This window comes from Macrosteles quadrilineatus, unplaced genomic scaffold (assembly GCF_028750875.1).
Source record: "Macrosteles quadrilineatus isolate MER2022 unplaced genomic scaffold, UCM_ALF_1.0 Scaffold_7__1_contigs__length_78375512, whole genome shotgun sequence".
Classification (NCBI taxonomy): domain Eukaryota; kingdom Metazoa; phylum Arthropoda; class Insecta; order Hemiptera; family Cicadellidae; genus Macrosteles; species Macrosteles quadrilineatus.
Genome location: NW_026542600.1, coordinates 30,415,569 through 30,926,488, shown reverse-complemented (window position 1 = coordinate 30,926,488; position 510,920 = coordinate 30,415,569). Strand labels below are relative to the sequence as shown.

At 34.2% G+C, this 510,920-nt stretch overlaps 10 protein-coding genes across 13 annotated transcripts; 5 read left to right on the top strand and 5 right to left on the bottom strand.

Annotated features, from left to right (window-relative positions):
- Nucleotides 1–22,949: 22,949 nt before the first annotated feature.
- Nucleotides 22,950–97,800, bottom strand: LOC128997737 (proline dehydrogenase 1, mitochondrial-like). Of its 2 annotated transcripts, XM_054423386.1 has the most exons (13): nucleotides 97,282–97,800; nucleotides 67,655–67,863; nucleotides 65,876–65,922; nucleotides 52,386–52,409; nucleotides 48,057–48,215; nucleotides 42,655–42,719; nucleotides 39,287–39,462; nucleotides 35,595–35,769; nucleotides 33,707–33,817; nucleotides 28,833–28,964; nucleotides 27,667–27,866; nucleotides 24,940–25,028; nucleotides 22,950–24,562 (listed from the first exon to the last, which is right to left on the bottom strand). In XM_054423386.1, the coding sequence occupies exons 1-13, from the start codon at nucleotides 97,621–97,623 to the stop codon at nucleotides 24,357–24,359; spliced, it is 1,935 nt and encodes a 644-aa protein (XP_054279361.1). In that variant the 5' UTR covers nucleotides 97,624–97,800; the 3' UTR covers nucleotides 22,950–24,356. The 2 variants fall into 2 exon arrangements, with proteins under 2 accessions (XP_054279361.1, XP_054279362.1); XM_054423387.1 differs by lacking the exon at nucleotides 52,386–52,409 and having other exon boundaries at nucleotides 97,282–97,799.
- Nucleotides 97,801–174,324: 76,524 nt separating this feature from the next.
- Nucleotides 174,325–198,608, top strand: LOC128998619 (sodium- and chloride-dependent GABA transporter 1). The gene is made up of 13 exons (XM_054424834.1): nucleotides 174,325–174,454; nucleotides 182,896–183,279; nucleotides 185,659–185,760; nucleotides 189,598–189,781; nucleotides 191,559–191,691; nucleotides 192,842–192,976; nucleotides 194,509–194,612; nucleotides 195,374–195,498; nucleotides 195,642–195,754; nucleotides 196,669–196,800; nucleotides 197,103–197,306; nucleotides 197,608–197,775; nucleotides 198,167–198,608. The coding sequence occupies exons 2-13, from the start codon at nucleotides 182,922–182,924 to the stop codon at nucleotides 198,251–198,253; spliced, it is 1,845 nt and encodes a 614-aa protein (XP_054280809.1). The 5' UTR covers nucleotides 174,325–174,454; nucleotides 182,896–182,921; the 3' UTR covers nucleotides 198,254–198,608.
- Nucleotides 198,609–208,586: 9,978 nt separating this feature from the next.
- On the top strand, nucleotides 208,587–211,294 carry LOC128998905 (uncharacterized). Its single transcript, XM_054425261.1, has 2 exons — nucleotides 208,587–208,737; nucleotides 210,903–211,294. The coding sequence occupies exons 1-2, from the start codon at nucleotides 208,587–208,589 to the stop codon at nucleotides 211,292–211,294; spliced, it is 543 nt and encodes a 180-aa protein (XP_054281236.1).
- Nucleotides 211,295–222,908: 11,614 nt separating this feature from the next.
- Nucleotides 222,909–239,614, bottom strand: LOC128998138 (UDP-N-acetylglucosamine transporter-like). Of its 3 annotated transcripts, none has more exons than XM_054424139.1 (5): nucleotides 239,387–239,614; nucleotides 236,658–236,753; nucleotides 231,022–231,141; nucleotides 226,332–226,546; nucleotides 222,909–225,105 (listed from the first exon to the last, which is right to left on the bottom strand). In XM_054424139.1, exons 2-5 carry the CDS (start codon nucleotides 236,686–236,688, stop codon nucleotides 224,446–224,448), a joined length of 1,026 nt encoding a protein of 341 aa, XP_054280114.1. In that variant the 5' UTR covers nucleotides 236,689–236,753; nucleotides 239,387–239,614; the 3' UTR covers nucleotides 222,909–224,445. The 3 variants fall into 3 exon arrangements, with proteins under 3 accessions (XP_054280114.1, XP_054280115.1, XP_054280116.1); XM_054424140.1 differs by having other exon boundaries at nucleotides 236,658–236,745; XM_054424141.1 differs by lacking the exon at nucleotides 236,658–236,753.
- Nucleotides 239,615–241,866: 2,252 nt separating this feature from the next.
- On the top strand, nucleotides 241,867–263,510 carry LOC128998140 (ubiquitin-conjugating enzyme E2 H). Its single transcript, XM_054424143.1, has 5 exons — nucleotides 241,867–242,069; nucleotides 247,166–247,242; nucleotides 252,508–252,675; nucleotides 253,465–253,593; nucleotides 254,986–263,510. The coding sequence occupies exons 1-5, from the start codon at nucleotides 242,017–242,019 to the stop codon at nucleotides 255,108–255,110; spliced, it is 552 nt and encodes a 183-aa protein (XP_054280118.1). The 5' UTR covers nucleotides 241,867–242,016; the 3' UTR covers nucleotides 255,111–263,510.
- Nucleotides 263,511–272,626: 9,116 nt separating this feature from the next.
- LOC128998134 (histone lysine demethylase PHF8-like) lies at nucleotides 272,627–317,919 on the bottom strand. Its single transcript, XM_054424134.1, has 17 exons — nucleotides 317,746–317,919; nucleotides 313,472–313,557; nucleotides 312,169–312,286; nucleotides 306,693–306,853; nucleotides 303,456–303,597; nucleotides 302,025–302,226; nucleotides 299,815–299,919; nucleotides 299,284–299,429; nucleotides 297,242–297,443; nucleotides 293,690–293,902; nucleotides 291,980–292,332; nucleotides 290,266–290,471; nucleotides 288,451–288,598; nucleotides 287,690–287,883; nucleotides 275,724–275,926; nucleotides 274,951–275,098; nucleotides 272,627–272,900 (listed from the first exon to the last, which is right to left on the bottom strand). The coding sequence occupies exons 1-17, from the start codon at nucleotides 317,877–317,879 to the stop codon at nucleotides 272,821–272,823; spliced, it is 2,841 nt and encodes a 946-aa protein (XP_054280109.1). The 5' UTR covers nucleotides 317,880–317,919; the 3' UTR covers nucleotides 272,627–272,820.
- Nucleotides 317,920–320,703: 2,784 nt separating this feature from the next.
- Nucleotides 320,704–344,239, top strand: LOC128998142 (protein wntless). Its single transcript, XM_054424145.1, has 12 exons — nucleotides 320,704–321,036; nucleotides 323,740–323,915; nucleotides 330,941–331,046; nucleotides 331,434–331,558; nucleotides 333,691–333,846; nucleotides 335,409–335,586; nucleotides 336,447–336,574; nucleotides 338,526–338,531; nucleotides 339,115–339,273; nucleotides 339,717–339,944; nucleotides 341,060–341,210; nucleotides 341,758–344,239. The coding sequence occupies exons 1-12, from the start codon at nucleotides 320,931–320,933 to the stop codon at nucleotides 341,859–341,861; spliced, it is 1,623 nt and encodes a 540-aa protein (XP_054280120.1). The 5' UTR covers nucleotides 320,704–320,930; the 3' UTR covers nucleotides 341,862–344,239.
- A 1,585-nt stretch (nucleotides 344,240–345,824) lies between these two features.
- Nucleotides 345,825–371,911, bottom strand: LOC128998137 (secreted frizzled-related protein 5-like). The gene is made up of 5 exons (XM_054424138.1): nucleotides 371,441–371,911; nucleotides 358,841–358,936; nucleotides 348,640–348,714; nucleotides 348,000–348,253; nucleotides 345,825–347,405 (listed from the first exon to the last, which is right to left on the bottom strand). The coding sequence occupies exons 1-5, from the start codon at nucleotides 371,883–371,885 to the stop codon at nucleotides 347,229–347,231; spliced, it is 1,047 nt and encodes a 348-aa protein (XP_054280113.1). The 5' UTR covers nucleotides 371,886–371,911; the 3' UTR covers nucleotides 345,825–347,228.
- A 4,447-nt stretch (nucleotides 371,912–376,358) lies between these two features.
- On the bottom strand, nucleotides 376,359–410,376 carry LOC128998139 (E3 ubiquitin-protein ligase SIAH1B-like). The gene is made up of 6 exons (XM_054424142.1): nucleotides 410,132–410,376; nucleotides 402,209–402,312; nucleotides 397,841–398,018; nucleotides 384,527–384,766; nucleotides 383,370–383,562; nucleotides 376,359–380,800 (listed from the first exon to the last, which is right to left on the bottom strand). Exons 2-6 carry the CDS (start codon nucleotides 402,302–402,304, stop codon nucleotides 380,623–380,625), a joined length of 885 nt encoding a protein of 294 aa, XP_054280117.1. The 5' UTR covers nucleotides 402,305–402,312; nucleotides 410,132–410,376; the 3' UTR covers nucleotides 376,359–380,622.
- Nucleotides 410,377–412,720: 2,344 nt separating this feature from the next.
- LOC128998141 (dedicator of cytokinesis protein 7) lies at nucleotides 412,721–488,260 on the top strand. The gene is made up of 40 exons (XM_054424144.1): nucleotides 412,721–413,055; nucleotides 419,166–419,256; nucleotides 420,971–421,143; nucleotides 421,606–421,822; nucleotides 422,686–422,856; nucleotides 426,586–426,707; nucleotides 432,509–432,734; nucleotides 433,676–433,729; nucleotides 434,199–434,367; nucleotides 434,919–435,112; nucleotides 435,746–435,926; nucleotides 439,541–439,666; nucleotides 442,615–442,753; nucleotides 443,553–443,694; nucleotides 446,049–446,237; nucleotides 448,378–448,481; nucleotides 448,895–449,063; nucleotides 449,361–449,485; nucleotides 453,392–453,492; nucleotides 455,083–455,203; nucleotides 457,908–458,076; nucleotides 460,478–460,636; nucleotides 461,710–461,942; nucleotides 462,833–463,014; nucleotides 463,742–463,875; nucleotides 465,075–465,251; nucleotides 468,280–468,406; nucleotides 469,203–469,384; nucleotides 470,560–470,694; nucleotides 473,474–473,626; nucleotides 474,045–474,203; nucleotides 476,272–476,448; nucleotides 477,745–478,005; nucleotides 478,629–478,723; nucleotides 479,127–479,298; nucleotides 479,946–480,126; nucleotides 480,893–481,038; nucleotides 482,465–482,591; nucleotides 483,428–483,554; nucleotides 486,257–488,260. The coding sequence occupies exons 1-40, from the start codon at nucleotides 413,015–413,017 to the stop codon at nucleotides 486,399–486,401; spliced, it is 6,096 nt and encodes a 2,031-aa protein (XP_054280119.1). The 5' UTR covers nucleotides 412,721–413,014; the 3' UTR covers nucleotides 486,402–488,260.
- Nucleotides 488,261–510,920: the final 22,660 nt, after the last annotated feature.

Sequence of the window (510,920 nt, the reverse complement as noted above, 5' to 3'; positions counted from 1 at the left end):
AGTACTGTAACTAGTTATATTAGAATAAAAGTTTTAAAGTTTGTAAAATAAAATGAAAAGTGTATTATATATCTAAATAAAAACACACTCTACCTAGAGCAGACATAAAAATACATCAAAACTGTGTTGATTTGAACATAAGGATGATAAATCCATTAAGTCTTGTATAATCTATGGTGCGAGTCAGTTTAAAAAGTAAGCAGGCAAACAGAACTAATAGTTTTGCAGTAATAAATAGTTCAATCACACTTAAATACAATGAATATATTTCTTTTTAGGTCTAGATTAAAAATTTTAAAAAATCATTTGTCCTTGGCAAGCCATCCAAAACAATTAATTATGACAGGTTTTTTCTTACGATCATTTTAATTACTTTTATATTTGTGTGTCTCAATACTTTTTCAAGATGGATGAATACATTGTTATTAATACCCACAGCAAAATTTCAATTATCGAACATGTAAACATGAGTTTTAAATTTTTGTAATGAGATTTATGAACTTGACCTTAAGTTGTTCCTTCAAAAGCATCTCATTCTGATCATACTGCTATTTCTGTCAATAATTGAATAAGTTGTATTAATAATTAAACGACAATTGATGTAGTACGTTAATGTAAGGTTAAGTTACTCTAGTTTATTAAAGTATGTAGTTTATTTGTAAATAATTGTCAATATGTGAAAGTATTTTAACCTCACCATGTCTGAACTATTTTGGAATCTACACTTGTGATAATATTAACTATGCTTTTCCTATGTTAGTATTTTTTTTATTTTTGTTCTTCGGCTGAAGAGCATTGTTACTTGCATCTACCAGTAGTTCTGAAGTGAAAAAAATGTTTAAATAAATCCATGTTTATACATCAACTTGGTAACATTTAAAAACTGCAAAAAACACCTCTTTTCCAGAAGTATGATAAATATTATTAATGCTGAGAAATATAATGGATGAATATAATTGACTTTGGATACATGAGTAGACATTACATCAATGTGGACTTGCCGTAGCAAGTTTTATACCCAAAGACAAAATAATTTGAATGAATTTCTCGTAGAGTTTGATGCTATTGAGGTTCTATTTTTTGTTTTAGTTTTCAATACTGTGATAGCTGTCAACAATGTAACATATGCTATTGTTTACCTTACAGTCTGGCATGATTGATGTTCATGAAAGGAAATGGTATTTTGTAGGAGCAAACTGCGTCGTTTGCTCATTTCAACTGGGTTACTTTTTATTCTTAAACCGGCTACATTTCTAACATGGGGGATGTAATGTCAACTTCACTAGTGTATCTATTGTCAAAGGTAGGATCTAAATGCTTTAATTGTCACAAAACACATTTAGAAAAAAAGGATTGATTTTGATTTGAATCATAACTTCATCACAATTATTAAACAGCACCAAATAACTCATGCAATTGAGGTTTCATATTACAATTATTTCAAATGTTAATTATTTTACTTAATTATTTTTTTCAAAATAATGTTTTGTTAGTTATATTTAAATCCGTTGAAGCTCACTAAGTTACCAATGTGTGTGTGGAATGTGTTTTTCTATCGCTGATGTACCATTGCAGTTTATCAGACAGACAATATACTGATATTGTGATGTTTAACTCAGTATTTCCTAAGAATAATAAGAGATCGGGGTACCTACTAAGATAATCACCTACTTAATCTTGTACTGCAGTTATAACATGAGCGAGTCTCAAATGAAATAAATAATTTGAAAACAGGAATCTGCCAGATTTTCACCGAAATAGTTAATAAGATTATTGTTATAAAATATTCTGTGTTATTCAATAAGTGAAATGTTTGAGTTATCTCAACTTACGACTACTCTCATTTAAAAGTATTCCTTCATTGTTCTATCACTCAATAAGTGTAGTATGTACTAACAATTTAAATTGTGTTACATGTACTTCTCTATGTTAACCTTAATTTGTGCGTATTCGATGTTCAATTTAAACCTTGGATGTATAATTTCTCACAGCTTGACCAATCTCTATTGAATTGGTTACATTTGTATATTTGTAATGTTTATGTTTATCACTTAACTCAATGCACCAGTACAATTCTAAATAAGAGGTTTCAGGACAGAGTAAAAGAATTGTAGATAGTTGTTCTACATGAGCCAAAGAGATATATTATGTAAATAAAAAATAGAGTCAAATATAACAAGTTTGTTTTTATTAAAACGTGTTTTATTTGAAATGATTTTGCAACACCATGTATCTAACATCTTTCAGCATTTTTTTAAATATTGAACCTACAAAGGCTATAATTATAATAAGCCACTATTGAACCTACAAATTCAATAATAAGCTATAGTTTTTGTTGATACGTTTGTAAAAAAAATTCTAACTAGGCCTACCTCTATCCACAAGGCAAATTTATGTAATTTAATATAAATTTTCAACAGATAAAAACTTCTGGAAAATTTACAAAGTACAATTTATAAATAAAAATTTCAATTTAAAACTGAAAATTAGTGTCCAAGTTGTGAATAGCAAATGAAATTAGGTAAATTTCCCAAGACTATGTCATATTTTGGGCATTTTGGCATTTCATATCAATTTCATAAAAAAAATTCTAGTGACACAGATCATTAGGAAAAATTATATATGTTTAAACATTTTTCAAACTGGAAACCTAATAGGCTTTGCCGGGTACAGTTCAGCTATGCTCTGTACGATTCGGAAGCATTTGGCAAGGCGAAGGTCTCGTATACTTGCTAGTTATAAAGTAGTCTGTTTAAATGCTTTGTGCTAACAAAAACAAATCAATGTAAAATGATGTCTATCTTTTGGGGGTTTCCCAAAATACTTCAAATTGTATCATCTATAATGAAATTTTGCTTTAATATTCTAATGCATTAGTAATGATTTTTTTACTATGAAAACAACTATCATTGCAAAATTTTATCAATGCAGCAAAGTTGTCTCCATCGAGTTAGATATTATTAGTCTTTGTAGTTATTTGCGCAGTTAGTGAGCAAAGTGGCACTTTTTAGAATGAGAGGGAAAAGTGGCTTGCCCAGTGTGTCAATTTATCAAGTTTGAAAAAGTCTACAGTTTTTAGGTGACAAAAATAAATCTCACTTCAGCAGTAACAAAAAACAATAAGTCATAAGTAATTTATTTAGCTAAATTAAACAAATACAATCAGTGTTAGCCATGTCAAAATAAATAAACTAAAATACAAAACTTCTTATGTAGGTAGTACATTTGTAAAACTATTTACAAGCTGTTATGACTACCAGCTAAAAAATCCCGGACGCTGTATTAAATCCCATTCTAGAGCAGTCCCTTCACTGCTCTTTTAAAAGTCTGGTGATCCTGCTCGGTCAACAACCCCAGAGGAAGGCTATTGTACAGCTTTGTAGCGCTGTACTGAAAATGATGTTGGAAGAATGAAATGGAGTGTTTGGGGATGGGAATGTTGTTACTGTGCCAAAGAGAATACTTGTGACAACAAAAACATCAAACATGTCATGATTCTTTTTTAACAACTGACAGCGTCTCCAAAATGTACAAAGAAGGAAATGTTAAAATTTTAAACTACCTAAAGATTTCCCTGCAAGATTGCTTTTTTGAGAGGGAGAAGATTACTCTTAGAGCCTTCTTTTGGAGACGAAACATTAGCAGAGTCCTTTGGTTTTCACTTCCCCAGACAGATACAACATATAATAGATATGGAAATACTATGCCATAGTACGCAGACAGAAGTACTTCACTACCAGCCTTTTGCTTCAGAGTTCGAAGAACAAAAACCCCATTGGAGACTTTACTGGTTGCACTTTCAATGTGATGGCGAAATTTCAGATTTTCGTCCAATATCAAACCAAGAAACTCAACATTTTGGGACGAGGTCAAAACTTTGTCTTCTAGAAGAACGTTAAGGCCACAGTTGTTTGCTGACGATGACCTATTAGACATGTGAAAGTTCAACATTTGAGTTTTCTCTGTTTAAAATCAGCTGATTTTCACAACACCATTGCACACAATGACTGTTCGAATCTAAAAATGCCTTTTGTTCCAAGTATTCCACACTGCAAAGAAGAGTGAGGGATGTATCATTGGCAAATAGGCAAATCTTATACTTAAGCTGACACTTTTAAGTAGGCTGTTAATGAAGATAAGGAACAACATGGGACCTAAGATTTGGGACACTCCTCTCTTGATCAAGCTGTAGGCAAAGCATTATGTCTCAGATAACCAGCCCCATCAACGTTGGGTATGGTCTTTCCGTCAAATAGGAAGCAAACTAATCTAGTACCACTCCTCTGATTCCCAAATTGCACATCCTTGTCAGAAGTAAATCATGGTTTACCACATCAAATGCCTTGCTTAGGTAAAAAAATATGCCTCTTAAATACTGCCTGTTGTCCAAGTCTTTCACTATTCTGTTTCTTAAGCTAAGGATAGCACTTGTAGTTGATTTTTTTTTATCCATGTTGGTTGGGACAAGTAGTTTAAGGTTTCAAGGAAGTCATACAGCCTACTCAAAACAGCTTTTTTAAAAATTTTTGTTATTGTAGAAAGCAGACTGATGGGCCGATAGTTATCACATAATGATTCATCTCCTTTCTTATAAACTGGTATAACCACTGCTACTTTCATGGCTGATGGAAATGTCCCCTCGACAAAGGAATGGTTTAGTAGGTGGCATAACGGTCTAACTACGTATTTACCAATCGTCTTTAGCATTTTAGGAGAAGTTTCATCAACTCCTGCCGATGTTTTACATTTCATTGACTTTATTATGCTTTTTATTTCACTTTCTGTGACAGGGGCAAGAAAAAATTAATGACCTTTGTGTCTGTCGTTTGATATTGAATTATTTTTTACTACCCTAGGCAAAGTATCCCCCCCCCTATACTAGTAAAATGCTTGTTGAGTTCCTCACATATTTTTTCTGGCTCACTCACTTCCTCCCCTTCTCTATTAACAAGATGAATAGCTTTACACTCTTTTCCATGTTTTCGTCTATTATCATTGATTATCTTCCAGATGGCCTTACTTTTGTTTTTGGAATTTTCTATGTGTTCTAGTTCTAAACTTATATTGTGTTTATACTTTTGAATCATGTCCCGGTATTTGTATTTTAATCTGAGGTAATACTGTTTTAGGAAATGGTCAGAGCTAAGATGTTTGGTTTTCTCGTATAGTGTGAAGCATTCATTTTTTAGTTTCTTCTGGAAATACAATCTTATCCTTATCTTTACTTTAGATTTTTTTACACTTCCTGTGCACAATGATGCAAGTTTTATAAATTAGTAGCTAAGCAGTAAGCTATGTCATTTCCAACTTCAAAACTAAAAAAAAAAAACAACTCTTTTTACTAAGTTCTTATTAAATATATTGTTGTTGTTGTTGTTCATATAGAAAATTTCACATGTAAAAGTTAATACAATGTACATATGGACCATCTACTGTGTATTATAATTCAATAAAAATAAATGTAACCAAAATTGTAGCTAAATTCCTACCTTTCTTAGTTTAACATGCTGTCAGTGACAGTGAAAATCTTTTAATACAGATCTTTTTTATACAGAAGCTGGTCAAAAATTTCCAAGATTCCAGAAAAATTTTTACGGGTTTGCTACACTAAAAACACGGGCTGCACTTTAATGAGAGGGGTAAACTTTGTCTTGCCAACTTGTTGTGTCAATCAATTCATAGCGATGGTACTCGTAAAACTAACCATACCACTGTAAACCCCTCTCATTCAGTGTCACGTGTATTTTCCAAATCCAGGTTTTTGAAGAAAAATACGTCACCTGTAGAAACTCATTCTTGTTTTAAAAAGAAAGGACAGGAAAAGACAGGTCTTTTACAATAAATCTTTTTTTAGGGACAGGACAAAAACAGCACCTAATTCCGTGGACGGCTCCAGAGCCTGCCTGCCTGCTCTCTCGAGTCGTCTAAAACTGATACACCTAAACATACCTGGGCTAGCTTCAAAAATCAAGGCATTTGAAATTTTCTTGGCAGACGAAAGTCCTGATATTGTCTGTGTGACCGAACATAATCTGAGGGATTATGAGTTGGAAAGCTGTAAATTGAAAGGTTATACGAATGTAAGTGCTATTTGTCGCCAACGTATGTATAATGGTGGTGTATACATACTTGCAAGGGACGACATTGAAATCAAAAAGCATCGATGCAATGGAATTTTGCAAAGAAGGGAAGTGTGAGAATACAGCTGCAAAAATAACAGCAGATAACGAAAAACATTCTTTTAATAACTGTATATCGATCGACCCCCTGGTAATAGTTAGGACCTCTTCCTTGATGTCCAGATGTCTTGAAAAAAATCTTAAGCCTCGAGATAAAGTAATTGTGGTGGGTGATTTAAATGTCGACATATCAGTAGAATCAACAACCTCTAACCAACTCAAATTTACAATGAGCTCATTTGGTCTAAAAAACGTTGTGAAATCATATACACGTAAATTTAAAAACTCCAAAACTCTATTGACCATCTTTATACCAACTTTACTGACGACTCAATTGATTTCAATGTTGTAGTGTCAGGCCTCTCTGACCACCATGAGATTGCTACAATCACAGAATATAGCTATATTCCGTGCTACAATCCATGGCCCCAGGGTTCAAAAATTCTCTACGAAATATAAATTTTAGAAAATTTGATCTATCAAGCAGAGAGATATTTAGACATTTGCTTGCCTCTGAAGACTGGGAGCAACTATAATTCAATTCAATTCAAATTCTCTTTATTCATTCACAGTACAAGTTTTATACAATGAATAGCGTCAAATAAATATAAAGATAAATTAGTTATGCCCTACTTATCGCTAAAACAATCATTATCTTTACAAAACAAGTATTAAGCTTAAGAAGACTAAACAAAACAAAATTAAATGAAATCAGCTTTTTAAACTATAATTTATGATTTCTCTTGAATTCCAAAATTCATCCAAAGAATACAAAGATAATGAAAGGAGATAATTTTTCAATCTTTTTTTTAAAACATCAAAACTTTTTTCCTCTAGCCTATTATAATTTTAGGTAAATTAAATAAGAATGTTATGCCAATGAAACTACATTTCTTCTCAAAAAAACTTTAATTTATGTTGTTCAACCTGCCTAGTATGCCTTAATTTATAGTGTCAAATATTTGTACTATTAGTTTGGAGGTTTAATTTTTTTACATGTAATATAGTTTCATAAATATACAAGTCATAGACTGTCATAACACCTAATTTAGAAAAGAATGGTTTCATTGATTGGTGTTTATTTTTAATTTTGAAAATAATTCGGAGCACTTTTTTTATGATGAAGAATTTTATCCAAATTTTTCTGGGTAGTTCCTCCATAAATTGCTATACCATAGGATATGTGAGAATTATTAATTATTAATGCAAAGTATATGGTTTTTTAAGTATCAATATCACACACCCTTGACATTTGTCGCAGGGCGTATCTACCTTTTGACATTTTATCAATTACATGCTTAACATGCTTATCCCAATTCAGGTTTTGATCCAATATCATACCAAGAAATTATGTGTACTCTACTTGACTCAAGTTTGAATTATCAAGGTAAATATTCGGGTTCAATTTAGATCTTGATTGTTTTGTCTAGAATGATATAAAATTTGATTTGATACTGTAAAATTCATAATAAATACACCTTAGGGTTAAATCATATTCATATTTACAAAAATAAAACTATCTTCTTGTGTAAAATAACATTTCCTTCAAAATAAAATAAAATCGTCTTTCGAATTAAAATAAAAATCCTTTTAAAAATAAAACCCTTACACTCTCCTCTTATAGTCCAGGCAAATTAGATCAAATATAGGGTGTGCTCCCCAAAAATCGTCTAAAGCTGGAAAGTGTTTTAATACCTTTTGGGGGTCCTAAATAAGACTCCTGTTAGTTTGCGACGGATTCTGACGTCTGCTTAAGTTTAGGGAGTCAAAAAACTAGAAAATTTTGCACTTTTTTCAGTTTTTCGCTTATAACGAATCCTAAGGAAAATGTTGTTCAAAGGTGTCTTTTAGTGCATTTAATTTCGCGTCGATTGGTGTTAAATACGTCAAAATCGGCCGAGCCGTTTAGCCGCTGCAGCTTTTCAAAGTTGGGATATTTTCATCAACATGGCCAAAAGGTTGATTATTTGACCAGTTTTCGGCTTACAACTCCTAAACGACGCATACTATACAAAAATGCACCTGTAGTTAGTTTGGAAAACACAAAATTCTGTGTATAATGGTTTTTTATCAATCAATAACGGTAATTGATTGTTACCTACTTTATATGGTCGCCATTTTATTGAAAAAAGTATTAAAGTTAAAGTTGGGAAATTTTACTAAAATTGGTTACAATGTAGATCCTGTCCTTAAATGGATTATGAATTATTAGATAGTGGTTTATTCCATGATGGTCATCCAGAGGTTTATCTAATAAGGTGTGAAGAGATTAAGACCCCCTATGTAATTTTAAGTCTAATATTGTTGTCTGAGGTTCCGAAAATTCTAGGATTCATCCCAACCTCCCATTATATATGATCTATCCCTGTATTCATCTTTCAGTTTTTGGCTTACATCTTCTAACGCATGCTATAGAAAAAATGTACCTGTAGTTAGTTTGAAGAGCATAAACGTCTGCGTAGAAAACGAAAACTCCCAATCGGTTTTTTTATAGGCTAAATACATAATAAGACTATGTAAATCTGTCCCATTATCATCTTTCGTTTATTAAGCTAAAAAATAACATTTTTGCTACATTTAATAAAATCTTTCTCGTTGTAATATCTTTTTATATATTAGAATCGCTTAACATCATTTTGGAGTTTCCAGAGATGGGATCGAATAAATGGGAGCTTAGGACGAATCCTAGAATTTTTGTAACCTCAGATAACAATATTAGATTTAAAATTACATAGGGGGTCTTGCTACCATTCCCTTCACACATTCATGGATAAACCTCTGGATTATGATAACCAAGAAATAAACTATCTAGTAATTCATAATAATAATTCTAAGCCGAATGTTGTGTTTTCCTAACTAACTACAGGTGCATTTTTGTATAGCATGCGTCATTTAGGAGTTGTAAGCCGAAAACTGGTCAAATAATCAACCTTTTGGCCATGTTGATGAAAATATCCCAACTTTGAAAAGCTACAGCATAGTTTTTCGACTCCCAAAACTTAAGCAGACGTCAGAATCCGTCGCAAACTCACAGGAGTCTTATTTAGGACCCCCAAAAGGTATTAAAACACTTTCCAGCTTTAGGCGATTTTTGGGGAGCATATGTCTAATTTGCCTGGGCTATTAGTTAAATATATATAAAAAAAGAAACGGGAAAAAAACTCTATTTTTAATTTATTTTCAGTGGCGTCAATCCCAATTTCCTGATGTTCACTCTCTTAAAAATCGACGTACCGGGGACCAAAACTTTCATGGTGCGCCTCCTGCCTCTTCGGGTTCTCTTTCTATTACGGGGCGCAAAATGGAAAATTAGTTAATGAAAAAGAATGTATTGCAGATTTTAGAAGCCTTACTATCCTAACCATTGAGAAGAGAGTATCAAGATTATTAATAGTGTTAAGAGTATCAAGAGTGTCAAGAGTATCAAGATCATCAAGAGTATCAAGGGTATCAAGTATCAAGAGTGTAACAAGTTATTTTTCCTAGGGGGTAAATATTTGCTATTTGGCCGCGCACCTATTGTTGGCATCAACAAGCGGCAGCGGCGAAGCGAGCTAGCGCTCTTTGACCCGGCTTATCAGTACCGATAAGCCTGGGATATCCTGGAACTTCAGGACGGACATTCGAGTGGTGGATCCCGGACAGCGAGGAAGTGAGTGTTCCTGTGGAGACGGCTGGAGTGTACGTTGGTGGTACAGTGAGACTGGTGGACAGTGAGTGTCGGTGTTAAGTTGGGTGTTGAGACCCACTATTGGTGAGTGGACGACGTTCTTTTAATTTTGGTTAAGGAGTTGATATTATTAGTTTGATAATATTAATCTCTGATTTTATTGCGAGAGTTAGGGTTGTAACCGTGCTGGTCAAAGCCTGACGGTAGTTAGGATTTATTTATTAGTCAGGAATAATATTAAAGTATATTCCTGACGGTTCTGGGCAGGTGCTAAATCGCAAATAATATATTTTATTGACTGTAGTAGATATTATTTTGCGTTTTATTATCAAGAGTTTTAAGAGTATGCAAATCTGTATTTGTTACTTTGGTTGAATAAATGAGTAATTTAATGTTCTGTAGGCCTATCGCGATAAGCTGTGTGCTTTGAGCCAATTTGGACTCTTTTCCATTTAGGTAAGCCTGTTATTCTAACAACAAATCCTATTCTCTGTATACACTAACTTGGCGTCTGAACCCTTGACTACCTGCGGAGGGGCCGGGACCGTCCCTCGCTCGCTCACTTCTTGAACAGCTGTTTCCATAATTAGTCACCTAGTAGCACCTCCACTGCAATTATCAACTTTTTTGTGCGGGACGGAATTTTAATTTTTTTTCCGCACAAGCAAAAAGTTCATGAAATTTTAAGAAAAATGATACCAAACTCGACCATATTCCGTTAATATTGTGAAGCTTAAATTATATAAATTTGGTTAATATAAATGTATTCTTATTTAATTTAACGCGATACCTAATCAAGCAAGGTAAGTCGTAAGGTGTTATTTATATTAAAAATATGTCAAGTGGGGGGGGGGGGGGGTTAATAATCCATATTATATATACCGTTGATTTTGTCTATGCTTAAACCAACCCTTATGTCTTGCTGTAGGCCTACATATGACTCACAGTGTTCACAGTCATATTCCGGGAATTGAGTGATTCACGTCCTAAAACCTGTCCTGCTAGTAAGGGGTGGTAACTTCAGTTCGTAGCGGGTGTTAGCCAAAGTATCGTCGTGCGTAAATTATCCACAGTGGTTGCAAGCTCTCAGTTATTTTATGTTTGTATTCACGGTACTATCGTATTTATGTTTTGCTTTGAAGTGTGTGCAACAGTTAGTGTTAAACGTATATTTTGTGTTTACTTGGCTCATGTGATGTGATCTGTTCGGAAAATGCCACCATCAACAGAAAAACGAACTACGCCGTACAACTCGCAGGCAAGAACTATTATAGCCTCAGTTTTGGATTATTTTGAGAAGGAACGTGACAACAAAGGACCTTTACTGGATGTGAAAAAGGTTTCCGAGAGAGTAGCTGCAGCATGCAACATTTCACCACGAACTCTGTGTAGGATTAAGGTTCAGTTGAAACACGCAATTGTAGATGACGGAAGTGCTAGCAATGACGACCTCAACATCGAGAATCTACACCCCAACCAGGGAGCCGCAACAGGGAACAACGAACCACCAGGAAGGGACATAAATCCAGTGCCACAACTTCACACACCGAGACGTAAGAAACCTTTTAAATCCGTTGTATCAGAACTTGACGATTTTGATAAGACTGCTATCCGTAATCATGTAGTAGGCTATTACAGGCGCAAAGAAGTACCGACTCTTCGGAGACTAAAAAATACATTATTTCAAGCTAATTTGTTTACCGGTTGCATTCGGACATTAGCAAAGGTTTTGAAAAGCATGGGATTTAAGTGGAAGAAGTTGGATAATAGAAAAATCCTAATGGAGAAGCCATCAGTGGCCCTTTTAAGGTGTCGTTTCCTACGAAAGATTCGTGACGTAGACATAAAGAAAGTGGTTTTCTTAGATGAAACATGGGTCAATGCGAACATTTGCAAAGACATTGGATGGACTGATAATAGCATAAAATGTACATTGAATTCGCCGTTAGGCAAAGGCAAACGTCTGATTATATGCCATGCAGGAGGGTACAATGGTTGGATTGATGCGCCACCTCTTATCTTCCAATCAAAAAAAACTGTTGAGTATCACGAAGAAATGAACGCTGAAATCTTTGAGGGTTGGTTTTTTGAAGTGCTTCTGAAGTCGATTCCAGCTGGATCCATTATTGTAATGGACAACGCCCCATACCACTCGCGGGTAGCCAATAAAGCGCCCACGTCAGGTTCAAGAAAGGCTGAAATGGTAGAATGGCTAAGATCCCGCAATATCATGTTTACTCCAGATATGAGAAAACCGGAGCTATACAACCTCATTAAGCTACACAAATCACAGGTGACAGTGTATGAAATTGACAAAAGAGCTGTTCAACTTGGATTTAAAATTATAAGACTACCGCCCTACCACTGTAACTATAATCCGATCGAATTGGTATGGGCAAATTTGAAGAAGTATGTTTCTTCAAGAAATTCTACCTTTAAGTTGTCTGATGTTCAAAATTTATTCATGGAAGCAGTGAACTCTTTCTCTCAAGACGATTGGCGGAGGTGTGTCAACCATGTTAAAGCGGACATCGACTCGGACTGGATAAACGAAGGGCTCGATGATACCAGTGTCCAGGAAATGATCGTACATTTGGCACCTGGTGACTCGGATGACAGCGAATGGGAGATCGACGACGACTCTGACGCGGTGTGGCCATTAGATTAATCAGGTATGTAAATGATATTGATAAAATATGTATAATCTATAAAAAAAACTACGGTAGACCCGTCGTAGGCCTACACTTTTTACATAAATTTAATTGAAAACATAAACTCAACACGTGCATATGATTCTGTATTTTTTAATCGACAAATGCCATATCCTTAGAAACTTGATGATTGTATGATTAATTTTAAGTTTCATTTGACCCGTAGAAAATAGTAATTTTGACACTCTAAACCAAATGCTTGTCTTGCTCGCTTTTACGATTAGTTTGTTTAAACAATTTGACATATACCATTACGAATACTTAATGAAACGGGGGGCCACCAGTTGACCGACAAGATACTTGGTCGTCTTGCCACTAGACCGTCTTTTTTAATTAAATAGATAAATACTGAAAACCAGTACGTCGACAAGTTATTTCATCGTCAGTCCAGTTGACCGGCCTGTAAATCTAAATTATTATATACGAGAAACCAACTTGTCGTCAATCCTCCCGACCGACTTACCACTTGCTCGTCTTTTAGGTGGGGATGTGTTGAGCGGCAGTTCCAGCGGCGCGCGCAGCTGTGGAGGGCACTGCAGGCGTACCAACTTCTGTATCTTGTAGCGGCGGTTTTCATTCCGACGATTTTCAGCTATCACAATGCAGCGGACTAGCGAGGTTCTTATTACGTGTAATTGTTTGTTTCTCAATCGATATTTTGTTATACACAGTACAGTGAATATAAATAGGCCTATATTAGTTTACTTCAATGAAATAAATGTTTTATTTAGCTAAATAAATAAAAATACGCCGATTGAACAAATAAAATTGTTACAGACAACAGGAAGTCCTTAATATGATCAAAAAAGTGTTTATCTTTATTAAAAAATTACTGAAATTTGTAAACTTACTGCTGGCGACAAGGGTGGTGCCATACATAGGTTTATCAATAAATAAGATAAACATGGACAACCTTATGCAGCTATAAGTCAGGAAACATTTGTAGAAACATTAAAAAGCAATACCAATTTATGAAATATGATAAAATATTTACAGGAAATGTTGATTACTGTATATACATCGTGAGTATCTCCAGCAGTTACACACTGGTGATCTTTGAGTTGACTCTTTTAAACTCATTGATTATTACTTTTTTTCGTTTTGAAATAAATTCTGTATTACTTTGAAATTGCTCGAATTCGAGCAACATGTACACGAGTTTGAATATTAAATTAACTAACATATTTATGTAATAGGAGGGTCAAATATTGTTAACAGTGGTGAGGTAACTACCGTTACATTTATTCAATTGAGAGATAAATACAAATTGATAATACCGGTTATTTAAAGCTTTGTTGTCTATTTTTCCCTCTCTTAAAAAATAAAATAAAGAATGAATTTAGACTTTTGGTGACATTAGTTTGTACTATTTCTCCTTAAATGACACTGCTGTCTTGGTAAGCAATAGTTATCTCGGTAAACTACTAATTTGCTGAAGTGCACAGTGTGCTACTTAGCCTGAGAAACATCTTTTGTTTTATGATTTTATTGTAGGCCTATTGAAAACCTTGTCTAGAAGGAATTCCCATTGCCTGTGTTACCGGGGAGAAGTTTTTCTTAGTAAAGTCTGTAGACGTCTTCGGTTTTACACAGAAACATGTAATTATAATTGAAGAAGTACATGTTTTATCCTCTCACGTTGTTGCGTGGACAATACTATGGTGATTCAATTCTGTGTACTTCAATTGTCTAACTGGCCCTAACTGACGCATCCTTGTTTTTTTTTTTACTAAATAATGTAGTCTTTACTTCCGTGGATCTTTGCGTTTTATTGTTTAACTGTCCTCAAGTAAGTCTGTGTTCTGAGTAAGTACTTCAAATGCACGGCACTACTGTATATTCAGATTTTCTAATGAACTAGCCTATCATAGATAAAAGGAGTATAGACATGTATGTATGATAGAGTATGTCTACTCCTTTTATCTATGGTACTATTTCCAAGTTCATCTGGACGACCCTGCAAATCGTTTCTATTAAAAAAAATTGTATTTGGTTTATGTTTATGAACTTGTATGAGTGCTGTTAACTAAAGCTAAATTCACATCAAATTAATTAATTTAATTTATTTTAATAGTATTTCTAATTAATTTCAGTTTTAAGAACATATAGTAAATAAATCCTTGTTGAAACGGCTGTACTATCCATGCAATTATTGTCAAACTATATGTTCAAAGATTCCTGGACGGCAATGTTATAATACTAGTTGGAGCAGAGGTACTGGATCTAGGGTTAATACAGTTTTGTGACGTGTAAGGTATATCACTGCAGAAGTAGTTAGCTCAAGAATTATGACGCGGATGACAAAGATTGGTAGCTTTTGCTATAATTATAAAAAAAACCATAAAATCATTCACAGATTTTTTTTTCACAGTCTATTGAATAGCCTGCAGTTAAGTTCACTCTAATGAAGAATATAGACGTGGCCAGAGTTCCAAACGATTTAAGCAACAACTGTTTACATGAACTATCCCATATGCAAGTTTTTTTTTTTTAGTGTGCAATGTACTTATTGAATTTTCATTAGTAATATATCATGGCTATATCGTTTATGTAAAAGTATCAAAAGATAGTAAAACAAAAACGAAACAATCAACCAAGACCAGTGACCGAAACAAGTGTCGAGCTGGCGGCGCCGCGCCTACCTCGGGATTCCCCGAGAGTCAAAGAGGGCAATAATTCATCTTTGAAGTAACACCGGTAACACTGACTCACTGGCCGACACGGATACCCGCCTACCACCCCCTTTGTGTCGTCACCCTATGACCACCGGTCGGTCGGCCACCCATCCAAGGAAACTCTAGACATCGGCGGCTCTTAGTCGTTCGTTGACCAGCGTATTTTCTAGAGTTGAATGTATACCCTCACTCACACCAGGGAATAAGTAAACTGTAGTAGTTTTCTTGTTTATGAAAATATTTGCATTAAATTAGAAAAAATCATTTATTTATTTATAAAATGTTATTATTTTACAAAAAAAAACACACTTTTACCCTCCCTGTTGCAGCAAACCTAAGTACTTGTTAAACTTATTCTATTTAAATATGGAATAACTGTGATATTTTCAAAAAGTCATTTTAGTGTAAATCCAATCAGGCAAATAGAAATTTGCTTAGTCTGCAGGTTTGTTGCGGTGGGGGTATATTTCGTCATAAACTCTTTTGCCACTTAAGAATCTTCAATAGTAAAGTGGCAACTAAAACGCGACTCCAGCGACCCAATTCTGGCGGCGCTCTAGAACTACCCGAAGGCCTTTTCCGGTATTACGCGTGCCGCATCACACAAGTAGTTTTCCCGCGCCCCTATTCAAACGCTTGTAGGCGAAGAAAAAGAAAGCGAGTTGACGACCGAGGCTAGGTCGACCCGATCGACTTCGACAGCTGTTTTACTGTCTCTCTCCCTCTCTCTCTCTGTCTTTGGATGTGTAGGGTTGGCGAGGGTTGTAAAATTGCTGAAAGTGAAAGGGACGTGGCTGGCGCTACGTTCCTAGTTTTTGGCCTCTTGATGCTAACACTGGGTCGGCTACTCGAGATCAAACAACAGCGTGTGTTTAGTACAAAATTGGGTCCACAGTCACATCTATACTTATTTAATACGCAAGCAGGATTTTTGTGACAATTATTCCTCCGAAACTACTGAACCGATTGACATGTTTTTGGTGTCATTGGAAAGAGCGTAACGTGAAGTTGTGCAGGAAACTTTCTTTTTAGGTAAATAATTAGAGAGTGAGGCCCTGGGACCCTTTAAAGTTTCGTATTTCTCCATAAGATTAACACGGGAAACAAACATTGTTTTGAAACTCCAGCTGTTGTCAGGAATTAAATATTAATAATTAGTTGCTCCCCATGGAAGCATGAGAGTTCTGTAGAGTTTGTAGCCTACACCTTATTGTCTACAAATTGGCTAAACAACTTAGGTACAGTACATTATAAAAGCTGACAGACTTTTTATTTTGACTTAAATTGTAAGCTTACCATTTCCCGTCCATGGGCAGTTTGATAGTTAAAAAATAACCCTTTAAACTGGAATAGGACTGTTATGTAAATTGTGAGTATTTCCATTAGTTAATAATCTTTTAGTTGACTCTTTTAAAATCATCGGAAATTATGACTGTTATTAGTTTTTTAACAAGTCATTTGTTTATATGTAACTCCTGTACTTCTTTGCAATTGCTCGATTTCGAGCAACATGTACACTAGTTAAGCTATAATTTTATACAATAGCTAAGATATTCCACATTCCAACCAAATATCTGGCCGAAAGTAGTTTTTGATTGCATTTTAATTGAATAATTTGTAACGAATCGAATTAAACCACGAATCGGACATACCATGATCCGTATGTCGAAATGTATGTTTTAATAGGTGAGGAATCCGATTATGGTATTTTTAAACTTTCGAAAATGTATGGTTTAGGCTGTAGAGATAAAATTACGGTGAAAATCAAATATATAATTTAAACAATTTTTTGTGTTGAAATTCTAAAATAAAATTCTTAACTCCTACCCCAAAATATACCGATTCATAATGTTTATTACAACTATGATCGATATTGTAGCCATAAGGTCAATACAAATTCTTATATTTCGCGCGACGATTATGAAAATATATAGGTTTTTATTAAGGAACGGATTGTACAAATATATTGATCCGTATGTCGAAATGTATGTTTTAGTAGGTGAGGAATACGATTTTGGTATTTTCAAAGTTTCGAAAATGTATGGTTTAAGCTGTAGAGAGAAAATTACGGAGAAAATCAAATATTGATTTTAAAAGATTTTTTGCGTTGAAATTCAAATATAAAATTCTTAACTCCTACCCCAAAATATGCCGATTCATAATGTTTATTACAACTAACTATGATCGAAATTTAAACTGTGTCTATTTAAACTGTGCGTGACACAATGATGATAATATCTTACTTTTGTCATTTTTGGCTAAGCCACTACGGATGATTATTGTCATGATTGTAATACTCTGTTTATTTCTTATGTACTGTACTGTAAAATATTTATGGCTGCTTCACCGCAGGTGAAGCCTTGGGTTGTATTTACTATGCCATTAGATAAGCTAATACGATAAAAATCAATGGCAGCGTTATTAAGAAATGTAAGCATTTCAAGTTGATCGAATAGTGGAACTAATTATGTGGAATGTTTGCTGAATAGCATTAGACACTGTGACGTTTGACTTATTTCCAAAGTCAACGAACACTGATAACCAGTGCAAATTTTAATCCAATATACCATGTGGTCCTATTGTGGTTTAATGTCAAATGCTCTTTCATTTTCAAGATGAGCTCGCTCGCATCAATCAAACACGTCCTGGTTGATGTTCGTTTACTACGCTCAATCCGGATATTGTGGCTACACAAATACCAATAAAAATAATCAATTATAATCAGCTATTCGCTTAGTTAATTTTGAAATATTTAAATTGTTCAGATCAGACAAATTGACAACAAAAATTGCGTTGTAAAAAGTCACTATGAGATATTGCTGATGAAGGTATGCGAAGGGGTGGCAAGGTCATCCAACGCGGCTTCTCTTTCATCTACGCAGTTCTAGGCTTCTCTGGACTTCCCCAATACTGTACTTTCGTTCTCACGCCGATGAAGGACAGGTCAGGTTGATTGGAAATGGAAAGAAGTTGTAAAAGGTGCTTGTCATATTTATGATAGTCTCTATTCATTTAGGGCTTATAAGGGTGTTGTTAAGTTAGGGAAAGCAGACGCGGTGGCGTTCTTTTGAATATATTGACCGCCCTAGTGGCGAGTCCTGCACCCGTGGACTTTCCCCAAGACTACGGTTCTCACAGTGATGTACGTCCAGAGAATTGTAAATTAAAACTGATTTATATAAGTTCCTCGTTATTTTTACGATAGTACCTTACCTATTCGGTGAAGGTTTTTAGGGGTGTTCTTAAGTAAGAGAATAGGGATGACAGACACGGTGGCGTTCTTTAGAAGTGGTAGGTCCCGCTCCCGTCAACTTAAATATTTGAAGGGTTTGGTATTTTTTTTGTTTGGAGCAAATATAAGCATTTGTCAATTATATAAGGACTATACAGATCTTAGCATACACAGCATATACAGCATATACAGACATTATTTTCTTCCGCGTTCTCTTCCCATTGCGATTACTTATATAGTTAAGTCTTTTTTGTTTTACTTGCGATATCAGTAATGCTCCATATTTATTATGTTGCCAATTTATTGTTAATTTGTATTTTTCAAGTTTCTATGTTAGTTTTACCTGATATTCTCACAGCAATGGCCTTTTCGAACAGAAACAAGTAATATTGGCACGGGCTTGGAAATATGTTTCAAATCAGGCGAAAGTACTTGGAATCACACGATTAGCCGACATTTATGTTATAGAAAGGATGTCATGTGTTCTAAATAACAATCTCTCTAGACATCGCCAGAAGTTATTTTACCATCCATGCGATTCGGGCAACTTTGTCTAGCGATCCTTTAAGCTCGTGATACCCAACATCTGTTGACCGTTATTAAGTCACTGGTATCGCGGTTGGTTAGTAAGTATTCCTTTGGTTAGTAATACATCATAAAACCCAAATACATTAAATAATCAATGCTCAATAGCATTCATAGGAATGCCCTTTTCCTTTGTATTGTATTTTGTAATTTGTTACTCTAGTATAGACTAGTTGTTTCCAGTTAATATTAACTATACAGTACCTATTTAAAAATCATTAAAAAAATTTAATTACCTTTTAACTTCTCAAAACAAAAAAAGGAAGAATTTTAAGCGCTTAACTTTTAACTAACCGTAAATAAAAATCTTAAGCTCAATACTGTTTTAATAAAGGTTTTAACAGAGTAGGCTTAGAATACTGACTGACAGACCAGTTAAAATGTTTATCTTACTTTTAAAATGTTAAATAAGAAACTCTTCACATACCATGTCTTTTTGTAAACACTCTAACGTCTTCAGCCAAATGACCTTGGTTTCGTTGTTCTTTAACCATTATTTTTAGATCATCAAAAGCGCGGCATCTTGAAATTGTTACGTACAATTCCCCATGCTGTAAGCAGGGGATGCAGCTCTAGCAGATAAAGACCAACTTTTCGAGGACGAATTTTAGAGGAACACTCGTTTTCCAGCTGAACTTCAAGTGATAATTTCAAGACTTCATCATTCATAACTTTCGCCATTAATCTGGTTCTATTAACCAGTCCTTTTTTTGGATTTAATTTTCTTAGTAAAATTACAATTAGACCTTTTTTGACATAACTTGCGAGGAGGTAAACCCTTATCGAGGAGGAAAATATGTCATTCTGAACAGTGTACAGACAAAACTCTAATTTTATTTGCAGATATTTTATATACAGCACCATTTGATTAACTGTATTTTTTCACTTCTATAACAGATTTCGTTTCTCATGACGCTTGATGAACGACTTCTACACCTAATAACAACTTACTTAAATAGGCAATCCTAACGAACTACTGTTGAAGTAAACTTAACTGTTACACATGTTTGAAATTTACAACATCTTGCATAATTACAATACTTTGTGCCTGTTGGCTACTATGAATCGTTTGGATTAATTTAAGATATTAAACTTTTTTGATATAGGCCTACACAAGGTAAATTGACCTCCATGTTACCCAAAATTATACACAGGTCCTATATATATACTAGTGTACATGTTGCTCAAATTCAAGCAATTGCAAAGTATTACAGGGGTTATTTCAAAACCAATAACAGTCATATTTAAAAAAGTTTAACTCAAAGTTTAAAAAGAGTTTAAAAAGAGTCAACTCAAATATTACCATTGTGTAACTCAGACCCTGATTACCTAAATCCCTGATCTTCGTTATTGATAAACCTTAAGCATTCCGGCTGGTTTTCTCATTCTCAAAATGCCTCGCTGTACAGGCAACACATGTCATTGATAGAGGGTCAAATTGAGAACGAAAAGTCTTTTAGGGGTAGTGTTAGCTCGCATTCGTAACCTAATAGTTGAGATTGTCCAGGGTCAGGTGCTGACGTGTACGCCTCCTTTCTATGTTTCGTTGTTGTCGCGTCGGAGGCATTTAAAAGAAAAAAACAACAAATAAACAAATTATAGCTACACAAAACAACGATAAATGCACAAATTTAAGTTACAATCATGCTAACACGATCTGTCATAGCGACACAAAGCAACGATAAATATATAAATTCAAGATACAACCATACTAACACGGTCCGTTTTCGTTTTTGGGGTTATGTTTACACAAACTCAAATAGTAAATAAATTTACTCAATGCGTTTCATTGAATCGAAAAATAAATAACAGTAATTAAATTATACAGCTGATCAAAATGTAAACAATTATGTTCTTCATAAGGATAACATGGGAACTTTCAAAGCCACTGGGGCAGAACCCAAGGGACTTTGTAAAAAATGTAAGGCCAGTTGGCAAATCTACGCGACACGCTCTTTCCAATGAGATGTCAATGGATAAAATCGGTTAAGAAATGGCGGAGGAGTTCAACCGACAAAGTTTCATGTAGCGTATTAATTATATATATATACACCATATTACCACACTATAAATGTAATTCTACAATATACGGTACGTAGTTTTATCCAAACAAACGATCAAAACCCCCTAATGATATTGTTATTTGATTCAATAGTCAATGCACATAAGCGAGTCTTATCTTTCAAAGCAGATTAAATAATACAAAGGCAGAGGAATGCGCGAGAACGAGGTCACGTCACGGTTGCTATAGAAACGACGAAACTATCCATTAGAATTGCGCGCCAACGTCAACTAAACTCCAGACTGTATAAACACGCCGAGTGTGTAGTGTTCGACGGAGCTAGGCTACTTTCAGTTGGCAAGACTGGCTTCTAGCCTCGAGCGACGTGGTTCAACCACGAGAAGCGCCTCAAACTCCTGGGTAATCCCCGGTTAGCTCCTCCCACTCTGCCCCCTATCCCCACCTAAAAGACGAGCAAGTGGTAAGTCGGTCGGGTCGATTGACGACAAGTAGGTTTCTTGTATATAATAATTTAGTTTTACAGGCCGGTCAACTGGAATGACGATGAAATAACTTGTCGACGTACTGGTTTTCAGTATTTATCTATTTAATTATAAAAGACGGTCTAGTGGCCAGACGACCAAGTATCTTGTCGGTCTACTGGTAGGCTCCCTAATGAAACGTACGGTTTAAAAGTTTTAAAAGTCACGTTCACGTTCACAATACGATTAAATGTGATTGGTTGGATCTCAATGAAACATATTAATTAGGTTGTGACAAACTTAATCACCTCAACACGTTCTACAGGTTTTTACTTCTTAAACTTTATTCCCTTACCAATATTATGACATTGAAATATACATTTCACTATTCATTTTTTGTGTTTGCAGATCCGCAGTGCACGACTGACGCCAACATTGAACTCTTCTCGAATATTGTACATAATTCTACTCTATTTAAAAAATGTAATTTATCTATATATATTTCATTAAAATAATTCATACATAACGATATTACAGTTTTTCTTATGTCCCTAATTAAGTTGAGTTATAAAACATTATTAAATATAATGTAGCTACTGAACATATAGATGCCTGCAGATTCAACAAACTTAATAAGAATATGGTCAAATTTGGTATCATTTTACTTATTTCTTTATGGACTTTTTGCTGGTACTAATAAAAAAATTAAAATTCCGTCCCGCAAAAAAATTTAAAAATGCAGTGGGGTTGCTACTAGGTGACTAATTATAAAACAGCTGCTCAAGGAAGTGGGCGAGCAAGGGACGGCCCCGACCCGGTCGCAGGTAGTCTAGGGTCCAGACGCCAAGTTAGTGTATACAGAGAATAAAAGTTATGAATGGCCTTGTGCTAGTGTTACAACCTTAGCCTAAATTTTGTTTTGATCAGTTGTCCTGAGTAACAAAGTAGTGTGCAAAGTAAAATGTTAAATAATCTGTTGATTTACTAACTAATTCAAGAGAACAAAATGTCTCCTTGTGTGAGATTGACAACTGCAGACAAAATAATTTGTTCAAAATCAGGCACAATGAGAATGAGGACAGGGTAATGATGCACCTGGCCTGTACAACTTAAAACCGTGATTTTTCTGCTATTTATTATTCAATCCTCCTTAGCTTGGTGTTGTTTGATAGGACATTTTAAATGCTAAATGTAGGGTTCCTAGCATCTCTTTATAAAATCAGCCATATTTTTGTAACTCTCACTTGATGTTAGTATCCATTTTACTTTTTGATTTACCAGGTGTCTGACTAAGAAAACCATACAATGATAACAACTCAAGATCATTGTTAACATACTAGTTGCTACTGCCTAGAGCATACGTTACAACTTATTGTAATTGACAGCAGGGTTGTATAATGATTTCACGTCAGAAATAGTAACGACACTTTATTTTAGTTACAATCATTCATTTGATAAAGCACACAAGTTATCACCATAAAATATAATCTCTGTCTGGTATATTTGCCCCACACCTTACAGGTCCTTAATCCTTAAAATAATATTTAGAGATTCCGAATATAAATTACAATTTTAAAGGTAACAGACTAGATAAAGCAATAAACATACAATGTATCAACTACTGCCTCCAGACACTTAGAATATGATTTAGATAAATATGATTGAAGAGTCAATAAATAAAATAAATGGTAAAATAGCATACTTAATCTTTTTTCCTATACTCAATTACGAATTTGTGGCTAAGTGAGATTATGATACATATTACCTTAACATTACGTAATCTAAGTATTGTCTGAAACGAGAGCTCCATCTTATATGTACAATTTCATCGAGGGAGCACAATAATGTACATCGTCATGTCCCTCAAACTCTCTTGCTTTATAACGACATCCCAGTAACATGAAGTAAAAATTACTACACAGACATTTTATTCGGGTGTATTGCTATTGCTATTGAATTCAGTTACATTATTTTGGGGGGGGGGGGGGATCTACGCTAGGTGGAATGTCATCCTACAATACGGCCCTGGGCAGTTATAAAACAAGAACTCATATCAAGCTACAGTTCCGATTTACGTACTAAAATAAATTATAAAAGTATGTGACAGGCTCCCTTCCTATCTATTACTAAATAGTTACATTGACCTTTGTAACATTTATAAACTAAAACTAATGCGGACGTAATAGTAGTCCACAGTTAAAATGTGGTACTTTACCACAGGCCAGAGCTTAGATTACATCACACAGACCTGCCTAGGGTGTGAGGACTAACACTAAAAGTACTTACATCCCTTTTTACAACACCAGATATCTGATCTTTAGGTGGCATTTGCAAAATTATCTTTGGTGGAAAAAGCCTACGTATAAATATATGTAGTATAAATTAAACTACTAAACCCTGACGATCACAGCGTGTGATTATCGGCTGACCGAACTAGAGTTTGTGCTAGCGATAACTAAAATGCTTTCACTACGATAAAACAACCGAACAAACTTAAAGTGTCGTTATTAGTGTCGTTCTGTTCTACCGGCAGAAACAAAACGGTATTGAAATGTAAAGTAATAAAAAGGAACTTACTTAAGTAGCATTTTCCTGAAGGCTGACAAAAGTCAAATTTGTACTAAATCGGCATTTTTGAAAAAATTGATAAAAGAAGAATTATAGAATCGGGACTATTTTTTGGAATCTACCGCCTCGGAAATGCACGACTCGAATGCATTTTACTTTATAAATTAAATAATTTACAAAGCTAATTTAACAATAACAACAACAAATAGATTCCATTTATCGATTCTAAGCCAACAAAGGGAGGGTAGGGATTCAGACGGGCTGATATTCTCCTCTCGGGTCGTAGAATATTTTTCCCTTCAATACACGCCTAACCAGTTCCTTCAACAGCAATCTCTTCTCCTTCTGAATCTTCTTGAGCACGCCCTTGTTTTCTTGAGCACGTCGGGACAGGTAGGGCAAGACTTCATTGACAGGGCCATAAGGGATGTATTTGTAAGCGGAATAGCCAGCCTGACCTGCATACAAAACACATCCCGTTAAACCAGCAACATACTATCCTTAAGCATTCCGAGAAAATATTTGTATTAAAGTGCATTATAATTTACAATAAAGATGGATATAAAGAAAAGGCATACTATCGAAGTTCAATAGTTTATAAACTTCTCTTTTTTATTATTATTATTATCAGTTCTCACCTCACTGGTAGGCCTACATTATTAGCCTACACTTATTGGTCATAGGATTTTTTCTCCGACTGTTCACCGGCACCGAGAGTACCAAATTATTAATGAGTATTTACAATTGACAAATACCAGTACCTCAATAAAACCCAATGCAATTGGTTTATTGGTTTAGTTCTGGGTATGTATTTTGAAATGCTTTTTCAACCTACCCAATGGGAAAGTGATGTAGTCGCACATTCCAAGAAGCTGGCCAAAGCAAATCACTTTATCTTCTGGGGAGATTCCAATCTCCTTCATTCTGAAACATCAAAATTATTGTACAAGAAATCAAAATGACATACTGTAAAACCAGGTTTATTAAGCTATATCACCAATAGCTTGTACTTGCACCATTTTCCTTATTTATCGCCTATCGGTAATCCATAAGCTATTAACAGGGCCCCACAAAACTTGAAATTGAAATTCATGGTTTATTTGTAGGTTTTTACCTTCATATTATTATATTTTCTCAGTTGTTGCTTTTTAACTATACTTGCATAGATAGTTTATAAGTGGAAGTTTCGTTATATTACTCTTGTGTCCGATATATAGGTTTTTAGAGAGAATAAGGACAACAAAACACAAATAAATAGCTCAAGTTTGTAGTAGTTACAAAGCTAAAATTTGTGATTTTCAATCCTGTCTAAGATTGTTGTCAAAAGACTTGTTACCGAGTCGACATAAAAAAAAAAACTTTTCAGTGCCCATTACTGACTTGCACTTTATGAAGACAGGTAGGCTAAGTATTTTTGAATAAACTAATAAAGCCAAATGGCTGATTACTACGTTTTGGAAATGGTTAGAGTTTAGCTAGCTTACCTGAGAAAATTTAAAGTAAAGACATTTAATATAATAAGGAATAAAAGGTGACAATCCTTAACTCTGATATTTCTTCTTCATATAAGGATTGAAAATAAATTTTAGTTTGATTAAAAAGTGGAGTAATCTGACTCCCAGTTTTACCAACTGTGGCTAACAAATGAAAAAGGTCTAAACACTAATATGATAACACACACAGATAAAAGGATGTTTTCTAACAAAGTTTATTTGCACTAATACTTTTAGGAGGATCTTTTTAAAAGCTAGCGAGGATTAGTATCTTCAATTGAGGTTAGGGGGATTTATGGAGTCAGTAGTGTGCTGGTAGGCTGATTCCCGCCTTCTCAATAGAAAACTAGATCATTGGTTTGTGGGTTGGACTTTATTGCTTTGGTGGTGAAGCTTCGCATGGATGGCTATGAGTTTCTCTTGAACGCGAGGTGCTAGGTGCAGTTGAGTATGCATGAAAATAGTCAGAGATTTTGATTTTTGATTTTAGTAATGGGGGCCCAGGTGAGTGTAAAAACCCATGTCGTCGCCTCCAGGGGTGGTCGACAACTTTGGGGTGGGGGCGCAAAGTTGCGAAAAACGTTAATCGGCAAACCGCTTTTAACTCCCTTTTTATTGAACGTAAGTAAAAGATTCATTTAAATTGACTTTTGATTTTAGTAATGGGGGCCCAGGTGAGTGTAAAAACCCATGTCGTCGCCTCCAGGGGTAGTTGACAACTCAGGGGTGGGGGCGCAAATTTGCAAAAAACGTTAATTGGCAAACCACTTTAAACTCCCTTGTTATTGAATGTAAGCTTCAGTATCCAATAGTCAATGATGTAAGTAAAATATTCTTTAAATTGACTTTTCATTTTAGTAAAGGGGGCCTAGGTGGCCTAGGACAGTTTAAAAAACCATTTTGTAGTTTTCAGTGGTTAAAGTTTCAAGTCTCTATCACGTTTCTAAATGGTTAAGAAACTAACACCGAGTAAGTCACTTTCAAGCTTATTCCCCATAAGAATAACATGGGAAACTGTTATAGCCTCGTAACAGTGTTAGAATCTTTAAAATTTTTACATTAATCTTACATTTTAGGGGTGAAGGAAATAAGCTATGAAAAAACATGTAATGAGTAAAATTTACTGTAAAATAAGGAGAGTACAAAGCATTAATAATATAAAAAAAATATTAGTAAGGAAAAGTAGCGAAAACCATAAAAAAGTTAAACAAAATTTACCAATTTTTGAAAGTCGGGCGTTTTTTTGGGGGTGAAGGGGTGTGATTTTTGGAAAATGCCAAGTAGGATTTTGTAGAAAATTTAATTCCTGCCCATGATAATTCTTTAAAATCTGTTCTAGCTCTTACAGTTTTTTAGTTATAGCCGTTTAAAAAAACATGTTTTTTCGTTTTTAGATGGCCGCCATTTTGGATTTTTGGGTGTGTTACAATTTTAACTTTTGGGAATTTCACCGTTACTTAAGGATTCCATACTACAATACTACCAAATTTCAAGTCTCTAGCACTTTTCTAAACTAATCAAATGAGCATACTAAAGTCTTTAAATTTCATAGTTATTCTCTTTAAGAAAAACATGGGGCACGTAAAAGTGGTAAAAACCTCTCAAATTTAAAATATTAAAATGTCACTTCAGAATTTCACTGGGGTTTTGGGCTCAAGATCAAGAAGCGGGCCACATTTCAACTACATAGCACCTCTAGAAGTGCTCAAACATTTGTATACCTGAGTCAGTTACATATGCACATGCATTTTGAGCCCCCACCTTAAATTTGTCGACCACCCCTGGAGGCGACGACATGGGTTTTTACACTCACCTAGGCCCCCATTGCCAAAATCAAAAGTCAAAATCTCTGACTCTTTTCATGCATACTCAACTGCACCTAGCGCCTGTACTATTGGCGAGTATTGACATCTTGCCAGTGTTCATTCATCCTATTTCTGAATAATTGTATTATCAGCCTATATTAGCCTATATATTGGACTTGGCTGCTGGAGTTAGTTAGACAAATTATATCCCTTGAAGATTTTTAGATAGTAATTAAGCTAACCATTAGAGATGATACAACATACTTTTCTATAGCGAAGCGTACAGTGTCCTCGTTGTGGGACGCCACCATGATGCCGATCTTGTTGGGAGGAAGTCCCTTCTCCTTGAGCTGCTTGATGCGCCTCAGACACTCAGTGAGAGTGCGATGGTACATATCCGTGGTCGCTTCATATGTTGGATTGGTCGGGTCCGGGTAACCCAGAGCAGCAGCCCGCGCTCTTTCCTGCAAATATCTCAGTTTGTTATTTGTAGGACAAACGCTATTTGTTTGGATTTACAAACTAGTGACTCCAGTATGATTCCAAATTAGTAAATTAGTGTAAGTGTAAAGTAATCTCTATAACTTACTCCATTCTGAGTTCACTGTAAATTACAACTCCTATGGGATAGTCATGCTACTAACATTACAAACACGATTGTGCTTATCGCCACATACGGGTTGTGTCGACTGTCCTCGTCACTTTCGCTAAATGTGCCTTATTTTTGCAACTTTACATGTTTTATAGATTGGTATTTTGGTTTTACGATTTTGATTTCGGTATGGTCAAAACCAAAATAGTAGTAGGAGTAGCATAAAAAAATAAACATGGGTTATTAGAGGGGCGTTGCACTACTCAGTTAACATGGAATGGGGTATAGATAGCTGGAATTATCTTAATAACAATAAACCTTAATATAGCAAATGAAAACAAAAAGATTTATTGTATGAATTGATAAAATACAAATAACTGACTTAAAAAGGCTGTTCCTTAAAATGAGAATCAAATGTTGACAAGTGTATAACACAGTGTGTATCTATGTTTCAACTCTGATTACTGTAAGAAGTAAATATCCTGTTCCTACGTAGATGTTGTGTACAGTGTATTAACAATGGAAATAAATGTGTCAGAATTGAGCCCCCGACAGTGGGTGTTTAAGTCAATTACTGTTTTCTGTGAATACACCGACATTTTAACTAACCAAAACTGAAAAAACATCGTACTCAGTACTATAAACTATAGCATCTTTGATGTCCCATAAACTATCAAAGTATCAAAAAATAAAAGAGGAAATATAATGTTGATGGTGACGGTAGTACACTGACACTCAATGAGTGGCTCATTCAATCAGTTCAGTATATTTTTAATTACTAGCTCTTCTTATTAATACTCGGTGCAGTTTTCAATTGATTATAATAAGTTTTGATTACCTGATCAATGTAAGCCCCTCGCACAAGTTTTGCACCAAAGTAAAAGTTCTGCCTCTTAGCCTGTTCCAAATCCGTAGTGACTTCATTGAGGGCCTCCCTCAAGTAGCACTGATATGTGTTGAAAACTATTGCCTGGAAAAAACATTTGATTCAACATGATGACAGGAATAGTTGTTTTACTAAAACTACTTAATTACAGAAACGACTCGGTAAGTTTCTGGAAATAACTACGATAAAAATACTAGATTACTTAGAATAACTATCGGCTGTGATCATTCCGAGATAATTCATTATTACAGGGTGGTTATAATGTCCCTTTTCCCTAAGTTTCCCTAAATATTGAAATAAAGTCAATACTTTTAAAAGAGTTTTGAAATATGACATGAAATAGTTTGTCGGCTACTACTTTTTTTATTTTTTGGTCAGGTAAAAAACGGTGGATTTTGTAGCTAAAGAGTTATATTTTCTGGATCATATTTTTTTTATTTTTAGCTGCTATAGTTTGGTTGTAGTTTTGGTTATACCATAGTCGATACCCGCCGCGGCAAGTCTAGTCGGGTCCGGCAGGCCTACTAGAATCACAATTTTTGATAATACTGTGGTTGTAACATTTAGCATTGTGCATACAATGATAAAACATTAATAGGTGTTAGTGGAAATTATATCGTAACTGTTTGCACTGAACACACTTGTGTAAAAGTATTCATACTTATGAATTATATTTCATAGAAAACAGATTACTTCAAACCAAAACACTAGCATTATGCCCTGGAATTCAAAATTTGCCTTATACGCTAGATTTGATTTTATATGATATACAAATTCATTTAAGTAGCTACTTCTATTTCAAAGAGTATTCTTTGACATTAACGATCCAAATACTTTTTATTAGTACCTAACAATTTTGTTACCATTGAATTACTAAACGAACTTGCAAAGGTGTGCACTCAGTAAGGTGATTATTGTCAAACTAAAAAGGACAAATTTATTTTGAAGAAAAACACAGAGTACATTTAAATGTTCATCGTTTTATTCCTTGTATTTGTCTAAAAATGAATATTTTTTAGCTCTTTTATCAAAATTAATCATTTGCCTATTGGGTCTGATGATGATTGGAGTGTCCAATCGAAATCGATCACCACTTACCATCTTTTTTGTATATTTACCGTCTTTTGAGTAACAGTATAAGTGTAAATATATGTTTTAAGTGTTATAAGAAGTTTCCTTTGATTTACTTTCCAAAATTAATATGACACTTAGAATATAAAAGAGCGCTGTTTTAAGAGTTTCAAAAAATATCCTGTGACTTTGAAAATGTGTACATTGTAAACCAAACATCAAAACTTTATCAAACAATATATATAAATATATTATAAATTAATTTGTAGGTTTTCAGAATTTTTGTTATGCCAAAAAGTTTTTGTTGTTAATTATGTAAACTAACTTTTTCTAAGAAACGGTTAACGCTAGAAAAAAAAATTAAAAGCGTATTTTGAAGGTTAGTAATAGAAATATTTATAATACAAAGGCGTATTGTCACGGATATAATTGATATCAACTAACATTTAATTAGTTGCGCTCGCTACTAGGGCTCATCACAGCCGACAGCCGCCATCTTGTTGTAGATTAGTGAAAAATCCTGGCTTCACGTCGCGGCCAACGTGCTCCATCTATTAGTCTTATGTCATCGTTGGTCGAGACCAGGTGGCCATTTACTTACAAGGGTTACTTTGGCAACCAGATATTTAACCTCTTGTAAATTAAAATTTGGGAGGTTGCCTGGTGTCTAAGATGTAGGATTAAACTTCCAAATTCCTTATGAGAAAGATAGTCATATAACATCCCTAATAACACCACCTTACCCTGTTATTTGACAAAATGAACTCGCTCTCCCCTAGTAAACTAAACACCGATCAGTAAATGTGTATTTGTTTGTGTTTGTGTCTGGTGAACTGTATATAGTTTTTACTAAACGACGTCCAATGGACTGAACATTTATGACTGGAAGCCTTATGATAGGACAACGTCATGCTGAAACCTAGGTTGCAATAATCGACTTATTTTGAACTGGAGACTGAAGGTAATTAAAACATTATAATAGTTATATCAGTTCAGGGGAAATTCCACATCTTATGATGTCAAAACTATTATATTTTAACTAAGACTAGTACAAAATGAAGTTTTTCTAGATTTTTGGCAATAATTGCAGACGATGCGCGACCGGAAGATATTAACATACGATACTATTATTTAAATATCAATTTCTTAGTGTTTTGTAGATGACATTTTCAATTATTGCATTTTAAAAATCAAAAATTTAAAAATTGTGAAAATTTCCGATAAAATATGAGTTTTTCGTTTTTTCTTCAAACTTTAGAGCCCATATGTGACCAGAAGATAAAAACCAATATTTTTAATATTTTTATCCTGTTTTAGTCTTACAATTTAGCAACGTTTTCAAGGTATTACAACTCGAAAAAAAATTATTGATTTTTTCGACCCACCCTTTAAACATGTTTACAACAGATTTGTTTGTACAGGGCATAGCAGATGACATGCAGATATATAAGTAAGAGTAGTTTCAATAGGTTATTAAAGGAATAAAAAACATATACTAAATACTGTTTTAACTCAGTCCACGCAGGCTCTGCCCATGTAGACTTTTTCCTTGATATTTTCAAATTATTGTTTTTTCTTATTTTATCGTTTCACATTTAATTATATTAGTTATATCTAAAAGTTAAGTTTGAGTTTTTAAAGTTTATTTTTGATGTAGCGAAGATATATTCTATACATGCTGTACATATTTATGGAAAATAAAAACTTATTTAATTTTTCAAATACATTCATATTCTATTATTATGTACGTTGTTTCATCATTATTCCCTCTTTTTGGTATTTTATTTTGTATGTGAATTAAAGCATCATCAAACGTAAAAATAAGAGACAGGGACACAATAAATTTGCATGTTAGTAAACACAGTAGCCTTGCAGCCGACAAAGGCAACTACGAGCTTACGACTACACTGTGCTTCACTTTACATTAGTCAGGAAGGGTTCGGTCCTCATTCGTCATAATGACATTCGTTATAATTTTCATTACGCAGAATATCGAAGAATTAATTGCAGATGTAACTTTTATTTTGTTACAATACTTTTTATAACATGCTATATGTTTACTTGTACAAAATTTGAAATTATTATTGTTGAAGACGAAATAAGTTTTGAGGTTTTTCCTCATTGTCTTTACTTTGCTATTGCCTCCAGTCCTTCATTTTGTTTAAGTCATTGGTCATCTGTTGAATGTGATCAGCTGATAACTACGACTGTCTTCTTACTAAAAAAATACATTGCATCATTGTTACGCTTTCAAAAGTTTAATCAAAACATCCAGTAATTGTGTTAGTTTGGAATAAAGTTACCAGTTGTGTTAAATTATTTTGTCAAATAGTTGCTTCTTATGTACAAAATGTTTGGTCCCTAAAAATTCTTAACTTAATTTTAGAACAGTTTTATGATAGCTATGACTTATATTAAAATGAAATAGGTAAAGCCTTTATCTTATCTTAACCTTTTTTCTTCTTGACACAATCCTGTTATGAGTAAAAGGTTTAATAATGTGTGGTGATGGTGATGGAAAACCATGAATGTTGGCTACTTATCCATCTTCATAGTAATGTCATTGTATCAATAAAGATAATGGTTGAAATAAAATCTTGAGAAGAATTGGTAAAACTATGTACTGTACCGAGAACCGAGGTACGAAACAATGTACCGTACCAAACTGTACCGACCTTAAATTTTCTTTACACCGCAGAACCCTACTTTTAAGAGTAAAAGGTCTTTCAAGTGACAATTTATCTTTTTACATTAAAGTTGATTGGTACAGATAGATATGTAAATATACAACCTCTTTGCATACTTTCATTGTTACATGAGTACAGTAGGTTTCATACTATCAATAACCCACATACAGGGTGTTTTTAAGAGAGTGCCGGGATTTTAAATGATAATTGCTTGGGTCATATTCAAGTTAACTAAACTTTTTATACGTCAAATTGAAGCTAAAATAACTAAGCTTTGTTATTTTAGCTTCAATTTGACGTATAAAACGTTGTTTCCCGTGTAGTAAGGAAGGAAATTTAGACCTTGGCATGCGCAAAACAGGTGCACGGTGGTAGCACTATTGTGACTAACACGCCTGACGCCAGTTGCCAGTACGACGTTTATGCGCAACAGAAGGCACAGATTGTAATCTGTGGTTCGCAGAGTTTATATCCATTGCTAAATTAAACTATATTTAAATCTACTTGATGATAAAGAAACTTGAAGCTCAAAACAGGTAAACTCAAAATTCACCTGGCCGGCTAAAACAAGCAATGACATAGTCGAAGAAATCCGACAATTCTGCATCAGAAGTCCGAAAAAATCGATTGCCCGACGAAGTCTTTAGTTAAACAAACCTAAATTGGTCATTTCATAATGTTTTCTGTAAAAGATAGAGTGTTTGTGCCTAATATATTCAGCTAAGATATCAGATAAACCCGCCGATCGCCCTAAGCGAGCAGACTTTGCCAGCTTAAAGCTCATATAAGATTGATGAAACTCTGAATTTTATTAAATCATTCCGAATTGTATCAAAGAATGAGAAAAAAAAACTTCATTCTTTTCCCTTCAATTTGACGTTCAAATCGTTTAATTATCTTGAATAGTCCACGAGCAACGACCATTTAAATTCCCGGCATTCTTTTAAAAACACCCTGTATTTCTAGCTTATTTGCATATTTATATAATCGTCTGTTCTAAACAACATTTTAGGTAATCTAACCTAGGCCCGGCCCCATAGGGGTTGGTCAAGAGAGGGTTTACTGTACCTTTTCTTTGTTGTACTTGTTCATCATCTCTAGAGTGATGCGAGAGATGGCTGGCTGGAAGTAGGTCTGTTCTGCGTCAATCATTATACGCACATCCAGGTCCTGAGCAGTCTGAAATGGTAATGAGATATGTTAAATATCATATAAGAACGACTTACAAACAAATTCATATGAGCAACAATAATTTTTTTTTTTGGGTATTCAAGATATTTGAGTGAATATTTGAGGTTCACTGTATTGGACTATTTTTTTTTTTTTTTTTTTTTGATGTCCAAGAGTTGCATTATGTGTTGCATTGCTGTATAATGTTCTACAACAGCAATGTTTAGGCTATTGAAACAACACACAGTTGATCCTCGCCAACTCAAATGTTTTAAATCATAAAATATTTTGAATCCCTTTCAAACTCTATCATAAAAATTATTTTGCATTTTTATTATACAGTAGAACCTCTTTAATCTGAACTAATTGGGACCGGGGGTAATTCCGACTATTGAATAGTTCGGATTACAGAACATATTGTTGTTTTTACATAACAATAGCTAGGGAAAAGTGGAAAATGCTTTATAAAGTAAAATACAGTGTTTATTTAATACAGTACATTGGGAATAAACAGTACTGTACATTACAGTTGAAATAATTACAGTGCGTATATCAATAAATACAGTATACAATAAAGAACTACTGTACTGTGTATAGAGTACAGCAATGAGGCGTTCGGATTAGTGGACGTTCGGATTACAGGGGTTCGGATTAAAGAGGTTCTACTGTACCTCTATTGATCAAAAAGATTCAACAACTATAGCTATAACCTGTAGGCCAGTCAAATTCAATCCGCACTAAACCTCAAAACTCAAAGATAACCTCTATACCACAGAAGTTTTGAACGGTCCACTAAATTGAAAGGCTTACAGGTCGCAATGTAGTGAAATATTAGTAAATCAAATCATATTCGGTCTGTATCCATTAGATTTCATCCTGTACACATTGTATGGTGCTTGTGCGTATTTGATACAATAATATTGATAATAATACAATAATCACATGTTTATTGTATTGTATTATTAGTCAGTATTTGAGTGACAATGAGCGTTACTTAAAAAAGGGTAGGGTTGTATTCAAGTGCACTATACTAAACTTCCAGCAGTTGGTTTGGTCTAGCCACTCATGTTAGAAGGGTTTGCTTGCATTTTGAGGGTGCTTTGTTTGTGGCATCGTGTTATTTTCTATTGGTGTATTTTCTATTGGTGTCTTTTGCCCTAGCTTTTTCCCTGCTTTTGGCAGTACTGAAGGAATGTTCCTGTTAGCAATTGTAAATTGCTGCTGTATGTAGGTTTTTTTGTATAACTACAACCACAAACACTGGATCACAGTGCATCCTGTTCTGTGGCTTTCTATAGGATGAAATAAAATTTAAACATATTTTTTGCACTCATACACTTACTGCTTTACCTATTGCCTGTTCTCGCTCCGACCAATGCCGACCATTAAGCAACAGTAGTGTACCGTTTTTTTTTAATGGATAGCAGTTTTTTTCTTATTTTTTTCCGGTAGTGTGACATTTTTCTAGTAGGCCTATTCTGCATTGGTTTTATACAATTTGGTATGGTTTTATGGTCAACCTATCAATATGCACTGAAATTACAAAAATGTTATTGTTGTACTTGTGTTTTTGTTATTGTTATGTACACACAATCAGTTCAGTTGTCTACTTTTGAGGTTGAGTTCAGTTTGAAATAACTCAGAGGTTTACATTAGATTCTGTTAAATTGATATTAAGTTAATCAAAAAAGTTTGTAAATTTAGAAAAAGTAGGTTAATGGATTCGTCTACAGAATTTTAGAAAAAATCAATAATTAATTTCAAATATATAAGCCTACTAAAATACCTTGACTAAAGTGTTGACTCGGCGAACCATATTACGGAACATTTCTTCTTCCTTCTTGGAGAGCTGGGAAATAAGACGAACCATTCGGCCTTCCTTTATGCTTGGCACTCGGAAGGTATCACTCAGCTCAAAGTTCTCATTGATGATTCCACTCCATGGAAATAAGTGGAGGACTCTGAAACAATAAATTTAATGTTAATTTAAAAGTACATCATAAATTATTGTTTGATGAGTTTGATAAAATCTTTAATATTCTGTTCATACAGTAATAGCTTAGTGCTATTATAAATATCATCGACAAAACAACCTCAACTAAGGAAATGGAAATTAGGAAGGTAGACTTCAGCCTAACCTAATGAGGGGGCCGATAAATATTTTCAACACTGGAGTCATAAGTCTTGCGAGGATGATAGGGCCTAGAGAAGAAGATTCAAGAGTGTGGGAAGAAACACAGCAAGGGGTGGACGTGTGTGGGCAGAGAAGTGACAATGCCTAATCATTAGAATGGGCCAACAATATTTGACATTCTGAGAAGTATTTCTACACACTTGGTTAATTTTTGAGAAGTTAGGTTAGCACGGTCACCACTCAAACTTGCATGGGAAGTCTACAGTTTATTCACAAACACCTTTTTGTTTAAGATTGATAAGGGTCAGATGGCTATGTATGGGTACACAAGAGCGACAGATGCAGTGGCAGAATCACAGTGTATCTTGGTAGACTTCAGAGACAATTGGAGGTAGTATACATCGTCAACACAAATGTGTCTTACAGAATATAGGCTTTGCTTACCCTGCACACCAAGAGCCTACTCAACAGTGTAGAATTCAATGAGGCTGTATTTTTAGTCTCTTCCATAGAGAGCTGAGGAGAGCAATAGGAATGTGTTTGTACGTTGAAGTAGTTCTAAGGGACTGTTTGGACATTTGACTGTTATGGTTTTATTAAATTGTTTGTAAGAAAATGTTGAACAGTTAAATGTATTATTTATTCTCGATTATCTTTTTACTTGTTAAGGAGAAAGGAAGGATACACAACTAACTCACCTGAAGAAAGAAAAAGAGTCCCAGGAAGTGAAAAGAACACAAAATACCCCCGCCACAGCAAACCTGACGCCTAAGCGAATTTCCATTTGGCTGAATTGATTTTCAATTGATCTATTTAAATAACATTAGGTTTAACGAGTACCTAGGTTTGCTGCTACAAGGAAACTAATAAAGTGTGTGTTTTAAGTAAAATAATTATTGCTTAGTATAAAATGAATATATTTGCCAAGTTTGATCAAAAGATATCCATAAACAAGCAAACTACAACATTTTACAATATTCTCCATAAGAATAACATGGGAATTTTAAATTTACCATTTTTTTAGTTTTCTCCGTAACCAATAACCGTACAAAAACACTTTGATATACTGAATTGTTTGTTTTTTTAAGCTCTTTAAGAAGGTTTAGAGAAAAATTGGGAAATTTTGTGTTTTCAGGGTCAAAAGTGAGAAAAACCAATTTTTACCCCATAAAACCCTGTTCCCATGGTCCGATCATGCTGGATCGCGAACTCATTCAAGTTTATCCCGCCTTACACCTTCGAACCAAATTTAATCAAAATCGGATAAAAATTACTCAAGTTATCGTGTTCACGGACACACACATATATATATATGTATATATATATATACATATATAAAAATTTGAACGAGTGGTGTTTTTAGCCTCTGTGGACATCAAAATGAAAAAGTAAATCGGTCCCGGGCCTAAGTCTTACCATGAGACCTACGGTAATAGCTACTTCCCTATAGGGAAATTCGCTAAAAGTACTTAACACATCTAAACTGATGTTTCGCCCGGGCGCTGATATTTTGGGCTTCTTCTGAGGCTGAAAGGGGCAAAGTATCAGTTTAAATAAATGTGTTACTTTTTTGTATTCTTTTCACTCTATGAGGATCTTTCAACCCCATCTTTTTGGTGAGTTAGTTGTCTATCCTTCCTTTACCTTTAACAAGTTCTTAAAGCCAAGTTGCTTTTTTCTCTTGATTGACTATTTAGTCAAAGTACTCAAAGTTGAACAGAATTTTTAAAATTATAGATCGTAAAAACACAAAAGTTAGGCAAAGTAGTCTAGAGACTACTTGTCAAGTTGCAATACATTCATGAGACTATTAACATATTATTAGTAGGAAAAAGACTAGCAAACAATTTCAACACTTAATTTCTCAAAATGAATAGTGATGAAGTAGTTTTAAAGAAGTGTTAACGTTAACAATGCTTCAACTAAATTCTGAATTTTACAAAACCTTATGAACTGGGTTAGTGTTAGTGATATCATACATTGGAGTAGTGTGGTATTTAAGCATCATGTAAAAAGTTGTATAATAAAAGTAGCAAGGATTTGAGTGACATTCAGTAACTGAGCCATTTTAAGAGCAAACCACCTAGATGGTTCATAGTTATCATCCATTAGACTGATAACTTGTCAACCTTAATTTTTTAACCTAGAAAAAATCAAGAGTATCCAAGAACTTGGCTTGGGCTCAAAATAATATCTAATGAATGGAGACCAAGTGTATTTTCCCCAATCATATAGACTGAAATCGTTTATCACAAAAACTCTTATAAAAAATGGTAATAACCTTTTGCCCTGGTGTCAATTGTTGATAAACAGATTACAAACCAATTAAGTAACCATTAAACTGATTTGTAATTAGCTAACCTTTGACTTTTGACAAAAAGACAGTTTGGCTATTTTACATATACTTACTTTGATTTGAGTTTTAAAAGAAGACATTAGAACAATTGGTAAAATACTCATTCTTCTAATTAATAGTTGGAACATCAATTAAAATAAAACAATAAATCGTTTAAATTTAGAAAAATATGTTCTATTGGTTGGAGTTGTACTATAAAGAACATTAAACGTTGAACTAAAATTCTATACATTTGTCTCCGAAACTTTCCAGATACCTTTTATTCCAATCATGTATTGAAGAGAATTTGAAATTTTTTAGTACCGTATAACATATTTTCGACCATAAATTAAGTTTAAACAATAGAATAGGTCTAGTCATTTGAATAGATTAAGTGCCTTTTGTAACCTAGAAACCCCATAATAGTGTGCCTAAGCAACCTAGCCCTAACGTGTATTGGTTGATACTTCAATATGAGCACAACACAATTTAGAAGTATTCAAAAGCAACCAATTTAGAAATTGAGTACAATTAGAATATTTACTTAAACAGACAACATATAACATGAACACAAGATATATAATGAAAAAACAAATATGCTTGCTACTTATTTCACTACTTATCTGGAGAACAAAAATGTAGCGGACGTTTAACCCGAAGAATCCATAGTCCTTCAGCTGAAAATTAAGTTCTACTTTTTTTGTATTGGTATTTAGCATCGGTCAACTAACTGTACAAGCTCTAGTCTTGTAACTATCTAATGTTGGTTGGATAGCATAAATTATTGATAGCCTAATCATTGAATCTGGGTCCAAAATTGATCTTGGTTAGAACCAGCTAACTTCAGATTTGAAGGTGAGCACTATAAAAACTCTGCTTGCAAGACTATTCTAGTATAGTTGCTCACAATTGTTTGTAACTACTCCCATACCGAAGTAGTTTATTCACACATCTAATCAGGTTTCATTGCCTTACTGCATTGTAAGAACTAACTTAACTAAGAACTCACCCTTCACTATCAGTGACGACTTTCTCTAGGAACTTGGATGTATCTTTGATGCCAGCATCGTACAGCTTCTTCTCCAAGATCTCGGCGGTCATGTGATGTCCAAGAACGTTGCCTTGACTTCCCATTAGCTCAGAAACAAAGTTTCGAGCTCTCAAGATCACCTCTGATAGTTGGAGCTGGAAAAAAAAAAATTTAATAATCGTAAGAACTTTTTCAAATAGAACAGCCTTTACACTCTTAATATTCAACTATAGATGAAAATCGACTTACCTAGGTATGTCAGAAGGCATCAAACATAGTTATCTTTCATGCTGTATATGTTTGGAGCCTATTACAGCTCATCTTCAGCAGCATTCATACAGTATTTACAATGTCAACTGGTTTGATAGCTCCACGCATGCGTAAGAAAAAATGTGTAAATAACGTCAAAATGATAGGCGTAATGTTTATTTCTGTGTGTAATATTCCACAAATATCGCTCGATGGGATTTATTGTAAATACTGCATAGGCTAAATGCTGCTGAAGATGAGCTGTAATAGGCTCAGTGCCGGATTTACCACTAGGCCGCAAGCAAAAGGGGGCCGCAGAGGATTGGGAAACACATTTTTTAGATACAATTTTTAAAAAATAATTTATTTTAAACCACCAGTTTGCCGCGATCACAGCTGACCATAATGATGTCTCCGCGGACCGAGGGAGATGTTCACGATTTTGCCGCGGCCTCGGGTGCCTGTGATGATGTCCCGTGATTGCGGCCCGCGGGAGACGTTCATGATTTAGCCGCGGCCGCGGGTGACGGGGATGTGCTCGCAGGAGACGTTTACGAAGTAGAGTTTGTATCGAGTTGTCAATGATGATGTCCCCGTGATTGCGGCCTGTGTGCGGGAGATGTTCACGATTTCGCCGCGGTCACAAGTGTCAATGATGATGTCCCCGTGATTGCGGTCCGCGGGAGATGTTAACGATTTCGCCGCGGCTGGGGGTGTCAATGTGGATGTCCCCATGGTGGCTTACCGAGGAGGATGTTTACGATTTCGGCACGGCCGCGGGTGACAATGATGAAGTCCTCATGATCGCAGTCCACGGGAGATGTTTTAACACGAATTTGCCGCGATCGCAAGTGTCGATGATGATGTTCACGTGATTGCGGCCCGCGGCAGATGTTCATGATTTCACCGCGGCTGTGAGTGTTGATGATGATGTCCCCGTGATCGTGGTTCACGGGAGTTGTTAACGATTTTGCCGCGGCTGGGGGTGTCAATGAGGACGTTCCCGTGATGGCTTCCCGAGTGGAATGTTTACGATTTCGGCACGGCCGCGGGTGACAATGATGAAGTCGTCATGATCGCAGTCCACGGGAGAGGTTTTTAACACGACTTTGCCGCGATCGCAAGTTTCGATGATGATGTCCCCGTGATTGCGGCCCGCGGCTGTGAGTGTTGATGATGATGTCCCCGTGATCGAGGTTCAAGGGAGATGTTAACGATTTTGCCACGGCTGGGGGTGTTAATGAGGACGTTCCCGTGATGGCTTCCCGAGTGGAATGTTTACGATTTCGGCACGGCCGCGGGTGACAATGATGAAGTCGTCATGATCGCAGTCCACGGGAGAGGTTTTTAACACGACTTTGCCGCGATCGCAAGTTTCGATGATGATGTCCCCGTGATTGCGGCCCGCGGGAGATGTTCACGATTTTACTGCGGTCCCGGATAACTATGATGGCTTTGACTTGGTTTAGGAGAGATGTCCACGATTTCATCCAGGATCACAGGTGTCGATGATGATGTCCCCTTGATGTATAGGAGATAGTCACTATTACTTCCGCCTTCCGCGATCGCAAGGAATTTTCACCACAGGGGGAGGGCCGCTCAAGTAATTTGGCCTAGGGCCGCAAGTACCCTAAATCCGGCACTGAATAGGCTTGAAACATGTACAGGCTGTAATGATTCACAGTCTACAAACAAAGAAAACCTCAAAGACAACAAAACAAAACACAGTGTAAACAGTAATCTATGTGATTTGGCATAAGGCAATTTCTCTTAACAACACTATACTACTTAATAAGACACAAATGTTGCTGCCATACACTATTTTTTAGATGAGTGACTGTAACAAACAGCCTTAGAACTAATAAGTTAATGTATACAAATTTGTGCTTACTTGTCCGCATATCACTTGGACCTCGATAAAAGGTTTTGTCAACTTGGCGAGACCAAGCTACTGTTATACTACGAATAAAATTATAAATATATATTTGAATTAAAATACACTTGGTACCATTATGTAAGGCAAAAGAGGTTATAGAACTACAGAGGGTTCCAGGATGATTAATTATTTTAAATTTATAGATAGACCAACACAATTTAGAACACATTTTAAAGTAGTAAATATATACAATTTTAGACGTAACTGTCGTACTGGCAAAAAAACTTTTTTCTTCTTTGTAGTCCGAATTGGATTTAGTATAAATTCAGTGGTATGAATTACAGGGAAATTAACAGAGTGCTTTATCAATGCAAAAGATCAAAACAAGGTTAAGGGTGTAATAAAGTGCACCAGGGCCAAGGTTTTAAAGGTTTTTGTTAGGATATCAGTCTTTCTTGATAGACACTCACACTTACACCCACACTTATAAAACCACTTGGTGAAAAGGAGAGAAAAATCTATGTTTTCTACATCTACCAGTGTGGAATTAATAACTATTAATATTTTTCCAAGCAGAAAATTTTCAGTCAAGAAATAAAATACTTAATCCATGAACAAGAAAACTTCAAATTACTCAATAACTAATACATGGTTTATAATTATGGTATATGCTTATAGGTTTCATTGTGATAACATTAATCAAAGTGACAAAAATTTCATATTAAAAAATAAAACTTTCAAAGGTAACTATTTAACAAAGGACATAAATGTTTTCTGGCTGTTTCAGAAAGTCAATTTTTTTTTAATAAGCCCATTGAAATTATTTCGGTATACATTTCATGAATTATATTCTAAGGTTAAAACATCCAAACGTTAAATTATGAAACAGAATGTTATCTGAATTATTAATAGTTACATCATGTTGAAATATGATTTCATCACTTAGCAATTATTAGAGCTAAAAGACCACAATTGTTGATGATTATGAATATTGCTCTTATATTCATTCCCAAACAAACTAGAGATAAGACAATTAGGGGTTTGAACCTCTTGTCTTGAAGAGATTAAAAAGTAATTTTAGAAAATACATTGGTTGTATATATACCAAGAAAAAAAATTCATAATAAAAAAGTGTCTTCTATGTACTGTTATTATTAAATACTATTGTTATTTAGGATATTTAACATATTCTACCATTAAAAATAAGACCCTTAGTACTTACAAGAAGCTGTGGCCTGCCCAATGCCGTCAGTTTAACAGCCGTAATACCCGTTCCATAGGTGGCACCTGTAACACACGCAGAGTTGTTAAATTCTCAACCAACATTCAGGTTTTAAAGAGTAAATTATTAAATCAAATATTTCCTCATTGTGTGTTTTGGCATTACATCTGTTGGGAAGTTTGTTTCATTGGACACCATGGTAATAGTCTGAGTTTTGATATAAATCTTTAGGTTAAATTTTAAATTGACTATTGACGATTAAACTGGTAAATCACTTTATGATCTCACAATTTGTTGCATTATCCTTCATCCTCTGTTGATGTTGTTTCACACCGGTGTAGCATTGCTTGAGAAACGTCTTCGGGTGACGTAGCACGTGTCCTGAGTATTACTACAAAAGCTAGTAACAGTTCACACTGAAAGCTATGTTTTAATTTGCTCACAGTTTGAGCTGTGGTCGAGTGCATAGCTGGTTGTTTGTTTCAAGTTTATTGTTTAATAAATTTAAGAAGTTGGATGCTAGACTGGGCTGACATTGTGTTTGCTGTTTTGTCAGTTCCATTGTGTGAGCCAGGTTTCAGTTCCAGTTTGCCAAATTTTATTGCACGTACTACTGCAAATTGCAGCAAGCAAACTGTTAGCAAATGCTTTCCAAGCTTTGTCAAGAAGCTTAGGTTCCCTGTATTGGAGGGTGACCAAGCTTCCCGTAAAAAGGGAATGTCCCGTTATTTTACGATCGAACACGGTGTCCCGAAAAAGTTTCCTGGGACGCCTGATTATCCGTATTTGACGGAGGAAAGGAACAAGATGGGAGAGGATACTCTTTCTGCTATCTTGCAGGTACTCTACAGTTTTTATTTATCTATTAATATTTATTTGTAAATTGAAAAAGATTTATAGGTCTCAAATGAGCAAAAAGAGCCTGTTTCAATGATCTATGGATGTTTTGAGTGTTTGAATCTCCATGGAGGCTCTTCAGACCCCCCTTAAGCTGGAGGATATCCATATAAATTAAACACCCTTTTCATTGCTTTCAAATATTGAGACATTTAGATTTTATAGTTTAGGAGGGAGTAGCAGGTGTAATATTTAAAATGTGAATTGTTTAAAACTTGTATTGATAACTGATTGAAGATGTATTGAAATAATCAACCAACAAATTTCTTACGAAGCATAAAAATAAATTTGAAAAAGGTAAATTAGAAAAGCATAAATTTTGTTAAATGGTGGTTGAAAATAATTTTAAAAAAGGTTAAATTACCTGGTGTCTGCCAATTGATCAAAGCAATTATCCTTTACAGGATATGCATTTCGGTGACTAGATCACCATCGTCAGTCTTCCCCATTACAGGTCTTGCAGTTTGAATTACGTATGTACGAATCACAAATAAAAATGAATTGAACGAAAGGCCTACTTTTACTTTTCTGCGGTACATGTATACGCACTGTACGACACACCTGTAATGGGCAAGATTAAGATCTTATGTTAGATATAGTGTTCAAACATTTGATTTCAATAATCTATGGTTTATATTTTTTTGTCTTTTTCCAGCTGGTATAAAAATATGAACTTTAATAATTTTGACACATATGATTTTGGGATGAATTGTTATGTTATGATTACAGAAATAATTGTTTGGTAGCATTTTACTATGATTGAGTAACTTTTCTTTTGTGAATAATTAAACTATTTTCTGCCCAGTATCGAGTCTATTTTCCCTTTCCATTTTTGACTTTTAACATCTTATGTAAGGACTGATGATGGTAATTTAGTCACCGAAATGCATCTCCTGTAAAGGTTAATTGCTTTGATCAATTGGTGGACACCAGGTAATTTAACCTTTATTAATTGTCTATATTGATCAGGAACAACAACAAACAAAAATGAAAATAATTTTAACACAATTTAGAAGGCAAGACAATAATCTATGATTTTAGCAACTTTTTTGCCAGGACATGTTTGCATTTATGTGTCCAGGGAATTACAAAAATACAAGGAAGTCGTATTATAACAAATTTGCCTTAAGGATAGATATTATGTCTAAAATAAGAAAGTTTAGATTTACGTTTTTGGACTAGAGTCATTATAGAGATGTAGTAACAACAATTTAAAATTAAATTATGCTGGTAGATTTACATCCTGGAACAGTTCCATTTGAAGCATAACAACTCGAAAACATCAACTACACTACAGTGATCTGTCAGAGAAAGATCGATCGACAGATCTAAAGAGGATCATCAAGTGTTCAAGTGCACTTCACAAGGTACTTGGTTTTAATCTTAGGTTTCACAGTAATTACTAGAGATAATTTTACGAAGTTTCAAATATTTATGTCAACAGACAATGTATAATTCAACAAGCTTGTTAATGCTAATGATAACTGTACAATAATAATTATTAAATGTGGGTTCAAACAAACATTGCAGGATTTTACTTATAAAAAAGCTTTACTGATTGGCTTCAAGAATAATTTTTTTAATAAACCGGTGATCAAAATTTAGCTACAGTTTACTCTTGATTTGTGTTGTGACATGAAGTTCACACCTTTCCAATCTTGTTACAGTCCAATTCAGCGATTCTTACAGCGGAATAGCAGTGATTTTTGGATAGGACAAGTACCTTACTGTGCTTTGTTTGATAATTTGTGTCAATCAAACTCAAGTACAAACCTGACTTTTTCAGCATTTAAACTTATATGACACAGGTAGACCAAATTTAATTCAGAGTATATTGTATATTTAACACTTAACAATATTCAGGTCTACATGATACAACAGTATGGCAGAGTTAATAAGCGAAACTTAAAAGTTTTTTGTGGTATATTTAGATAAATTGTTTTTTTTTTTAATAATGCTTAAACTGATTAATTTGAATGCACAATGGTAGAGTATTTTAAAAGCGTTCATCAAATTTTAGTTGCTTATAGGTTAAGTTTAGTATTATTTTCCATAATTCAACATCATTTTGCTCCCGGGAAACCAGGAGGTATGATAATCTTTCACCTGACTGCATACTCGTACAATGTTTTAATGGTGTTATGATTGGTGGACTACAAAGTTGAAACTTTTCTCTGCGCAGTTACACAACTTAGTGTGAACGTCCGCAGTCACACTGGCCTTTGTGGAGCCTCTCGGTAACACATTGGTGATAATTACCGAACATAGCCAAGGTTGTATTGCCTCATTAGCTTCTAGCCTAATACACTTGACTCTTTCATTGCAATGCTTAACAACTCTTTTCTCCATAGGTCCTGAGACAGTTATTGCTGTTGAAAATGTTACAAAGTCGTTTTTGTTTCTTATGAAAAGAAAGAAATTTGGTCAAAATTTATTTTGATGATTTAAGATTGTGATTGTTGAACTAGTATGATGACAATGTTGGAAAAACATTGCTGATGTTGATTATAAAAACGGATTTTTGATTAGTAAAATGACTTATTGATTAGTGAAATGACAATATCAATAATGAGTCAGTTAAATATTCATAGTTTTAAATGTAGTGTTTAAATGCATGGGATGGTTGATAATGTTTGGGCTGTAACAGTATTTTTATTATCAATGACTCAGTTGATATTATTCATAAATATTGGTCACTACTAGGATTACTTTTTTAGACCATCGTTTATTAGTAATACATATGTCATAACAGGACGCTGATATTAAACAGCTTTATGTTGTTAGTCACAAGATATGAGCAAAACATTTAAATTTAAAATAGTGATATTTACTTGATTATGGAAACATACGCAGAATTTAATTCGGTTACATTTATTAAAATAAAAGCCATAAAAGCCATTCTCATTACAGAACAACTAATTTAAATAGTATTTTTACCAACAAATATGTTGAAATTAGTTACATATAGCTGTGAAGCTTTAAGTCTTCATTTTATTCCTGTGAACTCCTTAAACTTGAAACCCCGATTAAAAAACCAACTCCTTGAATGTTCAATCAAGCAATCAATTTCTTTAAGAAATTCAATAGTGTCATATATAGATTTTGAAAATCAATGTTTAATTTTATCAAGTTCTATGACACTTCGATGTAATGTATGTATACAATATATTTCTAAAGGCCAGACTGATTTCTTTGCACATCATTTCCTTTCAATCATTGAAAAGAAAAACCAAAGCTATAAATTTCCAATTATTAAGTGATATCTGGTTTTTAAAACTAATGAATATTATTGAAAAAGGCAAATGTGCAAAGTCAAGACTATTGTTGTCAGATAAATGGTCAGTTTGCATGGAACATACAAAATGCATTATTTTAAACTGTAAACAACAGGTTTTTGTAAAAACAAAAATATTTTTTTGTTCAAATAGTTATAACCTACGTAAGCTAATACCATCTAATAATTCTCAAATATCGCTCAACCATTAAATGGTGTGATACATCAACATATAGGCCTAGGCCAGTCTTACATATGGCATTACAACAACCATGGCCTAACATGGATAAGGGTGCCAAAATACACTGCCAGTTGGCTTTAGTTAAGGATGTCTAAATGGGTATAGTCCATTGACTCATCTTAAAATGTAGGAGGGCATATGGTTATTTATGGGGTAATTTAATGTCAATGAATAAAAAAAAATTAAAATTAAAAATTAAAAATATTTTTTGGTCCTATTTTTATTGCAATATTTCGTTTTCAGCATTGACCATAAATATATTTTTCAATTTATTATCTAAGTCAGCATTATGATATTTGTGAAAAATACTAGTAAGTTTAAATAAAAAATAATGATATCATTTATACATAGGTAATGAATCCAATTTTGATGTTTGTTGGAACAAATTATATCCTCTTAGATTTTTTAATTTTCCTACAAAAAAAGCAACTTATCATGACAAAGAAATCACAGCTTGAGTATTTTATAATTACCAGCTTTTTTAAGATTTAAGAGTATGACATATAATACAACTGCTGTAAAAATATCCCTGCTCTATATATAGGGATGTTATCACACAAATACCCTCTTATAAAAATTAAGTGTGTCACTTCCACTGACAAAATATACCATCATTTACTGAGGCCGTACATAATGATTTCTTCATCTGAAAAAGAAGCTTATTTTGCCACAGCAAATCTGCATTTGAAACGAATATTTAGCTATTTCTATGATAAGCCCCCCCCCCCCATGAAAAATCTATGTCCAATGGTTACATCATACTGGTTTACGTTGGCAACCAAATAGGCCCTAAATGTTGATTTGCATGTTAAAACCATTCAAGGTATTTAAACTGTTTTTCCAACAGCCCCCTCAAAGGAAGAAGTACAACAGTGCTGGGCCTAGGGTTTAACATGAACTCCCCAAAATGGAAACTAAATAAAAAAGATTTGAATGAATAAAGTTCTAGTTTACAGATTCATTCAACATATGTTTATAAATAAGACTTACCAGCCACAGCATGTAAACAATCTTGAAAGATTTCAACGTTTCGTTCGCAATTAGCTTCGTTTAGGTAGAAGTATGTTCTTGCGCTGGATACTTTGTATCGTCTATCAGCAAATGTCTTATTGACATTGAACTGGGGCATTTCACCACCGATTTGTGCCGCTAGAAACACACAAATAATTGAAATAAGGTACCATGTTGAAATACATTAGTAACATTTCACACTTTATAACAAATCATATGAAAATTACAGTATTCTAGAATGTTGTGACAGCCAATAAACAGTTTTTAAGTGTTCTTAAAATTATTTATTTCTACCGATCATCCACCAGTCAGTTTGGCAAAGAGCTATCAGTATATGATATAGGTGTAACATAACTTAAATAATCATCCTTTGAATATAACACACTATTGCTATACTTTTAGTATATTTACGATAAATTTGTTCATTGACCGATACATTTACAAAACATAAATATAGGTCACATTTTAAACAACATTAGCTAAGGTCATAGCCATCTCTATACTATAGACGGCTATACTAAGGTTGAATGTATACTATGGTTTCAAATTGTTATAGTCTTAAGTAATAAACAAATGACAAAATTACCAAAATCAGTTCCATAATGTTATATTGGTTTTCAAAGTGGTTCTATTTATAAAAACCATGACACAATCAAACCAAGACAAGAGCCACTTTAAGGCTTGAGATCTCTTCAGCCTTTTCAACCAAGCCGCTTACACTCGCCAATCATAAACGTGATTGACTGAGGTTCATATCTGGTAGTTTTTTGGAGTAAATTTGATTAAAGATCACAATAATTTGGTTTGTAATATTAATTTTGACAGTTTTTTATTTAAAAAAAAATTAAAAAATATAAAAAGAAACAATAAAGTTTGGAATTAAACCGGATATCTAGAAATTCTTCCATATAAAGGTTCTGTAAAACACTTTTGATTGTTGTTCTTAATCTAACTCAAAAATAAACTCTTTCAATTCGTGCTCTAACCATGATATATTTGACCATGAGCATTATATTTGGGTCATGTATACGAACAACATTTTTCTATCAGCATTGATGTTTTTGACAACATTATCTTTTAAAAACTCTTTAGATGGTATATTATTAGGAATATTTGTTTGTACTATACAAATTTTGAAATCTAAAAGGTAGTTATTTGAAAAGTTTACTCACTGTTGGCATAATTATTCACAGGTTTACAAACAAAACAAGAAATCTTTGTAAATGGTTACTAGAAACCAACGTAATAGAGGAAACTAAATGGACCTTTAGTATTGTATGGAAGGAATTAAATCAAACTGTAAATCTATATACAACTAATAACAAATGTATTCAAATATTTTATTCTCCCACAATAAGTTGGAGACGCAATAACATATTTTAACTTAGTATGACTACATGAACAACATATATAAATATACCTCTAGTTCAAAGGCATAATTTATACTTAAATGATTTCAATCTTTGCAAAATATATTTGCACTAACTAAATAATAAATAATCTCAAACAAAAAAAAAATAACTCAAAAATGTATTACTCCTCTCCTTTGTCAGCATCCTGATTGATTTCCTCCAACCATAACAAAAGGTATGGATAATGTACTTAAAAATTTCTAAGGATAAAATGCTATGAACCACACACACAATGAATGAAAAAATGCAATTGATTATTTTCTAAAAATAATGTTAGCAATAAATAAAAATGATAAAATAGGGTATAATACGCCATGCACTGATCAGTAAATAAATTAAACAAACACATTTCAATAGATGAACACTTTACAACCAGGGTTTAACTAATATACTAAAACCTTTAAACGTGGGACTTCAAAGGCACTCAAAAGATACCATCTATAGAAACCGCTACGACTTGACTATTGACTGCTAGATTTCTTTGAGTTCAGTAACATAAAACTGGAAGCAATTTTGTTTTGCTCCCTCATGAATTTTTTGAGTAGTCTATTTTAAAGATAAATGAACATTGCTTGTTTACCTGATATTTTTTTTATTAAAAATGTCAATATATAATTTATAACTGTATAAAAGAGGGAAAAAGAAAAGGGAAAATTACACATGCATAATTAAGTACCAACAACGTAAACAAACTTTTGTGAACTCATGAAAATTTAAATCACGAAAATAACCATGACACTAGGCTGATTTCATGCAGTTGGAATAGTACAAGGAAAGCTGATTTTGTAGTGCAGTTTTAATTATTTTGCCTTTATATTTATGTAAAGCTTCACTGGATTTTTTAAAGAGCAAACATTACAAAGAAACAGTATAATATGTTTTGATTTGTCTGTAATCATGAAGACTCTACAATGAAACGTGACTACAAATTAAGAGGAGTTAAGATTCAACCCTTTTTAGAAACTTGCTATAATAGGCTGTAAATAAACTGTTTTAGGGTATTACTGTGCAAAAGTATTATACAATTATTAATCAACTAAACTGAAATGTGAAGAGAAATTTAAGTATACAGGGTGTTAAAAAAGGTGGGGACATAACTTACGTAGTGATTCCTAGGGTCAAAATTAAGTGAAAATCAAGAAAATTTTCCAAAATCGCTTTGTTAAGCAGATATCCGCCATTTTGGATTTTTTACATAAACATTTTTTATTTTTGAAATTTTTCAACCGATATTTATGAAACTTGGTATGTATGTTAAGGTAGAGGAGACCCATGTTGGAAAAAAAAATTTATCTTGATTCAATTTTAAATTTCAAAATGGCCGCCATTTTGAAACTTTAAGTTGAATCAAGATGAGCTTTTTTCTAAAATGGCTCTCCTCTGCCTTAATATACAGGGCTGTTACAAATGATGTTCATGATTTCATACATACATAAAATATAGTTTTATTTGTTATACAAAAAAATAAAATGGTTACAACGTTTGAAAAACTCAAAAAGTTTCGACACAGATACACAGAACTGTAAATGCTCGATACAGGAACCCCTTGTGGTACGACAGATGTCAATAATGTAGTCAAGCTCTTGGATGTGTGTCTAGGTCTATTGTTTCGATAGCATTGGTAATCCGTTGCTGGATCTCAAGTATGCTATCTGATAATGGTGGTGTGTACGCCTTATCTTTGATGTATCCCCACAAAAAAACACAGGGGGTGATGTCCGGAGATATTGTAGGCCAGTTCAGGGGTGTGTCATTATTCGGACCACCGAGCTCGTTTCATATCTCAGGCAGCACATAGTTAAGTTCAGCCCTACTACAAGTAACATTCAAATGCAGCCATTTCTCTTAAATTTCAAGTGTCACTTGCCAATATAGGGGTTAGTAGGAGGATAATCGTTAAGCCCGGTTCTAAAGTGTCGTTGCACACTAATAACATATTGGTTAATGTAATATTCCAACTGGCAAAAAGCTTTCCTGCCTTCAAATTCAGCCATTACACAACACTTGCAACAGTTGACTTGACAAACAGCTGATATGCACCCAAAGCAATGTAAATGAAACTTTATGAGTTTTTCTTTCCAATGGTACCAACTAAAATAGTCTTGAAACAATTTAACCCAGTGATATTTATAATCAAAATCAGGAACATCATTTGTAATAACCCTGTATATACCAAGTTCCATAAAGATTGGTTGGAAAAATGCAAAGATAAAAATATTCATCTAGTTAAAAAAGTGATTTTGGAAAAAATTTATTCTTCATTTTCTCTTTATTTTGACCAAAGGAATCACTACGTAAATTATGTTCCCACCTTTTTTGAACACCATGTATAAGTAAACCTTTACTAAGAGTAAAATAATTTTGGTTATGCTCATGATACTCTGAGTGAAAGAAAAGTGTTACGCACTAATGTTACGGTTTAGAATGCTATGTCAAGTAATTAGCAAATTTTTATTTCCAAATTAAGCTGTACTGAAAATTCAGACTAGTTAAGCTGTCATACATAAATTATGTGGCCTGTGCCACAAAGTCAAATCAAACAAAATTGAGACACAATAAAATTTAGTATTTTATTTAGTATCTAGTTATTTATTGTAAACTGGCTACTGTATTTTCTTTCACTTTTCACTGCACAATTTATACTTACATTTTTCCTAACCTTATATAAATGAAAATTAACAATTGTTGTCAAGGAAGAATTTACAATTTAGAAATGTATTATACACGAAACCAATAAATAACAGAGAAATGTTTAAACTTTTGAATTTGAATGATTCTTGTGTTTTACTATCTACATAATTTAATGTTTAGAGAAGGAACTGGGGTAAGCCAGGACTCTACTTCATGCACATTTTCACAACGGATTGTGCTCCAGTCTAGACGAAATTATAATTACCTTCGTCATTTGTCCCTTTATTTGCTGCTCAGTAACAAAAATACAACAATAATTATAGACTCAAACAACTCAACCTGAAAATTATTACAGATTTAAATTGTCCTCACAGATCACAGAAACGTAGGTTTTACACATGCAAGACGTCATCATAAGCACACTCAAATGAAATGCATTGTGTTTTGTGACCTTTTTTTGTATTTGATTGGATATTACTTATAACAAGAAAATATTTAAATCAGTTTTCGGTTTATTTGTTACATTAGTATTTGTATACAAATTATGATTCTAAAAATAGTATTTTCCTCAAAACATTCGATATTTTTTCTTCGAATTTAGTTGCATAAACTTGTGGTGCCACTACACTGCCACAATTATTTTAATCACCGCATATGTTTTGTGTATATGATTCGTTTTAGTGCGTCCATCCGCTAGAAACTGAGTCTTTCTTAACAACAAAAAGGTTCATATTTCATTCACCAAATCCCTGTAGGGCCTAAATAAAGTTGAGCATAATTATGATTATTCTTCAAATTATTTATTTGAATGCACTACATATTTTGTCTTGACTTTTGGTGACAAGCTGCAAGAATTAATTTTAAGATTTAAATGTTAAATATTAACAGATCAAACTACACCCAACATGATATAAACAAAGCAATTGAAACTAATAGCTACTTCAAAAACAGAAAATTTAACTACTTTATCAAAAACTTTAATTTTTAATTGTTGAACAAGTCAATATTAGTTTCCATATAATATTAATTTAAGTCAATAACATGAAAAGGTTCAAGCTAGTCACACTCTAAAAAATATTATACACCCATATTAAAACTTTTTAGAAATTTCTTAGACTGTTCATGGCAAGCACTTTTTCTAGTGATTATAGTGTACTTTGGTCACAAAACACAAGGCAATTACAAGACTATGTGAGTTAGAGAATGATCTCTGATTTTAGGAAGTGAGATGGTGGTTTTAAGCTAGTTAGCAATGGTGTAATATACAGCATGATGAAATGGATTTAGTTTGGGCTTCTAGTTTTAACACTGGGCCAAATGTTGACCCAAACAATTACTGTATGAGTTCACCTTGAGAAGTGTACAGCTTTTAGAATCAGAATTCTTTAAATTTATACCTCTTTTGCACTTTGCTAATGTCAAATTACTTAATTGAATTTGCATGAGCTAATAATTATTATACGCTTTTCTGTATACAAAACTTATTGAAAATTATTGAAATAAATATTGTATTACTATTTAACGGGAAGTGAAAGTAAGTGATTGGTATAGAACTAGACAACTTTAGGATAAACTGAAAACGGTAGAGTCAAATACTAAATTAAATAATTAACAACACAATATTATTTTATCACCAGTTTCTTAAATTTATCATTTATTATGCAGCAAAAAATATAGAAAAGGCATTTAGAAAATATCTTTATAAAAATATATAAATAAATATAGCTAAGAAACTATTTAGTAATGACTATCGTAGTTTATATGTATACAACTTATTTTTAAGTTCTAATGACACATCAAAAGTTGATTCAAGTACAGAATCAACTTTATAGATAATAAGAAAGAAAATTAGAAATGTAAATAGGCTAGTATTATTCCGCTAAACAGTCACTTTTACTTAATTCACGATCAGTACACAGCTATGATTACAATAAAACAGTTTACCCTATTTTAAGTTTTAAAACTAGTTCTTGGGTTCAAAGTGTGCATAATTCATGCTTTGATTCACTTTGATTTTTGTTTATTTGGGCTGAGAATTTTTACTCATAAGTTAATATTGTGATAAAATACATAAACAATCAGAAAAGTAACTATTTCAAGAATTAATGTTATTTGTTCACCTGATCACACTAATAAATAATACTACAAGTGTCACACATTTTAAAACTAATGAAAGCCAAATTGTGCAACTTGGCATTTCAAAAGTTACTAGAGTAATAACATTAAACTAGTTAATGAATTTAAAAATAAAGAGAAACTAAACTAAAACTATAATAATTGTTAACAGATGTCTTATATAATATACAGTCTCCTTAGTCTGAATAGTAGCTTATCATCATCACCATCATCATCATCATATTTCATAAAATGTAAATTTTGTTTTTAGTACATGAAATAGTGTCTAGTTTTCTTATCTAAATTGGTTAACTTGTGATTAATACATTACAGAAGTCCAAAACAAAAAATAGGCTATATGAAAATGAATTACCATCAAATTGATTTTCTCTAAACAATAAGGCACAGGTAATTAATTAAACATGTCAATACAAATTAAAGTACAGTACAAGAAAACAGAGAACAATCAATGGAGGTAATGTTTTCGTCAAAGTGATTTTCACATACAACAAATTCTTGAATGGAGTGAAATGCTGATTCAATTCCCCCTCTTCCCCCCCCCCACCCACCACCATTAAACCCTTCCCTATTTATTGACCTTTTCATAATTTTAAAAACTAATTGGATTTTTTTGTATTTTAAAATTTCTGGAAGGTGGTGTAAACATTTATTTCCTAAAGAACTAGTTTTTGTTTTATAAAATTCAAAATATTGCTGTTGTACGAATCGGTGTGATCTTGTGTTATATTTATGAACATTTAGTTGAAATATAACAATCATTGATCTAATTTAAAGAAAGCCAAACCTTTTTTTACTATGCTGCTTCACACTAGTGACAGGACCTCTAAAAGAGTTCTAAAGTCTCTTGAATCAGTAAAGCCGGGTTTTCCTTGGCGCGGAAGCAGAATGCGGAGAGCAGACTGCGGGGAAGGGATTTTGGCGACGGTCCACTCTACTTCTAGGAAGACAGTACAGTAGACTCCCTCTTATCCGGACTCCTTGGGACCGAGGCCAGTCCGGATAACGGGTTTTACGGTTAAACCGAGGTCCTAAAAAACTTGTTATGTAACCAAAATATTTGACTTAAATTTAGGAGAGCATTGTATTTAGACACGTGATCACTGGTCTAAAATCTTTCCCATGAGAACAGTCGTTTCAGTACCGCCCACTTCCTGCCGATCTAGTCCGGTTAAACCTATATGCTGATAAAAATTGACCGGTTAAACAGATGTCATTTCGACCGAGTGTAGTCTGGTTAAACCGATGTCCAGTTAAAAGGTGTCCGGATAAGAGGGAGTCTACTGTACCATTAAATTACCTTAGACAAGAGGAGAACAGATTCTGCACTCTGTGTTCCGTGCTCAGCTTCCGCCCCTAGGAAAACCCGGCTTAATAGCCTTCAAGTTCGGTAAATTAAATATTAGCTATAACCTATGGTAATAATTAATGCTAATTAATGGTATTATGGTTGAACTTGAATACAGTTATGCCAATTTGTTGTTTTTTACAGATCTCTAAGCTCAACTATTTGGAGTTAGTGAAAATTCCAATCGAAGATACATAAAAATACTGTCAATACTATTACTCTAAATCATATCATACATGGCTTATCATTGATAATTATTTCAAAATCATCCTTACTTTGTGTCTTTACTATTACAACTAACATTGGGTTCATTGTGGGTATTATGTCAAATAGAAAAGTAAAGTATTTAAACTAAACTACTACAGTACTAACATCCTAGGTTCCCTCTAAAAATGTCTTTCCCAAGTTAAATCTTTTTTGACAAGAACCGTTTCAAAAATTTATTTGTACTAATAAAATAAATAATTTACTCAAGGTGCATTTTGTTAATATTATGTGCCCCTTTAACACATTCGCTACTGCAATAGTACAAAATTTTTCATTCACATGGACCAGCGACGCACATATGCGACGGCCGGTTTCCACCCATAGACTGCCGTCGCATATACACATTAAAGGTTCTAATGTTATTAAAATGCTTATATCTTTGTAACGGTCTATTTGAAGGCACTGAATTCCCTGCAGTGGTCTACAGAGATGTCTGACGCACAACTGCGTCGCTTGGTCTGTGGATATGATGATTGGTGACGTCATATAGTTGGAAAAACTGGTCTTTAATTTTCTGCATCAATGTATGTATGTATGCAGTATTTATGCTGCATTATCCTATATAGCTTTTATATTTGTTCAGTTATAAACTGTTCTTGAATAATCTGTTTTTTTTTTACTTACTTTTACCTCAAACACAAACGAAAATGAACTGTCGCATATATGCAACGTTTGGTCTATTTCAAGAAAACTATGATAATTTTCACTATTGTCTGCTGTAGACCGGGCGTCGCAAATATGCGACATTACAAAAGGTTATAAAAAATACAAAAAAAAATAAGAATATATTATTTACAAACACGATTGTAGCACATTACAATGTAAATGATCACTGTTTTACAGGTTTTCACCCGGTCTATGTGTAAGATTCAAATGTATACCTCGGTCTGTGGCAGTAGCGAACGTGTTAAGAAAGGTTAAAATTTTATCCAAATTTATAAGGACAAACAATCGTAAGCAATTCATAAAAAAAAAGTGGTGGTAAAGCAAGTAATTTTACAAGTCAGATATCATTTATTTATTCATAATTCATATTTTTTTTACTATGAATTGTAATCAAGTATAGTAAAATACTAAATAATTTTTCCTTCTTTGTAATAATTGTGTTTTTTCATAAGTATTAGTTTAAGCAGCAAAAACCATTTAATTTAACCAAAAGAGCATATAAGACTAGGTCCTTTTTAAGAGAGTAACAAATTTAACTCTAACACTACTTTACGATCATGTAAAAATTATATACAAATTCTTCTGTTGATACAAAATGATCAGCAAGAGCATGATATATAAGCTACTTATAAATTTAGAGATATAAGATTGTAAAATGTGTGCTATCTTTAGATATGCTATAAACAAGATAAAGTACAATTCTAGAACAAGATAAGAACTGCCTGCAGTTACATGTATATAATGCAGTTATTAATATGTTATATTATTTTACACTGATGTTTGTTTTATTTCAATTAAGGCATTTGATATTATTTCATATAACAATAATAAATATAATAAAAATTATAATAATGATATAATAAACTGATTTAGATATACAGAGTATACTGACTGTGGTAAATGTTTCTATAGGTAAAAATAAAGAATAAGTCAAGAATTAATTTTGTTCCAAATTTGTTTCGTTAATCAGATATCCGCCATCTTGTATTTTTGCATTAACATTTTTATCTTTGAATTGAAACCTGATACTTATGTATTTTAATATTCTAATGTTTCCTGTCAAACAACACCAAGTTCAAAAAGATTGAATAACAATTGGCTGAAATATCAGGAATTTTAGTTATGAAATGAGGTAGAATAAGGCTTAGATAGTCATGTTGTACCTCACATTTCCTCATTTTACAACTACAAACATTGTGACATTTCAACAAATTTCTATTGCATATTTTTGAACTATGTGACATTTAATAGGAAATGTAAAATGCTAAATAAAAGTGTTCTTTAAATTTTTTTCATAAAAAATATCAGGATTGGACAGAATTAATTCTTTTCTAACAAGGATCTCTTCTACCTTAACATAGGCTACATATCAAGTTTCATAAAGATCAGTTGGACAATTTTAAGATAAAAACTGTACGTAAAAATAGAAAATGGTGATAACTGGTTAACAAAGCCATTTCAGAAATTTAAAATTTAATCCTGTTTTTCTCTTTATTTTTTTTACCTATAGACCCATTTTCTGGAGTTAAGATGTTTACATTAAGCTGTACATATCTATCACTTATTTTTTAAATGTTAACTTTCTTCCTGCAAAGAAAAATAATACCCCCGCCGCAGCAAACCTGCAGACTAAGCGAATTTCCATTTGACTGATTGGATTTACACTGAAATGTCTACTAAAAAATATAACATTAATTACCTATTTAAATAGAATTAGTTTAACAAGTACTTAGGTTTGCTGCATCAGGGAGGGTAAAACTGTTTTTTTTTTTGTAAAATGTTAATAGTTAGTAAGAAATAAAAACATTTTCCAAATTTGATCAAAATAGGTTCATAAACAAGCAAACTACAACAGTTTACTTATCCTCCATAAGAATAACATAGGAATTTTAAATTTACAATTTTTTCGAATTTGCTCCGTAACCATTAGGCGCATAATAACGCTTCAATATACTAAATTATTTGTTTTTTTAAGCTCTACAAAATGGTTAGGAAAGAAATTGCTAAATTTTATGTTTTTTGGGTCAAAAATGGGAAAAACCTATTTTTACCCCATAAAACGCCCCGTAAACCCCCGTTCCCATGGTCCGATCAAGCTGGATCGCGAACTCGTTCGAATAAACATAGGTTTACACGTTTGTACCAAATTTCATCAAAATCGGATCATTTTTGCTCGAGTTATCGTGCTAACGGACACATATATATATATATATATATATATATATAAATATATAAATATATAAACATATAAATATATAAACATATATATATATATGAATTTTAACGGATGGTGTTTTTGGCCTCTAGGGACCTCAAAACGAAAAAAAAAATCGGTCCCGCGTCCAGGTCTTACCATGAGTACTACGGTAATAGCTTATTCCCTATATGGGAAATTCGCTAAAATACCCCCGCCGCAGCAAACCTGCAGACTAAGCGAATTTCCATTTGACTGATTGGATTTACACTGAAATGTCTACTAAAAAATATAACATTAATTACCTATTTAAATAGAATTAGTTTAACAAGTACTTAGGTTTGCTGCATCAGGGAGGGTAAAACTGTTTTTTTTTGTAAAATGTTAATAGTTAGTAAGAAATAAAAACATTTTCCAAATTTGATCAAAATAGGTTCATAAACAAGCAAACTACAACAGTTTACTTATCCTCCATAAGAATAACATAGGAATTTTAAATTTACAATTTTTTGGAATTTTCTCCGTAACCATTAGGCGCATAATAACGCTTCAATATACTAAATTATTTGTTTTTTTAAGCTCTACAAAATGGTTAGGAAAGAAATTGCTAAATTTTATGTTTTTTGGGTCAAAAATGGGAAAAACCTATTTTTACCCCATAAAACGCCCCGTAAACCCCCGTTCCCATGGTCCGATCAAGCTGGATCGCGAACTCGTTCGAATAAACGTAGGTTTACACGTTTGTACCAAATTTCATCAAAATCGGATCATTTTTGCTCGAGTTATCGTGCTAACGGACACATATATATATATATATATATAAATATATAAATATATAAACATATAAATATATAAATATATATATATATATATGAATTTTAACGGATGGTGTTTTTGGCCTCTAGGGACCTCAAAACGAAAAAAAAAATCGGTCCCGTGTCCAGGTCTTACGGTACTAGCTTATTCCCTATATGGGAAATTCGCTAAAATGACAGAAATCTACTCCATAACATTGCAGAATAATTTAAGGTACTGGTAGTCCTAATTTGTATTTGAAAATGGTATTATAGTATTGCTAATTGAAAATCACATTTTCTGACTTTACTCTTTGCAAATTTTAAAATAGTCAATTGTCACTTTAAAAATACACTGAAAACCATAAGTTTGCCTCAGAAAAGGCTCATTGATATTATTAAAATGTTCTAGTACAAAATTGGTTCTTCAACCACAAAGATGTGGATAAGAAGTCGATCTTGGTAAAAATTACAAATATATTACCATCTTCAGAGTCACCCATCAAAGTTTGAATGGAAAGATGTTATGTCTTATTATTATAAAAGAAAAATATTTGTTTGAGTATCGAAATTTAAGTTTTTGAGGAAAACAAAATTACATTCAACACAATTAGAAATTTTTTTTTTAAATGAGTATTTAACTTGCATCAAACAAATTTAACAATAATAAAGTCAAAGCCTATTCTCATTTGTTAGACATTTCAGTCTTAAATATTTATAAACTTAATATCAAGTCAATATTGTAACTGGATAACAACCTGGCTGTACAATTTTCACACAGTTTTCTAGGAATTTACAGAAACAAATCTTTGAGTTTTTATGACCAAATATCATACATTTTATTAATTGATGTTTACAATATTAATTTGTTGTTGTACAACTATGTTTCTAATTTTCAAACAGTAACAAATATAGAACTGTAATTACTTATTGCAGATTTTCTTTTTGTGCTTATTACATTATTCCAAATTTAATACCCGAGTTTTTTTTTATTAACAATATCATTTTATCTTAAGTTCTATACAACTTATTAAGAAAATTCATTACAATATATTTTGTCCAAAAGTTTTTTTAAATTCAAATTTCACTCTGCAATATTGAACTTGTAAAATTTTTGTTTTTCTTTGATTTTGTAGCAAGCACAAACTATTAGAATGTTTTTTTATTGTTGAGATTTGTAGATGTAATCATTTAGATAAACTAGTATAATTAATTTTAATAATTTTATTACAGTACAAGATATCATGATAAGAATTTAAAAATTACTTTTCAAAATAATAATGCAAATTATTATTATTTTTAAAACTATTTCTTTAATTTGATATGGCTCATCCTACAATAAATTATTATATTTACTTCATCGACAAAATTATTTTAATATCCTCCCGGTGCAGCATAATTTATTATTTTATTTAACTAATCACATGGGGATTTAATATGATTCGGAATTTTAAGTGTTATGAGTATTTACATTCAGACAAATGGTGATTTTTAAATAGTCTTGCATAGCTGTAATTCTTGAAACCAAGGATTGTGTATAAATAGATACTATTTACATACTAAACTAATGAGCAGAAATTACAATAATGTATCAGATGTTTTCATTTGTACTTTCCATCAGTACTTGCAAAGCAAATATATCAAGAAAACATAAATATTGCTTTTTAAGATCTTGTCATTTCATCACTGACTTTATAATTTTGTACTTGTATTTTTGATTTAACATTTTATTCAACCCAAATATTTAATATTTAATGTTTCGTTAAAACGTAATACAATAATTTTATATGCATTTTTATTTTAGACCTGCATATTACTGTACGAGTAAAACTCTCGATAGCAAAAATATTATAAAAAGTAATATTTGAAACATTTACCTTTGACAAGGTACAGTTTTACCTCATATATCTAAAATAAGTCAGACTTAGTAACAAGTCTAATATTAATTAATAGTATTTTCTTTCACGATCTTACTGTTGTATTATGTATTGTTTTTTTTTTATAATCAAAACAATCACAAGTTGATTTGATTTTAAAATTACTAGCATCTAGATTATGGTTTAATATTGGCTTTCAGATATGGTTCATACACAATTAATATCCAAAAGACCATTAAATAAAACAATGTAATATAAGATATTTTTGTGAAATACATACACATAATGACTGAAAACAATTTTTACTTAGTAATAATTTGATTATTACTTACTTTTTAGATCACTTAAAAATTCCTTCTTAGTTCTTAGCACGAATACTAGAAAAATACCGGTATGGATCATAAACATAAACAAATGACGTTTTTGGCCCGAAAATAAACATTATTTAACATTGATTAAATGGAACTGCCAAAACATATGTTCAATGCTATTACTATAGGATTCGGGCCAACAAAGTCATTTGTTTATGATTATGATCCATACCGGTATTTTTCTAGTAATCGTGGTTCTTAGTAGCCTACCATGGATAGTTTCAGTATATCGATTTTCAAGGTAATGTAGTTATGTACTACTACATTATGTTTAAACATTATGTATAATTTATACATTATGTACATACTACATTATGTTTAAAAAGTTTAGGCCTAATTAGATATCATTAAAATTATTTATATTAATTTAATTTTTAAAACTGTTTTTTCCAATTACAGATTTTAATGAGAGTTTTTATTTCAGTTAAATTTTGATTATTTAACATTACATTATCAGTTAGCATACATAAGAGATTAAATTATTTTGTTTCATTCCAAATTTTAGTTTAAATTTTGTTTAATAGTCGATTGCAATTTATCATGGGTCAGTTCCTCAGATACTGGTAATATATTACTGTACTCAGATTGAAATCCCTAAAGAGCTGAAAAAATTGCAGCAAATAACTACGCAAATTACAATTGTCCATGTCAACTGATGTTTTAAACTACCCTACCCTTCTTATTGTATCCATAAAAAGGCAATCTTAGTCAAAATTCATCTAGTATACTTTTGACTTAAAATTTGAAATAACATTTTTAAATGTCTGATTATTTATTTGTCTATTGATTTATTTATAAATCATATATTAATAAACTAGATATTTTTATGAACTACATTATTCCAATTACAACAGATGGATATGACCATGCTAATATTACAAACACTAAACACATATTCCATAGGACATGGGTGTTATCTATCTGAAGAGTTATCTAGCTATTACAACTCAACAAGCTTTTAAACCAACATTCTGATAAAAAGGCGATTAAGTCACAATCCAGGTGTGAGGATTAGTGGATTGACTTGTGATTTAACTAATCTCTAGTGAATATGGTGGGACTGACATCAACCAAGGTAATCGTAGATAAACCCTAGTACAAATATCATAAGATTTATTATTAAGACTGTTATTGCAGTAGATTCTCAAAAATCCAGACCCTAGAAAGTTCAAACTGATTAAATGGAATACTAAAATTGTTAACTGACTGATGAAACAAAACATATATTAGGAAATACTGTTGTTTATTTCAATTTTTTTGTGATTTTCCTCATTGCAAATTTGCATGCCAATTGTATTTTGTAGATGTGAGTTGCAATCAAAACTTTTAAAGCCGATTTAATGATTTCAATTTTTCTTCCGATTTGAAAATTAGTGGATGTCTAGACAGATGTGAATAAGCAATGTTTACATTTTGGTAAGACAGTATATCATAAGTTGATGAATCAGAGTTTTTAATGTTTTTTTTTTTTTGTTATTTTCAGCCAATTTATGACAGATTCAGGCAAATTCAGATTTTTGAAAATCAATATTTTCTAGTGTGTACTGTTTTTAAGTAATTTAATGCAAATATAGGAAGAATATTTTCTAACAACTAAACATTTTCCATTGTTATAATGGCAGTAAAAGAACAAAGTATCATTTAGGTTTGAAAGACAATACATATTGTAGCTATTAAATTTAAATACCCCACAGATACAAAAATTTTACCAAAATTCAATTCAGTTCATAAGAAATATTTTTTGACCTGGCCAAAATTTTAATTAGACAATTTAAAACTGACTATAAAGCATTATTAAACTACTGTATGCAGCATATCAACTAACAGAGGATTTTATTTAATATGCTTCACAACCATGGGCAATTAGGTAGAGTTTATAATAACAAAACTGATGTTTTGAGAATAGATTTGGAAATGTTTGACTAATAATTATACACTAGTTTGGTAAATATTACCTTTAGTACACAACCACATCTGTACAGATTGCATTTTAAAGGATATTTTGACATTCCTGATGAGATATAGTTTGATGTCTCTCATCACTATAAATTCCTCATCAATAAAATATACTAACCTTACCAAAGTCTCGCACAATATCTATTCAGTATGATGAAATAATAGTAAAGGCTAACGTTTAAACAATCAATATTTACAAAAAGCCCATCCAACTAATATTGAATAACTACAAGTTTTGATTCTTTGTTTAAAAATAGACATTCCAATAATAAATAGTAAATTAATTTCATAGTCATTTCACATGTTATTTTATTCCCCGTAACATGAGTTAACATTTGGTTGTAAGGTGTATAAAAGTAAGTTAATTATGAAATTTAAATAAAATATATATATCATAAATACCTCTGCTGCATCAAATTATAAATACTTCTGCTGCATCAAGCCTTAAGACTAAGTGAATTTCAATTTGTCTGAACTAACCTATTTCTATAAACACGTCATATTTATTATCCATTTAAATAGCATTAAATTTAACAAGCACTTAAGTTTGCTGCTACAAAAAAGAGAAATATTTTTTGATAAAATGATAATAGTACGGGATGAGATAAATAAATTTCCAAAGTTTAATCAAATATTATATCCATCGTCAAGCAAACTACTCTTCCAAGAAGAAAATGGAAATTTTTAATGTACATTTTTTATTATCTTTGTAACCTTTAATTGTACAAAATTGCTTTCACATTCAAAATAGTTTTTTTTTAACTCTACATGATGGATATAATAAAGGCATTTACATTTTTAAGCGTAAAAATTTGAAAAAAAGTTGAAAAAACTTCAAAAGCCCATAATACTTCATTTCCATGGCCTGATTCAGCTAGTTTGTCAACTCATTTTAGTTTAACCAACTCTACAAATTCATGCCAAAATTCATTAAATTGGACCAAAATTAATCACAAGATATCGTGTTTACTGATGGACACATAATATGTCACATATATAAACATATATAACAATTTGAACGAATAGTGTTTTTGACCTCTGGGGACATCCAAATGAAAAAGTAGACAAGTCCTGGATCTAGGTCTTTCAGTGACGACTACAGTAATAACTTTGCCCCTCTAGGAAAATTTGCTAAAACTGAACATCAAAGCATTCTAGTGTTCAAAAATTTTGGAAAATGAACATTAATTTACGTCTAAATAAAACTTATTACTGTAATAATTTATAATTTTTAATTTCAAATTGCTGAATTACTTATACCTTTGGTAAATTATAAAATCCAAAAATAAAGGCATACCTAACAAAGAAATTAGTAAAATTGTGAGATAGGTAGGGACTTTTATTTTTTAAGATTATCTGTAAAGTAGTGTAAGTAAACTTTATACACAAGCTTTGAATGTGACCAATATAAGGGGGAAAGTTTTAAAATATGAACTTCAGTTATCTCAAAGATAAACATTCAATGTTAACTTGGTAAAAAACTATTTAACATTCACACACAGCAGTTATTTCACATTTAACTTTAAAACATTGTTAATGATTAGAAGTAGGAATTTGAATGAATTACTTAATATAAGTTAACACATATAATGATTAAAAATGCAAACCACATTTAGAAAGAGTAAAAACAATTAAACGCTATAAACCTTAAAACTATTTCAATAACCATCCAAACAAGATTAAGAATGAAAAACTTAAATTGATTAACAAAGATAATGTGTAAAAAGAAAAAAATGCATATCACATTTAAAAACACTCAAAAATATGTGTAATATAAGCACTTGAACTATTTCTATGAACCATCCAAACCATGATAAATATTTTTATAAAACTAAAAGGTTAGCACACCGTAAGACTTAAGGCAAGAGTTAAAATGCCTACAACGTTTTAATCCAAAAATACTACAGAAATTGCCCAGCATATTAAGTAGTTTGACTACATAATTTAATCTTGTGTTGCTTTATTATAGTTTGGTTGATAACTAAAACATATTTAGACACTAAAAAGACTGATGTACATAACTAAAACAAGTCTAGAGTTAGTTAACCAGTCAACTAGAGAGTTACATCGAGTTGTTTGATTACTACAGTATATACATCAGTCAGCTATCTCTACTAATATTATGCAGAACAAAAATAGAATCTCATACCTTCGGAAGGCTGGTCTTCAGAGGTTTTAATTTCAGACTGACTTGCACTGAAACACAATAGCGTGTTTTAAATTAATTTTGGAGCCAAGAGAAGTTTAAAAGTCGCTTGAGGGTCGTTCAACACCTGCTAATAAAGTTTCAAGGTAAATGTGTTAGTGAATAAAAACAAAATCATCCAAAAAAACGGAAATAAACATAAAATAATATACATCTTATATAAACCTATATAAAAATAACACATTGATTCTAAAGTTTATCCAGACAAGTTTGTTTCTTACATATGACGTGACTAAATTGACAAACAATTTGTCCTCAACTATTTTATATACCTTTTTTAACAAGAATGAACGTTGAACATTTTTCTACACTAAAGTTTCACTTTATACTCTGATAGTAAATTTTAAGCGTGCACATTCAGGACTAAGTCTGTTAGTAACAAAATACCATTTCATAAAATGCCATGCATATTCATATAACACCTAATCAAAGAAACAAAGATTATGCCCCTATTCATTAATTAAATGGTGTGATTTTGAGAATTGATTATTATACCTTTGTTACCACAACTAAATTATTTATATGGGTATACAATATATATCAACCTGAAATCTGCAACTACAAAGACTTTTTAAAGTCTATAAACAAAACCAATAACAATAAAAACTCATCTTCATCACCATATTTTAAAATTCCTTTTCAATAGCTTATCTCATGAAAACTTAGTTTAGTATTGGTAAAAGATAAATGTTTTCCCAACAATGTATATACTATGGACACTATAGTTTCAAATTTGTATTGATTAGAATTACAGTGTATAATGTGTCATATGGGGAATCAGAATAAGGGATTTTTAAACAATAATTAAAACTAAAAATTCATTATCTAGATAGAAAATTGAAGATTTTTATTCCAAAATTGTATCTAAATCTCACGTGAAAAAGTTTGATTACATTTTAACTAAAACACCATAAAATAATCAGGAGGACATGTTTACCATCTAGCTAACTATTTAAGACCCAACAAATAAAACACAATTTAATAAATATTTTTATGACATAACTTGAGCTATTTGTAATTCATACTTATTTTGATCCAGTGAAAATAAACGCCAAATAACCAGGTAACTTAAAATTAAATGTTGCATCCTCAAATTGATAGTAACTCATCACAATCATCAAGAAGAGGATGTTCTATGAAGTTAATTAAAAAAAAGTTATGAGCACAAATTTTGTTCAAAATTCACGCCAATTGGTCAGCTTTTATTTTATTATTTTATTTGTTTCAAACTTCATCATTTCACTTGGTTTTCCCTAGTTCTAAAAAATGTTCTGTCATCTCAAATACTCATGTTCATAACACTCTATGATAAAGAATGTATACAATTTGAATCAGAAATTCAAAACTATATATACTGGACATACAATTTCTCATAATAAACCAATGAATGGTTACAATCATAATGTAAGAAAAACAAACCCATTGAATACAAGCTTGTAAGTCTTGCACGTTTAAATTTTTCACAACACACCATTTTCAATGTTTACCAAGCAACAAGGCAGCCTATATTAATAGACAACACAGTAGTATTTTTGATTAAGCCCATAAATAAGTCTATTGAAAATTTAGCACAGTTTCATATTGATTTGTTCACTATTCGTTATTCATTACTGTCATGTCCTAGGGCAGCATTCAAGTTAATGATCGCATGACTTGTCAAATACGTCTTTCTACACTTGATATTCTATGATATAAATTTTGTAAATATCAGTATTTACTTACGCCAATTCACGTTTTTCAGCCTCCTCTTGACTGATATCCTCTTCTACTGAGTAGTCGAGGATGGGTTTCACACCGAACGAATGTAGTCTTTTGAGAGTTGGAACTATTTTGTACTGGTCTTCTCCTGCGACAAAGTGTCCATAGAAGGTAGCTTTCATCATCATCGTGAACAGCTTTTCACCCAGGATCGCTTTTGTGAACTTCATAAGCTGAAAAGAAACAACCAAAATTATTACAATGGAAATTTCTACGATTCTTTTAAAAGTAAGTAATTGAACAGATTGTAGAAACACAAAATAAACTACACTAGATATCAAGCCACACAAAATCAACATTCATTTCTCCTCCATGTTTTATATTGTCAGTACAAAAATAAGAAAAGTTGGAATATTAAGGTTTTTTGGGGTTAAAAAGTTTTGTTGGTAGATTAAAAAAATAATCATTTATTTTATTTCATCACAGTCAAATTACCCTTTATTTTTGTACAACATATGTGACTGCATCTTCTCAACTTATATAGACAAAAATCACATTATTAGGAAGATATATGCATAGGCCTAGATTATATTTACATAACTGAATATTACTACAACTACAAAAATTCAAACTCTTAATCAAACCTCAGACAAAAAGAGGAAAACATTTTACAATAATTAATTAAATTCCTAACAGGATCTGCAAAAGCAAACTAATACAAAAAATGTAATGTATTTTGTAGCTGTTTATAGTAAAACATTGAAATGTGATCTTAATGATGATTTATGTATTTTCAATGACACAGCAAATAAGGAAATTTTGGGTGGGGATGAACATTTTGGGTCGATGAACTCCTCCCACTATCATCCCATGTTGACATTGATTCCTTTACAAGGAATTGTAAACCCAATAGTTTTTTTTATTTATTTATGTTTGTATAGTAAGAATAAGAAGTGCATAACCACTTTGAGAGTTCAAAAAAATCCTTTTAAATAATCTTAATGAATATACCTATGGTGATTGGTACTCAGTGTGTTAAACATCTATTGGTGTAAGTACAAAGTAAATTAAGTGTGATGATGCATATAAGAGGTTCCAAGTCTAAAAATTGGCTTCCCAAAGAATTATTTTAAGTTTTCCAAAAATTATCATGTTTTTAAACTTAATACCGCAATTTCTCATTTACCTGTAAAAGTATTTGAGTAGATATTGTCATTTTTGTGTTCAACATTAAATTTTGTATAAGAATAATAGAAAACCATAGAGGATCAATAGTAAAAACTCCATTGTAAATAGATCCAAACACAAAAATTAATGTGTTTGATAAAAATAAAAATAAAACATTGTTCTATTGCATTTTTCTACACCCTGTATACAAGAAGGTGGCTAAATATGTTCAAAACTGTGCCATTATATAAGCTTTCCAACCACATGCTACACTATCAGAGAGTAAAATAGTACCAAGAGTGGGTTCTGGGGTGTTGTCAGATAGTAACAAGAGTACCAAGAGTGGGGTCCTGGGGTGTTGTCAGAGAGTGGAGTTCTTGGGTATTATTAGAGAGTAACATAGTACCAAGAGTGGTGTTCTGGGGGTGTTGTAAGAGTGTAAAATAGTACCAAGAGTGGGTCCTGGGGTGTTGTCAGAAAGTAACAGAATACCAAGAGTGGGTTCTGGGGTGTTGTCAGAAAGTGGAGTTCTTGGGTATTATTAGAGAGTAACATAGTACCAAGAGTGGTGTTCTGGGGGTGTTGTAAGAGTGTAAAATAGTACCAAAGGTGGGGTCCTGGGGTGTTGTCAGAGAATAACAGAGTACTGTACCAAGAGTAGGATCCTGGGGGTGTTGTCAGAGAATAACAGAGTACCAAGAGTAGGATCCTGGGGTTGTTGTCAGAGAATAACAGAGTACCAAGAGTAGGATCCTGGGGGTGTTGTCAGAGAATAACAGAGTACCAAGAGTAGGATCCTGGGGGTGTTGTCAGAGAATAACAGAGTACCAAGAGTAGGATCCTGGGGGTGTTGTCAGAGAATAACAGAGTACCAAGAGTAGGATCCTGGGGGTGTTGTCGGAGAATAACAGAGTACCAAGAGTGGTGTTCTGGGGGTGTTGTCAGAGAATAACAGAGTACCAAGAGTAGGATCCTGGGGGTGTTGTCAGAGAATAACAGAGTACCAAGAGTAGGATCCTGGGGTTGTTGTCGGAGAATAACAGAGTACCAAGAGTGGTGTTCTGGGGTTGTTGTCAGAGAATAACAGAGTACCAAGAGTAGGATCCTGGGGTTGTTGTCAGAGAATAACAGAGTACCAAGAGTAGGATCCTGGGGGTGTTGTCGGAGAATAACAGAGTACCAAGAGTAGGATCCTGGGGGTGTTGTCAGAGAATAACAGAGTACCAAGAGTAGGATCTTGGGGGTGTTGTCGGAGAATAACAGAATACCAAAGGTGGGGTCCTGAGGTATTGTCAGAGAATAACAAGAGTACCAAGAGTAGGATCCTGGGGGTGTTGTCAGAGAGTAACGGATTACCAAAGGTGGGGTCCTGGGGTGTTGTCAGAGAATAACAAGAGTACCAAGAGTAGGATCCTGGGGGTGTTGTCGGAGAATAACAGAATACCAAAGGTGGGGTCCTGAGGTATTGTCAGGCGTAGCTTGCATGTCACAAGGTCAGTCTGCCCCTATATGCCCCTACCTGTCACGCTATATCCACTTATCGTTCTATCACTGAACATATTATATATGATTCTTTGACCAAGTTACATTACAAATGACAAATCTGTTACGTTTGGTGTTATCACAGACAAAAAATAAAATATATATTTTATATGGTGTTGGTTGTTAGAATACCATCATATATGATAAATGTTAATATTGTCTTGGGTAATTATATTTTAACATTTTATAACTGTTTATTATTCACGAATTTTAATTTATGGTAAATTTATTATTTGTCATTTATTGTTTGTAATGGTGATCACGTTCGATTTTAAAGTAGAATCTTATTTATCTGACACTGAATCGCACGGGTTACACGTTTAATTAATGAATGGACTATGAAGTAAGTTGTAAACACACGAGAGATATTAAGATCGTATGTCTGCACTTTTTAAAATTTTGTTACCAACTGTACATTTAATTAATTGTTCGGTTAGGTGTTAAAGATAAAAGGTAATTTGGACGGTTTAAAATGATTTACAGACATATCTTGCAAGATAAAACTGGTTTAATTAAATACTAGGACCAATTACTAATAGCCTTCGCGAAGTCAACGTTGATAAGGTCTGCAAAAACTTGGTGATTTTTCTACAGATAACGAATCAGTTCTTTACCGGGTGGGGAGCTCGGACACCCCGAAACAATTATGTACAAGTAGTTTGGCGTAACATTGCGAATCGCTTAGTGAGGCGTTTGCCAATTGTAGACAGGCCATGACCTAGTAGGCCTACTAGCGGCCTTCTCACGTCTAAAGCATAAAAACGTAGGCCTACCACATCTCACTCCATCATTGACTTGTTAATGACTCAGTCAACCCGGCAAAGAGGTGTCTCGTATTAAATATCGAATGTATTGTGTCTCAACTGTAGAAGATAAAGCACGTGAAAATTGTAATAAATGCTACAAAGACTCAATTGCTATTTTATGGTGGGTAAGTGTCCCGAAGATAACTTAAGTTATGTGGACCATAGGAAGGAACGAATGCACGATAGAAAGACAACGCTATGATAGGCTAACCAGAAAAACATGTTCGAACTGAACATCTGTGTTAAACGCATGAGGAATGTTTCTATAATGACTACTGCTAAGCGCTATTGACGTAAAGCTCTAGTTTAGATTTTAACTGTAACAAAAAATTGGTTGTGTTGCTAGCCTAGTGGTTAGCGATTGGAACGGTTGTGATTATCAAGATATTCCAAACATCAGGATTTAGACCATGATCACTTACAAGATTGTTTTGTTCCATCTAACAAATCTCATACTAAAACAGATTTCCGGAAGCTCAATCATCGTAGCTTGATTGATGGACTTAACTATCAACGAGAATTCCATTAGTCACTAGGCTTGAGGTTTCAGTTTTAGCAAGCACACTCATGCATGTATTTTAATACCTAAGCTAATTTTATGTTCGAATGAGTAAAGATTTCAAAGAAATTTTTTTTATCCCCTCAAATTCGTGCAGATATCCCGTTCCAGGAATCGAAAATACATTCCTGCATAAGAACGAGTCAATAACCTCGTTCAGAAGAACATCCATCTGGATTTCGCAAGATACATTTTAATATTAAGCTCCGAACTCACAAGCTCACAGTATTTCAAGTAGGAAATTTCCATTGGTGATTGGCGGGATTTGAGCAAGCTAATCAAGGACACAAGTTCTGCGCTATATCATTAAATCATACGTTCAAATTTTTATATCATAAATACAAAAAAACTTTTTTTACAGCTATTGATAAAAATACGGTGTAAGACAAACGTCCAACACCCAATAAAAATCGCCAAGCCGTGACGTCCAATGAACACTGACGTACTGCAAGTTGTGAGAGCGTCTGCAATTATCTCAATTGCAGCAATTTTCCCGCAGCTGAAGAATATTCCGTCCGCTTCGGGACCGATTGTGCAAGACAATTGGTATGTGTCATCTAGCATCAGGTGATACTAACCAATCTATTACAATAAGTCGCGCACACGTACTGAGGGATGGGCAAACATCGTGGGTGTCACATGATTGTTTATTTTTAGTGCAAAGGGGGGCGCGAGTTAAAATTACCAGCCGCCTTACATAATAATTGAGATGTAACTCAATTCAATATTTACGTAATCAACGTCAAATTAACAATGAGCTCAAAACTGAGCGAATATTATTTGATTGAATTGAGTATGTTTGCAGACATTTGAAATCACGCTTAGTAAAAATGTGTTCGTGGTGTTTCAGAATCTACATTCTATTTTTTCACATGAGGATGGGATAAGATCCCAGATCCAGAATCGTCATGAAAAATATATTTCATTGTATTAGAATATAACAACAGTCCCTTAAATAACAGTTTTTAAATTATTTTAAAACAAAACCTCGAGCAAACACGTACCGTAACTTTGGAAACCAATTAAGCGGTTTGTTAAATATTTCGGTTCTTTTCCGTTAATTCACTACCACTACTTGTTTTTATTGTAATTACGATATTTTTAACAGTTAGCCTAGTCTATGAATATATCGATTATGAAATGAAACTATTCTAAACCAAATAACCAACCTTGCTGATTATGAAAAATTCTGGTAGTGATTAAACAGAATTGAAATAAAAAGTAGAGGTAGTGAATTAAAGGAAAAGGATCCCGATATACCTTCAATGTATATAACCTTTGAAAAATATACATTATGTACAAACAGACCGGATTATGAATTGAAAGTGATTCAATTACACAGGCTGACACCGCAGTAAGACGAAATCAATACTTATACAACCTATTCATTACATTAAATATGCTGAATAATTTATTAGCACTACATCCAACTACATCGGAAGTTGAGTTATGAAACAACCTACTCCGATAACGAACTAGTAATACTATCGTGCACTATGATAATTATTATTATTACACATCCATAATGGTGAAAGAAATTAATGTAAGCCTAAGTTCAAAAGCTACTCGTTTAGTCAAACTGGTCTTTAAGTCAACAGGTTCATCAAGCCAATCTCTTCTCTAATAAAAGTGTACTAAAGTTTATTTTGTAACAGTTCAAAACATTTACGAAACAATTCGACTCTGATTGGCTGAAAGAACAACAATTGTGTATAAGCGACAATAAATGTAACTATCAGTATAATTTCGTTATGAATTCATTTATAAATTATAATCATTTAAATACAGGGTGATTCTAAATTATTGTTACGATTTTGAAACTCTATAAATGAAAAACTATACAACCTATCATCACGGGGTGAGAATCAATTGAAATAGAAGATTCTAAAGTTTTATTTGACACCACTTTGGTAAACGTAGTTGTAAAATTAGCCTCTACAGACATTTTTAGATTTTATCTAGAATTTTAAATTAATTACACACTTTTACCTCTATAACTCACATAACTTTAGACTTTACGTTGAATTGTCAAAAGTTTCAAGTAATACCGTTAGGGGTCCATTAGTTCCATAATTTACTGTTCAGTTATTGCTGTCCGCCATTATTGTAAACTGTAAGGAACCTTAAAAAAAAAGAAATTCTGTGTTTTAGAGTTTTGGACGACTTAAATAATCGAATGGATGTGTGCTGTGCAGCCAGAGTACATAGAGCATTAATAGTTTTCACCCATAATCTTGTTATTTTTTATTCTTCACTAAATCATCTACTAAAATGTGTACATACTTTTTATACGCCGCGAATTTCTTAGATTTTAACTTGTGTAATTAACTTAAAACCGTAGTTAAAATATAAAAAAAAAGCCTGTAGAGAATAAATTTGCAACTATGTTAACCAATGTGGTGTCAAACAAAACTTTAGAATCTCCTCTTTCCAATATATTCTCCCCGTGATGATAGGTTGTATAGTTTTTCATTAATATAGTTTCAATCAAAAGTTTAACAATAATTTAGAATTCCCCTGTTTTATGAAGAGAAATGTACTTATTTTTACCTGAGGACGGGATCAGATTCCAGGATCAGATTCCAGATTCCGAATCGTCGTGAAAACTTTGTTTTTCACTAATTACGATAGAAAATGTGCAATAATCTCTTAGCTAACATTTATTCGTGTATTACTATTTCATGTTTAAAAGGTGCAAAACTGTATTCGAGGGTTAGCAAGTATGAGACCTTTTAACATCAAAGTTCCGTTTCTAGCAGCCTTGGTAGGACGTTGAGAGTGAGAGTTACAGTTTCTAATTAGTCTAATAGAACCTCGCTCTCAACAATGCCGTGCTAATGTACTCAGACTTGGTTGTACAAATTGTTTGACATCAGACTGAAACAAACAACTCGTTTGTCATTTACAATCTCGTCAATAAATACCTTAATGAAACTAACAAATAATTTACAAAATAAGTAACACGATTGGTATGCATTAACAAAAGGCTGTATACTAATTTATTTATTTATTTATTTATTTATTTATTGCCAACGGATTTCACCAATTTACAATAAGAATTACAATAATAGTGAGATACTCATCATGACTAAATGCTAAAACTAAGTAACAATGCGAAACTGATGAACAATACAATAGGGGAACATGCAAAATCTAAGACAGAAAAAAACTACTTATACCTAGGAGTAACAAGACATAAATAATACAAGACATACGGTAATTGAATAAATAGTAAAAAAGTTTAAGTCTAAGAAACATGTACTTAACAGAGACAAGTGAGACTAACCTAGGAAATATAACAATAAATATAAATGATATATTTAACTATTAGTATTGAAGGCTATGTTATTTATAAATAATTATAAATGAAGAATTTTATTTATTAAAATCATTTGTTAATGTATTTTGCATAATACAAGAATGTTAGCAAAATAAGCGGATTCTATATTTTATATTCTAAAAATGCATGTCCATCGCATGCTTGTATTTAGACCTATTACTGAGATGAATTTGTTATTAGAAAGCATTATTTCTTTTTAAATTTTGGCAATTTTTACTTATTTAATACATTATGTATATGAGGTTCAAACAAAATCTTATAGCTTTTATCACGAAATTCCTTGAAATTCAAAAATGAAAATACCCCCCCCCCCCCCCCAGTATAAACCTGTAGACTAAGCGAATTTCCATTTACCTGATTTTATTTTCAATTAAATATAATTCAATAACATTAGGTTAACGAGTACCTAGGTTTGCTGCAACAGGGAGGGTAAGGAAGTGTGTTTTTTGAAAAACATTAATAGCTTAGTAAAAAATGAATTCATTTACTAAGATTGATCAAAATATGTCCATAAACAAGCAAATTACAAATGTATGCTAATTCTCCAAAAGAATAATATGGGAATTTAAATTTTTAATTTTTAACTTCCTCCGTAACCAACAACTGTACCAAAACATTTAAATGTACTGAATTATTTTTTTTTAGCTCTTTAAAATGGTTGACAGAGAAGTTGGGAAATTTTATGTTTTGAGGGTCAAAAATTAGATAAACCAATTTTTACCCCATAAATCCCCCCCCCCATAAAACCCCGTTCCTATGGTCCAAACTCGCTGGTTCGCGAACTCGTTCGAATATATGTAGGTTTACTCGTTTGTACAAAATTTCATCAACTTCGGATCATTTTTGCTTGAGTTATCGAGCTAACGGGAATTTTTTGCCTCTGGGGGCATGAAAACGAAAAAGTAAATCGGTCCTGGTTCCAGGTCTTACCATGTGACCTACGATAATAGGTTTTTCCCTATATGGGAAATTTGATAATATGTACATTATAACTTAATACATTAACTCTAATCTTTCCGAACGATTTTATGAAAAAAATATACTTAAGCAAAGCTCAATTTTCTTTTTTGTTAGTCGTAAATGTAGCATCGGGTGACATGCGATAACCCAATCCAATTAGTGTTCAACTGATTTATAACAGTGATAATTAACTAACTTATACAGTTACTTACATAGCGACAATCAAGATTTATTATTTCAGCTGTATTACCATCCATATAAACGGAATTATCCTTTATAAAAATGTTTTGTCAAATTTAGAAGCATAAAAATTTAGATTTAACAATTTAAATAAGAAGTTTTAATTTAAGAACGTGGAATGTAAAATTGTAATCAAAGATAAAAATAATAAAAATCACGTAAAAAGTTTGAAAGGCAATCTACTCACAAATGGTAAGGATGTCAATTAAAATATTCACATAGAATGTTTCCATCTACAATTACTATACCCAACAGATCCTTTTTATCAAATAAAATCAACATTTTTTTCCATATATAATTTACAAAACAGTGTATGCATCATCTCGTGCTGATATGCCTATAAAGCTGGAACTGACCCACCGAGAGTGTTTTAATTGTAATTAATTGGTTATCGTGAGGATTTGCATCAATTAATTTAAGTACAATGAACCATTATTCTGCGCCTAATTATGTCGTGTGGATGCTAGACCATGCAGTGATTAATTTAGATGGCTTAAGGTTTTCCTTCCAGCAGCACTATACCTTGCAGCTCGCCCCTTTTTTCTTAATGAGTGTCCTCACTTTTTCACTATTTTGAAGACAATATTTGGCGATACTGTAGTATGTTAACATTATAGGGGTTATTGTGAACACTTGTCATCATGATTGGTACAAACAAGTTTACTGAAAACTTCGTGATGAAACATGTAACACCTCAACATAGTTTAGTAACGTTAAATGGAAACAGATTATCTATTACTATAACTAAAATCAAGTTTTACATAAGTTCCGGAATCTCGCATCTTATCCTCAGCTATTTATCGCCTGAGGACGGTATAAGATTACATCCCATGAAACTTCGTGGAAAACCTGTTCGTCGTGATGTAAAATGCCCGCAACAATTCCTCAAATGACACGTTTCAGTAACCTAAACAGGTGGCAAGGGCAAGGCAACAGAAAGACGATGAGTTTTGCAATGCACTGTCTGGTCACCTGATTGGCAGATGTACTCAACTGTAACTGGCAGCGTTCGAAATGTTCTTGACTGCGAGCTACATTTGAAGTTGTGGCTTGAGGAACCTCTTGCCCATCGATACTTATAATAGATAGGTGGTCAAACAGTCAATGGGGTAGAGATTTGGATCTAAATCGTCGGTGAATTATTGGCACTAAGATTTGCACTCCCGCCCGTTCTGTTAATACAAATTATTCGACAGTAACCTTTAACGCTTTATTCCTTCCGAGACTATAATAATTTCACCTAAAATCTCCAAAATAGACCTTAAAAAATGTGCTAGGAGTAAAACTCTCGTATACGAGGATTTTAACTAATTGAACTGACATTAAACATACGATGGTACAGTGGTCAGGAATTGCACAGTTTTCTCCGAATAACCGATCGCGGGTGTAATTTTCCTGCGACCACGTTCGGGTTGCACGGGTTTGCTGCCAAGTGGGGAGGTACTTGCCAAACGAGCGACCTCAAGCCTCGATTTAACCATCTGCAGCGATCATTGGTGACGGATGACGGTTGGTGGGGTGACGACCTCTTATACAACGAGATGCGTTCCCCAAGCCACACCACACCAGGTGTAAGTCTTGTGATGTGGTGTGGTCTCCGCCCCCGAGTCTATTTCTGAAACAATAGTCAAGACATTGCTCATACCGCCTGGTCGGTCAAGACGTTAGCGGACGGATACAAGATACGGTAGCAATTCGGTTCTTAAATTTCACCGAGAAAAAAATCACTTTGATTTATAAACCTTATTTCACTCTAGGATTCCCAACCATTTACACATTTTATAATGAGGTGACGGTAAAACAAAGCAAGAGGTTGAAATTTTGATAACATACTTAACTACACTTAGTCGGTGCAAGATATAAAAGTATAGGTCCATTTATATAAAGTAATGTGACCAGGTCTTATATAATCTCAACTATGGCAGACTTAAGCTAATAAATATTTAACTAACGTGATCACCTAAGCTGCTTTCCTGGGGTTTGAAGTGATTTTCATGTTAATTTTTTATCATTACCACGCAGAAAAGGGTTGGCCGTGGTAAATATGGATAGTTAAATATACAGTAACAAATTGTTTCGAGTTGGCCAATATCAGCTGATCCTTCGGGGCTAATGAGCGAATAAATGGACAATGACTATAATCAACCACTCTGTCAATAGAATTTGAGAGGATTTAATAGAACATTGTAGAAGATTGTGCTTTACACTAAAATACAGCACAAATGTTCCAATTTATTTCTGGCGAAACTTTCAGTTTTGTATTGAAAACTTTAAACCTACGTTTACTAAATTAATTGAGACAAAATGCCGATTTAGTTTCACCCGTTTGTGTAAAAGATTCCTAATTTTCTTTTGTCGTTGGTGAAATAAAAATACTTATGGAATAAACAAGTACAGTACGAAATTGCAGTTGTTGAAAATGGACTGTTGAAATTCTGTGGCAATTTTAAAATGTTTACCAATATTACTTAAAAACTACTGTAGTATGTCAACTATAAGTAATTTCCAATGTTGACACATAAATGATTTTATAGTACCTCATATGTAAATAATCGTAAAGTCGTAATGAACAAGTATATTCGCACAAAAATTTAAATGCCGAATCGGAGCTTATGTTTAAATAATCAACTTTTTGAGAATCTAAATTTAGAGGGCAATTTATTCTGGTCATAAATGCATATACATATTCTTGAAAACCTAGGCCTAGATCGAATTAAAAAATAAACTAGTGTACACTCAATGGATGAATATCATGCGGTGTTGGTAGGTTACAATTAACATTCACCTACTTTTACACCCGATTGCGCCTTATTACAGTTTTTATCCTACGATTATTCGTCTAGGCACGAAGAACATATAATCAGATAGGTTACCACATATAATTTTACCTTCAAAATCAAATGGAAAAATTCCACTTTAACGACAAGCCATTGGAAATCCCACTTGAACTAAGCTTAGAGCAGCTCTCAACAATCACTGGTACTTGATATAAGAGAATTATCTGGTGGGATTACACTATGAAGGAGCGGCAAACTTCACTCAGTTTGAACTACAACTACTTGTGATAACATTGAGCCTGGCTTAGAGGGGATATGTGGCGCATTACTTTTTGTAACATCAAACGAAATTCAAACCATGTTTGGCAGTGTAAAAGGATGATTCACGGAAACGATTTGATCTTTCCGCGAAACCAGGAAAGAACATAATAACTTGGAGATTTCATAGCTCAAAATATTCTCCATGCACAAACTATATTAAACGTACTTACTTTAATGTGCTACAGCTGCTAAAACATTACTTATAATAGTTTACCAACTTTAAATTAACTGTAGCAAGGTTTTGAAATAAATATATTATGTTAACGGTGAAGTGTTCAGTTAAAACTCTTTTCAGGTTCAGCTTCAACTATGAAGTCATGTTTGAATATATTTTTACATAAAACCAACCCGATCTGGGTTTCATTAAATGAATAAAAATACATTTTAATAATTTCCTACTTATATTTTATTGTATGTCGTTGCACCATACTCGTCATGGTTTAAGCTGGGTATACACGCTACGATAAATTGTAACGATCTGATTGACCAATTTATCGTTCCGATGAATCGATAGATTGCGATTTTGTTTCCACTTAAAATCTTTGATGACTCGTATAGTGCATACAATAGTTCGTGCAATCTTCGGTGGAAACTTTTAAACGCAAGTAATATCTCAGATCACGATAATTAATATTATAACTAATGTGTACAGTATTAATATTGGATACTACTATACTATAATGGAAGATTTTCGATTTTATGATCGGTCTTTGAGAGCATGTGACAGATTTTATGATAGTTTGACGTTGTCTTATAAGCAAGTCTTCGGGTTTTTATGTTATTTTAGTGTATGTAGTTTTACTGTCCTGGAGTTATAATAACTGTCCATAAAAACGTAGAATGAAAATATTTAAAAAATTACAAATCGTGAAGCACTCACATGTATTTTTTAGAATAATGAACAATGTTTTTCATCTTAACCAAACTTATCTTTACAAATTTCAAAAGACCTAAAAATGTTAACACCTTATTGACTTTCTCATAAATATTTAGAAGCCATTCAAAATGTGTAAAATTAAACAGATTTAAAAGGTCAAAAATACAAATAATTATAATTATGCTTCTTGAAAATGGCACTAAACTAAATATTAAAAAGGTTCAATATTTTATGGACAAAACGTTTCTATTTCCCTTGGAATCGTCCTAGGGGAGAACTACTCGTATTTACTCGAGCAAACTAAGCTGAACTCAAAAAATGATTTGTTTTAGTTAACTGATTATAAACTATCTAAATTATAATCAAAATAATAATTATAAGCTATAGCAACCTTATAACCTTATTATTCTACAGTAACCTTTAATGTTTTATTCCTTCGGAGACAATCACCTCTTATATCCTATAAACAAGCAAAGTGAAAAAAATACATTACAAAAACATTACGGTTTTTGACCGTAAATAAAAAAAAAGTTACTATAAAGTTATAAAGTAGTATGTAGTTATAAAGTTACTGTTTCACTTTAGTGTGAAGTAGCAAACAGTAACGTACAAAAATGTTACTGAAGTAGAACATGTTGCATATAATGATAACATGCCGTATGGCATGTTAAGAACTTTTGTGTACCGGTACCTAAAATGTTAGGATTGACATTGGGTGTCCATAAATTTCACATGTAAGGTGATGTGATTAAATATTTGGATGAAAATCACCATAAATATACAATATGAGTCAGCATGAATTAGTTCAGATAGCCCATTTTCTCATTAAAACTTGGATTACCAAAGTTGACCAAGTTTATTTACAAACGACCTTCAAGTTTTAAGGAGGTTAAATTGAACGTCACTGTTACAAACATAGGGATACGGGGTGGAATTGAATGGCATAGAGCTTCCGATAACAAGATTATCCGGGTTGAAAAATGAGGTGATTCGTATTACGGGAAATCCTGTGCAACGGGAAACTGCATATCGAGTATCAACGCTAGAAGTCGGAGAAGGGTAATCAATTTACGGTTTGACAAGTCTATTATTCTCATCAATATTCTGAAACTAAAACTGTGACGTAGGTAGGCCCTAACACAATTTAAAGAGTCCAAACTTTTTTATTGTGATAATTGTACTATCAGAAATAAAGAGGGCCTGTTTCCAAAGTCGATTAACGCGATGTATTTAGGCTGAGATTTGAAGGCCTCGAAGCCTCGGGGTTGCAAAAACCTTGCCAATCTGTAGGAGGAGGGGAGGAGGCCCAATAAAGGTAGGCTTTGTAATCTAACCAAGACAGCGAGGCGAGGTGGCGAGGCCAATGTCAGTGCACCGTCTCTACTCTACTCTTATATAACTGACCACGCCATTACTGCATACAATGCCGCCTGTAATTAGGGTCTCTCTCCCCATGTCCTTGCAGCCTCTAGCTCTCGGCTCATCTGTCCAACATGTGCTCTGTTCACTGCTCACAGCTTATCTCTGTCCAACATGTTCTCTGCTCACAGCTTATCTCTGTCAAACAGGTTGTCTGCTCACAGCTTATCTCTGTCCAACATGTGCTCTGCTCACTGCTCATCTATGTCCAACATGTTCTCTGCTCACAGCTTATCTCTGTCAAACAGGTTGTCTGCTCACTGCTTATCTCTGTCCAACATGTTCTCTGATCACAGCTTATCTCTGTCCAACATGTGCTCTGCTCACAGCTTATCTCTGTCCAAAAGGTTGTCTGCTCACTGCTTATCTCTGTCCAACATGTTCTCTGCTCACAGCTTATCTCTGTCCAACATGTTCTCTGTTCACTGCTAATCTCTTTCCAGCATGTTCTCTGTTCAGTGCTCATTCATACAACATGTTACTAAACCTTTAGGGAGAAACCATTGAAACAATTATCTAAAACCAAAGGATATACCCGACTTGAAAACAACTTTGGGCGCTCATCTGCTCGGCAGTGGGATGTGTTGGCGAATGAGTGGAGATAAAACGTTTGCGAGAAATGTGGTAGTCACTAAGGTCAAAAGTGCGTTGTTTCACATAACCTGCAAAACTCATAAAGGAAACTGCAAAATCATATCTAGCCATCCAATTTTTAAGGGAAGCTGCTAAACCCTATTGCTGCCAAGTATCCTAGTTTCAAGGTGGTGTTACTCGATACCGGTAGTTAGATCAATTTCCACTACGTAATTATAACGATATCTTTACTCTCCTCCCACATAGGACCAGTGAAACTTGAGTGCCATTCGAAAGATGGTGATGTTTCTGTTAATTACAGAAAAATACTGCGATTTCGAATATGTGCCTTAAACGGAACATCGTACCATTCAGCAAATATTACCTTCACCATTGCTAGGTTCGGTCCTGTCTCATGGTTACATTCGGCATCAATTTGTCAACACTAGTTTAAGGATTTTCCAAATATTTAATTCCTCAGTAGGATGGCAGTCCCGCAGCAGGTGTAGGTTTTACCACATGTGAAAGTAGGATTGTTCTTATACAGACAACTAGGTGAAACCTATGCGAAAAACTTGCTGACGAGACCTCAGCACAGCTGCAACCTTAGACATCAGTAGGCGGGTATGTAGACCACTGTCACTGCCTGTGACCCACAAGCACAAGTGACGAGTGTGCACACAATGTGTACAATGTGAAATGCACTTTTCTTTGTCCCAAAAAGAGGCAGAGGGCAAAAATACCCCAGCAAAATTCAATCTAGATCAGGAATCTAGTAGACAATTGTACACTAAACTACTTCATCGTCTTGAACTCAAGCAGAGGCTAAATGGATATTGCAGACCGATAACAAAATGAGCATGAGAAGCATTAGAATTTAGCATGGGATACGTTGCAGTTTATAGTCGACGAATCAACGAGCCAAGAACATTGCAATAATTGTTACCTAATATTTATTAGGTATGTATATCACTTAATCCTAGTTTCAAGGTGGTGTTACTCGATACCGGTAGTTAGATCAATTTCCACTACGTAATTATAACGATATCTTTACTCTCCTCCCACATAGGACCAGTGAAACTTGAGTGCCATTCGAAGTGTGTTCGAGTGTTACACCGAAGCATTTTTACATGATAATTGATGTTAGATAAATCATGTGTGATTGTAAAAATAGGGGTTTCCGTAAAAATAAATAAATAAAATAAATGAGTGTTGTAATAATTAATACTGTATTATAGAATACACATCTGCGGCACGCTTAAGTGAAGAGAGTCTATTTATCGTGTATTAACACAAACATCTTCACAGCACAAACTAAAATAAACTGTATCAGCAATCTGACACATACTTTCTCCCGTTAGCTTGTCAACAACCTTTTATCATGGGTAAGCGCATGTTTCATAGGTAAAATCACAATAGTTGCAATAATTTTTGAACCGTAATTTTTACAGGAATGGGGGTTGAACAATTTTGATTAGAATTATAAGGACCTTAAACAGACTGTTTCAATCAGAATCGGGGTTTTTTTAGTCCATAACCGTGAAGCCTATTTTTCTGTTTTTATAGGTTTTGGTTTTTTTAATAACATGAGTTACAAACACTTTTGAACCGTATTTTTCACAGCAAATTATTCAATGGTTACAATTTCTTAATAAGAATTATAAGGACCATCACATACTAATTTCAATCACCGACCTTTTTTCGAAAATCGGGTTTTCTCTTATTTATGGGGTTTCATGGGAAAATAACATAAGTTAAAATAACCTTTGAAACGTAATTTTTACAGGAATGGGAGTTCTACCATTTTGTTCAGAATATAAAGAGCTACAACATGCTAAATATTTATCAAAATCGTTCTGGCTGTTTTCAAGAAAATTCGATTTTTCTATTAATTTATGGGTTTTATGGGAAAATCACCACTGAAAATGAAAATTAGAAAAAAATAAAAAACTCGATACTATAGATTAGTACCTACATACCAAATTTCATTAAAATCAGACAACAGGTGTGGTCTGTAGTTCTGTAGTCGAACTTCAAAAAACACTTTTTTCGGGTTCAAGGTGACCCAAAACAGATATATCCAATCAAAACTCTAACTCGAAAATGTTTACGAAAACAATACTTTTTCCATCTACAATGTACTATGTGTATTAACTCTAAAACCTGCTCATAGCTGCGAAAGTAAAAAGAAACAACAACATCAGTAAACAAGACATAAATCATTCCCTCTAGTGGCTTGACAAGTTTATCTCTATCAATTTGTCGACCCCATTGAGGTCGGGTAGGTCAGGACTAAGTGAAAGTTGAATATCAATGAATAGGTCACCAGGCTAGTGATAAAGTCTACTAGGCTACCGTATACAGACAGACAGACAGACGCAGACCTAGTCTAGCCGTGTTGTAGGTCGTTGCCGCCGCAGCGCTGTAGCTGTTATCACACTCCGATATCACTACAGATCAGTTTTCTGCCATAGTAATCCATAGTAGCAAGCTTTAGTTATACAACTCCATATTGCCAATGTAACAATCTCGCAATGGAGCTCAAAATATAGATAAACGAAAGTTGAATGGAAAAGCTAATTGTTTCAACAAGTAAAAATGAGAGTAACGTGGGTTTGTAATCGGGTTTTTAAATATATTTTTTTTAAATAATTTGTTAAAATTTGGAAAAATAGTTATTAGTAAAAAGCGATTTTCCAAGAAAGCTTGGCTGCGATGGAAGGCAGTTTAATAGACAATTGTTGTTTTTACTAAATCAAATTGAAGAGGTATATAGTAATCCATTTTAAGTCAACTAATTACGAGAAAAATTATGCTTTGCTTTTTTATGATATGTTGACTATAAAATGCATGTTAATGCATCAAGTTAAGTTAAGTAATGAGGCACGAACTCTTTTGAGAACCCATCCAAGTTTTTTTTTTCATGTTAGAGGTTCATTCGTGGTTATGTTTTTTATTTATATTTCGAGCTCACAAAAATGTTCTATTCTAATTAAATATACTTGTACTGTACTTAAATTCAGAAGTCATTTGCAAATTGAACTGAATATAGTATATTTTAACGAAATACATAATTTTGTTTGGGTTTATAAAATCCTCACTTAAAAAATATATTAAAAAAATACATATATTGAACTAATTTTGATGGAAATATATTTTGACGATTTTTAATCTACTATTGCACTTGATATTGTTTTTAGGACGTTTCATGTGACATAAAACACTAGAGTTGGCTACATTAGTAAATTCGCTTGAAACTATAAACGAAAAACAAAGCGATATGTAACGTTCTTTTATGGGAATTGTTTGACACCATAGGACTAAAGCGAGATTTATATAGAATACAAGGTATTTTTATTATCAAACGTTAACTTTTACGGTAGCATTTACTCGACAATCAACGACCGTTTGATCGATTTATGCTCGCTAAACTCGTACAACGCAGGTTGTCTAACGAGTGTTTAGTGTTTAGTGTTTGTTGTTTACCGCCGTTAGTTTAGCTACAACCACACACTTCCATCGACGTATCTTGAGATCAATTTCTTTTCCAGGGTTAAGTTGTGATTTGGATTATAATTCGGTGTGCTGCACATTTAAATGTAGTTCATGCAATTTATTACAAGCTTGTAAAACAACACCAGAACTCACTGCCTCAAATAAGACTGACACTAGACAATTTTAATGATTTGTTATAACCACATCAATAGGACAAACGATTTTTCTAGTTGCCAAATTCATCCCCAATTTTCCAATAATTCTCTGGTAAAAATTAATTAATGACAAAAAATAGTACCCTACAAACCGTATATGCTTGAATGATCACTGAACCGCCTTATCGTTGATTACGGTCGAACACCCTTATTCACCTATATACTAATTATGTGCATTGTGTGTATACTGGTACGTCATAAAAATAATTTATAATAGTTTATTTATTAATCCTATTTTTATTAGTTTTCATCAAAACTCATCAGTAAGTATATAATACATTTATAATAAAATCTATTGGCTAAGATTGTTATAAAATAAACGGGTTGGCTCAATACGAATTACGACTAAGAGCAGCTTCAAAGGGCTCCCCATCCACAAAATTGTAAAATTACGTAACGTTAATTTTTATAGCCAATTATTCGCCAAAGTACCAAATTACACATCAAGGACACAATCCGCGGAAATATTATGACGAAAACAAAAAAAATATAAGCACTACTTAAATGAATTAAGTAGGGGGTCAGTTAACCTAAAATTAGTACAAAGTAGAAGAGTATATCAGTGTAACGATTTGAGAGATAAGGTTAGCAATGTGGTTCGCACACAAACATGGCACTAGTATTGTATAACAACTGAGTCAACTGTATCACACACACACACACACACACATACATACACATACGACCTTAGCAAGGCTGTCAATAATTGATGTGTTAGCCCTGAGTGACTGGCAGTTTGGATGTGGCAGTAAAATTGCATTGAGTTACAACGATAATTTTATTAACAAAGCGATTTAAAAAAAAATGTACTGTATTCACAAATCTTTGATTTTTTTAAAGAGCTTATTTGTAAATCTTTACGGCTTGTAAAGGATCGTAACTTATTCCTGAATACATATTTGCGGGGTTTTTAACGTATTCGTAAACCGTTGTGATAGAACGAACATTAAATGTGATATAAGAGGAAAAGAGGTGGCAATAACTACGCACGTGTCTGGTCCGATTCTCGAAATTACAATGACGCACTAGTACTCAATTTGCATTTGTTAACTAAAACACACGATATGGTTTCAAACACAGTTCAATGTAAGTTAGATTTTTCACCGATTATGAAAATATACTTTATATATTCATACGTAATTTTATATGTTAGAAGACATTTCTTCCATACCATTGTATAAATGTAGATAAAAAGGTATAAGGTGACAACTATAAACCACGGTTTTCACGTTTTTATTTTAATTTGATTGTTAATTTTTGGTAGTTAGAATATACATCAACTACAATACTACATAATATGTGTTAGGATTTATATTAGTTTTTAGAACCTCCAATGATTTGAGTTTGATGGTAAAATTACACCAATTGAGCTGCCATTCAAAGGGGCTGAGGCTCTCAAAAGTCGTGTAGTTTTGATGAACGTATACTTAAGTTTTTTTATTTAATTTCCTTAAGAGATCGCTACTCAGACATTTTCTAAGGCTACGATTACCTCTTGTATTTAACACTCCCATTTTTTACTTCGGTGACTATAAAAAAAATATATCTGTGTAAGGATACTCGATAAAGTTTGGCTGGTCAATGATGGTTGGTTAATAATCAACTGTAAAAACAAAGCCCGCAAATTACCTTATTCCAAAAACGTATAACACAAAATTCCTAAAAATATCACTTAACATTATCATTCATGTTTGACATTGATGTATAAACAGTTTTGGCATAATGCTGCGCTGGTTTATAGCTGAGCGAATATTCCGAGCACATTCCAGTACATATTAATGTGCGACAATGTTATTAATTTTCTTATCCGATGATTATTACGACGAAACTAAGAAGGGTATTGGTGTATCGTTTGAGTCTAAATAATCGTGTTTATCTACATATTTTAACCCCGATAGATCCAAAAGGTACATTTGTACCGTGTACGTCATGTGAGTGTTCAGAGTTCAGAATTATTATTGAAATGAATTGACGATATGGCAAGCTCTGGAAAAGCTGAACAAAACTACATAATAATTTTGCTACCGTGTAACAATAGTATTAATACAAGTACAAAAGACAGTTGCGTTCAAAATGACTTGTACTGTTTAACAAGTTTTATTTTCCAACGGAAAAATACAGCATGCTTTTAATAACAAGTGTGATAGAAATCGACAAAAAGTGGGTGTGGGAGTGTAGCCAGGAGTCAGGAACTTTAGAATCGATCGTACCAAATCCTTCCAGTAATGACGTCACAGACCAGCCCCTGCCACCTACCACCCTTCTAAACCTCCCACTCCCATCAGAACACCGACACAACCATCCTGGTCGTGTCGGGTCGATAGAACCATTTAGTCTAGCAACCCACCGAAAATAGATTCAAGGCTGGAATATAAAATAGGTCTTCCTTATGGGAAATCACTCAAACCTATGTCAACGAACTTGACAACAATGTATTATTGTAAGACAGATTGTCTATTGGTGACCTATACAGGAAACTTTTACTGAATTGCTAGAATTTGTCTCTTGACTTCCTTGAGTATTAAACATTACAAAATTCGTTGTTCAAAATTCATTATTGTTGATGGTAAGTTAGTGTTAGGCCTATTTAAGGTATTATAGCGGGCATTTTCCATCAAGTTTTTTTTTCACACGATTGGGTTTGTGAACTAATTCTGTTATGTTTTAGGTTGCTCACCTAGGGAAACCGTTTTTAACTGATCGAGATGGAAATATTTCGCAATAATACCATGAATAACACACATTAAAAACTTGTAAACTCGTATAAGAAATTTAGAAAGGCATTACAAGTGCTTTGGAGACAGAGACTTTAAGGTGCGTATTTTAAAAATAACATATTCAACATGAGTGAAGAATTGAGATGAGATGTGTAGCTTCGTTAATGACTAAATCATTTGTTTCTTTAGCCAGGACCATTCATCCAGAAACCCAATGATCAAGGATAACTGCGCCAGATTGCCAATCATTAAAAACTACTGGCTTTTCTTAAAATCTAGCCAGCGATTTCCTCAACTTTCGTGTTAGCAAAATGAATCTAGGATGGTTCCTTAACCTACACGAGTTTACTTTGATGAACTAAATTTTGTGTAGGTACTCGCTATTTATAAACAAAGTGTCCATGCAATCAATCAAGCTAAAGTGAAGACTTGTATACATTGTAGCACGAAAGGGTAGTTAGACATTACGCCGTCATTATAAAGAGTGGATCTCGGTGGTAAATAAGGAAGCGATTATAGAGGCAGTGGTACAGTAGTTAGAGAAGCCCAGTGTAGGCCCGCTAACCCGTGGTCATGTATCATAGCCTGGTCCACTGACCATTGCTTGGCCCTGGTAATGCAGAGCAAGGAATGTGTGATATATGAACTATTTCTCGTGATTTGAAGTGCTTTTTGTGACTATCGAAAAATATTCAACAAAAATTACGTTTTTCCTAATACAAGTCTAATCACTCGGTTACGCTTAACTACAATAACGTGGCCTTCAATGGTAAACGTGTCATATTAAGGGTAAAATATACAACTTGTAATCGACACGGGTTTACCCCCAGAGACCACGACATAGCAAATTCTAATCGTATTGTCAATGAAGATTCCCTAATTTTATATAGGCTATCTCACGTATTCCAACAATAAAAAATGTCATCAATGAATTGGTAAACACCTACGTTCATCTTCCAATGAGGCAATAAACAAAGTTCGTCCAAAAATAAGTTTAACTAAAGAAATATTCAACAATCTTACGCCAAGTTTTCATGAATCCTATCTGAGAATAAGTGGACCAAACAATTCTTAAACTGAAATCTTGGCATAAGACGAAAACTTTGTCGTCTGACGACGATGCCATTTATAACCACGAAAATCCGTTATTGAATCATATTTTCCACATTAAGTGCATACCTAACAAAACGTATAAATACACGACTGCCGGCAAAAAGAGAAAATACTGATATTACACAGCCTATTAAATCCAATGGAAGTATGTCACTTATTTTATATAAATAGATTCAGATGCATGCGAACATCGTCCAAATGATACAAAGAAGAATACAACTGTCAATATTTCCTAAACATGTGATGGTTCCAGACTTGGTTTGCACAGACGGGTCGTTGTAGGGCCGCCAATTTACGTCATGTAGGGACATCCGGGCATCGCCAGAGCAGATTCCGAAATTATTTCTATTACATAACTCTTCAAGTTCGCAAGGAACTGATGTAAATATCAGACAGTCAATGTGATAATTATATACGACTAATTTACATTTTATTTCATGGTTGAAATATAATCGTTGAAATATAACATAGGCTTCTTTCTATTTTATTTGGATTGGTGTAGCCATTTTCCATGATGATTAGAAAAAATCAAAGAACCCAGGATAAGTAAAAGCCTGAAGACGGGATCAGATTCTTGATCCCGAAACACCGTGACACTTTTGTTCGAGAAAGAAAATGTCCGCAATAATCCATTAAATAACAAAAAATTGTTGCAAAAATAATTGCGATAATCTAGGGGAACGTAAAATAAATCAGTGTATGTTGAAGACCAACTGTAAGTTATTAGGTACGGAGGCCTAACAAGTATTTTAGACGTTTTGTAATGGTTTAAATATCCATGATAAGAGATTTAAATATACATTAATCACTATATAAAACCGTAATAAAATGTAGTTGTGAAGTAAGTGATTGGGAAGAAGGTCTGCCAATTTAATTTAAAAAATGTACTCTACGTCCAACTGATTCGGTACTTTTAAATTATAAACCCTTTCAAAATATTTAAGGATAATTTTGGTCAGGTTAAGTAAGTTTAAAATATTTTCAAAAACAAATTACAGTATTCGAATCTTTTCGATTATCTTAACCCGATTATTTAGTACAATATGGAACTATCTTAACATTAAACCTGACCAAACTATAATATCCAATTAGTTGAGCTGTGAAAATAAGTACCACTGTTTCTTCCTAAATTGTACTGACGGACAAAATATTACTTGAATTTTATGATGCAAATAGAATTAAATTGTATTGTTTTCAAATATAGGCTAACTAAATTAATATGGAGTTCGTACATCGTGGACTAGATACATTACAGTTTTAAATTTAGATACATAACATTATACATTAACCATTAACTAGATAAAATATCGCCAAGGTGATCAATTAACGCGCACATAATCACCTTGGGGCGGTAAAAACTGTCAGATAACGCGTCACCACCGTCACCACACTCGTGGTTACCAAACGAAGGCAACGGCAAGCCTACATATTGTCTTGAGGTGTGTATTTGAGCTACACAAAACCGACTGTAAACCAATGTTTAACATAATGTTCTGACAGTTAACGTTAACAATTTAATTGGATCGCTTTCCCTACCTTGCTTATGTGTCCATGCATTTTTACCGTCTTGGTTGCGAGTAAGGATAGTACAAATAAAAAAAAATGTATTTCGAAGATTCATAGGGACTGTACCGTCTCAGTTAAAACAACACATGAAAGACGTGAGTGTATTGGAAACGGTTGAAATTAAAAATCGAAGAAAGAAGGTATTGCTTTTATGTAGGTACAGTATAGCCTTTTCGGAATTATTGGAAGCCATGAAAATAAATGTACAACGGCCAAACCATTAATCTGATTTCAATCAAATTTTTATTCCAAACACTAACATAGGTGTTATAATGCTACATTAGGAAAAATCTAAAAGTTTCGTTTATGCAAATTTTTATATTTGACTTAAAAAATCGATTTTGTTAACGAAATTAACAATATTCACACAACACTGAATCGTTGAAAAGAAATCGTTAGGCCCAATACTAAAGATGTTTACGCAATAAATAAAACTTCTTCCTATATGAAGGTTAAAGTGATCACCACTGAAAAGAACGATCAGCTTCTGACCTTGAAAGTCAAAACAATCGTAGATTATGCAACAGATTGACAATGCAGAGCCTCAGACTCAACAAGATCAACCCAACACGGTGACAACATCAGCCGAAACAATCTGCACCGACTGCACCTTCTTAATACATCAATCATCTCTTCATTATTATGAGCTAAGGCTCGTGAGAAAATCGAAAATAAACGTTCACCTCCCAAAATTAAAGTTAACTTGTAATTTTGTTGTTAGGCCCTAATTAAAAATTAGCATGAAATCTTGAAAAGTTTTTCTTTCCCATTGAAGCAATTATCTTATGAAGAGGGTGTTTAATTCACAGCATGTATTTGTGCTTGTGTACATGGCAATTAGTATTATCAGTGGCTTATTCTGTTGTATATTTTTGTATCATAAATATTTTCATGATTAGTAATAAAACAGAGGTAATTTTTGCACAATTACAAATCCTCTGCTATTATATTGGGCGAATTTTACTTAAAGGAGTACTTCTTTTTGTAAAAAATATTCAAAACCCGCCAATACGAGTACAGTTGGTATGAGTAAAATTATGATTAAATCTCGGTTTTAAAAACGTTGATGATAAAAAATTGAGGGGGGGGGGTAAATTGGAATGACTGTGATTTAGTGGAAAATATTTATACTGTTTAACACATAACATGTTATGGAAAATAAAATGAGGGTGGAATAGTAAGTTTAAATTAAAGCAATACCGGGAGTATTCTGCTAATTAGTATGAATGGTTAGTGTACACTGGTATTTTTAGCAATGTAAATCATTGTAAATTACTCATGGGTGCCCAAAGTGTGTGAATGTAGTTATACAGTACTGTAACACGTTCACTATAAAGTGCTCCACTAAGGTACATTTAAAATTATGTCCCTGTGTTCTGGCAATATTTTTTCACATTTTTCCAAATGTTATCAAAGTATGACTTATTGCAATTTTTTTAAGCTAATTGCTGAAAACGGTGGTGTTGTTGTGGATTATTAGTGTGTTATTGATTTGTATAGGTATTGATTTAGAAACAATGGTTTGACACATTATTGACAGGGATATTCTCAATATCTTTGAGCAATAATGAGGTTTTGATGCTTGCTGAGTGAGCAGTAAGCAGTGAGCAGTATTTTGAGAGTGGTTGGTAGCTGGTCACTGGCAGTGGTCCACTGTGTTAATATTAATAGATCTCTGGCCAGAGAGCCGCATTGTTCAAGTGGTACCACCACAAAACACCATAGTAATATGAGTGAAAGTATGCAATAGGGCAATAGCTCTTGTGATCACAAACAACGCAAAACGCAATATGAATGAAAGTATGCATTTGGACGTTACTATGATCAAAAATACACCCACCGCAGCAAACCTGCAGACTAAGCGAATTTCAATCCGTTTGATTGGATTTTTACTCAAATATTTCAGTACAAAAATGTTATTCCCCATTTAAATAACATAATTGATTTAACGAGTAAGTTACCTAGATTTGCTGTTACGCGGAAGGTCAAAAGTGGTTTTATGACCAAATGTTAATAGGCCCTAGCATAGGATGAAATAAATAAATTTGTCAAATTATACTGTAAAACCTAACTAACTTGACTATATGTGGGCTCGGAGGTTGTTGAGTTATCCAGAATATTGACATTTTTAATGGATTTTAATAAATAAATTAAGATCCTAACAGACTAATTTTTACACTTAAATTTATTACTCCCATGAGTATTTTCACATATTGAGTAAACAATCTTCAAAGAAATGTCGATTGTTAATAGTTGAATTTAAATTAAAACTAAATTTTCTAAGAAAATTGCTTATTTTTGCGTGTGCCCTGTCAGCTGGCGACAGTTGAGGTACACACACTGTCGAGTTACACAGACTGTCGAGTTACTGAGGTTCTACTGTATCAACATACATGGTCAATAAGCAAGCAAACAGTTTTCTTTCTCTCCATAAGAATAATATAGGAATCTTAAATGTAGGCCTACTGTTTTTTTTCTCCCTAACTTTCAATTTAACAAAAATGCTTTAATATGCAAAATATTTTTTTAAAGCTCTACACGATCGATGGTTGTATTTAAAATTGGGCTTTTCCATTTAAGGGTAAAAATTTGAAAAAAAAACAGTTTATGAACATTTCATAACCCCATATTGCCCCTTTCCCATGACCCGATCTTGCTGGTTCGTAAACTCATTCAAGTTTGCCCTACACCTCCAGGCCAAATTTCATAAAAAATCTTATAAAAATTACTCAAGTTATCGCGTTCACGGACGTATATATACTATATATATATATATATATATATATAAAAATTTGAGTGAATAGTGTTATAGCTTCTGGGAACATCAAAAAGAAAAAGTAAATCTGTCCTGGGCCCAGCTTTTACTCTGCCACAAAAACTTTTTTTCTAAAATGGGACCATTAGTGTTAATCCCAAATAACATGTATTTGCTATAGGAAAATTAGGTTTTTTGTTATTTACACAAAAAACTAAAAGAGATACGAAGTAAGTGTAAATTACAAAGTTGTTCAGAATTTAAAAACTTATAAAATGATGTGCCTTTTGACATAAGTTTCTATTTGAAAATTTTGAACAATAAGCAATTGCAAATATAAAAAAAAATTGTTTGGACATTTTTGTCATTTCCAAAAACCTTTACTTGTAGTATATCAGAGTAAAGCTAATTTCATAACAAGTAAGAAAATTCAACCGGAGAAGGGCTAAGTGCATAGGAAACATAGATTATTAAAAAAATATTTATTTAAAAAAAAAATTGCCGCCATTTTGAAACAGAAAAATTTAAGATTTCGCCAAAATTATTGTCTAATAAATACCTTTAAAATTATACAAAACATGACATACATTTGAATTCTGAGATTCAAACTAGTGACCCTCAGTTTTTGGCACACCCTGTATTGGAAAAAAGTTGAAAATATTTTTACGTTACTCCTTGGGGTCGATTTAGCGGGAAATTATTTCATTTCATCTTTGTACGTTAAACCGTTCTTCCGTAATCAATTTGAGACACCTTCCGTGGGACACCCTGTATGTATGTTTTATAGGTAGCCTAGGCCTATGTGTAGGCCTAAAACATACGTAGGCCTATTTCATGTCAAAAAAAAAAAAATGAAGTTTAAAAAAATACTTTTTTATGAATGGTTTTACATTTTTTTGTATATTTAAAATCCATTGATTTTATTACACAACATGAATTTATTTACTTTGCTTAACGGGAATAGAATAGAGAAGAAAAGAGTGTTTCACTATGTATTAAACACTAGTAGGACTGATAAAAGAAATATGTGTTGAGAAAGCTAGGTGTTGCATGCAGAAAATAGATTTGCTTATTAGTGAATCTAGTTAACCTAGCCTAGTTAAAGTATTAGTTTTGGGAGTTTTCCAAGGAGGATTTTAGGATGCTTTTAGAAGTACGATACACAACACAATAACAGATTAGAAAACTTCAATAGGCTATCCTTAAGCCTAACTTAATTTGTATTTTCATCCATTTTCAATTAATATGGGTTGAAATACTACTTTAATGGGATTGATGCCATTAGCTGTTGTTCCACAAACAAATTCCGTAATCAACTTATAGACTTAAAGTTATATATAAGTTTATTGTATAATACCATTAAACCTTTATATAAAACATATTATACTTATTCGATTTACTAGAAAAAGTTTGTTTTGGCAACCCTACTCTAGGCCAATTTGAAAGACCTCAAATTTAAGTTGGTTAATTATTTATTTATTTTTGTTAAGCGGTTGGAGGTCTCTTTTATAATGTCTAGGCAATGCGTGGTGAATGAAAAATATTGAGCTAAAACCAACCGTATTTTAATTTTTAACCGACCTTGTTTTGGGAACAGTTCGGTTTAACCGCCGTTCCCAAGTTCAGTGATCGGAACAATGGGCTAAGCTCTACAGGATGTTACTTCCACTGAAAGTATTTTACTTTTAACCATGTTTTGGGTTCATTTGTGACTCTTCATCAATAGGTAGGCCATAAGAAAAAAAGAAGACAAGTGTAGTTTACTTTGTATATAATGCATGCACGACTTCAGAATAATGATTATAGAGTATAATTCCAAACGTATAGAACTTCATTTTTTTAGTTTTTAGGGACTACCCGTTTAACCGATTTTTGAACTATCCGACCTAGGTCCAGTCCTGTTATGGTCGGTTAAAAGAGTGGGTCCAAACTTAAGTTACTATACTAAATAATGAATAATTTTTTATGTAAAATAAACTTTGATGTCAGGCAAACTTGTGTGCTTGGTATCCTATAACCAGAGTTTAATCCAGATAAAATCCAATCACGGGTACTTAAAAAATTATGGGAATTCATTAATCAACCCTATATGTCTCAAAGGCTCATATAGGTATCATAAGTTAGTCAAGTTTATAAGCTTGGGCTTTTGGTTTGAGCTGATGGTGCTGTAGGCCGATTAGGTCTTACTAATGGACGTTTAAGGGTTGTCCCTCCGGCCAGAAGAAAGAACCATAAACTATGGGTTTGAATTCTGTCTGGGTCAGGTCAGACATGCAACTCATGAGGAGTTCATCTGTCTGTGGAAGAACTTGGTGAGACAGGCCCATCTCAAATAAACGGTGGACTGCTCAGGGGAAGTTCAGGAGATAGGTGGAATCTAATGACTACCGTAACTAAATAAACATTGCATGGTGATTGTTAAATTACCATAATGGTTCTTTTGTTACCTATGATCTAGGCTATTGTAGGTAAACTACAAATTCAAGGCCTAGTATTAAAAAAAGATTTTGTGAGAACTGATGAAAATATTGCACAGCATTTTTTTGGTATTCTAGGTACCGGGCATTATTATAAGCTACGGTAAATTAAGTTATAGGCCTACCAATTGACAGTAAGGAAAAATTTCATTCTCGCTGATAAAGTGATTACAATTTTCAGTACCGTAGTTATAAGAACATAAAGTTTTACGCCTTAAGATCAATTAAAATATGTAGTTAAAAATATTTATTTGTTGATAGGAAGACTTTTTTTAAACAGTTGCCACCGGCAGACAGAGGTTGCAGAGGTCACCAACATTTTCAAGGGTGGAAAAACTAACACCAACTTAACTTAGTTCTGAGAAAAAAATGTACAACCAAAGAACAAGGAGTAATTTCAGCTCTTATAATCATCATTCGACAGATCCTACATTTAAAGATTCTGAAAGGTGGTTGGTAAAATTGTACCATGGAGATGTCAGACCAAGGGCATGTTCCAATAGCAATAGTCTTTTACGTACATGTCCTTTAGGCTTATTTGAAAAAACTATGGAGCTACATTGTGTAAAGCAAATTATTGAGAAAAAGAATAATACCATATAGGTGTTTTATTCGTAGTGTCCTTCATCCCTACCGGTCTTGTAAACCATAAGGTTATGTTATGTTCGATGAGTTACCAATTCAATTTTACAGATAATATAGGCTATAATTAAATTATAGTTTGAATCTTACCTGCGCATTGTGTTCTACGAGGTAATTGACCGAACATAACTGATAAACTATGTAAGCCCGCAAGACTTCCCAAGTAGTTTTGCTCTTGAACGCGGCCTTTGGGTCGGAAAATCCAGTGTCCAAAGGATCACGTCTCGAGCCAAAAGATGTATTTTTCTCGGCGACATTGTTTATTGCTCCAGCTGCTGATGATCTTAATGCAATCTGATTGCAATTTTGAAGAGGCAAAAACAATCGGATTTTGGACGTTTTCCCACCATGAAGCGTTAAATTATAAATACTGACACCGGTGCCGTACTTCTTTGACACACTACACCTAATAACAGCCCTCAAAAACGCCATCACTGTAACGCTTGTTGCTTAAAATTTTTTAAAGTAGCTTGAAGTCACTAAAATTCTATTTACAAGTATTGATCGTCGGTGTGCATTTTACAAACTCGTCCTGTGGTGAAACGACACTTGACCAGACAACTCGACTACGACTACAAGAGTGAATGAGTGAGAACGAGCGAGCCGCGAGCCACAGCCACAGAGTTTTTTTTCAGTAAAGTACCTAGTATTGGCAGACGAAATTTGTGCAGGTCTAAAAACGTTGCAACGCTGAAATACTCTCCAACAAAATGCACATGAAATTGACCTTAACATTTGAACAAGTAATGTATTTAAGTATGTAACTTATGTAGCTTAGAGTATTTCTTGTTGGCGATAGTAACTCTTCAATCACAAATTGGATGCATAGAAAAATTGTATGCGTATAAGAGCTTGTAAGGGAGAAAAAGTTGTTGATTGTGATGCACTATTTTTATGTACAAATTTAGCTGTTGCGGCCACTGAGCTATAATAATAACTGAAGTCGCTACTATTTGTTTTAAAAGTACCACAGTTTGCTGTTTTTTTTTCTTCAGAGTTTCGTGTTGTTAGGTTGGCCGTGTGATCGGTTGGTGGGACTTGGACTTGTCAAATTAGAGGTTTGGCTTCATCCTGTTGTTTTGTTGATGGTAAACAAAAATATGTCAACATTATGATTGCAATATAAGTTTATTTATTTACTTTACGAGCATCCCATTTTAACAAGATCATAAATACAACAGCGATGGTTCAATTTAAGTTAAGTAGTTATGCCTGTAGGGCATTGACAAAAATAATTACGCTAGGCGTAATAAACAAAAACCAGGAAAATTGACCATTTTTACCATTAATCATAGCTTGAAAATAAGTTAGTATTTAGTATAAAAAAAAATTGATAATGTTTCCAAATAACTTTAAATACACAGGCTTTAACGTTCAATAACGTAAATAAGTTGAAGTCCATCAAATAACGAGTAACCCCAAATAAATAGCATGGTTTAGCGTTAGAATCAATCATTTAATTTTAAAGCGTCCCACCAACCGATCACACGGCCAACCCAACAACACGGAAACACCGAAAACAAACCAGCAAAAACAGTGGCGCGTTTTTCTCTAATGTTCAACCAGAGAGAAGTGATATAGATTGAACATACGGAGTATGTAGTGACTGGTAGTAACTCATAACTCATTTATTGAACCAAAATAACAAATACAAAATTTGCATTGGTCATGTCAGTTAATAGCTTAGAACTAAAATTAAAAATAAACAATAAACAATGGTGCTTCATTCATAAAACTACAGTATACCAATTATATAATTCTTAAAAAAAAACTAACTAACTAAACCCATTAGCAACACAATCTCGAACACTGTAGTAACCCTTGGCCAAGAGTATTTTTTTTATTTGCTTTTTAAAGCTGTTCAAGTCCGTCTCCAGCTGAAGGGAGGTATAGGGAGGAGATTAAAAAGTTTAATGTCATTGTAATGGAAGTGTCTCTTGAAAAATGTAGTTGAATGGGATGGCAATTTAAAACAATTCTACAATTTAATACAATAAGAACCGGAGTAGTGACTCCAGTTCTTATAATCTATTTACAGTATCTCAATGGTTGCAGCCTAATGCACGACAGGGAAACGGGAATAAAATCACCCTTTTGCATATTTTTTAGAACCGTTCCCGAGTGATACTTTCATTAAAGTAACGGCAGTAACGTTTTCGTTAAAATACTAGGAAATCGTATATATTAAATTTCATCGTCACGTTATACTGAAGAAAGTATAATAATAATGTAATATTCATATTATGAAACCCCTTACAAGAACTACTCAATGCTATGGCTCTAAGTATATTCCCTGTGGTGTAGGAATGAAATTACGACTTGGCTAAAGCAAAGTTTGCTCGCAGCCCAGGAGCTGGTAGCTGAAGAGGCACATCCACCTTTAACTCCAGGCCCCGGCCTCCGAAGTGGCAACATCGCAAGTAGTATAACAGCTGTTTTGTTTGGAGGCAGCTATAATGGTATTTGTGTATTTTTAATAACACGAAAGCTTGGATACTGGGCTATGAAATTATTGACTCCACTTTAAATGTACAAAAATAGATTTTCAATTTAAATATTGTTTTACTTTTAAATTCTATGTTTCATTTTCAATCTTTTATTAAATTTATGTTCATAAATTTAAATTTCAACGAATAATACGAGAATTAATGAGCTGGTGTGGCCTGTCTGCCATGTTATCTCATTGGACGTCTGGCACTAAGAAACACTACTTGCAACGTCGCCAATTCTACCAGGTAGCGGCCTGGAGTTGATTGTGGCCTTGGAAGAGTACAGCAGTAGTCCTAAAACAAAACGGCCACAGAAGGTTTTCAGTCCACTGGAATGGAATTCACGACAACGTCAACATCACTGGCAGCCCCCCCCCCCCAAATTACATAGGTTGTCAGACGAGATCTGAAGGAATGTTTAGTGTAAAAGTATCATTTTGATTTTACTTTCAAGATAATTTTAGCTTAGATGTAGTAGTTAAGCAGTTATTATATTTTAGAGAATGTATGGGGGCTGAAAAGTATTTTGGGTGTAGGAAACCCACGTCTCTCAAGCAAGGCCACCAGAACACATATCCAGGCCTCGGCCTTGTAGAATTGGCCACGCCACAAGTAGTGCTGTTTGCTGTTTAGCGCCAGACAACCCATATAAGCTAACAGGGTAGGTAATTTATTCTTATTTAGTTTTTAACATCATATCATATTTTTTTAAATACAATTTAAGGCTATAATAGTTGCACATACATAGTTAATTGACGGAATAATTTCAGCTGTGTAGTTGGCAATAATTTTCCCTTTCTTAGCGCGCGGACGCCGCTGAATTCTGTGTACTCAAAAGTGCGGTATTCAGTAAAATGTCAAAATAGTGATTATGATTAAAAGGTTTGAACAAAAAACTCGTTTAAGATGATATCTTAAGAAATCTATACTCAAAGCAACATAATCCGAGCTCCAGCAGTTGGCCGTCTAAGAGGTAATTAGAGTTATAAAGATAGAACATGGATAGGCCTAGTTGGCTTGGTAATGTTGCAAACATTAATTTCCTTTTAACATTTAACTTTATGCTGTACCCTTGAAACTATTTGAAACGGATTTGATGAAACCCCAAGCTTGGTTAAAATATCTTATAGCAGCCGCTTGAAGTACTTTGGTTACTTATTTTTACAGATCTGCACTTTATTTCCATCTGACCCTAACAGCCTAATTTCTACAAGGCCTACCTAACATAAAAACAAAAGGACAAGGGAATTGCAAAAAATACATTATCTGTATTGGAACAGATTTACTCCTCTCACTAATATAGGCCTTACTTAGGCCTACTAGTCTAATTTATTAGTTAGTTAAGAGTTGATTGTTTGTATTAATTTTATCAGGTAGGCTAGACTATTATTTTATATGTGGGCCTAATTCAATTTTAGTTAATATAGCTCATTGTTAGTCATGGTATATTAGCCTATGAATAAGATAATAGGTGTTATATGGTAGGTAAGACCTAGACCTGGGTCTGATTTACTTTTTACTCTTTTTATGTCCCTAATGAAAAACACCATAGTTCTATGGTTTATGTATATGTTGTATAAGTATCCATTAGCTCGAAAAAGGGAGTGAAAATCATCTGATTCGGATAAAATTTGGCACAACGTGTAAAACTACATTCATATGTTTTATATATGTTTTCCCCATTCTTAACCTCCAGAACCTAAACTTTTGCAATTAATTTCTGAACCATTTTGTAGACCTTAAAAAACAAATAATTTTGTATATTGAAGCGTTGATTTACGCTAAATGGTTACTTAGAAAAGGTAAAAAAAACTTTAATTTCAATGTTATTCTTTCTTATTACTTGTTTGGTTAGACCGCAACAACAGAGACTATATGTGTAAATATTTTGTTACTATTATCAGACGTTAGTGGTAGTGATGATACAAGGAGACCCCTTAATGATGCCGCACATGCTGGTGAAATGTACATAGAGTGAAAGACTACTACATCAGGATCACAAGGAAAATGGCAGACTTAAAGTTGACAAGTAGGCCTACTAAGATAGATTATTCACGAAGATTATTGTGGGCTTCACTCACCTTTATTTTTGTCTGTGATGTCCAGGACTCGTCAAAACACACATAAACACACACATATACATATATATATACAACACAAAATCGTCCACAGCATCAAAAGATGTTTTGCAGAACTAAAAAAAAATGCTTCCTCAGGGTGGAAAAATACTATTTTTATCCCGCACGCGGGTCGAACGCCTAACCATGACTTAAGATAGATTAAAAATACTATCTTAGAGAATTGTTTATTCTTATGTATCAGCTAACGACAATTTTAAGCCCAGTTTCTGAATGGTATATTCAAATTGTGTTTTGATGTTTACTATTTTATTTCCCTTTATTCCATAGGAACTAAAACTATTTAACCAAATATAAAACAATTAACAAATTGTTACTTGACTTCTTTTATTATAGTCAAATAGTAAAGTGTGCAATGCAAGATTTACCTTGAAATAGGAGAAAAAACATTCTGTTGATATTAACACATTCAAAGGTAATTGGACATGACACTCTAAACAAAACAAGCTTCAGATTTTAAAGTAACGTGGGAAGTTTATTCGCTGTATCTAGTCATTTTTTTGTATCGCCTTAGATGGAAGTATCCAAGTATCCTAGATAGAAAGCCAGTTGAGTTGATGCACATCCACTGTCCAATGAGCTTGCTGTCCCCAGTAGTGTGTTGGGCTGGCACTATACTGGCTACACAGGCTGTAACGATACTTCACTGCCTCTAGATCAAGTAAACAGACCGATAGCCTGTGCTATGTTTTGTGAAGGGCAGTTGAGGCTTAAAAAATGAAAGTTCAAATGTCTAGCAAAGTTAAAGGGGCTAGTGGCATTAAAATTTATGTAAAAGAAAAGAGTTCTTTAACCGTTCTTCCTTAAGCAGACATTTTCTACTTTTTAGAAATCTCTCTGTTTTTACCAAAATCAACAGCTTCTGTCAATTGATGGACGGGAACAGAACATTAAACCGAAACTGTCAGCTTATGTGTTGGATGAAAAAAAAATATTTCATGCTTTTTCAATCCAAGATCCATAATAATAGTTTTAAATTGAACAGAAAGATTTAAAGAAACCCCTTTAGTATGAATCGTATCAATTAAGATATTCGTGATTTTTCCGTAGTTGTGGAAAAAATATGACATTGTTTCTGTGAATGTGGTCGACGATGACGATGTCTTCAAGACTGCAACTGATGTAGAAGATTTTGCCACAATCACAGAAAACGGTGACAAAGTTTCCATGACCGAGGGAGACGATGAAAAAACGTCCGCGAGAGTTTTTGGATTTTTCCGTGATCAAGGTTTTTCCTGAGATAAACGATATAAAACATGTATGTTTTGCGCCAATATATTCTTGGTTATCACCCTTTTTGTAGGTTACAATGTCCAGTCTGAGTCCAAGTTGAATTTTTTATTTAAATCCCATCACATACTTCAAATTGGTACAGCTGTTAACTGTAAACATAGCTTAGTTCAGGGAATGAATAATAGTTACAGCTGAAAGCGGGATGATTAACAGTTACTTTAGAAAGTGCTCCAAGAGCTTTCTGCGCATGCGCAAGCTGAGATGCCCGTGGGTACAGAACGTCGAGTTAGCGTTTATATTTTTAATGGCATACATAGTCTACTGATTTTATTTTTTTGAAAATGTTTATGTAGCCTATTGTGTTAGTATATTTGTTTTCACCCAAAATAATGTCTGGGAAACAGAGTGGTGTGTTGATATTTTAAGCACATTACTGATCAAGTCAAATACTTTTTTTGATGACTAATATTATAGATGTGAAAGTTTGTCACATGGCCAATCACATTCAAACTACCGGTACTTATAAATTGCAAAATTGATATAAACGAGGTGTCTGAAAGAAAATGATTTTGTTGGTTCATTATCAAATTTATGGACATTTTGAGTCAACATATTGTTTTTAAAGCATGGCTAGTTAATTGTAAAGGTAGTCTACTACAATAGTTTCTATAGTTTTTTGTAGACCTTGAGGTGAACAATAGTATGAGTTTTTGGACAAGATAGCACTAGTTGCCAGTAGGGGATTACCTCCCCACACTACGTTCGGAGAATATGGACGAGATAGCACTTGGACGAGATAGCACTAAGACGAGACGGTACGACTTGCTCTCAACAACACTGGATGAGAGTAAGATACTAGTGGTATTAATATTAAATCAATCTAACGACAATGAATTGTTGAGAAGGCTGTACAAAATAGCAAGAACAAAAGTGGTGGGGAATGGTTCTTGTGCAGATGTGCATCCCGCTCTCCAATGTAATTGACACTTTCCTACTCAGGACCTGTTAATGGTTAGAAAATTTTAAACAGAATAATCAAGCAAATGTTTTCAAGCAACTGTCTATTGTACTGTCCCAAAATATTTTAACTTTTTCCATTTCCAAGTATTGAGGAATTCCCCTGAGTAGGAGGATGCAAAGGCTATATACGTAAACTTGTGCTGTTTTGGTTTCTAGCAAGACAGGAAAAATCTTAAATTGAAGTTTCTGAGATTAGCAACAGTAATTGAAAACTCCCTGATATTTCCTTTAAAATGGCATGATCTCATGCTTTCGTAGCCTTAAAACTGTCTAGAACCCTTCATTCCATTTCATGTCGTGTATGTGTGTGTTACCCAAAGAGCTGTTTTAAAAAATGAAGCTGTTATATAAAAATCCTTCCCAATGAGCCTCATATCGCTAGCGCTTACCCCTGTTATGCACAGCACAGACAGCAATTCTTACATTTCAGCATGCTTCCTGTGTTTTTTAACTCCCGATACCAACCATCGCAAATTGCTCTTGTGAGTTGGAGCAGATCTTCGAACTGTATGAAAATCTCATGCTGGACAGTTATTAAAGGTTTTTCTTTAACTGTAGGCCTGTTTAAAACTGCTTAAACTTGTCTGGATGAGGTTGGTAATGAGATGAGGTACATGGAACTAAGGAGAAAAAAAGAGGGAAGATTGCGACCAGGAAGAAGGTGTGTGTGAAGGAAGGAGGAAGGAGTGTGTGTGTCTGTGTAAGTGTGCGAGTACTTCAAAGGACTATTGTGTAAAAAATAAATAACTACATTTTATAGATTAGTTATACAATTTATAACAACACGATAAAATATTACACAACAAGATGTAAATAATAAAGTCTATATTTTTGTTAATTTAACTCAATTTTTTGTTTTCTATTTATTGTTACTCCTTTAAATTGTTGTGGATATTGTTGTTCACTTTCAAAGTTATTATTTTGTGCTGTCATCCTTTGTATTAACTTTTTCTTTTTCTCAATTTATCTTTTAATAGTATTACGAGTTTAGTATCATCTTAGCAGTCTTAGGCCCCGGGCATGATACAAGCGGTGAGCGTCCAGTGTCGGAGCAGTGCCACTCCTTCTCCGCTCTGCAATCGAGCCCCTATGATTTTCTGTGCCAGTTAGAAGAGGGGTGTCACAATAGACTTGAGCGATGAGCGATAATCAGCGGTTCTGCTAAGCGTCGAAAGCACCGCCAAGTCCAGTCCGATTCCTTTTTGTACGACGCTTGATGCTCAGATGAGTCATGCTTCTTCCCACGGTTTTAGTCTAGATTAAGATGTCAGAGGAGCAAGATAAGATAAGATAAGATAAGATAAGATCTTTATTTCCATTAGATATTCTTTTGAATACATTGGATATGTCAGGTTACAATATATAATCTATACAATAATAAATTGAAGAAAGGGCTCACCCATCTTACACAAAATCATTGCAAGTCAATTTTTTTGTCAAATATTCATCAATTGAATAAAATGCATTTGCAAGTAAGAACCTGATTACAACAGTTTTAAATTTAATAATGTTCATGTCCCTAATAGCAAGGGGTAGCTTATTAAATAACCTTATGGCTAGTACAGATGGCTTTTTCATTGATTTACTTAATCTAACATAAGGCAATTGTAAGTCATTTCTTATTCTAGTGTTGTAAGAGTGCACGTCATTATTATGCACCAAATCTGGTTGATCTTTAATGAATAGCAAGTTTTGAAGAATAAAGGCAGAATAAAGAGTTAAAATTTTTAAATGAACAAACCATGGTTTACAGTGAGTTTTATAATGAACTCCTGCAATGATTCGAACGGCACGTTTTTGTAGGATAAAAACATCTTTTGATGCTGAGGCACTGCCCCAGACAATCAAACCATAAGTAATCTTAGCATGAAATAAACCAAAGTAAGCTGTTCTAACTACATTTTGCGAGACGACACCACAGAGTCTTCTTAGAGCAAAAATGTCACAAGCCAATCTCATGCATAATTCCGATGAGTGATCCAACCAAGAAAGAGTAGGATCCAGCCGGACACCAAGGAACTTGACTGAAATGCCCCCCTCCTCCTTGGTAAGATCCCTCAGGCCAAAAAACATAGTGGTGGTTTTTTCTCTATTCAAAATTAAATTGTTGGCATCCAGCCAGCCACTAACCTTGTTTAAATTTTCCTGGATGTTAACTTCAGCCAATTCTTTGATTTTGTTTCTAGCGATCAATGTAGTGTCGTCTGCGTACATGAAAATTTCAGATGACACATTAACTTCTAAATCATTAATTAATACTAAAAAGAGCAGGGGCCCCAATACGGAGCCCTGCGGCACGCCCTGTGTAACATTTAACATCTTTGAACATTTACCATTGGCAAAAACATATTGACTTCTATTCTCTAAATAACTTTAAAAAAATGACAACTCCCTACCTCTAACATTATAAAAACTTAGCTTATCCAACAAGTAATTGTGGTTGACTCTGTCGAAAGCCTTGCTGAGGTCGCAAAATGCGGCCCCAGCAAGCTCTCTCGACTCAAAAGAGTCCAAAATTTCCTCAACCAGATCTGTCAAGGCTGTAATTGTCGAAACACCCTTCCTGTAGCCATACTGCCTTGTGCTTAGAATGTTGTGCATGTTAAAATGATCAATAAGCTGTTTACTTACAACAAGTTCAATTATTTTTGAAAATACAGGTACTATAGCAATGGGACGGTAGCTATTTACTTCTTGCTTGGCACCTTTGTTTTTATAAATAGGATGTACCTTACTGATTTTCAACACACTTGGGAAAGTCCCTTCATACAAGCACTGATTAACCATGGTGACAAGAATATCCATAAAATAGGTTGCAGTTTCTTTGACAAGGTTATTAGAGAAACCAAAATGATCTTTACTAGTTTTACAAGACAAGGAAGACACAATTTTAGACAAATCAGCAACATTAATACATTTAAACTTAAAACTATTAGAAACATCTGCCACAAAACTATGATTCTTTAATAATGACATTGAGTTAGGTACTGAAGCTTCAGCAGTAAAAGATTCAACATGAGCATCCGAGCCTGTCTCATGTTTATGGCCCTTTTCACTTAAATTACTCAAAAAAAATTCATTAAAATGATCAGGTGATATAACTACTTCATCTTTACTTACACTAGGCTTAGTCGTTTCCTTTACGACTTGCCAGATACACTTGACAGTATTTTTTGAATTAATTATTAAATTATCATTTGATTTTTTCTTTGCCGATTTAATCTTGGATCTATATTCCTTTTTCAACTCTCTATAGGCATTTTTAATTCTATCATTTGAGCCTACAGTGTTACACAGTGAATACAGAAAATCTAACCTATTTTTAATTAAAGCTAACTCGTTTGTGTACCAACCTTTTGTTTCATTAACATTCAAATCAAGTCTAGGCTTAAATTTCTTAAGAGGGAAACATATCTTAAAGTAATGGACTAGAGTATCTAGAAAGGTCTTGAAGTTCTCATCAATATCACTGTGAGGAAGTTCAAGCTCCCAACCCTCCCTTGCAGTTTTAACGTAATTTAACGTGCTTTCAACTACAGTTTTAACTCAAGAATCACGTGGGCCTCAAGTAAAATTTAAGAAAAAGGACGTTGTTGCTTTGAAAAAGCTTATAATGACACTCAAATTGAAAGTTTGATATGATGTGAAGTTCAGTTTTGTTCAATTTAATGGAATGATAAAGACAACAACTTTAAGAACACTACGTTGACAAGGAAGCTATGGGATGATGTAGGAGCAGTATTTGACACGTCAGCTTAATTAATAAAATTATTTCTATCAAAATATGGTATTTTTAGTGACAGTTTTCAAGCAATAAGTACATGCTGCTCAAAAAGGCGCTCTAATGCCTCTTGTATTGTGACTACCCTCGACGCTCTGGTGACGCTTGACACTTAACGCTCAACACTCACGGCTTGTAATGTGCCCAGGGCCTTTCACCCTTTACCTCTTTAAAAAAGCCAAGCGAGCATAGCTTTATTTAACAACTAAGCCACCTGAGCTACTTTTGCACATGTTTTACATCCAAACACTTTTCTGCATACACATAATTCAACTAGCAACAGCTACTTTAATAGGGTTGACCATCTTCCCAGTGACCCCTAATCACAGAACACAATTCATACTTGCAAGGGAGGGTTGATCATTTCCTTCACATTGTTCTTGGCTACAATGAGGTGATCAATCGTCACATAGTTGTGGGAACTGCTAGAATAGTAGTGGATGAACTAAAGAACTAGGTTAACCTCATATTTGAACTACCAGGATCAGCCAAAATAGAGACCTTCAATACTTTACATTCAGCTCTCGTACACACAACAAATTTGAAAATAACTGAGATTTTTGGTTTCTGACGACCTGAAGTCAAGAAATTGCTCCATGATCTAGTTCTTATTATACAGTGTGTAAATTAGGTCTTAAAACAAATCTGTATTTTTTAAACCAAAATAAATAGAAATATTCTGTTTGTGGCTTTGATTGTTAACAGGTTAACAGGTTCCGTAATTGTTTACATCAAAAATATTATTTAACCCCCCTAACAGGGTAGTGGGTAGGGGGTGACTTATTTTTTTCAAATAACAACCCCTATTGAGTAACCCCTCATTTTGATGGGTTTGTCAAAAGAAAAGCAATGACGCAAACCCGAGTTAGATATTTTACCCCTAACCTTAATGGCGAGTTTTCCAACATTTGATTTATGTGAAAAAGCACCCATTTTGGAATACCCGCCATTTTGGCTAGGGGTGAGATATTCACCACTCAATAGGGGTTGTTATTTTTAAAAAAAGTCACCCCCCACCATCTACCCTGTTAGGTGGGTTAAAAAATATTTTGGAAGTAAAAAATTGCAGAACCTTTGTTAACAATTATTGCCACAAACAGAATTTGTCTATCTATTTGGGTTTTAAAAATACAGTACACAGATTCGTTTCAAGACTTAATTTACACACTGTAGAGCTGGAGTGGTAAGTACAAAACAAATGTTGAAATTGTCAAAAATATCAGTAGGATCAGAATTTGTTTAGAAAATTTAAAGAAGTTCAAAAAATAGTTGAGAGATTTAAGAAGAAAGTGAAATGGCTTCCCTTCAAATTGAGTCCTGCTGAGAAGAAATAAAATCTCATCTCTTAAAAAATTTCGGCAGTCTGAAAACTAAGTAAAATTATATACCTTTGTGAATAATACCAATTAAGTTTTGTTTTGATACTTTTAGACAAATTAAACATATTTCACAAGTAAAGAAAAATTACGCCAGTGACATCTTACACTTTCCTTCTAAAACCTAGGGTTCGCTCAAATATTTCAAATGTATTGTTTATTACTGTGTGTTATACATAAAATGTCTTTAAGAATAAGAAGATGAGAGCATGGAGGTATGTCTTCCTAAAAAAATATATCAATCACAATGACATCATATCACATATCAATGACTGAGCGTAATCTATAATCTCAATTAGAACAAACAATAGTTGAAAATGTATCTAAACAACTTTATTAACTATAAACATACATAAAAATAGATAGAAAAGCTAGAATTGTATAAGTAAATAATACATAATATGTTGTAAAAACATTTCAAATACATTAATCATTTCTTATCAACATACATTGGAACATTAAAATACTAAATTAAAAAAAATAGGTTACCACTATCAATTTTTACAATTACTGATTATTAATATACACTATGAAGTACAGTACAATATTATATGACATTTTCTGATTACAAAATTGTGAAAAGTCTGTAAAAACATTCCAAATACATCAATCACTTCTTATAAACATACATTGGAACATTAAAATACAAAATTAAAAAAATTAGGTTACCACTATCAATTTTCACAATTACTGATTACAGTATTCATATACACTATGAAATACAACAATATTATATGATATTTTCTGATTACAAGATTGTGAGAAGGTTGTAAAAACATTCCAAATACATTAATCACTTCTAGAATGTATTGTTAATTAAAAAACAAAATATAAAAATGATGTTACCACCATCTGAGCAATCATTCATTATTTTTTAATATAGGTACACTATAAAAACAAATGTGTCATACTTCATAATCACAGGATTGTAAGATTTAAGGACTTCAACAGCAAGGCGATCCAATAACATTATATACAACATTACAAAAAATAAATGGGGGTAAGTGTTCATTGGATAGAATTAACAAAAACAAATATTATTATATAATATAATAATACAATATTATTTTGTAATATATATTTTATAAAAATTTTCTGATCCCTAGATTGGGGAAAATATAATGGAAATATGCCATATTGGAAATATGGCGGCTAAAATAATTTTTTCGACTTGACTACAATTTTTAAAATAAAAAATCCAAGGCACTTACCATTTAACTTTTTTTGATATCTCTTATAGTTTTCGAATAAAACGGCTGGTACACTTATATCAATCACCCTGTATACCTTTATTCTAGAAAATAACCATGAGTCAGTTTCAAAGTCGGTCGTCGGTTTAACTAGTATTTAATATATTTTTTTTTACCGAGAACTATTGATAAAAAAGTTGGACTTAGTTTTTGTGGTTGATAAGCAACAGATTGAATTAAGATTATGATTAAATTTGGTGCACAATACACCTGCATTAATCCCTGCATCATCATAAAAACTACTATCACCAAGAATTGACCTTAACAAAGAAAAGGATAATTAGTATGGCTTAGGCTGAAATATAAGTGGTAGGTATTTTTATCCACATAAAAAATACGAGGGTTGTCCGTTACAGCTAAGCATCATGCTAGCTAAAATCTGAGATCAGCGCCTAGTTTTGTTGTATTATACAAACAGTTTGTCAAAGTAGGACATTGACGCTCACAGCAAGTAAGAACCACGGTCTGTGATTAGTCTCTGTGATGCCTCTAAAGGAAGTCAATCCCTGTCGATTGCTGTTAGGCCACAGAAATCTAATCACTGAATGTAATTCTAACTTTGCAGGAGCGTAACATTTCATGTTTTAGAAAGCTACGAAGAGACTTATTGTCAGACGTGGGGAAAATGGTAGTGCAGGAAAAAGGAACATGACGATGGTCTCAGATTTGACCTAGCTTGCTTGACTGCCAAAGGAGATTAATTAGAAAACCAATAGATACCTTAAATTACAGAAAACCAAAAACTGACAACCTAGACATCACAACTAAAAGAAACAGTACTTGTAGCCTACATTAAAATTGAAAATTTCTTACACAGAACTTTCACATGTGTCCATTATAGTTGTAGTACTATAATTGTATGGTAACAGTATTGTCACTGGTGTACAGTATTATGGATGGGCTCAATGCTGCTTCTTGAACATGCATTTGAGGGCTCGGATCGGTTTGGTGATGTGCTCACGGCAAGTGCGGAAGATGTGAGATGTTCCAACTTCTTCAGCATTACAGATCTGCAATATAAATCAGTTGGTTTTGACACAATATCTAAGTACAATATAAAATTAAAATATTGAATTTATACGTTCAAAAATATTACACCCAATTTATCAATAACATCCTGGCACCCAATTAATAGTAAGGCCCGTATCTAAATTTTCTACTTGTGTCGTTAACACTATTTACGTGAGTTGCCAACACTACTTTACCCACAACTAGTGTTTTAATTATTAAAAATCACTACTCGTAACTTTTAAGAGAGGTTATGATTTCCTTTATAACCTCTCATTACCACTTACAGTGATGCAACAAAACATTGTACCAGAAACTAATTGCACCACTCAACAATTAAATTTTCTTGAACAGCTGATTAGTTGAAGATCGAATCATTACAATTTTACTTCTTCTCTTTCAATCCTTGAACCTCATTGGTCCGTTACCAGTGTTGTTATGAGTAAAACTATGCTGTTGTGAAGTGTGAAACTTTTCAATTCTAAGAACTGAACTGAACGGCTGGTTTACAAAATGGTCGTAGGTAAAAACAATTAACAGTCAGATGCTCTCCTGAGGTGTATGATAAAAAGCGACCTCAGGATTATGAATGTAAAAAAACTGATATTTTTTAATGGAAAATGAACATTTCTGTATATAAAGTAATAACAACACATAAGATTGGTCAAAAATTTAAAATCTGTTATTACATATTGTAAACTGGGATTTTGTCAACCAATTAGTTGACCAACAATATTTCTTTTTTCAAAATTTTTAAATTTGTTCAAGCTTCCATTTTTATCATAGGAAATATTAAAAATTAAATGGTGTGAGAAATGTGGCACATACTCTCTCCCATCATCTTTTCAACCCCTATCATAGGCAAGCATTGGGTGTAGCTATGGGTAAAATCACTAAGTTGCAATAACTTTTGAACCCTAATTTTGACAGCAATAGGGATTGTACTATTTTTTTTTTGAGTTAAAAGTTCTACAACATACTAAATGTTAATTTAAATAGTTCAATTGTGTTTTAGCAAATTTCTCATATAGAGAATAAGTTATTACCGTAGTTCTCATGGTAAGACCTAGACCCAGGAGCGATTTACTTTTTTTCATATTGTAAAGTTTTTTTAAATTGAAGCGTTGTTGGATGCCTATCGGTTACAGAGATAATTAAATAAAAAATTCCCATGTTATTCTTATGGAGAATAAAATAACTGTTGTAGTTTGCTTGTATGTGGATATAGTTTATCAAACTTGGCAATTTTGTTTGTTTAATTCTAAGCTATCAACCTTTCAAATTTCAATATAAAAAACACCTGAATACCTTCCCTGTAGCAGCAAACCTAAGTACTAATTAATGTGATTTAAATAGGAAATAAATCTGTCAATTTTAAAAGAATATACGTAAGTAGAAATCCTGCCAGGTAAATGGAAATTCGTTTAGTCTGCAGGTTTGCTGCGGCGGGGGTATTTAGAAAATCCTATATGTTTGTTAGTTTATGGGTTTTTATGGGAAAATCACCATTAAAAATATAAATAACAATAAAAATAATAAAAATCCCTAGAGATACTATGGATTATTAAATTTTGTCAAAATTTGGCGGCGGATGTAGTCTGAAGCTCGCTGGACACATACACGCACATTACTTTGAAAAACACTTTTTTTAGCTCAGGGGGGCCCAAAACAAAAATGTTTACACAAACAATACGTTCTACAGTTATCAAAACTTTCCATGTAATATCTAAATGTAGTCACCTTCTCTGAAAGCCGAGAATTTCTCTTTTCATGATGTCCTTTGGATGTGGTCAGATCTTGAAGTCGATCATCTTCAAACCCTGTATGGAAGCAACAATTTTAATTATAATTGAATGAATGTGCTAACCATTTTTTACAGTATAGGAAGGAATTTCAAAGCATGAGAACGATGGCCACAGTACCTAATAAAAAGAAAAGTAAAAAAGTGGTTGATTTTTAAATATGGTTTTAAATTGTTAACGTAAAATGAAACAATTTTACCTGATGTTTATAGACTCTTTCTTCGATGTACTATTTAATAGTTGTACCTTTTTACTGATATCCACACCACTTGCAAAAGTGGTTATACAGGGTGAAACAGGTGTTTAAAAAATAATTCCTACAAATTCTATGGGGTAAATACAAAGTGGGTTTAAGTTGTTATGAAAGACCTATTTCATTTAGTTTGGCCGCTATACATTTTGTACGGGAGGTCTACCTCACCTTGTACAATGGATTCGAAAAATCTGTTCATTGTAAAAAAAAAAAAAACATTGAAAACAACAATCGATGGGGTTATCGGGGAAATGTCAGTTGCATGAGTCTACATGGTTATATACTGAATCCAACCATTGACTATATAAACACTAGTGTGTCAATGGTAAATATTCATCCCTTGTCCATGATTCCAAAGATAAAAGCACTGCATACGGTGAAATGGTAAGGAGAGTATTCTTCTGACTTTGCTCTATCGGTTGGTCACACACTTCCGTTGTGTGAGATTATTTCCATGCTCATGATTGGATTTTTAATGTGCTACAGTAGGTATTTACATCAATTTTCAAATTTTATGGTGCAAAAGTGGTATTACATGTATCTGAGCCTTCTTATGTTCTAGATGTTCCTAAATGATCTGCCAAATATTTGGGAGGAAGGAAGGCAGTGCAGTTTTTGTAGGTTCAGAATAAAGCTAAGCGCGCACTACGGCGGCACGGCACGGACAGGCGTTACAGCATTTTTAAGAGGGGGTGCGCGCACTAGGGCGGCACGGCGTGGAAGGACGGGACGGGACATCTGCACATCCACAATTTAGGACAGTTGACTGTCTGCGAGCTAAAACTTGTGACTAAAGATGGAATTAGATCAAGTGGTGATAGTAGGTTTAATTTTAGCAGAGGAAGAGGAGACAAGAAGGCGGAAGCAAAGATTTTGGATATACCACGTAAACAGGAAAAGACTAAGTTTTGGAGAGCTCCACACCTTGTTTCCTGATATTGTAGAGGATGATGTGTAAAACTTACCTGATTGTTTCATAATAAATCCTATTTCTGTCCATATATTTTCACGCCGGACGTTATTAAAATATTCCGGATGTCGCATGTTGTACAGTTTTGGATATTTCATAACAAGAACAATCAACTTACTAACATCTATGTTTACAACACACGAAAACACTGCAACTTTGACAGAGCCCAGTTCAGAATGGCGGAAGTCCCGTGCCGCCCGCCCGGTCGGTACGGCAGCTTGGAAATGTCCTAGAGTTCTGTCTCCCAGACTTTTTAAGAAATGGCAGAAGCTGCCGAACGTCCGTTGCCGGCTGTCCTGCCATAGTGGGCGCACTCATATTACATTCAATGTTATTAACTTTTAAAAATTGCCGTGCCGGTCTCCCGTCCATGCCGTGCCGCTGTAATGTGTGCATAGCTTAAGTATGCTTTGTTTGCAGATAACATTTTATTAGGGTGCACATTTTAAGGCAATTATGAGTGAACAATGAGTGTTGAGATGACAGCTTTGTTACTATGACCTGGATCAGTAACATTCATGGCAAACCTATGATATCAGCGTATTATGCTGGAATATACAGCTAGAGTGGATAATAGAAAACCCTGGATGACGGGAAACGTCTTTGTAAGTCCACTTTGCAATTTAAATAAAATATAATCAGTTTTCCATTTCATGTATGTATGTCCGACTACAGATTATGTAAGACAAATATGCTTTGATGCCTCCAGTTTGAATAAAGTTCAGTTTAATAAATATTTGGACGGTAGAGGTTTGGCAGGTTCATTAAGGGGAGCCTGTCTTGTAAACTATGATGCTAACCCGGCAGACAGCCCATCCGGCCAACACTGTGAAGTGTCCGTATTCACAGGTACTCTGTGTGGTACCTGAGTGTGTATGTTATCTTTCCAGAATCAAACATTTCTTCTTCTCCTCTACCTCTCAATGCTGGGTCATATTTCTTCTTCCTGAGACCTGCTGTAAAGAGGCATTAGTAAACAAATACAGGACAACCTTTTCTGTCTTTGACTTATGAAAAATACCTGAAAATGGAAATTACAATGAAAATCACCATTCAGCAGCACTTCAAAGTTTCAAATGTAAAAAGATGAATGTTAAATGGATGTTAATCTTCTGAGGCATGCGTGTCACAAAATTGTAACTGGCTTGCGTGCTGGTTCACATTCGCGATGGCGGTGAAAATCCATATTTTTGCACTTGGTGGGGTCAGCTTACATAAAACATGATTAAAAACCGTCATTTTATATTTCCTTTTATTAGATGACAAAAGTACACTGGATTCATGTTTTTCTCCAAAATCATTTAACAAATTATTTTTAATTGAATTTATTGAGTGTACCCAATAGGGTACACAACACACATACTAAAGAGTGATCAAGCCTGGGCAGGGTGCGCCCGTTTGTGTACACCCTCCTCCAGCCATTACAGCGAAAGTGGGATTTTTGGGATATAACAAAAATATAACAAATCAAAAAATAAGTGGACATTTTAGACCAGATGCCTGCTTATTACAACCTCTCCAAAAAACCATTAAATGGTACAAATTGGGTGCGTTGGAAAATCTTATTGGGACATGACGTGTCATAAAATAATTTATTATTTCCAATGCTGGCCGTGAATGTAGAAGTAAGCAGAAGAAGTTTCATTTCAGAGAAGAACTTATCAAGAAGCTTATTTCAGCTAATGATGATACAGTAAATAATAATGAAACACTTCTACAACCAGTGCCTGAAGTCCTAAGGTGACGGAGCTCGGTGAAGCACACCCTAGAGAAGAAGGAGGGACCTGTTGTTATGAAGCTCTTGTGGATAAGATGAGAAAAAAGGACACCAGGAAAAGAGTGAATACCTTTTGTGGAACCTGCTCGGATCATCCTGCAATAAGCTTCTATTGCTTCAACAACAATCATCAGCAATCAGTGCTGGACTGTTTCAAAGTTAAAATTACATTATTTTAAATTTAATAAAACGGGTTTTAAAATGCAATAGCAATGGCCTTGCAATTAAAAAAAATATTTTCTTTGTTTCATTTTATTACATACCTGTATGATGTCCAAATTTTCTTTTCTTTTCTACCTGGAATGGATGCAATTGTCTACCCCATCGTGAACACATTTACCGTAGGCCTTCTGCTTAGCACGGAAACACATTTTAACTGTATTAAATGCAACCGTGTTGGTCAACAAAGCTTTACTAATGTACTGCATGTACCCTGTCGAGTACACACCTGCCATTTAAAACAGTACTCGTGTACCCAATCAGGCACACAACATTGCGAACGTGTTAATAAAAGAAATTCTAATTAGGTTAATAGTCAGCATTCAGCTGGGAAAAAAGGTTAATGCAGTTTCTAGACAGGAAACAAGAATCCAATATCACACTGCTATCAAATAATTGTAAAAGGTAGTTTAGATGGTTAATAGGTATGTTAATAAGAAAATAAATTCAGAACATGTAGAACACACACAAGGTACTTAGTTAAGTTAAGTTTAAGCTGAGTTTTGATTAAATTAATAAATCTAATTCAATAAACAATACCTGCAATGGGAATTTCCGAAACTTTATCAGCAATCATCAGCTTGTCATTTTCAAATGCCGTAATCCATTGGAAAACTTTGCTTTGAGCATCTTCTTTCTCAAGAGAAGAGATTTTGACAACTTCTTCATGTAAATTGTGCATTTTCTTAACTGATTTATTTATATTCTCCCTACCATGGCCATCATCAAATTGGTGAGTGGAAAGTAAGCAATTATTTTCAAGGTCAGTCAAATCTTTTTCATTCAGTTCCCCTTTATAAGAAGATGATATACTCTGATATTCGTGGCTTGAAGGTGTTTCTGGTCTATCATTCCATAGGGAATCTGTTAGTAAGCGAGGACGATCATAAACTGCATCTTCATTTTGGAGGTTTGCTTTCGAATTCATGCATTCATATCCATATTCATTGGTTTCAATGTGCAAAAGGTTATTGTACAATTTCTCCTTGCGGCCCACCAAGGGTTTACAGGACATATCACAATAAAATGGTTCTTGATTAACTCTAGTAGGTTTTGGAGAAAATCTAGAGTAGATTTCATCTCCATTTTTCTGTCTCTCAAAGAAGTGTAAGTTAAACGATTTTAGGATGTTGATGGAAAGCTCAACGTTGTGTTCAATCTCCATATCGGATAGAGTTGGATTACCTGTACCAATCATTATTTTACAATTTTTCTTTATTTCTTGAAGCATGCAAATACATTTTTCCAGCTGAACTAATTCTATAAAATAGTTTCCGAAGACGAATGCATCCTGATTAGTAATTTGATTAGCCTTGTTCTCAGCCATTTGAACGCTTATGTTTTTATAATAGCCTGTGTCAATTTCTGTACACATGGCGCCAGATGTCTCCATTTGAATCATTGGTGCCTTCATGCCATTGTCATGTATGTTTTCACAAGGGTTAGCGCAAATCTTTGCAGCATCTGCTGCTGTTTTAATCTGATCTTCCATTAACTCATTGGAGACATCTGTACCAGCTGCCTCCATCTGACTCATTGGTGCTGTTAGGTTCATGTCATGAATGTCTACACAAGAGTTTGTGTACATAATATTTGTGTAGTGTGGTTCCGCTTTAATATCTTTTTTTAACAACTCATTTGAGACGTGTGTGCCAGATTGACTCACTGGTATTGCAACATTATCTACGTCATCTACGTCTTCATAATGGGGTGTGTCGATTGTATCATCGTAACCTGCATTCTGAGTCTGCTCCTTGAGTGTTTCCAACTGACTCATTGAAGCAATCATCTTATCATCATTTATGTCTTCATAAGCGTTGGAGTAAATTGTTTCTTTATTTTTATTATGATCGTCTATTGAACCAAGAGAGAAACCTATGCCTGATGCCTGCGTCTGACTCATTGCTACAATCGTGTTATCGTAATTTATGTCTTCATAATAATGCATTGGGTCCATTTTTTCATTAGTCTGAATGTGATCTTTGTGCAGTCCTTTGTTTGATGGCTCTGCCTGACTCATTGTTGCACTTCCCTCATTAAAAATGCAATTTATTGTCTTATGCTATGTCCTACACTAATGTGTAAATTATTTTCTCCCTTGATAAGATGAATTGTGATTCGTCATTTTCCATTGCACCTAGAACAAAACAGAAATAGTCAAAATTAAAAATACAGTAAATATCACGAGAAAATTACTTGCTTATACAAACATTTATGATTACTTGATAAAAGCAATGTTTTTCGTGTTATCATTCAAGTTTGTATTAAAATTGGTAAATTATAATGAAAGGGAATTTTTGTTATCCATTTATTTCTATGGATCTAAATTTGTTTCCATGAAGCAAGGATATTCACAGATTACAATTTTTTTATCTAATTACTTTAAAAAATGTGTTAGGGAGTTAAGGTATCCACAATTCACATAATGTTATTGATAACACCTTGGCTTACAACCATTGTATTTTTTATTTTATATCCCTAGAAACAAAAAAACACTGTTTGAATGTAGCCATATGTATCTTTAAGATCAATAGCCAAGAATCTTGATAAAATTCTCCACTTTAAATGAAATTCAAATCAACCATGTTTAAATTTACCTCGAATGGAATGAGTTAGCAAACCTGCTTGATCAAAGTACATGAAGTTTAATGTAATTAGGTTTAAGTTCCTGTTAATTGCTATTAATTGAGCACTTCGGCCGTTTCATAGATCAAGCCATCGGGTGCGTAATCATCACACTGAACTATTTACATATTTACATTCTTTACGTAGTTTCTTCATTTTCATTGCGTCAAAATTTAATAAATAAAACATGCAACACAAGACACGGACACGACACGAAAACATTAAGGCACGTGCACGGCTAAAAACTAACGACCATCTATAATAACTGTTTGGTCGTCAGTTTTTAGCCGTGCACGTGCCTTTAATGTTTTTGTGTCGTGTCCGTTTTTTTGTGTTGCATGTATTATTTATTAAATTTTGATGGAATGAAAATGAAGAAACCATGTAAAAATTTAAATAGTTCAGTTTAGTGTATGATGACTGCACCTGATGATGGAGTTATCCCCGAAACGGCAGGTGAAAATTTACATACACCAAAAACTTCCTTTTTTGATCACATAAAGATTCCCTGAATATTATAACTTTATCTCTTTTAATAAAAAAATAACAGGGGGTGGGACTTTTGAGACACACGGTATATATATACATATTATAAAATATTTGAACGGATAGTGTTTTGGGCCTCTGGGAACATCAAAATTTAAAAAAGTACATTGTCCCGGTCTTACTATGAGACCTACAGTAATAAAATTTTCCCTATATGGGAAATTTGCTAAAATGAATTAGGAAACTTAACAAGCAGATGAAAATATGCTTAGTATTAATTTAGGTGGATGGTACAGGCAATTTGTGCTATCCATAAAAAAGCTATTGTATGAATAATGTGCAAAAGTAAAAAAAAAAACTTATAAATTCAACATGGACCTGTGTGTAGACCTGTGCTACAGATACATTTATTTAAATGGAAACTTGTTAAAATCATTGGTGAATGGTGGGATTTGAACTCGAGGCTCCAGAACAAAAGTCCTGATCTCATTCGTCTTGACAATCCGTATCCCAATGTTTTCTGATTGTACTTTTTTACACAGTGCCTTCAAAAGTTGCACGACTGCAGAAACATAGTTAAGTTCTGTTAAGGTGTTTTGAAAATTGCAGGCGCCACATTAAAAGGACTGTACTGTAACCATTGACTATGTCTATGTAATTATTTATAGTCAATGTCTCAATGAGGATTTATAATCTATGCTGTAACGTAACAATTTATAAAGGAATATCAAAATAAATTTTTATGTTTATATACTCATTGAAATGTTATAATTGAAATCAAAATTCCAATTTTAAAACCATTTAAAAATGTACTGTACCAAATGTAACAATTATTCTTTATCTTGATTAGAAGTTATTTAAAAATTAATAAACAGGTACCTACCCCGTCCCCTAACTAAGAAAAAATATTATTTTATTTATGATAGTTTTTATTATACTATATTTAATCCTTAAATCCTTAAGCTGTGATTGTCTTGTGTTATGTTGGCTTATAAACAAAGGCGTAGGGTACAAAAACGACCCGAGTCAAAAAAATGAGTTTTGAGTAAAATTTAAACGAAATATTAAGTTAATTACCCTTAAAAAAACAATTCTTACGATAGCAAAGTTAAAACGCAGTCATGGAGCAAATATCTTTAAGATTTTAATTTGATTTATTAAATAATTATACATTTTTTTGTAAATGTATTAATAGAAATGTGTTATTGACATCTGAGGTCGTTTTTGCATAAAACCTTCTGAAAATAAAATAAACTGGATTATTTGGTATAGTTTAAAACAAAAACACTTTTTTAAATTGACTTTTTACTACACTATGCTAGAAAATACCAAAATTATTATGATAAATAGAAGACTGATCAGGATTGTTGTGTCCTTTTAGGCCCTTAATTATACTATGTGACTCCCGTAAGACTAAGTAACGAAATTTGAAAATACATTTCTAAAACAATTTACGATTTCTTTACAGTAAAATTTCACATATTCAGCCCGCAATCCAAAATAAAAAATATCTCACAACAAATGTTGCGATAGAAAAGGTAGGCTACATGTTTGAAATATTTTTATGAAAGCCTGTGTAAGGAACTAGATAAAAATGTGTTTTAAAGGAAAAATAAACAAAGCTAAGGTATTGGACCTATTGTGGTCTATTGTGGTTTTCTATATCCTGCGCCGATATTCTGCAACATTGTGTAAGATAGTTAGTAAAGGCCCCATTCCATACACAAGGATAATCTCCGTATTGTTTTGCAATCAAAGGCATTTTATAGTTATTTAATTTGTTCTACAATAGTTATTTGTGTAACTAGTGAGCAAAGTGGCATTTTGCTGCACACGAGAGCAATGTTTACGCAAGAGTCTTAGGTGAGTGCGGAATAATCTCGCGAGTCCCGCAAAGACATTTTGCACTCGTGTTACAAATTTATTTTTCTACAGTCACTATAAAACATATGAATAATTAGTCTTTCAACATAAACATAAACATATAAACACGAAATGACAGGTTAAATAGTAGATTTAAAATAGTCAATCAGCTGATCATAGTATTATTATTTTTAAGTGTTGCCAACCTATTTCCAAGCGTACACGGATTACGTTCATAATAAAACCACTCTGTTTTGTGTTATTTGGTTGAAATCCTGATGTGCGCCAAAGTATAAACCATGCGACAAAATATAAACCGTACGACAAAGTATAAAAATATGCAACAATTAACAGCTTTTTGTACTATAAATAGTAAAATGAAACTAACTTTGTCGGTTGACTGTAGGACAAATCATTTTAGCCTTTGTATGTAAATGCTAAGTTTTATTTTTCCAAACCTGTCCAAATGTGAAATACAAAACATAGTACAGTAATACACTTTTCCTACAGTTACCTAACAATGTACATGTTCTCTCACTGATTTGAGAAAGCAAAGTGGCCATTTCGCTCATCAATTACTTTGTCTCACTCCAGATTTGCAACGTGAAGGCACGAAATAGTGAGCGCGTAACATGCAGACAAGGTCGTATGCGCACGAAATACGTTGGCAGCACTGGCTGTATATCAGCTGGTCAGCTGTTGTACTGTTGTATTTGTTACTTCACATTAAATGTCATATTAAAAGTTCACTTCTGTGTAAAAGTATGCTACGTTTCTTTACCAATTTATTTGTTTTATGGTAACTGTAGAAAAAATATAATGTGCAACTCGAGTGCAAAGTGCAATTGCCTCACTCGAGTGAGTCAATTGCTCCCTTTGCTCACTAGTTGCACAAATAACTATTTCATTGTCTTTAACTTGTAGTGGAGGGAGATACACAAAAATACGTCAAATATAGAGATATGCATGCAAGGAACGTTCTCCCTGGATGGGAGGAATATAATGTTAATGTTGTTCTAGTTTGTACAAGTTTTTTAGAAACACTTGTATATAAATGCAATGTAAAAATATGTTACATATTATTGAACTGACCTTTTGTAAATCAATTGTACGCGTCAGAAGTCTGAAGCTAATTAAACTTGATTAAACATAAGTATTTTATTGTTTATCTCAGTATTTTAAAATACTAATTTATTTTAATAATCACTAACTTGCTTTAGAAAATGAAATTATATTACCACCACAGATGTCCCAGAAGAATGTCTAGCTAATATTTGATCATTTAGTTTTATTTATTACAGGTCATATTTTCACTTATTACGTATCGTATCTTTATGATCATTGTTCTTTTAATTTGTATCATTCTGGTAGTATTCATTACATTTTATAAACTCTGCACAAACTGTAGCCTTTATTCAAATAATATGGAAGATAGTTAAACGGCTAGCGTTTTCGCCATAAGTCGGTAACTTACACCTGTGCACTCTGTCGGTGGCATAATTCTACTACAGTAAGTACATTTCGATCCTATAACTAGTGAAAACTTGGGGACGGAATGTCTAGTAGTATGTTCAGATGTTTTACATGTATGTAGGTAGACATTTTTAGTAGGCTACAGTAAAAATATTTAACTTTCCATGATACACTTTCAAAACTTATTTTTTAGACCTAAATAGCTTGTATTAGATCTACCGTATAAAAGAGGATAAATTGAATAATAGGTCTAATAAGAGGTGTTTACAAAATAAATAAAGATCAATTGTCTCATTCCCCATCCATACAAGATCTGTATTATTTATATGTTAATTTAAAGTTGTAAACGTCATCAGCACAGTCAAACGTTTCCAATAATACACAAGTAAAATAAGACTTCATATTTTATTATAGGACGAAAGATATACAAACAATATTTGATGGTAATAGCACACGTTTCTACTAGTGTATTTTGATAATCATTGATTTGACTTTTGGTTTGATTTTGATCCTTTTTAAAATCGCAAAAATAAATATCACAAATAAAATCTGTAAACACTAACAATTCCTTAAGGGAAGTAATATGATCTTCCATTGCGTGGGAGTGCAGAGGCTAGTACTGTAATAGAATATATTGCATTCCCTGTCAACTATCGTCAAACTCAATAATAATCCTGGCAGCAGGGGCGGCCAACCTGTCCCACCCCGACCCCTCATGAGTGCTGGGAAAAGTTGAACATCCCTGCAGAACAGGCCAGAAATTCTCAGGTAAATTTTAACCCTGGAAAAGGTTTTCCGTTTCCCATAAAGGATCACAGTTACTCCCACCGCTTGCCCATGATAAGGGTTGTTGACTAGCTAAAGGGAGAAAATATGTATCAGATTTGCTGATACAGTTTATTTATATGTGCATCTGGATAAATATTGATAAATAAATATTGCTCCGTCTGTAACCTTCCGTCATTCCAATTCTTAAAAAGCAGTATACCTTTAGAAAGTAATTTTCTGTCGGAATTAAAAAATCCTTGCGAAATAGTATCTGGTTTAAATTTATATGGTAGCATATAAAATTTAATTTAATTAATTAATATTTTGTGCATGTCTAATTAAAGTAAGTTTGGTTTTATCTATTGTCATCCCATTTTTTACAACAAAACAGTGGTACTTATGTTAATTTATAAATTACTCAGTAGCCCTTACAGGCAGACCAAATAAATTAGCCAAATAAATACTTAAACAATATTGAATATAACATATTAATCACTAGTTTTTAAATTGCAGAAAAATATAAGCTATTTAAAAATGAACATTTATATTACCATGATAACATTTTATTCCTTGAACCTTTAATTGAAAAATAAAGTTTTAATATAAGCATAAAATAAAACAGATACTAGACAAATTTGGTCTAAAGCCCAAAGGCACTTATTAAACACAATGCGCAAGTTCTTTCTTAAAGTAGTAAAACATCTCCATTTTAAATATTGCCACATATACATTTAATCTGTTTCTTAATTCAGGTAATTTAGCTATAACGTAGCTCACACACGATTCGTCATTGGGTAGAAATCTCACAGACGTCAGAATCAAAACAGGTGATTGTGACGGTAGTGGCGATAACGGCTGTTTCACAGTATCCGTTGAAATTGTATCCAAACAATTTTGTATTTTAAACTGTAAATGCGATTGCAATATTAATGGATGAGTCAAGTGTTTAGCATTTAGGTGAGATTGGCTCTTGCAGTTATAATAGATCTTAGTTTGTTTTAGCGAATTTCCCATGTATGAAATAAGCTATTACCGTAGGTCTCATGGTAATACCTAGACCCGGGACCGATTTACTTTTTCATTTTGATGTCCCCAGAGACCAAAAACACCATCCGCTGAAATTCATATGAAAATATTGATTTTGATGAAATTTGGTTCATCAAACGTGCAACGTTTATTAGAACAAGTTTGCAAACCAGCATAAATATCACTTATTGGACATGGGACGTTGGTGGGGCACGTTGGACATGGGAACGGGGGTTTATGGGGGTAAAAATTGTTTTTCCCATCATCGATCGTAAAAGCATAACATTTTTAAATTTCTTTCTAAACCATTTTGTAGAGCTTAAAAAAATAATTTAGAATATACCGTATACATGTTTTCGCACAGTTTTTGGTTACGGAGAAAATTCAAAAAAAATTTAAATTTAAAATCCCTATGTTATATTCTCATGGAGAATAAGTAAACTCTAATAGTTTGCTTGTTTATGGATATATTTTGATTAAACATGACAAATTTATTTATTTTACACCAAAGTTTTAATATTTTACTAGAAAACCCAACTAACCTCCCTTTAGCAGCTTTAGTAATTAGCAACCCTTTAGCAACCCTTTAGTAACTAGGTACTTGTTAAACCTAATGTTATATAAATAGATTTAAGTAAAAATCAATTCGGGCAATTGGAAAGTCACTTAGTCTGCAGGTTTGCTGCGGTGGGGTATTATTTTAATTTAGGTATGTGGTGAAAAACGACTACATTTTACTAATGTTAGGCTATCTTGTAGGATATACAAGTGACGTTGATGCACGTAAAATCACTGTAACTATGGGATCTACCTTAGAATATAAGTTTTACTAAGAGGGTAGCGAAGCAATAATAGGATTTTAAATAAGATTATTAGGCCTACCGCACACGAGAGACTTTTTGTCGGCCGACTATTTAGTCGTAGTCGGGAGTCAAAGTCGGCCCCATAGTGGTAAATCTGAGCGCGCACACGGGCCGACCGCAGCAAGACAGTCGGCAGACTGTCTGCATACAGTCGGGGCAGTTTGGTGCTGACCGATTTTCCCGCCGACTGCTCCCCGACTCAACTGTCGTGTCTTATTGATAAAGGCACGGGGATAAGTTTGAACGCGCACACTGACGACTAAAAAGTCTGTCTGTCTGACAGTCGAGTGCGTTGTTATCATGTGTATTATTATTATTTGTGTGTTATTGTTACTAATATGGCTTCGACAACCACCAGTGCATGTGTTTTGAGGGACGAGAAAGTTGATAAACTTATCGATTAAGTTGAGGCACGGTCCCCTCTTTATAAAAAGACTTTGAAAGAGTATTTGGTCATAATAAAAAATACCCCCGCTGCAGCAAACCTGCAGACTAAGTGAATTCCCATTTGCCTGATTTAATTTTGTATTTAATCTATTTAAATAAAATTAGGATAAACGAGTACCTAGGTTTGCTGCTACAGGGAGGGTATTCAGGGTGTGTTTTAGTAAAACATTAATAGCTGAGAATAAAATAAATAGATTTGCCAAGTTTTATCAAAATACATCCATAAACAAGCAAACTACAACAGTTTACTTGTTCTACATATAAATTACATGACCATTTTAACTTTAAATATTTTGGAATTTCCCTGTAACCATTATGATAACAATTAGCATGCTAAATTATTTGTTTTTCAAGCTCTGCAAAATGTTTTCTAAAGAAATTGCGGAATCTTTTGTTTTGATCGTAAAAAAATGGGAAACCCCCATTTTTACCCGATAAAACCCCCCATAAACCCCCCTTTATACAGTCATGCTGGTTTGGGAACTCATTCGAATAAAATACATGTAGATTTACACGTTTGTACCAAATTTCATCAAGATTGGATAATTTTGTTCGATTTATTTTGCTAACGGACAAATATATATATATATATATATATATATATATATATATATATACACGGCCGCGCCCGGGAAGCCAGTCACATAAAATATACACTGGAAGTCAGTCAGTTGCACCCCCCAATATATTTCAAGACTATGATATATATATAATATATGTTGGTAAATATCTTAAGCCTAGACATATCTGAACGTATATATCTCTTTTTTTCTTAAAAATACTAAAATATAATTACGTAAAAAATGCTATGCTAATGCAGTCACCACCGCATTTGCATGGGAAAGCCAGTCACGTAAAATTTGTGCTGCTAAGCCAGTCACTATATATTTTACCGCATACCACTGGAATCCAGTCACTGAAAATCCACCCGGGTATCCCGTCACTTCAGTCACTTTCACCCCTGCCCTTCTACTTTGTGATATTTATTTGTTCTACAAGCTTGAAAATCCGCACCTCAAACAAATGGATTATGCTTCAGGCATTGAGCACTCTCATAACCCATCTTTCGCACTTCATTTTAATTAGTTGTCTTCCAGATTACTTAACAATTACTATTCTACAGATTAAATACCTAAATGTCAATGTAATCTTTGGTCGTCTTAATAGTCGTCCTGGCAACTGTGGATACAAATATGTACCGTACTAATTCGCAAGCGTAAGGTGGGAAGTTATTGCTTTATAGTCGCACAATTAGGCCTATTGTTGAGTCCTTGGAGGCAAGCGGCCATCTTGGATGATTTCAAAAAGCTGCAAAATTTATCGTCCAAAAATATTTTTCAAACACCAAAGTGTTTATAATTTAAATAGCTAGTATACTGTGGGATTAGAAATGTTCTTTGTAGTTTTGAATTATTCTCCAAGGGAGTCCATAAAATAAGTTAACGGTCACGGTCATCTTGGAAAAAGGCCAACTAATACGAAAACAATATCCTGTGTTGTGCGGGCCGTAGCACACAAATAGTTTTCCCGCCTCAAACAATCAAAGGCGTGTGGAACAAGGCAAAATTCTTGTCTCTTTTGTGGCGAGAGGTAGGGGCGAGCCTAACAGGTTCCATTGATGGGCTACCCGGCTACCGACCGACCTGGGGTAGCGACTAGCGAGCCAGTGGATGGTTAAAGGTTCTGCCGGTTATTTCCATCTTATTGCTGGTTCTCGAGCTTTTTGAGCTCGTTGTACAGTGAAATATTACTTCCCTATTTTATATAGCCACAATCAAAGCGATTTTTACAAGAAAGAATGAAGATATAGACTCAGTGATGTGTGGTTACTTAATTAAATCATGTTCCTTGATTGTTTACCCTTTTGTAAGAGCCAATAATCAATCAACTTATATTTCTTTATTTTTCGATTTATTATCTATATCAATTCAAGAGGTAGCCCTGTACCTGGTTAACAAATATACCGATTACATTTAACGTGTTTTCTTTGAGTTACGCCCCATGGGATTCCAAAGTTTCACAATGTTTACATTTTTGAAGAATGTAGATAACAGAATGTTTAACGAAGTCAGCTTTAAATGCTGTCAATAAAGTTCTTTGATTTTGCGGTCCAAAAGGTAGAAACGATTCGATTTGTGAAACTTTTAACTTTTGCTACGGGCCTGTTAATTGGAGATTGTGACATTCTTAATTTAAGGAAGTAAACGTATTAACATGACGTGTTTGGAGTGGGATTTGAAATATGTGACGTGTATCAAACTTTTTCTCTTCAAAATCCTCTCCGATGTAAAACACAGGTACGGCAGCTAGGTTTATTAGAATTCAAAAGTTTTTTAATTGTCCTCCAATGTTTAGAAATTATTTTTCGATCAAGTTGTTTAATGAATAAATAATTGTTTTGCCAAATTATGTTTCGAAAACAGGAACTAAAAATAGACCAGGAAATATATATTTTAGTTCAGAAAACAAAGCCAATCAAATAGGCCTACGTACTTTTTAAATAAAAACACTGGTCAGATGGTTTTTAACTTTGCTGTTTATTTACTTCAATAAATTTCTAATAAACATCACCACAGGTACTAATCTATATAAATAAAATTAGAGTTTTGTCTGTACATTGCTCAGAATCATCAACTTTTAGATTATTTTTACGTTTTAAACATTCAAGAATCCGAAAAACGTTTCATCTCAATTCCGTTATTATCTGAATCATCAATTATTATCTCAATTCCGTTGTTGTCTATCTTCCGTCTGTCACGGTCCAAAGGCCATTTTACGCGGCCTTCTCCTGAAAACGAGAGTACCTATCAAGATCCTCGAATCATTTTAATGTATTCACTGGATTGGCGAAAGTGTCTTTAGCTATTAAAATATGGCCTCGCTACTTTGTAAAAAAAACTTACGGACGTTTAAAACCCAATTTTGTGCGATTTTTGTCAAGTTTTCTCACAATGTTTATCACATAATCATCATATGAAATAGCGAACAGCTGTTCGGATCAAGATTATTTTTCTCTAGCTGTCACTGATATGTTTAAATTGAATATTGTTTACAAATACCGCAATCATTTCAGATCAAGTTTCAAAAGCAAATCCAAACCAAGTTGGATTAAAACCGTTTTTCCTTACATAACGGATTTAATTAATCGCAAGTGCAATAATGTGTAGGAACCGTAAATGAAAATAGAGCTTCTTTGTGTATAGAATTTCTATCGAGTTTTGGGTTTATAACCGGGGAAAAGACTTTGACTCAGTGTTCTATATGCCTGGGAAACTTACATTTTTTACATAAGCGTTACCAATAGCTTACATATAAGGTTTCAACTCGTTGACGGCACTTCAATGGTGGTTGTGTAAAGTGTTTAGAGACAACTGCAGTGGGTGATTGTAACAGAGGTTTACGGATTATGCTCAAATCGTATTTCTAATGTGTCTTCTCAACGCTATGTGCTGCTCGCTGGACCATACGTCCAACAGACCAATTATCCATCTCTTGGGTTCGTAGGCTTAAACAATTATTCATAAGTTGGTAGCGCATATAACTCAGTGTTCCGTACGGACAGGCCAAGAGCACCTTTGATAGTGAAATTTCCAACCTGAATGTTAAATGGCGAGGTTGAGGTATAGTATTTTAACTATATATCGTTTGGTTAGTTAGGTAAGGTTAACCTAACCTAACTAACCAAACGATATATGGAATTAGACAATCGAATAATCAATATTACTAATTTAGTTGTTTGTGCCAACAGATATGGAAGTGTACCCCTCATAGATCTATTACGCATTTTTTTTTTTTTACTTGAAACTGTCAGATACTGTATTTGTTTGTATATAATACACTCGTCGTGTCGTTCCTTTAACTTACGGTATAATATAGTATAAAACATAGTATATATAGTAATATAGTTTGGCTAGCATATCTGAAAATATGCAAACCAATAGTTTTTCTTTATTTAGGAAGGTTTCAACTGACCACTAGAGGATCCCCGTGCGTAGAACGGGCAAACAGCTAGTAATTAATCTTTAATTAATACATCTTATCTTACTAATATTATAAATGTGAAAGTTTGTGTGTTTGTTTGTTTGTTTGAAGTTCAATCACGCATTAACTACTGGCACAGAAGATATACTGTTTTTAATTTATAAATAATTTGTCATATTGTGCGAATCTTGGTGATTTGAATTTGGTGATTTGCTTTTTTCTGCTGTTTAGGTGCAGTGGTAGAACATTGTTATGGATATGGTAGATGTTTTATACTATATTATACCGTAAATTAAAGGAACGACACGACGAGTGTCGTTGTCAATAATGTCGTCTGATTCTGACTGATGTCAGATGTTACACTGAATCGGTCACAGGGATAATAATTAGTTGTAACCTACCACTAGCTTACCTAACTAAGTTTGAGTGTTGCTATTTGCAGTGTGGGATGATTGCACTGGACAGTTCTATTTCAGAAAAATAAAGTTTAAAATAAATCAAATTCTAGGATCTGTTCTTAAGTAGTGGCCGTTTTGAGATGGATGCTTTCAGAGTTCAGTTTAGCCTAGCCTGAACAACTGGATTAGTAGCTTGACTTAGTGGTTCATCCATGTTTAGTTTATAAACACTACTCAATGCCTAATCTAGATTATAGGTGCCTTATTCTACTCTGTTTTAAAACTAATATACATAGGCATAAGCTTTAATTTTTGTATTAAATACTGGGTGCATCATTAAGGTAACTCCGTTAGGTTGCTTTTTATAAATAAATAATTTCATAAATCACTGATACCCTATATCATCTAAGTGTGCTCAGTACATAATGACACTCTCTCAAAAAAGTACTAATCCTAACCCAAAAAAATATAGATAGGTAGCTTTAGGCCTACAGAGGATGAGTGTTTATATTTATATCACTTATATTTATATGTCTGTGGTTAGGTTTTGGTTATGTTTGCCTTAAGATGGCTATAAGCTTAGGACTAGATATAAAATAAACTCCCAATTAACTTATAGTGCAGCCTAGCCCTAATTTGTCAGTGTCAATGAAATAGTGCAATATCAAGGACAACCAAACTTGGATATACAACCATGTTTATACCTAAGGTTCCTTTTTGGTACTCACCAACAAGGATCAACCGTAATTATTTTCAGTCAGAAAGTGTCCTGAGTTTCCGTAAAATTGTAACTTATTACATTTTAAAAATTGAGGGTAAATTAAACGTTTCGGTTCTGGTTTTGGAGCGAGTCCAAGTTCTTGCAGTGACTAATACTTCAAAGGAAGGAAGGTGGGAAGATTTTCATACTACTAATAGCCTTCTTTGAATTCAGCGTGAAAAATACTGGGTAATTTCTATAGTTTCGGCCATTTAGGGGAACCAAACAAATTTTTAAAAACTCTTCTATCTCATCATTTCAATAAACTATGATATTATTATTTGAATAGAAGTTAAATGTCAAGAAAAAAAATACCGCAAATTATTATTTTTGGGATAGCATTACATTGACCAAGGAATACTCTCAAAGTGTAAAGTTTCCCGAACAAAGCTCGGTCCCCAGCTACTTGTCAAACAACGCAATAATGTACGTTATTTCATAAAATTTGTACCTGAGAAATGTAAAAATGGAAAATGCATTTCTCGTAAGTGTAAGCAAATCTTAAAATGATAGGATTTGTAATGATACGATCTTAAAACGAGCAATTCAGTATTCTTATTCAAAACACCAAACACCCGCCACTGGATCAAAATATGCCCGCACGGCGCAATCCGGCACGGTGGGAAGCCCCTCTCGTACAATTTAAATTACGTACATAAGCCAAAAATAAAAAAATATGATTTAGAACATTTCACTTTTTGTATACAGAATCCACTGTTTTTAAACTAACCTGACCAAAAAATAAAATAAAGTAGTAGCCGACAAAAAAAGTTCCGTGGAAATTTGCTATGTCACGTTTCATAAAACATTAAAAATAATCGACTTTATTTGAATATTTAAAATGAAAAGTACCGGGGGACCGAGCCGTGGCTCAGTATGTATATTTCGATTGTAAAAACAATATAAAGGAAACTCGTGTTTTCTTTATAACTAATTTCGGCTTTTATTGTTTAAGTTTCAGTGGAATTTCAATTTACTATGATGTAACTTTAATTGGACAATGCAACACATTACTTTATTTTAATCTTACACATTTCTGTTATTGTAAATAAATCATAGAAATTAAAAAAAAATAAAAGTAGTATTTTTTTAAATACGTTCTTAATGAATGAATTAATATGCGATCACAGGTTAATACAGTAGCAATCAACTACACAGCATTAAAACAGCACAGTGTATGTAAGGGGTGTGATTTATTTCTTGGTACTAAATTAAGTCATTCTTCAAGTATAAGTAAAACTTCAGCATGGGCATACTCTCTAACGTATTATCATATGATGGATTAGCTGAAGGCAGATAAGTCCGATTCAAGCTTATATTGCTTACTATAAAGATTGTTGTAATACAATTAACTTTAACTAGTGGTCGTCCAGTGGTCGAAAACTCGACCAAAAATATGTAGTGTACAGGTTTCAAATGATTTAGGCCTAAAACTTTTTTCCCCGTGTGAGTAACTAAGGACTTCTGGATAATTTAAATATGATATTTATATGTTTCTTACTCAGGAACAATGCCGTTCCGGGACACTATATAAATGGACGTTAACGTGATTATAAATTTGCATTTTACATAGTCAAAATACAATAGGTATTGCGCAACCGTGATATGTGAAGTCATTAACCTTGGTTTACTAATAAAAACTACACCGTATGCTTACTCAAACAAAACAAAACTTGCTTACTGTACAGCAATAAATCACGTAAAGAACAACACAAAATGAAAATTTAGACTAGAAGACTACTGATACCGTAGTCATCCTAGGCTACTACTACATGATGTTTCAGAACAGAAGTATGGGGATAAAAATATTAAATAACTCATAAAACACCATAAAATCATAGTACTGTACTCAAGTCTTTCTGGTAATAATAACAACGATAAAAATAAGATATAGATAAAAATGACACCTCTTATTATTTCTCTTTGTTCTATTCTTTCTTTGGTTTCTCTACATTCACAAGTTGTCATGGTTACTAATCACCCAACGACCCAACCACAAAATATTGTAGTGTTGTGACAGCAGACAGAAGCAGACGATTGTCAGTATGTCAGTGTCAGTGCAAGATTGTCAGTGTGTAGGTGCGAGCGTATAGGTTGACCTTGACGATACTGATCGATATTTCTCCGTTTTGCTTCCATCTTATTTTTGTTAAATGATCTGTAATATTTCAATAATTGGGAACCTACTGCACATAAAAATTACCGTAAATAGTTAAATATATCGTTCATATCGAAATATTAGACTGAAAAACACAGTTAATAAAACATTTTCTTGGGATTTGTGAGGTTATATAATATATAGGCATCATGATGATGCGACTCCAGTTAAGCGAGGTTCTACTGTATTTGCAAGTTAAAGTTACAAATAGAAAACCCATTATGGTTTGTATTCAATGACCGATGTATTATACAAAATAAATTATAACTTATTTTGATATTAATCAGCAGCATTTATTACAGCTTGCAGCACTTATTGGCATATATAAATATCCCAGTTACTATTAGTAAAAAAAAAATAAAACACAAAATTGTGTGGCCATTCAATTTTTATAAACACAGTGTTAAACATTTGACTCTGCAGAATACGGGATGGTAAAGAGTGTTTGGTTTCAAGAAAATAAAATAAAAAATAGTTTAACCTGCTTTACTATCTACTAGAGAACCCGTGCGGCTCAATGAGCCGCATAGTATGAAACATAACGCCGAGGAGAGCGTTATGCTTAAATTCGAGTATTTTTAGTTACATCTTAGAGTTATTGTTTGAAAACTTGTTAGAAAATTATTTTGAATAACTCTATTTGCGTCGTCAAGGTTCACCTACATTATTTCTGCTCTCAGTTTTAACTGATAACTTTTAATGGAAGCTAAACGTTCTGCTTCAATTCGAGTTAACATGTTACAACAAAGTTTTCCAGCATTAAAAATTGAAGGAAACTGTTGCCTTACTGATAACCCGTGTTAAGTAATTTAGTTGGGTTTTTTTTTAGTTTGGTAATTTCATTTCTTTTATTTGAGACATCCTCCTAAACCAACGATTTTTTTTCGTATAGAATCCCGAAAAGTCTCCGGATTACCAACTGGACAGCCATAATCTGCTTTGAAAGCAGCAACACCATTGAAAGTTGGTTAACTTAACGTGTCTCTCAGTCTCAGTATAAATGCCTCGCATCAGAACGTTCTTACGTTGTTCAGTGGAGTTTCTGGGGTTCTCTTAATACCTGTCCCAAAGTTTTGAAAGTATGGATTCGTTTGTCGAAATAGGTTAATTAGTTAACTCTTGTAGCTATAAGATTTGGATAGCAATTGCAGCTTTCTCTTTTTGAACAACGTATATTATTTGCCTTAGAATCGTAAAAATAAACTTGATTGTCCCTACTCGATCGTTGAATACATAAACACTAATTCCTTCACTTATGTTTGGTCTAATATTGCCACTAAAGCTTTCAATAGCAACTTCTTATTTTTGACTTGAAATGTCTGGATTGGGTTGGTGAATTTACTACCTCTCTTTTTCTACTCTCCTTATACGCATAAGATATCTTATTATTAATTGTCTCATCCTCCCGTTTTCAATATTTCTTATTTGAACTTGAGGCATTTTCCGTTCTTCCAACAAAACTGATTAACTGTTTAACTTGGTCTTAACCTACTGAATTGAAAACATTAATATTTACTCCCAAAAAGCTAATGAGTTTCTTTTTATAAACAGCTGTTTTTTTTTTAATTTGTTCTATGTATTTCTTATGGGGAAAACCCGACCTTTGAGAGGGTCTCACGCCCTTAAGAGTTGGCATTTTAAAATTCTAAAACCTTATTGCAAAACTACATATTGAGACGAATCTTTTGACACCTTAAACGTTGAAATTGGTCCGCAAATAAGGGAGGAGTTGCGTTAACAAAAAACGGCTTCACGTATTATATATATAGATTTTGAAAAATAATAGATAGGAAACCATAAGGATAGGTATGGGATTGAACTGAAATAATTGCAGGAAAACTTAAATCGTAAAGTCCACAATCTGTACATTGTTAGAGAGCGAGAAAGAGAGAGAGAGAGAGAGAGAGAGAGAGAGAGAGAGAGAGAGAGATTTGATAAGGAATCTGAAAAGTAAACAAATAATCGTTTCTGGCGTTTGTTATATTGTACCCCCCTCCCCCCCCGTATTTGCACTCGTGACCACTTTTTGTTGCTTCCTTATCATTCATCCGTCCCAAAATATAATTCCTGTAATAGTTTGTTTGTAAAATTGAAATTATTATAAAAATATTTTATCTTTCGAGTGTAGTTTCATGGTTATTCTTATCAGATAGAATAATATCGTTGTCATATGTAATAGTTCCTCCTTCGCGTTACGCAATTGCGTAAAAAACAGTTCCAGTATCTCGGACAAGATTCACGTATATTTCTCGAGATAAAGAAAATCCGTATAGTTCCCGGTCCGTGGAAACACTGTAAATACTAGGATAAAAAATATTGTATAAAGGAGAAGTTGACTAAAATTTCAACTGAAGGTAAAAAAAATCAAAATAACTTAAAATATGAGATGATGAACGGGTAGGATCAAGATTCAACCAATTATAATTAATTAATATTCGACGATCCTTATTAGAAGTGCATCATATTTATTTGGAGTATGAACATGTTTAAACATTAACACGTAGTTAATCACTATCCCAACACAAATAGTAACAAGGAGTAAACGAAGGTTACAGACCGCTGGGTTTTACCGCTACAAAGTAGGGTAGGGTGCCGTACTGGCTACACTACTCCACGATAGAACACACGATGAGACAGTCTCCGCATTGGTATTGCAGTTACGCTTATCGACACAGGCAGCAGCACCGGTTTGCTGTTTTCATACGTATAAAGTGCACGGGAAGCCATACCTGACTGGCTTATGGGAGAGCTGACTGGCTTTCGGGCGGGTGACTGCCACACCGAGTAAATTACCAGCGCACTGACTGCCAAACCGGGTGGGCACAAAAGTATATATATATATATATATATATGTGTGAATTTGAACGGATAGTGTTTTCGAAACACTATGTGTGTATTTGAAGCCGGGGTATTAACAATTGGTAAAAAAAATCAACACTCATTCATGACCACATGAAAAATTTGTCCGGATATTTCCTCAAATCCGAGTATAGAGGTAAATCTGGCCATTCAAGGTACTCGGACTATAAATTAGATGCACCCAGTATTTTCTCTTAAGTTTTCTTGCACGAAATCTTGTCAGTAACGCACATATGACAGCGGTTTCTGTCATATACATCCTTTTGACAGTCGAAAGACGACTAAACAGTCGTGTCGTGTGCGCACCCATAGTCAACGACCAAACAGTCTTGACGACTTTTCGATTGTCCCCCCGACTCCAGCCAGACAGATGGCCAACAGTCGGCCGACAAAAAGTCTCTCGTGTGCGGTAGGCCTTAGAGATAATAGATGAGATAAGATAGATAGAAGAAGATGGATGAGAATAGATAAGATGATTGGATAATTTTTTATCTATTAATTATTGATTATAATCTATTAATTGATATTGATGTCACATAAAATATGTTTATTTTATCCAAATTCATCGATTTTATTCCGCCTCAAAATCTAAATGAATAGATACTTAATTCATCTTATCGGTTCAAAAGCGTTGTTTAAAACGACATTTTCTTCTTATATTATTATAAACCATATATAGCGTAAAAAAAGTTGCAAAAAATAACTTTTATATAAAAATTAAAAATCGTTTATTGAGCCTGTTATTATCTGTTTCAACACTTTAAATCACACTTTCTCAAAATTGTCAAATTGTAATGGGGTTTTCAAATATTAATGATATGGTTCATTCCTAAACTATTTTAAGCTCGAATGTAATAACTGAAAGTTGAAAAACTCGAGTCGCACGTTTATAATCATCTCAGTTAGTAAAATTTTGTAAGCAATATTAGAAATAAATAGTTGAAACTAGCCAATTTTCATCTAATTACGTACACTTTAAACACTAATTCCTCAGGACAGGGACGTCCTTTCGAAGTCGGGTTTATGGTAATCAATTGAAATAAAATATACCTTTAATTTGATACCAAACTCGATGTACGTCTACGTTGAAGACCATTGGCTGACTCCTCGGTAGGACGTCACCTGAGCCTTACGTTTTATTATTTTTTATATACGTTTTAACGACCTGAAACTATAATAAATGATAACTTTAAACTGAATATACAGTTTTGTTTCTCTAGATTTTATAGTTTAGGAGTAACAACAATTTCAATCCAGGACTTCTTAAAAAAACTTAAACATTAGCTTGAATATTATATGACAATAGTCCTAACCACGAATACTAGAATAGGCCCGGTATGGATCATAAACATAAACAAATGGCGTTTTTGGCCTGAAAGTAAACAAAACCACATGTTAATTATTGCTAATAGTATAGGGGTTTTGTTTACTTTCGGGCCAAAAACTTCATTTGTTTGTGTTTATGATCCATAACGGTATTCTTTTAGTATTCGTGGTTAGGACTATCACGTAGGATTACCGCTGCGGTAGACTCAACATTAAAGAAATAAAATACCCCCGCCGCAGCAAACCTGCCTACTAAGCGAATTTCCATTTGTCTGAATTGATTTTCAGTTAAATATATTTTAATAACATTAGGTTTAACGAGTACCTAGGTTTGCTGCTACAAGGAAACTAATAAAGTGTGTTTTTGAGTAAAATATTGATAGCTTAGTACAAAATAAATAAATTTGCCAAGTTTGATCAAAATATATCCATAAACAAGCAAACTACAACATTTGACAATATTCTCCATAAGAATAACATGGGAATTTTAAATTTACAATTTTTTAAATTTTCTCCGTTACTAATAATTGAACAAAAATACTTTTATATACTAAATTATTTGTTTTTTTAAGCTCTTTAAAAAGGTCTAAAGAGAAATCGGGAAATTTTGTGTTTTGAGCGTCAAAAGTGAGAAAAACCAATTTTTACCCCATAAAACCCCCCGTAAAGCCCCGTTCCCATGGTCCGATCGTGCTGGTTCGCGAACTCATTCAAGTTTATCCCGCTTTACACCTTTAAACCAAATTTCATCAAAATCGGACAAAAATTACTCAAGTTATCGCGTTCACGGACGTATATATATATATGTCTATATATATATATATATACATATACAAAAATTTGAACGAATGGTGTTTTTGGCCTCTGGGGACATCAAAATGAAAAAGTAAATCGGTCCCGGGTCTAGGTCTTACCGTGCCACCTACGGTAATAGCTACTTCCCTATAGGGAAATTCGCTAAAACAAAAATGGAGAACTAATAGTCGCCACCGAGGTATAGGGGTCACAGACTGTTTGTATACGAGTATATAGGTGTATATTGTATATTGTGCTTTAGAAGCTTGATACCTGGTGGCATCGGTCCTCCTTGTAGGTAGATCCAGCCGAGGTGTATATATTCTAAGAGCGGTCCACAACTTTCATGCGAGAACTAAAAACTAGCTTTGCTTATAACAAGACAACGGTTTGAGTTTAAGTCTTGAAGTAAGGTTATTTTCACAAAACCATATAAGAGAAATCCATTAAAACCCGTTTCGTCGTAATGAAAATATAAGATTTTCAAAATCCCCCGTCGCAGCAAGCCTACAGACTAAGTGAATTTCCATCTGCCTAATTGGATTTTCAATTAAAGCTATATAAATATCATTGGGTTTAACAAGTACCTTGGTTTGCAGCTACATGTAGAGTAATATTAAATGTGTTTAGTTAAATATTAAGGGCTTAGTATACAAAAATAAATTTGCCAATTTTGATCAAATTATACCAATAAACAAGCAAACTACAACAGCTTACTTATTTTCGATAAGATTAACATGGAAATTATAAATTTCCAATGATTTCAATTTGCCCCGTAACCAAACACCGTACAGAAACACTTTCATATACTAAATAATTTGTTTTTTCAACCTCTCCAAAATGGTTTATAGAGAAATCGAAAATTTTATGTTTTGAGGAACAACACGAGAAACCCCCAATTTTACCCTATACAGGGTGTTCATTTGAAAACTTTCCATATCTGTTGTGTGCAAAGATAAGGCTTTTAACACTTTTTTGTTCTCATTTCCCCCTAATTTGGACATGCCAAATCCAATAAAATTATTTTCAATTTTAAAAAATGCCCCAAAAGGGCCCAATTTGGGGGGTAGGGGTGCTTTTTGAGAAATCTTCAAATGTAAACATGGGTTGTGTGATACATCAGTTTAAAGGTCTAATCACCCCGATCATTATGGTGCAAAAAAAGTGTAATTATCTTTAACCGTATTTACAGGGTGGGTCAAAACGTTTTAAAAAAGGACTTTGAAGTTAAGTACCGTATTACCCTAACTTCTGAACGGAACAGCGCCAAATTTCTTTCTAAGCTCATTCTTGAGCTACTCTTTAAGATAACTTGTAGTAAGGGCATTTTCCATGTTATTTTCTAATTTAAAAAAAATCTCAAATTTTAAGAATAAAAGAAAGCTGAAAACTAAAAATTCTTGAATAGCAAGGTATAACAAATTTCATACACGTGAAAGGTCCTTTTTCAACAAATATTTTACGTATTTAAGTTTTCTTTCTATCTCTTACCGTTTAAAAATTGCAGTAGAAAAACATAATTTTCCATTGTAAAATTGTAACTATTTTTCTAATAAAACAGCCAAAATTCGTCTCTAGACACATTTAATGGTGCAATAACTGAAGGAAACAATTCATAATTATTTATAGGCAGATAGGCAAACAAGTTATTACGTTAAAAAAAAAAATAGACTTTATTTTTACTTATTGGTCAGAACAAAAGTGTTCCAGGATAACTGCAAAGTGTTTAACAATAGATATCCAGGTAAGACCTTGAGTCATATGGCTGTAAATGATTTAGTTAGGAAGTTTTCTGAAACTGGCTCAGTCACCAATGAGAAAAGAACAGGATGAAGAGTCCAAGATGAATTCTGACACAAGTAAAAGTAGTTGATCAATTTGTAATGAATCCTACTACATTGTTGAGCAAAGTGCAATGTGTTTTATTAGAAAACTAGTTATAATTTTACCATGGAAAATTATGTTTTTCTACTGCAATTTTTAAACGGTGAGAGATAGAAAGAAAACTTAAATACGTAAAATTTTAAAATTTGTTAAAATTTTAAAATTTTTTAAAAAAGGACCTTTCACGTGGTATGAAATTTGTTTTACCTTGCTATTTAAGAATTTTGAGTTTTCAGCTTTCTTTTATTCTTAAAATTTGAGATTTTTTTTAAATTAGAAAATAACATGGAAAATGCCCTTACTACAAGTTATCTTAAAGAGTAGCTCAAGAATAAGCTTAGAAAGAAATTTGGCGCTGTTCCGTTCAGTAGTTGGGGTAATACGGTACTTAACTTCAAAGTCCTTTTTTAAAACGTTTTGACCCACCCTGTAAATACGGTTAAATATAATTAAACCTTTTTGCACCAAAATGATCGGGGTGATTAGACCTTTAAATTGATGTATCACACAACCCATGTTTGCATTTGAAAATTTCTCAAAAAGCACCCCTACCCCCTAAATTGGGCCCTTTTGGGGCATTTTTCAAAATTGAAAATAATTGTATTGGATTTGACATGTACAAATTAAGGGGAAATGAGAACAAACAAGTGTTAAAAGCCTTACCTTTGCACACAACAGAAATGGAAAGTTTTCAAATGAACACCCTGTACAACGCCGTTCCCATGATCCGATCACGCTGGTTTGTGAACTAGTTCGAATAAACATAGGTTTACACGGTTGTACCAAATTTCATCGAAGTCGGATCATTTTTGCTCGAGGTATCCAGCTAACGGACACATATATTATATGAATTTGAACAGATGGCTTTTTTGCCTCTGGGGACATCAAAACGAAAAAGTAAATCGGTACCGGGTCCAGGTCTTACCATGAGACCTATGGTAAGACTAACTAAGACTAACTAACTATGGTAAGACTTTACTAAAATCTGTGCAAGGAAGCCCACTTTGTCGGGCGACTGTGGGAAAAAGAAAATGTTACGTAATTTCAGCCGTGGTAAATCTTGTACTATGTAATAAAAATTATTCTAAGGAGTTATCGAATCCAAATTAAGTTCTCAACTCAAAGACCTGTCCTTTTTCCTAAGGTGGGATTTCAGCTTAAGATGGATTCCTTACCACTAGGCCACGAATAAAGTTTCAAAATATTTAGATTCCTTGTATTTTGACTGAGTTGATCCTGAGAAAATTTAAACTAAATTAAACAGCTGAGTAGTTATGTTACTAATAAATAGCCCCTACTGCAGCAATACTGCAGAAGTGCAAGTGCATTGCAGCACGTATGCAGCTGAACCGTGCAACGATTGCTGAGCCAGTTGAACGTTCATCGTCTGCTGCTGACCACTGAGCGGTCGTTCTTGGAACAAAACACGTAACAGCGGCGTCTATTTTGGACTCGACGCATCTTTTAAAAGGAATCAGTTTTTCAACTTGGTACATACTTGTAAAGTAAAAATATTTAAATGTGTGAAACCCTTTACTCATATTATTGGAATTTCAGATTATTTGTCATATTTTCTAACTACACGAAATGCTAAAAATACCCTCACCACAGCAAACCTGTTGGTTAAGCGCATGTCCAGTTGTCTGATCAGGTTTCCACTGAAATATTCCCTTAAACATGTTAAATTTATTCCCCATTAAATAACTTTAGGTTTAGTGAGTACATAGATTCGCTGTTACAAAGGAATGGCATAAAGTGCGTTTATTATTTAAATGTTAATAAATTGGTATGTAATAAATACATTTACTAAATTTGATTTAAAATATATCCACAAACAAGTCAACTATGACAGTATATACTTAGTCTCAATGAGCATGGGAATTTTAAATTTATGGTTTTTTTATATTTTTTCCTAACTATTAAACGTACAATAGCGCTTCAACAAATTTAGTGTATTAATTATTTGTGTTTTGATCTTTACAAAATGGGTTGAAAAGAACCTAAGACTCTTTATGTTGATGGTTTAAACAATGGGAAGGCCAATATAAAAGTCCGTTTCCCATAGTCCGATCATGCTGGTTCTTAAACTCGTTTGAATGATCGTAGGTTTACACGTTTGTCCTGAATTTAATCACATTATAATTTTTAATCCAGTTATATTATAATAAATGTTTTAATTTACCTTTCAGTTCATTATAGTGGAAAAGAAGTGAAGGGAATATGACTATTCTAAGAAAACCCTTTCTTTTCATATCCGGCCGAACGTGGCCGGTTAAAAAAAGTCTTAACCAACACTACTAGTATATACCAACATGTATATACCAACAACTGTGTCCCTGTTTAAGAGTATCCAGATAAATTGAGCCTGGTGTGTACATATTTATTATTGCTGTGTAAAGAATAACGAACATAAACCTACAACGCATTGATTTTTACTTTTTTATAGTATATTCTAGACATGTTCTCTCAGTTCATTGGAATGACTCATGATCCATCCTGGGGGCGCAGGTTTAAGTCCCACCAATCACCAATTCCTTTTTGATATGCAAAAATGTCATAAACCCGGTGGCTCGGAGCCCATCTATCTTAACCCCAAATAAAGATCTCCCAAGCTAGGAGAACTACTTCCGTAAGACAATTTTATAAAGAGTTAGTCGTAAAACGTCGATAGTCAAACCAATTTGGGGTAAGACAGATTGTACAGGAGTTTATCATAACCGTTTATCATACTTTCATTACTAGTACAAATATTTAGTGCATATATTGAACTTAATTTCACCACCGAATTATTATTCACTATTATTCACCGCCGAACATACATAACAGTTAACTTCACAAAAAACCGGACAAGAGGAGTGTAAACTCAAGATTAGGGTTGCACGTTAAAAGATCGAGGGCTTTACAAGTTTACAACTCGTGCATTCGAGGTGCGGACACTGTGTAATCACAAAATAAAATAAAAGTCTATTTAAAACACGACAAATGAAAAGTGCAATGTCCTTAATGCCGAAATAAAAATGGCCCGGCATCAACATACCTATACACAAAACATTGAAATACAGTGTGTTAGTTTTTGAGGTACGTTAAGCAAAGTCAACAACGCAATTAGGTAAATTGATATCCCTTTTATTTGGTTAGGAACTTGTTATTAGGTTATTCAGAACAACGTGGTAGACCAAATAAATATAAAAACCTTATTAATTTACAAAATCTTACTTTTTTGCCCATAAAATTTAAGTTTTGAAAAAATCGGATAACGCCCTAAACAAGTGAAACGTTATTTGTCAACTTTCGAATTAACACTCTCTCCAAATAAGTGGCAATCACTCATTTCCCTGTAAAGGTTTTTGCCAGAATATTAACGTAAAATGTCTAAACATTTGATTAAATAAATGACTGAACTAAACATTTATTTTAACAACAGTGTATTTAGAAAAGTAATAGTGACATTACCTAATCTGTAAATCTTGAGACAGGTGGCATTAACAGCACGAGACACAAGAAACAATACTACTGTAGCAATGATAACACCTGAGTGCAGGTAACGCGACGTGTGGACAACTGACGATAACTTCAACGTCCGCGAAAAGTGCAAAACCTTCCAGGGTTCCTGGAATAGGTCCGCAGACAAGTACTGATAACGTCTGTCTGACACTTCGTAGACAGTGTGTCGTCAATATTGAAATTATGTGAAACTATGCAACTGGTCTTATATAATTTCGAGGAGACAAGTTTGAGAAAATATAGCATGAAATAGGAAAAGATATGTTTTTGTTGAACGGGTTTGGTTGTTAACATTATTGACAGAAATGGTTGGTATATTGAAAAACTCATAATCGAACCTTGTTATTAGCTATCATGTCTTCAAATTAACAATCATTTATGTATAATAATACTTAAGTATATAAATCAAATACTTTTTTCGAAAATTATTTTGTTTGTGATGGTAGGTTTAAGTTATTTAAGGGATGAAATTTTTCATGACAAGTAAACAAAATGAGGAAAGGAAGGTAATCTCTTGACAGTTATACATTTCTGTGGGGAGCGAGCTGGTCTAGTGGTAGAGCGCGGGTCTTCGGTGCCCATTGTCTCGGGTTCAAATCCTGCCAATCACAAATGGATTATATCCATGTGATAATGCCGCAACCCTTTAGGACTAGCCTGAAGTGCTGTGTAAAACAGTTCCTGGCTAGAACTAGCGTCCTAGGATGTGAATGTGAACGATACAATAAGCAATATTCTTGGTGTGGTTGTGACCCCATTTGGGTGGGTTTGTTAAAAATATCTCGAAATCATTACCTAGTCAAACGCTAACCCCCATCTTCAATGTGATAATACCCATAAACTTCATGCAACCTGTAAACCTCGCTATGATTGGGATGTTTTTATTTTTGGCTTGTCTACAATCTCGTAATGTTTTAGGCACATTCCCACCCTAGGATGGAATCAGATTCCAGATTCCAAAACGTCTTTTACTCTTTGTGTTTTACTAATCGTGATGGAGAACGTCCGCAACAATACCTCGGATAACAATGAAACGTGACATTAAATCTAACATATAAACTTAACGAAGCGCTCATGCAGTAACACAGGTAACTTACACTTCGGACAATCTAGATATCAATACGCCATGTTACTTAAGGATCCAAGTCCAGAGTAACATCGCTAATAAGGTTAAGTCAAACGTATAAACTACATACCATATTATAAGTTATTATTTTAAGTTAATTATTATTTTTCTATTTCTATGTTTTCCTTAAAAAATTTTAGAAATTTGTGAATACTTACCAAAACTTGGGTAGAAAACTAACGGAATAAGCACAATTAAATATAAGTCTAAACAAGTCTGTCACTACACAAAAACTTCACACAAGTACAGTATTACGAATCAAAACGTTAAGATAATAAAATAAACACTTGGAATTATCGATTTAAAAATGCTAAGTAAACGCACAGTTGCTTGAATTAAACTACCTCAATAGTACGTAAAACAAAGGAAACCAAGAAATAGGGGAAATTAGGGGGAAAGAATGACACATAATGTGATAAACTCCTTCCATACATTCTTGGCTTTTGATTGGATTAGCTTATCAGACCTCAACCAATAGCAAAATTAGAGAGAGTCTTACGCAAATGACTTGCTCGTGACAGTTTGTACCAGGCGATTGTGCCAATATTTATAAACATAATACCTTTGTTTTGTTACACCGGAAATATTTGTAAATGTTTGTAAGAGTTCGAGCTGTAAATGCAAATTTGATTTGAACTCTTATAATGTAGTTTGTGGGGCTAAGATTAGGTATTAAGGGGAGATTTTATAGTATACGTACTTTGCAAAGCTCAATCATAAAAATTAGTCTTATTGTAATTGCAAAAACTACATATCACCGTAATAGTAATAGTTGTCATTCAAGGTACTTTAAGTTACATAATTGTTCTTCATGAATACAGCCCCTTAACATTTATAAATCATCAAACAACCTCCTATGTTAAAAACTTTGGATTTTAGGTGCTTCATGTTCTTTTATGATCTGGAACTTACACGAGACATGGTTAAACACGTACAGTTCTGCGAAAATACTCACGAATCGCTTACAATCAAATATTCTATGTTTCAAATAAAAATCCATGTCCCATAATAAAGATTGACTAATTAGTGTGCATTAAGGTAAACACACACTAAATTACAAGTTTTTCTATTAAATCAAAGATTTAGTCCACTTCTATTTGTATTTCCAGATAAGGTCGTGAATATAATTAAGGTACCTGTTGGCTGAATTAAACAAATTTTGGACACCAAACAGTAGTAGGCCTAGATATAGAAAACGATTCAATGAATAATACTAACAAGAAACTCTTTTATGCATGCGTTCAAAAGGAAAACTCATATTTCAAGTTATTTTGTAAAAGGGAAAGTTCGTTATACGTTTAGTATTACTATCAATAACAATTTATATTTTTATCCTGTTGGTACGGTTGAGTAGTAACGTTATCATTAAGGATTTGAATTAGAGTTCCCTAAAAATTAATGCACGGTCAAACTTGTTTATTAGTATATTTCTTAGTTAGTAGTCTTAAATTATATAGCCTATGACAAATCGTTGAAGCATAAAATATATATTTTTTTTAGAATACAGTACAATTTTATTTTTAAAATACTGAATATTGTATTTACTCCTTTAACTACTATCCATTGCGAAACTCATTTGATAATATAATATACACAGCATACAGTACAATTAATTTGATGGCATTTAATTTAAAGCTACTATAGTTTTCCACTAGTTTTTGAATATGTACCAATGTTGTGTTATTTTGAAAATATCATAATACACAGGCAGTACTTCTTATAAATTAAAACAATCTCCTCTTAACACTCCTAACTACATTATGGTGTGGGTAGCCTCCGGATTCCGAATAATAACTATGATAGTGGTTTAAATACCTTATTCATGCAATCCAATTGTTGACTCCTAACTAGATTTTTAATTTCTTTTTTTTTAAGAGAGTATAAAAAGTATAAAAATAATCTCTTACTTTCTTTGATCTTCTACATCATAAAATATTCTACATCTAACAATCGACAAATACCCTAAATTATAAAACTACAATAGAATGAGTAGTCTAACTGAATGCATGACTTCGAATCCTCAAAAATATACACTCTCTTACAATCTAGATGTATAGCAAGCAAGGAATCCTATATTTACTAGTTACTAGTAAACATATTACAAGTCTCAAACTACGTGTTTATACCATAAGGAAGTAAGTAGTAACAGTTTTGTCTCTCCACTTTTGAAAATCGGTTCTTTGGGGTAACCGATGCGAGCACACCGGAACTGGTGAATACTTCCTGAAAACTTCCTTCCTCAGTTGAAGCTCGGGTACGCTACAAAGTTGGGGGTGGCCACCTGAAAACAGACTAAACATGTTTAAATATTATAATCACGACGAAAATCTAGCTTAGGTTATATATCTTACGCAGACACTTATGTAGTTTATGGAAACAGTTTTGTGCTTGGGTTTATTTAAGCTATTTTAATACAACTGTCCTGAATGGAGTATACATACTCAGACCATCTTGATGGTAAAAACTATCCATTAAACATAAAAAATGTAATTTGCTTGAAAATTAAATAAATGCTATCTTACTAACGTAGTTATGTAAGTTTATTTTTTTAATTAATATCAAATCCCACTATTATAAGTCATACTTTATCAGAAATATACATTTTTAACCTAATCTAGCCTACCTAACCTACATTTTTATGCCCACTATAATATTGCATTAACATCACCAGTAAGGAGGGTGATACAAAGTTTACAAGTTTAATACATACATGTGTCTTCTATCTGATACAGGTTGGATCTATCATTAGCTTGGAAACGCATTTATGTAAAATCAGATTGCAGAAACATCCAAGTCCCACAAAACTACAATATTTCATTATTTAATGTTTTTTTCCTACTGTAAAAGTTAGTTTATCGTTCACATTGTCATGAAATCATACTGTTATACGTAGTCTTTTTGAAGTAATTTTACTCTTTGTCAAATGCAATCACTATTTTATTATACTTATCATACTATTATCAAATATTTATCGCAATATTTTTATGTTTATTTAATCATCTTATGATTTTATTCAGTGTTTAGCAAGTTGTGTTAATCCATTCGATTTTAAAATTTATATTTTTCAGCCTACATATAACTCTGATCTTCTTATTTTTATATTTATTTTGTATTATGCCTGTCTTTGTAATTTGTAGTTATGTTGTAACTCTTTGCTTTGTTAGTTATATACATTGGCTTCGGTCGTTAGAAAAAAGTTATATTTTTTTTTATATAAAAACCAAGTTTGTAGTTTTCTATTTACACTCTGGACACTTTGCGAGGACACTGAATTAGACATTACCAGCTGGTATAAGGACAGCTGTAGCAGTTATTTAATTCAAATAGAATATAATTGAAAAAGCCACACATGAAGTCCGCTACTGACAGAAACTATTCTCTCAGTTAGTTTTTGGTACTATGATAATTGATGCTACTTAAAGATGCTATAATTAAGTTGCATTTTCGGTTCGGCTTTGTTAAAGTTTGCGTTTCGACAGACACGAATAATTTACTGTTCACTTTGACGATTATTCAAATATACCGGGTGTCCCAAAAAGAATGGATCAAAAGTAAACTGACATGAACACTTTATTCTTAAAGATAAACAGTTAACTTTATATACATTTTATTTCTTAACATTCTAAGTTTTTCCTAACATGATTTCACCGCCTAACCTCTACATGTTCTCCGTTGTTCGCTCGGAGAAAGTCAAGGCAGTGTTCAAGCTCAGACCAAACATTGTGTCGCATTTCATTGGATATCTTTACAAAGGCTTCCCTTATCTTTGCTTTAAGTTCATCTAAGTTTGAGATCGGTAAGTTATATGATACACTTGATTCACAAATCCCCATACAAAAAATTACGAGGCGTAATGTCTGGAGATCAAGGAGGCCTCCGTATGGGACCGCCGCGACCAATCCAACTGGGAAGGTTTCATCCGTCTGGCCGATGTTTCCAGAATCCTTAAACTGCCTGTACCATCGCTGTATACTGTTTCTGGATGGTGGATTTACATTGTATACAGTCCGAAATCTTCTTTTTACTTTAACCACTGATTTAGTCTCAATGAAGCACTCAAGGCGCTGTGCTTTTAAGTGCACATTCATAATGCAACTGTGTGGTTTGTTTATGTTTTGAAAATTCAAGCGTGCTCGCAACAAACAGCTGATTTTTGTTGAATCATACTAAAAAAACTTAAAGATGTCAGCTTTAAAATAAGCCATACTTGACTTTCCTACGACCCTCAATAACACGTATATTAAGCTGTAGATTTGATCCATTCTTTTTGGGACACGGTGTATAATAAATACATATTTTTTGTTTTGTTTATTTAACGTTTTATATTGAAGTTAATTACATATTTTCGCATATCCTTACACAATTGACAACTTTGGTGAAACAAATGCAAGGTCTTCTTCACAGTTTAAAGAATCCACATGTAATGCCAGAAAGTACCTGTGAGTATCACTCCAGCTATAGTACTTGTTCGCCAGTTCGCCTCTTGTAATGTTTTAAGTGCCTCAAGGATCGCCACATCCCGTGCAGCCCAACGCACGCCATTTTATTAGCTCCGCTAGTGATACTATGACCCAGCAAGGGGTCAACTTGATTGAGCTTTTATCCAATGGAGCTGCCAGTACATATTCCATTTCTAAACAGATTTCATGTTTGATTTCCACAATATATCTTTGGATTTGATTTTAATCTTTCATAGGTTACTCTAACGTTGTTTAATTGGTTCTAGCATGTGAGTTGTGCTAAGTTAGGTTAACATCTACGGATATACAGGGTGCTGAAAAGTAACTTACACCCTCTCTTAACTTTTCAATTATTTGAGATATTTGAAATTGGTTTGCGGCAACTTGTTTCGATATGAAAGGCTACAATAATGATGGTTAATTTTGAAATTTTTTATCTAGGGGTAGTGGTGGTGAGAGGTAGCTAAAAATTTTCAAATAGGAAGTATGGTAGATTTTGGTATCATTTTACAGGCCTTGACAAAACTAAACAATTAAATTCTTTCATTTTTGATGTTAGCCTCCGGATTACGTTGAATATATAAGTTGGTTTAAATACCTCCTTCTTTGTAATCCAATAGTCACAATTAATGTCACGCAACTAGTTTCGACTTGGCGTCCAGTGGGTGTCAAAATAATCACTTCATCAGAAGGTCGTCGATACACACATGTTATTCACACACAAACACGCACACGAACACGGACATAGTTTTTCCCCCTTTTTTCACCACGAGAGTTACATAAAAAGGTACATTTACAACGAGAATAAGACGAACAGGACTCAAGGAAGGAGGAAGGAGGGTAACTCAGGATGATGCGTCACGAACGTGCGAATGTGGCGTCTAGTCTATATAGACAGTCTATACGCCACATTTACCCGGTAAATTTCAAATATCTCAAAAGGTTCAAAATTTAAGTTTGGGGGGGGGGTGCAAGTTACTTTTCAGCCACTCTGTATAAAGCAATACAAAGATACAAAAGAGGTGATATAAAACAGTATATTCGTAGGTCAATGTGTTCCCTCTGAGTAGAGTTATTTATAAATTATTGATGATTGTTGATTGTTTATTATTTATATATTATTTAATGATATTTATAAATTTATCCCTCGATGTATAATAATACCTTTGATGTGTAATAATAACTTTGATTTTACGTGGAACAGGAACCAACTTCAAGTCATAATTATTTTTTAAAGTTTATTTTTCTCGTCATGGAAATGTTTACAAGTCATTCTAATTATTAGAAACACTATCACCACAAAGAACGTTGTTTTTTTATCAATATCAATCAATCATTTTCTACAGTTTTTCAAATATTTCCTATCTAGCTGATATCACAAACTTAATCGAGTGAAAAACCCGAAAAAACCAATGAAGTAGAACAATAAATTGTAAACACTAAAGCAGCTAAGCGGCGTTTCTTTTGTTAGTTTGAATGTAATTAAGTACAATTTATAGGAGTAAGTTTGTATTCTACTTAAGAGTGCTTTTAATCTTATGGTGTGTAGGTGTATGTCCACCCATAAAACAGGTCTCTAATAATGAAGAGAACTTTTTTTATAACTCTTCAACTAAAAAACTAATTGTATTTATAGTATACTTTATTGTATTTATAAATAGTTTATGAGTAGTTAAATAGATGTGTCAGCCCAAAATGTAACTTTAACTTGTAACATAACTTGTAAGGGTGTTGGTTACGATAAAGAATTGAACCATTAGATTCCTTCCAAAGCCATTTATACTTTCTGTTATTGCACCAGACATAAGAAACTATACGAGACATTATATTTCAAGTTTTATCTGTTAAACGAAATGCATTGATCTCTACACTAATTTTAAGAGAGGCTTAAATTCAAAATGTTCTCTTAGAAACCTCTAATGACAAGCTGAGTAGAACTGTTTGTTTTGAATACAATTTAAGCTGTGTCATGTACAAAATATTATTCGTTTAAATGTTTATGGAGGTTTATTTACCTAATCTGAATGTCAATAAGAGCAAACACTCTTTTCAAGATGAAATTGTTGAGACCAAATGCAAACAAAATTTAACAAACCATATTCCAAGGAATCTTTGTTTACAAAAAAACGTTAGAAAACGTGTATTACTGAATGACAGTTGTAAAGATACAATAAAAGGTTCGATCAACTTAAATCTTGGTAGAGAAATCGTCGAAGTGAATGTCAACGCGTTGAATCGTTCAGCTTATCGATAATGTTTGGAATTTGTTGAGCGATATAGTCTAGCTTTAGACTAAACACCTAGATGATTCAAAGATTGTTTACAAACGATAGCAAAGCTATGTGAGGATGACGAAATCTTTCTTTCTTTAATTAATTTGACACAGGCAAAAATTCAACAATTATTAATTGGAGTGAAATCAATTCAGATATTTAACATTTAATTTGTGTGTTCCCAAACGCAAAATAACATTTGACGGTTTTCGTATTTCCGATAAAAAGAAATTAGAATTCTTTAAATTCAACCTAATACCTACCTAAATTGAGTGAAAACGAATTTAAAAATACCACTTCATTATCTGATACTAGGATCTACTCAAAATGGTTCAATTACGTATTTTTCTATATCGTTAACACAGTAAAAACTGTTCTTCCTAAGTTATGGAAGCCCTGCAATCAACGCATTTTTGTAGAACACTTACGACACATACTAACGGATTTATTTACCATTCATGGTGTGTAGGGTAAACTCCCTGGGCACATTCTGTTTATTTTGTTCCTTATATAAAACACCTTATACACATGAATGTAAATGGAATATTTTTCTTAGTTTATGATCCCCGTAATTATTGTTCTCTTCCCTAGGTTCAACTTGACATGACAACATTACGTTTATCTATTGTGTATGTTACGCCAACCAGTCTATAAAATCTGATTGAAGGAACTTCGCTTCTCTAAAAGGTCTATTTGTATCTTACAAAAACAAAATATAAGTTGACAGTTTGGGTCCCATTAATAAAAAAACGAGATTCAAACAATAAAAAGTATCCATAAAATAAATACATACAGTACGTTATAAATACATAAAATAAAGATAATACGTTCAGCAGATAGAACCAAGCTTGAAATGTAGTAAATATTCTCATACATTAGAGAAAATAACATAATTGTAACAAAAGGCTCAGTTTATGAGAGTTAACGTAGTAGTACGTAGCTTTAACGAAAATGTCCATTTAAAATGTTTCATAGACTAATTCATTATGACAATTATAGTTTATTAAAATGTGTGCCCGATGGTGAACGAGTAGTCTTTATGGGCAATTTTAAACCTTGATTTTTAAGATCCGTAACATTACTAAACGATAATGTTTATAAATATAAAAACTATTAATTTTAGAGATTATTCATTTTCCTATTTATTTTGATATGAAAGCATGCTACATGAATGCAGAATTACAACCGGAATTTTGTTGTTAGAACTATAGTCCTAATACACAAAATGTTTTTGAAGTTGACTTATACAAAATTACTGCTCAACTAATTTTGATTCAAGAATCGTGGTTTTCTAAGTTCGATCGATTCTAGAATAAGAATTCGACCGTGAAAGCCTATCCAGGAAGATGACTATTTATCCATTCTAAACAGGAATCATTTCGCTCGTAATACAATTTTCGTCGAATTTAACACCCAACTCTCTAATGGCCGGAACTTTGGAAGAGCTGAAGTTATATAGATTTAACTGTATACGCTGAACAATTAATTTGATGGAAACGACCTATGTCAGTCATATGGACAGTTATAGATTCAATACTGCATGCAAAAGACGGAGGAACTGGAATGTACCTACAAATTGTCAGTAATCGAAGCAGAGGCATTTACTAGGATGTAATCCATGAGAAGCTGAGCTAGATGAACTGCGTATGTAAATAAATGTAGACAACAACGTGAACGTAATATTTAACAACGAATAAAATGAATTGTGGACGAAATTTTAAAGCTTTAGAGTCTGTTGCAATATAAAATTTGAGTATGTTTTATGGTAACCAAAATCTGCGCAAGGACCTAGTAAATACTCTGTAGTTTACCTTAACAGTAACATATTTTTTATTAATTGTTTAGTTAATTGTATTGGGTGTTGTTGCTGTTTTATCTTGAGCAGACAAAATTGGTCGAGAGTCTTTTAACATTAAAATGAGACTAGGAAATGTTTTATGGGGAGCTTTATTTTGCGTGTCAGCAGGGTTGCATATTAGATATGCGCAAAAAATAAATATTGCACGGGATACATACCACAACTCTAATATACTGAGAAAAGAAGTTTGGACAAGAATATCTGAACAACATTCCTCAATAACTTATATTGGAGATATTGTCATTAATAATGAAATTAATAATTAAATTTACAAGGTCAACAAGGCCAATATATAATAATTTTATTTTATTCACTCGCGCTTTCAGAAACTAGGTTTCCATCTTCAGGCATAGTACACTCGTACAAAAACAATCAAGAACAACACTTTTTTCTAATATTATTTTTTATATATTTTTTTCAATATCCTTTAGGGTACAACATCTGTTTTAACTTAGTTTAAAATTGATATATTATTAAGTAAATATTTACTTTTTGTACAAGTTTGCCTGAAGATGGAAACCTAGTTTCTGAAAGCGCTAGTGAATAAAATAAAATAATTATACAGGATTACTAAAAAGTGTGGAGACCCCCTGTTATTTTTTTAACGGCCCATACTAGAAAAACTAAACTAGGCACACCATTATGGCATGTTATGAAGTACCTTTTGGGCATAACCGCCACTTGGTGTTCATCCCCAAAATGGGGGATTTTGGGGGAAACTCAAAAATTTCAAATACAAAGACCCATCGAGTGACCTCTCATTTTAAAGGTCCTGGTAAAAGAAAACCAACAACGCAAATTAGAGGTATCTATCTCAGTTGATTAAAAAATGGCAGCCAATTGAAATTCTCATAAGTTCCCAAACCCAAAATGGGGAATTTTGGGGAAAACTCAAAAATTTTAAATGATAAGCCCCATTGAGTGACCCCTCATTTTGAAGGTCATAATAAAAGAAAACTAACAACGCAAACTATAGGTCTCTATCTTAACACAGTAAAATATGGTGGCCAATTAAATATAAAATTGCAAGTTATTACCGATTTCTTAAGATTTCAATCAGCTTCCATTTTTTACTGGATTGAGATAGAAATCTCTAGTTTGCGTTGTTAGTTTTCTTTTACCGGGACCTTCAAAATGATGGGGCTTATCATTTAAAACTTTTGAGTTTCCCCCCAAATCCCCCATTTTGGGTTTGGTAAGCAAGTGGCTATTAGGCTTAAAAAGTACTTCATAACATGCCAAAAAGGTGTGTAGAGTTTAGTTTTCCTAGTGTGAGCCGCTACAAAATTTACAGGGGGTCTCCAGACTTGGAAAGCTGTAAGTTAAATATAACTTCTGAGAATTTCAATTGGCTGCCATTTTTTACTGAATTGAGATAAAGACCTCTAGTTTGCGTTGTTGGTCTTCTTTTACCAGGACCTTCAAAATGAGGGTCTTTGTATTTGCAATTTTTAAGTTTCCCCCAAAATCCCCCATTTTAGGGATGTACACCAAGTGACGGTTATGCCCAAAAAGTACTTCATAAAATGTCATAAAGGTGTGCCAAGTTTAGTTTTTCTAGTATGGGCCGTTAAAAAAATAACAGAGGGTCTCCACACTTTTTACTAACCCTGTATATTGGCCTTGTTGAACTTGTAAATTTAATTATACATTTCATTATCCTTCCTCAATATTCTTAGGGCAGCACCTAGAGAATCGTTGTCAAGCTCTGGATATACCACAAGCAAGACAAGGCAAAACGTAGCTCAGTGGTGTACAGGTAATGCCAGCTTAACTAAATAGGAGGATAGGTTCTTGTTTCTTCTTATTTATGGGTGTCCTTCTGATTGAAATATTTTAAAAATGGGGACACTGAAGAAACAAGTTTCTTGTCAAGACAAGATGGTTCTGGAAAGAGTTAAAGCCTCGTCCACCGACAGATTTATTTTCAGACTGTATGTAGACTGTTTGCAAACTCTATATAGTATAAATGTTTCCCGATTGTTTTCAAAAAGTCTGCAAAAGATCTCACAAACAAATGAGAAACATTTGACAAACAGTCTGCAAACAATGTTTCTAGAAACAAATCTGCCGTTGCGGACGAGGCTTTAACATACCAGCATGGATAGGGATGGCTTAGTGGGTAGGACTTTGACCGCTTGGCATGTTCCACATGTTGTCCGATATGAATGTGTTTTTATTTTGAATAGTTAATTAACATTTGATTACGTACATAAGGTTTGTCATTTTTGTAAATTTAACATACGCATAAACCGTTAATGCCCAGAAAAACAACGAATACTACTCAAATAGTAATCAAATTGAGTGAATGAGATATTTAAATTCATATCCAAAAGTTACACATAAAATAAGAATGTATACATAAGAATATAACCCCCAAAGAGCTATAAGCTAATAAATTGTTAATGCCTCAACATTAATGGTGTAGTACAACGAAGCTTTGCACATAAGTCCATGCCTTATGATAAAAGGCGTGGATTACGACCACCAAATCAATGTCATCGTCGGTGTTATTATGGATTTGAGTCATTAATCAAATGTAATTTTTTCCATCGTACTGGGGACAGTCTACCAGGAGTTGAATAAAACCTTAACATTTGAGTTGTACATTCAATATTCTCTATTAGGATTACATATAGCCGCACAATAAATCTCAAAATATTAATCCTAGCAAAATTGCGGCAGTTTAATATTGCAAGGGATAGCAACTTAGCTTTGTGCTACAAGTTCAAGTTCGTATTTTTAAACCACCATCAGTGTATCCTTGCAAATATTTATCCTAGCAAGGATAAATCTTTCGAGGTAGGGTCTGCGGTATGAGTTCCTAATAGACATTTAATTTACTGTAGACCCACTTCTCGAACGCTCTCATGTAAGATTTCCTTGTGTCTCCTTGTGAAATGTCTTAAGCCAGTGTAGTAAAAAGTAATTATTTGCCTTAAAAAGTAAATTTTTAAAATAATACTTATTTGCAAAGCCTTGGTGCGTTATCTGCAATGGTAAAACAAATAACGTATAAATAAAAAACTTTTTTAAAACAAAACGTTTTTAAACGCACTAAAAAGTAGAAAATGATTTATAAATATGTGGAGAGTATAAATACTTGTAAGATTTAAAACAAAAAAACGTGGGGTGCATGCAACTATAAATTGTTTTCTACTTTTTAGTGCGTTTAAAAACGTTTTTTTTAAAGTTTTTTATTTATAAATTATTTTATACTTTTTAGTTTTTAATCTTTAATGTGTGGGGATCTTAAATCTATTTCAAGCACCTATATCAGATTAAGACAGGGACATGTGAGAAATCTAAGGTTTATTTGAGTTTCTTTTCATATAATTATGTATTAGATTGAATGTATGGCCTACCTACAAACTATAAATATATTAATCTATTTAATTTATTGTTTACTTTATAGAATACTAAATAAATAACAATTGATATTATTAACAAACACCTTTATATATGCAATCAGATTGTTTATCTTTATTTTGAAATGTTTGTATAAAGAATCTCTCTCCTGTACCTCTTAACCTCTGCTCTTTGAACTGTCAAATTTAAGTATTTACAGCTGACTTAAATTAATTGATGTATTTACATTCTTTCAAAATGTAAACATGTGAAATTTGGAATCCCATGGGGCGTAGCCCAAGGGAAATATGAAAATTGAATGATATAATATTGCATTGTCATCCATTTGTGAGCTATGTTTCAAATTTCAAGTCTCTAGCTCATCGGGAACTTCGTTTAAAATTGATATCAAAATTTGTAGGAAAGCTAGCTAATAAAAACAAGCCCGTGGGGCGTAGCCCAAGGGAAATATGAAAATTAAATGATATAATATTGCATTGTCATCCATTTTTCACTATGTTTCAAGTTTCAAGTCTCTAGCTCATCGGGAAGTATCAAAATTTGCAAGAAAGCGAGTTAACAAAAACAAGCCCATGGGGCGTAGCCCAAGGGAAATATGAAAATTAAATTTTATAATATTGCATTGTCTTCCATTTGTGAGCTATGTTTCAAGTTTCAAGTCTCTAGCTCATCGGGAACTTCGTTTAAAATTGATATCAAAATTTGTAGGAAAGCTAGCTAATAAAAACAAGCCCGTGGGGCGTAGCCCAAGGGAAATATGAAAATTAAATGATATAATATTGCATTGTCATCCATTTTTCACTATGTTTCAAGTTTCAAGTCTCTAGCTCATCGGGAAGTATCAAAATTTGCAAGAAAGCGAGTTAACAAAAACAAGCCCATGGGGCGTAGCCCAAGGGAAATATGAAAATTAAATTTTATAATATTGCATTGTCTTCCATTTGTGAGCTATGTTTCAAGTTTCAAGTCTCTAGCTCATCGGGAAGTTAGTATAAAATGGATTGCAAAATTTGTGCCGGACAAGAAAGTGAGCTAATAAAAACGTTTTAAAAAAGCCATTCCCGGACTAGTTGAAAAAATATATGCATAACTAAAACTAAGTTAACTAAGTCGACCTTACAAACGTAAAAGGGCCCTAGAATCGTTTACTATGCAATTCAATCATCCCGAAGGGCGGGAAACTGTAAGGCAAATCGCGTCGGATTTAGAACCATAAAAGTGTAAACACGCGAAAGAAAGAAATAGCGTGTATCCTGTATGTTGCTGTTGTAGGGCAATTGATAGCAATTGGCAGGGGTTCCCGCGCCACTTCATGCCTACTTCCTCCCCTCCTCCCAATCTGCTTTATTATGATACATCGGTACAGGATGTGACAATAGAACGGATACATACACCTTACACATAACGAATATCGCGAATCATCATCGCAACACACACGACGGGCCACACATACAAGGCTGGCGTTTTGAGTAATAGCGAGAAACACACATTAGCATTTGAATACTTAAGCAGACATATAGCCCAGTTGTAACACGTATAAAAAAACTTTGTTAATTAGCCAATCACAAAGAGTGCTACAGTCTAAAATTTTATTTTATCCTAAAAAAAAAACACTTTTAAAAAATGTTGCCGTGGTAGTAGTCTTGACATAAGGATACCATAGTTGTCCTTCTAGATTGGTTGTGTTAAATGTTTGTAAATTGGAATATTATTAAACCATTTACATTAGCGCACTCTGTCGGTGAATCAATGTAACTTACCTACTTTGAATTTTGTTCAAACCTGGTTACAACCAGAACATGGGAATGATATTGTGTGGTTCCATCATTATTCAATTGGTTTGGGCTATAGGAAAGCGTGTAATGTTTCCAGATTCTTGAATGATTTAGCTGTAATTGAGAAGAGCGAAGCGAAGCTCTTTGTGATCGAATTCATTGCAAACTTTCTTACATAATCACGCAATAACGGGTGAACATATTTCAGCCAAACTTACCAATGTTGTTCCAAAAAACAGTGAAACAGTTTTGTGAAGAAACAGATTGAAATTTTCTAATACAGTTTAAAACTGCCTAAAAGTTTTGAATATTTAACATTATGGATTTGAATATTTCAAATCCAGCACATAAAAATGAAATAACAATAAAGTAATGAAGGGACTTAGGGGTGGGGTTCCCATGATGGTTACGAAACAACAACGTAAATGTAAACAAAGAATCATATTGGCCTGTTTATAAACAAGCCAGCATTCAACCTAAATACAGTAGGTACAAAGGGAAAAACACATTTGGGCAAAGGCCATTGATCAAAAAGACATTTTGAAACTACCACTGATCGAATAGGTGCTGCATTTTACTTTCAGTTGGTTCACGTAATATGAGCCAGTTGGTCTTTTCGTAATAAAAATTAGAGCTAAAACAAATAACCTAAATTAGCTGTTTTTAACTTACTAGCAAACTATCAAGTCAATGTTCATCCGAAGCTATGAATAGGCTTTTAGAAACACGCTTTTTTACCATTGACTGAAATAGCTACTGGTTTTAAAGTATGGTTTATGTTGGAATAGTTTGAGTGCGCCTATGTCGACTAAATTAAATTACCATACTATTAGGTCAAATTCCGTTACGTGCCCACAACTCCAAAACTTGTTAATATGAACATTAAAGTGTACAAAAAGCTAGTTTTTCAATGACAGATAATCGAATTTTAAGGTGCTCGAGAAGTTTGGTTGGTTAGGTTATGTTACTACTATTTTGTATGTTTTTCTCCGAATTTATATAGCGTTTGATCAAAAACCTTTTCTTAATATTGTATTTTTCATTATTTATTACATATAAAAGGTTGGTTAAAGAAGTGTACCTAATTGTAAAAAGTAGAGTTGTGGGCACGTAACGGATTTTGACCTGCCATGTAAATGGGAATTAACACAAACTGTTTTAATCAGCTGCTTTAACTAAATAGCAATTGTTGAATTATGTTTATCTTGTATTAAAACACGTGGTTTTAACAATGACTTTAAACGGTGTTAGTAAGATTCTCATTATATTGGACAATTAGAAAGCTATTTTTGATTAGTGTAGGACCTGTTTTCAACATTTGAGTGTGCTGATGTCAAGTAAATGTTTTTACTTGATATTTTTGTATATTTTAAGATTTGTGTTCTGCTTTTTGAGCATATTACCAGAAGACATACAATAGTTCAGCTTGTCCATAATTATTACGTCCATAATTATCTACTCTCTACAGTATAAGTAAGGCGTATGTTTCAGGTGTATGTTTAATTTAGTTGGTAAACGATTTATTTAACCAGGAAAGAGTAGGTCTTGTTTGTAGTAGGTATTGTTTTGAGCAATCAAACAGACTATAAACAACCGAGCTTGGTCCTCTGTTACTGTTTACTATTAAAAGTAAGTAAATGTCACTTACCTCAATCAGCTTAGTATAATCTGTTTTAATTTGTTTGATTTATTTACGTTTATGATTTAAACAAATTTTTGCTCCAATATCAGTTAAAAATTCCGTAGCATTTTAGCAGTTTTTAAGTTTTTGTTTCACAGTAAAATACCAAACTCACATTAAGATGCAAGGTAAATGTTATAGTGATAGATATTATAACATAATCGATTTCCTGATACTGGTAGAAGATACAGAGACGAGCAATAAACACCCGAACAACTTCTGACGATGTTTTGAGGAAATTTTATAGTACACACGAAAAGTTTTTCATACATTTATTTATTTATTTATTCATAACAACGGTCAAACCAATACATAAATATGACAAAAACTTTATAAGACTTAAGTTAAAAATAGACAATTTTTGAAGTAATTTAAGCCAACTTGAAGTAATATTCAATAAATAGATTACAATATGACAACAAAAAGATATAGACATAACAAGATATAAGACATAAAAAGATATAAGATATGACAAGATATAGACACAACAAGATATAAGATATAAAATATAACGAGATATAGAAGAGCGCTATGTACTTATAACGATATAACAAGCAACAACAGTATAAATAGGAAGTAATATAACAAAATATAATAAATAACAATATAAATATAAAATTCAACAATAAAGCATACATGTAAGATATACAAAATTGAAGGCAACAGAACTTATTCAATATGGATAAAACTTTTTCCCCATTCTCGCAAAGCTGGTAAGTCTAAAATGCTCATCTGCAAATCATATTTATCGGAGATCCAGGCGTTCTTCTGGGTAAGTTTCTAAATCTTTCCAAGATTGAGAAAATGCTACTTGCTCGGGTTCAACCAATGCTGAGAGTTTACCAGCCAAATTTAGCAGGAAAACTTCAAAATTACCCAATTGCTCTGAAAGCAATCCTAGTTTTTAATCCAGGACTCGTAAAATGGAACACAAAGACGATTTTAAGCTCAGGTTTTATTTTGTATGTTTTTTTCACCTTTTCGGCTTAGCCTGAATTGTGTTCTCTAGTAATTATAGAAACCTCAGATTGGACATTATCTAAATTCAGATTCAGATTATCTTGATGTTTTCAGTCTGTTTCTGGTTTTGCCTTTATACTTGACTGCAAACACTTGTTTTTTATCTATTGTGTTCCCCAGCTAGTCTTGTTCTGATCAATGTTCATTTTCCTGATAGACGAGAATAGACAGAGGGTCCCTAATTGACAATTGGCATGAAATGCTACGCAAATCAGATACGGGGAATTCCAAAAATATATGTGTTTTTAAACTGAGGACAAACTTATTATCTGGTGCCTTACTACAACACTTAAATAAAGTATAATTCAAATCCAACTTATTTAGATATATAGGACTCTAAAGCCAAAGGCACATCGTTCTCTATACTATATAATTTTCTTCAATTTTAAATGAAATAACTTCATATTAGAATGAAAGAAATATTACGTAGCTTACTATTTAACATTGAAAATTAATATGCAGTTTTATATCCTATGATATAATATGAGCTAAGGCTGTCTGTAATATATATCTTGAAATCCAGCTGAAGGACTTTTACTTAATCTTGGAATTAGGGACTTACAGCCCTGAAAACGTAATTGGTAATTGGCCACTACCTCAGGAAAATTCGTATTTAGCTACACAGGTCATTTGAAAATAATAAGATTTAACATTGGCCTTATGGGTTGCTAAGTAACTATGTTGGTTGAACAAAATAACAAGGAAAAATTAAACAAAATACTTGTAACATGTGTTTGCAACAAGCCATCTATACAGTATACTAACAAATTAAAAAATACAGTACAGAGGGAAAAACATCAGTTGTAACTATTTAACAAAGATTACACTGAAGATTACTCGACATAGGGGAAAATAGAGTGAGTTTTTCGTATTGTTGACGTTTGAGTGCACTGGCGTAACTCAATGTTTCACTCTTATTTAAGGGTAGATTTTACAATTTTATTCACTCTTTTATTGTTTACATAATTTGGACAGCTGTATTCAGTTGAATTATTATTACAGTTAATTGTATTACAATAATCTTTATAGTAATCAATATACGCTTGAATAGGACTTGTATGTCTTCAGCTAATACATCATATGATAGTACTCTATAGAGAGTGTGCTCATGCTGAAGTTTTACTTATTCTTAAAGAAAGCTTTAATTTAGTACCAAGAAATAAATCACACACCTTACATACGCTGTACTATGTGTACTATGTGTATTGGTGCTATTTTAGCTGATTGCCACTGTATTAACCTGTGATTGTGTATAAAATCCTACTATAGGAACTTATACCAGAAATACTTTTTTTTATTTTTTAGCATTTGTTTTATTTATTTACAAAGTAATTAATGTGTAAGATTAAAATAAATTAATGTATTGGATTGCCAAGTAAAAACTCATATAATTATAAATTGAAATTCCAGTGAAACTTAAATAATAAAAGCCGCGAGTTTCCATACCATGGCTCGGTCCTCCGCCACTATTTTTTTATTAGCCATTTTTGTATTTCCTTATTCCTGCAGAAATACATACATTGTTCCTAAATAAGTACAGATAAAAGTGTATTATGGAACTAAACAGTGGGAAATGACTAATTTACGAAAGTTGTAATAAGTCCTGAACAATGAATATTGGTAAACCAGTAAAGTAAGTTTCGACAGTTTCAAAAGTATGAAATTCCTTTTGTTTGATAACATTTCTTTGCTCCATCACAAGGTTACATGTGCCATATCAAATCGTGAGTCAGCTTCATTGCTACCACAAAGTCAAGTGTTGTGAAAGAAAACATTTCCCAATTCATTATCTCCCTGACTATTTTGTACATATAAGTAGTAGAATAAACAAGTAGTGTATGGTGGATATTACTTGTAGATCTCATCTGAACTATTCTTTAATTCCTCTTCTATTCTCCAATATCTCCTAAGTGCTGATATTTAATTTTTTTACATAGATTAAGTATTGATCTATACAACTATAGAATAAGCATAGTTGTATTGAGGTCATGATCAAATTATCATGGAAAAGCTATAAGTAAAAAGAATATAAAAGGTTTAATTTACCTGTTGCGTCAATTGATCCTTAAGTTATGAAATAACTACGGCCGTTTCGTACTGCTAAACGAGTACATCTTCAGGTCATGAACGTTAAAATACGGCCTTCTCATCCATGGGTGGAGTCGTCAGCACATTTAGGACACATAACACGAACACATACGAAACAATAAAATATTTACAATTAAAAAACTTGGCCAAGTAGTCCGAACACGAGAGTTGTGTAACCGGTAGCGTCAGTCATGACTCATCATCTAACGCTACCGGTTACACAACTCTCGTGTTCGGACTACTTGGCCAAGTTTTTTAATTGTAAATATTTTATTGTTTCGTATGTGTTCGTGTTATGTGTGCTGACGACTCCACCCATGGATGAGAAGGCCGTATTTTAACGTTCATGACCTGAAGATGTACTCGTTTAGCAGTACGAAACGGCCGTAGTTATTTCATAACTTAAGGATCAATTGACGCAACAGGTAAATTAAACCTTTTATATTTGCATTACCTTGATCCAGAGGCTAACCCATCATGAAAAAAGTAAAAAGAGTTATTTAATATGTAGAAAGTGTCCCTCGTTTGAGAGATTCACAACTTGGACAGTGATAATTTGTACATACGTTTACAGTTTTGTAAGTGTGCACAGTTATGAAATTGAAATTGAAAAGAAAAATGTATTGCTCAACATACATGTCGTTGATGTAACAGTAACCAAATATCACTAGTTGTAATATTTGAGTAAACATGTATGTGATATTTATAATAATTTAATTTAATCTTAATTGGACCGAAAATTATAGATAGGCCTACAGTATTTGTTAAAATTAGTGCCTACATATCTAAACAGAATAATTTTTTTCACTATACTGTACAGGGTGAACAACTTAACTGTGCCACCATTGGTATCTCAGAAACTATTAGATTTGAGAGAACATTAAATGGAGTACTTCAACTAGTTTTTAAAGGAATAAAAAAATATTAATTCCAATGTTTCAAAAATGGCCGTCATTTTCCAATATAGTGGCTAAATTTAAAATGTCTTATGTAACATTCTGTATTTTATGATTGTTTTAGATTCTAGATGCAATTTTAATACTTTTTTACTCTTGGCATTTTCTCTAGTTTAAGAGCTAACGCGTGTTAAACTTTGAAAAAATAGCTTGCCTTTGTCTAGTTGTCATAAATGTTTGTGAAAAGTTTCAACTTCGTATGTTAAACCATTCTTTAGAAGAAAAAAAAATAATTGAAAAAACAAAATGGTGGCTGTGTGAGTAACTAAGGACTTCCGGACAAAACAAATATGATATTTAGATATGTTTCTTACTCAGGAACAATGCCCTAAAGTTTTAGTAGAGAGTTCCGGGACACCCTGTATAGTAATCCAGGGACCATGAACATTGAATTTAATTTTACACACCCAGTGATCACGTTTGGACAAAATGTTATGTTACTTAAATCAATTATTTTACTGTTGCTTTTTGGTTAGCCATTTTTAAGTGTTTACTATTGAAAAAACTGGTTTTTCATTAAATTGGGCTTACAGCTAGTACTGTAACTGTATATTGATGTAAATAATGTGGTTTATGTAACTGTATTTATATTTATAAATATTTAAATTTATTATATATATTTATTATTTATAGATATATATTTTATAATTTATTTATTTTATTCATATTATTAGGGCAGTATGAATACGGCGATAGAACTCTTGTGGATATTATAATGTACCCACCAGTCTTCTTGTTCCTCTGTTCATGACTATACACAATTTTGTTTTTATTTTTCAAGTTCAGTTTTCAGTGACCCATTCTTAATATTGTATTACAGGTAATGTGTTTGAAAAAAAAACCAAAGTAATTCATATACAGAGAAACCGCTTACACAAAACCATTCATATTGAATAAGGATCTGACTATGCACCCCCCCCCCCTCCATTGACCAATCTATTATTGTTCGATTAAGATCGATTGAACGATAGATTAATGCACTTGCTATGCTTCCAGGTGGTATTTTCGGCTTACATCGGTAAAACAAAGTTGTATGAATGATGGCTGAAAGTGGATCGAATGAGGTAATAGAGATTTTTACTAACAAAGTTCTAACGTTTTCTACTTAAGAAATCAGAAATGTAGAGTGTTTTTAACGCAACCCGAATTAAAATTACTTCTAGACACTGTTCAACGAGAGAACAAGCGTAATTGTTTGTATCCCTGTTTTCTTTACCTTATTGCCAAGTACATTGTTGCATAGCATCTATAGGGTGTTCATTTGAAAACTTTCCATATCTGTTGTGTGCAAAGGTAAGGCTTTTAACACTTGTTTGTTCTCATTTCCCCCTAATTTCGACATGCCAAATCGAATAAAATTATTTTCAATTTTGAAAAATGCCCCAAAAGGGCCCAATTCGGGGGGTAGGGGTGCTTTTTGAGAAATTTTCAAATGTAAACATGGGTTATGTGATACATCATTTTAAAGCTCTAATCACCCCGATCATTTTGGTGCAAAAAAAGTTTAATTATCTTTAACCGTATTTACAGGGTGGGTCAAAACGTTTTAAAAAAGGACTTTGAAGTCAAGTACCGTATTACCCTAACTACCGAACGGAACAGCGCCAAATTTCTTTCCTAGCTTATTCTTGAGCTACTCTTTAAGATAACTTGTTGTAATGGCATTTTCCATGTTATTTTCTAATTTTAAAAAAATCTCAAATTTTAAGAATAAAAGAAAGCTGAAAACTCAAAATTCTTAAATAGCAAGGTATGACAAATTTCATACCACGTGAAAGGTCCTTTTTTAACAAACATTTTACGTATTTAATATTTCTTTCTATCTCTTACCGTTTAAAAATTGCAGTAGAAAAACATAATTTTCTATGGTAAAATTGTAACTAGTTTTCTAATAAAACAGCCAAAATTCGTCTCTAGACACATTAAATGGTGCAATAACTGAAGGAAACAATTCATAATTATTTTTAGGCAGATAGGCAAACAAGTCATTACGTTTTACTTTGTGAAAAACAAGTTTTATAGCTGATGAGAAAAACCCAAGCGTGGGCCGCTTTCTGTAGTACCATTGACTAGTCAATGGTAGTACTAATTTCAAAAGTACCATTTCCTGTAGTACCTAATCAAATATGGTGTAAACTTAAAAAAATAGACTTTATTTTTACTTATTGGTCATAACAAAAGTGTTCCAGGATAACTGCAAAGTGTTTAACAATAGATATCCAGGTATAACATTGAGTCATATGGCTGTAAATGATTTAGTTAGGAAGTTTTCTGAAACTGGCTCAGTTACCAATGAGAAAAGAACAGGATGAAGGGTCCAAGATGAATTCTGACACACGTAAAAGTAGTCGATCAATTTGTTATGAATCCTACTACATCGTTGAGCAAAGTGCAATGTGTTTTATTAGAAAACTAGTTATAATTTTACCATGGAAAATTATGTTTTTCTACTGCAATTTTTAAACGGTGAGAGATAGAAAGAAAACTTAAATACGTAAAATTTTAAAATTTGTTAAAATTTTAAAATTTGTTAAAAAAGGACCTTTCACGTGGTATGAAATTTGTCATACCTTGCTATTTAAGAATTTTGAGTTTTCAGCTTTCTTTTATTCTTAAAATTTGAGATTTTTTTAAAATTAGAAAATAACATGGAAAATGCCATTACAACAAGTTATCTTAAAGAGTAGCTCAAGAATAAGCTAGGAAAGAAATTTGGCGCTGTTCCGTTCAGTAGTTAGGGTAATACGGTACTTGACTTCAAAGTCCTTTTTTAAAACGTTTTGACCCACCCTGTAAATACGGTTAAAGATAATTAAACTTTTTTTGCACCAAAATGATCGGGGTGATTAGAGCTTTAAGTTGATGTATCACACAACCCATGTTTACATTTGAAAATTTCTCAAAAAGCACCCCTACCCCCCAAATTGGGCCCTTTTGGGGCATTTTTCAAAATTGAAAATAATTTTATTGGATTTGGCATGTCCAAATTAGGGGGAAATGAGAACAAACAAGTGTTAAAAGCCTTACCTTTGCACACAACAGATATGGAAAGTTTTCAAATGAACACCCTGTATATAAGGTTTAGTGTTATTGGGAATTTATTGTTACTAAGTCTCAACATGGGATTTTCGCATATAAAGTATAACTGTGTATTGTAGGTCTACGTTTTTTCTTCAGATTCGGTTTCCTTAAATTGTTGACAAATCGGTTAATAATCCTAATAAGGTACCTAAATCACACCTGGAAACTTAATTTGAAAACCTTCTTGGCCTAAAACCAATTATTTACTTTTCATGTCTTCTTCTACAATATCCCACATAATGCTTAAGCTTGGGAAAACATCACGTTGAGTCTTATTTACAATAAATTTCCAATAACACCAACTCATAGATAACTATGCAACAATGCATATCAGCTGATTGGCAACGAAGTAAAGAAAACAGGGATTACAACACATCAGTTTGTTTTGTCGTTAAAAAGTACTTGTAACTTAGGTTGTGTTAAAAACACAGTGTGTAGTATCATCACCCATAGCATTGACAAACATCCAGACAGTGTGTCCTGTGTTAATGACTGAAAGATTTTTTTTTAATTAGCAGTCGTGATATTTCCTGACTTAAACTTCCGATTACCCGGAAGCTGAAATCTGACGATAATCGAATTTTCGTACGAAATTGTGTACGTTTGCGATCATCGTCCAAAGCCTAACACTCAATGTGGTGTAAATGTGTTGAAAATACTCTGTATCGTTGATATACCGGAAAGTAAACCATTTTCATGAAGGAGGACGTATAAAAACAGAAGTGGCCAAATGTAGTAACTTACCCGACATTTCTTCAGTTACCTTTCACAATTTCAGACAGGTTTCTGGGGGAAGTGCGAGTCTAGTGTATTTTTCAGATGGTATTTTTATGTTTAACAAATATTTTTGTTTTTGACCTCACGTTGAAAATATAACGATCGTTTAGTATTATTTTTACAGACCGTCAATAGAGCTTATTTACCTCAATAGTTGGATTAAAGTCAAAACAATACTGGTGATTTCAATATAAATAACGAAGCCCGAATTTGTTATTGATATATATTACAATTTAAAAAATGCAGTTTCCCTTATATTTGTTTGCATAGAATCATTAAATGTTTGGTTATTTCCACGTTTTGTATCCTAAGATCATCTATAAAATACCAATTAGCTGTATAATGAAAGATTTTTACTGAAAACTATCACTGAAATGTCTATGCTACAAGTTGTTTGCAACATACTCATCGTTAAGATAATATTTTTCAACCACGCTAAATTAAATGTAAGCCTATGTAGTCAAATGCATGTTGTGTAATCTAATGTGTGTATGTAAATCAAATGTATGCATATACTTCATGCAGTACAGTACCTTCATAATCTATTTGATTGTCCTTGGAACTTTGAGAAATATTTTTTAGAAAGGTTTTTATTTTCCCTATTGATATTATACCTGTATGACTCTGCGAGATTTTTGTAAACAACTGTTAAAATAAGACATGAAAAAATATTAAATCCTTTATCAAATCATATCATTTTATAATTTTATACAATATACAAGGAGAAATTTAACTATTTTATTTATGGTTATACCATCAGAAAACACATTTGGAGTATGTTTTAATACGAATATAGCCATTCTTAGTCATATGGATTTATTGTTTGAGTAACAGACAAGTTTACACTATTTTCTTATTTAATTATACATTGAATGATAGTTGAATCAACTTTGTGTACTATTTATAGTTATACTATCAGAAACCCAATTTAGAGTCATATTGAACTCTTTGCGATGTTAAGACAATAAGTAGGAATTCTATGTATGGTATATAGAAAAACAAAAAAGAAAATCTATGTCCTAACAGTAGATCAATTATTTACAGATCCATCCGCCAATTGACAAGACAGTCAGTAGGTTATAGCATTGACTATAATATATAGTCATTGGTTCTAGTTTGTGTAAATCATCAATAACAAGACAACGGAATAAATCCAACTCATACTAAAATGCACATCTACAGCTAGCCAATGTACAAGTACAGGCCTAGTTCTGTTAGTGGTCAATTTAAATGTACTTAATGCATATATTACGACTGTACAGTTGAACTAACGTTTTATTGTACAGCATATACATAACCAGACATAATCATATACAAACTCAAAAAACTAAAACTAAAAACTGTTGAACATTATAGTTATCATTTTTATGACAAGTGCAGTGTTGATAAATCTTTACTTATTTATATATTTTGTATTGCAAAATTGTATTTTGTACTTAATTGGATTAAAAAATATAAATATAATATAAAGCCAGCCAATAGCATGATTACACAATTAGTTGGTTTAATTGTGTTTCTTGCAACCACTATTAGGTCTTTTGAAGGATCTTAAGGTATTATAAATAGCAGAGAATGGGGAGTCTATTGATTATAGTCATGAATCTAAATTTATCGTGATTATATTAATACACAAATCAGCATGGGATTAGTATAATCTAAACTTGTTTTAGTAATTAGCTGTTATAGGTAATTTATTCCAATTTCTAACTAGGAAAATACGTAAATAAAAAACTTAAAATTAAAACATTTAAATTTTGTTCAGTCTGTTATGAAAGTGCTTTGCCAATTCAGGTTTCTTTAAGAAATAAACTCCCAAGTGACCTGAAATCTTAATTTTACACCTCGCTGTTACAGGTAGAGTGGAGAATGTCAAGCCTAAGATAGCTCTTTCATTATTATTAACTCCACGTCTTATGTCTACCACATCACTGTGCCACGCTTGATGCACCATGGAAACAGGTCACAGTTGGAGCATAGATAAAATTAGTATAGAGTATGTATACTCCTTTAATCTATGGTTGGAGTTTTTCAGGTGTCTCCACAAGCCTTCCGCAAGCGAGTCATGTCCTGGGTTGCAGACCTTGAGTCAATCACTCCCCTTCCACCTGAGTCAACTAACTGTCCTATTTGTTAAGTATTATTAGGTAAATATCAGCCTTCTTCTTGTATTTATCATTTTTGTATTTTATGAAATTTTTTCTTATACCAAAAAAAGGAAAAAAATCTTTATTTACTGTTAGTGTTCAAGTCAGTCTGTTTTTCGCGCTTACCTATATTTGTTAAAAAACTTTGTTTTTGCTTACTAACTATTTCTGTATACCTATATGTAAAATAAATAAATCACTTAGTTAATTAGATCAAGGAACTTGATCAACCTATATCTGCTTTTAGTATATCAAATCTACAAATCTATCTAGGGTGGCACAACTCATAAAATGGATTTTTAAGATTCTTTGGGTGTCGAAATTATTATCACTGTGTACAATCCATAGGTTTATAGTAATTTGAAAGATTTTACATAATACATTGATAGACTACGTTAGACAATTAATTTTATAACATTTTACAAACACTAGGTATGGAATTACTTATACAATGTGTGTGTATAATTTTAGTTTGTTTGTAAATCTATCGGAATAATCGTAAATAGTAATATTTCCGTCCCTAAATTTGTATAAATGACCTGACTAATGTTTGTTATAATAATAACAATTTCCTTTATATATTAATGTTGGGATTTGATATTGGTAAACCAATACAACTCCTATTTATTATTATTATTTTTTTCATTATTAATTTAGGTTTGTAAGTTAGTAATGGTATATTGATATAATGGTATATTGTAATATTGGTAATTTAATAACTTGCCAGCTCATTTTGAGTTTTAACAAGAATGTGTTAACATGTTTTGTGTATATAAAATATATATATTACGTTAAATAAGTGATCAAGGCACAAATAGGCGGCCGCACAGGAGACGCAGCACCTAAAGTGATATTGCAGACATTTTTTTTTAATACAGTATTATTAAATTATGTTTAGCAGTTTTTTTAAATGCATAACTGATTAGTAATAATAGATAGGAAAACATGTTGCCCAGGTTTACAGTTATGCCAATCTCTCTGCCAATGTTGTAGGCCTACTAGTATTGACAAATGTAATTCTACCTTGTATGTACCTGAAATCTCATGTGAACCCGTTCTGACTATAGGATCTTTTTTTGCGTAATAATCGAGCTGTTCACGAGTTAATGAACTACATTAAAAGACTCCGGGAACTGATTCTACATAAATGAATCAATATGAAAAAAGTTTTTTATCTTCAAGAAACAGGTTTTTTGTAAATATGGGCATGTACACGTAAACTTTTCAATTCTGGACTTTTTCTTTATTTATTACAAGAGACTATTCCATGTAATTAGAATACTCCCAGGATTTAGGTAGGTATTTTAAATGTTGCACAAATGTCGGTAGGGTTTGGGACATCTATTCCTGTCAAAGTTTCGATTTTGCAAATACTATCCATGTATTGTGAAATTGTAATAACTAGTCATAAACTGATGGTCTTATAGAATATGAAATATTTAGCATTTTCAATTAGGCCTACTATATTATAAACCCTAATTTTGAGATGTATTCCACATTTTAATTTTTTGTGTAGGGGCTTACAAAATGTATGCCAAAACCGTAGCATTCTCATTCTTCCTTATTCTGCCATAGTTTTGTAGTCATGCCGTTAAACTTTAAACTCGGAGAAAAGATTATATCCCACCAAACATGGCTCTAATACCCTTCTCCCTATTATTCCTCCATCCTTTCCATCCTTGACTAAAAGACAAGCTCTGCATGCTGATGCACAATTTTATAATATAGTTAAGCGTCATGAAAAATAATGTGATAACGTTAAACATATTGACACCAAATTTAAGTTTTTTTCATGTAATCACAGATTGTAATTCTATATTCGGCTCAAGACTATCCATATGGGTAAATTCAATTGCTCACTTCCCCTTAGTATACCTAAGGGGAATACTAAAACACAATACGTCAGAGAAATATGATGAATTTTCAGTGATAAGGTTGTTTTTTAACTGGACAAATAAAACCTTTGAAATGGAAATATCTTGCACTAACAGGTTTATCCTTGAAACAGACATCGAATTATCGATTGAATCAATCAGTGACTGTCTCATTTTAATCTGTAAATGTTTAAGTACATTGCCACAACAAGTACTCCGTTCCGTTGCTTTGGGTCTATTATTGTAATAACTTAACTGTAGCACTAGATGTAAAATAAAAACATTCATCCAAATAAACTTATTGCTTAATACCAAGATTCACATAAATTTATGTTTTAATTTTGACAGTCAGTAACTCAGTACATGTTACATAAGTAAATAGCCCCTTTATCAAGCCAGCGTAAATCAGATACAATAGTTCTGTTTTACATGAAAACTGATGCAATACAAACAAATGAAAAATACCTTTTAATAAAAGAAAGAGATATTTATATAAAAATATCTTTCCCTACAGTCACCCAACAAAGTGGGCTTTCTTACACAGATTATAGTACAGAAAGCCTTACTTTGGCGCACACCAGTATTCCAACCAAACAACACAAAACAGTGTGCTTTTATTATGCACGTAATCCGTGTACGTTTGAAAATAAGTTGGCAACACTTAAAGATATTACGACTAAGATCAGCTGGTGCAGCGTTTCCCATTTCGTCCAATGTTTGGATTTAACCTAACCTAAAAACGTGTTGTACAGTATTTGAGAGATCAATTATTTATATAATTTATAGTAACTGTTGGAAAAATATAGTGTGTAACAAGAGTGCAAACTGCCCCCCACTAGTTACACAAATAAATAACTATAAAAATTCGTCTTGAACGCCCAACGACTGTTTAAAACTCTGTGGAAAAATATTTGTTACCCAGGTGTCCAAAGTAGGAGGCCTTTTCCCCATCTCAGTTCTGACGCACGGTAACTGCCACAGGTCTTTTTGGCGATCTCAGATACTAGAATCAGATTAGGTGGCCTGGTTTGTTGTTATATATATTTATGGTGAGTAAATATATTTACGGTCGGTAGCGTCGCGGACTTCGGGCCTAAGGCAACGATGTCGTGGGTTCGGATCCTGGTCACTGCCACAAACTTTTATCAGTACAGTTCACCTTTGTAGTGTACCGGCTCACCCCTTGCTTTGCTTGATACGTTCCACGCACAGATCTATAGTCTATGTGGACGGGCTAATGCAAGGTTAAAAGAGGCCGCCAACCTAAAAAAAAATATATAGTAATAATAGCACGCACAGAGGAATAAACTAAATATTCTGCTTTCAAGTGAATGTTTATAACATATTGTAATTTTACTCGTGGCACCAATTGCTTTGTATTTTTAAGAACAGTATTATATATGATAAACTATTACTATGATATGGATATAGGATCGATTCAATTGGTATTGAATCGTCTCTAGAGTCTTATAATATGATTCATGTAATACAAAGCCGTTGGTTGACACGATTATTTTATTTCTGAAGTCAGTATTATAGTTCTGATTTGTGAATTTTAACTGTGGTTATATCAGTTAATCTTCTTTGTAAAACCAAACAAGTGCTTTCAATTAGGGTATTTTTTAACTATACGTCATATCCTACCTATTTAAAATTAAAATATTACTGTAGGAAGAAATGCATATTTTAAATTGATGTTATGTTTATTTATTTTCTGAGTTAATGTTTATTTTTTTAATAATAATTTTTACATCTGATTGGTGTTCTTGATGTGTTCCTATTATCTTATTAGATTGTCCTTTGTCGTGTAGATCAACGTGTAGATTTTATTTTATGTTAATTTGTTTGTCTTTGTTAACAATTTCAAGTATGGGAACGTTTTCATAACACATTTTTTATTCAATATGTGTAATATTGTACGATGGAAAAATAAATTTAAACTTACACAGGTTATACTAAATTGCATACTCCTATTATTATTTTTTAGCCAATAATACTTTTCCCCCTGTTATATAAGAGTGGGATATTTATGGAAATAGTTCATAAGCCTATAGCCATATATCATATTGTGAAGGGTGGTGGGGATGAGGAGAGGGAGTAGATGATGAGGCCGAGATAGGCCGGAGTAGAAGACTCGCGCTGTCAGTGTTCGTGTGTCCTCTGGCTAGAGTGTAGGATACCACCATAGACCACCATAGCATCCTCTACCATGGACCACCACACCACTTGACATGGATATCTAGTTAACTGTGAGTACCTGCAGCGATAGTCAAACTCATAAACAATGTGTGAAGCTGATTTAAAAAAAGTGAAAACATATTTTCTATTTTGACTAAATAAACTTTAGACGTGTTCTGAGACTAAGGTTTAGAATACAGTTTCGACTACATTACTGGTAAAAAAAAGACTCAATATCAAAATACTTTGGTATACATTTGAATACATCTATCAAAGTTTTCCGTATTCAGACATCCTATTCTACTGTCATTAAAACTCTAAAGTACCTGAGTGATCTAAGTTACAAGAAAATTACCATTCTAAAAAGTAATATGGGAGCTGATGGGAAACATAGGAGTGGTAACATGGGATAGTAAATAAATAAATAAATAAATCTTTATTAAGCGTTTCTTTGGTACGCCAGCTTTTCAGAACAACTTTCGCCACTATGCTAAATATCTTATTCAACAATCAATTATACATAGCAATTTGAAATTTTTTTACATAACAATTCAACATATCAATTTAGCCGTTATACACTTAGACAATAGTACTATGGGAACAATTTATAGTGTTCTAATCCAAAAACAAAAAATTCTTTACGGTGAAATAAACCAACCATTCTCTCAATGTAATAGTCAATTAATGTCCAAAACAAGACTTCCGTCATGATTAAATCTCCCCAATTGCCACTGGTGATTGTTGACATGTAAAAATACTGTAACTGTTGGATCGAACTGACTTCCAAGAAAAATATTATGTGATTTTCAATCAATAAAACTGTCTCTATTAAAGAGCTCGTTTCTTTAAAACCATCCAATGAATAATACAATAAGTAATTTATAATAATTTTTAAAAGTTTTATTTTACGAATTATAGCTATATCAAATTATAATAGCTATTTATAACAAAAATAACTATACGTATAACTACGTAGTACCCTCACTTTATTGAAAAACCATTAAAACCTCAAAATAAAAAAGTTTTACCTCATTGAAATAGTTCAGGAAAAGGAAGAACGCTTATGTTCATTGAACTAATAACGTATTCTAGTTGCAAATATAAATGTATATATTATGCTTCGTTCTTCTTAAAAATATTAATTTTGAAAGTTACATTCAACCATCAATGCAGTCTAACTCAATATTTAAAACTAAAGTATAATACAATATGAAAAGCAAGTAAATGTGTCACTTTTATGTTTGGTGTTCTCTATCTGTACTCCTTGAGCCGGTTAGACAGGTTGGTTTGAATTTTTAGGTCTGAAAGTATTAAAAATTATATTTATATTTATAATATTTAAGGCACTAAAATATTGTAAAGATAATTAATTATCATATTACTAGGGAGTTTTGGGGGGACTCGGCTTAATCAGAGGTATAGAAAACTTACAAATTTTACCCGTGGCAAACATTGTTAAGGTGTCATTGTTTTCATTGGGTCTTTATATATAAGTTATAATAACAACTTACTATTATAAATTTATATATTAAATATATACTCAATAAATATATAATATATAGTAAAATTATAAACTAATCAATGTTTGTCATTGACTTCCTAATTGATTGTACAAATTGTAAAATATATGTAAAAAAAAAAACAAATTCATTATTTCATATATTATATCAAAATATATTTGACTGGTAGCTTCGTTGTAAATAAGAAATAAGTCAACTGACAGAAAGTAGTTAGTAGGAAAATATATTGCCAAGGGAGCTTTTAAGTTAAAAGAAGACAACATTTTAATTTAAGAAAAATTCATGTATACAATTCCACATTCTTAAATAGCGTCGACCTTAAATCGTATTTTTTTCACAACCCTAAACTAATAAATAAGAAAATAACTGAAGATTAAATTACAGTTTAAGATATCTGTCAGTCAGAGATTAATTAGTGAAATAAAGCGTGAGTGAGGCCAATTTAAAATCAATATAAGGAGATCATTTTTCTTAGAATTCATTTAACTTTTAAACTAACTTTAAAACATTCGTTATGATTCTCAGAAACAAAACTTCTTCACAGGATATTCCATCAATTTAGTTATCACATTCTGCGATTCAATTATCTGCATGGATCTACCACAGTAATCTTAAACATATATTATATTTTTAGCATACGACTTTTAAATATATTTACCAATTAATTGGTTAGAATAATGTTAAATATAATTGTTACCATAGCAAAGATAGCTTAAAAAGGATAAAACAGATGGATAGCTAACATGCAAGTTGTGCATAGTTTAATAATTCAATTTCATCATCGTTTAATTTTACCATCAGTTAGCGTAATACGAGTGATGTGCTTTAATTGAAAAAATATATATATTTGAAGTATCGTCAACTTCTTATGGGGAGTTTTTGTACATTTTTCCTTTGTGACTTGAATAGTCCAAGATAAATAATGCGATTAAAATACAAAAATTAAATCCTCTGTTGTACTATTGGACTTTGACATGTTGAGCTAACTTTAATTCATAGTATTTTTTTCAAAATCATCTATGAACTTTTACTAAATGATTTAACTTTAAACTTTAACTTTACTTCGAAAGGCTTAACGTTAGGCAAGGAGTGTTAGAAATATGCTAAATTGAATGGATAAAAGGTTCCAAGTTGTATCCATAGCATAACGGATTTTAAAGATAACAAATTAAAGAAGAATATTAAATATATTGTGGTATTACATCACACAAATATTAATTAAAACCAAATAATGTTGATTCTTCATTGCTTTTAAGTGTTGGTTTGGTAGGGTTACAAAATCATTTCAGTGGTTAATATTAATAAAAATCTTCGCTTTTAAAGTTTTGTTGTGTGCTTAGTTTCCACATAAAGGGCTTAGTGAATGACCTGTTATAGTACAAGATTAGTTACACAGCCTTAATTCGTTAGTCCGAATATCGTATTAAATTGCTTCAATTCTATTTGCGTTACCTATTCTTTTGTATTATTTTAGTAACACACGTTTACACTTCTTACACCTTCCTTTATGAAACAAGTTTAGAATTTAGATGTGTTATTCTAATAAAACAAATTTTAAGTTGTGATGAATGAAATGTATGATCATATATTAAATAACAATCGTGTATAGTAGAACAACATTTTTACAAACCGCTTAACTGCTTACAGTTGTTGCATCTTTGTCAAGTCAAAGATCAGGCAATCTACGTGAATAAAGTACATAAAATACTTAATTCAGTGCTGTATTACTTAAAGAAATATGTTTAAGAATGCTCGAGTAAGTCTTATATCAACACTATGTAAATATTTACATTACGGTTTGTGATATTTAAATTCACTTTCATCAATAGAATAACTGGCTTAATTGACAGAATTTAACACATGGAGTAGCATTATTGAAACGTCCGTGAAAAGAATGTTGATTGCGTAACATCCCGTAGGCAATGTCAGCTAGACGTAATTTACGCACCACTTATTAGCCTAAATTCATGTAATTCAATTAAATAAAAATATAGAGCAGGAAGTCAAAATGCACGAATGTCGTTAAGTATTGAAGTCACATAATATTAGGCTGTAGTTTTACGTATATATGGCATTTTTAATTGATTCATAAAATAAGAAATACTACATAAATGAATCAATTTGTGAATGATCACTACAACTGGCAACGGTCCTGCATAAAACCAGTGACTGCGTAAGGCAATAATGACGATTAGTGTGTGTTACGTTTATTGTTATCATTTTTTGTGTGTACATAATCATATATTACAAGGACTTCGATCTTATTCATAATATTTTATTGATAATAACCTTAAAGAGTTTGTAACATCTACGATATTATAGAAAAATAAGTAACTACTAATTGAAATCACACACAATTTATCCAACTTAAGTAAAAGATATCAAAAAGCTACACTTTCTACTTAACTTATCAAAAATAGGCCTAAACTTAGAGGCCAATCAGTAGTTAACTCTTAAACAAATCACGATGGAAATATTTTAATCAATCAGAAATTGTAAACTTCTACTTCAACCAAGCAAAAATTTAATTCTTTAAACATTCCCCAAAACATTCAAGGCTAAAGTATAAAACAAACTGGCATTTAAATCTAAAACAAAATATGTTCACATACATTTGAGTAGGCATTATGTTAAACAATAAATTAACTTTACTTTCTGAGCGAAACCAAAAGAATTTTCCCAAAACCAAACTCTTTCCAACACTCGAATGTATACCTTTTAAACTATACACAGAAAATTAACATTATACAGCAGAATAGTATACTGTATTAGTTGAAGCTAAAAACCAGAGTTTAATGGGTAAGACTCATCAAATGGTACAATCACACATTTTAAATGAAAAAAGAAAAATAGACAAGATGTTATTTAATTCTCTAATGCCACCCTTTATTTAATGCGATCACTTATGTTTTACACAATTGAAATCGGTTTACTTATATAATTAAGCTTCATCAAAGTAATCCCGTTGCGTAATCCTAATTTTTAATAATTCCTGTTACGGCTAGAATCTGGATAATATTTCCAAGAGTTATTATTAGATTTTTACTGTCTATATATCAGTATACAAGAGGTTTCTCAGGTTTTTCAAAGAATATTTAACACTAATAAAAATGCTAATTTGAAAAAAAAATTTGTATGGAAAATATTGGTGATTTTACTAGTAGTAAGTAAATAAACTTAGGTTTATTCGAGGAACAATATTTATAAACATGATTTAAACATTTCCCTCTGCAGGTATGTTGATGATTTGAGAGCATCAATAAACAAATATTACACATTGTTAGAAAAATTAATTTGTACTGGTTATCATAATTTAGTTAATTGTTAGACATTTATCCAGCCTGTACTTTGAGATTATCTAAATAGTTCCTTTAATGGATTGTCTCAGTCTAAACATAACATATCTATAACCTGGTTAGTGTCATGCATTTCATTTATAACTCAAACTACCGAGTAGATGCCATCGGCAAATATGTTGATATGTTTTGTTTAACGTTAAACTGGTTATAGACTGATATTTTCCCATAGTCTTGATAAAAAAATGTGTGCTTTTATGTGTGTGTGGTAGAAAATGTAATTTTAAGACGATTTTATTCTTGTAACTTTTTTCATAAACCTAACAGTTTCAAAGATAATAATGGTTTAAGTTGTGAAATTTCATATAGTTTTCGAATAAAACAGCTGGCACACTTATATCAATCACCCTGTATATACATATCACATGACCTAGCTTTAATAAAATTATAACGCCAAATACAATCCCTGTATGTGAATTCCCACTATTATTTCATACACAAATAACCTAATGCTGATAGTAGATTTTGCTAATCTTTAATTAAACTTTATAAATTGACGATAAAAACTGTAGGGATAATTTACTTTCTTCAGTCTAGTCTTATGCAGGGATGAAGTCTGCAAACTAATTTCTAACTGGTAGTTGTCAACGTACCACATTAAAATTGTAACCATAAAACACGGATCCACATTGTTACTGAAAAGAAATTAAAGCTGGCATATACCCTAAAATATCATACCAATAGACATATATCGCCTTTTAACCAAAATGATAACCCCAAGTTTAATCCCAGCATGTGAATTCCCACTATCTAGTCTTAAACATCTATTTTATATTCTATTCCTGTTGTCCCAGAACTAACTAAGCTTTTAAATGTTCAGCACTACTGGCCTATCAATTGTATCAATCGATTGTGATAGATTGTCATTGTATGTATACATGATGTTCCATTGCAAAATATACACATTTTAACAGTAGCTTTTCCTGGCTATACATTCTGACGCTGTTCTGTAGGCCCTGTTGAAAATTCCGACTGTAATATAGTTACTCTTTTTTCACACCTGCAAATTCCAACCACGTGGTTCGCTAGGTTTAACCACAGGTTCCCTGGTCCCCTCGGCGAGTTAGTCACTGTAGTTGTCCGAGTTAGCGCGTCACGCCCACGCTTGTAGCCGGAGATCTCTATCATAGCAATTGGCCTACAAAAGCTCCCGTCATCCCCACTTGCTCAAAGGAAGCATTTAATGTTTGCAACATGAACTGTTCTACAGTTTAACATTATTCAGTGAAAGGATTAGTAAGTGGATAAAATAACTCGGTAACATATTTATTTTGCAAAGGTATCAATCAAAGAGAGGGGCGGAGGTTTAAAGGCGTAAAGAATTGTTACCTGGGTATTTGATACCTGAATACCTCGGTAGCCTATTTGGCATACAAGACATTGGAATGGTACATTCGGATAAGATTTTGGGGTGTTTCAAAATTAATCTAAGACATAGTGACGAACATAAACTCAACTTATGAGTGACAAATAAAACATATAAACACGTTTGAAATACGAAGTTATTATAGCGTGAAAACACCATACATTTTAGTTTGGTTTAGCATTTTTTCCATTATTTGATATTAAATGACATAATTAAGATAGGTAAGTGAAAGTGACGAGTGTTAAGGATGCACATAGTAATAAAGTGTTGCAATGTTAAAAAAAGAATATTTAACTGTGGTATTCCACAGTTTTCTTTTATTTAAACCTCCAATAATGTTCCCTAATAATATTAGGCTGTAGTTTTACGTATAGGTATATGGCACAACATGGGTTTGTGATCAAAATATTAAAACCATGAATTCAAACGTTAAAACGTTGTTTTAAAGCCTAATAAATACATGTTAGGTCCTGAAAGTGATGCTAAAATAGTACAGTAACGTGCAATACTCATAAATTGTAACATGTCTATAACAGTGGGGGTTGTTATGGTGAGAAGTCAAACATATTTACCAGATTAAAGTTAAAATATTAATTTTAAATTCGTTAAAACTGAATTTCACTTGTACAGTATTTTATTTACGTTTGCAAAAATATGCTAGCAAATTATCCAAGTAGAATGGATTAGGAAATTTCAATTTTTTTTAGCGTCTTCACTTTTAACAGAAAGGAATACAAACTTGTGGTGATTAACATATGTAATAATACATATGTGACGATTACTGCATCAGAAACATGAACCTTTTAAAACCGTGGAATTACAACAATCAATGTGATAGTGCACACCATTTGGATGCTGGTTTAACCGTTAAAATCAATGTTAATCATGTTTTGCGTGGTTGGTTTATGTGCAAATCTGTGCACAATACCATTACCCTACTACTATTTGAAACTGTTCTAAAATTAAAAAATCCTCGTATGCACTGCATTAGTTTATATTTATTTATACAGTATTTGTTTACTACAAAAATTGATATTTTATTATAAATAAATAATGAATAGCACTTTCCATGATCCATTCAAATAGGTTGCCTTCAATTTTATTCTACATTTTAATTACCTACTAATGTAGTCAGATAAATAAAATGTTATACTTATTTTGAATATTATACTTCTTAACATATAATACATTGAAACTGAAGTTAACAATTTAAAAAGGAGCTGAGTCATAACTAATATACACACAAAGAAGTAAGCACATTAAGTCAGGTAATATGTTGAAGCCGTATCCTTACTAGGCCGGCCAGCTTGCCATATTAAGCATCATGTCACTGAGGCTATAGTCGTGAGTATCAGGGTTGGATGTTGAGTTTATAAATAGTTTTAAAATACCTCAACTTAATTTGAAAGACAAAATTTAGATAAACTATACCACTCCATGAAACACTTTACCATTCCTTACAAATTTACACGTTTAATATAAAGATTAACAGCCTCGTACGTGTAATTAAATTACCATAAATTACAAAAATAAGTAAAATATCGCTTGTAATAATATATTCACACCCACACTGTTTACTCACAAGACAGTAAACGCATGTATAAAACGTGATCGTGATACAAGTGGTGATTGGACACTCCAATCATCATTAGACCCAATAGGCGAATGATGGAGCTATATGCATTTACCGTCTTGTGAGCAAACAGTATAGATTTAAATATATTTACACAAGTCTTATTTGAGGTATTTTTGTAATTTCACGTTTAAGATATCTAAACAGATCATAAGAAGAACCGTAATAAGCTATAAGTATGATATGAAGTAGAAGCGAAGTGTGTGGTAGTGTCGGAGACTTGAGCCCACTACAACGTGCCGCACTAACCTTTGATCCGGACCGACTATTCGTCGGTTAGGAATCGGCAGCGGTATTGCTGATAGGCAAAAAGAGTTAAACACACGTCCGCTATGTGTCGACGTTTGCTGCTCAGCAACGCCGATATGAGTGGGGGTGTGGCTTAAGAAGGCATATCAATGTACTTCACATACACCATCTAAGTGTCTGCATTGTCCATTTTAATTGAACCTGATTTTCATTAGTTACAAAAGTTAAATAAGATTACTATGGTTTACAGGGAACTGATAATAATATTACCATTTTAAGTTTTGTAAAGCCCTACACAAATTGCAATTACAAAAATTGATACGACCATGAATTAGCTGCATGTTTAATTTATCTGATGAAAGGTTTCTTATTTATATGTTTGTTTCAGGCTCTGTTGACGACTTCAGTGTGGAAATGGAAACTAGGGAGAACCCGTTAGCAAACGACCACCTTCTGGGGTTGGAGTTGAACCAGTGTGGGATGGGGAAGCCATCCAACACGGCGGCGAAGAAGGAAGACAGCCTTCCTGAGCGAGGAAGCTGGACGAACAAGCTGGACTTTATCCTGTCTGTGGTCGGGTTGGCCATTGGGTTGGGAAATGTGTGGCGATTCCCTTACCTCTGTTACAAAAATGGCGGTGGAGCCTTTCTCATACCTTACTTCCTCACCCTGCTACTGGCGGGCATCCCCATGTTCTTCCTAGAACTCGCCCTTGGACAGATGCTGACGATAGGAGGGTTGGGAGTGTTCCGCATCGCACCCATATTCAAAGGTAAGAAAACTGATACAAACCTTTTGTAATTTCTGGTTCCTAGAATAACGAAAATTGGGAGAACTAGAGTGACCATGTAAAATTTCGAATCTTTATGTAAAAAAACATTTTATTTGTTAACAATTTTCCTCATCTATCAAGATACAATTATTTAACGCTGATGATCATAATCCTCACATAAATTAAATAATCCTTAAAATTTATCAGTGTGGGGATTGCTTGTTATCGAGTGGCATAGAGTTTACCACGAGGTTTACCAATTTGTATGTTGGCATACTTGTTATTTTTTATGAAAAGATTTTGTGCATAGTATTTTTAAGAGAGATTTGCACTCTTTACGTCGATTGAACTACGAACAACCAACGATAGTGACTATTCACACCACATACACACAAAAACCTTTTTAAACGAGTAACCTCTAAAACCGACTGGTATTTGAAAATTGAGACTTCCATACCCGATTTGAAATCAAATAAAACTTGAATGAATCCATACCAATTCTAAGTCCTCGCAATAAATTGTCCCTGTAAATATTTAGCCAATTTAAATGTTGAGACCATGCTTAAGCTTTTAACATTTATTTAACAGGTCAACAGCGTAAACCAAACTTTAGTACGCTGTTTTCCAAGTTTATTTCAATGGTCTAACACAATTTCAACATAGGTAGTCCGAAATCCATTCATTTTTCATATTGATATTTTCAATATTTTTTACCAAGTGATTGACAAACGATTAAATTTATTATACCCTCTTTAAAATATCTATAACTGCAGTATTATGTATATTAATACAACAAATAAGTGACATTTTTTGTAAATAAAACTTACTACATTTCTTGGCACAGTAATAATTTACTGTATAAAACTATACTTAACGCAAAAGAAATGTAAATCGACCTGTAGTCAGCAATCCCTCAAAACATTATGTGCTTCGAATACCAGTTAACCCGTATTGAATGATATGAAAACAAAATTTATCACCTCACATGAAATGTAAAACAAATCAAACATTTTATTCGTATGAAGAAATTTCTGTAAATGTACTTCCTTTTTTATTGTGAGAAATTTCTAACAGCCGATAATTGAATATAAATCATTATAACTATATTATCAAACTAAAATGTTTCGTTTTTAAGTTTAAGGAAAATTACATAATTGATGATCAAATCCTAAAAATACTGCTATCTCACCATGGTAAAACAATCAAACACACCCGCATCTTCAATCCGACAATACTTACAAAATGATAAAGGAGGTTTATTATTATATTAGATACCCAATTTACTGTGGGTGATTAATTAAATAAGTTGGAAACTAAAATTAAAGCCCAATACATGAAACAACTCTATTAAAATTCATAAGCCTTGGAATTATAAAATTAAAGGATTCAAGATAGGTCAAATTAGATTAACGTATAACAGTCATACATTGCACGGTAACTGCACGTTTAATTATACTGTATAAAACACTTCAATTGCAATTGCATTTTCATTTGCAATCAATAAATAAAACATTCCAAGATTCATACAAATCTTCTGTTTGCACAAACCCTGTTCGTACAAGTGGAAAATTAGTAGACCAGGCAACAGTATATAAGAAAAACTATGGCCTAGGCAGAACATGTAGCTTATTAAAATCCCTCTGTACTAATATGGTGATGCAGTATAATGTTTATGTATTGTGCATTAGTATGTTTTTACATATTGTGCAATATGTAAATATGCAATATGTATTGTCCAACCAAAACAATCCGTTCCGTATTTTATTTAGTTGCGTTCATTGAACAAAATACTAAAATGTATTGATAAAGTTCTAGGGGCAGAGTGCCAATTAACTTAAATATCATAAATTAAAACCTTTCCACCACTCATTTAGTAGAGAGTATTGGTAACACCATTACTATTATTTGTTACCATCGTCACCAAAGCAAACTAAATGTCTAATAAGCTAAACATTTAACAAGCAGAAGCCATGGTTAGATGAAGAAATAGAGTTCGTGTTTGGAGATAGAAACCAATGTTGTTCCAAAAGCTTAGTGATACATCGAAATTAAAGGCCATATAAAAATAAATACAATAAGGAGGCATATTTTTAATCCATGGTAGTATAGTTAGTTTACTTTTGTAGTATGAGAATATACATCAGTTTATTTACGTTCGTGCACAAAATAATTAATTAATCCAACTTATCTCCAACATAATCTTATTTGATCAAAACTCGGGATTACCAAAATACTCTGCTTCTATAGAGGGAGTGGTTTCTAAACTGTTGAGTACCCCTAATGTAAGAATGGTTGTTATTCCTTGTTTCAAAAGTATTTTATGTTATATTCTCTGTTGTTTCGAATTACCTTTACCCTAATATTGAGTTTCTTTTCCAGGAATTGGTTATGCTGCTGCCGTCATGTCTTGCTGGATGAACATTTATTACATTGTTATCCTAGCGTGGGCTATTTTCTATTTCTTCATGTCCCTCAGATACGGTAACTATTGTTAGTTGTAGTAATTTTAGAAATAAATATTTAAAGGTCGTAAATGTTGAGTATTATCATACGGTTGCATTTTCAAAGTATAATCTGTATCTAGTAAAATAAATGCTCTAACGAACGAGTGCCTCTAATGCTCTAATACGAGTCTTTTGCAATATACTCGTAATACAGTACTGAGTTTACCTTTTATAATCTTGAACCAAGACTCAACGAAACCTTCCTGCGCACATACAATGAATTTATTCATACTTATTGAAGATTTATGGACTCCTTGTCATGATAACAATTCAACAAAAATTAAGTTGTTAACAAATAAGAAATAACTTAAGTAAAAAATGTAGGGAAATCGGTATGAAGTTAAAATGTGAGTAGGAATTTCAAGTAGCTTGTAGTATTACAATACTCCGCCACAGCAAACCTGCAGACTAAGCGAATTCCCGTTTGCCTGATTCGATTTTCAATTTAATCTATTTCAATAACATTAGGCTTAACGAGTACCTAGGTTTGCTGCTACAGGGAGGGCACTAAGGGTGTTTTAGTGAAACATTAATCGCTGAGTGTAAAATAAATAGATTTGCCAAGTTTGATTAAAATATATCCATAAACAAGAAAACTACAACAGTTAACTTTTTCACCATAAGAATAACATGGAAAATTTAATTTAAAATTGTTTTGAATTTTCTCTGTAACCAATAACCATTCAAAAAAAACTTCAATATACTAAATGATTTGTTTTATTAAGCTCTTTAAAATGGTCTAGAGAGAAATTGGGAAATTTATGTTTTGAGGGTCAAAATGATAAAAACCTATTTTTACACCATAAACCGTAAAACCTTTTTCCCATGGGTCTTTCATGCTGGTTTCGAATAAACGTAGGTTTACACGTTTGTACCAAATTGCATCGAAATTGGATCATTTTTGCTCCAGTTATCGTGCTAACGGACACACACATATTATATAGATATATATGAATTTGAACTGAAAGTGTTTTTGGCCTCTGGGGACATCAAAACGAAAAAGTAAATCGGTCCAGGTCTTACCATGAGACCTACGGTAATAGCTTATTCCCTGTATGGGAAAAATAATAATAACATACATTAGAGGCATATATTGTAATTAACAAAATCAACAAAAAACTGAATTAAAATTGAACAAAACTTTTTACTGCATACACAACTTTAAAGCTAATGATAGAACCAACTAAAATTAACCGTGACATGAGTTAAAGCAAAAATCCAACAAAAGGTTAGGTAAGCTATTAGGAGAGTAAAACAAATTATACAAGTAGTAATTTGAAATTGCGCAAGCCATCTTATTGGTTGTTGAATGAGGCGTTTCCTTAGCTTACAAAATATGGTACATCAAATAAATGTATTTTCAATGTGTCAATTCCCTTAATTAAATCATTAATTATTAATCTACGTACTTTACGAGAAAATGTTAATTTCAATCAATTTATCAAATCTTTTAGTTGGCTCTGAAGTGCTATTCTAACCATTTGAACACTACGTAGTTTCTTTAGCTCTCTTTTGTGCTATACAAAATAAACTTATGTTTTATTTTAATCAACTTTACTTTTATCACTTTTGTAAATGTAGGAATGTACCGTTTTCTCTTTGCCTTTATAAAGCTTAACTAACAGGTGCTTAGATATGTTTTTAAAATATTTAAACAAGTTGTTTCAAGGTAATAAAAGTTATAAATAATGTTTATTTTTTCACAAATTTATTGACCTATATGAATTTAGTAGAAACCAAATTATATGAACCTAGTATGCGCTAGGATAAACTAGCAACTGTGTGAGTATCAATTGCATTAGTTACGTTGAATGCTTATATAATATAGACATGAAAAAGTTAAGCTAATTGTATCAACGGAGGAAACGTTAATCATGTAAACGAGTAGTCAGGAAATTATGTAATAGTTAATTGATCCAATGTACATGTATCAAAGTGGAAAGCTTCATAGATTATTTGAAAGTACCATGAATATAATTTTATCTTTCACTTTTTACTGCAGATTTTGACTGCACGGATACAAGAAATACAAAATTATCAATATTTATTAGATGATAGCCATAGAGAGACCATAGCACTTCATACATTTCAGCTTAACAAAACTGCATATATATGCAAAATACCTCATAGCCTTAGTAAATACAATAAAAGACTATTGAGTAGACAAACATTCTCAACGTATATGTAGCCTGGTTTCCAATAGCTTTGACATATTTTATCGGAAATAAAGAGTTTCTGGTTTTACAAAAAACACAAAAAGAGGCCTTTTAGCTTTAAAAAATACGGAAAACAGTAATTGCTTCACTAATTGTTTACACCCCTTTTACCCAACAGACAACCTGATTTCAAATATAAGCTTTTCTTTGCTGGAACTGAAAATGCAAAATATTTTCACAGTTGCCACTAATCTAACACAATATCGATGAAAATTCTGTAAAAATTAGAGTGAGGCAAATAGTCTTCTTTATTGAGATAACTTATTATGTAAGTATACATCACATATACTTATCGTTTTGGATTCGATGAAAAACTGAAACAGATATAGAAACATGGCCGAAACAGTTCTTTTTGGTTCCAATTAAAAAGCTGGCTATGATTATATCGGGGACTGGCTAAATCGGAGGAAGGACAAACTCAACAAAACAGTGAATAATGTTTATTGCCGCGATGACTAATCATTTCAATTATGAAAGATCGCTCCAACCCATTTGTCTTTCTCTGAATGTTTTGGACACATGATGTATTAAGTTATATTTGCGAGTGTGTTTTATTGATTTCTTTGATTTATACTACTAAAATGTCCTATTCAAAGAAACATTTATGTTTTAAGATTTCTGCTAGCCTAGAAACTAGCGCTTTTTGTGCGAGGGAGATCCACCCCATCTCCACCAAAACTTGAAGAGTATGAACCATAAATGTTTTACCAATAAATTCCTCATATCGCTTGGTGTGAATGTGAATAAAAATGTAAAAACCGTCTCAAAATATATTTGTATATAATATTTATATATAAATATATGTGGAAATAGGTCCCTCGGTGTGATAATATTATGTTTGGAGTGACAAATCGAAGCAGATCACCTTTTATCGTCTTTTATTTATATTTACAGCCATATATGATAACGGTGTGAGTACATTCTTTTACATTGTTAACACATTTTTGTATAACCTCATATTTCAATAACACAAATGATTACGCTTACAGAGCAATTAATTACTCTTTTACCAGCTACAAATTCTAATGCATATAGTCATAATTGTTTCTTATTATCATTATTAGTAAATGAATTCAATACTCTCCGAGAAAAAAATTTGGCAACATCTTAGAAAAAACATATGTTAAAGATTCTATATTTTCTACAATATTGTTAAGTAGGTAACTATGGTATTCTGCTTGTGTGATTTCTAAATTAGAATAAAAGATCTATAATTTTGTTTCTTAACAATCGATTTACTTGTGATTATAATTAAATGTACTAATTTCTAGCATGCATTTCGCTCGCGTACTTTCATGTAGTATATATAAGATAAAAAAGCACACTACATTACAGTGTTATTAGGCAAGAGATTATGCATTATAGCATTTATATGTAGCATTTTGAGGATAGATCCTACAGTGCATTAGATAACTTGATATTCTTATAAATTATGTATAAACACCTTAAGTTGTTTTTCTTTAAGACTGTTTCATAATAACACAAAATTTGTTTTATTTTTGTAGCTGAAAACTCCCAATTTTACTGTATAAATATAATTTTCCTATGTGTTCTATGTTTACGGTAGCAAAGTGTAGATGTGAAATAACTTTGTTTAGACGTACCCTGGAGAACTTGCAACAACTATTGGAACACGAAATACTGCGTGAACGCATACGAGAGGGACGCTTTGACGTGTTGGAAAGTGAACTACAACAACACTGCTTACCAAACCCTCTGCGCTATCGGCAACCAGAACGTCACTACCAAGGAGCTTACAGACCCCGTCAAGGAGTTCTGGGAGTGAGTAGGCATATAACAGATACAATAACCATCCATAGGGATACTGGGTTTTGGAATACACCAATCTATGGCTAATCCAAAACTCTACTCAATTAGTTAAAACTGTTTTCAGTGTTCCCTAGGGAAAAAAGTGTATATAGCTTATAGGGCGAGTACACCAGGGAATGACCGTTTCGTATTTAAAAAAATCATATTAAGCATTTTGTTTTGACTAGTCTACAACAGTCTACAGCCAGCAAACGCTGTTAAAAGTAACTTGCGAGCCTGATTGGAATCTACCTTTGTAAATAGAAAGTATCCATCATGTTTTTGTAAAGCAAACAAAATTTAGTGTTCCAAGCGGGTTATGTTCCAGCTTTCTACTATAACGTTAGGTTTTGCAAACTATGTTTTCTGATGGATTAACTGCTTTGCTAGGAAGCACAAAAATTAATCAGAAATTATGTGGATACACTATAACCAGAATTAACAGATCACGGTTTAAAGTTTGCGGTAATTTACTTGATGAAAAATCTTTATTAACTATAATTTCTATCATCTATAATTTAACGATCCTGAAATTGCAATTTTTACTATATACACAGTGTCCAACTTCGATGTGAGTATCTTGAACGGGTTATGATGTAGAAAGTAGGGGTTTAATACAATTAAAAATGTTATAAAATGAAATTCACTGGCACTTTGATTTGTGTATCATAAATTGTATTTTTCAATTGTTTGAACATACTCGTAATTCATTAAGTTTTTAGGAAATGCGAGCGATACGTTTAAACTATTTCCTCACTGGTGCTCTCACCCTATTATTACTTTCTACACTGATGTCGACATCACATCTGTTTGGAATAGTTTTTGTATGTATTTCATTTAATTATAACATATTTGAATCAGCCACTCATGGTGCGTGTTAATCTTAAAATTAATTTTTCACCCTTAGTTTGAATTAGTTTACAGTAAGTTGGTCTACAAGCTCAGATTGATTAAAAGTCGCTGCATACGATAGAAATCAGTAATTGGCAACAACACATTCTGTCAGAGGCTCGGTTCAGCTACGTTAATTTTCATTCAAAATTTTGCTCCAACTTGGAACGATGTCAATACTTAACCTACAATAGCTTACATTACTTACTGAACATTTATATAGTACAAAATTTAAATGGATTATTTACTTATCTCCTCAGTCAAAACTTACAATTAGTTGGACCACAAAATTTCACCTGTTGAACTCTGTTCTATAACGTGGCAATATTATTTGGCAAAAATGAGGAAGCACTAAAATAAAATGTAGATTTTAAAATTAAACCAAATAAACAGTTAGGGTTGTGCAGAAAAAATTAAAAACACACAACACATTTCTACTATTCAATATCGTGATGTGGCAGATACGATACTAAATCTTCCTCGACGTTTTTTTGTCTAATGCAAGTGGAATACAGAAAAGTATACTGCAAAAAATATGAACTGACCTCAGTTTGATAAAACGGACTACAGTTTAATGTACTCGATTTTGGAATTACAGCTACAACTATGTTATTCTTACAAAAAGGGAATGGGACACAACATGACTAATATAAACATACCAGCGTTTTATTTTAACATTATCAATTTATTGCAAATATGTTTGCTTTGCACGTTCGTGAGTGTGTGCAAACACCTGTCTTTTAACAGTTTGAGAGTTTTAAAAAGGGTATTATTGTTACTTTGTTTCCCAATACATTTTAATGCCACAACCTAAGAGTAATGCAATGCAATATAGTATAGCGATGATTGTTTGTTGCAGACGTCGAGTGTTGCAAATATCCGAGGGTGTGCAACATGTTGGCAACATCAGGTGGGAGTTGGCGGGAACATTGTTGCTGGTCTGGGTAATGTGCTATTTCTGTATCTGGAAGGGAGTCAAATGGACCGGCAAGGTATGATCATATTGTTGACTTACTAACTAATCATATTTGTCAGTTGTAGTTATTTCCAAAAAGGTTAGCGGCATCTTTTAAATTTGAATTTACCCCTCCCCATGAGCTTAAATAGCCTACCAAACGAAGCGTGGGGTGATTTGGTGTACCAAGCACAGATGTACCAAGTAACTGGTGATTCAAGTACTGTAGTACAAGCATGAATCGTACTTGTAAATTGAAAGTGGTGGCACCGGGATTGAAACCCTCGACATCGCTGCCTTGGTTTTTTTTCGCGCTACCTATTGAACCATCCCAACTCACCTACTCCTGGAGTTAGTATCCTACAATTATTATTGTAGGATCATGGAAAAATTGTATAAATTTCTGGCCTACTTCTTTATTCTTATAGATCATCCAAATGGTACAAAAATAATTATATCAAAGCAGTAAGATGAAAACATTTACTTTTAAAAGTAGCGTGCGTGCTATCTAAATAGAGGAAGCACTGATAAACAATTATAAAACGAGTTACAAAATGTAACACAAAATGAAAAAAATATAAAAAAAGTTTAAAAAAAACATTCGAATAAAACATAAATATATAGAAGACTTTGTGTTAGCAGTTCAAAGACGTAATCACGTATGTGGATTTTAACTACCAGATCTCAATAAATTAGTAGGTCTTTCTCAAAAGAGTATTATTTTAGTGCATGGCTGATATAGCCTGCGGATGATAAAATAAACTGTAAATTTTAATCCATTTTCATTCTTCGATGATGGTAAAATCCATACGCCGATTTGTTTAAAATTATAAAACTGTAATTTTTAGGGGGACATAAACTTTTTTCTCTCTGTATGGATCTGCATGAAGATATTTTCTTTACAACCGAAGAGGTATTATTTTAAGCCACAGCTAAGTGTTTCATATTGCTGTTTGTGTACGTTGTTTCTTGTATTGCTTAGTTAAATTGTCCTGCATACAAACAAAATAAACCCTTTTCAAAAGAATGTTATAAGAATACTTTTGCATAAACTAACTTTTATCAACTTTCCTTCAAAAGCATCAGCACAACAAGCGAACACCATAAATCGCGTATAAATGATTTAACTTCACATGAAGTATGGTGTATGTTTATTTTTTAAAGACCATATGAATTGTCGTTTTCAGGTTGTATACTTCACCGCTCTCTTCCCATACTTTCTGTTGACGGTTCTGCTGGTTAGAGGAATCACTTTGCCAGGAGCTTGGGACGGGATCTACTTCTACATAAACCCCAATCTGTCCAAGCTTGGCGAGTCTGAGGTGAATTAATTAATTATTATTAAATAGGTTAGATAATGGAATGACGTATTAAATTGTATACCTAATAGAGAGTTTTAGCACCTTACGTTAACTAAATAAGCTAAACGTTAAATGTAAATGTTTAGTGATTAGCGTTTACCAGGCTCAACAGCGTATAGCGGGCCAGATATTTCACGGTATTTATCGTAGTGTTTTATCGTAGCCTACCGTTAAAGCCAGCTGTTAAGTGTAAACAATTAAACATAACCTATGTTGGAAGTGCATATTTAGTTTTTTAAAAGCGTGATTAGATTTTTACTTGAACTTTTCTTCAACATGGATAAAAACGTTTGAGATTCACCCTAATTTATGAAATACTGTGGTGTTATTAAAAGAAGTTCTATGAGAAAACCCTTTTGAATATAACTGAACAATGGATAGTATTGATCAGTTAAAGCTCCTAAAGCTGATAAAGTAAAAACTGTCCTCCATAGCAAAAATATCAATCGCAACCAAGTAAATAATCCTAACCTCTAAGCATTGATAAATACAACACCTCAGCTCCATTTTACGTTTAGAGTTGGCATTGAACGTAAATTATTCGCCGGTAAAAATCCGACCCGAACATCTTCAGTTGTCTAAACGCTAGTTATATGGAAAGGGGGTAAAATTCCGGTTTTTATCGCTAATCTAATTAATCACGCTCTGACTATTTTCATTAGACTTCCAAATCCGCGGGGGTAAAATTCCGGCCGCGAACAAACTTTTAGCCACTCAGGTTAATACGTCATAGTGACGTCGAGCTTTGCCCAGGGGGTAAAATTCCAGGGGGATAAAATTCCGGCGACCCTGCACTTTCAACGATTAGTAATTATGATTTTTTCCGGATCTGCTCTTAGTTCTGCAATGAATGGTTTCAAGTTCCTTTTTTGGTTGATGGGATGCACCCACGATTCTCTGTTAGGGAGATCATCCATTACATTCATTAGGTACCATCATTGACTATATAAACACAACAGTCTATGGTACCATATAGCAGCGATTGCAGCAGCCTCTTCTTCGCCTTCTGCATCCATTCTCTCAAAATGTGTGGTACAAAGTGTCACAAAATGTACAAACAACCTCATAACACACAGTATCTCACTTTACTGAAACCATGGGATCAACCATGTGGGTGCTCAAGTCGCCTTGCCGTGCCGTGCCGTATGCATCTCAAATCTCCATCGGGCACGGCAAGGCGAGGCAAAGACATCTCGCCTCGCCTTGCCGTGCCGTGCTGTATCAGGTGTGCGGCCGGCCTACGGAGATGCAAAAACTCTAAATTAGTCGCTCTCACGTTAACGCCAAACCCTATTTTTTACGTTTAGCGTTTGCGTTAACGGGATTTTCACGAAGATACAAAAACTCCCTAATATTTACTTACGCTAAACAGTAGTTTTTACCCTAATTAGTTGGTTAGTATACATACCAACATTCTACGAACTATGAATAATCGTAAAGTAGCTTTATTTTCTTTTTTAGAATTTAAAATACAAATGTGTTTAAACTTACAGGTCTGGATTGATGCTGTCACACAAATTTTCTTCTCCTACGGACTCGGTCTGGGAACATTAGTAGCTCTTGGAAGCTACAATAAGTTCACCAACAATGTTTACAAGTAGGCCTATAACGTTAATCTATTATTAGGCCTAATAGATAAGTATAGTACTGTAAAATGTAGTTAGGTAAAATTTAGTTAAGGAATATAGTATATAGTTAAGGAATTTATAGGTACAGTATGAATGTCTGTAACGAAATCCACTTGAAACCAATTTAAAACGCGAAATACTGAAGTAGAAAATACAAAACTGCTTGCCAACGAACCTTTTATTTGAGAAACATATTTTTGATATATTATATATCAAAATATATTATATTATATCACAATACATCGTATATACCTATGATATTCCTTGGTTCAATTTACGACCAACACTTTTATTTATTATTAAATCCTATGTTTCTATGGATATAGTGTGATATAATACTTTGTTTCGAAGTGATTTTCAACTAATTGAATTGTAATACTGGCGTTTGAATTAGCCTAAGCGTAAAGCGAGAGTATTTTCATTTTTTACTCAAAAAGTTGAAATCTTAATTGTGTCTTTTTACAACTACAGTAATAATACTTGTGTGCGGGTTCTCGTCAAACATCTATATTAATATAATGCAGTGTGCCTAGTTTTCCGATATTAATATACACATTGTTCTATAAGTCTATAAATCTGCACTATGCACTATTTTATATTGACGCAAACAATGCCTTGCTTCTAATTGTCTAGATCAAAGAAGTAGCGATTTGACGTGAGTGATTTGAAATATACCATAACTCAAGTTAGTTAGTTACGGGTGTTGCTACAGTTATGTCATTTTTTACAGAGATGCTCTAATCGTCTGCTGCATCAACTCAGGCACAAGCATGTTCGCAGGGTTCGTAATCTTCTCTGTGGTGGGATTCATGGCTCACGAACAACAGAAGCCCGTAGGCGAAGTCGCTGCTTCAGGTAGGCATACTGAAGAAACGAAATCCCTGGTAAACATTCTCTTCAAGACGCATAATTCTTTGGATGCGAATAATTTAAAGTATTTCATTTATAATTTTGCATTCTTTAATAATAGATGGATTCTGAAATGTTATCCTTTGCAGGTCCTGGATTAGCGTTCCTCGCCTATCCTTCGGCTGTACTGCAGCTCCCTGGTGCGCCTATTTGGTCCTGCCTGTTCTTTATAATGATCCTATTCATAGGATTGGACAGTCAGGTAAATGAATAAATTATAAATAACTATGCCAAAATAGAAATAAATAAACAAGATCTTTAATCATGAGCAAATTTCAGTAACAATACTGCTTTACAAGTTGACTCAAGTCAGGACTTAAACTAAACAAAACTAAACAAAAAACACTACGAAACAAAATAAAATCTAATTACAAATTCTTTAGGCGAGTTTTACATTTTTTGTAGGACAATGCTTGTGTACAAGGACGCATTGTACTGAACCGGCCCGAAGTAAGAAAACCCCTTATACCAGCCTCAAGAACAACCCATGGTATGTCAAGCAACAAGTCCTGTCTAGTTCTGCGCTCTCTCACGGCCGACCTCGCTTTCAGTTTTTCCCTTAAATACTGCGGTGCCTCAGTGAGATATAAATATCAAATTGTAAATATACTGATCACTTCAAAAATAACCACAACCTATGAGACGTAACGGGATCGTTAAGATATAATGGGTAAAAGCACACTGGATTTGTTTTCTGACTTTTCCTCTTCAGCCTTGGGTAAGTTTGGAGCAATGACTTGCGTTGCGTGTGTTAAAATTTTTGTGTTAAAGTTAGCAACTGGTCGCAGCTGTTGGTAAGGGTAAGGTTGTTTGGTAATGTTTGGCTATGGTCGGAGGTGTGATAAGGGCAACCCTAACACAACCTTGCCAACAGTGCTACCCTTTTGCTGGTCAGATGAACGGTTTATGGTTACCTAAAATGAGGATTCTATATCTAATTAATCCTAAGACAAGTACGTAATGGCCAATTTATCATTAAATACAAAATTTTGAAACTTTTAAATCATGCAAAGGTTATTAAAATGTGTTTTTTATTGTTCAAAACACGGTTTATTTTAGTTATGGTGGCAGTCAACAGTTTTAACATTTTTTTACTTCCGTACGGTTATGTTCTAGTTCTGCACAATGGAAGGATTCATCACAGCAATGGTTGACGAATGGCCACAGCTTCTCAGAAGGAGGAAGGAGATCTTCATTGGTATTGTCTGTCTGTTGTCCTATCTAGTCGGCTTTTCTTGTATATCCCAGGTAAGAACTTCAAAACAGGTAAAACTTCAACACTATTTTTAATGAATTTGTTATGAATGAATGGTCTATGCTACCAACTTACGAGTTTTCAAATTCAGGAAGAATATATCAGATAGCATCGGGAAAATTTAAGAGTAAGAGTTATTAAATCTTTTGAATGTACACTTTACATAAAATACGTTAAATAAAAACCCTTCATGACGAAAGTCTAGCGCATTTGAACACGCTTTACATGAATTTATTGATCACTTACTAAAGCTATTACTGCAGAATTATTTACTACAACAACAATGTCATTTCAGGGCGGAATGTACGTTTTCCAAATCCTCGACTCGTATGCAGTCAGTGGGTTCTCCTTGCTCTTCCTCATCTTCTTTGAGTGCATTGCCGTCTCCTGGGCGTTTGGCGTCAACCGTTTCTACGATGGCATCAAGGAAATGATTGGCTACTACCCCGTTGGAGTCTGGAAATTCTGCTGGACTTTTACAACCCCGGTCATTTGCATTGTAAGTTTAATTTTGAGCTTCTCCAGCGACCAAATTGACGGCAAAATATTGGGCATATTTACTTCTAATTAAATTGATATTATTTTCAACAACAACGGTAACAAAGAACGGTATGAATCTCATAAACTGAATCTTAGTATATAAAATGTTGTTTAACTTCAACTACAGATTTTAAGTTAAAAAATCATAGGTTTAAATCAAGGAAATACATTTCATTATTATAACTGATTATACCATTGAGATGGTGTTCTACCAAGTTGAAGAGGGATGTTTATAATGTGGCTAACGTGTGTGGTTTCAGGGCGTGTTTATTTTCAACCTGATACAGTGGACCCCTATAAAGTACCTGGACTACGAGTACCCATGGTGGAGTCATGTCCTGGGATGGTGTACAGCTTTGTCCTCCATGTTGTGCATTCCGGGGTACATGATCTACATTTGGACAAAGACCCCCGGCGACTTCAACACGGTAACATCTTAATCTGATACACCTAAAACACAAAAAAAATCAAAGATGTTATTTGTTAGTGATTTCGTATTATTATTCTTGATGGAACACATTCTTCCATAAAGGAATAAAAAACCTTTAATAGGGTTTCGTGTCATAACATTTAATCGGAAATTTGAAGTTCATTGTTGGTGATTGGTGAGTTAATGTTGTTCAAAGGTTTATTGCGGACATTTTCCATCACGAATGTAAAAAATCGTATTGAACTTTTAGTTCATGTATATTGTTCATTTTTTTATATTCGTGATGGAAAATGTCTGCAATAAACTTACGTAATATTATCAGGGGTAGTAAGTAGGGTAGTAAGTATTACAGTAGCATATCAAAACATTGTGATCGTTGTATTTTGCAGAAAATGCGGCTGCTAGTACGGATAGAGGACGATGTGCCGGCGCTGCGACGCAGAATGACCAACTCTGCGGATCTGACCTCTCTGTAATCACATTAGAGACAACCGGGAGATGCTACGAGCAACACCAGAGCCCCCAGTACAAGTCTACAGTGTCTGTGTAATGTGTTGTGTGCCGTTGGACGATATGAGCCGATCTTAGTATATTAGAGCGCAAAATGAACTGATTTCATCACCCACCCTGTATTATACACCGACTTGACTAGCAGTAAGGACACGTACAACATGTATCAGATAGGAGACTCATCTCACCGTCAAGACAGGATCAACCCGGTTTTCGTTACGTTCATCTCAGAGCTTACTTAAACTTTTATAGACGAATTCCGATCCGAATATGTTGTATATTGAGCTGTACACAATAAAGAGAATTTATGATGTGGTAATATTTGTCGTTCCTTGTTGTTTGGTCCTTTTTAGTTTACCAGTGGGTGTTTTAAAACTTGAAAACGTGTGCCTTTTTAAATGCAACATATGCTTATATCAAAGAATTAGTATAAAATAGAGAATTTAAATTAGAATCATGGGTACAATTCAGTAAAAAAAACAGCTGATGAATTGCAAGTCAATCACCTTCAGATTTATTTGTTTTTTATATTTCTATGTAGGTTACAAAGTGATAAAAAAAAATTATCCACACTGTTCCAAATCTCGGTAGGCAATATTGTTAATCTATTGTAAAATCAAACCTCTTAATTATTCACAACATGCATATAAACAAGCCTAATAGACTCATCTTTAGTTATCAAACACAGCTAAGTATTCAATTAAAACCCCTAACACTGATGTTTATCGATTAATTATACGTTTTGTTACAAAAAGAAACTAGAATACAAATCGCACATTATATATAAACTCTCTAACGGGGTGTGCACATGGAAATTGAAATTGAACAGTTATTGCTTAAACTTTCATTATTGTTTATATTATGGTTAGCTTTCTTAGGTTTTACGCACCCATACACTTAACGATCGCCGGACAGCAAGAATAGATTAACGATCTTAGGGCTCATCGTTAGGTGTCAATGAGTGCAGGTTGCCAAACGATAAAGTAGAGTTGCGTTGTTTCCAATTGTACTTAATTTTTTATTTGGTCAAAATTTATAACTGATCTTCAACATAAACACAACAATAAGTTTGTTCACTAATACATTCTCATCTATTCCAGAGACAAAATTTACTTTTAATACGCATACAAAATTAAGGAAAGCTGGGTAAAAGCCAACACTTATTGATTCAACCTTTAGGGACTATTCTTTTACAGTAAAAACGAAAAAGCAAATAAACACAAAGTGTATTACAGTAATCTTTACTACTTCTAATCACTTATTTTCCATTAAAGTAAGTGTTAAAGTAGTTACGTTTGAACTTAGAAATGGGCATACACTTAATAAATCATTACCACACACGAACATGTGTATGTAAATCAATATTTCGTGAGAGTGTATTTCATTTTTGTTTAGGACTGATAATGCAAAATAGTTTTGGGTTTCAATATTAGTTACAACGAAAACGTGGACTCGTGGACAGTAGAGTTCAATTAAAAAATCTACTTTTAACCTTTATCTGTTATATAAGGCAGTATGCTTGATTTAAAATACTACGAATCAACCATTTGCTGATGATTTTAGTAATTTATTTATCTGAAAATCATACTTAGGGGTGGTTCTTGTAGTACTGTAGCATAGTAGAGTTCAGATTGGTTTTGAATCCACTTTAATAAGTAGTACGAAATACTAAGTGATTTTGTAAACACAACCTAAATTAGCAGTACTGTAAGACACTGTTTAATGACAAAAAAGGTTATATGTTGGTATCCCTGTTTTATTTACTTTTCATTGCCCATCAGCTGATATGCACCGTTGCATTGTCACGAGCCTTGGCGAGTGTCTTTAAAACTTCTATGAGTGTCGTAAAGTCTAATTACGAGAGTTGCGTACACTACTTTACCTACGAGTGTTTCTTTATTAATAAAAATCACCACTCATAACTTCCGGGAGAGGTTAAGTTTTCGTTTATAAACTCTCATTGCCACTGATTGTGATGCAACGACTTATTATCGCAACCACTCGCTCATTGTTTAATCAATTAAATTGGGCTCAACAGCTGATAAAGTTGGCGTTCGAAGTAGACCTATTACAATTTTACTTCTTCTCTATCGATTCTTGATCCTCATTAGTCAAAACTTGTACTGTAACAAAACAATACTGTAAAGTGGTGAATCTTTTCAATTCTAAGAACTGAATTGAAAAGGCTGGTTTAAAAACGGTCGTAGGTAAAATACATACATGTATTGCTGGTCTAAAATATTTTCGTTTTATACAGATCTTCCTAAATTGTTGACAAGTCAATAAATAGTTTACTTATTGAGTACTGAGATCACACATGGAAAATTAATTACAAAGCTTTCTTGAAATAAAATCAATTATTTACTTTTAAAGTATTCTTTTACAACACCTACTCTTCGGGATTGCAAAAGCACCATGTTTGGTTTAATTCACAATAAGTTCCCAGTAATACTAAATCTCATGGATAACTATGCAACAATGTATATCAGCTGATTGACAATTCAGTAAGGAAAACAGGGATACCAACATATGTTATTGTTTTGACCTTGAAAAGTGCCTCACGGTACTTGTAATTTGGGTTGCATAAAAAAACACCCTGTATAAATAATACCAAACGGATCAACCAATAACACGTTTTTAAACAAGAATTAATATTTTCTAAAATGTAGTTATGTTATTGGTGTATTATAAAGACTGGGTTCTACAGTAGAACCCCATTAACTCGACACCCGGTAACTCGACAGTCAACAGCTGACAGGGCGCTCGCAAAAATAAGCAATTTTGCCCAACATTCAATTTTAATTTTAATTCGGCAATTAATATTCAACATTTATTGAAGATTGTTTGCTCAATATATAAAAATATTCATCTAAGTAATAAATGCATATGTTCAATTTAGTCTGTTATGAATTCGTGGAGCACTGGAGCACACAGTTCCTGGAGAATTGGTTTGCCTGTCTTAACACAAAAAAGGCAGAATTGAATGGCTTACTGCTTACTGCCTAGGATCAGCTCTCTTATAGGAGATTATGCTATCTCTTCAATATACTATTTTGCAAACCCTAACACAGATAAAAAGGTAAATAGTGAGACTCTTTTTGTTTTTATAAGAGCAGAGTCATAGCATGTGCCTCAAAAGTAAGCTTTCTATTTAATTTAAAGAATATATAGTTGTAAATCCTGGCCACCATCCCCTTGTGGCTAACTGATGTTCAAATACCAGGAGGGAAGGGGAATCATATCTTCACCCATCCATGCAGTGTGGTACTAAAATACTTTTCTGGTTATGAACTAACTAGTTATATCTAACATTTTTCAAAGATTATTTTGTGAGTGTTTATTTTTTTTTTAGATAACCTTGAAACATAATGCATGACGAAACAAAACAAAGAGAGCAAGCAACATTTGATAAACCAACTAATAGCAATAAGTTACTTATTTCCAGTAAACACTATCTAATCATCTGCTGACATCAAATAGCTGAATCAGTGCTACCTGGAAATAACTACTATTGCACTAGGAAAACTATACCTTTTAATTAGAAGCAGAAATGCCTGTGAACAAGAACATTCTTTATTACATAGTGTTGCTGTTATACAATGAATAATAAAATAAATAATTTCAAATAATGAGGGATGGCGTGTAAGGTATTTAGTCCCCTGTCAAATGTGCATATACAGGCTCCCGTGTGCTCCTCAATGAGGCAGGTGTGGGAGTAGTCTTAATCTCTTCGTGTGACCTTGGAGAAATACAATTTCGATGGTGGCACTCTTGAAAATGGTGCGTTTGAACGCTGTGGGTAAAAAACAAAATGGCCGCCATCACAAACTTGTTTTCTTACTTATATCAGTAACTGTTAGAGTTATGAAAAAAATGTTGATACCAAAATGTAGCTATTTTAAATCTGCACAAAAAAGGTTATTACAGTTTTTATGTAGGATCAACCATTCTTTCATAAAACATAATTTTATATTTTTCATCAATAAAATTAATCAGGGTGGATGTAATGTCCCAGGACAGTTAAATATTTCAAAAAGTAATAAAGGGTGTTTCAGTAAAGCGTGATGGGCTATGCAGATTCAGATTCTATGTGCAACAATAATTCGAAAATGTAGTATAACATTGTTTCGATTTCGGCTTAGTTAAGCCGAATTCCGCCATTTTGTATTTTTTGAAAATAATTCATAACTCAAAAGCCCTTAGAGATATTTTTATGAAACTTGGTATAAACTTTAAGTCTACAACTATAAACATGCTCCGAAAAAATCTTTGATCAGGCTCATCGAATTTCAAAATGGCGGCCATTAAAATTCTTTATAGTCAAATTCCATGAAAACCAGAATTAAAAATAAAACTTTGAAACACAATATGTAAAGTCCTTTTTATTACAAATCGAACGACACTTTATTTGTGAAAATCGTATAATAAATAAAAAAGTTATGTAACTTTTATTATGTTTTTGTCACTAGTTTCTATGGAATTTAACTTTGTCATTTCAAAATGACTGCCATTTTGATAATTACTATTAATAATAAAAGTTACATAACTTTTTCATTTATTATCCGATTTTCGCAAATAAAGCTCATTCGATTTGTAATAAAAAGGACTTTAAATAATGTGTTGCAAAATTTTGTTTTATTAGCTGGTTTTCATGGAATTTGACTTTAAACATTTTAAATGGCGGCCATTTTGTTTTTACCCACAGCGTTCAAACGCATCATTTTCAAGAGTGCCACCATCGAAATTGTATTTCTCAAAGGTCAAACAAAGAGATTAAGACTACTCCCACACCTGCCTCATCAAGGAGCACACGGGTGTACATTTGACAGAGGACTAATTTAATAGGGTGTATGATTTTAAATAATTGTTTATATTTTAAATTTGAAAATATTTAAATTAAAATAAAGGTTTGTCAATTAAGTACTGTACTTCATTAGGTACTTTTGAAAATTACATTTATTCTTAGTACAATCTGGGATTCTACTCAAAAGCTTAATTCCTGAATGTTAAGTGTTTTCTTGTAATAACGCAAATATAATAAGGATAAATGTTTAACTCCAAACCGATTTCTTCTTTCGTGTAAAAGTCACCTTAAGATATTGTGAAGTTAAATATTTTCCTAACATGAATCAAAACTTCTCAAAAGACTAAAATCTGTTCATATTTTCACCTCAGAAAAGGAAAATTTAGTTTTAGAAGATGATTTTGAATTTTATTTTATTTTTACAGATTTTTCTTGCAGTAAGAATATTGAAACGAAAGGCTAGTTTTTTGTGTATCCATGAATTGAAATTTCAAAGTTTATAGTAAAATCAAATGAATATCAGAGAAAAAACCCTTTTTCAATTGATAGTTTCCATTCCCCTTATTTTACTGATTGAATGATATATTTTTTTAATCCTTACCCCATGAATATCCTGATGAAATATATTTGACAAAATCTTCAAACTATACATACCCCTAACTTATTAAATGTCTCATTTTCCCATGAATAAAATATAAGATTTTGTCTATAAAATAGAAAATAGAGTGTGTGTGTGTGAAGAAGAGAGATTTTATTCTTGAGTATGTTTCTCTCTTTCCCAGAAGTCATTTTTTGTGGGTCGCCATCAAGGTGCCACCATATAAACCAATCAACTGCCTACCTTGGTATGATGGTCAGCGGTGACAAAGTGCAACACAGACAACCTGCTATCTAAAAAATACTTGAGGAAGCTGGAAATTTAGATTAATCAGGTGATTATTCATGCAAATATTTATTGAATCAAAATTAACTTGACTACTACCAAAGCAATAACTTCAGCTTTGCACATACTCAACATAGATTTTTAATACAGGGTATCAAACAAGTCCCAGGATGGTTAAAATAGGACTTCCATATTGTTTATTATTTGTTATTTTACAGAGCAGTATGGTAGTCCTGTTAAATTGTGTAACCGAATGTAGAAAAAAACTGATAACTCGGTTGTTTGTCATCCGATTTTAACAAACAAGGTCTCATTTGATTTGGATTTAAATTTTCTATCTTTTTAATCCAAAGAACAATTTCCTTAATATTTACGGTTTTTATGAAATTTGGCAATAAAGATTTTAAATGGCCGCCATATTGAAACGGCTTGAGATATCGGAACGAAACTTTGTAAGCTCTACCTACTAAAATACACATTTACACTAATTTTTAAATTTATATCTTGAAAAATGCTCAAGATATAAAATAATTCTTAAAAATCACAAACAGACCAACAATCAGAAATCTAAGCATTTTAGACCCGTCTAAGCCCAAGGAACAAGTCCACAAAATGTGTCCAGACAATTTGGAAACACCATGTATATAAATATATCTATACAGGGTGATGAACTTTGAAGCCTAATACAATTATTTTTTTTGTACATAGATCATTTTTTAAATTACCATATGACAGAGGAACTCATAAAGATTTTTTCAACGATTTGCTTTCATCAGCTGTCCAATTGTTGTCGCTCAAAGCTTTAAACTTCAAAACATAGCTTACAGTAAGGCAGGTGTCATGAGCGTGCAAGAGAAAGATCAGTGTGTTGAATGGTACATTGAAACAAAATGAAACACCATGAGATTTTTTCGTCTGGGGTTTTGTCAATGACCAAGTTTACAAGTCAAAAGTCTCCAATGTTCTAGAATTGAGATTGAGAATCAATGCAGCCTTCAGCAACACCACAGATGAAATGTGACATGGAGTGTGGTCAGAGTTTTTTGGTACACCCTGTACAATGCCGTAATTGTGACCTAAAAAGAACAACTGAGTCAAAAATGGCAGCGTTCAAAGATTCTGTGAATTTGCAATTTTGAATGGATCCCATTTTTGACTCAGTTTGAGTTTGGGTGTGGGGAATGCATTCTGATATTTAAGACCTTTCATTTAATATGCATACTGAGTACTGACCTATCTTTGCAATTATGATTTCCTTCCAACTTCTAGCAGAGGGTTTAGGGGAGGGGGTGGCGCCCCCCTGAGGAGGTAGTGTATCACTGGATAGTGTTCTAAAATGGTTTTTATGTCCAGTAACTTTCTTCAAAGTTTTGTAGCTCTATCTTGATAATTTTTTAAGATATTTAACTGTCCCGGGTTCTTTTTACATACCCGTTAAAGCCAACGCCTTATACTTGGTGAGTCAGTGGCTAAGTTGGTAGTGCCACGGACTTCTTGCCCATGGCAGATATGTCATCCTGATCACTGTTGCCACTTTTTATCAGCACAGTTCACCCTTGTAGTGTACCGGCTCACCCCTTACTTTGCTGGATAAGTTCCAAGCACAGTTCCATAGCCTATGTCGACAGGCAAATGCAAGGTTAAAAGAGGCATCCAACCTCTTTAATAAAAAAAAGGCAAAAATATTTATATATGTATATTAAGGGTAGCTGATTACTTTTTAAAAGTTGAATAATGTTTATTTGTCTTTGTGGATAATAGATTGGATTTTGGTGAATAAAGGTTTCCTCTACACTTTTGAAGGGGCTACATATTTATGGAGTAAAAATTGTGCATGGTAATGTGCTGTGATGACACTAAATGAGCTAATAGGAAAGTTTGAAGTTACAAGTTTGCTAAATGGCAACAAATGAGACATTTATAAAATAAAGTATACATTGTTAAAGTTAATAAAAACTCCAAACATTTAGATTGATGCAAGTTCAGTTTTTCCCTTTATTATAAAAAAAAACACAATATTTTCTAGTACTATGACAAACGATAACATTATCTGTGGGGTAAATATTGTCTAAATACCAACAGTAGTTTATTTTTTATTTCTATTTAGTTCAAATGGTCCAAGAACAGTCCTTTGCTATGTCGGCGAATGTGGTTGGCGCATATGTTATCTGTAGCTGAGCTAGCATTATTCTTCCATCTCCTACGTCCGTCCGTTTGATCTTGTGACTCACTCTGCTAAACCTCACCTCTTCTCTCTACTGATCATTCAAAGTGTAGCTTTGGTCAAGGTAGGCCTACTGTTTGTGCAACTGTGTTAGTAGATTATCAACGTTTTTGTTAGAGGAATACTATTCCCAGAAATTGGAATTGAGGGTAAGTAACTGAATGACAATTATTTTTGTGTATGTGCTTTGTCCTGATGTACAGGGTGGAAAAAAGTCCTGGGAAAGTTAAATATTTTAATAAGTAATAAAAGTATAACTTTAAAACTTGGTACATAGCTAATAGACGTTGAAATCATTTAAACACATTATTCAGTGATACACTACCTCCTTCCTCATGGTGACGGCCCGCTAGGAGTCAGAAGAAAATCTTAAATGTAAGCATTGATTGATATCCACATAAAATTAAAGGTCGTTACTAGTGGAATACAGTTACGCAAATTTGATCTCAAACGGACAACTGAGTCAAAAATGGCAGCCATTCAAAAATTTGTTGAATCTGCCATTTTGAATTTTTTAATGGCTGCCATTTTTTACTCAGTTGTTCTTTTGAGCTCAAATTTGTGGCAATGTATTCTACTAATTAAGACCTGTCATTTTATGTGCGTATCGACCTATGCATACGTTTATGGTTTTCTACCGACTTCTAGCAAGCGCCTCCCTGAGGAGGTAGCACATAGTAGCAATGCAAAATCAATGCATCTTTGAATAGCTCTCATTTTTGACCTGGTATTGTATTTTACCATAGACAATAGAGTAAATATAGACTGTCAAAGAAAGGTTTTGCGATCTGCCGCTAGAGCGTTATCGCCGTTCGATATAGGTTATCGGTATTCTATTCGATTTCATCATCGACTACTTGCCAGCTGTTACCAACACTACCACTCTTGCAAACTAAATGATTACTATATCGCTAGTATCGTCTTCTGCAATCGTGTCAAAATCATGAACATCCTCCGCGGCTGTGTAGACATCGTCGTTGAATGCCGTGGTCCCGAAACGTCATCGTCGTCCACGATTGCGGCAAAATTGAGAACATCTTCAGCAGCCGTGTAGACATTCTCATCTTGCGTGATCGTAGAAAAGACGTGATCATTTTTTACTGCGGTCACAAGAACGTCGTCTAGCACGGTCGCGGTTAAAGAACATCTCCCGCGGTCGTGTAGACATCATCATCGTCTTGCGCCGTCACGGAAACGTGATCGTTGTCTAGCGCGATCGCGGTAAAATCATTAAATTTCCCGACTTTGATATCAAAATAAAGACTAAATCCCAACTTTTCAAGACCATTTAGAAATTCAAAACTAATACCTGACCTTCCCGTTTTCCCCGACTACTAGAAATCTAGAAATTAGATTTTGACCTTGCAAATATAAAACAAAACCTTTCTAATAAACCACTTCCTAATATTATGGATTAATAAAGAAAAACTTTGAATCATTGTAATGAAACTACAAAAGTATAACAAATATATGTTAAAAAAATACAATAAATGATGGCATTTAAATTAATTTATTGCTTAATATTAAATAAGTCAGTAAACTCCAATTCCGGGGAATTCCTCCAAAGTTGGCAACACTACTCCCAACTACCAAGTTGTTATGGAAATGGTCGCTAGCGCTTGATGATGCAGCAGTGTGCGCCGTAACTACACATTACCCCTAGCGGTCGGCGCCGGAATATACGCTAACCGCAGCACAGCTGACAGTCTATATTTATTTCTTTTTGTCTATGATTTTACTAACAAGACCTTTAATTTTATGTTCATATCAACCTATGGTTATATTTAAGATTTCATTCTGACTCATAGCGGGCCATCCCCCTGAGGAGGTAGCGCATCACTGCATAATGTGTTAAAATGATTTTAATGTTCAGTAACTGTGTACTAAGTTTAAATCATTATCTTTATTAATTTTTGAAATATTTAACAGTTCCGGTACTTTTTCCACCCTGTATTTAATGACAATAATTTTTAAGCTTGTTCATTTTAGCTTAAGATAACGATTCTAATTATTAAGGAAAGACAAGGTGAATTTCTCCAGCTGTTCCATCAGCTGTTGGGGCTGTCATTGAGTTAAAATGATTTATATGCTTAGTAACTTTGTGCCAAATTTTGTAGCAGTATCTGTATTGGTTATATATATATAAATATATATATTTATGTATGTATATTAAACTGTCTCATGACTTGCGCAGTATCCAAGATTTTAGATGGGCCTACATGGTATAACTTTCTTCAGACAATACTGGTCAGATATGAGTTAGGGAGAATGTTTTGCTATTAAAGGGAACTCTGCTAATGTTTACTGATAAATTGATGGTAACATTTTTAAATTCATAAAACATTATAATTTTTCAGGTTTCAAATAAAAGAGGGGAAAATGAATACTATGTTCATCTACATCATCATCGAGGCTGCAATTGTGACGTCTTCTGTTACTGCTGCAGATATCCTTAGGGAGAATGTGATGAAAGATTACACACCACAAGACATGACCAAAAGTAAATTACGTGACATCGCAAAGTGGGCCACTTCTGGAAGTAAGAATGCATACCTTAATACTTACACATTTTTAAGTTAGTATTTCAATGTCTACAGTAGAACTCCAATTATTCGAACTCCAACTATAAGAATTACCGATTATTAAAATCACAGAAAAACATTTCAAAGAGTTAAAACCACAATAATGAGAATTGTAATATAAGAAGGCTGAAGCAGTGATCGCTGCAAAATCCAAAACCTCTCTCGCAGTCGTGCAGACATTGTCTCCTGCAGTCATGGAAACATCGTTATTGTTTCCCGCAATAGCAGACAATCTTAAACATCCTCCATTATCATTTTAAAATTCCACTGAGAAATACACACCTAAATTAAAATTGTTAAGGTGGCGTTTTTGAATTCATGATGGCTTTATGTAGTCAAAACACAATTTATATTTAAGCAATTTTCAATCCTTAAGACTTCTGGAGCTGAAGTTTACTGTGTAAGACTGAATTAAATATTGACAACATGAGTATTTTTCCACCCAAAATCAGGTGGAGGACCTTTTCTCACTCTAATAAATGTTAATATCTAATAAGATTTTCAAAAGTTATGAATTTATTTAAGTGTTTTGGTCAAGTATTGCATTTATCATAAAAGCCACCCAGACTGTTAGCCCTGATCATCTCTAATGATCACGGCGAAGCGACGTTGTGATCAACTCACCCTTTTGTGGCAACACCAAGACCATATTTTGTGATCGCAGTGACATTATGATCAGTGTAACAATTAGTTGAAGTTTAAGTTGCTACAATCACAACATTATTGAGAATTTTCGACCGCAAAACTTTGCAGACATTATTCACAAACGTAATCTTGGAACGAGTTTCCCAACCCTACAATAATCTAAATACTACTCAAACCCCACCTTAAATTTAATAACGAGGAATAATAACCTTGCAAATATTTTATTTTTTAAACGTTCCTTGTTTGGAGCAAGAAACTATATTTACATTTTAGTATACCATCCCATGCTACTCGCTAGATATTCTATTGCTTACCCGACCGTTCGGATAGTGAAAAAATATCCCATTTTCGGGACTGAGTAAAAATAAATGTTCATGATTGATTTCTTCTCCCGACCCACCAAAATTGTCCCCTCGACCCTATAGGACGTAGTAGGGGAACTGCTGTTCTAGATCATCAGTGGGTGGTGTGTTGAGGTTGAATAGTTTTAAGTCAAATCAAACACAAGAATCTACAAATAGGTCATAGAGGAAGTAGGCCTAATCTTAGATCTGCGACTGCGGAATAATAAGGCAGCTAACTTTAAATCCCAAGGGTGAAGAGTAATACGATTACGACCCTAAAGAGTGGTCTATAAATGGATCCGTCATCTGGGCTATTGTTGGCTATGATATATTACTTAGCGTCGTGAATATCCTTCACTTAAGTTTGATTGAAACTATTTCAACCATATTTGCATTAAGTACAGTAAAACCCACCTCCTGACCTCAGATTAACAAAACTCTTGCAATATCCGACTGTGTCCATTCCTCTTCTTAAGGCCAAGCCAGACCGAGTTTTGTGTTTTAAATATAATTTTTTTCAATCTACATTAAGTGTGTCACCTCTCCCCCTATTTTAGTTACGCTGATGAATATCCATTCTTGTTTTTCTTTCACACTATGCAGATAAGGAGTTCTTCTTTACATCAGGAGAAATACACTTTTCCACGCCAAAAAAAAAAAAAAAAAAAAAAAAAAAAAACTAACTATGAAACCAAAATAGAGTAGAGAGTATTGGCAATAGAAAGATTTTTGCCATACACTTTAAAACACCAGCCCCTCGAAAAATATTTCAATTTCAATTATTATAAATTTAATAGAAGACACCCTCAGAGTAAATGAAAAATGTATTTTGGTGTTGTAATTTTTACATAAAATATACAATAGTAATGTACTCAGGGCTTGCAGGGGTTCAAAGGCAGAACCAAGATTTAACATGAACAATAAAATTTATGACACTGTTTTTAAATAAGGTTGGATGAAAATTGCATAGAGATGCAGAACACCTCTAAGTACCTAGGTTATGCTTACATTATAATTTGGCATTAAAAGACGGTGCAAAAAATCGCCACAATACACAATAGAATCTGAAACTATTTGTGTCAAAATTCAGTCAGGATTTATTGCATCTCTAGATTCATAATGTGTGTTTTCAGGTGGATTTATTCTCATCTTGCTTGTGGCATTCCTATCCATCTATTTGTCAATTGAATCGTTCATGGTGGCTTATCGTAAGTGCAGAGGGCTGATTCGTGATTACAACGCTATGAGATATGTAAGGATTGAAGAACCAAGACACAATGCAGCCAGTACAAACCCCCCTCAATGTGAAACTTGCTTCTCACTTCCTAATGCGCCTTCCTCTCCCCAACCCATCCCTCAGGCTCCGGGAGATGACGAATACCTGGAGACTTTCAGACAGCAACACAGCTACTCAACCAGACATGTGTGTCAGAGTCCTTTTCCTCTACAAATTAACGAAGACATCATTGATATCTTTGACGAAGAAGCCAATGACATTTTTCATTTAGATAGTCCTGAACGCTAAACAATTCTCCTTCAAATGCAAATTAATCTAACAGTCACAGGCTAAAATTGGAGGTAGGTTCCTTAAAAAATTTATTTTTGATGATCGTTTAAAGTGCCATATACTTAACAGTAAATACTAGTGAAAATCCCATTTTAATTTAAAAAAAAAAGTTTTAATAAAAATAAGAGCGATAACTTTCTCCCAAAAAATTTGGTTGGATTTACGTTTTCTAAATTCTTTCTAAGTTTTAAAGTGTAAAGATTATTTCTATAGTCATTGAATTTTCTGTACTCCCCTATGAAAGTAGTATTGCTAATAGTTATGAATTGGATTATATAGTATTCCTGTGACTTGTTAGTCGTCAATGTTGTCTTGAAGTTGGAAATGTTTCATGTCCAAGTCCAACCTCCAATTTTAGCCTGTGACTGTCTAATTACTACTTTGTAAGAAAGTAGGGTGTTATTTGTGCAAGTTCATATACAATTAAATTTATATTTTTATTTACCTATGTGTTGAAATGTAAATAAATAAAAAGTAAAAAAAAATGTTCTACTTACAAAACCTGTAAACCTGTAAATCACTTAATCACTTTTTTAATTGGTTGTATAACTACACATACTTACTTTGGAAACTTAACTTGGTTGAATGGTTAAAAGTTGGTACTCAAAAATATATTTTTAAAAACTAGGTTTCTTTTAAGTTTTTCAGAAATTAACTGAAAAATTTTGGGGAAGAAGGGCGCACAATGAATCATTTGGATATTCTTGAAAAAAAAAAACAAACAAGAATGTATACGACCAAATTGTAGTGTAGAAGAACTATGTAGATGTGTATCATTTTAATATGACAGGACAATATAGCTAAGAAAATATTGGATAGCTAGAAGGAAGAAAGTCTCTTGAGAGGACACAGCAGATATAGAGCCTCATGAAGACTCAGCGAGGTGATGTAAGGTATTAATGCTGCTTGATAGCTTAACTGTCTTACATAAGTGGATATTAAACACGAGAGAGAGATCTACGATGAACCTAAGTTACTGTTGGTGATTGATCTCTTTACTATCTCTACTATCGGTGGTATTGATCTCAAAATTGGCAAGGTTGGTTTTCAAATAGATACTGGAAAAATCCAAATTTTTAAGAGTTTGGATTTGGCTTTCAGGAACTAAAATATTTTTGATGGTTGTAAGGTCATTTGGTAGTGCCTCCTCGGCCTGTGGGGTTTCCTCTTGCCTCTATGTAAGGCAATATCATCAGAATACATAAATTTACTAGTAAGGGTAATGTTAAGGGTAAGTTAGCTACAGTATATGCACAGTGAAAATCAATGGAGCGAGCATTGGCTTCTGTACATCTTTGAGTTGGGTGAAAGAACTTTAACTCTCTGCTTGAAATTGTGGAGGTTGGGAGACACAGAATAAAAAGGTGCAAAATCAGTTTGGAAATCTTATCACAAATACTTATAGTAGGCCTATGAGGCAGTAGCTCTCAGTCTAAAGAGGTTCAATTCAATTCAATTTGATTGGTTCATTGACAGCATAAACCAGATTACAATACAGTATACACTTAAATTAGTAAAATCATTTTACAATTGACAAGATAACAGTTATGCATTTAGCAGCAAGCAGGTACATTATATAAACAAACAACTTTGACAATTATTGCAGTATTTACAATCTAGAAATACAAATCTGAGCAACATAGGAAGAGTGATATGAAGGGTCGATATCGAGCAATTCTCCAGTTTCAAATATGGTGTTGAGAACTGTAGCCACACATAAACTTGTAATTAATTAAGTCAATCAATTAAGAAATTAAATGCTATTCAAACATATGTCGTTGGTCATATTCAGCGGGAATCCAGCTCTAGTTTTTCCTAACATAAAAAGATATTATCTATCATCATCATCATTTTATTTCTATCAACATCATGTATTTATAAAGATTTGCTTTGATTGATACATTTGTCTGTTTGCTGTCTTGATTTTCCATTACTGACGACTGTCAGAGCTTACAAAACAATATCGGCTACACTTTATAGTCTATATCCATATTCCTATTTTATATTTATTTAGCATGTTATGTATTTTTGAGTTACATTATTCATTTTACATTCATACAAACTAACACAATTGGATTTGCCAAGTTAGTCTGACATCATCGCCTTCATTTACACGGTCTGACATGTCAGCAGACATGTTTGCCGACTCATCCGACACTGACCGCGTCGGACCGTGTGTGGGTAAAACAGACTGAGTCCGCAGACAGTCGGACAAGTCCACGGTTGAAAATTCTAGACGGACTTGGCCGACAAGGCCAAAACAAACGATCCCGTCGGACCGTGTATGGGCTCAACAGACTTGGTCTGCGTACTGGCAGTTAACTCTACTTGTTTTTAAGGACATTTTAGAGTAAAATCGATTTAAAATGTGCAGTGACAACAAAAGGTTTTGGGAGAGTTTATTGCATTGTACAGGAGTATGCTGTGTTTGTGGGACATACGAAGCAAACAGTACATAGCAACAAACACTTGAGGCAAGATTGATGCACTTGAATTTGGGACACATGTCTTTTTTGAGTAACTTTGAACCGTCCAAAATATTATTCAAACCAACCAGGATTATTTAGTATTGATTGTACTCGTATATAAGACAAGGAGAAATATTCAAATTAAAGAAGATTTCAAAAAATGAAGCCCTGATGCTTGCCGAATAAAACCAAAGCTGCACAAAGATTTCACAGTCAGAACGGCAGTTCGGAACATTGGTCGGATTGTGTGTGGTAACAGCCAGACTTGACAGACGGACTACAGACCGCACATGTCTGCCGACATGAAGGACCATGTTTGCGGGGCTACGTGTAGGTGGGGTTACGTTTTGCGAAATTTTTCAATATGTATAGCCTCCGGATTATCAATATACAATATAAGTTGTTTAAATACCTGTATTTTATGTAATCCAAGTGGTTGAGGTAGTTTACGTCTAGACTTAAACGGGGACGTGAGTCTAAACGTAAACTCCCGCCAGCCGCGTTGTTTCTAGTCATCCGTGTCGTGTTTTTAATGTTTTGTAAATTTGTTGTGTGATTTGTGACGACCTTCTCAAGAAGCGACAATGTCCTTGTGAAGCCAGGACATAATGATGGTTCCAGTGTTGAACCGAAACTAGTTGCTACCGCAACCACCTGGATTACATAAAATACATGTATTTAAACCACTTATATTGTTTTGTGAAACTTAGAACTATTCACCACTACTCAGGGATGGCTAGAGGGTGGGGATGGGGGGGGGCCAGAGCCCCAGGGCTCCAAAGGGGTTCCAACCCCGTCAAATTAAAATTTGTCTGTACATGCAATCATATAATCTGCTAAAGTTAAAAAGTTTAGTATGGCTTTCCAGGTCACTAACAATTACTTTAATTTTTTACTTAAAGTTGCAACCTGTGAGCATGTGAATTAATCAAACTATCGGGCATTTTAGAAATGTATTGTTATTTGTGTAAGAAAACTGCAATGGGGAGGAAACCTTAAAGGAGAAAAAATGGGTGTGGAAACTTATAGTGATGCATTCACTTTACTTGTAAAATTTAGACGAAAGTGAAAGACCTGTTTAGGGATATCCAGAATTTATAGTAAATCCTGAGGAAATATCACCTAAACCTGATGCTTTCCCAGCAAAGCAGTGATAGCCCCTTCTAAATCACCGTCAGTAAAGCAAAAAGGGCCTTACAATATGTAATGGTACTTGACGACATCTCTCGATTTAATTAACCTTAAAGTTGATTTACCTATCAAGTGTTCTATGTTGGGGTCTAGGTAAGTATTACGTTAATTCTCAAATGAACAAGGGGTAAGCGACAGAACCTCATATTGGCTTTTAGATTTACCTGTAAGGTTTTATAGAAACACACTAAGCTTTTCTATTGCTGTGTGATAAGTATAAGTTTTTTATTTCTCACACCAAGTGTTTCAAACATTTTACTCTTATTTCAGTAGTGTTTAGCAGTTGATCAGCACATATCTTTACATTTCAAGCAAACTCTTCATATTTATCTCTTAACTGCATTTGATTAATAGTCCTCTCTATAACCCCTTGGAATGCATGCTTTGGCAGTAGACAGAATTAATCTTATGAAACGCTCATTTTTGTTCACTGAAGGAGGAATGAATCTAGTGCCACTGTCCAGCCTAATAAAGAAGGTTTTTAAATGAGCTTCGTAAACTTTTTACCAAGCGAAAGAAACTTACAAGAGGAATTTTTACTCTTTCATATATGAATAACATGCTAAGTGTTGAGCGTAAGAAAATTAAACTAGTACTTTTCTGCACACTTAAACAATTCTATCCAACCGACTCCAAGAGACAAAATACAGGTTTTGGAAGGACCAATGATCCTAACTATGAGAGAAGTTTTTTATGTAAGGGCTGTTTTTGTGTATGGTTCTGTAGTTATCATTCACACCGCAACAAGGCACCTTGCCGCTAACTGGCATCTTTTGTGAAAAGAATTTCACCATTTGCAGCTCCATAGCTGACATGTCCTATGCTTTACTGTGGGTTTAGAAAAAATTTAAACTTATCGAATCTCCCGCTGCATGTGAGATAAGATCAAGGAGCCTCGTTGCGGCATACTTGTGAACCATGGAGCCATACGCACAAACGACCTTTACTTAAAAAAACAACCCTCGTAGCTAAGAAGAAGGTATATGTGGGATCTTTGGAATATGGAATAAGACAAAGATTGTTTTTAAGTCTAGCTTTTGAGACCTAGACTTTGATCCTAGACTTTGATGAATAGGATCACAAACAATAATCTCAGATAGACTTAAACGGCATCAATGAATAAGACACCATATCAGGAAATTTTTGGGTTCTGAAACATTGCTGGTTGGTGTCCTTTTTAAGTATGTCAAAAACACCATACACTGTGAAGCTCTGTTACTCCCCTCTTGCACTACCCTCAAATTATGGGGAGCAAGCTGGCCTAGTGACAAAGCATGGTCTTTGGTTCCCGAGGTACTGGGTTCAAATCCCACCAATCACCAGGGGCTTGTAGCTATGCCACAACCCTCTCTATAGGCCATGCTTGTATTAGTAATTTGTAAAGCTGTTCTGTGTTAGAATATAGCATCCTAGGATGTGAAGGTAGGAGATAAAAAACCGCTCAGTCAGACGGACATAAAAAAACTTTAAGTTTCAATTTCAATTTCTTTCAGTGCAATAACGTCAACTTCGTTCTCGAACTATACAACTTCACAAAATGTACTATTGCTCATAAAGGATTGAACTACAAAACAAACTTTTGGCGTATTTACGCTTAACTTTCAAAATATTTTTAAGGATTATAAAATGATATTATCACCTAACCTAGGAATTAGTATGCTTTATGGCAGACAAATTTAACCAGGAAATTTGTTAATGAAAATTGTGACCATTTTTATAAAAATTGATTTTTCTACTCTTTTAAAATTCGGTAGTCTATACATATAATTTATTTTTAAATAAAAATCTCTTACTCTCTTGATAGGTTTTTGTGAATTACAACCGAATCCTATCTTGGGATTTTCCTCTTTGGCTTATAGGGACAGGTATACTGTAGTACAGTACAGTTGTAACAGGGAAAGTATTGCACCCTTCAATAAAATAGAGGTATAATGGGTTCTAGAATGGTTCTAGCTAACGGTGACATTGGGTTTTGTATAGGCCTACTATTTACCATACAGGGTGTCCCACAAAGAGAAGCTATTTTTTTAATTAATATGCTAACACTCATCAAACCCCCTGCAAACTTGAGACTACCCAGTTGCAGCTAACATGTAAAAAAGACGAGATTCACTAGATTCAGAATCTGACCAATCAGACAAAATGGCAGTAGATTCAAATAATGGTGTGTATTCTTTAAGACAAGTTTAATTGCAAAACCATTTAAAATTTACTCCTGCCTGATCTTGAACAATTTTACGTAAGTAAATAATATTAAGAAACTAAAGAGATGGTATAGGGGTCAATTATAAATTACACTTCACTGAAGCTGATGTCTATATTTGCTATGCACTTTTCATTCTCGGTAGGCCTAACAAACCTTATTCCTTCTCTATTTTAAATAGACTTTAGAATATGCATTTCAACTTGAATTTGAAAATGGGGAGGTAATTTTGTGTATTTTTTTAGGATCTTAAATCAATGTTTGAAAAGTTTATGAATGCCAATGGTGTAATTTGTGGGGTAGTTGCTACAAGAGTGGTAGTTGCATCCCTAATAATTTAGTAAAAGGTGTATAAATTTATTTTAATTTATCGCTAAAAAGGAAGAAATTTTGGAATTTTAGAACTATGCTCCAATAAAAATTTAGAAATTTAACTAATGGTGCATATTTGTCAGAATAATTATCAGAATCGTTTGAACAACATTAGTTTATTCATTTCTAAAACTCATAAGTTTGTAAGTAACCATACTTGACAGGGAATAAGCAAAACATTTGCGCCATGTAGCAAAGTGCTTGATTCATGTTGATGATATTTGAAGCCACGCCCAATGAGTCACTGAGGTATGACGTCTGCAACCTGATGAGTTTATCACAATGTTTTGGAATTCACCACCATACCTGTATATACAACAAACAATTCACCTTACTGTGTCCTTTGCTCCTTTCCAGCATTTTAAAAACGTATATAAGAATTATTTTACTATTTACATGATTATTCTTTATAAGTCACGCAAATGAAAATTATTTAATGACTATTGAATGGCTGTTGGTTGGAAATTATCTCAAGTGGTTTCGTTAAAAATGGCTCAAGAAAATCTGCTGTACTTTTGTTTTTCAACAAGTTATTGCTTTTATATCTTTCACTAATTGGATAATGTATATATTTTATCCAAAACCAATCTTTCTGGCTCTACTGTTGGTGTATATTGTTTAGCCAACAACAATAATTATGTAAGCTTTTTGAAATTTGGGAAAATATGTTTATTAAAAAGCTTTGATACTTTCTAAGTAATTTAAAAATGAACGTTCTGTCGTTAATTGTACAATGTTTCTCTGGATCCAACAACCCAAGAGATCTACATTTTTTTACGTAGTATTTTATAGTTTCTTAGATAAGTATTAAAACATTTTTTTATGTCTACCTTGAGCCTTGAGTGAGGTAAAGAACAAGTGGCTTGAGAGAAAACCATGGAGCAGAAACCGATACAGCATTAGTGGTGAAGACAGAATTTGGTCCTAGACAAGCTCCTATACCCTTATAGAAAGCCGTTAGTGGCCATCCTATATATACTTTATTTCTCAACAGTATTATAGTCTGTTGATATTATCAGTATATTTTGAGACCTATTAAAATCCCAGGCTCGTGCCTAGCGTCCTTAGGACAAAAAAAAAAAAAAATGTCAGTAGTGTCAGTTGATAACAACTGACAGTTTAAAAACATTTGTTTAGTATTAACACAGTTGATAAAACAACAATAGACATTGTATTGTTGATATACAGATAAGTAATTTATTAACAAATTACTATCTGGGAATTGATCTTTATTTCCTAATTAATAGAAAAACTATCAAAAAGACTTAAGCTTTGCACCCATTTGTTCTTATACACTTTATTATACTACAAATCTGGAAACTCAAAATTCCAGTGTATCATGCACATTATTTTGATCATGAATTATTAGTATTTCACAAGAATGTTTAAGTCATAGTAATTGTACCTAGAAATTATTGTTATGGTTTTAAGGCAAATAATACAGTACCAAAGTCCCATAATTTTCATCCAGTTATAAACTTCCACTCAGTTCACTCACTTCACTGAGTTATGTAGTAACTCAATGATATAATCCACATCAATACAAAAAGTGTCTAGGAGATCAAAATAATAAAATAGTTTTTGTAAGGAGGAAAATCGCTCAAAAATGAAGAAACTAAACAAACAAAAGTTGCATATAACAAAAAATGTAATACTGTATCTTATTTTTTTATCACCACTGATTTTCTGATGCCCAGATTTTCTTAGATCTGGATTTAAGGTAACTGTGTTGTAATCGATTGCAGGCTTTTCCAGAAATGGATCTAGTTGCCAAAACTGATGTCATTGTTAATGATCACAACTAAGTTTTTTGCTTTAAATTTTGCATCTATGTGAAATTTTCTAAATAAATTTTATACAGATCTGAAGAATTTGCAAATAGTAGTTTTTAGCTGAGATATTTATTTACTTGAGGATGTTGTACCGGTACCATGTCTCTCTACTTTGTTGATATATTCACTAACAAAATTCTATACTAAGGATTAAATGGGTAATATATCATTTCACTCGTGGTTTTTAAGCAAAGAGAATTTTATATACAGTAATAAAAATAACAATCATACACTAAGCCATTTATTGCAGTTTAACTGCACGTTTTAAACACAATAGCATATATTATAATACAGTCTTCAGACTTATCTTACACACACAAACTGTACGTAATAACTTAAAAAACAAATTAATTTGTTTTTACATTAATTAAAACCTAGTGTGATGAATAACATTAATATTCTACATTTTAAAAACATTTTCCATTTTAAAATAAAGTAGTTTTCAGTTTTATATTTTATGAATACAAATAAGGTAACATTTTTTTAAATAACAGTCTTATGTTAAAAACATTAGATTTGAATATATTCTATTTAAGTACATTTTGATATGAAAGTATCAATTCGCGTCCGTAAACGTGATAAATCGAATTATTATAGTTTGATTTTGATGAAATTTGGCGTGAAGGTGAAGGGCAAGATAATCTTGATGAGTTTGCAAACCAGCCAGATTGGGTCATGGGAAAGGAGTATTATCTAGACATGGTGTAAGTAGGGTTTTGAAATTTTCAAAAATTGGTTTTTCATTTTAACCCTTTAAAAACATGAAAATGTCCCATTTTTGTTAGTCATGAAGAGCTTAAGAATCAATAATTTTGTACTGAACCGTTGTTGTACAGCTAAACAACACTGTTGTTGTTTTTAAATTAACATTTTGACAAAAACATTTTTTACCGTCCCCGTAGCAGCAAACCTAGGTACTCATTAAATCTAATGTTATTTAATGAGGAACAAATAATGTCTTGTTTATGGAAATAGTTTAGTAAAAATCCAACATGACAAATTGAAATTTGCTTAGTCTGTAGGTTTGCTGCGGCGAGGGTATTTTAAATACTGCTATGTTAACTTTGTTATTGCAATGTATAAAAACTATCTAAAAACAATCAATAAAAAAAAGATTAAGATTTTTTAGGATAATTCAGCGTAGAAAATACTATCATTTTACATTTTGATAGTTTATCAGAGTAAACTTTGTACAACTCTTGACCCCTTTAGACTTCCGTAAATTATGTTGCATAACATTGTAAAAAATTCAATTTATATTAAAATGTATTGAATCCAAAAAGTTGTTATTATCCACTATGTTGTATGTTACTACTCAAATACTAATCTAAAGTTTTGCTAAAATGGCTGGAAGACGAACAAATTGAAGCTGGTACAATTATTGCACAAGTCTTACGTTTTAGGAACAGTGGGGCATCTCTGAGACATGGCAGTTGAGTATTTGAGAGATAATGAAATTAAAATCAGTGTAATTTATAAAAATATCAGCTATTTTAAATTGATAGCAGGTAATAAGTTGTTTAATGGCAAATGGTTTGTGTTCCACAATGCATTTCATACATTGTGGAGGAATCAATGGCAATTCACTAATTAATTGTTAAATGGTTTCACCAAGCCTTAGCAAGCCTTTGCGTGGGTTCGTGGCCTGGGCGACCACGCGGACCCTAGCTCTCCCAGAGGGGAGGTAATTGCCCGGTGTTGGAACCGGCACTTCAGGTAGACCACAAGCTATGGACGACTGGACAAGCCAGCCTCTTTGGGTTTACCCAAAGTGAGAGTACCCAGTGACATTCCCTCCATTCAGGGTGGTGGGGGTGTTCAGCTCTGCTAGTGTTGATTAAGTTCATAGATCTTTCACCTGCCTGTAGCTTGTGGTTGTGACTGAGTCCTACCTGTCGTGTACGACTGGCATTTTGTGAGGCATATCCTCGACTTTGGAAGTAGCCTCGTCCTGGGAGGTGAAATACCTAGCCCCCAGAGGGGAGGTAAATGCTCCGTGTTGGTATCAGCATTTTCAAGTTGTCCACAGACATGGACGACTGGGCATCGGGTCCCAGTGACATTCCTTTATCCAGGATGGAGGGGTGTTTAGCTCTAGGAGAGATGGAAGTACATCATAATCTCTAACCTACCTGTGTCTGTGGTTCTTTGGGCTTCGGCCTGCTTGTTGTGTGCGACCAGCATTCAGTGGGCAAATCCTCGACTTTGGAAGTAACCTTTCCTGGAGGTGAAAACGGGCAAGTACCCGCAGCTCACGGGGACACTCAAGGGCAACGTAACTTTCCGCAGTGTGAGGGCAACGGTTTGTAGGTACTTATGCAAACCAATCCCTGTCTCTGAGCACGGACAGTATGGTTATCTTGAGTGTGGGGGGTTCTTCCCGGAACCTCAATTGAGTCAAGGGTGTCGCCACCTCTGGTGGATAGGTTCATCCGGGTGGGTCCCACTTCTATACCTGCCTCCTTTTGGGAAACCCTGATGGCCTGGCAGTGATGTTGGGTCTGACGGGCAAACGAAGTAGATCGGGTGCTGGGTCCGAGCCCGCCAGGGGTATCTGGGGATCTATCGCTCTGGTTATCTCTGGTTTCCCAGCAATGGGTAAGGCCTCGATCGGGCAGCGGTGTAAATGGGAGGTTGGGGTTCCCCCCGTCAGCGTGCTGATGGTCCCCTTCCTCCTGGCTATCGATGGCGGGTTCTGCCTGTCAGGGATTAGATAGGTCCCGAGTGTTGCTTGCACTAAATGCGTCGGGGCGCTCTACCATGGACCTCTAGGTCCCGACCTAGTGGAACCCAGGTGGAGTGACGCTTAAACAAGCAGCCGGAATCCCTGGTTAGGATTGAGGGGCAACCCTCTTTCCGAAGGGTCTGCTTCGGCAGCCGGCGAGCCTGATGACCTTAAGTCATCCGCCCATGATGTGCTAAAGGTTGATGCGTAAGCTTCGGCCTACATCATGGGGCCCGGGTATGTCCTAAAGGATAGGTACCGGGTATGCAGTCAGGGGGCTTCGGCTCTCATGACAACAATAAATAAATAATAAAAAAATAAAGCCTTAGCAAAAATTTGTTTGAAAAAAGTGTAGGGAAACTAAAGAAATGAATGAAAATCTAAGTTAGAAAGGACAATGGCAAAACTGTATGTTGATTCCAAAGCTAGTTATTGAAAGTAAAAGGTGACTAAAAAGTATCAGTCATGACAGACATGTGCCGAATCCACTATATTACTCATGTCTAAATCGTAATGCCTACACATTATTTCTTTTAGTGAATTTCCCATATAGGGAATTGGATGTTACCGTAGGTCTCACGGTAATACCTGGGACCAATTTACTTTTTTTTTCAATTTACGTCACCAGAGGCCAAAATACCATCCGCTTAGATTCATATATATGTTTATATATATATATATATATATATATATATATATATATATATATATAATCATCTATATTATTAAAAGAATTGGTTGGATTTTTGTATGCAGCAAATCGACCCCTAAATATTTATTTTTATATAAATTGGGTGACAATTGGGTGTCGATTTAAAGCTCTTATCCTCTAGATGTGCCTTTTGCGGGTTTGGATGATATCCCGTAAAAGCCCTTCGTCGTAGAGGCTTTTAAAATTTCATAGTTTGTTCTGAATTCTGTTGTCAATCATCTAAACTTTTTCAAGTTTACATTTGTTTACATCAAAACGGATGGCCGTGATACAATTTTGTTTACATCCATACGAAAATGGGGTTATCTGTAGTAGGTGATGTTACAGTGAATTCAAGTAAAATTTTGTAATGTTCGTAGCATAAAATGTAAACAAGAAAATGACTTACGTTAGATATTGTGTTGTGAGATTGTGTGTCCTCATATAATGTTGTATTGAGGTTTTAGGGAATTCAAGTAAAGTATTGTAATGTTAGTTGTGCAAAATGTATAGAAGAAAATGACTTACGTTAGTTTTGAGTCTTCATAGTCTGTTTCGTTAGTATTTGTAATTTTTCTTAGATACCTCGAAAAGATCGCGCACGCAATGAAAATAATAGGGCTTTCGTAATGCATATAATAGCGATGTGATGAGACATAATCGTTTTCATCCTTATCAACTAATATCAAATATATCATGGACTTATTAAGTCACAAAGTGACCCAGGTTGCTAGTATATGAATGATATTCATATACAGATCTCAAAAATCTGTTAGTATATGTGAGTCTGTTAGCACTATAACTCGAGCAAAGATCATCTGATTTTGATTAAATTTGGTACAAACGTGTAAACCAGCATGATCGGACCATGGGAACAGCGTTTTATGGGGGGTTTATGGGGTAAAAATTGTTATATTTTCATTTTTGACCTCAATACATAAAATGTATTAATTTTCTCGGAACCATTTTGAAGAGCTTAAAAAAATTAAGTGTTATTAGTTACGGAGGAAATTCAAAAACTTTTAAATTTAAAATTCTGCTGTGTTTTTATGGAGAAGTAATCTGTTATGGTTTGCTTGTTTATTGATATATTTTGATCAAACTTGGCAAGTTATTAATTTTATACTAAGCTATAATTAGTTTACTAATAACACACTTTTTTACCTTCCCTGTAGCAGCAAACCTTAGTAATTGTTAACCCTAATGTTAATTAAATAGGGAATAAATCTGACATGTTTAAGGAAATATTTAAGTGAAAATCCAATCAGAGAAATGGAACTTCGCTTAGTCTGCAAGGTTGCTGCGGCGGGCGTATTTTCTTATAGAGTAGGAAGTTATTTGATCTGTCATGTCACTTGTCTTAAATTGTGTTCGAAACACTTAATAAGTATTTAAGAAGAATCTTCCTTAACTAACCTGTCTTATAACAATAAGGCTCCTACTGACATAGTAAGTATATTTACAACTGTAAATCGATACAGTATCAAAAATCATCCTTGTTGTAGAAATTATTCAATATTTTTAATCATTTGAAATAACTGTAAATATAATTGTTATAATACATATTATTTGTGTCCTTGAGAAAAACTTACAAACTAAGTAATAAATTAAACTTTAAGGAAAACAATTAAACTTTGAGCAAAGATTCTTTTGCTGAGTCCATAACGCTCTTGGTGGGTTTGGTTTTTGGACTGTAACTGTAAAGGAATACTGAAGCTATTACCATAGCAGCTCCTAAAACGAATTGAAATGTTATCATAAAGTCAAAGAGATACACAGACACTATGCAAGATATCACAATAGCGAGGGAAGTGGCAAACCCTTTCAATATGTTGTCAGCGTATTTAACTACCATCGCCACCATTAGTCCTCCACCCGCCTGTAGTACGACCAAGTAAGCGATGAACCAATCGTATCCGTGGAAGAAACCGTTGTTCCGGATGGCACTCATGTCTTTGGCGAAGCAAGTTAACAAGCCAAATGGCAGGGAGAGAAAACTGAGCTGAACGTTTCTCATCCAAACTGATATGTCAGATCCCTTTAAGATCATTTCAAAATAAATGCCTGCAAAACCTGACAAGACACAGGCACCGATTGCAGCAGCGAAGCCGATAAGTCTGTTCTGTTCAGCGTTGTTGACAGCCGTGTCAGAGGCACCGGTCAGTTGAACCATTGCCACTCCCAGCGCCAGAAGCACCAGAGCAGCCCATTGCTGTGCCAGCAACGTTCGCTTGAGCATCGTCACAGCAAACATGGCCGTTGTCAAGATCTTTAGCTGGTATGTTACCTATAACAGCATCAATGCAATCAAACTGGGTACTTAGGCACGTTTTTCCTATCTCAGAACATTTTCTCACAGGTATATTGAAATACTTCAATAAATTAATTTTTATAATTTAATTTAGTAGGCCTATACAATAAACGATAATAAAAGACACTAGGCTTCTCTCAAATATTCTGTGGAGTTCTCTTTGATAGTATTAAAAATGTGATTTATCCAGGTTAAACCTAATCATAGAGAAATAAGGTACAGAGGAAACAAGCTTATGGGACAACTGTGCTTTTTCAGCTCTGGTATGTTGGGGCAGAAATGTACTTGTGACGAACAAGGAAGGAACGGTTAACAATGTGCGCATATTCCTATCGCAGTGGCTCAGGGTCTTCCACCACTGTCATAATTACTGTCTTACAACATTCTATTACGGTCACCAACACGGTGCGGTCTAAAACTTAGGCTGTAACAGTCTATAAACTTAGGTTCAACATCAATATGACGGCGTACTTATGGACGAAAAACAAAATATAATCACATATTCTTGTGCATCTTAATTTGTTCTAAAAGATTTACTCAGGTAAGTTTTCCCCGATGAGTAAAAGAGGTCTTTTATCAATTTTTACTGCAAGACCAGTATTACTCTGCAATTACTTTTGGTAAATTTTTCATTAAAATGTTAAATTTCCATACACAACTATATGTAATAACCTTTAAATATTTGAATTACAACCCGACAAATAATGTGGAGCAAACAAACCGCACGGGTTTTAAGGGGGGAAATCCATGATGGCGGCCATTTTTCCAAGATGGCGGCATGTTCCTAAGTGGGATTTTTTGGGAATTTTAGTATGATGTTCCCAGCTTTGCGTACGACATCTCCACCAATTTTCAGCTTGAAAAATTAAAAATACGATATTAAGCTAATTTTTACATTTTTTTCCTGCACTAAATCAGAAGAGCTTTAAAAATATTCTTACTAAAATTGTATGTGAATATATGTTCTTCCTCGAGTAGTTTGAACACGAAAATATCACACTTCGTCCGACATTAGTCACATAATGTTACCTTTTGTAGCTTTGCCACTTGACCACCTATTAAAAAAAGAAAGTAAAACGTAGTAGTGTGACATAATAAGTTAAATGAGTAAAATTTAACTTATTACACCTTCAACAACCTTAATACATTTAGTACCTTATTTTCTAAATTTATTAAATTGAAATAAATAGTGATTTTAGTACCTGATACGTAGCTGCGTCTAGATGGGAAGCAGACAAATACAAGAGATTGTTCTGGATGATGTACAGTAGCGAAGGCACACACACTTTGAGAGTATCCATCGGTTGGTTGACAATGTTGTTGTGTAGTGTTGCTATCCATCGCTTGCTACTGCCTTCTTCTTTATACACGAGAGCTAGACTGGTTACCAGCTTCACCAGCTCAGCCATGAATACGGCTACAACAAAGAAATCATTTTGAATTACAATAAGTTTAAGATGATGAAAGTGCATCCTAGATTTAATATCCGTTGGTCTCTAGGCTCATTTTGAGGAGTAGGTATTGTGACAAGGGGCCCTAATTCCCTTGTCTAGAATACATCATCGTTGAAGATCCCAAGCGACAGACTGTTGCCCTCAATGCTGTGGAGGGGGGCAGTGAACACTTGTAATGAGAGTGCAGTGGAGAGTGTATGTTGGAGAGTTGCGGAGGGTGGTGCCTACCGAGGACGGTCTTCACGAGGTGTGTGGTGCAGGGAGTCGACACAGAGGGTGTACCTGGAGAGTCGTTGAGACTAGCCTGCAGGAAGGAAGGAATAGCTGCTCTACAACGAGTCCTCATCGTAGAGGAGACGTCTTCCACAAAGAGAGGCAGAGGACCAGGATGGACAAACAGGCCTAGGATGTATGCATACCTAGAGTTCAGCAATTGTATACAGGGTCAGAGAAGGAGCGTGGCTTTGTAAGGGACAATCAAAAATTAAACGGAGTATTTAAGGTAAGAAGTCACTTGTATTTTTATTGAAGACCCACCCCCCTCTCCCCAGAGAAAGAGGGTGTAACAGTATTACTCAAACCTGTGGCAGGAAACTCAGGGTCATCCTTTCTTTCTTTGGAAGTCCATTCTTTGATGATGGTAAAATTATGTTATTAGATGTTTTAGATATATTATAATTATATTGAAGATTTTTTATAATTTCCTGTGGTACAAACCAATGTTTCACAACGTTTTGGTATCTGGAATCTAATCCTGTCCACAGGAGAGAAAGTGCCTAAATAATAACACATTTGGTGGTACTGGAACTGGAAATTTGTGTATAAGAGAATTTAATGTTGCACGTAATTTTGAAAAGTGCACAACTAAGTTTCAGATAGAATTGCGGTTCATGGACATTGATTATGCAGCCAATTGATTTGCTTTAGAAGAAGATACTGATTTATAAACAACCCCAACCAAATCAGGGAAATCACAAGAAAAAAACCACATTTTGAAAAGTATAGTAGTAAAAAAAACAACAAAATCACAAATAGATCACATCAAGGAAAGCTGAACAAAGTAGGCCTAGACACTTCTGGTCGTGATGCAAAACTATAGTAAACCCACACTTACAAGTCAAACCAATCACATGAAAGTGTAGTCAAAGAGAAAAACAAAAAACAATATTCAATGGATCTACCTGAGAGCATGTTTACTCCTTGAGTCAGTGTTGTTTCATTTAATGTCTAAGTAAAGAAAAATACTTGACTTGGGAAATTATGAACTCCTAGAACCCTCCTTTTATCTAAGCTCATAGTTATGCCATACTTATGTGCAACATCAACATCATTTACAGTGTGCAGCAAAAATGAGTAGCAGGCTATGCAGAACCATATTTTATACACCCAAAATAAGTCAAAAATATCCAGTAACATATTTTTTATTCCTGCTTAGTTTGATTTTAATTTGCCATTAACATTTTTCATAAATAATTAATAACTCAAGAGCCCCTTGGTGATATTTTTATGAAACTTGGAACAAACTTTAAAGTTTGGTTGTTAAAACTTTCCAAAAACATTCTTTATAACTTCAAAATTACGTCCATTTATAATAGTACCTAACTCTTATGAAATTGAGCGACCAAATCAAAATTATATGATAAGTTTTTAAATTTAAAACACTTTTAACTCCTAATACAATGACACTTTGGTTGTAAAAGTCTGTTAATACAAATTTGTCCAGTTTTTAATGGTCAAAATTTCAAAATGGTGGTCATTATAAGATTTCAAAGTTAAAGTTCGCGAAAAAAACCAAAAACCAAATTAAAATGATGGTGAGGTTCTTCTTCGATATCTTATCTCAAACATCCTGTATATTTGTAATGTGGGTATCCAACTTACGTTTGTTACACAAACTGGACAGAAGGTCATTGACATGGACATTCCTGTCATTTCAGAACACATCCATAGAATCATAGACATCCGGCACGTTAGTCAGCAAGGCCTTGTTATCTCATGATAGGTATATCTGCTTCAGTATGCTAAGTGACACTGCCACTCCCTCCTTTTGAAATCCCAGGAGAACCGACTGGTACAACTCTGACCAGCAGTTCCAAAGAGATCTGTGTGTGAGAAGGTCAGCTGCTTTGCAGTCATTGACCGCATCACGACCGACTTACAGAACGCTATGGTCACTTGCTTCCATGACAATAGTTCCCCAGTACAGATAAAACACAGTTCTAACACTAGATGGTGTACTCCAGATTTGAATTGCATGAGGGCAAGCGTTAGGAAGCTATTCAATAAATGAATGATTTATTGTCGTTAAAATTACAAAGTTCATGACGATCGTCAAAAGAAAAACAAAACAATCAAGATGGCTCTGGCATTAAAACTATAATAACTAAAACGTTATACCAAAGTACCGTACTCTTCTTGTTTGTACAGGCAGTCCTGGGTTAGAGTAGTTTTTAAGACATGTTTGAATTTTAAAACACACAAGTTTTTGATGGAGACAGGCAAGAAATCATATATTTTAACACCTTGGTACTCAAAACTGTTTTGAGTAGTTTTATACACATGCCTTAGTGTGGAAAGATCATTAAATCTAGTACAATAGTTGTGCACATCAGATATATTTTCAGAAGATAAGAAAAACAAAATGTTTATAATACAATAAATGAGCCGTAACCGGGAGCCACACAGAAGGTCACTGAAAGAATACAACCTCACAATCAAAATAGCGTCCAAACCTTTTGGCCTCTAGGGATCTCTTAAGCTACTAGGAGTACAATACACCAGAGGGGTAGGTGGAACTTCTCCATGAAACTCCATGAACTTTTCTGCTGCATTTTTTAGAGAGATAGCAAAGGGGTGGGCCAACTGATCATCAAAGCTTAACCGTAGCCAGAAGGGTTGTCACTCTATCCAAAGTCAAATGGTCAATCAACCAGTTAGGCCCATTCGAGTCTCATAGGGGAGACGGCAATACCCAGATATTCTTCAGTAAGGATCGAATGCCCTCAAGCTCCTCTTATGTGAACTCTTTAGAGCAAAGCCTGGCATACAGGTATATTACTCAGGCAGACCCAAAAGAGGAAAAGCAGACTACTCTGAGGCCAAATCGTTCTGCCCCTTCAGTTTTCCTCCTTTTTCCTCAAGACCCTGGAGAGACTGGTGGAGAGGTACATAAAAAGGGTGTGCTTCTAAACACACCCCTTTATCACAACCAACACTCTTACCAGTCAGGGAAGTCCTTTGAAACTACTCTGAATAAACTGGTCAGCAGGACAACCAACCTGGCTGTTAAATAAATAGCCCTATGCACCTTCACTGACATTTAAGGAGCCTTTGACAATATAACCTACCTATATACTCTTTAGAAGAATACATGTCAAATTAGTTTTTATTTCTATTAAACTTGTTTTCTTTAGGTTAAGTTTTAGAAATAGTTTTTGACGCCATTCCATGTACTGATTTGTGTACACTATGAAATAAAGACAATTTCAGACCAGAATACTCTTAGCTTCATGCGGCAATAGGATTATTTTTGGAAAAAAATTAATATCTACAAATTACCTTTATAATTTTGGTCGATCTACTTGGCGCATGTTTGTAATATTAGGTTATGCAACACATGAAGGATAATTTTAAGTTATTAACGAGTAAAACAACAAGGCATGATTATAAAGAAAAACCCTTTATAGCATTAATTTGCTGATTACGTGGTAATTTAATTCATGAATATCATACTGCCTATGATATGAACTGATTATACAAAACCACATGTGATTCTAAAAAAATATTAACAATACAATCAAAATATTAATACCATTTTTTGGGTGGATATGAATTGAATTGTTTTAATTGAACTTAATACTTCAAAAGTGATTTATCATTGATGATAATTTATCATCCTGCTTAGCTCAAGACATACTAGACTAGATTAGTGAACACTTGGGACAATGTTTGGGAATCTCTTGTCTCTTGGTTTATGGACCTCACTAATTACACAACAGAACATGTTTACTAACATACTTGGTTAAACAGTAACATATGGAGCATTCTTGTGTGTTTTGGCAACTACATTCTGTTTTGTTCATCTTTCAATAGGTTTAGTCTACAGCTTTCTGTAATTGGTGCCCACAAACACTGTTTTTTGCAAATTGGATTTGATATTTTTAACTGTCAGATCAATTTTGTTTTATACAAGTAATTTTTTTTTAGAAATGCATTTTTTATTAACTAAACAATATGCTTTAGTTAGCACTACTATAGCTACTACTACGAGTTAGCAGGATATTGCTGGTGAAAATTTAAACTACAGACAGAGGTAAGGAAGCCTATTTTTCCAATGGAAAAGGTTTAAAATTGGTGGACAGCTAACGGAATTTGTCTTGATTTGCTGTTCATTCAAAAGAATATTAGAAATATATGAGAAGAATTTAGGTAAGCTTACCTGTAGAGGAGAGGAACTTGTCACCGGTTCTGGTACAGGCGTATCGCATGCTGAGTCCCAAGACAGCATTCTGTAGCGTCAGGGTGACCAGGCTGACCACCTTCAGCATACGCACTTTCCCTGTAACATCACAACAAAGATAAAGTCTCCAAAAAAACAAACATTTCACATTGAGGTTATCATAATGAACAAGGGTCTAGGTTTGTAGGCTGCCTTACTTGAATCGGAAAGAGCCAATATAAATGGCATAGAAAAATGGTTATAGTGCTCATCTAAAGGTTTACTAGTTCAATACTGAGGGAAGTCAGAAGCTTTTTGGTGCTTCGAAAATGGAACCAGCTCTTGATCAATGGGTTTTGAAACAAATAACTTTTTATTTGACATGTCATCATACAATTTAGCCATTTACAATTTGTCCTAATTTGACATTCCTTTTTAGTGAAAATCCTTTTTTTTTTATTCCATCGAATACTTGTTCCAATATTTCTTCAGGAATCGCTTAATTTCATGACAATTCTTAGTTTCAGTTCAAGCAAATCCCTTGGGCGACTTTGAAAAACCTTGAACATAAAGTAGCTTATAGGGAGAACCCCAAAGAAAGGGAAAAACCAACGTAAAGCTTCCCACGATGAAAGCTTCCTGGCAAACATCTTTGGTCTTTTAATTAAGTTAATGTGACTTATACACATGCATGCAAGTTCATTGGCATGCTGGTGTACAAAGAATTTGCAGCTTCCACCGTTTCTATAAGCGAATTTCCCACATAGGGAATAAGCTATTACCATAGGTCGCATAGTAAGACCTGAAGCCAGGACCAATTTACTTTTTCGTTTTGAGGTCCCCATAGGTCAAAAACACCATCCATTCTAATTTATATATATATTTATATATGTGTCCGTTAATACAATAACTCGCGCAAAAATGATCAGATTTTGATAAAATCTGGTACATAAACATACATTTATCCCAACGAGTTCGCTTAGCAGCATGACTGGGGAACGAGGGTTTATGGGTGGTTTTATGGGGTAAAAATTGGGTTTCCTCATTTTTGATCCTGAAAAAATGAAATTTTGCAATTTCTTTCTCAACTATTTTGTAGCGCTTAAATAAATAAATAACTTATATATTGATTGAAGCATTGTTGTATGCCTAACAGTTAGGTATACAGAACATATTTAAAAAAATTTTAAATTTAAAATTCCCATGTTATTGTTATGGAGAAAAAATCAACTGTTGTAATTTGCTTGTTTATGGATATATTTTGAACAAATTTGGTAATTTTTTTTTATTTCATATTAAGCTATCAACATTTCAATAAAAAGACATCAGATTACCTTCCCTATAGCAGCACACCTAAGTAGGTACAATTAATTTTATTTGAGTAGGACAAAAATCTGACACTTTTAAGGGGATATTTGATTGGAGGTCTAGCCAGGTTGATGGAAATTCGCCCCAGTTTCACTGCTCACTAGACTATTGGAGATTTATAATAACATGTTTAACAATTGCAAGGTAGTGGAAAGTTTAAAAAATCAATTATATTCCCGCTGCACAAAAAGGGCGATGCAAATTCTGTTGAGAATTATAGAGGACTTTCCTTTATTGCCTGGTCGGTAAAAGATTTACGAGTTTGACAGCAGCCTTCGACACTATAGACAGAAAAGCCTTAATTTATATATTATTTTGTATAGGAGTCTCAATCAAATTTGCCAAGCTTCTTGAAAATCTTTACTATAAAACCAATATTTCTGTGAGGTGTAAAAATGGCGTTACAAGTAGTTTTGAATCGAAGATGGGTTTAAAACAGGGTTGTAATCTCAGCCCTACCCTATTCTTAATATTAATAAATGATTTGCCAGAATTTTTAGAGGGCGGCTGTTTATTTGGAGGTCAGAAAATAAATATCCTAATGTATGCGGATGACAGTTTTAATAGCTCCCACAGCTGTGGTATTGCAACAAATGATTGTAAAACTTGAACTTTATTGCAATTTATGAAATCTTCAAGTTAATACTAATAAATCGAAAATTATGGTTTTTTGTAAAGGAGGTAGATTGACAAAAAGTAATAAATGGTTCTATAAAGGCAAAGTGGTTGAGATTGTTAACTCTTAAAAATTTCTGGGGGTCTTATTCATGTCAATGTTAAGTTGAGAATAACATTTTTAGGTAAAGTCCTTAGCTGCAAAATTAGCCATGAACACCACCTGGAACAAATTAATAAACAATGACAGGGTGCCTCTGTCCTCAAAATTTGTATGTTTTAACGCTGTTGTGAAATGAATATTATGTTATGGAGGCCAGGTATGGGGATATTTATGTAGAATCTGTACAAATGTTATTTATTAGGAAGCTGTTTCAGTTGCACTTACTCACTTTTGCACTGTTCAGTTGCACTTATCACTAAATGGATAAATTACTCACTGTACTTGGAAACAGGTCTAGATAAATTACACATTTATGCTCTCTCAATGAATCTTAATTATATAATAAATATATTGGGGCTACCACCTGAGCGTTTGCCAAGAATATTAGTCGCTGAAGTCTTAAGACAAAATGTAGATTGGTTATAGCGTGGAGAGCATTAGGAATCAAATATGGCGTGCAAATGGACCTGACTATAGATACGATTGAGGAGGCGGGGAGTGGTAGGTTAAAGTCTCAATTAGTTAGTGTCGTAAATGCAGCAAGAGATAGCTGGAGAGCTGAGTGTCTAGGCAGAGCGCGTGCTTCAGCTTATCATTCTCAATACCTCGTCATTGACTTTGACCCTGGCAACAATATCTTCTTGGAAACTTGTTTTAGTCAACTGAACCATTTCTTGGATAATGAAATGTAGGGGAGAGCTTAACGATCTCAACTATAAACCGTAGATTGTCAACGAAAATTACACACGTTTTTTGTGTAATCTAAACGAAAATGAATCTGTTTTACACTTTGTGGCTGGTTGCCCTGTGTTCAATTACTTGCGACTCTTGTATTTTGGGAAACCAAAAATACAATATGAGGAGTTTGTGGATTATTTGAATGGGAAGGATTGGCGGGGCCTTGGAAGTTTTTTAAAAATTGCATGGAAACGTAGATGGAAGTTAGTTAGGGAATTTAATTTTTAAATTTTTGAATCTTAAAAACTACCTGTAGGTATTTGTTGAAAACCATTTTGAATGATTTATATATGTAATATAATAAAAAATAGGTTTATGTGTGTTAAAATTATACATATATGTGGATGTATGCATACATGTGTATGTGTATATACGTATGTATATGAGTTGCCTAAAGAAGTGTGATTTTATATTGTTTTAGTACTACGTGTGCTGATTATATGGGACAATTAATATTGAATGGACATTATGCCAAACCAGCAGACGGTCGTATGACCATTGTTGTATGCGCTATGTAACAAAACTACCGTATCCATTTCATGAAATGTACATAATATGTAATCAATAAAGCACTTTTTCTATTCTATTCTATTCTAATACCATAGCACAATGTTTACTATAATGACATAGTTTAATTGGTGTTAAAATCAGAAATGTTCATTGTTGCATTAGGCTACTTATCAAGTGACAGCAAAATAAAATTGGGGTGCTTTCATTGCCCCACCATGTATATCATGAATAAAAAAAATTAACCCCAACAAAATTACTAAAGATTAACCAAATACTAGGCAATCAAATACCAATTTAAATTTAATCTTACTGTAGTTTTAAAAAGATACGACAAACAAATTACCAAAATGCATTCAACCAGCAAAATCAAAGACCAGAAAAGAAACTCACTGATTGATTGAAAGCAATGGTCATCATCGGTAGACATTTCAAACTGAATAGTTAACTATCAAAGTTTCTGAAGCGATGTATGAACTAGTTTACACCTTTCACCTTCGCTAAAAGTTGGTTAGATCTACAGTTGTAGGCCTACATCTGTTGTTTAAGATGTATGCCTGATATGTTTGCTGTTTACTCTACGAGACAATTGTCATAATTATCCCATCATCACTCTAACTACTTCTAACATGTTAGAATACAATATACTGTGCCAGTTAGAAGTGTGTGATTTGTAGTTGAGTCTTACCAAGAGTAACATATTTGGACACTTCTACCCCTTGTAACAATTTATGGATGAATCTAAACTCAATTCTGGCTACGGTAATTTATATAATTTACAATTAAGTTGTCAGATAACACTATAAATACAGCTAGACCTTGCCATGTGGTACAGTAGTTGCATTCTTGGGAAGTAGCCTATCATAAAGCAAAACTACATGAGATGGGGATTATTTACTTGTAGTCACTAGGAAATTTATTGTTTCAATAATTATAAAAAAGATGTAGAATCCTGGCTTATGCAAGTCTTGTGTGGCTTACATACAAAATCATGGATCTACTACACAGCTGGTCAACTAAGCAGAACCATGTAGGCTATAGCAAGGACTACCTGTACCTCGTCACAGAAAAACTACAGAATAAACCAAATCCAAATACCCTATTTAGATTCGATTGCATGGATATTAAATCAAAGCCCAAGCTATTTAGTTTTGATTGCATAGATAAATATGAAAGAATTTGCTATTCATTCTCATATAATAATAGCCTGAATGAATATTTAGGTTAGCAGTGACAAGGATGTCTGAGAAAATTACTGTATTTTGAAGTAAAATAGCAATAGCACATTGTGTCAGATAAAGCAACTTACCAAAACTAATATTAGACCAAAAATACCTACTAGAGCAGATAAAGAATATTACACACAACATTGCTTCTTATTAAACCAAACTTTAAGAACGCCTATCAAGCTTATTATGCTTCCAACTGTTTTTTGAAATTATTTCACCATGAAGGGCCAAGGGCTTTATTTTTCATCCCTCCTTTCATCCCAAAAATTCCACCTTATAATGATTGAATCAGTCTGGTTTTTGGACAGGAATTGTGTTGCCTTTTTAATTAAATTACAGTGTAGGCATGAATCTGATTACAATAGAACTACCGTAACCTCGATAACAAGACTGTCATGGGGATTATTAAATAAGACTTGTTATCAAGATAGACTTCTTGAGGTTTGTAATAACGGTACTTTGGTTATACGGAGGCCACCCTTATACAGCGTGCTGCAGCGGTTATGTTAGGTTGGGCTATCATAATTAGAAAGTATGACTTACCTGGTATCGTTTGGTTTATTACGAAACGAGGAAAGTCCTACAAACATATTTATGATAATCCAACCTATAAGCTCCGCAGCGTGCAGTAAAATATGTGGCCTCCATATAAAACCAAAGTACTGTAATAACATGTGATTAGGGGAAAATTAATTCAAAGGGATTCGAAAATGACACTTGTTATTAAGGACTTGCTATCAAAATTCCACTGTAGCCTATTTTGAAAAGATTAAATATCTTTAGCTTGAAACAATAAAAATCACAACTGTACCTTTGCTAACACATGATATAATAATCTTTGTGTTAACTTCTTATAGAATATGTGCTTGATAATAACTCTCAGTGAATAAGAATTTGTGTTACATCACTAATGATTAGTAGGTTAGGGTTAGTATCATTCAAGATCAAGCAAAGACTTATGAGCTCCAGACTTGGTCAGTAGCAAGCGAACATGCTTAAAACTTGAAGAAGCTTACGCTGATTTGTTCTAAGCAACTTGGATGACATACTGAAAAGGAGTCAGATACCACTCTCAAAATGCCAGCACCTCTTTTCCTGATTAATCTGTAAAACTGTTATTAGATAAGAATAAAGTTTAGGAAATGTGGTTAAAAATAACTGGAAATGATTAGAGAAAAATAAAAGTGTTTTTGTGTGATTAGCTAAGTGTAAAGAGACAGCATTTTTGGTCAGATGCACATAAGCAAGCGTAGGCCTAAGACAATGGACTTAAAAATGTAAAGTTTTCATTAAGAAAAGATTGTTTAAAATTGCTACCGTTTTAGTACTATGCATCAAATAACTAAATCAGTATATAGGCCTAACTGATTTTCTAGCACACACATAATTTTGGTAAAATTAATTAAACTCTATATTCTAACAGAAAGTCAAAATTCTAATTAAATATAATATAAATGATTACTCAGAATAAACCCTAATGATCATATTATGAGATGCGTTGGTTTAATGTAACTTTAAAATAAATGATCCAAATGATTTTATTGGCCATTCAGTTACAGTTACCACTGAACTGAAGTTACTTAACAATCAGGCCTACTTACAACTTACTTACTTAAGTTACTTACAACTGAAGTTACTTAACTTGTTTTCTCAAGCTATATGGAATAATATTCAAAATATAGCTTGAGAAAACAAGTTAACTAACTTCAGTTTAGGAAGTGCTGTTTTACTATATAACCTTTGTATCTCATCACAGTAGGCTATTAACTTCACATATAGTGTTCATTGATGCAAATATGTTGTTCATTCTTGCAACACAATATATCTCTTAGGCCTTGATCCTTATAGAAAGAACTGTGGTCTTAAGTCTAGAACCAACATCTGAGGAGGTTTACCATGATTCCGCTGTCTAAAAAATAGGTGTGTCACATTGAATTTTAAATCCAAATTGTTGATTGTACGAAAAAAAGTCATTGTAGAAAAGTGTGGTTTGTTTTTAAGTGTTACCAAGGTTCAAATTTGTAACAAAGTCGTGGCTATGTTATTGGGTAGGCTATCTGAGGGAGTTTCACTTTCATGTAAACACTCACTCCACACATCCTCAGGCCAGTACTGGTACTAAGATTTATTCTTGCTTCATTTGAAGGGGATAAACATTAATCATAAATAAGACGCACACATGCAAACGGACATAAAAAATGATTCAATATTTATTTCAAATATCAAGAGTAATATAAAAATCCTACATTTTATCAAACAACCTATTCAATAGAGACAAATTGGAAGATTTCAAAATTTACAGGGTCGTTCAATTTGATGGGCAAAATATCATCAACGAGGATATTTCATTTTGATCTAATTATTTTTACGACACTGAAATTAAGATATTGGAGGGAGGAGAAGTTGTGAATTAAACAATAAGTGGATCGGGAAACCCAGACCCGATGTCATCACCAACCCCGTTGACCAGCAGTTTATAAGTTACACGATTTCCTCCTGATCATGTCATTCCCCGCACTATACAGTACTGTATTCTCGTTTATATTTATATATTTATAAATATATAAAAACTCGTTTAGCTTCTTCGTCTGAGTTTGTGGTTTAACAAGTTGCAAGTTGAGTAAGACCTAACTCTGATAAAGTAATTCAACTGTCTCTCTTTAGTCGAATTGAGTGTAGGTTTTGTGAGTCAGGCTTGCTTTTAGTAAATAACGTAACTTACATAAATTTCATAAATTGGACTCGCCACAGACAAAAACGTTTCAACTTTTCTAGTGGTATCAACTGGTTCTTGGGTTCCTATTGAGTTCAACATTGTCCACATGAGTGACTAGTGACCTTTGGCCTCCTTTGATTTTACTTAAGTGTGAGTTTCGTTTTAACCCGTAAAAGATTGTTTACTTCTTTGTTTAAAGTTCATTGTTGGTGATGGTGAGTTAATGTTGTTCAAAGGTCTTGACTTGACTGCTATACAGTGCATATTTTTGACTGCTACCCTCTGTAGTGTATTCCAACTTAGGTTGGTATTTGTGTATGCCTATTGTTAGTTGTAATGTGTTAGTTAAGTTTTTCACCTGAGGACGGGGTCAGATTCTAGATCCTGAAACGTTGTGTATTGTTTTTTACTATCGAGATGGAAAATGCCCGCAATAAACCTTTGAACAACATGGTTTACTTGGGCTGAAAACAAGAAACTGAATCAAGTCAACACAAATCTGTATTTAACTGAAGTTGACTCAACTAGTCACATCACAAAAATCCAACTGGGAGGTTAAAAGAAAATAAATTCAAATTAATAGGTTTTGGTTTAAGCGTATTTTGACCCTCTTATTTAATACTCTTAGCAAGAGCTTGGACTAAAAACCAATGAAATTTCTTAAATATGACCACACTGCTTTGTTTGGACTGACAATCATTTAAGGTAGGCAAAATAGGTTGCTCTTATACATAGGTGCTGAAATCAGTGACCTGGATGAATAGCCTACAGTACAGAAGTTGTCAAAATAGCATCCTTCAAAATGCATGGGCTAAACAAGCAAATGGTAGGCTACCTACGAAATAGGGATATGCCTATCTAGCTTTGATAATGCAAACATTACCTAGGCTCTGCCAATGCATGTTATCATGTCATAGGTATACTTTGACTTAAAATACATCAAATTAGCGACAGCAAGTGAAGTGAGTAGGCCTAAATATAAATAAAAACTAGTCCATGACAAAATGCATAAATAAGCCGGGAAATTACCTCGACTCTCCATAGTTCCACTTGATAAGTTGGCACGTACTTAAATTTGTTGAACTTGTAATAGAAAACAATTGAAATATAACTCAATAGTTCATCAACCAAACCAATGAGTTCTTCCACATGAAATAAAAACACCAGAAGCACAGGTAAAAACAAAAACACAAATAACGTAAACTGTTTACATTTTACAAGTTGACAATTAGAAATCGCAGCGCAGGCGAGCCTGGCGAGCTGGCGAATCAGTCGAATCACAGCTGGTAGTTGGAACTGTCGAACTGATCAACTGATGGCACCATTTTTTATTTTGTACAGACACAGGTAGACATCAACGGTAGGCAAATAAGCTATGGGTTTAAGCACGGCCGCCTTTAACTCCAGGCCGCGGCCTTCGAACTGGCAACGTAGTTAAAGGCGGCCATGGTTTAAGGCTAGGAGCTATAATTAAATCTGTGTTGATATAACTATAATAGGTACTTACGTATTATACGGAGGCCATTTATTTTACAGCGCGCTGCGGTGGTTAGGTTTGGTTGGTCTATTATAAATATGTTTGTAGGACTTTCCTACTTTCCTTATGAATCGAACCAGACAAGTCATAAAAGCTTCATGATGACCAAACCTAACCGCCGCAGCGCGTTGTATAAGGGTGGCCTCCGTATAATACGTAAGTACCCTATAATAATTTAATTTTTACAATTTATTTATTCATTTATTCATACGGTAAACACCACTTTAACAATCAATACATGAGTGGCAAGTTCCATGATAATTATTTGAATTTGTTATTTACTAATTAGATCATAATGGATTTACTCAAAATTTAGTGAAATTTATTTTAAATTGAATGAATTTATGTAAACCAGAAAATTACTCCATAAATACCTCGAGATATAAATAATTAACGCACAGTTATCCTAATTTCCCAATGTATAAGGTCAAGTGGTGAATGTTTTATTGTGGTGTCTTCCATTACAATGTGAAACATGCCCATCTGGTGAAAAAACAATAAATACAACATTTTTGGATCACTAAACCACCTGAGCATTAGTACACAATTTTGGACTATTTGACAAAGAGATAGTTTCTTCTACCTCAAATGATTGAAACGGGTCGCCGGAATTTTACCCCCCTGGAATTTTACCCCCTGGGCAAAGCTAACGTCACTATGACGTAGTAACCTGAGTGGCCAAAAGTTTGTTCGCGGTCGGAATTTTACCCCCGCAGATTTGGAAGTCTAATGAAAATAGTCAGAGCGTGATTAATTAGATTAGCGATAAAAACCGGAATTTTACCCCCTGTCCATATAACTAGCTTAGACAACTGAAGATGTACGGGCCGGATTTTTACCCCCGGAATTTTACCCCGGATCTTTACCCCCCGGAATTTTACCCCCTGGCTGATTTTAGAAATTGAATGATTGATTTTCTTATTTCTGTTTTTAATTAATTGTAAACATTTCAATATATAGTAGCCTATCTTTATTTATTTATTTTGTAATCTCAACTAAGTAAACAGAATTCGCTGTTTATTTTGATCATATTAACCAACAGTTGGCTTCAAAGAACGAATCCTGACACTCGAATCTCAAAATTGAAATTAAAACCCTATTCGATTAGTTAATGTTACATATAAATTAAGATAGGCTACTAAATAATAAAATATTTACCATTAAATTAAAACTGAATGACGAGAATTAATCATTCTCACTAATTTATATATCTGGCCAGGGGGTAAAATTCCGGGGGGTAAAATTCCGAGGGTAAAATTCCGGGGGTAAAATTCCGGGGGTAAAAATCCGGGGGTAAAAATCCAAGCCGTACATCCTAGGTTTTTATAATTTGATGTGTTCTGATTAAACTCACAACCGTGAAAATATATGTTTAATTCCGCGTTTAATCCATCGAGCTGATGTCGCGAAACTCAAAAGTTCGCGGCCGGAATTTTACCCCCTGGTTTGTGACGTCACGTTTGCCCAGGGGGTAAGATGCCAGGGTGATAAAAATCCGCTACCCCATTGAAACATATAACCATAGATAAAACGGAGGCCGTGATAAAACATAACTATGTTTTATCTATGCTATAACTAACTCATAAGTTAAATACTTTTATTTCAAGACGATAAAAGTCAGAGCTGCTAAAATTCAAAGTAAATTGATCAATTATTGATCTATCTCAAACACAACATGCTAGGACTCGTAGCATCTTTCAATATTCAATGAATCTATAATTATTACTGAATATCGTTTGAAACAAAAAACCGCAATCTCACCATTAATAATTATTGAATAAATCAAGAAAAATAACCAAAAGCTTTAGAAAAATCAATTTTTTTATTCAGACTGGCAAATTATTACGATAAATTACTATTACTTGTTGAATTTATCTAACTTGAGCTTGAGAATCCCTAGAACACAGAATTCAGGTGATGTTGGCAACCCTGTCAAGTGGAAACACTGCAGCAGTGCTGCTAGTGTCAGTGTAGTGGGGGGTCAGGTAAGCAGGATTTTGCTAGAGATATTGAAAGTGATAACTCTATTGGATCAAGCTTTTTCCTCTTATGAGTGATTAATTATTGCATTGGTATTTTGTGTTAAACCCGTCAAGTTGGGTCGAAGACCCTTTTTACCAGGATGTCTTCTCCAAGTGCTGGTAAAAGAAGAATGGACACAGATGTTATAAAACTGTATCCTTTGTTGCATCTGATCTCAGCTGAACAAGGCCATAATGGGGAGCTGATCAGCTGTTCTTTGTTTTGACATGGCTAACATATCTATCTATTATTGTAAATTAGAGTAGAAACAATACTGCGTAGAATATCGTAGACGTATCTAAAATCACACATTCTAACTATCTATTCAAGTATAATGTCACTATTCCTACCTGTCACAAAAATGCATTTTTTCCCATTTAATGTATTATAGACCTACGTCTTCCACTACTTCAGTTGTACTTAACATATTTGTTCCCAAAAATTGTTCACAATTAGGACCAAACTTTATTTTTGCAAAGCACATGCTGTGGGCTAATTTGTCATAGGCCTATTTAGTTCAGATTTAGTCTTTGATAATTTGGAAGATTGTCTAATAAACATCTATATTAGGCCCTTAAAGTTATCTCAATGAAATTTGGACCTTTGGATTACTGTTTGCAATACATTCAAGGTTGAACCTTAAATAAAGCTGTACCAAATGGTCCTTTGAATCAAGCATCTATGTCCAGTTAGAATTTTAGTGTATTAATTACAAATATATACCACCAGTATCAATTGACATAGGCCTGAGCCTAGATTGGACAGTTAGGAAAATTCATTTAATGGATTTAGCATATTTTATCATAGTCTAGCTAATTCTTATGATACTAAATAATTATTTAATTTTTGAGCACAGTGATCCTATGCTGCTTGTAGACTACCGGTACCTAGGCTAGGGTACATGTTGTAATATCCTGTATCTTGATTAACTACTTATCAAGAGTAATTATTTGCTGTTGATCAGTGTACAACACATGCGGGTGCTGTAGAGGCATTTATCATCAGAGACGGCCAGAATACCAATGGGGTACATTAGGCTTGTACCGGAAATACTGAGCACAGTCCTTAGGGAGGCTTCATTGTTAAACATACCCCACAACTTTTATCAAGTTAAATACAGTTAAATACTGTTCATCGGTTAGTGGCTAATCATTTAATAACACCTTCAATGCGGCAAATCCACATGTGGTCATTTGTGGCAGAATGTTGATTTGATACAGGTAGTTTTTGCTATTGGTGAACCTTGTTTGTACAATTTTTCTTCCTCATAATTCTAAAAAATACATTTTATTTTGCAGTTCTATATTTATTAAAGAAATAAAATTACTTTGCTTGGTGTAAGAATGGGTTGCGAAATCAAATTATCACCCACGACTGGTCTATTAATAGCCTAGTCGTCTTATCTTTAAGCGGTACCTAAGTTATAGTGGGTTTAGCAAGGTCTACCTCTATACTAGAGATCTCCTAATCCAAATATCCAGCTAATCTGAACCACTTGTTTCAGGAAAAATGTTAGAAACTGTAGCCTACGGTACTTAACTTATATGAATAACAAAAGAGCAATGTGTTCTAAAATACTAATCAGGGTGTCTACCTGGCCGGGAACACTAGAAAACCAGGGATTGTACGTGAATTTTTATCAATGGTAAACAGTCCATGAATTGTGCGTGAATTTCGATTACTGGGAAACAGTTTGTGAATTGTACGTGAAATTTGAACAAACTGAGAAATTTAATATATAAATAGGCCTATAAAATAGCGTCAACTCATTAACGTTCCGTTAGTTCTCTTTTATGGTCATCATATAGTAAGATTGTCAGTTAAGGATCATGGGTTTTGCTGTGACCACGGAAAGTTATGAGAATGTTTCCACGATCGAAGAAGAAGATAATAATTGCGTGAGCAATTTTGACTATTTACAGTCATAAAAATACATTATTTTATTTTAATGAAACTTATTTTTGCTGCATTTCCAGCTAATGATTTTGTCTGTGAGGGAGAGAGAGAGCTTTATTTATAAATCTTAAATATTGAAGTGAGTCGTCAAATTAGAAATAAGGAGATGCAATGTGAATATTAGTTAGTGTCCTTGGATTTCTACAGAGCATACCAGTTCAGGTACTCTTCCACACCGTAGATTATTGGGTGTTGTCGAAGTCATTGGGTGCTGACATCAATAAAGGTTCCCAGATGTGTAATGGAATCAGCAGTTTGACGGTTCGGGAGCACGGATACATTTCCTTTGGATCAACGTAGGCTAATCCTAACAGGGTTCGGTGCAGATTAGTTGGAATTAGCAGGATCCTAGTTTACTCTATTTTTCTGCAAGTTTGTGTGTTTGAACACATTTTACCCCACATCGTTTTGGTTGTGGTTAGCCTGTTGGTTACTTAGCTGTGTGTTTAGGTAGGCCTACCCAATGAAATTTGTATAACTTCTTCCCAAAATACTGACATTTGGTACATACATAGTGATATAGCAGATCTGCAATTGGCTAGAGCAGGATTTAAATTATTTCACAGGCTCAGGACATTGGATCCTACGGCCCAGACTGCTCAGAATATAGCTTGTCTAACTGTAACATTTTTAGGATTTAGTCTATTATTCATTGAGCGCCTGAACCTCATTATGTACTCTTCCTGGAGTTTTTTTTTCAAAGATTCATAAAGGCCTACAGTAGAACATCAATAATCTGGATTAATTGGAATGGGGCACATCCGGATGATCAAAATTACCTTAACAGAGGGTACTATCCAAGAAAAAACCTCTTAAAATTGTATATTTTTACCTTAGGTACAGTAAGAGTCTAAAAGAGATATGAATTCAAAACACTTTTAATGTTTAGGTACTGTAGTAGAATCTCTATTAACCGAGGGCGGATCAAACGTGAACTATAGATAACCTAGGCCTATATCTAAAATAGCTTTGCATAACCTCACTATAAAAAAAATGCATTAACACGTTAAGTGCGGGCATCATCAATAGATGATGTCCAACACTAGGACTGGTGGCGGACATCAGCTAAAGCTGACGTCATGCGTCATGCCACTCTCTCCACATTAGTTTAGTGTGATGTGAGCTCAGCCATTGCCGGGGAACGTTATAATCGTTGCCAGCCTGTAGCTTAGATTATTTAAGCTTTAGTCTGGTGTAGGTTGGTACTAAAATTTCCCGTAAAATCCCGTCTAGCAATACTTTTGTCCCGGTTCCGGCAATTTTCTCTTTTCAAGCCACTTTACAAAGACACTGGCTACGAATCCAGGCAGTGCTGCTACCTTTGGGTGTTTCAGTGAACTACGTCCACTCTCGGGCTAACACAGCACAATCACCGCTGCTCTTTTTTTATTCGTCAGACTGAAATATTTGAATGCCAATTGCGTTCACCGATTCAGTTGCGCTGCGGGGCTTCGCCCGGGCCTCGCCGCCATTATCGAGCGCCTGTTTGAAGGTATGCCGCACTGAACGTGTTAAAATGTATTTCATTATTCTAGTCTACAAAATGCATAGTATATTAAACTATTTTGGGCTATTATTGATATTTAGTAGGCTCCTACGTTATTTGCTTTTGTGATATCACATTTCATTTGACAAAAATAAAACAAACAAGAAGCAGAACAAGAAATATTTATCGCGAGCTCAACCGTGATTTCACACTTGCACTGACAATCATCTGCTCCTTACATATCTGTCTGCTATGTAGGCCTACACCAAGGGTGTCACAACAGCTAAAGACAACATGACACTTCATAGCCCTATAGTTTGGGAATACTGTATCTGAATTAGAAAATTTCTATTTAGATAAATAAATATAAACAATCCATTCTGTACTTGTGTTTTGCAAGTCATCAGATTTGTAAAAGAAATTGTAAAAACTTGATAAAAATATGGCAAATTCAATAGGCTATATTAGTCTAATTGTACATTACCGGTACTTGTAATAAAAAAAAAACATATTTTAAATTTTTCTGCTAGAGAGCTCATTTAAGGTATCAAGTTTCTTTTATTTTGATGTAGATGATTTTACTTCAAAAGTGCTCAAGGCCTACAACCTTGATACATCATGAACCATTATCCAAAGATATATTAATGGGTACATAAATGCTAAACAAATTCTAAAATACAGAGAAACATACGACTAGAAGTATGATTTATTTTTTTATACTCAAATTTATTTCAGTTGGGTCAGAAAAGTAAATGCAACAAAGAGGAAAATTGAGTAGGACAACGGTGAGGTAAAACATTATCAACTTATCATATGCATGAGACTCTGGTCACAATATACTGATAACATGAGAAAACCACAAGTAGTTTTATAAGAGTTCTATCAAACGTTATTGGGTTGATTGTTTAACCCAATATCCATCAAAGTTCTTCTTTTCCGCTTTTGGATGATATTTTTTGTATATTCCAAGGGCTGTTTTTGTTTTATTGAAAGAAGATGAGTTAGTTTTGAGGTTGATGGACTGGTACAGTCTCTTGATAAGATTAGTCGAGGATGATTTTAATTTTGTTGTAGAAATAATTATAATTTCAGTAAATATCAATGATTAGTCGTGATGTAGGCAAGGAAATACCCAGTGGAAAGGGTATTTATAAAAAGTATATATATTAGCAGAGTTTAGCATAGTTCATCGTGTTTGTCAAAATGAGTTAAAAATGATAGCATTTTGTTGATTAGAAGGTATAATTACTGAAATATGGTAAATTAAAAATTCATTTTTGATGTTAGCCTCCGGATTACGTTGAATATATAAATTGGTTTAAATACCTGCTTCTAGTAATCCAATTGTTGCAATTTCTGTCACGCAACTACCTATATGAAGTCGAAACTAGTTGCGTGACAGAAATTGCAACAATTGGATTACTAGAAGCAGGTATTTAAACCAATTTATGTAAATTAAAATCTCGAGAACTCAAGAAAAATACTCTCGCGCTAAAAAAGTAGGTACCTATATAAGATTTTAAAGCGGTTATTTATTTCAACCGTCAGTTTTATTAAGTTTCTAGAGGACCAATATAAAAAATAATAATATTTAAGCCTACATATTTTACATCTCCAATGATTAGCTCCATTTTAAACAGCTCCATTTATTAGCTCCAATGGTCGTGTCTCCTTTTCAAACAAATGAAATTAAATGTCACTGATTCCCAATAACAATGTTAACTGCCAGGGGCTGTACATTTGTTTTAGTAGGCCTACTTCAACCTGTCATTTTATATTATTTGATTTTCTTTAATAGTTTTCTCAGAATAGAGAGCAAACATGAAGTCACAATATTGGGTGGGCTCAACGAGTTTTGTGTCAAGTTTTATGGACCAAGTGGAAGTAAGTAAATTATTTATTAAAATAAATATGTAATTTTATACTAGGCCTATATTTAATATTATGTGTTTCTGTCAATGAAAAAAAATTATATGTAGCTACTATTTAAATCATAATCTATCTAATCTTTAAAATTCTCTTTAAATAGCTATAATTAGCCTTATGTTAAGCTATTGCAAGTTAATTTGAGATCCTCAGAGTTCTCATTTACAGGTAATTTAATAATCTCTCATTTTCTAATAAACTGTGTAAGTTACCACAAGTTTCCAAAATAAAAGATACAAACATTGGTGGTGTCGTATTGAAATAGTTACAAGGGTGGCTTTTTAACCTTCCATCGGGCGCATTGATTTTCAAACACCAAAGGGCGCTCACGGAAGTTACCTCTGGGAGTACAAAAACTATGCAATGATGAGTAAAAAACATTTTAATAGCAATAAAACTGTAAGAAAAACATTTTTATGAGTTATTACACTATTACTTAAGTAGTAGGCCTATATCAAGTGGAAAATTTTATAAAAACAAATAAAAATACGTAAGTGTTGTGGATAAAAAAGATTTACTTTTTGTACTTATACAGTACTATCGTATATTAGAAAACAAATTTGAATATTGTATGACATAAAAACACGTACATGGTCTAATAAAAATAATAATTTTGTACAAGGACAACTCATTCAATCAAAGCTCTTAGACAAAAATTGCATTAGTGTATGACATAAAAACACCTATGGTATTATGAAAAAAGATAATTATTTCACAAGGACAACTTACTTTGTTAAAGCTCTGTAGAAAAAATTGCAATGGTGATTTAAATAAAACACCTATTGTCTAATGCAAAAAATCATTTGTTAGAAAGACCACAGACCACACATTTTGTCAAAGTTCTTTTTCTTGAAAAAAAAGCTTACCGAACTCACGGACCATTAGTTCTTTCTTCTAAATGTTGTTCCTTGTCCTCCCTTTCAACACTAGCCAACAATATCGCAATTAGTTCTGCGTCATACATTTTATAATATCGCTAAATAAGGTCAAACACAAGGGTGCACAAGATTATACAATACAATTCTGCAAAAGTGGTTCGTAAGGTAAATGTTGCGCCCGATGGAAGGTTAAGTAAGGTTGGGCCGTATGTACAGAACACATCATCAACAGTCTCAGTGCTGCGGCCCGCCTTCAGCGGATTCTAGCGTACAAACCTATTGGCCTCTTGGGATCTCTTACGGTACCAGGAGGGCAATACACCACTGGGGTTGGTGGAAGTCTCAAACTTCTCCTTGAAACTCACTTCCCTGGCTGTATTTTTGAGAGTGACAACACACGAGTGTCCGGCTGCACGTATAGAAGTTCTTGGCTGAGAACTGATCGTGAAAGCTGGAACATACCGAAAAGAGTTGTCATTCTCTCTAAGGTTAAATAGGCAATCAATAAGTTTGGTTCATTTAAGTCTCCCGGGAGAGACGGCATCCATCCAGCCATGCTTTAGCAAGGACCTGATGCTCTCAATCTTCTCCTATGTTTGAACTCATTCGAGCAAGCTTGGTCTACGGGTACATCCCTCAGGCCCGGTGTCTCATCAGTGTGATCTTCATTCCCAAAAGAGGAAAAGCAGACTACCCTGATGCCAAATCATTCCGCCACATCAGTCTCTTCTCCTAAAGACCCTGGAGAGGCTGGTGGAGAGGCACATAAGAAAGATGCTTCTAAACACATCCCTTCATCGCAACCAACACGCCTACCAGCCTGTAAAACTGCTCTGCTCGAGCTGGTTAGCAGAATCGGGGACAGCCTGAAAGTTAAGAAAATAGCCCTATGCACCTTAATGGACATTGAAGCAGCCTTCGAAAATGTAACAAATGGAGCTATAGTGCGAGCGTGGGAGTTTGTGAGCGTAGACTCGAGCAATCTTGTGCAGATGGACAGAGTCTATGCTTAACTCAAGACACACCATGGCTGACTTTTTTTTGGGAAAAATTGTGATCGTACCCATAAAAGGATGTCCACAGGGCGGTGTAATTTCACTCTCGTGTGGAACCTTGTGGTGGACAGTCTTTTATGGGAACTCACCAGCAAGGGCAACTTTGTCCAGGACTACGTAGATAATGTAGTCCTCATGGTTCAAAGAAAATTCACAAATATTGTAGCTGATATCATGCATGTCAACCTACAGTATGTTAAAGCATGGTGTCTCAGAGAGGGACACAACACTAATCCCTCCAAGACAGTCGTAGTGTTTCACCAGGAAAAAGAACTTTGATTCTCATTCCAGGCTGAATATTGGCACTACTCAGCTGGGAGTGTCGAGTACAGTCAATTATTTAGGACTGACACATGACTCCAAGCTGACGTGGAACAACCACTTGAACAAGGCACTGCGTAAGCCCAATTGGGCGCTCATGACGTCCAGGAGATTTGCCATCAGGTAATTAAACTCCACATATCACTGGTATGAGGCTGTGGTTAGGCCTCAAATTACCTATGGCTTGCTAGTCTGGTGGACAAAGATGAATCAAGTAATAGTTAGGTCATATTCAAACAAGAAAGCCTGCAAAGGCTTGTTACGCTACAAGCCACTGGTGCCTTCAGGAGCAGTCCATCAGCTAAGAAACTGTGGCTGCGAGTCCTGTGCTTCACATGACCATGGCCGTCCTAAGCACAGAGGCAGTTTTCACCAAACCCTTCACTGTTGAATTTCGCTCCAAAGATTAGTGGAAAAACCACAAAGGGCATCTCCAGAAACGAAGACCTTTGTCTGGTACACAGACGGCTCCCTAATCGATGGAAATTTGGCTTTAGAGTATACAGTCGATCGCCCAGAACAGAACTTTCTGCCAGTCTGGGGCGATACTGTAGTACCATCTTTCAGGCAGAAATCTGTGGTATCTTGGCTTGTGCCAACCTAGGACTAGCCAGATGCTACCAAGACTTCCACATACAACTGTGTAACTCTTGGCTGGGTTCCAGGACATGTAGGCACAGGCGGCAAGGAGAGTGTAGATAAGCTGGCCAAAAAAGGTGAGAGCCTTCTTTGGACTGGAGCCATTCTGTGGCATCAGAAAAGCTACCACTAAACACCCAATCAAAAAATGGTCCAGGAGACAACACCTAGAGCGTTGGCGTATGGCAAGAAACTGCTCTCAGAACCTATCACCCTCTTCACTCGCTGGCTTATAAAGCTGGGGAGAGAGCAGATCAAGCAGGTACTTACTCTTATCACTGGACACAACCATTTCAGGAAACACCTCCACACTCTAGGAATTGTCAATGACAATAAGGACTGTCGACTTTGCAACCAGTCCGATGAGACTGAAAAACACATTATTCTCGATTGCGATACACTTGGGGCTAGAAGAAGGGCTCTGTTTGGACTAAGGCAGCCACCTGATTAACCAGATACTAACATTGGGCAAAAGCTCTAGCACCTAGTCAAAAACACGGGCATAGGCTTACCCAGTTAGCGGCAAGTGGGGATGCACAATAAGCTTCTGTTGACGTGCTTGGACCACGAGTCCACCCCTCTCACATTACAATACAATACAAGGGCCATTTGTGTGTATAAATCCGTAGTTGGCTTGTACGCCGCAACAAAGCTTCCCGCTACTTACTTGCATCATTTGTGAACAGGATGACACAATTTGCAGCTCTCTGTAGCTGACATGTACTTTTCTCTGTGTTTTTTCAAAATTTGTTATACTATCGAAGCTCCTGCCCCGTGTGAGATAACAGTTATACCTTTTTTGATTGCAAGAAACATATCCGATGCCAACATTAATCGCCAGATGACTGTAGGCTATGGCCCTAATGCAATGAGTAAGGGTAAAGTGCGGAAATTGGCCATCGAGTGTAAAAATTACCGTGAAATCCCTTTTCCTTTGTGGTCTTATGTGAGAAGTCTGGGTACCCACCAAAACACAATTCCTTCCAAATGAACATTTCCACGGCCATTTTTAGCTGCCTAGCCTATTTCTGCACTGTTCCCGCTATCATTGCATCAGGGCCATAAACTTCAATCATCTAGCGATTAATGTCATAAACTTCTTTTGGTAAAAAATGTATCAAAACACACAGCGATGTGTACATGTATGCTACAGAGCTACAAAATTTGTCATTCTGTTCACAAATGATGCCAATAAGTGGCAAGGAGCCTCGTGGAGTACAATGGAGTTACGGATCCATATGCAAAAACGTCCCTCACTTAAAAAACAACCCTCGTATCTTATGAAAACAGGATGATGATTAATAGTATCTATTATCAGTTCAGTTTGAAGTATGATTCATACTTCTCTCAAAAACATGGACATTCCTAGTTTTGTATTATGTTTGGGAGTCGGACGTTCAGTCCCAGGTTTTCCTGAGGCTGGACAGTCAATCCCAGCACTAATGAGGGGACTGGGTGGGACTGGCTGTCCAGCACTTTGCCAGACTGTTTGTCCAACTCTTGAAAAACAGGTAAAACTACATAGACTGTTATTCATAGTTCAGTTTGGTACCAGTATCAAACAGTCCCAGAACTATTGCGGATTGGTCCACGGACTGGTAGTCCAGCAATACCAAATTGTTTGACGACCCCCCCCCCCTCATTGTCTAGTAGACTCTGGGGCTGACTGGCCTACAACATTTATGCTTATCTCCAACCAATAATACACAAGTAATACAGTTATTATATGGATTTGATGATTAATGATTGAGAAAGAAAATTGAATGGGAGACATAAACACTGAATGGAAATGTCCTCAATCCAATTAGTAGTTTATATACAGTCATCCCACAATAATCTGACATTTTGTAAGTGACGTACTCAGTAGTCCAACACATTGTCAGCAACAGCAGTCTTATTAGCAGAACAAAACAAGCCTACAAAACAGTGGCACGAATCTCTATCGCTCAGCACTATTCTCTCATGCATTTATTCTACTTAAATTTCCTTTATTATTTTTCAAATAGGTGCCTATATCAAATTGTGAGGCCTAGTTTTAATAAATTTCATTTACTATTTTGTACTTTTTATTTACTTAATCATGTTTTTAGTTTTTATACTGTCCCAAATACTTAATACTGCATTATAAAAATGTAGGCATATTTATCTTGGTGAAATGGATATCAAGGGACAACTGAATATAAAATAGGCTGCCACCCATTGTACAAGAATGGTTAAAGAAATATAATTTTATAAGAAATCAAACCTGGTATTATAGTTTTAACAGTTTTAAAACGTATAACTTTTTCTGTCCACCATTGTTATATTAAAAGTAATAATTTAAATTTCAGCTCCCTATGAAGGAGGCATATGGAAGGTTCGAGTACATCTGCCGGAGCACTACCCCTTCAAGTCACCTTCAATAGGCTTCATGAATAAAGTCTACCACCCCAACATAGATGAAGTCTCTGGGACAGTCTGTTTGGATGTCATCAATCAAGCTTGGACAGCTCTATATGGTAAACTTATCCTCAAATTTACTTTTGACTTTGACTAAACCCAGCCTCCTAAACAGGATGTGTTTGTAATGAAATACAGCACCCCGCAGTGGCCTAGACCGTTGTGGTCTTCTATACAATATTACCAATTGAGGTGGGGATGCAACTAGGTGTGTTTTAATTCAAATATGAGTGTAGAGTGGAGTTAGATGCTTTGTGTAGCTTTGTTTCTGACCAAAACGTACTATTTTCTTAGCCAGGACCATTTTAAAAGCCTAATGATAAAGAACTGCTGGTTCCAGTTTCAAACCTAGCCTATAAATAAACACTATCATGGTCTTCAGAGTAAATGTGTGTCACTAAACATGGTATGCAAATGTGTTTGCCCCGTAGCAGATACAGAATACCACCATGACTTGTGGATACTGAAACTAGACATCCCATCTATCTGTAGCCTATTTTTTATTAAACAAATAATTTAGCTTGAAATAGCCACTCACACAATTTGCTACAGCCCAAAATTCTATCTTCTACCATAGTCATTCAAAAACTGGCAACAACTTTTAACATGGGAATGGAATGTCTAGGTCTATCAATAGTCAAAGGTACTACCTACACTGGTATCACTAGTAGCTCAGATTAAAATGGCCATCAGCAATGAAACCAAAGCGTTAGCATACTGTAATTTATTACCATAATTTTTTCAAATATAACCCTTGTGCTTTTTTACCTCGCAACCTAGTATTTTATGTTTATTTTCAGGAGGTTGATGTGTGTCCAAAAAATTAAATCCCCTATTTCATGTTTCAGACTTGTCCAACATTTTTGAGTCGTTTCTACCCCAGCTGCTGACATATCCCAATCCCATTGATCCCCTCAATGGAGATGCAGCTGCAATGTACTTACACAAACCTGACGAGTACAAAAAGAAGGTTCATGGTAGGTTTTCTCATTACCTGATGTTCCTCCATGGTTTTTTTGCAGGTTTAATGCTTTATTCTTAGCAGCATATACATGCTTAAGATTTCTTGGGCGGTATTAATCCATATTTACTGTGTTATTCGTGTTATTATTATTTTTTTTACTTCTGCTAGACTGGGATTTAGTATGAACACTAATAATACAACTAGTAAAATTCAATCAAAATTTAATTGTTTAGGCCTAATTCATAGAATTTTGTATAATGGCAGAGAGAATGTTTATGCTCTAAGATTTTATAATATAAACACTTAGGTACACTTTATACTATGGCTATTCAGAAAGTAAGGAAAATTTTGTTCTTTTGCTTTGTTTCCCACAAGTTTCACTGACTTTGTTGTTTGATATTGTCACACAAAGGTTAGGCTACCGGTACAACAAATTTTGTGCAAGATGGGTGCCGAAAATGCTCACGAACCACCATAAAGGTCAGCGAGTGGGGGCAGTTTTGACATTTCTGGATGCCTACGACAGAAATGGTGATTCACTAATGGATCCCATCGTAACTGGGGACGAGACATGGGTAAAACACATTAATTGCTAACGAAATTACAGTCCATAAGTTGGGGGCACACAAGCTACCCAGAAAAACAAGAAAATGTTTACAAACATTGTCAGCAAGGAAGATTATGGCAACGGTTTTTTTTGGGACAGGCAAGGTGTGCTTCTTACTGACTTTCTTGAGCGTGGTACAACAATAAACACTGAACGGTACTTTGAAACTTTGCGCAACCTTAGGAGAGCAGTTTAAACAAGCGCCAAGGGAAATTGACATCGACAACTTTGTTTGTGCATAACAATGCCTGACCTCACACAGCAAACCCACCAAAGAACTCCTTGACTCATTCAAATGGGAGGTTTTTCCTCATCCACCCTAGTCCTGACCTTGCACCAAACGATTTTCACATGTTTCCAAGAATGTAGACCTGGCTAGCAACACAGCGCTTCGACGACGACGCTGAGCTTAAGGTGTGCTGAGATCGTAGGCGGCAGACTGCTATGATGAAGGAATTTCAAAGCTTGTGCATAAGTGTCATAATTTGTTTGGAGACTACTTAAAGAAGTAGTATTTTAGTTGCTCTTTTAGATGTATTAGCCTAATACATTTTTTTAAATATACTTACTTATTTTTTATTTTAATTAAAAACGATCGTTACTTTCTGAATACCCCGTGTATAAACATACTAAACTTAAAATAACGCTGAAAACCAGATAAGGATTGTGTGTTGTCGGTTTTTATTTCAGTACACTATAAAACAGGTTGAGAAAAGGAAGCATACATGAAAAATTCTTTTCATAGGTTAAAGGGCTATTCCTGAGAATTGTGACTTGCACAGTGTTGGTGTTTTGCAGAGTATGTCCGCAAGTATGCCACAGAAGAAGCTCTCCGAGAGCAAGAACAGCAGGGCGTCTCATCAGACAGTGAATCTTCTATGTCAGACTTCAGTGAAGATGAAACCAAAGACATGGAATTATAACACTGGACTTCACATCTTGTACATATGCACCATTTTCTCCTACATTTTCTGGTTCGGTGTGGTATTTAGAGTTGTGCTGCTTAAAGGAGTCGTTTACAGAACAATGTAAAAAGCCTGGTAATTTGTACACATTCATCTTTGAGTATGATTTTTTTAGTAGTTATTTTATTTGTATAAAATTAGGAAACTCGTGGATCAAATGGATATTGGATTTTGCAATCCGAAATCCAAGTGAGATTCATTGGCCATTATTCTACAAATATTGACAGTTTGAAGGAGAGATTTGTGTTAAGTGGAGTAATATCTGAAAAGATTTTTTTTAGCCAAAGAAATACGTAATGGTTTTGTTTCTGTGTGTTTACATCACAGATTAATGACATTTTATTTCAAATATGACTTTAACGGCAAAAGTTGTTGCTTTACTGATTCAAAGAACTAAACCTTAATAATAGCAATGTTCCTTTACAGTTGGCTCACAAGTGTTGATTTAGAGTTTACAAGAATACATCAGGTTCCATGAAAAAATTGTTTTGTTATAAAATTGTATCCGAGACCCGAAAATTCTTTTTAGATTACAAAATTGTATGACTTTTAGTTGTTAAGTAATGTACTTGGTTTTTTTCATTATTATCAGTTTTGCTCCTCTGGAAATGTAAAGAAATGTGTGCGGTACAAATAATTAAAATTAATTTCATAACTCAGTTTAAGACTAATTTTAAATTGAAATCGAAGTTATCCTATTTTAAATTTTTTAAGTTTGTTTTGTGTTGTAATAAACCAAAAAAGGACCATCAGACAAAAATAAAAGTGTGAATTTAGTTATTTGATCTAATTCTGACTTTCTGGACATCTTTAAGGTTTGAATTGTTATGTATACAATTCAATAGGTACAACTCTTTTGCTGATACCTATTACTCAAAGATATATTAATTTTGTTTCCAAGCTGTTCCATGATCCAGTTGAATAACAATATGATGGACTAGATGTAAAGATCCAGTCAGTGTTTAGTGTAGATTTAGTTCTCATGATCTACTGTGATAAGGCAAAACTCAACAGTAGTGGTCATGTTTATTTAAGTTTTAGGTTTGTTTTCTTTAAAAGTTATAAGACAAGAGTAGGTCTATTAATTTCCATTTGAGTATTTGACGATTTATATAATGATTAATATTCTATTGCCATAGTTTTAGTTCAGATTTATTTTGTTGATTATTTATTAGTACTCAGTAAAAGTAATTATGTTGTAAGTGAATTTATTTTATATTCAATCCTTAATGATTTATTAGTAACGGTAATTTTGATCAAATCAATTGTTCAGTTGATAAATAACCAACCTCGGTATTCTGCACATTGTGTGTGCTGTGCTGTAAACAGCTAACACATAGATGCCAGACACTGAGAGTTATAAATAAGTAAAATATCATATTTAGGTCAACATCTCAGGTGAAGCTGAAGGGAGGCTACTGTAATCAGGCAACCAAGCAAACCGTTCAAAGGGTGGATAATTCTGCCATTCTTGTTTCAAAATTGATTTGAAAGGTAAATCCCATACATAACTTAAGAATACCTTGCTCCATTTACTAGTTTTAGTTCACAAGAACTATGACTCCCCCATAAGTATAATCGATGAGTAAAGAACGGGAGATTCACAACTCCATGGTTTTTCTGGTCAGTTCTTATCTTGTGGATGCAGTGTCATATCTGTACTCAAAATCACTTGATAAAAGAGTTCATCAATCCATTGTTCTAAGCCTGGTTTACTCCCGTGATTGCCTTGACATTACAGAGTTCCATAAATAACCTCATCGTGCTTTTATTAATTAAATCATTGAACAGTTGCCAGGGCCGTACTTAGACCGGTTTTTCCAGACATTTTTACCTGGGCCCGGCCCCAAACATGTAATTTAAGCAGAGGGGGGGGGGGGCAGCCTAATATCTTAAACCAGGGCCTGCCAAAGCTAGATACGACCCCGACAGTTGCTCTGTATTCCTATGCTCAACAATTTCCGCTCTAATAATCTCAAATTTCTTTGTTGCTTATTCACAACCTAGAACCAAGATGCCATTCTAAAACACCAGATTTCAACTCATCCGTATCACTATTGTTTTAAAAATCCGTGTAAAAGTTACTTGATACCTAATCAAATACAATGTTAACGTTTCAGAAGAAATCGTTTTTACATTTTGCAATGACTGGCTGTGGCTGTTAAGATTTACAAACAAAGATATATAATTTATTCATAATGTGCCTGCATGATTAATTAAATAACATAAATGAGGTTACTGACCTGTCATCAATCAACAAAAAAATAGGAACAATAGAAACGATAGGATTTATTGACTACAGGTCAGTAAGGTATAGTTAGTTGTCAAAGATATAAATTTAAATTTTGTAACCAGCAACTTAAAATCCTGACTCCTGCAGCAGCAATCATCCTAAGTACTCATAAATCTAATATGATATAAATAGGGAGTAAATCTTGCCTGTTTAAGGAAATATTATAGTGAAAATCTAATAAGGCAAATTGCTTAGTCTGCAGGTTTACCTCTACTATGACAAGGGAATTTAAATTTTATAGGGTCTCATTGTTTATGCTCTAAAATCTCCCACCATTTATAAAAAGAGAACCGCATTAAAACATTTCAGTTAAAAACTCCTTCAGCCACCTTGAATCATTGTTTCTCCTGACAATGTTGACCAATAATGGCCAATGCTATTGTTAATATATTTTTTCATACTCGTCAAACTTTACTTTAGATTGTAAAGTCATAGTGACTAAACAATTTTTCTTATCAATTTCGGTGTTCTCTGTTATCAAAATATAATTTATTGCTAAGTCGGAAAGTTTATTGTAAGTCGTAGCACTGATATCTCGTGCCAATATGTCGTAGCAATAGTTGTTGAGAGCAGATCACAGTCGTGTTGTAGTTGGCCTGAACCTGACCAAGTGCCTGCCTGTTTAAATCCCCAGGCAAGAGTCACTGTAACTTCCCTTAACTGTAAACTTATTGTCACCTTTAATCCACAGAAGAAATTTTAATTTTCATTACAATAGTTCTACTCAAAGTCTCACCAATAATTACCTCTGTAGCATATCACATATTTTCGTAAGGTTGTCAAATTGTGAACGTGATAACTCTGTCCTAACTCGGGAGAGCAATTAAATACAATGAGAGGTTATGGGCAGTAGCTAAATAATTGAATATAACTATGCTAATATTTTATTTCTACACAAATGAATAACTTGAATCACTGAGAAGTATCAAAACATAGAGGGCGTGTTATGGTAGAAGCACATAGATCATGAGTTGTGCTATAGTTGAGAGTAAGAGAAGCGATCTAATGAAGCCTTGTGCTACAAGACATCCATGTTCTCATTACACACTAAATTCCTCGAGTATGAGTCTTCCTTTTATTCTGTTACTTCTCGGTGCTTTTGAGTAATTTGAGTTAGTATATCAATTATCAATGCCTGTAACCACTAATCAAAACTTAATGTTCAACACTTTCAAACTGAGTACACTAAACAGCACTTAAAAATGTTATCACACACTCACAAAAATCATAATTTCTGATAAAATATTGCTTTTTTCTTCATATCACAGAAGAGCTTTGAGTTTCTCTGTTTAATTAGGCCAATGTTCGAATTTGACTGCTTCATTCTATGTTATAGCTTTTCATTCATCTAAGGAAACATTTTGTAGATATTTGTTATGTTATTGTATTTTTTATTAAGAGTTTGTTATAACATACTTAATTGTTTGTATCTCAATAAAGCACCTCTAACTAGTTGATAAGTATGATTACTTAAGTTTTTTTATAATCAAACCATTTAACATTTTGGTTATTTGACAGTTTTAAATGCATATGTATTATCATTTTCACAGTAATAATAATTCGTAAAGAAACACAAATTTCAAAGAAAAAGTGTGAACTAACAATGTTAATAATAATTCGTAAAGAAACACATATTTCAAAGAAAAAGTGTGAACTAACAATGTTTATTGCTTAAGTATTGAGATTCTATTACACCAGTTTAAAATCATGGTCAACGATTTCTCTGGTAAAAATAAATAACTCATTCTTGTAATGGCATGTGTAGCATTTGGTTAAATCTGTATATCATAGGCCTACTAAATGCCCAGCAAAGCAATAATATTGTTTGTGTTAATTCTAGATCTAATATTGTTTGCAGTGTTTAATTAAAGAAGATTACTTTTCAGTAAGTTGCCATCTGGTTTCAGTTTCTGTCCAATCACTAATAATCCCATAACGGGAACAAAGTATTGTAATTCTGATTGATTGATAACACTTTATCGCAAATAATTTTGTTTCTCTTAAGTGATTCTTTGTTCAAGTCGATAACAAAAATTAATTCAAAATGTATGCTTTAATCCATAAAATAGATAAGGGACATATTTGTTCAATAAATATTGTTTAACTTTAATGTCTGACAGCTCAGCAATTAAAAAGGTTAAAGTTCTTGATACATTTTTTGTGTGTGTATTGACTTTATTGTAATATTAGTCACATCATTGATATTATTTATACTGTATTAAAGGTACAGTATGCCAAACGTCTGTTTATTCAAACCAAAATCATAATTTATTTCTGCTTTACTTGTAAAAGGTTGATCAGCTTAAAAACAGAATTTGAAATTACATCAAAAATTTGTGGCTCTCTATGATAGCTTAATTTTTCTACATACAGTTATGTTCAAGAACTCACATTTTGAATGTAATCTTTCTGGTTGCCAAATTAACCATGCGTAAGCAATAAAAATATCGTAGGCTATTATTTATGGTTGACGGCTAACTGTCATAAGGAGGTTATTACGTGACTGTATCGTACATTATTACAGCTCGACACCAAGTAAAAGTTTACCCTGTGAGTTAACAGGAATCTATAGCAATGCTATAGATAGCCCATGTAAATGCATTGTTTTAAAATTGTCAAGCATTATGTAAACTATGAAATTTTTAATAAAATATTCCATAGCCCTACAATAAACGTCTGAATTAATTTCTCTATTGTACCACTTTTACACAGAATTTTCTACTAATATTTTAGATACTGGATTCCTGATTATTCTTATCTGTAGACTAATGCTTTTATAAACCAACTTCCAGATATTTAAATATGGATGGCATGGATCAGTCATCCAACAATTTTGGTGTTGTAATTTTTTAATGGAGTGCATTTATATGGCTTGATATGATAAAGAGTACTTTAACAAACAGTATTACTTTTAAATAAATCGAGGTTTGTACTCTTTCGACTACATTTAATTCCATAGACATAAATTAGACTTCAACATTGAACCAAATTTTCTGTAATCCAAGTAAATAGACTATATTTGGGCACACAAACTGAGCTGAAGGCATTAAAATTTACTTTATATGTTCCTTAGCCTATCAAGTGAGTAAAAAAAAAAAACTATAACTTGATCTTAGGGTGGCAATGTATGTAAAAGACATGAAATAAACTTGCTTAGTTAATAATAACATGAATGACAAATTTGCTCAAAAACACTCAATATTTTAACTAAAAAAGGACATCACAGATTGAGAACTATCAAATAGTGGCTACCTCACAAAGAAGAAATTATTACCACTGATGTGTAGTAAATCTTTGCAATATTTTTGGGCTTATGTAGGATTAATAATGCTACACTATAAAATTTATGGCTTGCTATTTTTAGACAACAGTTGCATTTGGATAAAAATGCATCATTTTCTTTTAAGGCTGACTACTAGAAATATATAACTATTATGCTGCTCCCAACCATCCACAAAGTTTTTAATCTGTCCACAGCATAAATAACAGTGGACATTTCAAAGTGCTTTCTATTTTCTGATGATAGTAATCATTTCATTTCCTCATCGTGCCCAAATCATTGCATTGATTTTACACACATAAGCAATAAAAAAAATGCTTTTCTGGTTCATATTTATTTTGCTGAATACAGTGCCAGCTATATTATTTATTTATGCTCTCTGCAACAAGGCTGAAACATAAAGTTATTTAATAGTAAAATAATGCACTATTAGACACTGACAATAATATGCACTTTAATGAAACAACAATGACACCACTAACTAGGTTGACCACACACTAGACAGTTGAGGCGAGACGGGGTGGAAAGTCACCCTTTGTCAAAGAGTGGAAACAGTCATATATTTTGTTTTGTAGACTCTGTGCATGTGTGAATTCACAGGACATCTACTATTCTGTACTTAGTCCAAATAATTTCAAAATTAAACTTGGATTACGGTTTTGTATAAAACACAAAGTTAACACTTTTTTAATTAAATGTGTCAAGTGTCTTAACATCTAGTTTAAAAACAATATATTATCATGTACACCATGTTTACATGAGGAGACCCCGCTCCAACACCATACTTATGTAAAGTCTCTCCTCCAAGCTATGTTTATCTATTCAATCTTATTTTGTAATTGCTCAAGTTCAAATTCAAATGTTGAAGCTGACTGACCCAAAGTAATTGATAATCTAACCGGACCTGACCATAGCTAAGTAAATGTCAGTCAATCTCCTGTTCACACATTGCAAAACCACACTCGCAACCATTGACGTAAAACAGTGTTTTTGTTTTTATCAATACAAACCACGCCCCAACTTTGGTGCATTGACTTGCCTTCTACACTATATATGTGTCCGATCTGCGACAAGGCAAGTCGAGCAGCCAGCCTCACTTTGCCTTGACTGTTACAGTGTGTGGCTGGCCTAAACTATGCAAAGAAATACAAAAATACTCTTAGTATTGTGAACTAATTAATATTTCTGTTGCTAGATTGCTTAGGCAATGATATATTTGCACCCCCTTCAGTTTCCTGTTGTATGTTCTACAGCATACTTTGTAAAATTTAAAGTTTGTTTTCAATCTTTTCCACAGTCCAGAGGAAACGTTTCCTCCCTCTAAAGATTAGAGGTTGGGCTACAACACAAGGCAGCAAAGTAAAACTTTTGGATATGACTTGAACATAGCCATCGTACATGTGCTAATTTGCAGATGAAAATCTTAAGATTTCCCAGCACTTGAAAAAACATCCAATTTTCCTTGAATGTGTTTTCTAGACGCGATATGATAAGCCACAAGATAACACGGAGATGACAAATTAATAGCCATCGTGAATGATTCATCAGAAAGTGTCGTAGATGATACAAAATAAGCCGCTTCACTGGGAGTATTTGATTACAGAGTTCATCCTGTCCATCTCCTTTCTGCCAAGTGAAGCCTTGATAAGATATAGTAACAACAAGTTTAACTTCAACCACCTTAGGAAAATTGAATATTTGTCAAAATAATATAGAAATGTTAACGAATTAAGTACCTATTTTATCAAAATAGAGTGAACAAGGAATACAAGAGGAACAAATTAATTTGCAAACTAAGCTCAAAACTGTAGAGCATAACTAATATAAATCAATGAGGTTTGGCTCAGTAATTTTACCTATGACAGTTTTTTAAACTAGCCATTTCAGTTCATTTCTTAGAATTAAAAAGATTTGCTAAACAGCATTGTTCACTTACTTAACAGCATTGTTTTACTTAACATCACAAGTAACAAACCAATGAGGTTCAAGAATTAAGAAAAAAAAGTAAAATTGTAATGCTTCGAACTTCAACTAGTCAGCTGTTAAGACCAATTTAATTTTTAAGGAGTGGTGCAAGTAGTGTTTGGTATAATGATTCATTGCATCATTGTCAGTGGCAATTAACCTCTCTTAGAAGTTATGAGTACCTAGTGATTGTTAGTAATTGAAAAACTGTTGTAGGTAAAGAAGTGTACACAACTCGCATAAATATCTTAATAACACTCTTAGCAGTTTTTAAGGCACTCGCCAAGGTTCGTACCTTAAATTTATACTTGTTTCATTAACACTATCTTTCCGCGATCACATATAAACTGTATAAAATGTTCGAGGTTCTTTGAAAATACCACAGTTTTTGTTCTCATCCTGTCTTATAAACATGTGTAGTACTTGACAGAACCAAAAAAACACAAAAGTAAAACAATCTGCTCTTGATTTGTTCATACAAAATTGATGTGATACAAATATGTATAATATTAAATAACTGTTGTGAATGTTATATTTATTCTTTGATATTTTAGTTGAGGGAATTAGAGAGGATTTTTCATGATAGATTCCTGTCAGCATAATCTTTTTGAAACTATTATACAGTTTATGTTTGTGCACAAAGCAATTTTTCTAGAGGTGTAAAAAAATAATTTAGCAGATTTGTGTATTTCATTTAGTTTTATACTTATATCAGTTTCAAGTTGATAAGTCTTTTTTAGTAGGTAGTTGAAAAATATTTTCTCAAGTGTAAAGAGTATTTAACATTAACACTACTGTAGTGATATTCAGAATAATTTAATGATAACAATAAAATTAATGTGAAATAAATATTTCAGTTTAACTGATTCTTTTGTATTTATTTACGAACCAACTTGTATTGTGACATTTTCCAAACCTACACACAATACAGTACAGGGTCGCGTTAAGGGCAGTGGAGCCCTGGGCAAACCCAAAAGCAGCGCCCCCTTTTTTACTAGTGCGGGCAGGCGGTGGTTGAAGGAGCACCCGGTGGGCGCCCCCAAACCTCCGGCGCCCCTGGGCATATGCCCTATCTGCCATTTATAAAAGTGGGCCTGATACAGTATTCCTAAACTTGATAGATTCTTGAGATTGCGTTTTAAATATTGGCAAACACAGTTTACTAATAAGACCAAATTATTAGCCTATGGCCTCGGACGTAAAGTTAATGGAGGTGCAAATTCAAGCTCTTGAAAAGTGATAAATACACCATTTTGGGGGTGTTTAGTAAATCACATGTTAAATTAAAATTAATTCAAAAATGTGAAATGGGGTTTCAATTTGAAATGTGAATGACTCTTTAAGTCTTAATTATGGATTGGAGAGGTTGGTGCTATTATCAACAAATTAGGATCTCACATCAGTAAACCTTGATGTTTATGTTACCATTAAAAAAAAAGATTCGGTACAGTCGGGTCTATGATAAACTTGTCCACCTCAAATCATACTTACCAAAAACAAAACAGGTAAATAAAGACCAGTTAACGTGGCTTCAGGAATAGTATTGTGGTTTTCATAAAAAGGAATTAGGTTGTTTTTGGTCTGCATAGGCAAAACTCGACTTTGAAAATCAATAAAATCAACAAAATACCCTTTAAATCATTGCATTGGGGACTTGACTGTACATGTTTACACAACCTTGTGAGTACAATTTTTACTTTTGATAGAAGACAACCCCATTCCCTAGCTTAGTTTTTGCTACTGAGATAGTGGATGTGACATAAAACATACTAAAGCTTACAATAAGTCGTCCTACCTCTTTCACTTGGTTAAAAAGTTGGCATACTTGACAAATCAGCACATTAGTCATTGGCACAATCCAACTGTACATCCCTTTTAATTAAAATACTGCCAACAACTTTAACACCCCATATGGAATGTCCAGGTCTATTAATAGTCAAAGGTGCAACTTATATCAAACCATAACATCGTTTTAGGTCACACCTACTACATCATATGAAAAACTATGTGTGAAAATTGAATTGTTACACTAGTTAATGGGAAGTTCATTCAACTATTTTATATTTGAATATATAATTGGCTACAGCTGGTCCCCAAATACGTAGGATAACTACTTCAGAGTCAAAAAGTCAATGGTAGCACCTATCAAATACAACAAACAGCAAGTGACTAGAATATTGATTTAAACGCACAACAGGACCAGGATTTTAACTCTGATCGGATTACTTGCTTGTTTTAGAAGTAAGAAGCTTTTGCTGATTTTCTTATAGCTCATTATATCATAACTTATAAAGTAATTACTCAAAACAACTGTATGTGGTGTAATAGTATATTACGTTACTAGTCCTGAAAATAAGTGTTTACCGGACGAGTGTGGTCGTTCCCGTGCGAGACGAAGTCGAGTACGGGATTACCATACGAGTCCGGTACACACATTTTGGACGAGTTACGTACGATAGTTTACGCCATACTACTAAATCCGTACAAATCCTTATATATTTCCATCAACTACGTACTAAAAATCACGAGTCATAACCTCTGAGAGAGGTTATGTTTTAGTTTATAACCACTAATTGCCACGCAAATACAGTATAATCAGCTGATTGGTGTCCGGCAAAACTCATTGCAGAACAGTAGTACGCAATGAAATCCCATTTGAATAAGCTGGCGGCAAACAGCTGTTTTCTGGACTAAATCCTTGCGTGGGAAGTTCGTCAAAGTGATGTAGTGTGGCGTAAATATATTTTATTTTTATTTTGTGTGTTTCTATGCCAGTGCAATTTTTTAAGTTTTGAAAGGGAACTGTCCAAACCCTGGTCTCATGACTACCTAACGTCGACAATTTGTTAGATAGCATCATTAATTCATAGCCCAATGACAAATATGGCATCTGGCTCTATAAACGATCTTGCTTGGAATCGAACCAGTGCCCATCAGATTTGAAGGCGAGCACTATAACCACTCGGTTACCCGGACAATTGATTTAGTATAACCTTTGTTACTTAGGAAGAGTTGTAATGGGCAAAATAAATAGATTCTTGGAAGTCCTGGTGGATCACATTTTTACTACGAGAATGTATTGTTTTTTATAAAGAATTTATTGACAATGTGATGTTATTTACTAGATTGTGAACACAAAAAGTATCATTGTATAAAAGAACATTTATTTGAGATTTATACAAAAAATATTAGTCAATGTCTGCGTTGGTCTTGTTACTTCATAGACCACATACATTGTTACACTTTAAGTTACTCTATATCACTAAATAACTTACGTAAACCTAACATTGCACAAACGCATTGGGAGTAACTTAAGTATTAACGGACTTAATTAAATGTATGAATACATAGTGCGATGGCAGGGTGGAAATGTAATTTTAACTATATTCATTACTTGAATAAAAAACAGGACAAAACACCGGTATCACAACATACATCAACAAATCAATACAATGACAGTGAAAATCAACATATGCCGCCACATTTGAAGCACACATACCTTAGAACCACATTCTGTTCCCACTGTAACAAATATCTTAAATAGTTTTAAATATGAGATTTTTAAATTATACTCACATTTCAAGATTACATATAATAAAGACTAACTGTACAAAACATGAAAAAACAACTTTTGAATGTTTTTATACAATACAGACTTTTCTCATGTGCAAGAAATTACATGACAACAACAAATGCATTGACATGTTGTTCTAATAGAGAAGATAATAAGCTACACAGGTACATGGTTCATTTCATTAGATTAAGTTACAGCTAATTCCCACTCATCTGAGGTTACCAGATACTTAAACTTGGCATTATAATATTAAGTGTGGAAGAGTGGTTCTCAAATTAACAACAGTTGATGTTGACACAAATTACTCCTGAGGGCAAAAGGCAATTGGTTTGTATAAGTCATCAAATATCATAACATATTGATAATAATGAGATATTATGTTAGTAAGGCAATGGATACATATGGTACAGGGCGATCAACAAAAAGGTGTTTGGCAAATGCCTTTTATTTTCTATCACTAGTTCATTGCTACAGATCACGTCACAACCATTTCTTCATTCACATTTTGTGCGAAATAAAACAAATGTGAATATTTAATTTGTATCATTGTACCTGCTATACAAAAGACATTTCATTGAGGTGTGCATTATTTACCTGACATTTTTTTGGAGAAAATATTCTTCTTTGCATTAGTACATGCTATTGTTGCTAAAGTGTAAATATTTTGAAACGCCGAAAATCAATTGTTTTTGATGTTTTAGTGTTTATTAGGACAAAATTAAGGGAATTATTCATAAATTGCCAAATTGGAAGCTCTCACAAATGGCATATGCGTCCTTGAAGGTTGGGAAATTTTAACTTCTGCCTGCATAAGTAAGAAGATACAGTCCAAAATGTATGAAAACTTTGTAAAACATTTAAGTGGCTCTTACAACTAGTTTTAGCCGGTGTTTCAAACCTCAGATAAATGGGTGATATCTGCCACTGGAAGGAATACATACAAAGAAACCGACAGAATAAAGAAGGAACATAAAATGAAACTTATATGACAAAACTATACAAGTATACATATTTTAACACATAAATTTATGTCCAAACCTTAAAACAGTTTTGATCATTAAATTTACAACTACTAGTTAGGCTTTTACAGAAAATTGAGCATAAAGAAGGAAAAGTTAAATTTAATTTATGTAGTACTCGGAGTCAGAACATGAAACTTGAAATTTGTGCTTGTAGTACACTATGAAGATCTGGAATAAAAATATTTTTTTACCAACATTCGACAATTAATAAAAATAATAGCAGCATAAATATGTAACCATTGGTAATGTATTTTCAGAAAAAAAAAACATTCACGATAAATTTAACATGCCTATATTCAAATTAAGAAAGACAAACTATTTCACAAAGAAAATCATGTGCAAAAAAAATTGTATAACCTTATTTTATAAAGCTTTTAAATTTAACACGTTCGCTGCGGGTGGATCGGTACTGACCCACGACGATCACAGCCCTCACGCGGCCTTGTTAGTACTGACCCACACTGCAGTGCATGAATCTTAAAATCTGTTGCTCAGTGCGGGCCTATTGTCGGTTGAAGGCGGTCCTATACCACATTAGCGTGTAGTGTGTGACTTGAATTTTGTTGTGGTTTAGGTTGGTAGTAAATTTTCCTGTAAAATCCCCGTCTGGCAAGCTTAGAATTCAACTTGTTGTCCAGTCTTTCTCCCTCTAATAGGCAATACAATGGGACCGGCTACGTTTCAAGCAGTGCTGCAAACTGTGGGTGTTTTAGCAAACTACGTAGACTCTCGTCGTAATGTAGTACATTATTTGCTATTCATCAGACCGAAATTTGAAAGACAATCGCCTGGCAATCGGGTTCATTCGACGCCATTGATGGGCCGCAGCGAACGTGTTAAGTGTTAAAAATTATTATTTTCCATAAATGATTATGAATTATTAAGTTAATCATGATTCGTCCTAATTGATTATAAAAATAAAACGGTCCAAGCCTTTTTAGCGAATTTCCCATATAGGGAATAAGCTATTACCATGGATAGTACTCATGGTAAGACCTGGACCCGAGACAGATTTAGTTATTCGTTTTGAGGTCCCTAGATACCAAAAACACCAACCGTTCAAATTCATATACATATATACGTGTGTGTGTCCGTTAGCACGATAACTCAAGCAAAAATGATCCGATTTTGATGAAATTTGGTATAAACATGTAAACCTACATTTATTCTAACAAGTTCGCGAACCAGCATAATCGGACCATGAGAATGGGGGTTTATGGGGGGTCCAAACCATTTTGTAGAGCTTAAAAATAAAAATAATTTAGTATATAGAAGCGTTATTATGCGCCTAATGTTTATGGAGAAAATAAAAAAAAATATAAATTTGAAATTCCCATGTTATTCTTATGGAGAATAAGTAAAACTGTTGTTGTTTGCTTATTTATGAGTATATTTTTATCATATTTGGAAAATGCATTTATTTCATACTAAACTATTAACATAGAAAAAACTTGTTTACCCTCCCTGTTGCAGCAAACCTAGAGTACTTGTTAAACTAATGCTATTTAAATAGGGAATAAATGTGATATTTTTAAGGAGACATTTTAGTGTAAATATAATTAGGCAAATGGAAATTCACTTAGTCTGCAGGTTTGCTGCGGCGGGGGTATTTCTCCTTCAAGTATTTTTTAAGTTTCTTATTAAATAATATAAAAAAACAACAGCTTTTCTCTGTTTTGCCAATAGCTTTCCTGTTTTACAATACCACCATATAACATTACTAGGTCTTGGAAAAACTAATTGATGATACTATAAATAACTTATTTTTTAAGATATGGTAAGTTGCAAGGACCTGAAACGTTCCTTTGACACACAAAACATTATTAAGATCAAATATATTAAATTTGCACTACCTTTTTAAGAAAACTTAATCAAATTAATACAACTGAATCATAATCACATGTAAAACCATGTTTTCTGAAGGAGTAACAGATTTTTGTCATCTACCATTATGGCTACCTTAGATGTATACAAGGAGAACTCTATCCCATTTGAAAATTACTCCTAGCATAGCACTTTGGCTTTCTTTTTAGTGAATGTCACCATCGGGAATAAGCTATTACCGTAGGTCTCATTGTAAGACCTGGACCAAGGAGCGATTTGCTTTTTCATTCTGAGGTCTCCAAAGGCCAAAAACACCATCTGTTTGGATTCATAAATATTTATATATGAAAATGATAGTGATTAGGGTTACTATTTTGATATATACATTATTACAAACTAAGTACCCTTTTAAAATAAATGTTATTTATTAAATGTTATTATTAGTCATGTTGTTTCTATCTTAAAAAATACAATATGAAAATACATTTTTTCAAAACAAATTACAAAAATCATCTGACTACATTAATGTTATAGGTTTTGATTAATGTAATTTTCTTCTCTTTTAAATGGTTTGTATACTATATATAATAATTTTCTTTCTTCATCTAGTTGCAGGACCTTTTCATAAAATTCAAAAATATACACGAAAAGACGAAAATTTAAAAAATACTTGAATATGAAAAAGACAAATCTAAATTACATAGTAAAGAAGATTTATATATACAATATACAAATACTATAAACAACAGCCAGAAAATTTACTAAACACAATGAACATTAACAAATCCAAACCAATATTTGAAAAAATCGTCCAACTAAATTAAGAAAGAAAATTATTATATATAATAGGGCAATACGAACCATTTAAAAGAGATGAAATTTAAATTTATCAAAACCTATAACCTATGAAGTCAGATGATTTTTATTTATTTTGCAAATACTTTTATTGTATTTTGTTAAGATAGAAACAACATGACTATGGCATTACTGATGAAACTAATCGTTGTCTAATAAACTGTACTAGAGGTCGTCCAGTGGTCGAAAACTTGACCAAAGATATGTAGGCCTACAGTTGGATTTATAGCTAGAAGCGGTTGAGGTATACGTTGGAATATATTTGAAGCTGAACCTTTTTGGCTGTAGCGAGTGTGATCATGTGTCCAATGTTCACATGTCAATTTTTGAGGTTAAATCAAAACAAACAAACTGGCATGTTGTCAATTAGGGACAATGTTGTATTACTTACAAAACAATGTTAATTTAAGATCAAATAAGTTAATTTAGTATGTGTCATTGTCTGATTTATTAGAAAACCTTCAGTATTTAGGCTACTGCATTTTATAAACCAAACTCAAATCATGCTTCCTTGGCCTATCGTATAACGTTTTCCTGTTTGGTACCTGGTAAACTTATCAGATTGCATAAGTGAATTATTAGCAATACAATTTAGCAGTTAATTATAACTTAAATGGGTCAAAACTCAAAACGTTAGTCTATAAAGGTTTATCTTGTCATCTTGAGAGTATATAATTCTGACCCCTAACTTGAAACCCTTAAAAGGTGGGTCTGGGTCTTAAGATATTTCCAAACGAAACGTAAATCATCATTATGTCCCAACAGTTTATCTATCATGTGTATCCCAGTCACAGCAACTACATTATTATATTAATAAAATGATCAAAATTAATTTAATTTTGCAAGAAGATTCAATATTCTAATATTTGCTCATGTTAAATTAATTATTTTCAAAGCAACCGTCACTTAATTTGAAGACAATAATTAAATAGCAAATTATTCATTAGTTGATTTGGAATTAGGAATCACATCTCTATTTAACAGTAAATGTTATCTAATGACCAAGTGATTTTATTAAAGTAGAGTAAGTATATAACTATTGTGCATTAAAATAATATAATGCCAGTTTGTTTGTTTTGATTTAACCTCAAAATTTGACACGTATGAACACATGCTCGCACTAAAAAGGGTCATCTTCAAAGATATTCCACCACAGCTTAACTGCTTCTAGCTAAAAAATTCAATTGCACTGTACAGACTTCTCTATTGTTCACCCCACACTGTAAATAAAACATGTTATTGGAATTTCTTACATTTGTTTTGATCTTCTGTTTATATTTCGTTGTTATTTTGTCACCAGCATGGCAACTCATAAAGCCCGTTAATTTTTTTCAAGTTTCAAATTCATTTTTTGTGCTTATTTTTTAGCCTATTTGAATTTTTATAGGGATTCTGCACATCTACAGGAAAAAATCTTTCAAACTGTATGCGTAGATTTTCTCTGCGATGCACACAAGCTGAGAAAAAGATTTAAAGAAACATGCTTGCCTATTAATATATAGATTTTAAAAGGGTACTTAGTTTTTCATAATGTATTTATATATATATGCCAGTTAGCATGATAGATAAAGATAACCCAAGCAAAAGTGGTCCGATTTTGGTTAAATTTTGTGTAAACCTACATTTATTCTAACAAGTTTGCGAACCAGCGTGATCGGACTATGGGAATGGCACTTTTATGGGGTTTTCCCATTTATGACCCTAAAAACATAAAATTTTGCAATTTATTTCCATACTATTTTGTAGAGCTTAAAAAACAATTAATTTAACATACTTTTAAGCATTGTCTTGTGCTTAACAGTTAAGAATAAAATTCAAATAAAACCTAAATTTATGTTTTAGAGGCTAAGTGGTAGAGAGGACTTACAAGTCCTTACTTCACCTCTTAAATAATAGTTATTTGTGCAACTAGTGAGCAAAGGGAGCAATCGACTCACTCGAGAGAAATACTTACTCACGAGCCGTAGGCGAGTGAGGAATGGTTTCTCGAGTGAGGCAAATGCACTTTGCACTCGAGTTGCACATTATATTTTTCCTACAGTTACCATAAAACAAATAAATTGGTAAAGAAACGTGAAATATTTTTACACAGAAGTGAACTTTTAAAATGACATTTAATGATACAACAGTACAACAGCTGACCAGCTGATTTACAGCCAGTGCTGACAACGTATTTCGCGCGCATACGACCTTGTCTGCATGTTACGCGCTCACTATTTTGTGGCTTCACGTTGCAAATCTGGAGCGAGTGAGACAAAATTATTAGAGTGAACAAGTGTTAACATTGACAACAAGTTAGAGTGTTAACATTGTCTCACTGATGGGCAAATTGGCCACTTTGCTTTCTCAAATCAGTGAGAGAACATGTACATTGTTAGGTAACTGTAGGGAAAGACATTTTTCATTTCATTTCAAATTTTAAATTTCCTGCTATTCTTATAGAGAAAATTTTTAAACTGTTATATAACATTTTTAAGGAGATATTTGAGTGAAAATCCAAACAGGCAAATGGAAATTCGCTTAGTCTGCAGGTTTGCTGCGGTGGGGGTATTTTAAATACCAGATGTATACAAAATGACTAACTACTGGATTCAGCAGGTAACCTTCGAAATGCTCCAATAGTCATCGTGGAAGTGGTATGAAAGAATGGAACAAACAATGTGACTAACCTGATATGCAAAACCTTTAGTGCAAAAAAAAAAAACCATACTAACAATCAAGTTTTAAGGGACTTTCAGGCTTATTGTACCAAAAAACGTGTAACATATAACAGCCACTCTCAGTGGAGAAAGTTTATCACACATCTAGGAAATGTATATACCTAAACATTCTGTACAAAAATTGCTTAACTTTATTTAATGGTACACTTTGTGGAGTTTTAATATTTTTCCCAGTCTTTGTTTGGCTGTCGCCATACCCTTCTTTGGTTTGCGATCTGCAAAAAAAACAAAAATAAAACAGTTGAAACAAACACATAATACTTAGTATATATTAGGTAAATAATTAGTGGCAAACTGTATAGATAAGGCTACGTAAGCAAAGAAGCCACGGAAAGTTAGCTTACTAGCTCACTATGAAAACCTAACCTTAATTAGGAGGGCACAAATTGATGTTTTGAGCTTAGAAGCACAAGCTTTAGGAGTCAGTGGTGCACCTGGCTTAGTTACCGTCATCGGTTCAGTACACCATTTTACGCGGTACAAATTCGGTTCCGGTACAGCCGATTATAATAATAAATTACCTTCAGTAGTCAACGGGGTAGTTGTACGTTGAGTGTTATCACTTTTATTACTTTACGACTTTCCTCAATTCTATTTTATCATAAAAATATAGTAATAGTTTTATGATGAAAGTCAAATTTTACCTCTAACTTAGTCAGTATTTTTGTGAATATTCAATTTGCCGCTGGCCATTGCCTACTGCCATAAAACTGTTTATGGCTTCATATTAAAACTTGTAACTAATCTACATTCTACAATCTTATTTTAAGTTTAAAATATTTGTTATGGATATTTGATCTTTCTATTGATGAAACCACAAGCGTTGTTTACATAATGTTTTTTTTTTTTCGTTATGCAAGCCTACTCAGTCTCAATGTCACTGCATGTTCTGTATCTTGCCTTATATTGTTGGATGTGGCTGTTAAGGTTTAAATGTTTTTGTTTCGTATATTTTTTTATTGTGATTATGCAATCTAAATCTTATGAGCTAGAATGATGATAGTGATTTTGCTGGCTCATTGTTTGATACTCAATTAAATAGGCCCTCCTGAATAATTAGGTCTAGGCCTGGGTCTTTTGATTTTGGAAGATCTTTAAAATATACTAAGAAAATTGGATTGAGCCTGGGATAAACTATTGGTTGATATGTGTGGAAGTTAACTATGCAAATGAAAAGACAATAATCTTTGTGCTAAACACTGTGCTGATCAAAATTTTAGTTTCAGAAAAAGCTTTGCAAGAGTTTTATCCATATTATAATTCGTTTTGAGGCTGATAAAAAAATGCTCTTTGCCATTACTTCATCATAACCTCCAGTTTTTCATTGTCATCTGTTGAATGTGGACAGCTGGCAACTACACTGTCTTTGTACTGAATGCTTTGATAGGTTTTTAAAAGTTTAAAAAACAACTAGACATTGTGTTGGTTAGAAATAATTTACCAGTTGTGTGAAATTATCTTGTCAAATTAATGCTTCAAACATGTTTATTCCTAAAAATTATTATTCTTATTTTAAAATCAATTTATCAGAGGATATTTAGAGTACCTCAGAGTAAAATAGGTAAACATTTTATCTTTAACTGTGTTTTTTCTTAACACAATCCTCTTAGTAGTAAAAGGTTTTAATAATGTGTGGTACAGTAATTGTTGTTAGAAAACCATGAATGTAGGATAACATCCATTGTCATACATTGTATTAAATGTATAAAAACACATGTATTACAATGTATTAAAATTTAAAATAAAGTTTAAATACAATTCTGAGAGGAAACCACAAAAATACCTGTAGCCGTGTACCGTACCGATTTTGTATTGAGAACCGATTTTAAATTTTCTGTACCGCAGACCCCTAACAAGCTTGCATACTTAATATGTGCTTATCTGCATTTAACTATCTATTACCTACCGTACCAGAGCCACACATTGTTTAGCTCTGACACAAACAGGTAAACTCCTACTGAGGGCGATGGGATTCAAGTGCTGCTAACATTATTGGTCAACCAAAAGTTGACTGACATAAAATTGACTCCTAGGTTGCAACTAGAGGTGTGAGGATATCCGAAAAATTTGATCGGATTTCTGTATTCTAGTTGCAGCACATATCAAGTATAGCTTTCAGCCACCAGAGAGAGCAAAACTCGCATAGATACTTGTAATTGGAAGTTAGATTAGTTTAGTCTTGTGCACAATATACTGGAGGATGTTATAGCTTAAGGAGTAACAAATAAATTTTTGGAAAGTACTGAAAATAAAACAGAAACTTACTTTTTAAATCTATTGTCGACGTTGTAACTGCAACGGTTGGTCTGCAAGAACTAGAAGGCAGCACGTTAGATTGAGATGATGAAGGTTGTTCCACACTTGGTATAGGCACAAATTTCGGTCTTTTTCTGTGATATGGCCTTTTTGGAGACTGCAGTAAACAAACAAATACTCTTTTATTAACAAATGTAATAATACAGAATATGAAATTAAGTCAAAGTAACCATATGATACAAAAACTAATTAACACACTGATTTATGGCAACACAAAAGAGAGGAGAAGTCTCCTAGGTTCCTCACCTCAAAATGAAAATTATTTGATTTGTACTTGTGATTTGTAAAAGCATGTTTCATAATACACTACTTTCACATTAGAATTCTTTTCTAATTTGAAAATTGTAACAAATGGTCTCCTTCTGCACTCTCTTTAATATTTTAAGTGGCATACATTTTTTTCAGTGGATTTTTACTCTAGAGCCATTCAATAGAGAACTGATACTTTTATTGCGATATAGAATACATCGTCTATTTGTTTCTTATACGTAGCTACATCTAAAACATAGTACATTACTCTTTATTGAATCTTGTTATAACTGAGGCAATGCATATTGCACTTCTGTCTCTAATGGCAGTAAAGAAAATGGTTTAATTAATTTATTCTTATAAAATTTTATAAAATGAAAACCTAAGTAGGCTATTATGAAACAAGTAAAAACACAATACTTTAAAGCATGTTTGTTGTAATATTGTGGTAAAATTCCTAAACAACTACTTACAGGAAGACGGGCTCTTTTGGCAGCAGCAGCCTCAAGGCCTTTTTCCACAGACTGTTTCTTCGCTCCTTCCCTACATGGCCGATCAGTCTTAGGTGCCACATGGCCGACTCTCGCTTTGGGGTTCCACGCTTCATCTACCTTCCTCTTTCCACCTCTTGATGTTCTCTCCTCCTCTTCATCAGAAAGGTCCAGCGAAGGATAGACTAGATATGCCAAATTGGTTGTTATTAATACATTAACGACCTAAGAAAACAAGTGACAACTGTAACACAGCTGAGTCTAAGTTAAGGGGATACGCCACTATCTCCAACTTTTTTTTTATTTTTTTATTTTTGTCAACCTAGTTAGTATATTTTGTTTATACTAGACTTAGTTAGAAGATTTAGGTACAAAAATATTGAATTTATAACTTATTTACTAAATTTATATGCGTTTTTAGTTTTTTTCACCAAAATTTTTAAGAATTCGTTATTGAGAATAACTTTTCAACTACTGATCGGAATGACATATTCTATTTATTTCCTGATTCAGGATGAAATAATGAGTAATTCTGTGTATAATCGTTATGGTAACTAAAAAAACAAAATTTTTAGGACACCTTTTATTCAAAATATAAAAAAGCTGAAAAAAATATTTAAAATTTTTGATGACAAATCATTCAGCACCATGTTGGCTGGTAGTGGCGAGTAGAAGAGTTTTTCTTTGTTTTAAGTTTGAGACCTGTGGTGTAGGGTTCACCATTGGGTTAGGGGTTGGAGTATTTTGTTTTGGCCGGAGTTTAAAGATTTTTTTTCTTTTTGGCCGTTTTCTTTTTTTTTCATCCCGATGTAAGTGGGGGATGTAACGAGTTATTTTCCCTAGGGGGGTATATTTTCGCTATTTGGCCGCGCACCGATTGTAGAGGTAAGCAAGCGGCGGCGGCGAACCTGGCTAGCGCCCTTTGACCCGGCTTATCAGTTCGGATAAGCTTGGGTATCCTGGGACTACCGGATAGTCGAGAAAGGACATTCTAATGGTGGATCTCGGACAGTCAAGAAGTGAGTGTTGGTGTCCTGTGCCTGTGGAGACGTCCAGTGGTGTACGTGACAGTGGTGTCGGGGTATGCTGGTGGTGTGATCGCGCCGAGTGTTGGTGTAAGTTGGGTACTGACCCACTTGTGGTGAGTGGACGACTTGATATTATTCGTTTGATAATATTAATATCTGGTTTTATTGCGAGAGTTAGAGTTGTAACCGTGCTGGTCAAAGCCTGACGGTAGTTAGGATTTATATTAGTCAGGAATAATATTAAAGTGTATTCCTGACGGTTCTGGGCAGGTGCTAGTGCGCAAATAATATAATTTATTGACTGTAGTAGTTATTATTTTGCGTTGTACCAAGAGTTAGCTATATTACTAATAACTCTGAGGCCCGACAAACCTAGGCTGCACGATTTAGCGTGCGTAGTTGGAAGCACGAGGCCAGTAGGCTAGTAGCATTGACTTTATATCTCTAGCTAATATTATTAGCCTATTAACAGAAGCCCAGCTAAGCAATATAACGTTGATATAGTAGCCGTAGTTGTAGTAACAGTAGGGTTGGTATTGATTAATCATTTAATTATTTTAATTTAACCTGAACAGCTTGCTTAGTAATCCAACACGTTAGCTTGGTAGCTTGGATAGCGGAGTACCGGCTATCAGATAAGATATTTATCTAGTGTTTGGAACGTAGTTAATATTTATTTATCTGCTACTAAGTAGCTCAATATTTTAATAGTGCAATTGCCATTTAGTTTTGCTTGTTTGGCTTGGTATTTATTGAGACCAGCTACTAGTGGTGTAGTCACTCTACCTATAGTGTACTTGTATATTATTACGTGGTACGATTATTGAGTGAACTGTTTGATTCTTAGCTTGGGCATTAGAGTTGTGTATTGCAGTTTAGTGGCCTAGTAGACCCCGCCTGGTGATAACACGCGTTGTGGTTTTTATTGGCAAGTCGTCATGTAACTCACCGTGTTTTAGGCACTCTGGGCTTAACTATTGGATAGTTAGGACGAAGCCCGAGTTGCGTAGTCAGCAACGACCCCCTAGGAGTGTGGAGAATCGGCGTAGGTCTGGTAGTGATTATTGCACGTTTGTTGTGGTGACTTGTTTTTGACTTGTTCACAGTGCCCGTGTATGAGCCAGTCCTATACCGGTTAGACCCGGCTTTTGGCCTAGTGGTTTCCCTGACCTTATCGCAGACCCTGGAACTTTACCCAGCCATTGTAGGCTGAGCTATCCCCGGCAAACGGTTGCGACTGCACTGCACTTTTAATATTTTTTTCCCAGTGCAGAAAATCTCGTCGCAAGATGGCGCCTGCGAACAGGGACTGAGGTTGGCAGTGGTGCTGAGTTGCTGACGTATTAACGGCGCCCGAACAAAATAATTTTATTTGTGCAGATTTGCTGCGGACTTGTGCAGATTGGCTGCGGACCTGAGCTGTTGAGCAGAGTTTTAGGCAGACCTGCTGTGATTTTATAGTCGGTTGGGTAGGCCTAACCTGTTTTCTGTTACAGCGTGGTGTGTTGTGAACCCTAATTTATTTAGTGGTTGTATACATAGATATTAGTTAGTAATTTTAATTTTGCTAATTAATTGAGCTTTAGTGTTGAATATTATTTGAGTGAGAACCCTTATTGTGTATTTGTGGTTTGACTTTCACACCTATAATTGGTTTGATTTATTATAACGGTGTTAAATACATTTTAATTAATTTCGCTCTTATTTTTGCGGATTAGTCGTGGTATTTGAGTTTTAAATATGGTTGTGACTACGAGTACGACGTCTGTGCTGGGCGGTACGCCTATTACGTCTGCTGTTGTTACAACTAGTTCTGGGGTTAGCTCCGAACTGTCGGTGATGACGACGTCGTCATTGTGGCCTGCGTCTTCACCTGTTTGGCCGACTATTTCATCGGTCGTGGGTACGACGGTGACAACATCTCTGACCTATTCCGCGCCAGCGACTATGTCCTTGGGGTCGCAGCCCCGGGACGGTCGCGTGGGTTGGATCTATGACCTCTCGAAAGGGGAGCTCATGAGAACGATGGACCAGTATGGTTTGGTGACCACTGGTACTTCTGCGGAATTACGGCAGCGATTCTCGTCGTTTTGGAAGCAGCGGAATGCCCGTCGGTATAGCGATGATAGGCTGTGTACAGCTGGGGCTGCTGCACCGACATATTTACCGCCGGCTACTACAACTGTGGAGCTTCCTGACCCCCTGAGAACCGTACCTCAGGTACTGGGTAATACGGGATCGGGCCAAATAGAGATAGGGGAACTTAGCAGGGAGTTAGAGGCGGTCAAAGAGATTCTTGGGTTGTCTTTGGAGACTGATACCCGGACTCTTCGAGAACAACTTGCATTGGTGGTGCGACAGGCGAGGGGCTCGCCGAGAAATGAGGTCGGCTATGGGTTCGGGAGACCCGCCAACCCTACGTCCCCTGTTGTGGCTGCTCCAATGCCTACCTTTGGGTTACCTAGTAGACCCGAGGGATGGCAGCGGCCCAATGATAGTTCTGAGAGACCAGCCCGGCCTTCTAGCTTGGAGCTGCCTCGAGGCTCGGATATGCTCTCAAATGAGGCCAGCAGGGTGGAGCCAAAGGATTGCTCCAGAGTATGCAACATGGTACGGAAGTGGGGTTTAAGGTTTGATGGCCGACGAGACCCTGTGTCGTTCCTGGAGCGCCTTGAAGAGCTGATGGTCTCGTACTCTATAAAATCAGAGGACCTGCTCAGAGCGCTGCCGGAGCTGTTGCAAGGCTCAGCGCTTCTATGGTACAGGAATTGCAAGGAGCTCCTGTATTCATTCGAAGCTTTTCGGCATCAATTTGAGATCCAGTTCCTTCCACCTGGTTATCAGAGGAATTTGGATGAGGAGATCCGGAAAAGGACGCAGGGTGAGACCGAACACTTCCGGGACTACGTTGTTGCCATAAATACCTTGCTTAGGCGTAGCGGTACGTTGTCGGAGCATGGTAGATTAGACTTAATCTACAGCAACATGCGTCCGGAATACAAACTCATGGTACGCCGGCGTGACTTCCGCAATCTGGCCGAGATGATTGAGTTGGCTGAAGATTATGAGGCCTATTTGCGAGAGAAGGCCGCCTTCCGACCTCCTCCTTCACCAAACGTAGCGCTGGTTTTGGAAACCGCCTATGTTCCCAAGAAGAAGGCTGAGAAATATTATGAAACGGCCGCGGTTGAAAGACATTATTTTCAGAGACCATCTCTTGAGGATAAGTCGATTGGACAGCGAGTAGATTTTGACTCTAACCGGGTCCGTGAACAAAGGCCCGTAATGACTAGGGAAGTTGCAGATGGTGCAAAGGATGTACGTTGTTTTAGGTGCCAGGAGATTGGTCACTTTGCCAGAGGCTGTGGCAAACTGAGGACCGTCTCCTGTTTTGGGTGTGGAAAACCCGGTCTTACTGTGAACCAGTGTGGATGTCGTGAGGGAAACGGCAGGCCAGCTCAGACATCAGGAGGTCAACTGGGCAAGGCCACCGAAAACGAACGACCTCAGAAGAGTGGTCCGAGTGGCTCGGAAAACTAAACAGCCTGGTTGGTGGAGTAGACGAGAAACGGCTGGTTTCGGAGACAAGGCCCTTTGTTGAAGTTGTGCTGATGGGCAGCGTTTTTAAGGCGTTATTGGACACTGGGTCCGTAGTTAACCTGGTTGGGCGAGGAGTCGCCGAACATCTTCGACGCCAGGGGATTGAGCCTTGTAAGATTACCGCTCCTCTAAGGATGGCAGATGGGACACAGTCAACGGCCGAGTATTCGTTTCGGCTAGCAGGAGAAGCTGCGGGAAGACGGTGGATAGGAGATGCCTTGTATGTCCCCACTCTCACCACGGACATGATTCTGAGTATGGATGTCATCCGAGACCTCGGATTGGTGACATGTGGGACAGAGGTAGTAAGAATGGGCGTGGGTGATGACTGTTCTGGCCAAGGTGGCCGCATGGACAGTGTCAAAATTGGTGACGAAGACCCCGAAGGCCCTTGCAATGGAAATCCCCGTCTGGTTCCTGATGACAAATCATTCAGCACCATGTTGGCTGGTAGTGGCGAGTAGAAGAGTTTTTCTTTGTTTTAAGTTTGAGACCTGTGGTGTAGGGTTCACCATTGGGTTAGGGGTTGGAGTATTTTGTTTTGGCCGGAGTTTAAAGATTTTTTTTCTTTTTGGCCGTTTTCTTTTTTTTTCATCCCGATGTAAGTGGGGGATGTAACGAGTTATTTTCCCTAGGGGGGTATATTTTCGCTATTTGGCCGCGCACCGATTGTAGAGGTAAGCAAGCGGCGGCGGCGAACCTGGCTAGCGCCCTTTGACCCGGCTTATCAGTTCGGATAAGCTTGGGTATCCTGGGACTACCGGATAGTCGAGAAAGGACATTCTAGTGGTGGATCTCGGACAGTCAAGAAGTGAGTGTTGGTGTCCTGTGCCTGTGGAGACGTCCAGTGGTGTACGTGACAGTGGTGTCGGGGTATGCTGGTGGTGTGATCGCGCCGAGTGTTGGTGTAAGTTGGGTACTGACCCACTTGTGGTGAGTGGACGACTTGATATTATTCGTTTGATAATATTAATATCTGGTTTTATTGCGAGAGTTAGAGTTGTAACCGTGCTGGTCAAAGCCTGACGGTAGTTAGGATTTATATTAGTCAGGAATAATATTAAAGTGTATTCCTGACGGTTCTGGGCAGGTGCTAGTGCGCAAATAATATAATTTATTGACTGTAGTAGTTATTATTTTGCGTTGTACCAAGAGTTAGCTATATTACTAATAACTCTGAGGCCCGACAAACCTAGGCTGCACGATTTAGCGTGCGTAGTTGGAAGCACGAGGCCAGTAGGCTAGTAGCATTGACTTTATATCTCTAGCTAATATTATTAGCCTATTAACAGAAGCCCAGCTAAGCAATATAACGTTGATATAGTAGCCGTAGTTGTAGTAACAGTAGGGTTGGTATTGATTAATCATTTAATTATTTTAATTTAACCTGAACAGCTTGCTTAGTAATCCAACACGTTAGCTTGGTAGCTTGGATAGCGGAGTACCGGCTATCAGATAAGATATTTATCTAGTGTTTGGAACGTAGTTAATATTTATTTATCTGCTACTAAGTAGCTCAATATTTTAATAGTGCAATTGCCATTTAGTTTTGCTTGTTTGGCTTGGTATTTATTGAGACCAGCTACTAGTGGTGTAGTCACTCTACCTATAGTGTACTTGTATATTATTACGTGGTACGATTATTGAGTGAACTGTTTGATTCTTAGCTTGGGCATTAGAGTTGTGTATTGCAGTTTAGTGGCCTAGTAGACCCCGCCTGGTGATAACACGCGTTGTGGTTTTTATTGGCAAGTCGTCGTGTAACTCACCGTGTTTTAGGCACTCTGGGCTTAACTATTGGATAGTTAGGACGAAGCCCGAGTTGCGTAGTCAGCAACGACCCCCTAGGAGTGTGGAGAATCGGCGTAGGTCTGGTAGTGATTATTGCACGTTTGTTGTGGTGACTTGTTTTTGACTTGTTCACAGTGCCCGTGTATGAGCCAGTCCTATACCGGTTAGACCCGGCTTTTGGCCTAGTGGTTTCCCTGACCTTATCGCAGACCCTGGAACTTTACCCAGCCATTGTAGGCTGAGCTATCCCCGGCAAACGGTTGCGACTGCACTGCACTTTTAATATTTTTTTCCCAGTGCAGAAAATCTCGTCGCAAGATGGCGCCTGCGAACAGGGACTGAGGTTGGCAGTGGTGCTGAGTTGCTGACGTATTAACGGCGCCCGAACAAAATAATTTTATTTGTGCAGATTTGCTGCGGACTTGTGCAGATTGGCTGCGGACCTGAGCTGTTGAGCAGAGTTTTAGGCAGACCTGCTGTGATTTTATAGTCGGTTGGGTAGGCCTAACCTGTTTTCTGTTACAGCGTGGTGTGTTGTGAACCCTAATTTATTTAGTGGTTGTATACATAGATATTAGTTAGTAATTTTAATTTTGCTAATTAATTGAGCTTTAGTGTTGAATATTATTTGAGTGAGAACCCTTATTGTGTATTTGTGGTTTGACTTTCACACCTATAATTGGTTTGATTTATTATAACGGTGTTAAATACATTTTAATTAATTTCGCTCTTATTTTTGCGGATTAGTCGTGGTATTTGAGTTTTAAATATGGTTGTGACTACGAGTACGACGTCTGTGCTGGGCGGTACGCCTATTACGTCTGCTGTTGTTACAACTAGTTCTGGGGTTAGCTCCGAACTGTCGGTGATGACGACGTCGTCATTGTGGCCTGCGTCTTCACCTGTTTGGCCGACTATTTCATCGGTCGTGGGTACGACGGTGACAACATCTCTGACCTATTCCGCGCCAGCGACTATGTCCTTGGGGTCGCAGCCCCGGGACGGTCGCGTGGGTTGGATCTATGACCTCTCGAAAGGGGAGCTCATGAGAACGATGGACCAGTATGGTTTGGTGACCACTGGTACTTCTGCGGAATTACGGCAGCGATTCTCGTCGTTTTGGAAGCAGCGGAATGCCCGTCGGTATAGCGATGATAGGCTGTGTACAGCTGGGGCTGCTGCACCGACATATTTACCGCCGGCTACTACAACTGTGGAGCTTCCTGACCCCCTGAGAACCGTACCTCAGGTACTGGGTAATACGGGATCGGGCCAAATAGAGATAGGGGAACTTAGCAGGGAGTTAGAGGCGGTCAAAGAGATTCTTGGGTTGTCTTTGGAGACTGATACCCGGACTCTTCGAGAACAACTTGCATTGGTGGTGCGACAGGCGAGGGGCTCGCCGAGAAATGAGGTCGGCTATGGGTTCGGGAGACCCGCCAACCCTACGTCCCCTGTTGTGGCTGCTCCAATGCCTACCTTTGGGTTACCTAGTAGACCCGAGGGATGGCAGCGGCCCAATGATAGTTCTGAGAGACCAGCCCGGCCTTCTAGCTTGGAGCTGCCTCGAGGCTCGGATATGCTCTCAAATGAGGCCAGCAGGGTGGAGCCAAAGGATTGCTCCAGAGTATGCAACATGGTACGGAAGTGGGGTTTAAGGTTTGATGGCCGACGAGACCCTGTGTCGTTCCTGGAGCGCCTTGAAGAGCTGATGGTCTCGTACTCTATAAAATCAGAGGACCTGCTCAGAGCGCTGCCGGAGCTGTTGCAAGGCTCAGCGCTTCTATGGTACAGGAATTGCAAGGAGCTCCTGTATTCATTCGAAGCTTTTCGGCATCAATTTGAGATCCAGTTCCTTCCACCTGGTTATCAGAGGAATTTGGATGAGGAGATCCGGAAAAGGACGCAGGGTGAGACCGAACACTTCCGGGACTACGTTGTTGCCATAAATACCTTGCTTAGGCGTAGCGGTACGTTGTCGGAGCATGGTAGATTAGACTTAATCTACAGCAACATGCGTCCGGAATACAAACTCATGGTACGCCGGCGTGACTTCCGCAATCTGGCCGAGATGATTGAGTTGGCTGAAGATTATGAGGCCTATTTGCGAGAGAAGGCCGCCTTCCGACCTCCTCCTTCACCAAACGTAGCGCTGGTTTTGGAAACCGCCTATGTTCCCAAGAAGAAGGCTGAGAAATATTATGAAACGGCCGCGGTTGAAAGACATTATTTTCAGAGACCATCTCTTGAGGATAAGTCGATTGGACAGCGAGTAGATTTTGACTCTAACCGGGTCCGTGAACAAAGGCCCGTAATGACTAGGGAAGTTGCAGATGGTGCAAAGGATGTACGTTGTTTTAGGTGCCAGGAGATTGGTCACTTTGCCAGAGGCTGTGGCAAACTGAGGACCGTCTCCTGTTTTGGGTGTGGAAAACCCGGTCTTACTGTGAACCAGTGTGGATGTCGTGAGGGAAACGGCAGGCCAGCTCAGACATCAGGAGGTCAACTGGGCAAGGCCACCGAAAACGAACGACCTCAGAAGAGTGGTCCGAGTGGCTCGGAAAACTAAACAGCCTGGTTGGTGGAGTAGACGAGAAACGGCTGGTTTCGGAGACAAGGCCCTTTGTTGAAGTTGTGCTGATGGGCAGCGTTTTTAAGGCGTTATTGGACACTGGGTCCGTAGTTAACCTGGTTGGGCGAGGAGTCGCCGAACATCTTCGACGCCAGGGGATTGAGCCTTGTAAGATTACCGCTCCTCTAAGGATGGCAGATGGGACACAGTCAACGGCCGAGTATTCGTTTCGGCTAGCAGGAGAAGCTGCGGGAAGACGGTGGATAGGAGATGCCTTGTATGTCCCCACTCTCACCACGGACATGATTCTGAGTATGGATGTCATCCGAGACCTCGGATTGGTGACATGTGGGACAGAGGTAGTAAGAATGGGCGTGGGTGATGACTGTTCTGGCCAAGGTGGCCGCATGGACAGTGTCAAAATTGGTGACGAAGACCCCGAAGGCCCTTGCAATGGAAATCCCCGTCTGGTTCCTGATGACAAATCATTCAGCACCATGTTGGCTGGTAGTGGCGAGTAGAAGAGTTTTTCTTTGTTTTAAGTTTGAGACCTGTGGTGTAGGGTTCACCATTGGGTTAGGGGTTGGAGTATTTTGTTTTGGCCGGAGTTTAAAGATTTTTTTTCTTTTTGGCCGTTTTCTTTTTTTTTCATCCCGATGTAAGTGGGGGATGTAACGAGTTATTTTCCCTAGGGGGGTATATTTTCGCTATTTGGCCGCGCACCGATTGTAGAGGTAAGCAAGCGGCGGCGGCGAACCTGGCTAGCGCCCTTTGACCCGGCTTATCAGTTCGGATAAGCTTGGGTATCCTGGGACTACCGGATAGTCGAGAAAGGACATTCTAGTGGTGGATCTCGGACAGTCAAGAAGTGAGTGTTGGTGTCCTGTGCCTGTGGAGACGTCCAGTGGTGTACGTGACAGTGGTGTCGGGGTATGCTGGTGGTGTGATCGCGCCGAGTGTTGGTGTAAGTTGGGTACTGACCCACTTGTGGTGAGTGGACGACTTGATATTATTCGTTTGATAATATTAATATCTGGTTTTATTGCGAGAGTTAGAGTTGTAACCGTGCTGGTCAAAGCCTGACGGTAGTTAGGATTTATATTAGTCAGGAATAATATTAAAGTGTATTCCTGACGGTTCTGGGCAGGTGCTAGTGCGCAAATAATATAATTTATTGACTGTAGTAGTTATTATTTTGCGTTGTACCAAGAGTTAGCTATATTACTAATAACTCTGAGGCCCGACAAACCTAGGCTGCACGATTTAGCGTGCGTAGTTGGAAGCACGAGGCCAGTAGGCTAGTAGCATTGACTTTATATCTCTAGCTAATATTATTAGCCTATTAACAGAAGCCCAGCTAAGCAATATAACGTTGATATAGTAGCCGTAGTTGTAGTAACAGTAGGGTTGGTATTGATTAATCATTTAATTATTTTAATTTAACCTGAACAGCTTGCTTAGTAATCCAACACGTTAGCTTGGTAGCTTGGATAGCGGAGTACCGGCTATCAGATAAGATATTTATCTAGTGTTTGGAACGTAGTTAATATTTATTTATCTGCTACTAAGTAGCTCAATATTTTAATAGTGCAATTGCCATTTAGTTTTGCTTGTTTGGCTTGGTATTTATTGAGACCAGCTACTAGTGGTGTAGTCACTCTACCTATAGTGTACTTGTATATTATTACGTGGTACGATTATTGAGTGAACTGTTTGATTCTTAGCTTGGGCATTAGAGTTGTGTATTGCAGTTTAGTGGCCTAGTAGACCCCGCCTGGTGATAACACGCGTTGTGGTTTTTATTGGCAAGTCGTCGTGTAACTCACCGTGTTTTAGGCACTCTGGGCTTAACTATTGGATAGTTAGGACGAAGCCCGAGTTGCGTAGTCAGCAACGACCCCCTAGGAGTGTGGAGAATCGGCGTAGGTCTGGTAGTGATTATTGCACGTTTGTTGTGGTGACTTGTTTTTGACTTGTTCACAGTGCCCGTGTATGAGCCAGTCCTATACCGGTTAGACCCGGCTTTTGGCCTAGTGGTTTCCCTGACCTTATCGCAGACCCTGGAACTTTACCCAGCCATTGTAGGCTGAGCTATCCCCGGCAAACGGTTGCGACTGCACTGCACTTTTAATATTTTTTTTTCAGTGCAGAAAGTAGCGTCGCAATGTAATGCTATAGGGCTTACTATACACACAATCCTTTATTACTATATAAAGAAGGTCTGGTGAAAATTTGAATACTATAAGTATAGTACTAACGGAGTTATTCAAACTTTTGTACAATAATAACCTAAAAAACACGGTATTGAGATAATCGCAGGTGATGTAACAGGTGGTTGGCAGGAGAAAAATTTTCATAACTACACTAATTTATTATTTTATATTATATATAAAAATAGCAAAGTACTTATTTTGTTTTACATAAATGTACCCTACTTTATACCTTCATAATACATAATTATGATACACAATTAAAAGTGTACATATCAGGAACAAAAAAAATAGTTCAAAATTTTGTTAAATTGCTGGTTGCGGCGTTTTATATTTTATTTTTTTTATACTAGAAGGAGTTGTCAGATTGGCAAACAATTTTAGCTAAATGTTCACATTTAAATGACCTATCTAAAAATGCAACTTTTGGAAAATGTAAAAAAATTTTAAATATGGCCTATAGATAGTGGCGTATCCCCTTAAAAGAACCCACAGTAAAGTAAATTTCAACCAGAGGAAGTTAGGTTTATTAGGAAATTGAAATAGCTGGTGGCCTAGGCCTACAATTAATCTGTTAGACTTTCAATCAACAAGCATGTAAATTTAGTGTTTTTGTTCAGTTTTCAATTCAACCATTTTACATAGTATCCTAAATTGAAACCTATTGCCCACATAAGTGTCTGATTCCAATTATGGTATTCAGTAACAATTATAATGATCAACAATATGGCTAAGGTTGAAACTCACTGAAGTCATCGTCCTGGTGTACTTTGTCCATGTCCTCTACCTCGTCATTGTGAGGCGTGTGATGTTTCCTCTTCTTGGATCGCGAACTGCCGTGATGGTGACTCGAACTAGCTTCTCCTTCTGGCTGATACATCCGACTGATGGATAACATTCCTGCGATCGCTTCTCTGGTTGAAGGCGAGGTTCTACCACTCCTATGCAATAGAAAGCCATGTGACTTTACAAATACAGAAGAATCTTTATTGGCTGATCTTCACTTATCCTAGCCTCCCTGGTTGTAGCCTACTGCTGCACCCTTATAATATTTTTGCCCTCCATGGTCTACTCATTATACCTGCAAATCTCTTTGTTACCACTGTCAGAGTGGGAACATAAACCTAATACTGAGTAGAGGAATATTGCTTCATCTTATTTTCTACAGTTACAGTTGTGGTGCTTTTACATTGTCTGTTATTTTTTTATTTTATTTATGACGATGGCTTCAGAACGGAAGAAAACAGGTTGCCATGAAGATAAATCCTTTACCACCACACTTTGAGTCACTGGCCTTGAATTAGATTTCTTTTTTCTTTTTTTACCTTAGATACAGTTTTATATTTCTTAGTATGAAATGTTAGTGTACAAAACCATCTGTTGCTATGAATAAATTAATATGGTAGTTTGGCTTTCATTCATTAAACCACCATAAATAAGTTTACACCAATAATAATAATATTTAAAAATTACAATGAAAATTGTTTGTAAAAGTCAGTCAAACTTACTCAATATCTTCTATTCGTGGACTTCCTTCTCTAGTATATGCAGACGCTTTTAAAAGTTCATCTATACCATTTTTTGGCAAATTAGAAGTGACATCGACCGAGTTTAGATTGTCTGTTTTGATGCCTTTTAGATTCATCAGAAGATTATCTGAAAGTCAGGATCAATAATAATTAATTATTTAAAAAAATAATTAATGATAATTATTAATCAAAGAGAAAGAGTAATAGCCTAAAATTAAATCTTACATTTATAAAGGGTGTTTTTTTTTTAATTGCAGCCAAAATAATTAAAACTACCATGAGACACTTTTTGATGACAAAACCCGTTTTGATGTTGGTATTAGTGATGTGTCAAAACCGAATCTCAAATCTCAAAACCATCAAAACTTGGTTTCGAGATTCGATCACCAAGTTTCAAGATTCAAAAGTTTTGAAGTTGAAGATTTTGGCAGTTTTATTTTTGAAACTGCTGAATTTTTTTGTGCCATTGTTATTGTTTTCAACGCTGTTTCCAAACAAGCTGGTAGCAACAGAGCAAACATCACCATTAACAGTAATGAAACAAGTAAATTTTATTCTGGACTTCAAAAGGTATCTTAAATACTATAACTGGTACAATTCAGTTTCACATCAATATTTACTAAACACAAAGAAATATTGACCACTAAATGTTCTAATTAATCTAATAGGTATTCATGTTTATGTTGGTGTTACAAGTTTAATTTATTTGTTTTTGTTGGTTGTTTATGAAAAATTATGTTGTATTGGGTTTTAAGATTATCAGTCACATTCACATATTTATGTAATGTCACAGTCAGGAGTCGATCTCTTTCAGTTTTGATTGTATACTTAACATTTTATGATTATGTGTATTCTTTTGTAACCTTGACCTTTGTAACCAGCTAAGTAAAAAAGTTTCGCGTTTAGGTTTTGAGATTCGAGATTCGGGATTCGATTTTTTAAAGTTTCGGTTTCGGTTTTGAGATTCGAAATTTCTGGTTTTGACCATCACTAGTTGGTATCCCTGTTTTCTTTACTTCATTACCAATCAGCTGATATACATTGTTCCATAGATATCTATGACGTTTAGTGTCATTGAGAATTGTTGGAAATAAGACTCAACATGGTGTTTTCACAAGCTCCAATAGAGAATGTATTGTAGGTCTATTTTTTTTCCAACAGATTTCATTTCCTTAAATATTTGACAATTCTATTAATAGTTGATTTTTCAAGAGCTTGAATCACACCTGGAATTTAATTTCAAACCTATTTTAGTATAAAACCAATGATTTACCTTTAATGTACAATACATACTTTGAGCTTGCAAAAACCCCACGTTGAGTCTTCACAATATACTCCCAATAACACTAAAATTCATAGATAACCTAGACGTAATTGATGCATCGGTTTTTCCAAAGCATCGGGACCAAATCGATGCATCGGGATCTCAATGCATGCTGAATCAAATCAAAATTTCAATGCAAGTTTTTTGTGGTCAATTGGATATCCTAATATGGAATTAGAAGGCTATTACCGATTGTAATTTAGTAAATCTTAACCAACTTTTTAAATATCAACACAAAAAATACAGAACATAGGACCAAACATATATCTCTACAAAAAATTGTGTTTGCACAGCAAAAAGTAATTTTCCTTCCAACGCAGATCCACAAATTAAGTTGAACAGCAGATTTGTGAGGATGATTATTTGATTAAACTACTTCTGAACTATTTTAACTGCTTCGAGTGGTAAAGATAGGATGTTCCTAAATACTTAGGCCTAACTGTAACAAGCATTATTTTACAATCTCTTACTTAGATGAATTTGTTGAGACTGATTTGCCTGTGCCCACTTGGCCTTCAGGGAGGATGATGAAGTCTGTTCAACTGTGGCCGAACCTTTGCTCCATCTTTTCTTCTTGGGAGTCTCATCTATTGTTAAGCAATTGTCATCATCATCATCTGGATAATCTTCATCATCGTGGAAATCATAGACTGAATCTATCTGGTCTTTTGGGTCCCTGAAAATAAAGATAGTGATTGAAACACTTATTTTGTCTCTATTCTGTTTTAATAATGGCTTCTTTATAGGTCCATCACCACCCCCGCCTAAATTTGCCCCAACATTTTTCACAGAGAGCCATTCTTAAGCTAATTCATTGATTACTGCAATTTGGAACTGCAGGCGGTCCATTGGTCTGTTAGTATTCAATTTATATAGGACGTATGCATTTATCATCATTTGGCCGAAAATGTTGAAATTACTTTTTTCCAGTGCTTTATACACTTTCTTTCATTAAGGTAAGTAAAAAGCATCTGGTCCGTCCCATCAATGCCCCCCATGCCATGATTGTATTCGTGTACAATTTGGGGTTTGTTTTTTATTACAATTCTCCCACTTCTAAAGATGGTATAACATACATTTCTTTCAACTAGAGGTGTGCGAATATTCAAAATTTCGAATTGAATCGAATAGTAAAACTACTATTCGATTCGATTCGTTCTATCTTCAAGTATTCGATTTTTGAATAGTTCGACGGTGGTCGAATAGTTCGGACCTTTTCGAATACTTCGCATCTGGTCACATAATTAGTTGGAGCTTTGGAAAACATAAAACAAATCAAGTTGGCCAAAAAAGTGTTTCAAGTAATTAATAGTAAATTACCATTGGGCTAAAATACGAATAGTAATCAGTTTCTATCGACTATCGAGTGACAACGTTTCATTTTCAAACTATTGTGTAATCGTGACGTGAGTTTCCGATGAAATAATGTCCTCCGCCATTAGCCAAATAAACAAGGTCGGTAAAATAGTTCCGTTCTAACTTGGTTTAAAAATAAATAAAAACTGTTAAGCTGCTTCAGATTAAATAAAAATGCAATACAATATTTAATTAAAACTCACTTAGATATTTTATTATTTTTCAACATTATTAAACTCATTATGTGCTGCAAAACACTACGTTAGCATTCATCCGCCTTCATTGTTCTTGGCGATGGCGATCGGGTTCAAGTTACGTTTTGTTCTGGGATCACGGTAGACCTACATAAATCTAGCATATGACATTGATGTGTCTATTTCGAGTGAAGTAAAACTGAAAAATTGATGGCGAATAAGATACCGGAACAAATTATACTGAGTTCTCTTATACATGGTACCAAAACGCGCACCGTCACCTTTATAAACTTGAAATATGATACAAATGTTGTCTGCTAGATAGATTTGCCGTGATCCGAGAGTAAAACATAATTCGCCCTTGCTATGGTAGTCTGCTTCTATTCTTCAGCTTCTCTAGTTAGTTCTTTCTTTTTTTCTATTGCATTAGCGCAAGCTGTGTTACAAGTTACAAGACAAGAAGTTTTGAGGTTGGACTCTCTGAATAGTGTCCTTATATTTTTTAACATGAATATCCAGTTATCTACTTATTAACTGAAAACAAATTCATTACCTAGGTTTTCAGGGGATATATAATGAGGATATGACCCAAACAACTAAACCTACTGTAACAAAATTGTATGACAATACTTACAAATAATCATCCTGAAAAGAATGGTGCACAGGCGGGTTTGGGGGTAAGTTAATAAAAGGCATTTCTGCTTGTTTTGCAAGTTTCACTTTAAGTCCATTGGATTCCGCTTTAATTTTTATATGCCGTGACCGATCCATTGTTATAAACCAAGGCTTATTTTCAGCTCCAGGTTGATCAATATTTTCTTCTTTTTTTAGCTTGTTTTCACTCAGAGGGGTTGTATATGGATACATCACAGGTTTAGGTAGAGTTAATTTCAAAGGAGGTCTCACAATAGGCTCTTCTTTTATTTGCAGTTTTTTGTTCAGCACTTTCATATTTAGCTTAATAGGCTCTTTTGGTTCCATTTTCATCTGAAAGAAATTGGTAACATTAATACATACGTGCGTAGATGTTAATTAAATAACACTTAAGTAATGCTGCTACTATACATGATTATAAAACAAATAACTTTTTCATGATTTAGTAAGAAATTGATGCCATGCATATATTAAATGCATATGAAAAGATCAACAAAAGAAGAATTCCTCACATAACAATTAACGAGTATTTTATTTATATTAATGTCATCAGCAAAGATGCATTAACCAATAAGAAGTTGTAGTAATGAGAGAAAGCGTGTCAAGTCTATTTTTCGTAGAGGATCTTTTATGATAAGTGTATTGTTTAGTAATGAGCTAAGCTATGCAAAATCAATAAGTTAATTAATGCATACATTTCATATCAGTTAGTAGAGTAAAATTTTAGCCTACAATAACCCCTGAAACAGAAGTCAAATCATCAACCAACAGTAAATCTTACCATTAGTGTGGCTCATGCTAACATTTAAGTGAGTACAGTAGACTCCCTCTTATCCGGACACCTTTTAACCGGACATCGGTTTAACCGAACTACACTCAAGGGAAATGACATCTCTTTAACCGGACAATTTTTATCAGCACATTGGTTTAACCGGCCTAGATCAGCAAGAAGTGGGTGGTACTGTAACGACTATTCTCGTGGGAAAGATTTGAGACCAGTGATCACATGTCTAAATACAATGCTCTCCTAAATTTAAGTCAAATATAAATGATCAATTTTAATGAGTTTTTGGGGACGTCGGCTTAACTGGAAAACCCTTTATCTGGACTGGCCTCGGTCCCGAGGAGTCCGGATAAGAGGGAGTCTACTGTAGTAATGTATCTACAGTAGACTCCCTCTTATCTGGACTCCACGGGACCAAGGCCAATCCGGATAATGGGTTTTACGGTTAAACCGACATCCCCATAAACTTGTTATGTAACCCAAATATTTCACTTAAATTTAGGAGAGCACTGTATTTAGACACATGATCACTAATCTCAAATCTTTCCAACGAGAACAGTTGTTTCAGTACAGCCCACTTCCTGCCAATCTAGTCCGGTTAAAATGAAATCCTGATAAAAATTGTCCGGTTAAAGAGATGTCATTTCCGCCAAGTGTAATCCGGTTATACCGATGTCCAGTTAAAAGGTGTCTGGATAAGAGGGAGTGTACTGTATTTAAAACCAAAAAACAGTAAAAGTGTTCAAATGATAAAACAAAAACCGAACCATTAAAATTGCAAACGACACATTAATAATTACCAGAGATACTTGCAACATTCCTAAAGTTCAACTATTTATATCTAACATTATTTTTTAAATGCATAATTTAAGAAAGAAAAAATGAAAAAAACTATAACTGTCTTACCTGTGCTAACAGAATACTGTTTTGCGGTTGGGAATAGTCAACAAAATCTTTGTTCACTGGTTTCTTTTTCTTCCGTTTTGATTCTCTTTCAGGTTTAGGAGGATGTAGGGAGTTCAAGTATTTTTCAGCATGGCGTATTTCTTTACTCAGATCTTTTAATAGCTTGGGACCATCAATGATTGATGGAATTTCTTCTTTACGACTTTTATTTGTCTGTAAAACAAGTTTTTCCATTAAGCATGAAATTATACAGGGTGTATACTATTTTTTAAAGTGAAATTCCAGGTTTTTTCCAGGTTTTTCCTGGTTTTACAAAGTTTTTCCAGGTTCCTGCGTGAATGTGTCCCACGAGAACATTATATTAATTCCCGTGTACATGTTTAGTTCCACTTAAACTATAACCAATATGAGACTCACAGCTTAGTAGTATACATCAATATACATCCCATTAGTATATTTCTAATAGTTCTAAAGTTCAGTGTAAAAAAAATCCTTATTAAAGTAATCATCTTCATTATCATTATTCCTTAGGGCCACGAAAACATCATCTCTCTCGATAGCAGCGAAATCCTAAATATTATCTTTATTGTTCATGAAAACGTTACGTAAAAATACTTAATATCTGTCGCGGTCGTGTGTTCTCCTTTCATGGTGACGACAAACGTCATCACTGACTTACATCTCCGTAGACATTTTCGTCCTCATGTAGACATGGAAACGTCATCATTGTCATTCGCGATTGCAGCAAATCACGAAAATCTTCACAGTGATGTAGACATCATTGACACCCGCGGTCACGGCAACGTCATCTTCTTCGACCGCAATCGCGGCTAAGTTTTGAATATTTCCCGCGGAAGTGTAGACATCATCATCGAGGTCGTCTGCGATCGCGGCAAAATCACGAAAATCTTCCACGGCAGTGTAGACGTCATTTTCGTCTCCCGCGGTTACAGAAATGTCATCGTCTTCGTCCACAATGGTGGAATGATCACTAAAATCTTCCGTGGCAGTGTGGACATAATCGTCGTGTCCAGCGGACACGGAAACATAATCGTCGTCGTCCGCGATCTCGGCAAAATCACGAAAATCTTCCGCGGCAGTGTAGACCTCATCGTCATCTCCCGCGATCACGGAAACAACATCGTCGTCGTCCGCAATCGCAGCAAAGTTATGAATACTCCCCACGGCGGTGTAGACATAATCATCGTCGTCGCCCGCGACAGCGGCAAAATCAAATAAAATCTTCCACGGCAGTGTAGACCAGTAGACGTAGACGTCATTGTTGTCTCCCGCAGTCACGGAAACGTCATGGTCTTCGTCCACAATCGCAGCAAAATTACTAAAATCTTCCGTGGCAGTGTGGACGTCATCGTCGGCTCCCGCGATCACGGAAACAACATCGTCGTCGTCCGCAATCGCAGCAAAGTTATGAATCCTCGCCACGGTGGTGTAGACATAATCATCGTCATCGTCCGCGACTGCGGCAAAATCACGAAAATGTTCTGCAGCAGTGTAGACATCATCGTCGTCTCCCGCGGTCACGGAAACACCATCGTCGTCGTCCGCGATTTCGGCAAAATCATCAATATTTCCCGCGGTAGTGTAGACGTCATCATCGTTTCCCGCGGTCACGGAAACAAAATTGTCGGTCGTCCGCAATGGCGGGAAAGTTGTGAATATTCGCCGCGGCGGTGTAGACATCATCCACATCATAGTCCACGGTTGCGGCAAAATGACGAAAATCTTCCGCGGCAGTGTAGACATCATCGTCATCTCCAGCGGTCACGGAAACATCATCGTCGTTGCCCGCGATAGCGGCAACATCATCAATATTTTCCGTGTTAGTGTAGACGTCATCGTTGTCTCCCGCGGTCACGGAAACGTCAATATAGTCTTCCGCGAACAGGGCAAATGCGTGTTTTACCGGCGCTAAAATAAAAATCCCGGCCTTTTCCCGGTCCCTTCAAATTCAAGGTTTTTTCCCGGTTGGTATACACCCTGTTATCCCAACATACACTATTTATTTCATGTTGATAGTAAGGGTTTTGTATAGAAGTGTAGCAATGTCCAAAAGTATACATGATTCTTGGTTAGTGTCCTACAACATTATGTTCCAATTACAGTGCATGCAATACCGTCTCTATACATTACACCTAATTTTAATCCTAACTCTTAGCATATAACTAGTCCATATGATAAATAATTAGGAAGCGCTTAAGTTAATACTAAGTTCAAACTGATGTTGTGCACATTGAATCTGCAAAACATAGTAAACTATATAGATACTGCAAATGGAAATTGTTTTTAACAGATGATTACTAACATCAGGGTCTGGTTTTATTAGAAAGGGCTTATTGCCTGAGAATTAAGGATACAGAGAATTAAGGATACAAAGTATAGGTGGTATTTAATTAATATAAATTAGTGATGGTCGGATCCGGATATCGGACTACCGGATCCGCCGGATCCGAGCTAGAACCGGCACCGGATCGGATCCAAAAAATTCCGGATCTTGGGCTGGATCCGGTTTTGATGGATCCGATTTTATCCGATTTTCCCCGATTTTTTTTACTAACACAAAGCTGTCTGTATCCATGTAAAAGACCGGCCTTTTCCCGGTCCCTTCAAATTCAAGGTTTTTTCCCGGTTGGTATACACCCTGTTATCCCAACATACACTATTTATTTCATGTTGATAGTAAGGGTTTTGTATAGAAGTGTTGCAATGTCCAAAAGTATACATGACTCTTGGTTAGTGTCCTACAACATTATGTTCCGATGATTACTAACATCAGGGTCTGGTTTTATTAGAAAGGGCTTATTGCCTGAGAATTAAGGATACAAAGTATAGGTGGTATTTAATTAATATAAATATAAATGTGACTATCAATGTTGAGAAAGGGGCCAGTGGCCTCAAAATATTCAGTGTTCCTTTTGTGTTTTCTTCTCTGTTACTTTAGTGAAGTGGGATGCCTACAATTTCTTAAGGCAACCTCCTTACCCTGTCCTTTGTCTCCTTAACATCCGGGTCTATTGTGAAGGGAACACAGTTTAGGCTGTTATAGGACGGGAAAGTTGTTTATGATTTAACACTATTTTCAAGACAAATGTCCAGACAAATACTGGTGTTGAAGCACAATTATTAATGGGGGGGGGGGGAGGGAGTGAGAGGGATAGTTAAGAACGAAGGGAAGGGTTTGTAACTCCTGGCTAGGTTTAGTTCTGATACCTCAAATTTTTTAAACCAAGCACTGCTTAAAGTTTATGACATTGTTTGAGTTTATTTAAAAAATTGTTAACTATTTTGAATGTAAAAAAATGTATGTCAATTTGTGTAACAAAAAATAGAGTATTGCATAGTCAACTATGCAATTTGAATCTCAATATAAATTTTAGAAGTCAAAATTCTATACCTCATGATAAGGTGTTAAAAAGTACAAATACAAACATAGAAGTGTTGTCATAGTAAGATAATAGATAACTCTGAAAGAGCCAACTAGTAACCTAATTATGACAAAGCCATGTAACCTATATTATAGTTACAACATCTTACATCTCTATCCTGACTCCACTGCTTGAGGGTCACCAGCAAAGCCTTCACACCCTGTAGTAGATAAGCTGGAACTTTGGATGATTCGTCATTCAGCATTCTTAACTCTTCACACAGCTGCTTGGCAGCATACCAATTTATTGTCTCAAATGCAGGAAACCGAAATTTACCTGGAGTCCTCATTTTTTTTTCGATCTCGTAAATCCTAAAACATAAGTAAATTTACTATTTCTAAGAACAATAAAAATATGTTTGTATTTTATTCAGGGTATACCCAGAAATACACTATTTTTTTGTTTATGTAATTTTTATCCCAAAACATTATTAAATTTAATGTTTCTAAAATCAATAAAAAGGGTTTCACTTTTTTCAAGTAGGCTAATGTACCTTACAATAAATAGTTATTTGTGTAACTACTAACTAGTGTGCAAACCTGTTTACACATTATATTTTTCCTACAGTTAGGCTACTATAAAACAAAGAAATAATTTAAGAATAACAAACAGTAAACAACACGTTTTAGGTTAGGTCAAATCCAAGCGTTGAATGAAATGTTAAACAACTACACCAGCTGATCATAGTCGTTGTATCTTTAAGTGTTGCCAACCTATTTCCAAGTGTACACGGATTACGTGCATAATAAAAGCACCCTGTTTTGTGTTGTTTGGTTGGAATACTGGTGTGCGACAAAAAAAGTGTATGGCAAAAGTAGGTAAATGCAGCAATTAACAAATTTCTGTACTATAATCAGTGCAAAGAAACCCACCCTGTCAGGTGACTGTAGAAAAATATTATTGTCTTTTATTTAAGTAGGATATTTTTAGGGTGTTACTGAGTGCTATAATTATTTAGCAACTAATTAATAAACACATTGCTTTGCCTTCTCAGTAAGAAATACGGAGGGCTGAAGCAAAATGTGTCAATTCATATCCTGATATTAATGTACAGTCTCTCTCTATGGTTTGTGTTTGCATACTTGTAATGTGTAAATACAGGTTATGTAGGGCTTATGCAATATATAACAAAATAATGATACAAAACATTTTGTAAATAATTTTATCTGATTAACAATGTGATTATTAATAATCTTAATCAGCAAAACCGCTACATTTACCTGATAACAACATTCATACTTCCCAAAACATACCAGAGTAGGCTACTATCAAAATTCAAATTTGTGTACAACTACAAATACAAAATGTTTAATAGGATATGGACGAGAGGAGGACCTTGAGGATAAATGTGGGAATCTTGGAGGATCAGGCAGTTGTAGAAGCAGATCAATAGTGGCCACCCTGTAAACATTCCTAGGTTGTATATACTTTTTTTAACTAAAAACTACTAATGCTGTACATTTCTAGTTTACATTATACATAAATAGAATATAGTATACTACGTTACTAGCCCGGTAAGTGGTGTTTTACCGTGCGAGCACGACATTTTCTACGATTATAGTAAAGCTTACCGGGCGGGTAACGTACGATACTTTCCATCATACTACACAGAAAAACTAGTAGGCTTACATTTTAAACTCATAACAATTTATTTAGGACATCAATTATAATATTTTTATATTTCAGAAAATTAAATAGTCTGTTGCAATTAGCTGTTTATTTCATCAGCTGACTAAGTGCACGGTGGGTTATTTTTCCGCGTGTAGGCACGGCAAAGGGCAACTTTCCAGCCTATCAATACAGATGGAAAAGTACCTGATTCTGTGAAGTACTGTATGATGTAAAAATGTTTTCAAGTTTCTGTCAAAGTATAAATAAGTATCTGTCAAAGTATAAATAACTATCTATATATGATGTATAAGATTGTATCGAACAGGAATAAAATGTTATAAAAAATGTTAACTAAATAAAATCAAGTTGTTACAAAAATTGTAAAATTAACAAAAATACCAACACACTTTAGTTTTGAAACAAAGATAAACGCAGCAATTAATTAAAGAAGTTGATCTCAAAAAAGTGTTTAATGAGAAAAGAGAGGTACAGTAATATTAGTGAAGGTGGGTAATTCAATTTAAAACCCAATCAACTTACTGGAGCTGCATAGGGATGTTAAGACTGTGCAAAAAGTTGCCTCCAAAGACAAGTGTGTCCACTGGGGTGAGTACAGCATGTATCCATCCTGTTGGTATCATCATAGTGTGGCCAGCCGGGACAATGCATCGGTAGCAGCAATCCACCTGGGAAAACATATCAAATAGTACTCAACCTTTTAAAGGGAGTTGCTAATCTTGACATTTTCAGTATCACACATTTACTTTGCAAAAAAATGTTGGTTACATACAAATAATCCCCTAATTTATTGTTTCTATTTAAGACTTGGGAGCAGGTAAGTTTATCCTGCTTTACACCTTTAAACCAAATTTCATTAAAATCGGACAAAAATTACTCAAGTTATCTCGTTCACGGACATATAAATATATATATAAATGTAAAGGATGGTGTTTTTGGCCTCTGGGGACATCAAAAATGAAAAAATTGAATCGGTCCCGGGCCTACGTCTTACCGTGCCACCTATAGTAATAGCTACTTCCCTATAGGGAAATTTGCTAAAAGTAAAATTACCTGATCTCCAAAAAATGTTTCGTGTTGTGTAGAAGACGTCATCCACCTCTGATACAGAGACAGATTGGCCATTGTTGGTTTGATCAAATAAAAGATTTTCTCACCCTTGAAAAAAATATAATAATTAGATCTACAGTTTAACTTTACTTATAAACAAGTTTTAACTCCTGGTGTATTTTCTAAATCTTTATTTGCATAAGCAAAGATAATTGTTAGGTATACTAGAAAATACTTAACATTTTGATTAATTACTGTTCAATTTAACAACCTTCATTCAATCAGGGGAAGTCACAGATAAAATAAAATTTTAAATTTAGATGCTTGGATATACACCTAGGTAAAACAGGACAGTAAAAATTTGGTTTGGTACAACCATAGATAAAACATACTCCCTTAGTAGATTTGTCATCCTTATCTAACAGCTGAAGCCAATTTTATTGTTAGTTCTGTACGTCCAACTGTAGAGGCTGTATTTTGTTTAAAATTTGTTTCTTGTTATTTCAGTAGGCCTAATTTAAAACCTCATTTAACCAAATAAAACGACTTAATTATAAACAATAACTGGTCTCCTACTTATATAATCAAATAGTAAAGCACAAATCATGAAAATAACCCTAAAATAATAGAAACAAAATTTTGTCTACCCCAGCAATCAGTGTGGACGTACATGAACTAGACACGAAAAACAAGCTTCAAAATTTACAATGGGATGAGGAGTCTACTTGTGTTGCTTAGTCTATGGTACAACCTACAACAATTAATTACTTTTAATTCACTATCATAGTCAAAGAGTAGTTAGTTTTTCTCAAGCCTAACAGTAAAACTAATTAGACGAGCGGGATTGCACAATGGATTTACGTGGTTGCTACGCATTACGTAATGTGAGCACTGAGCAGATGGCACAAGGTCACGATGTAGGCAAGAGTAGTTTAAGTGGATTTTCAAAGGAATAAAAATACAAATACATTTGTAGTATTATTATGTATGTTGTTTCATTATATTCCCTTTTTTGTTTTTTATTGTTTTATCAAACATAAATACAATAAGGGACAGGGTCTAATCAAATTGTAGATAATAACACAAAACACAGTAGCCAAGCAGCTGACGAAGTTCGCTAGCTTACAAATGCACTACAGTTAACTTTACAGTATTCAGGAAGAAACGTCTCATTCGTAATATGCCATTTGTTATAATTGTCCTTACATGGAATTACCGAGTATTAGTTCACATTAAACTTTTTTTTTGCTGCAATACTTTTAATAAAACCCGATAAGTAACCGGAACAGTAATATTATAAAATCGTACATTTGAAATTAATATTATTATAGACTATATAATGTTTTGGGTTTTGGTATTCTTTCTCTTTTTCTTGATTCATTTTGTTAAAGCCATTGGACATCTAGCTGACAACTATGATGATTGCCTTTGTACTGCAAGAGACATTGCGCCTTTCAAAAGGCAAAAAAAAATGTACTTCTTTTTATTTAATTAATTATTTGTTTATTTTGTTATCTTGTCCGTGAAGTGGTGAGCGACAAAGAAGCTCTCCCCACACGCAGATGTACAGTCTTTGTGGGGATTTTTTTCCTTTTTGTACATTGTGTTTAAGCTACGATTGTAATTTTTGTAATTTGTAATTTTGGAAATAAATATATTCTTATTTTTATTCTTATATGTTATTTTTTTAGTTTAACTAAAACACCCAGTTATTGTGTTAGTTGGAATATAGTTACTAGTTGTAAATTATCTTGTCAAATTAATTGTTGCTTCTAAAATAAACATATTTAGTTCCTACAAATGCTTAACCTAATTTTAAAGCCGGCTATGACTTATCTTTTAACTTTTTTGACACAATCCTGTTAGTAACAACGTGTTGTAATTGTTGATGGAAAAATATAAATATTGGCTGAGTAATGTACTTTATATCGAAATTAAAAATTATGGTTTGTATGCAATCCAAAGAAAAAATTTCAAAAATACCAGTAATCACCCCGTATCTAGAACCGAGGAGCAAAACAATGTAGGCCTACCATACTGACCTTAAATGATTTGAGCCTTGGACTCCTAGTATCGATAATCAAAACATCCCTAGTTATAACTATTTAAGTGAATGAAGCATAAAATAAACCTTCTAATAGCTAGTGTCAGTAAAAACAACTAGGAATCAATTCAATTGTGTGTTAAAACTTAGTAAAAAAGTGGAATCATACCCTGAGGACATGGTACCACACAGAAGTACCACCAAAGTCTATGTGGAAGTCTGTATAGGAGTCTTTGACACCAATGAGGCAATATTTTTGAACCTCGGGACGTTTGTACACTGTAGGAAGGGTTCCGATGGAGAGTGGCCAAACTGTGTTCACCCAATCCAACTTACGAGCAACATAAGGTGCTTCCACCAACTCACTCAGTCTGCAAATTCAAATCACCACTTAAAGATTTTGTTAAATTATAGAAAATATACTTGGTATAGTTTAGTTTTAGTAAAATGTGAATATATTGAAGGTTGGTATTGAGGTTTTGAGGTACTCTTATATCACTTAAATAAAATATGTCTTCCAACACATTTCTACACATCTGAACTTATACTATAAACATTTTAAATGTACAACATTATGCAACGGTATATTTGTTAACATTAGAAAACACGTGAAGTTACAAATCGTGGTAATAATGAATCATCAATAAATAAAAAAGCATAAAATAAATAGTAGAATAGAAAGCCTTAATTAGAACAGCCCTCAGTGGGTATAGACCATATGTTACACTGACGGCACTGAAACATCTCCATAACCTAAAGTCACGGCCGGCCTTTATTAAATATCACTGCAATATCCTGAATATCTTTCTTTCTCAGTCACGGAAACATTATCACTGTCTTACACGGTCGTGGCAAAATCCTGAATATCGCTCAGCAATAGCAGAAACACAATCATCATCTCCTGCGATCAAGAAAAGGTTATCATCGTCCCGTGATTGCAGCAAAATCACCTACGCTCATGTAGACATTATCATCATCTTCCACAAGAGCAGAAAAATCCTGATCATCTCCAGCGGTCGTGTGCATCATTGTCATCTCCCGTGGTCCTGTAGAATAAATCATCGTCTCTCGTGATCGCGGCAAAATCAATAACACCTCTCACAGTTATGTGGACATTATCATTGTCTCCCACAAACGCAGAAAAATTCTAATCATCTCCCGCGATCGTGTACAACGGCAGTCGCGGCAAAATCCTGATCATTTCCCATGGTTATGTAGAAATCATTACCGTCTCTCACAGTTGTGTGGACATCATCGTCGTCTTTCGCTATTGCGGCATATGTATTACCATTTTTCGGCCGTGTAGTCATCATCTCCCGTGACCGTGTTAACATCATCATCGACTCCCGCTGACACCAAAATGTCATCGTTGTCTTGTCCAACTTTGGCAAAATCATGAACATCATTTGCGGTCGTGTAGACATCATTGTTGACTCCCGCAATCATAGTAACGTCATCGTTGTCTTACGTGGTCACGGAAACGTCATTGTCATCTTCGCAGCAAATTATGAACATCTTTAAGCGACTATAATAGCCATGGGTATATCTATCTGAATCTCCACTGGTAACAAGATTGATTAGTGAAATAAAAGTTACTAACTTGGTGTCAGAAAACTCCAAACTGATGAGATTCAACACCCTCTGTCTCATTGGGTTGTTGAAATAACTGACGAAATCTCCTACTGTCATCTTTATGTCTGTCTGACGGGCCACATCAATGACATCCACCTCTCTATCAGAACCTGGAAAACAATAAATAGATCAATATCTTGAAACATGAACTGGTTTGGTAGTTTTTATTTATTTATTCCAACAGACATTCCATTTTGATTTAGAGCAAACTAGTAGGGATTGAAGAAATTCAACAAAAATAAAATTGTTATCAGCCACAACAAGGAAAGGGAATTAAAACTGGTATATTTCATCACTAAAGCCACTTTGAGTGACTACCTGGCGTATTATGAACTGTATTTTTCTTCATACTGCAACATTCTTTAAGCTAATTTACATTGAACATTATTTACCCTTTCTTAGACACTACTAAGATATGCTTTATGTTGTCATCGGAGGTGACATAACAGACAGAAGACTAAGGAGTAGAGGATTGTCAGCGCAAGCGTGAAGTCACCTTGAAGCTATCAATCAATATTTCTTTGTTATGCTTCCGTCAAATGAACTGTGATTGTACACTCACAAAAATAATGTGGGAGTCAACTACATAGGCCTATCAATAATGTGCAGGAATAGTTGAATACACAATGAATTTCAACATATTAGACTAAATAAGTACAAATTTTTAAATTTTCTTGGTATTTTACTTGGGTAATGAGATTATATGTAACATATTTTAGAAGTATATTCTGCTGTATGTGACAAACAATCGATTTTTACTTTGCTTGGATAGTGCAATCGACTTATGATAGTGCTTATGTTAGAAATGAAATTCCTGAATTAAAATGAATAAAATTCCCAAAGTAACTTTTAACATTTTACAAGAACGATTGCTTTTTAGTGGAATGATTCTTAATGCTAAAGAATTCTTGCATCATAGATCATATTGAGATAAAACTCATGATTGAATCATACCCAGATTACTGTTACCGGTAGTTAAATACAGAGCAAGTTACATTTTATAGCTTTGAGCTAAAACCATTATTTGAAACAGGCTTGGTGTGAAGGTTGAAGATTGATTATCACTTTATGATTCAGAAACAGAAATTATTTTGTTGTAGTCCATGATAAACATTCTAATTATTTTCAAAATTTATGGTACCGGTAGCTTTTTATTTTTAATCATAATTTGTTATTATTTTAACGGAAAGTAAATAAAAAAAGTCTTGTAACACAACATATATTTACGCTTATACTGTTACTCACAAGATGGTAAATATACAAAAAAAGATGGTAAGTGGTGATCGATTTCGATTGGACACTCCAATCATCATCAGACCCAATAGGCGGAGGAGTTTCACTATATTTATATTGCTGATTTGTCATAACATTCTGTTATGCTGGCAATTTTCCTGGATACATAAACTACTCCCATACAGTACTGATGGGTTACTGAGAATCTACTTTGATATAGTGATACAGTTTTTAAGAGTTAATTGTCCAAAACGCGTGATTGGAAGTGTTCAGTTAACTGATTTATCAGATGACTGGCCATTTACGGGGAAATTAATATTTTACTTTCATTGATAACATTAAAAGAATTTTGAACATATTTACATGTATATTTTACGGTTTTTTACCATTCCAATGGTTTTACCATGATAACTCCAATCTATCAAGCAGATTAGTAAACTTTGTGATGGTTTTAATGTCAGATATTGTCACGTTTCCAACTCCATGAACCCAAACTAAACTCAGACGACATAGTCATTGAGAATCAAACAACACAAAAGAAAAGCGTACAAACTACACACTGACAAACTGACACAGCCAACTGAGTTGAAGTGGCTTTACTAGGTGAAAATCATTAGTATATTCTGAAAGTATTCTTTGGCCATTGCGAACAAAAGTTTGTTCATATAGGCAATACCTCTCTTCCATACAGTCAAATGACACAGGGGAGAGTTGGACAAAACGGGATACCATTCTTAATTTATGTTTTTTCATGAACATTTGTTAAAGAAATCGCACAGATGTCGTATTATAACCTTAAAAATTTATTAATGAACAAAACAAAAGAACTGTTTTTATACTTAACTCAACTTTAACATGTTCAAAACCACCATGGTTGGATAAAACGGGATAGGAATTTCTAGATTATATTTTTATTATCAAATCTAAAAAAAAATATTCTTAAAAATAAGCGGTTATCGTTAAAAACTAAACAAATTTGATTTTTATTGATCTTCTTCATCTTCTGATGAGGAGGACTTTTCCTGTGCAATAGACTTTTTTATTAGTTGAACAGGGATGGTTTGGTTAGATTTTTGGTTCTTTCCTTTTCTATCCGTTTGTTTTTTACATTTTATTTTTTATATCAAACAAACAGCCCCTTTTTCCTAGCCTTTTCCCTCATTCAAACTATTCTGGCATTTTCATTTCCCTCTTTCTTCCAGCTCCAACTCTAAAAATGCCTATCCCGTTTTGTCCAACTCAAAACCATCCCATTTTGTCCAACTCCGACACATTTGGAATAAAATATGGCTGATGCCAAACTAAGCAGCAAAACTACAAGGTGATCACATACAAATATTCGGAAATAAACAGCAAACAAAACATAATACTACCAAAATTGTATTCCTTCACACGCAGACACTATATCAAGAAGATTGTCAATAAAAACCCAACGATTTTGTCTGAAAACTCAGTACAAAACTTTGTAACATCATAACTCTAGCAAACTGAATGCTGGCCTTCCGTATTCAACTAAGAATGCCATGATGGCGGCCAAGAACCTATGCTTTCCCGCTAGATTGTGGCACTAGTATCGCTAGAACGTAGGGTATTCCGTTTTGTTTGACCGCCCCATTTTGTCCAACTCTCCTATAGGATGATGGGGCTTAAGATAATCTATACTTTACTATACAAGCATAACACTAAAGCGAAAATAGTGCTCTTGGCTTCTAGAGAGCTTTAATATAAAAAGGTTCTGAGGAGCCAAGACCATAGTAATAAATTATTCCCTGAAGGAGAATTTGGTCAAATGTGAAATTATGAGAAGCGTAACTGGTGTGACATGATTAGTACAGAGTGTTATTAAAAACCTAATTGCAGCAAGTACAACTTGTTCAACACACTAATATTGTTTACACTATTTGCAGTTTACACTATCCTTTGGGTTAATGTTTATGCTTTTATACATCAATCTTTTGTCAGCGAAACTTACCCACTAAAGCTTCAACATCTTGCACAGTGAAATATTCAGAGGGTACTCTTAAATCCAGACCTTCTTTTTCATCAACAATGATGGGCTGATCAAAACCATTTTGATAAAGGTGGTTTAAAGTCAATTGGTTACCTGTCAGCCTTGTTACCACAGGATCTGCACTGCAACCGTAAACAGAAAATTAGTAGATCAAATAGATATTAAACATAAAGTAGTTTTAAAATTAATTTCAGCTCTACTTTGATTCATTAGTAAAGAGAAAAATATGATCTTACTTCATAATTTGAAATTTGGAATTTAATTAAAAGAGGTTAAAAGAGACCGCCTAACTCTTAACAAAAAAAAAAAAAAACCAATGAGAAATTACACAAAAATAAATTATTAAGATTGCTTTTTATAACAATTGCTCTCAGACACATTTAATTTTTACTTTCAAGTCTAAAAATCCGAAGAAAACTTGACATTGGGCTGTTTGCCTGTTTATAAATGTAAAATTATTAGAAGAGGGTAGTATGTATATTTCAAAAATTTAAAAAAATATTACGTAAGGTATTTAAGGCCTCTTAGGTATTTCCGTCAATGAACGAGGTTAGCTAACACTATTGTTTTTAATTTCCTATTCAAATAAATTGTTGGTTGTGTAATAATAAAATGTTACATAGCTACATAATGGCCATATATACTGTAGGAACGTTTATCGGGTTATTTGTATATTATATGATTTATATAAAAATTATTTTGGATACAGGGAAACTCTATGGTAAAATCTTGATTCTCAGCTTACACCATAGGGTTAAGAGAATGTGGATGGATTCGAAAAAAGTAACTGTATTGTTGTATTCGTGAACTAGGTGTACAAAAGCAGGATGTTAGCATAAATAGTCGATAGCAGGGTCTGATAACATAAATGATAAGAACTGTATTCACATGTCATAGTAAAATGTTGCTGTTGTGGGAGTTTTCTTGACCACCAACTGTGGAAGAATTTGATTCCCAAAAACCCAAGGTGATTAGGTCATGATAGATAAAATACCTATCGAGAGTTGACAATAAAATTATGTTCAAAGTAAAATGTTATTGCAAGAAGTTTTGCTACTTCAAATTACCTCCCGTACCCCATTACTGCTTTAACTCTATCCAGTTAAACCGGAACCTGGGTTAACCTAAACCATAATAAGAGATTAAAATTCAAACCAATTTAAAAATTACCCGGGCAACAGGAATCCTTGCTGTAGTCAGCGGTAGTTGGCCTGACTTGGAAGTAATGAAGCAGAAACTAACAAGGATCCTCATACTGTGACTAAATTTAGAAAGCAATAATTGTTGATTATCTTAAGAAATAGGTGTTGTGTATACAGTTGAAGATTTTATGATGATAGCAAATGAAGTAGCCTAGAGTGAAAGTACTTTAAGTACTTTGTGGATCACTTTCATTAAATTATAACCATTTATTTATTGAAAAAGTAGGTTATCCGAATCTGCCTGGCATCCTTTATTTCTATAAAACCTCTTTTAGTCAAATAAAATAATCTAATCATAAACGGTGTCATCCAGCTATGTAACCAAACAGTAAAGCACAAATCATAAAACTAGCCTCAAAATAATAGAAACAAAATTTTGTCGACACTACCGATCAGTGTCATTAGACATGAACTAGACACGAAAAACGAGCTTCACATCACACAGAGGAATGATGAGTATAATGTTAATATATTGCCCATGATTTTAGCCAGTTCTAAATTCCATCGCAGATAACTAATACAATGGCAGAGAAATGCGTTAGGCCGTGGACAAGGTTAGGGTTGCTATAGCAACAATGAATGAACGAAACTATCCGTTGCATTCACGCGCGAAACATCCAATACACAGGTCTCCGCACCGCGGACTGAATAAACCCACCACGTATCTGGAGTTTAAGGGAGCTAGTAATTTCAGTTGGCAATACTGGCTTCTATCCTCGAGCAAAGTGGTTCAACAACTATATTCGCTTCCCAATCTTGGGTTATCTCAGTTAGCGGCGCCCACTCGGCACTCCAATCCCCACCTAAAAGACGACAAAGTGAGCTGACGGTCTAGTTAATTGTCAACGAAGGGGATTCTCGTATTTAATAATTTAATTTTACAGACTGATCAATGGCGCTGAAGACGAAATAACTTGTCAGCGAAAAGGTTTTACGTATTTATATATTTAATTTTAAAAGACGGTCTAGTGGCCTGACGATGAATTAAATTGTCGATCTACCGGTAGGCTCCCTTTGCACTTAGCTATTAACATTTTACTAAATGTTATTTAAATAGGGAATGAATATGATATTTTTAAAGAGATATTTTATTGAAAATCTAATCAGGCATATGGAAATTTATTTAGTCTGCAGGTTTGTTACAACCAGTGTATTTATATTTGGCTAGTAAATTTATCGTGATTATGAAAGCATTTGCAATTATTGCATAGTCAAAGACTCACAATATCACTGCTATTGAGGGAAGGGGATCATGATGCCTGCCACCTTCGTGATCACAGAAGTGTTCATGATATCGCGATCACATTAGATGATGACTTATATTAATAAAACTATCCCTCAAGCCTATCACCCTCCTATTTTTTTAAAGGTTTTTGTTAGTTGTTAAGTTGTTATAATTCTTTCAATTAACTTTTATGCTAAAATCTGTTGTGCAATTTTACTTAGTTTAATCCAATTCATAAATTTAATTTTAATATGTTAGGTCATTCATTTAATATATCATTGGAGTGTGTATTTGTATTTTTTGTCTATGACCCATAAAAAAGTTAAATATAAGATGAAATTATTTTAAACTCAATATCTTGTTTCATAATATTCACATGTATACTTTAAATACATCGTGACAATAGGCCTATAATTAATTATACAGGGTGAGTTTTAAATGAGTTCCCCCCTACTTTTTTCTTCATTTCTTAAGATATCAACTCCGGACCACGTCAGATCATTGTAGAGTAGTAAGTACTTCATTTTGACTGGGTATAAAGTTTTGGCCGCCATCTTGGATCCGCCATATTGGATACAAAGTTTGTTTTTCAAATGTAAAGGTAGGGTTGTGACCCATCGTTTTAAACTAGATTTTTATGCTGAATACGATGCTGCAACCCGTTTTTAAAAATCTTGATCCATTCTAAAGTTATGAGAACTTTTTGTAACATTATTTTTAGCCCATTTTAACATTGTGCATTTAGAAACTAAGAACATAATCGCAAAATAGTGCTAGATAAATATAAGTATACACCACATAATATACATAAATCTTTATCTAGCACTATTTTGCGATTATGTTCTTAGTTTCTAAATGCACAATGTTAAAAAAGGCTAAAAATAATGTTATAAAAAGTTCTCAATAGCTTTAGAATGGATCGAGATTTTTAAAAACGGGTTGCAGCATCGTATTCAGCATAAAAATCTAGTTTAAAACAATGGGTCACAACCCTACCTTTACATTTGAAAAAAAAACTTTGTATCCAATATGGCGGATCCAAGATGGCGGCCAAAAATTTATACCCAGTCAAAAAACTCACCCTGTATGTCATTTCAAGTCAACTTGAAGGTTGAGCTTCTCTCAAAAGTTTGGTTTGATCTAAAATCTGAGGTTCACAAACCTCTCAAATAGTGATGTAAAATACCCGGGTATTTAAAACTCGGGGTAAATACCCAAAATCCATAAATACCCGGGTATTTTGGGTATTTATGAAATCGATTGAAATTCATTTATATTTACCCCTAAATATGTTATTGTTATTATTACATGATAAATTAGGATAGTCTATAACACCTTTTACAGTAACTTTAAGCTTTGCTAGTGCCTTTTATTTAATGATTCATCACTTTTTTTAAAATATTACATTTAAAGTTTCTAAATAAGCATTTAGTTTTGTGTCTTAAATCGAGTAACATCAGTTAAATTTTTTTTAACTTGCTAAAAGATAGTATATTAAAAAAGGCTGTGACTATTTCAATTGTTATCATTTTATAAATTTATAACCAATTAAATAACATTTAAACAAAATTATTTTAATTTATACATATCCAGGAATTGTTAGGTACCTATTTATGATGCAATAAAAACAGTTGAACTTGCCATGAATAGTTTTATTAACAATACATTATTGCGTAGGCCTATAACATTTTAGAATACTCCAAATTCCTAAGGCCTGATTGACATAGGCAGAATACTAAAAGTAATTATAATTAAACTTTTCTGTGTTACCGCTTGGTTGGAAACAATAATATATTTGGATAAACCTACTAAAAAAATGTATCTCCTGTTTTTTGGCCTAACTTAATATAATTTTGAAAGATTTATTGTGCTACAGATTTAAATGTTTTGTATCACAAGTTTATGAAATTAGTTTTTTTTATTTTGATACCATTGATACTAACAAAAGATCTGGAACAAAAATATGATTAAATCCTGCCATACTACTGATTGATTTTTAATTATTTTCTTCTTAAAAGTTGTTAACACATAGGCCACTACTAGGTTAAATTTTCCTGTCTTTCTAAATAATAATTATTACTTTACAAATTATTTTTCTTCGCTTTCAATAAAATAAATTCATCTCTCTATCATAGAAATTAAAAAATCATAAGTAGTCAGGGCCAGTGCAACCATGCGACCAGGGTATTTATGCCGATTATGCTTTATGCTGAGACCTGGATATTTATGGCGATAATACCCATAAGTAAAATGCTAGTAGTGTCCATATGAAATGTTGTTTAACACATTTTATTATCATTTTACTATCCTTACAGGGTAATAATTGCAAAAAAACATCTCAATCTTTTCTAACTTTAATACAAATTATAAATACCCAGTTTTTGGGTATTTACCCGGGCCTGGGGTAAATACCCAATTTATATTTACCTACCCACTGGGTATTTACCCGGCCCACATCACTACTCTCAAATATGATACGAACACATCTACAATAGCATTACTTCAAGGAAAATGCAATCATAGTAAAAGCATAATTCAGATTAATTCTAAATCTTTCACTTTATTACTTTTGGTTGGCAAATAATGAAGCTTAAAGGTAATCTTTGTTGTATGTAAGGCAAAATGAACTAAATAGCAATCTATAATTACGCTGATGCTCAATTGTGATACTTGCGGTCACAGTTGCGAGCACTGTTGAGTACGGCTGCGTGTTCCAATACTAACTTACACACAAGGGCCGGGTACAGATGATTTTCTAGCAGTTTGGCAAAAAAAATCATTTGGCAAAACAGACTCGCAATGACATTATCAATCTCGCAGCCGTATTGGGCAGCTAAGAAAACACGCCTTAAGAGCTTTTAGCATTTGTTTTTCAAAGGAATTTTTGTCCTACTTAAACCCAGAGGAAAATTTATTGGCACTAAGAGGTCCGAGTTATGCAGTCCCCCGCACATAAAATGCGAAGCTATAAAAACTCTATTTTAAAATTAGTTTTAATTTACTAACATACCTGGGGAAATGTCTGGTTTTCAACTCTTCTACAAAGACTGGAGTTCCTGTCTGGACAGGTTTATTTTCAGCTTCCATGTCCGAATAATTATGTCTGTGGAAATTGTACTGCTTTTTGACTGTAAAGTATACATGTGTTTCAATGCACAACAATAAAATAATAGTTTGTAAGGTAAATAAAAATCAGAACACAAAATATATGATTTACTACTATTCAAAAGTAAACCGTGAGGAAGGAAAACAGATCCTTCATTGACCAGCACAGTACAATTGACTCTTGTTTACTGAGGTTGACATCCCATCTATATGGAACAGGTGTAGCCTGCCACTCACAGAACGTGCTACTGTCAGAATAATATTTCTTTTTTGTTTCAGTTACTGTGATATTTTATGTGGCATAAAAGATTCTCTACTCTACAATAATTTCTTGTCCTTCGAATTTGGCTTCATTAAAATGTTGGCATTTTTGACAGATATCAACACTTACATCAGCAGTCACTTTGTAGACGGCTTATGAGTTTTTTTAATCGGTCTTGTAGACGTCATCTTCACTTCGTCTCCCACGGTCACAGAAACGACATAATATTTTTCAAAATTCATGTTTATGGCCCCTGGACTTTATAGAATAATAGGTTTTTTACATACCTCCGTCAAATAGTGCAACGATTAATATTGCTCTTCAGCTTATATGTTTCGTTGCGAAGACAAGATTTTCAAAGCTTGCAACTCGTCAAAAACACATTTAAAACACGGATGACACGAACATAAAAAACATTAAAATGGTACGAATACACAATCAACATTTAGTTAGTGCTATCATGATACTAATTTGGCCCGGCGCGGTGCGGGGTTGGTAGCAGACTCGAGGTCTACGTCACGTCGTCTCCTCTACTATTATCACTGATGTTATCAGATCTTCGATCAGCTGTTCCAGAGTTTATGATTGTATTGAAAATCGAGTGAGACCGGAACTATAATTTTTTGATAAGAATGTGGTCCTTACACTGTAACTTACTACAAAATGCAAGACTTGTGAGGTTTGAATTAATTACGGTCAAAACTGATACTGCATGACAGAAAACATGTAGCCACTTATGAGTTTGGATTTTTAAAACTCACCAAAAAAATTGAGTATTGAAACAAAAATATTTCCATATTTTTAGTGGCTTTATTTCAGTGTCCTTTTGACTCATCACTACATGCAATCGAATCATAATTTTCATGATCAAAAGTCAATAAAGAAAAAAGAACTAAAGCGCAAAAGTTGAATTATTTTCTATTTGAGTAACAAATGATTCACTTACAAACAGAAGGGCCACACGCAACTTCACACTGTGGGCAGTGATATTTGTCCAGGTCGATAGATACATATTCACGAACATTGACACAGCTGAAAAAATATAATCATTTTAAGAAGTTGTTATTATTTCATGTATACATGGCAGAAGCTACACTTTCCTAAAATTGAATAATATTAGTATTGACAACAAATAAGTAATATTTACGCTCACCTGAAAGAAAAGCATCTATTAACCATTCAGGTTGTAGGGTACCAAATTTTAAGTGGGGTAAAAACGTGTCATGATTTAATAAATGCCAGAACTTACCCGTTTTTCATCCACAATTAGCCTACTCATAGGCCTATGTGTTGGCCATACCTTGGGATATGGGCCAAAGAACGTAGGCCTAGTTTCACACTCGCACGACATATTTATCAGTAGTAGCACTCCACTTCATCAAATAAAGCTAAACCGACAGATTTTACAAATATTTAATGCAGACAACGACATATAATAGCCCCAAACTGGTGTTTGTTGACAGACAACAGACGAAAACTAGACCGGCTCAACAGGTGAATATTCCATCAGCTGTTGTCTAGCAGTACCTAAGTTCGCAATACCACGATTTACGTTTAATTTTCGTTTAACATTCGCATTCTCGTTTTCAAATTCTATTTTAAATATCTAAATTTATAACGCAGATTTCACCGACTTACGTTATACCCGCCAGTTCCTGCCTGCCAGGATCTAGCAGTGGCCGTAAGTTGGCTTGGTTTAGCCTAATTGAATAAATTAAAAATTATAACAGTCATGTTTGACTACTGTATAATTTTAACCTCTAAATTATTTCTCGTTTATTCACTGTTTAGTACCCCGAGACTTGTTGCCTGAGTTCTAAACGCTGTCGTTGGCTGGTGATAGAATCAAGTCTTCGGAGTGTTCAGATTTGTACAATTAATTGTGAATAATATTACTATTAAATTTATGCTAACCGTATTTTTCTAAATTCTTCATTCATATATATTAATTAGGCTCCGTAGACTCTGTGGGCTACGACAGCCTCTGCAGTAGTCTATGATATCCGAATTCAACAGTCTCCATCCACGCACCAGAAGACGGACAGCGTACGAGATATACTCAGACTCCTGCCAAACGCTGATTCTGAGTCCACTCAGTGAACCCTCACAGTTTTGCTGAAGCTGCCAGCCAACATCCCGTCGCCCAGGCAAGATATTCTGTCACGCATCACGCTCTTCAGTCCAAGGACGGGACACGATTATCGCGTTACGTTCGATAGCCTCAACACCGATCAACCTACAATTTACCCGATGCTTACGACCTTCGAGGAGTGGAGCAGCTGGCTCGGATTCTTAAAAGAATTCACGGGAACCGTCTGCCACGGAGCACACCCCCCTTAGATGACCGGCCCTTCGTCGACACGGTCATCCCAGGTGAGACTTCAGCGCCCCGACGATACCGGCTCGTCGGTCAGTCTGATTGGAGATCGCGCCGTACATCACCTTCGGACATGCGGCATCAAACCCAACCGTGAAGGGCAACTCAACATCAACGGTCCTAAGCATCCTAGTTGCCAAGATTGAAGACACCCCAGAACGGTCAGGAAATCCTTGCAGTGGTTTTTGTTAATACAGGGTGCATTTAATAGTTAATGTGATCTATAACTCCATAGATGCAGCAGTCAGAAGCAGAAGCAGGACCCCCCCCCCCCCCAGAACATAGCGTCTTGGATTATCGCTTGAACAGCAGGGAGGTAAGAGAAGTGATTGGCGGCTACTCTGCAGCAATCACATCCCGCGCTGCCCCAAGTAGGAGTTATCTTGCCTTTGTTGTGGGCATTGGTGGTGGATCACCTTTTGGGAGAGGCAGAATGGAGAGACATGGACCTCCAAGCTTTTGCTGACGATTTAGTGTTCACAGTAAGAGGAAAACACACAGCCACTGTGGGAACCTTACCCAGACAGCTGTGAGCTTCATCGAGGGATGGTGCTGAAAAGAGTGCTTCACTATTAACCCGGACAAAATGGATCTAATCTCCTTCACCTGGAACAGGCACCTTGACTATGTCCTAGCAAAAGGCATAGGAACCTTCGGAGCCTGTAGATGAACCTTTGGTAAGAAATAGGGACTTAGCCCTAATCTAATATATTGGACTTATGAGACCATAGTCAAGCCAATGGTTACACAGCAGCCTTAGTGTGGTGGCCAAAAGCAGAGCAGATTTTAAAGCCATTTTTAATGTAAACATTAAGGATAGAATAAACAAATGATTTCATTATTATTAGGACTACTTTGTTACCCTACCTATTGATTTTATTAAAAAAAATATCGTGTGGTACAATTCAGAATTCTGATTGTCTTCCTGTCTCTGCTCCTTGTATGCATCGGAAAAGGAAAGGACCCATTTCTACCGACTAATTTCCCATTCTTGCTAATGGGTAATTACCCTTAAATTACCCTTTCACCTATCTAATTACTGTTTTCTCCCCATGATTAACCACGTTTTATCTACCCCACACAAAACCCTGAATTCCCACCAGCCCCCTAGTGAGTTGGGGTTATTGTAAATTAAATAAGTAAATAAATAAGTAAATAAGTAATAAAAGGAGGCCTCGGCGCCAACAAATTCTTTAAGAAAGTTGTATTATTGATGTCCTAGAATAGTTTTTTTAAAGTGATTTTTAAACGTTTAAGCTGAGGTCTGGGTCCTAAATAAGTACCCCTAGTGGTAACAAAAAAAAAAACTCTACAAGAATATAGCTTTTGCTCCAGTTTCCTGAGTGCTTGTGGCATTTTTGCTCCAAAAATTTGTTGCCTAGCTTAAACTCTAGGTGTTTAATAAAATGTAAACGTGTGTACCCCTAAGTGTTAAATTACACAATAGCTTTTACAAGTAGGGTACGGTAGCCTTAGTAGCCTACGGTAGGGGCCTACTTACGTTAAGAACATAATTATTTTTTAAGAATTTGGTCAATTTGACATAGGTACCTCACACCTAATGCATTAAAGAAAACTAGGAGTAACTTAGTATAACCATAGATGAAGTACAGTAATATAATTATAAAAAATCTAACTTAAGTTATAAGCCCCCAATAAGTTTATAAATGCACCCATTACAGTATTATATTATGATCATTAAGGTCCAACATTAATCTGATGTATCATAAGCTAACAGTCCACGTATAATTTTACTCATATAGGATAATATATTTTCCTACTACTACATGGAGATGATAACATTGCTACACCTGTAAACATAAAAACATACGCAAAACAGCTTAATAATTCCCTCTAGAGTGGGAATGGCCGCTTGCTAAATCAGCTGATTTTTGGACGTCTATATAAAACACTAACAATCGGTAAGCAAATAACATACAGTAGCCTAACCTAAAAAAGTAACAACCTAAATGACAAATTATATTGGCCTAGGCCTAAAACAAAAAAGTTAATCTTTGTCTTAGATAAGTAAATAATGGTGGTAAGAAATATCTTATGAGTATTACGAGCACAAACAGCAACTGCCGCTCTAGAAATGTGTGGCCACACTAACCTTTCTTGAGCGGCATCTTAGTACTTTGTGCTCTTAACTTAACTTAATACAAAAAATAGCTATCCTATGGAATACAACCAATTATAAATAAGTTAAACAAGTTAGACTAATTTGGAGGTAAGTCTTGAGCATAAAGTAATAATGCATCACTTTGAAAATACCTACATAAGTTAGCTTTTGTAAACCATTCCACAAACCGATTCAACTTAGAAGGCAAGGAAGCATAGCAAGTACTAGGGTACCTTAAAGAATGCTTAATATTATCCTTGAATCACCTTTGGTTATTGTTTCACTCCCCCAACTCACATAAAACATTTTAAGGTCACATAACTTTGAGGCTACCTCAAGTAACAATCTTGTCTAGGTCCAGGCCTACATAACTTTTAAACATACTTAAGTTACGGGCCTACTATAACAAACATTGAGTAAGGGTAGGTAATAATTGTATAAGTTAAGTGAAATCTGGTGGGTCAAGCTAGGCCTAGGCCTCTATCAACTATCAAAAGGGTGCAATAGAAGAGTGTTTGAGTAGGCCTATGTGTTTATTTATGTGTCTATTTATCGTTATAAACATCAATACAGATAACTCTCAATAAAAATCCTTTACAGTAAACATTTGTTTACAAACGTGTACTAAGCTAAGGCCACGAACATTAGGCTGCGATCAACAAAACAAGCACTTCAGTTTAGCCTACTCAAAGAATTTAAATGATCTTTGTAGCCTACTTACTTGCCGTGATACCACTCTCGGCAGTTGTCACACTGAATCATAAACTGTTTTTCGTCATAGGGTTTTCCACATATACAGTAAATTTCTTTTGACACCTCCATTTCGGTATAAATGTAATTATCAACATTCAGCATAGACCATCGCCATCCAAACAACACAATCACAACAACCAACAACAAGTAACAACAGCCATAGCAGTAGCCACGGGCACGGCCTCGATCTTCTCCTTCTCTCCAGTCTTCACTCTTTCAGCCAAAACCCAAAACAAAAAAAAACACCAACTCACTCAGTTCAGTAAAGTAATTCTAATTCAGTGGTGCCACTACACTTTGTCAACCGTCGTGAAGTTAGCGGCTCTTTTCATCGGCGCTTCTTCGGATTGTAATAGATATGGGTTGGTACGCCTGCGGACGCCACAAACGTGTTGTGCAGGGATGTCGGAAACGCAATTCAATGACAATACGGTGCGAAATGATGTTTTTACATTTATATAATGTCAATTATACCTTGATAAAACGTGTATACATGTTAAAATTAATAATTGACGTATTTTAAAAGGCATATTTGAGACCGTACTGTACATTATACGTAGCTATGGCTTAACATAACGCGATCAATTAAAACTCCGAACATAAAAAAGTGCATAATCTTTTTCCTAAGCCCATCACATCAACATTGAGATATTCTAATAAAAATATACAATGTGTAGAATAATCAGTATGAGTATGATTGGAAAAAAGTGCACAATCTTGATTGTGATGGACTTAGGAAAAAGATTGTGCACTTTTTCCTGATGCGAGTTCCTATCAACCATATACATTTTGCCATATAACTTGGTAATTTAGGGGACTGCCTCAATCATATTTATACTGAGTATTCTACACATTGTATATTACCATTAGAATACATCAAAGTTGATCTGATGGACTTAGGAAAAAGATTGTGCACTTTTCCTAATTCGAGTTCCTATCAACCATATACATTTTGCCATATAACTTGGTAATTTAGGGGACTGCCTCAATCATATTTATACTGAGTATTCTACACATTGTATATTACCATTAGAATACATCAAAGTTGATGTGATGGACTTAGGAGAAAGATTTGCGCACTTTTCCTGACGCAAATTCCTATCAACCATATAGATTTTGCCTTAGCTTCGTAATTTACTGGACGGCCTTAATCATATTTATACTGAGTATTCATCTACACATTGTATAATACCATTAGAATACATCAAAGTTGATGTGATGGACTTAGGAAAAAGATTGTGCATTTTTTCCTGATGCGAGTTTCTATCAACCATATACATTTTGTCATATAACTTAGTAATTTAGGGGACTGCCTCAATCATATTTATACTGATTATTCTACACATTGTATATTACCATTAGAATACCTCAAAGTTGATGTGATGGTCTTAGGAAAAAGATTGTGCACTTTTTCCTGGCACAAATTCCTATCAACCATATAGATTTTGCCTTATAGCTTCGTAATTTACTGGACTGCCTCAATCATATTTATACTGAGTATTCTACACATTGTATATATTACCATTAGAATAGCTCAAAGTTGGTGTGATGGGCTTAGGAAAAAGATTATGCACTTTTTTATGTTTGGAGTTTTAATTGATCGCGTTATGTTAAGCCATAGCTACGTATAATGTACAGTACGGTCTCAAATATGCCTTTTAAAATACGCCAATTAATTAGTTTTAACGTGTATATGTTACACTCAATCTCCGAATTCGGACAATGTCCGAAATTTCTACCCACTCCGCGATGTGGATGGTGTGAAATACCCACGTCGCGAAGTGAGCATTTTGTTCGGACATTGGCCGAAGTGAAATGCCCAGACCGCGTTGTGGGTAAATTGATTCACTCAAATGCCGAAGTCATAACGTTCTTCGGCGATTGAGCAAATCTAAAATACCCACAACGCGATGTGAGCAAGAGGGATTGCCCACGTCGGGTTGTGGGTATTTCTAGTTTGTGCAAACGCCGAATTTATGTTTAGACATGTTACTCCCACCATTTGCACTATCTGCTTAGGATGGACGGACCTGCACGTGCTTTGTGTTTCCTTTAGTGTTAGGTTAGGTTAGGTTAGGCTGTTTTAAGGCTACCAAAACGCCTATTTTTGCAAAGCGGAATAAACATAATTTCAATGTATGTGTAATGGACCTTTTTATATTTTGGTTCATATTCAGTAATTTGCTGTTTTCTTGTATTTTCTAAAATGCTATTTATACATTAAATAGTTATAATCACATACATAAATTTTATTTATTTTACCTAGTGATTGTGGATTTCATGTAGATTTATGGGTAGGCCTATACGGCAGTTTATATACTACTAGTCGGCGTTTGTGCAAACTAGAAATACCCACTACCCGACTTGGGCAATCATTTTGCTCACATCGCGTTGTGGGTATTTTGAATTTACTCAATCGCCGAAGAAGGTGTTGACATCGGTGTTTGAGTAAATCATTTTACCCACAACGCGGTCTGGGCATTTCGTTTCGGCCAATGTCCGAAATAAAATGCTCACTCCGCGACGTGGGTATTTCACACTATCCACATCGCGGAGTGGGTAGAAATTTCGGACATTGGCCGAATTCGGAGATTGAGTGTAACATATACACGTTTTATCAAGGTGTAATTGACATTATATAAATGTAAAAACATCATTTCGCACCGTATTGTCATTGAATTGCGTTTCCGACATCCCTGCAAAACACGTTTGTGGCGCCCGCAGGCGTACCAACCCATATCTATTACAATCCGAAGAAGCGCCGATGAAAAGAGCCGCTAACTAACTTCACGACGGTCAAAAACCCACAGTCACAGTTACTAACTACTGTTGCAGTTTGCAGTGTTGCAGTCTTGCAGTTTGCAGTTGCAGAGAAGAGAAGCTTGAAGCAGTGAAGTGAGTGAAGTCGTGAAGTGAAGCAGAAGCAGTGAAGCAGAGAGACTTTGTTATGTACTTTAGTGATTGGCATTTTTGTTTGTAAACTTGAGCGTGTTTAGTTTTGTAAACTGGACAATTGCAATTATAATTCCGAATAATGAATTTTGGCATACACAATAAACTTTTCCGTAACCTTACCATAGAAGTTTGACGCTTTTGTCATCGACACAGTCTTAATACACTAAATAACCTACAACTCGGAGACGGGGACTAAAAATGCCGGGCGCGATCGTAGAGAATCTTAGCGGGAAAAAATTGTTTGTCCTCGTTGCTGTTCTGCTTATTCTTCAAGTAATATGTTTCTTAATTGGCGGTTTGATTGGTAAGTATACTTAGAAATTAAAAATAGCAATTAAGTAGCCTAATTTTTCTTTAGGCCTAGGCCTAGGCCCTACTGTCTGTCCTCCATAGTTTAACCCCTGAGATCTGAAAACTGTGCCTTAAGCTTACATCGTATTATAAGCTGATATTCACTAAGAACACTGATTCATGAAACAACTTAAAATCTTATTTTCCCATACCATTGAAACATATTTGAGTTGCCACATTAACTGGGTAACTTACTAAATCACAGTTGGTTTTTGCAGGGTTGTAAAAAGGTAGGCCTAGTGTCGGATAGGATTAAGAATGGGTTGGTGATGAAGCTATTCAGTAATAACATAACTTATTGAATAAAAGATAGTGATGTGACGAGTCGAGTATTGAATAAAAGATAAAGATGTGATGAGTCCAGTATTTCCTTGACACAAGTCCAACTCAACTCACGACTATGTCAACTCGAGTTAGACTCAACTCGGTATCACTGTGAAACTTTGGCCTTCATGGGGCGAGTTCAGTTTGACTCGCAGCGCAGCCAATAGGGTACCGGTAATAGTTTTGAGGGTCGGCTCAACTCCTATCATATGACGTCCCTATTCAAAATATCCTTTATTCATATACATAAGTACAATTAATTGTGCAGGAATAGAGTCCCTAATCATCATATCCACAGACCAACTGACTAGGGTTGCCATAGGCCTAATTGTTAATTTGTAAAAAAAAGATTTTGGCTGGTGGCCCCCATACTATAGTGGATAAAAATTGATGGGTTAGCAAAATTGTATGTACTGTACCTACATAGCAAAAATATGTTAACAGAAACGGTATGGGTCATGAACATAAACTAAATGATGTCACTGGCATGAAAGTAAACACTTAAGTTAAAAAAAAAATCCAAGCCAAGTTCTTACAGCTATTAGTACGGTATAGACATTGGGCCAGGTGGCGTAATCTGTTTATGTTTATTAATCGCTAACCGTACGGCCTATGCGGGATTATTCTTTCGTATTTCATATAGGCCTATATTACTACTATATTGTAAACAATTTATTTTGATTTACCTAAGCTTATCTGTTCAATATTTGTGTTCTGCATTGCCAATATTCAAATATTGTACGCGAAAGCATATAATGTTGCATCTTGCTGGTCACATCTCACCAAAAATAACGAATCAAATAACGTAAACAAAACGCTCCCTGCCTGCTAGGCTTTGGTAGTAAACTTGGATACCTTTGGACTGGCTGGCAAACGCGAATTGAAGGACTGAGAGCAATGAAACAGACGATAAGGATAAACTAAGGATGTTGCTGCCCAAAGAAATAAAAAAAATGTTAGTAGAGAGTACGAGAGTTGCGTTTTTCAGTCATTGCATAACTTAATATTTGCGAATGCAAACATTTATTTTATTCCAAAAGTGCCGTTATATAATGTATTTTAATAAAGAGTACATGTAAATAAGAGGTTATTTCTAACTTTTGTGCAGAAATCCCCCGGAGCTAAATTTTGAACATCAAAATTTGGTAATCTCCGGGGGAAACTTAGGGATATGGCAACCCTACAAGTGACAACATACGAACTTAACAGGCCAGCGGGGCTGCAGGCTGCATCCTTGTAGACCACTGTAGAGAATTCAGGGCCTTCCAATAGACTGTTACGAAGATATGTACGCTTTTTAATAAACACTTATATGCGACGTCAGTCTATGGGTTGAAACCAGCCGTCGCATATAAATGGTCCATATAAATGAAAAATTTAGTACTATTGCGGTAATGAACGTGTTAAGCATAAAACATTATATTGTAGTCTATATTTTCTTTTAAATGATCATACCAAAATACAAATATTTTTATCAGTCAATAGATTTGTGGAATGATTTATGGTGGAGTACGCTTTTTAAATGGCAATAGCCTATTGTATAGTATGTCAAATTGATTAATTTGTGTAGGCTATATTTAAAATGGTTTAATAATATCATGGATAAAATATACTCTTTTAGTCGATTTCTCATCCTTACAACAATAACTCGTCCCCTAGTTACCAAACAGTAAAGCACAAAACATGAAATTAACCCTAAAATAATAGAAACAAAATGTTGTCGACATTAGCGATCAGTGTCAGCGGACATGAACTGGACAGGAAAACGAGCTTCAACATTTACAATGGGATGAGAAGTCTACTTGTGCTGGTTAGACTATGATAATATTATAGGCTAGTTGATTAATTAATTAATTGCAGGCTTTTAATTAAAAGTATGTCCACTGAACCTTTAAAAAAATTGTGATCAAATAAACTTATGAACTAAAAACTGCTATCCATACAACCCCTCAATGACTAAAACTTTGTTTTACTACCCCATTATTTAATTAAAAGTACTTGAAAATATAGTGAATACTACTGGCTACTTAATGTGTTGCAAAAGGATTGCATGAAAAGTGGAAAAAAGATTCTTTGCCTTAAGCTGCGTTCACACAAAGCCAGTTGACTGGCAGGCTACTTGCCTCAGGTTACTTGAAATACATTAGAAGTAAGTAACCTGCCTGCTCTACTCAATGGTCAGAAATTTCTTTTCTTTTCATTAAATAGAATATCATAGTTGATTCAGGTAGCGAATGCCCATAACTCAACATTAAATTAACCCAATAATTTCCTCGTTAATTTATATTTGAAAGCGTAACATATGTAGTGACTGTAAAACATGTTGTTACAGCACCTACTCCATCCAATGCTGACAGCGTTTTGGCCACAAAATGCTTAGACTCAGGCAATAATACGGACGCTTGGTTCTATGTCAGAGGAAAAGGGCGTTGTAAATCCATCAGTCTTGACCATTACGGCTCAGACACACAGCACAGGCTTGCCAATCAGATAGTGTTTGCTTTCCAGGTAACTATAAATAGTAGATCTGAAGTTTTACACATGGCCTATTCAATAATCTTATTGGTAACTTTTTAAGGACCACTTTGTCCAGATCTTTTCCTAAAAAAAAAAATAAATAAATAAGTACGAACAATCATTAAAACCGCCATCTCAGACCAGCTGTTAAGCATACTTTCAGACAGCTTAACCGTCTTAAAAGTTTCCTTACTATTCATTGTTGAATCTGTTTGCTACATCAAAATCAAATCAATATTCACAAACTATGACTATAACAGCCAAAAAAGGCACACATAAATTTTTGAAGCAAACCCAACCAGGCCTACATTGGAAAGAAGTTTTTTAGGTCTGTCCAGAACAATTATACAGATAATTCTAAATCTTTCAAAAGTTCAAATAGATAAGGTTGTTAAGTTTGTGTTTGAAAGTATTTCTAGATTAATCCTGAATCCTGATCCATTCAATCCCTTGTATCAAAAGACCGGGAAAGCATATGTCATGTATGTATGAGTGTTTTAAAGAGAATACACTAGAACTCCAACCACCCGAATTAATTGAGGCTGTTCCACATTAGGATAGTCTGACATTTTAATGATTGGATTTTTATCAACAATTTTGGGTATTATTTTTTTACCTGTCTTTGCTGCAATTGCGGAAGACTATGATGACATTTTCGTGGCTGCGGGAGATGATGATGATGTTTTCTTACTGTAAAGACCAAACCACACCAACATCCGCCGCGGGACTACCGTGCGCGGACGTTTTACCTCGAGCCATCCCACACCAAAAGTACCGTGTTCGCAGCAGGAGTTTTGAGATGATTTTCATCACAATTTGTTTTACATAGTAAACACATCTTACCTATTTAGTATGACATGTAAATTTTCTGGGTTTTTTAAAAGTAGTTAAGTGTTTTGGAAGTAATTGAATGTTTATTAATTTGTTAGTGTACGTTAAAAAGTTAACTGTAATTACTTTTTTATTTGAGACCATAGCCTATGTTTGAAGTGCAAGCATTTTAAATATGGTTAAGAATAAATTATCCATTTTCACTTGTGTTTTGAAAGTTATTTTTTGCTACCCTACAAAAGACTAATTACTTTTATAATAAAAACATACATTGGAATATTTCTTTAATCCAATTACGAACATTTCAAAACTAATGGCAGTTTTTTGCTAGGCCCTCTATTAAAAGTTCAAATTTACATTGATTTTATAATTCTGGTTGTTGCAAATTACAGTTGATGGACAAAAAGAAATGTTTGTTTGTTTACGTCGACAATGTAATAAATTTTATAGGAAACGTTTAATTTGTACTGTAAACATGTCTTTTTGCATGGTAAACAATCATGAATTTTTGCTGGTGATAAACATGTTAGGAAAACAATTGATTACATAGTTTTATGAACCTAAAATACAAAACAAAAAACATCAACAAACAAAAGAAACATGTTAAGTTTAATTTTAAACTGTATTAAACTAAACTAAATTACTTTTAAACTTTAAAATGGCTTAGCCATTTGAGATGCACTTTTGAGCGTGTGCTAGACAAAACTACCTCTAGTAGTCTCAAAATATCGCTCAGCAAGCGGTCGTGGCGGACACTAGTGCTGTGTGACTTGGCCCAACATGGTGAGCGATTTTTCAAAGATCGCTCCCGCCTCGTTAGCGAGCTTGGTGTGGCATTGCCTTAAGCGATTTGAAAAATCAGTGATTCGGAGGGTTGGTTTTCTACTGTACCTTACCTAGGTATTTCAGGATACAATAGAAAAATCCATAAAAAAGAGTGATGTGTTTCTGCAGAAGTGTTGATTGAATTGAAAAAAAAAACATCAATTAATCTTTTTAAAATATTCAATCAAAGTTAGAAAAAGTTATGGGTTCCAGTAAATTCTAACAAAAGGAAGATTTACCATGAGGTGTGTTCCACTGTCAGATAAAATTCCCAAGAGTAACATTCTTACTTAGTCTGTAAAACACACAGCTTGTCAATTCTCTCATTTCCTTAATTTTTACTTCTAACTTTAAAATAATTTTGTAAATTTTAAAAAAGTTCATAAAATATTTCCCACTGTTTTAATGTATAATACTTAAGTATGCTACAAATAAAAAAAAAAAAAAAAAAAAAAACTCTTTAACCTCTTACTATATGATTATCAAAGAATAAAGGTTGAAACACACATACAGTGACTGGGAGCGGAGTGGCGCGATTTAGAGCGACAAAATCAAACATATACAATCAAGTAGTAACGTGCGGTTAACTTTGGAACAATCTTGGTTGCTTTTCTAGCGTTTGGGAGCGGAGCAGGCAACGATCTTGTGGACATTTATAGTTTCACTTTCGCCAGTAGGCCGCTCTGTACACCCATTCTACCTGAGACGGAACCTACCCAGAGCGTTTTGGAACCTTCTCGAAACTTCGAACCTTCTCTTTTTGAATGAATGTATTCAAAGGTTGGGTAGACATGTATTGCATGAATCAGGAACTGATCTATGTGAGAAGCTATTTTAAAACACGCAAACTGTATACAAGGACTTATATTTTCTTCTCAATCTTAATGCTTAATTGATCTTTGAAAAACAATTAGGTTTTTTAGTAGAACAACAAAAACTTAATAATCTTCATAAAATTTAATATAAGATTATTTTTTTATGTCCACTTTGGTTGCATTTTGAATCACCTGGAGCTAAATTGTGTGATCATTACCTTAACAAACAATTAATGTAATCAGCAACTTCAATAACATCATCAGGACATAATTAGGTTTAACTCCGTCCAGCTTCCAACCTTAGGGTCATAAGTTTCATTGCAACATCTTTCAAGTTGAGACGTAAGGCTTCACCGAGTAATGTATTTCCGTATTGATTAACCAAGTTGATAAAAATACTTAACTCAGCAGAGGCAATTTTGAATTTTAGAATACCAATCACTTTTTCATGCTTTCTTTTTAATTTCGAGAAGAGCACTGAAATACTCTTGAGAAAATCAACAACTTATTTATGACCTTCTTTTTGTGCCAAGTCAAATGGAGTGAATCCCTTCGGCCCTCGATATTCCAGGCAAGCACCATGACTTAACAGTAGTTTGCATATTTCCAAATGGCCAGCTTTGGCAGCTACATGTAAGGCACTGTAGCCTGCTCTATTCACAGTGGATATAGTTGCTCCTTTATCCAGAAGAATCTCAAATAATTCTTTGTTACCTACAGCTGAGCATATGTGAAGAGGGTAATCACTTGAATCTTCAAACTGACAATTGACTTCTGCACCTCGCATTAAAGCACTTTTGACAGACACAATCTTATTGTCTGTAATACTTTGTTTGAACAGAAATTGGGCCTTCAACAGTTTTAGGACTTTTAAAGAACTTTTGAGTGATCCGAATTGAGGAAGGTCGTGAAAAGGATAACTGTATTTCCAAAATAATCTTAGGATTTCAGGACAATCACTTAAATAATCTTAGGATTTCAGGACAATCACTTTTTATTACATCATTATACACTGGATTTCCTTCAAACTTTTGAAAGCAGTTAGCACCATGAGCTAAGCATAGCTCCACTAAATCATGTACTTTATGACATATTACAAGCCGCAAAATAGAACCATCTCTTGGGCTTAACGGCTGATTTAAATCTCCCCCAAATAGTATGTATTCCTCAAGTGCAATCCAATTTTTGGAATAAAATATAAGATGAACAGGCAACTTTCCTTCAAAATCTCTGGCATTGATATCTGCAATGTTTTCTAAAAGGCATTTGATTATTTTTCTATGATTTGACTTATGGTTTTCCTTTAATATTACAGAATTCATTGAAAATGCAACATGGAGAGGTGATACATTATGTATTAGATCTATGGCATTTACATTAACCCCGCTAGTCAACAACAGCTTTGTTGCTTGAAGGTTAGAAGTGTATATAGCAATCTGAAGTGCTGTGGCAAAGCGTAGATTGAATTGAAAAAAAAAAACATCAATTAATCTTTTTAAAATATTCAAAGTTTAAAAAAGTTATGGGTTCCAGTAAATTCTAACAAAAGGAAGATTTACCATGAGGTGTGTTCCACTGTCAGATAAAATTCCCAAGAGTAACATTCTTACTTAGTCTGTAAAACACACAGCTTGTCAATTCTCTCATTTCCTTAATTTTTACTTCTAACTTTAAAATAATTTTGTAAATTTTAAAAAGTTCATAAAATATTTCCCACTGTTTTACTGTATAATACTTAAGTAAGCTATAAAAAACAAACAAAAAAACTCTTTAACCTCTAACTATATGATTATCAAAGAATAAGGGTTGAAACACACATACAGTGACTGGGAGCGGAGTGGCGCGATTTAGAGCGACAAAATCAAACCTATACAATCAAGTAGTAACGTGCGGTTAACTTTGGAACAATCTTGGTTGCTTTTCTAGCGTTTGGGAGCGGAGCAGGCAACGATCTTGTGGACATTTATAGTTTCACTTTCGCCAGTAGGCCGCTCTGTACGCCCATTCTACCTGAAACGGAACCTACCCAGAGCGTTTTGGAACCTTCTCGAACCTTCTCTTTTTGAATGAATGTATTCAAAGGTTGGGTAGACATGTATTGCATGAATCAGGAACTGGGAACAAATGGTGAAATTCACCATGTACCTCCCTTCCTCTATTCACTCCATGCAACCACTCCATCCATGCATCGGTTTGAAGCACTCAAAATTAATGTTTTAGCCTAGTGTTTTGCTGTGCTGCAAATTGCGTGCTTACTATGCAAACTTACTATGTCAGGGTGTCTACCAACCGGGAAAACCGGGAATTGTACTTAATTTTTTACTGGCCATGAAATGTACGGGAATTGTCCTTAAATACCAGACTATGTCCTTAAATTTTTAATGGGCCATAATTTTATCAATCGCTAGTTGGTTAGGAGCACATAAAAGGTTTATCAGATGTTTGTTTACATTTTCATAATTTATTACTAGAGTAATCTATATACTTATTTAATACGCAAGCAGATCTTTTGTGACAATTACTCCTCCGAAACTACTGAACCGATTGACATGATTTTGGTGTCATTGGAAAGAGCGTAACGTGAAGTTGTGCAGGAGACTTTTTTTATAGGGAAATAATTAGAGAGTGAGGCCCTGGGGCCCTTTAAAGTTTTGTATTTCTCCATAAGATTAACATGGGAAACATTGTATGAAACTCCAGCTGTTGTCATAAATGCTGTTCTGCTATTTAATTTAATTTGTTTACAAGGAGAATTGTTTCTTGGTGCCATGTGGTCAATGAGTTATACTTTTGCATATATTTTAAATGATATACACTATATAAAATGATGGTACTGTAATACATTAAGAGATATTCATTTAAATAATCAATAGGTACGATTGAGCCTTTGCCTATATGTTTCCTGGTAAGTGTGTTGTAACTGTTCCTTATAGTATATTATAGTATCTTAAAGTAAAACCAAATTATTCTTTTCTGCATTCTCACCCCGTAGCGAAGCACGGGCAGAGCAACTAGGTATGCAATAAAAACCCCATTAGCAGTCTCAAACCCATTAATATTTTATTACGGCAATCAAGTACTTCCAAGAACTGTTGACTCAGTAGTAGCTTAGCTCAAAAGTTTTTTCACTTTTATTTCTTTACAACTTCTTTATTTATTACTAGAGTAATCATTATTAGATCCCAAACATATTTTATCATGGAAATAATGGTTTTATAATGGCTGTTAAATTTCACTTCTTACTTGTAACATTCAAATTGCCGCTGGCCATTGCCTAGTGCCATAAAACTGTTTATGGTTTCATATAAAACATGTAACTAATCTACAGTCTTATTTTGTAAGTTAAACCCCTTTGTTATGGATATTTTATCTTTCAATTGACAAAACCACAAGAATTGTTGTTTGCATTAATTTTTTATCACTACGTATGCCTACTTGGTTTCAAATTATGTCATTGCATTTTCTGTATCTTTGTACATTGTTGGCGTTCAGGTTTAAATTTTTTTTATTTCCCATATTTATTTATTGCGTTGTATGCTTTAAGCAATCTAAATCTTATGAACTAGGATGATGATATTGTAGTGACTTTGCTGATATTATAACCTCATTGTTTGTTACTCAGTTATAGGCCCTCCTAAATAATTAGGCCTAGGCCTGGGTATTTTGATTCTTTGAAACAGCTGTAAAATATACTAAGAAAATGTAATTGAGCCTAAGATTAACTAATGATTGCTATGTGTCGATATTAACTTTGCAGATGAAAAGACAATAATCTTACTCTGTGCTTACTGGTAGCCGCTTACCATACCGATTTTGTACCTAGAACCGAGTTACAATATATTCATGATGCATTACAGATTTTTTTTCAAAAGTAGTCGAGAACCTAACGCTGTGCCAGGGCGAATAATGCCAAATTAATCCGCCTGGATCGGATAAGCTATGTTATGATGGAGATATTTATGATTTTGTCGCTATTGCAGGAGACAATGATTGCGTTTTTCTGTTACACTATAAAAGCTGTACCTAAAGTATATGTTTGTTTACTTTCAATAAGTTTCTATTTTGAAATTTAATTCTTGTCTATTATTATTTACTTTTCTCTCTGGAACAACTACAATGAAGAACAAGATTAATACAGTTTGACAAATCAGGAATATTATTCTGTTATCACATCGACAAAAGTCCTTAAATGTACGGGAATTGTCCATGAATTTTTTATCCAGAATGTAGTAGACACCCTGTATGTGATATCTTGGAAATGATTGAGCTCCCATTCGTGTCGCTCTCGCTAGTCGCTGCATGTGTGCGACGTCATTCGCACCACTACAGCTCGCTCTGGATCGCTCCGCTCCCAATCGCCGTATGTTTGTTTCTACCAGAAAGGTTTTAGAAGTGTCAGATGTTTAAAAAACAATACTGATGCAAGATTGGGTAAAAAAATGACCGTTGAAAATAAAAATAATCTTTTCTAACTTTAATTAATTTAAAATTAATTAATTTAATTAATTTTTTTAATTAATTTTTTCTATCTTTGTTCAAAATCAGCTACCATCTCCAAGGGACAACACGGTATTGGACTATTCTCGTTGGCAGCAACATTTGATTGGAGTATTGCAGTTTGACATTGCCTACCATGCTGATACAGAGATGGGTATTGTTTTATAATTTTTATACCTTTTGAGCCATTTTAATAAAGCCATTCAACTAACTGTACTTTATTATTTACTGTGTGACCAAGTAAGTCAACAATTAATCTTTGTAGAGAAAGCACTTAAGTAAGATATTGCATAAATCTTGTACGGTATCTGCTCACCCTTTGCTTTTCTTGATATGTTACATGCACAGGCCTGAGTGATAGGGTTACTGCAAGGTTAATTGCTGCCAACCTCTTTTTTATAATAAAAAAAAATATTGTTAACTTATTTATTTTAACTTTATGTATGACCTAGAGTCACCTTTGTTAACAAGATTTTACTGTATTTAAATAAACCATAGGTTTAAAGATTGTTTAAAGAGGTTTAAAGTCGAATTGTTCCAGATCCACGCACTATCTTAACTTTGGATGGAAGACTGGGTTACCGCAACCGTGGGGATCCTGATGGAGATTGGAAATATTACGCTTCCTCAGTTGAGCAGAGAATACTCGATTGTTCAATAGAAAATGTGAGTCAGAATATGTTCAAAACAAAACAAATAGAATGTGTTCTCAGTCATATCTCTCGCATCAATCCTTAAGAATGTTCAGAAAAATACCAATACAACTTCACCATTTTATTTAATCACTGAGATGAGCATGATTATACTTTATAGATTACAGTTAAACATTGATTATCAAAGGTCGACCGGGCGACCGATCAACCGTGGTCAATAGATACCTCTAAAATTTTACATCACAGTTTATTTGACAAAAATAAAATGAAAGCAGAACAAAGAAATATAGATTGAGATCTCCAAGAAGACGTTACACTAGCGCTGACAATTGTCTGCTGTGTGTTATGTCAGAACAGATTTCATTATCTCCAGGACTAGAGGTGTGTGCGGATATCCGGATCCAAATTGAATCCAAATTTGATATCGACATTATCTGTTAAATATCCAACTTTTTTGGATAGACCGTGTACGGTATTATGACTGATAAAAAGTTTTTGACTGATAAAAAAAATCCTCACAAATTAATAACAATCATTAGTTGCAACTTTCCAAGGACGAAATTTCAACATAAAGTTTCCATCCTTATTACAGCGATCGACGAGTATTTGTCTATGACACTATCAAAACAATCATATGAGCGTCGGCGCTGTGAAAAATAATGGAACCAACAAACAAATACTGTAACAGCAATCGATATACTACCTAGCATATAGTATTGCATTACGATCAGAAACAAGTTTCTTATTCTAATGACACTATCGACACATTAGACATAAAATGAAAGAGTGCAGTTAAGCTAAATGAAGGGTGATTTTTTTTAGTGGTGCGATTTTTAAAACGGAATAAAACAATGAAAAATAAATTGTATTGACATAAAAATGGATTTATTTTAACCACAGTGTTATGACGTTCGTGTTTAAAAATTATTTCCAGATCCTTTATAGTATCTATTATGGAGTGGTTTTTTGATAAAATACATAAAAGGGAATCAACTTCAAAAGAATTGCACTTAAACAAATTACTATATGAAGAAATATAATAGGGATGGTCAAGTCTCGAAATTTCGGGAAATTTTCGGGAAATTTTAAATCTCGTTACACGAGACGAGATTTCTTTTTGGCCGAGATTTTTATCGAGACGAGAATAAAAAAAAAAAAAAAAAAAAAAAAAAAAAAAAAAATTAAAAACGCTTGCAGAAAGTCAATGCAATACCCGCAATACAGGAGCGTGTTGTAGTTGCGTTTCCTTTGCGAAGGCGTTCTTATTTAATTAATTCTATAAATGTAAATATTACTTTAATTATTTTAATAATATTACTTTAATAACATTTGAGAAGTTTAGTTAAGTGTATGCAGTGTGAGGAATGTTTTATTACTATAAAAAGTCAAAACAAGTAACTATTTTATAAAAATTAATACAGTATTGCTTTTATTTTATGATTTATTTTATTTTAGGATAAGTTGAACTCTATCCTAACTGATATCACTATGTTTCCTAATCGTAGGCATTTTTAATAAGTTAGGCGTGATTAATAAAAAAATGTTATGCTGATGTTTTTTAATAAAAGATTGTAAATATTCTTGCCTATTATCATTATTTTTGTATTTAAACAGTCATCTAACAATGTTACAAAATCAGGTAAAAACTTTGAACGTGCATTTCCCGTTGTGTATGAGAAGGGAAATCCCGTCTCGATCTCGTCTCGAAATTTTATGAGAAATAAAAAATCTCGTCTCGTCTCGTCTCGAACTAAAAATTCAATCTCGTCCATCCCTATAATATAATGTATCAAACAAAACAACAAAGTTTAGTGAGAGTGATGTATAACGGCTTTCAAAAGTGTAAAAACAGTGGTTTTTAACGCATTTAAATTATAATTCAGTATACTTGAACTTATATTTCAGAGGAGGGTATTAGCATGAATATCTAATAAGCTAAGTAAGAACTGTTAGTACTAGGCTCTGGTGGATGGCAACTATTTTGTAAATACATACCACACTTTCTAGTGGGGAAAAACATTAACAACATTCACGATTATGACAAGAGGAGAAATTGTGTAACCATGGTAATTATTTTAATACCCAGTTTTATTAGGAACTTTATTAGTTATTTACTCTTATTTGTTCTATTTTTATACTTTTCAGAAACGGGATGGTTATCATTACAACTGCTCTTTTATCCCCCTGTTTGAGCTTGGATCCTTGCATCATGATTTTTACTTGCTGAACATTCGTCTTCCTGTTGATCATGATAAAGGCATGAACTTGGGATTGGGGCACATCGAAGACATTTGGCTTGTGGTATGTATTTCTTGATATTCTACTATCTAAAATCTTAACTAAAACCTTGAACTAAACTCTAAATACCTTGAAGTAAGTACCTGCACGGTTTATCTTGTTATTTAATTGCCTAAGATAGGTCAGCAGTGCTGGGTCAAAAATGTCTAGAGGTTGAATGTTGAAAGTTCTGATTCTCGTTCCATTGAAATTCCCCTTAGTTCTAAAATTTGTTTCCAATTTCAATTATTTTGTTCATAATAACTTTTGTTAAAAAGTGATAGGATAAGTAAGTGAAACGTCGCCGAAAACAGTTACTCTTGGCGTATTGAGTGTTTGATTGCTTTTAGGTGTGATTTTTGTTGTGGAGCAACCATGATTAATATTATTATTAGTTCTTTGAAAGCATCCTCGCACACTGTTTTTTGGAGAATCATTGGTCGGAGTTTCTGTACAGTTGGAAAGGGCGGAATAAGTGTTATGGCAAATTGTAGGGTTTATAAAATCAGCACATAACCTTGCAGGCATATTGCTTACACTCTTAGCCTGAGTTATTTGATGAGTCTTCTGTCTAGACCGTTGTAAAACGTATCAAAATTATTGTAAACCTCAAAAGAATCTTGTTGCTTTGTCAACTTCATCCCGCTAAGACAGGGTTGTCAGCAACCTGGAATTCCGGGAAAATCGGGAATTATGCGTGAATTTTAACCGCCGTGAAAAAACCGGGAAATATGCATGAAAATAGTACTATTCAGGGATTTTCCGTGAATTTAAACTATTATCATTATGTTTGTTTATTTACCAGGAATTTTATAGTTCTAACAATTTTGAGCCAAATTTATCCGAAAAATTGTTATAGTGAATGTATATTTACGGAAGATTCAGATTAGAAATGAACTAGATTCGAGAATCGAATCACGGGTCCGCCGACAGAATACGCCGACTCGCCGTCAGCTCTATAATAATAGCATGAAGCGTGTAACAGGGTAGCAGCAGTGTCGATGTACGCATAGCTGGAACAAAGCCAAACTTGGTCTCAAAATTCTAGGTCATGGCTTGAATTACGTCCTAGTAGAATATTAATTTATTTTAATAGGGATAGGTCGATAACAGAATTTCTCGATTCTATACCAGTTCTCAAATATTACTCTCGATTCTTCATAACACAAGATTACATTTTTAGTTCTATATAAAATGTAATTTTGGTCATGTTTGCTATTTTTAGGTTATGTGATTTGCCCACTGGAGATTAAAGTTTCGTAGAAACGTCAATTGTAAAATCAGCTGATTTAGTCATTATGGCTCGAAAACACGAGCGAGAATTAATAAAGCGGGAATGAGCTAATTTCTGTATTGCTTACAGGTGTGGCAATATGATCAATTATAATATACAGTGTTAGGGTAGATTGCTTTCCTGGCTTTCTGACCCGTAAAGCTTATCTTTTTTATTCTGACACTTTTTAATCGTCCTATGATCATAATGTGGTTCACATCAAAAGGATATGAGGGCTATTATTAAATTGGAAATCAAATTGTACCTTCTTGCAACTAAGAGAAGTTTTTATAAATGTTAATTTTTTTTTCAGGCAATCAACCAAACTGGGGGATTCACTAAAGTTTGGGTGTCATTGAAGCTGATATTTTTTCCCTTTATCATCGGGATCATGGTATGGTTTTGGAACCGAGTACATCAGCTGTCCAGGGCTCCAGTTCTATTGGAATACATGCTTTTGTTCCTCGGCAGTGCACTCACCTTCCTTAACAGTCAGTACATCTCCTGGTTACTCATAATAAAATTGATAGTTTTAACTATTTCTATAGACAACAAGAAACTAATGTTCTAATCAGTATGAAATATACTCAAACTCAAAGTAATTATTAGTCAAATCACAAGAAGAAAGTTATGTATAGCATAGTGCCATGTGAGGGCTGAATTTAAACCAAAATAAAAAAATCGGTGACATAAAGAATAGAATGGGGCTCATGTGTTTGTGAAACATGTCTGTTAGCATTATGAAATCGCTGTGGATTAGACAATCAGCTAATTTCCAGTCAAATTTGATAGACATTGACATAAATAATTTGCAAGTTAGCGCCAGTCAAAACCACCATGGGAAGAGAAATTGTTGGTGGTTCTGGTACCCCAAAAATCCCCCAATTCACAACAAATACAGGGTTAATAAAAAGTCTGGAGACCCCCTGTCAATTTTTTAACGGCCCATATTTGAAAAACTAAACTCTGCACACCTTTATGGCATGTTATGAAGTACTTTTTGGGCATAACTGCTACTTTGTGTTTATCCCCAAAACGGGGATTTTGGGGGAAACGCAAAAATTTCAAAAGCTAAGACCCATTGAGAGAAGTTATAAACAAAATAAAACTAACAACGCAAACTAGGGGTCTCTATCTCAACCCAGTAAAAAATGGCACTCCATTGAAATTCTCAGAAGTGAAATTTTAACTTACAGCTTTTCAAGTTTCAACTTTCCAAGGCCAGTTATTATTATTATTTGTTGGAATATTATATTCCTGAACTCACTCTAATATACAATTGCAAGTTTTTACATTGCTCTTCATAATTATTTTGATGTTAAAATCATTGTTTAATATGCTGAAATTTCAGTGCCCCTGGAACTACTGACCCTGTTCTTCGACCTACCATTCATGCTGCTCCTCAGTGATATTCGTGAAGGAATATTTTATGCTGCTCTCCTTAGTTTTTGGCTTGTGTTTGCTGGGGAACATCTAATGGTATGGTTCTTATTACTGCTGTAGCCCTACAATATTTTAATTTTTAATCAAACTTAATTTTTTTTGTGTCATTTAGTTTTGCTAATGTGTTTGAATCAGTCAGTCGGAAGCGCCATGGATTTCGGGCCCAAGGCAGCGATGTCGTGGGTTCAGATCTATCTGGGGGGTTTGTTGTGTCTGCCACAACTTTTAATCTTTTACTTTACCAGCTCACCCGCAGCTTTGCTGGATATGTTCCACGCACAGGTCTCTGTGACCAATGGAGACGGGAGGACGCAAGGTTAAAAGATGCGTTATTTCACGATCCCATTGCTGCGCCGTTCCGTGATCCCAGTTACTAACACGTCTCAACAATGCTGGTCAACAGATGTTAAATATTAACAGTTTGTTGTTGAGTATGGGAATTCAATACAGATAGTTCATCTGTATGTTTGTTAGGTAATTTTAGAGTGGAGAGGGGTTGTTCACAAACAATAGTTGCCTTTATAACTTTATTTAAGTAATTTACAGGTAAAACCAATCAATTATATTTTTGTTATAGGTTAACTTGGGCTGCAATACAGTGATTTTTTAAACTTTTTTGTTTTATTTATAATTATTCTAAATACGGTTCAGTATGAAGACTAATGTCTTGCCACTCGTGTAAATCATAACATGATACACATACAAATAGCCTTTATAGCATAAAATGAAGGTTATAACAGTTTTTGTCTCGCAAACTCTAAAATTAGGCCTTAGAAACTATATTATCTTGCCTAAAACCACATCGTAAAATATTCAGAGTGTTTATGTGCAGTTTTTAATAACTTACATTTACAGTACATTTTAGCGAATTTCCCATATAGGGAATAAGCTATTACAGTAGTTTGCCTACTCATGGTAAGACCTGGACCTGGGACCGATTTACTTTTTCGTTTTGAGGTCTCTAGAAGCCAAAAACACAATCTGTTCAAATTCATATGTATACATGTGTCGATTAGCACGATAACTCGAGCAAAAATGATCCGATTTTGATGAAATTTGGTATGTATATGTGGAAACCTACAATAATTCGAACGAGTTCGCGAACCAGCATGATCGAACTATGGGAACGAGGGTTTATGGGGTAAAAAAAGGTGTTTCCTATTTGTGACCCAAAAAACATAAAAATTAGCAATTACTATGTTATGCATTTATTTCTTACTAAACTATTAACATTTTACAAAAAAAAAACTTTTTTACCCTCCCTGTAGAAGCAAACCTATTATTTTTTAAACAAATTCTATTTAAATAGGAAATAAATGTAATATTTTTAACGTTTTATTGTAAATCCAATCAGGCAAATGGAAATTCGCTTAGTCTGCCTGCAGGTTTGCTGCGGCGGAGTGTTAATATATTTTATAGAATAGATTTATCTGTGGAATTCATTGGCTTTAAAATAAAAATAAAATTCTCTGTAGGCCTAGCACAAAACTTTTTGATGCACCTGTCGGCTTGGCCATGTAACCTGATGTCAAATATGAGCCAATAAACTGTAAAAATATATAACTGATATTAACTATGATAACAGTAAGCCTTGAAAATGGTCTGGCTTATATAGGATTCTATTGGTAATGTAATGTATATCGTTTTCAAATTTAGATTTTTAATTTTGGTATTTTCTATGACGTGTCAGTATGTGTGTTTATTTGCAATGGTTTTGAATTACTTGAGATGACAAGATTGTGAACAAAATGTTGTATATAAACAGCAGCAATACTTGGGCATGATAAACTGTCGTTATAGTATTCGTTTTATTACATATATTATACTGTATTTTATAATTATGGAAATCGTAGATATGTAGGTCTATGTATTTAACCTCTCATACAAATCAAACACGACAAGCAATGCTCGGTCACCTGGTACTTATTAATTAATCTGCAACACTGTTATGTTTCATGTCTTTGGTGGATCCTGTTCTTCGTTGTAGATCCAGGTAAGCTGTACGGTTTTTAACAATCAAACATGTATTATTTTACGTTGTATGTCTCCTTTGTAATAAATCCTACACAATATTACAAAAATTAACCGGCAGTTGCATAAGAAAACTTTGCAATTATTTCAAAATTCGGATTATAGAAGATCTTTAAGAACATCTAAACATATTTTTATAATTATAAAAGTAGAAATTTGTACCCAAAAAGTGTTTTATATTAGGAAATTGGTAACCTTTATGGCAACCACATTCTCAGCCTAGCCGGTATCTACCGTTTGGCACTAATGAAAATTTCTGTCAACTAATATTAATATTAGATATTAATATTTAAACTTTGTTCACATGGTTATTTTTATATAAAGTAAATTTTGAATTTATTACTTTATTTTCATTATTCAATTCAAATTACTGCTTAAAATGAATTTTTGGGATTTTTTAAATTAACATCGGTAATTCTTCAACCATTATTTAAATTTAATAATATGCCCTTTAAATTACTAATGTTTGATATCAATGAACTTACTTTATTATTTGCTTCTTTTGTAAAATGTGAAGTTATTTTCAGTTGTCTATTTGATTTTAGGAATCACAAAAGAACCACCTGCGAGCATACTGGAAGCACCTGAGCGGAGTAGGCATCGGATGCACTTCGTTGTTCATCTTTGACATGTGTGAGAGAGGAACACAGCTGAGAAATCCGTTCTATTCTATATGGGTCACAGATCTAGGCACCAATCTGGCCGTATCCTTATATGTAGGCCTAGTTAGTTAAAGTAACTTGACTGCTCTGATAACCACCAGCGTTGTAGCTGTAGTCATAGTAGGGAGAACTTTAAATCAATCTAGAGTACATTGGAACTATAATCAATAAAACTCAAATCAGTATATTTCTGCAACATTAATTTTTGTAGGCCTATTAATGCAGGGAAAATATTTTGTATGTTACCTGAGGTTAATTTTAGCAATGAGGGGCTACTAGATTTATACTGTAAATAAATTATTTAAATATTGCGTAGAATTAAGATGTACTGTATTTTGTTAATGCTTCCTTAGTCCAAATTGGCAAATTGTATAATTTTTGTTTAGATTTTGTGCAGTTTAGTGTTATTTTGTATCATCAATGTCTGTAACATTCAAGACAGCATCTGTATTCACTGGCTTATAAAAACCTTAACGTGAAAACAGCTGACATTCATCATTCTGGCGGGAATATCTGCAGGCCTCTACTTCCTGTTTCTATCGTACATGATCTGGCGAGTATTCTGCAACATCAGCGCCAAGCGAGCCTCTCTACCCTCCATGTCTTCCCTACGTCGCCTCCACTACGAGGGAGTGATCTACCGGTTCAAGTTCCTCATGATCGCTACTCTCCTCTGCGCTGCTATGACCGTCATCGGATTTATCTTAAATCAGGTAACAAGTTTTGATTTTTTAAATGGACATTATCAAATTTAAAAGTTACAAGGATTTTTTTTCAGTCACATCTGTGATTACCAAGGAGAATCTCAATTAATGAAATTTAAATTAGTTTATATGGCCATGGGAGTAAGAGTAAGAGTAAAACAAGTATACGCCAACTTTAGTATCAATATTTCTAGGTCTTTTTTTTCCTAATCGATGCCTATAGAATTGCATTTATTTTGATATTATGGTTACCAGTACCTTAAATTATTTAGACATTTGTTATCTAGATTGGTGTTCCATCAAATTTGTCGAAATAAAGTACACTACACTTGCTCGTTTTCATAAGTGCAACCATGTTTAGGTATTACCTGACTTAAAGATCAGTGGCTGTGAGAATGTATAAACTAATATCGTCTTCATCTATTTAGGACTAGTATAATTCTCACTGACTTTGGTAGATTGAGTTTGCATTCTGATGGAGTTTATTATTAATGCCTTTTGCTATCATTAACCTTCTATCTCTAATTAGATGACTAGTTTTGCAGAATCATTGTTTAAATTTCAAATTACATAAGATTATCAAAACTGTAAAAAACACATCTTTGAAAGAAACTTTTAAGCGCATTAATAAATGGACATATATTTAAAAAAGAAAAAATTTGGTATCATGATCGCTTACATTTCCTGTCAAATAAAAGAATAAGTCTCAACACCAAATGGAAAGCATAACAGATTTTGTTACAATTTGGCTGACTATTTTATGAGATTTTAAAATGGAGCATTAATGCTTTGAAACTAGTAATCTAAAAATAGATTAATGATTGACAATGACAGAAAGGTGCTTAACATATATTATAGTTATTGATTCAATCCTGAGAGCAAAAAGAAAAGAAAAAAAATGCTAGAGCTACTGAACTCTTTCAGGTTGATAAAAAATCCACAACTAAAAATTCACAACTTAAAATTAGTTTGAAAAAAAAATATCTGTGTAAATTACAGCAGTTTTTAAGTGTTATAATTGATATAATTTTAAATCATAAATCAGACAAGGTTTTTTCAATGGACCTAACATAATATGTGTAATCTATTTTAATATTTGCTGAATGAAAATATCTGATTGGCAGGTATCAGAGGGTAGGTGGAAGTGGGATGAAGATTTGGACTTGGAATACACCTCAGCTTTCTTCACTGGAGTTTACGGAATGTGGAACATTTACATCTTTGCTCTTATCGTCCTTTACGCTCCATCCCATAAGCAGTGGCCATCCGAGCACGGTTTGTATTTTATGCAATAATAGATAAGGGATAAAAGGGAAAAATTACAAATGTCCAGCCTTGTGTTTTAGCTTAGAAATACATTAGGGTATTTGAAGTAGAAAACCTTCAAAACAAACTTTGCTCGTAAGTACAAACAGTCACAAAACAACTTATATAAATACTACTAAGTATGTACAAAAATATTATTTAGTTATTGATTTAAAAGTCAGGATGCTTTTTAAATAATAGCTGTAAAGCTACTGAGATGTTGTAGGTTTCGACTCAAAACCAGTAAGATTCAAAAGTTTTCTCATAACAAATCAAATTCCAATAGGTACATAAAAAAACATAACTCATTTAGTGCAGTTTCGGAATACCAAGCATATTAGACTAACAAATACTAAATTATTCAGTGTCCACTGTGTTTGAAAATATTATGGCTCCTGTGTTAATGTCTAAAAATCTTGCAGGAAAATAATTTTAAATATCTCTCAAGTCCAAATGAAACACAATATATTGCAGTAGAATGTTTTAATTTATTGTGGGTGTTTTTGTGATATTCCAGATATATCAAACACAAATGATGAAATAGAGTTCTCCCGGTTGCCGACTGAAGCAAGTGAAATATCTGCTCTCACGTCTTTTGTCAACAAGGCATCCATAGACTAAAACTGGTCGGTCCAAGGATTGGAAGCACTTCATCTTGCTGTAAGGTTGTACCCAGATTTGTTAATTACGTTTTACATATTTCCAATTTAGATGTATTTTTTTACTACCTAGTTGTATTGTTTTATGATCCAAACCATCTACCTACAAGCTTACTTTTACCTTTACTGTCTTAAAAGAAAATAATATTTTTATTAATAATTTTTTTAACCAATAAAATAAATATCTCATTGATGTATCTATGTTTAGATTAATTTAAGATTATTATTGTACCTGAACTAATCTCAATCTGTGAGGTAGATTTATAAATCTCAAATGAAATGTTTAATCTCTAGCAATTTCAATGTCAATGTTGTCTGGTTTAGTTTCAGCTTTGATGTTTGTAAAGAAGAATTGAGACTTCATGGTTAATAATAATAATAGTTAGTTTTGTCACTTATCAGTATTAAATTTAAAAATCTGACTGTTGTAATGAATGTGCTAGTAACTATTAGTCTAAATGTCTTGTATATTATGTGTATGTTCCCCATACTTGGTATGTCCATTTACATGTATTAATGAAATTTCCGTGTTAACTTATATTAAGGTTGCACAAATATTATGGACTTGCTAGTTGGAAAAAAACTGTACGTAGCTAAAGATGTGTTTTACATCATTTTTTTATATTGGTATTTCCCAGGAAAACGTGTCGGGTTCAGGTAGCTACTGATTACACTATTCAAAACAAGAGTTAAGTTTCATGAGGTATTTTATTTTTAAATGTTAAGTTTCTAGGTTGCTCTGTGCTGTATCATTTTATAGTTATGATTACGGTACGATTTTATTTGTTATTAATTAATTGATTTTTAACACCATCACTACCAACATACAAAGATGGAATATAAGGAGCTTCTCAGATATTTGGAAAGATTGAACTTTTTCTCAGTCTATTCTGCATCAACGAGATTGAAAAATTTAGAGTCCAACAAACTATCGGACCCGTTCAACCTCTAACTCGGACCAGACAAGTGATAGACACATAACTAGGTCTTTGTAGATCCATTAATTCAGGCCTAGATAGTATACAGTTGTAATTGGAATGAAGATATAAGATTCTTTCACCTAGACCTAGGGCATACTAACTTTGCGCACAGGTTTAGTCCTGCTAATTGAGATGGATAATACATATATTCCAATCTGTGGTCTGAATAGGTAAATACACACATATCCTCTTCCATTTGGGCTTTACTTGGCTTCAGGTGTCGACTAAGCATCACAATTTCCACCTATCCTTTCACACTTCCTTTCATTCCACATCTCACTCTTCTCTTTTCCACACCCCCTTCATGGTGGATAAGTAATACATACTTATAAGTGATAAACGGATAAGTACCCATTCACCTTCTTCTAGGTCTTCCTTTGTTAAGAATTCTTCTCACATAGCCAAACCATCTTTGGCTTGGTCTGTAGTAGTATTGTTTACATGTTTCTCCACTTATACAATCAGTATTTCCTTGATCATTATTTTTCCCCCTCACAATTATTGCATGGATGCTATTTTTTGTGCCGTCTTGTAGTGATTTTGTTAAAACTGTTAAACTAAGATGAACAACTTACAGGGAAGATGATATTGAATAGATTTATTCTTAGTCTTTAGATAATTTGTGCCATAGTTAAGTAAAACATTATAGTAAAAAGTGAAGAACTGATCACTTTTGAATTCCAGTATTATTTTATTATATAATTTTAATTGTTTAAGGAAGTTTTTTGACTTAATAAAAAAAAAACATACCTAGATAAATACTCTAATGAGAACACATAAAACTATAATTTTATTATCTTTTTCTGATTTTCCCCGAACATAAAAATAAAAAAAATAGGTAAATCATATTTAAAAACTACACAGATGTTCAGCAAGTCAACGGGGTTAATGATATCAATACAAGTTAAATTAAATTATGGTGTTTAAACCTATAAATGTAGGCTTTATATATTTTTAAGGTTATCATGTGGGTTGTATAACTGAGGTTTTCTCCATCGAAGATTCTGTATTTAAAGTGATATATGAATTTAGATACAGTTTTGAACCAACTAATCTTCATTGCAAGACAGCTAACTAAATAATCCCCCATATATTCTTCTATTCTATTCATATTGATTATGATCCATTCTTTCTTAAATGTAGTTTTTTATCTACAGAAGTAAACCAATTCAGTTTCGGTATTTAGCTGTTAAGAAATATATAGTTACTATTGTAGGTACTTATCAGTAGTCAGTTAGCTTGATAAATGTTTTATTTAACTACTTACAGTATTTTATATTTTTGTAATATTTTTCAGCTTGACTAATGTTGTGAATGTTTATTTTCTCTAATATGTGTACAGTTTCTTTTTTAATAAAGTTCAAATATTTGTAAAAAGTCCTTTATTTTCCTGCTAGATTTTTTCTTCTAATCCATAACGGTTGACAAAAAATCCCTTACATTCATGATAAGGTACAGTAATGTTTTATAACACATTGTATCACAATTTCATGTAAAGCACCCATCAGGATTTTTAACACAGTGGACTTGGTAAAAACATTATTTTGGACACAATGGCCACCTATTATTGCATGAGGTCCATGTTTGGCATAATTACAGACACTATGTTTATCACAGTGGTTTAAAATATACACAGCTAAAGTATTTTGCGAGGAAATATGGTGGATCTTGAGAAAAAATCTTGATTTGCTTCAGTAAAACTCCCATATCAAACTTTAGAACCAATAACTTACCATTCCCTGTTTTCCCCATCACTTAATTCATTCATACCAGGAAATGTTTTATTTACCTTAATTTTAATATTATAAATTTCATACACCTTCTGTTTAACTCTCCTGACAGGTTTGTTTCTCAGGCACTTATTTTTAGCACCTCTGACAGTTAATTCTCGCTGCTATATGAATCTGATCAAATTTCTAGCTTTTTAAGCTCCTCTTAAAGTTGTTTTTTTTTCTTCCCTGGAAATCCATTTTCATGACATTCAAGCTCAATCATACCCTTTAAATTATCCCTGATGAATTATATATCATAAATGATGAAAAGGACCAATTCACCATTGCTCATGTTTGATCTAATTCAGTTTGCAGCCAATTGCCGTAAAAAACTGCTTATGGGCCATACAAATATTTTGATCCATACTTAATAGTAGACTCGTTTTTATTTTAAGTAAGGGCCGTTTTTGCGTATAGCTCCTTAGTGTACGTTTATGCCACAACAAGGCTTCTCGCCCCTTATCGGCATCATTGCTGTGAGCCATTTGCAGCTACACCCCAACAAAGCGTGTGTGTGTGTGTGTGTGTCAAGTTTTAGTGTTTGATTTGTAGCTTACGCGTCACTGTGTATCCATAGAATTTTGTAAGTTATTAAATCTCCCGCCGCATGCAATATAAGGTCAGTGATGCGTTTTGATTACAAGAAACGCATCCGATGTAGACATCGCTGAAGTTTGTGGCTCTGAAAATGACCATTTTGGAAGGACTTGTTTTTTTGGTTGTTATTCAAACTTATCACAGAAGTACAGTTTTTTGTAATTTTTTTGAATATTTTTTACAAAGGAAAAAAGTTTTTCAGGCCATTTGTACACTTCCTAACCCATTTCCACACTTTCCCCTCACTTATTGCATTAGGGCCATAACCTTTAGTCATCTGGTGATGAATCTCGGAATAGAGTATGTTTCTTGTGGTAAAAAAATTGATCACTGACCTTTCTCGCATGCGGTCGTAGATTCAATAATTTCACAAATTTTCTAGTGACACAAGGAAGCGTAAGCGGTGAAGAGCCTTGTTACGGCTTACACGCGAACCAAGAAGCTATAAACACAAACGGCCCTTGCATAAAAAATCACCCTTGTGGTTCAACCAATAAAGTGTATAAAATCTATTCTTCAAAAATAATTATAATTATAAAACATTTTATTTGTAGGGGTCAGAAAACAGAATTGCAGCAGAGTGTAAAAATTTAATTCAATATTTTCTCATTTATACAGATTATAGTTTTTCTGTAGGACTATTGTGTTAAATATACACCAAACAACATTTTTCTGATTAAGTATTGTATGTTTGTATTGTAAAAGTTAATGAACTAAAACAAAGAGACCCTCTTCAACATTTTGAAAAAGTTATTGATTAGTATTAGAACACCTGTCTTCAACTTCAAGTTTTCAAACTTTTATCTGAATAAATTAAAGTTTTTCTTACTGTTGAAAAAGTTTTATCTAAAAAAAGATAAATAAATAATTTAATTGTATATGAAATTAGTGATGAATTTGATATACATTAATTTACTGCCTTTTAGGCTTTACCTTTGGCATTATTAGTCTATGTGGTGTCAGTTTCAAATGGTTATTTTGAACAATTTATTTACCGTGGCATTGCTATTGGCTTTTTGCTAGTATAGATAATATATGTTTTACTTGAACTATTTTCAATTTATTCTACATACATTTTTATGAAAGCAAACAGTTTGGTTTCAGTTCTAAACTTTAAGACACACTTTACTATACAAATTAAATTTTGAAGATGTATTGTTCATTTTTAATTTGTTGGTTTAGTGTAATTTCCATTTTAAACAACAATAATAGTTTGTTACTGAAATTACAGCCTAATTAAGACTCAAAATAGCAAACAAAGATAAAGTTTACTTTGATATATGTGTTTGCTAAATCCATTGAAAGCTTTTTGTAATTTTTTTACTGTCTCTTTGGGTCTCAGGGTGTACGTTGTATAAAGTATTTATTCGCATCAAACCTCAAAATACTAATAACTTGACTTGATTGGCACCAAAAACTAAGACTAACTGTCACTAAGTTAGTCCCATCTAATTTAAATTCTAAAATATATATAAAATATATAATAACACACAAAAGATGTATACAACATCGAATAACAGGCATAGGGACTAACTCAGGGTAAAGAACACATGAACTGTGTGGCTTGACATTCTGTATCATAGCGTATCCATTCAAACACAATCTTAACAAGCAATGAAACTATTCACACAGAGAGTATTGTGATGTTTCTACAGATTCCTGAATATGAGGCATTGCAATACTAGGATGTAGATGTTCACTAATAGTAAACAATTTTGAGAGATAAAGCTAAACATTCACTTATACTTTGAAAACACCATGTTCCAAACTGTCCTAAGTTGCCGCTAAACTTATCTGGATGTCTTTGTGCTATGACAATCACCGTTCCATGATACACCCTGCCACACTGTCTGTATTTATTTACCCTAAGTCATAGAAAAATGTCTTTGTCACTGGTAAAATCTAAACCTTAAAAAAAGTTAAATCTTCAAATATAAAAGTTGTCTTTTTTGGTACCACACTGACTCTAACAGCAAGTGTCTATTTATTTGGTGCTGAAGTCGAGAATGGAAAGTGAATGTCTTTTTGGGTGAAGATAGGATGTCCGGCAGTAGAGAAGTCAGCCAAGTTGAATTTTTCTCCGATGACTGAATGTGAGATGAACTTGGGGTCAGTGCAGTTCAGACTCTTGAATGTTCGGATTGCCTTCTTAAATACCTAGGACGAACACAAACTCGTATACATTTTTTTAAGCTAACCTTATTTACTGCTAAATAAACATTGATATTTTCATCATCTTTAAGTTTCACACTTAAAGAGTTTCCACACTCAGAGAGTTCACTGAGAGTTCACACTCTTATTATCCTAGCAAGATCATTTTATATCATAATAATTAAATGTCAAATACACCTTGTTTGCTTAATTTACCTTACTATGTTATGATTGCATTTGGTTGAGTTTCAATTAATTTTATTTTAAAAAATCAATGGAAAAAACATGTGGATTATTAGCATAATTTTACATTCTAGATTGTTCCACTGATTCATAATTCAACAGACAATTGATGAGAATTACTTGGTTTTGTACATCTAGAAACAATATATTTTAATTAGGCAAAATTGTTTTAGCCACCAAGATTAGGCTACTACTCGGTGTTATTGCAATAAATCAATTAGTATGAGTGTTCTTAAGATGGTGCTGATACGAAATCATATTTCAATTTACATTATATAACCCCTCAAACAAATTTCTTACAATACAGTCAGGTAACTGAAAAGCTCAAACAGGTATCTGATCATTATCTATACAAACCTTTGAACTTTTCGCTATCCATCTCATAATGAAACTCGGGACCAGATCTGATCCTCGTATATGACCCATGACTAGAAAGTTTTCCTTATTGTACCTCTTCACCTTATCTTCACAACACGAACTTGATGGGTCTAAAGTTAACATCGGCCTTCGCAGTTTTTTACTTAATATGCCAGGTTTTACTTTTTTGAGAATCTTAACCTTCTTGCAGCTAAGTTTTGATCGGTGCACTCTTTTGAATCTGGTTCGAATAACTGAAATCAACAAACATTTGAGAATCAACACTAGTTATTAAGAGTTGACCAGAATTTGAAGAGCTGTGTGAATACGTGTATGATTGTTGCTTGAACCAGTTTTTGTACCAGGGATTTAATTTTGAAAACAATTTCCAAATGACAAAAGCAAAAACAATAGTGTATGACGAGGTTTAAGATTGAGGCATTACTGGCTTCCTCTAAAGTGGTTCAACCTATCACAATAATCAAAGCTACAAATCAAAGATCTTTGCAATGAGTTGTTGATACATAACTATAAATACACAATTCCTTGACTCAGCAACACTATTTAAGACAATCTCACACTAAAGTGAATTATATTGAACAACACTTCCGTTATCCAACAAACTATTAATTAAACTTACCAAAATCAGACGTACAAAAGTTATCCAGAATATTTTCATATGTTTCAACAGGATCACATATTTTGCAGAGACTACCTGTAAAATGTCCTTTTGATTACTAGAAATCATATTTCCCAACTATATTACCCAGATTTCCCAACTATATTAATCAGATTTCCCAAATATATTACTCAGACTTCCCAAGTAATGTAAATTAATTGTTAACAGTAACAAGTATATTTTAGTTTTAAAACCTCTTGGTACATACACAAATAACAAGAAATAAAGGTCAAAAGAAATCTCACACGTTAGGTTTACTGTCACTATGCTTTACTGATTTATAAGATAGCAGCCTCTTAAATAATTTTTTTTAGTCAAGAAAAAATTGTCAAGAGTTTTAAAACATATCAAACCAGTTGGTTGCCCTTGTACTGACAACAAAATTGATGATTTGAATACACAATTTAAAATCATCAATTTTTTGATGATTTGATGTCCAGTAACAATTTAAAGCAAAGTAAAAAAAAACACTTGTGTATACGACTGAGCAAGCCCAGCTAAGAAATTATATTTCCCTTGGGCGACGCCCCTGCTGCTATGGATCAGCAGAAGGGACTAGTAAGGTATGCTGACATGTATATGTAGATTACCTTCTGATATTTACTGTTTATTTCTGTTATTTCCCGACTGTCAAGCTATTTTAGCCTAATAAAACTGTCTACCACTTAATACTTATAACCTAGTGTTTATACTCTATAATGAATGCCACCAGAGTTTCACAAGCTATACAATTTTCCTTTAAATAGCGGAGATATATTTCACCATAAATTTGTTGCCGGAAATTCAACATACGTCAACAATAACTTTCTTCATATTTGATAATAGGATAAAGTGTCTACTTATAAGTAGTAGAATTTTATGAGAACTACGCACCGCGCCCTCTACAAGTCAACAAAACCCGCTCAACAGAAGTGTTATGCATTTAACCAAACGTATCTTGTAGGCGTACTCAACTCCGTCTGCTTCCGCCCGATGGTCTGTGCGCGCAACCGTTAAAAATTTATTTGTTTACGTACATCTATCTACGGATACTGTAATCAAATACTAGGCAAGTTTACTAAAGTTTTGATTTAATTTGTTATTGTAGCCAGTGTTTTGTTAACATTTTAATATTTTTAAGGTTTTGACTTGTTTGTAAATCGTAAATGTATACAAAGTAATAATAGTTTTTCTTTTATAACATCGGACCGCAACAAACTACGATTAAGTGTGGATTTATTTTAAAGTAAAACCACCAGTGACCTAGTAATTTGGTATTAATATACTATGAATATATAACTTTAGTTTTATAATAATTTCAACGTGTAAAAGATGGGAAATCTTCAAATCTAGTATTTGTGCAATAAAAACAACTATTCTCAACATAATAGAGCTAGTTGTTTTCAATAAACAATCTTTTGACTGACCACCTTTTTAGAGCTAAGATTAATGTAGTTAGTTAGCAATTTCACTTGAAAGCGGGATGAATTGATCCGTTTTAAGTTATCTACAGAGTGTTTCATTGTCATGAACTTTGTACTTAGTTTTAACGACAATAAAACATTTAATTTCATTTCACAAAGAGGTTGCTGTTTTGAATTAATATTCCACACGTATCGCAAACTTGAAACTCTACAGTTAAAATAAAAATGTATGTTAAAAATATCCCCGAATATAATTTTATTCCGACTTTTGGAACTAAATAGCAGAGCAACAAGATAACAACAAAATTATAAAACACAAATTGCTAGCGTGGTTTAAAAATTGCAAAGCGATTTCTATCAGTTTCTATAAAGGATTTCTAGATTCAATTTAGTTTTTTCTATGATTTACCACTATCCTATCTCTTTGATGTGTTAATTTCATTCACTTAAGTAATATTGTAAATAATAATGAATTGATAGAAATGGTTTGTAAATAAAATTACTTTAACAAAAACGCAAGATTAGTCATCCTCTTGTTGGCCATTTTGTTCTGATTAGACAGAATACCTGGCCTCGGGAGTAGGTTTTTCACATATTTATTTGTTATAAATGTAGAGTTTTAAGTGTTTAGTGTGGTCAGTGGGTATATACTGCTTTGGTACATACATATATACTTATGGTATATCGATTTAAAATAGCAGCCTCTTCGCGAGACACCATAAAGTACATAATTTTAAGCAACTCGTCACAATTATCTATCTTAATTCAAATTAATGTACAGGCGATTTGATAGCTGAACCAATGTAATATTTGATTGTTGAATTTGAGTTGAGATGTATGGAAAAACAACAACAAACCAGGAAAATCCAGAACGTTTTTGTGATAATCAGCATCTTGCGTAGAACAGAATTGATTCATTCAGCACAAATTGACACAGCATAGTTGTATCCGTGCATTCAGTTTTTGACTATGTTATGACGTATTGCTAAACCTTATCCCCATGTGCACTATACGGTACAACCACTGACTAGTCAATGGTACAACATACACGGTACACATGAACAACAGGATCCATTGAACAGTTAAAGGGGTCCAAGAAATCTCAAGAACTAAAGTATCGTCCTTAATGGTTGAAACATGATATTACTTCGGAGACTTGGCAGTTTTACATTGTGAGCGTTCAGGCACATACTCAGTAGTACTGCAGACCCGACTCTAGCAAGTGTTGATGTTGAGGAGGCTTTATGTCACGTCACTTGCCCGTACGTGTCCCAGGCTCCAGGCTTACTGTTACACGTATTGTATCCTATTTCTAGACTAAACATGCAAACCTAGAGAAACCTAAGAGAGTGTGACACGATCACTTCGCCAACAATGCGTGGGTGTGGCGCAGCTGGCAAGCCGCTAGACACATCCATTTGAGTACAAGAAGTATGATGACAAAAAAATATTTGAATTGACACCCTTCAATTAAATAGAGTTCGCATACGGTAGTATAAAATCATATCAGAATTATTCTGGTTCTGGAAGAGTTAAGTTCGCAAACGCAGTGATTTGAAATTTATACGGGGAAAGGATTGGCGATTCAGATGTACATGCGGGGTCAATAATGTTACATTATGTCATATACAGTATATACGAAAAATAGACTACAAAAGTGAAGAACTCGCAGTGCTTGGATCACGAATTAAGGCAGAGTTCAATAAAACAATCTGGTTTGTGCCATGTACATGTGAATGATGTTTTGTATTCTGTGGCAATATTTAGGAATTGTACATTCACTTGGTGATGCTCCGGTTGTTCGAGCTACGCAATTGAATTCCTCATTTTCTATTTTAAGATTTTTAAGTTAGGCGTAAGGCAAAGAGTCTCGCCTATTTTCCGTATTTTGCGAACTTCTCGCGGCGATACGAACAATACCGTGTTATATAATGACCAATTAAACGGACAGGAGTTAATCGACAAAGTAGCTTGGAACCGGGTGAAAACCGGATCACAATGACATGCGATTGTCAGACTCGTAAGATAACATTCAAACCCGGTCTCCGTTGCAATGTGTTTTTGTCAGATAACACGGTCCAGAATGCAGATGAGGTGCTTCGAATCAAAACAACTATAGAGTAAGAGTTTTTAGAAGGGATAGTAGCATGTCGTCTCGGGCGAATTAAATATTTCAATCTCGTGTAAAATGAGAGTAAAATGAGCAAAAGGAGTAGCAAACAATGCACGAGTGACCAAAACGAGGTTTCGAACAAAAGATCGGACAGGCTACTTGTCTGTTATCTGGCGGGGATCGGAGTATTGCAGTCCAGCATTGTTTGCGTTGAATATATTATTGCCATATTACCATACAGAGCTCTGCTCTGAGGGTGCGTTCACAAAGAAAGCTGGTTACAAGTAACTTACTTTCAGCGCTTGTTCCAAGCGCTTGAGAATGCTGTTGTGTGTTCACAACAAACGCTTGCATTTCAAGCTCAGGAGTGTAGTCTCAGCTCTGGTTGAGACAATATCTTCCTCAAGTGATGAAGAGCTATTTTTGATTCAAAATGTAGAATAAAAAATTTGGAGAAGGAAAGTAGGTGTTCATGCAATTAACCGCGGAAGAGGTAGGTTCGGGGAATACCACCATCTACAAAGTGAGGTTTTTTTTCTAATATGAGAATGGAGTTAACCACGTTTAATACAGTACATCCTCAAGAAAATTGAAAGTGTTTTAGTGAAGTTTTGGGGGAATTGGCATAAGCAACCTATCCGGCGATGCACCAAAAAGAATTTTGGACCAATAATAAAATCTAAAAAATACTCGAAGGGAGTTTTAAACACCCTATGTAGCTGATTAATTATGATCCAAATAATATTGTGAGATGATTAAAATGTTTTAATTTTCTAGGTAAATAAAGTAAAAGTATACAAGTTTCATCAAAAACATATCACCCAACACTTAATTAATATTGAATTAAACGTGTTTGTGTATCATCTTAATACATGTTATATTTGTCCTATTGGTTACGTTATTGAACCTCCTAGGGAAAACCACAATACGTGGGTAGCCTAATATATTTGTTTGGAAATTGGAAGCTCTAAATACTAGAGCTATCAACTCATCGACATCCATACTGCACTAGTGCACTGTGGAGTAGTTTGTAACTGACTGGTTCGGCCAACAAGCGCCGGAAAACAAGTACGAAACGTTCTTGCGTTCTTGTCAGAGCTTGTAACAAGCGCTTGCTAGCCGGCACAAGCTTTGTCTGTGAACACACACGCTTGATACTATGTTAACTTTTCTCACGCCGGTTCGAGAATGCAAGCGCTTGCCAACAAGCGCTTGTAACCAGCTTTCTTTGTGAACGCACCCTGAGACTAGAACCAGTGGCCCTGCGGCCCTGCACCTACTGACTGTCCCAATGTGACTGTCCCACACATGTTCTTTGTAATCACTATATATCGGAGTAGATACTGTATTCCAACATTAAATTTGGACCCACATTCCATTTCTCATTGTACTTCAATTAATAATATTAATATTGATCAATATTAATTGATATTGATTAATAATTTAATAATGCTGTCTAAGAAGACGAATATTAATACCGTATTCTACGAGTACGTTCCAAAAGTACTTGTTAGTTGTTATAACTACAGAGCAATAGCGCATGCTCTAAGGCCCCGGCCACACGAGGCGAATTTAAGCCGCGCGGCTTATCTTCGCGCGAAGTTAAGCCGCGCGAAGTGCCTGGCCACACGGGGCGGATGAACCGCTTCCTGTTGGGTTTTCACAGTATCAGTACTCTATTAAAACATAGTTCAGTTCACTCTTTTTAGTCATGGGCGAAACACTATGTTAGTTTGTGCATTAAAAGCGTGTGGTGATCTGGAACGTTAACATAAATCATTGAGTCCATCCCTTCATAACGGAAAACAATGTTTTGTGTTCCAAACCTTTTACGAGCACATGCGAAACCATAGTTCGGAGTTCATATGTATCAAACATTGTTTGAACACCACACAACCGGTAAAAAATACACAAAACAAACTCAAAAACCACTGGAAATGTCCGAAGAATATCTCCAATAAGCGCGGCTGCCGCGCGGTCGAACCGTATCGTGTGGCTTCTCTCCTACGTGTGTCATCCCCTCCAACGCGGCTTAACTTCGCGCGGTCGGGGGACGACATGTTGCGGCTCAACCGCACATGCGGCTAAACTTCGCCTCGTGTGGCCACTCTCATTTGATTCAATGTGTTGTCGAAGCCCTTAACTTCGCGCGGCTTATCTTCGCGCGGTTAAACCGCCTCGTGTGGCCGGGGCCTAAAACGTGGTTTTATAAGGTCAAACTACACAAAATGGATCAGCTGGATAAAAGATGCCATGTTTATACCCGGTGGTTGAAGGATGCGTTTTGGTGTTAACCGTTTATTTTCTATTATTTCAACAACCTCCCAACTATTTTAGTAAAATAAAGTTGTCTAATTCTTTTATACTATTACCGTCATATCAAAACTTCCTAGCATGCTCTAAACTACAGATTTTACGTTAAAACCACACGTTTCCAAATTCTTCTTTAAAATTAAAGGTGATACCATGGATTAATCACCCCCCCCCCTTTATATATTTTAACATTATTACACTTATACTAGACTTATTCGCTAAAATAGATTTTAAAACTCAAAACGCATCTTTAAATACAGTGCTTAAATCAAAGCATTTTAAACACTAGTAACACTTTGCTTTGAATTCTATGGTAATGGGATGAAGTTATCAAGGTTTACGTTGCAGTATAAAGGTGACTGAAGTATGTTTTATCACACATCTGTGAAATAATTCTTGGAAAACAAAAGCTGGCAAAATAGATTAAACATACACCCTTTTCGATTTAACGATACTTACAAGTACGAGAAGAATTCGCTAAAATAGATTTTACAACTCAAAAATGCATTTCTTGAACCAGGTGGAGGCTTTTGAAGTTACTTCCTGAAACTACTAAAAGTCAGTTGCTGATAAATAGGTGTGCTCTGATTTACTGCTTAGTGCGCTTAGTGCTGACGTACCGTTAGAACTGAGGTAGAGCTTAGGTTTAGGTTTGGAGAAACATGTCTATTCATGTCGATGTCGGAGCGATAATATTAACTATTATGAATATCAAGATTGTCTATTGTAGTTGTGAAATAGTGCCATAGGTAGGCTACATATTTCGAAATTGTAGTGTATTGCGAAAATGGTTAATGGAATATTGTATGGTCTATAGGCTACTGGCTGTAAGATTAAACCCCGAAATAATTTATAGATTGACTTATGTTTTAATTCAGCAATAGATTAACGCGATTCTAATGATTTAGTGTATTATCCGTGAGTGTGTGTTACAATTGAGTGTGCATTGTACCAAAGAAATTACATTTTCGCACGGATTTTAATGGAAGGGGGTTTTATAGTACAACCATACTTCCATACTACTTTATAAATGGAAACGGCCTCTTGAAACAAACGTTGACGTATCTTTGAGACTACATACTACTATTGTGAATAGTTAGGAGCATTAAATATTATTCTTGATAAAAATTAAAGATGGATTAAACATTGAAAATTGGACATGCAATATCGTCTAATATTACGTAGGGAAAATTACTGCAAATTATAAAATAATCTGCCTAAAGGTTTGGAGTAAAGAAAATATAATCTAATGAGCGAATGGTACAGTAATGTTTTTGCTGAAAACTGGATGAACTGAAATCTTGATTGCAGACAAACCTATAAGTTGGTCAACATCCATATTATTTTAAATACAGTAAACAGGAAATACCGGAAATACCGAGTGTTTCAAAAATCAGTTTACCGAGTAAGTGTATTTGTTTGAAGCAAATAATAAATCAATTTTATTTATATTAAAACTTATTGAAACTGAATTTACACTACACATAGGTTGGAAACTTAAAGTAATTGTTCAAAATGCTTTCCACTAACTTCAACGCATTTTTCACAGAGTTTTTTTTACACTTTTAACCATCTGTTTGCGTATATTTTTTAGTTGGTTAAGGCTTCAAATTATCTTGCTTATTGATTGGTCCCCAAGGTCCTGCGATCTTACTTACACTGTTGTTCAAAGGTTTATTGCGGACATTTTCCATCACGAATGTAAAAAAAACAATACACTCTATGTATGTATGTGGGTGTATTGTTTTTTTACATTCGTGATGGAAAATGTCCGCAATAAACCTTTGAACAACATTAACTCACCATCACCAACAATGAACTTCAAACAAAGAATTACTTACACTGATAGATTTTTGTATTTGGGGAATCGTTTAAAATAAAATTTTAGCCCGAACAGCCACTAGATGTTCTGCAATTGAGAGCAGCCATCGCAAGACAATTTGAAGTCTAATACAACAATACAAATCTAAGTAAAAAGATTGTTGCAATTGTAAAAAACAGTGAAAAATGCATTGAAGTTAATGGAAAGCATTTTGACCAGTTCTTTAGTTTAGAACCTAAGTGCGGTGTAAATTTAGTTTCAATAAAATTATGTAATATAAATAAAATTGATTCATCATATATTTACTTCAAACAAATACACTTACTCAGTAAACTGATTTTTGAAACACCCGGTATAATGAAATGAAAATTTTATAAGCGTCTATGTTGCTTACACACACACCGCGTTGCTAACACTTATGTTTTCCGCGTATTCTTGCTTCTATTTATAATCTCCTCCAATGTCATGTTTTTCTTATGGAGCTTCGATCTTTGGCCTAACCATGTTTTAAGATTCACAGAAGATGTGCAATTAATGCTAGTTGTGCTTGGACAATTCAATTGGTTGGGATCGTTTCCCTACCAAGGGTTTAAACATCAAAGCAAGCGGAGAAATTATTAGAATAACGTAATTATCGTGCAATATAGATCCAGCTAAAACGACGAAAGCCATAAAAATCAAATGGAAATTTCTTATAGAAGATCCGTCTCATTACGTACGTTATTTCCCTGAACTGTAGGCATATTATTATTGAAGGTCATTGAACGTTTTAGAACACAGTTAAAATTGATGGATTTTAATGTAAGATTTTAGAACGCGTAGGCTACTTAGGAAATCGCTAGTAAAACAAAGTAGGTACCTACACAAGTAAATCAATAGACCAATAGTTAATAAGTTTCTACATTAACGTAAGTAATGACTATGTAATCATTTTTAGGACAAGATCAACATTTTGACTACACTCTGGCCTGGTGAAACTCCTACTCAAGTGATTGAGGTTTTTACTGGAAGTGAAGTCTTATAAAATTGGTCTGTAAAACATTAAAGATCGACTTAATATCAAGAAAACCGGTCTCTTCTGAATCCTTCGATAAACACAACCCTCATAATTTAATCCTCCCTATCATAAAAATTGATTTACTTATAAAAACCTCCCTTTTAGAAAAAGAAAGCTATTGTAAGAGAAACCAATAAAGTAAAAACGCGTGAAGCGAGGTGGGTATGGTTGGATGGGTCAATTAAGTTCTATTTGCCGTTATTGACTGATGCTATCAACTGAGTTACGACTACACCGTATCATTATAGGAATCTTTACCCGACCCACGGCCCCTCCTTCTCCTTCTACTCGAGCCTTCTTCGCGCTAATCAAATAAACCTTTGTCTTCGCTACGTGTTCGAAGGGAAAGACAATTTTAAAGGACACTTGTAATGGTATTTACAGTGAATAATTTGCATCAAAATTTATCGTTCTCAATTAGCGGGTGAGAAAACATCTAAATCTGTTCTTCGTTTAGTCCGATTCGCGCTAATTTGTAAGGCGTAATCTGATCTTATGTCCCATCAACAACCTCATCAAACCCGTATCTGGGCGTCGGCGTCGGCGTCACCCATGCATATTAAGTGCTGCAATTTAAATAAACGACCTGCAACACTCCGTTGTATAATTATTCTTACAGTGTAGTTACTACGAGACGGTAAAGATATTTAGCAAGCAATCAAAATATTTACGCTGTCATAAAACTCGTTCCTTCTTTTTTTACCTGTCGTAAATTCTGTTATGCTAATTTAGCCGGTTCATGCCACTGTGTTGATTTGCAGGAATATTTTAGGTGGACAAATCGATTCTTTTGCAATAAGTACTTTGTTAGTAGTCACACATCGTGGAGTACTTTGCACATCAACCTCAGGAAGCATTACCAAGGTTAACGTAAATGTAATGAATATTAGGTTATGCGTAAATACATGTCTTACGCATCTTGCGAAGTGGGGTTCTGGGCTTCCCCCCTTAAAAATAGGCACATTAAATTGATTTAATACTACGGGATAAAACTTTTACTGATTGTGAAACCATATTTAACCAAGGTATGAAAACACTTATGTTTTCCGCGTATTCTTGCTTCTATTTATAATCTCCTCCAATGTCATGTTTTTCTTATGGAGCTTCGATCTTTGGGCTAACCGTGTTTTAAGATTCACCGAAGTGATGCTACAATTTCAGAAACATAGACGAAATGGGAGTCAAAATATGAGTTTACCCGAGCTTTTTAAACCACACTTTTTAGGACGAAGGTCTCTAGTTTCTACGTCAAGACAATTTGTTGAAATTGCCTTAGAAGGAGAAATGTTAACGGCACCCTGAGTAAGTTACCGTAAATCTGATCACAACCATAATTGTGTTTCTGAGATAATGACTTTGAAATTTTTTTTTATTATAAAAATTTCACCATTGTAATCGCAATATTGTTTAGTTTTTATGAGGCCTCAACGCATACAGATTAACTATAAACGTACCAGGGGGTTGAGTAGTGACAGTTGGCTTGGGAGGATAAACTCTTCTGTCAAACACTTGGAGCTGCTGCCGGCCATCTGCCCAGACACTCAGAGCTCCTGAAACAAACCACAATCAAAACAACAACAAACAAAAACATATAAACAACAGCAAACTCAACGACCAACACAACACCATTGACAGTTGCAGTGTGAGACAAGACTCTTCTGTCAAATACTTGCCATCTGGCCGGACAATCAGAATCAGAGGTCCTGAAACAATAAACAACAAACACAACAATAGAAACAACAGCAAACAACAACAAACAACCAACGAACTCAGCGTCAGTACAGTTTGGCTTGAGAGAAAATACTCTTCAGTCGAATTAATACTTGACATATTTCCAGACACTAAGCGTCGCTACAGTTATCTTCAACAATTAAAACAACTGCAAAAACAAAATCAAAGTCACTGATAGTTGGGTAAGCTTATCGGTACCAAATTCAGTACCACATATAAGGTTACATACATGGAGTTTCTGAGTCACTTTTATGATACTATCGATTTGTTTACCTGTTAAGAACATAGTGATAATTTCTCATCTCATTTACAACTTAAAGTGTGCTTTGTTTATGCATTTTGAAAACTTGTTTAATTCCCATAAATCTCCAGTGTTTAAATTATTTATTATTTTATTATTTTTGTCACACCAGGGTAACTTGTATTGCTAATACTGTACGTTCCGCAGGATGAATACACACTGATTTACTTTATTATGGGATTCATACGTAATGAAAAATATTCTTAGATTTTATTTTTCTTGCAGTAAATGAGATCATGTAGGCATTTCGAAACCTATAAGTGTGGGAATCAGGACTTTGAGGCCCTTAAATCATATTAACAAAACTTCATCACAACTTATGAAGCGCTGACATAGCCATTCCATTTGATTATTGCAGTTTTATACAATGTTGAGTTGCAACTGTAGAAGATATCGGACCCACCCTTAGCACCTAGTGCTGCATGCTGGTGGACAGTGATTTAGGTTACATCGTTGTAAAAGTGTCTAGTAGTTGCAACTGTAGGAGATATCGGTCCCACCCTTAGCACCTAGTGCTGCATGCTGGTGGACAGTGATTTACGTTACATCGTTGTAAAAGAGTGTCTAGTAGTTGCAACTGTAGAAGATATTGGACCCACCCTTAGCACCTAGTGCTGCATGCTGGTGGACAGTGATTTACGTTACATCGTTGTAAAAGAGTGTCTAGTAGTTGCAACTGTAGAAGATATTGGACCCACCCTTAGCACCTAGTGCTGCATGCTGGTGGACAGTGATTTACGTTACATCGTTGTAAAAGAGTGTCTAGTAGTTGCAACTGTAGAAGATATTGGACCCACCCTTAGCACCTAGTGCTGCATGCTGGTGGACAGTGATTTACGTTATATCGTTGTGAGAGAGTGTCTAGTAGTTGTAACTGTAGGAGATATCGGACCCACCCTTAGCACCTAGTGCTGCATGCTGGTGGACAGTGATTTACGTTATATCGTTGTTAAAGAGTGTCTAGTAGTTGTAACTGTAGGAGATATCGGACCCACCCTCAGCACCTAGTGCTACATGCTGGTGGACAGTGATTTACGTTATATCGTTGTTAAAGAGTGTCTAGTAGTTGTAACTGTAGGAGATATCGGACCCACCCTTAGCACCTAGTGCTGCATGCTGGTGGACAGTGATTTACGTTATATCGTTGTTAAAGAGTGTCTAGTAGTTGTAACTGTAGGAGATATCGGACCCACCCTTAGCACCTAGTGCTGCATGCTGGTGGACAGTGATTTACGTTATATCGTTGTTAAAGAGTGTCTAGTAGTTGTAACTGTAGGAGATATCGGACCCACCCTTAGCACCTAGTGCTACATGCTGGTGGACAGTGATTTACGTTACATCGTTGTGAGAGAGTGTCTGTCTAGTGTTAGGGCGTGTCAGTGTGGGTAAACAATGAAGTGTCAGCGAGAGGGGTCTGGGCTATTGTATCCCCCTCAGCTCTAATCCCCATCAGGGATAATTCGGCTTAATTTGACGCGAGTGCAGGGGAGGATCATATAGCGCCTGTAGCCCTGCACCTTTACCTCCAGTTTAGGTTGTAGATACTGTACAGAAAAACCTCGGTAGCAGCACTTAAAGTTCACTATCGAGGTACTGAGGGCCACCACTGCCATGGGGGTTGGGATAGGTCAAGAGTTGAGTTAAAGGCTATTAAAGGGAATTGAGATATGTATTGGGACGTTGTCGAACACATTAAAAGCATATGTTTTAAGAGTCCTTAACATTAAGATAACATGGATTTTAATCCCGGAAAATATCCTTAGCCTACTTAAACTTAAATACTAAATTATTTGCTTTTCTTGCCGTCAAAATATGAGTGTTTCATTGGGTAGGTAGTGAGGAAAATTGTTTTATGATACAATTATTTCCCTCAACTTCTTTTCCAATTTTTGAATAGGTGTGAAGGTAAATTTGAGTTAAATTCATATTCCATTATTATTTCAATTTGTTGTCTAATCAGATAAGTGCGGGTTCGCAACAACAAGACTAGGAAGGATTTAGGATTTGTTTACATTCGTGATTCATCTATTGAATCTGTAAATGGAGCTCCAATATTGAATGTATGACGTCAAAGTAAACATCCAAACAAAACATTAGAACTCTCCATTATGCTCACAAAGTGTGGGAATCGAGTAGGTATAATATGGAGAAAGGGTAGTTTACGTTAATGTGTTGGTCATAATATATAAGTAAAATTTAAATTCGGGTGGAAATGGTAAGTGTACGGCATTATTGTACCTACCACCTCACTACTAGACTTGACATTTTCAATTGAAGTAGTTTAATTCTAATTTATCTTTTAACATGACGTTTGAATTTAGATGTACAGTAGCCACATAGCGGTTTGGTAGATCCAATTGCTTTGGAAAATAAGGTATATATAGAGTATACATATACATATACATAGAGTATATAATTAGTTCAATTGTTTGGTTATTAAACTCACAAAATTGAACATTTAGCTTACATTAAAAACACAGTACTACTGGTATCTCCTGACTAGCTATAAGATTTCTACATGCCCTCTATTGGAAGGAGATGTCCAAGTTTCACCAATTTGTCGTCCAGTATTTCGTTAGAATACTGAAAAATCGTCCCATAATGTTCTCTCCTCGTTAATCTTCTAAATTGTTACATGTCCGGTGGTTAATGTTCTACGTGCGTCTCAAGAGAATAAATCACAAGGGGTGATATCGGGAAAATAAACTCACGTCGACAATAATTGCCAACATCGCTGTTGTAAACATTTTGTGCTCAAATAGAATAAAATGTATTTTATGGCTTGAGGATAAAATTAAGTGGCCAAAATTGAGAGGGTGCCAGGATATCAGTATCGCAGCGGACAGGTCGATACGACAGCACGACCGCGATCGCGGTACCTCGCCGTAGCCGTCGTCTGGGTAAGTGGTCATAAATAAATGTGAAATTATTCGTCGAGCAGGATCTCGTTAGTGCATGCAAACATTGAGGCCATTATAGCTCAACTTTGATATTTGCATAAAGCTCACTAACAGGTTGTGACGTAAGCCATTAGCGCATCTATACGTCCGGCGGACGCTGTTGTAGATGTGGTTGGTTTCTTGATCGGTTGGCGATAACGGAATCTACCTCACACCATAGGTGACGAGATGGAAAACAAATGTTCAGTAAAACGTTAAAATAGTATAGGTATAGAGAAAAATAAAGAAGTGTATATGTGCACTAAAAAGAGGATCCTAAATTACGATCCTTTCAGGAAAAATGTTAGGTTTTTTGTCAAAAAAGTAGAAAATTACGATTATAGGTGATTAGGAATAGAATCCGTTTCAAGAGTATGTTTAGCAGATGGCTATTATAGCAGATCAGGAAGAGAAAGCACCCTCAGGAGATGGTTAGCAGGAGGTTAGGAAGAAAAATCCTCAAAGTAAAAGGTTGACTGCTGTTATCAGATAACTACTTTAAGATATTAGGAGAAACCTCTAGGAGGGAGATCTTGACAGGGGTTAGGTAGTGATGATTACAGTACTACACACTGTGTATGTTAAAAGACGACACACTTTCAACCGTATGATTATAGTATGCCAAAACATAGAGAAAAGCTAGGAAATAACCTTATTACGAAGTTTTTAAGATATAACTTATATTAGAAGTGATGATTACAGTAATACTGTATGTTGAAAGACGACACACTTTCAACCGTATGATTATAATTTTTCAAAACATAGAGAAAAGCTAGGAAATAACCTTATTACGAAGTTTTTAAGATATAACTTATATTAGAAGGGGTTAGGATATGTTCGTTACAGTAAAATAAATTAGAGAATAGTTCTTTCGAGGAAAGGCTAAAAAGGAGATTGTGTGCTATTCAAGAGAATGTTTGATGATGATTCATACATAGTATGTGAGATGATAACAGGAGGGGATTAGGGGAAGACCCTTACATGAAAAGTTAAGGAGGAGATGACGTATACAGGGTAGAGTTATTAGGAGGTGTTCGGGTGTTCCTCAACGGAGAAGGTCAGGAAATGACTCTGGTATGGGTAGAAGAGGATCCCGATCCCTATGTACAGAAAAGAAAACTATCATAATTTTGTCATACGTGTGTAATAAATACACTCGCTGGCATTAGTAATGTAAATTAGTTGTAAGAAGTGTGAGGAGGAGTGAATGGCGACGAAAAACAGAAGACCATTTTTAATTCTTGTATGTATAGTTTAACGAGATGCCGTATTCCTTCTTATACCAATATCGTAAAACTAATAGTACTTAGTACTGTCATCTACCTGATTGTGATCGCCACCTACTGATCAAGCAGTTGTGAATACAGGGTGGCTGAAAAGTAACTTACACCCTCGCCCCCTTAACTTTTCAACCATTTGAGATATTTGAAATCTGTTTGCGGCAACCTTCTTAGATATGAGGGGTTACAATAATTATGGTCAATTTTGAAAATTTTGCCCTTAGGGGTAGCGGGGGTAGGGTGTTGCTCAAGATTTTCAATGTAGCAAGTATAGTCGAGTTTGGTATCATTTTGCAGGTCTTGACAAAACATAACAATTAACATAAATAAAATAGAAATTGGACCATTAATAACAAAATGGCAGTTCAAAATTACTTTTAATAACCATTGTCTTAATCATTTTTAGCTGTCATTTTGTTATTATTGGTCCGATTTCTATTTTCTTTATGTTAATTGGTGGTTTACCAAACTCGACTATACTTGCTATTTGAAAATATTGAGCTACCCCCTAAGCCCACAAGGGGGTAAGGGAAAAATTTTCTAAATTGACCATACCTAAGAAGGTTGCCACAAACAGATTTTAAATATCTCAAATGGTCAAAAAGTTAAAGGGGGTGCAAGTTAATTTTCAGCCACCCTCATGGTTATTTGGATTTGAAACGTTTTAGGGCGCCATTTTGTTATTAGTGGGCCGATTTTGGTTTTCTTTATGTCAATTGTTATGTTTCGTCAAGACCTGTAAAATGATACCAAACTCGACTATACTTATCAATTGAAAACTTTGATCTACCCCCTACCCCCACTACCCCTAAGGGAAAAATTGACCATAACTATTGTAGCCTCTCATATCTAAAAAGGTTGCCGCAAACAGATTTAAAATATCTCAAATGGTTGAAAAGTTGAGGGGGGGGGGGTTGTAAGTTACTTTTCAGCCACCCTGTATAATTTGGAAAACATTGTACGTATTTTGCTTCTCAATAGAACTCATTGAAGGTTTGTATCGCTCATCAGCACCATGAAGGCTACACTGTACACTGTACTATAAATACGTAGGGATGTACTTAAATATAAATGGTCAAATCAAGCGCATTTCCAGACCACTAATTAATTCCTATAGCTACTACATCATGGTACAGATTACCATAGTTTAAGTTCAATAGACCATGCATAGGTTTAACACGCGATCTTGAAATGGCCAAGTATCAATTCTCTCGTACTACCGAGATTTTTGATTTGATAAGTATATCCAAATATTCGAGCTGTAGATTTAAAATATAACACGTTGTCAATAAATTAATTTAGAATAGACCTTAGAAAAGAAAAAAACATGGTAAAACAACCAAATTGAGTTAAATGGAAAAGTAGTATACATTTTGACGTAGGCTACAGAAGACAAGAGAATTGAAATAATGCATTGCATAGTTATATTAAACGTGAATTATAGTTATTGTCTTGAATGTAGACAAGGTCGTATGCCATCCCTAATTGGGGTACAGTTTTCATCAGGCAGTGTGATAGTTACCAGAACGTAATTTGTGAGGATACAGGGAGAAACAAGAAACAAGTAGTGGGAGCAGGTGGGAGGGAGAGAGGAGTATATGGGACTGGTAGCTCAACTAGTTGTGTAAAACAAGCTCATAAATAGCGTAGCAATTTACGCTAACAATATATGTTCACCACAAATAACACGAACTGGCAACCAGGCGTATTTACACGTGCGGGTTATTGTTTGTTTGTCTGTTTCTCTGCAATTAGAGTCGACGTCCAACTAGATCTACCTACCGTCTTGCCTACTCTATTCTACTTCTCACTGCATGGTGTGGTCCAACTACACCTACCTACCGTCTTGCCTACTCTATTCTACTTCTCACTGCATGGCATGGTCCAACTATCTACCTACCGTCTTGCCTACTCTATTCTACTTCTCACTGCACGGTGTGGTCCAATTATACCTACCTACCGTCTTGCCTACTCTATTCTACTTCTCACTGCATGGTGTGGTCCAACTGCACCTACCTACCGTCTTGCCTACTCTATTCTACTTCTCACTGCATGGTGTGGTCCAATTACTACTACCTACTGTCTTGCCTACTCTATTCTACTTCTCACTGCATGGTGTAGTCCAACTACACCTACCTACCGTCTTGCCAACTCTATTTTACTTCTCACTACATGATGTGGTTCAACTACACCTACCTACCTTCTTGCCTACTCTATTCTACTTCTCACTGCATGGTGTGGTCCAACTACACCTACCTACAGTCTTACCTACTCTATTCTACTTCTCACTGCATGGTGTGGTCCAACTACACCTTCCTACCGCCTTGCCTACTCTATTCTACTTGTCACTACATGATGTGGTCCAACTACACCTACCTACCTTCTTGCAAACTCTATTCTACTTCTCACTGCATGGTGTGGTCCAACTACACCTACCTACCGTCTTGCCTACTCTATTCTACTTCTCACTGCATGGTGTGGTCCAACTACACCTTCCTACCGTCTTGCCTACTCTATTCTACTTCTCACTGCATGGTGTGGTCCAACTACACCTAAATACCGTCTTGCCTACTCTATTCTACTTCTCACTGCATGGTGTGGTCCAACTACACCTACATACCGTCTTGCCTACTCTATTCTACTTCTCACTGCACGGTGTGGTCCAACTATACCTACCTACCGTCTTGCCAACTCTATTCTACTTCTCACTACATGATGTGGTCCAACTATACCTACCTACCGTCTTGCCTACTCTGTTCTACTTCTCACTACATGATGTGGTCCAACTACTCCTACCTACCGTCTTGCCAACTCTATTCTACTTCTCACTACATTATGTGGTCCAACTATACCTACCTACCGTCTTGCCTACTCTATTCTACTTCTCACTACATGATGTGGTCCAACTACTCCTACCTACCTTCTTGCCTACTCTATTCTACTTCTCACTATATGGTGTGGTCCAACTACACCTACCTACTGTCTTGCCTACTCTATTCTACTTCTCACTACATGGTGTGGTCCAACTACACCTACCTACCGTCTTGCCTACTCTATTCTACTTCTCACTGCATGGTGTGGTCCAACTACACCTTCCTACCGTCTTGCCTACTCTATTCTACTTCTCACTGCATGGTGTGGTCCAACTAAACACACCTAAGTCTTGCCTACTCTATTCTACTTCTCACTGCATGGTGTGGTCCAACTATATCTACCTACCGTCTTGCCTACTCTATTCTACTTCTCACTGCATGGTGTGGTCCAACTACAACCTACCAACTACCTACCGTCTTGCCTACTCTATTCTACTTCACACTGCATGGTATGGTCCAACTATACCTACCTACCGTCTTGCCTACTCTATTCTACTTCTCACTGGATGGTGTGGTCAACTACAACTACCTCCCGTCTTGCCTACTCTATTCTACTTCTCACTGCATGGTGTGGTCAACTACACCTACCTACCGTCTTGCCTACTCTATTCTACTTCTCACTGCATGGTATTGTCCAACTATACCTAACTACCGTCTTGCCTACTCTATTCTACTTCTCACTGCATGGTGTGGGTCCAACTACACCTACCTACCGTCTTGCCTACTCTATTCTACTTCTCACTGCATGGTGTGGTCAACTACACCTACCTCCCGTCTTGCCTACTCTATTCTACTTCTCACTGCATGGTGTGGGTCCAACTACACCTACCTACCGTCTTGCCTACTCTATTCTACTTCTCACTGGATGGTGTGGTCAACTACACCTACCTCCCGTCTTGCCTACTCTATTCTACTTGTCACTGGATGGTGTGGGTCCAACTACACCTACCTACCGTCTTGCCTACTCTATTCTACTTCTCACTGGATGGTGTGGTCAACTACAACTACCTCCCGTCTTGCCTACTCTATTCTACTTCTCACTGCATATTGTGGTCAACTACACCTACCTACCGTCTTGCCTACTCTATTCTACTTCTCACTGGATGGTGTGGTCAACTACACCTACCTCCCGTCTTGCCTACTCTGTTCTACTTCTCACTGCATGGTATGGTCCAACTATACCTAACTACCGTCTTGCCTACTCTATTCTACTTCTCACTGCATGGTGTGGGTCCAACTACACCTACCTACCGTCTTGCCTACTCTATTCTACTTCTCACTGGATGGTGTGGTCAACTACACCTACCTCCCGTCTTGCCTACTCTATTCTACTTCTCACTGCATGGTGTGGGTCCAACTACACCTACCTACCGTCTTGCCTACTCTATTCTACTTCTCACTGGATGGTGTGGTCAAGTACACCTACCTCCCGTCTTGCCTACTCTATTCCACTTCTTACTGCATGGTATAGTCCAACTATATCTACCTACCGTCTTGCCTACTCTATTCCACTTCCCACTGCATGTTATGGTCCAACTATACCTACCTACCGTCTTGCCTAGGCCTACTCTATTCTACTTCTCACTACATGGTATGGTCAAACTATACCTACCAACCTTGCCTTCTATCACAGAAAACGTACCACTATAACCATCGTCTTACCTTTTAAATAGTAAAAGACTTTGACTGCAAATACGGTTTGGTTTTAATAATTATATTTTATAAAAAATAAAATACTGTATAGGATTTTATTTTTTATAAAATATAATAGCACTAGGCTATATTTAGAACAAAACTAGATTTGATTAGACATGTGCTACATTAGGTTTAACGAGTACCTAGGTTTGCTGCTGCAAGGAAACTAATAATGAGTGTTTTAGTAAACTATCAATAGATAAATAATATGATAAATAAGATAGATAATTTGACAAGCTTGATCAAAATATATCCATAAACAAGCAAACTACAACATGTTACAATATTCTCTATAAAAATAACATAGGAATTTTGAATTTACCATTTTGTGAATTTTCTCCGTGTTTAATAACCGTACAAAAACACTTTGATGTACAAAATATATTTTTTTCTCTTTAAAAAGTTCTATAGAGAAATTAGGAAATTTTGTGTTTTGAGGAACAAAAATGAGAAAACCCAATTTTTACCCCATAAAACCCCCCGTAAAACCCTGTTCCATCCCATGGTCCGATCATACTGGTTCGCGAACTCATTCAAGTTTATCCCGCCTTACACCTTCAAACCAAATTACATCAAAATTGGACAAAAATTACTCAAGTTATCGTGTTTACCGACACGCATATAACTTATAACAGGTTACGTACCTTGACGTCCACAAATCAGTCGAACTTCCGTTGACTAGTTTCGACTATTAAGTAGGCTAGTCATTTTCAAAACGGAACGTTAAAATATTTAATTCATTGAATGTCGTAAAATCTTCTTAAATACATTGAACACAAACACAGCACGAACACGGTACATTTAACATAGTTTAAGAAGATTTGATGAAATACACGAATGAAATATTTTAACGTTCCGTTTTGAAAATGACTACGTAGTAGTCTAAACTAGTCAACGGAAGTTCGACTGAGGAATTGTGGACGTCAAGGTACGTAACCTGTTATAATTGATTACCAATTCCGAAAGGCTTCAACATGAATACATATATAACTCTATGTATATTTGAACAAATGGTGTTTTTGGCCTCTGGGGACATCAAAATGAAAAATTAAATCTGTCCCGGACCTAGGTCTTACCGTGCCACCTACGGTAATAGCTACTTCCCTATAGGGAAATTCGCTAAAACTATAGTCTACGTTAATGTTAATTATGGTATTGGTTGCATTTGAGCTATAGATTTAAATCTTAACTCAACGCATATATTTAATAAGCAATTTTAGTTATTTAAATTAAATCTACATAAAAGTCCATGTTAGCGATAATTCAATGGATATGGATACTAGGCAAAAGAATCGCGTGTATTGAAATACTACCTATGATTTGTTACAACAATTTACATCCAATGAAATTTACTCATTTATTGGTGAACTTAAGCAGGAAACTGATTTAGTCAATATTAACAACGTTTAAATTTTAATGAGTTATATCTGAACCTGCATTTAGTCTCATTACGGAGGAAAGGAACCGTGCACCAAATCGTAAAATAGTAGACCTTCTATAAAAAATATAAACTACATTGATTTAAAATAACATCACGACCAAATTAATCCATATAAATACAGGAAGAGTGAATAGTTTTCCTTTTTGTCAATTTCCAATCCAAATAAAAATCTTCCATTCCTTGGACTAATTGTATCGTATCAAGTAATTTTTAAAAGGGACTTAAGGATAAAAAAATGTGTAGAAATCATATACAAGTATAATTTCACATTATAGATAAAAATCAGATTTTGTTAGGAATTGTTATGGTTGTTGTATTTTTTTTATAAAAGGTTGGCGAGCTCTTTAAACCTTGCACTTGCCCGCCCATATAGGCCCAGCAAAGCAAGGGGTGAGTTGGTGTTGAACAAGGGTGAACTGTAGTACTGATAAAAAAGTAGTGGCAGATACCAGGATCCAAAACCACGACTTCGCTGCCTTGGGCCCGAAGTCTGGGGCGCTACCAAAACCAACTGAGCCACCAGCCACCGCCACCGCGATTCACCATGTATCATAATATTGACATAATATCCCATTACCTATCCTTATTTTCATATTGATATGCAGTATAAATTAAAAACAAATTGGCAATATTTACAAACCGAATGTTATTAAAGTGTTGTTGACGAACGTAAGGATTATTGTAACAATCCATTTTGTGATGTAAACATATTAATTGTAAATGGTTATGTATACTTTTGCACTGATAACGCTTAAGTTCTGTGTTTGGTGGATAACATCACCTTATTTTCGTCATAATCATAGTATAGTGTTTGTTATCGCTATACTGTGTGTATGATTGTTCATTATAAATGAATCGTTGTACCACGATAAGTTGAATCTACCAGTGATCAAGGAATTCCCAAATCGCGCAAGGCTATGAGTATGCGATAAGGAACAAACCTTTAAGTATCTCTACCGACAAAACGTACGATATCAAAGTTTTATATTGATACAATACAACTGACACCAATATTTTTTCATTTTTATAACAGCTTATCTTAAATAATCTCATAGAATTATTATAACAAAGTTCTAACTGAAACATATGTGTAACATTGAATTCAGCCCAAATTGAATGAGTTCACGTCTATTTTTCTATTGTAAAATTGCATTCGAGTGTTCTAATACAGATAAAGGTTATTCTTTTTTCACTTTGCTTACTCTGGTTCTCTGAAATAAGGTAAAAGGATATATTAAAACAATGACTTGCAGAGGTTCTTAAGTTAGCCTACATTTAAAGGATAGATAGTAGTGGGTTAAAAAAGGTAGCCTATTGTATCTGGGAAAATTGTTTATATTCACTTATTGTAACGTATTAATTGCTAAAGTATTGATGTAACAATGGGTCTGAGCGATTGATATATTTTCTATTATCAAATCGTTCTTGATTTAACTTTTACGTTTTTTTTTTAGCTAATAGTTAAATGTTTTACCAAATTAATTTTTGTTCAGTTTTCACAAACAAGTAAAACACGATTGGTCGATATAATTTGGATAAGTAGTATAACAACAATCAATTTCAATGCGAGATAAATTTCTTTAATACGTAACCGCCAAACTACTAGGAACTTTTTCACCTACAACCGGTATCAGTTTCGAAATCCCGTTGTTAAAAAAAATGGGTTTTTACTGATCGTGATATAAATGTCTGCGATAATTTCTTAAATAGCATGAAACTACCAATGACAGAAAAACACATTTTCAAATAAGGTACTATTAACTGAGTTTACTGCATGCGTTTAGCGAATTTTACCTGGCTGCGGGTCCGAAGAGGTTCTGGACGCGATGCACATGTCGTTATCCACAGGGAACTTATCACAATGGAACATCTCGGGCCAGGGGAACCCGTAGGTCCGCATGCGACCCTCACATCCCCTACGGACCTTCTCACACAGGGAGCGGCACGGGTAGATGGGGTGGTCCAGACAAACTGGGCTGAACAGAGAACACAGGAACAGCTGGGTGTCGGGGTGGCAGTGGACATTCTGTAGAGGCACCCAGGACACGGACTGCTGGGTCACCTCCGAGACTGAGTCGTGGTCCAGGAGGTTCGGAAGCCTCATCTTGTCGTAGCCAATGCCGTGACAGAGTGACAGGTTGCGGGGGATGTCTACGCAGGTGTACTGGTTGGGAGAGCGGTAGTACGCAGCCGCTACTGCGAGCACTGCGCACACGACCGTTAACACTGCGCGCCACATGATCACTGACTGAGAGTGCAGCAGCAGCGAGCAGCCCGCCCCTACCAATATCCCCCACCCCACAACACTAACATCCCTCCCCACCAGCACCAACCAACCTCACATCACTCTGTCTTGACAAAATATGTTAACATTTTATTCTGATAAGGAATCGGCACGACAAAAAATGTTGGGTTAAGAAATAGGTAAGGTAGGTACAAAATGTATTATTTAATCAACTACTTCACTGCATAGTAACTCGTATTGTCTGCTCTACTTTAGACAAATATTTCAATTTTAATTAAGGTACCTCTTAAGATGTAGTATAATTGAAATAACAGTAAATTAACAGTTATTAGAAAACGGGTTGGTTATAAATAAGTAGGTAATTTTATTACAAAATGTATTCATTAATATACTATATTAATATTTGCTACATCAAATGTATAAATGTAGTACATTTATACTTTACTTTAGATATATTTGAATATACAGGGTGTCCCAGAGACCACCGGCTTCTAGAGCTCCGATATTAAAGCAAATAGAAACCTAATTGCAACTGGAATCCCATATTTTGATCCCAAGGAATTCAGCTAAATTATTTTTAAAGCCCAAAACGCACCCCATGGGGCAGATTTTAGGGGTGGGGGAGGGGGTGATTTTTGGGAAATATTCAAATGTAAAGGGGGGTTGTGTTATAAAATAATTTAAAAGGTCTTTGAGTCCTGAGTATTTTATTGGAAATTTTTTTAAATTATTTTCATCCCTATTTACGTGTTCAAAAACGTACAAAAATAGATCTTTGAACTACTTGTCAAAAGAGGTGGAATTTCATGGAGGTTCAAATTTTGATAACACTTAAATTGCTAAATGAACTTTAAAAAAACTCTGGTTTCAACCCTTTTCCCAACTTTTTACTTATGTTACACATTTTCAAACTTATTTGAAGTTTCAAAAGCTGTTATCTCAAAAATTTAAAATGGCAACATGGGTTTCATTACAAACCACATTGTAGCCCTTAAAGTTGGCTACAATTTTTTTATTTAAAGTTTTTTGGTATCTATTGGTTAAAGAGCTGTAGCGAAATTAGTGTATTTTATTGTTTTATTAAAATGGTATTCAAAGTGTTTGCTGTTGTTAATGTACACGTCTAGGTCTCGAATAAAACTAATTATGTCTAAAAAAATAAAATACTACCCAGATTGTTAATCTTGGAAGATGAATAAAGGAAAGAACATAACTGGAAATATTCTTATTTATTTTACAATTCCATAGCTCTAATAGTGCTATGGGGTGGGGGGTGAATTTCAAAATACCCCCAAAAAGTACTTTACATTACCCTAGTAACGTGTATCGAAGCTCGTTTGAATATATGGAGCCGTTTCAAAAATAACCAGGGGTGGACTATTATGGGACACCCATGAATTCAAACGGAGGGTGTTTTTGGCCTCTGGGGATCTCAAAACGAAAAATAAATTGGTCCCAGGTTTTACCCCAAGACCTACTGTAATAGCTTATTCTCTATATAGGAAATTTGCTAAAAAAAATAAAATAAAAATAAATAAAATAAAACCACCAGAATAATAACAACTGTGTGTATTTCAAGGCTCGGTAGAAATTTGATTAAGTACTAAATGGAAAGTCAAAATCAAGCCATAGCTTCTACAAAAAATATTTGCAAGCATAATCTAATACAGTAGACTCCCTCTTATCCGGACTCCTCGGGACCGAGGCCAGTCCGGATAACGGATTTTCCCGTTAAACCAACGTCCCCAAAAACTTGTTATGTAACCCAAATATTTGACTTAAATTTAGGAGAGCATTGTATTTAGACACAAGATCGCTGGTCTCAAATCTTTCCCACGAGAACAGTCGTTTCAATACCACCCACTCCCTGCCGATCTAGTCCGGTTAAACCGATGGGCTGATAAAAATTGTCTGGTTAAAGAGATGTCATTTCCGCCGAGTGTAGTCCAGTTAAACCGATGTCCGGTTAAAAGGTGTCCGGATAAGAGGGAGTCTACTGTAACTTTAATTTCTATAACTAGCTACACTCAATATTCTTTTATCATCTATGATTTAAAATGGATATAAGAAGACATAAACTTGTGACTCTTGTGAGGATTAAGCTTGATTTTATTTTTAAGGTGAAAGATAAACTGTATAGTAAATACAACTAGTGCTGTGTTGATTTGTAAAAAAAAGGAACTTGAAAAAAAATTACTGTATTCGATTTTGTATGATCTTTAAGGAGGTGATCATGTCGATGTCACACTGTATTATATAAATTCTTCTTTATTAAAATTGTTCGACGTTAGAAAAATATACATTATTAATACAACTCATTTGTCTACCAATCTTAAAATTCCAAATCATCTCACGAACAATTTTAGATTTTTGAAAGAAAATGGTGCAAGAAATATTTTCTCTGGCTCATCATTTCTCCAAATTCCTTGCCCAACACAACTTTTTATTAGATAGTAACAGCATGTTATGCCTGCAGTACACTATCGCCGAAAGTAGGCAAACCAAGACGAGCGCGATAGTGTACTCGGTGTGCTCGTGTACATTCGAGGTATTTCGTATCGCCAACATTCGTGTTCGGGTGCGCTCGCTTTTTTGGCAGTCTCCCATTGCGAATCAAACGAGACAAACTAGGATGAATGCCGAGCGCAGACAGGCACAAACATAGCCAGTACACGCTCGCTGTCATTCGTAGTCACGGACGCTCTCTTTCTACAGTATTTACTGCAGTGGTTGTGTAGTTAGAATTACTTTTAGTTTTTGTTATTTAATTATTTACTACTAGCTCATATAGATAAATTGTACAAAGTATGGAGTGTTCTAATGTGTAAACACTGTTATTTTGGAACTACACCATAGTTCTTTGGCCGTGGGATAATTTAATTGTATATACATATATAAAGTATCGCTTAAGAAAACCAACATTTTAATGGAAAAAGGAAGCATTAATTTTAAATTACTAAGCCACAGAGAAGTAAGAAACATAGGATACATTCAAGTGGTGTCTAACACCAAACGGCAACTATAGAATTCCCTCTAGAATTTTCTAGAATAGTCTTCGACGTTAGCGTCCATGCTGTAAAAAGTTTGGTGCAATGTTTTGCCGCAAATACCCAATATTGGGTTCAGCACAGTTCGGCCGAAGTTAGCCAGCCGATAGTGTACATGGATAGTTCGGGCTGCACATTCGTGGTCGCAATCTGACCTGAACATTCAGGCAAATGTTCGGTGATAGTGTACTGGTAGATTTAGGCTTAGTTGTAGCAAACAAACAACCAAACTACAACAGTTTAATTATTATCCATAAGAATAACATGGGAATTTTAAATTTACAATTTTTAAAATTATCTCTTTATACAACAACACTTCAATATATAAAATTATTTCCTTTTTTAAGCTCAATAAAATGGTTTGGAGAGAAATTGTAAAATTTTGTGTTTTAAGGGTCAGAAATCAGAAACCCCAGTTCCCATAGTCCGATTATGCTGGTTTGCGTACTTGTTTAAATAAACATAGATTTACAGGTTTGTACCAAATTTCAACAAAATTGGATCATTTTTGCTTGAGCTATTTCGGTAACATATATATATGCATTTGGACGGATGGTGTTTTGGCCTCTGGGGACCTCAAAACGAAACAGTAAATCGTTCCCGGGTCTAGGTCTTACCATGAGACCTACGAATAGCTTATTCCCTATATGGGTAATTCGCTAAAAACAATTTTTCACGACATTTTGGGATCTGGAATCGGATCCCATCCTCAGATCAAAAAAGTACCTAAAACATACTGTAATAAGATTAGGCTTCATTTTGGTTTTTGCGTGACATTATAGTTCTGACTACTATAACGTTTTCTTTGTGGTTATTCTATGTGTTTTCCTGCTTTAGGTCGGTTTCCTTGGCAATCTTGTGATGTTTTAGGTACTTTCTCACCCGAGGATGAAATCAGATTCCAGATTCAAAAATAATGTGAAAACTTGTTTATTTTTTTACTTATTGTGATGGAAAATATTTCCTTAAACCAAAACTTCAATAAAAAAAAAAATACAAATAGTGATTATTTATAGAATAATAATTAAAAGAAATCAATTCATTCTGGCATATAAAATAAATCCTCATCTCAACTAAAGAAAAGTCAGAAAGTTTTTTAATATTTCCGTTGCTAAATTTGATAACTTACAGGAAAAATAACGTATTAAAATAAATTATAAGCAAACAACAATTTTCTGCTGTGGCTTAGTTTAATTAGCATTTCGAAAAAACCGATCACATTGCACACTGATTAGGTAACGAAAAAAGACTCAAGTTTAAATTACTTTTGGCCCAGCTACCAATAAAGAATTTGATAGATTTTATTTAAATTGATAAAAGTCTAAACCAAATAATAAAGCACTCAACAGGTCAGAAGGAAGACTTAAGTAATAAATTCATAATATTGGGTGGAATTTGTGTGTAGAAAGAAAAAGAAGCATTTTCATAACCAGCTTTATTAGGACATTTTATTTACATATAAACATTTAGCTTGTATGTCCAATAACAGAGGTATTGACTACATCATACATATGAATCAATAAATTATAACTCAAAACTCAATTATAAAAAAAAATTTTGTGACAAAATATGTAGCACACCTAAGTTGCGGTTATGAATGAAGGCAACAAAAATATAGTGATCAAACTTTTGTGGTATATCTATACCATAGTTGAACAATTGTAATCAAACCTAAATGATAAAGAAATCATTTAGTAACAAATGATTGACTGGTGCCTTAATCACTTTCTTACTTTGGCATTGTATTATGGACAACTAAAGAATGTGCATTGAGCATTTAGTAATAAGCTTGGGTATGTTGCTACAGAGCTGTGTTTACAAACCTTATAAACAACAAAGTTTCCAGGTGACAACCTTTACTAGGTGTACAAAGCAGTTGTCTGCTTGCAATATTGAGCGGAGCAAGAATATCAATTCAATAATTTTGGAAAATGTAACAACGAAATGTTTGTTCCCAATGGGCTCGGGTTCACATGAATGGAATGTTTACAAGCAGTATTCAAAGACAATGCTAAATCTGGTTCACATAAATGGGATGATACTTTGATACTTTGCAATGAAACTTACCGTATCCAAAGTCAATGCTACTATTGTCGAATGTAAACATCGTATTTCTACTTTCATTTTTTAAAGTCAATGGTACATTTGGTTCAGGTAAAAGGGATGTATACTTGCAGTATCCAAAGTCATTGGTACATCAGGTTTACGTAAATGTGATTTCTACTTGCAGTTTCCAAAGTCAATGGTACATGTGTTTCATATAAATGGGATGTCTATTAGCAGTATCTAAAGTCATTGGTGCATAGGCTCTAATAGGTATTTAATTTTGTAGTATATTAAGCTTATGCTCAACGGTATTGATCCGATAGTGTTTCCTTTTTTCTGTATTTGTAATGTGCTTTAATAAATATACATGGTAAAATACAGCAATTTTCGATGCTACAACAGATATCAATTTTTCCTACAGTTACCTGACAAAATGGGTTTCCTTGCACTGATTATAACACACAAAGTAGCTGATTCCTGCATTTACTTACTTTCATACACTCATTTTACTTTCCCACACTCCAGTATTTCAACCAATCAACACATAATAGTGTGCTTGCATTATGAACGTAATACGTGTACGCTTGAAAACAAGTTGGCAACACTATTAAATCAATCAGCTGATGCAATGTTTATTTGTCGTTCAACGATTTGGACTTAACTTAATCCATAAACTGTTGTTGAGTGTAGAATAAACATTACAAAACCAAAAGAGATATTCATATTTTCATTCATTACTCAATCAAGTCTTCAGTTGAATGAATTCATTAAAATTGTAGTCTAATGCGTAGTCACATTGTTTGGATAAAATGTTGTAAGTTAATGAGCTCAAAACTCTTTGGTAAACAGATAGTGAGAAACCACAATTTTTTATTTGGAAAAAAGCTTTGAAACTTACTCTAAACAATATTTATTTTAATTTTTATTTGTGAAGGGAATTTGGAATAAATCTATCTATTTCTAAATGGTCAATCATCAGTTATCAACCACTAAGATGGGGACAACACAATCTGAGTGAAGGATGAGTGTAGAATGGTGTGAGATGATCTCTGTAGTCAGTACGGTACTAGTGTGACCAAGATCAGTTGTTTCATTAGCAAGGATTATTTATCTAAAGCCCAATGATCAGGAATGGTTGTGTCCAGTTTCGAATCATCAAAAACCTACTGACGTTTCTCAGCATCAAACCAGCAGCCTTTTGATTGTTAGTCAATCACTATAACCACTCGATTACCCAGAAAGTCAGAGATATCCATGGGACAAAACTCAGCAGTGATTAAGGTCCACAAAATATATTAATTTAAAAAATCAACTCATAAATAATACAAGTAACTAGTAACTTATAAATAAATCTTTTATTATTTTTCATGTTTATAAAATAACATATCAACTGTTAATATGTTGGGGTTCTCAAAAAAACTGGTTTGTGAATCATAAAAATAAAGAACTGATACTCCCAGCAGTCTAATCACAATAATTATGAATGGAATTACACAGTAGTATGTTCAAAGTTGTATACTAACTAGTACAACTGGAATATTAATATTAATGCACCTTTATGTATTTAAATCTACAAATATCACTATTGGTATACAGAGTAGAATTTTCTAGCATAGTCAGAAAAAAATCAAGATTATGCCAGTGGTTTATTACACTGGCATAAAAGCGAGTCACAATTTATTAAAATGATAAGTTTAAAACGATAACGTTATTATGTGTCTACTAGAAATACTTTAGTAAAGTATAGTAAGATTTAAGTGCTTAGCAGAAATTTAAGTCCATAGGCAAACATGGAAAATTTAGACTGACATTATTTAGACCAGACATGTGTAATATACATATTTACTATATGCCCATCCCTAATTTATGATATACACGTACACATGGACATCTCTTTGGGTACATAATTTGTCAGCAGTTATAAACAAAAGAATCAATCAAGGGAGGAGCTTTCAAATTTATTCAGTTTTAAAATGTTTGTCAATTACTTTTTCTAAATAGATTAAGATGAGAATAATTTAAAGATATTTTTTTAAGAGTCACATTCCTGGCATTATAGTAATTTCTTGTAGTAATGTGCCATACTGGAATAGTATCCAAATTCAAGATGTACATATGACCATTTGCCTATAGATTACAAGACAACTTCATTAATAACTACAAAAATACATTTATTGAAATTTAATGATAAATTAAAGGCCTCACTTATACCAAGAGCATCAGTTCATTCTTGATAGTAAATTTATGAATCATTTCATGAAAACCCTGACATTAAAAAGTGATGAGATATTATCAAACTAAAATATACACTAGGCGCAGCCTCCACCTTCCCAGCTGCGCTGCACACAAATGATTGTGAATATTTAAATACTACATCTAAAAAAATTAAATATTTGTTAAAATTATGGCTTTACCATGATACTTTACATATAAACAAATTATACACGTTTAAGTTTACATAATCATACAATTCATCTCGGCTTGGCCAAGTACTACTGTCACTTTACATGATCGAGTGTTTTTTATTTACGTAATTTGTAAAAGGTAACATTCAAATCACTTAAAAAAATGTATTTGTTACATATTCACCCTTTAGTTTTGTGGCAGTTAAACATTTGCTGCTATGGGGGAACGTCTGTACCTCTACTTGGCTGACCACATGTAACAAACAATCAGATACAAAGATTTAATAACACTGCACACACCGGAACGGTGGCGGTATTGGTGAGTTTTTTCATCTCCCCCATCCACCATCACTGCCGCGGAATAATCGCTGGGGCGTTCACACCGAAGCGATTCCGCACCGCTGCGGTGACAGCAGTCTACAGCAATTTTTTGTCGTCATTTATGAATATGAAATCAACAAGTGCGGTGTGTTGTTAGTTAGAAATATGACAGACGACGAGGAAGAACTGCTGCTAGTGTTCGATGTAGCTGAAGATGACGATTGCAAAGATAACATGGGGCATACATAGTGGGTACATGACATCAACAAAAGGTGATTTAAACATGGCGAATACCATACATTGATGCTTGAACTGAGGACTGAGGACCAACATTATTGCCATGTGTTTGCTTGGAGTAATGGACGCAAAATGACTCGTCGCACTGTCACCGCTGGGTGTGAAATGAACATGCTGCATCTCAGCGGTGCAGTGGTTCGGGCGGTATACCACTACCGCTCCCACCGCTCCGGTGTGGTCTCTCGCATTTACTTCCATTATACTAAATCACCGTGTGAATATCGCACCGCTCCGGTGTGTGCACCGCTTTATGAACACACGAGAAAAAACACTTTCCTTTACCCTTAGTGACAAAACCGAAATAACCAGACAACCTTTTACATAGTAAATGTAATATACTCTTCATTAATAACAAAAAATGTAGTCAAAATATGCTGCCACCTCATACATACTTACCAACATGTTTCTTTCTGTTCTAGCTTCGGTATGTTTATAAATTATCAAACTATTAAGAAGCTCGTAGAACTGGACATTAACAATTTGGCTTAAATATTTAAGGGAAGGCGGTGACTAAGCCTTCTATCACAGGGTAATAACTCTCAAAATATAACTAAACAAAGTGAACGATAACATATGATAAACTGAAAATGAGATGTGTATTGTCTATGGTTTACTTTACACCATGGAGATTGTGACGTTAATACCGAGATTCCCTGTGTCAGCAAACAGCTGGGCAATAGTTGTATCAAACACGAGGCAGTCAGAATTGAGGATTGCGGACGACACTCCCTCGTGGATGCTGCGCGGAGTCGCTTCCCAAGTCAACCTCCGCCTGTGACCGTTGAGCTCCAGTCTGTGGAGCAAAAACACATTGTGTAGACTACAATACAACACACATAACCAGGGATGATTGTTTAACCTAGATCAATTTCAAACAAGGGGAAAATCATTTTAACTGCCCTTTTCTAGGAATTTAGAGGCTTCCATCCATTCCCATCCTTATTGTCGTGATACAAAAGAATTGTTGCCTCGCAGGTCTTGATTTTTTATTAAGCACCCAAGAAAATAACAAGAAAAACAATCACTAACTTTAAGAAATGTTTCAAGTGTGATGCTATTGATTAATTGTATCAATTACTTCATTAAAATATGTGTGTAAATTAATAAACACATTAATCATAATAATCAATGTGGTTAAAATTCAACTTTGTGTGTGTTACCCAGTTTCCTACTTCCAACAGTAATATTGTGCAGTATTTTGTTATAGAAGAGGTAGTGTTTTTCAAACTAAATGTAATCATTAAGTTGGGAGTGAGTGTTGCAGTCACAAGTGTAGGATGGATAAGTGAGGAAATGGAGATACAACTGTAGATTAAAAGTGACAAGGGAGAATGATATATATCCGTGATCCATGAGTGAAACAGATTCAGCCAATTAATTATAGTTGGAAGTGACAGCTAGACTGGTACATCCCACTTAGTGGCACATTGCCTCGTCTGACCAAGCCCCCCCCTCCCCACACCTAACACCTCAGACATCGACCCCCCCCCCTCACAACAATTCAACAACAATTGGGGGACCAAAAAATTTTCAGGGATATTCTATGTGTTAAATATAAGGCAACAATCCAAAATATATGGTAAAGCAGCACATTTGGTGAAATTTACCTATTTCACAATAAAGTAAGCCTACAAATATTTACATATATCATTATTGCTCTCCAAAGATTATTTTTTCACATTTGTTATAACTTTCAGATTTTAGATGTCACCACTGTTTTATTGTTATCATTACTAGTCACATTGCATATGTTTCTCTTAATTGTTATAACTTTCATATTTATGACAACTTCAATATTTTATATGCCACCACTGTTTATTGTCACATTGCTCGTCACATTGTTTCGTCTTATTAATGAAAACTGTTTTCTGTTTTATATCATTGTTATGTCAAATAACAGATTGACTCATTACTTTAGGCAGTTTTGTTCCTATCTTTTTTTGTTTTTCTTGTCACACTTCATATCATTCTTCCTATGTTGCTCAGATTTGTATTTCTAGATTGTAAATACTGCAATAATTAATTGTCACAGTGGTTTGTTTATATTGTACTGCACATTCTTGCTGTCAAATGTATATCATGTTATCTTAATGCTTGTACTAATTTAAGTCTATATTGTAAACTGGTTTATGCCGTCAATAAACAAATTTAATTGAATCATATACACATTTTGTCAGTTGGCAAAAGGCATTGGTTCATTGACTCTGCATATCAAAGTTCACAGTAAAATTAATTAGCTGAATCATATCCCACCTATCCTGTCTCTCAACACAAACACTTTACACCGATCATCATAAAATATTTTAGAAAATTTGTTTTTTTTTAAAGTCAGTTTTATTAAGCTTCTTTCTTGGTAAAAGATGAATTTTCAATATTTTTTAATGTTATAACAATTGGGAATAAATTACATAATCACTCTTATCAACTTTTGAGGGGAAACATGAAGGATGGACGTTTTCATAGAATGCCTGATTTAATATTATCAGGCATTTATTCTGATATAATTTTATTCCAGATTATTGCTATATCCAGTGGGGTTAGACAAAGATTCAATTTAAAACAGCTGATTTTGGTAAACAATAACAATGGAAACTTATCAAACCATATGATAAGCTTATGAGTACTGATTTAGTGACAGAAAACCTTTTTCCATATTGTCAGGAAATGTGAACGGTCATAGTATGAATGGTTCCAAGTCCCATTGACTTTTGTATTTTAATAGTATTATTAAATCCTTTCTTATATATTTTTATTTTTACCTTATTTATCCTTTTTAACTTTTAATTTTTTATCATGAGGTTTTAAGTTAAGTTATCTGCTGTAGCCCCCTGGTGAAAGTGTTTTTCCTTTTTAATTATGTATTGGCATGTAGAGTAGTATAAAGTATTTTAAATTGATTATAAGTTGAATGGACATCAAAGATTCTGTAGTAAATGGACTGATACAACTCGTTCCCCACGCACAGGCTTTGCGTATGTGGGGACCATCCTTTATATGTATATTATAATTTTTGTAAGATATTTTTTGTTTGGAATAAATGATTTTTGATTTTTTTTTATAGTCTAGAACATAGGGTGAATTGGGAGCAAAGAATCCGTACACTCGGTTTGGTGCCTGAAATTGATTTGTTTTTCCACTCAATAATACTACCAATTTTAGTTTTAACGTTAAGTTAATATTTTAAATGTTTCTCGCGATGTTATGCAATATGTAATACAATTTAATGATCTTTGGAGATTTTAAATTGGAGCTCTAATGCAATGAAACTAGTTATCTTATAACATAAACCCAAAATAGGTTGACAACGACGAAAAGCTAAGTAATCTATATATAATGGTTAATTTGGAATCGTTTAAACTCACCTATACGCAAAGTTTTCTGCTTGCTTGCGTGAGCCGATGAGCTGCACGATGGCGAAGAATTGCTGATGGCCATCATACTTCTCTTGCTTTTCAAGAACTAACATAAAGTTGTGACCGAAGCACGACTGCATCATTACCCAGTCTACGGCCCCAGGCAAGTTTATGTCTGTAGCGAGGAAAACTATATCTTCTCCTAAGGATAAGAAAAATATTTGATTATTTATGTCTGGAAGAATTTGCCCAAATTGTATTAAACTAAACTCAGTATATCAGGGGACAACATACTGTGAAATGAACATGCTGATATTGGATATGAACATGCTGGATTTAGCATTGGAGATCAAAAACTCAACCAAGTGTACCTTACCCAAGGATACCCAAGGATGCAATTTCAATAAGGAAAAATCTGACAAACGCTATTCTACTCTTAAGTTGAATTATAGAAGATTTCAATAATCTTACTGAAATAGTAAAATACAAAAGACAACAATCAGTTTTTACAAATTCCTAGGGAGTTAATTGATTCATTGACTGGACTAATAATTAATAGGCATAATTTTGGAACAAAGATATAATTTCACCTAAATATATATAAAACAGTTTGCGGGACGAGTAAGTTATCATTGATAAGTAATCATTTTGGCTACTAATACAATCATAATTTTGGCTACATACATAATAATAATACATAGCATCTTTAAAAAGTAAGGAGCATTTTAAATATCAAGATAATAACGTAAAACAGTGAGAGTACAGTAAAATCCCTTACAACTGCTTTCCATTACCTAGAAATCATAAGAAAAAGTTGAAATCAATTAGAAAATTAGCTAGCTACGCAACAGGAATATTCCGCTGTAATCATGCGGGTAGTTGGTCGGTATTGGCCTAAGTCATTGTTGCAGCAACTGCTGTTAAGATTAAGTTCAGAAAACAATGATCGATTATTACAAGAAAAATATTAGGTATATATAGTTGTAGATTTTAAGATGGCATTAATTAAAATGATGTAAAATCAATTACGGATCAAATCTGTTACAGATTTTTATGAACCGATATAGCTTTTAAATTCCAACCATTGACTACCTACCCAAAAATCCCATTTTTCAAAAGAGCCTTGCCCCCTTTATTTCCTGCAGTATATTGTGATTGTGACTTGCCTTGGAGTGTAGTGATGGACTTGTGAGACATCATCAGGTGAGGCATGACTTGCTCTAAAGCTCCTTGCCACTTACAGCTGGCACCGGGACAGGGACAGGAGTACGGACGGTACTCGCAGATCTCTTCATGCTCTGCTTTCTGAGTATGAAGCAACGACATGGAGCATCCGGAAGTGGAATACTTGCACGGGAACAGCACTGTGCTGGCTACCTTCTCCATGGCCAAGTTCCTTATGTTCCCTAGACAACAAACACTTATATAAATCAGCTCATAACAATTATATTTATATACGTCTGTAAAATATGTGACATGGTGATTGTCGAATGCTGGTGTCTCATAGTTCATCATTAGCAGCAGGGTAGATCCATCAAAATCGTCACATTTGTCTAGGTAGCCAAGTTGTCATAGTGCTCACTCTCAAATACGGCAGTTACTGGTTAGATTACAAACAAAATTGTTTCCAGACCCAGATGCCATTTGTCATTGGGCTATCCATTAATGATGCTGGTCAAGATCAGGGTTTAGACCGTTCCCCTACAAAAGTTTTAAAAATGCCAAGGTGTAAAAATGCACACAAAAAGGGCTAGGTTATTCAGTGTCCAATGACAGTAAAATTCCAGAACAATTCCAGGTCAAAACTTGTTGCTCAAAAAAGAAACTAATTTTTTTGAACTTTCTATTACATTGAAAAAGCATAGAACCTGCATTAACTCCAATACTAGAAGAATACAAACACATTTTAAAATTATAAAAATTAAGATGAATACAAGACACACAAAATATAAAAAATAGTAAAAAAACTAGCAAACTTGTTTTGTTATTTTCTGTAGGATAAGCGGTTACTAAACAAAACTTACAAATTTTTTAAAAACAAATAACATAAAATAAATTAAACAGTGAATCAAGTGCAACAATTGAATTGACCAATAATTATCAGACAAAAAGAAAATAAATGTTTCAAATCGTACATTGTTAGTAGTGTTCAGGAAAGTGCAAAATCGTACATAGACTATTTATTTTGGGTTCAATATTGTTTATTTGTTTTGGTTCATTGCAGTAACCAACCGATGTAGTTACATTTTAATCCAGGGATTTTAAATGCCAAATACAAATCATAAACCTTAATTCTCAAATTTTTAATTGAATCGTTGCTTTGAATCAAAAGCGTTTTGCTACTTCGCCCACCCCTACCTAATAAAGATATTAATAATGGAGGACTAATAAAAATATTAACAATGAAAATTTTGATATTTTAAAAATTGTACAGCCATTGAATAGAACAATTGTCACTAATTAGGATATAATGTGAGAAACATCATTAAAATTAATTAAATAACTTCAAGAACTTGGTTACAATTAATAAAGATAAAGAACAAACTGTACAAAGGTATTTTGTGGTGAAACTAAAATTTGTCAAGTATTTGAATAGTTTCAATAGTGAATCTATTGGAGTTAATAATTACAACTATAGTCTAGTTTATTTTCTTTTCTTACTATGACTGTAAGTTAGACCAAGTATGCCATGATAAGGCCTATGACAAACAATAAGCTATTACAAACTCACATTAAAGCCACAACTAACTGTTCACCACAAGTCCGTCGCAAGCCATTTCAAGAGACTGATCTACATTTAGATTTCAATCCTAGCAGTTGTCAGTTACACCAGACATTTATGTTCTGTATTACCATAAAACTATAAGTGGTTCAGAAAGAGAACAATAGGTAGCAGCATATTGGCAGCAATGCTCCATGGCATTTTACTTAGTAGAAGAGTTAAACTAAGCATGATAAGATCAATCACAACTGTATCAATTCCATAATAAATCTGTCAATTAGTGGCATTAGCAATAAATAACAATGCCAACGTGATTCTTACAGTGTGCATACAATATAAAAACCAGCTGTTATTGCAAACTTTATGTCATGAATTTATCTAAGCTATGAATTATTCACTTGTGTACCTAATGTCAATATTCTTCAGATTTTTCATCTTATATCTTGCAGTTTTAACAAGTGATAGCATCGCAGTTTTAAATTAACAATTAATGTAAGCATAAAATTGAATAAGTTTTTTATAACAGTTGTGTTTATTGTATCATAAGTCATAAACTGAACACGGTACACAAGGAATAGTGAGATCTAGAATTACTTTATTTTAAAACTGTTTAAGCAGGAATCAAAGCAACATAGCAATCATCTTCCGCGATCGATGCGATCTCCTAAAGTAAAACATCTCCCGTGGCAAAGCAACATCCGAGAACATCTCCCACGGTTTCGCTAAAATCCGCGAGTATTCCTTAACGATCGCGGTAACATTGTAACCGTCTTCCATGATCACGGTTACATTGTAGTCATTTACCGCGATATCGGTAACATCTTAATAATGTCCTGCAGTCAAGGTAACTTCGAAATCATTCTCCGCGATCTCGATAAAATCGTTATTATTCCTCCCATCACCAAGATACAATCCAACATTCCAGCCCTCCAGAAAACTTTAAATAATTCAAATCTCCCCAGAAAAAATAAATAAGGTATGCCGAACATTTCCCTCATTTTTGGAACCAAACCTGTTTTCATTACATTTTTACTACCTTGCACTATGCCTTGAATGACAGAACCTGTCTCCTGACCTTCCATCCACCTGGGAAGCGGCCAATGGTTTAAGGCCTGGGCCAGTACCAGATAGACGGAGGTCCAGACAAATTGCTTGGGAGCGAGGTGCAACTGGCACGAGGTAATGTCAGAATATACATAATATGAGATTCTGCTTCAACACATAGCTAGTGCTGACTATTCATAACTGAACTTGTAGGTTTACAATTTTGAAAGGTTTCGATGTAAGTACAGTATATGATTTTAAGAGGAACTAAATTGTATAGATCAACTATATACAACACACTAGTTAATCCGGCGCTATTTTGAAAATTGGTATTGGTTTCTAAACAAAATCGATTGTTAGTGCCGGCCGATACCATCTGTACTGTACCTAGCCAAATAGTACTCATTTCACATAAGTTGACCTTTTTGTATGATATATTAAAAATGTAAAGATATGTTGGTTATGTATAAAGAGCCGTCTCAATTTTGTGATTTTCGAGTGTATTTGTGATTGAAATTCAAGAATCGGAAACCAGGTAATTTCAAAAGTATAGGTTTAAAAGGTTCTGGGGATACTAGTTTTGTTGGCAGGAAAATTTCGTTGCTCCCGTTTTGAAGAGATTTATCTAAAACCAAGTCAAATGAAGATCTCAGAGGCTTTAAATAATATATTATATTGTAGCAAGCATTATAGTTTGAAATGTAAATGAAATTAACTTATTTTCACTCAGGGTCTCCAGCTGACTGGGAAATAATGAATAGTACGTGCATTTTGATGACTGGATAAAGACATGTGAATTGTACGTGAAATGGACAGGGGATTTAAATTTTTGAATAATTGCCAGTAACAGTATATTGCACAGCGCCCATTCATTTACAATGTTCCGTCCGTTCTCTTTCCACGTCATTGCATTATCGCAGGTTACGATGACAATGTTGCTATGATTGTGGAGCGTCACAGATGTTCCAGCCAACGCGGCTATGCCCGACGCAGTGGTGCATAGCTCTTGTCCTTGCTACAAATAGGCCTGTTCTTTGTTGGTACCATAATAGCGGTTATCAGAACCAATAATCTTCCTACTGATGTAAAATTCCCGGGAATTTAAAATTGAGGAAATATTCCCAACCAGCAAGGTAGGTTTAAAAACTGTTACTTAATAGGTAAAACCCTGTAATTATATGGTTGAAATCAACCGCAAAAACTGAAATATATTTTAGTACAAAATTGTAATTGAAATAAATAACTGGGAATTTATAATTTTATAAGCGAAATTGCTCCAATTAATAGGTTCCAATTAAAGGTCACTTTGGAAGTTGTCTGATTAAACAAAACACAAACACTCTTTATGATCAAAAACTATTATAATTGATTTGATACATAAATCAGAAAAATAACCTCGTAAATACCCAGGAAATAAAAAATCTTACCTACTTGGAAAAATTGTTAATTTAACATATCAAATTAAGACTACATATTCAAAACAAAAAGGTTTGATGGGAAATACTTAACGTGGTACACAAACATGCAAAATTTCATTTTGTTGACTATAGCCGTTTCAAAATGGCGGCCATCTAAAATCTTTGACCTCAAATTACATGAAAACCACTAGAGTTACAAAAAAAAACACAAGAATAACAAAATGTGGGAAATTTTATGCCAAATCAAATGACACCTAGATCTAAAAGATCGGACAAGAAACAGTCGAGATATAATTTTTTTAAATAATTAATAATTTTTTTACTGGCTTTTAATTGTTATTGTTTATTCTTTAAAATCATCTGCTACAGAGTACATTACGTAACCTTAAACAGATCTCAATAGTTAAGGTAAAAATAGGACACTTAATATATTTACCATCTAGTAAAAAAACTAAATGTTGATGTTAGGGCAAACCAGCTGTCTTACATTGTTGTAACAATTTAGAAAGGATCAGATGATTTTAAAGAATAGACAATAACAATTAAAATCCAGTAAAGAAATTATTAATTATTAATTATTAAAAAAATTAATAACTCAAAATAATCATGTGATCATCATCTCAAAATCATCCGTCCAACCAGCTGTCTTACATTGTTGTGACAATTTAGAAAGGATCAGATGATTTTAAAGAATAAACAATAACAATTAAAAGCCAGTAAAGAAATTATTAATTATTTAAAAAATTATTAACTCAGCTGTTTCTTGTCCGATCTTTAAGATCTAGGTGTCATTTGATTTGGCATAAAATTTCCCACATTTTGTTATTCTTGTGTTTTTTGTGTAACTCTGGTGGTTTTCATGTAATTTGAGGTCAAAGATTTTAGATGGCCGCCATTTTGAAACGGCTATAGTCAACGAAATGAAATTTTGCATGTTTGTGTACCACGTTAAAATACACAAGTGTGTCAAATTTAAAGTTTGTACCTTGATTCAAACTCGAGTTATAAAGTTATTTATAAAAAACACATACAGACAGACAGACGGAAAACCTGGCTCCGGCGACCCATGTTTATAATGTAAAATATTCATGTATTAACCCAAGGAATAATCCTGTGAATTTTTTCGAGAGAGTTCACAAACACCCTGTATATATGACATCTTCAATAATATATATGATATATCTATGATATATTTTCAATGTTTTAAAATTAAATAATTAAGTTACTATTACATTTAGCTTTAATTCCCCTTTTGTTTGTTGAAACCTAAATGTACCAGTTCTTGTATGGCAATGTTGAAAGTTGTGGGTCTAACAATGCCAAATTGTAAAGCTGGAAAACATCAATGAACAGGAAATTTTTAAATTTACATTGTTATTGAATATGTTAGACCAAAGGATGTTTAAACATGAGTTCTAAGAATAATGCTTTGTACATAAATACCTCAAGTTTTTGATGATAGTATAAGAATTAAAATCCATTTAGCTTCATAAATTCCAATTTGTTTGTACAGGAAATTAATGCATGGAGTGGCAACTCTTAGATTAAAATGTTTGAATTTACTTAGGTAACATTTAACATAGTTTTTAAGGGTCTGTAACTGTCAATATGTGTCAACACTTGAAACGTTCAAAATTTAAAGATTTTCATAAGTTCCCAATATTTGGGAATCTTCCCGGTCCCGGGCCAAAGAAATATTCCCGGCAATATTCCCATTTTATAAGTTCCCTCCCACTGGGAATATTCCCGGCCCACATCACTATATAAAACAGTTGAAGGTTGTACAGAGAATCGCCTTAAGGTACTGACACATCACTATTCAAGACCAATTAACTATGTTAACAATAACTAATCAATTAATTAAACTATGTTTGTGACATTTAAGCATTACTTTACTAAACTCTAGCTTTCTTAGTATTAATTTTGGTGGTATAATTTAGGATTTCTTAAAATTGGTTATGTAGGCCTATATGTAAAGTAGGGATGGACGAGATTGGATTTTTAGTTCGAGACGAGACGAGACGAGATTTTTTATTTCTCATAAAATTTCGAGACGAGATCGAGACGGGATTTCCCTTCTCATACACAACGGGAAATGCACGTTCAAAATTTTTACCTGATTTTGTAACATTGTTAGATGACTGTTTAAATACAAAAATAATGATAATAGGCAAGAATATTTACAATCTTTTATTAAAAAACATCAGCATAACATTTTTTTATTAATCACGCCTAACTTATTAAAAATGCCTATGATTAGGAAACATAGTGATATCAGTTAGGATAGAGTTCAACTTATCCTAAAATAAAATAAATCATAAAATAAGGCAATATTAATTTTTATAAAATAGTTAGGTACTTGTTTTGACTTTTTATAGTAATAAACATTCCTCACACTGCTTACATTTAACAAAACTTCTCAAATGTTATTAAAGTAATATTATTAAAATAATTAAAGTAATATTTACATTTAAATAATTAATTAAATAAGAACGCCTTCGCAAAGGAAACGCAACTACAACACGCTCCTGTATTGCGGGTATTGCATTGACTTTCTGCAGGCGTTTTAATTTTTTTTTTTTTTTTTTTTTTTTTTAATTCTTGTCTCGATAAAAATCTCGGCCAAAAAGAAATCTCGTCTCGTGTAACGAGATTTAAAATTTCCCGAAAATACATGTCAATAGCTCAAATAAAAGTAGGCCTACCGTGTATTTTTATGTTTTATTCGTAATGTACCTAAGTGTAATATCGTTCGTGTACGTGTTTCAAAACTTCAAGACGCACCCAATGGGGAAGAACAAGGACTTATATTAGGACTGATGATGGCAGTTTATTCTGCCGAAATGCATCTCCTGTAATAGGACACAGCACAAGGATCGACTGGCGGACACAGGTAATTTAACCTTTTATTGTAAGAAAAATTCAAGTTGTAGAGGTTGAATATTACTTTTTTTCATGTCCTACCTTCACATCCTAGGATGCTAGGTTCTAGCCCGGAACTGTTTTTTACATCACTTCAGGCTAGACCTATAGGGTCTTGGCATTATCACATTGATGATTGGCAGAATTTGAACCTGTGACCTCGGGCTCCGAAGCCCCGCATTCTACCACTAGACCAAATAATTGCTCAGCCCAAAGGTTAAATATTACTTAACAAAACCGTTGGTTACTTTTAATCCCTTGATCGTTTTGAGCATGTACAATGCCTGTCTGGCCGATGGGGTGTTACCCTCATGCTGGAAAACAGCTAGGCTTGTGCTTGTGGGGAAGAGGAGGGGAGTCCCAGATCTGCCATCCTCTTTCAGACCTTTGTGTCTGTTAGTCACAGCTGGGATAGTACTCTAGCAGTTTATCTGTTCCCCCCCGACTGAATTCAGCCATAGTCGCTGCGCGAGACCTGCCCCTTGTCAGTACGGCTTCAGGAAGGGGCGATCTACGGTCGACGCTATTGAGGAGGTGAAGCGGGCTGTGGCGCTATGGTGGTTTCTTCTCTTAGCTGGTTGATGGCCAATAAAGTCAAATTTGCAGTATTTTTTTTTCCAAATTTTTACAAATTTGATTGAAATATTAAACAATTTTCTAGCATGCATCTGAACTGGCCTTTTGATGATAAGAAACAAACTTAGACACATATCAATTGCACACTAAAACACAATGAAAATTTAAATCTACAACTTAGTCTATATGGAAATAAAATACTAACGTGCTAGGAAACAATTTTCTGCTCGCACGTAGGAGTTACAAGTCTCAATAAAAAGTGATTAAAATATAATATTAGCTAACATGAAATTACAATATAAATTAATGGCCCCATCTTGACAGATTAAAATACTATTCCTGTTTATAGAAAAAAAGGACATAAAGATTAACAAAGGACTTGACATGTAACAAAATTCTTACTAAATGGATATTTATATATATTATTCTAAAATAAGAAGCCCCTGCTACAGACTGAACATAGTTTAAAATATATAACCGCAAAATCTCTTCATAAATTAAGCGATGTTCCAAATTATCCTCGATAAATTCTTCTCGCTATCTCTATAAATATAGGATGTTATTTTTGTTTAATCTTTATACAATAAGTATTATTGCTGTTGATTAAGGTTATATAGATTAGGTTAGCCTATAAGGAAAATAAGATTCTTCAAGAAGACATACATTTTAACATATTTTTAAAATTAAATTAAGACAACAATCACCGGTTTAGGTAGGCCTAAAATATTCACTGAGTTTTTTGTTTGCATAAGAATTCGTACATATAGGCATACAATGAATGTTCCATATTGCTTGAGTTGACTCAAAATCGTTTTCAATATTAATATTGTCATCATCAATATCACTTAAATTACTTAAAGAATTACGTAAAAGTCATGGAGTTCGTCACATCACTGGAACGGAGATCATAACCCATTTTGAACAACTCACTACGCACGCACATCAAACAACAAAACAAAACCAAACCATAGGTTAAACAATTAATTTGCCACTATTTGCAAACTCACGACAGCTGTTTCAGTTCAGACGGAGAGAAACAACATAATTATAACGATAAAAATACATCGCTAAACAGCCGTCTTCAATGGTCACCATGAAATCCTGAATTAGCTGAACAGATAGTATAAGTAAGCTGGGACATTGATTACGCATATACAGGGTGTTTCAGTAAAGCGAGATTCAGATTCTACATGAAAAAATAAGTCGAAAATGCAGACTAATTTTTTTCTAGATTTCGGCTTAGTTTAGCCGTAAACCGCCATTTTGTATTTTTTTGAAAATAATTAATACCTCAAAAGCCCTTGGATATATTTTCATACAACTTGGTCTACAGGTATAAACATTCTCTGAAAATATCTTTGATCAGGCTTATCAAATTTTAAAATGGTGGCCATTTAAAATATTTAGGGCCGGTTTCTCCAAAGTGGTTTAAACTTTAGAAACGGTTTAACTGTTACTTTAACTGGCTCACCGGTTTCTCCATTGTTCTTTGGAAGTTTAACTTAGGAAAAAGTTAAACCATATTACCAGCTGGTTTAAACCACATATTAGGGTTTAACTCACTGTCTGCACTAAAATACAACATAACCCCAAATTCCACTGTTGAGGCATTGACTACATTCAGTATAATGATCTATAAAAGAGGTTTGTTTTAACTAATATTGTCATGTATTACATATTAGACATTGGTTTTATATTTATTATTTCCTGAATTCATTTAATACAAGATATTTATTTATTTATCTTCAATTATCTTATTACATTTTAAGGTAGAACTGGGTAGTAATAAGTATATATAAGTTTAATAAGAAATAATACGTTTGTGTCAGTTTTAGTTCGGGGAAGACTTGTTCCTAACCCATTTAAGTTTTACGCTAGTTAATAAAAATATTGACTCCTGTGTTAATGATATTTTTCTTATCTTTAATCAATGTCTTATGGAATGGTTCAACTACGTCAATTGAAATTATCTTAATATTTGTTGTTCGTTTGTTCTGTTAGGGTAATCTTTTTCATAGTATTTTGTCTTACTCTTGGGTTTGTGCAGGTTTTTTATGTTTATTTATTACTTTTTTCATTTGGAGAAATAGCCTCTGGATCGTTATTAATCATTGTTATAATCTAAGGCTTACCTTACAATCCAATTGATTTATTGTGGAGACCTAGGTTTCTACGCCGGAGCGTTATCGTCAGTCCTAGGCTAAGCTAAACCTTTTGTGTTTCATCTCTTACTTGAGATATTGTCGGTTGAATAGAATTTTTACAAATACAAACACTGAATATACATAAATATTTACAAAAACATAGTAGAGAGCTTTGATGCAGGGCCATGATCTTGTCAATCCTAACCTCCAATGTTGAGACGTGATAAGGAAGATTTTAATTTATTTAATTAATTTATTTTATTTTTTTTATTTTTATTTATTTTTATTTAATTTCCATATTTGATTATACAACTATTACGAATGCGAGATAATAAACTTGGAATTATTTATATTAGCTGACTTCAGAGTAGCCTATTCCAAATAAACTATGATGTGTCACTCTTTAGAACCTTCAACGTCAGTTGAGTTTAGCATCATAATTAACCTCACTTTTCAGTATCGGTTTTGAGTACAATGATGCGAAGTATCGAGTATCGGCGATTCTTCAAAACCACTGGTATCGAAAGTATCGAGGTAACGAGAATCGGAATCGGCCCATCCCTAGTTTGGCTGAAAGGTAGTGCACTGCTAAGAGTATTTGGAAACAATACAAAAAATAACTCTAGTTCTGGGAAGTACACTAATTGTGTTCCAATTTAAATCTTTTAACTGTGTGAATGAACTGCTGATTTGCTCCTAGATTACCTTCCAAGGGGTGGGAGGATCTTTATCTTTTAGGACAGTTAGGCAGTAGCAAAGGCCCTGAGCACCTGTGTGGTGGAATCAAGGTTGGTAGATAAAGGTATAGATAGGGACTAGGTCCTGTGATACAATAAACAAATAACCTCAAATAAAAAAATCCATGGATTATGGATAAAGGACAATAACGGATAAAAATAGGTAGTATAGTAAAACCTCGAATAACCATCATTCTTTTAACCACCATCTTCTATCCACTAATTCAAAAATGTGTATTTTGCTATTTTCATTGTAGGTTTTTCCCATGCCAATGTTTTGAAAACAATTTAAAGTATACAAATTTTCCAAACTATAGTAAATTATTAAGGCATTTTTGTTATCTTGTATTAATTTAGCCGTGATACACGTCCCACCCGTGACGGTCATTAGAGGTTTTACTGTAATGGTTATTCATGGTTAAAAGGAAGGATATTAGGGAAAACTCACCAATATCAAATGATTCCAAAGTGTTAGTCTCAACATCAATAATGGGTTCCAATCTCGCTGAAAAGTTAGTGTAATTTTATAAGTAGAAATAAATGTGTTACTTTGTCCAGTAATTAATATATAACAAAAATCAAAATAAAAATGGTTTATTCTTTAAGTCCGAGGGCTGTGCAGGAAAAAATTAGATCTTTCGGTCTAGCAGCAGTAGATAGGACTTAGGTGATTATCTAAGCTTGATGCAACAATTAGTGATTCTAAAAACAATGCACATCTACAGTGGCGGCAATAAGAGCCCACAGGCCCCCCCACCCCGCAAGTTTTTTCACCGGCCCCCTGCCCTCCCTCAACCCAATAATCTTTAAAAACATTATGACAAGTATTTCCGCCTAACCTTGCACTTTTGCTTGGGATGGCATCTCCCGAGGCGTACTCATGGTCTTGCATGATCACGACAAAATCGTGAATACTTCCCGTAGTTGTGAAAACATTATCGTAGTCTGGCGTAATTGCAACCAAACCTAGGACATCTACAGATAACAACATCATTGTCTCCCGCGTTCGCGGCCCAATCCCTAATATTTCATGCGGTGATGGAAAAAATAATTTTTTCTGCAATCACCTGCAGAAAAAGAAACGTCATCATCATCTTCTGCAATAGCGTCAAATCTAGAATACCGTGCACGGTCAAGGAAACATTATAATCGTCTTCCATTATTGCAGCAAAATCCTGAACCTCTCCTGGTGTGGACATCATTATCCTCTTCCGCATTTGCGGTAAAATATTGAACATCTCCCGGGTCCGCGGAGACATTGTCATCGTCACCAGCGGGGAAATGTCCTTGCGGCAAAAGCATAATCTTTCACACGGGGAAATGTTCTCGTCGCTATCCGCCAACGTGGCAAAAGCTTAATCATTTAATCTCGTGAACGTGATCCTTGCAGACATAAAAGCTTTTACTTTTTTTTATAATTTTTATTTGGGTAATTTGTATTGAGTATTGTGAAAATCGGCTCGAGCTCAATCTTCTATCTTTGTGCTTGATCCCTCAAGCTTGTAGGCCAGGCTCTGTTCGGCTCGAAAATCAATATTATATTCTATATTAAAAATCTACAGTTTCCAAAGCAAACTGATTTTGAAGCGACCAGATTTTCGTCTGAGGCCCATAGGTAAATAACATTTTTTACCTGACTCAAGTAAACAAATCTAGTGTGCAGCCTCCTAATAGTATCAATGTAAGAATGGAATTATTTATTAGCTTGTGTCCTAGCCTCCTAGGTTTATTCGCCGATCTAAACGTAAAAAAAAATACATGGCCAAGTTCATAATTAGTTGAATTAGCATAGAGGGCCCTCTCCGGTGTGACCCGCCGGGGGCCACATCAGTTCTAAACACAGCCCTATTATAGCGTGTTCACACAGTCCACGAGGTCAGTTGATGCAACCAACAAGACTGATGACAATTCTTTTACTTAGGTTAGTATAGAATTTCTATCGATTGGTCAAGTGTAGTGTCAGTTTAGCTGTTTTAAACTAATTGTCCTAGGGCTCTTACTGGTTTTAAATTTTCGTAACAAAAAACTTATGGTAATTCTCATATAAATATTGTTATGATAGTGGGGCCGTGTGGCAGAGACTGTCACACCGTCGCGTGCCCGGTCAAATTTCCCCTAAAACCCCGGTCAAGGCTCGCGGGCCCACTATCGCCACCACTGCACATCTAGTTAGAATAGCTGCTGGTATCTACTGTGCCTCATTAAATTTAATATTCCAAATAAAAACGAATCAAACCTAATCAATAATAAAATAAGGTAAATAAATAAACTGTTCAGACCAAGACAACATTTTAGATTTTGGTTGAAAAAATGTTTAGTTTAACTCCACCTTAAGTTGGGGCAAGCTACCTGACAGGAGGACAATGACCAAAAGGACATGGTTAAACAGGACCTATGATTAAATTCCACAAGTTAAACCTCACTGGATACACCACTTGAAAGTGTAAAATGTAATGTATGGTTATAAAATTTAGTTAATTTTTATCTGAGTACGGGTGAGTTATCATAAAACATACAGTTGTGCATTTGTACCGAGTTAATCGGCCGGCTTAGGTGCAGGAAATATAAAATCTGCAATTAGTATCAACTATTAGGTCAGCTGATTAACGTGGGACAGGGACAAAAATTGTTTGATTTATCATAGCTTAGATGTTAATGCCTTTTTTCAGATAACCAATTAATAAAATCTTCAAATTATTAATTACATTTCCACTTTTAAGTGATGTAGTCAATGAGGCGCAACTGTTTTGATTTAATCACAGGGCCAGGCAAGCCAATGTCATTTTTTACCTGTCTGGTCAGGTAGCTTGCCTCCTCAACTTAGCTTGAGACAGGTTATAGAGAAGAAAAAACAGAAAGCAAATACACAAAAACAAATCTGGCAATTTAAATCAGTAACAGATTTGGTTTGACTTACCAAGGGGTCCGCGGCATGTAGGGCAGCAAGTTAGTTTAGGCCTGCAGCTGCTGCAAACGAGGTGACCACTCTGACATTGTAGGATGGGCGGCAGCACATAGTCAAAACACACAGGGCATTCAAAGAGGGATGCTAAGTCTGCGGAAACTGGAACCGATACTGCACTGTTGCCCCCCACCTGTAAACAGAGTCATTCATTTATGCCTAAACTAAACCTTGATCAACAATTTCGGGTTAGATATGGCCAAAATCTAAGACAATAACTCATAGATAACATGACAATGAGTTTGTAAAAGGTTTTCTTTTAGCTGACCACAAAAATGAAAGTAATTGTTATACAAAATGAGAGAAATTGAGCAGCAGCATCCTTTGTATTTTAGTTAAACAAAACACACATTTTTGTACCTATATTAGAAATGTTTTGAACAGTGATGATAGAGCTTATAGTTTACCAGCTTAACTGAGAAAATTTAAATCCCGGGGCTAATTTTTGAACAAGTAAAAGGCCAAAAAATATAGCAGTAACTTATCTACAGAGCATTTATCTTGAATCTACTCTCTGAAATGCCTAGCATTTGGACAATACAAAATGTCTGTGTATATTTGGAATAAAATGTTATCAGATAAGCTGGCGGAATTATATTAATTAACAATCCTTATCAGCCATCTTTAAAATGTGAGTCTAAATTGGGTTCTTTTGCTCTAGCCTAAACATGTCACACAGACGCCAAACAGCTTGTTAACAGCTATTTATAGCTACACAACACAGTAAAGAACCTAGTTATTTGCTTTTTTCCCCTGACAATCAAAATTAATACTAATACCACCTCCATCAAACTGACACAGTTGTGTAGTTAGCAGCCAAAGCCTTCAGTAGAGTTGCAAAAAACTACTCTGCAATAGGAATCACTGAATGTATGATATGTAAATCAAAGATAACTTGGTAAACTAAACTGAAAGTAAACAGTACAGGTAACACAAGCTGCAGTTTATTCCAACAAAGCTAGAACTGAAGAGAGGAGAGATGTAGAAGAGTGAGTCACAAGTCTGGACTGAGGAGAAGGAGAAAGAATGCTGGCTCAGCAGCAGATAACAAAACGTCAAACACTGTGTTGGCTGCTATAATGTTGACTGTCTTTTTTATTCAAAAGTATTTACTAAATAAGTCTTTGCCGATTTGAATGTTTAACAATTTACAGATCGATCTTAAATAGTTTTTTTTAAACTACAACTACAGTATGATAATATCCTTTAATACCTTTTACTTGTCCAATAGTAAGAAGGCTCAGATAAGATAAGATAAGATAAGATCTTCATTTCCATTAGATATTCTTTTGAATACATTGGATATGTCAAGTTACAATATATAATCTATACAATACAATAATAAATTAAACAAAGGAGCTATCTTTGTTTATAATAATGTTTATTGTATAAGCTATAATACAATAACAAAGGCTATCTGGTATTATAACGTCAAACTTCAAAATAAATCCAAATGTTAACTATAGACAGAAATTAGGCTTGGTATTATTTTTCAAAATTTTTTTGAATTTGTCAACTACTAAAGAAATTTTATCAAGTGTTTGCCATTGATTTGGGTGCCTAACTGTTAAAGGAAACAGTTCAGATTTATTTTTTTCCGTTTTTGTTTTTAGTATGATTAATGCTTGATTCTTCTCAATCTTAAGGACATCAATTAATAGTTTGTGTAGTAAATTTTCCATCAGCCTAAGAAACCCCATATACAAATAGATATCAATATCCCTTATCAACTTTTTAATGGGTTGTGTACCGGGAAAACTAAACCCAGTATTACGGTAACAAGAAACTAAAAAGTACTTTTTGGCCTGTTTGAAACTTTTGCCTGTGACCCCAGAATGGAGTATTTAGGGAGGCAGCTCAAATATTTAAATACAAAGCCCCATCAGGTGATACCTCACTTCAAAGGATATAAGTAGAAAACAATACCAGCGAAAACTAGAAGTCCCTATCTCAACCAAGTACAAAGTTGCGGCATGTTTTAGATTTAATAAACCTGAGCTCTTGAAAATATACATCAAATTAGAAACAAAAAACTACTGCCAATGGATTTCTATTGAATGACTGTAAAACTCGAGAAATTAAATTTACATTGAAACACCGCCGCAGCAAACCTACCAACTAAGCGAATTTCCATTTGTCTGAATTAATTTTTAACTAAATCTATTTAAAAAATACCCCCGCCGCAGCAAACCTGCCGTCTAAGCGAATTTCCATTTGGCTGAATTGATTTTCAATTGATCTATTTAAATAACATCAGGTTTAACGAGTACCTAGGTTTGCTGCTACAAGGAAACTAATAAAGTGTGTTTTTGGTAAAATATTGATAGCTTACTATAAAATAAATAAATTTGCCAAGTTTGATCAAAATATATCCATAAACAAGCAAACTACAACATTTTACAATATTCTCCATAAGAATAACATGGGAATTTTAAATTTACAATTTTTTTAGTTTTCTCCGTAACCAATAACTGTACAAAAACACTTTGATATACTGAATTGTTTGTTTTTTTAAGCTCTTTAAGAAGGTTTAGAGAAAAATTGGGAGATTTTGTGTTTTGAGGGTCAAAAGTGAGAAAAACCAATTTTTACCCCATAAAACCCCCCATAAAACCCTGTTCCCGTGGTCCGATCATGCTGGATCGCGAACTCATTCAAGTTTATCCCGCCTTACACCTTCAAACCAAATTTCATCAAAATCGGATAAAAATTACTCAAGTTATCGTGTTCACGGACACATATATATATATATATAAATATATATATATATAAAAATTTGAACGAATGGTGTTTTTGGCCTCTGGGGACATCAAAATGAAAAAGTAAATCGGTCCCGGGCCTAAGTCTTACCATGAGACCTACGGTAATAGCTACTTCCCTATAGGGAAATTCGCTAAAAAAAACATTAGGCTTAATGAGTAGGCCTACCTAGGTTTGCTGCTACAAGGAAACGAATAAAGTGTGTTTTTTTAGTTAAATATTAATAGCATAGTATAAAATAAATAAATTTGCCAAGTTTAATCAAAATATATCCATAAACAAGTAAACTACAACATTTTACAATATTCCCTATAAGAATTACATGGGAATTTAAAATAAATTTTTTTTTTAATTTTCTCTGTTAGGCCTACCAAGAACCGTACAAAAACTTTGATGTACTAATTTTTTTTGTTTTTTTAAGCTCTTTAAAAAGTTCTAGAGAGTAATTGGGAAATTTTGTTGTTTTGAGGGTCAAAAATGAGAATACCCATTTTTTCCCATAACCCCCCCCCCCCAAAAAAAAACCCCGTTCCCATGGTCCGATATGCTGGTTTGCAAACTCATTTAAGTTTATCCCGTGTTACAAAAATCGGACAAAAATTACTCAAGTTAATGCATTCACAACAAAAGTTGGAACAAATGGTGTTTTTGGCCTCTGGGGACATAAAAATGAAAAAGTAAATCAGTCCCAGGTCTAAGTCTTACCGTGCCACCTACGGTAATAGCTACTTCCCTATAGGGAAATCATAATCATAATCACAATACCAGATTTAAAAATAGTGCCATGTTATAATCACATCATCTGAGTAAGACTAGCAAGAGCCACACAGTGTTATCAACTGAAGTATACACTAACTGGCCAAATGCAGTGGGTCAACCAAAAAACATCTTACCTATTCAAAAACTACATGCTACAACAACCAAGGCAATCAATTAAGTTTATAAATCAAATTCTTGTAACTTGGATAATAAATAGTTATTTGTGTAACAAGAGGACGACACAATTAGTGGCACTTTGCTGCACACAAGAGAAATGCTTACGTGGAAAGGTAATGGAGTACAGTAAAGGCAATTTGCACTCGTTTTACACATAATATTTTTCCTACAGTTATTATAAAGCTTAGAAATAATTAGTCTTTCAAACACTAAACAACACATTTTAGGTTAGGTTAAATCCAAGCATTGAACGAAATGGGAAACACTGCAACAGCTGATCGTAGTCATAGTATCTTTAGGTGTTGCCAACCTATTTCCAAGCGTACACAGATTATGTGCATGATAAAAGCATGCTGTTTTGTGTTGTTTAGTTGGAATACTGGTGTGCAGCAAAAAAAAATGTGCGGCAAAAATAAGTAAATGCAGCAGTTAGCAACTTTCTGTACTAATATCAGTGCAAAGAAGCCTGCTTTGTCAGGTGACTGTAGGGAAATTTTAACTTAAACCTGTAACTGTATTTATCTATTCAAGTTATTTGTCTTGGAAACTGAGCCATAAGTTCAACTTTGTTTAAAAGTTACAAATGGGCCTATTTGCTGAGATAAGCCTTTACCAAGCTTACAGTACCTGAGATGTGGAGGTGCTGCTTGAACTCGTTTGGCTAACCATCGAACTGTTAGTTCCTCTTCTCTTAGTGCTATTTGCATTCATAACAACACTCATTGTAGGTTCTAAAACAAAAAAAAAAGAGTTACCAAAAATAGGGATTCATACCTAAATGAAGCATTCTTAGCTCTAAATATCCCCCTCCCCCCGCAGCAAACCTGAAGAATTAGTGAATATGCATGCACTATGGCGGAGCCATATTTTATTTCGGAATTCATCTCCTCCTCCCACTCATCGAATAAACATCACCCAAAAACTACACTTAATGATAAACTAAGGATCTAGAAGACCATCTGACAGCAGCAATTTTAATTCAGCTTTGTTAAAGTTCCTGAAAAAGACCTTGGAAGAGTCATATGTTTTGACTTTTGGCACAGTGGGTTTTTATTAAAGGATATGAAGTTTTAAAACCCAGTCATAGACTACAGCCAAAAACCAAGCATAGTGCTGAAACCAAAAGACAAAGGCACCACTGGTGCAACCACCCGTCCTACTTTCCCTGTTAATCCAACCAGTTAATTAATCCCCTGCCCAAAAGCTCTTCTGAACTCTTATTGGTCTAATATGCATGGGTTGAATTCAAAAATGCACGGACGGTTATTTCATAAGGTAGGTAATTAGTTATTTGTGTTTTCAGAACACTATATGTCTTATGATGCAATCAAGCTTGAGAAAATAACCAGATGGGACTTTGTTACTGCTTCTTGTAGGAGCAATCACATAAATGATGGCACTGCCCTTTATGTTAAAAAAAAAACTCTTTGATGATGTTAAGCCTATGTTAACACGTTGACTGCCCTTTAATGTGGCGCGCGCTGACAAAAGGCGGCACCAGACCAACAGAAATATATTGAGTCAGTGTGAGCTTAGCCTCAGACGGAGACCTTATAATCGTTGCCAGACTGCCAGCTTGTAATGCGAGCTTTACTTTGGTGTAGGTTGGTACTAAAATTTCCTGTAAAATCCTGTCTGGCAATGCTTTTGTCCCGGTTTCGGGGATTTTTTCTCTTCAACCCACATTACAAAGACACTGGATACGGATCTGTGCAGTGCTGCTACCTTTGAGTGTTTCAGTGAACTACATCCACTCTCGGGGTAACGCAGCACAGTCACCACTGCTCTTTTGTGATTCGTCAGACTGAAATATTTGAATGCCAATTGCGTTCGCTGATTCGGTTGCGTGGCGGGGCTTCGCCCACCACTGGGGAGCGCCTGTACGTTGTTTTCAGCAGTCAACGTGTTAAAACTTCTGCTCAAAAAGTAACAGCAAACTTTCACACCGCTTGCACTAAAGAATAAAAACAAAGAGGTAACTCCGTGGTTTAAGTTTTGGAACAGAGCCAATTACAGTAAACCTCACTTGACAGTCAACAGCTGACAGGGTGTATGTCTAACTGGCTTTGTTCTTCTATTGTGTTCGATTTTTCAACTTTTAATTGTTGAATATTGAACATTTCTTTATAGGTACTCATGTAGGCCTAAAATAATAAATGTATATGTAAAAATTAGTCTGTTACGTATTCATTTATTGTCACTCATTAAAAATTGTAAGGTTATGGATAACTCAGCAAGTTCTGGGTCGACAAATTGTTGAGTTAGTGAGATTTTACTGTAATTGTTGAGTTAGTGAGATTTTACTGTAATACAATAGGCTAGCTTTTCTTTTCCCATGGTGTTCCTTGGTTTCCTTCTTGTTCCTACAAGAAGGAAAGCAGGGACTCTCAAAAGAAATTCAGGGCTATCTATGTGCTTCACATTTATTTTCCAGTTACTATCCTTACATCATGAAATTGTGCTGGTTAGTAAAATGTTAGCAGATTGACTATATAGTTATATCCAAAATTCTGTCAAGTCTACACATAAGGATGTATATTCAATTTCTAGTAATTTAATTAAAAAGTCATCAATTATCTTACTACATTATGACTTTCTGCTTAAATTCTTGTATTGAACATTGTGTCTTCCCACCTAGCCTTAGGCCGGCCACACACAGAACTGGGCAGGGTGGGGCGCCACAAGACGCCCGACTTTCACTGTCGTGCTTTTGTTACGCAAGATAAGTAAAAAGTTTCACAAATTTTCTTCACTGACACACTTACAGCTCATAAAACCATCTCGCTGTTAGCGAGCTCAGTGTGAGTATGGTTGAGTGTAGTGTAAGTGTATAGATACATCTTTTTAAAATGGATGACGATAAGACCGTTTGGTTAATTCAGAACTATCTGCAACACTTGGACCACAATTTTATCAACAGAGAGATGTGGGTACACCCCATTAACCAGAAAAGGAATATAAGTAAGTTTTATTTCTGAGCTTCATGCCAACCCAGCCAAATTTTTTGATTATTATCGCATGTAAATTCCGATATTCAACTTTATACTTCTAGGAGTATTCGGAGCAGAATAGAAAAAAAATACCTACTCGAGATAACAGCCATAATTTCAAAGGAGCAGCTTTTGATAACCTTAAGTAGGCATATATAGTTGAATGTAGGGCGAGCGAGGGGTAATAGATCCAGTGGATAGACCAGCTAGATAAAGCTATAGATCCAGTGGAGGGAATAAATCACGTAACCGCACATGCGCAGAACGTTTTGCCCGGCAGTGACTTGCCTTAAATAGTTGGTAGGCCTATGTGGGTTTTATGTGTTTGAAAAATAATATACAAAACATGTGTGAATAACAAAATATTTTTCTAGAAAAATATTTAAAAAGGCATAAATATTTATTGTAATGATCATTTTCCATGAACAACTCTTACTTTATTTGATCTCCAATGTTATTGCCTTTACAAAAATGTGTATTTTTACTACATTTCTTGAAAACACATTTATTTGGTTTTTGTTTGAAATTTGTGGTGCAAAATCGTGAAACTTGCCATTTTATTGTTTTTGGGTCATAACTTTGTAAAACTAAATGGTAATTTAAATATTTTTACATTTGCATGTAGGGAAAATTCCAAACATTTTGTAGAGGCTATCTTGAATTTTACATGAAAAATGTTTGGTTCATGCAGGAAAGTTTTACTTTAAAGTTTCAAAATTCAAAAAACAATTTTTTATTTTTTCCACCTAATGTCAATAGGCCTACTTACTGTTGTAAATATTTATTCTATTGCAATTTTCAAATTCTCCATTTCACTACGAACAATTCAAGTATGCCTATATGGTTCAATAGGTTTTCTCTGGTTGCTCTGGGTCTTGGTTTAGTTTATATGAATTGCAAAAAAAATCAATCAAATATTTTTAAAAAAAATTAGTTTTGTTGTCAACTGTAGTTGTTTGACTTTGGTCCATCGCTTACTTTGTAGTTAGGTATCGATGTCATTATCCATTAGTAGTACACATGTCAATCTTAATCTATATAAAGCACAAAAAAGGTTATAATAAACACACACCAATCCACATGAAAAGGACTGGGTCAACTAACTCATCGAGACTTGTAGAAATTTGTGTGTAAGAAAATTCAGGCAATTGTACGGGGGAAAAGTCAAAGTGGAAAACAAAGCAACAGAATATTTAGGGGTTTTTCCATTATACCTACAACTAACAACAAAGTCGATAAAATAAACCGTACATTTGTGACAAGCCATAGAGTGTATGCGTCAACAATAGTAGACATGGGTCCAGTAAGTATAGACCGCGTGTAAACTATAGTTGACGCCGTTCCGTGGCAAAATTCATTAGGCCTCTGTCAACCATAGTTAACGCTGGTCTGCGGTGAAGGAATTTATTAACATGTTGGTAGCGAACATGTTAGCCTAAGTGAGCTTGTGTAAAAACAATTCCTCAAAAACAGGCCTACACTACTTTTTTCCAGTGTACTCTTTTGCACAGCCTAGCTCTGGGGTGGTGCAACTAAAGAAGAAGTACTTCTTCTACAAAAGAAGGCAATTCAACTCTTATCTAGTGCATATTGCCTAGCACACTATTAACCCATCTTTATTATTGAAGGTTTGTTGTCAATTTATAGTTTATATATTTTTCTTTTGTTGGTTTCAGCAAAGAAAGAACATTAAAAAGATGAAAAATACAGGGTGCGGCAGAAAGAACTCCCCTATTAGGAAAGCTAATAAAAACAAAACCAAGTAAGATATGACATTTTTATTGCTATTAACCAAAAACACACATTATGCCATTTTAAAAAATATAAAATTATAGTTCTTTAAATCAAATATCGTTTTAATAATTGATAATTTAAAATTATCGTGTTTTAAATAAAATGTCATTTAAATGGCGGCCTCCAGTGTTAACACTATCATCATAACAGCAATTTGGTTCAAACGTTCCCGGTAGTTGTCCATTGCCTTTCGGGTCATGTCGGGTGAGATGGCTGCAACTTCATGCCTTATTCTTTCCTTGAGGGCTTCTAAACTTTTAGGGCGGAACGATTGAACCAATGTGTTCAACACTGGAGGCCACCATTTAAATGACATTTTATTTCAAACACAATAATTTTAAATTATCGATTATTAAAACAACAATTTATTTAAAGCACTATAATTTTATATTAATTAAAATGGCATAATGTGTGTTTTTGGTTAATAGCAATAAAAATGTCATATCTTACTTGGTTTTGTTTTTATTAGCTTTCCTAATAGGGGAGTTCTTTCTGCCGCACCCTGTAGAAACGCTCCTTTATTTTTTACATATGCTTTTTATTAACTTATTCATTTTGTGCATACCTTAAGCTGTGTTTACATCGGACATCGGAGTTACAAACACATGTTTACAACTAATGTTCCTAAAACCAAGAAACACCTTACTTTTTGAACAGAAACATTTTGATGTTGGAAACAGTTTTGAAGAGTTTACAACAGAAATTTTGTTTCCTACCAGAAGTCTTTTAAAATCAAAGGGTGTTCCAAACATAAGGAAAATATGTTGGAACAAATGTTTCTGTACCTACTTCTACGCTGTTTACAACATTTCCCCGTTACACCCTGAGCCTACCTATCACCATGTGATTATCTTGATAGGGACTGACCTCGTGTTCTCGGGAACGTTGATTAAATTGTTTCCAATAAAATCAAAGAAAAGTGTACTATATTTTATAAACATTTGTTTTAGAAACAAGTGTTACCAATAAAAAGTTCCACAAACATTTTGTTCCAAACTACAGATATCCAAGTCATACAGATATAAAGGGCATGTTACTTTAGTGCTTTCACGAGGGTTGAGAGAGCAGTCATCTCAACCCTAGTCCCTAAGTCAAAATCGTAGGGCCTACAGCCTACTTTTATATAATATTATAAAGCTGTAAGTTTGTGTTTCTTTGGAACTCATCACACATTAAGGAATGGTCGATTTGAGCTGAAATTTGTCATGATGATAGCATTGATAGCTCATATTCCCCGTTAACATATAAGCCTATTTTAATCTTTAAAATTATGTTAGGCTTCACCAAAGTGGCTCTGAAATTTCTCTTGTTTACCCTGTGGGTATTCATCTAAGAAAAGAATCATCAAAGAATCTTGACAGATGTTTTAACTAGACTTGGCCTAAATAAATATAAGTTTTTTGATGTTCAATAGCATTGAATTTAAATTAAGAGGTTTGACAGCAGAGTGTACAGCATTTTTGGTTTGAATTTCTTATGACAGAGGAGCTGTATTCTAAACAGTAGCCCTCTAACAAAAAGCTGTGATTTATTACAGTTAGGCTAGATAGATTCGTTTATTGTGCGAATGGAGCGTTTTATTTTTTAAGTGCATAATTTATCAACTTAATGACTTTTTTTATGTTTAAAAAATCTAGGCAGGCCTGTTTAATTTGCATGTTTGTTTTCCCCCAAAATGATGTCTGGGAAACAAAGTGTGTGGTGTGTTTTTATTATTGTAGTAGCCTATTACTTATCAATGGCTTGGATGGAAGAAACTAATATTAAATGTAAGGTTCGGAGTAGGTACCCGGTACTGTCTGTCACATATTCAAATCACGTAAAAACTTACTTGACCAATTGAGCTGATTTTTTCTACGTACAGATCCAATAAGTTATATACCACGTAGACCTTATGGACACATGCATATTTTTACTATAATACACTCCTCGGGCTCTGCTCCGATGTTTCTATTTAATTATCACGAAAACTGGAACGGTACACTTAATATTAGAATTGCCAAATTGATATGAATCAGGTGTTTGAAAATGATTTTAGGGTGCTTTAGGCAGTGGAATTGACATAAGGCTTCCAAGTATTTTAAAAATCGTATCCTCGTTGTTTAACCAATTACAGTAGGGCCTACTCCAATAGCTTAAAAACAATATGGATGTAACACAAGTAACAACCCGGTAGCCTAGCGCAAATCCGCATAAACCTCGACCTGCCCTCCCCTCATGCCTATAAATAAGATTAATGTTCAACATAGTTCTTGCATATTTGTGATCTGGTTTTTATTCCAGTGAAGTTAAGTAATTTGAGTAAATACCCCCATGATGTGTTTTGTTACAACATGTTTTATGGGCCAAAGGTTTTCCGCAGAAAATGATGATCATTTTTGGAATCAGCATTGAATTTTGAGTAGAATGAAACAAAAAAGAGAAATTAAAAAATCGGGTACAGACCCTAAAATGCATATTAACCATAGGCCTAAATAAAAACTATAGCCTAGGCTACTGTAGTCTAAACTATGCCAAATTGATGAGTAAGTTGGCAAGTTTCTATCTCAGCTGCAAATCAGGCTTAATCTGCAGGTCTGAGACTAAGTCCCCTTGAATACTTAAATACTTACTTGAATCCTGCATCTTTGACAGATCTAGTCTGATAGATTGCGTCATAATTCAGAATCAGAATTTTTTATTGCCATAATAATACATAAATGTACAGGGCAAAAGTCACTAAAACTAAACAAATAAAATCAGACCCATTAAAATAAGATACAAACTTCAAAAGGTACAAACTATTTACAATTTAAAAACAAAGAAACACTGTAAAATTCCTTATCAACTAGATATTCCCTCAGACCACGCTTAAATTTTTTTAAATCATGTTCGCCCTTGATTGAGTTAGGAAGAGAATTAAAAAGACGGATACACATGGAGAATGATTGGTTTTTATGGAAAGTGGTACGAGATAGTGGAATATGTAGGTTAAAGTTCCTCCTGAGATTGTAGCTGTGGTGAGATGACCCTCTAATATGAAACATTGTTGAATTTTTTCTTAAGAAGGTCAAAGATTCAAAAATGAAAATTGATGGGAAGGTCAGCATATTATTTGTACGAAAGACAGATCTACAAGACTCTCTATATTTTAGGTTGAAGATTAATCTGATGGCTCTTTTTTGCAGTTTGAATATTTTCTTAGTCTGAAGTTTGTCGTTACCCCAAACGGGCACACAATTCAGATACATAGGCTACATAGATTGCCTAGGATACATTCAATCTAAGGTCTAACACATGCCTAGACCCAAAGCTAGCATTGTCTAGTCCTATCCCACAAACACATTTTAGATTAGGCCTAGAAGAGTCTCCAAAACAAATTCTATGTCTTTTGAAAGCAGGCATATACCTGCTTTCTAGGTAGATTCCACTAAATTACAAGGTAGGCTACAAATATATACTTAAGGACTTACACAAAGCAACACTATCAACGGTTATATTGTACCTAAGAAGTTAAGATGTGTGTTTATCTTGTCTAGATTTATTATGAGCCTAATTCTAAAGGCCTAGGCCTACAATGAACTGGGAAGAAAATGTAAAAAAGCAACACCCACAAAACAAAAGAGAACAATTTGTACGACTAAAATAAGTTTTCTATGTTTGAAGTGTTAATGCGATAAGTCTAATGAAACATAATTTTCATAACCATGCAATTTACCATTGTAGGTCGCATGCATGACTATAAACAATAATAGGCCTAGGTAAAGTTGTCATGTATATCACTTACGTTTATTTTATCGTAAGATCGGGTGGAGTGGCCAAAGAAACAACTATTACGATGGGTCAATCTATAAACATGGGCTTTAAACGAAAATGGTTCGAACATTACAAAATAGTTGACTACGAAGAAAATTAACTTCACCTAAGTTAGAAGTAAAATGTAACCATTACTATCGTTTCTCTTCGTTAGTAAGAGATGGCTGTCTATTGGCTAATAATACCGTCACTCAACAGTCGCCACATTCGACTCCGACATGATACAAATGAAAATCAAAGTGGTTTAAAATGAAAATTTGTGGGCGTATACAAAAAGATTTTTCATAATGTTATTATTCAACATGTTATGTTTAATATGTTATATAAATGAGTTTATTGAGAAATTAAAACTCTGCTTTATTGTGTGCAGCATAATACAATTATTTTATTTATTTTACATTCCAACGGGCAGCTCCATTTGGATACTGATAAACTTATAATCAAGACTTGCTCACGACTAGTGCAATACAATGGTTGATAGTAAATTGAATAAATTAGTTAAAGAACAAAACGACAAAAAATAAGTGACAGCCAACAAGAATAGTAACTGTAATGCAAAATATCAATCCAATCCATTCAATTAAATAGCTCTTTCGTATATTATCATTAAACAGCTTAAAAAATTAATTAAACTATCTTTGGATTAATAACCCAAGCAGTTTCTTTAGGGAGTTAAAGGCGGCCGTTGACCAATCCAATAGTAAATTAGATCGAGGAGTGGGAGAGTGAGCCGGTCTAGTAGTAAGAGCTGGACTTCGGTCTCCAATGTCCTTGGTTCCAAAACCCCGCCTGTTTCCAACTAAAATGTTGTCTAAGCATAGATAACAGGAGTATAGACATCGGCCATATGTTTGGGATAAACATAGAGACCTTACGACCCGTGCCATGGTCCATTCCTACAACACCTGGCAGAGAAACATGCTGGATGTTCCCCGCGTTAGGCTCTCTAAGACAGCTGCTAGCTGCTACATATCAAATTCAGGGGCTTAAGCTCTTTAACAAACTGCTAATGGCCTTTAGGGGCTGGAAAATGGGTTATCTCAAGGACAAGCTAATGTTGCTAATGAAAGAGAGAGCCTACTACAGCATCTTTGAGTTCATGAATGACAAGGAAATAGCAAACATGCGGTAGCCATCTTTTCCATTCTGGAAGTAATTTTTAACTTGTATATATGTATATATATTGATTTTTTATATCTTAAATGGTTTTACACGTTGTGAAGTATTTTTTCTTTTGTGCGTGTAAATGAAATGTTTTTTTTATTTTTGTTGAGACGCAATCCATCCCTATTTTGGGTAAAAGATGAAGAAGGAGTAAGTAAGTAAGTAAGTAAGTAACGCAAACCACGCAACGAGAAGCTAAATGAGCCGTAATGTAACTGAGCCATCTAATATTTTTCCACAGGCTCGTATAGTATACTAGCCCGTTCCTATTATTTATATTAATTCAGGATTTTGGCTCGTATACTATACGAGCCAATTCCTGAATTATAAAATAATTCGTACGCTTGGCTCTTAGGTACTATCTGTAGAGTAAGTGAACCCTCTTCATTTATTTTATATTTTCGATTGGCTCTTATAGTATATGAGACTGTAATGCAAGTGAACCTTTAATATGATATACGAGGCTCGCGTAGTCTATGATCTGTAGAGTAAGTGAGCTGCCCCCGGAAGCAACCAAAATTAAAAAGTTATATGTAAAATATTGAACCACGCGGCTGCCGTGTTTTTACCTAGCAAAGCGGCGGCCGTGGCAAAGCCAGCCATTTTTGGCAAAATAAAAAAAAACAGTACAGTCCCCGGGTTTGACTTAGGGGAGGTACGATTGAGGCATTAGTTCAAAATTCCTCCATGAACAGCGCTGTAGTAGAGAGCATTTTGGCAATGAAGGTTTACTAATCGCAAAAATAGTTCTGTTCATAAAATAAAATTATAAATGCCTCTAATTCAATTTTATAATTTTTTATTATAAAATTACTATCATAACTTAACCGAACTAACCAAACTTGCTGATAATGAAATAATTAAAAAAGTGTATTAATAGATAAAATAATTCTGTTCATTTAATAAAACTAGAAATTGCTCAATAAAAATTTTATAATAATTGAATAATAAAATTAAACTGTCATAACTGAACCAAACCAACCAAACTTGCTGATAATTAAAAAATCTTAGTCAAATAGTTAGTGCCACCAGGGGGATTCGAACCCGGGACTCTCAGCATATCAAGCCGGCACGCTGACTACCAGACCACCGAGGCCGATGGCAGTTTTCCGTATTGTTACGGTAATGGTGTTCCCTCAGATAATGAGAAGCCCACATCTGTCATCGTAAGCTCATCTATACCTCCCTTGAGTAAATACCACAGTCCACTGGTGGAGTCCAGTCTCCCAAGTCTCAGTCGTCTGAGTCGCCCAGTCCCAGTCCCAGTCGTCTGAGTCGCCCAGTCCCAGTCCCAGTCACCCAGTCTGAGTCTCCCAGGAGTCTGTCAGTGACTCACTGTCACTGTCACTGTCAGTCAGTCAGTATCAGTAATCTTTAAACCCTAATGTAAACAAAACAAGATTTACATGAAATGCATTTAATTTTAAGTAGTGGTTGAAATATATACTTATTTAATATCAAAATAGATGTTGAACGTTTGTTTCCCCTATTAAAGTTTCAACTACAAGGATTTAGTTATATTCAAAATTTAGTTAGTTTATTTGTGATACCAACAATGAAGGATCATCCTGCCGAGACAAGGACAGAACTGAATCTTAAGAATTCCAGGACTAGATACAATTGTTTTTTGTCTTAAGGAAGCCTTTAAAAATCTGTGCAGTGAACCAGATCTCAATTAGTTTTTCTCACAATGGGTTCAGTTCAAAGAGCCTTTGCTCAGAAGCTATCAAGGTAAATATGAGTAGCTACATAATCTTAGGACCTGTGATTAAGCAAGTTAGGTTAGGATTTAGAAAATAATAAGATGGACTTGATTGGTTTAGTTAGGGTTGCCATATGGTAATGTGCAAAAAAAGGGGAGATTCTAGCTGGTGGCCCCCACTATTATAGTGTATAAAAATGAAGAGGCAAAATTGTATTAACTTACAGAAACTGTATGAGTCATAAACTGAAACATAAACAAAATGATGTCACTGGCCCGAAAATAAACAAGTTAAGTTATTATTTTGATTTAAGTTTAATGGAACTGTAAAAAACACCCAAACCAGTCGTTACCGCTTTTAGCCTTTACACATTCCGGCCAGTGACGTAATTTGTTTACATTTATTGAGTCCATACTGTTTCTGTTCAATATTTGTGCTACAATGTCAACATTTGAAACGGTATGTTAGAGCGTATGCGAAAATATAAAATGTTGCATCGCTTGCTACATCTCACTAAAAATACAGAATGAAGTCAACAAAATGCTCTCTGTCTGCTAGGCTTTGGTAGTGAACACAGATACCTTCGGACTGGCCGGCAGACACAAATTGAAGGACAGGGGGCAAAGAAACATACAATAAAGATAAACAAAGAACGTTGCTGGCCAAAGTGAAACCAAGGAATGAAAAAAACGTTGGTAGAGAGTACGAGAGTTGCATTTTTCAGTTATTGCATAACAATATTTGGGACTGTAAATATTTATTTTATTCCAAAAGTTCTGTTATATAATGTATTTTAATAGAGTAAAAAAGAGGAGATTTCTCACTTTTTGCAGAAATCCCCCGGAGCTAAATTTTGACCATCAAAATCCGGTAATCTCCGGGGAAATCCGGGGATATGGCAACCCTAGGTTTAGTGAAAATTTACCCGTGGTAACTGTAGCCTACCATTAGTGGTAGCAGAGGCCACTGTGGTGATATGTAGTGAGGAACTAAATTTGAGTAATTGAGCGAAGCGAAGCTCTTTGGGATCAACTTCAATGCAAACTTTCTAACACATAAACTCAATAACGGCTGAACATATTTTAGCCAAACTTACCAAGAGGTTTTATTGTCAAATGTTTGGATGGTTTAGACGAGACCATCTTCAATTTTTGATAGGCAGAGGATACACGTCTGGTAACTGGACGTCGATTAGGCGTCCAGCAATTACTGTCATAACCTACCCTAACTAACCAAAATGCTGATAATAAAAGAATCGAATGAAGGTTAAATTCTGTTCATAAAATAAAATTATATAAGTGCCTAAAATTCTAACAAAAGATGTACCGGTAGGCCTACTGTTAAGAAGAAATGGAATTCTAAGCAAAATCTGTGACAAATAGTTAGTGACAGCGATGGGATTCGATCTAGATACCTACCTCTTGTACATCAGCCAAATTCTCTATCAACTACGACATGAACACCGATGGTTGTACATCGTATCATTGTGGTAATGGTGTTCCGGGCCCCCACAACCCGGTGATGTCATTGCTGGCCAAGCCTAATCCACGTTCAGTTACCGGACGCGTATCCTCTGCGTTTTTGATAATGCCTATATAATTTAAAGTAGCTAACTCAAAGTTTTTAAATTTTAACATTGAGCTTATGGGTTGTCATGATGGTTACAAAATAACTACGTAAATGTAAACAAAACAAAGAATGATAGCATATGTTAAAATCCAGCCACAACCTAAACACAGTAAGAATGAAAAAAATTCCGATGATGACCACTTATGACATAAAACAGAGAAAGTCTTAAGTTTACATTTAAGTCGCAAATGGATACTACCACTGATCAAATAGGTCCTACAGTCACAGATAAAACATACTCCGTTAGGTAGTGTTTTACAGATTTGATTTACGTAGCTAAATAAGGTTATAACAAATAACATTTATCTTAAACAATTCGTCGGTGAATCACATTCATGGATCCATCTCATAAATGGCAAACTTAAACACATCCATGAAGTAAGGAAGTGGTGAAGGAAGTAGTAAAGGCCAGCAGTGTGGAGTGATGGAACGCTTTGGGACATTTAGATTTAACATATATCTAAAATACTGAAATGCTATGGGAAGGGTGGGAAACAGGTCCACGACGTTGGAAGTGGTGAATGTAAAGGCTAGCAGTGCAGAGTATGGGAAAGCTTTTGTGCAGTTAGATTAATGTAGGTATCTAAAATACTAAAATACTATGGGAAGGGAGGGAAACAGGTCCACGATGTAGGAAGTGATGAATGAAGTAGTAAAGGCTAGTAGTGTGGAGTGTGGGGACGCTTTGGGGCATTTATATTAACGTATATAAAATACTAAAATGCTATGGGAAGGGAGGGAAAAAGGTCCACTGGAAGTGATGAAGTAGGTACATCAGTCTCAGTTAGTCTGGGCGCGCGGACCCTAGTGTACTAGCCGTCCTGAGAATTGCGGCTCACTCACCCCCACAGCCCACAACCCTCAGCCGCTGCACTGACGGCTTGCCGTGTTGGCCAGATGTTTTTGGAAATGAGCAATAAACACTCCCCTCTGCACCCCCTGCCATAGTGCGGCCGCGCGCCCAGACTAGCTGCGACTACTAAGTAGTAAAGGCAGGATTATTTCTACATGAACTGCAAAATTTGGCCAATATTGAGAAAATGTAGATTGGTTTAGATTAAAGGTCGGGTTCAACCAGAACTGTGGGTTCACCAGATGACATTAGCAATCAACACACAGGAAGAAAAAAAATACTGATAGTCTACAAAGGATATGTATTTAATGCCCACATCGTTACTAACGAAACTTGTTATAGTTGTGATAGTTCTGAGCAAAACTGATAAGTAAGTTAAATTGATGAAATAGTTGTATTTTGTATTAGGCAATAAATTTTGTATTACTATATCAATAAACATTTTATTATTACTTGATTAAAAACCATGAAACGTGATGGTTCTCCGCTCAATTGGCTTTCACTGCTATGAAAACAATCCTAGTTATCATGTGTCAGGATTGTTTGGGCTTGTGTGTTCAATGGCTCATCGAAAAATGTGTATAGTTAACAAGGTGTTAGAACGTGGTGCGGTATATTTTTTAACATTCAAACAAAATGTGTACGGTATTGAACTGTTTCAAAAGCTCCATATTTGATAGGGCCTTTAGTTTGCTTACACCGAGACCTAAAAAAGCACAATAGCAAAGGCCTGTCATCTAGAATCAAGAATGGGTTAATGGAAAGGAAACTCTGCTCGACTGTCGTTTGTCATAGATTGGATAAATATAAGTAACCTATGAAATAATATGGTATCGGGACCAAATTTACTCAGTATGAACCTGTATTGAGTCAGAAGTTAAGAGTCTTGCACTATCTCCAGATACCAACCCGACCTTCTGTAAGTTCTTAGAAGAGAATTTGAAACTCAAATATAACTAAAAATTGTCAGTTGCTATACAGTTTCTTTAGGCACTTCTCATTTATTATATGATTTATCACATATCGATATATCAATATATGTTGTTTTTAGCATTTTTGCAAATCCAAAATATTTGTCTAGCAGGTCCTGTCCATCTTTGTCTGGTGGTAGTAGAAGACTGATTTGGAAAAGTTTTGATCACATATTTTTATTTTTTACGGTGACAAGTAGATCACATTCTACCAAACTTGGGTAGGCATATATAGGCCTCCTTATAACCTAGTTTAGATGACTACTTAATGTGAAATTTGAAAACTGTGCACATTCTTTGTAAACATTGTACTGAACCGGCAATTTCTGGGTTTCACCAAAAAAAACTAAGGATAATTCGAGTCTATTTTATAACCCCTTACCTGTGTTTTATCGATTCTCTTTTCACGGTAGGCTATCTTGTCAGTAAAAAAAATCATGATTGTGGGAAATTATCACTATGTGCGATGATCGGGGAGATCATCGTGATGGTGCCATGAGTGTGGGAAATGATCACAGATGTTTCCACATTCAATTGATTCTCATGTAAACTGTTTTGAGGGTAAATTTTAACTTTCAAAATTTGTACGGTACCAAATTTCAAGAAGGGTAAAACCGTATCATGATTAAATAAACACCAGAACTTACCTGTTGTGGTCCACAATGTGTTGGCCGTAGCTTAGACTATGTGCCAAAGAACGTAGGCCTAAGTTAGTCCCTGACACCATAAAGTATAAATACACACCGACATGACGTATTTATACACACTGACATGACGTATTTATACACACTGACATGACGTATTTATTTATTCACAACAGCACTCAAAATCATCAAATAAAGTCAAGCCAACTGGTTTTACAAATAATGTTTAACCCCAATGATAACATAACCCACAAAACTGGTGTTTGTAGACAGACAACGACTAGTCTATCAAAACAATTTCCAATCAGCTGTTGACTAGTAGTTTGATTCGCCAAGAGAGCGTATAAGCCTCGATAGAACTAAGCAGTCATTTGACCAAGGAAGAGAAATATTTGTCTCTGACGGTCAACAAGTTCACTATCAGACTTCTTCCACGATCCACTATACAATCGAAAATGTATTCCGAAGGTTTGCCATTAGTTAAATCTATTTTCACAATTTACGTTCTTTTCGCATAGCTCACCTATTCTCGTTTCTAAATTTGAGTTAGACGAGTTAAATCTAAATTTTGTAACGCAAATTTTGCCAACTTTATTCTAGACCCGCCAGTGACTAGCAGTGGTTAAATGATTTTTTTAGTTTGGGTAAATTTATTAGTTTTGAAATTACAATTATGCTACTCCGTTCGCTTAGCAAATAATTACGTTAATTTATTCCATTCTCGTAAATGTGTGTTTTAATTTGAGACTTGTTATCAGAAGTCTCGTCTTTGCAGGCTATAGAATCAAGTCTTGGGTGAATCCAGATTTTAACTAGTACAAAGAATAGCCTAAATTTATTTAAAACTGGATCACAATAAAATCCTTTGTTTAGACTTACCAATTAGGCCCCAAAGACTCTGTAGGATTTTTAATTGTATTTTGATCAGTAAATTAGCGTACCTACATTCTTTTAGAGTCATTTGCTAAATAGTTAAAATTGTAACACGATTAGTTTTGTCTAATTGGCTAGGATAGAATACTCGTCTGTACTACAGAGTCAATCTTAAAGTTAGGCAAAATAATAAAAAAAAAACATTTTAACAAAGATGAGGATTATTTAGGCCTAGCTCCATGTCAGCGTCTGAAGGATTTCCTTAGCGCTTCTAGAGCTCTGAACCAATCAGTCAAAACCGTGGAACAGCTTTGTAACGACACGGCAAATTTTTGCATGCATATCGCTGTAAGACTAAACAAGAGATTACCAAACTAATACAGGACATCTCTATAAGACTATCAAGGACTCTGGTAAGGTTTGAAAGTGTTATACACCCTGATCAGCAAGCAAATTTTCCTTATATTAAACCTCTGCCTCGATGGAAACTGATGAACACCCACTGCTGACCCTATGTGCAAATGTGTACGGCCTTTTGCTATCTCCCCAAGCTATCATAACTATTTTTGCGTACATAACTATCAACTAACTTAACAGTAATCAACATGGATTGAACCCCCTTCCTACCAAAACCTAATCACAGAATGTGATTCATACTTGGCAGCACTGCTGATTATCCTTTGTATTGTTTGTGGCTTCTATGGTGGTGGTATAAGGGTGGGAACGGTTTAGAATAGTATCTATAGAACAAGACGTTAGTCTCAGATTTGAACTAAGTGACTTGGCCACTACCAGGCCCGCATGTGACATGCTATGGGCCCGAGAGACAATTGTGCCCCCTTAACTCCTTGTGAGGGAATTTTTATCTTCCCTGCGACCTCTGGCCGGGACTGGAGCTTGAAGGATACCTTAATTTACAGACAACCCTAGTAAATTGTATTTGAAAAAAATGTACTAAGTTAATTAAAAATTTGTTAGGATTAGGATTCAAGATGAAAAGGGTTTTCCATATCTAAGCCATATCTAAGGTGAATACAGTAGTTATTATGCTATTATTTAAAAATTAGTACCTTTGTTCGTCATTCAATTTGTCATGATGAAACACCGGGTAAGTAAATGCTCAAGATTTAATAACTATTCCATCCTTTTATTTAATTATTTTTTACAGCCAACATGCAGCAGAGGTTAGGAGACAAATTTCAGCACCTTTTGGTAGAGACCTTAACAAGCCAGAAAACCGTATGATGAGTACCTCCTCAGTAAGTTATAACTATATTAGACACCTTTCCTACATCCGGAACTCTCTGTGATGATTAACATCCAAAATAAGGAAATCGGTGAAATTAAGAAAAGAAGTAACTAACTCTGTGTTTAGCAAGCTTTACCCAGGTTGTTCAAAATACTAAGAGTATACTGACAGATTATATTCAAACCCTCCAAAACCCTGTAGGTATCCATAACTTTTTGATTGTTTTACAATTTTACATTAGAATTATCCTGTTGTTTGTTTGGTGACTTTAAAAGCATCCATTCTTATGATTTTTATCTAGCTTCCATCGAGTAAGTTAAATAAATTTCAAATTCATATCTATTGGTAGGCCTAGTTGATTTTTAAATGCTCTCCAATTGTCACAATGTTCAAGGGATTCAACGATCATCAGTTTTATTGTACATTATCACTGGCCTATGAACAGGCTTGAGTTCAGGGGAAATGGGCTGCAAACAGCTTTGTTCTCTCCCTCTCCCACTCAATAAAAGATTATTTAACATGACCCTGATTTGATGTCCTAAATGTGCATGTTTTGCTTCATACAGTGAATAAATTAGTCTTGAAACAAATCTGAATTTTTTAAACCAAAATAGATAGAAATATTCTGTTTGTGGCGTTGATTGTTAACAATGGTTCCGTAATTTTTTACATCAAAAATATTTGTTTACCCCCACAAACAGGGTAGTGGGTAGGGGGTGACTTATTTTTTTCAAATAGCAGCCCCTATTGAATGACCCCTCATTTTGAAGGATTTGTCAAGAGAAACACAATAACGCAAATCCGAGGTCAATACCTCACCCCTAGCCAAAATGGCGGGTATTCCAAAATGGGTGTTTTTTCACATAAATCAAATTTTGGAATACCCGCCATTTTGCCTAGGGATGAGATATCCACCTCAGGTTTGCGTCATTGTTTTTCTTTTAACAAACCCTTAAGAATGAGGGTCACTCAATAGGGGTTGTTATTAAAAAAAGTCACCCCACCCCCAACCCTGTTAAAGGGGTTGAAAAATATTGTTGATGTAAAAAATTGCGGGACCTATGTTACAACCATATCCACAAACAGAATATTTCTGTTCATATCAGTTTTAAAAATACAGATTTGTTTCCATATTTGTGAAATTGGTGCTTTTTCACATACAGTAAATCAAATTGTGTAATACCTGCCATTTTGCCTAGGTATGAGATATCCACCTTGGGTTTGCGTCATTGTGTTTCTTTTGACAAATCCTTCAAAATGAGGGGCACTCAATAGGAGTTACTATTTGAAAAAAATAAGTCACCCCCTACCCCCTACCCTGTTTGGGGGGTAAACAAATTTCTTTTAATGTAAAAAATTACGGAATGATAAACGCCACAAACAGAATATCTATATCTATTTCGGTTTAAAAAATACAGATTTGTTTCAAGACTTAATTTACACACTGTATATTGTTATACATACACTGTATGTATAACAAACAGTGGTGTGGTTGGAGCGCGGGACTCCGGTTCCTGGGGTCCTGGGTTCAAATCCTGCCAAATCACCAATGGACTTTATCTAAGTGATAATGCCGTAACCCCTAGGTCCAGCCTGAAGTAATGTGAAAAACAATTCCAGGCTCGTGCCTAGCGTCCTAGGACAAAAAAAAAACAAAAAAACTGTATATTGTTATTGCTATAACCAATTGTTACTAGTAACACCTAATTTTAATTTTGTTACAGCCCTCAGATGTTGTAGACCCTTTAGATTATGAAGAATTCATGCAACAACACCAACTTCTCATTGACAGAGACCCGTTGCGTAACATTCTTGATTTTCCTCCCAATGACATTGAAGTGTGCATTATTCCACGCAAAATACGGTTACAAGCTCCCCCTGTGCCTAAAGAACCATTGTAAGTAGCCTATTACCATTTATTTTTTCACATTCATTTTATTTATATTTATCTCGTGAATGGATCGAGGTAATAATTGTCTATCAGAGAATAAAAATTCATAAATTATACTTCTAACTATTGCAATCAGCTATGAATTATTCTTAGGGACCAATTTCAATAACATTCAAATAATTTGTCAGAGAAAAAGAGATATACACACAGTGCCAGGTAGCGTTTTGTATATTACAGGAATGTCCTCGTATCAGGGACTAGTAGCTGGCTGCAGGACCGTAACCAAGAGACATATACATGACTATGTGTATGTTACAGGAATGAGCTGAGTCCTCATGTCAGAGACTGTGTAGAGTGTTACACCAGGGACTATGTGGTGGTTGACTATCACTATCGTCACCACAGCAGCAGTAGCTGGCTGCGGGACCGTAACCAAGAGACATATACATGACTATGTGTATGTTACAGGAATGAGCTGAGTCCTCATGTCAGAGACTGTGTAGAGTGTTACACCAGGGACTATGTGGTGGTTGACTATCACTATCGTCACCACAGCAGCAGTAGCTGGCTGCGGGACCGTAACCAAGAGAGAGAAGCATTACTGCAGCTGGTACCTCATCAGGAGTTTGAGATTGACTTGGAACATTCTTCTTGTAATGGCTCTTCAGATGAGACCTCTTATAAGGTTTTTGATCTTACCTTATTTATATTTAATTGTAATCCTGTATGATGCATTTGAAAGCTACATGATGCTTATTTTTTTTATTATTAAAGACAGCAGAACTCAAACAAAACAGACTAAAAAAAAACCTAATATTGCAGGAATAAGTTGTGGTAAATAACAAAGAATTGTTATTTAAGAAGGCAGAAGCCTTGGCATCACCATCACATTCCGCTTTCTTGGAAAATTATCATCACCTTTTCGATGTTTATGATTATGAAGATAGCGTAAACTTGTCGATTGCTAAATCTTTGAAGATGCATTCTGTGAATTGATGGTAAAAGCTTGGCTTGAGCTTGATTATTTCTTTGGTGCATACAGTAAATAAAAGTAATTTAATTAAAATACCAAACATTTCAGTAAAAATCCAACCCTCCCAATTTTTTATTATCTCAATGTGGTATGACCCCAATTAATTTGGATATCAGCTCCACTCTATATAATTATTTACGTTAAGAATAAAAATTACTTTATTTAAATAACTAACTTATAGTTGGGCAGATTGCATTTTAAGCTATGTCCTCATGGAGACATTTTATTCGAGAATTTCTCAAACCTTTTCTTTACTATAATCTGTAGTTCAAAAATATATTCTATCAATCGACACAACTCGGTGAGGAAATCAATCTTTGTAACTATTAAGAATCTGTGCTGTTTTAAGGTTATTTTAAAATCAAAAGGAGTCAGCTAACTTTTCAAATTCTCACTAAGAATGTTAATTTTGAATGTTTTAAACGATAATGTTTAAATGCTTAAAATTCTTGTTCACTATCAATTATCCACATTTGTGCCTCACAATGTACAATGTCTGTATGTAACCTATTCAGATCAAGCTGGGCACAGAACGAGTGGTCACTTCAGACATGCCCCGAGGTAGCTGGGCGAGTTTTGACCTGCTCAACTCTGTGAGTGACCCTCTCATCACCCCTCTACTGGAGCGGATGCCAGCTGACTCTATTGACCAGATTAACCAAGTCAAGCGGCTGGAGAACCGACAGGTAGCTATTTTATTTATTTAAAAATAATTAACAAAATTCACAAAGATTTATCTTTGATTATGGAGAGTAATAGACTTCTTATTCTTGTGTTAAATTTGTTGCCAGTTTAGAAAGAAAATGTTCGTAAATGAATCGAGCCATCGACTGAGTGTGCTGCAGTCAGTATTTCATACATTGATTGATTAACCAAGATAACTGAAAGTACAACAAACTGTAAACTACAGTATCTATGAAACATCAGTTATGAAAGTACAGTACACTCCCGATTAACCAAGGTTGTTGCATAGTTGGGAAAGTTAGTCAAAATTTCTAACTAGTTAGAAGTTAGAAGTTAGTCCCATAAAAAGTAACTGATAGAAGTTACTAGTTAGTTAGTTTAAAAAGTAACTGATAGAAGTTATTAGTTAGTTGAAAAACTAACTGATAGAAAATAAAGTTAGTTTTCGACATTTGTAGAAGATATCTGTTTGTTGGACGGTTGTTTTAAAAGATTTCATATGTAATGAAATAATGACACATCTTGGTTACTAATTATTGTGTTGTAATTAAATATTAATTAAACATTGTCACATTTAGATTACATGTAATGTAAAAACATTCATTTCTACAACAAAATTTACTTTAAATGCCTATTAAACTTTAAAAGAAGTTGTTTTTCAAAATTGGTGTCGTTGATTCTTCCTCTCTGTTAGTGATGACTAGGCTTGCCGCTCTGAACAGGTGTTCGCAGTGAACAAAGGTGTTTTTTAATTTGTAGATTTATATTTGTAGTTATCTTATTATAATGTATTTGTTTCATGACTAGTGAATATTTTGTTAGTAAATTTACGTAAATTTATAACTAAATAATGATTTACACAATAGTTTGCCGTGAGTGAATACTGAAGCAATGTCAGTGTGGTAGTCAGGTACACATCGGCAACGTCGCAGATTCGCACGCGCTCCCGCCCGGCTGGGAAATACCGTACAAACACCAGGCGGCCCGCTACCAGTCACAGGAGAATAGAAATTTTTGTCTACAAATATAAATCTATTTAAAAACCACCTTTGTTCGCATTATAAAATCTGTCATATTTTTGTTATTTCTTGTGTCACGGCAAACACGATGGTATTTTGAACAAAATTTTTAGTGCCTTATTAACGATGTTAGCATACGTTTTAAAAATTAACAGCAGCATAAAAACTATTGTGAATAAAATTTTTAAAATGCATGGAAATGTTAACAATAAACCTACCAATAATCCATAAAAATTGCAGAAAGATTGGCTCAGTGGTTTGTTTACAAATAAATTTTAAACTTCAGTGTTAGTGCAGAGTTTCTTAAAAACCGGTAATTTTTAGGACCTTTCAACTATATACATTTTTCTGATAATTTTTTTAATTGATACCACGTAAAATGTATTTAAACCAGCTTATATTTAATTTTTGTTTCAACAAAATCGGATAATTCATCTCAGAGATATTTAGGCTCAAACTCGAGTGCACATATTTATTTCCCCGACAAAGGTGATACAAAAACTTGGCATCACTCTGTTTTCAATACCGTAGTTCAAAAGACAAAAACAAATAGTGATCATCTCACCTTTCCTGACATAAACATTACTTTCGATACATAAACATAAGTTACAACTGAAGTTCCCGGTTAGGTAAAAACACAGTTTGTTGATGTTCAATTAGCTGAATTTTACACTCAAATTTATTGTACAACAATTAATGGACAGCAATTAATGGTTTACGAAATATCAGATAATTTTTTAAAGTCTGACGAAGTAGTTTTTCCAGTGTGATAAAAGTATAGTTTAGTACTAAACTTAAAAGTGACCTATTTGTGGCGAGATAAAGTTTAAAAGAGCATGGGAAACACATTGAGAAATACACTATGACTGTACTAAAAAATAAAAATTATATTCATTCAAAAAATATATAGGCCTATTCCACTTCAAGTTAAAAACGAGACCTTCATACTTTTTCTCCACTTACCTCGAAGCACTTGTGACAGATGCTTTAATTATTTTTGTTTTGGGTACAAACACAATAAACATTTTAACGCGTTTCCACCCTTTTCATGTTTTCAACTTGTTGAAATATGTCACTTAAATTTTGTCACTTGATATCACACTCACCCGCCATTGCAAACAAATATTATTAATCTACTCCTATTTAATTAAAACTGTTCACCTTGATAACTTATGTATTTAAAATATTTAACTATCACTAAAATATATATAACGACAAGACAACTAAGAAACTAACAAAAAATTAACACCTGTCACGGTCAGATATTGAACATATCGACTGAAGTGAAGACATTGTTTTGACACTAGAGATTACAGTACATATCAATCGCCAAACAAACATTCCCCCTTCCCACCATTCGGTGCTTGGGGTATTGTTATTGGCTGCCCTTTGCTCGCCCCCCGGGTCTGCTGCATACCAAAGCGACTGGACTTTGACTTTCTCTTTCCCCACCCCCTGCGTTGTTTGTCACAAGGGCGCTGACCTCTCACGTACGCTTGCAACAACCCTCACTGAACACGTAAAATAAATAACCCTTACTGGAAATACTTTCGCCTGATCAGTAAAGCTAACGATTTAAAACTAGCGAATATATTATCTATTCGTTGTCTATTAAACTAACAGAGTAGAAGTTATTTCCAGCTCTTTTTAAAAACTAACTAATAAAATAGAAGTTAGCCAAAAAAACGAACGAATAGCGCTATTCGTTAGAATTTCTATTCGTTATTCCCAAGTATGGTTGTTGGGACCAAGACTACCTCGGTTACCAAGAATCTCGTATAACACGGAGGTCGCCTAGATTTTGAGGTTAGGGTTACGGTACATTATTATGAAGTCAAATACTTGTAAAATATATCTTATAACAACACATACTGTGGCAAATGAAAAATTATAATAATGTAATTTTTATGCAACCTTTTTTTCCAAATAACGTAGTATTGTTAAAGAAAAATACCCCTGCAAACAAATAGACAGCAAACCTGCCGACTAAGCAAATTTCCATTTGTCTGAATTGATTTTCAGTTAAATCTATTTAAATAACATTAGGTTTAACAAGTACATTATGTTTGCTGCTACAAAGAAACTAATAAAGTGTTTTTTTGTAAAATATTAATAGCTTAGTATAAAATAAATAAATTTGCCAAGCTTGATCAAAATATATCCAAAAACAAGCAAACTACAACATTTTATAGTATTATCCATAAAAATAACAAGGGAATTTAAAATTTAAATTTTTTTAAATTTCCTCCATTACCAATAACCAATAAACACTTTGATATACCAAATTATTTGTTTTTTAAGCTCTTTAAAAAGGTCTAGAGAGAAATTGGGAAATTTTGTGTTTTGAGGGTCAAAAATGAGAAAACCCATTTTTTACCCTATAAAACCCCGTGTCCATGGTCTGATCATGCTGATAACCGGGGCTCGTATATTTGGGAGTGTACTGCATCAAAAACAAAGAGAAAAAATAAAATGTTTACATAAGCAAACTCTGTGAGCGGCTCATTTAAGTTCTATTTGAATGAGGAACCATATTATCCAAGGCCAATGGTTTTCAAAAGATATTTCCAGAGATAGGCAATTAATATGAACACTTAATGAGATAACATACTGTCTGAAAAATTATTTGCAGATGAAGCAATCTACTGTACCAACTTGGAGAATTTGTTTAGCTCAAAAACTTCTAAATTCTGTTTGTTTATTTATGTGCAGGACTCTTTGTTCCTGTTGTATCCTGTTCAGCAAGTTGAAGAATTGGTAGAGAGAAGACTGATGCCTGAGCTGCCTTCAGAACACCAACCCCACCGAATTCTAGTCAAGTGCCTACATTTAAAGTAAGCATTCTTGACTAGTTTATTATAAGATGTAAGCTTTGAGAATTTTAAGATTCAAGATTTGTTATGACAAGCCATTTAATCAAAGAGAGTAGGCCTACCTGTTGATCCAAAACACTATTTTATGGGAATAACTCTAGTTTAAAAACTGGGAATGAGGCTAAAATGTATAAAGTTAAATGGATTTTTCTTACCATACACTAACGTTTTTGAATACACAATGTTTTGAGAGGAAAAGAACTCCTCCCGTTTTTAAGTGACCTAAATCTAAATTGACCTAATTACACTCTCTTGCCAATGGTATCAAAATAGGCAGGTTAGGTTAGATAGGGGGGTTAGGTAAATGTAGATTGAGGTCACTTGAAAACTGTAGAAGTTCCCTTACCTCCCAAAAAGAGGTGTAGTCAATACAATTAGAGTAGGTAAGTCCATTTCACCGAAAACCAAAATTTGTATCCTACTCATTTGTGTGAAATCGGAATGAATAAACCAAGTAGAGAAAACAAATTTTCTTGGAATAATAATTATTATCGATTAACATCTATCTTGGGAGGGTCGTGTAAATTATGTGGTTAAAAAGGTAACTTCCGGTATCCATGCTTAGCGACAAATGTCCAGAATATGCAGTTTGGACACTCTAAGAGTTGTTTATTTCTCATTAATATGTAAGGTACCAAATTAAAGGGGGGTAAAAAACGTACTACGAATAAATGAACACCAGAACTTACCCGATTTTTATCCACAATAGCCCACTCCTAGGCCTATGTGTTGGCCCTAGCTTCGGCTATGAGCCAAAGAACGTAGGCCTATTTTTAATCACAGTGAAGTACACAAACACACCCACCACTGCATATTTATTCATAATAGCACTCCTTTTCGCCAAATAAAGTCAAACCGACCGATTTTACGAGTATTTAACACCGACGACGACATAGCCCCCAAACTGGTGTTTGTTTGTTGACAGACGACAGACGAGAACTAGACAAGCTCAACAAGTGAATTTGCGATCAGCTGTTGTCTAGTAGTACTTGAGTTCGCCGCTTGAGCGCGTAAGCCTCGAGCGGACAGGAACGAAGGATTTTACTCAAAGACAGGATTATTCGTTCGTATGCCGCCTTCGAAGTAACTTCGTTGTTACATTCGCCCGTTATCAACGCTTGCACGATCTGACGATCATCGATAATTCGTTTACCGAAGGTTAGCTATATTAATCACTTTGATACAATTTACGTTTAACATTCGCATTCCCGTTTCCAAATTCGATTTTCAATAACTAAATTTAATAACTTAAATTTCACCGACTTGATTCTAGACCCGCCAGTTCCTGCCTGCCAGTGACTAGCGGTGATTATCGTTTGGTTTGATTTAAATCAATTAGTTTCAAAATTACGATTTCTACGAATGATTATTACGTATGTTTATTCTAATGAATTCACCGTTTGAATACCCCGAGACTTGTTGTCTGAGTTCTAAACCCTGTCTTTGGCGGGCGAGAGAACCTAGTCTTGGGAGTAGGCTGATTTGAACAATCAGCTACCAATATTAGTATTAAATTTATCTTAAATCATCTCAAGTTAAATTATCCGTTCAATTAGATTAATTAGGCCCGACAACTCTGAAGGAAATGTTTTACCTTATATTCGATATTATATCAATTACCCACGTCCTTAACCATTTATTTCGAAGTTTAATACGAGTGTCACATTGGCTTAAGATTAAATACTCGTCGGCCCTACAGAGTAATTCTAAAAGTCAGGCGAAATTTACCAAAACACTTTTACAAAGGCTGGGATGATATAGCTCCAACTGGGCGTCTGCAGGATTTCCTGAGCGCTTCTAGAGCTCTGAGCCTTCGATTAAATATAAATAAATTGATCAGTCAAAGCCGTGACAACTTCGTATCGACCCCTGGATTTTTCTCGGCTCCTTCTGAGCACTCCGGGGAAGAAATTTGAGTGTGGCCGGTTCTAGGGGTAGGCCTTGCCTGACTTAGGTGAATACTAGTTTATTCCCCTCCCCTAGAATTTTGCGTCACAAATACATTCGCCAGGGTGGCGATTGACCGGGAAAAGCGGGGAAATATAATATAAATACCTCGTCACAGCTCTGTAGTTACTGTAGATCTACAGTAACTACAGAGCTGTGACGAGGTATTTATATTATATTAGTCATCAATTCAGCTCAGGGGCTAAACCATGTGTATTGAAAAGCGGGGAAACCGGGAAAAGTCAGGGATATAAAAAAAAATTCCCATGTTATTCTTATGGAGAATAAGTACTAACAACTGTTAGTTGTTGTTTGCTTGTTTATGAGCATATTTTGATCACATTTGGAAAATGCATTTATTTCATACTAAACTATTAACATTTTACAAAAAAACATTTTTTTACCCTCCCTGTTGCAGCAAACCCAGTGTAGGCCTACTCGTTAAAATAAAAATGTGATAATTTTAAGGAGACATTTTAGTGTAAATCCAATTAGGCAAATGGAATTTCGCTTGTGTCCTCCTCTAACTAATGTAAAAACAAGCAAAACAGCTGTCGTGTGCAATTCCTATTAAACTCAATAATGCTGTAAACTTCCACCCAAGCCGGACACTATTTTTAAGGTGGGCCTCTCCTGCTACACATTGTTGAGCTTAGTAAGGATTGCACATATACGGGATTGGAACTAGTAAGGCCACAAAACTAGTCGTCAGTGTCTTAGCCAACTGAGCTACCATGCCAGCATTGGCCGAACGGGACAAGTGCCGCTATAAGCACACTAGCGCTCGAAGGTGAGATTCAAAAGGCTAACGCCTCCAGCTATACTCAGGCTTAGGTTTTAAAGTGTTAAAAACATAGCGAAAATGCAATTGGACAGTCATAATAGTATACCATTATAACTCCTAAAAGTATTATTAAGTGAATAATTAAATGGGAACAATAAATTTATACAGTGGCGACTTAAACTGTGACTTACTCAAACCTGGACGTTACGACTGCAGACAATTGACAAACATGATTGACCCATGCAACATGACTATACTTCCACTTGACCCGACTCATCACACTGCTGAAGCTGATACCTTACTAGACCTTATTATTTTGAACCATCCCGAGGTTTCAGTCCACCATGGCCAGCTTCCAGTCCCTGCAATTTCCCGACATGACCTTATTCATAGTGATCTTGCTATGAAAGCTCGTAAGTCCAAACCCAAAATAATCTCTTACAGAAATTTTAATAAAGCAAATTTTTTGTCTGATGTAAATTTAATCCGTTGGCACTCCATACACACCCTGGAGTCAGTTGATGATATGGTCGGTTCACTTAATGAAGCCATATTAAAATTCTATGGCTAACGTTTGATGCCACAGGTTCTGACAGAATCCCAATTTCCGAAATTTTAGAGATAACGTATTTATCTCTCCTCCCAATATTAACTTTCATATTCAATACCTCACTGAGATCATGCATTTTCCGAGAAAAATGGAAGTCTGCGCTTGTCCGTCCCTTGAATAAGATCTCATCCCCATCGCTTCCGCAAGACTACAGACCAATTAGCATACTCCCTGCTCTCTCTAAAGTCCTAAAAAGAGTCGTTTCCTCCCAAGTTACTGAATTTTTGTCACATAATAATATTCTTAATAGCTTTCAATCAAGTTTCCGTAAATTTTCAGCACTGAAACAGCAATGCTTCATATTACTGATGATATACGATTCGCTATAGATTGTAATCAATGCACTATTTTGACATTATTTGACTTCAGTAAAGCTTTCGATACAGTAAACCATAGCATTCTTCTAACCAAACTCCAGCTTATAGGATTCTCTAAAATATAACTAAAATGGATAAGATCATATCTTCAGAGCCGAAAGTAGTGTGTCCGTCATGACAAAATGACGTCCAACTGGAGACATGTTCCCTGTGGTGTTCCTCAAGGTTCAGTTCTTGGTCCACTGATTTTCACAATTTACATAAATGACAATACTGCAGTATTACACCATGTTAAGTTTAATTTTTTTCTGACGATTTGCAAATTTCTTCTCATTTTAATGTCAGTGATACAAATAAAACTATTGACTATATGAATGTATGAATGAATGAAACTATTGAATCATGACCATGACATCGACAACATTGTTCAATGGGCAGCAAAGAATGGACTAAGACTCAACCCTGATAAAACAAAGCCAATCATCATAGGTCACTCACGGTTACTTAGCAAACTTGATGTAGACAATTAACCAAAACTCATTGCAATCAGAACCACTTGAACATATCAAGACAAAGTGAAAAGTCTTGGTTTTATTATAAACCGCTCATTAGACTGGACTGAGGCACGTAAATACTTGTAAAAGAGTATTTGCCGCTATTCATACACTGAAAAAGATGCAACAACTCCTACCGTTTCACATTAAACTCTTACTGTTCAAATCACTTGTGTTTCCGCACTTCAACTACTGCAACACTGTGGTCAATGATATGACTGTGGCTTTGGCAACAAAATTACAACGAGCTCAAAATTATTGTACTAGATTTTTGTTCAATAGGCGTGACGACCACGTCACACCATATTACATAAGTGAATCAATTTAGAAATTAGATGACATCAGAAAAACCCTAATAGTTTGCATCACTCATTCAGCCATCAATCTAGGAACTCAAAATTATCTTGCAAAGAATTTTTAATTTTTGCATGAGAGAGGCGTGAGGAATATACGCTCTGCTCGTTTACGATGCACATTCCCCATCACGGGACGACTGTGTATAATAAATCATTTGTATAGAACTCCATATCACCGCTTATTGAAACATATGGAATTTTAACAATGCCTTCACATTACATTTATAAAATTCTGGTACACTTCAAGAGTAATGCACAATAATTTATAAACAATTAATTTATTCATCAATACCCAACACGTTCAAAAAATAATTTGCAGTATCCAAAACATTGGCTATGCCTTTACGAAAGATCGCCGTACTATATGAGTCTGAGGCTTTACAACGGTCTACCTGCTCATTTTAAAAATATCAATAATATTGTAAAGTTTAAGAAAGATTTAAAACATTCCTTATAAAAAAGAAATATTATACAATAGAAGAGTATTTAAATGACTGTTTTTTTAAAAGTGACTAGTTTAATTTTAATTCTTAGTTTTAATTTTTATTTTTGTTAGCTAAGAAATGACAACGTTATTGTTTCACCAGCTTTGCTGGAAATGTGAAATGTTTTATGACAATAAAGTGATATTATTATTATTATTATTATCTTATCCCATAAAATCCATAGAAAACCAAGCCCAACTGAAAGTGGCGCTGAAGGAAAATTACCTTAACCGGATGGCCGTAGCTTGGCGGGATGGCAAGCATTAGGCGTGGGTGCAGCAGAGGATGTGTGTGCATGTGACTGTATGTTAGGGAAGCAAAATAAATTCATGCTATGTTATTTGCGCTACTGTATTTGCTTTATTACAAACTTTGTTCTTATAATTTTGTTAATATTTTGTTATTGTTAGTTTTTAGAGGTTTACTGTAAGAAAGGACCATGATGTCCTAAGTTTGCCTCAATAAAGAAGTATTTTAATTTAATTTAATTTAATTTCATACAATATACATTTAATTTTATTTTATATACATTTTTTTTGTATTTTGTTTCTCAAGAGTGGCAAGTGCTAGGGTTAGACACTGTCAAAAACACTTTACTACGTTCGAATAAAGAATCATTTTAAGACCTGTATGTATGATAATGTAACTTAAGCATTCGGAAGTTGACATCACATACAACTGTCCCACATAACTACAAAAATCATTTCAGGTTGGAACTGGAAGTAGAACCAATTTTCGCCTCAATAGCTTTGTACGATGCCAAAGAGAAGAAGAAGTTGTCAGAGAATTTCTATTTTGATATGAACCCAGAGAGCCTACGTAAGATGATTGAGCCCCATGTAGGTCAAAGTGACCCGAGCACGTTGAGTCGTGCTTGTGTATTCAACATTACTTACCCTTCCCCCGACCTGTTCCTGGTCATCAAACTGGAGAAGGTATGTAGACCCTCATTACGATCTGTTATATCCGAAGACTTAATATAAGCCAGATAATGATCAAAATTGGTGATCTTATGGTGGATTATAAATTAAGAGCTTTTGTTAAGATTAATAACTATGTAAATAACCGTCATGATCTTAAAATAGAAATCACTCTGATTCTTATCATCAGTAGAAAGTGGAAATTTATTATAATTTATATTAAGGGCAGTCTGACCCCCTGGAAAACATAATGATAACCTGTATCTCAGAACTGGTAATAGATAGAGCGCTTAACACAGTCTTTATCGTTGGTAAGCTGTCAGCCTCAGTAGCTCAGTTGGTTTAGTCGCTTCGACCAAAGCGAACACTGAGGGTTCGAAACCCGCCTGAGCCTCCTAGTACTAAGGAAAGTTTGTGTCAGTGCACAGGCATATGATATCGGCATCCTCGGGATAGGCTCCTGGCATAAGCTGCCAGGAAACCCAAGAAAGGCTCCGATGTGGCGGGCCTATGCCTTTATAATGGGGTGGATCTGATATTTATATGTTCTTGTGCACTGACACCAGACACCCGTTTTGCATTTTTAGAACGTCAAAACAAAGTAAAACCTTTAGACGATTTTATATTTTGCACTATTTCAATAAAAACCTTGCATTGCACACCTTTTTTCATATTTTTTATACTATATTAACATAAAAAAGTTATGTTATATATAATTACAAACGGAAAATTCTAAAGATTCAAAATACATAAAAACCTAAAATACTATTTTTACAAGTCAGACTGCTTTAAATTATATTTGTTTTACCCAGTTAAGATCTTCAATACAACATAACCTTTTTTAATGAACACCCAATTGTTTACTCAATTGAGCTACCTTAGAGTAAAGAAAGAGGTCCTTTTGACCACAACTTAAACAACTAAGCTTCAGTCTATAAGAAAAAAATGTGTTTTAGGTTCTTCAGGGAGATATAACTGAATGTGCTGAGCCGTATATGAAGGATGAAAAGGTAAACGTGCCACATTCAGTGGGTTAAAATAGTGTATATTATATTGCCTATGAGAAATAAATAATGCAGTTGAAGCTAGGTAAACCATAATGTCAGTAACTGTTATTGTTTTGCAACATATAAAACAATACTCCCTTGACTATATATTTTTTGACTGATGAATAATAAAATTGGCTTAGTATTCTTAAGTTTGCTACTACAAAGTGCATACAAGAGGGTTGTTTTGGTAAAAGTTTAGTTTATAAGTCTGATAGACATTTAAAACCCTTTAGATACTTTCTTTATTAAGAGTCGTAAAACTGCTTTTCACAGCAGTAAAAGTAAAGGTAGATAGTTTTGGTAAATATCTCATAAGGAACTAAGTTAAATAGAAAATTAACCGATAGTAATAAAGAAAAATTATTTCTAAGCTTAACTTTTAAACAATATATTCTTATCGATAAAATGTATCTGTGCTGTTCTATTGCAGAACTTAGACAAAGTGAGAGCCAACGCAGCACAGTCATGTGAGAGGCTGGGCAAGTACAGGATGCCTTTTGCATGGACGGCCATCTACCTGATGAATGTCGTATCAGGAGGCAACAGCCTGGAGAGAGATACTGGAAGTGACAAGGAGAGCACTGGATCCAATAGTCTTGGTAAGTGACTATGTAAGTTACTCTGCAAGAACTGCAAGTAGACTCTTTATCCGGTTGTAAAACCTAAACCCCTTTTAAATTTTTGTTAGCTTCTAAACCAGTGAAATTTTTCAAAGAATCGCAGACACCTAAGTTAAATAGGCTCAAACCCCTCAAATTTTTGTGGGACTGTCAGAGATCGAAACCGACCCTCCTCAAAGTCCAAAATGCTAACCACTAGACTAGTAACACATTCAGCCCGTTTTGTTGCATGTTCCTACCATGTACCTATTTTCTTACATAAAACTTCAGAAAATACCAACGGTGATAGAAAAGCTCTCAAAATCCAAAATTGTCTTAATCTCAGTCATTGAAACAATATTTGACAACAATTTTAATTTAGTTTTTTTTAAATTTAGTATTTGTTCAAATTTGTTTAAAATGAATGAACTTCAACCTGTAATTTATCAATTATCCTTTGGATAAGCTATGTAATATCTAAGGATTTGTTTACAATTTGAAATAATATTACGTGAACATTCTTCTCACTGATTTAAAATAATCTTTTTCAGACCGCAAGTCAAGTATGAGTAACTTTGAGCAGTTGCGTAAGAGAGCCAGTGATATGGGTTCTTTGACTAGACGAGGGTCTCTAGAAAGACGCACTAGCTCGGACAAACGTTACTCCTGGTCTCCTGAAGATTTGACATCTAGTCTGGATAACTTTCGACCTGTTACGCTCACGGTCACCAGCTTTTTCAAACAGGTACCTTTGTTGTAGTTTAATAGTTATTTTCTTTACACTTAATGCCAATTATTTTAATCTTAAGAAATTTATATATATTTCTCTTTTTTAATGAGAGTGAATCTATGATGACTTTATTCTTGCGAAAAAATAATTTTTTGACCTTTTTACTCATTTTCTTATATTATTTTATCATAATTCACTATACACAGTAAAGTACAATACTAAAGCTGTGACATATTAAGGTCTTTGTTAGTATAATATTTTACTAATCTCTCTAGTTATTGAACTCTACTGCTATATTAAGTACATAAATGGCACTATTACCATTGACTGTAAGGTTTGAACTTAAAATAATGCCTCTGTTCTGGTTAAGCTTATTAAAAAATTAAGAGCAGAAAAATATTAAATAAATTTATTAGAAGCAATATGCAATTTAGCTTGTTATGATTAAGAAGTCTAGGATTGTAAAGAGATTAGGAAAGTGTTGAAATGAATGAAGTTATATAAACACATTTACTCAGCCCATGGCACACTTGCATATTTGTTGCAAATTGTATTTATAAGTAAATCAACATAGATTGCAAATACACCCACAAATTAAATTAGTTTTTTCAATTATTTTATTTTACTTATTGTACCTTTTATCTTCAGGAAAGTGATAAATTGAGGGATGAGGATCTCTACAAGTTTTTGCAAGATCTGAAACGTCCTTGTTCAGTCATTAAAAAACTCAAGTCCATCCCTGGTCTCCTTAAACTTGATATCTCCCCTTGCCCTGAGGATATCAAAGGGTGCCTTACCCCTGAGTTGGAGCCTATCGTACCAATATCTGGTAAGTAACGTTAGGAGTCTTGGGAAATGTTGTTAAAAAGTTCTCAAACTCTTAGACTGGTCACTAGTGTGAAGCTTATATTAGTAAAACTCCTGAGGAATGAATGTGAGTTTAAAGTTTTGCTAAGCTCAATTACCATTCATTACCATCGGAGGAAATATTTGTCGGTCTAAGATGAAATTGTGATTTTTTTGCATACAATAAAAATAAATCACCTTGAGATATTCATAGAATAACTCTCACAAAATACCTCCTTAACCCTTTTAAGGCCGGCGGCCGTAATAGGCACCCGCGGCAAAATCCGCGCCCGCGGCCGGCGGCCGTAATAGGCACCCGTCTGTTATATTTGTCTTTACAGGCCACCTAAACGTCCAAACATGCTGTAATTTGGCATGAAGTCTTTATATAGTATATAATTTAGAGGAAACATACTCAATGGTCTTTATTTTTAATCTTCATTATGTTGGTAACTCTGTTTACTCAGCTGTCTGTCGGGACATTGTTAGTGTTGTCATTCCTTATTGGCAGTGTTTTGTTTATGTTAGTAAACTGTGTTTAGACGATTGTAACTTCTGATAAGTTAATTTTGTGTTTTTTAACGGATTGTAAGTGATTTTAAAATGTCATTATGAGTAAAAGAGTGAAAGAAAAGTCCCCGACTAGTGAAAATACTTTAGTGAACAACATTTTAGGTAGTGGTGTACAGTTTGTTGATGATGATGGAGGATTATGTGATAGTGATTTGGAGGCTATGTATGCCAATGATTCAGAAGATGAGTTAGAAAATGAATATAATGGGCCTAGTGATGATGACAGTGTAGTAGATGATACAGACGAAGACCCTGACTTTGAACCTACACAGTATCCACCAGAGAGTAGTTCAGAGGAGGAGGCTGTTCCATCAACTGCAACTGGTAGGCCTAGGGGTAGACCTCCTAAAAGTGCTAATTCTTCACATAACAGTGAAAATTTAGATAATGAGTCTTCAGATAGGCCTAGACGTAGACGTAACCGTAGGCCTAGGGTTGTCAACCAACCTGATCACAATGTGTATAATGTACAAACGCCAATTGGGGAGGCTGATGCAAATGAGGGTTGGGGATTGTACACAGAAGAAAATGACCCTGGTAATTGTACAAATCATGAATTTTTTGAAATTCCAGGTCCCAAACATTGCCCCCCAAATGATGCCAAACCAATATCCTACTTTTCCTTGTTTTTTACACAAGCCCTGTTTGAGCTGTTTGTCACTCAGACAAATTTGTATGCCTCACAATATTTTGAGAAGTTTGTAAATATGCCTAGTCCTGTGAGCTGGAAACCGGTTTCTGTATTGGAGATGAAGGCCTTTATAGCTGTTATTTTAAATATGGGCTTAAATAAAAGACCTACCATAGATAGCTACTGGAGGGTTAAAAGTAAAAGTCAAAGTTTGCCTTGGTTTAGGCTAATGTTTAGCAGAAACCGCTTTGAAACGATACTTCGATTTTTCCATCTTACAGATAGTACTTTGCTGGCTAAACCCGGTGAACCAAATTATGATCCTTGTGGTAGGTTCTCAGTTCTAGTTGACCACGCAAATCGGGTGTTTAGAAAACATTACACCCCCCATCGTGAGCTTTCTATTGACGAAAGCCTCATTGGTACAAAAAACCATACATCGATGACGCAGTACTTGCCAAATAAGCATCACCATCGGTGGGGGATAAAACTTTGGCTTATTTGTGACTCTGTTTCAAAATATTGCCTTGGTTTCTTTTGTTATAAAGGTAAAAAATACCAAGGTCAAGCCCCAGATGAAGCCCAACAGGAAAGCCTTGCATACAGAGTTGTTGTCAAACTTTTGGAACTTGGTAATTACCTAAACAAAGGTTACCATGTTTTCGTTGATAACTTTTTCATGTCCATTCCTCTGGCTAGGTTTTTGTTTTCAAGGGAAACCTACATAACTGGGACAATCAGGAGGAACAGAAAGGAAATTCCCTATAAGGTTAAAGAAAAACTCGGAGTGGGACATCAGTGTTATATGCGTAACAATGAGCTACTAATGCTTAGCTACAGGGGGAAAAAAAGTCAAAAAAATCCTGTGATCCTTCTGTCAACCAAATATAAGGCAAACACTGTGGAGAAAGTTAAAAGGAGGGACAATGAAGAGGTAACAAAATTTAAACCTGAAATAATTGATAGATATAATATGTACATGGGGGGAATCGATACATCGGACCAAATGCTCTACTGCTATTTGGATGAGCGACGCACATTCAAGTATTGGCGTAAGGTAGCTTTTAATATTATGGCAAGAATGGTCCTTAATAGCTACTTGCTTTATAAAGCAAACAATACTGGCAAGATTCTGACCAGGTTTGATTATACGGCAGAAATAATCGACGAGTTGGCTCAAGAATGGTTGGACCGTGATCGACCTGCTGCAGGTGGTGGAGATGGGCCAGGACAAAATGAATTTGGTATTGAACACCTTCCTGGAAGGTTAGAGAAGAACTGTTCAGTTTGCAGTATATTAAGTACTGCTAATGGGGGTCCTAGAAAGAGATCACGATACTGTTGCAAAAAATGTAAGCGAGGTATCCACCCCTTATGTTTTGGCGACCATAAGTGCTGACCTACCGTGTGTTACGGTATCAAATTGATGTAAATAGACCTTTTGTAAATAATTTTAAGTGTTTTACTACAATATAGTGTATGAATTTTCTTAAGTATTTTGTGGATTCTCTTAAGTATGTGAAAGAAGAAAATATTCTACAAGATAGTAAAGATAGACTTGCTTTTCTCTCAGTTTTGGGAAAAAAACCGCCGTTGGAACTTTCAAATAATTTACTATAACTGGACTTCTACTAAAGGTAATTACTTGAAAATTGGCATGTTAGCTATAAACAATATTTACTATAAGAAAATGCATGTTTTTTGGGTTTAAAACCAACTTTTATATTTTTTATTTGTTGTCAAAAATAAAAAAAATAAAAGGTTTTTGTACATTTTACTTACATATATGAAGATGTAAATTTTATAAAGGTAAAAATTACTAACACCACTATAGTTTTTAAACGCCTGTATTGTTACAAAAAAAAATAAAAAAAAATATGGGTTTCTGATAATAAATATGGTAGTTATGGCTTATTTACCAAAACTATGTGACGCGGAACAAAAATAGCCTGGCCTTTTAGGTGCATTACTCAGTAATAGGGCTGGCCTTGGTGACCCGTACACCACAAAAGTTGATGGCCTTAAAAGGGTTAATATTAATAGAAACTCATGGGTGATGTTTATTTTTATTTTTTGGATTGTCTAGATCTGCAAAGTCTCCTACCCTAGAGACCTAGGGAATGAACCGGAAACCATTGTCTAGTTTCATGATTTATTTGGGGCCTGAGATTCGATGGGAAATAAGATCCTGTGAATGAGGATGCACAATACGCTAAAAAAAAGAAGGGATGCTATAAAATGAAACATACAAAGACTTAACATACATATTTTGCTTTGATGCAGTACTAAATTGATAATCCGAACACTTATTAAACATGGATTTTTCAAATTGATATTTCTCTATATATATTGTACCACTGGAATGTGGTATTTTTAATACTTATTTGTTCCAGAAGAAAACAGCCGTCCAATAAAAGAAATATTAGAATTCCCAGCTAAGGATATACCTCTACCTCACTTCTTATACAGGAATCTTCTATACATTTACCCTAAAGAGCTCAACTTTACTGGTCGAACAGGTAACTTAATTGTTAATTTAAGAGTAATGTTTCATACTGTTGAACTTGTCTCGATCAATTCAATTATTTTCAATACTAGCAACAGAGCCCGTTGTGGTTAAATACAACGGTCTCTAGTAAAATAATGGTTATGAAATAAATACACAACTTTACTTACTAATATTAATGGTACAGATTAAGCACATAGGCTAACATTAGAATCACACACTTAACATAAGGAACACACTTTAAACGCAAATGCAAATTGTTAACAACAACACAACAACAACAACAACAACAACATTTAATCAAAGAAAAATCTAATAAATAACAATATAACTATAAGCTGTTAAATTATTAACACATGTTTCGTATGATTAGATTATGCATACTGGTAAACCAATTATTGCCATCAATAATTATTGGTTTTTCTTTTCCGAGTCAGGTTAGCTCTTCTACACGAACGATTTTCATAATTTTGGCCTTAAACTAAAGGTTTGGACTTTGCCACATTTGCCATAGCATGTTTTGACGTATATTTCAAGTTATGCACAAAATGCGTCCCTGTACATTTCTTATGGCAGTTAAATTTGGGTTTTTTCGAGTTCGCTTGGCTCTTCTACCCGTCCAATTTTCATAATTTTGTTCTTAAAATAAAGCTATGCAAGCACATATTTGTCATCAAGCATCATCATTAATTAATTTAATGTATTACAAAAAAAAAAAAAATAATAAATTATTTTTTACTTCAATTAAAGATGTATTCCAGCAGTTCTAATTACATTACCCTATATGTTTTGGTCTAAAAACCTTTAGTGAAAAACCAGCTTTCATTTGAGCTATCGGTTATTAAGATTCAGATCTGAATAATCCTACCTAAAGCACACTGTTGAATCACAAATCAATCAACAATAATTTTAATCGTTTTAGTACTTATCTGCAATCAATGATACGTAACTCTATTTTTATTTAAGTTATTTTATACGTCTTGGTCTAAAAATACTTCAAAGGCTTTCACTTGAGATATTGATAGTTTTAATCAGTTAAGTTAAAGATACTCTATCGCTCAATCAGAAAACATAAATTTGATTATATCTTGGATATGGAATTTAGTTTTAGATATATTTACTCAATTTTAATTATGTTATTCTATTTGTTTTGACCTAAGAACCTTCAGTGAAATACCAGCTTCCATTTGAATGATTGATTATTAAGATCAGACGTACCTAAAGCGTACTGTTAAATCACGAACAACCCAAATTGTTAAAAAATGGAGTTATTTATCATCGATTTATAGTCGAACAATCTTGCTTGCAACCTCAATAGTAACTGTCCACTTTGACGGGTTTCACCTAGTAAATCTTTTAAAAATTAAACTTACATAATTATTTGCAAATCTACACGAATTAGGCTTTCCAATGACCTATTAATTAATAAAATTGGTTCCGTAGAACTGTAGATTTAATTGTACAAAGTATAATAACATCTTTAATTCAGTATTTTCTCACCACTATAAATTGGAAGGTTGCTTAACGTTTTTGCAAATAACTTTGAAATGGTGAGTAAATCGACCAAAGTGGAAGGTGATATTCTGATAGAGAATAATATAATTTCATACAAATTACTATGTATTTCTTGAAAATACTCAATAAAGGCAGCCTAAAGTTGTCTACAAATATAAACTTTGAAAAAAGGCGTTTTAAATGTATTATTGTTTATTTTTATTTTTTCACCTCAATTATGTAATAAAATCAAACTTTCATAATTGATTGCAAATCTACACAAATTAGGCTTTCCAATGACCCATTAAGTAAGAAAATCGGTCCGGTAGAAGTCTAGATTTAGTTGTACAAAGTTAAACAAAAATATATCTAATTCAGTATTTCCTCATTACTATAACTCATTACTATAAATTTGGAGATCACTTAGCTTATTGCCAATAACGGAGGGGAATTCGACCAAAGTGGATGTGATATTCTGAAAGAGAATAAAATTTACTACAAATAATAAAAGCAGCCAAAAGCTGGTTACAAATAAAAACTTGAAAACAGAAACTTTAAAAAAAATTTTTAATGTATTTTTGTTATTTTTACTTTTTCACCACAAATATTTAATAAAATCACACTTTTATAATTATTTGCAAATCTACATGAATAAGGCTTTCCAATGACCCATTAATTAACCAAATCGGTTCAGTAGAACTCTAGATTTAGTTGTACAAAGATTTTTAAAACTATATATAATAAGTAGATTGCTGCATTAATTGGGATAATTTCAAACTCTCCTCAGAATGGAGCATGAATCAACAGATGATGTTTTATGTTTGAGTTTTTGCAAAATCTGTATAACCTGACTTAAGCATTTTTATACTAGTATCAAAGAACTTTAATCCGCTATTTACAACCCTGCAAGCAACCCTATTAGTGAACAACAGAATTCTTTATGTTCAATAATTACATAGTACATTGTCATCTGAACCTTAATCCGCTATTTACAACCCTGCAAGCAACCCTATTAGTGAACAACATAATTCTTTATCTTCAATAATTACATAGTACATTGTCAACTGAACTTAGTGGTACTTGCAGACATTATGATTAAGACTGGGACATATATATTTATATATGACGACTGGATTGCTAACCATGAGCTTATCCAGTTAGTCTGTTGAACAGAAACATAACCATGAATATCTAGGGAATTAATTAGTTTTTGTGCTATCTTAAACAATTTAAACTTGAATATTTCAGTGTCATGTGATGTAAATGTAGAAGTAAAAAGAAATAATTACTCAGTTTTAGCTTCTGGCCCATTTTTTCAATAACCCAGCATTTCTCAAACTAACCTTTTTGGTCCAAATTACACAGAGTTGGTGGGTCTTTACTGTAGCTTACTTAACATATTAACTTGTCTCGACTAATTAAAAATAATAACCATCCAGATACTTAGAGACTTATGTTCAATGTCAGGTTCTGCAAGGAACATAGCCGTCAAAGTTCAGCTGATGTGTGGTGAAGAAGAACAACATGCACTACCTGTTATATTTGGCAAATCATCATGTCCAGAATTCTGCGCTGAAGCATACTCAACTGTCAGCTATCACAACAGGCAAGTTTGAATTAGATTTTAAGTCATAGTAATTTGATGGCTACCTATGAAAACAGTGCAGCTAAAAAATGTCTTCACTTTTAAGGTTGAGCACAATTGCACAAGTAAAGCAGGTGATTCACTTTTTTAGCTATAACTATTTTGCTGTGATATGTTCAACCGTGCTAGGAAAAATCCTTCACTGTTCATTCCTACAACATGTTTAGGCATTTTTACCCTTCAGTGGTATATGTTCAGTGGTACAGGTTAAGTGTAAGAAAGAGCCATGTGGCCCTAACTTTGCCCGTGTAAATAAATGATTTTTCATTTCTTGTTCAGTCAGAGTTAAGCTTTGGTTGAGTGCAGAGTACCACAGTAGAGCACAGTAGAGTTTCAGTTATCCAACCTCCATTGTTATCCGACTCTCCTTGATCGAGTACTGTGAAATTGCACGTTTTCTGTGTGGAATGACTGAACATCATAGCAAGTGTGAGACAACCCCTTAAATTGCTTTTGTCTTTAAGGACCTTCATTGTGACCCTTGGTTGGAATACATTATTGATAAAATAAAAGGATTACCATATCCAACCACAGTTTTTGGCATGACAACTAGTTTCGTTCTTTAGAACTTTGTCAGGTCTGACTGATTCATGATGTTTCTTCTTCTCTCCAGAGTGCCACCTGTATTTCAGTTCTCTAAAAAAGTGTTTCTAAACAAAACCAAAACGAGTAATGAAAAGTGTATATTTTTATGCTGCACTAGAATGATTTATTTTACCCATTATAAGTACCTATAAGATATTATTTTTGCTCAATTTAGGTGTCCGAATTTCTATGATGAAGTAAAAATGGTTTTGCCAGCAAACTTGAGCGACCAACATCACCTTCTTTTTACCTTCTACCATATCAGCTGTCAGAGAAAGTTAGAGCAGAATACTGTAGAGACTCCGGTTGGATACACGGTAACTATAATTTTTTTTATACTATATTACTCATTATTTTATACTCTATAGTTACACTTAACCTTATTGTTTTATTAAATATTGATGTTGAGATAGCAAGCATACCTGAATAGAAAAGATCTTACCCGTCACAAAAAACATAAAAACCTTATGCCCCAAAATTTGAAATATTTAACTGATACTGCAGCTTTTTCCCTGTTTGATAATGCTTATGTTGAAACACTTGGTTGAAAATGTTTCTTGTGACAGGATTGACTCTTTTCCATTCAATTAAGCTTGATACTCCAAAAACAATCCTTAAAACCCAGGCTCTGTTCTGTATGTAACATTATTAACTTCAACCTGTAGTGATGACAGCTCAGTTTAGCCCTCTCCCCCAATAAGAAGAGGTGTTCCACAAGGTTCTGTTCTTGGCCCTGTGCTGTTCTCTTCTTCACAAATGATTTCCCATCTGTCTTAAACAACCCCTCTTTTTTGTTTCAAAACTGCTAAATTTTCCCCCGAACCACCCCCCCCCCACCCGTTTGCTGGGGGGTATTCAAAAACATAATGACCTCGTTATCAACACATCCAAAAAAGTACATCTTCATTTTAGCTGTGGACACGAGTAATTTCCAGATGCTGGCTGTCAACCCAGCATCAGAAGCCAAGTTGCTTGGAGTCACCATAGATTCTGATTCTGACCTTTCATGGAAGGCCCACATAAATAGGCCTTTGCAAGAGCCTTAGGACTGGTGCTTATGTGGTTCGATTGGTGGGCTGTCAACTGCAAAAACAGCTGATTTTTCACTGATGGAATCTCATATCAGATACGGTCTTGCAAATTGGGGGAGGAACATTTGAAGAAAACCTAACCCGGATTCTTATCCTACATAAAAAGGCCATCCGAATCCTTGCCAACCTGAACTTTGGAGACAGCTGCCGGGAAGCCTTCAAAACCCTGGGGATTATGACAATAGTGGTGCTGCATTTCCAGTCTGTGATACTCTTTGCTGATGGTGAGGAATTTCCAAGAGCTGAAGATCTCCATTCCTACAGAACAAGACAGGCCACTGCTTACTACCTGCCCATCACCAAACAACTCATCTTGAGAAGAAGCCTTTGTACACAGGTCGTAGATCCCAACGCTCTACCTAAAACAATGAAGACTGTAGGAGGTGAAGATCATAAGTGGCTGCTTCAGAGACCATTTTACACCATCAGGGAATTTTATGAAGAAGCAAAGAATAACATATGAAACACACATTCATTACTTATTTGTAGCATTGATTCATTTACTGTTATTGAAGATCAATTGTAAATCAAGACTATGACCTTAATTTACAGTAGGGGTCTGCCTGCGGTGCACTGAAAAAGTCGGTACGGTTCTGGCCTAATTACTGCCATCGGTAAGCGGTACAAATTCCATTCGGTACAGCCTATTGTAATAATAAATTACTTTCAATTTACTATCATAGTCAAGGTAGTTGGTTCAGAGCACATCAAAGGTTTATCAGATGTTTGTTTACACTTTTCATAATTTATTACTAGGGCAATGAAACCCGATTAGCAGTCACAAATCCATTAATATTTTATCACGATAATAATTGTTGTACTCAAGTACACACAAGAAATCGTTGAGCTTTATCACTTTTATTCCTTTGCGTTCCATTTTATTACTATCGTAATAATTGTTATGAGAGCTCACTTAACGCGGAAGTCACGATAAACCGAACAAAATGTCTTAAATATTACACACAAACACTCACATACTGTCTTTTAATTTTGAAGCACTTGGCTGATACACTGGGTCAGATATTAGTTTGTATTCATAAAGGGGAAATATAATAATTAACTATAAATACTGAAAAATTATACAAATACCAATGGAAAAATTACCAGATTTATGAGTCTATAGCCTATAATTGAGATAAAAAAAAGAACAATAGAGGGCGATTAATATCTTGAAAAAAGGGTGATGAATAGAGAAATTGACACAGCGAGTATCTAACGGTTAACTCCTTGAGGTATGGACGCCAACTGGACATGACACGTCAACAGCATTGTTTGGATAACAATTGTGCTTAGACAGGTCCAGCAATTTGTCTGCTAATGAGAATTGGAAGAGTTATACAAGGTGTGTTGTGGGTAGTACACAGAAAAATGTACTTTCCCGACTAGCGGGAGATCTAAGCGGGCTTAGCAAGAATTAAATGAATAAAACCAATCGCATATGGAAAATCCTTTTTATAAAACTAACCCTAGTTAATGAGATATAAAGAGATAGTGACTTAATATACACATTAACATAATTATTAAATCTCTAGAATATAAATATATGAGTACTGAATACATGTTGTAATGTGTATGTCCAGTGGATGCCCCTGTTTCAAGAACACAGACTGCAGGCTGGGGAGTTCACATTGCCTGTGACTATGGAACATCCTCCACCCAACTATTCCTACATCACACCGGACGTGCTGCTACCAGGCATCAAATGGGTGGACAATCACAAGGGCATCTTCAATGTTCATCTGGAAGCCGTCACTTCTGTACACACTCAGGTAATTTCCTCCCACTGTTGTAAAAAGAGAATATATTGTTGAGAAGTGCAGTGTAACCGGAATATCATACAGTGTAATTTGCTTAGTTCCAACTTCCTTGATAAAAACTTCTTTCATTACAATTTTTTTTCTCGGTCCTTAGAACAACTTTATGTTATCAATGTCAAAATAACATAGGTTATTCAATTTGATTATAGATAATTAAAATTTTTTACTTTGTTTTTTGAGTTTGGTCATTAATGTATGACAACAATTTGAGTTTAACAAGGTCAATGCGTAAAAAACTGGCATCCAAACACCTGGTGTTGCAACAAGTCCTAATACTGCACACGACATAACCCAATCAAGGCCAAGGCCTTTTCTTCCCTCACTTCCTACCTTCCACTCTTAATGTCAGTATTGCTGTTTCCTTCACAACCAGTCACTTACCGGCTCTGTTCTCCCATTAACACGTTTGCTGCGGCCCAACAAATGGCAGGCGTAGCCCCGGTGCGGGGCAGCGTCTAGTGAACCCGTTCGGCTTTCAAATATTTCAGTCTGGCGAACGTGTTAAAACCAAAATAACCTACAAATCTTTGACTCTTGTTGAAAAACAACAGAGATAGCCTGTAAATCATTAAGTTAACTGAATATATGTGTTTACAGTACAATTGTGCAATAGAAATCAAGATATTTCAATTTTCAAGCTCTTTACCATACTAAACTGATATGGTAAAATTTTGAGATTCTTCAAATTTTGGATGGTAAAGTTTTTATTTTTACCTTTGATGTTTCAATGATATAAAATTCCACTGTGTTCAAATGAATAGAAGGTTTGTTTTGCTGAACATCAAAGTTTCCTTGGTTGCAATAAGAAGTGGACTATTTAATGTTTTAGTTATAGATATAAATTGAAAAAGTATGAATCTTTTACCACTCTACAAAGTCTTTCCCATACACAGTTTCATGTGCCAGATCGGTCAGTTTGCAACCATTCTTATAAGGTTATTGGGAGATAGCTTCCTTTTGCAAAGTGGATTTCCCAGCACAACAAGATTGCAAACAACAACACAAGACTTGATACTTGACTTGAACATTAACAATATTTGATAATGGATGAAATTGCTGGTGATCAAATTGACCAAATTGTACTATTAAAATAAAATTATGTAGGCATGTATTTCAATCTAAATAAAATAATGTGTAGGCCTATATAAAAAAAATTATTCCATAAAAAATATGTGTTATAAAAATTATAATGCCTATACAATGGATGGTCCCCACAAAGGCAAAGCCTGTGTGTGGTGACCGAGTTGTATCAGTCCATAATCTTAGAGTCTATTTACAACACCTTATACTGCTATACATACTAATATATAATTACAAAGGAAAAACACTTTAACTAGGGAGCCACAGCAGATAACTTAAAACTTATGATGACAAACTAAAAGTTAAAAGAGGATAAAATAAGGTAAAAATAAAAATTTATAAGAAAGGATTTAATAATACTACCAAAATACAAAAGTCACTGGGACTTGGAACCATTCATACAACTTCTTCACACACACCACAACATGTACAAGGACGACATACGCACACGCACTCTATGAATATAATGACACAAGATAAGTATATGCAAAGAATAGTTATATACCTGTATTAAATAAATATATCCAAGCTAAATGCTTTTTCCTAAAAACATAACCTTATGTACCTGTATGTAATTTTCAAATCATATTGTTTCCAAACTGTAGTAGGGCCTTATTATTTTGGCCACTGTAAGCTTAGTAGAGCTTATTACCTTATGAATTAAGAACAAATAGTGCTCATAAACAAATTTACTATGAGTCACTTCCTGATGATTTTTTTTTACCATTTTGATTAATTCACTACATAGGTTTTTTTTTAGGTTGAAATGTTATAATATTATTATAATAAATGTGTCAATATTATTATAATTAATTAAAATCCTATTCATTATTAGGTTTTTTAGGTTGAGTTGGGTTATGTTAGACTAAGTAAGAACCAAAACATAACATAAAACCAAAATTGTGTATTGTTACATACAAATTATATAGTGGTAGTGAATTAACAGAAAAAATCGGTTTCATTAAAATAAAGGTAACTGTTTGCCAATCAAGCATATTTTTCTTTGTTACAGGATGTTTACTTAGATCACTTCCTTAACTTGTGTGCATCATTGGAGCAAGGAAGAATACCTCAAAGAATGCAAGAGTCAAGCGTTGAAGGAGAACTTAAAAACAGGTAAGTTATAATTGGATATAGTAGATCAAACAGATGCTAGTTTTTCCTACTTGGTTCAAATTTGTTTTATAAAATTGCTTTAGGTTTAAAATGTTTAGTTTAAAGGTATTTTTCAAATTAAAGTGTGTAGAAGGGGTAGACAGTCATATTAAACATTTGCAAAATCTTTGGTACGATTATCTGCACTGTGTAGGCCAGCTGAGGTTGTTCGTCAGTCATGTTCAAGTCAACAAATAAAGTTAGGGAAAATCTTCATGCAAACTGCGGTGTGACTGAATGAGAAATTGCTGCTTAAGAGACCTTAATTCATGGGTAGCCCTTGAATATATAATTCTATAGTTGTTTTTTTCGTTTTTTATTGTTGAATGTAAGAAGATTATGTTCATACTCCACAAAGTAGCGTGTTGTTTCAGCATTCTGAACCTGACCCATGCCAAGACAGAGTCTCTGACCAAGTTCCTGCCTCTTATCCTCGACAAGTTGATAGCACTCATGGTTAAGCCCATCTCTCTAGACAACATGACTCTCAACATCAGCCAGACTGTATTTGAAGCTATGACCAACATTGTGAAAAACATCACTGTAAGTACTAGTGGATTATTACTGAAGAGTCAAATAACTTATCTTATAGGCTATAAATTCATATATACAAATATTACAACATGCTTATACATTTTGTTTCCGGGGTAAAATAAATTTGAAACAAAAAGTATTCTTACTTGAACATGGTTATAGAAGACGACAAGCCTTGTAGGAAGGTTTCTTTTTGTACAGAGTTAGCCCACTCAGGTTAGCCTGCTGTCCGAACAAAAATCTTAAAAACCTAGGCTCTTCCGCTCTATGTTAAATTCTTTATCAAAGGTTTGTATGGTAATACAGGCTCTACAAGAAGTCAATCAAGATGTGATGGGTCGTCATCTTCTACTGACCTCTTACATCGCTTACCAGTGTGCCTTGCCTCATCCAGAAATTAAGGTCCAGCCTACACACTCGCCTTACGTCAGGTAGGATGTTTAAGAATGCCATAGTATGTCAAGTGTATGTTTATTTCTATTGCGTCAAACAAGAGCGTTCATAACTTTATATGAGTAGATAGAATAGGAGAAAGAGACGGCACTTGGAGGGTTTTTTCCCATAAGAATAACATAGTGGGTCATGTTTAGCCACATTTGTAAAAATCCTGCCCACAGCTTATACATCCCTATAAAAATTTTCCATATTATTGTCCAACCCTATAAACATTTCAAATCCACATCCATTCCCATATATATTTTCAAAATCATGTGAGATTTGCACCAGAACTCGGGCACGCTCCCGACCCTTAGGCACTGCTGCGGGCATGCTTCTCGTCTCTAGTGGCAACTCATGATTGAGTTCTGTCAACTTGAAATGGGTAGGCAACCCTACAAACTTTATCTCTTGTTGAAGTGATTTTTAGTTAAAAATTTCTAACTAAACTAAAACTAAAACTAAAAACTAGAATTCTTTTTTTTGCTTGATTTAAAAAATATATAGGTAATGGGTGAGGATTGGAAATATTTATAGGGTTGAACATTTGTATAAGGATATGTAGGCAAAGAGCCAAGTTTTTTAAAAAGTGTTCAAACAAAGCTCCCCTTGTTATTGTTATGGGAAAAACGCCCAGTGATGTCCTTCTACCATATTATAACACTTATATGCACAGACAGTTTTTTTACTTATTTTTTATTTTTTAATTTTTATTACGGTACTGATATATGCCCTAGTGATTCGGAAAATAAGATTTCGCGGACTACCCTTAAATTACCTAGCTCTAACCTGTGACTTCATGGCTGGGGAAAAATTTATGAAAATTGAAAAAAATGAAATTGAATTTGCAATTATTGACTTATGAACTTGAAATATGGGTGAAGGAATAATAACTATGAAATAAAATTAAATTGATGACTGCTTTGCTTACATTCTAAGAAGTTTGTTTTGATTTGTTTGACACACATTATCAAGCTTATATTTATTCAACTTATGACCTGAATGGAAGACATGTGTCCGCGCCTTTTGCATCACTGTTTGGTGTAAGTTTACCGTGCACCTTTTTTACCATACGCACTACATTCATTCTCCTTTTTTTTATTGTGGTACCCAAGTCTACTGATTTGCTAAAAAAATTCAATGAGAAGGATAGGAGGGTTGGGTGGGATTATTGTTTACTGATTATTTTTACCATACCATTTTCCCTTGATCGCACAACTATACAATGTTGACCTTCTAAATATGATTTTTTTGTTCTTTTCCCCATTTTTAAATAAAATCTGAGCGTCAAGCTACACTCCAAAAGAATTATACCATATTCCTCAGATTATATGATACGCCCTAACTGTTCGTTATCTTGGTGCGTTTCCTGCTGGTGAGATAAGAATCTTGCTTGATGTTTGGCCTTGACCGATATTCTGTTTACCTTTATGGTCTCTACTCTACTTCCTACTTAATTATATTTCACTTATTGATGATCTTTTATTACTAATTTTAATTACCTGTTTCTCCATAACACTATTTAATTTTTTTACATTTTTTAAATTTTCCTTAACTCATAACTAGCACAGCAAATAGACAGACATGAATAGATGAACGATGTAAAGAACTACTGGATTGCGCTCTCAGTAGCACTGCGGGGGCTGGTTTTGGTCTAGCTCCCCTCACCATCTACTAGCAGTAGCCGACGCATCCCATACACTCATCATTGTAAAACGCACCTTTTCAAGTTGCTGCTCTGTTGAAATTTATAGATATAAAATATTGCCAACGCATGCCAAACTTGTTTTACTATTCTAAACTTTTTGTCTTCTTCTTTTCTTGCAGAAAATAACACATTTGAACTCTTGAAAACCCGACTATATTTGTTTAGTTTTTACCACAGATCTATGCTTGACATTAACATGATAGGCCTACGTTTTTCTTTATTTTTTTGACCTATTTTGTAAGATACATTGTCATTACACATTGAAAGAAAAAAGTATCCCGTTTATGTTGAATATAACGGTACGTCTGCGGCAACAAATTAGCAAAATTACTCTAAATATTTATGTACTATTTGTTTGTTTAATAAAATAGGATTTCAATAACAAATATTGTACTTTCTATTTCTCCTTAGTAATCACTTATTATTTTATACCATGTATAATTTGGAACTAGCAATATCAGTTTTCTAAAAACATCTACTAATCAGGTTTAGTGAATTTGTAGTTTTAAAGAATTCAGATGGGCTATTTTCTGCAAGAAACAAAACAGACATAAGGTCAATATTTTATCCCTATATATTTCAACAGAGCAGCAACTAAAAATGTGTGTTTTATAATTGTTAGTGTATGGGCTGCGTCGGCTTCTGCCACTAGATGGTGGGGGAAGCTAGACCATGCGGCCAAAACTGAGCCAGCGATCCATGAGTTGTTTATATCGTCTATTTTCTTCCCGGCATAAAGAATCTGTTCAACTGGCAAACGTGAGCTGTTTGATTGAACGTATTTTCCCGTTGATGGGCTTATGAGCTTTACCGTTACTGGAGATGTAAAACATTCTATAACACATGGTTTCGACAAAAGTTGCATAAGTTTTTTATTTATATTTTCTACTACCTTACTTTGGGTATGAAGTCTGTACATCACCCAGTCACCCGGTTTGTAAGGATTTGGTTTTTGTTGCCTGTTGTATAATTGTTCACGCTTTTGTCGGGCTTTTGTAAGGTTTTTTATTGCATCCTTCCATCTTTCTTCCGTATTCATTTGTTGATCGTATGGAATTAATTCTTTAAAACTGAGATATGAAAATACATGTTTAGTGAGTAAATTTACTGTTGTTGCGGCTGTTTGGTTCCTAGCTGGTAATAAAATTGTATACTTTGAAAAGGCGTCTACTACTGACAAAAGATATTGATTTTCATTTCGTGACCTTGGTAATTTCCCTACGTAATCTATAAAAATCTTTTCAAATGGTTTAGTGACAATTTCTGATGCTAAACAACCTACTCTTGTGTTTTGCATGGGTTTGGCGCGCCTGCAATCCATACATGATTTAACCATGTCTGTAAATATTTTATTTAAATCTGGAGCCCAAAAATACTTATTTATTTGATGAATGGTTTTCCTAATTCCTAAATGTTATTCACTCAATTAAACCTGTAATATATTAATAAAATACTCCGACTTCTATCATTCCCAACGTACATGCACCTTAATCACAAAACCCTAAATTTATTTACGTTAATTTGGAATTTAGAAAATTATTTAAATTTAACCCTTTTTTCTTTTAATTTATTGCTGTTACTCATTAACTAAATTCCCTTTAAATTAATTAAACTTGTACCTAAATCTGAATTTTAATATAAGTTAAGAACAGTCAAATCTTCCACCTGCACCATAAGGGCCCGAGTGTGCTGAAATGTATGATTTATATATTAAGCAGATACAGTTAATAGTTCCCTAAACCCCTTAATCCCCCCCCCCTCTCCTGAAAGATTAGATTTAGAACATTATTTTAAATATTAATTCTAGTGGTAAACTTATCCATCTGTAGACCGGCGTACAGCATGGATCCGCTCGGGTAGACTCCTGGCATACAACTCCATGTCTTGTGGCCTTTCCTACCCCTTCCCCAAGTTTTCAGATATCAGCTGATTTACCGGTATGACACGGATCAGCTGTGATGCGAGTGTCCAAATCTCAACAATTTCTACATCAATGTATATTTTTTATTCATCATAAATTATTTTAAAAGGTCCAAAGCTTGCCAGTCACGTTATACTCTTGTTTGAATTAGGTAATAAGTGCAATTAGGTAGTGTATGTGTGAACTCTAGTCTTAGTGAATGAAAGTCTGTGTCATGTAATGAGACTATACGGAATTTAAATATATGAACTAAATTCATTATTTTATTTATAGGAGTAACAGCAACCCTAGTTCCCTACATAACCTTGCAGCTGAAGACTCAGAAGTAAATACGTATTCAAGAGGATTGGATCGTACTTGCAGCATGAAAACTGGTTAGTTTGAATATTGCAATATTTCATACATAATGTCTTAACCCTTTCAGTGCTATGCGACAATATATCATTGTTGTGCGTCTATTTCCTAGAAAAGTGGTATGGCATGTTGTTCACGTTTCATGCGAAAAGCGCTAAGCGACGATATTATGTGCCAGCACAACTTTCGATCGTGTGAGTTTAAATGGGCACATCGGTTGACTCGGTTGGAAACAGCGATTGTTTCTTTCGATTCCTCATACGAACAAGGCCCAATTCACTAGCACTTTTGGGATGAAAAATCATGTTTTTACGTTTTACCAATTTCTTTTTTTGTAACTAAACTTTGTCCCTGTGGCAAGCATAGCACTTTTCGGACGAAATAAGTACATAACTCTAGCATTTTCAGAAGATTAATACAAAAACAATTTCAGCATCAAAAGGGTTAAGAAAGGTGTGGTGATTTGTAAAGGTAATTTTTACAAGTATTAATTGTTTTAAAGAATTTATAACCTTATATACATTATTTTGATGATTTTTGACACATTGAGCTTCCAAAAACCTTATAAAGATTATTTAACTTAGCTTATTCTGGTACCCTCCCATGCTAGTAGCACTAGTACTATTAATAGTACTCTAAGAATTATATCTAGATTTTGGCCATTCTGAAATTAAGTGGAATTTTTTGCCCCTCTATGTTTTATATAAAAACAATAATATTTATAAACTTGATATTATTTATAAATGAAGCAAGAGTGTATTTAAGAGATCCCAATGTTAAATTCTTACGTTTAAGAGATAAAATAAGCAAAGTACTCGAAATGTAACCACCATGGAATGTCCCCACCCATGTTTTTGAAAACTCTGACAAGTGATTTATGAAAAAAATCATTGTATTATATAACAAATTCTCAATATCAGTAATAAAAAATATAACCTAGACTTAACATCATCTTAAATTTTTTTACAAAACTATCTAATTAGCTTAATTTAAAGATAAAAAGTTGTCCACGGGGTTGGATGTAACCACCATGGACCATTATAAAAGTTCTAAAAATGCTCACTGGAGATCAGCACTGTTCATTGGTGGAGTTTTGAGGAAGAAGGGGGAGCCATATTGAGGTTTCTGGTGATCGTTTTCTGCTCATGTGTCCTACTTACTATTAATGAACAGGATTTCCTTTCTTGCAAGGAGAGTAACTTTTACCTTGTAACGTAACCTCCATGGTGTACAACAAATAATGCATGTCATATGCTAAAATTTTAACTTTGACTTTTTATTTGAGAGATAGTTGTTATCTTTCAGAAAACATAAGCTCTGGATATATGAATCTATAGGTTAGGACTTACAAGTGACTGAACAGATAAATGTAACCTCCATGGAGGTAACTCCCATGAATTATTACTATATATAATATAGCATATTATATTATATTAATTCTTTACCTCTACAAAGGGTGTATATGTATTTAGTTTGTTATTAGACTTAAAAAAATTATATTAAAAATAAATATTCTCTCATAAAAAATTTTAAAAAAATCTCGGGTGGAAATTCCACTTAATTTCAAATGGCCCATTTTAAAAAATTCTACTATTCTCTTCTGATTTCAGGGGTTTGCCAAGAGAATGTCATGTACAAAATGAACTGTTGTAAGCTCGTACACGAGGAGGTAGCCTTACAATGGGTTGTGGCCAGTGGGATTGCCCGAGAACTCTCAATGGCGAACTCATGGTGAATATTTCATTTCTTCCAAGCTGCTTTTAAACAAATATCTGTACAGGGTGTTACTCAAGTCACTAATTTAAATTTAGACCCATTTTTCTTATTCTCTGTTTTTTTATCAGGGACACAAAAACTACCGTTTTTAATGCATGCCTTGCAGGTATAAAGTAGCTCTTTTACTCCTTAGGGCAGGAAAAAAATTATTTTTTTTACCATTCAAAATGTGCCACTAGAGTTACAATCTAAAATCGGTTTTTTGAATTATTTAAACTACTATTACTAACTAACATTGTTGAGTCAGTCACTGAGATGTCCGCAGTATTTGTGTTCAGTGTAGGTGTTGTTTCACTGCCTAGAAGGCAATGAGTTGCTACTTGTAAATTCCTCATCTTGTTTTTGTCTTCCCACATCAGTTGTCGGTGTATAGTTTTAGAGCTGCAAGGCAATTAGGTGTTTGCTTCAACGCTACATTGGACAAATCTGTTTCTCTTTCAGCTAAAGGAGTGCCAAGCTCGTAATGCTCTTCACCAACTTCTTGCTGGAAGTAGGTTGATTTGCCTTTCTAGATTTTTCCTTAATTTCTTCCTGATGTTCTGGGGATGAAGATGATGATTGCTACCTGGTCAGATTTTGATTTTTCATTTTGTACTTTACTGATATTTTCTTTCAGTTCCTTTAGGAAGCAGTCATGAGATAGACCTCACCTCAGAACTCTTTGAGACTCTTGGTTGTATGACACAATGCAGGCTTTAGCTTTAGCCACTTGCTGGAATTGAACAATGTTCTTAGAAAAATGTTTTAGTTCTATCTGGTCCCTCACACAACCCATTTGGGGACATAGCAACACCTCAAAGTTTGTTCTGAATAAAATTCAATTCAATTCAATTCAAACAATTTTATTCATGCAATTCTTAAATTAATTACATAATCCCATGTGCCATGCAAAGCATGCGCGGGATGAAAATGTCCTGTTAGTTGCTTGAAGGCAATGTCATTCTTTGTTTGACGGTTTTCCATAGTAATTCATTTTTGTAACAAGACTAAATACTTTTGCTCCACCTGAGACTTGTTGGCTGGTCAATTTCCGATCAATATAATTTGAATAGTTGGTTCTCCCAAATTTATGCCTGAAAGAACAGCTACACCTGCAGACATATACCTTGGGTGCTCAAAATCTGCTAAGATAGTGTGGGCAAACCTAATGTGTTGTTTGTAATCATCCATAATATCACTATCGACTACGTTTATTTCATCATTGAATAAGTTGTTTTGTGAGTGTTCCTGTCCCTGTTAATCTTCAGAGTACTTTCTACAATGATGTTTGCTACAGCTATGGATACTTTATTTTTTCCTTTTTTTATTAAGGTGCATCCCATGCTGGGAGAAATATTGTCCCTAGGAAGCAGATGTAATGGGAGAATCACTATGTTGCGATGTTTTGAAGCTGCCTTTTAATTAAGTGCTATGATCTTTAGGTCAAGCTCAGGCTTATCATAACTTATCTCATAGGTAGGGAGGCCATAATAAGATTTGTGTGCTGTGTTGTCTCAATAAGTTTTTGTATATTGGGAATTACTTGTTATTCTTCCGTGGTTTCTATATCGTTGGTCCCTACAAAAAAAAATATAATCATCTTGTTTTAAGTTTTTTGTAATTTGACTTGTTTCTTCAGTGACTTTACAAAATGTTGCTCCTGGTCTCAAAAAAGAGTATACATTTGATGTTATCCTTTGCTGAATCATGTTTCCTAAAAGTTTGCCATGGCTATCTGCAAATATTATTAATTATTTTCCTGCTGTTGTAGATTCTTGGTTACATATAATTTTATTTCCTGCGTTCAGATTAGTTTTAGATTGTCGTTTTGTAAAGTTTCCATTTTGTTTTGTTTTTCTAAGTTGGCATTCAGTTTTACTCAATTTACTTGAGAGTTTCTTTGAAGAACATCAGATTGGTTTTTTAGTTACAAAAATTGGGTGGTCTTGTTGTGTTGGCCTACTGTGCCATTTCTCACTGAACTCCAGGGCACTTCCTGGTTCTCATTTTGAAGTAGCGGGAAATGGTGGAGACACTTTTGGTTGTAATTTTTAAGTCCATTATTTCTTTCTCTGCTTTTGAATAATACTTCTGAAGCATGTCTATGGCTCTTTGAACATTTTGGTTCTCCAGTTTGAATTTTTTAAATTCATCCTTGGGGATTTTGTTGTGAAAAATTTAGTTTTTAAGTGGAGTTTTCCATCTTGGCTTTAACTCACCTAAACTCATGAATAATAGTTTCCTTACAAGCCAACAGTTTTTCTAGATTAAGATATTTTTCTCTGATTTCTTTCAGTTCTATGTTAAGCTTATTAACAGGTGTAATAGCTTAGATAATACCCAATATTTCTTGTGCAGAGGTTGCATTAGGTAAGCCTTGTGTTAGGCTTAGGTCCGATTGATAAAGCAAGTCAAGAAATCGAGCTTAACTAAATTTTTATTCTAGTGATATTGTGATCGCAGATGCGGAAGCGTCTGCGGAAATTGTGCAATTGAAAATTCTCAATTTGTCAGGGAAGTTTTCAGGATTTTTACATGTTTTCCGATTTCTCTCATTGACATCCAGATGTTAGGCACTTTCACTAACCCGTCACTACTTAAACATGGGACTGGTTTAGTGAGAGTTTACTGTACTTTTTTGCCAAGTAACCTTACTAATTTCATACATGTTGTGTGTTAGGTTTTTCTTTGACCTCATGATAAAAAGTATGGTGGAGCACTTGCTTGCTACTCAAAGCCTTGATATACCTCGAAAGTTACGGTTCTCGGAACAGTTTACGGATGATCTCTCAACATTGGTCACAACATTCATTTCAGAAATCATTGCATCCTACAACAAGGATCCGAAGGTAATAATTTTATTTTTTACTTATTAATAATATAGTTACTAGCCTAGATGGTTTGAGTTAGCTGAGCCTGCATAAAAAGTTTGTTTGAATATAAATGAAATTTGAATTAAAGTTTTTTTTTTTTAAAAGGTTGGCGGCCTTTTTTTAACCTTGCATTTGCCCGTCCACAAATTTATTTATTTATTTACTTGTTTACGGTTACACCATTTTTACTATTTGGTAGGGGTCTGCGGTGCACCGAAAAAGTCGGTACGGTACGGTACAAGCGTACAAATTCGGTTCGGTACAGCCTAATTATAATAATAAATTACTTTCGTAGTCAACGACAGTTGGTTCCGAGCACATAAAAGTCTTATCAGATGTTTTTTTACGATCTTCATAGTTTATTACTAGGGTGAAGATGCAATAAAAACCCCATTAGCAGTTCCAAAACCCATTAACATTTTATCACGACAATAATTGTTGTATTCAAGTACTTCCATGAACTGTTGAGTTTTATCACTTTTATTTCTTTACGACTTTCTCCAATTCTATTTTATCATAAAATAATAGTTTTATGATGACTGTTAAATGTTATCTCTAACTTAGTCAGTATTTTCGTAGATATTCAATTTGCTGCTGGCCATTGCCTACTGCCATAAAACTGTTTATGGCTACATATTAAACTTGTAACTAATCTACAATCTTATTTTATAAGTTAAAATATTTGGTCTGATAAAAAAATATCTATAAAGATATTTTATCTTTCTATTGACAACCACAAGCATAGTTGTTGTTGTTTGCATAATTTTTGTTTTCGTTATTCAAGCCTACTCGGTCTCAAATTATGTCATTACATGTTCTGTATCTTGTCTTATATTGTTAGATGTGGCTGTTTAAGGCTTAAAATGTTTTTTTGTTTCCTGTATTTTTGTGTTGTGTTGAAGGTACTTTATGCAATCTAAATCTTATGAACTAGATAGTGATTTTGCTACCCTCATTGTAACCTAATCAATTTATATATAGGCCCTCCTAAATAATTAGGTCTAGGCCTGGGTCTTTTGACTCTTTGGAAGAGCTTTAAAATATACTAATACTAAGAAAATTGGATTGAGCCTAAGATAAACTAATGATTGATTTGATTGATATTGTGGATGTTAACTTTGTAAATGAAAAGACAATAATCTTACTCTGTGATAATCCAAATTTTAGTTTCAGAAAAAAACGTTTCAAGAGTTGTATCCATCTTATAACTAGTTTTTGAAGCTGATACAAAAATATGCTCTTTGCCATTACTTCATCATAATCTCTAGTGAACGGCTCGCAACTACACTGTCATTGTACTGAATGCTTTTAGGCCTCTATGTTTTAAAAAAATTTAAAAAACAACTAAACATTGTGTTGGTTGGAAATAATTGTTGTGTTAAATTATCTTCTTGTCAATAAATGTTTCAAACATGTTTGTTCCTAAAAACTCTTATCATATTTTTAAAACCACTTTTATCATGGCTATTCAAAGTATCTCAGAGTTAAATAGGTAAAGCCTTTATCTTAACTGTGATTTTTCTTGACACAATCCTCGTAGTAGTAAAAGGTTTTGTTTTAATAATGTGTGGTACAGTAATTGTTGTTAGAAAACCATGAATGTAGGATACTATCCATTTTCATAGTTATGTCAATGTATTAAAGTTAAAAATAATGGTTTTTTATACAGTTCTTGGCAGAAAACCACAAAAATACGGGTAGCCGCGTACCGTACCGATTTTGTACCGAGAACCGAGGTACAAAATATTGTACCGTACCGAACCGTACCGACCTTAAATTTTCTGTACCGCAGACCCCTACTATTTGGTGTAAAATTTTGGTTACCACATAGACTATATGCCCGTGTATGGAAAGCATCCAGCAAAGAAATAGGTGAGCCGGTACAGTACTGATAAAAGTTTTCTGTGGTGACCAGGACCCGAACCCGCGACATCACTGCCTTGGGTCCAAAGTCTGTGATGCTACTGGCTGAGCCACTGACTCACCATTATGTCATTATAGTTTACATTATGTCAATTCAATCCTTTATTTTAACAATACATTTGACAATAGTTTCATCATATATCACATTTCTATCATACTCTAACTACTATCACATTTCACTATCATATGTCTCAAAGAAAGAAAGTAAAACCAAAACTTGCCTGGATTTATGATACATGTTTTTTGTCTGTTTTTTATTAAGACGATCTTATTTTGCAGGTGTTGGGAACTTATGTCAATCATTGTTCGAAAGTAAATTTTCTTATCCTGAATAATTATAAATCCAGAACAATTTAGAACAGAACAACAAGGGGTTGCACTGTTCATGCTTATCTTTCTCAAGAAAATAACTCTCTACTGTATTTTAAATTAATGGCATACTTATTTTTCCTAGCTGATCCACAGTATGAACTCTAGCCTAGCATTCTTCCTCTACGACCTCTTGTCTATTTTGGACCGTGGGTTTGTCTTCATCCTAATCAAGGGGTATTGCAAGCAAATTTCTGCAAAAATATCTTCTCTTCCAGATGGAGCATCTCTCTACAGTCTTAAGGTTAGATCTTATTTCTATTCATTATATCAGTCTATACTATTGCATTATAAATATTTTACTGTCTCATATTGTAAATTAATTAACAATATGCCTATCACAAAACTTGCACATCTTATTGAAAAAAAGTTTAGATTTTTAATATCAGTAAATGACATTTTATAAAATTTTTGTATGGTAATACATTTAAAGAATTGATATATTGAACGATTATTGACATATACATATTTACTCTGTTTTTCTACTCTAAATTGGTTACTTTTCAATATCATTACATTTCAACTGGATTTCAAGGATGCAGATGGTTGTTTTGGCATAAAATAAAATGTGTAAAATAAAATGTCACCATTTAAGAATAAAGTAGGTAGTAAGTATAACCTACCAAACTTCTATTAAAATATTTCCACTATTTCATAGTTTTTCCTTCTATTTTTATTCTTAGCTGAGTTTCCAAGTTGCCTTGCTAACTTCATACTTGCATGTTAGGGTATTTTACTTATAAGAATTCTTGAGATACAATAGTATATAGATTGTGTATACATATAAAATAGTTAATAGAGCATCGAGTATCTCCTGTTCAATAAAAACTCAACTTACTGATTTAAGGTTTCAGTTTTATACAACTTCTCAGGTCTAGTATTCCCTTAAAATGAAGCTCTCAGGCACATACTGCTGTTAATGAACTTAAAAATATTCAGAACTATCCTGCATGTTGTATGTGAAAGTTAAGTTAAAGAATCATAAAATATAGGGCACATGTTCTATCGTACAAATTTTTGTTAAGATAGCAGATTTAGCTTAATGGAAAATATTCTATCCTGCCACAATGAAATATCAACACAGTTTTTCACTTTCTTTTGACATCATTATCAATAAACAAAGATTTGAGTTTTAGAAAAAGATGTATGGAAGAAACTTGAATGATTCTAATCTTTTGTGTATTGGGTAAATGTATTGTATTCATTGAGCAAAGATGGGCTTTATCAATTCAGATAAACCTTGCTGGTCCAAAAAAAATAAAGAAAGGCATGGTTAAAAAATCAATTTGCATAATTTATTTTGTTTTTTGTTCTCAGCTGGATTTTGTTAGAATCTTGTGCTCTCATGAGCACTTTGTGGCTCTGAACTTGCCATTTGGAACTCCGTTCATGTGGAGCTCGGCCCCTGCTTCTCCCACTCCTTCTCAAGCTTCGTCCACATCTGTTAACCGAGACAAGGCTTGTTTTGCAGAGCTGTCGTATGAGTACAAGCAGCAACACTTCCTCATGGGCCTCGTTCTCACTGATCTTGCCATCGTTCTAGACATGCAGTTAGTATATTGTGTGCCTTGTTTTATGCATTTGTCGGCTTATCCAAATCAATAATAACTTATATTAACGGGGCTATTTTGAGGATTAATATAAGTATTTTAATTTAAAACAGTGATTATAAAGTTATTTCTGAAATATTTGCTAAGCACACATTCAATTTGCTATTTTACCCATACAGTAGAATCTTTATTATCTGTCCTTCAGTGGTTAACAACCCTCCTTAGAGATAATTGAGTACCAGGAAAAAGTTCTTTGTGATATTCTGTATGATTTGATGGGTACGTCTAACATCCCAGTTTACCACCTAACAGGGTCTGTACATGGAAGAGTGTTCAAGCAAAGAAAACATACATAACCATAAGAAAACATATTACCCAGAATGCTAACCGAGAGAGCTCTGCCTGTCAATTCGTAGGCAGCGCCACCAGCATACAATGCACCACCATAGAAATGCTGGTGGCGCTGCCTACGAATTGACATGCAAAGCTCTCTTGGTTAGCATTCTGGGTTATAGTAGTATGTTTTCTGTGGTTCAAGGCACCTGCACTTAACCATTGACTGCATTATCATACAGTTTGTATTTCTCGCTACTCTTAAAATCTTAGCTGATTTGTGAATGGAGACCTCAAATGAGTGGTAGAGTATTGCTTTATCTCATGTTTTATAGTAACAGTATTCGAAGATATGTTTTTATTTTGTTGGTTATTTGTGGTAGAGGCTTAAAAAACATCAATGACCTTTTACATGCTTACAATGGGTATCATAATTTATCAGATCTTTTCACTTGTCCCACCTTGTCGATGCCAGTTTAGGCCTGGCAATTGAGACTTTACTGTATTGAACCCTGTTAAACACATTTCACACAGTTAACTTTTATGGATACTTTCAGGAATCCGAGCCTGCACATGAAAGCAGTGAACACAGTGAGAAACCTGATGACTTGTCATGACTCAGATTCAAGGTTTGCTGAGCCGGAGTGCAAGGCTCGAGTAGCAACTCTGTACTTGCCTCTGCTGGTTATAGTGATGGACATGCTGCCTCAGCTACACAACTGCAATGCAGACACCAGGGGTGAGTAACCTCAATTCCCTGTCACCATAAAATAGACGTCTGTGCAGTGATCTCAATGTTTTGTAGTACTAGTAACTTTTATGTTGTTTAAAGGATTATTGCTAATATTTTCCACCAATTCTTGTGAAATGAAAAATGTCTGCAATAATAATTGAAATTACATCGAGTCTACATCTCCAAAAATGAAATCAAAACAAGGAATAATACTGATATTTAGTCCTATTATAGAACATTTTCAGAGAGTAGATCGATAAGAAAATATCTTCAATCTATTTTCACAAATCTCATTAATTTTCTCACCAATCTACTCTCTACAGATGACCACTTAGAAAACAAAATAACAGAGCTATGTTATGTGACTTATTTTAATGTATATTTGGACTATAATTTTCTAAAGAAAGTTAGCTGAACTTAAACCTTTTCCAAAAATTTACTTACTGTATATGGCATTATGGAGTTAAGCCATAGTCATAGTCATATATTTATCGTCGTCTTGCTATTGCGGCAAAATCATGAGCATCTTTTGCGGCCATGAAGACGTCATCATCGTCTCCAGGTACAGCAGTAACATCGTCGTCGTCATCTGCGATCGTGGCAAAATCATCTTCCACGGCCGTGTAAACATCATCGTCTCCCGCAGTCACGGAAACATCATCGCGTAGACGTCATCACCATCTCCCGTGATCACAAAAATTAAGTTTCCAAGTTCATTTAATGTATTTTTTAGGAAGACTACAAATGCATGAAGATCTGCTAGAGCCAGCTGCTGGCATCAATCAGTCTGTGGCAATGGCTATCGCAGGCACCTCTATGTTTGGGATCAAAGTAACCCCTCCGGATAGAGTCAAACTGTTTCATCAGGTAACTTTATTTTATAAATCTATAAACTTAGAGATGGGCTTTGCACAGTGGAGATTTAACTCCAGTCATAAGTACTTTCATTTCAGTTTACTAAATCATGCCATTATTGTCATATTTTATCCCAGCTGAAATTATCCCTATATATTTAACAACACTGTGCTCTTACAATGTTGAGATGAACTATTTACAATAGACAATAGACAATAGACAATAGACAATAGACAAAATCTTTATTGAAATATTCCTAGAGAACATTCATGCGTCAGGTACATAAAATGTACAGTATGTACGTCATATATATATATATATATATATATATATATATATACATATATATGTACGTCAATATCAACAACAACAGAGAATCTTGGTCAAATTGTTAGAAAATCAGGGATTTTTCCAAGAATACTCCACATTGTAGGAACTTTGTCCTCAAATTTGTTAAATGTTAAGGAATATAAGAAAATTGTAAACGTTTAAGTAATGAAGATGAGTTGATGGTTAATGGAAACCTAACATCTGAATGGTACTTCCATCAAATAAAATAAAAATATCTTTATTCATATCTGTAAATACATATTTACATGAATAGTGTCAATCAAGTTAAATGTTTAAGATCTACAAAAATATTATACTTAAAGTTAAAAAAGACATCAAATGAATAAAGTGCCCTCTATATATAAAACTCTTTCAATTTCACTTTGAAACCTCTATCATCCTGCATGCTTATTATGTGGTCTGGAATGTGATTTAGATACCAGTCTATGAGGTTTGTTCTAGTTAATGATTTGGTAATACTACTTTATTATTATGCAATTCAATTCAAATTCTCTTTAATTAATTCAACCGGAGAAGGGCTAAGTGCATTGGAATAGGAAACACAGAGTATTAAAAACATATTGATTTTTCCCAATAAACTGCCGCCATTTTGAAACAGAAAAATATAATTCATTTCTGTTTTCGCGAAAATGTTTGTGTATTAAATACCTTTAAAATTATGTATAACATGACATATGTAATAAATAATAAATAAATATTTATGAAATATTGTAATGTGCTAAAATGGATTAAGTGTGAATTTTAGTACGTTACAAACTAATGCAAACTTCTCTGTGCACCATTTTTTCTGAAATTATGTAAATGAGGATTCTACTTTATGTGTGATAAAAGGCATTCAATTGTATGTTTCGACGTTACAGAATCGTAGGACAGGGTTGAGCAATGAAACGACACGTAACCTTCTCATCTGCTTCCTCTGGATTGTCAAGAACATGGACAGAGAAGTGTTGCGGCAATGGTGGCTAGATCTGCCTGTGGCTAGGCTACGTCAGTTACTGGAGGTGCTAAACATCTGTATCTCCTGCTTCGAGTACAAGGTGATATTACAATACTTTGCTACACACACTAAGTCCAACACATTCTATAAACCGACCCCCCCAATGGTGGCAATGGCAATATATATGTTATGATTGCAGAAGAGATAAGACAAACTCATTACTATATTAGGTACATGCTTCCTATTCTTCTCACACACATTTTTGTCGAAACTCCCAGTTCCATTCCTTTTTTTTGTCAATATTTTGTATCACCTTAATTTACCCTTTAAAAGAAATTCACATTCAGGGTTGCACTTATATAATACTAGCGAATGGTCCAATTCAATTCAATTTGTTTATTTACGGCAAAAACCATTGTACAATAAATATCATAATTATACATACAAAAATGCAAAGCTATAGAATTGGTAAAAGTACATGCTCACACTAGAATCAATAAGCACTTGAAACATAATAAATAAGAAGTTGTAATAAATGGCACTTGCATAGCAAATAACAAATCAATACAAAAACAGAACAAAAATTGGCAATTACTGAGACGAGAATGGTAGTTTTAAATAAGAGCAGAAGTAACATTTGGGAGATAAACAAGCAATAATATATACTAATTAAAATAAAATAAGTGAACAAAGGTGAGCAGCTAACATTCAAAAGACATACAATTTACATAAGACCTACAACTAAAATGACACAAGATGCATACAAATAATAATACTACTAAATAGTGCATACAAAAGTAAGTAGCAAGTTGACTCTGAACAAAAAGAAGCTAGCATTACAAGAAGACATGCAATAGAATGTACAGGTTATGTACAAAAGGCATAATACTGTTATGAGACACAAGATGCATAAAAATCATAATAACAAGACATATGAACAATATTAATAAATAGTGCATACAATAGTGAGTAAAAATCAGACTCTGAACAAAAATACCCCCGCCGCAGCAAACCTGCCGACTATAAGAATTTCCATTTTGTCTTAATTGATTTTCAATTAAATATATTTTAATAACATTAGGTTTAACGAGTACCTAGGTTTGCTGCTACAAGGAAACTAATAAATTGTGTTTTTTGTAAAATATTGATAGCTTAGTACAAAATAAATAAATTTGATCAAAATACAAAATATATCCATAAACAAGCAAACTACAACATTTGACGATATTCTTCATAAGAATAACATGGGAATTTTAAATTTACAATTTTTTTAATTTTCTCCGTTACTATTAACCGAACAAAAATACTTTTATATACTAAATTAATTGTTTTTTTAAGCTCTTTAAAAAGGTCTATAGAGAAATTGGAAAATTTTGTGTTTTGAGGGTCAAAAGTGAGAAAAACCAATTTTTACCCCATAAAACCCCCCATAAAGCCCCGTTCCCATGGTCCGATCATGCTGGTTCGCGTACTCATTCAAGTTTATCCTGCTTTACACCTTTAAACCAAATTTCATCAAAATCGGACAAAAATTACTCAAGTTATCGCGTTCACGGACGTTTATATATATATATAAGTCTATATATATATACATATATAAAAATTTGAACGAATGGTGTTTTTGGCCTCTGGGGACATCAAAATGAAAAAGTAAATCAGTCCCGGGTCTAGGTCTTACCGTGCCACCTACGGTAATAGCTACTTCCCTATAGGGAAATTCGCTAAAAAAAAAAAGCTAGCGCATCAAAAAAAAAAAAAAAAAATGTACAGGTGGTTACGAGCAAAGACATACAACTGAAATAAGACGCAAGGTGCATACGATATATAATAAACGAGACATAATAATAATAAATAGTGCATACAATAGTAACAAGTAGACTCAGACTCTTACCAAAGCTAGCATCACAAGAACAGGATCAACATTAACGAGAGATAATGTGTAATTTAACCAAGCTTGATCATAAAAAACACAAGGTGCAACACTATGTTGAGTCACTACATGCAAGGCTCACAACGCTCAAAAATGCATCTCTTCTGAAGACAGCATGACCAACTCCGAAGAACTCCAGGTGGGCGTTGTTTCCGAGACGCATCAGGCGAGGTACAGGACTCTGGTACATGTAGGAGGTAGGGTAGTGCAGCTTGGCACAACGGTCTGTCTGGAACCTGAAAGTTCAAGATTTGAAGAATCTCGGGGCAGTCTACCAGGTAGTTGACAACTTTGTAAAGGAAAATCAGGTCAATGCAATTTGTCTTGATGAAAGTGGCAGCAATTGTAGTTGAGCTGCAACCTGATCAGTATTTACATCTGAATAGCAAATCCCTGCTCGAACACCAACCAACCAGGCAAAGGAAGTGCTTTTGGACCATTTCCAAGGAATTAATATGGACAATTTGGAACGGAGACCATACATTGGAGCAGTATTTGAGAATTGGTCTCACCAAGGATACATACAATATCTTCAAAGTATTGGTAGAGAAAGCACCACTCCTTGAAATAAGGGCAATTAAACCCAGTGCAGAATTGGCCTTCTTGCATATTCTCTGTAACTTATGTGTTCACCTGGGTCCAAAGTAGGGGTTATGAACACTCCAAGATCTCTAGCCCCATTAACTCTTTTTAGCTGAATGCCTAGAATTGTGTAGTCATAGACAAGCAAGTTCTGAGATCTCCCAAATGACATAACTACACACTTTCCAGCATTAAGTTAAGCATTAAGTACATAACAACGGTATTAAGTAAGAGCTTCTTGGAGTTCATGTTAATGTTGTAGAGAAGATACTTTCTTGTAGATCTTGATATTGTCTTCGAATAAGAGATACTCGTAGCTCAACGGGTTACCAATGTCATTTGACAAACATACTGAACGAGATTGGTCCCAAGTGTGAACCCTGTGGCACACCAGAAGTCAAGTTCACAAAGAAATCTGGACTTTGAGGTTATTAGGTACCGAGTTTTGAGGATTTTACTTTTGATTTTAACAGTTTTACTGAAAACACTTAATCTTAATATGTATAACGCAAAATAATAATTATGTACATGTAAATTGTAAACACTTATGTTTTTAAGTTTAGGAACTAAGAAGGAATATTCAATTACTGATTCTGACAAATGCGCTTTTTCACAGGGCAAGAAGGTGATCAAACATTCCGTGCAACAATTCCACAACAAGACCTTGGACATAAAATCTCGTCTGGAGGATGTTATCTTGGGTCAGGGCTCGGCCAGGAATGAGATGATTCTGAGGCGCAAAGGTGAATTGTTAATATGTTTGGTTCGGACATTGGATGGCTTGGAAATCAGATTGTGTATTACTATAGATAAAACATACTCCCTTAGAGATTTTTCATCCTTATATAGAACAGCTGAAGCCAATTTTATTGTTAGTTCTGTACGTCCAACTGTAGAGGTCATGGTTTGTTTACATTTTGTTTCTTGTTATTTCAGCCTTTTAAAACCTCATTTAACCAAATAAAACGATATAATCATTAACAGTAACTGGTCTCCTAGTTATATCACCAAATAGTAAAGCACAAATCATGAAAATAACGCTAAAATAATAGAAACAAAATTTCCTCTACCTCAGCGATGAGTGTGTACGTACATGAACTAGACACGAAAAACAAGCTTCAAAGTTTACAATGGGATGAGAAGTCTACTTGTGTTGCTTAGTCTATGGTATTACTCACGATAATTTCTTTAAAGTGTATACCTTATATCTTAATGCACACAATTTATATGGAAAGGCTATGTCTCCATATTTGTATCTTGATGCAATGAATTTATGTGGCAAGGCCATGTCTCAGTGTTTGTATCTTGATGCAAAGAATTTATACGGCAAGGTCATGTCTCAGTGTTTGTATCTTGATGCAAAGAATGTATATGGCAAGGCCATGTCTAAGTGTTTGTATCTTGATGCAAAGAATTTATATAAAAGAGTAAATATTTTTTGGATTAATAGGAAAATGCCCATTATATATGCATATGAGCCCTGTTAGTGCCCATAGGCTTCATTATATAACATTTAAATATTTAATTTCAATGTCACAGAGAGAGTAGCGCCGTCGCCAGGTGACAGATTCAGATGGCGCAAGGAACAGATGGCGTACAGACCTGCTGAGCCGCCAGATAATCAGAGTCGCTTTCAGGCCGAGTCTGACGCTCACTTGGAGGGCAACCTCGCCTCGGAGGTTGGACTAGTCATACTGGACACCCTGGAGCAGATTGTGCAGGTACTACTGACATGATTGACTTGGGCAAAGTTCTTACTCAAGGTTGATCATTCTTTGACCAGATTGATTTTAAATAATGATTGTGTAAATTAGAGTGGCGAGCTCAATGCACATGCACACCGGAACCCACCCCAACCACTGTCACTTTTATTATTTGAAAGTCATTTCAACAATTGGTTGCTATTGGATTAATTTAATATCACTAGCGACTAGTGGTGTGACGCAAAGTGTTGTAGGAAGCCTTTACCTCATCCCTCCCTTACACCATTCTAATTGACACAATCCAAACAGTACACAGCGGACTCCTTCTTCAGACTCCTCAGGACCAAGGCCAGTCCAAATATTTTCCTGTCAAACCAACATCCCCTAGAACTCATTAAATTAGGAATGTCTAATACATACTATATTAATCACTCAAAAACTAACCCAAATATTTGACTTAATTTGGGACAGCAATGTATTTTAGACATGTGGTCACTGGTCTCAAATCTTTCCCACAAGATAAGTCGTTTCACTTCCTGCTAAACCGATTTGCTAATACAAATTTTCTGGTTAAATGTATGTCTAGTTAAACGTTATCTGGGTAAGACGGAGTTTACGGTAGTCTGGACTATCCAAACGGTCTTCTGTGCTATCCAAACCTCCCTGTTGACGATCAAGTAGACCAAGAAATCACTACTAGTTCCATGTGATATGACCGCACACTGCAGCGAGTACATCAAGAAAACCTCTTTCACCGCTCCTTTCTGTATCTGAAACGCACCAGGCTTTAGGCAACTGCACTAGACTTGCTTTCTTACTGTTCCAAACACTACAATTGCTCACAGTTTACTCACCTTATACCTGCCTACCTATCTGCTACCCTTCATGGCTTAGTTGCAGTGTGAACAGAAACCTGTGTCTGAGTGGATGTGTATCATATCGAGTGGACCTCATTTCTTATTTTAGAGTTGAATTTGAGTAGTTGTTAGAGTAGTTACTTTCCCTTTTACGGCTATTTTCTATGTTATTTGTGATGATAAACTTAAGGCCTAGACTAGGTTTTGTTACATAGAAACTAGAATCTTAATTGATAGTTAATTTAATGATTTTTGTTAATGTATACAGTGTTTTTTCCATTATTTTCCTTGACGTCAAACATTAAAACCTGTAATTAATGTTTCCTCTCTTGTCAGGTTTCGTCTCAGTCAGATCATCTGCAGTGTTTACTGGGGCCAACTCTCAAAGTTCTTCTTCACGCTCTCTCTCGCAACCAGAGTACCCTAGTCCTGCATAACATGTTTGCTACTCAACGGTCACTTGTGTTTAAGGTACTAAAGTGTATTGCTAGAAGGAGGGAAGTGTTACAGTAGTTTTAGTCTAAAATTAGTGATATTATAGGAAAACGGAGTACGCTGTGGGTGTGCGGCAAGTTAGCAACTCAAACTTTAAAAAAAATGTAAGCATGAAGTGTTTGATCCTTGTAATATCACAAAAATTTGAGGTGTTTGGACCGCTTTTGGAAGAGTTATTTGTGTAACTAGTTACTTGCTGCACACGAGAGCAATGTTTACGCACGAGCCGCAGGCGAGTGCAGAATGATCTCGAGTGCAGCAAAGGCCTTTTGCACTCGTGTTACACATTATATTTTTCCTACAGTCACTATAAAGCATATAAATAATTAGTCTTTCAAACACTATACAACACGTTTTTAGGTTCAGCTGGCAACACAAATAGGTGCCCTAGAGAAAGTAGTCCCAGGTCCGTATCACTCCGCTATTTTTTCCTCGGCAAGCAATGTGCTCCGTGACTTGAGAAAACAGTTCCGTATGTTTTTGTAATTTGAAGTGGTTTCCGCGCCTAAAAAAATGCTTTAAAGGTATTTTCTTGTTTATTAAGATCGTAGGAATGTTTAAAAAAAGTTTGAAAGAAAAGTCCAGAAAGTTCAGAAATACCGAAACACCGAAACTATAAACACGAAATGACAGGTTAAATCGTAGTTATAATAGTCAATCAGCTGCTCATAGTATTATCATCTTTAAGTGTTGCTAACCTATTTCCAAGCGTACACGGATTACGTGCATAATAGAACCTTGCTGTTTTGTGTTGTTTCGTTGGAATCCTGATGTGCGCCCAAGTATAAACCGTACGACAAAGTATAAATATTCAGCAATTAGCAGCTTTCTGTACTATAAACAGTACAAGGAAGCCAACTTTGTCAGGTGACTGTAGGAAAAGTATTTCGTGCTACTTCTGGCAAAATGTTACTAGCGTAGTATCTGACAATCAGTTGACTCTAAAGTCTTTTCTATATCTAAGTGATAGTATGAATGGCTAGCTTACCTGAATGGAGATAATCCCAATATGTGATGCATAAGGCTGGACCAACAGATGAATTCCTGATCAGCAGGAGCTTGTAAGCTTCAACCAAACTGTAATCGTAAGTGGACCAAAAGAAAGGTTTATTTGTTTATCGCCTATGAACAGTTTATCTTCACGTTTACGATCTACGTATTTTCTACGGTCTATATCAATAATTTATATCGAAATTGAACTAAATTAGTTTATCCTTTTTCCATGTTTTGTGTTCGTTTTCGTTTATCACACGTATATTCTCGTTCTGTCACTGATTTTTGTGTTTTTAAATTTCGATTAGAAATTTCCAAGTTTTATAATATAAATTTCCCCGACTTAATTCTATACCCGCCAGGTCTTCCCTGATCTAGCGGTGGCTTGTAGTTTGATTTATATTAATTCATTCAAAATGATAACTGCTCTATTTATTTAGTAAATGAACAATTACGTTAAATGATTGTTGTAAATTTGTCGTTTTAATTCCCCGAGACTTGTTAATAGACCACGCTAATTGATGTGATCGCGCATGACGTTTCCTAGACCACAGGAGACAATAATAATGTTCTCACGGGCGCAGGAGATGATCAGAATTTTGCCGCTATCACGGAAGACGAAGATAATGTCCACACGACTGCAGGAGATGTTCATGATTTTGCCGCGATCGCGCAAGACGAAGATAAAGTCAAAGATAATGTCTACACGGCCGCCGGATATGATCAGGATTTGGCCCAATCGCGTAAGAAGACCATGACATCCATGGGAGATGATAGTAATGTCTACATTACCACAGGAGATGTTCATGATTTCTTTGTCTGCAAGATGACATTAACGTTTTTGTGACCGCTGGGGTCAATAATGATGTCTACTGGATTGCGGGTGGTGTGCATGATTTTGCCGCGATCTTGCAAGACGACATTAACATTTCTGTGACAACGGGAGATGATGAAAATGTCTACACGGCCGCTGGAGATGATAAGAATTTTGCCGCGATTGCGCAAGACGACAATGACATTTCCTTGACTGGGGGAGTCCATGATGTTGTCTACTCGGCCGCGATAGATAATCAGAATCTTGCCGCGATCGCGGTAAACCACGCTTGTCAAAATAAATCGGATTACTGTAGTGCCGGAGTAATTCATCAGTCAAAACCATGGAACAGCTTTGTATGGACCCCTGGATTTTATCGGCTTCTGAGCAATTTGGGGAAGAAATTTTAGTGTGGCTGGTTCTAGGGGTAGGCCTTGATTGAGAATACAATTTTATTTATCCCTCAGAATTTACCTCACACATCTCACCAACTGACCACCAGATCAAGTACACTGAACTACTTTAAGTAACAGTTTTCTGTTGGTCAGAAAAATAAATTGATGTTTAACAACACCTCCAGTCAACACGCACAACTTTGCCAAACAATTCCTCTTTGCAATATTAACCCCCAATCACAGGTTCTGTGATTAGTTGTACTCCTAATGCAAAGATACAAACCCGAGATACAAAATACAAACTCTGATTTTGCACAACTCTTCTGTTATCTGTTTGAAAACCAAACTTGAAAATAATTTGTTTCTGTATTTTTAACTTATGTAGAGCCATGTTGATCATAAGTATATTTTCTAATAAAAGAAACACTCCCAACTGTTCTTCAAGTCCCATTTAGTATATTTAGCTGAAATGTGTCTCTGGGTTCTCTAATTAATTATATTTTTATGGAATCAACTTATGTAGTTTTGTTGATGGTTTAATCATTGTTTGCAGTTTCCCAACCTGTTGTTTGATGAGGAGACGGAGCAATGTGCTGATCTATGTCTGCAGCTGCTGAAGCATTGTAGTTCTCTCCTCAGTAGCATTAGGTCTCACGCTGCTGCCTCACTGTACCTGCTCATGCGACAGAACTTTGAGATCGGGAATGTACGTACTTAACCAATATATCAAACTTATGTTGTCATAAATCATATGTAGAACCAACCATTGACTATACACAGAATAGACTTGAGATCTTGCTTTCCAATAGTTAGCTTACAAGTTATTTAAAGACAAGATGTATTTTCCTTAGCAAATTTTTATATTTTACAAGCAACAAAGAAATGTACAGGTTGTAGAAAATTTGTGCTCCAAAGCATTGGATTGAAACCTTGTAAAATGTAGGCTTGTCTTCTAATTAAATTTGTACGGATGTGAATTTCAAACTGAGAAAAATACAAACACTCGTTTTCTGACAGTACAAAAATGTCAACCAAAATTCAATTGTTAATTTTTGTTTTGGAAACTTTTGCATGATAATTCTATAATACTTCTGCTCTAACTTTCTTAACATTTTTCGTTACAGAATTTTGCTCGAGTGAAAATGCAGGTCACAATGTCTTTAAGCTCCCTAGTGGGAACAAGTCAGAATTTCAGTGAGGCTTCCCTTCGAAGGTCATTAAAAACCATTCTGCTATATTCTGAAGAAGATTTGGAACTCCAAGATACTACTTTTCCAGAACAGGTACAAACTTACAACTTATTATCTTATTACAAAAATATTATAAAATAAATCTAGCCTAGATTATATTTCTTTGCAAATACTTTCTTATAAACCAATAAAACACTATGAATGTATTAAATAAATTTTTGATAAAACCTCAATAAATCTAAATGGTACCATTTTATATATATATATATATATATATATATATATATATAAAATGGTACCATTTAGATTATATATTAGATTATATATAATCTAAACAAAGATTATATAGATCAGATATATAATCAGATATATATATAGAGATTATATACGATTATATAGATTATTTAGATTATATATATATATATATATATATATATATATATATACATGGTGTCCGGTCAGTGTCAATCTTAACAATAGATGTCATTTTTAGATAGATATATAAAAATCCAAATAATAAAAAAATATACTTTACTACACAATTTATAAAGTAGGTTTTAAAAATATTCTGTGAAAATTTCAGCTCTCTTAACACCTCATAGAAACAAAATGGTGGCATAATGAATTTCCTTTATTAACTAATTATTTTAAATTTATTTATTTATTATTATTTTTATTAACTGGCGATGGATCACAGCTTGAATCATTTTAGACTCTACTTTTAGGTTTTTATAAGGCTATGTTCTAGTTTCCTGATGCAAAACCTTAATTCCCTAGAATGTGATAATACAAATATTTTACAAAACCAAAAACACCATTTTAAATGTTTTTAAGGTATCATTTTTCAACATGCCACCAATTTCTTTTTCAAGGGGTAGGGAGCTGAAATTTTTCCAGAATATTTTTTAAACCTACTTTATAAATTCTGCACAGTTTCAAAATTTTCGATGCATAAATATGCAAGTAATACAAAATCAAACAGTTATACCTCATTGTGGGACACCGTGTATATGTTTTTACATAACAACTACCATTATTTTTTGAAATCCTAATTTATCTTTCATTCTCCTACTGTTTGAGTTGGGAACATCAAACATCATTCAATCGCCTTATTATGTTGATTGACAGATAATTTTTTTAAACGCCTATAACCGGAGACCCTGTACAGTATATACATTTCTTTGTTTAACCCTCTCTCTGTCGCAAACAAGTTCCTTAAATGTCACACGGATTTTAACAATTTTGCAGGGTTAATTTACTTACAATTTTTAAACTTATTATTAGGAATAAATATGAACTATTGCATATCATTTTGTTCACCAAATTTCGGAGTATACTAATATATAATAATAATGACACTAACCTGGTACTAAAAACAATTTTCAGCATAGAAATCCTAAGTTGTTTATAAATAATTTTATTTATGGAAGTTTTCATTTGTCACCACTTCAACCCACTTCACCAAGAAACAATTTAAATATAACCAAACTTTAGGAAATAAAATATTGTTTTCAAAAAATGTTTATTGTCTAACCCTAAAAATATCTACACTATGTACAAAAACCTTACGTTGATCACAGCCAAAACACACAACTAACCTCACTAACCTACATTGCCAGTCTGACAGCTGAATACATCGCATATTTACTCATACCTAAATAATAATTAATAAAAACATTTGTCGCCAAACATACAAAGTGGTACTATAAGAAAGCTTATGATTTCTACGTTAAAATAGTGAAAAAATGATGCAGAAATTATTAAAATTATGCAAACGGGAGCATTCAAGTGAACGCTTGCTAAATGGATCGGAATTCCGACTTTGACAGTTCACAAATGGCGTAAATGCGTCGGAAAACCGGCGTGTAACAGAGAGAGGGTTAAAGTTCATTCATGGTGATGGTGAGATTATGTTATTTTGTTATTTAATATATTATTTTGGACATTGTCCATCATGATTAGTAAAGACCTTTAGTGAAAGATTTGAATTTGACTTAATGTGATGTAATATGTCTGTATTAATGTCTCAAATACATACTTGTGTGTATTTTTGATTTAGGTTTGTTTGCCAAACCTAACACCCTTCAATACATTTATATGCTAGGTCTGATTTTGAAAGATTCTGTCAAGAATGTAGCACTAATGCCTATATATTATTCAGGTGAAGGACTTGGTGTTCAATCTTCACATGATCCTGTCAGACACAGTGAAGATGAAGGAGTTCCAAGAAGATCCCGAGATGTTGTTGGACCTCATGTATCGTATAGCCAAAGGATACCAGAACTCTCCTGACTTGCGCCTAACCTGGCTGGCAAATATGGCTCAGAAACACATGGAGGTAACAGTGCTCTCAACAAACAGCCTCTATTCATTTTTTACTTTAAAATGTTTTATTCTTTAATAATTCCTTACAACTTATCCCATTACTAGAAGAATATTCACACAACGAACATTGGAGGGAGAGCACTTTGCTTAGAGATACATTAGGAAAGGAATAGATAAACACAACTAACTTATCCAAGAAAAGAGTTCCAGGCAGTTGATTGTATCAACAACACATGAAATAAAACACGATGAATATTTTGCCCCTACAAGTCAACGTAGTAGAATGGGCGCAACAAAACTTATCTGAACCGTCTAAATCAATCTTGCCAACAGACATCTTTCTAATCACTAATTATTTAATTGTTTGTTTTTTTTACCCTTTCAACTCTCCTACCGGCTGTGAGCCGACATTGGCCGTTTTGCAACCGTTTCACATTACGGCAAAAACTTTTTTTGAAAATATAAAAAAATTAAATTTTATTTGTTATTGTTAATAGGCTATAATTTGAAGTTAAAATACAGGTAGGTTTAATGATCTGCATAATAAATTAAACTTAGGACATGGTGGCGGAGCCCTAAAATGATAGGAGGTGAAAGGATTAAGGTTAAGAATAAAAATTGAATTCAGGTATCAAACAGGATTCATGTTTTCTTTATTTTTAATTTTTTTTTAGTTCAAATATTCATTTATCACCATATTTGTTATTATTTCAGCGAATCTAGGCCATCAACCAATAACCAAAGAAACAAAAAATATTATCTTACGAAATCAAACCAAAAAGTGTAACTAATAAATAAACTCAGGTCAAACCACGGTTTAAGCTTAAGCTTTTCCCTAAAGCTTAAGTCAATTATGACTCCCAGAATTGCATACCTCTTATTCTTATAGCTGTAAATTAGTATCTATCACTAAGCAAGCATGTAGTACCAGTTACAAACCATGTGTTTAAACCATCTATGGGAAGGAGGTCTGTGTCAATTTACTTGACAGCAAGTAAAAACAACTAATAAAAAACCACTAACTGAAAAATTCATCACAAAGCCATATATGTATATATACCTGTAACCCAGCTGGTAATGCTGCAAAGGGTTAACTATATAGCTCATTGTCAGAGTTACAGAGTGAGCACTTCTATGTCCTCACCTTAATTTGAACTGCACTTAATGCTTGAACCGCACCTAATTAGTTCACATTGGTCCCAAACCAGGATAACAAATTCTACTCCTTATGATGGAGCTGCATTCCATCCACTGCTGTTTTTGAATGGTGATTAAAGTCTTGTTTAAACTGCAATTGTTAATGTTGCAGCACAACAATCACACAGAAGCAGCAATGTGCTTGGTTCATTCTGCAGCCCTTGTGGCAGAATATCTACACATGCTAGAAGACCAGCCTTATCTACCCAAAGGTGCTGTTAGTCTGGAAGGGGTTACTCCTAATGCCCTAGAGGAATGTGCTGTTTCCGAAGATGTGCTTAGTCCTGAAGAAGAGGGTGTTTGCCTTGGCAAAGACTTCACTGAGAGTGGACTCATTGGATTGTTAGAACATGCTGCTAACTCCTTCTATTCGGTAATTTTACAAAATTCCCAGTTAATTTTCTATAGATATATTTTTATCAAGTCTACTTTTTACAAAAAATTCAAAATAAATATTTTTGTTTTGGAAATTAGTATGTGTACTTGTTTAAAATTCAACTATATTATATATTTTTTTTTGTCACTTTTTTTTATTCCATAACAATTGGTAAAATAATTTCCCCAATAGTAATAATAATGAAGTTTTGGATTAAGTCTCTGACTCCTACTCAGAATATAGGAACACTCACACAGTGGATCTCTGATAAGCCAAATAAACTAAATTTAATAACCAAAGCCTCCAACGTGCGAATCAAACTCCCTCTAAAGTTTCTTCATTCGTAGGCTTATGCGGCCGGTGTCATCTCTGAATTACTCTTCCAGTGAGAGGTGCGTCAAATTGGTTTTGTACATACTTTAATTACCAACTTGATGCGGTTCCTACGGGAAGACCAAGAATTCCCTCGAAAGTTAATTGAGCGAAGAATTACTTTAATCAATTAATTCCCCTAATAATATTATAAGTCAGTAATATGTGTGCTAAATGTAAACATTCTTTAAATTAAATGATTTTGGGTTAAGTAGTTGAAACCATGTGTATTATAATGTGTTTTGCAGGCAGGGATGTATGAAGCTATGAATAACGTATACAAAGTTATGATCCCCATCACTGAAGCTAACAGGGATTACAAGAAGCTCGCCAACATCCATGGGTGCGTACTATTTGTCTCCCGGTTTATTAAGGATTTTACACTTTTCAGACTTGTAAGCTTAAACTAAAGATTACTTAAGTCATATGATTTATTACATCCCACGCTATAGATATAAGTCAAAGTCAAAGTCAAAACATTCTTTATTCATTGTTTTGTAGCGTAAGTACATTGAACATGCGTTAATGTACCCTAACATATGTATAAGGCCTGATGTGTGAGATGTCACAGCTACAATAGATCATTTTCTATATTTTTGCTTTTAAAGTACTATATTTCCAAGAACACTACTTCAATAAATCCTTTGTTTTTTTTCAATAATAAACTCTTCAAGTATTTGCCTCGTGGTTAAAGTATGTTTTAACAGTTACCATTTCTCTATGGGGATATTATTTTTTGATTTCAGCAAGTTGCACGATGCCTTTAACAGAATGGAACAGTTGCAAGGGAAGAGGGTTTTTGGCACATATTTCCGTGTCGGTTTCTATGGTTCAAAATTTGGAGATCTAAATGGAGAGGAATTCATCTACAAAGAACCAACCCTTACCAAGTTGCCAGAAATATTCAGTCGACTAGAGGTGAGTTAGTTGTCCAATTATTTCAAAGTTAAATAAAAATCTAAGAATTTCAATCCTATTTTTAATTACTGTATTTAGTTCACAACTCTTGAAAAACAAATTTTAAATTTAGAAAAAACTGTTTACCAAGCTATACTTTCACTTTTATCTGCACATTGATTAACCCAAGATTATAAGCGCTATCGTAAATATGCTTTTGTATATAAATAGATTGGAATTTACTCAATAGTCAATAGACACTTTATGACACTACCATAGAGTAAGGGTAGTGACAAGGGTCGGGTAGTGTCAACAAGGTGTAGTGTCTGAGGGTCGCTCAGACTGTCGACACAAACCACATGACAATAAACATTTTGTTTTCAACAATGTCAAAGGCATTCCTTTCTCCCATATGACCTGCTTTGCTCAGTAAACGTGGAATCAAATCTAGTCATGTATTTTATAATTGAAAAATAAAGTTCGGAGTGAATAAAAAATGAAAGTGCTGGAAAAATGCCGGAGGTTCTCTGCAAAATACACATAACAATCTGATTCTCAACAGCCATTTCAGTCATACTATGAGTTTTAGTCTAATTGAAGTGTAAGCAAACAAACCAACTAGATCATATAGAAAATTCCTCTGACACCCTGTGTTTTATATTTTGCAGAACTTTTATGCTGAACGCTTTGGACCTGACAACATGGTAATCATCAAAGATTCCAATGTTGTGGACCCTAACAACCTAGATCCAGACAAAGCATATATTCAAATAACCTACGTGGAACCTTACTTTGAGCCATACGAATACAGATACAGGTTAACTCATTTTGATCGGAACTTTAACATCAGTAAGTATCAGTTCATCAAACTTATTCTACTTGAATTTAGTCAATACTTGAATATCACTTCGTTGGAAAAATTGAATTTAAAATTTTTAGGGTTTTTGTTAATTGGGTTATGAGGAACTATGTGAATAATTCAACCATACATTTATATAGACTGATCAAACATTTATCATCAAGGTCCTGATCCAACTGTAGTCGTGGATAAATTAAAATACACCCAGTGGTTAGACCTGTTCCAAACTGGCTATTGTTCAGAGGTTCAGCTACGGCTCCCTTGTCATTGCCCCCCCCCCATTGAACCCCCTTACTTGTTGTGGATAGAAATATGTTAACACTGACTAATTTGTGTGTAATTAGGTATTGGATTGACAACAAATTTGAGAGAAACTACATTATTGTATTGTTTTATTTTTATTTTTAATATGACTAATAGTCGACTTGGATCCAAATTTTGTCCATATATTGGTAAGACAATTAATGCACATGTATGGTTTTAAATCATACCCATCTACTAGACTGCAAGCATCTGAAAAACAGTACTGTGTCACATCTACAGAGATTTGTGTTTCTGCAGAGTGATCATATTTATGATTAGACCAATTAAAGTTTTGCATTGTAAAATCTTTTTATGTCACCTCCTAGAAGTACCAAATCACTGTCAAGTTATAACCTTGACAGGTGCAGCATTCAATGGTCCATGCATTGAATTTTATATATTGTCAAAGCTTGAAATTTTTAGCACTATGATTTATTTTGCCTATCTTTGCAGAACGTTTTGTCTATGCCACACCATTCACTGCCAGTGGTAGAGCACATGGAGAGTTGCATGAACAGTATAAGAAGAAAACAATCTTACAAACAGCAAATCATTTCCCTTACGTGAAGACCAGGATTCAAGTTGTGCACCGGAAACAAGTGAGTATTTGTTTTATATCATATAAAGGAAAACAGTTGTCTTTTTGTCCAGCCACAATTGGTGACACATTTCACGATAGCCTGTTTACAATAATAAGAAAAGTGGAAAACTGTTTATTAAGGTAGGAGAACTTATGCAACATGCAATCACAAATAGAAAAAATGCAACTAGTGGCGTTTTCTGGTTTTTAGTTTGGCCTAGGGCTTTAATTTCATATTTTATTAACCTATGTGCAATGTTTAGATGTAAAAGTTTTGTGTAGTAATTGACAAATCCCTTAGCTAAACTTCACATTGTTTTAGCTGATGATTACACCATTTTGTTAAAACATTTCCCAACCTCCACATACATGTAAATAATCTAGAGCTGATTAACGGTTTGGTGAGAATATATTGAATATTTTAGACACACATTCATGAAGAGCGCAAAACGTCAAATACCAGCAACATTAGTAATTTTATCTTTCATAAGTTTCTGTTTTACTAATCCAGGGTTTCCACACAACGGGAATTCCAGGAATTAAACTTAGTTTTATAGTGGCATGAGTTTGCTGGGAAATTCGTAAAAAAATATGAGGATGCTTTCCTGTAATAAAATATTGCGAAATAATACTGAAATAATAAAATGTAAAAGTAACAATAGGATATTGGGGGGACCAAACGTGTACACGCAACGCGGCGTTAAACGCACAGTCTTTGAGTTAAATGTGTCTATGTCTACATGTGTCAACAACCACATATAAGGTGTAATTTGTTTGTTGTGTAATGTTTGTGTTCAATTTTAAATTTTAAATTGTATGAAAAAATATAGAAGATGATAAACCTGAAGATGTGGCAGTCACCACGAAACATTTTTGTTTGAACAAATACCCTAGGATATTTTTAAGGTAATGAAATTCTATTTATCAACAAAATATTTGATGGAGTGGCAGCTGTGTACATTATAAGCAGCCCCATCCAGGTTGATGACCTGATCATGCGTGAACGAGTTATGCACGTGTCCTAAACAACCGTCTGTAGGATCCTTGAGTGTTGCCAACGCCGGCGCAATGATATCTCTATTGGATTGTGGATACCAATCACATTGTTACCTGTTAGTTAATATCCATCAGAGGTTTGTTGTTAATCCCATGGTGAATATAGTAATTGTAATTAATTGCGTTGTACACAATTACCTGTATATAGAACTTGTAATATTTCCGTACAAAAGTTATAAGACTTATAAGCATTTAATTAATCAGCAGAGAAATATCCGGGAATTCTTAAAGTACCGGTGGGTAAATCTGGGAATCATACAGGCATTTTTAAAAGTCAGTTCTGTAGACAACCTGTAATTACATAACAAATACTTTGCATCAGAAGTCTTTTATTTCAGATGTTGTTTAATACCATAGTTAATAATAACAAAATGTACCCTATTTTTCAGATGGTTTTAACTCCTATTGAAGTAGCCATTGAAGACATTCAGAAGAAGACAGTTGAGCTAGCTCACGCTACCCAGCAAGATCCTCCTGACCCCAAAATTCTTCAGATGGTCCTTCAAGGCTGTATAGGTAAAGTTGATAAAGAATGTAGTTCCTGTAAACATCTTTTACAAATTTACCTAATGTTTTATTTTGCAACTATACAGCTGTCAATAACATAAAAAAAAATTGAACGGAACTGTAATGTATCCATTACAAAACATCAATTACGCAGTGAAATATTAACTGCACTCTATCTGACTGATCATAGGACAGGAAAATAATAGTTATATATAATAGTTATTGAAATTAAAGAATAGTTTTTAAAACTAGGTAATGTATAAGGCTAAAACTAGAAAAATATATTAATCATTAAAACTAGTCACAGGTACATTTAGTTCTGAGCATAAAAATCCTAGTCAATAGTCTCTATTCATATTGTCAAATCTTCATCAATAGGTTAAATTGGCAAAAATTGTGACCAACGTTTTGGATGCGTTCAATTGTAGTTGCTCTTCATATGCAAAAAGAAAACGTCTTTTGTACCGCCTCATGATGGCTCCACATACTGTAGGAGCAGAAACTAGTTGCATTTTTAATTTAAATGGATTGCCTAACAACATTTATTTAAACCTTATTTAATTTGAGTAAAAGTCTGATCAGGCAAATGGTAATTCGCTTAGTGTGGAGGTTTGCTGTGGGGGGGTATTTTTGCATTATTTTGTGTGTTGCAAGATGGATTATTTTAAGGCATATGTCAAATAGATCTGCTGATTAATCACTATGAATAAAAACATTTCTAGGTATACTACTATAGGTGTACTATAATACACATGTATATTAGTTAAAGCAGGTAGTGAGGAGATAATTGATGAGAATCAAATCTAAACTTCTTTTATTTGCTAAAAATATTTTAACAATTGCAGGCACTACAGTCAACCAAGGACCAATGGAGATGGCTGTGGTTTTTCTGTCAGAATTTGCTGATGGTAAAGGAACCCCAACCAAACTGCAGAACAAACTCAGATTGTGCTTCAAAGACTTCTCTAAAAAGTATGTTTGAGTAAAATTGATAATAGTATTATTTAACAAATTCTACAATGTTTCAGTAGGTAAATCTGTTAAGTGTGTAAGATAGTTGTGTGTTTTATTTGTTATAAATAAAATACCATACTTAGTACAGTACTTTAAAGCATTACCTGTCCACAATGGTCACAATACAAGTCATAAACTAATCAATCTGTGACAGCTATAGGCTTCAAATATGTTAAATTAACGTCTATATTGAGGCACAACTCGTTTTCTATCAAGGGACTTATGAGTTATTTATTATCGTAAAACTTTAAATGCTACAGTCATGAGACACTGAGAATACTAGGCTACAAGAGAGGAATTGGGAATCAACTCCCAGGGAGAAACTAAGCTTAATGTTTCTTGTGTTTTACCAGTTCAATTCAGTATTTTCTCTCTTAACCAACTCTCACTGGACTGGGCTTAGGGTATTTTAGATATCTTGTAAATTAAAAACTCAGCGGCATTCATTAAAAGCTTAGTTTGCAATGATTCCTTATAGTATACAGGGTGTCCCGGAACTCTATACCAATATTTTAGGGCATTGCTCCTGGGTAAGAAACATACCTAAATATCAAATTTAAATTGTCCGGAAGTCCTTAGTTACTCACACAGCCGCCATTTTTTTTTTTAAGTTATAAATTTTTTTCTAAAGAATGGTTAAACATACAAAATTGAAACTTTGCACACACATTTATGACAACTAGACAAAGCTACCAAAAAATTAAGAAGATTTTTCAAATTCATAAAACAAAATGGCGGCCATTTTAACTTTTGTTTCCTAAATAAATCGAAAACCGTTGATTTTACAAAAAATTTACAATTATAACTTTTTTAAGGCAATTTTATTACAAATCGATTGACACTTAAAGATTGGACGAGTATTAACTGAGATATGGTAGTTTTAGTGAGGTTAGTTGCAGCGCATGCTGAAAACGGTCACGTATCACTAAAACCACCATATCTCAGTTAATACTCGTCCAATCTTAAAGATTAAGATGTCAATCGATTTGTAATAAAATTGCCTTAACAAAGTTATAATTATAACATTTTTGTAAAATCAACGGTTTTCGAGTTATTTAAGAAACAAAATTTAAAATGTTTTTGTTTTATGAATTTGAAAAATCTTCATAATTTTCTGGTAGCTTCGTCTAGTTGTCATAAATGTTTGTGCAAAGTTTCAATTTCGTATGTTTAACCATTCTTTAGAAAAAAAATTAATAACTTAAATAACAAAATGGCGGCTGTGTGAGTAACTAAGGACATCCGGTCAATTTAAATATGATATTTAGGTATGTTAATTACCCAGGAACAATGCCCTAAAATATTGGTAGAGAGTTCCGGGACACCCTGTTTATAGCTTAGGTCTACTCAAGTAACAATGAAAAAATGCTAAGTAATCATGTTGGTGACATAAATCTTCAAATTTACTCTACTGTAGGAAAACTGTGTCTAATATATACTTTGCATGAAGAAAAACACACAAATTTAAATTGGCATGACTCTATTTCATCACGTTGAGAAGTATGAAAACCAAAGTCAAATTTATAGATTCCTGGACAAATTTTGTTAAGCCAAGTTTCAAAATATAAGTTACATAAAACCTACCTATTTTTGTGTGGGGAGAGGATTTTAATTGAGAGACGATTTATCAAGGGTATCCACAAAACAAAAAAATTCTGACCCGCAGACCCCTAGTTTAATCTGATGTAACTGAATTTTGCAGGCACGAAGTCTCAATCTTTTACGGATAACATAGATTTAGGTATGTTCAACTGAAGACTTTGTTGGGATATCCATGCACCTGTTTTGCGCATGCCAAGGTCAACATTTCCTCCCTTGCTACATGGGAAACAAAATTTAGTCATTTTAACTTATATTTGACGTATAAAACTTTTATTTACCTTGATTAGAACCAAAACAATTACCATTTAAAATCCTGGCAATCGTTTGTGGACACCCTGTATAATCATTTAACAAAGTTTAATACAGAGTTTGTACAGAGTGTCCCACAAAGAGGTTGAGACGTTTGATTTTATATTACCAGCCCAAATATGCTCCAAAAGCTTTGAAACTTCAAACTTGGCACAGTTTATAAAGTCGGGTTTGAAAATATTCTGTAAAAATTTCATCTACTTAATATTTGTAAAAACAAAATAATAGTATATTGACAAATTTACCTATTTGTTTTATGCCAAAATTACTTTCTATTAACTGATTCATTTAATGTTTAATGTGTTGCAGTTTTGACACTTATTGTTGATTAAAGAATATTGCTTGAGCCATAAAAACCTCTAGTGCAGTTCTACTGAAACTCACATTAGAGGAATGACTTTTATTTACCGGTAATGTTTAACAACACAAGAAATGTTGTGTGTGTGATATTGATTTGGCGTTGTTTTAGAAGCAGTTATACAATTTCAGGTGGCCTACCCGAGAGTTAAACCATCTAGAAGTCCAACAATAATCAAGGGGACAATTTTTTTGTTAGAAACTGATTGTGTTAAAACAAATTATAGGCTAAATGAGATATTAATACCAAATCAAACATCTAAACCTCTTCATGGGACACCCTATTTACCTATTGGATCTCTTGCTAGCCCTTTTCTTAACTTTTGTGGAATTGCTCAAGAACAATGCCATGGATTAAGCTGTATGTGCTCACATTGATTTGTGTATTTCAGGTGTTCGGATGCTCTGAGGAAGAACAAAAACCTCATAGGGCCAGATCAACGAGACTACCAGAGAGAGTTAGAACGCAACTATCATCGGTTCAGCGATCGACTAGTTCCACTCATCACATTGCGCAACAAACTTCCTCACACATAAATAGCTAGTGTGTCCTTATCTACTTCTGATTTTCATATTTGAAAGAATAGTTTTTCACCAAAGCAATTAGGAGACTCGCACAATAAATAATACTTATTTTTTAATTATGTATATATAGTTTTTAAGTTTTTCCTAAGTTTTTTATTACTTTAAACATTTGTTGATTCATATTTTAGTAAAATTGTACTTAACTCTATTTTTATAGTCAGTAAGGGTGTATAACACTGGTTTAGTGAAGCTGGCTTTAATAAAGAACAAATTGAGTTTTATTTATTTTTTTATTTGAGTTATAGCGCTCTAGACCCGACATATATATATATTTTCTGTATATTATTTAAATTTACTTAGACCTGTCAAGATATAGCAATGTAGCCTATGTCATACAGTTTTGTTTGTTTTTAGTTTTATACTGGTAAAATTGATTAAATTTGCCAATTAGTACTTTTATAATGCATTACACTATTGGTGTGTGTTGTGGCTGGACGATCAGCGTAATCCACCCTCTGTCCTGAAGACCCTCTGTCCTAAAAACCCTGTGATCTAGAGATTGTCTGTCCTGGAGACTGTCTGTCCTGGAGACCGCCTGCCTTACAGACCTTCTGTCCTCGAGACCCTTTGTCCTATATACCCTCTGTCCTAGAGACTGTCTGTCCTGGAGACCGCCTGCCTTACAGACCTTCTGTCCTCGAGACCCTTTGTCCTATATACCCTCTGTCCTAGAGACTGTCTGTCCTGGAGACCGCCTGCCTTACAGACCTTCTGTCCTCGAGACCCTTTGTCCTATATACCCTCTGTCCTAGAGACTGTCTGTCCTGGAGACCGCCTGCCTTACAGACCTTCTGTCCTCGAGACCCTTTGTCCTATATACCCTCTGTCCTAGAGACTGTCTGTCCTGGAGACCGCCTGCCTTACAGACCTTCTGTCCTCGAGACCCTTTGTCCTATATACCCTCTGTCCTAGAGACCCTCTGTTCTCGAGACCCTCCGTACTAAAGACCCTCTGTCTCCTGGAGAACTGGATAAAAATCCTGCAAACCACAAATGGTAATTTACTGAGTGATAATGTCACCCAATAGATAAGATTAAGCCTTAAGCTTGATAGATCCACTAAACAAATAACCAAAATATAAGTCTCTCAGCTAAAGAGGTTTTTACTACATTGGAGATCTCTCTTCTTTGAAAGGCCAAGTGATTAATTTTCACAAAATTGCTGTTTTGTAAAATAAATTATACATAGGCTAGGCTTGACCAAGCTTTTTCAAACATTTTTCCTATGTTTCAGCATCTTATCCTTGGAAATTTATCAACAGCCATCACCTAAATACCACCATTGTTTCTTAATTCAGGCTATACTTGATAAAAAATGTCAATTTATTTTAGTATCTTGTTTATAATTTACATTTTCAAGCTAATATTTTATATAACATGTGTATGTCTTAAATGTGATCAGTTACTTTACCAGAACTAAAAAACTCTTATTCCTGACTTATAGATTCCTTTTTGTCCAGTCAGTCGTGCAGACTTATATTATTAAAATATATTTTATTAAAGCCAAAAAGAAACACCTTTATCAGCTATATTTTATTAAGTTCTTATTATTTGATTAAAAGTCAAATTTTTACATTTTTGTATTGTGCATTTTTATTGTTTATTTTTTACAAATATATAATTAAAACCCAATGTGGGTGATGTATTGCATGAATTATTTTATGATTGTATGTCTAGTTCACAAATGAGCTTTTTACATGACAAATGTAAGTTTTCTAATTTTACTGTCAAACTTAATCAGGAACATTAATAGTTTTAATAAAATATGAAGATATTTTGTCATGTTTTGTGGTAATGCTTTGCTTAATAAAACCAAATATAATAGTGATTTTATACAGTTTATTCTATTTGCTACCTCCATTAAAATAATTTTTTTTATAATAAAGTGTATACAGGCCTACTAAATAATTAAAAATTTTTGAAACATGTTTTCAAAGGTTAGTTTAGTTAGGACTTGTACTTCAGATATTAGGCATAACAACTTACCTAACAGCTAATGACACACGGTTTATTGAATATAATAACTACAGTAGAACTCCAGTTTTTCAGATATTATTTTTTTAAACTATCTTATTGGAAAAAAAGGAAGAAATAAACAGAAAATTTAAATTTGCAATTTTACAGCAGTTATTTGATTTCACACCTTATGTAAAAACTTAGGGTCGTTTTCCAAGTAAGGACTCTTTGTGTGGCTTCTTAGTCCGCGTGTATACCGCAGTGAGGATCATCCCCGCTTACTGGCTCCTTTTGCAGCTCTGTAGCTGAGGTGTACACTTTGCTGTGTGTCTAGAAATCTTTTTTAAATTATTGAATCACTCGCCACATGCAAGATAAGATCAGTGATATGGTTTTGACTGCAAGAAACATATCGGCTGCAGATATTCATCTCCAGATAACTGAAGTTTATGGCCCTAGTAAGAAAAAGAATAACAATCCATTTATTGTCGTTTGTCAATTTACATTGCTATAGACAACGTCAAAGAACAAAAGAAAATACAGTAATATGCAGTATAAGAGGAAAGAGTACAATGTACTTGTCAGGCTAAGAGGTATAAGAGAATAAAACATCACAAATAGAAATAACAATTAGCAACAAATCAGTATAAACTATAAAAATTAATAGTAAATAAATTACAACTAATTACCAAAGCATCATTGGATCAAAGCTCATAAATATTAAGTTAAAATTTATATGCTAATAGTTCATCAAGATAATAAAACACTTTATTTATAAACCAGCTTGACAGTTTTGATTTAAATGGTTGGATTTCAAGGTTTCTGATCTCTGGTGGCAATTTATTGAAACACTTGATTTGTAGGTATTTGTGGCTGACTATAGTTTTCCACAATCTAGAAGGGTGTGACGATATCTTGTGCTCTTCTAGTGTTATAATTATGAACTTTGTCAAAACATACATAATCACTCTGGTTTTCCTTTACATATACAAGATTTTGAAATATGAAATTTCAAGGGACAGTCATTTTATTGTCATCAATAAAACATTGCTTACAGTCATCTTGATAAGGTAAATTGGCCAAAATCCTTACTGCTTTTCTTTGCCAAGCAAAAACATGGATACCAGCTCTACTATTTCCCCAGAGCATTGTGGCATACAGCAAATGGGAATGAAAATCACTAAAACAAGTATTTAACAATATATTTCTACCAACACATTGTTGTAGCTTACGTAGAAAAAAAAACAGGCCCTTGAAAGTTTTGAAACTACTGAGTTGGTGTGAGATTCCCATGTAAGCTTCTGATCTAAAGTGACCCCTAGTTATTTAACAGGCTTACAGTCTTCCTCTGAGTCTATTTTTTTTTTCAAAGTAAAACAGATTGTTCAGTCTTTGTTGGCAAAAGGAAAAGGATTTTCATCTCACATTTTATACTCCCTAACTCATTATCGCTCTTGACCCTCACTCATTGCTCTAGGGCCATAACCTTCAGTCATCTGGCAATGAATGTCAGCATCTGATATGTTTCTTGTGGTCAAAAAATATCTCTGACACTGACCGTATCTAGCATGCGGCAGATGATTCAATAATTTTAAAAAATGTTCTAAATACACAGCAAAGCGTTTACTCAAGCTACAGAGCTGCAAATGGCGCTGTTCTGTTCACAAATGATGCCAGTAAGTGGTGGCTATGAGCCTCGTTGTGGTGTACATGGGAACTAAGAAACTGCACACACAAACAGCCCAAACTTGAAAAACAAACTTTGAGTATCACACAAAAATAAAAGTATATTTCCTGTTTACAATTCCCTCAGCATTTTCTCCCTTGTGTAGTAGTGACTGCCTTTTTCTTTGTTGCTCAGGTGTCTTTGCGGAAAGTTTAACTTAATTCAAAAATAAATATACTTCTCAAAAATCTTTGAGAAATTAAAATAAAGTAATCATGTGATCAATCTTCAAATTGTTTGAATTTTCATGACCATTCATTTGAATTTAGGTTATGACTTCAACGTTTTTAGATTTGATTTATTAGGTTTGTTTTCAATTTATAGATTTGAACATTCTAGTTTCTGCCATCAATATCACACATTTATTTTCACAATAATTCAACTAATATCACACATTTTATTACAAGTGCAGTTGTTATGTTACTTTGTCTACATTTAACTCACAGGAATTAAAATAATAACAAAATTCCTACTTTTCACGGTAACAAAAAAAAAAACAAAGGTGTATTCCTAGTCAGTCAATATAACATTATATATCAGGGGATTTGGAAATCAAAAACTTTATCTCTTGCCTTAAAAAAAACTTTAAGTCTTTTACAAAGATGTTTTACATTAAGTATTTATAGGGTTGAGCTTAGATTAGACACACTCCTAAATACATCCACACCATAGTAACATGCTTGGAAGAGTGTTAAATATTGTATACTAATCTCTAATCTAATATTAGAATTGCAGAATATGCAACCACAGCAGGTACATCTTTATTTTTCTAAATTGATTACAGATGAGGGCAGTTAAACAATTATTCTTAAATGCCATTAAAATCATTAAAACTAATTTTCATGAGGTTACTGTGCTGTAATATCCAGGTTGTCCTCGAATTTTCCGCCTCCCATAAACCTCTATAAGTTTAAGTTATAATGGTTCCAAAAATGTATTAAGATACTGGAAAGGACACAGTATAGCGTTTATCTAACTAACTGTTTATTAAGCCAATTCCAAAACATTGTGATTATTTAAACTTCATACCTGAGTGACTCATTAGAAATGACTGGAAGCGATTGTGCTGAATAAACATTGTTCTTGTTTATTTATCTTTGGCCATGCAGCAAGCAATTTCTTATCTAGCTCAGCATTAGCTATTGATAGCATTATTATTGATAAGGATGAGGAAAACTAATAATTCTTGCTGTAGATGTTATGATTTTATTTGCTTTATTCTGACAAAGATTAACTCAATTCATCCAAACTAATAGGTGTGGACAAGTTTTGTTATTAGACTACATAAAAAACATAAAATCCATACAAATAAAGTTTGAAGCAGTCAATTTCAGTATTCTACTTTAAATTGATTCTGGAGATTTCCCTCAGCCCACATACTTCCAACAAATTGTTAAATTGTTTAAGCATGTCTGACGCTATCTATCTGGCCCTGGCTGGTCAAAGACAAAGAGGAGGTAATAGGGTAATAAGGTAAGGTCCACCTACTTGGACTTATGAGTTAGTAAATAAACCAGATTCTGATAGGAGTAAATATGAATTCAAATTAAAATATTGCCCTGATGCTTAATGCATATACAGTACTAAATTTTCTATAATAAACTATTGGTTTAACTAATTTTTGACATAGGTACTTAAAGATCTACTTTCATGACTCCATGAGAAAAAAAACAAGGCAAGGATATCAAGATATTCTGGTGGAGCTGGACGAGACTTAGAAAAATAAATTATGGAGAAGATGCCGTAAGGTTCATAACAAATGATTCTTTCTCCATAGTGAAAGGCTTTTTAAGAACCTGTGAGAATTTGACTTTCTTCTTTTTCATCTTCATTATACAATAACCCGAGGGATAGAAACACATGTGTCTAGCGGTTCACATATTATGGTGTGACATCAATAATTAAGGTATTTGTTTTTTATCTTAAGTTGTACAAAATGTTGATTTAAATGTCCTAAGATTGAGAATTAGAATTCCTAACCATTATATATTCCAATCTATTTTGCCAATTAATCGTCTCATCACATAACCATATAAAAATACTTGAGAAAATTTCTCAGTTAACAACATTTCGAAATAAAATAGTTTTATAAAGTATAGTTACCCCAGAGAATTCTTTTGAAGGTTGCATTTCTAATAAGAGATAACTTGCTTATTGCTAAACAAAACAATAATACCCCTGCTGCAGCAAACCTGCATACTAAGTGATTATCCATTTGTCTGATTAAATTGTTACTAAAATATTTCCTCTAACATGTCAAATGTATTCCTTATTATTAAATAAAAGTAGATTTAAGGAGTACTTAGGTTTATACTGCTTCAGGGAAGGGAAGGTAGGTATTTTTTTGGAAAATGTCAATAGTATAGTATAAAATGAATAATTAGCCAAATTAAAAAAAAAATTATCCATAAACAAGCAAACTGCAACAATTTATTTGTTCTCCATAAAAAATCAAAGAAAAAATTTAACTGTAGGCCTACAGTTTTTTTACATTATTTCTATAATTTTTTATTTTAAAACAACGCTTCAATGTACAAAATAATTTTTCTTAAGCTCTACACAGTGGCTAAGGTGAAAACTGACCATTTTCATGTTTTAGAGTGAGAAATGTGTAAAAACATTTTTTTTTTTAGTTTTAAAACTCCTTAACTCTTTGATTACCCAATCTTGTTGGTTGATGAACTCCACTTCATCATGTTTATCCTGTCCTACACAGTCATGACAAAATTTCACTAAAATCAGACAAAAATTACCCTAGTTGTCGTGTTCATGGACACATACACAACTCAAATACATTAAAATTATTATGAATAGTGTTTTTGGCCTCTGGATGAAAAGATGAATCAGTCCCGGGTCTAGGTATTACCAATTAACATGCAACCTACGGTGATAGCTTCCACTATAGGGAAAGCTTGCTAAAAATTAATTAAAGTTCTTTTTTAGCAAATTTCCCATGTAGGGAATATTAGCGAATTTCCCATATGAAATAAGCTATTACCGTAGGTCTCATGGTAAGACCTGGACCAGGGACTGATTTACTTTTTGGTTTTGAGGTCCCCAGAGGCCAAAAACACCATCCGTTCAAATTCACATATATATTTTTATATATTTTTATATATTATATATATATATATATAATAAATAAGTAAAATAATAAAAACCAGAGTATCCTGAAATTCATTTTTATTAAACTAATACATATTTTGGCACTAAGGCCATGATCATAGTATTATAAAAGTATGTAAACAAACAAATAAATAAATACTTAATAACATATGTTGTGAATGCATAGTAAATTTTGATTAAATGGTTAGGTGTATTTTTTTAACATGTAAATGTATAAGATTCTTCCCTTATAAAATATATACTTATCATTTTACTTATTTATTGAAAAAGTAGTCCTAAAAAGTGAACAAAACAATACAAATATATATATATATATACATATATATTTAAATATATTTGTCCGTTAGCACGATAACTCAAGCAAAAATGATCCAATTTTGATGGAATTTGGTATAAACGTGTAGTAAACCTACATTTATTCTAACGAGTTCGCGAACCAGTATGATCGGACTATGAGAATAGGGGTTTATGGGGGTTTTATAGGGAAAAAATGGGTTTTTCTCATTTTTCACCCTGAAAACATAATATTTTGCAATTTCTTTCGAAACCATTTTGTATAGCTCAAAAAACAAATAATTTTGTATATTGAAGCATTGTTTTATGCCTAACGGTTACAGAAAGAATCGCAAAAAAGTATAAATTTAAAATTATGATGTTATTCTTATGGAGAATAAATAAACTTTTGTAGCTTGCTTGGCTATGGAGAAATGTTAATGCAATTTTGTTTACTTCATACTAAGCTATTAATATTTGAATAAAAAACACCCTATTTTCTTCCCTGTATCAGCAAACCTAAGTACTCATTAAAATTAACAATATTTAAATAGGAAATAAATCTGACAATTTTAAGGGAGTAATTTAATGGATTTCCAGCCAGGTAGATGGAAATTCACTTAGTGAAGGTTTGCTGTGGCGGGGTATTGGTACTTAATTATGGTTTTAATAAACTATTTAAGATCAATCTGTAAATTGTTAAACATTCAAATTGGCAAAGACTTATTTAGTAAATACTTTTGAACAAAAAGACAGTCAACATTATAGCAGCCAACACAGTGTTTGACGTTTTGTTATCTGCTGCTGAGCCAGCATTCTCTCTCCTTCTCCTCAGTCCAGACTTGTGACTCACTCTTCTACATCTCTCCTCACCTCAGTTCTAGCTTTGTTGGAATAAACTGCAGCTTGTGTTACCTGTACTGTTTACTGTCAGTTTAGTTTACCAAGTTATCTTTGATTTACATGTCACATCTAGAGATTTCTATTGCAGAGTAGTTTTTTTTTGTAGTTTATTGCACCTTTAAGGTTTTGACACCAACCACATAATTTGCATCAAACAGTGGGTAAGTAACCATCTGTTTTTAAGTTTTCCAGGTAGTATTACTTATATGATAGTACTTTCTTCCAATACCTGTCATATTTATGAGGGTTGTTCGTCAATTAAGGGCACCCTTGAGCTCTCGTCACACCCAAGCAAGCAAGTTCAAATGTGAGACCGACTTCATCCACTATTATTGTAGGTGGTTCCCACCCCAACGGGATAATTACTATCGTCACAGTATTCAAAAACGTTGTGAATTAAAATTGACGCTCCTGACAATTATGAGTTGCATTTAGCAATTAGGTTTTTATAGGAAGGGGCTAAGTCCCTGATGATTATACTGTTGCCAGTTGACAAATGTGTATGCAGAAAAGTGTTTCATTATTCATTATATACATAAATGGAATTAATGATATATTGGTTAATCAGAATGCCAACAAAGTAGTTCTGTATGCTGATGATTCAAATTTGAAAGTTTCAGGACCAACCGATGAACATATTAAAAGATCTGCAGAAGAAGAGTTAAATAACATAGTTTCATTTTTGACAAATCTAAACTTACAGATACATTTTAATAAAACAAACTTTATAAATTTTAATACAAATAAGAACCAAAATGGGTTTTCAACAGAAATAAAATGAAATGACAACATTATTTCAGAAGTAACGGATCCAAAATTGTTGGGTTTAATTGTGGATTGCAATTTAAACTGGAATAAACATATTAACAAAGTTAAAGGCAAAATGAACTCAGGAATTTATGTCCTTAGAAGATTATCTAAATTTTGTGATTTAGCCACTTTAAAGTAATATATTTTAGCTTGGTTCACTCACATTTGGCATATAACATTTGTGTATACGGAGCAACAACTCACAAAAACTTAAAAAAGATATTGAAACTCCAAAAGAAATGTAGGTATAAGAATCATGCTAGGTTTGAAGTACAAGGCTCATGTAAAGGATAGGTTTATGGAACTGGGAATGGGTGTTTGATTTATATATATATGAATGTGTTGTGGGAACAGTTTATTTCATAACACCTGTTAATTTCTATTAATTATTATCATATGTTTATTTGTTATTCTATGTTTGTAAAAAGGTAAATAAAGTTAGTTGAGTTTGAGTTATGACATAAAACAGTGCATTACTTAATTCTTAGTAAAATAGTACATGGTTGCAGCGGTTTAGAGCTATGCCTCAGAAGAGAAATCCAAGAAGGAAACAATCTGACTATGAAGATGATGAAAATGAAAGAAGCAGAGAAAATGAATACAACAATTCAACTAAGAAGTCAATCATTGTATCAAACACTCATTCAGTTATTCAACCTCCAGCTAGTTTCTCCTTTGTACCAGCAGATTGGCCAAGATGGAAAACACGATTTCAAAGATATCGGTCAGCATCTGGGCTATCTGAAGAGTCAGAGAACAAACAAATCAATACTCTTATATACACATTAGGTGAGAAGGCTGATGAGATTTTTGCATCTTTTAATTTAGCAACCAAATCAACGCTAACATTTGAAGAAGTCTTAGATTTATTTGACAAACATTTTATTCCACGGAGGAACTTAATTTTTGAAAGAGCAAAGTTTTTGAAGAGACAACAAAAAATTAATGAAACAGTTGAAGAGTTTATAGTTAGTCTCCATTCCTTGGCTAGAACCTGTGACTGGGGTTCACTTAATGATGAAATGGTGTTGATGGTACTAATACTGGGTTTAAATGATGAGAAACTTAGTGATCGCTTGTTGCTAGATCCCGAGATGAATTTAGACAAGGCCATTACAGTAATAAGACATGCAGATAACGTAAAGAAAGAGAAGGCAGATTTATGTGATGATAAAAGAGTTCAAATTGAAGCAACTACGTCATCGAGTTCAAACCAAAATCAAGGATATAGGTTTCGTCAAAAGAAACAAGAATACCCAGCGCAATGCATCTGGTGTGGTTATAAACCGTCCCATCCAAGAAGCACGTGTCCAGCAAAAAGCGCAACATGTAACTTATGCAAAAAGATTGGTCACTTTTCGAAGGTCTGCAGATCTAAAGAAGCACAGGAAGTAACTGACGAAAATGAAGTAAGTGAACTTGGACCTTCAAATAATAAAGTATTCATAGGTACACTTGGGGATGTGTCAAAATGTAAGCCCTGGAAACTAGAATTAGTATTTGAGGGAAAACCACAAACATTTAAAATCGATTCAGGGGCAGATGTAACAGTAATTCCCCCTGGCATAGTTGATCCAAGTAGGATCCAGCCGACTCTAGTTGAGTTGTTTGGGGCTGGTAGAACAAAATTAGAAACTGTAGGTTGTGTTAGAGCTAATATCCAATACAGAGATGTTAAAATAAATCACATGGTATACGTAGTGAAGGGACTCATAACACCCTTGCTTGGTCGTCCAGCAATACAGGACTTGCAAATTTTAACTTTTGTTAATTCAGTTGCAGAGGTAGACAGTGACTTTTTTACCGAATACCATGAAATGTTTAGTGGTCTGGGCGTCATTCCTGATCCCTACACAATAGCACTTAAGGATGGCGCAAAGCCATATGCAATAACCACTCCTAGGACAGTACCTTTACCCCTAATGTGTCAAGTGAAAAAAGAACTAGAAAGTATGGTACAAAATAATGTAATCACACCAGTTGAGCATGCTACTGAATGGTGCTCAGCAATGGTAGTAGTGCCTAAATCTAATGGAGATGTCCGCATATGTGTTGACTTAACAAAGTTGAATGAATCTATCCAGCGGTCTTATCATCCGATTCCCAAAATTGAAACGTCTCTCAGCTCAATCTCAGGAGCAAAATGGTTTTCAAAACTTGATGCAAACAGTGGTTTTTGGCAAGTCCCCTTAAATGTAAATTCCCAGGATCTTACTACTTTCGTTACCCCTTTTGGACGTTTTAAATTTCTCAAACTTCCATTTGGAATCACATCAGCACCTGAACATTTTCAGAAATGCATGAACAAAATCTTAGACAACCAGTCAAATGTCGCAGTCCATATGGACGATATTCTCATTTGGGGCAAAACGAAAGAAGAACATGATACAGTTGTTCGGCAAGTACTTGAAAAGCTTAAAAATGTAGGAATGACACTTAACAAAGACAAAACTGAGTTTGGGAAGTCAAGTATTAAATTCCTCGGGCATTTCCTCTCATCCGATGGAATTTCTGTTGATAAGGAAAAGGTTTCCGCCATTCTCAAAATGGACTGCCCAAAAAACGTAAAAGAACTTCAAAGGTTCAATGGGATGGTAAACTTTCTTGGTAAGTTTATTCCTGACAAGGCTAAGATTTTGGCCCCAATGAATTCACTACTTCAAGCTAACGTTCCATGGATATGGGGTCCAGAGCAGGCGAAGGCATTTGATGAAATAAAACTCATTTTGACTAACTCTCCTTGCCTAGCCATTTACGATGTAAATCGGAAAACAATTATCTCCTGTGATGCCTCGCTTCAAGGACTAGGATCAACTCTTTCTCAAGTTCAAGATGATGGTTCTATACGACCAGTATCATTTGCATCCCGAAGCCTTCTTCCTTCTGAAAAAAACTATGCAAACATCGAGAGGGAGGCTACAGCTGTTGCTTGGGCATGTGAAAAGTTTCAAGAATTTATTATTGGCAAGAGAATAACAATACAAACAGATCACAAACCACTACTTCAAATTTTGAAATCCAAACATCTTGATGAATTGTCTCCAAGAATTCAAAGAATTCGATTGCGTCTCATGAGATATGATTTTTCAATTACTTATATTCCTGGAAAGCATCTTCTAGTTCCTGATGCTCTTTCAAGAGCACCTCTCCCATTTTCAGGTACTGATGACCGTGAGTTAGAAGAAGAAACTCAAGCGTTTGTTCAAATGGTTTTGTCGTCCATCGATATAAACGACTGCATAGTTGCTAAAGTATTGGAGGAACAAAATAAAGATCCGACTTTACGTGAACTGAAAAAAATAATCATCCAAGGATGGCCTTCTAAGACATCATTACGAGATGACCTAAAACCGTATAATTCAGTTAAGGATGAGCTAAGTATTGATAATGAGATGATACTACGAGGTTCAAGACTTGTAATTCCACCAGCTCTGCAGTCTTGGGCACTTCAAAGAGTACATGAAGGTCATTTTGGAATCACCAAGTGTCGTTTACGTGCAAAAGAGTCAGTCTGGTGGCCAGGAATTTCTTCAGCCATTGAAAGTATGGTGAAATCATGCCCTACTTGTATTACACATTCAAGGAACAGTCATGAACCATTGCTTCCCACACAATTCCCTGACAGTCCATGGAAAACACTTGCGATGGATTTGTTCAAACTTGAAGGTGTTTGGTTTTTGACTGTGACAGATTATTACTCCAGATATTTTGAGATAGCTGAATTAGAGTCATTAATATCACGAGAAGTAATAATGAGATGCAAAGCCTTTTTCTGTCGACACGGCATTCCAGAAGAAATTAGGTCTGACTGTGGGTCTCAATTTCAAGTCCTTGAACATTCAGATTTCAAGACATTTTCCAAAGTTTATGGCTTCAAGCATATAACAAGTAGCCCAAAATTTTCCCAAAGCAATGGAGAGGCTGAAGCGGCAGTGAAAATCGCCAAAATGATTCTAAAGAAAAATGTGGAAGACCCTTATTTAGCGCTTCTAGCCTATCGAACGACACCCCTCTGGAATGGGTTCAGTCCCTCTCAGCTTCTTATGAACAGGCGATTACGGAGCACATTGCCTCAGACAGGACATTTGCTTAGTGGAAAACCAGATCTAAAGGATCTTAAAGGGAGAGAAGAAACATATCGTAAGAAGTACAAACACAACTATGATAGAAGGCACAAAGTGCAAACTCTCAATCCTCTTCATATAGGAGACCCAGTTTGGATTGTGGACCTCAGAAGACATGGCAAAATTGTGAAAATCCTGGATAGCCCTCGTTCATATATTGTTGAAACTGATAAGAGGAATGTGAGAAGAAATCGATTCCACCTCAAACTTGCCCCTTATTTAAGAAAGGAAAACAGTGAACAAAATTTGTCAGCGAATACACATCAAACAGAACCATACAACCGTCCAAAGAGAAATATACACAAACCAAGCTGGTTGAAGAACTTTCAAACTTAAAAGGGAGGATGTTGTGGGAACAGTTTATTTCATAACACCTGTTAATTTCTATTAATTATTATCATATGTTTATTTGTTATTCTATGTTTGTAAAAAGGTAAATAAAGTTAGTTGAGTTTGAGTTATGACATAAAACAGTGCATTACTTAATTCTTAGTAAAATAGTACAGAATGTGTTATGTACGTGAAGCAAAACATGGCTAATACTAGTTTTCTTGGCCATAATCATACTTATAACACTAGACACAAAAATAATTTGAAATTAGAAACACATAGATTAGAATTTAAAAAAAAGACCACATATAAGGGTGCCAAATTCTTTAATAGATTGCTCGAAAGTTTGAAAAGTGAGACTAACATTAAGAAATTCAATAAAAATTTAAAGGCATTCATGATTGAGAATACTTGTTATTCAATTAATGAGTTTTTAAATAAAATAAGTTAAATGGCGTTGTTGGTAAAATTTGTTGGTAAAAAGAGGTGTTCTGTATTATACTTGTAAATAGATTAATTTTAATGTACTTATTTTTATTTCTTAGAAATAAGATCTGACACCATTCATTGTACATAAATTGTACATATTATGAATAAAGTCATATTTGATTTGATTTGATTTCACAATTTTGAAAACTTTGCCCTTAGGGATAGCGGTGGTAGGGGGTAGCTCAAAATTTTCAAATGACAAGTGTAGTCGAGTTTTGTATCATTTTACAGGTCTTGACAAAACAAAACAATTGATATAAAGAAAACGAAAATCGGCCTACTAATAACAAAATGGCGCCCTAAAATGTATCAAATCCAAATAACCATGAGGGTGGCTGAAAATTAACTTGCACCCCCTTTTATCTTTTTAACTATTTGAGATATTTGAAATCGGTTTGCGGCAACCTGTTTGGATATGAATGGCTACAATAATGATGGTTGATTTTTAAAATGTTGCCCTTAGGGGTAGTGGGGGTTGGGGGTAGCTTAAAATTTTCAAACAAGAAGTATGGCCGAGTTTGGTATCATTTTACAGGACTTGACATAACTAAACAATGAATACAAAGAAAATAGAAATTGGACCATTAGTAACAAAATGGCAGCTAAGAATGATTAAGACAATGGTTATTAAAAGTAATTTTTAACTGCTAGTTTGTTTTTAGTGATCCGATTTCAATTTTCTTTGTGTTAGTTGTTTATTTATGTCAAGACCTGTAAAATGATACCAAACTCGACCATACTTCCTGAAACCACAGCATATGATTCACCACATTTATAGTTGACAATATACGATACACCCATACGCCTGTAGACTGCAGCAAGCTAGGGTGACAAATTACAAACTATATAAAAAAATACTGTATTACAATTGAAGACAGATATTTATAGTTCATTATAATATTTGTTTTAAATTATATTTACCTGATCAGAGAATGTACAACTCAAATTTTGAATTTATATATCAGCAACAAAAGTTTTATTTTCCCCAATAAGTCCCCCCCCCCCCCCTCCGCGCCCAAGAACCTTCCGCCCTGGACCGACCGCTCTACGGTCGCTACGTCACTGTCCATTTACCTGTTGTGTCCGTACATTCAGTCATACCGTGATCCATATACAAAACTTTGGTTACTGGCTTAAAGACTGATGAACGGCACCATGAAAAGTATCGTGCAAATGTATTAATAATATCCTAATTCCCTCCACCAAAGTATGTTTTCTACATCCCAACCCTTTTTGGGTGAGATGTACTTACTTCAATGGTAGTTGACAACACAGACCACAGAATTCTAACCACAGAGTGTGATTTATACTTGCTGGGAGCGTCAATTTTATTTTACAACATTTTTTAAAATGAGGAGACTAATCGTATCATTGGAGCGGGAACCATTCTAGAATAGTTGTAGTTAAAGTAAGGAACCCAACATTGGCTTCATATTTGTACTAGTTCACATGGCTGTAACCATAGCTCGATGGAGAGCTTAATTTAATTATTATGTTTCTCATATGTATTTTTTATTATAAGTGTTGATGGCTCCAACACAACAATGCACAAACATATTATCTTTATATTGTTTCAGCTTGGCCAACTGTAAACATAGAAATGTACTGTTTAAAATGGTATTTACTATGTATGAATAAATACAATTACAGACAACCCTTGCATAATGAATTGTTTGTATTTCTGAAATGTGAGAGTAGTGGTATAAATTTTAAACTTTTAAGATGGCGCAAATCAATCAGAGGCTGACGAGATGTCACCCCTGAGCTTCTTCTTAGATTCTTACATGGATTACCAAATACTAAAAATTATAAAACGTAACTGATTGGCTTTGGGTGATGCCAGGATTAAAAATGATTTAAAGAGATCTCTTGTGTTGAAGCTTTTAACAGTTTTGATCAGATAATTAAGAACATTTGGTAATCATATGAGCGTTGTCTTTAAATTTCTGTCTTAAACGAGCTCACACTGCAGGAGCAAGTACATATCTGACACGTTCTTTACTCAATCCATTCACTACTATTCTGGCCAGTTTTTACACCTATTCGACAATAGTTTGGTCATATTAGTCTTGAAAACTATGAGAAGAAAATTCTACTCTCATCCCAAGTATGAGATGCGTTCTATGATAAGACTATTGTGGTCCGAGGTGCCAACTGCATCGCACTTCATAATTTTTCAGGTAGATGGATTTCAGAGGTTGTAGGAACATTTGCACGACGTTTCCCATACTTAAGGCTGGCTGTAGATGTTCATCGGTCTTGTTTGAGGCAGTAGCCAGAGGTAGGGGAATTTGGTATGCAGATTGTGGCGTAACTGAACAGTTAACGAGGTATTAGCAAACTGATAAGGGAAATTTCTATAAGACTACGAATGACAATGCTCATCCCTGATCAAGGCCGGTTCTAGACATTTTTCTAGTGTAAGCGAAAAACATTCCAGTGCCCCTTTCCCTAAAGCTTATATGGTAGTAAGGATTACCTCTGGATACATTTTTTAATATGGGTAAATAAATATAAATAATTCTTAGAACGTTCGAAATGTGCAAAATATGAATAAACGGAGGGACTTTAATTATGAGCAAGAGTTAAACATGCTTGCCCTTGATTATTGAATGTAACATTTCAAAAATGTTAAAACCAATAATTACCTATATAAAAATTCGAAGTTGATTAAGTGTGAACAATTTTATTTTATTTTGAAAACTGAGTTTATTAATAAACTTTGCCTATTAGACACAGTAAAAAAAAACTTAAATTTACGATATAAATAACATGTAACATAGATTAATAACGTTGTCCATATAAATGATTTTGAATGATTTTACATGATTCTTTTAACACTTTTATGACTATTTCATTTTTTAATTTTGATGGAAGAGATTATATATTTTTTTTAATTCGTCAAAAAATTTTGTAATAGTCCCTCTTGCACCAATCATTATGCCAATTACTGATATAGAATTTAGATTGTATTTGTTTCTTAAATAAGTTTCACATTTACTATAAATTTTCCTCTTTTCTTCATCTACTTCTAGGGGTTGATTTGTTGATGTTTCGAACCTTATTGTTGGATAAATTACAATTCCACTTTTAGATTTTGTATCATAAATTAAAATGTCCAATCTTCTGTTCGATCCACCATCTTCAGTGCAATGTATTTCTTCTACTACTTGCCAGCCTTTTTTTTCGTAGTTCTTCTGCGATCATTGCTCTTACAGCATGGTGTCTTGCATTACGCAGTAAGGCGCCAAAGGGACAAGAGCCAAGGACATGCGGAAGGGTTTCAGACTCCTTGCAATGTCTGCAAAGGGTTCCATTCTGGCTTCGCCCTGGTACGCTGCGTACTGGTACAACACCAGATATAATTTTTAATGAAGTGATCCATTCTCCTGTAGTAAGGCCATTTTTTAAATATATCCATGTGTTGCTACTAGGCACTTCTTTGAATAATTCTATTCCTCTACCTTTACATGGTAATTTAGACCAAAGTTCAAATTCTTTCAACTGTAATTTTTATCTCAAATTTAAACCAATTCTTTTTTTCTCTTTAAATTCAAAATCATGTGTAAAAATATCATCAATTTCTATTTGAAGTTTTTGAAGTGACATGGTAATTCTTTGGGGGATGTTTATTAGCTCGTTTACATGGCTATTTTGTACGTTTTTTAGAATTACACACATATTTATATGCTGTATAGAACTTTCCCATTTTGCTCGAATTATTCCCAGACCTTTGAATCTTTTAAGGGAATATAAGAAAGAATTGGGTGTGTCACTTGGTAGAGTGAGAATTTCTTTTACTGCACTTCTAATAATTTTATCGATGTCCTCAAGAAATGTAATACTTATTAATTCATTTGGTGTTACTTGCAAAATATATGTTAGTCTAGGCCAGAGGTACTGATTTATGATATTCAATTTCTGATTTGGTCCTAAAACATTAGTTCCAACTAATCTTTCTAGATCTTTTTGAAAGTTTTGTATAACTTCACACCTATCAAAAACTATTTCATTTTCAAAATGAATACAACGCAAGTCGGTTTTTAAAGAACCAAACAATTTATTTACTTGTAAAATAAAGGCAGTTAAAGACAATAAATACGAAAGACTGATGCAGTAATTATGGCCTCCAAAATTGGAAATTGATCTTCTTTTACATTGGATGTTATAGAAGCATCATCCTTGTCCAACTTCTTTGAGGAATTTGAAGCTTTAATAGACTTTTGTAGTGCTGATTGTATTTTATCTTCTTTTGCAAGCTGCAGTTTTCTTTTGCGGTTGGATGACCCAGGCTTTTTACTACTACTGCCACTAGTACTAGATATAGCTTATGTTTAATAAACAAACAAAAAAACACTAGATTGCAAATGGTTAAGCAGCGTTCCGTTTTCTATGGTTAGGATCGAACGATAGAATGTCACTGTAACGCATGGGATGAGGAAGTATATAATAGAGCGACGGAGATGGAGAGGCGTCTGCCGGGTGAGACCAAGTATATTCGGAGGGGTGGCCAACAGATAAGTCCATTTGTTATTATTTGTGGTGATTGTTATTTGCAAATATAACAATAACTCAAGTAGCGGGAGTATGTGCAAGGGTCTCACCTCACGACATACGATTTGACCTAAATTATTACTCCAACAATATGATGATGCGAATCAAACTTTCAACCTCTAGTATCCCTCATTAATACTGAACATTGGAGAGTACTCTATCCTGACCCTACAACAAAGTTTCATAATTTGTAATCACTGTTTCAATTGAAAACTATTTTCTCCTGCTGCTGGCCTTGTACAAATGTGTGCGGCCTTCTGCAAACGCCCTAAGCCACTTTTGCACATTGTCTATGTCTAGACACTCTTCTGCATACATCTGTCAACTGACAACAAATTTCAATATCTGTTCAGGATTCATAATCACATTGTTATAGGTTACTATGACAAGACTAATCATCACATAGTGGTTGGGGGGGGGGGGAGACCAGGGCTACAGATATACAAGGGCTAGGCCAAGCGAGCTCAGAAAATGATGCCAGGTGGCTCCCCAGTGCACTGCCGTGCTAGGCTACCGTCGCGCCACGCACAGATGTATCTGCACTACATCACTGAGGAGGGGCGGGGGAGGGGAAGTAGGATCAGGCGAGTGAGTAACATCAAAGGAGTGAGCCAGCCCTTGTATATCTGTAGCCCTGGGCGGAGACTGACTTGAATATCAGTGGACAAACTAAAAAACACGGTTTGTCTCACATTAGAACTTGCATGCTTGGCAGTGAATTTTATTTTTTAACTGAGGGCCAGTCTTATAAGTAGACCATGGCATTGCATCGCAGCTGGAACAGTTTATTGTGCACCCTCATTCACAGGTCTTCATACTCCGTCAAATCCCAGGTTCTTAGTGAACCATGAGATCCTTTTGGTTACCTGTTCTTCCCTTTGATCTCCAGTCGATAGGCTAAGGGATCTCATACGCAGACCTTGTAGGACTAGGCACATAAATATCACGTGGAAGGCTGTCCCCTCCTCCTCACCACATTTTCTACATAAGAGGCTTTAAACTTGAATTCCTATCTTGTGTAAATGTCCGTGGAATACCCAGTGGCCGCTGATGAAGCTAACCAGGTCAGGTAATTTGTCAAAGAAATGAAACAAGGCCTAACCAATGTAAAAAATACTTGTCGAAGCGGGTCATAAAGAAGGAAAACGTTCTTGGTATGTTAAACGGTCTGATTGAAGAGAACTGGACTAATTGCATGTCAAACCTTACTTCTAATGGTAGTTTCAATAATTTCTTTGGAATATTCTATGATTCTTTTTTGAATAATTGCCCAATTAAACAGAAATCTCTGTCGAAAAATGGGAGAAATAATAAATGGGTAACAAAAGGTATTAGAATATCCAGTAAAAGAAAATGGGAGCTTTATAAAATTTCTAGAAATAATACAAATCCTGTTTTCTTAGAATACTTTAAAAATTACAAGAAGGTTTTTAAGAAAGTAATTTGGGCAGCCAAAATGAGGTACAACTTAAATTTGTTAGAGAATAGTGATAATGTAGGTAAAACAACATGGAGCATTGTAAAGAGAGAAATCGGTACAAATTGTAAAACAGAACCTTGTCTAGGAATCAAAATTAATGGGGAGGTTATTGACGATCCTATAAAAGTAGCTGATTACATGAACCATCACTTCATTGGTGTAGCAAATAAGTTTCAGTCCCAGGTTTCGGTGGCAGATCCAATAGCCAAAGCAAAAATGGCAACTCTAAATGTCCCACATGCATTTGAATTTAAGATTGTCTCTGAATCCGATGTTATCTCCTGCATCAATCGATTAAAGAATAAGAGTTCAACTGGCTGGGATGAAATCCCTACAAATGTAATAAAATCATTGGCTTCTTCAATTATAAAACCACTCACTCATTCTATCAACATTTCACTGCTGACAGGAGTCTTCCCCGACAAATTGAAGTATGCTCAAATTATACCTATATTTAAAAAGGGGGCCTCTGAAGAAATTTCAAACTACCGACCAGTGGCTCTCTTACCTGTGTTTTCAAAAATATTTGAGGAGGTTGTTCTCTCACAAATCGTTCCATTTCTTGAATCAAACAATTTATTGAACAAGAATCAATTTGGTTTTCGGAGGGAGGGAAGCACGTCTGATGCAATAGTCGATCTAGTTTCTGAGGCAGTGGAGGCCTTGGACGGATCGCAGAGAACCTTTGGTGTTTTCTGTGATTTGTCTAAGGCCTTTGATTGTGTTAGGCATGACATTCTCTTGGAGAAATTGAGATTGTATGGGATATCTGGATCATCTTTTTCATGGTTTTCTAGTTACATCACTAACAGATATCAGCAGGTTGTCATCAAAGATAAATCCGGTGTCAAACATTTTTCTGAATGGAGCTCAGTAACCCATGGTGTTCCGCAGGGATCTAAATTGGGGCCTCTTCTGTTCATCCTCTACATCAATGACTTGTCTTTTTCAATTTCTTCCAAAATTATTCAATTTGCTGATGACACAACAATGCTAGTAAGAGCACCTTCTATTTTTTCTGCAACTAACATTGCATCCCGAGATTTAGATTCCATGATAACTTGGTTTGAATATAACGGACTACATCTAAACTGTTCCAAAACTCATCTTAGTCCGGCAGAATTGACCCGAACCTGGTTTTGTCCTATTAAGTTTTTTTTATTGCTGATATGTGATATCTAGGGTTAGTAGACCCTAAAACCACCGGGTACTTTTTTGGTACCCTTGGGCAACAGCCGCCATCTTGGAAAATGGCGGGAAACGTAAATTACAGTGTAAGCTTTTACTTAAACCAATGTAATTAAAAAACTATTTAAGATGGAACAATGCATGTTATTTTAAAATGTTTATGGTTAAATTCCCTACTCAGAAATACCATATATTTAATATATATAATTTGTTTTAAGGTCAGTATTACTTTTCAAAGTTTAAAATTTATAAAAAATAATGTCATATTTATTTTTATTTCAATTTTGCGCCTTAATTACTCAAAATATGACTATAGTGTATATTATAAAGTTTGTAGAGCTTTAAATTTAGCATCGAATGCATCTATGGGATGTTTTGTTGGATCAAGGGTAACGCCAGAACAAAGCGTTAGAAAATAATCTTTTTATTGATTTTCAATGAAAAATAAGGATATTTTATATGTTCAATAAAATGGTAACATCTTTCCTGAGACTATCCGCCACTTCTCTCTGGCTGTTTTTTCTATTGAAATGTTTGTAAAATTACTAAATTTAATTTGAATTATTTACTGTTAATATTTAAGGACTTTAAGGCCGATCTATTCATATTCACTCCAAAGAAACAATATTTTTTCAAAAAGAAAAGTTTAAATTTTGACCAACCCATTGAGTTATTATTATTATTATTAGATGTTGTATGTATTGCAATAAAAACACTCAGTAAACAATTGGCATCCATTTGACATGTAGATCACTGAAATCGAACGAGTCGGAGGTGAATTACAAGACTTCAACCAACAAAGATTTTAATGGTTGTATAATTTTCTTTGAAAAAAGATTGTTACCTCGAGCACTGATTATGCGATGTTATGTTTTTTTATAATAAAATACTCAGCAAACTACTGGCTTTTATTTGAGGCATTGGTCATTCAAATCTATCGGGTTTGAGGGGATTTATAGAACTTTAACCAAATAACATTTTAGTTTTTCCAAAATTTGTCTTTAATTAAAGATATTGTCTCAGGTTATAAATATGAAATGTTATATACTATGAATACTCAGTGAGTTACTGGCTTTAATCCAAGCCATTGACTATTAAAATCGGCTGAGTTGAACATGAGTTGTGGACCCCAAACAATAAAAATTTGATTTTTTTACAATTTATCTTTAGTTAATAATTGTGTCTCAAGTTATTTTTACGTGATATTGTATGTTGTGGTATGAGAATACTCAGTGAGTTAATGCGGTTCTTTTAAGCTGTTATTTATTGCAATCTGACGGGTTTGGGGCGAGTTATAAGCTTAAACGTAGAATAAAAGTTGTTTTTCCTTAACTTTCTTCTGTATTTAAAGACATATTTCTCAGCTGCTATATGTAGTATGTTATTCGTTCTGGTCTAAAAACACTAGATCAACTTAGAACTTTCATTTGAGACAATTTTCATTTAAATATGTAGAGCTTAAAGTGAGTTGTAGACCTCTAACTAACATTAGGTTTTAAATTTTTAAGGACTGTCTTTATTAAAGATCTATATCTCAAGATCTAAATAAGCTGTGTTATTCATTTTGGTGAAGAAAACCTCAATAAGCTATGGGTAAACTCAAATATGAACCTAACCTCGTTTATTCCTATTAAGTTTTTTTGTTGCGTTTGATATACACCAGTGAACAGAATTGAAAAATATGTAGTTGCGTGAGCCCAGGCTTACCTTGCACAGTATTTTGTCATTGTGGATATAATACCTGTTTAAATAGAAAAATACAAACTCAAGACGTCAGTGAAGACTACGACAATGTAGAAAAATGAGTTAATACCTCCGCTGCAGCAAGCCTGAAGAATAAGCAAATTTCCATTTGCCTGGATTGATTTTCAATTAATCTATTAAAAATTCACATTTATGTTTAACGAGTACCTAGGTTTGCTGCTAAAGGGCAACTAATAAAGTGTATTTTTTTATTAAAATATTGATAGCTTAGTATAAAATAAATAAATCTGCCAAGTTTGATCAAAATATATCCAAAAACAAGCCAACTAAAATATTTTACAATTTTCTCCATAAGAATAACGTTGGATTTTTAAATGAACTATTTTTACAATTTTCTATACAGGGTGATTGATATAAGTGTGCCAGCCGTTTTATTCGAAAACTATAAGAGATATAAAAAAAAGTTAAATTGTAAGTGCCTTGGATTTTTTATTTAAAAAATTGTAGTCAAGTCAAAAAAATTATTTTAGCCGCCATTTTTCCAACATGGCCGCCAGCTTTGATTTTTCTTACGGAACACCCTGTATTTTATGATGTATTCTGGTAGAAAATGTAATTTTAAGACGATTTTGTTCTCGTAATTTTTTTCATAAACCTAACAGTTTCAATGATAATAATGGTTAAAGTTTTGAAATTTCTGCATGGGAAAGAGTTTCGATAAAGGCCTAAGCAAGCATGCCAGCTGTTTTATTCGAAAACCATTCAAAATTTCACAACTTAAACCATTATTATCTTTGAAACGGTTAGGTTTATGAAAAAAATTACAAGAACAAAATCGTCTTAAAATTACATTTTCTACCAGAATACATCATGAAATACAGGGTGTTCCGTAAGAAAAATCAAAGTTGGCGGCCATATTGGAAAAATGGCGGCTAAAATATTTTTTTTGACTTGACTATAATTTTTTAAATAAAAAATCCAAGGCACTTACCATTTAACTTTTTTTGATATCTCTTATGGGTTTTTAATAAAACGGCTGGCACACTTATATCAATCACCCTGTATATGTATATATAAATTTGAGCGAAAGAGTGTTTTTGGCCTCTGGGGCAGCAAAATGATGTAAATTGGTCCCGGGCCTAGGTCTTACCATGAGACCTACAGTAATAGCTACTTCCCTCCCTAGTAGCACAAATATGTATTTTATAAATATTTTATATATTTAAAGTTGTATTTGATAGAACCTCGAATAAAATATAAATATAATATATCTTTAATAATAGTTTGATATATTCAAATATATATTTAAAATATTACCAAAAAGCAATGCAAAATATAAATTAAATATAAGTTTTGAATATATAAAATATATTCATAATATATATTGATAAAACAAGTATAGAATCTATAATATACATATTTTATATGTATATTTTTCCTATTAAATATTTAAAAAAATTATGTGTTGAGAATATTTTAAATATATATATATAATATTTTTGAAACTATATTATATATTTAAATTATTTATAAATATATTTTGAAACACGTCAGATATTTTTTATTAATAAAATAATATTATATTTGTAGAATATATATCCTATAATCTTTTATAATAAACAAATAAATAATTTGCATCTTTTTGTTTTTCATAGTGTCTATCAATTTACACATGCATTTTTTGTATGATAATTGCTATTGTGAAAGCGTTAAAATTAAGTTAATAATAATAAGTACTCTGAATGGTGTCACTCTATCATACACGTAAAGAAAAAAATAGCATATATAGTTAAGAGGCAGTATACATGT

Coding starts and splice junctions, on each gene's coding strand:
- LOC128997737 (XM_054423386.1), bottom strand. CDS start 97,623: ATGGCGTTTTTGAGGGCTGTTATTAGGTGTAGTGTGTCAAAGAAGTAC. Junction 28,965..33,706: donor ACAAGTACAACAAAGAAAAG/GTACAGTAAACC, acceptor TGTTTTTTCCAG/GCAATAGTTTTCAACACATA. Junction 25,029..27,666: donor GTACGCTTCGCTATAGAAAA/GTATGTTGTATC, acceptor TTGATGTTTCAG/AATGAAGGAGATTGGAATCT.
- LOC128998619 (XM_054424834.1), top strand. CDS start 182,922: ATGGAAACTAGGGAGAACCCGTTAGCAAACGACCACCTTCTGGGGTTG. Junction 197,307..197,607: donor CAACCCCGGTCATTTGCATT/GTAAGTTTAATT, acceptor GTGTGGTTTCAG/GGCGTGTTTATTTTCAACCT. Junction 197,776..198,166: donor CCCCCGGCGACTTCAACACG/GTAACATCTTAA, acceptor TGTATTTTGCAG/AAAATGCGGCTGCTAGTACG.
- LOC128998905 (XM_054425261.1), top strand. CDS start 208,587: ATGTTCATCTACATCATCATCGAGGCTGCAATTGTGACGTCTTCTGTT. Junction 208,738..210,902: donor AAAGTGGGCCACTTCTGGAA/GTAAGAATGCAT, acceptor GTGTGTTTTCAG/GTGGATTTATTCTCATCTTG.
- LOC128998138 (XM_054424139.1), bottom strand. CDS start 236,688: ATGTCATCCAAGTTGCTTAGAACAAATCAGC. Junction 231,142..236,657: donor GTTGCTTAGAACAAATCAGC/GTAAGCTTCTTC, acceptor GTGATGTTACAG/GGAAAGTGCGTATGCTGAAG. Junction 226,547..231,021: donor CAAGTTCCTCTCCTCTACAG/GTAAGCTTACCT, acceptor TCTTTGTTGTAG/CCGTATTCATGGCTGAGCTG.
- LOC128998140 (XM_054424143.1), top strand. CDS start 242,017: ATGTCTTCTCCAAGTGCTGGTAAAAGAAGAATGGACACAGATGTTATA. Junction 242,070..247,165: donor GACACAGATGTTATAAAACT/GTATCCTTTGTT, acceptor TAGTTTTCTCAG/AATAGAGAGCAAACATGAAG. Junction 252,676..253,464: donor AGCTTGGACAGCTCTATATG/GTAAACTTATCC, acceptor TTCATGTTTCAG/ACTTGTCCAACATTTTTGAG.
- LOC128998134 (XM_054424134.1), bottom strand. CDS start 317,879: ATGCTGAATGTTGATAATTACATTTATACCGAAATGGAGGTGTCAAAA. Junction 302,227..303,455: donor TTGGAGTTTTCTGACACCAA/GTTAGTAACTTT, acceptor TTGAATTTGCAG/ACTGAGTGAGTTGGTGGAAG. Junction 297,444..299,283: donor AACATCCCTATGCAGCTCCA/GTAAGTTGATTG, acceptor CTTATGTTTTAG/GATTTACGAGATCGAAAAAA.
- LOC128998142 (XM_054424145.1), top strand. CDS start 320,931: ATGCCGGGCGCGATCGTAGAGAATCTTAGCGGGAAAAAATTGTTTGTC. Junction 331,047..331,433: donor CCATGCTGATACAGAGATGG/GTATTGTTTTAT, acceptor GAATTGTTCCAG/ATCCACGCACTATCTTAACT. Junction 331,559..333,690: donor TCGATTGTTCAATAGAAAAT/GTGAGTCAGAAT, acceptor TATACTTTTCAG/AAACGGGATGGTTATCATTA.
- LOC128998137 (XM_054424138.1), bottom strand. CDS start 371,885: ATGTGGCGCGCAGTGTTAACGGTCGTGTGCGCAGTGCTCGCAGTAGCG. Junction 358,937..371,440: donor CTCTTCGGACCCGCAGCCAG/GTAAAATTCGCT, acceptor GGTTTGTTTCAG/GAGCTCTGAGTGTCTGGGCA. Junction 348,254..348,639: donor CTTTTGTACGTCTGATTTTG/GTAAGTTTAATT, acceptor TGTTGATTTCAG/TTATTCGAACCAGATTCAAA.
- LOC128998139 (XM_054424142.1), bottom strand. CDS start 402,304: ATGAGTGTTGTTATGAATGCAAATAGCACTAAGAGAAGAGGAACTAAC. Junction 398,019..402,208: donor GCAGCACCTCCACATCTCAG/GTACTGTAAGCT, acceptor CTCTGTTTACAG/GTGGGGGGCAACAGTGCAGT. Junction 380,801..383,369: donor GCAGAAAACTTTGCGTATAG/GTGAGTTTAAAC, acceptor TTTGCTCCACAG/ACTGGAGCTCAACGGTCACA.
- LOC128998141 (XM_054424144.1), top strand. CDS start 413,015: ATGGGTTCAGTTCAAAGAGCCTTTGCTCAGAAGCTATCAAG. Junction 446,238..448,377: donor TCACTTCTGTACACACTCAG/GTAATTTCCTCC, acceptor TCTTTGTTACAG/GATGTTTACTTAGATCACTT. Junction 448,482..448,894: donor GAAGGAGAACTTAAAAACAG/GTAAGTTATAAT, acceptor GTGTTGTTTCAG/CATTCTGAACCTGACCCATG.